The sequence below is a fragment of the Myotis nattereri genome, assembly GCF_964212035.1.
Source record: "Myotis nattereri genome assembly, chromosome: 8".
Lineage (NCBI taxonomy): Eukaryota > Metazoa > Chordata > Mammalia > Chiroptera > Vespertilionidae > Myotis > Myotis nattereri.
Genome location: NC_138083.1, coordinates 64659819 through 65236534, shown reverse-complemented (window position 1 = coordinate 65236534; position 576716 = coordinate 64659819). Strand labels below are relative to the sequence as shown.

The 576716-nt window shown below is 43.8% G+C and overlaps 6 protein-coding genes and 1 pseudogene across 8 annotated transcripts; 3 read left to right on the top strand and 4 right to left on the bottom strand.

The window, feature by feature from the left end:
* Positions 1–2237: 2237 nt before the first annotated feature.
* Positions 2238–36535, top strand: SLC41A3 (solute carrier family 41 member 3). Its single transcript, XM_081097517.1, has 11 exons — positions 2238–2409; positions 7381–7667; positions 17258–17365; positions 19626–19697; positions 23249–23393; positions 26334–26480; positions 28420–28564; positions 29710–29789; positions 32091–32225; positions 34011–34159; positions 35607–36535. Exons 2-11 carry the CDS (start codon positions 7413–7415, stop codon positions 35814–35816), a joined length of 1446 nt encoding a protein of 481 aa, XP_080953643.1. The 5' UTR covers positions 2238–2409; positions 7381–7412; the 3' UTR covers positions 35817–36535.
* Positions 36536–67570: 31035 nt separating this feature from the next.
* On the bottom strand, positions 67571–68023 carry LOC308522945 (large ribosomal subunit protein eL32-like; annotated as a pseudogene). Its single transcript has one exon. The product of its transcript is annotated as a large ribosomal subunit protein eL32-like (transcript).
* Positions 68024–91481: 23458 nt separating this feature from the next.
* MC2R (melanocortin 2 receptor) lies at positions 91482–94033 on the top strand. Its single transcript, XM_081097541.1, has one exon. It carries the CDS (start codon positions 92962–92964, stop codon positions 93850–93852), a length of 891 nt encoding a protein of 296 aa, XP_080953667.1. The 5' UTR covers positions 91482–92961; the 3' UTR covers positions 93853–94033.
* Positions 94034–118848: 24815 nt separating this feature from the next.
* MC5R (melanocortin 5 receptor) lies at positions 118849–122632 on the bottom strand. Its single transcript, XM_081096455.1, has 2 exons — positions 121904–122632; positions 118849–121028 (listed from the first exon to the last, which is right to left on the bottom strand). Exon 2 carries the CDS (start codon positions 120525–120527, stop codon positions 119505–119507), a length of 1023 nt encoding a protein of 340 aa, XP_080952581.1. The 5' UTR covers positions 120528–121028; positions 121904–122632; the 3' UTR covers positions 118849–119504.
* Positions 122633–149194: 26562 nt separating this feature from the next.
* On the bottom strand, positions 149195–199395 carry RNMT (RNA guanine-7 methyltransferase). The gene is made up of 13 exons (XM_081096895.1): positions 199224–199395; positions 184598–184742; positions 178740–179158; positions 175836–176281; positions 173965–174100; positions 171794–171919; positions 169558–169670; positions 168427–168608; positions 167528–167692; positions 164082–164199; positions 156294–156395; positions 154628–154661; positions 149195–150994 (listed from the first exon to the last, which is right to left on the bottom strand). Exons 4-13 carry the CDS (start codon positions 176241–176243, stop codon positions 150957–150959), a joined length of 1422 nt encoding a protein of 473 aa, XP_080953021.1. The 5' UTR covers positions 176244–176281; positions 178740–179158; positions 184598–184742; positions 199224–199395; the 3' UTR covers positions 149195–150956.
* FAM210A (family with sequence similarity 210 member A) lies at positions 178910–198035 on the top strand. Its single transcript, XM_081096898.1, has 4 exons — positions 178910–179140; positions 187743–188250; positions 194193–194304; positions 196182–198035. The coding sequence occupies exons 2-4, from the start codon at positions 187775–187777 to the stop codon at positions 196413–196415; spliced, it is 822 nt and encodes a 273-aa protein (XP_080953024.1). The 5' UTR covers positions 178910–179140; positions 187743–187774; the 3' UTR covers positions 196416–198035.
* Positions 199396–212532: 13137 nt separating the features above from the next.
* On the bottom strand, positions 212533–543207 carry LDLRAD4 (low density lipoprotein receptor class A domain containing 4; the record flags this gene model as incomplete). Of its 2 annotated transcripts, XM_081096896.1 has the most annotated exons (7): positions 212533–213677; positions 214452–214505; positions 228842–228996; positions 373028–373168; positions 414037–414500; positions 484014–484095; positions 543120–543207. In XM_081096896.1, 5 exons carry the CDS (start codon positions 414074–414076, stop codon positions 213147–213149), a joined length of 921 nt encoding a protein of 306 aa, XP_080953022.1. In that variant the 3' UTR covers positions 212533–213146. The 2 variants fall into 2 exon arrangements, with proteins under 2 accessions (XP_080953022.1, XP_080953023.1); XM_081096897.1 differs by lacking the exons at positions 373028–373168; positions 414037–414500; positions 484014–484095; positions 543120–543207 and adding an exon at positions 240512–240581.
* Positions 543208–576716: the final 33509 nt, after the last annotated feature.

The following is a 576716-nucleotide window of genomic DNA, read 5'->3' as shown; positions in this document are numbered from 1 at the left end:
GAGCGTCCCCTGTAAGCCATGCTTTTCCTCCTGTCGTCTGACAGGGGACAGTGGGGCAAGCAACACACAGAGGCCGTTGGTGCAGGGCTGAGCCGGTGGTGATTTTATAGCACCAGGGCGTTTCACAGCCGTGAGGTAGGCCCTGGGCTCTGCACCAGGCGCTTCTGTGCTTCCTCTCCCCTTCTGGAGCGGGGAGAAGGGGCTCCTCCCTGAGAGGAATGCTGTCATGGGGTGGGGTGGGCCTCGTCACAGCCAGAAAAGCTCTTTTCCCTCTTTGCAAATTTTCCTGAAACTATAAGTAAGTATAATTTTAAAAACCACCCAGTTTCCCCCTCCTATGTATTTCTCACCGGTGTGTCTCCTTTACTTTTACATAGAACACTTCACTTCTGACACTTCTGGTCACCAAACGTGTGAGGGCGTTTTCCCACATCAAGCAATTTCCTGCAACACCAACTAAAGCGAATATCCTATGATATAACTGGATTCTGACACTATCTCCCAAAAGATCATATCAGGCCCTACACGTTAGGGCTCAGTCCCACAAGACTGCTCCCACCCACTTCCGATGTCACTCTGAAGATGTCAATTAGTAGGTCTCCAGATGTCAATCTGAAGATGTCAATTAGTAGGTCTCCAACTTCTATCCAATTTAGCTATAAAACAGCGGTTCTCACGACCCCCTCCTTAGGTTCAATTAATTTGCTAGGGCAGTTCACAGAACTCAGGGAAACATTTACTTAGGTTTACTATAACCCAGCGTATATGGGAAGGATACAGATGAACAGCCAGATGAAGAGAGACAGGGTGAGGTCTGGGCAGGTTTTGAGTACAGAAGTCCCCTCCCCATGCAGTTGGGATGCTTTACCCACTCTGTGTGGATTTGTGTGCCAGCCTGGAATCTCTCTGAACCCTGTATTATGGAATTTTATGGAGGCTTCCTCAAATAAGCACGATTAATTATTAACTCTGCTTTCTATTCTCTGACGAGTGCCGGATGGGCACTCTAACCATTCACCGGCCATTGTGGGGTGTTCTGAGCTGGTCCGAGGAGTGAAGTGCCCTTACAAACAGGTAAAAGGGTGTAATAATAAATATATTAAGAAGGTGAGGATGCACATCACTCTAAAATCAGCATCAAATTGAAATGCACACATACCGTAATCAGTCTTGCCTGAAATGTCTACATGAGACCAATTCACACTTAGAAACATAGTCTTGACCCCTCAATACATGGGGAAGGAAGGAGGAGCCATAGCATCCCTGGCCCTTTGAAGCCCAGATGCCTGAGGACCTGTGCGGTGGAGCCAAATCTAGATATAAGAAGGCTGAGAGTTTGTGTCTGTGAACCCGGAGAACCTCTTGTGTGTAACATGCAAAATTGTCTTTTGTTGAAATAATATAATGCAGTATTTCCTAAGTCTTGTTAAATATCTGTGAACCCTGAGAAAGAAGATACCTACTAAGTGTTAGGGTTGCCAAAAGAGGAACGCACGAGGCCAAAAGGGGTAAAGAATTATGAATTTATTAGGTCATCTGGAAACCCAGATGGGCTGAGCCCCCAAATGGTGCCAGCACCCAAGGACGGTGAGTCAGAGATTTTAAAGGACTCTAGGTGGGCTTTTTCTGGGCAGAGAATTCTCTGGGCGGGTCCTGAGGGGAAAGATAATGGTCTTAGCAAGTGAATGTAGTCTGAGCAAGTGCTAAGCAAAAGGGAATGTCTGATGTGAAGTGGTCTAAAGGTCAGTTCCCAGGGGTGGGGGTGTCCATTCAATTATTCGAACAGACCTAACACTAAGAAGGGCTCCTGGTGGTGACCTGGGATCAAATGAAAAAACAACAGTCAAGCAGTCATTTCTATACCCACAACAGCAAGACACTAATCCTGGAGACTCCATGGCTGCAGGCCAGGCACCCACGCCTTAGGAACGGCCTGTCTTCTTCCTACACCCTTTAAAGAAGAAACCCTCCTGCCCCTTCCCTCCCTGGAGGCTTCTTAGCAGGAGACTGTTTCCATCTTTGTAAACCAGCCGCAAAAGCGAAGCTTCCCCAAAGGGCTTTGGGGGAGGGGGGACATTCCTGCCAAAAGCCTGGGGACGGCTCTGCGCGATCAGGAAACGGTCTTTCATAGGGTGACTCCCGCCTGGAGCAGGTGCCTGACCCCACACCTCCCCACGCAAAGACCCCGCGCTTCAGCCCCGAGGGCGCGGTCTGCGCGGTCTGCGCGGCCCAGCCTTCCGGCGCTGGCGAGCCGTTTCCTCCCGGTCCCCGCGGACTAGGGCGGGAGGGAGGGGCGGTGGACGACCCGGCCTTTGCCGCTTCCTCCGAGAGCCCTCGTGCGGCCGCGCTCGTCCTCCGCCAGCGGGTTGGGCCGGCCTTCCGCTCGCCGCTGCCCGGGAGCGGGATCGGGTAAGCGCGGCCGCGCCGGGACCGGGGCGGGGTGCCGGGCCGGGCGCGCGGAGTGTGGGGCCCACAGGGAGCCCGGGGCGTTCCGAGGGAGGCCCAGCGCGGGGAAGTGCCGGGGCTGGAGCTGGAGCCGGGCGCCGGGACGTGCAGAGGGCGGAGGAAACGTAGAGCGGGGAGAGGTCGGAGGGCGATCCCGGGCAGGGTGGGGCACACCCGGGGAGTCCGGGGCTTGGGGAGCGGGGATCCGATGGGAGGCCCGGGTTCGGGGAGCGCTGGATAAGAACCTGCGGGGAGGTCCGCGATGGAGGAGGGAAAAGGGGAGAGTGAAGGGAAGGCGGCGGCAGCGCCTGGGGAAGGAACCGGATAAGGTCCTGGGCTGGGGAAAGGAGAGGGGGACGCTGTCTAGGGTGCTTGGTCAGGGGGAGGGATACTGAGGGCGCAGGGCGGGATGGTGCGGGCGGGGTGTGGGGGTGGGGAGCGTGCTGGAGAGGGGACCCAGAGCATGGGGTGGGGGCAAGTCCTGTTTTTTAAGGTAACGCTGAGGCTCGGTCCCCACACCGGGCACCCCAAACTCCTGGTGTCTGGGCTTAACTGTCCTGCTCCCCATGCAGATTCTCTAGCTCCTCCCTCTCCCCAGCTGGCCAGAAACGACTCAGGTGGGTCCTTTTGGTGATGGGACCAGCCAGGTGTCCTGTGATGCCAATGAATTATTCCTTGCACTTGTGGACGAAAGGGGCCACTAACCTGACAAACTCAGGGAAGGCCTGCGTGGCGGTCTTGCAAACTCAGAGACCTAAAGTAACCGCAAAGGATGGTCTGAAATTAAACTTTAACTAAAAGCAGTTATGGTGGTAGTTACATCCTAGGCCAGTATCTTCACTGACAAGGTCAACCAACGTTTACCTTAACTGAGCCTATCTGTCTTGTGGCATCTATAATAACATGCCCTTGAAATGTCTGGGTAACTTGTAACTTCCCTTTTACTGGATCCCTTGGGGCACCACCAAATGTGCTGGGCGCCAGGACAGATACCACAAATTCCTTCATTTTCATGTTAATTATTCCTGCACGCACCTAAGCATGTGTCTATCATTTTACGTTTTATCCAATCCCAGGGGTCCCCCCCTTTGCTTTCTCTCGCCTCTCTACTCTATCACCAGTGGATTTCATGTAACCCACCTACGTCCCTTTCCTTGGATTGCAATATATAAATGCAGATGTAACCCGCCAATCTCCGGAGCATTACCGCAATTCGTTGAGGTTCTGCTTCCTGGCATATGTCGACAGCTCGGCTCAAATAAACTCACAAAAATTCTTTACAGGTTTCAATGTTTTTGTTTGTTTGTTTTTTGTTTTTTTTATGTGAACACACTCTTCACAACTCTTATGAAGTAGGTGCAATTATCCCCATGTAACAGATGAGGCAGTGGAGCCACAGAAATGTAACTATCATAAGACACACATCTAGGAAGGGGAGAAGCTGAGATTCGTCCTTGAGGCAGCTCCAAAGCTCTCCCACTGGACCAGGTCACCTGTGAAGCCCAGAGGGCTGAGGCCTCACAGCATCTTGACCCACCCCCATCCCCCAGAGTGGTCAGGAATGGCTTTGCCCCCCCCCCCCACCTTTGTATGAGGTGCTAAGGACCACATTCCAGAACACTGGGGTGCCAGAGGTTGGGGATCCAAGGCTGGCTTTCTCCTCTCTCCCCCCACCTCCTCACTGGGTGAGGCAATGTCAGTGTGCTCCTCAGTCTGTAGTCTTTCCTTTGGGGGAAGGCTGGCCTGGACTCCTTCCCCCAACCTCACCCCTCCCTGCAGGCTAAAGGAGGGTTTTCCTGCACCCACAGCCCACTCTCCTGACAGGAGTGCCCCTCACCAGCAGGCCAGTCCTTCGGGACCTGGTTTGTCCATCTGTACTCATTTTTTATGAACCTCAGTGACATTTGAACACATTCTCCTTACGAAACACTCCCACATTTCCAATGAACTGATCCCTGTAAACTACTGCAGCATCAGAATCACCTCTCACCAGCATCCACGGGGATGTGAGGCCCGTCGGGTGGAACAGTGTCTCCACCCTGTGAGGAGCACAGAGCAGGTAGGAAAGACTGTCATGTGACCCAGGTGGGGCCTCTGTCCCAGCAACTCCCTCCCTCCTGAGGTCACCCCTGCCCAGTCCTTTCCCTGCCCACCCACGCACGTGCAGGTGAAGGTGGGCCCCAGGACGGGACAGTGTGGGATGTTTCTAGACGCCACCCTTTGGCCTGCTTTCCCCATGTAACAGTGGTTTCATGAGGAAGCGGTTTCTGTGCTGTGCCCACAGTGCGCACTTCCTGCACAGCCACACTCATTCCCTCTCTGGGACCACAAGGAGCTCAGCGTTGGCGGTGCTGTCAGGCTCCCAGCACAGCTGTTGCTGCCACTCTTGGCTGTGTCTCCTTGTTCGCCCATGTCAGTCACCATCGTTGTGCCTTGAGGGGTAAGGTCATGTGAGTACTGAGTAGTCACTACCAAGTTGCCTTTCACAGAGGTGGACCCACTGCCTGCCTCCCCCAGGCAGTGTGAGGCGCTTCTCTCAGCTTCTCTCGCCCTGGGCCTTTGGGCCATCTGATGATGAGATAGGGGCTCCGCCTGCTGGGTTTAAGTCATTCCCCCTGTCTCTAGTCTTGTCGATGCTGACTGGATGCTTCTCTTTCTTCTACTGAGCACCTGTCTCTTCTCTTACCTCTTTCTCCATCAGCATTTCCATTCCAATCAATATATATTTTGATTGATTTCAGAGAGGAAGGGAGAGGGAGAGAGAGATAGAAAGATTAATAATGATAGAGAATCATTGATCGGTTGCCTCCTGCACACCCCCTACTGGGGATGGAGCCTGCAACCTGGGAATGTGCCCTGACTGGGAATTGAACTGTGACCTCCTGGTTTATAGGTTGATGCTCAACCACTGAGCCACGCCGGCTGGGTTTGCTGATTTTTTTTTGGTTTTGGTTGACACACTGTTGACTCTGGAAATCAGATTCTCCCTTCGTAGCGTTTCTTATTAGTGCTGTTTGTTGTCGTTATTTGTTTAGTAACTTTTCTGAACTAATTCTTTAGTCTGTATTCCTTATTATATGTGGTCACTGAAGTCTCTGTTTAGTGGTCAGGTAATGATTGGTTAGGGATTGCCTTGATCACCGTGCCTGGAACCTGTAAGTCTCCGAGTCTTTGCCAAGGGGCTCTGTTTGCTGTTGGGGCACATCAGTCAGGTCATTACAACTCTGCCTTCACCTCCACTTTCTGCCTGTGCAGAGTCTCCCAATTAGCCAGAGGTGAGAATGCTCAGGGCCTTTGCAGGTATTTCCTGAACATATGCTCAGCTCAACATGAGGGGCCTTTTAGATTCCACGAAATGTGTAGGAACTTTCAAAGTCTGTGTAGGCATCTTATTCCCTAGCTTTTCCTTTTAGGTTTCTGTTAGTGTATTGTTTATCCCAGTGGTCGGCAAACTCATTAGTCAACAGAGCCAAATATCAACAGTACAATGATTGAAATTTCTTTTGAGAGCCAAATTTTTTTAACTTAAACTATACAGGTAGGTACATTGTTATTAACTTAATTCGGGTACTCCTAAGCTGGCCTTTGCTAAAAACGTCCTCAATCTGATTGAGGTACGTTCGCTGAGGTCGACCCCTTCCAACTCTCCCGTCCACACTCGTCCTGTATACTTGTTTCAGATAGATGAGTGTGGATGGGAGAGTTGGAAGGGGTTGACCTCAGTGAAAGTACCTCAAAACAATGTACCTCCCCCGCGCTGCGTATCCTGCGGCCCGCCTGCACCGTGTCCGACCAACACCCCCCACTTCTTCTAACGCCACTTCTTCAAAATAGACTCGCCCAGGCCGAAAACCGACTTCTGCACATGGGCTACGAAGTTTCAATCACACTGTACGTGCGCGCCCGCACGTGGTATTTTGTGGAAGAGCCACACTCAAGGGGCCAAAGAGCTGCATGTGGCTTGTGAGCCACGGTTTGCCGACCTCTGGTTTATCCCAATATTACCTACCGTCTCAGGCAGCCACAAAGTGCCTGTAATTGTTTTCAGCAAATGTCCAATAGGGAAAAGCCTTTTTATGCTAAGTGACCTATGAGTCCAATTTCTGGCGGTCTACCAGTGGCATCTTCCAGTGAACAACCTGGTAGGTCAAATAATGAGAATTCTTTGGGAATGAGGCTTTGAAATAGCTCTAGGCCATTTTAGTCCCTCCATCTCTTTTTAAGGTTTTTAAGGCTGCTTCAGAGGGGGAGAGCAGTGATGGGTATAAGGCAAGTTGACACATTATGGACATTACAGTGTTGCTGTTCTTTCTGAGATTCAACATTTTCTCTTGACTAAATCTGTGTTGCCCTAGATGGTTCGGCTCAGTAGATAGAGCACAGGCCTGTGGACTAAAGGTTCGATTCCAGTCAAAGGCACATGTCCGGGTTGCGGGCTTAGTCCCCAGTAGGGGGCGTGCAGGAGGCAGCCGATCCAATCGATGTTTCTCATCATTGATGCTTCTTCTATCGCTCCCTCTCCTTTCCTCTCTCTGAAATCAATAAAAATATACTTTTAAAAAAATCCGTGTTGCTGCATGCCTTTGATTAATTTTCAGAGTTCTGAAAAAGTTACTTTTGACAATTTTTCTGTTGCTTTTATGAAAGAAAATTTTGAGAAGTCCTTATACCACCGGTTTTGCTGGTTATAATTCATGTATTTTGATGCTGTCTTTTGTATGTGTGTGTTTTTTTCTCAAACGTGTGCATATTAAATAAAAATGTGTGCAAATTGGGGTTGCAGGAGGCCATGTGGAGCAGGCACCAAGTGAAGGGCTGTGGATTGACAGGAATGATGCCAGCCTCTGTGAGAAGGGCCTGCAGACTTACAGGGTATCAGCTCTATTGGGGGTCAGGAACTCTACCCTACCATCCCTGCTGCTTTGTGTCTCCCAGGTGAAGGCTGCCAGGGGCTCAGCCGTGCTCACATGGATGGGACAGAGACCCGACAGCGGAGGCTGGAAGAGCTAGGGCTGCCACCCGCCCTCAGCACAGGAAGACTCCCTGCAGCCTCAGAAGATGGACCTCTGACTGTCCCTGAGAGCCAAAGGGTGACCTCTAAACTACTGGGGACTGAACTCAGCAAGGAGACTGCCCTATCCATTGGCTTCCAGGTGACAGTGCCCTTCATGTTTGCAGGCCTGGGACTGTCAGGGGCTGGCATACTTTTGAACTATTTCCAGGTAAGTGGGAACTAAATGGGGATGATGGTGTTGGGGGACTGCCTAATGTCATCCTAAAGAGGAGGCAGCTACATGTTGGGCCCAGCTTGAGGAACATAGGGTAGGGCCTCCTCTCAAGTACAACTTTCCTACAAATTGGTAAAGGTTCTTTTAGTTACTGGTGACAGAGACTAACGTAACCTAGGTTAAGCAGGCTCTGGACCAGGAAGGAGAGGGCCCCATGGTGAACTATATGGGTTCCCCTTTGTGGCCAATAACTTCAGTGTAGAGACCTGTGGGGCTGGGGGTGCAAGGAGTGTGTATCCCCAGGGAGCACCAATCCACATTAATCAATGCCAGACTTATTGATGGCCTTAGCGGGGTTGCCGCCTTGTAACTTAAATATGTGGATAAAAGGGGTTCAATGGAAAGTAATTTCATAGGATGATCTGACCATAAACTTCTAAGTGGGCCAGTCATGGTGAGCAGTATTGCCCCAGGCCTATAACTTTTAGTAAAAGGTTTATCTTTGCCGTCAGTAAGCCCTGACCATTATTTCTCAGCATCTGATTGACACACCTTTGAAATAAACCGCAGCCAACTTCAAGAGAGCACTTACTCTGTTAGTCTTGTAATCCCATTTGCCACCTTGCTTTCTTCCACCTTCAGGTAATGTTCCTTCAGTTCCTACTTAAATTTTTCCCCAGATGATAAGAGAAAGTTTATTTAAAAAGTTACGGAGGTAGAAGAAGTGAGCCAGCTGGGCTGTGTAGGCTCAGGAAACAAGTTACAGAAGCAAAAGAACGGCCCTTGGAGCTTAGGATAAAGAAAGGCAAAGGTAACACTCCTGGGAGGAAGATGGGGAGGGGGAGCAAAAGGGAAAGGGGAAGGCAGGGGCATGCTCCCAAGAGGAAGAGCGCCCCTTTCCCCCCTTAATTTTAAATGAAGAAAACAAGCTGTGAAACTGTTATTCTCCAGAGCATGATGTCCGCTGTGGTTCTGAAAGCCTCTTCTTTACTTAACTGGTGAGAGAGGGATTCCTGCCCTAGTGTTATGGGGCTAACTGGACCCATGGCCCCAGCACTGGACGGATGAGATCACTGAGTTGATCAGTCACAGTACTCACAGCCTGGGGGAGAAGGACACTGCCTACCACTCAGGGCCACAGGGGTTGGGCTTGGGAGCCGAGCAAATTGCCAGGGGCTGTGGGAGGCAGGCCTGTGTAGTAACAATAAGGTGAGGTGCCCACTGGTTCTGTGGGAGGGTGAGATTAGCCCGTTTGGATAATCTCATGGGCTGGCAGGAACGAAAACCCACTTCAGGGATAATTGGGAACTGTGCCTGGTCCCCCTGATAAGAAGCATTGCTTAGCTAGGGGACCTTATCCGCTGGAGCAGAGAGGGGAGGGGAAGTTGCAGTGAGGCCATGGTTTTACCAGATGTCAAGGCAGCAAATCATAATAATTTTAGGCTTGGCACCACTCAACCGTATGAAAGGCTGGCTGGGTTTCTTTTTCTCTTTGTTTCTACGATTCTGTTTATTTGTTTATTCATTTAATCATTCATTCACTCATTCATGCAACATGAGTATGTGTGCCATGGGCCAGCACTGAGCTGGACGACGCCAGGGTGGACACGACAGCCAGGCCCTGCTCTCATGGCCGTCAGAATCGAGTGGGGAGCCCTAGCCGTTTTGGCACAGTGGCTAGAGCATCAGCCTGTGGACCAAAGGGTTCCGGGTTCGATTCTGGACAAGGGCACATACCTTGGTTGCAGGCTCCTCCCAGCCCAGGCCCTGGTCAGGGCCTGTGCAGAAGGCAGCCAATCGGTGACAGACAGTAGATGCATAAGTCCATGTTAGGTGGCAGTAGGGGCTGTGATGAAAATAGAGCTGGATGGTAGGCCTCAGGGGTGTCCGAGAAGGACTCTCTGAGGAGGAGATGCTGGAATGAGGCTTGAGTGATCTGAAGGAGCTGCTTGGAGAAACTTCATGAGAGTAAGCTGGGCAAGGGTGGGAGCAAGCGACTCAGTCCACTTTTACTTGTGGGTGGGTCTGCCAGCCAAAGAAGCAGAAAATAAAGAACCTTTCCTGTTATTGAAAATGTAATTGGCTTGATTTCTGAGGACCTAACAGGATGGGAAAGAATTCAGGCCATTTGGCTCAGAATCAGCCAAGGCTCAAGGTGACCCACAAAAGGAATAGGAGGCCGTTTGGAAGGTACACTCCTGGGAATTCCCAGTTCTCACTGAAGAATAAGAAGTGAAAGCTAGGAATGGCCATAGGCATCCCAAAGCCCTCTGCCTGCCCTCGGCACCTCCTAACTGTCCTGCAATGACACACGCCCTAAAAATCAAGGGGTGTTGGCATAGAGGAGTGGTTCTGATGCCACAGGCCTGGGGATCTGATTCACTGGTCTGCCCTGAGGTGGGGCTGCACATTTTAGGAGCTCCCCGGTAGTTCTGATGGCATTGTGGACAGAAAACCACTGATGCAGTCCCGCCCTCATGCTGGAGGCTGAGTGGTTAGAGGCCCACAGGGCAGGGACTTGTTACAGGTCACCCAGAAACCCACCTGATGCTTGACCCAGATTCCACCGCTACCTGGTACAGCCCTGGAATCCAACTGAAGCTCTTGGGAGATTTTCCACTGTGCTACTGAACTATTTTTAAAATCACATTCTTGATTTTTTTTTTTTTATTATGACCCAATAAACTGTGTTGACATATTTTGTTTTCAAGTTTCAAGGAAAGTAATTTTTCCTCACATAATGGCATCTTTTATTTATTTTTGGTGACAGTTGATGGTTATAAAAGCAAATAATCACAATAGAATATACAGCAAATTATAAAATAAAGGTCACTGATAATTATGCCACTCAAACATAACCACTTTGAGCACCTTGGTATATATCTTTCTGAACTTTTTACTGTTTGTATGTCTGTGTGTGAGTGTGTTTATCTTAATTTCTCACTTGATTTTTTAAAAACGAGAAACAATTTTGTAATGATTTATAACTTGCTTAATCAGGAATCTCTATATGAAATTGTACAAGTGATTATCTATTTCCATATCCTCTGTCCTGATGAGAATGGTTCATGGTCTTGCTGTGTGTGTTGACATTGTATTATGATGTCTGAACACATTCAAAACCATAAAGAAATTGCAGGAGTTGCCAAGGTCAGGAGAAAGTGATTGCTGTTGGGGCCTCTCCAGCGGTGTGCCTTGGGAGTGGTGTGGTCGGTGTTGCAGGCCAGCTGAGAGGGGTTTTGTTTTAAACCGGTTAGCTCCCTTAAACCAGTTAACTTCGGCACCTGTTTTCTCAGAACCACACCATTAATCTCAGCCTCCTACGGGTACAGGCGGGAGGGTCAGGGAGTGTTCAGCAGGGGAGGGCAGTGGGGGGCAGCCTGCACTGGGAGTCAAGAGCTAAGGGTCTTAGTCCTGCCTCTGATACTAACTAGGGTGAAGCTTTCAGGGCCTACGGAAGGCAGTACTTGCTGGTAAGCATCTGGAGATATTTTGAGAGTCTGGTGATTGATTTAACACGAAACGATTCCTTGTTAAAAGGCATTGAGAAGCACAGGAAACTGAAGATCTATCATTCTTTCATTCATTTGTTCATTCATTCGCTGGTCCTTTAGCGCATGTGTGTAGTTGATTCTGCTCTATGCTCTCAGCATTTCTTGACTTTCCTTCAGAGAACTTTTCCCAGGTTATAATTACATTTTCCTTTTTACGATTATCAACTACACCGGAAAGCTCAATTCATATCTATTCCACTGACAGATGCACCACATCTGTTAGACCGTTAGATCAGAGTCTGGCAAATATTAGGCCCTAAGTACTAATCCGTGGAGTAAATTAATGAATAGTTTCCTGTGCTGTGAAGATTGCAGTAGTGAGTCAGTCAGACTCCCTTCTCAAGAGGAGCACAGTCCAGGAAGGGACAGTAGATTCTTGAGCAGTTCTTGCTTGCATTAAGTGGACTTACTTTCAGACAGATTTTAAAAAAAGTACTTTGGGAATTCTGGGGAAGGATATGTTAGGCTGTGGCCAGGAAGCTAGCGAGGCCTCAGAGATAAGAAGGTGCCTCCACTGGCCATGAGTCCAGTCAGGAATTTGTCCTGGGCCTCATGTGGAGCTGCAGAAGGAGCCATGTGAGTGCAGGCATGGTCCATGGCAGGGTCTGCAGGGATTTTCTTCTGTGGCGTGCAGCTATGCAACAAACCGTACCCAACTTCTGTGGCTGTTGGAAGCTAGTCTTTCAGTTTGATCATGAATCTGCAGGGCTTTGGGCAGGCCTCCGTGAGCATGGCTGGCTGTTCAATGCAGCCTCTGTAGGGGTGGCTTGCTAGGCACTCCAAAGTAGTTCACGTGACATGACAGTTGCAGCTGGCTGTCGACTGGAACCGCAGCTGGGGCTCGTGGCTGGAACCCCTCTATGTGGCCTCTCCATGTGATTGCTTGGGCTTCTGCATAGCATGGTGGCTGAGTTTCAAGCATGAACATCTCAAGAGATGGGAAGTAGAAGCTGTCACTTTCTCAAGATCTGGGCCCAGGACCAGACTGGCACAGTGTCTCTTCCACTGAGTTCTACTCCAGCAGTCACAGACTGAAGGGGAGGAGACAGAACTCTAACTCTCAATGGAAGGAATGCCAAAGACATTTAGAGCTTATTATGTTTGGCTCCTGAGAGGGGTTTAAAAATATCTGTTGAATGAATGAGTGAATGAATGGTGCGAGGAAAGATGCAGTGAGAGGAATATCTGGGCCTTGAAGGAAACAGTTATTGGAGATGTTTGGCTGGAATTGGCAAGGAGAGGTCGTAGGATCTAGACTTGTGAGGACTGTGAACCTCAGGCTAAAGGGATGGGACTTGAGCATGGGATAGACAGGGGAGCCAGTTAAGTGCCCAAGGGACCGTGGTTTAGGAAGAGGAGGTGAGGCCTACACCAGGGCCTGGTTTAGGTAAGGTCCTCAGTCCATAGGTGAGTGTGCACCTGACCCTCAGCTTTGGGCTTCTGCTGGCTATGGCCTTCATCCCTGCTCCAGCCTGGCACCTGTGAATGCACAGTGGACATGCCCAACAATAATAGAATTCCTGGAAGGCGTGTGGCAGCCCAGCCCTTTCTCCTGGACCGGGTTGGTCTTACCTTTGTAGCAGATGAGAATGTGGTCCTTTTGGAAGCACGTTTACAAATCTCCTGGGCCCTTGAAAGAACAGGGCTGTGATTCCTCTGAACAGTTTCTTTGTGTGCCCATGACCTCCTGGACATCAAAGTCGTGGTGACCACATGGGTATCTTGGGGACCTGCAGACCCTCAGAGGGCTGTAGACCTGGCCCGAGGAGTGGGTCCCTCATGCTGAGATTGTCTAGGCCCTTATCTGCCAAGAGTGGAGGCTGCCCAGGGCACACGTGCCAAGGGCGGCAGATCTCTGCGTGGCCCTTGCCAAGGCCAGTCCTCACGTGGCTCTATCTCTGGGTCCAGCCAGAGCCAGCGTGGGCCAGAGGGCTGGATGCTGTCAAGGTCGTGCCGAGGGACAGTGAGCCTTCTTGTGGCAGGCTAGCCGAGGGAGGTCCCAGCTGACGTAGCAGCCACTCTGAAGAAAACCTTATCTGCAGAGATCAGATGGACAGCAGGAGCTGGCTTAGGCCCCAATGAGGCTGAGTCACTCGGGCCTTTTCTCCTCACTTGTGTGCTCTGACTCTGGCTGAGGGGCACTTGGGGAACCTTCCACAGACGCAGGGCACCTGGCCTTCCTACCTGTGCGGACTTCTTAGGAAACGTATCTTGCTGAGGGCGAGGAGGACAGAGGACGGAGGGCTTCCTGGGCCTGGACATCTTGCTCCTGGGACTGTGCTTGACAGCCTGACCATGGTGGTCACCCAGCTGAATCTGGAGTTCCGCTTTCAGGGCAAGAAGCTGCGAGGCTTCAGCTGTGAGCTCACCCGGTCCCCCCACGGGGTCTTCCCTGAGACCACCTTCTCCATCATGTGCCAGGTTGTGGTCCCCCTTCTGCTCTCGGGTCTGGGCATGATGACTGCCGGCCTGGTGATGAACACCATCCAAGTGCGTACCGGGCATCTGAGGGGCAGCGTGGGGCCTGGGCTTGGGCGGACTGGGGTTCCCAGGCATCACAGATAGGACAGGTGTGGGGATGCAGGGAGCCCCCGAGTGGGGCTGAGCCCTAAGCCAGGCCTTGAGGCTCAGCGGAGCTGGCAGATGGGTCCTCCAGTGCCCGAGATTTACAGCTTCTGAACCCTCTCAGAAGGTCAGCCCACACGAGCCACATTAGCCCCGGGAGCTCAAACCATTTTCCTTCCAGGGAATGCAGACTCATTAGGCAGGGACTGAGGAGTTCGAATCCTGGCTCTGCCATTTGCTCAGTATCTGAGAGAACTCCTTAGTGTCCCCCACCTCAGTTTCCCCATCTGTAGATGGGACTAATAGTGCACCCACCTTGCAGGACTGTGAATATGGGTGACCAAGTGCACCTTGTGTTGTGACCTGTGTTGTGATGGGCACTACTCCCTCCAACCCCCAGAATCTTCGTGGGGCTCTTCCTTGGGAAGACAAGGGACAGAGGTCAGGCTGGGGGTCCAGGCCAGCCAGGGGCTATGGTGGTCTCCACTGGTAGAGGTTCACCTTTGTATATTTTGGGGGTGGGGATGGGACAAAAGGACTCATATCTATTGGGTATGTGTCCAGGAGTGGAATTGGCAATGAAGAGTTCTAAAGGGCTGGGTGCCATGGTCATCTACGTGCAACAAAACTCACCCTGGCAGCAGGGCCAGAGACACCTGAGGGTGCGGCTCCAGGCCGCAGCGGGAAGCTGGGAAGCTGTGGTCCTGATTCACAAGTGAAGAATCATCACTTCTGATTGACTTCAGCCTCCCTAGTGCCCTGGCTAGATGTCTAAAGTGTTGCTGAAGAGGGCAGTGGAAGAATGTAAGACAGCTACAAAGATTTGGATGGCAGGATGGCGGGGAACACGAGGGGTTAATTAAGTCCTGCCTGGCAGAGCAGGAAGGATGCTTAGAACTGGTGGGTGGAGCAGGGCATGGGGGTGCTGGGTGAGGATCCTGAGTTGAGAATCCTGAGTTTGAGGGGCTTGAGGGATATGATATCAAGGTTCCGTCAGCAGTTGGGTCAGCAGGTGTAACACGCAGAAGGCAGACTGAGCCGGTGACGTCGCACATCACCAGCACAGACCTCAGGGCATCAGCCAGGGTGCTCTGGCTGTAAGGAATGGAAAACTTAACTCAAAGTCACTAAATCATTTCTGATCCCTGTAAAGAAGTCTACAGATCAGGCAGCCCCGGCACTAGTTCACTCGCTGGATTACCAGTGTCGCCCAGTATCCAGGGTCCGACCGTTTTTCTTCTTTACCTTCCACGTCTGTTGACCTTGTCCCTGAATAGACCCCTCATGGTTGTGTGATGCCTCATGTGTCTAGACATGACGTCTCAAATCTCTTGGGCCACGATGTGTCCCAGCCCACACCCAAGCAGCCACTTGCAAGAAGGGGGGACGCCTGCATGAAGGGTCACGGTCTAGCCTTCACCTCCTCCGAGCCGTTTGTGTGGATGGAGGATGGGGTGGCTCTGGAAGTTGGCTCCAGCCTTGGAAAGGAGAGGATGTGGACAGAACAGGGAACTGAAGACCAAGTGTGAAGGGAAGTCAGGATTATGTCAGGAGGCCTACACCAGCAGGTCTCCCGAACTTGGTTTTCCTGTTGGCAGAAGCGGACTTTGCATGGGCTGGGGTGAATCTGGTGGGAAAGGATTAGTCAGGAGCCGGGTGTGCCACAGGGCAGTCAGGGGTCCGGTGGCAGCCTGATCTTCCCCTCGGCTTGGTTCAATCTGTCCTTGGACGGCGTTTCTCAGCTGCCGAATTGGAATCTTGAAAAAGATTGCCCCTGCGTTTTCTGGAGAAAGTGTGTTAGTTTGGTCAAATCAGCCCACAAGGCTGTCCAGGAACCTGAGGACTATGCAGAGTTGAAAGCCTGCGCCCATCTTAAATCAAGGCTTTTTAGACTTTGGTGAAATGTCTAACCTTGTAGCTTTCCTATATGGAAAAAGGAAATTTAAAAAAAAATTTTTGGGGGGTGGGGGGAATAAAATTCTTTAATTACATTTTAAAAAATTAAAAGGTTGGGAGGAGGAAGAGCCTTCAGTGGAGGTCAAGGTGGAGAGAGTAGAGAGGTCAGCAGAGGACAGGGATGTGGTCCTAGGCGCCAGTGTGGAGAGCTCAGAGGTGAGCCTGTTACACAGGAGGAGTCTAGTACATATTTGGGCAGGTGGGGTGTGTGTGTGTGTGTGTGTGTGTGTGTGAGATGCCCTGGCCCAGTCCCTTCACCTCCAGGTTGTGTTATAGGTGACTCCCCAGGCCCCAGAAGTGAGTGGATCCGCACAGCTTCATACAGCTCTTGTCTCAGGCAATGGGGGTCCCCAGGCCTCCTATCTCCTAGCTGACAAAGTAGGTGTGTTTTTTTTTCAGTTCTTGCATTCTAAAACCAGGAGGAGCTTTTAGTATAGGGGTCACAGATAACTGTGGGGCCAGGGAGCTCAAACAAATCAGTAGAAGCATTACAAATGATTGAGGAGTAATCTAGTTGCATGTTAAGTAGGTTGGAATAGTTTCCACAACACAAAGAATTGTTTTCTCTTCTAGTTTTCTTGAAACATGCATCCCTTTGGTTTTTTTATTTTTTTAAATTTTAATTTTTTTTAGCATCTACTCTATGCCGTCTTCACCTTCACCCCTCCCCCCTCACACTCACCACACTGTTGTCCATATCCGTGAGTTTCCTTTTTTATCCCCTCTCATTCTTCATGTTTTTATTTCCTTATGTTTGATAGAGACCTGTATGGACGCACCTTCTATCTCTTTAAGCACATCCCGAGCCCCGCCACATGATACTCCAGCGCAGTTTGCGCTTGGCCCTGGTGCCGGGAGCAGCCGGCAGGCCTGGGCCGCCTGGGAGTCCTTGTCCCAGATAAAGCAGTGCCACTCTCAGCTCCGCTCTCCCAGTTCATGTGGATCTCCCAGCTCTGAAATCGGTGACTCATTCCTGTTTCTGCAAACACAATGTGCACACCTAACAAAGCGTGTCCCCGGGCTCAATCCAGCCTCCTCCCAATTTTCCCAGGTTCTGGGGACCAGAAAGAAAGGAACTCTTTTGAGGTCTCTACTGCTGTTCACTGAATAGTATTGAGAACATCTCACAGCTTCATCATTATTTTGTATTTAGTTTAAAGCCACTTATGTAACTATTTAGGCCCTGGCTAATGTGGCTCAGTTGGTTGAGTGTTATCCCATGCACCCAGAGGTCACAGGTTCATTTCCCGGTAAGGCATGTGCCCAGGTAGTGGGTTCGATCCCCAGTAGGGGGAGTGCAAGAGGCAGCTGATTGATGTTTCTTTCTCTCTCTCTCTCCCTCTCTCTCTAAAATCAATAAAAACATTTTTTTTTTAAAAAAAGGAAATGGTTTAGTCTTACTCATTTGTTTTACAGGGAATGAGGAGTAACTTGTGAAAAGCTCTCAAGAAATGTCCGAGCTATGCCATTATGTGTGTATGGATTGAGCTTCTTGTTCTGTCCCACCAGCACTGGCCCGTGTTTGTGGAGGTTAAAGACCTGTTGACATTGGTGCCACCCTTAGTGGGCCTGAAGGGGAACCTGGAGATGACACTGGCATCACGACTCTCCACAGCTGTAAGTGGACATCTGGGTGAGCTACCCCTCGGGGAGGGACATGTCTGCACCACCAGGTCTCCCCGACGTAGCTTGTAGGTGGGTGGGTTGGACTCTCCAAAAAAGAAGTGTTGAGTTTTGTTCTGTCACGATGCTCTACTTGGTCACTCTTCCCAGCCTGTCATCCTGTTTAGCCAAGCTGTACTGCTGTATGCCCAGGCCCAGCTCCTGTGTGCCCTGAGTTTCTCCTCTAACCCAATGGCAGGCAGGGCTCTGTGTCCCTGTGCCCAAGTCTGTGGGCTGCCTCTGCTCGGCCACCTGGATCCTGATCCCAGCTCCATGCACTCACACTGAAGCCATGATGAGCACCACAGGGCTGATGGAGGATGTCATAGAGGAGACAGGGTATTAAGTGCTGGTGATGACCTCCAGGAGGGGTTTGTTCTGCAGAGGGCTTGTGACTGCCCCACAACCAGAGTTGCTTCCTATGGGCTCTAACTCACAAGGCCCCTAGCTGTGCCCCTCTTCTCACCTCTCCTGGGAGTTGAAATTCTTCTCCTCTCTCTGATGCCATTTGGATAGCCAATCCAGTATGTGAAAAAGGCCTGTGGCAAGAGGAAGTGTGGTGTGTTCAAGAAAATGAGAGAAAAGCGATGGCTTTAGATGGAGTGCAAAGGGTGGGGCAGGGGCTGCCTGGCGCAGGACTCAGGAAAGACAGGTGAGGGGTGTGGGCCGAACAGCAGCCCTCAAAGATGTATGGACAGGGTTTTTGCGGTTGTGATTACGTTAAGGGCCTTGGATGGGAGAGCATCCTGGATTACCCCAGTGTCATCGTAAGAGCACTGATGTAGGGGAGGCAGAGGGAAGTTTCAGACAGAAGAGGAGGCCTCTGAGAGAGGCAGAGACCAAGGAGAAGATGTTCTGCCACTTTGAAGATGGAGGAAGAGCCATGAGCCAAAACATGTTGCTCTACCGACTGGAAAAGGCAAAGGCACAGACTCCCCTGGAGCAAGGCTCTCCTGGCCCCATCAGACTCATTGCAGACCGCTGGCCACCTGACCTGTAAGAGAATACGTTCTGTGTCTTAAGCCCATGTCAGGTTTCCTGTTACAGCTCTAACAAAGTATTGCAAATTCAGTGGCTTGGAACAACAGAAGTTTACTCTCTTACAGTTGTATTTTAGATCTCCTTTTACTCTGTGTTTCCGAGAATGCTGCCTTCTTTAGAGCAGGCTACCTCTGGTGATTGGGGGGAGAGTCAAAATGTGTTGCCTAGAGGTATGTACCAGTAACTGGTCTTATGGATCTGGGGACTGTGTGTCCCTCTAATGGCCACTGTAGGCACTGCTCTGCCTTTTCTTACCCCAAAACGCAGTCTTACTGCCTCCGGGTATCCCGCTGTTGGCACAAGTCAGCCAGGCAAGGGAAGGTCCTGCAGCTGGTCTGCCCCACCTGATTCCCTTGTTCCTATAAGCACCTAAGGTGGGAAGAACTGACTGAGGCCCCGGGACAATTCTGTGATATGTCCCCAACGTCCGTCATGCTAATGACAAAAAACAACTCTCCTTATTTGTACAAACAAAAGTGATTCTATTTTGCCCCTGGGAGTTCAGGAACTTAAAGAACTCAGTACAAAGGAGCTGAGAAAACATATTTGCTTTGAAATCTTTTCTTATCTACATATTGAATTTTGCTGGCAATTGCTATGATATTTGGACCTGACGACCATCTTTAAAGGAGAGAGTCATCTTTCTGAGCCTGTGTTTTAATAATAAGAGGAGAGGGACTTCCATGTGTTTCTGAAATGGGATGATTTGCAGAGATGAGGTTGGGAGGTTGGTGGTTCTTTGAGATGTCCACTGGCGTGGGAAGAAGGGAATTTCAGGAGAATGGGGCCAGAGAACTGGCAGAGGGAGCAGGCCAGGGTCACAGAGTCCTCCTCCCCTGTGGTGTGTGGAGGAACTTGGGAGTCAAGTGGCCCCGAAATTGTGGGTGACACACATGCCTGTGTGTGCTTGTGTGCATGTATACATGTGTGTGCATTTCCACACTTGGGTATGGGAGACATGGTTTATGATACCATCTGATTCTCAAAGGCACCTGTGTCTTTACCTCTCCACTCCCCAGTCACTCTTTTGAAAACTGGTTAATAATTTGTTCTGACGTCAATGAAGTGGTATTTGCTGATTTCTCTCCTGAGAGACTGCCTTTTTTTCCAGGAAGGATTGACCTGGCTTTGGGCCTAAGTAGACTTACCCTTTGCCCTTTTCTCTCCACACTAGGCCAACACTGGACAAATTGATGACCCCCGGGAGCAACACCGAGTCATCAACAGTAACCTCGCCCTCATTCAGGTGACTCTCCCCTTTACCTGGTGGATGGGTCCCCTCCCCTCTTTGGAATCTGCAGCCAGGCTGGTAGGAAGAGTGAAGGCTCAGGGAGCCTTGTCTCTGCGCTCTGGACTGAGCTCTGGGGATGGGAGCTACTCATCCACTCACCCCATGCCCACCAGACCACATTCTTGCAGTAGCTGGGGGCTTCTTGAAAGATTTGCCTGTACTTGTTCATTTCTTTTTCTCGTAGCCTAGGGTGCAAACTGCCCCCCAAAGTATCCCTGAAACAGCATAGCTAGATCTGGCCTCATCACCTTCCCTTCTCTCACTCACCTGTTCTGAAGTCCCCAACTCAGTCTGGTTTGATGATTGAAACCTCACTCTGGGAGTCAACCAGCTGGGGACCCTCAGGCAAGTCACTTCACCTCACCTGCAAGGTGGGCTGTTGTGAGCTGTGGGTCGTAGGAGAGGCATGGTGTCTAGCTTGCACGTGATAATCAATCATGCCAGCTATGCCTAGTGAACAGTCTTACCATTTCATTAAGCTGGAAACTGCGTCACCTCAGCTTCTCTGCCCCTGATCCTTACGTCCAGGTACTGAGCATACTACCTCTGAGCTACGCAGGAATCCAGCCTTGCCCCTCCTTGCCTCGGCCTCTTGGTCCCCTTGCTGACTGCAAATGTCTTCACTGTTTTAACTGCTTCAGGCTTCTTGACCTTCCACTCACCTCTGCATGGTAACCTAAGCGACCTTTTCAAAAACCTAAAGCTGATCAGACCTCTCCTTCTCGCAGCCCTTCTGTTGGTTCCCCTTGTCCCAGTGTGGGCCTGGTCCAAAAAGCATTCACGGTCTGGTCCCACCTTCCCCACCAGCCGCATGTCTTGCATATGCGGTTATCTCTTCGTGGAATGTCCTTTCTCCTTTTGTTCACTTGGCAATGAAGCCCTTTAAAGACTAGTTCAGCAGTTCTCAACCTGTGGGTTGTGATCCCTTTGGGGATTGAATGACCCTTTCACAGGGGTCGCCTAAGACCATCGGAAAACACATATATAATTACACATTGTTTTTGTGATTAATCACTGTGCTTTAATTATGTTCAATTTGTAACAATGAAAATACATCCTGCATATCAGATATTTACATTACGATTCATAACAGTAGCAAAATTACAGTTATGACGTAGCAACGAAAATAATTTTATGGTTGGGGGTCACCACAACATAAGGAACTGTATTAAAGGGTCGCGGCATTAGGAAGGTTGAGAACCACTGCTCTAGTTAGTTCTCGGTTCTAACCTGACACCAGGTACAGCTCTTTGGTGCCTTGCATGTGCTGCTGGGGCTGCCCTTGTTGCAATTCTGTGTTTGGATGTTTGCTTTCTCCACTTGAGGTGACTTGTATGGGCCAGGACCACCCATGATATACTGTAAGGCAAGCATGTCAAACTCAGAGGCTAACAGGGGCCAAATAAATGAGGCATGTGGCCCATGGGCCACGAGTTTGACATGCTTGCTGTAAGGTGTATGCATAATGTACAGCCAGGTTTGGCTTGTAGCTGAAGAGTTTCAGAGATTAAATGAGACACTCATGATACCCCTAACAGTGGATCTGGCAAGGGGTAAGTGATAAATACCTCCGCTACAAGTCACCGGTTTTACTTTTCTGTTTTACACCAAGTCCTTGTTCATATGTATGTACATTTTCACATGATTGGATTTAACAAACATTTATTAAGTCTCGCTCTGTGCCAGGCAGTGGCTTGGCACATGGCCGAATGATAGTAAGGGTAAAATTTTGTCCCCTCTATTTTTAAAACACTAAACATCAAACGTAAGTGGTGCAACAAGTTTCACAAGAAAACTTTTTAATAATGTCAGCATATGCTGGAATATGCTGACATTATTAAAAAGTTATATATATATGGCTAATATGCAAAGTGTCCCCTCAGGAGTTTGGGAGACTAGGAGTTCAATCACTCACTATGACATGTGCTGGCCACCAGAGGGTGCGGAATGAAGGAAAGCCCTGGCCAGCAGCGGGCAGCCAGCAACCGACAGCCAGGGAAGGAAGGCCCCAGCCAGCAGCCAGAAGGCCCCGATTGGCACTGATCGCCTGCCAGGCCTAGGGACCCTACCCGTGCATGAATATCATGCACCAGGCCTCTAGTATAAATATAACCAAGGGTGATATTAAAAATTTTTTAACAACTAGTAGGGCCTGGAAATACCCCAGTAAGATTGAAGGACAGCCGTCGAGAGCTGGCCCAGCAGGGTCAGTGCAAACCTGCCTGACCTTGGCCCAGACCCACTTCACTGTACCGGTGCCCTGTGGATGCACCTGCAGTTGTGTGGAGGCTTCTACTTGATAAATTATCCTGCAATGAAAATGCTCTCTTTTGCACAAATTTCTTGAGAGAACTTCCCACAAGTTCACAAGGTATGAACAGTTTAAAGCTCCACACTTCCCCCCAAAAGATTACAAAATATTTGCTTTCTAAGTATTAAACTATAGCACAAGTATTAATATTTGAAGTATTGGTTTCTTCATAACCTCACCAGCATTGAAAGTATTCTAAACTACTTTTTGTATTTAATATATATATATATATATATATATATATATATATATGTATATATGCCATAGACAATGTATGATAACAATTTTCTGTATTTTTAAGCATAAAACATATTATACTGTAGCCCTGGCTGATGTGACTTAGTGGTTAGAGCATTGGCCCATGCACCAGAGGCTCAAGGGTTCCATTCTCTGGTCAAAGGCATGTACCTACTTTGCAGGTTTGATCCCGGGCTCTGGTTGGGGTGTGTGCGGGAGGCAACCAATCGATGTGTCTCTCTCACATCTATGTTTTTCTCTCTCTCCTTCCCTCCCTTCTATTCTCTCAATATCAATGGAAAAAATATCCTCAGGTGAGGATTAACAGCAACAAAAAAATCTTACACTGTACATGTAATTCTATAATTTGTACTTTTCCCTTAATGACTTAATGAATGAAAATCTCTTACAATAGCAAGTGGTAAGCACTCAGTAAGTAGCAGCTCCAAATATCATTATCATTACGTGGTTCTTTGCACATAGGTACAATTGTTTCCCTGGAAAATGCTTGATCATTAGGTATATGGGTGATGTACATCTAAATTTTCCTCCAAAATCCCTGTACCAATTTTACCACCATCAATGTATGAGACCATTTCCCTCCAGAAGTATTTTATATTATCAACCTTTCAAATTTTAATTTTACCTAGTCTGATGGGTAAAAATAATGTATCCCACCCTTCCATAGATTCATGCATCCGTTTATTTGGTGAGCACAGATGAGGGCTGAGATTCAGCTTCTCTTCTCAAGCTGAGGATCCCAGCAGAAAATAAGACAGCGCTTATCTTTTAATAGAGGAGGACCAACAGCGGTTACAAATAAATAAGATGTCTTTAAGTTACGATTTCATTTAAAATTTTCCTGACAGCCAGGGAGGTTGATCAGAGAAAACTGAGAGAATGAGAGAAGCAAGAGTTCAGAGGACCCTTCCTCACGTTTCTGATTTCTGCCCGACAGGTGCAGGCCACCGTCGTGGGGCTCCTGGCTGCTTTGGTTGCCCTGCTGCTGGGAGCTGCGTCTAGGGGGGAGTTGGACTTTTCGAAGGTGGAGTTGCTGTGTGCCAGCAGTGTCATCACCGCCTTCCTCGCGGCCCTTGCCCTAGGTGAGCTGTGCCCCAACCCCAGCACCTTCCTCCTCCCGCCTGGCCCCCATGCCCCACTCTCAGCTCTTAGTGCCTTCAGCTCCAAAACACTACTGGTGGGGCCTTGGGCATCCTGCCAGGGCATGACCCACCTTGTGGGGAAGAGGGCAGTGAGCCCCATCCTGGGAAGGGTGTGTGTGCCGGGGGAGCTGCTAACTCCGCTTCTTCCCTCTGCTTGTTTAAAGAACTGGCCATGGCTCTGTAGACATTCGTCTATTCATCTATTCATTCCTTCTTTCCTTCATTCAGTCCTTAACCATTTCTCAGGCATGGCTAGGGTGTGGGCTTGTGCTGCTCTGCTGTCTGCAGTCAGGGGAGGAGCAAGGCTCAGTTTTTAGCTTTAATTTTATCTCTTTAGGGAGGTGTTTCCTGACTACCCCTCCCATGTACTGTTCTCCTCCCTCGCCCCTTCTCCACGGCCACCATGCTCTACCGTACCATGCCGTTTCCCTTTGGAACACGTGGGGAAATCTGAAAGGATCTTGTTTCTCTGTTCATTTTCTGTCTCACCTTCCTGCTACAATGTCAGCTCCTCAGAGCAGGAGGCCTCCATCCCCTATTTTTCCATCTGCTGCTCCGATCACACCGCCTGCCACAAGACACTTCCTACGTGTCTACGGAAGGCGGAAAGCCGGAGGCACTGGCAGACGTAACCCTGACCTTGGAGCCCACACATGTTAGTGGAGAACCAGTTGGCTGTGCAATCACCAAAGAATGTCACCCACTCATTGTCACTCAGTGTTTACTGAGAGTCTGCTGCTGGCCATGCACTGTGATGGTGCTGAGCACACACTCGAGAGTCAAATTCCCAGGGATCCTGGTTTGTGCTGTTTATATTCTAGTTCAGAGTGAGACATCACCATGGGAGCAGACAGGTAATTCCAATTAAGTGTCAATGCCTCTTCCTTCTCTGATCAGCTCTCTAGAGGAGCCCTGTCCACAGTCACTCTTTGTTTTTAGTCTCCTATTTATTTATTCAAATGCTTGTTCACTTCCTTGCATATGGTCTGTTCCTCAATCTGACAAGCATTTAAGTGTGAGTACAGAGCCCCGTGGTTACTGAAAACAGGCCCAGGCATATAACCAGCTCCCAAATATTTGCTGAATGGATGGACTTCATTCTGATTCTCTTGTGGATTGTATGTCTATGGGTATGTCGCAATGTGTGCAAACGCAACAAGGAACAAGTGATAACTTTATACATTGGATTTGTATTTACACTTCTGTCCAGCCATCTGACTGCCCACAAAACACCTTTGAGCTCAGCTCTCTCTCTGTAAGTTAATGCAGCGGGTTATTTGGTGATTTTTATTCCTACCAGGCAGCTGATGGATGGAACCGCTGCACTCCTGCACTAGGGCCCGTGATTGGGAGGGGAGGTAAGAGTGCAGACGCTTAGGAGCAAATTCACAAGTTGTGCTTCCCAGGCGGGATGTTTGCACCGGGTCACATGCCTATGCATGTGCATGGCGTGGGGCACAGTTACTCAGTCTGGTCAAAGGAAAGGCAGGATGGGTATGCCAAACCTGGCATAGAGAAATGGAGATCCCAGGAGATACGTGGCATGAAGTTTCCTCTGAAAACAATACAATCAAATGGTTCAGAAGGCCTGTACCTGTAGGAACTGGTACAGAATGGCGTAGCTCCCCATTTTACAGATGAGAAAACAGAAGCCCAGAGATGGGGTGAAGCTCAGCTGCGTGGACATAATCAGGATCACCCAAAGATGTGTGGAAGGTCAGAAAAGTTGCCGGTGTCTCACAGTGTGACCACGACATGACTGTGCCATAATGCCAGGAGGTGGTGGTGGCTCTTAATCAGGGCTCTCAAACTGACGGTGTCCCTGTGTGTAGTCCCGGTGGGATTGTCACCAGACCACCAGTTTAATCATGCAAATTCGGATTCACTTAGAACTGATATTTCAAAAGAGATAAAGTAGCTAAGACCTGGTCACAAAATAGGGCGCAGTCTGTGGCTCAACCCAGCTTTAAGACGACGTTAAGGTGGTAACTCTAAGTATGTTTAGAATTACAGGACACTGGGTAAAGTGTTAAAACAGCAACAGCCAAGATACCGAGTGTCTTCATAAAGACCCACATGAGATGCAGCTGGATTAGGGCCTAAGGAGCAGATGGGGGCTAGAAGTCCACGTGTGACATTCACCTCAGAAGAGGAAGGAGGACCTGCAGAGGTGGTGTGCCCCTCAGGTCTCCAGCTACGGCCAGGTCCTCAGTGCTGCACCCTAAAATCCATCAGCCCTCACTCAGAGGCCATCTGCTGACTCCACCCAGTGGCGGCTCTTCAGGGCCCCTGAGATGGGCCTGTTCCCCAGAGACATGGACCCGCCCACGTGCCTTGGGCTTGAGGACCCCTGCCAGCCCTGCCCGCTCCCAGCACTGCACTGCAGTCTGCATGTGCCCCTCCTCTCCCTCTGTCCTGCCGCAGGGGCCGCCCTGCTCCGCCACCCTCCCATTTCCCTCTGAGCTGCTCACCTGACTGATTCCACCTGGGCATCTCCAGGGACCCCAGCAGGCCTGGGAGGCGATGCTTGGTCCCTGGGGCTCTACTGCTCAGAGCAGTTGGAGCATTTTCCGTGCAGTGAGGGCCTATGAGCTTCATGTCTCTAGTCCAAGTGGTTTGGAAGCCCGGGAACCACCTGCTGCTACCTCCCCAACAGGCTTGAGTGTGTCATCCGAGCTCCCGGCTGCTCCTTGGCATCATGCCAGAGAGCCACAAAGCGGACTCTGACACTCCCAGCCAGGGTGGCCTGGCGTGTGCTGATAGAGGGAAGGGAGCCCCCGAGCAGCCTCCTGACCCCCTCCTCATCCTGTGCAGCTAATTGAGCCTCCTCGGGGTCAGTCCATTCCCTGAGCCTTAGTCTCCCCTCTCTCCTCTCTGCAGGGCTGCTGATGGTCTGTATAGTGATTGGTGCTCGAAAGCTCGGGGTCAACCCAGACAACATCGCCACACCCATTGCAGCCAGCCTGGGAGACCTTATCACGCTGTCCATTCTGGCTTTCATTAGCAGCTTCTTCTATAAATACAAAGGTAGGGGGGTCCCAAGGAGGAGGGACGGCCAGCAAAGCTTTGTGGGAAGTTTGCATGTAGCTACGACATCCAAATCCAAATCGGGCACCACAGGAAGGAACCTACGGCTCTGGGGTGGAGTCGGTGATCCTCCTTTTATAGAAACAAAGCCTGGAGCCACTGAACAAACCAAGGTGCTCTCCAGCAAGTTCCCCGGCTCTCCCAACCGTGTGAGCAGACACACAGGTTGTCAGTTACCACCTTAGGCCAGGGCATGCGAGAAGGCCAGGGAGGTCCGGGGCTGGTCTGGCCACTTCAGCGCAGTGACAGTGCCTCCTTGGGGAAGGCAGTCACGCTGGGCACATGTCAGATGCCCGAGAAGTGTCCGAGGAGGAAGGTCCGCCACGGGCAGCAGCAGCATATGCTCTCCCTGCAGGTGCCAGCCAGGGAAGCCGGCCTGGCAACCTGCTCAGCAGCTGAGGGAGGAGTTCGCACGTCTTGTGGCAGCAGGCCCTCACTCCACCAGAGGTCTCCCAGGGCTGCATGAAAACAGTCTGCTCAGGCCCTGGGCAGTGTGTCCAGGCAGCGTCACCCAGGCCCAGGGGTTTTCCCTTCCGGGTGTCCACAGCGGACCACTCCCTTCTGAGTGCCACAGTTTTTTCTTTCCGCCTGGCACAGTCTCGCTAAGATGGCTGCACACAGCTGTTTGCATCTAGTAGGTGTCGGTTCCGGCCACAGTCAGGACCCTGGGTGCTCGGGGGCAGGCAGCATAAATGAACGCAGTGGGTGGTGATGAGACAGTGGGGAGGCCGGGGCATGTGGGGCAGTTGGTGGGAGGAGATGCCCCAGACAAAGGAGCAGCACAGCAGAGCTCCGGTTTATCATCGCCTCGTGGGAACACGCAGCCAAGCGTTTGAGATAGCACCCCGTGTTCATCACGTGTTGGCAACGGAAGCAGAGCAACAAAAACACTTCCGCTGTCAGGTGTTCAGGCCCGGGAGCCTTTCTCGGCTCTGGGCTGGCTGCTGGCTACGCTGGGAACTGCCTGCCACCAACACTATTTAATGACTTGGGAGGTTCTCAACGTTCATGTACATGATAATGAAGGGTTAATAATAAGATGACCTCATTTTATTTTTAAGCCAAACTGAATTTAGAATAAGAAGATTTGTGTATGGGTTGACCCTGTTTGATTTGCAAAATTAACACGGGTCACAGGTGTCCCCAGACCCGTCCGCCTCGCCCCTGCTGTACCCTCCTGAAGTAGTGGTTTTTAACATACGACTTATTAGATGTTGCATCATTGTTGCGTTGTCCATCTCTCCAGTTGGACTGAGTTTATCTTGGGTGCACTGGGCAGGGTGGGGAGTGGGTCGCTGGGCCTGGCACATAGCAGACACATCTTCCCTGACAGGGTGTGAGCCATGGACTAGCTCCCCTGCGGTGTAGTCGGGAAGACCAGCCATGAGCAGGGGCATGGAAGCGTTCACCACAGGGCTGCGGGACTAGGAGGTGGGACCTCTGCCGAGGCTTCTGAGGAATTCTGGAGACGCAAAGGTGTGCTAGCAGGCGCCCCTGCAGGCTGCTGTCTCCCGGACTGTTTGACACTTGCTTTGATCTCACTGGATGGGAGGAGGCAGGGGAGGGTATTTATGTCCGGAAAATAGCAAAACCCGAGAAGTGAAAGTGAAGGGGGCAGGACCTGAGGGCAGAGAGGAGCTTTTCCATTGCTTAACAGGATGAGAAAATGCTTGGGGAGGTGTGGTAGGACAGTCACCTGAAACTGTTGAGTCACCTAAAACTGTTGAGGACGGGAGTGTCTCCTCACACCTCTAGAGCCTTTAGTTCCCAGCCCACCTCTTATCTCTGCAACCCAGGCCACTGCCCACCACGCCATGCTGTGCTCTGGCTCTGGCCACATGGCTGCGTGCATCCCCTTTTTTCTTCTTTCTCTTCCTAGACAGTCGGTTTCTGACTCCCGTGGTCTGCATCGGCTTCATGGCCCTGACCCCGGTGTGGGTCCTCATTGCAAAGCAGAACCCACCCATCATGAAGATCCTAAAGTTCGGGTGGTTCCCAATCATCCTGGCAATGGTGATCAGCAGGTGAGCATGAGTGAGGGTCTCTCCCCTCTCCCCTTCTCCGTTCCATCCCCCGTCTTTGTGTTCGAGAGAGTGGCCTGAGAGCCAAGGACCCCCAGGAGGGGGCGCTCACTGCCCTGTGGCCGTGGTGGGCGTGGACTGCAGCGGCGCCTCCTTCCCTAATTTCCAGGGCTGGTTGAGTCAGACCCCTTTACTCTTTGCCTCTGTCTTTCTTACCAAGAGCCCTACGCTTGTCTGTTCTGAGAGGCAGCCCTGTTCACATTTGCCAGGGCACCAGAGAGCCAGGAAGAGCCGAACCTGGGAACATCAGATGAGTGCGGAGTGCCATGGCTCCCTGCCCCGTCCAGGCGCTGTGGGATCCCGCCTCTCCCGTTCCCCTGCTGCCTCAGCTCTCCCTGGCCTGGACCCTGCTTAAGCTGCAGGGAGTGTCTCATCTGGCCTCAAGGCAATGGCTCCGCAAACCCCATTTCCACAGCATGGCTGCCTGTGGGACCTAGAGGGCTGAGGGATTGGTGCCTGTAGAGCCTGGGCCTTTAGCTGAGCCCGGATCTTCCACCGCTAGCTCCCTCCTCAAGGGCCCTTTCCGCTAGCCCACCCTGCGGGGGCCACCCAGTACTTTCTGATGTGCCTTCCTAACTTTGACTCTCAGAGAGGAGAGGCTATAGCGTAGGTATCTTTGCTCCTGGGTTCCTTACACAAAATGATCGCACTTCTTCAGGGCCCTTGGGTGGGGCAGCCTTGGCTAAGCTACAGGGGCTGGTGGGAGCGAGCTCTCGCTGCAGCACCTTCCAAGAACAAGGGGCCGGAGATGACACTCGTGCAGGTTCGTTTTCTGCTAGGGAATGGCTCAGTTGCAGGTCCGGGGCTGTCACAAGACAGAGCCCAGCGAGCCGAGAGGCCTCAGAAAGGAGCTTATTGTTTGTTTTCAGTGGGCAGACACTTCGAGAACAGCGAAGACCAGACTAGAGACGAAAATGCATGTGGGAGGTGCAGGGCACACTGTGGAGACAGCCTGGCTGCAACAGATACCTTGTAGAGGGCTAAGGAAAGTGTTTGCTAAGCTGAAAAGACAGCCTGATAAGGCAGTTTGCAAGGCCGCTTACAAGCATAAACTCTAGTCATTTAACTGCCGTCTGCTCTCTCCCCAGTTTCGGAGGGCTCATCTTGAACAAAACCATTTCTAAAGAGCCATACAAAGGCATGGCCATATTCACGCCCATCATCTGTGGTAGGTATTGGCAATCCCTGTCACCTGGGCACCCTGGGCTGGGTTGGCCCCGCAGCCCCAAGTGGTGGGGGCTGGCAGCTGTGACGTCAGAGGTCCACCCCGGGCACTCAGAGGCAGAGCAGGAAGCTGGCAGGCAGAGGCTACCGAGGCTGGTTTTCCTAACAGAAGGAGACCTAAGGGGAGAAGCCATGCCCATTGCTCCACCCGATCGCACCCTGCTCCTCACAGGCCACTGAGACCTGAGCTTCCCCACAGGCTAAATTCCATGCCTTGAAGGCACCCTGGATCCAACCCCGGGTTCTCACACCCACAGAATGAATGTGGCCGTCAGAACTGGAGTGTTGGCCTCTCATGGTTTTTCTTTTATTTTAACTTAGATCCACTGGTGACATTACACATAAAAATCTGGATTTCTGTTTTCTTGGAAAGGGAAGCTGTAACAATACAGTGGGGCCTTGACTTACGAGTTTAATTCGTTCCGTGACGGAGCTCGTAACTCAAATTACTCGGATGTCAAATCAAAAAGTGAACAAGTGAGACACGTGATGCTAGGCTGATGTGGCGTTCACTGTGACATTCGCTGCGCCAACTAGCGGTGGGGTATCTGAAGCTGGCTCATAACCCGAATTTTAGCTCGCAACTCAAAGCAAAAAATCGGCTGAGAGATGGCTCGTATCTCGAAAAACTCATTAGTCGGGATACTCGTAAGTCAAGGCCCCACTGTACCCATTGCGGGTAGGGCCAGAATCAGCTGCCACTGAGACAGGACCTGTGTTGTCCAGTTTGCCTCAATCCCCTCCATTCCCTGTTGTCTTTTACCCAACCCTTCACTGATTCACCTCCTAGGCTTAGGCCCTGTGGGTATTTGGGTGAGGAGCCCTCTTTTAACCAAAGCTTGGTATGTGTCTGGTTTCTGATAAAGCTCTGTGATGGGAGCAACCAGCCATGATGGCTTTTTGCACAGTTTGCTTGATGCCCAGGCTGTGGCTTTCTGGGACTTCAGGAACAGGCTGCAGGGTCCTTGGGCCAGCCTCCCCACAAGACACACATTTCCATGGGAACTCAGGCCTGTGTTCCTTGAATGTCAGTAGCCACCCGTAGGTCTGCACCTCGACAGAGTCCGACAGGGTCTATTCCCAGCACAAGGGCTGGCCATTATACATGAGGACAGCAGCAGCCAAGTCAGGCCCAGAAAGCCATAAGCCTGGGAAGATAGCGGTGGATGGCACCAACTCGGATACCTATAGGGGCCAAGCAAGCAGTTTGACTGAGTTAAGCAGGTAAGACAACAGCTAGGCAGTGCGGAGTGATGGGGAGCAGGGCCCGTGTTCCCGGACTGAAGGGAACAGGGCCTGCTCCGCTCTGGCCACTTGCTACCTGGTAGGAACGAAGGTCTGGAGTTGCCTGAGCTGACTTGTTAGGAGAAGCTGGGAATCTGGATTAAAGGCCCAATTTGTAAATGCTGCCAATTAATTTGGGTTATTTTTTAAATCATGTGTGGGCCAGGCAAAATAGATCTGTAGCCACCCTCTGCCCACTGACCATTGTTGGCATCGTCTGGAAGCCCGAGGCAGTTGGTCTTTGCCCCTGGAGATCATGGGGACACGTGAGGTCCAGTAGGAGATTGTTCCCTGTGGAGCTGAGGAAATAGGATGGGGCGACCCGACTCCACCTCAAAAGGTGACGGTCACCGTCATGGGCCCTGTTCTCTGACAGCCCCAAATCCAGCCCCACTGACTCTCCTCCCTTTTAGCATGGCCCGTGTCACTGGGCCCTCTGCCCCTGGAAGCCCCAGCTCTGCCATCATATGATCATCTCTCCTCCCTTACTGCTCTTACCATTGTTCTCTTTCCTGTCCTTCCTACCTGAGGTGAGAAAGTTCCCTTTTGTTTTCTCAGGTATTCCAGTCTGTTCTCTGGTTCCTGTCACTTCCTATGGCTTTAGTGGCTTATCAAGATACCTCTCCTTGACCTCTCCATTGACTTTCCTCCCTCTTTCACTCTCCCTGCTTCCCTTTCACACTTCCTCTACCCAATAAATATGTATATGGGACCTACTTTGCAACACTTCCTTCACCTCAAGAGCTGTCAAGGTGATACAGGTACTACCTTGCTACCTCATTCATGAGGTCCAGGCCACCCTTGTTTGGTGCTAAACGAGATCTGAGGTCAAATGGGAAAGAAGGAAGAGAGATCAGGTGTTGAATCGGAAGACTTCCTGGAGAAAGGGACGTTAGCATAAGGAACAGAACTCAGAGACTGGCATAAAGAAGGGGAAACCAGGTTCTTTTTCTCCTCACAGGTGTTGGTGGCAATCTGGTGGCCATTCAGACCAGCCGGATCTCCACCTACCTGCACATGTGGAGCACACCTGGGGTCCTACCCCTCTGGATGAAAAAATTCTGGCCTAACCCATATTCCACTTTCTGCACTTCAGGTGGGTCTTAGGTTTTTCAGAGGCCATGGGGCCACTGCTTTAAACAAGTAAAAATTAATGTCATTGGAACCTCGTGTTTGTAGTCATGATGTCTAAGTCCAGTCCTGACCTCAGCACAGATTATCATATCAAAAGCTGCTGCAAACAGCTTGGATGGGGCTGCAAATTGGATGGGGCGAGGTCTCAGGGAATCCCCAGAGTGGAGCAAACAGTGTGCTCCAGGCTCATTGAGACTCAGATATGGCTGCCAGTCAGCCCTGCGACAGGGGAGGCCCCAGCACAGGAACAATGACTCTGTGAGCACCCCTGTCTGGGAGAAAGCCGCCCCTGAGTTCCTGCCCCAATGCCAGGCAGTCCAGTTCTTTGTATGTATCTGGGCCCCCCAGAGTCACTCAGTGCTGTAACTCAGAGGTATGGCGTCACCCTCCAGCAGCCTCTGTCTCTCAGCCACAATCCCCACTGGTTTTTACAGCCTGAAGTTACGGGGACTTCTCTTTCCGGCTCTGATAGCCGGGGCTGGGGGTTAAGACCCCTTGCTCCTGGGGGAGGAGGGATGGAGGAGGGGGAGGACAGGACGCTGCAGAGATGATCTCCGTCCCGATTACACAGCACACATGGGCGCTGGTCCAGCGGGTTCTGCGCCTCCACCCTTCCTGCCAGTCTTGGTGTAGTTTCTTCTTTACTTCTCTAGTCGTAGGACTTCATTCAGCCAACTCTCAGGTGGTTCTGAATGACGGTGGTCCTGTATTTTAGTTGTAATTTTGATGTGGTTGTGGGAGGCCAGAAGACAAGCATTTACCTGCACTGCCATCTTGGTTCTCCTGAATTCTTTATGTAGCTTTCTATAAATTTTCTTGAGTTTTATGTCACTTTCCAATAATAATTATTTTGCCTCCTCCTTTTTAAGTTTTTTTTTTTAAAGAATATAACCTTATCTGATTTTTCATCATGAATAGATTTTGTTGCTTTTCTATGGTTTCATTCTCTCTCTACATATTATTTTATAGATTTTCCAGTTTCCAAGCTACATATGACTTCATTCCTTTTCCTTATTAAGTTGATAAAATACATTATATCAACTCATAAGAAAATGGAGGCTTACTTTTCATTGACACCCTTTGTGTGTGAGCCATCCATCATATTCACATGTTATAGTTTTAAAGAGAAGGGCAGGGTAAATCACATTGCTTGCAGTCTCAAACTCAGGGAGCACTGGCTCCTGAAAAGAGTGGGAATCACTCAGACCTCACCAATGTGCTGAAGGCCCCATGAGGGCACTGCCCTCCCCGATCGCTAGGGATCAATAGTTTTTCAACACTCCTGAGCTTTCCACCTTAAGCCCCTTGCGCATTCTCTTTCCTCTAGCCAGAATCTTCTCCCCCAGTTCAGATCTCAGCCTAAATGGCCTCTCCTTGAGAGAGCTTCCAATTTCTATAGCTCATTCCCACTAATAGATGTTCATTCTCTACCATATTACCCTGACTGTACCCTGAAAATACTCTACCATATTTTCTTCCTAGTACTTGTCACAATTTGAAATGACCTTTCCTATTTGTTTCTGCTATTCAATTCCAATTTTTCTATCGTCTCTAAAATGCCAGCTCCATGAATGAATAGATTGGGCTATTCCCCATCTGCAGAAATATGCCTGCCACATAGTCCACCAGGGCTGTGTGCACTACTCTTTGGCACCTTCAGGAAGTAGCTGAATGAATGTGGATGCCCCACTAGAGACTGTCACGTGTCAAGCAGGACACACAACCTCACTGGTTCTCTTTCTTCCAGAAATTAATTCCATGTCAGCCCGAGTTCTGCTCTTTCTGGTGATTCCAGGCCATCTGATTTTCTTCTATGTTATCTACCTGGTGGAAGGCCCTTCGGTTCCAAACAGCAAGATCTTTGTGGCGTTCTATCTGCTAGCAGGCCTGATCCAGGTAAGGACGATGGTAGCAGCAGCAAAGGAGCATTCAGTGGTGGTTCCCTGTCCTGGGAGAGATGCTGAGAAGGTGGAGTTGGGGGTCCTGGACATGCAGGGCACAGTCCCCATCCTCCAGGAGTCAAGTTAACTTGTTCAAGCTCAAGGGCATGATCCAGACCCAAAGGCCATCCCTCACTCTTCACTAGACGCTCCATGCTGCACCCTCCACATGGCACCCTCCACATGGCACACCGCAGAGGCCACCCTCCACATGGCACACTCCACATGGCACACCGCAGAGGCCACCCTCCACGTGGCACACTCGTTACTCCACCCTTCACAAGGCACAGTCCATACTGTATACAACTCACCCCACACTCCTCACCAGAGGATCAGAGGAGCCATCCTGAAAATGCCTCATGTTGCCCTGAAGCAAGCCGGTGAGCAGGTCCAGCTGATGAGCTGGGCCTTATGTGTCACTCATTAGAGACGGGATGGGCAGGGACCAGACCCCTGCAGGGGTGTTGCTAAAAGGCACTTGTGGACTTTAGTCAGAGCTGGATGATGATAAGGATATCAAAGACTTTCTGCCAAGACTATAGCTGGCTGATGTCCTGCTGGGCCTGGGGACTCTGCAGGGGTTACTATGGGCACTGGTGGGCAATTTTATATATATATATTATTGATTATAGAGAGGAAGGGAGAGGGATAGAGAGTCAAAAACATTGATGAGAGAGAGACATCGATCAGCTGCCTCCTGCACACCCCTCACTGGGGATGTGCCCACAACCAAGGTACATGCCCTTGACCGGAATTGAACCTGGGACCCTTTAGTCCACAGGCTGATGCTCTATCCACTGAGCCAAACCAGTCAGAGCACTGGTGGGCAGTTTTTAAGGGGCTAGCATTTTCAGATCTTGAGTTATGGCATTTGCAATCTTAGCATGTGCCTGACCCTGAAGCAATCTGAGAAACTGTCCTGAGCAACAGCAGGAAAGGAGCTGTGGTCAGCCTGCAGCTAGGGACTGAGAAGCCCTGAGACCTGACCAGTGCTGTGTGGACCCCTTGGCACCTCCAGGAAAAGCCAACCATACAAAGCTGCCCATGAGTGGGCCTCCAGAAAACCCATATTGAAGTCCCAGCAAGATTTGTGTTTAAGGTTCCAAGGATGTTGAGTGGAACTGGTACATCAGAGAAAGTCAAGGCTAGTGATCAACAACAGGTCTGTCTGGCACTTCAGTATGCCAGGAGTGGGGTCCAACCACAGGGAGGGATGCTAGGCAAGAGTGGAAGAGGGTGGGCTCTTTGGCCCCTGCACAAGCTCATAGCTGGGCGCCAGAGCCCAAGAGAAGCTTGTGGAAGGGGACTACCTGGGGTTGACATGTCCACCTTGGTGTCTGCCCTTGAAATCTGCTAGTGTTTCTGACTTGTCATTGTCTTTTTGCTGCTTGTTATTATGACAGGTGACAATCCTGCTGTACCTGGCAGAAGTGATGACTCGGCTGACGTGGCACCAGTCCCTGGATCCTGACAGCCACTGTATCCCCTACCTCACAGGGGTAGGGGACCTCCTAGGGACTGGCCTCCTAGCCCTGTGCTTTCTTATCAGCTGGTTATTGAGGAGCGAAGCAGAGCTGGATGGCATTTCAGAACTAGCATCGGGACCTTCCTAATGAGACCAGCAGCTCCAGTTAGTCAATAGAATGCTCCCTTCCACCAATGGGGTACAGAATGCAGCTCCTCCCTGGCTGGGTCCTTAGGTCTCCCCGCCTCGACAGTGGCCCTTTGTCCATCTGCTAAGGAGACTCACATACATCTTGACCCTCGTGTTGGACCCTGAGGCCATGATGGAGCCTAAAATCAGAAGTACTGTCTGTGCGTGTGAGTGTGTGAATGTGTCTGCAGGTGTCCACGTGCTAGATGAGTGTGTGAATGAGTGCACGTATGTGTGGAGAGCAGGGAGCACAGGCCCGAAGATTCTGAAGGAAGAGGCATGGCAGTGCACTGTGGGGATGTTTGGCCCTGTTTCAGTTGAGTGCAGCCTGGATTGGGGTAGAGCAGGAAGAAGATCCATTGGGTGCCCAAGTCTCGGGACTCCCCGAGTCCTGGCTTAACTGCTGTCTTCACTGGGTCCAGCTCCACAGGCCACTCTGCTGATGTGCCCTGCAAATGTGTGCAGCCCTTCCTAGGATAGGGCCCCCATCCGCTCCCAGCATTTACTTTTGCCACTGCTTTCTTTCCTTTTTCTTTTTTTTCCTCTCTTTTCCCTTCCTTCCTTCTTTCCTTCCTTCCTTCCTTCCTTCCTTTTTTTCTTGCTTTTTTTTAAAACAAACACCTCTGTTTAAATATTAATAATCAGAAAAGTGTAAAATAAAGCATAGAATATATTGCATTTGGCATTTTGTGTTTGTAAAGATATTAATGCGCCCATGCGATTTGTGGTCTATAAGTCACAAAAACCTCTGGCATTTCTCTAGTGCAATGTTTGTCACACTGTAGTCTCCAGCCTAGAAGCATCAGACATCCCCAGAGAAGGTGTTAGAAATGCTAATTATTAATCCCCCACCCCACCCCCTGGCCTGACAGATCAGAGTGTCTGAGGCAGAGCCCAGCAGTGGGGGTTTCACTAGCTCTCAGGGGTTCTGATGTACCCTGGAGAACCACTGCTCCAGAATCCAAGTTGCTGCAAACACTAAATAATGCCTTATGTAAACCTGTCTTATTGCAGATACAGCAAAAATTATCTTTGTACCATCCTAACGTACAGACTAATTATACACAGAATATGTAATAGTTAAGTACTACACTTACTGGAAAAACAGAGGTGGGAATATATAATTAATTCTGAAGGTGTAGAAAACTTTCATAGAGAAAAAAATAACATTAGACAAAAACACAAATAAATAAATTATATGCGTTTTCCATTTCTTCCTTGAATTCCTGTGAACCAATACAACATATGTGGTCAAAGAGTAATGGTATAGGACTCAGAAAATCCTTCTACTACTTCCTAATGGCATACCTTGTGTGAGTTACTTATAAAGAAATTAAATTATTGATTCAAAAATTTATGAAATCCTTATGTTCTTCCCATTGTTTTACATACGGCATTTTCAGGACATGAAAAGGAACAACAAAGAAGCCTGTTTCTCAGAAGAGTACATCTAGCTGAGCAGATAAGACATTTACTAGAATGAAACACAGAGAAAGATACAAAATGATGAAGGTATAGTGACTTCATTGCAATTAACTATTTTCATGAAACATCAGCTGTGTTAAACTTATAAGTAAGGCTATTAGAAACTCTTTTTAAAAATTTTTTTTATTGATTTCAGAGAGGAAGGGAGAGGGAGATAGAAACATCAATAATGAGAGAGAATCATGCCCCCCACGGGGGATTGAGCCCACAACCCAGGCATATGCCCTTGGTTGGAATTGAACCTGGGACCCTTCAGTCTACAGAGCAACGCTCTATCCACTGAACCAAACAGCTAGGGCTTAGAAACTATAATTTTATCTGACTTTTTATTGTCTGAAAGTAGTGTTTCCTCAATGCTTGCCAATATTAATGTGTGTTTAGCTCACTAGATGGCATCTTTTCTCTTTCAGAATCAGAAATTTGAAAGCCAATTTTTATTTGTAAAAAAAAAAAAATTTATCTTTGAAAATAATGGAAATGAAACATTTGTTTTTAGAAAGTTTCTTTTTTACTTTAACTAAAACACCAGAACTTGTGCATCCAAATATATTGTCCTTGTAAGAAATCAACTTGAAAAAATATACTCTGTAGACCTTAGAAGCTGCAATTATTTCAAAGAAGTTTGAAATTAAAAAAAAATTTCCTTTTGAGGCTAAGAATCATACAAAAATATGTTTCATTCTACACAGGGTGGCCCAAAAACTGTATAAACTATTTCTATAGATTCCATTGCATTTGAAAGTGAAATGTATTTTAATAAACACTACCTTTATAATTATTCAAAATTTGTATACATTTTTTGGGGACACTATATTTATAACATATTTTATGCTATTATCTAAGTTTTATATCAAGTTTTTCAAACTTTGACTGGTAGTTTATAGATTTTCAATGACAGTCACAGATTTTCTCTATGAACTGTTTTTACTTAAAGGGAAACAGAAAAGAAAAAGAATATATCAAATTAGAGGAGGTAGGATGACAACATAAAGTACTGGAAAAGGCATGGAATTTAGAAACAATCTAATCCCAGGACAAATCTCAATATGATCTTGGGCAATTTTTTAGCTGACATGTGCTTCACTTCCCTCATCTATTAAAGAGTGATGCTAATTCTACCAAATAGTTGTGAATTCTTTTATTTTTTTAAATCCTGCCCTCCCTGGTTTGGCTCAGTGGATAGAGCATCGGCCTGCAGACTGAAGGGTCCCGGGTTCAATTCCATCAAAGGCACATGCGTAAGGTTGTGGGCTCCATCCCCATAGGGGATGTGCAGGAGGCAGCTGATCAATGATTCTCTTTCATCATTGATGTTTTTATCTCTCCCTCTCCCTCTCTAAAATCAAGGGGGAGGGGGAATATATATCTCCTCATCTGAGGATATATTTTTATTGATTTTAGAGAGAGAGAGAGGAATTGGGGGGGTGGGGGGGAGAGAGAGAGAAATATCCATTAGTTGCTTCCCGCATGTGCCCCTACAGGAGATCGAAACATGGAGAGAGAAACATGGATCGGTTGCCTCCCATACATACAGAGGTGCCCTGACCGGGAATTGAGCCCTCCAGCCTTTATCGTGCATGGGTCCATGCTCCATCCAACCCAGCCTCCAGGCCAGGGCAGCTCTGAAGTATTAAAGTGACCAGTAGGAGTCCTCCATAGTGAAGGCTCTAAGGCAGTGGTTCTCAACCTTCCTAATGCCGCGACCCTTTAATACAGTTCCTCATGTTGTGTTACAATTTCATTGTTACAAATTGAACATAATCAAAGCATAGTGATTAACCACAAAAACAATATGTAATTATATATGTGTTTTCTGATGGTCTTAGGCGACCCCTGTGAAAGGGTCGTTCAACCCCCAAAGGGGTCACGACCCACAGGTTGAGAACCGCTGCTCTAAGGATTGATAACTATTCAATGCAATCCACATGGTTTTTTAAAGATAAAGAACATACATCAGTTTATTATCTCTTCCTCCAACTACTCTGTTTCCAAGGCCACTGTCAGGCTCAACCATCATTCTCTGGTTACTTCATTTATATGTCTCATACCAGCTCAGCAAAATTATAAGATTCTTGATTGTAGAATCTATTGCTGAATTATTTTTGTTTTGAACTATGTATAAATATTGCTGCTTCCCATTTCATAATTTGTTGATAAGAATTAGGTGATTAAGTTTTTGCCCTTTTCTTAGGCATACTCCATGCCAATTTCTTCAGATATTTATCTACCTACCTATCCATCCATCCATCGATCTATTGCAGTTCCATGTCACATTGACTCAGAACAGGTCTGTGGAAGGCTTAGGGTATAAAATCAGCCATCTGAATTATTCATCTGGATTCTTTGCCAATTGATGAGACAAAATAGAAGTACCTCAATAGATCTTTCATTCTATTGTTATAATTTTCCTTTATTATTAACCCTATATCCTGTTAAATAAAATGAATTTGTGATCTTATAAAACCCCCTGCAGGCCCAAATGGCTTCATTGGGAAACCTATAAAACATTAAAGGAAAAAATAGCACCAACCTGAACAGAAACTTTAATAATATAAAGAGGAAGGAACTTTCCCAACACTCTTCATAATGCCAGCCTGTATCAAATCTGTCAAGAATATTACAAGTAAATAAAATTATACACCAATATCCCCTCCAACAAAAATTCCAACAAAATTTAGCAAATTATCTATCTTCAACCACATGTTTTACATAAATTATTTCATTAAGTCCTTAGAAGATTCTATATGCCAGTACTACTATTAACCTCTGTTTTGTACATGAGGAAACCAAGGGCCAAAGAGCTTAAGTGGTCAAAGTTAACATCATTAATATATGTTAGAGGAAGGATTTGAACAATCTGAATACAGATTCTGGGCTCTGAGGCACTGTCACCTATTACACTGCCACTTAGTCAGCTAGAGATAACTTTTTTAAACCACTTGATACAATAACTTTCAAATAATGTTCTGAGGTGAACACATGACTCAGACTTAGAAAGAAGCAGGTTTGGGTTGGATGGAGATGGAGCCCGTCCTTTATTATGAACTCCTCCACCCAACTTCAACCAGAATGCCTCCATTAAATCCATTTTTGTGAACTGTTTTCCATTAAACACTTTAAAAAAAAATCTGCACCCAAGGATACATTTGTATTGATTTTAGAGAGAGGGGGGAGGGAGGGGAGAGAGAGAGAAAAACATCCATCAGTTGCTTCCTGCACATACCCCTACAAGGGGATCGAACCCACAACCTTTTGCTGCACAGGACAATGCTCCAACCAACTAAGCCACCCAGCCAGGGCTTAGACACTTTATTTTCTTTCTTTTTTCTTCTGTTGCTGGGACTGAAGGCCTCTCTATAGGCCAGACCCTGTTAACTCCCAGCGACTAATCAGATTTTTTACTCCATCTCATTCAGGGTGGAATCTGGGTGTGGCTGTATTCCTTGCCTGGAGACTGGAGGGAGGGGTTAATATATTCAGGAGAAAATGGCTGCCCAGGTCCTGGGCTCAGGCGTGACTCAGCCCTCAATTCGCTGCCACCTCTCCTGGACCCCCTTCTCTCCCCAGCCTCTCCCCAGATTCCACTCGTCCGCACCTTCTCCCGCTCCTCAGCTCGGGTGAGTGTATCCGAAATGTCCTATGAACAGGGTTCAGTGAAAAACAAACAAACAAACAAACAAACGCCAGCCGCGGAAACGGGGAAGGCTGAGTCTCTGTGAGCTCCTCTCTTACCGGCACTGCATGGTCTGGTCAGGGCTTCAGGCTGCCCCCTCTGGGCTCAGTCTTCCGTCATTATGGAACCCAGATCTCAAATCCCCCGCGCCAACAGTCCATGTCCTTTCCCCAGTCAGAGGCTGTGCCTGTCCCAAGAGACGCAGCTGGGTGCCGTGCGGTTTCCCTCTGACCCTCTGGGCTCAGAGATCTGGCAAACTTTCCTGCCTAGATTCCTGGTTTTTACCTTTCCAGGGGAACTCTGCCCTTCCCAGCTGCAAACTGTCTCACCAGCTGAGTCTCCTTCGCCAATTCGGGGTGGATATTATTCGTTTCAGCTGCTCATTCTATTTGCTCCGGGACAAGCCTTGGGACGGATCCGCCTATTCTGCCACCATCTTGTCTCCTCTCCTCTAAACACTTTGTTTTCAAAAGCTTTTTCCTCACTGCAAAAATGTTTAAAACCATTAATGTAGGGTAGAAGGATACCCCAAACATCAGCATCATTTTACAGAAAAGAAATGCAGTTTAGAGGATTCTGGGAAGATGGCAGGGTAGGAAGCACCAGGAACCTGTCTCCATACCTAGACAATGGCCCTGCTAGGATCTGTCTGATCTAACTGTTTTGGACCTTTGGATTCCATTGAAAGCTTGAAACTTACAGGGGAAGGTTTGGAGGGTACTTTGTGGTTAATTTGGTCAGTTTCAGCCTTTAACACAGTAGCAGGTACCCATCCCCTCCCTCCCCCCCCCCCCCCCCCCCCCCCGCCCCAGAGCTGTAGCAGCCATCCGTGCACATGTTCCGAGAAGAGCTTGCACACAGCTTTCAGGAACTCCGGTGGGCAAAAAGGACCCTTTTAAATATGAGGAATCTGTGCTCTGATGGCTGATTGCTACTTCTTGATGCGAGCCGTTTGCCCTCCAGCTGAAGGCCCTTCCAGGAGATTTAAAGGGCTGGGGCCCTTTTTCACACACACCCCTTCTCCTTTTCCTCATTTGGGAGGCAGACACTGAAGATTCCAAAACAGCTGCATAAAAACTACATTAAAAAAACAACAACAGGGAAAATTAGAAAGTGACCCCGTGTGCCCAAGAAAAAACTCAGAAAAGAGCCGAGAAGACCTTAAGTTTACACCTCAGGGGCCACGGCAAAGCCTACAACAATTAAGAAAATAAAAACAATAAACAAATACAATGACAAAAGCCAGCAAACCCTGAGGAAGGGGGAAGAATCTGATTTACAGAATGACCACATAATTAGATGCAAATGTCCAGTTTTTAACCAAAAAAAAAGTGACATGGCATACAAAGAAACAGGAAAGTATGGTTCATTTATAGGAAAAACAATAAATCAACCGAAATGGGGCCAGGGCCTGGAAGGCAGAGGAGGGGACAGTGGGGGCACTGAGGCTGTGACAACCCCCCCCCGCCCCCGGGGGAGCCCCTGGCTGCCACTCCACCAGGTTTAGTCCGGTGGGCTGGGCAACCCCTGTGAAGGCCCAGAGGGACGTAAGGGCAGGAACAGAGGCCCAGTACCCTTCCTTGGGGGCATCTGTTGTCGTGAGCCCTGAGCACCTCCAGGCATGGGCAGCACAGATGGACTGCAGCCCCCAAACACCAGGGACCCGGGTAAACGCGGTTTGGCCACAGGCCTCCCAATCCATGAAAGTTGCTGGACAACCTGGCCCCTGGGGAAGCCCCAGCTGAGGTTGGCCTCACTGGGCTTACCCGGACGCCAGGCTGGCCCCCACTACAAAAGGGGCTAGACTTGCAGCTGACCACACCCCCGCCGTCCTTGTTCTCCTGCAATAGGAAGGCTGAGTGAGAGGGGGTGCCATTTGCTCATAAAAGGACGGGCCTTGGCGTCGGTGCCCTCAGCGGGGACACTGGGGAGGGGGACACATGGGCCTGTGTTTCCATGGGATTTTTAAGGAAACAGAGGAGCAGCTACAACAAAGTGGAATAAGAAAGGCTGAGAATGGTGGCACCATCCAGCATGTATGAAGCATTGCTCATGAGAACTCATCTCACTGCCATTTGCCTTTGGAAATACCTGTTCCTGACAATGAAAACCTCCCATCTGGAAGGAACGTGCAGCAGGTGGCAAAATCAACAAAAACCATTTAAAAATTCCAGTGGAGCAATGGATGCTAGAACTTCATGTGTCATTGCATGCTCACCCGAGAACACAGAATAGTTAACCGGGGCGATGTTAGTTACAGGGCTATCTCCACGCTCCCGTCTGTAATGTGAGGAGGATCATCGCTCCATCTCACGGGACTGCTGTGAGGACCAACACACAGCACAGCTTCTGGCACCTGTCGCTGTGAGCAAGGGGGCTTCCGGGAGCGCCCTGCCCCGAGGGCAGGTTGGAAGAGAGGCTACTGTCTGTAGAGAATTTAAAAGCAATAATAAAACGGACTAGAAGTCAGTCTGCTTTTCATTAGTGCCATGGACAATAACGTCCCCCTGCCCGTGAGGACAGGCGAGTCCCAGGGTTGTCACTTCCTCTCTTACACAATAGGCAGTCCTTACAGCACCCTTAGAAGCAAAAGACATGACATTTGGACTTATGAAGTAGAAGATACTAGAGAAAGATAAAGTGTGCTTCTTTAATGGGTTCCAACGGCAAGGCAAAAAGGTACAGTTCATCTTAAGAAGTCAGCAGGTGTAAAATAGAGGTAAGACCACAGAATTCACTGTCATAAATGAGCTTTTTCGTACGCTCCTAAGACAACCCGGCCCATTCCCCCCAAATTCCAGGAAGAGCTAACACGTTCTGCAAAAACAAGGAGAAGATATCGGAGCTGCTGGAGACAGGGAGGAGTGAAGCTGGAAGGGTGGAGGCGAGGGGCAGACTGTCATTCTTCTTTGAATAAGCAGAAAATGGTACTCTTTCTTTCTTCTCCTCCTCCTCCTCCTCCTCCTCCTCCTCCTCCTCCTCCTCCTCCTCCTCCTCTTCCTCCTCCTCCTCCTCCTCCTCCTCCTCCTCCTTTTTATTATTGTGAATGTGGCTTCATGTGCTCTCTCAGTGTGCTTTCTTCTTTACTAGTTATTGAGAGTTTTTAGAAATAAATAAGGCCAGGACAAAATAATTCATACATGACCAAGTACCTTGCCCCAGATCCTGTACCTGACACAGTTACAAGGACTTCAAAGGGATCTCCTAGGAGAGCAGGAGAATAAATTTTGGCTATAATGACTTGTAATTTGAAACCAAAGACAAGATATGACTCTCCCAAGGAAAATTAAATTAGGGGGACATTTTTACCTTGCAAAATTTCTCTGCTATCAACGATAATGCCTTTGAAGAAATCTTGTGGTGAAAGCCTGCTTAATTCATTCAAATGGAGACATTTGCTTAAAATAATCTTTGATGCACTTATTTTTTTTTTTCAGCGTGTATGTTCAGTACTTTGAAGATCATCTTTGAGGAATATTTTGGAGTCTTTTTCCAAGGATAGAAACAAAAACAAAACTGGGATTGGAAAAATGTTCAAATCATTTACTGGTGTGAAATTTAAGGTCAAAATAATTCTTCCTCAGATTCCTCTAGGTCAGTGGTTCTCAACCTTGGCTGCACATTAGAATCACCTGGGAATCTTTTTAAAATCCTGATTTCTGGGCCTCATCCTCTGGAAATTCTGTGTCTTTGTTACTAATGTTGTGGCCCCACCCCATAACAAAGAAACAGAATCTCCGGACGATGAGGCCCAGAAATCAGGATTTTAAAAAGATTCCCAGGTGATTCTAATGTGCAGCCAAGGTTGAGAACCACTCTTTTTGGTAAATCATACTTGCATGTTGGGCTATGTTGGTCACAGTGACCTTAACCTTTAGGTTGTTTGTCATCAGGTGAGTTCTGTAGGATTGCACCTGAAGTTCCAGCCCTGAGAATTAATGCACACCTGGCAGTTCCCCAGGATGACATGCACTGATCCAGGACTCTGTCTCCTAGAATTGGTCAGCGCAGCACTCATGCATAAGCCCATCCCTGCAGTCATCCATTTAAAAAGATGCTCAAAAATCCTGAAACACCTGGGCCTGCTACACAGCGAGTGGTCTAGGTGTTTCATGATAGCTATTTCCTTATTCCTGGCACCAAACTCCAAGGTACCACTGCAGATGTGGACTTTCAATCATCTTATTCATTTATATTAACTCAACATACTTTTATCGATGAGCTGCCCGGTGCTGGACAGTTCCCTCTGTGCTGGAGAGTGCAGCGACGACCACACCTGCCTTTGGTGAGTAGGAAACACAGACAGACCTGCCTGTTCATAACTGCTTGCATGCTTGCATGTCTGGACTTCAGCACGGAGGAGGGCAGGAAGAATGGAGGAAGGAGCTGAGCAATTTGAGGGCTTTCTTTCCTGTATTCTTGGTGTATGTAGCCTTGACATGATTTGGGAATTGAAAGATGAAAAGAAAATTCTGAAGTTGTATAGATAAGAAGGGTATATTGTTGAACAGAAAATATGATGCCTAATTTAAACTTTGTTCCAGTTTTTGCCATTGGGAGCTCCTTCAGTTGGCAGTGTGTTCTGACATATCCTCGTCATCGTGGGTTTTGAGCACAGTTACTTAGAGCTCTGTAAAACACCCAGGCTCATCTTGTTACTTTGTGTCACAGTCATAGAGTCAGCCATTACTCCAAGAATCCCTGATTCCTGTCATTGGAGAATGGTATTAGGAACCAAGATCTGAGTGCTAAATGTGCTTATTGTTACTGTTGCTTCCAGGCCCTTTCAGCTCACAGAGCAAGAAAATATACTAGTAAGTAACCCAGAAGACTCGTTATGAAAGAAAGCCATTGTGAAGTAGCTCCTACATGGCTGCGCACTTATCCCAGACTCATTCATCAAAGCACACAGAAGGGCAAGACTGTATTGAATCCTCAAGGAGCTGGGAGATGTTTGTCAGTTGTCCATTCCACTAACCTTGCAAGCTGCACCAACTGGGTTAACCTTGGCTCATTAATACCCACTTCCCTCCAAAAGCGTTTCTCCGGTATGTGCTTAGTTCACATCAATGCTTGGTACAAATCCAGATCTCTGAATGATTCAGATGCTCACCGCTCTTTATTCTCCATTCGCCGTCCCGGCTGGTAGCTGCCTTCCTTTACTTAACCAGGGTCATAGGAATAACGTTTGCATTTAACCCACCCTTGGTCATTAGCCTTTCAGACTTTAATTTCTCTCTCACCATTAAGTACAATTACTTCCTTTTTCTTACTCATGTTATTTTGCTCTTGACTGCTTCTTCCTCCTCATTAACCTTCAACCCTGTTTTGTTTTTTCTCCACTAAACATATTTTTTCCTCAATTTCGCCTCTCCTTTTAGCTATTAACCTATGTCTATGTATTTCACTATAAAATATCTTTAAAGACACGTTTATGCTCACACCTAATTCATTCTTCTTTTATTAGTGTTTATAATTTAAACACATTTATTTTGTTATATTCATAATACAAACACACAGGTTCTTATCACAAAATTAGCCAATGTTAATATTTTTTTATATTTGCTTCATATTTTTTAAAATAAAAGAATATTGCTGATATTCACTTGTGATAAAAACAAACAAACTATCAGCATAGCGGGAAAGGAGGGAACAAACCTCAACACTACAGATTCCACCAAAAAGTCTATTATATTTTTATTCTAGGTGGTATGCAACTTGGCAGAGAACAGAAATGCAGATTTTTCTAGTGTTCACAGGAGATTCAAAGCGCAGCCAACCAGGGTGAAGTGCCATTGCTGAATGCAATGCCGGGGGGTGGGAAGGAAGGGAACACATACAGGTAGAGGACCTACACTTGGAAGTAAAAAAAGAAACCCATTCTTCATAAAAGAGGAATAAGTGAACCAATTTTAGAAGAAAATTACACCCAATTCATAGAAAAAAGTAAGAAGGTACTCATTAAACTGTTGACTGTTTTACCTCTGAGAATAGGACCAAAGGTGAAGGTCAAGATTGAATGGGGGAAGAATAGTTCTGAAATGTCATTTAGATGCAAGAAAGAAAATGCAAAAAATGGCAGCTCAGCTTAAACGATAAAAAAGTTTATTTTTCTCTTACACAACAATACAGGCCTGTGATGCTGGACTCTGTGGTACGAGACCTCAGAGTCCTTTAATCTCATTGCTCCAGGATGCATACTCTCCACACTCAAATTCACCTCATGGGCCAAGATGGCTGCTTCAACTCCAGCCATCACATCTGTGTGCTAGACAGTAGGAAGTAGAAAAAAAGGGGGGAAAGACTCCTCCCTCCCATTCTGATAACTTCCTAGAGGCTGCACAGACAATTTCCATTTAAATCTCCTGGCCAGAATTTAGTCATTTGGCCACTCCCAGCTGTCAAGGAAGATGGAAAATAAAGCTTCTATCCTGGGTGGCTATATGACTAATAAAAATTTGGGGATCCAATTACTGAGAAAGACATTTCTGCCAGTGGGGGAAACACATTTTACCATGTTTTTACTTAATCTGTGAAACCTTCATAAATATGTATACACATGTTACTTATGTAATAAAAATAGACATGAAAATTTGGGTGGAGAGTTAAAAGAATTCAAACCTGGCCTTTATTTTCTTACTAGAGGCCCAATGCATGAAATTCATGCAAGAGTAGGCCTTCCTTCCCACGGCTGCTGGCACTGGCTTCCCTCTGGCACCTGGGACCCGGGCTTCCCTCTGGCACCCAGGACTCGGGCTTCCCTCTCAGCCCCAGCTTCATCTGGAAGGTCATCCGGAAGGACACCCAGTCTAATTAGCATATTATACTTTTACTAGAGGCCCGGTGCACAAAAATTTGTGCACTCGGTGGGGGGGTCCCTCAGTCTGTCCTGTGCCCTCTCGCAGTCTGGGACCCCTCGGGGGATGACCACCTGCTGGCTTAGGCCTGCTCCCTGGGGGATTGGGCCTAAGCTGGCCATCAGACATCCCTCTGGCAGCCTGGCAGCCCTCAGGGGATGTCCACTTGCCAGTGGGGAGCAGACCTAAGCTGCAGTCAGACATCCTTAGCACTGCTAAGGGGGTGGGAGAGGCTCCCACCACCACCGCTGTACTGGCAGCCATCAGCCTGGCTTGTGGCTGAGCAGAGCTCCCCCATGTGGGAGCTCACTGACCACCAGAGGGCAGCTCCTGCATTGAGCGTCTGCCCCTTGGTGGTCAGTGTGTGTCATAGTGACTAGTAATTCCCAGTCTTTCTGCTGTTAGGGTCAGTTTGCATATTACCCTTTTACTATATAGGATAGAGGCCTGGTGCACTGGTGGGGGCCGGCTGGTTTGCCCTGAAGGGTGTCCCGGATCAGGGTGGGGGTCCTGCTTGGGTGTCTGGCCAGCCTGGGTGAGGGGCTGATGGCTGTTTGCAGCTGGTCACACCCCCTTCAGGGTGGGGGTCCCCACTGGGGTGCCTCGCCAGTCTGGGTGAGGGGATGAGGGCCGTTTTCAGGCTGGCCAGCGACTGAATAAATTCTGGGATTTATTTACCTTCTATAATTGAAACTTTGTTGCTTTTGGAGCTGTTGCTTTTGGAGCTCAGAGCTGGGCGGTGGCAGGTGGGGAATCTTGGCTTCCTCCATCACTGGAGCAAGCAAGCCTCACTTCAGCTGCGTGGCTGCCGGCCACCATCTTCCTTGGCAGTTAATTTGCATATCTCGCTGATTAGCCAATGGGAAGAGTAGCGGAGGCACGGTTAATTACCCTTTTTGTCTTTTATTAGATAGGATTATTATAGATGAATGAGATAAGAATGATAATGAGAGAGTGTGTATGAAATAGGAATTTGAATATCAGAAGGAATGTATGGAAGAGCTTTATGGGGTCAGTGCAGAAGAAGGGTTTTCAAATGATGCTTGTGTAAACATTAGTGTTCCATGGGATGAATCAAATATGTTTCTGTTAAAACTAAACCTCTTCTTAATATTTAGAAAAACATCCAGTTGTTATTCATAACTTTTGCAATTCTAAGGTTTTTCCAATAAGTAAAGCCTTTGGTGTCTGCTGCCACTTGCTCACTGGCACATCTTCTTTTACTTTCTTTTATATTACAAGAAATTAATAGAAGAAGCAAAACAGTAGTATCTTGAAACAATCAACTATGCTTAGTTCTCTTTCTTTTTTTCATGGGACATGCTACTGTGGATGCCAAGTTATTTTGCATTTGTTATAATATATAGTTATAATCTGTTAGTAACGTTGTCCCCAAGGTATTTGATAGAATTAAACATTTCAACACTTCCTAACATTAAGCAAAGAGCATGGCAAGTGAGGAAGACTACCATGGCATTGGAGTCAGTCAACAGAGGGGAAAATAAAGATATACAAAAAGTTAGGCTGCCCATCTGAGGTTGGAAAGCACAGATTGGTAGATGATCCAATCAGGAGTTGGACATTCCCAGTAAAGTTTAGTGCAGTCCAGGACAGGAACACGAAGCATTGTGTCTGAGCAGTCACTCTTACTGCCCATCAACTTACTTGCAGTGAGGACCCTTGCTTGTTCAAGGAGATAGCTCCTCTTCTGGGAGAAAACCAGTTTCCAGCACAGCGATGAGTCTAATCAGTTCGAGCCAATAGGTGGCAGGTTGCCCAGATCTGACCAATGGTATGTGAGTGACTCTCTACTGTGGAGCTTCTTGAAAAGGTGTTTTTGCTGGTAAGATGGAGACATTTGGACAACACTGTCACTGGCAGCAGTGCTGGGACTGCACAGCATACTGTGTCCAAGAGGGCCCTGCTGGCAGCTGACGCACACACTCTACAGGAGAGCTGGAAAGAGCTGCATCCTGGAGGGAAGTAACCAGTTCTAGGACTAGCCTGTCTCTAGAGGGTGCAGAGAAGCCTAAGGAAACTCTGGAAAGCAGAAACAAAGGAAACCGAAAGAGGAAGTGAAGCATCCCTCAATAGATTGCTCATGCCAGAGGATGTTAAGGGTCGACACTGAATCTTCTAAGCTATTTCCCCTTATTCTTTTAACATTTTCTCATTGCTACCTTCAGAAACTGTTGGACACAGTAGTGTCCAGAGTGTAGAAGCTGTCTTGCCCAGCCAGGAGGTTCAAATATGAACAGGGCTGCCATAGTCACCAGCCATCCTTTCCTTACGGCGAAACTATCTTTTGCTTAGACCTGAAAAATCAAATCCGTCACTACATTTCATCAGTTTGGAAATTAGTCCATTCCCTCCACTTTCTAGAATTCCCAATCTGCAATTTTATAAAGCTTCTTGCTCTCTGAGCCTCTATGGCACCAAATATATACCAAATTAGATTTTCAGTCCAATCTTCATTTACTATCAGAAAAATGATTTACAAATCAAGCCATAAAATAGGTTAATTTAACAATGCTGCACGGTTTTAGTTGAAATTATTGTCAGTGTTTTTTAAATGAACAGAAATGATATTTTCCACATCATATACTTACAATAGATATATTTGTAAAGCTAGAAGGCAAAAGTCTTGTCTTAGGAGACTGAAATTTTATCAGGCATGTTCACATACGTGCAATTGGCCTTGGAGACATTTCCAAGTGTAAAAGTATTTCTGAGGACTTCATGATTACACTCCTAGCAGAAGTAGGAGTTTTCTGATAATGGTTAGGCATGACAGTTGCACAGTCAATAAATGTTAGGAAATGCCTGATTGTGGCCAGGCTTTTTAGTCATTTGTCTCGGTTATGTATGATTACAGGGACATTGCTTTTGATATCTTCTTGGGAGCTGGAAATCTCAGCAATCCACCCTGAAACACAAGGGTGAGCAAGAAGGGAAGTATTTCATTATTGCTCAAAGCTTCAGATCCCAGTTGTCAAATATGTCCTCTTTCAGGAAATTATTAGCATACATGATGGAATTATTTCATAAAAACCATATTAAAAATAAGTTTATTGCTAACTATTTAGACAACAAAATGTCTCAAATGATGATAATAAAAATTAAATTTGTACAATAACATTAAAAATAAAAAAGCCTTTGAGGAAAGCCTGTTTTATGTTTATCCCCCAGTGTTGACCATTGCTGTCTTGCTTTTGCCATTATTCTGGAGTCAGGGGTTTATGTGGCTGGGGCTGGTGTTTGGGAAATGCTTTTATGCTATCGAGAGAAAGTTAACTGAGGTCAACTTGTTAATGATGGGTTTGTTTGCCTTCATTTAATTGTAAGAGTAAAATCATTCCATTATTTAAAAGACAGAAGAGTTCCTATTTTCAAATGGCTCCCATTAGAAGCCTGATATATTAGTTTACCTTAGAGTCAGGTTAAGGAAGATAGCAAGTTCTCACAGCTACCAACTGTTGCCTGATACACTCACAGTAAATTTTAGCCTCCTTTGTGTGTGTCTTTTCAGAACTGAATCCAGGAGAATTCTGATTCTGAAGGACATAAAGATTGTCAATACAGCCGAAACCAGTTTGGCTCAGTGGATAGAGCGTCAGCCTGCGGACTGAGGGGTCCCGGGTTCGATTCCGGTCAAGGGCATGTGCCTGGGTTGCGGGCACATCCCCAGTGGGAGATGTGCAGGAGGCAGCTGATCGATGTTTCTCTCTCATCGATGTTTCTAGCTCTCTGTCTCTCTCCCTTCCTCTCTGTAAAAAATCAATAAAATATATTTTAAAAAAAAAAGATTGTCAATACAAAAAAACTTTATAGCAAGTTTCCAGAATATTCATAGATATCACTTATATGAGTATTAAGCACATTAGATAGTATGTGATTCATATAATACATGCTATTAAAGGATATAATGGTACTATTATTCTAAACCAGTGGTCGACAAACTGCGGCTTGCGAGCCACATGCGGCTCTTTGGCCCCTCGAGTGTGGCTCTTCCACAAAATACCACGTGCAGGCGCTCATGTTCAGTGCGATTGAAACTTCGTGGCCCGTGAGCAGAAGTCGGTATTTTGTGGAAGAGCCACACTCGAGGGGCCAAAGAGCCGCATGTGGCTCTCTAGCCGCCGTTTGCCAACCACTGTTCTAAACTATTTAACCTAAATAAAACATAACAATATTTCAAGCTTTTGGACAAAAATGAAAACCTCATTTTACTTATTCTCACCAGAGCTCTTGACAAACTGTTACAGCACAGGGGTGGGGAACCTTTTTTCTGCAAAGGCCATTTGGATATTTATAGCATCATTCATGGGCCGTACAAAATTATCAACTTAAAAATTAGCTGTTATATTTGGTCGAACATTTAATTAACTCACCCCTAGTGCCTTGGCAGGGCCACACCAAATGATTCTGCGGGCCTTACAGCTCTGGACATTCCCCACCCCTGCTTAGACTGTGGGGGAAATGGCCCCTTAGCGGTTTCCTGTACTACACCATCACGCCAACAGTATGGAAATGAGATGGAATCCTTTATGTCCAGGCGTTTATGTCTTTACACAATAAGGATTCAGCAAAGAAAAGGAACAACCTAATGATACAGAGAAGGGAATTGGTTTCAAAACCCCTCCCTGATAGTAAGACACAGGAAGAAAAGGAAAATGAGGAAATGAGTCTATTTAATGCCCTGAACCGGAGGGACCCAGGATCAGAAGCAGGAAGATTTCTGCCCCCCACCCCCTACCCCCACTGCTAGATACCGCTGAGCAGGGCCCAGAGGGCGACAGCCCCAACCCTTCGTGAGGAAGGAATGGTCTCCCCCTTGGAGACCCAGCAAGGCACCCAATTTGCACCCAGGGAGCATCTCTCTCTCCGGAGCAGGACTTTTCTGTCTGAGGTGATGCCCTACAGGGGGAATAAACCAGGAAGACCAGCCCACTGGCTACTATTGGGCGCACACTCCATTTTCTACTTCAAATTTACTGAATTGGAAGAATTCCAACCGCTAATAGAGCGAGAATCCTTAGAAAATGGCAGATCTTATCGCCTCCATTTTTGCCACTTACCATCCAAACTGGGCAGATGTACACGCTCTCCTTAGCATCCTGCTGACGGCAGGTGAAAGGTGGGTAGTTATAAGTAAAGCTAACGAAGAAGCTTATCGCCTCCATCAAGCGAATCCCATTGGGACCTCCAACCCAGCTGGGGCAATTCCCTCGAGGGAGCCCAACTGAGACCCAAAAAGCAGAGATTTAGCCTTTCTGGAACATTACGAAAGTGCATCCGGGAAGGGCTTAAGAAAGGGTTGCCTAAACAAAAGAGCCTGACTACAATTCAGGCTGTTCAACAGAAACCAAATGAAGATCCTTCTGCATTTTTAGAAAGGATCTATCAGGCCTATTGAAAGCACACTGATGCTGACCCACAGGCACCAGAAAATGTCCAGATTGGTAAACATGACTTTTATTGGGCAAAGTGCCCCAGATATCAGAAGGAAGCTCCAATCATTATAGGGGTCATTGGGAATAAGTCCCTCCCAGCTGGTGGACATAGCTTTTAAAGTTTACCATGCCTAGGAAACCAGGAAATTAAAGCAGGCCACCACTTTTTAGAAAGAATACTGGGAGACCAGAAGGAGAGGTGAGACTTGAGGGGAAGGGGAAAAGACCCACTAGGTGCCAATCAATACGTCTGTTGCAAGGAGGAGGGCCATTGGAGAAAGGACTCCCCAGAACTCAAAAACATTAAAAAGATAGAAACCCTCGCCAAGAAGTGTTAGGAAGGAATGATGGATCTGATGGCCAATGAGGAGGCCCAGCAGCTCCCTAGACACCTGACCTGTTACTATTTCCCCACATTCAGTTACTTTTAGGACTGATCATGGGATGGATCCATGTCTTACACACTTAGAACAACCTAATTTGACAGCACACAAAATGGAACTAATTACTGGTAGAAAGGTGACGTTAGGTTAAACCCTGACCAAGGTCACCAAGGAAGATGATATATTTCCAGTAACAGATGGGCTACACATGTAAAATAATACATGCTTTTTTTGATCCTGGAGATTTCTTTCTGTGTAAGGCCAGCCTTCAAGTGTGCCCTTTATGGTATAAACAGCCATCACAGCGCATCACCATGGCAGCAAACATTCAAATTGCAGCATGTGCTGAAAAAGGAGCGCTGGTCCCAAGCCTTACTTTAAAATTATAGAAATAAATAGAACAGTGATGCAAGAGCTAGGGTTTTATTTTGAATTTTGTTTGGTTTTAATTATGTGGCTTTAATTTAGTGAGGCAACTTTAACTGAATTACTCCTCAGTAAATCGGGCAAACTTGTTTTATCTTCTTTTTACTGGATCATGATGGCAAGAGCAAAGTGGACATCCTGCACTCTGTGGAGTTCATCTGATAGAACCCTTACCAGTCACTTCATCACAGAAGACAACACTTGAAACCAGCAAGCATTGATGTGTGAAATCAAGAATAGTCAGCAGTTATAGCCAAGAACGACTTTGGTCAAGGCTCTCGTGGTTTTACCAACAAGAAGAGGATGAGCTTTTTATTCTGGTCTAGGCTGTAAGAATATGATTTATTCTTCAGAACATCTGGTTGTTGTGCAAGGTGTGTGGTTAGTCTAAGTGCGTCACTCACACTGTTGAATGGGCGGCAGTCACAGATCTCTAAGAATTTATGGATGGGAACAAGGATTTCTGGGCTGCAGTGAGAGAAAGAGAAAATAGCAGCAATAATGTGGCTTAAAGGCTCACCAGGAAAAGCTTCGAGATCTTCCAGAAGAAAATTATATGGTAATGAAATTTGGTTCAATGATTTGTTCGGCCATTAAATCACCAAGTCTAAATCCTTCAACTCTAAATAATCCTCTCTGGAAATTTAATAACTGTATCCCCTGGTTAGCCGCCTTCTAAAGAAATTCAAATAATTTGCCAAGGAATAGACATTTTTACACGATTCCACCTGAGAAAAGACCTGTAAACTGACTCAGCGTTAAATCCACCTGCTGAAGGACCTTCAGGCTTTACATGCGCAAAGGCTTCACACAGGGCCTGGGAAGGAATGGAGGCAGAGCATTGGCTGCCTGGGAATCATGGCAGGACTACAGGCAACAGGCAGAAAAAGCAGCACCCAAATGAGCTCTGAAACATCCCTTCTTACAGATGGCTACCCCCTCCCACCTCCCACCTCCCACCGCCCACCTCCCACCAATGGCTAATCTTGGTCAGGTGTTCTCGCTGTGAGTGACTGAACATTTCACATTTGCCACAACTGGGGATAGAACTCAACATGGAGAGAGACCAGCACTGACAACATCAGAGGCAGGAAAGAGGGAAGGAGAAAACGGACAAGAACAAGAATGCAAGCCAAGATGGAGGAGAATAAAAGATCAAGTAGGGATGCTTGTTGCCTGGGTTTTGTCTCAGTGAGCTGCAGAAAAGCCGCCTCTGCTCCCAGTTCAGTTATCAGGATGCCCTTTGTAAAAAGTGTCTGACTTCACACTGAAAAAATAGAAGTAATAAGAAGTATAATAACGCTGCATGCCTATCATGGCCCAGGCCATGTAGAATTTCACATGTAATTTCTTATTTAACCACCCAGTTAATCATGCTGTTTTATAAATAAGGAAACTGAGGAATAGGTGAGGTAAGGGTCATGCTATAAGTCATAGCTAATACGAGGCAGAGCTGAGGTTTAAACCTAGGTCTGTCTTTAATTTGAGCTGCACTGCCAGATGGGGCACAGGGTCAATCAATGTTCAGGTCTTTATATAGAGAAAGAAACTATCTGAATGTAAGTACTTATATGAAATTTTCAGCAACAAAGGAATTACTTGAGAATATTCAAGGATTTAGGATTAATAATGCAATTAACAGATTACATACTGCCTTGCTACGCAATTAATTTGGCCTTCATGACTCTACAGGCAGCAAACTGCATGATCCTATCGAGTCCTCTGCCTGGAACCTGGCATGACCCCGGCTGTCCAGGTCCCTTTGCTTCTGTCCTCCCCACTTCTAGTCTCCGTCTGGTGCGACTCCTTTAATACACAGGCCAGGTGCTTTGTACTCTGCCCCACTCTTGTTGTTTCTCTTTCCTTAACTCACTTTCCTCTTGCATTGCCCTCCCTGCCTTTGGTTCACAGAGAAGGCTCAGTTGTGATGTTTCTCTCTCCGTCTGCTTCGAAGGTGCTGCCTTCTCCTAGGCATCGTCTGCTCTCAGGAATCCTGGGCCTCTCGGGGATCTTACCTACCCTGGTCCTCTGGCTCTTCTGTGTGTGACTGGTCCAGTCACAAGCATCTTTGCCCACTCTGCCCACCCTAACTACACAGCGGTGCTGACCACAATAAAGCCAGTTAACACATCCTCCACCTCTCATAACTACCATGTTTTGGTTGTGTGGTGGCAAGAGCAGTGAAGATCTGTTCTCTTAACAATGATCAAGTATATAAAGCAGTATATTAACTACAGTCACCATGCTGTCCTTTATACGTCAAGAATTCATTCTTCTTATACCCAGAAGTTTGAAACCCTTTGACAAATACCTCCTCATTTCCCTTGCCCTCTTGCCCCTAGCAACCACCATTTTACTGTCTGTGTCTATGAGTTTGGCTTTTTAGATTTCACATAGAAGTGAGGTCATAAAGTATTTGTCTTTTTCAGTCTGACTTATTTCATTAGCATAATGCCCTCAAAGCCTATCCATGTTGCCAAAATGGCAAGATTTTCTTTTTTTTATAGCTAAATAACATCCCATTATATATTATAACATTTCCTTTATTGTTTATCTATCAATGGATTATTTCTATGTCTTAGCTATTATGAATAACGTTGCAATGAACATGAGAGTACAGATATTGCTATGATATAGTGACTTCATTTCTTTTGGAAAAATACCCAGAAGTGGAATTGCTGAATCATATGATAGTGCTATTATTAATTTTTGAGGAACCTCCATACTGTTCTCCAGTGTGGCTGCACCAATTTACATTCCCACCAACAGTGCACAAGCGGAGCATAGTCAAACCTCCAAATAGAGAGGGAGGGACGCTGCAGCAGGAGAAGCAGAGAGCTAACGATTGGCTGTGATTGAATAGTAAGTGAAGTCGGCATAGAGGATTGAGAAGGAGGTACGACTGTCATCAGGGAGAGTTGGCAATTACTGATAAGAAGGTCAGGGTATGGCTGTGAGCTCTGTTCCAGATGTGGAGTGTGAGTGAGTGTCCTGGGATGGAATATGGTGGGAGAGTTCTGCAGCTTGATTATCAGGAGCTTCATCCTCCTGAAGGCTGGAAATGCAGCTGCCTAGTCCTCAGGGAACAGAGGTAGTTGGTACATGACAGTGAAAACTAGAGGGAATGGGTGAAAGCGCCTTGCATTCCTTATGCACTAACAGCCCCAGGACTCCAGAAAAATCAAAGGAAGGCTTCTGGTGTTCAACCAATTTTAATACTTTAATCCATTTTGTCAGTAATCTTACTCATTCTATATCTAGTCTATATTAAATAAATAGCAGAGGTAATAGAGAATTCAAGTTGGAAAGGTAGCTGTTAAAATAACAATGTCTATTTTTTATCAATTTTTAACCTGTGGCTAATAAAATCAAACAAAAAAAACCTGTAACACCATTGGCATAGGTTTGGGGTTTAAATGCCATGGTCAACATAGGAAACCATGAAGGAACCAGAGGTTGCCAAGCCATTTGTTTTCTTTTTTCCTGCCTGCCCATCATCATGGGATCATGGCAGAAAGCCTGCCAGAAGGCTAGTTATCTGTGTGGCACAGCAGGGCTTACAACATTTTTGATGGATGACCAAAAGTAAACCAGCAATAAAACACATTCCATCCTATTGAAAAAAAGCAAAGGAAGGAACTAAGAAAGAAAGAAGAGAGAAAGAGAAAAAAGAAGGAATGGCCGAGACCGGTTTGGCTCAGTGGATGGAGCGTCGGCCTGCGGACTGAAAGGTCCCGGGTTCGATTCCGGTCAGGGGCATGTACCTGGGTTGCGGGCATATCCCCAGTGGGGGATGTGCAGGAGGCAGCTGGTCGATGTTTCTCTGTCATCGATGTTTCTAACTCTCTGTCTCTCTCCCTTCCTCTCTGTAAGAAATCAATAAAATATATTTAAAAAAAAAATTTAAAAAAAAAAGAAAAAAGAAGGAATGCTTCCTAATAGCAAGTCTCACCAACACCCACGTTCCTGCAGCTTTAGGACAAACAATATGAAATCATTTTCTCTATTTATGACCAAGCCTTGTCTCTGTGTCAAGAATATTAAAATATGAACCTTGAGTTCAACAGTGACTTTTACCACCACGACTATACTTTTCTTTGTCTGCATTTCAATTCCAAGAATAATACGCCAGCTTCAGAGGAGGCCAAGGTCTGCAAAGTAGACAAAACAAAGGAAGTTGAAAGAGAAATGAAAGGCAGAAATGAAAAGACATGGAAAATCTCATTAGGCAGAAATGAGAGGATAGGAGGTTCAGTAAATGAAATACTACTCTATTAGTGAAGCATAATGAAAAATAAAAGGTAAGCCTGCTGTGCCCAGTGAGAACAAAAGCAAGATTGGAAACAATGGTCCTTCAATAGGCTAAACTACAATGACACATGCACACATACAAGATGAGTCAGGTTGTCAAAGTTACTAGTAAAACATGGTCTTGTGAGAAAGGTTCTTTCCCAGAACAGCATGAATTCATCGGAGGAAAGATGGCAGGGAGGGAGGAAAATGCAGTTACTTTGTATGTAAATGATGCATTCGCATCCCACTCTTATGAACCCTGGTCATTTCCCTAATTCAACCACTTGAACTTTAAATGTTAAGGAACACTGCTCCTCTCTTCTCACCTAATCAGTAATCAACTAAATAAATCAAGTAGGACACACAATTTCATTTCTCACTGCTCTCTCATCAGTCAGGTGACAGGAGTCCAATTTGCCCTTGTCATGGGAGCAGTGGTCAGGCCCCATTGGGACACCAGCAGCCTGAGAGTGGCACAGGTGGAGAAGGCGACCCCCTCATGATTGGGCCCCAGACCTCTGGCTTTGTGTAGACTTAGCTTGAAGACTTGAATAGAGGGCAGAGAAAAATTCCACCTCCTCTGGTTTCCAGGCCTGTAGGGTCCATTTCAGCACTTCCTTTCATGCGCATCCCATTCTGGTCACTCCCTCAGCAGCCCCAGTTCTGGGCTCTCTTCCTGTCAATAGCCCTTCTCCTCAGTAGCTCTGCTGCTAAAGGGTCAGGTCCACTTATGTCACCGTCCTGCTCAGAACAAGCTACAGAAGAATGTGTGTGACCACCCACTCCCCAGGAAGGCCCTCCTGCTCAACACTCGGCAGGAGGCAAAAATAAAAGGGAGTCAGTATTAATAGAAACGAAGACAGACAATCTGTTTCTGGGCCATTATCTCAACTTTCTTTGACAAAACCTTACTTTTTCATTTTGAAAGCTATTTATTATTTTTTATTAGAAAGGTTAAAATAGTTATTACTAACATTTGAAAACCATTTCTCATAAACCTCCATGAGGCAATTGGAAAATTCCTTACTAATACTTAGGAAGGGAATTTTAAGTGTCCTAGAATTTTCTGGGTCTTGATTTGCCCATCCAATGTCCCATATCAGAATTATTAATGAGTTGATTAATGAATATTCTACAAGGAGCATATTTTCCTACTGTCTTCGGCATTGCATACACAGCACATTACTTTCTCAGGATTGCAACAAGTCCTATCTAACAAGGCAATCTCCTCGAGAATGTCACGGAGTTGCAAAGTCTAACACGGGGATTGACAGTCTTCTAAATGCTTGGGGGTCTGTTGGTACATATGGAAATGGGCCACTGAATAACTGACTTTTTTCTTCATAGCTGGTTACTAAACTGGAATAACCAATCAAAGATTGCCATTAAACTCTGCTGGATTAGAGCAGCAGCGCCTGGCCTTTCAAATAGTGGCGTGTGTGTTTTTCTTTTGTTGTTTTCTTTTTTTGAGACAGAAATGTTGCAAATGCTGGGTCTCTTTCGAAATAAAGAGCAAAGTTCAGTGGAAAAGCTAACAACCATATTTCTGAGAAGAAACCCTGAGGGTGTTCAAGGAAAAACATTAAATGATGCAACCTCTATAAGTTAAAAAACAGGCTGCCCCGACATGCGGAAGGTATTGAGAAAAGAAGTATGTGCTTAAACAAGCATTTCATTGCAGATTCTAGCTATAGAGATAGATTGTTATTTTCATAGCCAAACTTTTAACTAGCTTTTGGAAATTATTTGCAGTAGTTCGGGGTGAAATGATGGACGTGTCTCTCCCTAGACTTTCCTGCATGGATTTCTAGCAGCGCACTGGCCTGGTGACTGGGGAGCACTGATGGGCGGGCAGAGCTTTACTCCGTTCTGTATTGCTGGCTCTAATTCAATGGCATTGATGGGCTGGATATTTTTGTGATATTCTTTACTTTCTTAACTCCTTCATCCTATATAATAAAAGGCTAACAGGCAAATCGACTGAATGGTGGAACAACTGGTCACAATGATGCACACTGACCACCATGGGGGCAGATGCTCAATGCAGGAGCTGCCCCCTGGTGGTCAGTACGCTCCCACAGGAGAGCACCGCTCAGCCAGAAGCCGCGAGCACACAGCAGTGGCTGTGGGAGCCTCTCCCGCCTCTGCGGCAGAGCTAAGGATGTCGGACTGCTGGCTTAGGCCCGCTCCCTGGGCCGCTAGTAATAAAATAAGACCCCTCTTATTTTATTTTAGTGGAGAACCTGGAATTCTTTCTCTCCTCATCCAACTGCAACGCAAACCACAGACATTCTTCCTGGAAATGGATACAGAATTTGAAGTCAAAGATCTTGGGCATACCGTATAACCTCTCTGAATGTTAGTTTTCACCACGTGGTTTACCATTTTTAACTATGATTGTTAAAGTTAGGTAAACTAATTCATGCTGAAAAGAGCTTTGTCTATGTCTACGTGTGTTAGCTGCTGCCATTGTCCTTGCTGTTAGGGTCGGCCCCAAAGAGCTGACACAGGGGACTCTCACAGCATGAACGCCATCCTGTTTCCCAGGCTGCTCTCCTAGGAATGTCCTATTGCCTTGGCACACCTGCAGAGGGCAGGGCAGCATCTGATTTAGTCACACTAAGATCAAGTCTAAGACTTGAGAAATGAGAGATAAGAAATGGTACATTGAGTGGGATTTGGTATCTACAGTTTCCATGAAGCACTCAGACATTTACCTTGAGGTCAGGGCAGTGTGCTGACCAGTGCTGCTGCACCCCTCCTCCCAGCAAGCATGTGCGTGGAGACTGATGTGTCCACTGAGGTCTGTGCTCCCAGAGGGTGGTCACTGCTGGGTTGGGGCGAGCTAGAATTCTAATATGATTGAATTGCTAGATATTTTTCATTCACTATTTCTTATTTTCCCCTTATTATAATGTACTAAAGGCCCAGTGCACGAAATTCATGCACTCTGGGGGGGTCCCTCAGGAGCAGGCCTAAGCTGTCAGTCAGACATCCTTAGCACTGCTGCGAAGGTGGGAGAGGCTTCTGCCACTGCAGCTGCACTTGCCAGCTGTGAGCCGGGCTTCTGGCTGAGCAGTGCTCCCCCTGTGGGAGTGCACTGACCACCAGTGGGCAGCTCCTGCGTTGAGCATCTGCCCCCTGGTGGTCAGTGCGCGTCATAGCGACCAGTTGTTCCGCCTTTGGTTGATTTGCATATTAGCCTTTTATTATATAGGATTGATGAGTAATATAAGATATCTAGGAATGAAGTAGACTGAGCACGAGTAGAATGAAGTAACAGGACAAGACTGTGACTTGTGTGGACAGAAATCTTCTCAGGAAACAGGACCATGGCAGATGTCACCCCCACCCCTGACTGGAGCACCTACTTTCTTTCCCCCACCCTCACTGGCCTCTTTAAGTCCAAAAAAAGGGTGTATTTTAATTGTACCAGTATGTGTAGTTTAAATTCCTTGAGGTCATATGTGTCTTGGCATATCTCCTTTGGTCATGCTGCACACAACTTTTTATTTAGGGAGTTGTTGCAAGAGTTAGCCACAGAAATCATATTCCTAAACAGTAACAGAGCATTGTTTTTTAAGTGTGAAAATGAACTCTTCTTTAATAGCAGTAGAAAAAAAAAAAGCGGACATGCTTAGACCAGATGATTTCCACATCTAAGTTGGATTTTGGGGCCTCTGGAAATCATCATGTCACGAGGATGTTTTTTTAAAAAACTTAATATAGTGATGAAAATAATAGCAATTTTATTTATTTAGATAAATAATTTATATTAGAAAATATACAAATGTTTTCATTTAATTCATGGGACTAACCATCACTAAGTGCTATTATCATCCTTATTGCTCAAATATGAAGAAACTGAGGCTTATCAGAGAGTCCGAGGGACTTGCTCCATTCCCGGACAATGGATGAGCTGGGCTGAGGAGCAGTGTTTTCAGCCTTTAAACCCTGCTCATCACGCCCATCTATTTTAACCTTTCTAATAATAATAAACATAACAAATCACTTCCAAAGTGAAAAGGCGAAGTTTCTTACATGTGACTTTGAGGATTTTTTTCATGTCTCTGGGCCATCTGTATGTCCACTTTGGAGAAGTGTCTATTCAGGTCCTTTGCCTACTTTATAATTGGATGTTTGTCTTCCTTTTGTTAAGTTGTATGAGTCCCTTATACATCTTTGATATTAGCCCTTTTCAGATGTATCATTGGCAAATACGTTCTCCCATACAGTGGGCTCCCTTTTTATTTACACCACAGAATACTGTGCAGCAGCAAAAAAGAAGGATCTTTGAGACAGCATGGAAGGTCCTGGAGAGCATTATGCAAAGTGAAATAAGCCAGTCAGAGAAAGACAAGTGTCACATAATCTCACTCATTGTGGAATCTAATGAACAACATAATCTGATGACCAAATTAGATTCAGAGACATAGAGCATAGAATTGACTGACAAATCTCAGAGGGAAGGTGGGAGTGGGTGTGTGGGTGGATGGGGAGAGATTAACCGGGGAACTTACGGGCATATATGTATAGCCCAGGGATACAGACAATAGTTTGGTGAGGTCCTGGGGAGAGGGGTCCGGGTAGGGGAGGAGGGGGTCAATGGGAAAAAAGGGGGACATCTGTAATACTTTCAACAATAAAGATAAATTTAAAGAAAAGAAACCGCCATGGATACTGTCATATGCAGTACAGATGGACAGAGGAGACATTATCTGGTGGTCCCTTGGCCAATTTCCCTTCGATTTGAAGTCCCCTAATCTTCATCTTAGGATTGATATTTTTCTCCTCTGGAGAAAAAGGAAATGGAATTAGTCAATTGTGTCTGGTAGCTGTTAAAGTAGGTGTCAACAAGATCTAGCCTTTCCCCAAAAATAAGTTCCATGTGCTGTATCCAGTACACATTTACTTCTTACCAAGTTTCATCAGAAATCTGGCCATGTTCTCAACCTGGCCAGTTTGCTGTTTTTCTTTCTTTCTTTCTTTCTTTTTTAATCCTCCCCAAGAATTCTAATACCCACCTGGCACCATACATAGTTGTTACAATATTATTGACTGTATTCCTTATGCTGTACTTTACATCCCCATGTCTATTTTGTGACTACCAATTTGTACTTCTTAATTCCTTCCCCTTTCACCCAGCTTCCCAATGCCCCAGCTTGCTGTTCGATGCTGCTAAGAAATGAAATGAAGTAAAGTTGTGTCTAACTGGATCTCACTACAGTCCACATTTCTGCTCCAAAGGAGATGATAAAAATGGTCAAAACAGCTTCTTTAAAAAACAAACAAACGAACAAACAAAAACAGTATCTGTTTTAGGTAAAATTCCTGTGTTCACTCCTCCAAAGCTAGAGGAGATACTGATTTCTTATCAAATATCTAAAAAGAAGAAGGAGAAGGAAGAAGAGGAGGACGGGAGAAAAAAAAATGGCAACAAGCAGAAAGCTAAAACACCTTGTAATAATATGTGAATGATGTTACCTTTTGTTCGGGGCATAGATTAAAGGGGCATAAGACAACACACCGATTGGTCTGAGTGTCTTGTTGTTCTGAAACCTCAGTTCTATTGCTTACCTTTAAAATGTTGGTTCTTTTCCAAAAAAGCCACCTCTGACTTTGGCAAGGGGACTCAAAGACCGTAAGTGCAAGAACCCACTAATGAGGCGATAGCAGAGAGCTGCAGAGAAAGCACCAGGAAGCTGTGCTGCAGAGAAAAGGGGTCTTAATAAGGAAGCCCCTGTGCCTCCCTGCACCTGCGCTTCCTGGTCCTTCACACAAGATCAAGTATTTTGACACATGGGAAAAATGGGTGGAGGGCTAGCAACCCCTGAAATCATTATTATTTTATGTCAAGTATACTTACTAATATACACTACTAGGGGCCCAGTGCATGAATTCGTGCACCTTGAAAGGAACTGTGGGCCACGAGGCTGTGGTGGCCCCGCTTCCGCTGCCGCTGCCACTCCCATACACCGACAGCGCGGAACAATTGGGGCCAACACCAGCAGCATGTGCAAGCGGCAGCTACTGCCTGATCGCCCCTCAGGAACAGGGGGAGGTGGAGAAGCTCTCAGGGGCGATCAGGGCCAGCAGCTGCCGCTCACACCTGCTGACAGCGCTGAGCAATCGGGACTGGCACTGGGCGTCAGCAGCAGGTGTGAGTGGGACCGACACCGGAAGTGGGTGCAAGAGGCAGCTCTGGTGCCGACAGTGGGTGCGAGCAGGGCCATCACTGGCAGTGGGTGCGAGGGGTAGCTACGGACCCTGATCGCCCCTCAGGAGCGGGGTGAGTGGAGAAGTCCTGAGGGGCGAACGGGGCTTGCAGCCACTGCTCACACCCACTGATGGCGCAAAGCGATTGGGGCTGGCACTGGGTGCCGGCAGCAGGTGCAAATGGTGGCTCCAGCACTGGCAGTGGGTGTGAGCGGGGCTGGCAGCAGGTGTGAGTGCCAAGCAGGACCGCGGGGTGCAGGAGCCAAGAATTTTCAGTAACCACCAGAGGCTCGCCCTGATGACAGTGACCGGCGCCCCGCCTTGGTCTGACGCCCTGGCTCACCTGCTACACCATCCCCCCGCAGCCGATACCCGCCATGTTCTGCGCTCTACCGCCTGCTGCTGATGCTCACCATGTTCTGCGTGCACTCCCTGGTGGTCAGTGCATGTCATAGCAACCGGTTGTTCAGTTGTTCGGTTCTTCTGCTGTTTAGTCTATTTGCATATTAGGGTTTTATATATATAAACTAGAGGCCTGATGCATGAAATTCATGCACTTGGGGGGATCCCTCAGCCCAGCCTGCACCCTCTCGCAGTCTGGGAGCCCTCAGGGGATGTCCGACTGATGGCTTAGAGCGGGCCTAAGTTGTCAGTCAGACATCCTTAGCACTCCACAGAGGCAGGAGAGGCTCCCACCACTGCCACTGCATTTGCCAGCCCTGAGTCCGGCTTCTGGCTTAGCAGCACTCCCCCTGTGGGAGCACACTAACCACCAGGAGCAGCTCCTGAGTTGAGCGTCTGCCCCCTGGTGGTCAGTGTGTGTCATAGGGGCTGGTCATTCTGCCATTCAGTTGATTTGCATATTAGCCTTTTATTATATAGGATAGGGGTCCAAGCTCTCTAAATAATGGAAATATTTTGTTTTGAAAACAAATTATTTGATTGGGGCTGGGCAGTGGTGAGGACAGGTGGGCGGGTCATGCCACATCACTGCCATTATGATGCCTCCTGATTTAAGACCCTGCTAGTTATTTCCCCTGCACCATGCAAGAGCCCAAGATCCTCCAGCACACCAAGTGGCTGGCCCGAGCCAAGGTGCGGTGACCAACGTGGGCACGGGGATGGTGGCCAGGCTCAGTCTGGGGCTGCTGCTTCTGGTGCTGTTTCTACCCACGCAGATTCATTCAGACGTTCCTTTGCACAGCACACCAGAACCTCCTGAACCCACATAGATATCCAAATGTGCCTTGCCGTTCGCAGCCAGTCTCCTTGTGGTCTTGCTTGCCCTTCTACATCTCTACCTTTAAGAGACTCGAGCCAAAAAATATCTACAGTTCACCAACCCATATTCTACAGCCCAATCCAGATGGCATCTTGAAGTGCAATGTGACAAGGAAAAACAGGTCTTCATCAAATCTACTAATTACTAACCTACCAATGCAGAAAATATTGAGAATCTCACATTGGGCTGGTTTAAAGAATATCTGCAGGTCTGACTATGTAATCCCTGCCCCTGTGTAGTCTCCTTCCACAGTGTCCCAGCACAACTCCTGACGCTTCCTCTGAAACTCTCTGTGAGCGTCCTACCACCTCACTAATGGGTTCTTGCACTCAGGGTCTGTGAGTGCTTGACAAAGTCAGAAGTGGCTTTATTTTAAAAGAAAGCATGGTCAGTCAATGAGGCAGGACCGAGAGAATGCCACTTTGGCAAATACATGATAGAGTAATACGCTCAGCCTTTCCTGTTCTCTCCCTCTGGAGTCACAAGCCGCCACGCCATGAACATCCCTGCGGAGAGGTCCATGTGATGAGGCCCCTGGGAGTGAGTGGGGGCAGAGGCTTCGGCCGCACAGACCTTGCCACGACTGCGACCCCAGGCGAGAGCTTGGCCGGGATCTCGTGCGTGACCTGCGCCAGAGCAACCCAGCTAAGCTGCTCCTGCATTACTGAAACCTCAAAAGAACGGTTGTTTTTAAGTGGCCAAGTTGTGCAGCAAGAGATAACTAACATAATCTAAGCTTCATTTGTGTTTTATAGATGAAAACATTTTATGCAGCGTCCATACATCATTTTGTGTTTCTTCATTTATTCCTTCTCATTAAAATGTTTTGTGTTTGGTGTTTTTTTTTTCACTAGAAACAGTCCTTGAAAAAAAAAAGGAAAAATATAAGTTAAATGTGTGGCATGAATATTTTTAGATACATTAAACATTTTTTCCTTACCCCTTGAGGAGGTTTAGGAACAAGGAGAGTATACGAGGGGAATTTTGATGACTTCTGAGGTGTGACTGAGGGGTTTCCATCCTGGCCTATACTTATTTGAAATTCTGTGAAATCTATTATTTAGCAGCATTGCTGTGTGCTCACTTTTCTCATAAGACTTCATTCACAGTGTTTGATTCTCCAGCTCCCTTCTTCATACCCTCTGGCGTGGTTAAATATTGAACTGAACTTGAACTAGAGAAAGTAAAAATTCATGGCTAGTCTTCCTATATAACATTCTTGTTAGAATCCTTGATGAAGTTTTCTTTTCATTAAAAAGGAATTTTCTGGACTCAAAAAACATTGCCCGATTTTGAGCTTCCAACCCTTGAGGTGTTCTCACAGTGGCTAACAGCCCTGATTCCTGACAAAACCCTGCGACTCCTGAGACAGCAAGTGAGAGAGGTTAGCAACCGTGACGATGCCAAGCACACACTTTTTGGCACTGCGCTCTACCCATGTGAGTTCTTTGGCCCCGTGTTTCCCAAGTCAGTTCTCATGGCACCTAATGCGACAAAAGCCAGGGGCGTGACTTGCTATACCCGCCTGTTTTCAGGCGTGGCTTACAAGTATGTACCTTGCTGCAATGTTGTTTTTTGGTTTTTTTTCCAAGATGGCAGAATGCTATGATTTTAGTAACACAAATACAACGTGTACAGAACCTGTCTAGTCATTTTCTTCGCTGTGCAGCCTGGCATTGGGATTGGTGGCTCTGATGGCCAGCTGGGCTGCCCTTTCCACAACGGCTTCGCGGTTCTTTGAGGAGACGCTGTGAGCAGTCTCAGCACAGTGAGATCTGTTACTCATCGGCACTTCGAGCTCCTCGACGTTATGGACCAGGAACTCCCGAAAGCCACTGGGCAGCATGTGCTTTGCTTTCTTGTTGCTCCCGTAACCAATGCTGGGCATCAAGGTCTGGCCCTTGACTCTTCGACGCACCCTATCGTCAGTGCCTCTGGGTTACTGCCAGTTCCGCTGAATGTTGACATATCGGTCTGACTGGTGCCGGATGGACTTCTCGGTCCTCTTTTTGACCATCTTGGGTTTCACCAGGGGTCTGAGGGCAGCCATGATGCCGAGTAGGAGATGGCTGCCACCTCCGCAGGCAGCGCCGAGGAAGAGAGGGGCTGCAATATTGTTTTGAGAGATTTGCTTTTAAAGTTCTCTGAGACAGGATTTGTTTTCTCTTGATGATTTGTACACTAAGTCAATAATACCAATAATCAGTCTATTTATTAAAGGTGTGCTCCACTCAAGGTCTTTACCAAGTTTTCCTAAAAACCCAATAAAAGATACTGAAGGGCCACGGGAACGTTTGCTTTGATGAATGACTTGTGGAATCCAGATCGTGACTCTAAAATCACAACTTTCGAATACCCACGTTTATTAAATAACACACTTCCCAGGTTTCCTAGTAATCCATATTTCAAAAAAATAATGTTACTGATATGCTTTGTAACATTATTCTGAACTAGGACTTTGGTTACTGTCCCCACTTTTCATTCTTTCTTATTGGTTTATCCCAACAGTTGTTGCCCACACATTATTTCCACGAAAGCCGCCGCTGCTTTTTCGTCCATTGGAGATGTTTCCCTTCACTGTGACAGCTCTCAGGCAAATTTGGAGTAACTTCATTTTCCAGGACCCCTCAAAGCACAGACACCGCTCTGCGGAGACCACAAATCCCCTCATTGTTATTGAGTTAATTGCTGACTGTTTGCTGTCCTGCACCTACCTAAGTAAAAGAAGTATGTTTTGGCAGCATGTCTATCATTTTACTTTTTATCCAAGCCCAGAGGTTCCCCCGCAACCCGCTTTTCTTCCTCCCGGCTCCCTAATCTATCACCAATGAAGTTCATTTAACCCACTTACTTCTCCTCCTTTGATTATAATGTATAAAACAAGGTACAAGACTGCCATTCTCCAGAGCATTATTCCAATACGGTGAGGTCCTGCTTCCTGGCAACTGTCGAAAGTTTGGCTCAAATAGACTCACAATAATTCTTTACAGGTTTGATTTTTTTTTAATGTTAACATAGTATCCCTAACTTAAAACTTACATGCTAATTTTTTGAGAATTCAGGCCAACCACAGAAACCAAAAATTTCATGATACCACAAACTAATGATAACTATTAGTAGTTTCATATTAATATATCAATTTCGATTTTCTTCTCTGAAGTTAAATGTTTTTAAAAACACGTATTAATAGCAAAAGAAAAATAAATTCATATCAAAAGTTTCATTTGTAATAAAATGTTGTCTTAGTGCTTAGACCCCTTGTCCCCTTCTCATGCCTTGCAGATAAATACTGTGTTGTTACAAAGCCTCCTGAATCCTCACTTGACAGTTTGCTTTGCTTTAACTCTCCCTCCTCTGTGAAATTAAAAAATCATCTCCTCCAAACACCATCCAATGCTTCTATCTCCCTAACAACATCCTTACCAACTGGCTATCTGACCTAAAAATAGAGTGTTTTCTAAATAGTTTGAAGTTGAATCATGATTTGCTTATAGTCTGTTCATTTGGCTAAACCCAAGATTAGCCAAATGTAGCCTAGATTTTATCAGGTTGAGTCCTTCTCTGTTTATTTTAGGATGAATTGGGAAATGAGAAAAGCTTTAAATAGCCACAAGGAGGAAGCATAGCCCTTAGGTGTTAGCAGCCCAGGGCAATTTTCTGGAGGTCTAAGCTACTTGGAATTCCCAGGCTTGTCCACCCACATTGCATATTCCAATTATACAATCTTTTGCAGTCCATTTGACCAGTGTTTGTATCATTTCCTCTCACCTACAATAAATAGCTGTTCATTTTTTTAGCCATGGCCTAAATAATACTCATAGTAAGTTAATAATTATGAAAACTTATTCCAAAGATTGTCCTTATCTGGGTTACATTCAAGCCGCAGCACAAGGCTGAAAGTTGAGTACAAGGATTCTCCACATTCTACAGATGAGAACCTGAAGCTCAGAGGTGTGAGAGCCCTGACCACAGGATGTGAGCACACACACCTTCCCCACGCACACTGCCTCCCTGGGGACTGCTGAAGCACAAAACTGGGGGAAAGCAAGTCAATCACTGAGTATGGTTTCTGTTCCAAGTGGCCCAGGGGCAAACCAAAATGTTTTTATTTTATTTATCAATTCTGGGAGAAAGAGAGAGAGAGAGAGAGAGAGAGAGAGAGAGAGAGAGAGAGAGATTGATTTGTTGTTCTACCTTTTCAAAATCCATTGGTTGACTCTTGTATGTGCCCTGACCAGGGATCAAACCCATAACTGTGGTATATCAGGACAAAGCTCTAACCAACTGAGCTACTTGGCCAGGGCAAAAAACAAAATGTATTTACCACCTCAAATTACAGGCTAATTACTTCTCTTTTGCACACATTTTAGCTTTTCTCATACCCCCTAAAAGCCCAAAGGAACACACAAAGAGAGAATACTAACAAAGCAAGTCATTGAAAGAACGAAAGATACAAACAGAGAGAGAGAGAGAGAGAGAGAGAGAGAGAGAGAGAGAGAGAACTGATAGTTAAAGGAAGTACAGAGATACATTTGCCAACAGCTCCCACCACCATTCCTCAATGCCAATAATTCTTTATAGCTCCTTGGTAGAATATTATAGTAAATCTGGATAACTAGCAGACCTCTAAGCTGATAGGAATGGGAAAATATAACTTTTATTCTGATTAATGTCAAAGAAAGGTAAAAAAAAAAATACTGTAGGTTTAATGCCCTCACGTTTTTCTTAGAACACCAATTCTAGACTTTGAGGTTTGCAGCATGCTGTTACACACAGGCTCACCTAGGGGCTCTGGGATTTCTGTGAGAATTTGTTTTTGTTTTCCTAAAGCTTTCTGATCCCAAGGAATGTTGCTTAAGAAGCCCTCGACGGAGAGGGCAGGACCACCCTGCTGCCCTCCTCTCCGGCTGGAGAATCCCCGTGCCCCGAGGAAGCCTGTGCAGTGAAGAAAGGGGCTCACAAGTCTTCCCAGCGGGTTCTCCATGCAGGTCCTGATCTATCGTTTAAGGAAAGGGATATCTATTTCTATAAATTAATGTAAACCAGATCATCAACTAGACATAAATATCAGCTAAGCTGCATTCTAACCTCGAAAGATCTTCATTCAAACATTCATGATAGAAGCACGCTCTAAGTCTTGTGGCATGAGGAAGTCTTAATTGTCAGTTTCAGCCTAAGGTCGATATAAAAGCAGTAACAGAAGTTAAGAAGACATTTGCAGGACAACCGTGTTTTCCCAGGATCTTTGTATCGCAATCACCTGAACCATTTTTTTTACATGCACAGTCCCTGGCCTTCACTTCAAATCTAATAAACCAGAATCTCTTGGTAAACTACGCTTTTGACAAGTTCCTCAGGTTACACCTTGGACACTAAAACACTGGTAGTAATTCACTGTTCTGCCAACAGCACCATGGGCAGCGTCTGGTGAGAAGAAGCCCTCGAAGTCTCGTGCTCTGATGAGTCGTTACTGCTGCTTCTCTGGCATAGCTACATCTCGCCTTCCCAGAGCTGGTCCTGGGACAGTCTGGAAAACGTCAGAAACGTATTCTTGCTGCTATTGTTATGTAACCCTAGTTGGCATCACCCTAGAAGTACTATACACTCAGCCCCAGTGTCAATGACCCCCAGGCCCCTTCCTGAGGCCCTTCCTCCTTTACTGACTGACATAATGGGGTTCGGTCTCAGGAGAGCACAGCCCCTTCTCTCTCTGGCTCTTAGCCTCACGTCCCAAGAACATTGGATCCTTAGCCTGCCTGAGAAGCAAGTATCGTGGACAATTCTCTTCTAACGAGCTAGTCGAGAGAACCCAGGAAGGGAAAGCCTTATCCCTAAAACTTATCCCCATGAGACAGCTCCCTCTGAACCTCCAGTTGGAGTGCAACAATGCCATTGGTGCCAGCGGTGATGCCAGAAGCACATTGTAATCCAGCATCCTTCTCTTCTATGTGACAAAATAACTTCCAGGGATAACAACACACTGAAACGAAAAATAATCATGGCTAAGAAAGAAATGGGAACAGTGGGAAATTCCTTGTTTTGAGCTTTATAAGCATAATTGTGCTCATAAAAACCTAAATAAACGTTATAGTACAAAAATCACATTACATCAAAACTATATTTACACTAACATATTTTTAAAAATGGAAATAAATCATATTCCCACATGTTGGATCATGGCAGTAATGAATGATATTTGTCGATTTGTGAATGATTTCATGTTCATGTTCCAAAAAGTAGATAGCCATTTGTAGGTTTGTCCATTTATCTTCACTCATCATTGAGGGGAACTTTTTATTATTTCAGTTTTGAGGGTTTTTTTGTTTTTCACATGAAGCAACAAATATATAAAAAGTTAGGAAAAGTCACAAAGAGCCAATTCTTTAATATTCCATTTCACAATAAATTTCAAAAATTACAATACTTTTAATGTTGGGGTCCATTCTAGTTGCTTTCAAAAATCCCCACAGTTACAAGAGTGGCCCTAGGAAGGGGAGGCCAAAGCTATGGCTTCCTATCCAGTATTGACAATTTATCTATAGTTCTCCAAATGCAGATGCAAGCAGGCATTATTCTGGTGTAAGGAATGCTTCTTAGTGACATAGTTCATATGCTCTCCTTATCAAGTTACAGGGAACCAGAGCCAACTAAATGCCAAATTCTCATGCAGAGGTAGAGTGGGTTGCCCCCACTCCAACATCTCGCCTACACAGTCCTGGAACAGAGAAGCAACATGACAAAAACCTTTAGGTATATTCATTAGGTAATATGGCATAAAGTTGGGTTAGAGGGAGTAGAGACTATTAGAGGTTGGTGAAATAATCCAATGATAGGCAGCATTTCAAGTAACGCCATTGCCAATGGGAATAAAAAAGCAGGAAGGGAAAGGTTAACGGCTGGTTCTGAGACCCTTCCAGTAGCTTCAGGAACATCTGAGGATTTGCCATGTGCCAATCCTCCTGCAACATTAACGCAAGGAATTGTTAGGGGTTTATACAACTGCACCCACGATAAATGAATTGTTGACTGAAAACCAGCTGCTGACAATTGGACAGAGCAAGTGGCCCCATTTCATTGACAAATTATTTTTAAGCCGTGAGTGTTGGTGAGATGCCTCTGAGAATGGGAGCTAGTCCCATGCGCCTGTGGTAGACTGTGCTATGCCGGGGGAAAGGTGAAAGGACTCGAGATGCAATGGCCCCTGGCATGGGTTGCATGCACATACTGTGCCTGATGTCTCCTGGCCATATGCATCCCCAGTGCCATGTGACTGACATGTGGGCACTGCCTGGAAGCTGGAGACCACCCACTCTGGGCGTGTCTTGAGCAGAGTGCCTTTCTGTCCTGTAACTCATATTAAAAGTCAGCCTGATGAAGGGGAAGCCTGTTGTATGTCACGAGTTAATCAATCCAAACCAAGAGCACTATCACTAGTCCCGCAGGACAGGCATTTCAGATGTAAAAAAAAAAAATAACAGTAAGGAAGAACTGATAAAGCACAGTTACTGATTGGATAGGGGGATGAAAATTGAAATATCCCATTGCAATTACTGGCAGAATGGCAGTTCCACTGATAAGGATATTGGCATGGAAGACACCATTCTGTTAACTTCAGTTTAGGAAATACTGACTATAAAATGCTGTCAGCCCACCCAAATTGATCTCAGAAATGAATGGGAGCTGAAGACAGAGAAGAAAATCATCAACAGAGATGTGATCACTGAAGGCTTGAGCTAGGAAAACGAGCTAAGCAGTGAAAATGGAACTTCAGGGGATGCTAGCAGAGTACGGAAAGAATAGCAAGAAGAGAAGAAGGTGTAACAAGCTTTACTTTTTATTGTTCTCTAAAATAGTCTTGATAAACATTAAACCTGCATTATTGTCCAATCAGAACATTATCAGAAAACATTAGACTAATGTTTTTTAACATTTGCGAGTGACAGACATATCCCCAAGGAAAATACATATGCACACAAATGTACAGTACTTCACAAACAATTTCTGTGGTTCATGAAACCCTTGAAAGCCATCCAGGGCCATTATAGGAACCACAGGGACCACTATGAAACTTGTATCCTGGAGGACCCTGGCTACATTTCTTCCCAGGACTTTTGATCATGCCTTTCCATAGATCCACAGTGCTCTCCCGTCTCCTTTCCACCCTTCAAAATCCATATCTATTCTCCACCTGTTTCTAAACCTAACAATCCGCCCTGAGCTGATCTGCCCCTCCGCAGAATCCTCTATTTGCACAATATATGTGCTCTAAGACTGTCACAAGAACTCGCTGTTTTGCTGGTCTGGGAGTTAATATTGTCTTCAGAGCACAAACTTTGCAGAGTGGGTTTCTACTTTTGTAATCTGTTGGTATTGTATGGCTTAATTTCCTGGTTAAGTCATAGACATTTGGTCTCTTTATAGACTTTTCCAACTTGTAAACTCTCTTAAATTAGCTTGCCTCCTCTAAGGTCACTTTATTATAAATGACATTTCACATGTACTGTAGGACATGGTCCTTAGGCTTTGATTAGTCAGGGGAAATGTTCTTGGGCCATATCACAAAAATAGCCTGCAGAAGGAAAATGGCAGCAGCTGGGTAGGGAATCACATCTCTTTTAAGTTAATAGAGTCAAGCATTGCCTTAACTGGAAAACACCCTATTCTTCTTGTATTTTTTTCTTTCTGTGTCCAGATACAGATCCTGAGGCACATGGTAATTTCCCAAGTCCCCATAATGTATCTGTGAAGCTGTCTCCGACGCCCACACTGAACTGAGAGTGGGCAGCTGGGGCCTGTACAGAGTGTCTGGATCCTAAAATGCCACTAAGTAAAAACAATACAAAATGCCGAATGTCAAGAAGTGGATAGGGAAACACTTCCTTAATAAGTAAACAGAATAAAAGGCCTGTGTAATCCTAAATATCTAACTATCTGACAAGAAGAAAGTCATAGCCCTAGCTAGTTTGGCTTAGTGGATAGAGCGTCAGACTGCGGACCGAAGGGCCCCAGGTTCAATTCTGGTCAAGGGCACATGCCCGGGTTGTGGGCTCGATCCCCAGTTGGAGGTGTGTAGGAAGCAGCTAATCAATGATTCTCTCTTATCATTGATGTTTCTCTCTCTCTCTCTCTCTCTCTCTCTCTCTCTCTCTCTCTCTCTCTCTTTCTTCCTATCTGAAATCAATAAAAATATATATTTAAAAAAAAAGAAGAAAGTCATTGCCTAGGTCAGATACAATCACCGAGATGAAAGGAAGTGGCCAACGGGATATAAATCTAGAGGCGAAAGGGAAGGGAAAGTGTCGCCCACTGGGATTGATTCATCATTATTAAAGACAACACCTGACATGAGGGGCCAATGTTGGAAAGATGAAGATGAGTGCATTGTAACGGTTTTTCCGTAGGTAGAAGGCAGGGATGTTTCCCTGGCAACAAGGAAAAGAGCAATTTGAGAAACTTGAGGCTATTGTATTTTCTTCTGGCAAATCTCACTCTGTCTGTGGACCAGGAGATTTGTCATAAGCATTTGCTAAAAGCCCCAGTCTCTTATGTGCATGAGCCTGAGGGTGACTAAAGGCAAAAATCAGAGCTACCGCCTCTGGGGAGTTTAGTGAACTTTGGCAAGATGCTCACACTTTGCGGAGAAGTGGTGTAAAGAGCTAAATGGAGAGTTAGGGCATCTGGAATAAGACAGATCTGAATTTGCATCTCATTTCTATGAATTGCCAGCTATGTTACCCTAGAGAAATTACTTGCCCTGTTAAAGCCTCTGTTTTTTTATCTTTAAAATAAAGATAGTAATAGCTTTTTCACAAGGTTGTTATGAGTGTCAAATGGAAAAAGGTATGCAAAGCATTTAGCTCAATGCCAAGACCACAGTATATAGGATACTCATTTAGCCATATTATCTCATTTAACCCTCACATGCAGTGGTACAGGGGAACTGAACTCTGGCACTGGGACATCACCTCAATACATCATTCAAGAGATACAGAGCAGAACAAAATAAACTGATGAAAAAAATAGATCCAGAGACAGAGAAGCATGGAACAGATTGACAAATCTCATAGGGGAGGGGGCAGGAAGGGCAGAAAAAGATTTTTTTTTTTTAAATATATTTTATTGATTTTTTACAGAGAGGAAGGGAGAGAGAGAGTTAGAAACATCGATGAGAGAGAAACATCGATCAGCTGCCTCCTGCACATCTCCTACTGGAAATATGCCCGCAACCCAGGTACATGCCCTTGACCGGAATCGAACCTGGGACCTTTCAGTCCGCAGGCCGACGCTCTATCCACTGAGCCAAACCGGTTTCGGCAGAAAAAGATTTTTAAAAAATGTATATGCATGACCTATGGACACAGAAAATAGTGCAGTGAAGGCCTGGCGGGGGTGGTGGTGGTGGTGTGGGTTGGAGGGGGTCAATGGGGGGGCGAGGGGGGGAGGGAGAGAACATCTGTAGTACTTTCAACAATAAAGACAAATTTTAAAAAGAGAGATAAAGACAATGTAATAAAAAGAGACTGCAATGGGTTCCAGCAAAAACTAGAAGAGAAATACACAGGTAATTAGGATGGCCTCATGCTTCTATTGAGCAGCAAGTCACATTAAAGCTACCTCTGGGGTGGTTTCAAACCCCAGGCCAGATAAGTTTATGGAATGGTGCAAACAAACAATGGCTATAGAAGTTTAGAGAAGGGCAGAATTATCTAAGGAAGAATCCAACTGTTGTAAAACCTTAGCTTGACCCTAAACTGGAAGATTTGAGAGCTGAGGGCAAGTGAGGCAGCTTTCTGGGGACAGAAGACATGAAGGTAGCCTCCAGGCCGAACTAAATCAGCATCTGGAACAATAGGAACTAATTAGGAGTCTGGTCTTAAAATGGAAGGCGTTAGAGCAGGGGTGGGCAAACTTTTTGACGGGTTCTTAAACTGGACCGGAGGGCTGGAACAAAAGCATGGATGGAGTGTTTGTGTGAACTAATATAAATTCAAAGTAAACATCATTACATAAAAGGGTACGGTCTTTTTTTTTTTTTTTTTTTAGTTTTATTCATTTCAAACAGCGGGCAGTAGTTTGCCCACGGCTGAGTTAGAGAATAAAGGTGTGAGAATTTTGGAGGGCTGAATTTTAAAATTATTTGGAGGGCTGAATTATTAGCCAGAACTTATAACATGTGGTACCATCAAATTGCTGTTTATACTCATTAATTAGATGTGGAAAGTTAATCTTGCCTGGTCTCCAGGTAAAGCAGAGAAAAAGAAAAAAAAGGCAGGCTTATTTGGGGTAGTAAATTCCACTGAGCAGACTGTCGTGGTGCTGTCGGCCTATTGCATGCCCACCCGCAATGGTTTGTAGGTTGATGACGCACACTGTGCAGGAAAATGGATCGGGCGCTATGAAATGCGGGTCAAGTACGTGATGAAGAGGTGGGTCCCTGTGTGGGGGCAGTAGCTGGAAGGGGGGGACACACTTAAGGAGAGGCACAGAGGACACCCCCCTCGACTCCTAGGATGATGGTTATGAACAGGACCAGTGGTGGATGCAGAAGGTCCACTTGTCCAACTATTTTTGCATCTAGAACACAAACACTTTTTTGCAAGGGATATCCACATTATGTTTATTCTTCTTCTGATCACTGCTAACCTACCAACTATAGCCTGTCCTTCCTACCATTTGTGGTCTGACACGTAACCTCGTCACAATCAAGGTCTCAAGCCCAGAGTTATGATGCCTGCCCTGGCCGCAGAGAGGGGGAATGTGGGGAGGAAAGGTGGTGGGAGGAAGGAAGATTCTGACAAAGAGCTTGGGAGATCAGCTTCCACTAACCTCGGGAGAGAAGTCCCCACGGAGGGACCCTGACCGATATGAGTTACCAGCACCTCCCTAAAACACCTGAGCCCCCTATGGCCAAGGCGGACTAACAGACAGATTCACCCCGTGAAGAAGGAGTTCGGTAGCAGCAAATGCGATATAACAATTGGCTACAGGTTTCTATCGAGCAGTGAGGCACATTACAAACTAAGTCAAGTGTGGTCTCAAACACCAGCCCCCGCCCCTGTCTTGCCCTTTCGTGGTCCCTGACTTCAGTTCCTCAACCAAGATTTAGTCCACTTTTTTAGTTAGGATATACCTTTGACCAGGAATCCAACCAGCATTTGGTACATGCCTGGCCAGCGTGGCTCAGTGTTTGAGTGTCAGCCTATGAACCAGGAGGTCATGGTTCGATTCCCAGTCAGGGCACAAGCCCAGGTTGCAGGCTCAATCCCAGTGAGGGGTGCACAGGAGGCAGCCGATCAATGATTCTCTCTCATCATCAATGTCTCTATCTTTCTCTCCCTCTCCATTCCTCTCTGAAATCAATAAAAATGTTTTTTTAAAAAAAGTAGCCACAGTAAAGCAGAGATTAAGCCAACCCCCAACCTATGAGAAACTCCAGCTAATTTCTAGGAAAACACACTCTTTTCCACACCTCCCAGCCCTGCACATTGAAGGCCTGTGTCGAGAAGTAGAACATCTGAGATCATGGTTCTAGGCATCGCTGTGGAAGTGCGCACTAAGAGTTGGCATGGGAGAGGAGAAGAGTCCAGAAACCCAAGCTACACTTCTAGTTCTGTCCCTCCCCAGCGATATGACCTAGGGCATGTCACTTTAAATTCTTTGAAGCTTATAAATGAAATGATTGCATTTGAACATTTCGAGAGACATTTTCTGATCTAATACTCCATAAATCTTAACCTCTATTCTAAATTGTCTTTTTAAAATATTTCCATTTTCTACCAAAATCCCCTATCCCAAAAAGTTTTCTTTGTTGCCTCCTGTATTTTTCTTGCACAAATAAAAAGGGCAAACATCCGCTGGCTGCTTACCAGATGCCAAGCACTGTCTCCAGTATCCCTAGCAGATCAACACTCATTTTCATTCTTATGTTATAGGTAAAAAAGCTGAGGCTTAGAGCACTGAATGATTTGTTCAAGTTTTCATGACAACCTGGTTACACAAATATATTTTTAACCAATTGGCATGACTCTAGACCAGCCGTGGGCAAACTACGGCCCGCGGGCCGGATCCAGCCCATTTGAAATGAATAAAACTAAAAAAAAAAAAAAAGACCGTAGTACCCTTTTATGTAATGATATTTACTTTGAATTTATATTAATTCACACAAACACTCCATCCATGCTTTTGTTCCGGCCCTCCAGTCCAGTTTAAGAACCCATTGTGGCCCTCGAGTCAAAAAGTTTGCCCACCCCTGCTCTAGACCCCAAATGTATCCCTTTTTAATGCTATCCCTCTCTCTATATTGTCTCCCCCAAGCCACACCACAAGAATGGAGGCTGTACCTGGAGGAATTATTTGTCTACTATTTTATAACATAAGTAGAGAAGACAAGGGAAGTGAAAATTTTCAGTAAAAAGTCTTTGTTTAAATAGCTAAAGGGAGATACAGCAAGAAAAGATGATTAATAAACAATGAAGTAGCCAGTCCTTGAGCTCTAAAAACAACACCCAGAGAATGGCCAGCCATTTTAGTTCTTGGACTGCTTCATTTTACAAAACATTTGTTATATATTTAAACATCATTCTTATTGTACTTTGGAAAAAATGAACCCCCCGATGGTTGAGAAATATTGTACCCTGGTATCTGGTAAACAGATCTCCAGTGAGTATTTGCTGAATGAATGAATGATTCCTTAACGATGTCCTTCACCTGACAACATGGCAATTGTGCATAACTACAACTTTCACAGCACGCTCTGATCCCCAATCTTCAGGGCCTCCAGAGCGCAGCTGGAAAGTTTCCCACTTAGGAAAAGAATTTATCAAATTCTCGTCATCATTAGTGCCACCAGCCCAGCACTGGGCCTAACTTTTGGTGATCCCTGCATTATTGCGATTGATGTTTAAGATTGATAGAGTTCCCACATTCATTTCTCATTCTTTGCTTTTGCTAAAAATAATCATTGAGAATTTCATAACTGTAAGCCTCTACAGTAAGCCTCTACAGTACATAACGTGTAAATAAGCATAATTCCTGCCAAAATAAATATTCTAAATCTGCGTGGAGGGAAGATAAGGTGTAATTAGAATACTCAAGGCAGGTCGTTCCAGGTGAGGGAGGATGAAGTTTGCTACTGTATGAAAGTGCACAACCACCCACACACTGTTGGACTGGCAGTCCCAGCCACCTCCCCTCTCCAACTTGGCAGGACGCCTGCTTGTGAAATCCAGGACAAAGATCAGATCCACACAAGACAATGGTTCTAAATGATTCTAAATTACACCAAATTTGGAGAATTATGATGTCAAATTATTTTCCACTGTCTGACAAATTAGAGCCTTTGGGGAGAATAAGACAAGAAGGACACTTGTTATTCCAGGAGTTACTCTGCTGTTATTCCAAGAGTTTCAGCTGAAGAACTTCATTCATACAAATAAGAATAAATGTTTTGCAACAAAGTTCTGGAGGAGCGCAGAGGAGCGGTGGGTGGCACCAGGTGCTAAATTAAAACACCCTCATCCCCAATGACATGAACATGTTAGTTTTCTGACAAAATGTGCACATTCTTCTGTCGCTGTCCTCAGTGTAGAAGTAGCAAATGAATCCCCACAAATCAGTTTACAGCCAGTGGGGATATTAATTTTTCAGTTTCAACCATATTTATAAGTATAAAACCAATTCCCGTGGTTTAAACATTTAATTGATTCATCCTCACTTCATTATCAACTATGAACAAAAGCAAACAGAATTTGCTTCTAAGATTCAATTTTTCCACTAGTACAGAACCATATGCAATTGAAATAATAATAGTACTCTTTCTCAATGCTGATAGTTCTGGATCCAACTCTATTAATCTCTTCCATGCTCTGGGTTTGTAATTTATTCTCAGGAAGGACATTATACTTTGCATGTTTTTTCTTTTCAATGATAATTTTTTCATTCTTTTCAAACATTTTTCCCTTAAAATGGGTCACTAGTTTCAAATTGATCAATGTCAGATTTATGATTTTATATTCCACATTTAAGAGCTCCAAAATATGGAGCTCTTAGAGGCCTGGTGCACAAAAATTTGTGCACTCTGGGGGAGATCTCAGCCCGGCCTGCACCCTCTCGCAGTTCAGAAACCCGCAGGGGATGTCCACCTGCCGGCTTAGGCCTGCTCCCTGGGGGACTGGGCCTAAGCTGGAAGTCAGACATCCCTCTGGCAGCCTGGGAGCCCTCGAGGGATGTCTGACTGACAGCTTAAGCCTGCTCTCTGTGGGAAGCAGCCCTAAGCCATAGTCGGACATCCTTAGAGCTGAGGAGGAGGAGGAGGGAGAGGCTCCTGCCACAACCACTGCACTCATAGCCATCAGCCCGGCTTGTGGCTGAGCAGAGCTCCCCCTGTGGGAGCACAGTGAGCACCAGGGGGCAGCTCCTGCATTGAGCGTCTGCCCGCTAGTGGTCAGTGTACATCATAGCGACCAGTCATTCCTAGTTGTTCTGCCATTAGGGTCAATTTGCATATTGCCCTTTTATTATATAGGATTCTGTTTCAAAAATATACTCGAATGCCCCTCTACCTGCCTTCAGGCTCTAGTTGTTGTTGCAGTTCCTTCCTAGTCATCAGCGCGTTCCATTGCAAATTCTTTTTGTTGTTGTTAATCCTCACCTGAGGATATTTTTCCATTGATTTTTAGAGAGAGTGAAGGGGGGTGGGAGGAGCGGACCTGCAACCCAGGTACATGCCCTTGACCAGGAATTGCCTTGATCAGGAATTGAAAACATGACCCTTTAGTGCATGGGCCAAAGCTCTAACTCACCAGGGCTCATATTCATCTTTGAAAATATCTAGCAATAAGTGAAACTCTTAGAAAAGAAAATGATTCTAGTATCAATTATCTATTGCTGAATAACTAATTACACCAAAATTTAGTGGCTTCCTTCCAGCATAATGGCTTTTTCAAAGGGAAGAAGCTGAAGCTGCAGGTATTCTTTAGATATTAATTCAAAAGTTCTGAAACTCGCTTCTTCCGTATTTTTATTGATCAAAGCAGTCATAGGCCCTTCCCAGAATCAAGGGGAGAGACATGCTCCGAATGCCAGAGCATCATGTGTAAACGGGGAGAAATGGACTTTTTTAAGGTTATTTTTGGACACTAACTCCTACAGTCTACCCTCCAGCACAACAACCCACGTCCTTCCCACATAAAAAATATACGAATCCCTCCTGAGACCCCAAAAGTCTTGCTTTCAGGAAAGAATCAACTCAAACTCCAGGATCTGTGATCCAAATCACAAGATAAGGTTCCTTCATTGTGGTTCCTTGGGTACAACTTCTTGAGGACCTATGAACTGAGGAGATGAATGATCAGTTTTCTATACTCAACACGGGACAGGCAGAGGGTCACTGCTATTGTCACTCCCATTCCAAAGGGAGGGGCCAGGAGGGGGGTTGTGAGCTCAATTGCTCTGGACTCAATTCACCAGTTTCTTGATTAGAGCCCAGGCCTACTGCCTGGGAATGGTTCTCTGTGATCCTTGCCTTCATCCCCTGAACCATCCTTTGCTTCCCATTAAAAATGTCCTGTCTTTGTAGCTGAGAAATTTCTCTGCCTCCTGCCCATAAGAGCTAGAGGGCCCAGGATCCTCTTTTTATTATAAACTGTCTTTGTCCCTTTAAGTCCCAGACGTTCTAACTCCTTTAAAACCTTTGTTAGTTTCTTATGTATACAATTAGGTAAAAGTCACAATCATACTCCATTAGACAAAAGCCACACTACTTTTTTTTTTCTGAGATAGGTGTTTTGCTACCTTGAGCTCCATGGGAGACTGCTATGGGAGAACAACCTTGAGATTCTTAGATGCCCAGTTGTCTAGTTCACAAGAATGCAAGCCATACCCATTTATTTATTTATTTATTTATTTATGTATGTATGTATGTATGTATGTATGTATGTATGTATTTTGAAGTTGGTATATGAAGATTTACTTCATTCTTTTTTAAAAATAATTCTTTACTGTTGAAAGTATTACATATGTTCCCTGTTTCCCCCCCATTGACCCTCTCCAGCCCCCCACCCTCACCCCCTGCCTTCAGCATAAGCCATACCCTTTTAAAACTCTGCTTTGAAATCTCCTTAGTCAAATCCTTGGGTTTGTTAGGTATCCATGCTAACTTCCATGTTGCGGAAACCCACAATTTCACCAGAGGTTCCACCACTACATCACGCGGCTCCCCTTCCCCCAGTCTTATAACAATGTTCTCCCTGTCCTTCCAGCCGTCACTAATCGTCTCTTGGAAACGCCCAGGCCTCTCAGACCCGAAGTCACATTTTCTAGGTTGCTGTTACTGGAGCATTCCTTTTTTAGCTACCAAATGCTTCTTTAATCAGTGTTCAATCGGAGATGCAAAGTCAGTATGAGCATTCTGAAATAAATAATGTAGGATAGGAATAAGATCCTATAAATTGCAGGGAAAGTTGGAGAAGTAGGGCTGTTCATCTATATCCTTTATAATAAAACAGTAAACGTAAGTGCTTCTCTTGAGTTCTGTGAGCTTCTCTAGCAAATTATACAACCGAAGGAGGGAGTTGCAGAAACCTAGACTTAAAGCAGGTTATTCAGAAGCACGGGTGGCACTCAGGGACTGGCAACTGGTATCTGAAGTGGGGGCAGTCTTGTGGGACCGAGCCCTTAATCTGTGGGATCTGATGCTATCTCGGGGATCTTGTGTCGGAATTGAATCAAATTGTGGGACGTGCAGGTGGTCAGATAATTGCCTGATCTGTGGAAAACACCCACACTTCTGGTACCAGAAGTATTGTGAGTGTGTGAGCAGAAGAGAAACCCAGGAGGAGTGTGTTTCTCTTTACAGAATTACTTTCCAACCCCCAGCATCTGATGTGCTGTCCAAAGGGCATGGCCCTGCATATCTGAAAGACAGATCCCTGGCCCCACTCTCTTCTTGTCCCTGTTCCACACCTCTCTCTCTCTCTCTCTCTCTCTCTCTCTCTCTCTCTCTCTCTCTCTCTCCCTCCCTCCCTCCCTCTCTCCCTCCCTCTCTTTTTTGCTTTCCCGTTTGGAAGCATAAGACTTAGTAGGATGGTGGAGTTGTGAAGAGCAGAAGAAAAGGGGTTGAGCTGCTGGATTGTATGAGAAGAAAAGGTGCCCATGGGAGGTCCTTGAATGCTCTCTAGAATCCCCTTTTTTCATCCTCTCTCGGGAAGGAAAAGAGACAGGCTGGGATGGAGTGAGTGACACACCTGCAGCATCTATTGTTACAGGTCTAGCAGCATCTCAGCTCACTAGTTTGCTTTTAAATGTTGACAAGCTAAATGAACTTCCCTCTGGCTAAGTTATCTCTTAAAACTGACCACCATTTCAATAACACTTTGGGCCAGAGTACAAGTCCCACAGGCACTGGTGTATGATTTTACATCCTCAAAGCACTTTCACAAAACTGGTCTCATTTAATCTTCCCAACAACCCACTTTACATGAGGAAGTGACAGACCCAGAGACCTGGTGGAGTGGGGACTCTACCAGGTCTTCTGGCTTTAAATCGAATGTCCTTTCCACTCTGTCCTTGAACAATTGGAGGAAGATGAGCACCCTCCATCTCCAGGAAAAAATAAACTAAAATAGCAAAACTTACTCTTTACCAGGGCTTAGCCAAACCCTTAGGCCATCTTGTCCCTCCTCAAAATCTCTTTCATCTCTCCTAGATTCAGCTGCCTGGGTCTCCACACAGACAGATTCTGCTGAGACTTGCCTTCTCCAAAGAGCTCCCCAAGCTCCAACATCCCCTCCTTCTGGCAACCTCCCTGGGGCCGGCCACCAGTTTTCCCAACCAGCTCATCAGATCCACAAATCTTTGACAAAGTTTTTGGGACACTGCAAATCCGAGGGCTGAGGACAAGGCGTCTCTTCCAGATACCACAGCCGTGGCTTTCTGGAGGCACTGCCCAGCTTTTATAGACCGTCTCAACGGTGTGGCTCAGCTGAGCTCCAGGGCGTGTTGCCAGGCACACAGCTACTCCCCAGCGGTCCTAAGCCCGGAATGACCCTGAGTCCAGCAGCGCCCAGCAGAACATGCTCTGCCTCAGGGACAGGCCGGAGGAAAGGCACTTGGTAAGAATGTGGTTCCCGCCTGGGGAATCGCCTCAGACCTCTGTTCTGGGTCCTTCCAGACCACCCACATGGGAACATCTTTCAGCTCGGGGCTGGAGCTGATACTTTCAGAAATGGTTACTGGTTTGGAATCCGCCCCAAAGCTCCAGTTCACCCCCAAACTTGGCCCCGTGCCATAGTTACACATTCAGGTTGATGTGCTTGGATACCAACAGCTGTTCCTCACACCTTTATTTCCCTAGGCTGCCTTGACATAACCCTACCAGCCATTCTCCTCACCAACACATGCATGTACACACATGCCCACATACAAACACATGCATTTACATGTACACACATGCATATCAGCCCTCCCCTGCAGGCCTGGCAAACAGAAAACCAGCAAGAACGTACCCTACAACTAAACAATTTTGCTGTGAATGATGGAGGTATCGGTGGTGGTTTCTGTGAAATGTTATGACTGAAGAATTGGCAGAACATGAGGGCTTTCTTCTCGCCTTGGCCCATGCTCCGTCAGCTGCCCTTTGAGCCTACAATTCCCTCTGTCTCGCTGCTCAGTCTTGTGAAATATGGATAATAGGGTTATTCCCTTCTTCTTAGTGAGATTAATGAATCTGCTGTTTGTAAAATGTCTTAAAAAGTTTGCTGGAAATGTAAAAACAAATGCTTCCTAATACATTTCCTCAAAACCCGTTGATTGAATTTCTCAGTTTGAAATTCAATGCAACTCAAAAACGATGTTAAAAGAGGAGCAAGGTCGTACGTCTGTAATCTGCCATGAACCTTGTCATAAACTTTGGAAGCAGCTTTGTTTAGCTGACCCGGGGAAATGGTGTCTTAATCTGTGTCTTCAACTCCACATTAGCAGCAACATGCAGTCCCTTTCACATGACGTCTTCCAAGGTTACGATAACAAACAAATGCCTCTCCCAGTGATGCATGTGTTCCGGTGTGTCCTGGCCCAAGGTCCATTCACTGGCTTTTCTTTCAAACCTCATTCATTCTCAGTGACCCAGGCCAGAAAGTTCCTCCTGCAGAGCAGAGGGTAAGTGCCTTTTCTACTAATTTCTCAGGTTCTTACGTTTTGGGATGATACAGAGGACAGACCTGTCCAAAATGGGTTGTACTCGGAATTCCACCTAAGGGCTTATCCTTTTCATTGTGGTCTTTCATCCCTCCCCCCCCCCCGCCCCCGAGGGAGGATATCAGTTTTCTAATTGAACTGTAACAATAAAATCTATTACTTGTTTGTCTAACTAACGCAGCCTTCCCTGTTGATGAATTTATTAACTTCTCTATGTTCTTAGTCTCGAAATTATCGTCAGGCTCTGTACCGGGCCATCAGGGCTATGGCCGGGCTTTTCTTAATGGAAATAGGGGTGAAAAAATCATGCTTCTTTTACCCTTTCATGAGAATCACCCTTTTACCTGAATACTGCTTGTTTTTACAAGCGCCATAGTTTTGCTGCCCTGGCAGTTAGGAAACCTGGTATGCAGTTGGCTTCCTGCAACTCTGCCGTTAACATATGCACATGGATTATTTGTGGTTCTGGGGCAACACGCTCTCTCTCTGCTTTCTCGTCCATTAGCCCTGTAGTCCTCTGACTTCCTTGGAAGCAACACAGGGTGTAGTATAAATAAGCATAAGAAACATTCCTTATCACAAACTCCTCCAAAGTGCTCATCACTTAGAAAGCCATGCAGCCACTGCAGACTTGAGACACTGGCTCTCCTTGCTTGGCTCTGTCATGGGGGCATGCACTCTTTAGAACAGAAGCACCACTCTTTCTATGAAAACGCTATTTGCTATGTTTGTATTTCCCTAGGCTGCCTTGAGAAAATTCTACTGCCCATCTTCCCAAACACACACATGTATACATGCACACATATGCATATACATGTACACACATATATACACATATGCAAAACCCTAAAGGGATAGAAATGGGCAAGGGATAGAGGGGGACATTGAGAGTAAGGCGTTGAGAAAGACTAGGAATAGGAGAGCTCCCTTCAGTGCACCCTACGCAGAAGTGCAGGAGAGATGCTGACAAGCTGTGCTCCCTCATTCATCCTATAGAATAAAAGCCTAATATGCAAATCGACTGAACAGCGGAACGACCGGACACTATGACGTGCACTGGCCACCAGGGGGCAGACGCTCAATGCAGGAGCTGCCCCCTGGTGGTCAGTGTGCTCCCACAGGGAGAGCGCCACTCAGCCAGAAGCTGGGCTCACGGTTGGCAAGTGCAGCAGTGGTGGCAGGAGCCTCTCCCACCTCTGCTGCAGGTGGGCAGTAAGGAGCAAGGGGTCCCAAACTGTGAGATGATGCAGGTTGGGCTGAGGGAACTCCCACCCCAGTGTATGAATCTTGTGCATCGGGCCTCTAGTGTATTTATAAAAAATATCCGCTGGGCCTTGGTGCCAGGCCTTGCTGCAAGCCTGGCCAGAGTGCCTGCCTGCCTTGAGCCTCTGCGAGCACCAGAGGGTGGAGCAGACAGCTGAAGAGCAGTCTTCACTTTCAGTGCTTCCTGCATCTCTCGTGGCGGAGGAAGAGTTCTGCTCCCACAGCAACGGAGCTCTCACTGCTCTGGAGCAACTTAAGGCAGTTCAGTGTAAGAAATGTCTAAGCCATTTTATTATTAACCTTGTTAATTTTTCTAGGTACGCGTCTCATCTAAAAACTCAGTGGCTAACTAACTTTTACTAGGATCTTGTTATTTTGTGTAAGCAGCATTCATCTGCCGTTGACTGTACACACATTGCCACGCCCAGCTTCTCTGCAAGTCACTGAGCATGCTGAGGTGGCGAGGACAATGCTCATCCTAAAACACAGAATCCACTTACCAGGGAAGACCACGTGTTTAATGTGAGCAATGCCATCAGAGAAGTACAGACACATAGGGTACGGAGCACGGTGGGAAGCTCCCTCACGCTCCTTCGGGCAAGGGAGGCAGTTGAGGAACATCTGCACAGAGAAAGGCATGTGTGTGCTGACCATGAAAAGGTGATGAAGAAAGTGGGGGAGGGACACTCCTTGTCAATCATACCACCGGGACAAGAAGGAGAAAAATGGGGCTGCCTCATCCCTGAAATTCAGGGTCACTTCAAGGCCCCTTGTAACGGGTGCTGGACAGAATTCAAAGAAGGAGTTCTGCCTAACGGGGAACCTAGGAGAGAACCTGGGCCTTGGAGCCAGGCAGACTGAGCAGCTGCAGAACCTTGTTACTTACCCTTCTGCGCCTCAGTTTCTCACCTAGGAAATGAGTGGGGTAGCGAGGAGTAGGAATAGGAACAGTACCCCTTACATTTAACTAGAGCATTGAAAGAGGATACCTTTCACTGTGCCCCTTCTCTGACCTTTGACATAGAGAGCACTATGAGAGAAGCCACAGTGATACCCAATTGCCTTTAAAATGAAGAGTTTTAAGAGCATAATGATGTATTGGGGAGTTTGGTTTTTTATCTGTGAGAGTGTTAATTTAAATTGCTAAGTATACATTTGGGGCCCTGCACAGTGGACAGTGAATTACCTACAGTGCTTGTAGGCAAGCCAACCCTCTTCCACATCATGTACACCACGCAGCAGACATGACTCATTAGCAAGTCACCATAACCTTGTCTGTTCTCTTTCTCAGATGTGCATGTTTTATCTCCTCAGCTAGATTTTTTCTATTCTCATCCGAGGATATGTTTTATTTTTTAGAGAGAGGGGAAGAGAAAGAGAAAGGGGAAGTGAGGGGGGGGGGAGAGAGAGAGAGAGAGAGGTGAGAGAGAAATATCGATCAGCTGCCTCCTGGACACGCCCTCAACTGGGGATTGAACCCAAAACCTAGAGATGTACCCTCATAGGGAATTGAACCCACAACCTTTTGGTGCACAGAACAATGCTCCAACCAACTGAGCTGCCTGGCCAGGGCTCCTCAGCTAGATTTTTGTGGGCAGTATGGTATTTCTTATCGTTTTCATTTCCAACACACGTAACCATTTTCTAGTCAAATTTAGGACTCTCCCATGGATTTGCAGGATTGGCAACAGCAGCTCAGCAATGCACATCAGCAGAGCTGGGTTTCGGAACCACCTCTTCCTAAGAAGTGCCCGAAGCTCTGCTAGCATTTCCTTTTTCTTTATCAATTCTACCATCAAATGCACTCAAGACTGAAAATATACACCAAATCTGACCACATTTAATGGGCTCAAGTATAAGACGAGAGACTGTCCAGACAGTCTCCATAGGTGGTTCATGCTGGGCACAGGCCTGGGAAACAGCATCTATTATAAGGAGTTGGCTCACGAGATTATGGAGGCTGAGAAGTCCCAAGATTTGCAGTCTGCAAGCTGGAGACTCAGGAGAGCCAATGGGGGTCCCTGTCAGGAAGCCAGCAGACCCCAAAAAAGAGCTGAGATTTCCATTTGAATCCTAGAGGCAGGAAAAAACTAATGCCCCTGCTCAGCAATCAGACAGGAGTTCTTCCTTACTCATGGAGCCTTTTTTTTTATTATTGTTTAAAGTATTACATGTAGTTTTACATACGTCTCCTTTTTCATGGAGCCTTCTTGTTCAACACATTGGATGAGGCCTGCCTACACTGGGGAGAGCAATCGGCTTTACTCAGACTACGGATTCAAATGTTAATCTCATCCATAAACACCCAGAATAACGTTTGACCAAATATCAGGCACCGTGAGGCCCAAATTGACACATAAAGTTAACCATGAAAGGCCTCATTCTCCTCAGCATGTTGGACATGAGTGGATGCTTTAGCATATAGACTTCCCAGGGCCCACGTAGGTAGAGCTAGAGTAATTAACCACGGCAGGTTGCCTGGGACTGAGAGAGTGCCCAGGATGCAGGACTCCCAGTCCCGGGAACACAGGATAAAGTGGTCAGCCTAGATAGAACCCTACCAGCAGCTACCACCTGCCACTCCACTCCTTTCCTAATCATCTACCTACCGAACTCAAACATTTCTGCCTTAATACTTGACGCCAGTCCTTTGTAAGGAAATTAGTTCCTTTTCAGGAAAAACTTTAGTGTAAGACAGTGATATGTACCCTGTGGACTTCGGATCAAAAGCTACACTTGATTCACTCTCCCAACAGCTGCTTTACAACATGGCAGCTGGCTTCCAGCAAGCCTGAATGGAGGGGGATTAAGCTCCTTTTCTTGTGGGGAGGAGTATAAAGAACTTGTGGTCATATCATTAAAACCACTACAATGGCAAAGGAAAATTTGAAACATTTCATAAAATCGTCTGTGTTGCCCTAGCTGGTTTGGCTCAGTGGATAGAGTATCGGCCTGGGGACTGAAGGGTCCTGGGTTCGATTCCGGTCAAGGGCACATGCCCAGCTTGCGGGCTCAATTCCCAGTAGGGAATGTGCAGGAGGCAGCCAATCAATGATTCTCTCTCATCACTGATGCTTCTATCTCTCTCTTCCTCTCCCTTCCTCTCTGAAATTTAAAAAAAAAAAAAAAATCTGTGTCTAGCCACCTGGAAACTGAATCAGTAAAAATTTCACATGCTTTCACCTGAAGCAGACTTCTCAAAGTCACTCAGCTATGATCTAGTCAGCCTTTTCTGCTTGAGGAAAACTGGGTCCTTTTACTGCCATAATTCAACTTCAACCTAGAAAAAACTTGAAAACGTTGGAAATCTCCAGAAATACCATTCCTGCGAGTTCAGCCTTTGAAACAAAAATAATAACGTGTATTGCATTGCATCGTCAACTTTGGAAATGTACATCAATACATTTGCCATTATTCTATACTAGAGGCTTGGTGCACAAAAATTTGTGCACTCGGGGAGGAAGGGGGGGTGGTCCCTCAGCCTGGCCTGTGCCCTCTCCCAGTCTGGGACCCCTCAGGACATAACGACCTGCTGGCTTAGGCCTGCTCCCGGGTGGCAGAGGGCAGGCCCAATCCCTAGGTGCAGCCCCTGGTCGGGCTCAGAGCAGGGCCGATTGGGGAGTTGGGACGCCGCCCCCTGTCATGCACAGAGCAGGGCGGATTGGGAGGTTGCGATGCCACCCTCAGTCATGCTCAGGGTAGGGCCGATTGGGGGGTTGGGGCACCGCCCCCTGTCACGCACAGAGAAGGGCCCATCAGGGGGTTGGGGAGCTCCCCACTGTCACGCACAGAGCAGGGCCCATCAGGGGGTTGGTTGGGGAGCTCCCCACCCCATCACGCACAGAGCAGGGCCCATCAGGGGGTTGGGGAGTTCCCCCCTGTCACTCACAGAGTAGGGCCGATAGGGGAGATGGGGCACCGCCCCCTGTCACACACAGAGAAGGGCGGATCAGGGGGTTGGGGCGCCGCCCTCTATCACCCACAGAGCAGGGCCGATCAGGGAGTTGGGGCGCTGCCACTGTCACACTCAGGGCAGGGCCAATGGGGAGGTTATGGCTCTACCCTGTTACACACAGAGCAGGGCCCGTGGGGGGGGGGGGTTGGGGTGCCGCACCCTGTCACACACAGAGCAGGGCAGATCAGGGGGTTGGGGTGCCTCACCCTGTCACACACAGAGCCGCAGGGCAATCAGGGGGTTGGGGAGCTCCCCCGTATCAGGCACAGAGCAAGGCTGACCAGGAGGTTGGGACGCCTTCCCCTGTCACACACAGAGCCACAGGGCGATCAGGGGGTTTGGGCACTGCCCCCGTCACGCTGATCCCGGTGCCGGGAGGCCTCGCGGCTCCACTGATCCCGGTGCTGGGAGGCATATTACCCTTTTACTATATAGGATAGAGGCCTGGTGCATGGGTGGGGCAGGCTGGTTTGCCCTGAAGGGTGTCCTGGATCAGGGTGGGGGTCCCCACTGGGGTGCCTGGCCAGCCTGGGTGAGGGGCTGAGGGCTGTTTGCAGCTGGTCACACACCCTTCAGGGTGGGAGTCCCCACTGGGGTGCCTGGCCAGTCTGGGTGAGGGGCTAAGGGCTGTTTTCAGGCTGGCGGGTGACGGAAGCTCCCAACCACTTTTTTTCTTTTTTTTTTTTTTTTATTCTGGGCCAGCTTTAGCTCTGGCTCCAGCTCTGAGGCCTCTGCTGCTGAAAGAAGGTATCTGGTTTGTTTAGGTTCTATAATCGAAACAATGTATAACTCCAGCTCTGAGATCCCAGGCTTGCTGAAAGCAGGTTTCTGGGGTTTTGTTTAGCTTCTATATTTGTTACAATGTTTCTTAACCTGCAAGCTCAGAGGTCCGCAAGGCAGGCGGGGGAAGTTACAGTCCTCTGTCACTGAAGCAAGCAAGCCTCATGTTAGTTTCAAGCTGCCTGGCTGCCGGCCGCCATCTAGGCTGGCAGTTAATTTGCATATCTCGCTGATTAGCCAATGGGAAGGGTAGCAGTTGTATGCCAATTACCATGTTTCTCTTTTATTAGATAGGATGCTCTAAGGTCAGGCAGTGAAAAAGAAAGGACCCGAACACCTCATCAGTCCCCTGAATTCAGCCACTCCTCCAAGTCAAAGAAAGGTAGTTGTGTGCTTTTCTGTTTCTACACATGCCTTTCATTTCCTTACTTCTTTTCTCATTCTCATTTATCTCACATCAAATTGGGTTCACAAGAAGAATGGGGAAGGGAAAGAGGAGAGGACAAAGGATAATTTTTATTTTTATTTCTGGGTTCAAAATTCCAGTAAAGATTTGTCACTGAGTGCTGAGGACGAAGGCCCAGTAAACTGTGTTATTTAAAATATTACACCATTATATTTCATTGAGGCAATAGAGCTTCCTTCAAGTTAACATGGCTTGTTTTTATTTTGCAGTTTATTTTGCAACTGATATTTTTACATATTCTTTCCTAGGTGACTGTGTAGTTTTTACCTCAGATCTCCTACAAGTACTACCCATCCCCCCCAAAAAAAGATTCTGAAAAATCAGTCCAGCCTTCTGTCAAGTCCAAGTAACGTCATTGTCTTAACCACAAGCAGGAGAAATGAAGCACATAATCAACCTATATGAGAACATCAACGAAACAGCAAGAAATAATTCGGACTGTCCTCATGTGGTTTTGCCGGAAGAGGTATTTTTCACAATATCCATCGCCGGGGTGCTGGAGAATCTGGCCGTCCTGCTGGCGGTGATCAAGAATAAGCATCTCCAGGCGCCCATGCACTTTTTCCTTTGCAGCCTGGCCATTTCCGACATGCTGGGCAGCTTGTACAAGATCTTGGAAAATATCCTGATCATGCTCAGAAACAAGGGTTACCTCAAGCCTCGTGGCAATTTTGAAACCACAGCCGATGACATCATTGACTCCCTGTTCATCCTCTCCCTCCTGGGCTCCATTTTCAGCCTGTCTGCGATCGCCGCGGACCGCTACATCACCATCTTTCATGCCCTGCAGTACCACCGCATCGTGACCATGCGCCGCGCCCTTGCTGTCCTGGCGGTCATCTGGACGTGCTGCACCTGCAGTGGCATCACCATGGTGATCTTCTCCCATCGCGTCCCCACAGTGATCACCTTCACATCATTGTTCCCTCTGATGCTGGTCTTTATCCTCTGCCTCTATGTGCACATGTTCTTGCTGGCCCGTTCCCATGCTAGGAAGATCTCAACACTTTCCAGAGCCAACATGAAAGGGGCCATCACACTGACCATCCTGCTTGGGGTCTTCATCTTTTGCTGGGCCCCCTTTGTTCTTCATGTCCTCTTAATGACATTCTGCCCAAATAACCCTTACTGTGCCTGCTACATGTCCCTCTTCCAGGTGAATGGCATGTTGATCATGTGCAATGCAGTCATTGACCCCTTCATATATGCCTTCCGAAGCCCAGAGCTCAGGGAAGCGTTCAAAAAGATGATCTTCTGCAGCAGGTACTAGTAGAATTACTGATTCTCACCAGGGGGATTAATTATCATCATGGGGATAATATTGTCACGTGATAGAATAACATGACATACCAACAAATACTAATACTGCCCTATCATTCCCTAGTGTGCATGAGGATTAGCCCACTTACTAGTATTTGTAATAGTTTGGTTCTGTGTCAACAGGCTTGCTGGAGTACAACTCTGATAACTAGAGAGATAAAATAATGTACTAAAAGGGACAGAATACAAAGCACATTAAGCAATGCAAATTTGAGAGCTTTGGGCTAAGGGGAGAACTTGCTCTTTTATAGGTATCTTGTCAGCCTATTACTTACTGAGTGGCCTTTCCAGGCTAGAGGACACTATAAGGGATTTCCAGAACTTAAAGTATCAGGACAAGTATTCAGGCCAGAAACAATATGTAGGCCTTTGTAAGCCAAAGGTGCCAATAAATGGCTGCAGCTGAATTTGCCTGTCCCACACCGCCATGCAAAAGGCCTGCCCTCCTTCCCGCCTACCTGTCTGATTTATTAAATGCCATTCCGAATCTTTTTGGAAGCAGGCAGGATATAAATTATAAATGTCAAATAACCAGCTTTGAGTTTTCAAGAATAAAGGAACCTTCTCTGTCAGACTTCTTTGCTCACACAGTACCCCACTGGCTTTAAAATCCTTTCTTGGTTAAAACTCCTCATGCATTAGAAGCATACATTTCAAAGGAAGAAATAAAAATTTAATCAGCTTGGTTCCTGTGTGTAAATAAAGGCCAGAGGAAACCTGTGACCATCTGAAGAAGGTATATCCAATCTTTGTGAATTTGTCCAGATGCAGAAGTAAAGGAAAAGAGGCCCCAAGCCCCAATATGTATTTTTTTAAGTAAAGAGAGAGCAGGAGAGAGAGAGAGATCATCATGCTTTGATACTCTGGGAAAAACCAATACCAAAATAATACTTCAAGAATTTCAAGAACAGTGCTATTATTGAGATCCAAGGCAGAAGCCGATGGAAAGACATTTTATTTCCTTCCACAGATGAGTCTGAGAGACTCAGTCACTACAAATTTCATCACACCATCAGCTACAGGACAGATGCCAGATATTAAAAAGAGGCATTGCCAATGGGAATAAAAGAAACAGTTTGCAAACTCATCTGTTGTTAATAGCTTAAAAAATACAGCTTAAAGAAGAAGCAGAAGGTGGGTGGGAACAGATCAACCAAAGAACTTGAATGTATATTTGCATAACCCATGGACACAGACAATAGGGTGGTGAAGGCCTGGGGGAGAGGGAGAGAATGGTGTGGCAGGGCCCGCCCCCTCTCCCCCCTCCCACTCCCCCACCCCCGCCGCACCACCACCCCCCTCACCCCCCTCCCACTCCCCCACCCCCGCCGCACCACCACCCCCCTCTCCCCCCTCCCACTCCCCGCTAGAAGAGGTCAATAGTGGGGAATAGCGGACATATGTAATACTTTCAACAATAAATATTTAAAACTTAAACACGAAGAAGAAGAAGCAGCTTCTTACCATAGTCCTAGCTAAGTTGGAGAGTGGCTTAAAGGGGCAAGAGATGAAAGAGGGAGAGGAAAGAAGCCAGATCTTAGGATTCACGGGTCTTCAGGCTCCAAGGAGCCTTCTGGAAGAGGCAACACTTTACCTCAGTAGAGTTTTTCCTGAGCTGCTGAGAGCAGAAGCCAGCCACAGACAGGACTGCTGGTCTGGTGATGAGTTTGATATTAGATGTGAGGAGGAATGGGATCTTAAGAAGCAGAGCAGGAGGCATGGAGTTTAAGGGAAGACAGCTGTAGGTATTTTTCCAGACGGCCTCCTTCACAGTTTGGAGATGAAACTGAAAGTGTCGTTTGTTGTTCTGTTCTGTAATAATCCTTTGGTCCTTCCCCCTCACCAATGAGATATATTACACTAATGTATATTAAACCAAATTTATTAATAGATAAAGTACTATATGTAAATTTATTTTCCATAAAATCTAAAGCACTGCTCTATAAATGACTTTTAAATGTTATTTCCACCATTAAAAGAACAATGTATAGCATATTTTTCTGTGATTAAACTGAGTATTCTCAATAAATTGTAACCTTTCTTTGATGGTGTACTGTTCTACGGTCCCATAGAGGTGGGTAGTGCAACTTAAGCCCTGTCATAAGTGGTCCCAAGCTGCTGTTCTGCTGTTGCTACCAGCTTGGCTACCACTCTCAAGCTCTCAGCTGTACATCTGACTGTGGTCACAGGAAGTCGCCCAGATATACCTCTGCTTCTCATTGCCTTCAATTTGTTGTGTTTAATCTAAGATACAAATCAAGGAGGCGACTCTAACGGTGCATAAAGGAAAACAGGCTGAGTGCTAATTCGAAGACATTTCCAATTCTAGGTTTTCAGCTATATTCAATTCAGATCAGGGTCGGCAGCACTCAGAATTACTGAAATAAGTATGGTTTCCTACCTCTACCTTCCTAGGTAATTCAAACAAAAACAGTGTGGAAGTGTGTTCATTTGAGTAAGGCTCAGATTTTTTCCACAATTATTATTTTAATTCTTTTATCAAAATATCAAAATTTTTAATAGCTTTGCTGATGCCATTAGCATATTTTCCGTTTTGTTGATGACCTAGCCTTGGATCATTCAGCTGAGAATGTTAGTAAAAATATGAAGTATTATAGCTGAGCTGATGTCCTCTTTAAGGCAGGAATATACTACTTTTGTGCCCCCTCTAATAAAACGGGAGGGGAGTTTCCTCTTCCTCTCTCTCATTGCCCCATTGCTATGGTCTGAATGTGTGTGTGTTTTCCCCAAAACTCACACATGATGAAATCTGACTCCTGAAAGGTGGTAGTATTAGGAGGTGGGCCGTTGGGAGGTACGTGAATCCTGAGGGTGGAGTCCTCATGAATGGGATTAGTGCCCTTATTAAAGGCTACAGAGCGATCCCTCACTGCTTCTGCCATGTGAGGACGCAGAGAGAGAAGGCACCAGCTATGAACCCTGAGGAGGAACCTCATCCCACCGTGCTAGCCTCAAGAACTGTGAGAAACAAGTTTCTGATGTTCATAAGCCACCCGGTCTGTGGTATTTCATTACAGCAGCCCAAACACACTAAGACACCCATATATGCATGGACAGACATGAGTAAGTCAATAAACACCCCGCTCCTTCAACCACATTTTCACTGGGCTGAGAGGGCAGTCAAGGAGCACCCGCAGACCACTTGGTTAAAACCGACTGAGAAGCATAAGCACATCAATAATGAATCCTGGAAAGTTGCCAGAGTTAATGCTTCCTGGATTGTGAGGACATCTAGCAATAATAATAATAGTGCCTATCTATTACTGAACAGTTGCTACAAGTCAGGTATTATTCTGAGCTTTGCATACATTAATTCTCACCACAGTCTTAAAACTACGTACTATTACTATTCCCATCTTTTTAGATGAATAAGCTGAGGTTCAGAGATATTAAGTAACTTCTCTGGCACCAGACTCTAAGGTCGTCCTTGTGATCCCTGCCCCCTGGAGTTTCCCATCTTTGTGTAACCCCTACCCCTTGAGTGTGGGCCAACTGTGACTTGCTTCTAACTCATAGAACATGGCTAGTGTGATGGAATATCACTCTCATGACTATATTACATTATATAAAAGACTGCTTACTGGCTTGATAAAGTAAGCAGACATTCTAGGAAATCCATTGGCAAAGGACAACAGGGAACCTGTAGTTCTTTTGCAAACTATGGAGGCTCTCAGCACTGAATGCTGCGAACGGTCACCTGAGCCTGGAAGCAGACCCTGAGCATCAGATAAACGTGCAATCCAGCTCATACCTCCATTGCAGCCTTGTGGGATCCTGAGAAGGGGATCCAGCTAAGCCATGCCCAACTATGGAAACTGCGAGAGAACATATGTGTGCTATTTTAAGCATCCAAGTTTGTGGAAATTTGTTGTGCAGCCATTGAAAACTAATACATTTACCCAACTCAAGTGAGTGAGTGCCAGAGTTAGGAGCCAACTCTAGGCTGCAGTGTGGCCTCAGAGTCCACTCTCCGTGGTGCTATGCTGCTCCACATGCAAAAAAAAAAAAAGGTCATATCATGACAGAATGACTATTTCCTTTCTCTCGTTCCATGCCAGGACAGGCAAGTCAAAGTAACTGGGGCCTTCCTTTTCTAGCTGAGCACTTCGCTCCTAATATAGCGTGTCACTGAAAGAGAAGCATCATTATCCCCACCCTACTCCCTGGCTCAGAGATTTTTTCCTGAAAGGGAAAGCAGGCCATAAAATAAATAGCTCCTTATCTCTTCCCAAAGCAACTTACTTCATTGTCAACAGAGTGTAGAGAAATCCCAGCACTCTCGAGAACAGAGGAGGCTGTGGCAACAGGCAGTTGGAAAAGGAACAATAGACTCATTAGAAATACAGACTGATCTACAGGCCAGGGAGTTTGCTGAGAAAAGAAGGGAGCAGTGGGGTCAGAACAAATCTCAATAATTGACTTCAGGAACTATCCCTTCAAAGGAACCCAAATTTGATTAGTCTTTGGAGCAATTTATGCCCTAGGACACTGTTGAAAACAATAGTCAGCCAGCAATTAGTGGGGCTTAACATCTGGGTATGGTCAGGAAAAGACCAAACATAGCACTGTCAAAACCACCGTCAGTCATCTGAGGTAACGGTAAGCTAGCCCGCCCAATTCTGCACCTCCCCCCCCCCCCTGCCCAACCCCTGAGAAGAACACCAGAGGCATAATACTGCAGGGTGGGGTGGGGGGTAGACTTCATTAAAATAATCCAACCAGGCACTAAGCAAATAAACTAGCAACAAAGAAGAACAAACCCCAGAAGGGGGAGGGGACCAGTACCCAGAGTTACATCGCATTATCGAAAATGTCCGATTTTCAGCAAAAAAAATTACAAGGCATGCAAAGAAACAGAAAAGTATAACCAATAAATACAACAGGGGGCGGGGGGAGGGGGAGGGCTGGCAACAAGAACTGCCTGTGAGAGCCAACCAGATGCCAAACTTAGCAAAGATGTCAACGTAGCTGCTATATTAATACGTTCACACAATTAAACACAGAAACCAGGGGCGTGCGTAATGAAGAAAGAGGTGGCTAAGTTTCAGTAAGAAAGCCTAGTGGCATTTTTTGTTACTTACTATCGTCCTCCGTTCCCCAGCCGGCTGGTGGCCGTGGAAATGGTGGCCCACATTCCTGCTCGCTGGTTCCAGAACCTGGTTCTCAAAAAGCTGGGGTTGTGCTTTTTGGACCTGTCAGGCGGTTCCCTGGGGAAGCAGCACAGAGACTGGCCTCGGTCGTACCTCCCTCAATACGGCATGAGGTTCTAGGAGGGAGCTAACGAACGCATTTAAGGCGTGTGCTCGCCACAAGCAGCAGGCAGACCTAAAAGCCTGTGGAGGAGGATGCTGAGGAGGACGATTCTTGGGCAAATAAGGGCTTTCAACTGCAACCATGGACACCAGGGAATCTGGAGTGCAACATGTATATTCATGGTTCAGAAACGACCTGAATTTTACCCTAAACTTGCACTTGTTTTTATTTATCTTTTTAAATTGATTTCAGAGAAGAAGGGAGAGGGAGAAATAGAAACATCAGTGATGAGTGAGAATCACCACAGCCTCCTGCACGCCCTCTACTGGGGGCCCACCCTGCAACCCTGGCATGTGCCCTTGACTAGAATCAAACCTGGGACCCTTTAGTCTGCAGACTGATGCTCTATCCGCTGAACCAAACCAGAGAGGGCCTAAACTTGCACTTCTGACTGACCCCTGGGCACTGCACAAACAGGAGGTGAAAGCTAAGGCAGAGCTGAAGCAATCTGGCTTAATGTTGAAAGAGCTTTCTAGCTTAGAGCCAACCTGTAAAGACCAGGAATGTTTGTTTTTCTTTTTGCCTCTTGGCATGTAAGGAAGTCTCTGTCAGATCACTGGCTGAACACAGAGATAAAGGAACAGAAACATCAATGCTCACACACAAAAGGAACACAGTCTTTGCAAAAATTGTTTGGAAAAATCACTAAACAAATGGATGGTTGTAGTCCTCAGCAATGAACAATACCAAACTCTTGGGAGGGGAGAGAATCTGATTTTCAGAATTATCACATTATAGTATTTAATGTGTCCAATTTTCAATGAAAAAAAAAAAGTCATGAAGAAACAGAAAAGTTTAGCCAACTCACAGGAAGAAAAAGAAAATTGGCAGAAATGCTCCCTGAAGAAGTCCAGACATTGGACGTAACGAGATTAAAAACTTAAAATCAACTATTCTGTATAGTATGCTCAAAGTGCTAAAGGAAACCATGAACAAAGAGCTGAAGGAAACCAAGAGAATAATGTATATGAAATGCATATAAAAATAATGTAAAAGGAGATGGAGATTATTTAAAAAGGAAGGAAATAAAAATTCTGGAGCTAAAAAGTACAATATCAGAAATGAAAAATTTACTAGATGGGGGTTAGAAAGCATATTTGAGAAGGCAAAAGGAAAAAATCATTAAGTGTAAAAACAAGACAATTAAAATGATCCAGTCTGAACTTGTACACATATATGCAGAGTCCATGAACAAACAATAGTGAGGGGAGGGCCCAGGAAGGGGGCAGGAGTGAGGTGGAGGAGGGCAAGGATGGGGGGGGAGGGGCGGTGTACATTTGTAATACTTTCAACAATAAAGATTTTTTAAAATTACCAAAAAAATTATCTAATCTGAGGAGCAAAAGAAAAATAAATTAAGAAAATGACAGAGCCTAGGGGATTTGTGGGATATCATCAAGTATATCAACAGATGTATTATGGAGTCCCCGAAGGAAGAGAGAGAGGAGGGGCAAAAGAGGGCTTGAAGAAACACCAGCCAAAAACTTCCCAAATATAATGAAAGACATGAACCCAACAGCTAAGAAGCTCATCTTAGCGCAGAAACACAAAAGAGAACAAAATTAAACCTTTCTGACCATGGGACTTAATCTGGTGTTGACTTCTTTTTCTTTAACATTTTTATTAATTAAATATTTCAAGCCTGCATAGTATAGAAAATACATAATGCGAATGAGTGTGTATGATCTAGCTTTCTCAAATTGTAACATTTGTCTGTGTCTGTTTTATATTTTTAAAGAAAATAAAACATTACAGACTAGAGGCCTGGTGCATGAATTTCGTGCATTTGGGGGGGGGGCGTCCCTCAGCCTGGTCTGCTCCCTCTTACAGTCTGGGAGCCCTTGGGGGATGTCCGACTGATGTCATCCATGGGGAGCGGGCCTAAGCCATCAATCGGACATCCTTAGTGCTGCCATGGAGGTGGGGAGAGGCTCCTGCCACTGCCATTATGCTTGCCAGCCATTAGCCCGGCTTCTGCTGAGCAGAGCTCCCCCTGTGGGAGTGCACTGACCACCAGGGGGCAGCTCCTGCATTGAGCATCTGCCCACTGGTGGTCAGTGTGCATCATAATGACCATTCAGTCAATTTGCATATTATCCTTTTATTATATAGGATAGACTGAAGACCCAGAGCACTCCTCTTTGCTGAAGGCTCCTCTCTTAGAGCCACCCTACAGGGGTCCTGCATTTCACAACTCCAGGGAGCATCACTCATATTGTATTGGATGGGAATGCCATCGCAAATGAAGTCATGTGAATGATACTCCTTGAAGTAGTAAAAGATGGTGAAGTCTTTTATCCTATTAGTATTTTTTGTATCTGTATGAGCATACATGATATTGTTTTGCATTTAAAAAAGTTTTAGCCCTGACCAGTTTGGCTCAGTGGATAGAGAGTCAGCCTGCGGACTGGAGGGTCCCAGGTTCGATTCCCATCAAGGGCATGTACCTTGGTTGTGGGCGCATTCACAGTGGGGAGTGTGCAGGAGGCAGCTGAATAGATGTTTCTCTCTCATCAATGTTTCTACCTCTCTATCCCTCTCTTTCTTCCTTCCTCTCTGTAAAAAAATCAATAAAATATATATATTTTTAAAAAGTTTTTATATCAGTGCTAACAGACTAAACATATTTACCTAAACTCTTTTTATTTTGCTTGTGTTAATGGGAATTATTCATGTTGATACCAATAACAATAGTTCATTCGTTTCACGGCTGTGCATTATTCCATTGCATGAATGTAACATAATCTGTCTGTTCTCCTGTTGCTTGAGATTTAGATCATCTCACATTGTTTACTATTATGAACAAAGCTTCTATGTACATTCTTATATATGTCTGCTTGTGAACATGTCCAAGAGTTTCTCCAGGCATGTTTACAGGACAGGTACACTGCAAATTAACTAGAAAATGCAAAACTATTTTCCAAAATGATTGTGTTAACTTACAATTTCACCATCAATAGACGGAAATTCCTGTTTGCCTGTATCCTCGCCAATTCATGATATCCTCAGACTTTTGTCAACTTGACATATCCAGTGTCTATGCCAGATAACTAATGAGGCTGAATGTATTTTCATATTTGTTAATCATTTGTATTTCATGAAACCTTGCTGACGACATTTAGTTTTCTCATTTGCTTTTGGACCCGGGGGTTTTCTGTATGTATTGAGGATATTTTCAAATATAGCCCTTACTCTTTTTCTCCTCTTATCTGCATAAAACTTCCTGCACAATGGTGAAAAGAAGCGAAAAGATTGAAGGATTCTTTATGCTTTTCTTAACTTTAATGGGAATGTTTTTGAGAATTTCATTAATGTTTATTTTTTGAAAGTTATCTTTTGTTAAATTGAAGATGTGCTTTGCTTGCCTAGTTTCCTAAGAATTTTTTTATTCTTAATGAATGTTGAATTTGCTTACTGTTTTTTCATTATCTATCAGATGATCACTTTTGACTCATTTAACTTATTATTGTGGTATATTACATTAATAGATATTTTATATCATGCTATCTTTGCAACTATAGCAATGATGGCCAAATCTACAAAGTTGAAATATATTGTTTGATTTTTTTCCTTGATCTCATTGTTAACCCATTTATCCTATATAATAGAAGCCTAATATGCTAAGTGTCTGGTCATCCAGTCGGCCGTTCAACCAATCAAAGCGTAATGTGCTAATGATATGCTAAGGCCGCTCAACTGCTCGCTATGACATGCACTGACTACTAGGGGGCAGGCAGTTGACTGGTCGACCAGTTGCTATGACATGCACTGACCACCAGGGGGCAGATGCTCTGACCAGTAGTGTGAAAGTCCAAGGCCAGCGTGGCTTTCGGGGTTCAAAGGCTTGGAGGAAGAGCTGACACACAAATGACACACAAGACGAAATATTAATTTTGATACCGGGGGAAACCAGAGGAAAAGTCAACCATAGCAGTCAAGTTCTCTCTGAGTCTCTGTTCCCAGCTGCTTTTAGTTACTAGAATACACAATTGCCTTTTAGGAATGCAAACTGACATATGGATGGTAATGTTTAGTAAACAGTAAGATTGGCAGGTTTGGGGGGAGTTTGCTTTAGGCCATTGAGTCAGCAGCAAGTAATAAAATGTAAATATCACCCTGTGAATATCAAAAGGAGTACCGGCTAGCCTTCTGCCAGAATCCTCACATTTATATTAGTTACTGTTGATCTTGGTTTCCAGCACGGTAGGTTAGCTTGCTGCTGGGGTCTGGCCGATCAGGACTGAGGGAGACAGGCTGGACATGCCCTGGAGCTCTCCCATAGTCCCTCACCAGCTGGCCAACTTCCTGCATCCCTCCCTGTCCCCGATTGTGCACCAATGGGGTCCCTCATATGAAGTAAAAAAGATTGTGACCACAGTGCAGAGAAAAGGAACTAGTGAGGAAGGGAGAAGTCATGAGAGTCAGAGTTCTAAGAGGCAGCCATTGGACATATTCTTGGAAATCCTGAGAATGTTTATAATGTGTTGGGCTTTCAACAGGATGTGAGATGCAAAACTAGTGCTGTCTTATTAAATACTGAAAGAAGAATGATGCCCCAAAGCTGGAAGAACACAATTTACAAGAACATAAGTCTTATTGGAAAAAATTCTCTACAAAGTTTATTGAAATTTAATAAAATATTGTGGTTGTAAAACCAAATACTTAATTTTTTGCTTTAAAAATTAAAGTGCCATTTTTTGTCATGTGCTCTTCCTAATTTTCCATTTCATATGAGCTATGTGAAAAGAGCCTGTGAAAGGAAGACATTATTTCTATCAAATTTTAAAAATCAAAGTAATATTTGCTTCTCAAGCCTGACCACTAGGAGACTAATGGTGATTCCTCAGAATCCTCAAACGATCCTCAAACCAGTCCCCTTCCCAGGCTTCTATCCCCAGCTACATCTCAACACGTCATATTTAATTTGCAGTAAAACTTAGGAAAGAAATAAACCTTTTGGGAAAATTTGGGCTAAATTCTATTTAGTAAATAAAAGTATGAATATATAAGGAAAGTATTCTCAGTTAATAAGACTTTTCTGTAGAGACTTTTACACTCTATGTTCTGAATTTTAAATCTCAGAAAATAAGCCCAGAGACCACAGTCACCTGTTAATTAAAAAAGTGAATAATCCCAAGAGGACTTGAACTCCTAGGTTATTTTGCCAGTTTTATACAAATACAGCACTTTTTCCAAGATCTCTTTCTAAGAACGATAGCATACATCTGCAAAGCACACTGCCGCCCTTACTTTGCCAGCACAGTCCATCAATGCAAAGTATTACTATAAATAATAAAGTATCTCAGAACTCAAAGAGCAAAAGGTCAGGGCATTTAATATTGTAGTTGCAAAATCAAAATACTTAATTTTTTGACAGTTGAATTTACCACAAAACCCTCACTATTCCATGTTCCCTCTTTTCTGTCATTTTTTCCTTTCTGGACTATTAATGGCCTTCAAGCTTGAAGTTTTTCACACAATTTACTTAGCCTAAGTGCCATCATCAAGCAGACTCTTCTAAGTACATAGCGGCATCTGGATGAGTTTCAATCATAGTTCACTTGCTGGCAATCGCAGTACTTGATTGTTGGGAGGAAGCTTAGAACTTGCCCTTGCAGAAACTTTGGTATAAATGTGGTACTTTTTCACCCAGAGTCCATTTCTTCCAGCAAATGGCTGGCTGCAGCTCAAAGATTCGGAAATTTCGTAAATTTTCTTTAATTGGGACTCCAACCACTAGTCATCAACAAATTTGAGCAATTTCTAAAAATGTCTTTGAAAATTCATTTCAGGGAAAGAAAAAGGAAAACCAATAACAGAAATAAGCTCATCTTGAAAATTGACAATAAATACAATAGCCCTAGCCAGTTTGACTCAGTAGACAGAATGTTGGCCTGCAGACTGAAGGGGTTCAGGGTTTGATTCCGGTCAAGGGCACGTACCTCGGTTGCAGGCCCTGGCCTCAGCCCTAGTCAGGATGTGTGCAGGAGGCAAGCAATCAATGTGTTTCTCTCACATTAATATTACCCTCTCTCTTTAAAAATCAATGGAAAAATGTCCTCAGGTGAGGCTTAAAAATAAATAAATAGTCTCAATTCTGAGAATCCCTAGCACCTTCTCAAGGACAGACATGGCAGCTCCTACCTTCATATCAAAGGGCCTCTCTACATGCTTGATGTTTTCGTTAATACATTCCAGAAGAAGCTGTGCATGTGGGTTGATACAGGGAAACTACCTGTGTTTAAATTACACAGGGGGGAGCCTTTGTTACCCTATATGAGAGGTTTATTCATTTGTTAATTAAGAATGTTGTCCTAATAAATTTCTAAAGTCCCTAATAATTCTGAAATTATATAAACCTGAATGCTTTGATTTGCCATTAATATGAAGTCTAGAATATCATGATTAGTGGAGGTCGTAAGGGACTAGATTTGAGCAGATACTTAACAAAGGAAACCAATATTCTTAACTATGAAAAACAGAGGACATTGGTCTCACTTTTATACATTAAGTATGATACTTCCTCATCCATCTTTTAAAAAAACATTCAAAAATAGGCTGAACAGTCAGACATCATGATAATGAGAAGTGAGGAAGTGGTCAGCCTGAAGACCTTCAAACAAAGTGATCCTACAACTATGACTCATTTCGGATTAATTTAGAAAATGTATTTTGTTTTTTCTTTTGCAAACAGAAGCAATTGTGTCTTCTATATTTTACCTATTTGATTCCAGCATTTAATTCTTCCCCACTATCTGTTTTCTGGTTTATGTTTTGCTGCAACAGAAGGGCCAGAAATAGCATCACTGATCAAGTTAGAGAGGCAGGGACCGTTCTTTGAATATAATGTCAGCAGTAGGATTTCATTATGGAATGTCAGGTGTCCCAAGAAGTACACACAGAAGTTAATTTCCTGTTAACTTATTTTCACTACTATCTTAAGTATCACCAGGAACTAAACAACCTTTATGTGATCACCAACAAACGTCATGTTTAACATGCTTTCAGCTAAATTTCTGGTGGATTACTTCTTGTAGCAGTGAACAACTAAACTATCGTTTTTGAAGCTATGGGAATCTTGGTAGAGCAAATAGAGTGTTGGTTTATATAAAGAATGGGGCTTTTAGGTCAAAATATAGCATAGGATAATTGAGGTGGAGTTTCCATAAAAAGAAACAATAGACCAGTTAAAAACTAAGCCACATAATAAACTAAGCAAAAAGTATTATAACCCAAGATCATAAATACAATGTAATGCAATATCTTCCCTGACAAGATTTGTATTCTCTTTGAGAATAACTATCTCCTGCTGGTAGGTGAGAGGATAGCACAGGCAGGTATCAAAAAAGGGACGAAAGGATTAAGTTGCTGAGAAATTTAAAGCCAGCAGCTCCCCAGCAGGGATTGTTTCCCGTCCCATACTTGTTAAAGAATGAAAGGCCCCAGGTGTTGGAGAGGAGCCACAGTGCTCGAGTCCCTTTTGCTTTCTTGCCGGAGGGAGACCTTCTGCCCCGGGGGCTCTCCCTTACCCACTAGACCACAGAGGTGAATCAGTGGGCCTTACAGCAGCCCAATCCACTCCACTGTTAGATATTCAGTGCGTAGCTAACGTGGCCACTGCCCACTGTCCAGCATAACCCGAGAGAGGAACAGACGTGAACCCAGTCCTCTGCTTCTAGGAGGCCCACTGAGCAACCTGGTTGGCTAGAAACTGAACGTTTCAGAGGCGGGTGACACAAAGGAGTGGCCTTCAAAACAAATGCAAGGTGCCTCATCCCCAAATAAGCCCCATCAAAGTACGGAGAGTAAATGTGGCCTGGGAGCAGAAATCAGAGGAAGGGAGGGGTGGGGAAGAGTGGAGTCATCTCCAGGCCATACCTGAGTGATTCCAGAAATTTGGGAACAATGCTATATTCTAGAAGGGACTTTCACATTGTGTTGTTCTGGCCAGAAATCATCATACAATATGACCTATGTCACACAAATAATATAAAGAGACAGCTCACGGCAAAAGGCAGTGTAGGATGAAGGCCATGCACAGCTGGTCCATCTGCTGAGCAGAAGTATTCAGATCTTTACAACCATCAAGTGCTGTAAGCCAGGTACTTTCTCTTGTTATCTCATTTAGTTTGAAGTTGATCCTCCCAACAACCCTATGACTTAATTATCATGATCCTTACTTTTTAGATGAGGAGGCAGAGGGAATCACTGTGAAAACCCCTTCACCTTCTAAAAAATAGGTTTGGAGAGAGAAACATTTTATTCCTGCACCAGGCTTAGATTTAAGTGTTGGGAAGATGCCAGCACTGAACAGAGAGCAAGTGAATTCCAAAGAGCAATTGACACTGAAGAGGCTGTGTTCCACGGCAAGGACCTCCCTCCAACCCACACTCAGTTTAATCCGAGCAAGTCCTCCCGACCTCAGTTTGTCGCCTGTCCAGCCAAAGCCTCCCTCTTCTTCAGGATGCAGAATGACTTTAGGGCGGAAATTTGTTCTGGTCACTCTTCTCCCAAGTTATCTCACCCCTCATAACACTGGCAATTTTTTCTAGGTAATGTTTTCACCTTGTTGAACCAAATAATTCATAGGCTGGTTAATGGATCCAATATTTCAATTATATTTCACGCCACTCAGGTGCGCAAAATTGTCGTTTTATTTTCTTTTAACTAAACTTAATTTCTAACTGCATGCTTACTAGGTCTGATGCAACAATTTAATCTGGTTCTTTGCAGGCAGATTTGTTCGATTCCGTTTTCACCATTATTTCAGATTTAAGCTCTGTGGGTCCATTGTTCAGCCCTGCCTAGCTCCCATCACCATTTATCACCCCCTTCACTCCCTCACCACCGCCCCCATACACACATACACAGTGGCACCTAATGGCCAGGAGGTGTTAAGGAATCAGTGACAAGGGAGTGTCTGTCCACAGCTCTCCCACTGATAGCTCTGGTCCCTCTGGTGATTGGTCACTGCCCCTGTCTCTGCTGCTTCCTCTGTAGCTTCCATTGGCAGGGCCACCAGGATGCTCATGTCTGGTTCTGTTCCCTGCTCAGCTCCTTGAAGCTCATTTTGCTCCTACTGAACATCAGCAGGAATATACTCCCCACTCATCAGGAAGCTGTGGCCACGCCCGTCTCCTCCGCAACCTTCAGCCGTCTGCCTTGCTGGTCATGTGAGAAGCTGGACGGACAGACATGTCCCATACCCACCATGAAGCAGCGGCCCCCTTCTTGCCAGCCTCTGCCTGGGTTTCAAGGCCTCCAATTCAAACGTAAAAAGGTTGCTATCAGACAAGGCAAGCCACATCTGGCAATGAAATCTCTTGCATTCCTTCCAAATGCTATTGCTACCACTATTACTGACTTGATACAGTTTTCCGGCTGACATTTACAGCAAAGGTTATTGAGTGAGCACGCTGTTTTCCATACCATTTGTCAAGGTGGCCTTGCCACTCCGGTGACTCAGTAGGACAAATGTTACATTTATTCCTGGCCTCTGCGTGAGGCCCACTGCAGATTCCCTTCCCTCCTGAGCTGTTCTGCTCCCTGAGGATATCAAGCTGTAATCATCCCACTCATTCCCACCTATTCACCCCATTGGGTTCATGGGAGAGAGTCTTCTACATAGAATCCCAGTAGATCAATTATAACTGAGAAACCAAACTACCTGGCTTTCACTTGAATACACATCTTCTGACTCAGACAAGTTACCTAACTTCTCTCAGCCTCCATTTCCTCACCCCTAAAATGAAAACAATTATAGTTCCTGCCTCCTAGGGCTGTTAAAATGATTAAATGGATTTCTGTATGACAGGGACTTAGAAGAGTTCCTGGCACATGGGAAGCACCCTGTTAAATCTCCATTTAGGGAACATGACAGGAAGCAGGAGTAATTATAAGTGCAGAAAATTTATTTGCATGCACACAACTTAGAAACAATTTGTCGATTGTCAACTGATGGTTGTTGGTGCCAATTCAGTGCCAACAGGAGTCCCCAATTTAGGATGCAGTGGAGAGGCAACTTTATTCAGTGCAAAACAGCTTAATTGTGATACAGAACAATTATGAGAACAGCATGGTTGTGGAACAGCTCAATAGTGTTAAAGTTCAATAGTGTTACAGCTGGGGAAATGCACTCTTCAGTCTTTGATGGAAAGGGAAATGGCAGTCTTTGAGTCAGAGGGAAGCTGACTTATACAGACAGAAGTTCCCACCCTCGGTCACTGATTAATCTAACCTCATGCAAATGAGGGCTCTAAATCCTTGCAGTTTGATTGGTCCAAAAGGCACTGTCCTGGTTGGTCAGACTGGAGCCACTCTGATTGATCAGTGAACCTGCTGATGAATATAACTGTGCAGCTCCAATTGGATGGGGAATATCTCCATCCTATTGGTTGAAACAGGATTCCAGGAACTTCTCAAGAAGGGCTGCCTCAGATGGCAGGAAGGCAGTTCAGTGCAGGAGGCTGGCAGCTTAGTCTAGGCTTCTCCCTGAAGTGCAGTTTGTGTGAGAGGCCCCCCCTTTAGAAACAGCTGCTAGGCTGGGTCTTTTGTTTGTTTTTGATTTAAGCCCAGTTAAGCCACCAGTAGCCTTCTTAGTAAGTATCTTCTCTCTCAGCGTCCATGAGCTATGACCATGGTGTAAGCCTCTCGAGGTTCCCAATCCTCCTTTCTGGGTTTGATGCCCTTGTCCAGGTGTGCCTGGGATGAACAAAGTCTCTGCATGGTTGCTGGTTCCTACTCCTCCATTACATCGATTCCTCACTGTCTTCTTATCTATGAATGATCATAGGTAATCACAAATCTCCTAATCTCTATGAATAATTCATGCTAGTCTGTGATGTTTCATACTCAATTCTGGTCACGTTCATATCAAGCCTTGGACTGCTCAGCCACTTTATAAGCAAAGTGTTGTTATATATATATATTTGAAATATATATATATTTGAAGTACAAAACACTTAAACCTCAACCACAGAATACTCCAACTTCAGTTATTTTTGTTATTAACAGCTAATGCACAAGGCCTGACATTGGTGAATTGCTTTTATCCATCATGACTTTCTATGCAGTGATAGAATATGAATAAAATTTGCTCTCTGTTGCCTGTAAAGTATCCTCCACAGTTATGGCGGCTGGGTTGATAAAACTCTTCAGCTTCAATGGAAAGAGTAGCAGATCATAGTAGAGAAAATACCCTCAGGGGTTTATTTACAGCACCTACTAACAAACATTTTACCTGTTTGGATCTCCACTGCTCCACACAGATGTTTTTTAGATACTACCCTACTGGTGTTATATGTTGCCCATTTACACCTAATGGAGATTAGCTATTTAACTGATGGTTGTCCACTGGAAAATGGATTTTATATTGTGCTAATCTGTGACTTTAATTTTTAAGCAAGGGTGCAATGTAGTTTAACTTTGGGTAGGTTAACAAAATTTAAAAAGTGACTATCCTGCCCTGGCTGGCGTGGCTCAGTGGTTAGAGTGTCAGTCCTGGCACCAAAGGGTAGTGGGTTTGATTCCTGGTCAAGGGCACATACCTCAGTGGCAGATTCAATCCCCAGTCCTGCGGGAGGCAACCAATTGATATGTGTCTCTCTCACATTGATGTTTCTCTCTCTCTCTTCTTTCTCACTCTCCTCTCCTCACCTCCTTTCCATTCTCAATGGAAAAAATATCCTCAGATGAGGATTAAAAATAATAATAAAATAGAAAGGGACCATTCTATAGGCATTAATAACTACAAATGAGTTGAACTGAATTGAAATAAAATTTTAAACTCTATGAAGATAGTGAATTGTCCAGAGAATACAGCTAATGTTCTGATCACTGTGGAGATCAAAGTGCAATAAATACTGATGATGAGAGTCATGGAAAGTAGAAGCAAAACTGGAATGCACTCTCATACACAAGCAACACGGATGGGAATTGGTCCAGACTCTGCTCTTCCCTTCCACCTTCACTCCTGAGGCCCTTATATGACACCTCAGCCTCTTGTCTGTTTCTGAATCCCATGGATAGCTACTTTAGGCAGGAGTGTGTGTGTGTGTGTGTGTGTGTGTGTGTGTGTGGTGTGTGCAGGTGCATGTGATGAAATGGAGTGAGATACTGCACTGGGCATCTTGGAGGTACATTTTCTAACGGGTATACTAGATTCTGTGACTTGGAAAAAGATTTTTTCAGTCTTGACTTTTGTTGCAATTAACAAATTAAAGCATCAGAAGTGGGTCTAAGTCATTTTGACTGGGAAAATTTATTCATTTGATCCACAGATATCTATTATAGGCAAGCTGTTCCAAGCCAGAGTCATGAAATGAAGGCACATCTTTGAAGAGCATAGGTATTTTCACTACTGTACACCTAGCACCTAGCATCATAACTGGGTCATGCTAATCGGTTTGGCTCAGTGGATAGAGCGTCGGCCTGTGGACTGAAGGGTCCCAGGTTCGATTCCAGTCAAGGGCATGTACCTTGGTTGCGGGCACATCCCCGGTAGGGGGCATGCAGGAGGCAGCCAATCAATGATTCTCTCTCATCATTGATGTTTCTCTGTCTCCCTTCCTCTCCCTTCTTTTCTGAAATCAATAAAAATATATTTGAAAAAATTACAACAACAAAGAAATGCAGCAATTTTTTTGAAGCCCCTAAGTTTGAATTGAGATAACTTACTTAATCTCACGAAGCTTCAGTCTCCTCGTGGGTAAATTGAGAATGGTAATATTTAACTATTTTTAAGGTGGCTGGGGAATTAAATGAAACAATCCTTTCGAAATGCAATTTGCACTCAAGACATTTTTTACTAGCTTTCAAGCAATGAGGTTTGGAAAGAATTCTCACCTGGGGCTACTTGAACTCATTAACTAGCTGCTCAGAAGGTTAGATGGATGATAAAAATTTTGGGGTATGTTCACTGCCACCTACTGGCAGAAAAAAGTTTGACCAGGGCCATGGATGAATAGACATTCCAGGGACTCTGCCAGTCTCCTCTGACCTAGGTTATGGTCTTTGTTTGAATAGCCGATTCTGTTGCTCTCTCTAGTTAGAAGTCAAGCTAAGACTTGAAAACAAGGTGCCAGGATGAGACAAGTCTCATGCACCTCCTTGATATTGGCAAAACTCGTGTCCTAGATGTAGCCATGTGCTTGTAAGTAGAATCACAGTTAGAACCAATCCCTGGATTCTGGACCTTGAGAATATTACGTGTGCTAAGCAAAATAAGTCAGTCAGGAAAAGTCAAGCACCATATGGTTTCACTCATATGTATGATATAAGACTGAAACTCATAGACACAGACAACCTGGTGGTTACTAGGGGGAAGAGGCTGGGAGGGGATAATAAAGGGTAAAGGGAGCCACATATATGGTGATGGAAGATGATTTCACTTAGGATGGTGGGCACACAATGCAATATACGGATCATGTATCACAGAATTGTACACTTGAAACCTACTAACCAATGTTACCCCAATAAATTTAATAAAAAAGAGTCAAAATCAAGGACATTGAGAGATCCCTGAGAGAAAAATTATAAAATAAAAGAAAAAATTCTACAGATACAGGGCAAGCCTATATGTGGGAAATGGGAGAGATAAGAGAGCCATAGGAAGTAAAGGTGTTGGCAGAAGAAAGTACCCCAAAATCAGCACAGTGAGTGTTAGGAAGCTAAGGAAGGAAGTTTAAAGAAGCAGATAATAGTTTCAAATATTGCAAATGAAGCAAAGAAGGTAGAGCCAGAGAAAGCTGTTTGGAATTGGTGAATTGTACTTCAGTAGGGGTGATAAGGGTTAATACCACATTGTCAAGAGCCCACGTAGAAAGGAAAAGTAAGCAAGCATTTTAATGGTAAAGAAAAGGATAGAATAGTAGCTTAAGAAGCTATCAGGTTTATGTTGGGAGATCCTAAGGAGGTTTTTGTATGCTCCTGCTTTCATACCTCATTATTTCTAACTAGAGGCCTGGTGCACAAATTTGTGCACAGGTGGGGTCCCTCGGCCTGGCTGCCAATTGGGGCTGATCAGGGCTGCTTTGACCAGTCCCAATCAGGGCCCATTGGGCTGGCCAGCCTGGGGGAAGGACTTAGGGAGGTTGGCTGGCCACAGGATGTTGGCTGTGGGAGTTCACTGACCACCAGGGGGCAGCTCCTGCATTGAGCATCTGTCCCCTGGTGGTCAGTGCACATCACAGTGACTGGTTGTTTGGTAACCAGTTGTAACAGTCGCTTAGGCTTTTATATATATAGATTATGTTATTATGCCTCAGACTCTACTGAAACAATTGAGGCATGCTCTAGTGTATGGCAAAGGGGCACCTAAGGGTCAAGTCTCCTTTGTAGTTAATTGGGTATCAAACAGAGAGAACCTTCCTTTAAAATGACTTCCTCTTCTCTCCATCCCATTGCACAACTTGTCCAGGCCCTCAGGCCTGCAGCCTGCCTGACTGTGACAGCTGTCCTCCCATCTCTGCCAACATTAACTCAAATTTGTTCTCAAAATTATTTACAAGCACAGATTTTGTTGGTTCAATGTCATGTCTTTAATAAGAGGGGGTGGGGGGGCGGAGAAAAACTTTCAATCGTTCTCTAGTTTCTATTCAAGAATAAAATAGATTTTCAAGGCCTTACCTCCTTGATTTTCAAGGCCCACATAATCTTACCTCTATAATTTCCAGTACATCTAAGTAATTTTTTACTCTTGCCCTAACATATGTCATCGGTTCTAGTCAAGCTATTTCACCAACCAAAGGGCAGCTTTTACCCAAGTACTTTCCAATCCCATGTTCCCCTTTTCTCTACAACTATGCATATCTAACCCAACCTTCAAGGACTTATAAAATATGCTTATATATTAATCTCACTTTAGTTCTAATATTTCCTCTCTCAAATTTTGCACAATAATTATTGTCAATGGGGAAGGAAGAAAGAGCTAAATATATCCTAATCTTAGCTTAGGGTCTTTTCCAAATGTATCCCCTCATAGCAAAATTCTGCTATGTGCCCCACAACTACCTGTGAGTATCAGTACTACTAATGTGGGAATGCATTCCCTCGTTTCATACAGCGATTCCACACAAGTTCATTCTTAGAGTTCTTAAGTTTATTAGCTCCTTGAGGGCAGAGACACTGAATGACCACATAATAGGTGCTGTTCACCAATATCCAGTTCACCTCCTTCTCACTTTGAGGTTAGACCATGGGACTTATTTTGGTAAAGGAATTGTGAGTGAAATAGAAATTCACATGCAAGTATGTTTTAGGATAGGGCTTCCATTATCTTGGGTCCTTGAGTAATTACAATGAGACTCCCTGCTACTTTGTGCAGAACATGTAACATGATGGAAAAATAAACTTTTATTATCATGTTAAGTCACTGAGACTTTGGATTTGTTTGTTTCTACAGGATGATGTTGTTTCTCAAAGTGGGATCCTTGGACCAACAGCATCTGAGAGCTTATTAAATAGGCAAACTCTCAGTTCCTGCTCCATACCTACCAAATGTGAATCTGCATTTTATTTTTTTAAATATTTTTATTGATCAGAGAGGAAGGGAGAGGGAGAGAGATAGAAACATCAATGATGAGAGAGAATCATTGATCAGCTGCCTCCTGCTTGCCCCCTACTGGGGATCGAGCCCACAACCTGGGTATGTGCCCTTGACTGGACTCGAACCCAGGACTCTTCAGTCCCGCAGGCTGATGTTCTATCCACTGAGCCAAACTGGCCAGGGTTGAATCTGCATTTTAACATGCTCTCCTCACGTTTCATATAGCTATTAAAGTTTGAGAAGCACTATCCTTGACTATTCTGACAAGCACAGAAATTGTTATGGAAAAGTGTCTGGATCAGAATCTAACATGGGTAGGTACACAGAGAGCAGGGAAGGATGGCAATGCATGTTATGTTTCGGGAAAAGAGAGTTTGACTGATGGATATCATACATAAGCATATGGGGGAAGGTCTGAAAACGGGATTTCCATATGGGGGAAGGTCTGAAAACGGGATTTCAGTAGTGTGTATTGGTTACTATTGGCTGCATTTAATGAAATACTACAAGGGAGTGATGAGCTACAGAAAGAATTAACTGAATGCAAGCAGGAATAAAAGGGATTTCAGATGGTAGAACAACAATATGAATGCACTTAATACCACTGAACTGTAAACTTAAAAATTGTTAATATGGTAAATTCATGTAATATGTATTTTACAATCAATCAATAGATAAATAATAGGATTCTTTACTGATACATTTGAAACCAGATTTAAAATTAAACTTTTTTTTTTTTTCAAGAAAATCCACAGTCAGGGACTCCAGCATGAGAAGAGATAGCTCTTCTCAATCCAATAAGTAAAAAATTAAATTTAAAACGTTGAATAACATAGGCCAATTAAAACCCAGATGTGGCACTAGGATCAAATCAAGGGGACAGGTTTCACCAGCACTGCAAATCCTCTTCATAGATTAAGGAAGCTGTCTCAGAGTAAATGCCAAGAGGGATATAGTAAAAGGATCCAGTGAATCCTTTCACTTGAGCAAAAGGTCTCAGGGAAAAGAAACTAAATGCAAGACTCTCCCTCACAACCTGATAGACTCAAAGCATATGTGATTAGGATGCGGGAAAGAAAAAGCCACAGGGACAGAGGACAAACACGCAGCAGCCTGGGAGGTCAGTGCCCATCTGCACTGTCTGATGCGGTAGCACCAGCACAGGTTGCTGTTGAGCCCTGGAAATGTAACGCCCTGTCTCCTACTCTTCCTCTGCTTGAATGGGAGTGACTGTGTGGTCCCCTGTCTCACCATCAATTATCAGATAACTTGTCCTTTTAGTTTAATGGTCTCCACCTCAAGAGGAGCCACTTATGAACCTGATGTAGAGACAATCTGGGGCGGGGGTGGGGGTTTCAAAGTTACACCTTCACCACAAAACTCTAATATGCTCCCTGAATCCATCGGTGAAAATTGCCATTACAGACACAGGAGCTATCACAGCTCTCATTCTACAGCAGGTATAGTCTGTGCCTCATAAATTCACATTTATGTGTAGCATCTTGAACTGTGGACAGTGTATTCACATACCTTAAAATATTCCTGTCTTAAATAATGTGTCCCATAAGCTCTTTGATGGCTGAGAGTATCTGATGACCACTGCTTCTAGCCCCAACTAAACACATGGCTAGTGACATCCTCACAATACTTATTTACCAAGAGACAGACTTTAAGACAATGTATGATGTCAAGTGTACAGTATTATTTGATTTTTAGGACTTAAATCATCTTGAACTGAGAAACAGCCATCACTCAGGCAATAAATACTGTTGGGGAAACTTCATCCTAACTCACTGATGAATATACCTTCTCCTTTTGCTGAAGCTGCTGACAAATGGGCAAAAACACCAACAACACTTGGAATAACACACATTTTATTAACCACTAGAAATTCATGCACTGGAGGGGGGTGTCCCTCAGCCCAGCCTGCACCTCTACAATCTGGGACCCCTCAGGGAATGTCCGACTGCCAGTTTAGGCCCGATCCCATAGGACATCCCTCTCACAATCTGGGACTGCTGGCTCCCTACCACTCACCTGCCTGCCTGCCTGATTGCCCCTAACTGCTTCTGCCTGCCAGCCTGATCGATGCCTAACTGTGCTCCTGTCAGCCCCATTGCCCCCAACTGCCCTTCCCTGCCAGCTGGTCGCCTGCAACTGCCCTCCCCTGCCGGCCATCTTATGGTTGTGTGCACCGCCATCTTTGAGGGTGTGGCAGCAATTAGCATATTCCCTCCTTATTGGCTGTGGGTGCCACCATCTTTGAGGGTGGGGCAGTTAATTAGCATATTCCCTCCTTATTGGCTGTGGGCACCACCATCTTTGCGATGGTGTGAGGGTCAATTAGCATACTCCTTCTTTATTAGATAGGATTGCTTTATCAAATGAAGTTCCTACAGAAGCAGAAAGAGTTAAAATATAATACCATGCAGTATTTGACAACTATATGGATGCTTTGTGTAGGGAATTTTGTGTTGGAATCCCAGGGCTGGGCTAATTTACAGATATTTATCGAATCACTATATTACACGTATTTCTTCCAACTGAAGACACATCTGAATACATGGGTTATTTCTGCACTATTTATAGAGATTAAAAGACATTTGAGCATTTTCTTAAAGATCTTCCTAGGAAAGATCTGACCTTGTCTGAAATCATGAGGCACCCAGAGCAGAGGGGTAGCCTGGTGAGCCCCCAGGGGGAGCCGACTGCAAACCACAAGGGCTGAAGTGTGATTACGCACAGGATTGGAACCCTGGTGACCTCCCGGAGCACCCAGGGCTGTTAGGCAGAAGATTCAATGCACATTTACTCAGTCACAATAGCAAACAGCAGTGGAGTGCCTGCTCTGTATCAGAAGCTACTGCAGGCAACAAAGCCACAGATGTGAACAGGACAGCAGGGCAGCTGGCTTTCGTGGAACCCGAGTTCCTGAGACATCCCACTTAAACATGGACTGTGGTTTCCTTCATAATTATAGAGAGATCACTTACTTCCCATGCACAGATACACATAGCTTGTTCTGCTAAAAGGAACAGGAAACATTTGAAGGGCTAGCTGCCCCTTCAAAACTCATTTGCTAACAACCTGCTAATTTGCCATTTTCCAAAGATTTGGATGTCTTATGCACTTTCCTCCTCGTGCCAGAACCATTTTCTCTGTGTGTGTGTGTGTGTGTGTGTGTGTGTGTGTGTGTGTGGACTCTGAGCTGCCAGGGGTGGGGTCACATCTGTAAGTTATTTATGTGTTCTACACCCAGAAGCTCCTCTGCCCCAAAGGGCTTCAACAGCTCATTATTAAATGACCCTAGTAGTACACTGCTTTATTTATAATTTTCCTTCACTGGAAAGAGTATAGAAGTGAATACCCCCCAAAAAAGAGAAGTCATTACCACCAAGAATAACAGAATGGAATACAGGAGCTAAAAGACCAAGCCCTTCGCTTCAGATAAGAACCCTGAGACCAAGAGGTCACACAGCTGCTCTGGCCAGCAGGCCTCCTGGTTTCCAGACTATTGCTCTTATGGCTGCCTTCTGCATCATCCCCTGGTATGGACCCCATCTGCAGCATTTCTTTAAAATAATTATCCAATCCCTGTTGTGCTTGACTAGTTCCCAAGGTATTCTCACACTCCGCATGCAGTTCTCCCAACCATACTGTTAGGTCAGCACAGATGTGGAACCTGAAATGAGATGATTAAGGCAGCATCACCTGTCAATGACAGAGTCAGGACCTGAACTCAGATTTTCAAACTCCATTCCACACTGGGGAAGACGGGACTCCCTGGGTGAGAGATGGGCACTGACATTCTCTGGCTGCTGGAGTCAGATTGTGATGTGCAAAGTACACAGTGAGTGACAGGGTTTCAGACTCGGAGACAGACCCATCTTAGAAAGCAAAAAATGGCTTGGTTGTGGGCATGTGTCACAGTGCGGGTGGGGAGTATGGAGGGAGGCATGGGGACACTTGGAGCCCATGACATGTCCCCAAGACATTCATTTGGAAACCCCGGACTGAGTCAGAATAAGACAGTAAGAAGAGTCACAGAAACTTTCACACCACATGATGTAGGTTTGTAGCATAAAGTTTTATATCTGGGGAGAAGCAAAAACATGATTGACAGAAGTAGAATTAAGGAAATTCCATCCTTGGACAATTATGAACACAAGCCATTAAACCAAAAGTTCAAGAAAGAAGAGCCTCTATAGCTCCCATAGCAAATAAACAGGAACTTTCAAATGGAAAGAACTTGACCACTCTATTTCACCCTGGAAAGCGTGGATAAGTCCCAGGGATATCAAGGAAGTTACAAAAGAGTTTCTGGGGAGAGAAAGCAATCACATGATGTAAATATTCACAAGTTTTCTTCCATTATGGTCAGCTCTTCATCCTGTGTAGACCCTGAACACACACTAGATGGAAGATGGATGGGGCCCCCAGCAATGGGAGGGAGTAGGAGAAAAAGTAGTAGGAAAATGAGCCAATAATAAATTGTCACAGACCATTTCCAAAATGGATAAGTTGCATGTGCACATCTGCCCAACCACCGCCACAGGAAAAAAGGGGGGGGGGGAGGAGGGGGAGAGTGCATCTTAAGTACTAATTCAAGAGCGAGAGAAAAGATAAATGGAATGCACAGTTTTGATTTTGAGTTATCTTGATTACCCCTAACTGACTTCATTATAAAGTGAAGGAAGGAGAAAAGAAAGCTGCAGAGGGCACTTTTAATAGCTGCTAGGGAACCTACAGGGTATCCTGAAGCCATGGCAACAAATAATCTCCTTAAAGGTCTTCCGCATCTCTTGGCTGCGAAAGGCGTATATCAGAGGATCGATCACAGAATTGCACATGATGAGTATGAGGTACATGTTGAAGTGAGACATAAAGCAAGAACAGTAGAGATTCTGAGGGCAAGAGATCATCAGAATGAGATGGAGGAAGAACGGAGCCCAGCACACAATGAAAACGCCTAGCAACATGGTCAGGGTGATGGCGCCTTTCATGCTGGTCCTCTGCCGCACGGAACTGTATCCAGGCAGAGCTGCTATCTGCTTGACATGCGTCCGTGCCAGGAGAAACATGTGTATGTACAGAGACACCATGAGGAACAACATGGTGAAGAACATGGAGATGAGGCAAATGATGACGTAAGTGGACTCGTAGTAAATGATGAAAACAATGCCACAGCCTGTGCAAAAGATCCAGATGCTCGCAATGATCGCCCCGCAACGCTTCACTGTCATGATGTGGTGGTAGCGCAGGGCATAGAAGATAGTGACGTACCTATCCACCGCAATGGCCAGCAGGCTGCACATGGAAGCCACCACCGAGATGCAGATCATGGAGTCAAACACATTGTCAATATTACGCACGAAGGCATCCGCTATCACCAGGTGCTTATTATGTATTAAGTATATGGTGATGGTCTCCCAGGTGTTGGACATGCTCACCATCATGTCAGCTACAGCTAAACTGCACACAAAGAAATACATGGGAGAGTGCAAGTTCTTGTTCTTTATTATGGCGCCTATGACCAAGATGTTCTCCAAGAGGCTGATGAGACCCAAAGTCAGAAACACCTCCACGGCGATGCCCATGTCTTCACACGGCGAAGACTTGTTCTTGACGTTCGGTCCTGAAAGGTTGCCCTCTGTGGCGTTCAGGTTGAGAGCTAAGAAATACAGGTGAAATGAGGAATTCATTGCTCCTCTTCTTGGCACCAAGTTTACTGCAAAACAGGTTTTCATTCATGATTCAGAGAGGTTAACAGTGCACCAAAGAAACACAGCAGCATTCCAGAAGCAAGCCAGTCCTGAGAGCGGGGGTGAATGGACCCAGGGCATTCACTGAGTACTAGGATTCTATGTATTGGAATACACACATCCTGCCGTGGACCCGGACTCCTGGAACAGTGTTCTTCCAACATGCAGGCTTGGAATTGTCACAGCCTTCTGGTCCTCCTCCTTCTAGGCCCCCATTCTTTCACAGGCCTCTTAGTAGAGTGACCACACAGCTCAGTGTGCCTGAGACGGTTTCACTTTTTAAGCTTGTTGTCCTGGCACCCAAGTTCACTCTCAAAAGTGTTCCCAACACACAGCCTATAAAACCCCTTCCAGTCTCCGGATTTGCACACTCCTAAGGCCTCTACGCCACGGCATTTCCTCCAGTGAGCTTAGATTTCTGAAGGATATGTAGGCTCATATTCTCTTAAGAGAAACAGATGGATGTCTTCTTTTTTAAATAATCTACTATGTAAAATAAACATAAATGTCATGCTTTGTTGACATTAGTAACATTTTTACAATTATTAGAGTAGTAACATTGTGCTTATACAAATATTTGTATTACTCATGTCCAAGATGGCAGGACCATCTTTTTAAATTTTTCAATTACAGTTTACATTAAATATTATTTTATACTAGTTTCAGATATATAGTGGTTAGACAATCATATACTTTACAGAGTAGTCCTTCCAATATTTCGAGTAAGTTGTCTTCCTAAGATTTGTCCTGACACTCCTAAAATCCACTAGGATTCAGTCTCCATAGTTATAATTAAGACTGTAACCAAGGTGACTCATTAATTTTAATATAAGCACAAATAAAGTTACTGTCTTCAATTCACAAATTTAGTTGCACATGCATGTTGAATTTGAGACACACAGAATGCTATTTTCCCCTCAACAAATATTTTCCCTGATTCTGCATTTGAATTCCGCAAAGTCTGATTAATAAATACTTTTATAAGTTCCACATACAAATAGCACGAAGAAGCAAGGGATTTGAATTGACCAAGAACTAGAGCAAGATCACTCCTTTGTTGCCCAATTTCTCTCCCATGATTTATACTGAAAAATCCCTTTGCCCTGCAAACTCAGCACATCTGGGAGTAAGAATTTCTGTCATCATTTTTCATCATCAATAACAAGTTTTTACTGAAATGTAAGCACTTGTCACTTTGCCTAGTTCTGTCTCAGGGATAGTGAGTGGCCAATTATACAATTACATTAATCATCGTATCAAGCTGTATAAATATCCAAGTAGCTCTCTTGCCCGTGACAGTGAGGCATGCGTTTGCATTCCTTTCAAGGCGATTTTAAGTACAAAGAAAGTGGGCTATTTACCAGCGCTCTACCCCGCTCCTCTTCTCCTGCTCAGCAGCCCGTGGGCCCTTCGCTCGGGACACTGGCATCCACAGGCTGGGACGGCTGCCGGGAGCCGAACTGCCATCACCCAGGACGGGACTCCTCTGACAGCGCACAGGCGCCCTGAGCCGGGCTGCCGCTCCGGCCTTTGTACAGCCTCGCAGCCCCGCCTCCGTGTCGGGCTCCCTGGGGACCCCTTCTCGGCGCTTTTTCCCAGGCGCGGACCTCAGGCACCACCTAGCGGTCAGAGCCCCGGAGCATGACCCTCCCTTTCGCAGGCGGATGCAGCCCTGGCTGCGAGCGAGCCTTTGCCGCTCTCGGTGACACCTGCATAGAACAACGTTCTGTTCTTCTGTTTGTGGAGAATCCTTCCCCAAAACTGCGTTCAAATGTGTTTCCTAAATGGTTGTGCTTTTTGGCTTTGCTTCTTTTCTCTTCCTCTTATGCAGCGATGAAAATGCTGATGGCTCATTAACAGCTCAGATTCTCCTCTCCCTCTATCAGTCCTTCTCTCCCAATGGTCCCCAATGACTATCTGGGAAACCCGAGTCTGGAACCCTCAGTTCTGACCCTGCTGCACACTCCCTTGGTGGCCCCAGACTTTAAATCCTCCACAAGGGCTGTGTTCGCCATGCCAGGTCGACCACTACCAACGTGCTTTTGTTATTCAAGCAAAAAGAGAAAAGAGATTTTTCCTCTGGCCAGATATCCTGGCTTTTGGCAATAGTTTCTGGATCTCCCATTTCTCTGGTACCTAATACAAATAAAACATTTTTAAACGGACAAAAAAGAGACTAAGAAGGGATTAAATAATGATAAAAGCGTCAATGCAAGAAGGGGATATAACATTCATAAATATTCATGCACCCAACATAGGAGCACCTAAATACATAAAGCAGATATTTACAGGGAGAAAAGGAGAAAGTAACAGTTATAAAATAATAGTAGGGAACCTTCATGCCCCACTTACATCAATGAATAGATCATTCAGACAGAAAATCAATAAGGAAATATTAGCCAAAATGTCATATTAAATCAGATGAACTTCATAAATATGTATACAATTCATCCAAAACTGCAATTCTTTTCAAGTGCACACTAACATTCTCCAGAAAAGATCATATGTTAGACCACAAAACAAGTCTCAATAAATTCAAACACTTTTCATACCAAACACTTTTCCAACCACAACAGAATAAAACTAGAAATCAATTACAAGAAGAAAAAATGGAAAAACAACACATTAACACATGTAGACTAAACATCATGTTACTGAACAATCAATGGGTCAATGAAAAAGTCAAAGAGAAAATAAAAACTACCTTGAGACAAATGAAAATGGGAACACAACTTTTCAAAATCTACAGGATGTAGCAAAAGCAGTTCTAAGAGCCGGACCGGTTTGGCTCAGTGGATAGAGCATCAGCCTGCGGACTCAGGGGTCCCAGGTTCGATTCCGGTCAGGGGCATATACCTTGGTTGCAGGCACGTCCCCACTGGGGGGCATGCAGGAGGCAGCTGATTGATCTCTCTCGTCGATGTTTCTGGCTCTCTATCCCTCTCCCTTCTTCTCTGTGAAAAATCAATAAAATATATTTTTAAAAAAAAGCAGTTCTAAGAGGAAAGTTTATAGAGATATAGGCCTACCTCATGAAACAAGAAAACCCCCAAATAAAAAATTTAACTTTATATCGAGGAAAAAAGAACTAGCAAAATCCAAAGTAAATAGATGGGAGGAAATACTTGTCAGCACAGAAATAAATGCAATAGACTAAAAAAAAAAAAAATAGAAAATATCAATAAAACCAGAGCTGATTCTTTCCAAAGATAAGTAAAATTGACAAACCTCTAATAAGACTTGTCAAGAAAAAATGAGAACACAATTAAATAGAATCATAAATAAAAGAAAGGAGATTACAACTGACATGACAGAGTTACAAAGGATCATTAAAAAATACTCTGGCCCAGCTGGCATGGCTCAGTGGCTGAGCATCGACCTACGAACCAGGAGGTCATGATTTGATTCCCAGTCAGGGCACATGCCCGGATTATGGGCTCAATCCCCAGTCGGGGGCATGCAGGAGGCAGTCGATCAATGATTCTTTCTCATCATTGATGTTTCTCTCTCTCTCTCTCTCTCTCTCTCTCTCTCTCTCTCTCTCTCTCTCCCCTTCCTCTCTGAAATCAATAAAAATTTATATATGTTTTTTAAAAAGAATACTCTGAATAATTATATGCCAACAAATTGGACAATCTAGAACAGGGGTCCTCAAACTACAGCCCACAGGCCACATGCAAATACAAATATTGTATTTGTTCCTGTTTTGTTTTTTTACTTCAAAATAAGATATGTGCAGTGTGCATAGGAATTTATTTATAGTTTTTTTAAAAAACTATAGTCCAGCCCTCCACCGGTCTGAGGGACAGTGAACTGGCCCCCTGTTTAAAAAGTTTGAGGACCCCTGATCTAGAAGAAATAAATAAATTTCTAAAAACATACAATCTTCCAATACTGAAACAGAGACTTTGAACAGACCAATTACTAGCAATGAAATTAAAGCAGTAATCAAAACCCTTCAAACAAACAAACAACCTCCACAGAAGAAAAACATTTAAAAAAGAATTAATATCTTTTCTTCTCAAAAAAATTCCAAAACATTTGAAGAGGAAGGCATGCTTTCAAACTCATTCTACAAGGCTGGCATTACCCTGATACCAAAATCAAACAAAGACACTACAATAAAAGAAAATTATAGGACAATATCCCCGATGAACATAGGTGCAAAAATTCTCAGCAAATATTAGCAAAATAAATTTTAACAACATATTAAAAGAATTATACCATGATTTATTACAGGGGTGCAAGAATGGTTCAATAAACACAAATCAATCAAACACCACATTAACAAATCCAAAAATAAAAGTCGTATCTCAATAGAAGCAGACAAAGCATTTGACAAAATTCAACATACATTTATGATAAACACTCAATAAAGTAGTTATATAGGGGGCATACCTCAACATAATAAAGGCCATACATGACAAATGCACAGCTAACATCATACTCAATGATGAAAAGCTGAAAGCTATTCTTCTAATATCAGTAAGAAAACCAGGATACTCTCTCTCACCACTTTTATTCAACATAGTATTAGAAGTCCGAGCCACAGCGACCAGACAAGGAAATAATAAAATAAAGGCATCCAAATAACAAGTGTTGATGAAGCAAACCCTTGTGCACAATTGGTTGCATTGTAAATTGCTGTACCACTATAGAATTTCATCAAAAAAAGTAAAGATAAAACCACATACAACCCAGCAATTCCAATTCTGGGTATTTTGAAGAAAATAAAAAACACTAACTCAAAAAGATACATACACTCAAATGCTAATTGCAACATTTACAATAGCCAAGATATGGAGGCAAACTAGATGTCCATTGATAAATGAATGGATAAAGATATGAAATAATAGAATATTAGTTGCCATAAAAAAGCATGAAATCTTGCCATTTGCAACAACATGGATGGACCTGGAGGGCATTTTGCCGAGTGAAGAAGTCAGACAGAGAAAGACAAATACCATATGATTTTACTTAAATGTGGAATCTAAATGAAACAGCAACAAAAGAACAGAAACAGTCTCATAGAGGACAAATTGATGGTTATCAAAGAAGAGGGAATAGTAGAAATAGTGAAGAAGAATAAGAGGTAAAAATTCCAGTTATGCAATTCGAAAGTCACAGGGATATAATGTATAGCATGGGGAATATAGTCAATAATATTGTAATAAGTTTATACAGTAACAGATTGTTACTAAACATATTGTGATGATTGCATCAGAAGTATATGATGTCAAATTGTACACCTGAAACTAATATAATATTGTATGTCAACTACAATTTAAGTAAATATAATTTGAAATATAAATAAATGAATAAGGTGGCTGTATCATTTTGCATTCCCACCAGCAATAAATGAGAGTTGCTCTTGCTCAACATTCTCATCAGAGTTTGGTGTTGTATTTTGAATTTTAGCCATTCTAGTAGGTATCTTATTGTTCAAATTTGCAATCCCTTGATGACACATGATGTTGAGCAATTTTTATATACTTATTTACTATCCATATATCTTCTTTAGTGAGATGTCTATTTAGATCTTTTGCCCATCTTGCAGTTAAGACATTGTTTTATTGTAGAGTTTTATTGGATTGCTCAGTTGGTTGGAGTGCTGTCCCATACACCAAAAGATTTTGGGTTTGATTCCCAGTCAGGGTGCATACAGGAGACAACCAGGCAATGTTTCCCTCTCACACTGACTGTGTTCTTCTGAACAGTCTGTCTTTAAATGGAATGCTGTGTGTTCCTAAGAAGTGGCAGCAGCAATTTCCATGGATAAATCGGTTCGAATCCATGTGGATGGGACTTCAAATGTCATGTCCTTCTCCAATTAATGTCGAGCTCATAAAATGACCTTGGCGTAGAATCGTTAAATAATGTACCATCCTGACATGAATTTCTATTTTCAGAAGACAGAGATCATGAGGAGGCTATTTCCAGAGGGAAAAAAAGTAATACTTAAAACTATTTCCTCATATTAAAACCTCTTCATCTTGGGAATAATTTCAGAGCAGTTGCTTCATAACCTATTACAAACACATAGACATCTATGAGTTAAACCTTATTTCAGTATTTGCCCTTCTCCATGCAAGGGCTCCTGCCTGCCACAGTTGGGTGATGGGTTTCATGAGGGACACAGAGATGAGGCAGCTCTATTTCCTCTTCAGGGAGTTTATAGTCAAGTTAGGTAGGAAGAGATAAGCCCAGAATAGTGATTATATAACCCAGATGTAATTAAAGAGAAGTACTAACATCGATAGGAATTGAGAAAGAAAACTGGCACGTGTCTAACCTACTATTCAAACTCCCAGCAGGACATGGAGTTCTCAGATGGTCAAATAAAGAGACAAAGGGAAGGGGGGGGGGGGCGAGGACTATTTACAGATGGGGAGGTGACAGAGCCAGCAACTGCAGGAGCCTGACCCTCCTAGCCCTACAGGGGCCGGGGGAGTGGGATCCAGCTCTGGAATTGATTGGGGGGGGGGGAATGTGAAGAACCACCCAACCCAGCACAGCAGGCCCTGTGAGGGGGCATTGCCACCATCAAATTGAGGAGGATCTGGGGTTGGAGCTTCGGAAACTGCATTCTAACACACACATTCCTGGGGCCACTCTATAGGTGGAGCTTCAGTATTTCATGGTTTGATCATTTTTATGAAATATATCAAATATTTTTAAATACAATGAAACAATTACACAGTTGATTGCACTCTATTATAAAATACACTCACAAATGCACAAGCCCAAACACACACAAACCAATAGCTTAATAGATCAATATTCCAACTACACAGCTAAGAATAATATAGGTTAGCTAGATCTCATTTTTATTGCAATATAATTGACATATTAGTTTCAGGTGTACACTATAAATGATTTGATATTTGTATATATTGCAAAATGACCACCACCCTAAGTCTAATCAACATCCATCCCCACACACAGTTATAATTTTTTTCTTGTGAAGTAAACTCTTAAGATTTACTCTCTTAGCCACTTTCAAATATGCCACACAGTATTATTCCCTAACTCTAGTCACCTGTATGTGACACCCCATTCTTTTTTATAACTGTAAGTTTTTACTTTTGACCTCTTTCACCCGTTTGCCCACTCCGAACCCCCTAAATCTCATCTTAAGACAATATCATATCATTTGTCAGGTGTCCAAGGTCATTCCACCTGCATTATCCCATTTGATCCTCTAAAGCAGTGGTTCCAACCTTGGCTGCACAGTAGAATCACCTGGGAAGCTTTTTAAAATCCTGATTTCTGGGCCTCATTATCCGGAAATTCTGTGTCTTTGTTACTAATGTTGTGGCCCCACCCCATAACAAAGAAACAGAATTTCCGGAGGATGAGGCCCAGAAATCAGGATTTTAAAAAGATTCCCAGGTGATTCTAATGTGCAGCCAAGGTTGAGAACCCCTGCTCTAAAGAGTCTTTTGAGGAAAGTTATTATTTTGCAGGTGAGAAAACAGTGATGTAGAGACTAAATGACTTTCTTAGTATAATTTAAGCTATAAAGTGAGTAAAAACCCCAAAACCTGAACCCAGATCTTTCAGCTCCAACTACAGTGCTCTTCCCACCATCCCTTGCTTACATTGCCAAATAAGTTTACATGATCAAATCTGCTACATGTCACAAATACTATTTTTATTTCCACTGGCATGAATTTCACTTTTATGCCAAGAAAAATGATGAAAAACAACAAATTCCAGGTTCCTGAGGAGCCTTCTTCAATGAAAATAAAATAATGGGTTTTCTCAGGCAAAAAAAAAAAAAAAAAAAGTGAGATTTCAAAAATAAATATCTACTAAGTTCCATAAGCAAGAGAAAAGTAACAGCAGAGACTACTGGAACTTATATTTCAAATGAGCTTAATCTGCTGGCTGACAGTATGGTTCCCTTTTGACATAAATCTAGTCAAAGAGGAATCAAAGGAAAGCATTGCAGTACTATATTTTAAAGCCTATTTAAGCAGGCACACCTTGTACAAATGCAAAGGGATGCCAGCCAGGACCCCAGAAGGGAGAGTTGGGAGTTGAAATTATTCTGCTCTTCCATTTTTTATTAAGAAATTATAAATTCACTACCTTCCTTCATCGTGTGTGGGTGGAAGGACGCAGTATTTTGTATTTGGTAAGCAGGAGGGCTGGAGGAGACACACGTCACCAAAGGAGCCACCTCCTGCCTTCCCCTGAAGACCCCTGAGACCCAGGGCGGCCTTGGAACCCCAGCAGCACAGTGTGTGTGTGTGTGTGTGTGTGTGTGTGTGTGTGTGTGCGCGCGCGCGTGTGTGTTGATGAGAATATACAGACATTAAAACCATCATAGGTGCAGCCACTTGGAAAGCAATTTGACAGTTACTCTACCAATAGAATACACAGGTTAAACATAAAGTTACCCAGCAATTCAACTCCTGGGCATAAACCCAAGAGAAATGAAAAGAATTTTCACATAAAAACTTGCATAGTAATGTTTGTGGAAGCATTACTCATAATGGCCCAAATGTGAAAATAATTTAAATGTTCTTCAACTGAAGAATAGATAAATAGATAAATAAAAGGTAATATATTATTCATACAAGGTAATATTATTTGGCAATAAAAAGGAATAAAGTACAAGTCTTTTTATCAAACGGTGCTGAAAAACTGGATGTCTTCATGCAAAAGAATAAAGTTAGAGCCTTGCCTTACACCATATAAAAAAATAACTCAAAATGGGTTAAAGACCTCAGTGTAAGACTTAAAACTATAAAATTCCTAGAAGCTTCATGACATTGGATTTGGCAATGATTTCATGGATATGACACCAAGAGCACAGGCAGCAAAAGCAATAAATAGACAAATGGGATGACATCACACTTAAAAACCTTTGCACAGCAAAGGAAACAACAGAGTGAACAGGTAACCTACAAAATGGGAGTAAGTATTTGCAAACCATATATCTGATGAGGAGTAACATTCATGATATATAAAGAACTAGAACTCAACAACAACAAATAACCCGATTTTAAAATCGACTTAGACATTTCTCCAAAGAAGATATACTAATGGCCAACAAGAGGATGGAAAGTTGCTCGATATCACTAATCATCAAGAAGATAAAAATCAAAAGCACACTGAGATATCACCCCACATCCATCAGGATGTCTGCTATAAAAAACAACAACACAACAAAGCAGAACATTATAAGTATTTTTAAGGATATGGAGACATTAGAACCCTGGTGCATTGATGGTGAGAATGTAAAATGATGCAGATATTATAGAAAACAGTATGGAGATTCCTCAAAAATTAGAAATAGAATACTATATGATCCAGCAATTCCACTTCTAGTTATATATTGAAAAGAATTGAAAACAGGACCTCAAAAATGTATTTGCACACCCATATTTATTGCCTGATTATTCACAATAGAGAAGAGGTGGAAGTAATCCAGATTTTTATTGACAGATGAATGGGTAAAGAAAATGTGGTATATACACACAATGGAAATTATCAGGTCTTCAAAAAAGAAGGAACTTCTGTTATGCCTATTTTACAACATGAATAAAACCTTGTTTATCATGCTAAGTAAAAATAAAAGACAAATACTGCATGAGTTAACCTATATAAGATATCTAAAGTAACCAGACTCTTAGAAACAGAAGATATAATGGTAGTTGCAAGGGGCTGAGAGGAGCGAGAAAATAAAGTAGATGTTCAATGAGTATAGATTTTCAGTTTTACGAGATAAAAAAGTTTTAGAGATCTGTTGTGCCACAATGTGCATATAATTAACACTATTGTGTTATACAATTAAAAATAGTTAAGATGGTAAACTTTATGTTATGTGCTCTTTACCACATTAAAAAAGCCAACAATAAGAGGAATGAAGAACTGATATTGACTATAACATAGATGAATCTTGAAAACCTTACGTTAAGTGAAAGAAGCCAGGCAAACAAAATGACTACTCATTGTATGATTTCCATTCATATAAATGTCCAGAATAAACAAATCTATATAAAACAGAGTACAAGAGTGGCTGCATAGGACTGGAAGGGTTGAGGGAAAATGAGCAGTGACCGCTAATGGTATGGATTTTCTTTTGGAGTTATGAAAATGTCTGAAAATCGATAGTGGTGAACACTGCACAAGTCTGTGCACAAACTAAAAACCACTAAAGTTTAAACTTTAAGTGGGTGAGTTGTATGATATTTGAGTTATAGTTCAATGAATCTGTTAAACAAAAAAAGAAAATTGGAGTAGTTATATTAGTGTAGAACAATTTAAGATAAAAATTGTTACTACAGACTAAGAGGATGTATTACAATGATAAAGACATCATTCTACCAGGGTGACATAAGAATTATAAACACATATGCACAAGGGAGTCCCCAAATACATGAAGTGAAAATGACAGAAATTAAGAGAGAAGTATACAATTCAATAATAATAGTTGGAGACTTCCATACCTCAGTTTTAATAATGGATAGAACAACTAGGCAGAAGATCAACAAGGAAATAGAAGACTTGACACCATAAATCAGTTAGATCTAATAGACATATATAGAACACTTCACGCACGAATAGAATACGCAGTCTTTCAAGAGTACATGCAACATTCTCCAAGATAGAACATATGTCATAAAACAAACTTCAATAAATGTAAGAGGATTGCAATTATACAAAGTATATGTTCCAACTACAGTGCCATCAGAGCAGTGAACCAGAAGGCAGCTGGAATTGGCAAAGTCTCCAAGTCTTCCCAGAAAACTCAAAAGGCTAAATGGATATCATCCCCAACACCTGCCACCCCCGTTTTCATCAGTGGTGAGGAATAGTCTCAGAACTGTGTGCCTCAATTGGCCATTTAAGTTTAATAGTAAAAGGCTGGTAAATGATTACAAGGCATCATAAAACCTTCAGAAGGAAAGGAGAACGTTTTGTGGTGTGTGTGTGTGTTTAAGTTATTAGTTTTTAAAATCAGTACTTTTCAATAGAAACAACTTGACCAAAAATCTGTCACAGAATTTTGAGACACATTAAAACAACGTTTAATGAGAAACCTGTGTGTTCTTTTGGTCAACACTGTAACTTTCTATTAAACTACTGATGTGTAAGTTGCCCATAACCCACTTCTGGTGTTTTATCTGCTGATTACTTTAGAATTGGCTTCACTTTATCTTAAGGGGAGGAATTACCTGTTTACATAGTAAAAGCTATGGGAGGGGGTCTGTTGGTGTAATGCTAAATAGGCTAAGCAAGCAAAGAGTAATTTTGTTTATGTGTAAGCTAGTTTATAAAGGACAAGTTCTGTTATATGAAAGCCCACATGTTACATATAAAATTATGCAGTTACATCAATATTGAGTAAATTTGTTGGTATATCAAATTTTAGTTTTCCAGTTTTACTGGAATGTGAATTCACGTTTACAAATACTGAAGTAGTTTAAGAACCTAAAGTGAGGTTTAAGTCATACTGAGCACTGTCTTACTACAGTTAATTGTATCCAGATTCTAGGAAAAATAAATAATACTTGGAAAAAGACTAGGCAAAGGCATCATAAGAAAAAACACAGATCAGCATTTCTTGTTAATATAGACACAAAAATCCTCAACAAAAAGCAAGCAACCAAGTCAACAGCATATTAAAAGTATTATGCATTATGTCCAAGTATGATTTATCCCAGGAACACAAAAGTGGTTTAAAATGTTAAAGTCGATATATTGTTTGAAAGGGAATCAAGGTGGCAGCATAGGTGAACGTCTATCACTGCCTCCCACAACCACATCAAAATTACAACTAAACTACAGAACAACCGTCATCCAGAACCTCTAGAAAGCTGCCTGAATGGAAGTCCTACAACTAGAGAAGAAGAAAGCACACTGAGACTGGTAGGAGGGGCGGAGGTGCGGAACGGGCTGGTCCGGCACCCGGGTGTGCCGATTTTTTAATCGGGAGGGAGGTCATCTATGTGGAGACTGCCAGTGAGGAGCAAGGGGTCCCAGCCCCACACCAGACCCCCAGCCCAGGGTCCCAGAGCTGGGAAAAGAAGTCCTTATGGGCAGTAAGAACTATAGACTGTAAAAACCAGTGCGGATTGGGGCTGTGACACAGAGGCTGCTGGAGGAGACCCAGCTGTTCCTCTTAAAAGGCTGGCACCACAAACTGAACTTACCAGGTCCTGCTTCCTCTGAGCTCCAGCACCAGGACGAGGCTCTGGGGGACACATTTGTCTGGCACCAGGGCAGGAACTCGGTGGCAGCTTTCTCCCAGATGGAGGTGCTCGCAGGAATCATTGTTCCTATGCTAGGACCTCCCCAGTCACAGGGCTGACGGGCAGCCATTTCTGTTTGCTCTGCCCTGATGATTTCTAAGACCCCGCCTCATCCAATTTATAACCCCACCCAAGCTGCCTGCAACAGCTTTTGCGTATGAATAGCCTGTCCTTGTTCAGGCTAAAATATCTCAACAAGCTGCAGCTGGGTCAGGGAACCCCTATTAATAAAAGGCCCAAAACCCGGCACCAGCACCAGCCTGCCTTGCTTCACAGCTGGGCCTTGTCTGGGCATTTCCAAACCTGATACAAAGAGGAGGAATTGAAGATCTCTCTGTAGCTCCTGCTGGGTGGCCCCAGACAGTGGCTGACTTTGCACCTCCCTGGAGACCCAAGAACCAGTGTACCCAGTGGTCAGTGTCAGACCATACCAGATTACAACTCTTCATATCCATAAGCCACACACTCAGGGGGCAGACTCAGTGAGCACCAAAGCCCACTGAAGCAAGTCCTGCTCCATAGAGATGTCTCCTGCACAGCAGCTCTCCCACTGTAGTTGCAGCTGGTCCTCACAGCCAATTCGCCTGGAGGTCAATTCTTCCCAGTGACAACAACAGCAATCAAGTCTCAACTACAACAAGACTGTGCTCACAGCCCACAAAGGGGTGCACCTAGAGCTCCCAGCTCAGGTGACTGAGCCACTGGGCCCTATAGGACACCTACTACACAAGGCCACTCTACCAACTCAAGGAGACATAGCAGCTCTAACCACTACATAGAAACAAACCCAGGGAAGCAGCCAAATGTGTGGAGACAAAGAAACATGTCACAAATGAAAGAAATGGAAGAAAGCAAACTACTGGATATAGAATTCAAAACTACAGTTATAAGATTACTTGAGAATCTTCTAGAAATCTCCAAGGGACTTAGTGAGACTTTCAAGGATCTTAGTGAGAATGCCAAACACATGGAAAAGGACCAGTCAGAAATTAAGCATACACTGACTGAAATAAAAAATAATATACAGGGATTCAACAGTAGAGTAGAGGATTCTGAGAATCAAATCAACAATTTGAAATATGAGGAAGCAAAAACCACCAAACAGGAAGAGCAAAAAGAAAAAAGAAACCAAAAATATGAAGATAGTGTAGGAGCCTCTGGGACAACTTCAAGCATACCAACATTTGCATTATGGGGGTGAAGAGAGAGAGCAAGATATTGAAAACCTATTTGAAGAAATAATGACAGAAAACTTCCCCTGCCTGGTGAAAGAAATAGACTTACAAGTCCAGGAAGCACATAGAGTCCCACACAAGAGAACCCCAAAGAGGACCACACCAAGACACATCATAATTAAAATGCCAAGGGCTAAAGACAAAGAGAGAATCTTAAAAGCAGCAAGAGAAAAGCAGTTAGTTACCTACAAGGAATGCCCATATGACTGTCAGCTGATTTCTCAACAGGCCAGAAGGGTGTGGCAAGAAATATTCAAAGTGATGAATAGCAAGGACCTACAACCAAAATTACTCTACCCAGCAAAGCTATCATTTAGAATTAAAGGTCAGATAAAGCGTTTCACATGTCAGAAAAAGCTAAAGGAGTTCATTACCACTAAACCAGTATTATATGAAATGTTAAAGGGTATTCTTTAAGAAGAGGAAGAAGAAAAAGAAAAAGATAAAAATTATGAATAACAAAATGGCAACAAATACATACCTATCAACAATTGAATCTAAAAATCAAAATAAACGAATAAGAAATCTAATGAACAGAATAAACTGGTAAATAAAATAAAATCAGAGGCATGGAAATGGAACAGCCTGATGATTCTCAGAGAGAAGGGGGGTGTGGAGAGGAATAGATTAAACAAAGATCTTATATGTATATATGCATTACCTATGGACACAGACAATAGGGCAGCCAAGGCCTGGGTCAGGGTGGGGCAGGTACTCGGTGGAGGGAGGCAAAGGGGGGGGGGGAGAGGGACATGTGTAATAATCTCAACAATAAAGATTAAAAAAAAGAAATTTAAATGTCAAAGTCAATAAATGCAATACAACATATCAATAGAACAAAGGGGGAAATTACATGATAGGTAAAAACTATTTGAAAAGTACCCTTTTATGTTTAAATACACACACATTCAACAAACTAGGAATAGAATGAAACATCCTCAACCTCATTAAGGACATCTAAGAAAAATGCACAGCTAACATCACACCTGATGAAAGACTGAATGTGTTCTCCCTTAAGATCATGAACAAGACAAATGTTTACTCTTGCCATTTCTATTCAAAATTGTACTGGAGATTCTAATTAGGGCAATTAGGCAAGTAAAAGAAACAAAAGGCATCCAGATTGGAAAGCAAGAAGCAAAACTATCTCTGTTAACAGATGGTATGCTCTTATATACAGAAATACTAAAGAGTCCACTAAAAAGCTATTAGAAATAAAAAATAAATTCAGCAAAGTTGGAGGACACAGACAGGATCAATATACAAACATCAATTATATTTTTATATATCAGCAAGAATTTTCATTGACAACTATAAAATATTGCTAAAAATATTGAAGATCTAAATAAATGGAACGACATCCCATCTTCATGCATTGGAACACAAAATGTTGCTAAGATGGTATAGTCCTATTCAAATTGATCTCCAGAATCAGAACAATTTCTATCAGAATCCCGGGAAGTCACAAAGGACCACATAGTACACAATTCCAATTATTTGAAATGTTCAGAAGAGGCAAATTTATAGAGACAGAAAGTACATTAGTGGTTGCCAAGTGCTGGGGGAAGGGAACAATGTGGAGTGACTGCTTGTGAGTACAGAGTTCCTTTTTGGAGTGATGAAATCTTCTAAAATTAGAAAGTGTTTATGGCTACACAAACTCTGTAAAGGGGCAAATTTTATGGCATGTGAATTACATCTCAAAACTATGTTATAAAAAAATGAAGATGAAAACTTTTAAATTTAATATTACTTGCCACCTATCAAAATGTTAATGTCTCAATAAACATTACTGAGAATCTATGTCATTAACTTGGTCTATAGATAGAGGATGAATAGACAATAGATAGATGATGATAGACAGACAGATACTCATTTACTCCCTACTCCAGTCCTATTAAGTAGGTATTATAAAAAATTTGATTTCAAAGAAATATAAAATTTGACCAAGGTCACCCAGCTTATAAGAGATGAGGCCAGGATTCTTAAGCAGGTCTCTTTGGATTTTATACACATACCTTTTCCCTATCATATATTTTAAATATCTAACATGTTAATAAATTGCTTCTCTTCAAATAGTACATGCTCCTAAAAAAGGTTTCTAATCCCAGCTTGTTGGTTAAACAAAATATGAAGGAGGCAGAGGAAAAAATTAACTTCATGCGGGTCACAGAAGTATAACTCATTTCCAGCATTTGTCAAACCTTGTAACGTTTGGAATTCTGGCATGTAAATCAATGACAGTGGAGATGGTTTTATTTTGCAAAAGAACAAAAAACAAAATGTTTAAATAGTTATATTCCTCCTAGTTTTCAAAGCACACTTTCATTTATTTTTTATTTTATTTTTACACAATCTCATGAGATTGTTAGAATCTCATTTTACAATAAGAAAATGATGGTTAAGTGACTTTCCATGGTTACATGACTTGCCAAAGGCCACATGGTTTGTAAGTGAAAGGATCAGGATTCATGTCCAAGCCAAATCTTTATTTTCTCTAATAAACAGGTAGAAATCTGCCTTGAGAGAAGTAGGAACCTGAAGTTGGGAATCCGCCCCAGAGAGGTGATTACCAGTAAACCGCCATGCCATGTTTCTACTCACATAAGCCCAGTGGGTGCTGTGTTCCAGAGGGATGTGTTTCTACAGGTACACAGAAAAAGAACACTGCAGTGAGGTACTATTCCTGGAGGGCACAGTCTCACCCAGTCCCCCACATTTTATGATGATAATAAATGAGAATAACTTTGCCCTGGTCTAGGAGTAACCTTAAACCTGCCTAATTTTTTGAATAGGTAAATCACTTGCAAGCTCTGTACTTCAGCCATTGTAGGTTACCAAGCACATTCAAGAACCACTCACAGTCCAGCTGGTGTGGCTCAGTGACTGAGCATTGACCTATGAACCAGGAGGTCATAGTTCCATTCCCAGTGAGGGAACCTGCCTGGGTTGCAGATTCAAGGCAGCGACCAATGATTCTCTCTCATCATTGATGTTTCTATCTCTCTCTCCCTCGCCCTTCCTCTCTGAAATCAATAAAAATATATATATATATATTTTTTTTTAAAAAAAACAGCTTACTCATATATGGCTTTATCTTCCAGCCCAAATGGAGCAGTAGGAACTGGATTTGCATCTTGTTCAAAACAACTAGAAGCTGGACAAAACATAGGAAACAGTGGTTTTAAAGACACTGGACATCAGGCAATGGAGAGCAGTGATTCTGGGGAGATGGTGAACAAAGGAGGTAAGTCTCACAATTGCCCCTCGCTGACTGACTAGCTAGACGGTGTCCAGGCTGTGGTTCAGGGCAGGGGGCACAGGCAGTCTCTGTACGTTGAGGAGCAGCGTTAGGAGTCTGAGGAGTCAGGCAGTTAGGCTAGCCAGCTGCCAGGAATCAGTCAGAGATCAGAGGCAGAGCAAACAGTTATCAAGGCAAAATACCAGCGAAGAGACTGCTGCACAGATAACTAGAAATCTTCAGACTCCCTTCAAAATGCAGCTGAGATATGCACGAGTGAGAGGAAACAACTCAATGCCAGGTAAAGAATATATATATATTTTTAATCCTGACCTGAGGACATGTTTCCATTTGTTTTTTGAGAAAGGGAGTGGAAGAGAGGGAGGAGAGGAGAGAGGAGGGAGGGAGGGAGGGAGGGAGAGAGAGAGAGAGAGAGAGAGAGAGAGAGAGAGAGAGAGAGAGAGAATATGAGAGAGACACATTTTCGCACATGGTCAGTTATATGTTGCTTTCTCTCGAGTTTGAAGAGCATGTGACATTACAGTTAAAGTTCTAAATACTTCATCACAAGGGAAATTAGTCAAGTACTCTGAAAGTGTTTTCACTCTTAATGTGGTGTATAGGGAGATATTAGAATAAGTTTAATCACTTTTTCAGTCATTGTTTGCATCACTGTTGTTTTCATATCATGTTTGTTTTTATATCATGTTTCTGTTGTTTTCATATCATATTTTTGTCGTTTTTATATCATGCCTCTGTTGTTATATCCTTTTGTTACTGTTTATTTATTAAAAAATTTATATATTATTTTCATATATATTTTACTAATTTCCTTTCATCTCCCACACTTCTAGTATAGAGAAAGGGCAAATAGCAATATTAAAATATCTCCGCTAATTAATTCCCTTTTTTAAAAAAATATATTTTATTGATTTTTTACAGATCGGACGGGAGAGGGATAGTTAGAAACATCAATGAGAGAGAAACATTGATCAGCTACCTCCTGCACACTCCCCACTGGGGATGTGCCTGCAACCAAGGTACATGCTCTTGACCGGAATCGAACCTGGGACCCTTGAGTCCACAGGCCAACGCTCTATCCACTGAGCCAAACCAGTTAGGGCAATTAATTCCCTTTTAATGTGCATGAATTTCGTGCACCAGGATACTAGTGCTATCTAATAAAAGGGAATATGCTAATTGACCCTCACACCATCACAAAGATGGCGGCACCCACAGCCAATAAGGAGGGAATATGCTGATTGACTGCCCCACCCTCAAAGATTGTGGCACTCACAGTCAATAAGGAGGGAATATGCTAATTAACTGCCATGCTCTGAAAGATGGTGGCACCCACAGCCACAAGATGGCAGCGCCCAGTCCCCTCAGCCCCTCAGTTGCCCAGGGCCACCCGAGGCTCAGATAACCAGGATCGGCTGAGGATTGTGCTGCCAGCAGTGACAGCAGCAGAGGTGTGATGGGGGTGTCACCTTCCCCTGATCGCCGGGTCACCTCCCACCCCTCAGGGCTCCCGGACTTTGAGTGGGGGCAGGCCGGGCTGAGGGACTCCCCCCTCCAGTGCATGAATTTTCATGCACTGGGTCTCTAGTTTAAAATATATAAAGCAATACAAAAAAACCAATGGCATATTTCACAGATCAAGAACAAATACTCCAAAAATTTATATGGAACCAAAAAAGAACCCAAATAGCCGCAGCAATCTTGAGAAAGAAGAACAAAGTTGGAGGGATCACAATACCAGGTATCAACTTATACTACAAAGCTACTGTAATCAAAATAGCCTGGTACTGGCACAAGAACAGGCATATACATCAATGGAACAGAACAGAGACCCCAGAAATCAACCCAAGCCATTATGTTCAGTTAATATTTGACAAAGGAGGAAAAAGCATACAATGGAGTCAAGACAGTCTCTTCAAGAAAAGGTGTTGGGAAAACTGGACTGGTACATGCAAAAAAATGAAACAAGACCACCAACTTACATCATACCCAAAAATAAACTCAAAATGGATAAAGGACTTAAATGTGAGTTGTGAAACAATAAAAATCCTAGAAGAAACCACAGGCAGCAAAATCTCAGAAATCTCTCATAGCAATATGTTTGTGGATACATCTCCTAGGGCAAGGGAAACTAAGAAGGAGATAAACAAATGGGACTACATTAAAATAAAAAGCTTCTGCACAGCAAAAGAAACCATCAGCAAAATGAAAAAGAAGCCCACTGTATGGGAGAACATATTTGGCAATGATATCCTATCTAATAATAGACAAACATGGTAATTAACCATACCTCTGCTACACTTCCCATTGGCTAATCAGGGTGATAAGCAAATTAACTACCAACCAAGATGGCGGCCGGCAGCCAGGCAGCTGAAGTGAACATGAGGCTTGCTTGCTCCAGTGATGGAGGAAGCCAAGGTTCCCCGCCTGCCGCGGCCCGGCTCTGAGCTGCACTCTAAGCAACAATGTTGCAATTATAGAGGCTAAACAAACCCTAGATACCTGTTTTCAGCCAGCTGGCCTTGGAGCTGGAGCCGCAACAAAGTTTCAATTACAGAAGGTAAATAAATCCCAGAATAAAAAAAAAAGAACAAAAGGAGAGGCTGGGAGCTTCAGTTGCAGGCTTGGCCTGCCTGAAAACAGCCCTCAGCCCCTCATCCAGACTGGCCAGGCACCCCAGTGGGGACCCCCACCCTGAAGGGGGTGCGGGCAACCTGAAAACAGCCCTCAGCCCCTCATCCAGGCTGGCCAGGCATCCCAGTGGGGACCCCCACCCTGATCCGGGACACCCTTCAGGGCAAACCAGCCGGCCCCCACCCGTGCACCAGGCCTCTATCCTATATAGTAACAGGGTAATATGTAAACTGACCCTAACAGCAGAAGGACTGGGAATGACTGGTCACTATGACACACACTGACCACCAGGGGGCAGACGCTCAATGCAGGAGCTGCCCTGGTGGTCAGGGTGCTCTCACATGGGAGGAGCTCTGCTCAGCCACAAGCCAGGCTGATGGCTGCCAGTATAGCGGTGGTGGTGGGAGCCTCTCTTGCCTCCTCAGCAGCGCTTAGGATGTCCGACTGCAGCTTAGGTCTGCTCCCCACTGGCAAGTGGACATCCCCCGATGGCTGCCGGGCTGCCAGAGGGATGTTTGATTGCCAGCTTAGGCCCAATCCCCTGGGGAGCAGGCCTCAGCCAGCAGATGGTCATCCCCCGAGGGGTCCCAGACTGTGAGAGGGCACAGGCCGGTATGAGGGAACCGCCCCCCCCCCCCCCCGAGTGCACAAATTTTTGTGCACCGGGCCTCTAGTTTTATCTAATAAAAGAGAAACGTGCAAATTGACCATACCTCTGCTACGCTCACAAGCCACGCCCACAAGCCAATCAGGAGCAAGTATGCAAATCAAGCCAACCAAGATGGTTAAACAGGAGGCTTGAATTGCCCCTGGTGATGGAGGAAGTCAAGCTTCCTGCCTGCCCTGGCTGCCTCTGCTCAAGGCTACAAAGTTTTAATTATAGAAGATAAATAAATCCCAGATACCTGCTTCCAGCCACTGTGGCCTCTGCTTAAGGAGGGTCTGGGAGCCTGGGTTTCCCAGGGCTGTGGCTAGCCTGAAAACAGCCCTCAGCCCCTCACCCAGGCTGGCCACACCCTCATGGGGTGAGGGTCCCTGCTGGGGGGCTTGGCCAGCCTGAAAACAGCCCTCAGCCCCTCACCCAGACTGGCCACGCCCTCATGGGGTGAGAGTCCCTGCTGGGGGGCTTGGCCAGCCTGCAAACAGCCATCAGCCCCTCACCAAGGCTGGCCAGGCACCCCAGTGGGGACCCCCACCCTGAAGGGGGTGTGGCAGCCTGAAAACAGCCCTCATCCCCTCACCCAGACTGGCCACGCCCCAAGGGAACTGCCACCCTGATCTGGGACACTCTTAAGGACAAACCAGCCAGCCCCCACTCGTGCACCAGGCCTCTATCTATACTAATAAAAGGGTAATATGCTAATTAGACTGGGAGACCTTCCAGGAGACCTTCCGGATGTTCTTCTGGACAAAGCCATGGTGGCGGGGCCAAGGTAGAGGCAGTTAGAGGCCAAGAGGGGAGGGCAGTTGTGGGTGATCAGGCTGGTGGAGGTGGGGCCATTGGGGGGGTAAGCCGACCAGCAGGGGGGCCAGTTGGGGGCAAGCAGGCCAACAGTGGGGATCAGTTGGAGGTGATCAGGACAGCGGGGGAGGGGGGCAGTTTGGAGTGAGCAGGCCATCAGGGGGCAGTTGGGGGTGATCAGGCTGGTGGGGGGGGGGAACATTTGGAGGCAAGCAGGCTGGCGGCAGGGGTTAGTTGTGGGTGAGCAGGCCGGCAGGCAGAGTGGTTAGAGGCAATCAAGCAGGCAGGCAGGCAAGTGAGTGGTTAGGAGCCAGAAGTCCCAGATTGCGAGAGGGATGTCTGATCCCTGTAAACCGGCAGTAGGACATCCTTCAAGGGGTCCCAGATTGGAGAGGGTGCAGGCCAGGCTGAGGAACATCCCCTCCCCCGTGCATGAAATTCGTGCACCGGGCCACTAGTATCTGATAAAGGGTTAATATCCAAAATATATAAGGAACTCATACAAGTTAACAAAAGGAAGACACACAATCCAATTAAAAAATGGGGGAAAAGACCTGATTAGACACTTCTCCAAAATGGATACACTGAAGGCCAAGAGACATATGAAAAATGCTCAAAGTCACAGATCATCAGAGAGATGCAAAATAAAACGACAATGAGGTAATCACCTCACACCTGTCAGAATGGCTACCATCAACAAATCAACAAAGGACAAGTGCTGGTGAGGGTGTGGAGAGAAGAGAACCGTAGTGCACTGCTGGTGGGAATGCAGACTGGTGTAGCCACTATGGAAAACAGTATGGAGTTTCCTCAAAAAATTAAAAATGGATCTTCCATTTGACCCAGTGATCCTACTTCTAGGACTATATCCTAAAAAACCAGAAACACCAATCAGAAAGAATGTATGCACCCCTGTGTTCATAGCAGAGCAATTTATAATAGCTAAAATCTGGAAACAGCTCAAGTACCCATTAGTATATGAGTGGATACAAAAGCTGTGGTACATTTACACCATGGAATACTATGCAGCAGTAAAAAAGGATATCTTACCCTTTGAGACTTGGAGAGTATTTTGCTAAGTGAAATAACACAGTCAGAGAAAGATAAGTATCACATGATCTCACTCATATGTGGAATCTAATGAACAAAATAAGCTGATGAACGAAACAGCTCCAGAGACACAGAAGCATGGAACAGACTGTCCAATCTCAGAGGGAAGGTGGGGGTGGGTGGATGGGAAGAGATTAGCCGAAGAACTTATATGCATATATACATAACCCATGGACATAGAGAATAGAGTGGGGGATGCCTGGGGTGAGGGGAATGGGGGGAATGCTAGAAAAAGTCAATGGGGAAAAGGGGCACATATGTAATACTTTCAACAATAAAGGTTTAAAAAAGAAAAAGGAAAAAATAGATTAAAAGAGTGCTGATTCGCTTTTGTGCCTCTACAACTTAGATTCTAAATTAACTTCAGCATTTGCTAAAATGCAACAGTTGATTAAATTTTATGGATTTAATACATACCGGGGCTCAAATTATAGTTATACCTGCAAATTCCACTAAGTAAATAAATTATTATTATTATTATTTTGTTAATCCTCACCCAAGGATATTTTTCTGTTGAGTTTTAGAGAGAATGGAAGGGAGGGGGAGAGACAGAGAGAGAGAGCATTGGTGTGAGAGAGACACATCAATTGGTTGCCTCCTACATGCATCCCAACCAGGGCCAGGGATTGAGCATGCAACTGATTGGAATCAAATTGACTGGAATCAAATCAGGGAGCCTTTAGTCCATAGGCTGACACTCTATCCACTGGGCCAAACTGGCTAGGTAGCCAGTCATTTGTTTTATAGCATGGTGTATAGCATGAGGTCAGAAGGAGCAGTTTCTTGCATTAAATGCCTTGAGCAACATATGGCCATAATAAGTGGACAGAGAGAGAGAGCATTGGTGTGAGAGAGACACAATTTAAACGTTGTATTCCCTGTAATCTTAGGAAAGAGGCTAAATATAGAGAAAAATAGGTATAGCCTTGCCTAAATTTCCCATATTCATGGTACTGATTGCCCTAAAATATCCCATAGCAGGCATAGGTGCTCTATTCTAATGAATAACAAGTTGAAAATAAAGTCTGCCTTTGATACCTACAAGTTGACTTCATATGATGGGATCCCATGGATGCCCAATTAAAATAGTTAATATGACCCAACATAAAGTAGTTATTTGAGAAAACAGGGCCTTCAAGCATTAAAATTTAGTACAGTATATAAAACCTCATTAATAAAGGGGTGATTTTCCTGACTCCCTGTCCATTTGGCAGCCCAAGTTTGCCTGTTCTTAAACCTGGAAAAAAAAAAAATGGCGCTTCTTGGTGGATGACTGTAAGCATAATGTTGTGGCTCCCTTCACTTAATGCCCCATACCCAATAGTCAATATTATTAAAATTACTGATTCTATCCAATCAACAACCTGTAAATATCTTCTCTTACAGATTTGGCTAATAAGTTGTGTTCAGTGATCATTTCCACAGCCTCACAGCTGCAGTTCGCCTTCACGCCTGAAAGGACCCAATATTCCTTTTCCACGCTCTCCATGGGCACCCTAAGAGCTCTGCCCCACGCACAGTCTTTGCAGGGAAGACCTTCACTGCATCCACTTTCCCCAGGGACACAGGTAGAACATTGCATTGAGGACTTCCTCCCCCAAGGAGATTTGCTTGACACACTTACGGACACATCCAACATCTATTAGTCTTTTTGGGTTCTGGTGGCAACCTTTTCATTTACAAATTTTACTTCCCAATTGAAAACAATAGGCACTCCTGTTAGTGTCCTCAAAATGGCTTCACTCTTGAGGCTTTGGCAGTCTCCTCTCAGGCCTCCTGGAGCCCCGGGTCCACTTATTATGGCCATATGTTGCTCAAGGCATTTGATGCAAGAAACTGCTCCTTCTGACCTCATGCTATACACCATTAAAACAAAGACTGGCTACCTACTGGGCTTTCCTGAAAACAGAGTTTCTCACAGACCCTGAGCCTGTGACCCTCAATACCCGGATGCCGTTATCTCTGGGCAATGGAAAAGAAATAGCAACCCACAAGCCTGGCAGGTCAAAAAGTCCTCCTTAAGACAGGATGGATACAAACTGGGCCCTCTGCATATTCCGTGTGCAAGAGGAGATGGTTTCCTGTCCGCAGGCCCTTGCCAGATGTGATGGTATTGCCCCAGGCCCCATTGGCTACCTGTGGCCCTTCCTCCATGGCCCTTTCCTTTATTGAAAGAGGGCTATGTCTTGCCTCCCTGTAAATACTTATATATGAGGCTATTTAATAGTGTCTATTCTTATATTTATAAAATGTTGATCTAGCCCCCATCCCTAAGTACATCTATAAGGCAAGATGCCTGGAGGTAGATGGTTCCAATCTAGGCTAACCAAGCAGCTCAACAATATCTTTACGTACCCAAACATTTTTGTCTTTTGTTTTTGTCCTTAGGCTTGCTTCCTCATGGTTGTAAGATGGCTACAATATCACCTTTCCCCAAAACTGTGTCCAAAGACGGGGAAAAGAGGAGTTTCTTCTCGTAAAACCTTTCCCAGAAACCTCTAAATAGGCTTCCGTGGATGTGATTAACCAGCATTGGGTCTAGTCATCACCCCCCAAAGATGCCCACATCCTCATCCCCAGAACCTCTGAATATGTGACTATATATGGCAAAAGAGGCTTGGCAGATGTGAGCGATTAAGGATATGGAGATGGGAAAAATTATCCTCGGTTATCCAGTGGAATCAATGTAATCACACAGGTACTTAGAAAAGCAGAAGGGCTCACGTTCTTTACATGTTGGAGCTGAAACCACAAGTCCACCTTTTTTAAAATGTTTGCACAAATATAATTCAAGTGCCATCTCAAGTACGTGGCAAGTCAATGACTCCCTCTAAGTAAAGTTCACATGAGTTTCTGGGAGTGGTGGAAACGCATGAAAGCCACCCAAATGAGAATAGGCAGAGGCTCTTTACTCAGCGCTTACTAGAGCAAGGAGTCAGTTGCCCTCACAGGCATCTGGCAGATACTCAAAGGCAGGCAGGGGAGTGGGGACATTTTAGAGTGAGAAAGGAAGGATCCACGTATGCAGTGGTGGCACTGGGAGACTGAAGGTGAGTTACTACCTAGAAGCAATTTCCTGTGATTGGATGGGGGAGCATATTTGGCTTGCTCTGGTTGGTCCAGAGGTACAGATGGGCAAACAGAGAAGTTGGTAGTCAATGACTGCAGAGGTTGTGGGTCAGAGTTCTATTATCATCTATGGTCTGGCCATTGTCCAATTGTATCTTCAGTCTCTCAGAATTTGCCACTCATCCCCGCTTCCTGTTGCCACAGAATGGCATTTTCCCTTCAGCTCACAGGGCTCCCCAGATGCTGGGGAAGGCACTAGCTGTGAAGTAACACAGAGTCTGGGTACGGAGTTTTAGTTCTCGGCCAGAATCAGTCAGGAGGGAGGAAATCTGGAACTAGTAGTTTGGAGAGTTGTAGCCAGATACTAAAGGGACCTGGAAAAATTGAAAATTGGGTAAGGATTAACAAATTTGGCAAGGTTGAAAAGGCTGCCACATGAACAGCATGCATAGTACTTCATAATTCTGTGTATATATTCTGGTGAGAAATACATTTATATTTTTACATCACTTACTGGGCACCCACAGGGCGTGAAGAACTCTGAATTATCCCCAGTGCTTAAAAACTTGAAGGAATTTCCAATTAATAAAGCCAGGGAGCCGGGTTTTGTCTGCTGCTAATGACTTACTCATTCTAAGTGTGGGGATCACTGTCAACTTCAAGGAAAGACCAAACATAAGGAAGGTAGAGCGTCAGACAATTGCTGATGGAGACCGTCAGTAGCATTAATAGCACAATGGTACATGTTATAGAAAACATCTTTCAGCATTCCAGGTTAGCCAGGGCAATCAAAGACACTGCAACAATCTGTGGTGAAAAACCACTGTTAAAGTTCTTAATGCAGTGTTCTTTCCCTAAACCTCACAAGCAGACAGGACACCCTCAGGTATGTATGGATTTGGTAGTCTTCATAATCATAAGCTTGGAGCAGACAAACATTTCCTGAGCAAAATATGCCTACTATGAAGAACACTGGTAAATTGTACTATATTAAAATTAAGCGTTTCTTTTCATCAAATACATCCTCACAACACAATACATTCAACAAAGAACTTGTATCCAGAATAAATATATTTTTCAAAACCACCAAGTTAATAGAATAAAGACAGTCTACCAATAGAAAAACTGGGGAAGCAGTTGAACAGGTATTTCACAAGAGGACACTTAAAGACCAATAAGCATATATGAAAAGTACTCCATCTTGTTAATAATCAGTGTAATAAAACTAAAGCCACACTGAAATACTGCTACATGCCTGCTCGGAAAAAAAGGAAAAGACACCGTTAAGTATAGGCAGAAATACAGGACAATTGGAACTTGGGAGAACTGGCTGGAAGGATCCAGCAAAGCTGAAAATATTGTATGTCCTGTGACTCTGCAATTTCACCCCTAGGCAGACATGTGTACCAAAATTCATGTACAAGAATATTTGAAGCAATACCACTAATAATTGTTCGCAAACTGGGAACGAACCAAACATCCATCAGATAAATAATATGTGGTTTATTCATGCAGTGGAATACTATACAGCCATGAGAATGAACCATGAACAAATACATGCAATAAAAGTCTCACGATGTTAATGGGCCAAATACAAAATACATACTATTTGATTCTATTTGTGTAATTTCCCAAACCAGACAAAACTAATCTGTGCTCTTAGAAATTAAGATAGTGGTTCCCGTGGGGAGGTAGTAACTGGAGAGGAGCAGGAGGGGCTTCCTGGGGACTGGTAATATTGTTGATCTGGCTACAGAGTGTTCATGTGTTTCATTTGTGAAAAATCACTGTTACACTTCAATAAGAAGCTAAAACGAAGCCGAACGAAGAAATGATTCCTTCTCTTGGCCTCTCCCCTTGGCTACACTCTCAACTCCTGCCAGTTCCCAATGGCGATGGGGAGAGAGAAGCACCCCTCACTGACTAGCATACGGACTAACCTAGACCTGCAATGGGTCCGACTGCTGAAGGAGTAGGTCTACCAAATGTGAAATGAAGACTGCCTTCCTGCCTGATCATTCCCTTTCTCCCCTCGTCCCCTAGTGCCTAAATGTCCCCCTGCTCTCTGCCCCAAAGCCTTACTTGGTAGTAATGTTCCTCTCAGAGAACACTTAAATAAGTTTTGAACAAAAGGATGGAGTGTCCCAATAGTTAGCACTTCAAGTTGCAGGATGGATGGGCAAGGAGTCATCTGAGCCTTTTTAACACCCCTGGAGGAATATAACATGCAATTGAAATGCAGGCCTGACTGGGTTTTGTGGGATGTTCCAATCTTGGCTCTGCCTTGGGCAAGTTTGTATCCCCTCTGTGCCTGTTTCCTCATCAAAATAAACTTAGCCCTATCCTTACCGCACAGTTTTTATAAGGGCTAAATGAGCTCCATATAAAAGTTAGAAAAGTGACTGACATAAGACAGGTGCTTAATGTTAGCTGACTTTGTCCAAGGTTTGCTGTCCCCAAGGAAGCAGGGCCCGGGAGTTCAGGGAGCAGAGGGCTTTGGGACTGACCCTAAGTCTCTCCAGGCAAACCTGGGCGTCCCACACTTGCTCAGAACTGCAGTGAGGAGCAGGCACACATGCTTCAGGGCTAAATGGGAGCAGAGGAGGAACCGAGGACACAAGGTGGAGGAGGTGGCCTAGCCATCGCCAGCTACATATGTATCTGTAAATAAGCCTACCATTAAATAAGTGTAGCACCCACTGCATCTGTTATCTTCAAGGAATCAGGAATGTTGCTGTCAGAGGGTGGAAAATGAAGAAACTTCGTATGAGATGTGTAGTATTTTATATAATAGCAATTAGGGAGATGATGACATCATATACCTATGCTTCCTAGCTGACCAATGGGCCAGTAAATGCCACAAGCGTTTTTGTACTTTATTTATACAGCCCTGGTCCCTGGATCTGGCTTCTATTTTAAAAAACCCAGAGAGGGTGGCAGTGACTGGTTCATGATACATCAATGACTGAGGTAGACAACAAAAAGTCATTTTATCAGCAGTGAAAAATAATGTCCTACTGAATATCCACGAGAATATTCACACTGGCATTTTCTCACACCTACGCAAGCCCAATCTTCATTAGAATACTTGAAGACATATCAAAATAACATAATGGCAATATGCTTATGAAGGCTGAAGAATAAATTACCAAAAGAGCTAATGGGATTGGAAATCTGAACAGCTAATAGCTGACGCTTTTTCTGCCTCTCCAATGATGATCAACATTGCACCTCGCCTCAAAGCCTGTCTCGCAGTGTAAACCTCTTTTCTGATGCCCTATCTATGCTATTAACACAAATGTAGACTGCAATCCCAGGTCTGGGAGTGCCCTGCGGTCATTCCCATGAACCACTTACATCACTGATCTGACAATGAAAAGCCCTATCTTTAATGGAAAATCACCAAATATTTAGACTGCAGGTGTATGTGGTGGGGAGGGGCGGTCCTACCAGCTTTTGCCTTGGTGATGGTGGGCAGGGGCCACCTTTTCCTAATACAGGTGCAGAGAAGGTAATGAGGCCAACTAAGCTCAAGGGAAAGGGCAACTTCCACAACTCCACATCTTCTGCTTCTTTCTACCCACGGCCCTGGACCTTGCTTTTCTCTCTACTTTCTATTACAACAGTTACTCCATCCTTTAGGCGATTCTTCCATTCTCCCAAATTATCCATGGAGTGGAAAGAGCAGAAGGAGGCTAAAAGCGGTTTATTATTTGCTTAGACTCAACTAAGACCATTAAATGAACAATGATAGGAAATAATAAAGCTTTCGTTTCTACTGAACTTTCACAATACTCTGGTACTTCCTCCAGAACTAAAATAAACCTGGATATGCAATACTTAGAGCTCACCACCTCCCTCTCCTCCGCACCATTACAAAAATCTGAGCTAGCTAGCTAACAGCAGCCACTATAATTGGAAGTACTATTATTTATTTCCCCAAATGACTCATGGCAATCACCACCAAGGGAAAAAGACTTACTTTTTGTAAACTGTTAACAGTTTGGTGATTGACAGATTACTGAAGAAACAGAAATTAGGTAATTCATGTTTCTTGCTAAAAGATTTGCTATTCCAACACCATAAACAATAACATATATAAACAAATTGAGAAATATACTTTTAAAACAAGTACTCAGGATTATTAGATAAATAATGTCTTCTAAGCGTGCTTTAAAGAAATTATTTTTGAAAGAATATGCAGTAATTGCTCTGCTTTGTTCAAGTTTTTACTACATCTAAAAACTGCCAAGTTTTCTAAATTGTGATGTGACACTATTTAGGACAACAGTTCACCTAGCTGTCAATTTTGGATGAGCAGTCAAGCAAGAAGCCATGATGACTGTAATGGTTTTGAAACAGCAAATGCAAATTCTGAATGGTGATGAGATGCTGGATGCTACCATGCAAAGTACATTGTAACTGAGGAGTAGATACTGCTGCTTCCTTGTGGGCTGAAAGGAGTAACGGATCTATAGCATGTAACGCGATAACCTAGATCTAACATGGGAGAATGAATCTGAAGTTGGTCAGCTTTTTTTTACAGTCACATCCTACAATTGCAGTTCCATATTTAAATCTGAGGATAATGTGCAATAGGTTTACATGGGAGAGTTTTTATTATATCTTGAGAAAAAAAGATGGCATTTTTGTTCAATGAAGAAAGGTAAATCTAATTATATTCTTGATACCTAGAAACATTAATTGGCAGGAATTTCTTCAGAGAAAGCCCTCCAGATCTAAAGCAGTTCTGTGCTGGCATCCAAAATGTTCTATCCAGTTCCAGAAATGTGTCATATTAGCAAATAAAATAGTTACTATTTGTAACGAAATGTAGTAACTGGCTAAAATTCTAGGTTAATAACTATTATGACCATTTAAAATTTAGTTTATCACTTTAGCGATACCTACTGAATACTTCTTACATTCAATCGTACAGATATGCAATCCATTTAATCTTGAAAAACCCTATATAAAACTATAGAAATGAGAGAACCCACTTGCAAACTATTACACTCCCTCATCAATTCTACAACTGCAATAAATTTAATACTGTAAATGGACAAAACAAATCAGAGCACTGTGGAAAGAATTCAGCAGCTTTAACAAGTCATATTGTAATTTTTATGAGCTAAGAGAGTAGAGGCAAATGGAATTCTTAGAACATTAAAAATAGATTTTAAAGACAAAGGTCCCAACTTATTCTTATATACACACACAAAAGTTCATCTGTCACAGACAGCAAATATTGAATGTATACACTGGAGTTTCCGGCACCATCCTGTACATTTAAAATAATTAAACAGAAAGTTGACAAATTTATCTAAGGTGGATCATTCAAATCTGTATAAGATGAAATATAGCTGGTTCTGGTGCTCACTGCTGCTTCTCAAATGCAAAAACCAAGTAAATACCTAAAAAGAAAATAAGTAAAGTTACAGTTTGGTTCATCAAATCCTCAGGGAAAACAAAACAATCTCAATCCTATTTATAATTTGGTGAAAATTCTTAGGCCTTCAAGCAGCTTTTAATGAATCATTTAAAAAGCAGATAAGGGATTATATGTGATGTTTATTTGAAAACAAATGTCAGTATACTCAGTGACGACATCACAGCTCCTGAGAAGACCAATTCAAAAGCTTTAAAAATCTCTAAACACAGTTTAAGAAAATTGAAGAATATAAAAGCAAAGAAAATTAAAACTAAAAAAATCTTAGGACTAATTTTTTTTTTATCCAGAGCAATATATATATATATATATATATATATATATATATATATATATATGAATTTTATTCAGAAAAAAACTAAGAAGAAGAATTATAAGGGATATATAACATGCATGTTAAAATTCCAATAACTAGCCGAAACCGGTTTGGCTCAGTGGATAGAGCGTCGGCCTGCGGACTGAAAGGTCCCAGGTTCGATTCCGGTCAAGGGCATGTACCTGGGTTGCGGGCACATCCCCAGTGGGAGATGTGCAGGAGGCAGCTGATAGATGTTTCTCTCTCATCGATGTTTCTAACTCTCTATCTCTCTCCCTTCCTCTCTGTAAAAAATCAATAAAATATATTTAAAAAAAAAATTCAATAACTAAATTGCTATGATGCAGGGCCTGGTAAGGAAAGTGAGCTAAAGGTTACATGATAATCGATGCTTAAAGATATTAATCTGGCCCCAATAATGATAGTCCTCCATGAATCCAGCCCCAAGGGCACTCTCTCTTAAATAAAATTTCTTACTTTAATGTGTATTCACTCAAAGACATCTAAATGCATTTAAGGTTCTTCATTCTGAACCCCACCTAAGGTTCACACCTACATCTTCTTAATACGATACCAATAGGTTTTATGGTAAGAAAGTACCTGAAAAGATGACAAATCATCAAAACATCACAAGGATGATCAGGGTGTGTGTTAGGACTTCATTCAACTAGTGATGACAGGCCACATAACTTAGGAGTCTTCACTCCTTTAGTTAACTTTTGAACAAGGAACATATGAAGGATGGCAGCCATGTAACATTCTCCTGATCCTTCAGCTTTTTGCCCTTCCAACCCAGCCTGTATGGACACCAGTCTTTCCAAAACACTACTTTGACTTTAGCCATGCTATATCTGCTCCGTATCTGCTAGTTCCCAATTTGATTTGATTTGATTTTGCGCAATGACAGGTGGAAAGAAAACAGGCAGGATAATCATCAACACTGTAGATTCTTCTAGAGCAGCGGTTCTCAACCTGTGCGTTGTGACCTCTTTGGCGGTCAAAGGACCTTTCACAGGGGTCGCCTAAGACCATCCTGCATATCAGATATTTACATTACGATTCATAACAGTAGCCACATTACAGTTATGAAGTAGCAACGAAAATAATTTTATGGTTGGGTCACAACATGAGGAACTGTATTTAAAGGGTCAGAAGGTTGAGAACCACTGTTCTAGAGGATAAGGAAGCAAAGTAATCTAAATATTCATCTAAGATTTAGAACAGACCAGCATTACTTAACCTTGCCCAGCACTCCAAGGTTGCAGTGCAATCCTGCCCAACCCACTCCCAAATACCTATATACCTACTGCAACCGCCCTCCCGCTACAGTCCTGTCCTTTCCACCTCAAGAGTCATTTAAAACCACTAAGATACAGTGTCTGATTTCAGAGAAGCAATTGTAACTTTCCTTTCTAACTCAAACATTCTGAAAGTCTCACTCATATAAAATGCTTTTTTGGGTAGGCATTTCAATTGGGATTTTAAGAAACAAATCTTGAACCACTTCTAAAAGCAACCCAGCAACAATTCTCTACTTCCCTTTCACATTTCAAGTATCTGTGTAGAAGCAGCAGGCTGGGGTAATAAATGTTTAATGATTAGACCAGTAGGAGTTCAAAATATAACTTCTTACATTTATTAGACTGTGAGACTAGGCAAGATACTTTCCAGCCCACAAAGCCTTCCAGTTTACAATAGTGTGCCTTATCAAAGAGTTGAGTGATCCCGAGAGCTATAACCTGACTGCAATTTGGCCATTGCTCCTTTCGTATTGCTTTTCACATTTCTAACCCATCTTCTCAACTGTCTGGGGCTATCTAATTCATTTATATGCTATCATTAAAGTCTGCAATGAATATAAACATACAGCTCTAAGCTACAGCCATCACACCATCAAAGCCTCCGACCAAGTTGTCTGCCCTCACACTGTGCTCTGGGACTGGTAGCATATCTAAGATAGCTGTGTCATCTCCAGTTTGGGGAAATGAAATGTGTAGGTTTATGCACACATCTCAGGTGTCAAAGAAGATTATGTCTCTACCTCTAGCACAGCTTCAATCCCTTTTCAACTAAGGGCACCAATATTCTGAGACAAGCTCAACATGCCTGCCCTATTTGTCTTCTTTCCTTTTCTTCTCTATCCAATTTAGCAAGTCCTAAGAAAATGTCTTTTCTGTGGGCTTCTATGAGGCCATGGTTTTGAGTATGGAACACTGTGACCTTAGCTAAGTTATTTAACTGCTTTCTCACCTGTGAAAAGTAGATATAATAAACAATAGTCTACTTTAAAGTTGTGAGGATTAACTGAGTTGCAACATATGAAAAGCTAAAAATAGTGCCTGGGCACACGTTAAACACTTGCTAATATCAAGTATTATTTTTTTTCTCAGGTTTCAGGAGTTTTCATTAAACTTTCTTTCACCTATTTTTCCCATTATAGTAACTTTAGCACTTAAAATTGTTTGCCCAGCTAGTGCATTTATTTTGTCTGTTTCTTCCATTAGATAGTACACTCCTGGAAGGCAGAGATGATAACTTATTTTCCTTTTTATTCCTTCCCTAAAGCCCTTTCATAGAACTTTACGTAAGTCAACACTCAATGTTTATCAAATGGATTATCTTTGAGTAGTATTTATGCCTTCAACATAATTACCAAGTACTTAAATGAACAGTGAAAACTACCTTTTAAGTCCTCAGGGCAACCACATAAGGGTATTACCATTATCCTACCAGTAAGGGAGCTGACTTCCTCAACATCAATTTGCTGAAGAACCTCAAGACTTCACAGATTTGTCAGGTCTCTGACTTCTCTTCCAAAGACAGGTACCTCACCTTACAGTGTCTCCATATCAGGCCTGTTCCCACCCTCTAAAATATTTCCTCAGTGCTCCTTCACTAAATATCTAGTATCTATTATGCCTTCGCTGTCAACATCAGAGTGGCCAAAATCAAATAAAGTACATGGAAGTGTTCTATAAGCCACAATTTCCGACAGAAAGCTGAGGTAACGCCATCAAATACAAAGGGCTATGTAGTTAATGAGCAGGCAATGAAAATGTTTAGGAATGTTCATAAAAGTTTATATTAAACAATATTCTGCATATATTTTCTCTTGGCACTAAACAGCTGTGCAAACAGGGAATTGGACATAAATAGGGACTTTGTATAATTAAGTACATACACAACCTAATGTGTCAGAAAAATTCTCAATTTCAGATTTTAATGATCACTTTAAAACAATCTTTGAAAATGTCAGTAAATCTACACTGATGATATACTCACTTGTAGCTTCCCATTCTGATTTACTTAAGGTACCCTAAAATTACAAAAAAAAAAGAAAGAAAGAAAAGAATATTTCAGATTGAATATGGAAGTACAGTTGATCTTTGAACAACACAGGTTTGAACTGAATGGGTCATGTATATGTAAATTTTTTTCAATAAAACATTTCCTTTTCTCCAGCTTACCTTATATAATACATTTAACATATAAAATATGTGTTAATTAGCTATTTACGTTATCAGTAAGGCTATTAGTTAAATTGGGCGGGGGGGATGAAAAGTTATACATGGATTTTCAACTGTGCAAGGGGTCAGTACCGCTGACCCCCATGTTGTTCAAGGGTCAATTCTATATATATGCACTTATTTTTCAATAATGGGCAGAGGTGTCCAAACACCATCTTTGCTATAAATATACAAATTACTATAAATATTACTGTGACCTGACATAAAATAAATTATAACCTTTAACACCACCCTCTCAATACTTCTGCCCTCCTGCCAAATTCTCTAAACCACTACTTCTCAACTGAAGGGTGAATTTGTGTAAAGAGGGTATTTGTGTGTAACTAAAAAAGCATCTAGCTTGTACATTTAACTTGGAAAATAAAAAAAAAACAAATGCCTATCTCAAAACATCAAACAGCCCTAGAAAAAGAAATAAAATTTTTATGTTTTTACAGAGAAATCACCAAATGAAGTACATATCATGCAAAGGAACTGAATTATATTTAAAATAGTTATCAAAATATTAAAAAACATTTTGATATAGTAATGTAATGGCTAACGCGATATAGTAGCAATTCTAGCAACTAATGTAATTTTGAAGAATTGATTAATGTAAACAATATTCTAAGATGCCAGCAGAAATGTGCTATGAAAATATATATAATTTCTATTAATGACAAAGTTACAGATTCTACAACTGTGTTACTGTCGTGTTCATAATAAGAGAAAATGTAAACTTCATGTAGAAGTCAGTGAAAATGAAAATGTAATTTTTCACCATCTGTTCATGAGCACTGAATTTTATCTATGGAACACCATGGAATAGTAGAACCTAGGTTAAGATATAATGATATAGCAAGAAAACTCAAACTAAGCCTCTTAACATTTTCCCCATCTTTACTGCTTCATATATAGCACTCCATTCTCAATTCACTGAAGTATGTTTTATTTCACAGTCTATGGTTAAAAAAGTCATGAAAACGTAGGGGAAACAGATTAATGTGAATCTGATTTATAACTCAGTAAACCCACATTCTGTATACCCAGTGGTTCTCAACCTGTGGGCCGTGACCCTTTGGGGGTCGAATGACCCTTTCACAGGAGTCGCCTAAGACCATCGGAAAACACATATATAATTACATATTGTTTTTGTGATTAATCACTATGCTTTAATTATGTTCAATTTGTAACAATGAAAATACATCCTGCATATCAGATATTTACATTACGATTCATAACAGTAGCAAAATTACAGTTATGAAGTAGCAACAAAAATAATTTTATGGTTGGGGGTCACCACAACATGAGGAACTGTATTAAAGGGTCGTGGCATTAGGAAGGTTGAGAACCACTGTGTATACCAATGAAATAATTTCCTAAGTTTCCATATGTACTTATTTTCATTTTTTCAGAAAATATGTTAAAATTTGAAAACTTACCAAAGGTAACCTTACTTGACTATTCTTTATGTACTGTGCTGCATGTTCATAGTCATCTGCCTTTTCAGAAGCAAGTTTGGAATTCTCATTTGCAGGATATGGCTAGGGAAGCAAGTCAAACTCCTTGTTAAAATATCACACTGAAATTTACAATGCAGAATAAACATACTAAATCACTGAAATAAAATAATTAGCACAATAATTCCCAAGTATTACTTCAGGAAGACATACTACATATACTTGTGAAATATATATATCCTATATAATAAAAGGCTAATATGCAAATCAGCCAAACGGCAGAACAACCAACTGGTATGACATGCACTGACCACCCGGGGGCAGACACTCAACGCAGGAGCTGCCCCCGGGTGGTCAGTGTGCTCCCACAGTGGGAGCGGCACTCAGCCAGAAGCCTCTCCTGCCTCCGCAGCAGCACTAAGGATATCCAACTGACAGCTTAGGCTCGCTCCCCATGGCTCCTGGACTGTGAGAGGGCGAAGGCCGGGCTGAGGAATACCCACCCCCCTCCCCCACGTGCACGAATTTCGTGCACCAGGACTCTAGTATATATCCTATCTAATAAAAGAGAAACATGGTAATTAGTGTACAACCGCTACCCTTCCCATTGGCTAATCAGCGAGATATGCAAATAAACTGCCAGCCAAGATGGCGGCCAGCAGCCAGGCAGCTTGAAACTAACATGAGGCTTGCTTGCTTCAGTGACAGAGGACTCCAACGTTCCCCGCCTGCCCTGCCGGCCTCTGAGCCTGCAGTTTAAGAAACACTGTAACAAATATAGAAGCTAAACAAAACCCCAGAAACCTGCTTTCAGCTAGCCGGGATCTCAGAGCTGGAGTTGATACAGAGTTTCGATTATAGAACTGAAACAAACCAGATACCTACTTTCAGGAGTGGAGGCCTAAGAGCTGGAGCCTCAGAGCTAAAGCTGGCCCAGAATAAAAAAAAAAGAAAAAAAAGAAGCAGTTGGGAGCTTCTGTCACCCGCCAGCCTGAAAAAAGCCCTCAGCCCCTCACCCAGACTGGCCAGGAACCCCAGTGGGGACCCCCACCCCGAAGAGTGTGTGACCAGCTGCAAACAGCCATCATCCCCTCACCCAGGCTGGCCAGGCACCCCAGTGGGGACCCCCACCCTGAAGGGTGTGTGACCAGCTGCAAACAGCCCTCAGCCCCTCACCCAGGCTGGCCAGGCATCCCAGTGGGGACCCCCACCCTGATCCAGGACACCCTTCAGGGCAAACCAGCCGGCCCCCACACGTGCACCAGGCCTCTATCCTATATAGTAAAAGGGTAATATGCCTCCCAGCACCGGGATCAGCGGAGCCGCGAGGCCTCCCGGCACCGGGATCAGCATGACAGGGGGCAGCGCCCAAACCCCCTGATCGCCCTGCGGCTCTGTGTGTGACATGGGGCGGGACCACAACCTCCCTATCGGCCCTGCTCTGTGCATGACAGGGGGCGGCGTCCCAACTCCCCAGTCGGCCCTGCTCTGAGCCCGACCAGGGGCTGCACCTAGGGATTGGGCCTGCCCTCTGCCACCCGGGAGCAGTCCTAAGCCATAAGCCAGCAGGTCGTTATCTCCTGAGGGGTCCCAGACTGTGAGAGGGCACAGGCCGAGCTGAGGGACGCCCCTGTCCCCCCCTCCCCCCCAGTGCACAAATTTTTGTGCACTGGGCCTCTAGTATATATATAAAAAGGGTGGCAGGCAGCAGCCGTTATGGTGAACTTGATCATAATCAGAATATTTGAAGTTGGACTAAACTGTACCATCTAATCACCACCAAGGACCACTTAGCAGCAACACTTGCAGCTCTTCTGACTAAGTCAAAGGCTTTTTCTGTTACAACACAAAGCTGAAGGAAGGTATTATCAAATGAGCTAAATACTAATTTGAGCATTATAGCTATTTAATAGCCACGGAAGGCATGAACAGCAATTAGAAACAATACAAATGAAAAACTCTAGTCAACAGAGAACCCAGTGAGTTTAACAAGATAAGGAAAATAATCTAGCCTCCCAATTATAGGTACTCTCCATATTCTCATAAGCATCTGAAGAAGGGTCATCAAGAAATGAAAAGGGGTGTGTGTGTGTGTGTGTGTGTGTGTGTGTGTGTGTTTTTAAGAGTATGCTGGCCAAATATTTATTCAAAGTACCCCAAGCACTATTTATAGGGCATTTTAACTAATTTCTCTTTATACTATGAAGAATAGTGCTTTAGAAATACATGTAAATCAAAACATAAATTACATAGACCCGTCCTTGAGTGTGGCTCTTCCTAAGCCTTAGGAGTACCCTAATTAAGTTAATAACAATGTACCTAGAGAGAGAAACTAAGATGGCGGCATAGATAAACACCGGGAAATAGTCGCCTCCCACAACAATTGAAAAATATCCCAAAGGACGGAGCAAACATCGTCCAGAACAACAGGAAGGCTGGCTGAGTGTAATTTCTACAACTAGAAGAAAAGAAAAGCACGCTGAGAGCCAGAGGAGCTGCGGAGGCTGAGTGCAGAGGTACGGCGGCGGCTCGCGCGCGCGGAAAGGGGGTGGCACCTGAGGACGCGGCTGTCTTTTTGAATCACAAGCTCCCGACTGCTCTGAACTCTGGTTCTGGGAAGTCTCTGGGGACCCAGGACTCATACGGGGAGAGGCTGCTCTGTCAGGCGGCAGCGGGCGAACTTGAGGGCGGATTTCCCTCAGAGGTGCTTGCAGCCGTTACCGGGACACTGAGACGCGCGACTCCGGGCTCGGAGAATCAGCCATAGCTTCTTTCTCCGCCCTTTTGACTCCCTGAGACCCTGCCCCACCCAGGCTGCAGCAGAGGCTTTTGCATGTGAATGTACCTAACTACAGCCCAGCCAAGCAGACCCGGAACTTCCAAGAGAAGGCCCAAGGCCCCGCAGCGGCTTGCATTGCTTCACAGCTGAGCCTCTTCGTGGCTCCGGCTGTGTGGCCTCAGGCAGGGGCTGAATTAGCACCTCCTTAGATCCAGGAGCCACTGTACCCAGTGGTCAGAGGGGGACCATTCTCCCACTTCAGACACAGCTGCTTCCCACAGCCAATTGGCCTGGAGGTCAATTCCTCCCAGTGATCCTACAACAAGCGAGGCACCAAGAGTGCACCAAGAGTGTCCACCCCAGGTAACTGGGGAGGCTGAGCCACTGGGCCCTACAGGACACCTGGCGCGCAGGGCCACTCTATCAACACAGGGAAGCAGCCAAAATGCGGAGACAAAGAAACAGGTCACAATTGGCAGAAACGGAGGAGGACAGACGACTGGATATAGAGTTCAAGGCCACGTTTATACGGTTTTTCAAGAATTTTATGGAAACCGCCGATAAATTTAATGAATCCCTCAAGGAGTATAGTGAGACCATGGAGGACATGAAAAAGGACCAACTAGAAATTAAGCATACACTGACTGAAATAAAGAATACTTTACAGAGCTCCAACAGCAGACAAGAGGATCCCAAGAATCAAGTCAAAGATTTGAAATACAAAGAAACAAAAAATACCCAACCGAAAAAGAAAAAAGAAAAGAGATTCAAAAAATATGAAGACAGTGTAAGGAACCTCTGGGACAACTTCAAGCGTACCAACATTAGAATTATAGGGGTACCAGAAGGAGAGAGAGGGCAAGATATTGAAAACCTTTTTGAAGAAATAATGACAGAAAACTTCCCCCACCTGGTGAAAGAAATGGACTTACAAGTCCAGGAAGTGCAGAGAACCCCAAACAAAAGGAATCCAAAGAGGACCACACCAAGACACATCATAATTAAAATGCCAAGAGCAAAAGATAAAGAGAGAATCTTAAAAGCAGCAAGAGAAAGACAGTCAGTTACCTACAAGGGAGTACCCATCCGACTGTCAGCTGATTTCTCAACAGAAACCATGCAGGCCGGAAGAGAGTGGCAAGAAATATTCAAAGAGATGAATAGCAAGAACCTGCAACCAAGATTACTTTATCCCGCAAAGCTATCATTCAGAATGGAAGGTCAGATAAAGAGCTTCACGGATAAGAAAAAGCTAAAGGAGTTCATCACCACCAAACCAGCATTATATGAAATGCTGAAAGGTATTCTTTAAGAAGAGGAAGAAGAAAAAGGAACTCTTACCATTTGCCACAGCATCGATGGAACTGGAGAGCGGATAAATACCACAAGATCTCACTCATTTGTGGAATATAATGAACAACATAAACTGATGAACAAGGACTGATCCAGAGACGGAGAGGCTTTGATTGGACTGTCGGGTCTTGGAGGGAAGGTAGGGGAGGGTGGGGGCAAGGGGGAAGGATCAACCAAAGGACTTATATGCAAGCATATAGGCCTAACCAATGGACACGGACAACGGGGGGGTGAGGGGATGAGCGGGGGGGGGGGGGGGGTGGGGGGTAGAGGGTACACATATGTAATATCTTAATCAATAAAAAAATATAAAAAAAAAACAAAAAAAAAAACAACAATGTACCTACCTACATAGTTTAAGTTTAAAAAAATTTGGCTCTCAAAAGAAATTTCAATCGTTGTACTGTTGATATTTGGCTCTGTTGACTAATGAGTTTGCCGACCACTGACATAGACTATTTAATATAACAACTATCTACTCTATAAAAATTATATATTCTTTACCAGCTAGCAAGAAACAATTTTAGACCTAGATCTCCCTGACAAATGTGTAAGAAAATGATCCGGGAATGTCTACTGTGCTATCTTCTCTTTCTTTTCTTTATAAATATCCTACAGTGAGTGGAGGCATTAGAAATTTAACTATTTGTTTGCTGTTTAGAAAGTATTTGGCTTTTTGGACTTCCATATTGTTACCATTAGCAACTATACTCTTGATCGCATCTTAACACAAGATAGAAGAAAATCGTTTGTGGTCACTAAATTCTTTTTTGAACTTTTAACCCCACATTTTATATTTTCATTGCATCACGAAGCTTCAAAACTTTAATTTGAATGTCTGCCAAACTATTCTGTTGTAAATTTTTTCTTCACCTTACCAGTATAATCAGACTCCTCCATGTGATTATTTGCCTGTCAAACATCTAGTTCAGGGGTGGGCAAACTTTTTGACTCGAGGGCCACAATGGGTTCTTAAACTGGACCAGAGGGCCGGAACAAAAGCATGGATGGAGTGTTTGTGTGAATTAATATAAATTCAAAGTAAACATCATTACATAAAAGGGTACGGTCTTTTTTTTTTTTTTTAGTTTTATTCATTTCAAACGGGCCAGATCCAGCCCGCGGGCCGTAGTTTGCCCACGGCTGATCTAGTTTCACTCCCCTATTGATCATTTTCAAAGACCAAATAATATCACTATGAAGTTCCAAAACTGATTTTTTTTTTCTAAACTTGCTAAAATGTACATATCCTATGAAGTATCTCCTCTCAAAGCAGTTACCTTTCCAGGACTGTTTCCAGGTGTGAAAAAAGAAAAGAGGTGTCAGGACTTTATAACTATAGTTCCTTGGCTTATGTCTTTTCATTCTTCCTTCCATCTGCTACACTGCTCCAGGAGAGCAGAGTAAAGTTGTACTGGTTCTACTGCTGAAACTCTGAAGGCTGATGCCTTTAGGAAAAGACCTTTTATAGCAAACATCAGAAAACAGATCCATTTAAAATCTGACCTGGACAAAGCAATAGCTTCCTGACTGCTCTTTCTGCCTCTGGTTTTAATATTTCTCAAACCATGCTACCCCAGTCATATTCTCATTCTTGTTTGGTCATGTCCTCTCTCACTCAGTCCTTTATAGGCCTGCAAAAGTGATTTGGTGAAGAAGTAGAAAAATAACAAAGGACTTTTTCAAACTACATACTATTATTGCTCATTTATGTCCCCAGATAGCCACAGTAATAGGTCATATCCTCAAAGGAAGAAGACTGGAGACCTACTGTGCTAAGAAATACTGAGTTACCAGTACTTCCTCAAACATGTTCTGCTCTCTCATGCTTCTTTGCCTTAACTCTTACAGTCTGCTTTTCTTCCCAAAAGGCCCTCTTATATACTCACTACACTTTATTTCATTACTGCAATTCTCACATTGTACTGAATTATTTGCTTGTATGTTTATCTCCTTAATACACCATAAGGTCCTCAAAGAAAGGGGACCATTATCCCATACCTCAGTGTCCAGATGTATTTTTGAAAAAAATCCATTACACAAATCAATTTATTATCCACACGGGAAAAGAAAGTATAAATAACTGATTACTGTACATGCAAAGCACCATCAAGTAAGGATGATAGCAGGGGTGGGGAACCTTTTTTCTCCCAAGGGCCATTTAGATGTTTATTTCATCATTCATGGGCCATACAAAATTATCAACTTAAAAATTAGCTTGCTATATTTGGTCAAACATTTAATTAACTCACCCCTAATGCCTTAGCAGGGCCAGCCCAAATTATTTCATGGGCCTTATATGGCCTGCATTCCCCACCCCTGTACTAAAGGCATGTATGTGTGTAGTGATTTATGCATATAACGTTTTGTAATTTTCTCCTTTTCCTCAAAACTAACAAAAATAAGCCCCTCCTTCTAATATAAAGTAAATACAAACATGCCTAATTCCAAAACAAGAAATATGACCCACAAAGAATATGACATTTTAGTGATTAATAGTTTTAAAAGACAATTTAGGATTTAAAAGTGACACTCCCACCCAAAATCATGGGGGGAGGGGAAGGAATGCAACTACAATAGGAGACTTTTCTTGGAATACACCTATAAAAACTGAAGAAAATCTGAATGTTAATAGCCGTGTGACCCCAAACAAGCTACTTACCATCTCTGAGCCTCAGGCTGCCCATTTAAAAATAGAAAAAGCGGCTGCTTTGCCTACTTCATGCGATAATTGAGAATAAGTAAGAGTAGACTTAAAATACTTTTAAAATATTCTAAATTGGATGAACCCTCTAAAGAAGTTTAATGACTGATTAATATGACCACTGATCAATAACAAAAATGCTCCCGACTATGATCCATCCAAATCTTGCTAGACAGTCACAAGGAACAAATTATACATGGTATGAACTTGTCTTGGATCCTGGCCAGGAAGGTTTTAAATTACTGATTAACAAAAGGGCATTAGTGTAAAGAAGTGGTTCCCACCTGGGGATGATTTTGAACCTAGGATATTAGGCAATGACTGGAGACATTTTTGGCTGTCACAACTGGGCGGGGGTGCTACTGATATCTAGGGATACTGTTGAACACCCTACAGTGCACAGAATAGCCCCTATACCAAGCAATTATCCAGCCAAAATTCCAATAGTCTTGAGGTTGAAAAATCTTATTTTAAAGAATTACTATCTAGAAAATAAACTTTGATGACAGCATCACTCATTCATTCATTCATTTACTGAGCACCTAACCTGGAAAGTTTGTGTTCCAAGCTCTGTCCTAGGTGCTGAAGAGTCTAGAGCAGTGATGGCGAACCTTTTGAGCTCGGCGTGTCAGCATTTTGAAAAACCCTAAGTTAACTCTGGTGCCGTGTCACATATAGACATTTTTTGATATTTGCAACCATAGTAAAACAAAGACTTACATTTTTGATATTAGTTTTATATATTTAAATGCCATTTAACAAAGAAAAATCAACCAAAAAAATGAGTTCATGTGTCACCTCTGACACGCGTGTTATAGGTTCGCCATCACTGGTGTAGTTACTGGTATAAATAATCTCTGTAATATATCAATATTCAGTGTCTACATGGCCTTGAAAGAATCTCAGAAGCAGCCATTGTTTTCAAAATACTTACCTCCAGGGCCTGCATTCGTTTTAACAGCATTTTATTTTCACTGTTCTTAATCTTTTCTTCATAGAATTCCAGAAATGTTTTTTTGTAGACGAGTTTCATATTGTACTTCTTCACCATTCTGTCCAAAAAAAATATTACATAATGAAAAGGCTTCTAAAATATTTGCAATTTCTCAACAACTTACTTTCACACAATAGTGACATCTTCTGGACTTTACTAAAAAAACTACCATGTCTCCTTCATACATTCACAATAAAATGATGCAAAGTAATGATGCGTAATATACCACTAACCATGTCTATGAAAAAAAAGTCTTCCAAATCTCAATGGGTCATAGGGAGCTCTCTATTAATACAACCAATGGGTCAGGAACCAAAATGAAAGACCATGAGCTGGGAATAGAGCTATAAGGAACACTTCTCTATAGAATCTATTTTATTTACCTTCATTTCTATAGAATCCTCACAACAGTATTGAAAATAGCTGCCAACCTCCTTCTTAAAATATTCTTCCTCTTGGGTTCTATGGCAAGTTGTTGACACTATTAATTTTTATCCCACATCTTGGGTTGCTTCTTTAGTTTGTTTCACATGTTTCTTTTACCCAAGTTTAGTTGTTGAAGAGTTTGGCTGAGAGCCTTTACTCATTTTCACTCCCCTGATTTTACCCAGCATGCCAACAGCTATCAGTGCTCAGCTCTCTCTTCTATCCCACGCATTTATTCTACTGCTTACTAGAAATCTCCACCAGGATCTGGCATAGGCATTCTCTAACGTCCCATGTCCAAGGCTGACTCCCACTAGATTCTTTGCCAACCTTTGCCATTTCAGTAAATTTAATGATTCATGCCAGAAATTCTAGGAGTTCTCCATATCATCATCCTCTCTCCATTGCCCACTGTATTCAACATGCCACTACATCCTCTCATGCTATATAATAGAAGCCTAATATGCTAAATGTCCACTAAACCAATCAAAGCATAACATGCTAATGATATGCTAAGGCCGCTCAACCATTCTCTATGACGTGCACTGACCACCAGGGGGCAGACACTCCGACTGGTAGGTTAGCTTGCTACTGGGGTCCAGCGGATCCGGATGGAGTGAGATGGATAGGACATGCCCTGGAGCCATCCCGTGGTCCCTCCTAGCTGGCCAACCTCCCGAATCTCTCCCCAACCCTGATTGTGCACGGGTGGGATTCCTCGGCCTGGCCTGTGCCCTCTCGCAATCTGGGACCCCTCAGGGGATGTCAGAGAGCTGGTTTCTGCCTGATCCCGCAGGGCAGGTTGAGTGACCCCACTGGTGCACGAATTCGTGCACTGGGCCTCTAGTTAAACTATAAAATGTACTTCCGTGGCTTTCCTTCAGCTTCTTTAACTAGCCAAACTCTTCTTCACTTCAGGTCTTTCATACATATTGTCCCTTGTGCCTGGAAGATTCTTAGCCCCAGTCTTTAACTGGCCAACTCATCCTTTAGATCTTGACGTAAACATCACTTCTTCACAGATGGCTTCCTTAAATCCTCAATTACATTAGTTCTCCCAGTTATATCTGTGTGTCTGTGTGCCACCCCTGCATTCCTATAGCCCCCCTTGCTGCATTTGCTAACGTTTATAACTATGTATCTGTAGACATCATGAGAAAGCCTAGGGATGATTCCAGGCAGCAAGTAAAGGAGAAAAGGAAAAAACAGAAGAAACACCTGGAAAAACCCTAAGGACTTGTGAGGTGAGGGGACAGGATGAAGGGAAACATATGCAGGCCACTGAGATTTGTATGTAAAAGGCATATGTAAGGCAGGATTTCCTGTATTAAATTAGCCCTTCTTGGAAAGACAACATGAGTAAAGATAAAAATCTTTTATATTTCAGACAGTTCCTTTCTGTTACAAATCTCCCAAGTAAGCTTTTAGAAATAAAACCAAGCTTTATACAAAGCCCAGCCAGTGTGGCTCAGTGATTGTCGACCCATGCACCTAGAGGTCACCAGTTCAATTCTCGGTCAGGGCACATGCCTGGATTGAGGGCTCGTTCCCTTGTACGGGGTGTGCCAGAGGAGGCTGATCAATGTTTCTCTCTCATCAGTGTTTCTCTCTCTCCCTCTCCCTTTCTCCTCTAAAACCAATAAAAACATATTTCAAACAAACAAAAAAAACCCCCAAGCTTTACACCTCAGAAATATCATAATTACAATGAACTGAAACTCAATTTGTACAGGTTTGCCATATGAAAGCTAATTATATTTTTATTCAGTTTTTTAATGAAATGGCAAAAGGGCATCTCAAAAATCCCTGTACATTGTTGGAAATCTGTCTCACAAAATGAATACCCATTTCAATAATTTTTAAAAATTTAGATATTAAAGTGATGACTTGTGACTTTTACATCTATTATCATCAGGCAAATTAAGTAGAAAAGATTGCTAGTGCTTGCTTAGCACTAAAAAAAGTTAACTAAAATCACCATCTTTGTTAATTAAAACATCAGGCTAACATATTAAACATATGAAACAACACATTAAAAATGTGTTTAATTCCTTATATTATGAAGCTGAACAGTACCATTTCCCAAAAGTTAACTAGTTTTAAGAACAAATATGTGATTTAAGTTTTTTAATTTTACAGTTTATATTTATAAGTTGCGCTTAGTATTTTTCTCATGTTGTCACAGTCCACCTCCATATATCGTAGAACTCCTGAAAATCTTATACCCATAATTTTACTGTCTGACTGAGATAAAATTCAAATAGTCTCCAACTAAAAGTAAGCAGATAATAAAGCTCTTTTGTTCCCTCAGTTAAAAAAAGACTTTTGTTTTTAAAAAGTAGGAAATAAAATTCAGTCAACTGGCTTACATATAAGTTGACTCTTCCCCTCTCCCTATCCAGGAAAAGCCTAAGACTAAGGTATCGCATAAGGCCTTGAAGCCTTACCTGATGAAGTCTGGTACCCCAACTTTCCCCGTGTCTATAGGTCCCCAGGACTCCTAGAAATTCAGGTGCATGAGAGAATGCATTCCTGAATCAGGATTTTATTATCAACATTGCCTATGAGACATAGGAGATTTCAGAGCTACAGTGAAATATAAAACGTTTAATATCCATTCCTGTAAAAAGGATCCATTTGATACTGCCAAGTTACTAGTAGTTATTTTTAAAAAAATCTTTTGCTATTTGTAATGTCAAGTATTTTTGCCATAAGTTGAAGGTAACAGACTCCCTTTCTTACCTACAAGATAAAATAATTATAGGAATAAAAGAAAGCTAAGTAAGGCTGTAAGAGACCTATGGCATCAACCCTGGATTTGAGGGTGTTTTTTTTTTAAAGCAAGGCTGTATTTTTCCTTTGGGAACCTAGAGGAATGTCTAGAAATACAGATTTCCCCTTCCCCCTTTTTCCTCCCTGAAGGCAAAAAGAGAATAGCAACAGATAAAAGACATTCTTACTCATTTAGTAATGGAAAATAGACCAAGAATTCAGGGACATCCACAACACCTTCCAAGCTGAAGTCATACTTGCAGCCAAATAAAGGATAATCTCCTTTCTTCTGAAATTTCACAGTATATATTTCATTTCCAAATGATTCTGTTTCTGAAGCTTCAAGGCGTCTTCTATATTTTCCCCAAACAAAAATAAAAAAAATTAAAATTGTTATCAGTTCAGATTTATCCTGATTATACACATGAAAAAAAAAAGCACCACGATGCAATTTTAAAAAGACAATCGATTAGCTTTTTTTGGTTAATCCTCACCTGGGGATATTTTTTTTCTATTGATTTATTACAGAGAATGGGAAGGAGGGAGAGAGAGAAACATTGATATAAGAGAGACAAACTGATTGGTTGCCTCCTGCACGCAACTTGACCATGGCCAGGGAACCCAGTATGCGCCCTTGACCGTTCCACCTACGGGCCAACACTGAACCACACCAGCCAGGGCTGATTAGCTTTTTAACCCAATTTCAGCTACTTCAAAGAAGTAATGTACTAGAAGTTCACTAACAATCACACTCAATAAAATTAGGGTAAAGGGTAAGGTTCATTACCACGAAGGTTAATTCTCTGTGCCTTGGAATCTGATGTGCAGCTTGTATAGCACTATAACCTTTGTTTGGCTCAATATAAGATCAACCTCCAACTTACACATTAAGATGCTTTAGAAGTTCATCTGTAAATCTGTCTTTTGAACTTAATCTTGAGTATCTACTCAAATAAACTATCAAAATGTTTATCAATTTTAAGATCAACAAGGCATGTTTTATAAAACTCTCTGGTAAACATTGCTACTTTAAAATAAGCTTAACACTGAGTCTACTGCAAACCACAATACATGTGCAAGTACTTACATCAGTTCAAAGCTATTGGGAGTGGTCCCAATAAAATAGCCCCCAGGGCTAAGTCTCTCACAAGCATTTCTAAGCATCATGTCAGCCTGATCATAGGACTCAAACGAGTAATGACAGACAAACTGACAACTGCAGATGTCAAAACGCATTTCTGGGTCACGAAATTTGTCAATCAAAAGTTCCTAAAGCAAATAAAAATGGGTAAATATGTTAAAGTCCAACATAAAATTTTTTTTACCAAAATAATTTCTATAATCAGGGTCCTTAAAAGTAGACATGCCCTCCAACTGAGCTATCCTTTCTTTCATGTATAATGAGGATCATAATGAAATCATATTTTCATTCTTGTTCAGTAGAAATTTGATTTCCATTTTCATAGCAATTTTTAAAAAGTAGGGATTCTGAAATCATATTAAAATGTATCAATCAAATATGACATGTAAAGGAGTTGATCCTTTTATTTGACTTTATTGAAAATAACACTGAACAATAACTTGGATTAAAAAATTCCCCGGAAAAAAAATTTCCCCGAAGCTGGCCTTACAGACATTTAAAAAAAAATACAGATGTTTTTAAAGGTTTCCAACATTCTAGCAGTATACTACCACTTTTCCTCTCACTTTCAAAACTGCTAACAACACATGTACGATGATTAAAGATATCTCTAACAGTTTAATGAGCTAACAAGACAAAGAACAAAGTTCAAGATGAGACTTTCACCATTCAAGTGTCTTTGTAGTTGTTAAATTTCATAGCTGTTAAGCAATTCAGAAACAGATAGAAGGTGAAAAAAAACCACAACAGACTATAATATATTGGGAAACTACCCTCATAAATTACAAAGTGAACAAAGCAATTCAGTTCTATTTCAAAACACTGGAAAATAAATCTTGCCCAAATGAGAAAGCAACAAGTGATTTCAAAAGTTCAAATTATTAAAACCAAAAAATTCTCAGTGGATCATTAAACAAATTGATCATGACAGAATTTCTAGTTAAAATGGAAAATGTGTAGTAAGGTTTTTTAATGTTGCAAAATACACTTTTTAAAAAAGCTAATTTTTAAAACAAATCATTTACCCAAATTAAATATATAAAAAAATAAATTGACAAAATTTAAAAAACCTTGTACCTTTGAACAATCAGCAGTTATAAATTCTGCATTGAAAATATATTCATTATCCCGACGATTTTTCATGTCCTCATACCGCTGCTGACACTGTTTGACAGAAACATCAGCAATATCTGGAAGGGGAAGGAGTGTTAGTAACTGTCAACGAAGACGCACAGAGATAAACTACAAAGTAAAGATAGCACAAATCCATACATTAACCCCAAGGGATAAACTTCCGCATGAAATCTAGCCATAGTACAAGCAAAAAGTTCCTATTTCCTTCAAAACAAAAGAGAAGTCTTTGTTCCTATTATTTTCAAAAGACATTTAAAAAAATTCTATAATCATTTTTAAATGTTTATTCAAAGTTAAAAGCAGAAACTTAGAGCAAAAGCAATAGTGGATAAAATGGGGGCACCTTATCATGAATACAAGGCAGTGGCACTAAATGGTATTGCTAATACTTATATTCTTCAGCACTATAAGACTAGCATGAGGGGGAAAGCCAGTTTCATTTAAGAATATCCTTGATAAAGCAGTAAAAATAAATTTTATTAAATCTTGGCTCTTGAATACATCTTTTTAATATTCTATGTAATGAAATGGAAAGTAAAAAAATATTTCTACTATATAACAAAAGTTTAAACAGGACTGATGTGACTGTGTTGTGAGCTGATTGGCCAATTTTTTCATAGAAAAGTATTTTCACTTGAAAGAACTGCTGACAAAGCAGTTATTCAGACTTGGTAATAATACATCAGTCATTATCTTGAAAATAAACAAAGTGAGCCTATCACTTCATCAAAAACAATGGGCATATTTTTTACCAATGATAAAATTTGAGCTTTTAAGTGAAAATTACAATCCAGAAAAACTGACATCTACCACCATGAGCTGAGCATCTTGCCATTACTTCTCTGATTGGTGGTGATACTAAACAAATGCGATTTCTTGATATCAACATAGAGATCTGCATAACTTTAGTGAACATTATTTTCGAAATATTACAAAATTTCATGGGGCAAAACCATTCAAAGTGCAAGATAAATCACTGTAATTAAATGTAACAGACTATGAAAAGTTCATTATTATGGTTTCAGATTCCACACTGTGGATTTTTAAGGAACTTGTCAGGTTTTGATATAATATCAAAGATGAATATCCTATCTGAAAAGGCTATTAAAATACTCCTGCATTTTTCAACTACTTATCAAATAAAATAACAAATCACAACATACTGAATGCAGAAACAGGTGTGAGAATCCAGTTGTCTATTATTCCAGACTCTAAAAGAATTTGCAAAAATATTTTTAAAATGCCAGTCTTCTTCTAACCTACTTGGCTCTGTGGATAGAGCATCGGCCTGTGGACTCAAGGGTCCCAAGTTCGATTCCGGTCAAGGGCATGTACCTCAGTTGTGGGCACATCCCCAGTGAGGAGTGTGCAGGAGGCAGCTGATAGGTGTTTCTCTCATCGATGTTTCTAACTGTCTATCCCTCTCCATTCCTCTCCGTAAAAAATCAATAAAATATATTTAAAAATAAAAATAAATGCCAGTCTTCTTACTAAACTTTATTTTTTAATGGTTTAAAAAGATTTTTAAAATTCTGTTTTAATTACTATAATCAATTGATATAGCCACACACACAAAAGCTTTCTGGGACCCACAAGCATTTTTAAGTGTACAGTGGTCTTAAAAGCAAAAAATCCAAGAAGTGCCAATTTAGGCAATACTTCATAGGTAGTGCTGTGCACTTCCTATTACTCATCACATTGGGAAGAACATGATGCCTGCTTGTTCTACTTTAGTGTTCAGACTGACCAGTTGGTCCAGGTACTTGATTCATTCAGTTAAGTTCCTTTCAACTTTACCCAATAGCTTTATCATCTGTTTATGATTGTAGCTTAGATCTATTATTTCATCAAGGTAGAAAAATTGTGACTTTCATCATTCCTCCTAATTTTTCAATAAATTGACATTTTCCTTTCTGACCATTTGGTTACCTTGAAATACGGTTCATATAGGGTAAGGAAGATAAATACTCATTCTTAATATACAAATTTCAGAATGAGTAAGTTTTGCAGTAACCTCTAAGGGTGAACATTATGTCATTTTAAAAACACCCATCTCATGCATAACCCCCATATAGCCTTAAATAAAATATTTTAGTGTCATTTTGATAATGAGATCCATCTTATTTTCCATTTTCCTGACTGAACACAAATTATTTTTTCCACACCATTATTATCTTACCGGTACAAACTAGCTTGTTAATTCTTCCCTTTTTCCATTTGAGCAAATCTCCACCTTTACCACATCCCAGGTCCAAAACAGTAATGTCACGTGTTTTTTTCTGTCGCAACTTTTCTAAAAATTCCCCTAAAACAGAGAAATAAGTCATAATAGATGATCTCCATTTTACTAAAGCATAAATTGTCGGCTTACCACCCCAAAAATATAAGAACTAGTCAAAAAAGTATACATACCTCTTAATTTTACTATCATCAGAATTCTTAAACAATGAAGTAAAAAAATGGGATCTTTCATACCAATCTACCAAATCACATTAAAAGCCAACGAACAGTATCAATAGTTCCCTATATATTAATAGCCAAATGCTTCAAATATCAGTTACAGACATCTTAATGCCCGATTGAAGTATTCAGCAATTCTAAAACTTGATACACTACTGCATCCCAAATCTCCTTTTTCTGTCTTTATCACTCTGAGTTTAACACTTTCTATTTAAGGTGTATCATTTTGATTGCTAGCATATTCTGTATAAATGCTTCTGCCTTTCACTGTCCACAGGATCTTAAAGTAATTTCAATAAAAGTACAAGTGTTCCATATTTAACTTACTGCTGTGAATCTTAAGAAACAGCATAAAAATATTGAAAGAATGAAAAACAACAATTATAAAATCTATTCCCATACAGAAAGACTAATGAGAGAAATCATCAAGAAACATTTCAAAGATATCTTCATCACATTCATGAATAGTACTCACCTATTTACTAAGCTATAAACACCAACAAGAAAGAAAGTGAATGACAAAGAATGGATGTTGTGAAGAGAAAGGAAAAAGCCAGAGGGAGCTTTGCATACATAGACCACAAGATTGCATTAGGACCAGAAAGGCAGGTGCAGATGGCAAAGCATCCACTGAAAGAGTTGCTGGAACAGTTGAAGAAGGAAAATACCATGAAATATGCTGAGATTTTTGCTAAGTCTGACCTAAGTCTTTTAATGAATAAATACACAAATAAATTATGCATCACTAAAAACTATTCAATGATAAGTTATCTGCATCATTGGATCTGCAGAAGGAAAGCAAGAGAGAATAAATCAGGACTAAGGTCCAAAGATTACCCTAAAAGTATAAGCTACAAATGACATAATATTAACCTTAAAAATAAAGAGAAAAAAACCTGACACTCACTCAATTACCCTCACTGACAACTGGCAGAGTCAAATAAATAATATTTTTATAATAAAACATGATTAAAAATTAAATAAAAATATCAAAATATGTGAAAAAATGAGCCTCGTTTCCACTGTTAACATTTCTCAGAATGTCTAATTTATCTTTAATTAATCATCAAAGTAAATTATCATCAAACCTAGTAGAAAGTATCCATAATTAGCACTTTTTTCCAGTGTAATCAAGAAAGTATTTTCACTGTTTCTAAGACTGGCTTTAAAAAAACCTTACTGTGAAAAACTTCAAAATACAATGGCTTTTTAAAAACCTAACCTCATGTAATAGTCTAGTTGATGTACTAGATATACAAAGCAATAAATATATCCTGAATCATACTTCCTCAACTGACTTCCATTTTAATTTCAAAGGTGCGTTTCCACAGATAAAATACTGGATCCAAAAAGTTGAATGTCTTTACAATCCTCAATATAAACTTTATTTTCTCCTCAAACATCATACAAGAAACTTAGGTTCAATGGACAATCAACAAACAGGATCTTTACTGACTTATTAAAGACCTCGAAATAAAAAATCATGACACTGCCAATTTCCTTGATTTAAGGGAATCTGAATGTTTAATCCAACAACATGTCATTGCTCCAAAACTATTATTACAGTAAAATAGAACAATTACTTAATAGCATTAACTCTAATAATAAAAGGGGCATATTACCTTTTGAAAGACTGGTTAACTTTTCAATTTAATATCTATTAAACACTTACTAATATCTTTATGTAGTCAACAAAAAGTAAATACTCTTTTTATCTCAAAGGCCTATTTTTAGTTTTGGCTCCAGTTTTATAAAGTCCAGGTTTGATAATTAAATGAATAGAAATTAAAGATCTAGCAACTTGATATATGATTAACCATTTAGGGGGGAAAATGAGACATAAGCTGAAATAAAACATTCTAAAGGATAAATTAAAAAACCCAATCATACCAATGAGGATGCTTTTCATCCAATTATTAAAGTTCCTTAAGTAAAAAATTCGACTTTGGCTACGCTTCTCCAAACCAACTTCCTGAAGTTCATTGTAGTGGGCAGCCACTGTTGAGCTGTGTCCTTCTTCTAAGTTCTGAAAATAAGCGAATGGAACAACATTAAGGATTAGAACATGGCAAAAAAAAAACCTAAAAGAGCATCTGACCTATATAAGGATAAAATACTAATGAGATTGGTAAATTTCATTAAACAATGGCATTAGCCACAGAAATCCCACTAATTATAATCAGATGTAAGCTTGTTTTCCCATTCCCTACTTTTAAAAAAATCTCTAGGTTTAAAATTTTCACCTTGATCTTTTGTCTATATAATTTTACTATCAATGTTTTAATAAAACAAATACCCTTCCAATGTTCTAATTTATTCAATTCAATAAATTCCAGTCAGTGGATGGGATTCCTCTAAGAAAATAAAATAGGAATGAGTAATATGTATTATCCCATATAATAAAAGGGTAAATGCAAATTGACCCTGGGGGCGGGGGACACACGACCAGTCACTTTCACAGGGGGTGTACTGCTCAGCCAGAAGCCGGCTCATGGCTGGCCAGTGCAGCGGCAGTGGTGGGAGCCTCTCTTGCCTCCATGGCGGCACTAAGGATGTCCAACTAATGGCTTAGGCCTGCTCCCCTAAGGGGTCCTGGGCTTCCAGAAGGATGTCTGACTGCCAGCTTAGGCCCGATCCCCCGGGAAGTGGGCTTAAGCTAGCAGGTGGACATCCCCCGAGGGGTTCCAGACTGCAAGAGGGTGCAGGCTGGGCTGAGGGACCCCCCCCAACCAAGTGCACAGATTTTTGTGCACTGGGCTTCTAGTATAATTATAAAATAGCTGTGACCACTACATGAGGTCATACACAGAAAGGGATGAGAACTCAATAATTTATGTTCAGTGCCAGTGATTCTTACTATTATTTGTTATTAATCTATTTCAATATTTTCAATTTATGCTCCCTACTTAAGGCCCTGAGCATTCAGCAAAATTCCCATGGCAGGTACAGGACTTCAGATCCCCATACTTCCTGTTCAACCAAAGATTTTTACTTGAGAAAAGGGTTCCACTGCTAGTAAAAGTTTGAAAACTAAGTTTATAATACAAGCTCCTCTCTGTTACAAGTATTCACACTCCACTAATGACAAATGCTTAGCCTATCTAAGCACACTCATCCTCATGGCTGATGGCAGAATTTACTCATTCATTGAAGCTCTCTTTCCCTCCAGATCCAGATTTTGTCTCTGATTCCTTCACAATATGGTATCCCCAGATGAAAATGACTTGATATTCCTTGCTCTATAGTATCCCTGCTAAACATGAGGCTCTTGTGTCCACTTAGCTAAAATTGTATGCAACTACCCAAACAAGAAGTTGAAACAATATAGTTAAAGGAGTTGCAGTAAGGAAGAAATGTAAAACTGGGTATAATTTTGAAATGTATCATTTCAAGTGATACTATTTCAGATACAAAAAGAGATGAATACCTAATAAAAAATGAAACAAGGTAAATCACCTGGGCCTCATACTCTTGTCTTTTTTAAATGCTAAGAAAAAGCAAACCGTAAAACTAGCTTTCAAGTTTCTAGTCAAATAAGAGTTCTGGTATCATAAAAATTAGCAGATGATATTAGCATATCTCATTAGCAGAGGTTTCACCTAAATAAAAACAATTAAAATACAAGAATTAAAAGCTTACGCTATCTTAATACAATAAAAAAGAACATTCTGAAGTTCTTTTAAAAACCAGTATTTCACAGCTGTTCCACATTTCAACTTGACATATTCCATTATGAATAAAATAAAATACATTCAACATACTTTCTGCTTTTCATCCTCAAGTTCTCTTTTTCTCTTTTTTGGAGTGCCATCTACAGGAGAAGGTTCATCTTTTGGAAAATCATCAGTTTCCAGTCTTCTTTTCTTTGAAATGCCTTCATCATCACCAGAACCTTTTTCCTCTGGTACAACTTCAGCATCAAGTTTTCTTTTCTTAGATGGAGTGTCTTCTCCACAGCTGTCATTCTCTTTTACAAGATCATCTGCAAACTCCATTTTTCTTTTTTGGGGAGTATCTACTTGTGTAGGAGCCTTTTCAAAAAGCCGAGTCCCAGGAGCAGTTGTGCTTTCATTAGTGCTGAACGAAGACTCTGTTACCGAATTGATTGATGCTTTCTCTTCTTCAAGAGAGATCTTTTCACAATCCTCTGCTTTTGCAGAATTTTCCATTTTTGATTACTTAAATAGATGATAAAACTTCATGAACACTGAAATGGCAAAAATTTGATATTACTTACAATCACTTTAAAATAATTTTAACCAGAAGCTAACCATTCACTTAATTTCAGTGGTCAACTAGGAGTTTCCTAAATCTCATGAAAACAATGTTAATTAATATGTATTAATGTCAATTTATGAATATACTAACGTGGGAGTACTAATTACAATCCCTAAACCCTTTTAGCAATCTTACCCATAAAAGTCACTATTGGCATTAAAACTGACAAATGAAGTGGGGGCATCTAAGTTCCTTTTCTATTCTGATCCTTACTCTATCGCCTTGATTCCCAAATTGTATGCTGGGCGCTATAACAAACTCATACAGGCACAGCAGGATATTTTAGAATTTTAAGGGAAGCGTAGTGATATCTGGTATCTGGAAGATATCACAGATTCAGATTTAAGTAGAGCCCAATTTCAGCTGAGCAGATTGCACTATGTCCCTTTCAATGACACGATAACTTTGTGAAGCAGATATTTTTGTGGCACGGAAGAAAATCAATTAAACAGGAAATGAAGTTGGTGATGTCAAATCTTATTTCAAGGCTTGAGAAGTTTTACAGAATCCAACAGGTGCATAGATTCTATTAGAAAGGGCTCGTGGTTAACTAAATATTAAACACAAATATTTTTTTAAATAAAGTTGCTGGGACATAAATATTTAAATTATTTTAATGTATATCTTTTTATTGATTTTAGAGAGGAAGGGAGAGGGAGAGATAGAAAGATGAATGATGAGAGAGAATCACTGATCAGCTGCCTCCTGCATGTCCCCCACTGGGGATCAAGTCCACGAACCCGGCATGTGCCCTTGTCAGAATTGAACCTGAGACCCTTCAGTCCACAGGCCAATGCTCTATTCACTGAGCCAAACCAACCAGGGTATACTTAAATTCTTTGGACTAAACTACTAATGAGTGGTACTGTTAGGTATTTCTTTTGGCCTGGTGACGTTGAAAAAAATACACACACAAAACACACATCAGAGACACTGAGGGCAACAAGAATAAGAGAAGTCTGGGAACATGTAGCTGACTTCTGAAATCCCTTAAAAGTGAAGATAGTGGCTTTGGATAAGAAGTTTCAAGACTCAGCCAGCAACTTCATAAGCATTAAGACTCTTTCAAACATTCTTAGGCCTAATGGATCGGGAGGGAAATAAGTGAACTATCTATTGAACAGGAATTGTTATGAAGATCCATTTATCGTCACTTAACAGATTTTCTCAACTCTTACTACAGAAGAGCTCAAGGAAGCACTGTGCGAATTACTGTTCCAGATGCTTTCAGCTTATATATACGTACGTAACTCTATTAAAATGTTAGGCTGTATTATTCAAAACAAATGGGAAAGGGAGACCAGAAGTCCAAATGGGGGGGGGGGGGAGATCACCCAAAAGAGTAATTTTAAGAATGACTACTTAAAATGATTATCTCGTAAAACTGGCCTCCAAATGATCAAACCCCTATCATCCCCTCTCTGCAATGTATTTCCTAATAAAGAACAGAAATACTGTAGGTTTTAAATGGAGATAAACCAATGTGACTTATGACCTCTTTAGCTGTAACTAACGCCTGAAATTTATTTTGGGAATAGGTGTGAAGTTTACATGTGCAACTCTACTTCCACAGACGTGATGCCATTAAAACAATCAATGCGGTCAGCATAAATGACAATAAATTCCAAACGATGGCAGAAACAGGTGAGAATTTTTTAAATCGACCGTCAAAGTGTAACAACGAATAGACTCCAAAATGCAAGAGTGCTGCCCTTCAGAATCCTGGAGGACGGGGTTTACGGACGAGTCCACTGACATGGAGTTGGAGAGGCAAGAAAACGACCAGACGTTCGGACCCGGCTTTCCCCGGCACCGTTACCGCAAGACGTCTCCGCCCTTTCACTCCACAGAGAACCACCGAGCACAGGGCTGGGACCGCCGGGCTGACGCTCAACTGGGATAAGCTCTCCGTCCCGACCCGCCAGCCAGACCCGGTCAACTCGAGGGCCCAAGAAGTCGCGGCCAGGCGAGAAGGAAATTTTTCGGCCAAGTTCACCCTCTTCCGTCCCTGACGCGGCCTAGCTCTTAAACCAAGCCTCCGGCTCGGGTTTCGGATTCGCCGGTCAAGGTACACACACGCTGCTTCATATCTGACACTCCCACACTCTCCGCCCGAACCTGCAGAGCGGCCTAAGGCAGCTCCCCGGCCCTCGCGGGACCCGGACTCGCTAGGTCTGGAGGAGCGAGAGCGCCCACCGGCTCCCACAAGTACTGCCCATTTGGCTCCGCGCTGAGGGCACCATAAACCCCTCGCGAAGGGTACCGAAGGCACGAGGCTAAGACAACGCGAGCTCCTATCGGGAGTCGCAGCGCCCCTTCCACCTTGATGGTGGCGGAAGACCCACAGACAAAGAAAAGAAGGGCCGCAGTCCCAGAAGCACACTCACCCATACAGCCACACACGGTTCTGTTTGCGGAAGCGGCGAGCCGCGCCACGCGTGTGTAGTTACGCCACTTCCGGGGAGGGCGCTGGTCACGTGACGTCGCTCTCCGCAGAGAGTGGAGCGAGGCGCGACCTTCGCGCCGAAACTACAAGTCCCGTCGTGCTGCGCGCAGCGGCGTGCTCCGGGACGCGCCGGCGGGTCGAGCAGTCGCGAGCACGTTGCTAGTGGGCGCGACTGGTGGGGCCAGGGGTGGTGGGAGGCGAGCGTCCACCTGAGCTTGGCGGGTTCCAGCATCCCGACCCACGTTCGGCCGGATCACTGTTGAGTGACACCGCTGTGGCCTCGGAGGAGCTGTCGTCCGGCCTGCGCGGCGGGAAGCGGCGGCGGCCTCAACGTCCGAAGAGGTAGCCTGGGCCCAAGACCTTTAAGGGCAACGGGAGGGGTGAAGAGGGCACCTTCAACCCGGTGCGCGTTGGGGAGCAGACCCGGGCGCGAACCCGACCCCTGCCCGGCCCCTCGGGCTGTGGCCGAGGTCCACCTGCGGGGATCCGGACTAGCCCGCCCCACCACCGCCGCGGCCGAAAGAGGTCACCCCCGCCCTTCTCTGTCGGGCCGGTGTCCTTGCACATCTGCCTTTGGGACTGTGTTTTAGCTTTCTGCTTTGTAATTCTGCACCCTCTGCTCTTCCCTTCCTCGGAAGCCTGCCGAGGAGGGGTCTGAGCGCCCCCGCCATCGGAGTTGTCTTGGGCAACATCTTACCTTCTCCCGAGGGATTAGCAGCTCGTCCCTATCGCCCTATTTGGGAAGTGGCACCAGACCTCCCTCCGGGGAGGCCTTTCCGAGATTCTGGAGAAAGGGCAGCCCACACTTCGTCTAGAGAAAGGCCTCGTAGCGTGGTCGTCTGTGTTGCCTGCACTTTGATATGGGAGGGTTGCGGGAGCCAGCACTTTGTCCATCCGTCCCCGGCTGTGCACTGGAGAGGCGAAGGCACCTCCTGTACTGAGGCCGGGACGCTCCGTGGTTGAGGGCCTTCAGTCGGAGACGGGTCACAACCGAGCCCGTGGGCTAAGATGATTGACGTGTGGGCATAGGAACTTGATTGTGCCTCCGCACCTCCCCACCTTCGTGGTGTAAGAACGTGAGCACGTTTGCAGTCCATCTTGAATTATACTTTCCCAAAATCAATCCCTTTACAAGCAGCTTTGAAAGCGTGCTTTACTGGGCTGCCGGACTGGTCAGTAAGGGCAGTTATGTTAATGAGTAGACTTCGCTTGGGGGAAGGCAACATTCGCAGCGTGTACTTCCTTTAGAGCCCCTGTCACTTCTAAAATGTGGGCGTTATAACCTTTGGGCCCAAGAATGAATGAGGCCTGTTTTTAACCTAAATAATTTTAGGGAAAATTTTCTTATTAGATTAAATGCTTCTTCCTATGTGTTTACACGAACTCCACCATGGATTGATGGTGTGCATGAGATATGTAGAGCTCACGTTTTGTGGTTTTTATAAAGCTCAACTGGAAGTCATGTATATTCCGTTGAGAATAGAAGAACTCTTGAAAGTAGTAATAATGGAGGGAGTAAATGGACCACCAGGTAAAAATGTTTTGAAAGTTACTGCTGGTGTTATTTTTCCCATTATTACATGTATAATATCTGTTTTTCTTGAAATTGAATTAAAATTATAGTAGCTGATATTTTAGTACCTTCTGCGTGACAGCCAGATTAAGTGCTTTACACATTTGAACTCATTCGATTCTTACATAATCCAGTGGGATAGTTATGATTATTTTTGTGTTAGAGAGGAAGGTTAAATAACTTGGCCAAGGTTGTGCATTTGGGAGTTAGTGGAACTAGGATTTGGACCAACGCGGTCTAGCTTCAAAGACCAGACTAGGCTAATAATGAAACAGTGCCTGCTTTGAAAGCCAAACTCAGAACTAGAAATTGACTGGCAAACAGTAGATTTTCAGAAAATATTTTGATAATTCTTAATGCTTGATGTTTAATGTTCAGAGAAAAAATAGTTGTATAAGATCCCCCAAGACAGGATCATCATTTTGTTCAGGGATTTAACCTGAGTGTCTTTAATAGTGCCTGCCTCATAGTGGTGCTTGCTAATTGAATGAATGAATTGCCAAGAAAGGTCTTTAAAAAGCAACTTGTTATAAAAGTTCAGACGAATTACTTCACCCGTTTTAAGACTGCTTTATGTGCTGTTTTGATTATTTGGCCCACTATTCACCCACTCACACCACCTGGTTTAGATTTCTCCTGGTTTGGATTATATTTTATCAGTGAAAGAAATGAAGTAGCAACTTGTAAATTTTCTGGTCAGAGTAAAGGCAAGCAACTGATTTAGTAGTTACCATTCCGCTTTTTAAGTCATTGGTTCTCAAAGTTAGAACACTCTGACTTGCAATTTTAAAGTGTAATTTCTGGTGTAGAGTCGAAGATCACTTTTTTTTTTTAATCCTTACCCAAGGATATTTTTTTCCCATTGATTTTTAGAGAGAGAGGAAGGAAGGAGTAAAGAGAGAAAAAGAGAAACATTGATGTGAGAAAGACACATTGATTGGTTGCCTCCTGCACATGATCCAACCAGGCCCAAGATAAAACCTGCAACCTAGGTCCATGCCTTGACAGGACAATAGAACCCACGCCCCTTCCATCAGCACTCTGACACTCTAACCACTGAGCAACCTACCAGAGCAAAGATCGCATTTTTGAAATATAAACACAGTTTTTAAAATGTAGATACAATGTTGTAGCTTCCTAAGAATGATATTCTTGGAGATAAGAAAGAAAGGTGGTTTATGGAAGGTTTGTTTCTCTAAAAAGTCTTGGAGGAAGGACTGTCCCTCCAGTCCACAAAGTGCCCTTACTAAAATTTTACTGCCTTTTGGATCACATAAGATAGTCTTGTTTAAAAGGTTTAAAAGCTGAAAGTAAGATTGGTTGAGAAATCTCTAAGTTTATTTTTAGAGATTCATTTTATATGTTAACTAGGCTATAGTACCTAGTTATTTAATCAAACACTAATCTAAGTGTTATTGTGATGGTATTTTGAAGATGTGATTAATATCTAAAATCAATGGACTTTAACTAAAAGAGATTACCCTCAATAATGTGGGTGGATCTTATCAAATCAATTGAAGGCCTTAATTTCAAACTGAAGTATCTCTAGAAGAAAAAATTCTTAAGATTGCAGTAGTGCCTGGCCAGCGGGGCTCAGTGGTTGAGTGTCGACCTAGGAACCAGGAGATCACAGGTTCAATTCCTGGTCAGAGCACATGCCTGTGATGCGGGCTCAGTCCCCAGTAGGGGGCATGCAGGAGGCAGCCAATCAATGATTCTCTGTCATCATAGATGTTTCTATCTCTTTCCCTCTCCCCCCTCTATGAAATCAATAAAAATATATTTTGAAAAAAAAGTTCTATTATTTTTTGTTAATGATCACTCATTTATTTCAGCCCTTTGTTTTCAAGATGTCTCTATCGAAATAAACCTACGTTTCTAGCCCTAACCGGTTTGGCTCAGTGGATAGAGTGTTGGCCTGTGGACTGAAGGGTCCCAGGTTCGATTCCAGTCAAGGGCATGTACCTTGGTTGTGGGCACATCCCCAGTAGGGAGTGTGCAGGAGGCAACTGATGGATGTTTCTCTCTCATTGATGTTTCTAACTCTATCCCTCTCCCCTCCTCTCTGTAAAAAATCAGTTAAACATATATTTTAAAAAAACAAAAACCTATGTTTCTATGAAAATTGAAGCTTTTGTTTTTTTGCAGCCCACATAAATTTAAACCTTGTTTATTTGGCCCGTGTTAGCCTTTGGGTTGGACATACTTATTCTAGAGGAACAGAATCTTAAGACTGAGTTATCACACTGGCCAGTGTAGCTCAGTTGGTTGAGTGTCCTCCCATGCAGTGAAAGGTCACAGGTTCAATTCCAGGTCAGGGCACATGCCCAGGTTTCGAATTCAATCCCTTGTTGGGTGCCTACGAGAGGCATCCAATCTGTTTCTTTCTCATATCAATGTTTCTCTCCCTCTCTCTTCCTCTTTCTCTCAAATCAATAAAAACATTAAAAAAGAATAAGTTATCTGTGCAGGTTCGATCCCCAGTCATGTCACATACAAGAATCAACCAATGAATGCATAAATAAGTGGAACAAAAATCCATGGGGTTTTTTCTCTCCCCCCCCCGTTCCTGTCTCTAAAATACATTTAAAAATTTGTTTTAAAAGAATGAGTTATCTGAATTGGTTATGGTGTTCTGTAATTGGTTCCCAAATCTGATTAGATTTAAAGGCAGTAATGGCTACCAGTGGTAAAGGGCACTGGTAGTCCAAGGTCTGAGGGGGCAACAGAAATACACAGAATATCACCATTGGATACTCCTACTTAAATACTTACAAAAGATAGTTCTGTTTTTTTGTTGTTGATAATCCTCACTCCAGGGTATTTTCCCATTGAATTTTAGAGAGAGGGAAGGGAGGGTGAGGGACACAGAGAGAGAAACATCGATGTGAGAGAGACACACATCAACTAGTTGCCTTCCGCATGAGGGATTGAGCCTGCAACCAGGGTTTGTCCATGCTCTTGACTGGGAATCAAACCCCCCGGGACCCTTCAGTCCGAGGGCCAACCCTCTATCCACCGAGCAAAAAACAGCCAGGGCAAAGACAGGGTTCTGGATGACATTTTTGTCAACAAGTCTAATGAGACTGACTGGTTGCTCCTAACTGTGTTGGGAAAAGTGGTGGGGGGGGGGGGGGGGGGCGGCGGGGAGGATGAGCTCAAGTCTTCAAGTTCCCAGCTCAAGTTCTGCATAATTGACCTGAAAGTTTCTGTGTCCTCTCTAAAGAAACCTTTCCGCCCCCTACCCCCTACTGTTACAGAGCTGAGATTGCTGAAAACCAAACCCAGAGCCTCATCCTGCAAAGTGGCTGAATTATAATACAAAATGAATTCTCAATCGACAATGTGTCTGCTGTTAAAATGAGGGCATTGATTGGGAAGGAATAAGATCCTCAAATTTGGAATAGGGTACTGAGCCCTAAATTTTGATCAGTCTTTTTTGCCACCTGTTTGAGGAAGTTAACATGCTTTGACTGAAGAACCTGTAATGGCCTTTCCTGAGGTAATTACCTTGCAAGATATTGCTGATTCTCAAGAACTGCCCCTACCACTCTTCCCTTGCTTCTAGACCAGTGATGGCGAATCTTTTGATCTCAGCGTGTCAGCATTTTGAAAAACCCTAACTTAACTCTGGTGCCGTGTCACATATAGAAATTTTTTGATATTTGCAACCATAGTAAAACAAAGACTTATATTTTTGATATTTATTTTATATATTTAAACACCATTTGACAAAGAAAAATCAACCAAAAAAATGAGTTCGCATGTCACCTCTGACACGCGTGTCATAGGTTCGCCATCACTGTTCTAGACCTATAACTCGACTTCAGTCTCAGCAGGTCTCCAAGGGTCAATTGCAAAGTGTGACCCATGAAGAGGTGTGCTGCATTCTTAAAAACTGATTTAAAAAATGCCACAGATAGATCTCTGGGGAATAAGTGTGGGGGTGGATATCAAAAGTGTGGAATATTTGTGAAAGAAACATAAAGATCAAGCTGAATTTATTGATAGAGGAGCACGAAGCAGAGATTTTGTATTCACTGTTATAGCTTGGGGGGTTAGAAAGGGCTCTAACAGTTTGGTTGTTTGGCTGAAACATGGACCAAAGGTGACCTGTGCTAAATAAAGTTAAAATGCCAGACCTGCCTTGGTATACTATAAAGGCAAGGATCTAAGGAAGACTGGGATGATAGAGTGGATTTACCATGTAAGACCTGTTCACTCACCTTTGGAGGTGATTTCACATGATTTTGAGAAGTAAATTTGTGCGAGGCGCCCCAGCATCCTTGGTGATCTGTGAAGAGTTCTGTGATTGCTCTTCTCTGTGGGTCAGGAATTATAGCAGGGACTGCTTCTACTGATCTGGGGATCCTAGAATTGTAATGAAGACAATTGGAAATTGGGCAGATATTACAAAGGAACCCATTTCTTAATGGTATATCAATAGACTGAAGGAAAAGAACTCAGAGCAGAGGCCAGTTGAAGTACAGGAACAAGAATAGTAGTAAATACACACACACACACACACACACACACACACACACACACACGGTGGGGCCTTGACTTACGAGTGTCCTGTCTAACGAGTTTTTTGAGATACCAGCTGTCTCTTGGCCGATTTTTTGCATTGAGTTGATAGAGTAATTTGAGTTAACGAGCTCGGTCTCCAAACCAATTAAACTCGTAAGTCAAGGCCCCACTGTATATGGAAAATTGGTTGAGCAGAGTCTAAAACGAAGAAGTTAGCTTAAAATACAAGTGGAGGACTAGCCTTTGAATGTAGGGACAGTTTTATTTTCTGAGGAAGAAGTTAATGGATTCTTGGATGGGTGTGGATGCAGGTAACTCGGGGAGGGGGAAGGCTAAAGGTGAGAAAATTCACCCCTCATAACTTTGGTTCATTTTTAAAGGGAAGAGGGTGTTGGCTTTATCAAATTACTTATTAAACATTTATTGAGTGCCTCCAATGTGCCACCCAGCCTATGTTTTAGGGGCCTGGGATGCAGCAGTGAACAAAACAGGAAAAACAAAACTCTGTCCTTGTGGGACCATTAGTAGTACACACAATAAATAAGTAAATTATAAAGGATGTTAGAAGATGAGTGCTATGAAAAAAGAAACAAATAGAGCAAGGTAAGGAAGATAGGGATGGATGTCAGGGCTGGAAGGGTGGGGATTGGGAGCAATTTTAAATAGAATGGCCAAAGGAGGCATCAGGGAGCTGGTGCCATTGAACAAAGACTTGTGGGAAGCAAATTAGCCATGCTAACTTGAAAAGACTTCCTAGCAGAGAAAATATCTAATGCATAATTCTTTTTTTTTTAATTCATTCTTTTTTTATTATTTATTTCAGAGAGGAAGGGAGAGGGGGGAGAGAGAGAGAAACATCAATGATGAGAGAGAATCATTGATTGGTTGCCTCTTGCACGCAACCCCGGGCATGTGCCCTTGACCAGAATCGACCTGGGACCCTTCAGTCCGCAGGCTGACGCTCTGTCCACTGAGCCAAACTGGTTAGGGCTAGTGCATAATTCTTAAGGCAAGAGCCTTTTTAGCATGTTGGAAGAGCTTTTTAGCATGTTTGGCTTTCGGAATTAATTCAGTTTTGTAAAAATAATTAAGGGCTTAATCTTTCTGTATGGCCTTTCTTACTCATTTAATATTCTTTATTTGAAGCACCTGTAGCTTGTCATGTTGGTTGTTAAATGGTCTGATTCTTCAGACTGTTTCTTGACTTTGCTTTTGTCTGTAGCAATTTCTAGTATCACCTTTAAAGACTTCCTGGGAGCCTGCTAATTTTGAGATATTTACAATTTCATTTTGCAACTCATTTGCATTGTGTTGTTGGATGATCTGTAAGAGCCTGATAGGAGCTGATGTTAATTATTAATTAGGGAGGGATGAGTCAGGGTATTAATTTTATAGGGAACAATTCATTAGTGGATGATTTTATTTGATAATAGTTTGCACTGAGATAACAAATATTCGTGTAAAATGTAGTAGAGTAGCTCTATTTATTGGAGTGTTGATTTATTGGGGTGCTAACTCAAGTCTCGTTAACTCTTGTTTAGTATACAATTTAAAAAAGTAAGATCACCTATTCTCAATGTATTATCAGAAGTACAGTGGGGCCTTGACTTACGAGTTTAATTCGTTCCGAGACCGAGCTCCTTAAGGAGCTCGTTACCTCAAATTTCTCTATCAACTCAATGCAAAAAATCGGCCAAGAGACAGCTGGTATCTCAAAAAACTCGTTAAGTCAAGGCCCCACTGTAGTAAGTTAACAAGTATTGGGTGGGGTGGAGATAAGGGGTCAGTGGCACTTCCTGATGCCAAGAGAGAGGAACTGATTTGCTATGTAGTAATACATACTAAAATTCTATCATACCAGTGGGGAAACCTATATCTAGAGAGGCCAACTAATTTTCTCAAAATAATACCACTATTAACTCTGTTGGGTACATTTTATTCCAAAGCCCATGTTCTTTTAAAATTACATTTTAACTTTATTGACAAAAAAGTTATAGATATCTGGAAGTCCATCTCTCTTCTCACCAGCCAATAACATGTGATTTACAGTTTTATATAATTTAGTCTAAAGCAGTAGTTCTCAACCTTCTGGCCCTTTAAATACAGTTCCTCATGTTGTGACCCAACCATAACATTATTTTCGTTGCTATTTCATAACTGTAATGTTGCTACTGTTATGAATCGTAATGTAAATATCTGATATGCAGGATGGTCTTAGGCGACCCCTGTGAAAGGGTCGTTCGACCACCAAAGGGGTCACAACCCACAGGTTGAAAATCGCTGGTCTAAAGGCATTATAGGATAAATGATACTGGTAACAACTCATCAGACCGTAATAACTAACACTTATATGATGCTTGTTAATTTACAAAAGCATGTTTACATCAGAAATTTCATAGACTTCCTATAACAGCCTGTGAAATAATCATTTTACTAGGGGACATGGGCTTGGTGTCTAAAAGGGAATTGCATGGAATTATGTCCCCATGACGTTAGGGCCCAGATCTTTTGCTTCCAGATCTTAAGACTTCTTTCCATTATACTATACTGCTTCTTTGTAGAATAATAGAGCCCTACAAATATCCATTTTGTAGTAATAAAATCGCTTCCAAACATAACCCTCCATGATGTCTGCTAGACTCATTTACTCTATCATATTTAAGTGATGTATTTAATGAGATTTTAAAATTGCATTGTTACAACTGTATACCGTAACATTAATTTTGTGGATTTGGTAGCAATGTCTTTTCTTTTACTCCTAATAATTAATGACTCGTTTTTAAGTAGATTAGTTTAAAAAGGGAATCTATATAATCTAATTTTTAAATCTATTCTCTGTAGAAGCTGAAATCCTTCCATCACCATTCTTCAAAATGCAATGGAATGTACCAAGGACTGTATTCCAACTGGCACATAGGACATGCATGGACCCACATAAAGCTGGTCTTTTTGGACACTGTCAATATATAAAGGGACCATTACTTTTGTATACAGCTGAATCCAGAGTAGTTTTGGTACAGGTTCCTCTAAAACAATGGCTGCATGTATCTGCTGCCCAGTGCACTGCAAAAGCAAGGAAGCCATTCGATGCTCCTTCACCCCAACTGAGGGTTCTTCATTATAAACAGTGGGAGCAAGATGCTTCCTCTAAGAGGGTTATGTCATCCAATGCCACATCTCCAGGAACGCCTTCAGAAAAAAAAGAAGAACCTGATCCTTTACAAGACAAATCTATTAGCCTTTATCAACGATTTAAGAGAACTTTTAGACAGTATGGAAAAGTGTTGATTCCAGTGCATCTAATAACTTCTGGTGTTTGGTTTGGAACATTTTATTATGCAGCCATAAAGTAAGTTTTTGCTTGGTTGAGCATCCTTCCCTGTTTTATCAAAATGTTTAATCTTTTTAAAAAAATTATTGTTGGAAATATTACAGATGTTCCCCTTTTTTCCCCTTTAACCCCCTCCACCCTGCCCTCCCCCACCCCGGGCCTTCACCACACTGTTTTCTGTGTCCGTTGGTATAAATATCCTATATAATAAAAGGTAATATGGAAATCAACCGAACGGCTGAGCGACCGGTCGCTATTATGCGCACTGACCACCAGGGGCAGGCGTTCAGTGCAGGAGCTGCCCCCTGGTGGTCAATGCACTCCCATAGGGGGAGCGCCTCTCAGCCAGAAGCCGGGCTCATGGCTGGCAAGTGCAATGGCAGTGGCAGGAGCCTCTCCTGCCTCTGTGGCAGCGCTAAGGATGTCCAACTGACAGCTTAGGCCCGCTCCCCACACTCCCTGGGCCTAAGCCAGCAGTCAGACAACCCCAAGGGCTCCCAGACTGTGAGAGGGTGCAAGCCGGGATGAGGGAACACCCCCACACAAACATACCCCCAGTGCACGAATTTCATGTACCAGGCCTCTAGTATGCATATAAAGTCTCTGGTTAATCTCTCCCCACCTACCCCCCTACCCCTGCCTTCCCTCTGAGAATCCTCAGTCTGTTAATCTTAAGTGTACTAGTTTTGAAAGCCTTAAATAGTTTTTTAAATGCTTTAATATCTTTAATTGATAGAGAATGACTACTTTTCATAACCTTGTCATATTTTAATAATAATTAACATTTGCTTACTGTGTACATCAGGAATTGCTAAAATTTTTAACTGTATTATCTCATTTAATCCTCACAGCAATCGTATGAAGCAGGTAGTGCAATTCCCATCTTAATGAGAAAACAGATTTTAATAATAAGCCAAAATAACTTAGTTTTTCCCAGAATAACTGAGAGTCTGATGTCAAAGCTCATGCTCTTAGTCACTGTGTTCACCTCCTATCAACATTTAGGGTAGCACAGAGATAAATCATATTTCAGAAATTTAGCTGCACCAGAAATTTTGTACTTATATATTTCGTAAAGTGTTCATAAATGTAAAAAGACATCTATTATTTTTCCATGTGTATGATTTTAATGGAAAATTCATAAGATATTTTTGCAAAATTTTGGCTAATACCTGTTATAGACACAAACTTGAGCAAATTGCAGACTTATGTTTTAACGTTACTCATATCTGATAAATGTCAATGTATATCTTTTATTCTTATCAGAAGTTAATTTCATGTACATTTAAAATTTTGTTAAGAGGATAGATCTCATGTTAAGTGTTCTTACCTCAATAAAATAAACTTTTTCAAAAAAATTAATTTAGTAGGCCTAACCTGCCAATATTGTAAAACATAGAAGTTCTAAATGTTCCTTTCTTGTTAAATACTGTTCCTTTCTTTTGGAGCAAGAATACACATAGAAACAGCTTCCCAATAATTTCCAGTTTGTTTCTGCCTCTAGCACAGCAGTTCTCAACCTGTGGATCGGGACCCCTTTGGGGGTCGAACAACCCTTTCACAAGGGGTCGCCTAAGACCATCGGAAAACACATATATAATTACATATTATTTTTGTGATTAATCACAATCCTTTCATTATGTTCAATTTGTAACAATGAAATTGGGGGTCACCACAACATGAGGAACTGTATTAAAGGGTCGCGGCATTAGGAAGGTTGAGAACCACTGCTCTAGCAGAACCCAGTAGGTACCAACCTGTCCCTGTTCCTTTGAACAAGAAAAGTGCTGCTCTGGTCCTGAGAAGCCCAGTGAGTTCATTGTCCTGGAGGCAATGATGACAGCACCATGGAGACCATTTTGACAGTTTAGTAAACTCTTCTAATGGAATTAGAATTATTTTACACTTTCCAAAAGTCCATTGATTTTCAGTGTTTGGTTATATTTACTTAACTTGATATTAAGGTATTAATAAAATGTGGTAGTTTTGTTTATGAAGCTCACTCCTTGGAGAAAGCTTATTATTTACTAAAGGATGATGGAATTAAGATTATGCTTATTCTTGGGAAACATGGGATTAGAGATCTATTTTTATAAAAGGTATAAAAGGATTTTTTAACCTTGTGTAATTGATGCTTTTTTTGTTTCTCTTCATAGTTTTCTCCATTGTGTTTTTGTTATTTAATTATATCTTTTTTATTATGTATTTTCTTTAATGTTTTTATTTTTTCTCAGGACGTCCTTGTATGTACACTTTATGGAATTGTTCTCTCTTTGCTTATTAATGACATTTTCTGGACATGAATAATTTTTATAGAAGTCTTCAAAACTGCCCTTAGTTTATTAGCAGAGAATAAAAGTGTATACCATTTTGCATAAAAGTTATTATAGGCATTCCGTTTTTATACTTAATTAATGGCTTTTTACATCTTAAATTTCCTTTTTTGAGCCATTGAGGATTTTTCTAATTCAGTACTGTGGAAGATAACATGAATAATACTTGTTTCTTCTGCCTTCCTTGGGTTGCCATTAATAAGCATTCAGTCTCCTGGCGTTAGAGGCAGAAATCTAAATTTCTAATTAATTGAATATGATCATCTCATTTGGACTATTACAAAGAGTACTTTTGTTTCCTTTACTTTTCCTTCTTGAGTTAAAGATTTCTATAACTAAAAAATCGGACCCCAAATAACCTAGTGATAATAGTTATCTTAAGGGTTTTTTTCATTGCTATCTGGCACCTGAGGCAGTGTGACATTCTGCCATCCCCTGTGGAATGCACCTCTCTCAGTTTTATCCTTCCCCCTCTTTTCTGCAGAATGTTTGTGTGTAAGCATGGTGATAAGACAGTCTACTTTAAAAATCACACCACATTCCTATCAGAACTTGTCTCTGGGCTGTTTGCCAGTACGTGAAATCTGTGTGCCAGCCCCACCACTGCTGCCCAGCTGTGACTACTGGTCCAATTCTGATATGGCATCTCATAGCTAAAAAATTGTATTTTGTAGGGTTTGTTGCTTCCCAGCATAGTCCTTAATGTTTTTACTGAATCTGTAATACTGCAGGAGTTGAAAATTGATTTGTTCTAGTAAGATCTTATTGCAAGTAATATTTAAAAAATATAAGGACTTAAGATATGTTCAAATGGCAATTTATCTTTCATTGTGAGATGATTTTATTATAAAACTAGAGGTCCAGTACATGGATTCGTGCACAGTGGGGTCCCTTGGCCTGGCTGGTGATCGGGGCCGTGGGAAATTGGCCGGCCCAGGAGATTGGCTGTGGGAGCCACCAGGGGGCAACTCCTGCATTGAGTGTCTTCCCTCTGGTGGTTAGTGCCTGTCATAGTGACAGGTCAACTGGTCGTTCGGTTGCTTAGGCTTTTCTAGATATCGATTAGAGTTGATTGTATTAAATACAGGTGATTTGTTTTTTAATTTAACTGACAAGAGGCTGGCTTTATTTTATTTTAGTTTTAGCTTGTCGCCTGCTTACTATTAAAAGAAAGAAGAAAAAATCATTTGTAACTTGAAGGATGGGCATTAGAAGTCACATTGCATTACTGACCAATGTTTGTTTTAGTCACTCCGACAACCAGCATGCTGCCTCGCTAGTCACCATAAAGCAAAATGCCATCTTTATTTAGTTAAGTCAGTGATCAAGACCTCAGGCTTTTGAAACATTTTATTTCAGGGAGATCTAAATTGTGCGTGGTAATGGATTTTATTTTTAACTAAACTTTGTTGTCCCTATCTGGCAAAAACTTGGAGATACATTATGTCTTCTAACCAGAAGTCTTCTGTTTGGTCAAATGTAGCTCTGTGATGATGGTTTTGTCCCTATGTTTAGATGCCTCATGTTTTGGGCCTCAGGTTCCTAAAGCTACAGATTCACGCTGAGGCAAAATCCTGACTGATTTTTACTGCACTTTATTCAGACTGTGAATGTGCCTTTGCCCTTGTGTGTTTCTGCGCCACTAGGAACATCCATAAAGCTGGCAGTTTGTGAAGCAGAGATTTTTGTCAGGCTGTGGGAAGTTCAGAGTAAAAAGTTTCAAAAATGGATATTTTTTGAATCAAACCTTCATTGATACTTCAAACTTAGCAATTCCAAAGAAAATAAAAGTTTTTTTATAAAGTCAAGTCATCAAATCAGTATTTTAGAAATAAGTGGAACCAGGTGCTTGTTTTTGTATTTTACAAAGGATATATTATATGTAAGGTGTCTGAGGTTATTATTATGGTAGTTTTTATTTTTTTAATCACCCCATTTTGTCTTATATTTGGCCAAATGTTTGTCTTTTTCCCCCTTTATGATTGCTATTAAATATGTAGATTTTACATTCTGGGTTTAGTCTGAACTAGAAAATGATTAATGGAGTAATTTTATAATTTTATTGGCACTGGAAGGTAATTAGCATGTTGTGGTAGGATGTTACTGTACATTGTGACTATTAGAGCCATAGAATAGTCTTTATGATACTAAGTCTTGCTTTAATAGGATTCTGTCTAAAAAAAGAGGTTTTTAAAAGAACTGATGGTAGAGATAGAAGAAACCAGATTGGATTTGTCATTGACATCTTCCTTAAACTCTTCAAAGATTACTTCAGTTATCTGGTTTTCTTTTGTAGATGATAGGTAATTTTTCTTGATGATATTCAGCCATATCTATTGAGTAATCCCTGGTTTCTTAGTATTATAATGAAATCATAGAGAGGGACTTTTCCCCAGTTACCAAGTTATTTTTTAATATTAAAAATAAATTAGGATTTTGCAACTACCATAATAATAATGAATCCAGGCAATTTTTTTCTGAATTACAAAGAGAAAGAGTATGTGTACTGTGGAACAATCTCTGGACCCACCTTAACCCTACCTCAAATTTAACATCGGTGATAGAACAAACTACCGTTACGAGGCCCCTGTTGACGCACCGAAATGAACTGTGCAGTTTTCCTTTTGAAAAACATTTAACTGGAATCTAATCATGAGGAAACAATCAGACAGATCCAAATTGAGGGCTAGTCTACCATGCAACTGGACTGAAAGCTTAAAATCTCCGTGTCAAGAAAGACATGCTGCCTTCCTCCTTGACAGAAAGTCCTGGGAATCATTTCTAGAGAACAGGAGACTAGAGAGACATGACAGGATAGCATTAAGGGGCATACTAGAGTCCAATTCAGGAAATTTCATGTTAATGTAGGAGAATCCCTGAACAAGAGCCTTGTTCTGATTTAGAGGTGAAGGGTCTCAATATCTGCAAATGCGTGCACTTGCCAATGTAATATTGATAATCAGAAAAACTACAAATAAATTAGGGCTTAACAGCTTAGATTAGAGACATTCTCTGCCTTCTCTCCCTCCCTCCAAAAATGTGTTGCAATTTATGGTAATTGTTCACCTGCCTATTCAGTTCTGATAATAGTGTAAAGGACCCTTTTAGAATAATTAAAGTTTTCATCAAATAATTTATTCAAATCATTAGAATCATTTATTCTTTGCATAGTAATACAGTAAGTAATGTTATATAACTTGCTTTTACAATAATATTATAGTTTGGCATGTAATACTAGAGGTAAAAAAATCTTAGGTCCTAAAGTTTGAGTTGGAACATTCTAACTAACAAAGTGATATTTAGTTGAGAAAACTAAGATCAGGTAAGTGATTCTGACCCTTTTCTCCTGGGTTACATAAAGTTATTAATTTTGCTTTGATAAATGCTTATTTTTTTTGAATATGTTAAATGCAGAAGTTGCACACAGTAAGCTATAATACAACACTGGTGTTTGTGTACATATTGTTCATTTAGAGTGAAATTAAAGTGCTTGATAATATAAAACTGATGTTTAAACAAAATTTGGTTTTGGTGTTTTCAGATAATCTTTTGAAACTATTTATCTCTAAAATGTGTATGTGTGTGTGTGTATGTATATATATAAATTACTTTTTGTTTCTTTCTTAGAGGAGTGAATGTCATTCCTTTTCTAGAGCTTATTGGGTTACCTGACAGCATAGTAAACATTTTGAAAAATTCCCAGAGTGGAAATGCCCTAACAGCATATGCCTTGTTTAAGGTAGGTACTATTAGAAATTAATTACTCCTCACACTTAACCGATGATCTGCTCAGTTCCCCAGAAAACTCAATGTTAGCACCTAATAGTTCTTTTTTGAAAATACTGCATTTCATCTCTTACATGTCCAATAAAATTTAAAAAAATTTAAGTGTAAATAAAATGATGGTTTAGGAAGATGCCTTGAAAATAGGTAGATCATTCATAATCTGCTGTGATCACATGTGAAACTTCTGAATTTCTAAGGTACAAGTAATATTTTTGACATTTTTCCTATACATAGTATATTAATTTTTCTTATTCAGAGATCTGCATGCCACCTGACTTGTAAGTAAAATTTAGTATTTATTTTACTGTTTATAAATAGATCATTTCTTAATAAGTAAAATATAAAGTTTAATGCAAGTTGTTTTATATGATAAACCTAATTAGACTTAGTTGTTAGATGTTGTGTATGTTTTATTTTAGAAGTTCATAGACTTTATAACTTTTCTGGATTTAGACAATGACATCTTTATAACTATTTCTACACCTGTGGGTCTTTTTTTCAGAAGAAGAGACTCATTGTGGAATTAAGCCATATTAATCTTATTTTTCTCTATTGACATATAATTATGAGGTTCTTTGTAGCTTCATACTAAGGGAGAAAACAGGTAGAAAGCATTTGAAAACTAGATGTTATTTTACTTTTATTATATGAAAATACTTAAAATTATGGTTTTATAATAGCACTCAAAACTAAAGTTGCTTTATTTTGTCATCCTTATTAGAATCCTCTGAAATCTTGAGAGATTTCCTCTTATTATAATTTTGACTAGCAAGCTAAGCTTAATTGCTGAGTTTTTCAACATTAAAATTTATTAAATTCATAAATTATCAAGTTTATAGCTTTTGTGGACATAATTTAACCTTAATAAATCAAACTGTTTGATAATGATTTAAACCATTTCCTTAATTATAATTGCTCCTTATCCCATGCTCCCATAATGTGTGTAGCTCTTGTATAGTTCATACCACAGTCTCTGTGTTACTTTTATTTTTTTAAATATACTTTTAATTATTTCAGAGAGGAAGGGAGAGGGAGAGAGATAAAAGCATCAATGATGAGAGAGAATCATTGATTGGCTGCCTCCTGCATGACCCCTACTGGGGATCAAGCCTGCAACCCAGGCATGTGCTCTTGACCTGAATCGAACCCAGGACCCTTCAGTCTGCAGGCCCATGCTTTATCCACTGAGCCAAACCAGCTTAGGGCACTACTTTTATTTTTTAAAGTTTGTTTTCTTTATTTGATTATGAGTGCCCAGGAATTTAGAATCATGTCTTCTTTCTCTTTGTGTTTTCCATGTGCTTGGTATTGTGCTTTGCAGGCAAATTGATGCTCAATGCATGTTTGTTGGGTTTAGATTGAAACGTGAAACTGTACATGTAGGTAATTACTGTTAGCAGCTTTTCTTCTCGCTCACTGTTCCTGTGCATAGTGGGAAATGTGGAAGGGGATTCTCTAGAGTATTTACTGTAACCACAGTCTTAAATAGAGCAACAAACACTGAGATTTATTGCTTTGATAAGCAAAGAGTTGTGGCATAGATGAAAAAAGTAAATAAATAATCTGAGAGTATGACCTTGTGGCCTTGGCTAGGACACACTCATAACCCCCTTGTACTATCCTTGAAATGCACCATTGGTTGAGTTGCTTAAAACTTGTGGGGCCCCTACTGTGTGCCAAGTGCCAATTCTAGGTACTGGTTAGGAGGGAGAACCATATAGAATACAACTTCATTAGCATTGTAAAGCATTAAAGTAATTTCCCATTGTTTCTGCCTGTGACGATAGTCATAATCAGGTATTGATCTGCCTGTTTGCTTTTTTCCTTCAGATTGCAACACCTGCCCGATATACCGTGACTTTGGGGGGAACCTCCTTCACTGTGAAGTATCTGCGTAGCCGTGGCTACATGTCAACACCGCCTCCCGTGAAGGAGTATCTACAGGATAAGATGGAAGAGACAAAGGAGCTCCTCACAGAGAAAATGGAAGAAACCAAGGATAGACTCACTGAAAAACTACAAGAAACCAAAGAAAAGGTTTCTTTTAAAAAAAAAGTGGAATAGGGTGTCTTATAGAAGAGGTTATAAACGATCCCTGCCCTTTAACCCTTAAGAGACAAGGGACAGATTCATGCTCCTGAGTATATTTTTGGTTGGTTTCCTAACTCTGCCAATTCTCGGCGGGTTAAAGAACTAAGATAACCTTTTTGACATTGTCACTAGAAAAATCAGTGTTCTTTGAAAAGAAAAAAATGAACCCAGTATAAGAATTTCACATCAATAGCAGCACTGAGCAGTGTTAATGTCTAAGACTCTTTTCAAGGTCCTCAGAAGCAGACTTGCTTATGTTTTGTTGCAGTGATACTTTACGCAGACGAGGCAGTTGACTTCTTGAATAACTGATGTGGCCCTAGACAGGAAGTTATGCTAGTGTTCATCTTTATGTAATTCATTGAGGTTTTAACTGTATTCAGTCCTCATTCTCATTATGGAGATAAACTTTTATCATCAAAACTGCCTGTGAATAAGAGAATAGTGTTTCTATAAAAAAAAGTGTTTAACAGTTACATACCAGTTAAAATAATAGACTTTATATGAAGAAAATTGAATAAAAATTGAGTCATAAATGTAAATAAGATGTATTGGTTATATGTAAATGAAAAAATGACCATTTAAAAATGATTTTTCCCTGAAGCTTGTCATAATCAAATTTTTAAAGTAAATATATATGGCCATAGTACCTTTTCACCTAGAACATAAAACTATGAATTGTTTGTGTCCTTTTCAACTAATTTTTCAGAGGAAAAGTGAAAGTAACTGTACCATAAGTTCATTGTTGAAATCAGATTATCTTAAGCAGCGATTCAAGTTTGTGGTTTTCAAGAAAATACCGCTTTGGAAGAATGGACAATGGCACCAGGTTGTCATGGACCTACCCACTCTCCTGCCACTAGCAGGTCTTGTCTCCATAAGCCAGCACTCTCTCCCAGTGTCTTCTCCCAGAGTTAATGGTGATCTCATTATGGAATAAATTTTAAAATTGTAGCTGCTGCTCTTTCCCTGATATTGAATCCTTGCTTGAGTGTTTTACTTAAAATTTTTTATACTAAAACTATCATTAAATTATCTGCTTGGAATGAAATTCAACCATTGTCAGATATGAAAGTTGTCATGATTGGGTGGGTGTGTTTAAGGGGTTCTGTATCTGTTTTAACTGCCTTTTACTTCATTTCCCTTGAATTGATATTTGGAAGAGGGAACGGCGTCTGCCTAGATTGTCTGTTTAGATTATCTGAGGGACCAGCAGGAACAATCCTGCAAAAATCACCACTATTTGGCAGGTTTTCGTATTTAATATTTAGTTTGGCCAAATTTAGAAAATACTTTAAAGGAAAAAGAATGTTTACATTTGATACATTTAATCATTATATTGGAACACCTCTGAAATGAATATGCTGTGGTTGGAACTTTTGTGGGTGGGGCAGAGTGGTGAGGGGAGGGCCAGGAGCCGCTGGTGTGCCTGGTGCGGTGCTGATCAGGAGAATGGTTAGTCCTCTCACTCAGAGTGGAACTTGCGATTTCAAATTGACAGCACATTTTCAAATCTAAATATAATTGACATGTTTTAGCCTGTTTGTTAAATAATTCGCCTATTTTCAGATATTAAATGCTAAGATATTAACAAATTTCTTGGGTTTTTTTCTTATTTTTTTAACCACTTGAGACTTTGCCTTGTGTTTTAATATCTTGCATTATATAAAACTCTCCTAAAACAATTTCCTTTCACTGTGCACATTGCACAGGACATATTTTCCAATGGGGATAAATTGTGGGTTCTTAGAAGGTCCTAATAATCCTGAGACTAAAATTTGATTTTCTTGAGTATCCACCTTTTGCTCAGTCCATTTGTTTTGCTGCCACCCAGTTTCATAATTATGTTGCATTTATTCAGTTATAGAAAGTGAGATGCTGAGGAGTGCTTTGAAATTCTCTAGTAAAAAGTTCTCTGAATTCCTCACCAGTTTCTGCTGGCCAAAATCCAACCACCCAGACTTCAAAGGAATATATATTTGAATGTGAAAGGTGAAACGTTGAGGTATATATAATTCTTAACTGTATTAGGGATGTTTGAACTAGTTTCAAAATGAGGTTTTATTTATTGAATATACATCAGAACAAGTGGTCCCTGTATCACTTCGTACCAATGTGGTCTGCTTAGTTAAAACCAGTTCTTGCATCCCTTAATTTTTTATGACAGTTGTGATTTTTGTAGTTATTATTTGGGTTTCTAGTGTTTTCTTTTTCTTTGCAACTCTCCACACTAAAGCTCACAACATTCTGGAGAGGCCATGACGTAACTCTACACAGTCGTGAGGTGTAGCAGAAATCTCCTGGCAGTGCACTGGGGCTGTGGCTCACAATGATCACTATTGATTTAAAGCTTTATTTAGCCTTCATCTGTACCCTCATAATCAATAATGTCTTGCCACATCTTATTAGGTTGAGAAATATATTATTTGTTGTTCTGCTGCCCTTCCCCCCAATATTAAACCGAAATTTGTGATTTGTTTAAACTCTGAGTGAATCATAGCTTAGTTTGCATGTCCAGCTACTTTGTTTCTTATACATTTTGTTTGATTCTCCTCTTAGCTTTTAGTGTGTGTGTGTGTGTGTGTGTATCTTCTGAAAAGTTTTTTGACGTACAAGTTTTTCTCTTTGTGGACACGATGCTGAGGTTCAATAACTACATGAAACTACTGGCTGTGAAAACAACAAAAAATCCAAAGGGCTGTTTTTCCAAGTGCCCCCTCCCTCCCCACCCAGGGAAGCTATGTGACAGTGGGATGCCAGTTTCAGAAAGATTGGTCTTACCTTCAACCCTCTGTTCGTCTCTTTCGTCTCTTCTCTTTTCTTCAAGAAAGAAGTTGATCCTAGTGATTTCAGCCCATGCATTAAACAGGAAAAAATAATATATGTATAGAATTCATATTTTTCTAAAGGGAACTTAAAAACTACTTCTACATGTTTGTACAAACCTGGTTTATACCACATGAGCAGAATCACAAGATTAGCTTTGGTACTTTGTTCCTCTTTGTATTCAGTTGTATAGAACTTCCAAATTCAAAATGAGAAGAAAAGTTGTTCTGTAGCAAACCATGTAAGCAATAAATATATTTTAAAACACCCCCCAAAAATCTGTAAAGATGGGAGAAGTTCTTTTGACATTTATCATCAGACATATTTGTATCATATCAAATGCTGTTGCTAGCATATTGCTAACCTTAGGTAAACTATAAGTAGCTTAAACGGGGACACCTGTAATATGCTGTATGAAGTTAAATAGTTAAGCTATATAGAAAGTAAATATATATAGTTTGCAATATATATCATAAACCCCATTTCATTTATAATAAACCTTACTCTTTGGATTAATTGGCCCATAAATTCTGGGAGCTCCAAGGCAGAGCAGCTCCCCATCTAGTCTGCATGTGTATAAGTAGGATGTATTGACAGATCAAGAGGCTATGACTGAGATTTAACTATATAAAGTGGATGAAAAGGGTTTGCTCAGCAAATTAACAACTGAAATGAAAAAGATTAGGTAAGAGATGTAGTTTATTCAAGGATAATAGCAAAGCCAAACTTTTAAAAGTACCAAAAAATGTCTCTTACTGAAATCTTTTGTGTACAAGTGCTGTTTTCAGACCTCAAGAAGGGAGAAAAGGAATGCATATACTGAGATTACCTTCCTCCCAGTAGTGAAAATAATAAAATTATGCCTTCAAATGTAGTCTTCAATTTATTTTTTACAAAATCTCCATTTATTTACAAATGAAAAATATTACTACTAGTACAGTCCTGTGTGCTCCAGGATGAAATGAGCTATTGGCTGACTTATTTCAGTGATCTGAGAAGATAATTCCAGGAATTTAAAAGATCTTCATAGTTTGGGCAGAGGTGTTTGAAGAAAAGAAGCAAGTTGTATATTAGACCCATGTAGCTTTTCCTGTGTTCTTTCCACAGGATCGGGCCATCTTTAGGACAGTGTACACAGGCCACTGTAGAATATGGTGATGCTAATGAAATGGACAGGAGGGGATTTTGGCAATAAGACAGAATATGTGTGCACCTTTCATAGCATGTTTGAAATACCATTTTTACAAAATGTATATGTGAGATACACATTTCTGAATTATTTAAGGATTCTTTCTGAAAAATACTTGTTTTAATGGTAATGTAGACATATATATTCTGTTGACTACAGTTCATGTTTTTTTTTAAAATGGGGACCTTCATTTAATTAAGATTTTCAAAATTATGTCTCCACAAGTCCTAAAATAAAGTAGATTAAATGTTACCAAAGTTGGTTGGAAGTATTTTTCAGTATTTAAAGCTTACTACTTGACTTTATCTGTGTCACGGTCGACAATGCATTGGATTATATTGGCCTACGTGCCCAAGTATCATAGGAGGATTCATGTAGAAAAGTGTGGGTCTCACTGCCACCTTTGAATTTAACCGTCTGAACCAGAAAGCTATAGAACCAGAGGTAGGTACTTTTAATTATTCATTTTGCAGTATTAACTTGCTCAGTTTCTATTGGTCCATCTGTATGTTATGTAGTACCAAGTTAGTATTAAATGGGATCCGAAAAAATTCTACATCATGCACCTGAACAAACTCAAGACTTCATTCTTTCCTTAGAGATTTGAATGGTCTGGGACAGCAGTCGCCAACCAGTGGTCTGCGGACCACTGCTGCTCCGTGGGGTCCAAAAGGTTGGCAACCGCTGGTTTAAGGAAACATGTGGAGCAGCGGTTGCCAACCAACTGGTGGTCCACGACCACTGATGGTCCGTGAGGTCTGAAAGGTTGGCGACCACTGGTTCAGGACACCTACTCCTCCCAGAGTTCATCATCAGCCATGCGTTTTGCCCTGGCCTTCTGATGCCTGGAAGATCTTTCTCCCGCACATTGAGCTTGTAGGTTATATTTGAGAAGTGCTATGTCAGGCCAATTGGATATATTTTTCCCTCTGTGAGATTCTCCCTTTGTAACTTCGGTGTCAAATTGGCTTATGATAACTAGACGAAACAAGTTTTTGATTGTCTTGTTTCTTCAGGGTTAGGCTTTGAAAATCAAGCTGTATTCTTCCCTATGCATCATTGGCAGTCACCAACAATGACAGATCATGGTTATCTTGTGACAGCTATCTGCCTATTTTTATAAAAAACAATCTTAGTATGAAGAATGCATCTTGATTTCAGAATCCTTCAGGGCAGAGCAGAACATTAAGCTTCTTTATTCTGGACACTTGAGTAGAACAGTCATCGTGGGGAGGCACACAGGCTGCCCACGTCAACCTCAGCCTATGCAGTTTCTCTTTACAGAGAAGAGTGCTTGCGGAGAGTAAGATGAAATAGAAGACACTTCACATTGTGTTTTGTCTGGGACAACCTGGTCCATAAGAGCAGAAGTCCTAGGATGATCAAGAGATGTTCCACCTGCTGCCAAAATCAAGATATATGGTTTTTTTAATAAAATATAGTCTTCCTGATTTCAGAGAGGGAGAGAGTAACACCAGTGATGAGAGAGTCATTGATCGGCCGATTCCTGCACACCCCTAATGGGGATTGAGCCTGCAACCCACGCATGTGCTCTTGGCTGGAATTCAACCCAGGACCCTTCAGTCCACAGGCCAATGGGCTAGGGCTCAAAATGTATCTTCATTCTGTGTGAAAGTGAGGATTGCATAGAACCTTTTTCCTTTACTTTTTGACCAATTTAAATGTTAAAAACTCTATTTGAAGTGAGACAGAAGAAGGCAAGTTTGCACATGAGCATGCCTGACTGGTGGCACGCCAGTTCTTTCTCTCTACCTCTAGTGGATAGATCCACGCACCCCATTCCTCGTTAAGAGTGGGACAGTGAACCTGCAGTTTCCTGACTTTTTAGTTAAGTCCAGGTGAAAGTTAGCCTTTTGTTATGATAAATACATAAAGTTTAAGCATGACATGAAATAATGTCGGTTCTTTATCTTTTCTTATACCAATTAGACTCCTTAAAACTGGAATTTAAAAAAAAAAACCCAGCATTTTCTCTACACACAGATATCAGTTATTACCTTGTATGTACCTCTAAGTACTAGATTTGAGATTCTGCAATGATTAACCCATATTTTAACTATGTTTTGGTGAATTTGAGTCAATATTTTCTTTGGACACTTAATATGGTGACTTAATTGTCGCTGTTGCTTTACTTTTCTAAGAATAGTGGCTACTGTGGTTCTCTTATGTTCAGAGCCAAAAGTGAGGTCTGTGAAGTCCTCAAATGCCGCGCTGCCTGCCCTTCAGCTCTGTCTGGAGATATAATTACAGGGCTGGGTTGCCATGGTGCTCCACCAACATGCACTTTTTATTCCCTGTTGAAGCAGATGCAGGAGATGGTGGGTGGTAATTTGCATTCCTCTCAGAAATAAAGGACAAGTCTTAGTTTCCCAAAAAAAGCTGAAAATATCAAACACTTGAGTTCACAAAACCTAATCGACCTGTTGAGAAATCTAGACCATTTAGCAACTGCATTATTTTGGAAGCATTTTTGATTAATAGGAGTTTTGAGTCAAACCCCAAGCTTACGGAGGTTTTATATCGAAGTTTGCCATTAGTGGGTCACTGTAGGAAACTGAGGCCATTATTTTTACTTGAAGGAGGCGCAGGAGACCTGGATCTGAAATTTGGAAATCAGCTTCCAGTTAATATTTTTCCTCTCATCTGGGTACTAAAATAAAGCAAGTCTGTGCTTTGGAACTTGAAATTCTTTTGTGTTTTTGGAGCTAAAGCCAATTTGTTCATATTTACCCTCTTTCCTGCTGGTGCCTCCTCTCTTCTTTAGGCTCTTGGTAATTTTCCTTTAGAATGACAGGAGGAGAGTGGCTGTTCTGTCACCTCAGTGTGATCACAGGAAGGAAGCATCTCCTCCCTCCTCCCTCTCCGCAGGCTGGAAGGGAAGGTTTGCCGCAGGCCAGTTCAGGGCCGGCATCTTGTTACTGTCTGGCTGTCCTTGGCAAAGCAGCTGGTAGCTATTTTCAAACACCTAAATCTACACTGGAGAGCAAGTAATCTAAACTTTGCTAATTACATCTAGTCTTACACATCGGTGCATGTTTAATATTTCAGATATCCACAGAGGATTTGACCTCAGGAAGTACCCGATTGCCCCCTTGGTAAAAGCGAGCCTGCTTTTTCCTGTGGCCCTGGGTGGCAGGTCACGACAACGAGCGTGATGTCTGAGGCTGCATCTGCGGCACACTTGGAGCCAGCTCAGACTGGAATTTTCCATTTACTTCAGGCCAAGCACTCGAACATCGGAAGCGACCAGACGCTGGCGTTGGTGGAAAACATTAGCACTGAGAAGTTCAGTACTACATCCCTGATGGAGAATTTTTTTTTCACCGAAGGACAGAGGTTGGCCTCTCTGAATCCCATGAAAATGACCAACCTTTAAACACTGTCAGCTCTGCAATACCATGAAGTGGTAGAGAAACTGTTATTGTTATGTGGGCTCTGCAGGGACAAGTGTCTAATGGATCGGATAAGCTAAAACTTGCTGGGCTGAATTTGCCTTGTGCCCCTCTGTCACTCCCGTGTGGGTAGCATGCATGCACATTTCACAGATCCACAGCGAGGGTGGTGAGCACCATATATGAGCCTGTCGTGGGCAGCCCCTCCGTCTGAATGCAGAAGCCTGGGCGAGTTGCAGCATCTTGCCAGTCCCTCTCCTTTAGCTTGCTTAGCTGTCACCCTTGCAGCAGGAGACCAGCAGGTGGTGAAAGAAGTGTAGGAGATTGAGGGGAAGGTAGAAGACTGACTGCTTGTTGCTCATGTTCCAGAAGAGAGTGATGGTGCTAAGAGTAGCAAAGAGAAGTGAAGAGCATGGCATGGGTTCCAGATGTGAAAAGGCCAAGGAGCCCTGAAGTGCAAGATGCCAGCACTTGGAGCCTGAGGTTCACCCGGGGTCTACTTCAGGTCTAAGCTGGGGAGGTGAAGAGAAGGCTCAGTAACAGTGCTCAAATAAACATTTAAAACTATTTACTCTCCCCTTGAAATTTCACATTTTATTACTAAGGCTGTAAGAAATACTAATACTTCCCCTCAGCCCCCCACAATGTGGTTCATTGACCAAAAAGTCTATGTACGTCTAGAATGATGGGGAAAATAAACAGATGGGTTTTACTTAAAACCTACCGGAAGAAGTTTCAGGCCTGATGATTTAGTCACCTTGGCGTTGGGCACTCCCACCCTACATGGTACTAATTGCTAGAGCATTAAAATTGGTGCCGTTTCTTTTACTGGCATTTGAAGCTGCTGTGGTTAGTGTAGCGAGCATTCCAGGACAAAGTGTTGTTTACAGGCCTGTAGTAACTGGGCAAAATGTTTTTAAAATTAAACCTAGAATGTGAAAGTCAGAGCAAAGCAATGGCGGCTCCCTTCCTTGTTGAGGGCCCTGCATGGCAAGCACACTTCCTCCTCCAGACTTCCCACTGGCGTTCCTGCTGTACAGGTGACCTTGAAGACACCCACCCTTCAGGGACGTTAACTTGAGGCAAAGGTAATATTTGACCCATTCAGGTCTGGGACTTTCAGGCCTATGTTGCCATTTACCTAAATAGGGAATCTCCCAGAAGTGGGGCAGGTGCTAAGTCACCTGTGAGTCCCAGGCCGGAGTCGGGCGTGACAAACGGAGCCCTCGCTCAGGCAGCAGCACAGGGTGAACAACAGGAAGTTTCCATGAGTCTTAGCTTCACTCAGGGATAGCAAGTTTGGGGAAAATTCTTTAGTATTCTCAAATAATCTGCTGAATAAGACTACAGAATTGATTGCAGAGCACAGTGTGGTTTATCAGTGACTATTTGCTGTTTTAAGGAAAAGAAATCCGCCTCTTATAGTTATTTTCCTCCTTATAGCTTTCCAATTTCCTTTCTAAAATAACAAAATAATTCAGAGTCTAAGGAGTTACAACTAGAGTTTTTAGCTTTAATTGTATACTTATTTAAATGGTGTCTTTAAGATTTCATTTTCATTACTAACATAGAGAAATGCAAAAAGAAATTGTATTTCCTGCAACCATACTAATCTCACTTATTTAGTAGTTTGGTAGATTGTGTGAGGTTTTTTTTTTTACATCGACAATCATGTCATCTGTGACTCCATACACTTATTTAGAGCTCAGAGATAAAGCTCTTCTAACTTCTCAGTGAAGAGAATCGGGTTCTTGTGCTACATTCCCAGGGGCTGAAAACCCCGGGGCCCTGAACCTCTGTGCCAGCTGTCCCGCTGTAGGGCAGGTTAGAAATCTTGTTCACCTTTGCGTGAGTGGACCTCAGTTGCTCTGCGACAGCCACCCAGAGACTTGACGACAACTGCACATTCCTCCCCAGGCATCTCGGCTCAGGTGACGCAGTTCCGCGGTCTTCTTGTGGTGAGACCTGAGGACAATCCTGATGCTCTGTGGAGAACACAGAATTGAGAAAAGCATCATATGGTGTGATCGGCCAGAGTTGTTTATAGAAGAATATAATGATTTTTTTAAACGTCTGAATGAATAATGCTGAATGGAAAGGTTGGCCAGGGACCATAGACGTGTTGGAGATGGGTTTTAAAACATATGTAGTCCGCCGCCCCCCGCCCGCCCGACACACACATTCACACATGTGTTTTGTTTTTGAAAGATTAAAAAACAAACTAGGAGACGCATAAATCACTGATTATTTTTAATAATTTTGTGCTGTGGTTTGACCATAGCATTACGAACAAGCAGAAAAAGCTGATTTCATAGCTTTAACAGCACTTAGAGCAACATCTTTCTTTAAAAGTATTGCAATGACAGACCTCAGGCCTAAGAACTACATCACCAGTGCTCAGTTAAAAAGAGGCAGATACACAACAGTTGGAGATCTTTTTAAGTGCATAACTGGGAATTATTTTGAAAAGTAAGCACAAATGGCTGTTAGAAAAGACTTTAATGACTTCTTATTATCATAACTCATATGATCAACTCAAAAAGTTCAAATACAGTTATACTTTTTTTAGTAGGCTGCTTTATAATAATTAAATGAACTAAATGCTGTGAATAGTATTACATGTTTTAAAACAGCTTCACACTAGACAAATATACAATTAGAAACGTGATTTTTGAAAGCCATGAAATGAAAAATAACAACATACCAATAAGCACATTAAAATGAACCAGTATCATTAACAATAAAGTTTAAGCCTTAATCAGTTCTGTAGAGAGAAAGCAATGGTGTGGTAACAAATGTTAGTACCTCTGAGGCCAGAACATTCTGTGATGACACCCACCCTCAACAGTTCTCCCCAGAGATTGAACCTGGGGGGGATGGGGAGGAATGTGGTTCCTGACAGCAGTGAGCCCCTGTTTTTAATGCTGACACCTGGGGAACCCTGCAGCAGACAGTGGGCCAGACAGTGGGATTGGACAGGAGTGAGAACACACGAGATACCGATCTTTTCATGGATCTTTCAAAACAGATAATAAAAGAAGGGCTGACTTTTAGTTTATTCAGCATTAAGAGCTGCATTGTAGAGGCGTTTTCAGTTTAAGGATAATCGGTAATAATTTGTTTTCTGGCGGGTAAGGGTATGATCCTATTGTGATTTGCAAGATCAGAACATACACCACAGAGCAAATAAAAACCATGGAATTTATTAGAATTAAGATCCTCTAGTGACAGAATACACTGGAAAGGATGCTCACACCCATGTTCAACAGTGGTTTAGTGAGCACGTTGTTATAGGTCAGTAATGGCGAACCTTTTGAGCACGGTGTGTCAGCATTTTGAAAAACCCTACCTTAACTCTGGTGCTGTGTTACATAGAGAAATTTTTTGATATTTGCAACCATAGTAAAACAAAGATTTATATTTTTGATATTTATTTTATATATTTAAATGACATTTAACAAAGAAAGGTCAACCAAAAAAATGAGTTTGCGTGTCACCTCTGACATGCGTGTCATAGGTTCGCCATCACTGTTATAGGCTTTTTTTTTTTTTTTTTGGTAACTTTAGGATATTTGAAGATAAATGCAGAGAGCACAGTCAGACACTAAACACCGAGCTGGAAGAGAGATGTGACTTCACGCAACTGCAAATGTAATCCCTAACCGGTGGCAAAACCCAGTTTAATTTTTTGGATCAAGATCACCATGAGACACCAAAAGGAATGGATATAAGATTCCCAACTCGGGGGGCTGATAGCTAATTCTCTGCTAATATAATCCATAATGACATTTTTTTGAAGAATGGGGTCGCAAGTGGCTTCATTTTCCCTGAGGTATGCTTTCCTACAAACCCTTCCGGTATTTCACTGGCTCCACAGCTTCAGTTTGTGAAGGAGAAAGGCAGAGAGAGACTCGGGACGCAGATGGTCCCAAATGCCCCCGTACTGAGCAAGGCCCTCCGCTGCAGGCCCACGGACTCTGGATGTAATTTTTGCAATTTTAGCAAAATGTACACTTTCTCTGGGGTCTGACATCATTATTCTACATGACATTGATGTCTTCATAAAACAAGTTGAAAAGTCAACTATTTTTTTTCTAACACTGGTCCAACTGAGCGTTAAGAGCTGAAAAGAAGCATCTAGTGGCAACCAAAAAGCTATGGAATTTTTTAAACTTATTTTTTTTAAAGTGTTTTCACAGCAAAGATGCAACTCTCATTTGCTATACATACGCTGGTCATAAACTGGCTTGCTTGTTCAGACTTCTTTCCCTTGTGTTATAATATTGGTATTTAATAGGAAAATAAACTACATAGACTTTTATCTGTATGCATCCATTTGCAAATTTCCTTACAAAAGAGGACAAAGCACGTAGGCATTCACAAATTCTATGCCATTTCTGTTAAAATTGGTATCTATACATTATATTACAGTATTAACAATGTATGTTCTACCCATTGGGTAGGATATGTGCATAATATATTCAAGTTATATACAGCACCTTACAAATAAAAACGTAAGAAAAGACAAATAACTGAAGAAGCACCATTGTCAGTGAGGCACAACAAAGGTGGGAGCGCGGAGTGCGGCAGCGGCGGGCGCTCGGGTCCTACGTCTGCTAAACCCAGAACATGAGACAAGGCAGCTGCCTGAAATCTACGGACATGCAGAGCTCTCCGCCGGACACGGATCCGTGTACTATGCGTGTGTCATGTGCCGACAGCCTCTGTCTCGCGCTAAGCCCCACCACAGTCCACTTAAACAAGCACACACCGAGGGGGAGGAAGGAAAAGGAGGAAAGGAAGACGGTGCTTTGCTTTCATAGCAAGGCATCCACTCACACAGGACAGCTTCCAAATGCAGCCAACCCCGAAAGCAGCAGCAGCAGCAGCAGCAGCAGCAAACGGCTGTCTCACCCTGGCAGAAACGATAAACTTGAACTATGCAAAAGATGCAGCACTTTGGGTAGTCACGTGGCCTAAGCGGAAATGTAGGGGGTCCCCAGGCAGGAGCATGCTACCCCTTCTCCATCCACCACTCTGATCTCTGGCAGCTGGCAGCGCGGCCTCGGTCCCCTTTAAATCCGTAAAAGTGAGGTGAGCCGCAAAGCTGTGGCATGGAGTGAAGGCAAAGTTCCTTGACCTGTGACTTGGGTGCGCCATGGTTAGACACAGTGCTCCTCACAGCGAGGAGGGGGACCTGCCAGCTGCCGCCCAGTCCTGCCACTTTATCTGAATTTGAGGGTAATGGAGGAAGGTAAGCAGAGCGGAAGCCTGCGCCCCTGCTCTTCACTGAGGTTGGGGATGCTGGCAGCCAGCAAGGCGGACTCGGGGGACTATGTCACCGTATGAAGACACAGTGCCAAACACGGGCATAGTTTTGCTTTTAGTCACTTAGACACAATCAGAAAGTTAACAAAAACCAAGTATCTTTCCCAGTTTCTTTCCATCATACACTGCGGAGCTTTCGAAGTTTTAAGAAGAACGAAATGCATAGCAACGAACATGCAGTGAATGTCGCCGTGCTAAGTAGCAGACCTCGAGAAGCAAGCACCCGTGCGGCAGACCAGCCAGGAGGCGGTTCGGAGCATGCAGCAGCCTGAGTGGCCAAGGATGGACGGACTTTCTCCTGAGGGGCAGGGGCTGGACGGGCATCTCCTTTGCTATGGACCGGTATCTAAAGGCCATCGCACCAGGACTCTTCCTACAAAGGACTTCCTGGAGACAAGAGCCATTAGATGGAAGATGCAGGATCACCCCTGTCAGGATGCAGCTACTGGTTGCGGGAGGAAGGCAGGGATGTGTATGGATTCTTCTAGATAACAGAAGCTGTCTGAAAGTAGTTGCCAAAGATAAAAGTGAAGAAGATAAAAGTGGAGAAGATCAAATGGAGATATAAGAAGCTCCAGAAGCACTCATCTGTGTACCACGTTCCCCTGTGGGTGTTGGAAGGCCCCTCTTTCCTCGCCCAGGAGCTCAGTGGCTATCTGTGCACCCTCATGACCAACCTTTGTACGTTTTAAATATTCTTCCCCGCAATCTTGGAATTTCTTGCGGGTTGTGTGCCGGTGTGTATAGGTGATGGGGGAGGCCAAAGGATATGCTTGTCGAGCTTCTTTAACACGGAATTTTGGTTAGAAACACCAAGAACAGTTTAACGTTTTAAATGCATAATTTGTTTAGCACAATCTCTTTGGGATTCGGGACTGCTTGTGTCTGAAGAACACGAGACTTTCTGAAAACACAGATACCTGCCTGAGGGCCGTGCTCCTGTCAATGGGACTCAGCACATGCTGGGCGTCATGCTCCAGGCAGCCCCTGGGGCGGGCAAGCCAGAGCAGGACGCTCAGTCCCCTTCCCACCAGCTGCTCTTCTGAACTCACAAGCCTTTGTTTCAACTCTCTACCGAGGTAACCAACCCATCACTGATGGTCTCAATCCCTGCTTTCTCAACGGGGCGCTCGGGCTCCGTAAGCACACAGGCTTCTCCACCTTAGGCCCCACTGTGCAGGCTGCACCTTCCTCACTCCTCTTTCCACGCCAGGCCAGCGAGGAGCGACAGGTCAGCCACCACCCTCAAAAGAGCTACTGATCTAAATCACCTTTTCCCTGTGCCAAAGGGAAAGTGACTATTAATTAAGTTTATGACCTTGGCTTTTAAACTAATTCATTATGGAGGCCCAGCCTCAAGACCATTCACGTTCATGGTTTCAAATGTCTCTGTCTTTAAATAGCTATTTAACGTAAAGGACAATTCTCTAGAGTGGCTGAATGGGAGGAACCTCGCTTTTGAAGGACGATGACATTTATGTGAATTCAATATTTGTTTTGCCAATACTGTGGACACCGATAAAAACATTCACATACTTGCAAGATAACTAAGAATCGACAAGTTTCTGACTACAGCTCATTCTTGCAGCAGGTAGGAAAGTGAAGGACTGCAAAACCATGGTGAGCTAGAGTTACAGGGTGGGTTCACCTGCTTTACCCAAATTGCAGGCCAGGTTTGGAATGATGATATCATTAGCTGACCTTGTCATCTTTCATCTGAGGGGACACCTGACCAATAATTTACCCGGCACCTCTACCAGGAGTCCTGACAGGCACAAGTGCTTCCTAACCTTCACCTGACAGGGTGAGACAAGGCTCCATGCCACAAAGAGTGCCAGCTGCCCTCCCGCACAGGCGTGGGATCCAGGCAGTGAGCTGACCGGGTAGGGGGCCCCCCGGGGCTCTGCCCAGTCTTGGAATTCCCACTGCGGCTCTTAGCACGCACACGTCCCAACAGAGCCTGTTAATTCTCTCTTTCTAAGAGTTTGGCTAGTTCTGTGGCTGTTACTGGGTGAAATGAATCAATTTAATGAAGAGTCCAATCCTCAAAGCAAAACAAAAACCAGCAGCAGAAAGGAGCAGAAGGCAGGGGACAGGGCTTGTAGCTCAGAACAGTCTCTCCAGCTCTCGGCCGACAGCACCAAGTCACCTCACTGACAGATCGTCTGAGACCCACAGACAGACTCAAGCGCGTGTGTTATCCAGCATCAGCACTGCAGCGACCAGTCGCTGGGTCATCCTTCCAATCCATTTTGTTACGTGCAGAGGCCAAGGGGACTGGCCCACGCAGAGCAGGCGGCGGCGTGGCATTGGTTGGACTTGTTGGCTGGTGCTATTATAAAAGCCAGATGCTTTCTTCCCCATAAGAAAGCTGTTGCTTTACATAAGAACACCTTTTGTAAATATCAGGAATATTAAAACTAAAACTAACAATATTTAAAATTAGTTTCTAGTTGCATTTTAACTGCATGTTGTGCTTTTAATCCTGTGCTTTTGGAGTCGCCCGCCTGCCCTGCCCTGCTGTGGAACTGACCGTCCAGTTCTGGCCACACTGCAAAGGCTGCACGAACTCCCGCGGGAGCGTGGGCTGTGAGCACAGCATTCCCCCGAGAATGCTGCGCCCATTTGGCGAAGGGCAATGGCTTGTTATCATGCTCGGCAATGAGGTGTCCTCTGTCCATTCCAGGAGTTTCCGATGAAGAAGTCACGACCAGCATCGCTCACACGCCGAGGCCGGCGGGCTCCACGCGGAGCAACCGCTGAGAGCCCCTCGGGCACTGACCAGCTGTCCAGGACTGAACTGAACTGTCTAGGAAAGGAGGCTGACAACGGGAATACACCGAGACGTCACAAATCTCAACAGTATTCAAAATAACCACCTTGCATTTTAAACAAGTTATTGCATAAAATTATGGATGAGTCTACTTCATGCTACAGTGAAAAAAAAACAACCTAAGTTACTGAAGACTGCACTGCTGGAGGGCGAGGGCACTGCGATCCTGGGTGGTCCATGCATGTGTCGGCCACGTTTAACAGAACAGGTGGCCTAGGCTAGCAGAGTAACTCAGCAAGTCCCAAGAGCTGGACCTTCGCGTTCCTATCTTACACCCAAAGGCCTCCATGCTCCAGACGCCCTGCTCTCTGCTACAGACTCTCACAGCAGTAACGGCCTTCTTGATGTACACAAGTCGGTATGTTAGGCTACGTCCCCAAACATCTTTTCTGGCATGATTACCGGAAGCACTCCATGGCATTCCTTAGGCCTACTAATAATCCACAGGTGAAAAGACAACATACAGAACATCACATAAAACAGTTCCCTCATATATATTTTCAACATTAAGATAGTGCAACTTTTAATAACACATCATCATAACAACACAAATCAACTCCTTGCATTCATCGAGCTTCCCCACTTTATACCTTGGCACACAAAAACAGGAATTTTGAATCATATTTTTAAAACAAAATAAAAGTTCCACACCTTGGGAGAAAAAGCAAACTGGCCAATTCTTCCCCATGATAATATATAATAATGCTTCCTTCGTTACTTAGTTAATTATAAATTTAAGGCCATTCTGGCCTCTTTCTCTGCAGTCTCCTTTCATAATTAAATAAATCAAATACCTCTGTGTTTTATTTCATGATATAGTCAAAGCACCCCTTTCTCTGTTCCCATGCCCACCCTTTGCCAAAACCACCCCCCTCCCGACGCCTGCCCCCGAATAAACACTGTTGACGGTCAGACCGGATGGAAGTTTGTATTGTTTCAGTCTGGTTTGCATGCAATTCCCCTGAAAGGAATCAGAAACAAAGACCACATTTGCATATTTGGTTTTACTTCGTTGTCGCACGTAAAACTGAGCAGCACTGTGCCCGGGAGCGGAGGAGCTGAGCAGTCCTCCTCCGTCCTCGGTTTCTTCTTCCCCACCAAGCGCATGCTGGAGGTCAGACGAGATTCCCAGGCTTCCTGTCCTTGCCCTGGATGGGCACCACCGTGCTCCCCGCGCTGTCGTGCTGAAGCGGCAGTCTGCCCCCTCTGTGCGTGTTGCTGTGCTGGTGATGGAAGAAAGAGGCTCCTGGGTAGTGGCCCATCACCTCGCTGTAGGTCGGGGGCGGCCCCTCCATCCTCCCGTTACTGCTGCAGGTGCTGGCACTGATGCCCGAATTGCTGCTGGGCGGGCATGGGCCCCCGTTGTACACAGAGATGTCTATCAAGTCGCTGTCGAATATGGTCCGGTTGGGCGGGGCCCTCACAGATTCTCGGTTGAGTTCCATCTGCTGTTCGGGGTCCCTGAGCTGCAAGGTGCAGGGCCCCTGGTAAGGAGGCGGCTCCTCCCCGTCAGACAGGGAGATGGTGGGGGGAAGGTCAATCTCGTGCTGCACGTAGGGGTAGGTGGGCTGAAAGCGGCTGAACCGGTCCCTCTGGATAAAGGACGGGGCAGTGAACCTGTCCCGAGACCGCGGGGCATACATGATCTGCCAGGAAAAGAGCAAAGGCTTGAGGACATTCTTGGCTCAATAATGACCATACACATGACGCTGTAAGAACACCCCCGCTTGGTCTGTGTTCTCAACCGGCTGAAATATTCCCCCTCCAACAAAACAGGGAGAGATTACCCCAGGAAAAAATGTAGTTGTATTATTCCTCATGAGTTAGACCCCTCACCTTGCCAAACTATAGTTTATCCAAGACGATTCAACAATGGACAATGCGGTTAACTGAAAATTTGGGTTTAATGGGAATTACTGCATATGCTACATATGTGTTTCCCACTGGGCCAAATGTGAATGTGTGTGTGTATATATATCCATCCATTGACTTCTCCCACATCATATTTTAAAATTAAAGGCAAAAAAACTATGTTAGTTTTACGTCATTCTATTAAACTTGGAGATGTGGAAATGAATCATGCTGTATTTATAAACCATGCCCACTTCTGCAGAGCCTCATTGTTTGCAGCTTATGGGATCGCGTAAAGATCAGTGATTCTCAACCTGTTTTCTGCAGGGAGCTCTAGACTAGCACAAATAATCCCTAGGAGACTCTAAAAATCCCCTCACCCACGTTAAAAACCAAAGTTATAGGCATATGCCTTAATTTAAATGTTATTTCCTAATCTACACTGTCATACATTTGACTTTTCCACCTATTTTGTTGTAATGGCATATTTCCCTCCTCCCCTCTCCCATCACATCGGGTTGAGCAGCCATCTCCAGTCACCCACATCCCTCCCTTGTCCAACCCCTTACCTCTGAGGCACCAGGCTGAGGACCAGAGCTGTCTGAAGGCCACAGGCGCCCTTCCTGGCAGGGGGTGGGAGGGGGACATCACAAGAAAATCATTAGTTTCATGCTGCAGCACCAAAAATCAAGGAACCACATTCCTCTTGGACAATGGCAGACCTGTTTAAGTCACAGAACAACAAAGAACTGGTCCTTTTATTACGCCGAAATTACTACACAAAACAATCTCCTTATTACACAAAAGGAGAATTGCGGCCAAAAGGAAAGTTAGAATGTACGTGTTTGACATATACTCCAAATGTCATCAAACCCTATTCAGTCACTGCCTAGATTTGGGTAGAGTCTGGGTCTTTAAGCTCATTTGTTTGTTTGTTTATTTTAATTCTCACCAGAGGATATTTTTTCCATTGATTTTTTTAGAGAGAGTAGAAGAGAGGAAGGGGAAGAAGAGAGAAAGAGAGAAACATCAATGTGAGAGAGACACATCAACTGGTTGCCTCCCACACTTGCCCCAACCGGGGCCGAGGAAAGATCCTGCAACCCAGGTATGGGCCCCTGACTGGGAATCTGTAACCCTTCAGTGCTCAGGCAGACACTCTAACCAGTGAGCACACCGGCCCGGGCTGGGTGCGTAAGCCCTTATGCAGGTGTGCATGGCCACAGCCGGCATGCCAGCCAAGGCCCTGCGGAACTGGGCTCTGAGGTGAGCAGCAGCACAGCTAAAGCACCGCCCGCCACACTGCTTTCACACTGAAAACAGATTCCAGAGCCTGGCTGGCCTTCGAGGGTCTAGCCAATCTATTCTTCAGTCCCTTTATTCCCAAGGCAGATGTAACTTGACATCTAGCTGTTTAACATCTTTTTCCAAATATGTTTGACCAGACTGTCAAGGTGACAAGCTGTTCTAACACCATAAACTTGTTTACAAAGCACTTCAATATGTTTTCCCTTTTGAACCCAAATTGTTGGCAAAGGTCCGTTGGGCTACTCGAAAGGCCTGTTATTGTCATAAAGAGAAGAACATGGGCGAGCACGAGCAGATGTCTGCATTTTTGGATTCCCAGGAATATTCATACATGACCTTGTGCCATCACTGAGCCTCCTGAGAACCTGAAAGCACCCACAAGTAGACCTGCAAGGTGAGACACCCCGAAGTCTCTCTTCTGTATTTTGTAGGCCAGCATTCTAATACAAACACCCCATCTGGACAACAGGGTGTTTAAAAACCAAATACATACAACCTGATCCTACGGTCCTTGCAGAACACCATGGACTCAGCAGCAAAAATAGAAACAGAAGCAGCAGTGTTTCGAGGAGGTTTGGGCTTAAGGTGTGACTATAAAATTATGTAGTGGGCAATCATGGCTCTGGCCTGGTGACAGGTGACAGATCTCATCAAATCTAAGGAAGTGGCTGAGCCACACCCACGGACAGCCCTTCACCAGGCCAAGGCAGCTTGCAGAGCACCTCAGAGCCTGGGCTCCTCTGCACCAAGAGGAACAATCACTGTAGTTTCGGCTGTTACAGCAATTCTTATATTGAAAACAACATACAAACTCATCCTGGGATGTTTCTAAGACTCTGCCCTAGCTCCTCAATGAACACTCAATCTTACGTTTCACCCAAATCACATCAATTATTAAATCCATTCAGCACTTTTTGTCCCTTCTCTCCCCTGGCTCCCAGCAGCACTGGACTCTCTCTTGTTGGCTCAGAGACATCACCCCTCCTGGTTCACACCCTGACTTCTCTGGCCGCTTTCCTGCTCTTCGGGGGGTGCCCCTAACTGCATTCTGGTTGAATGTTGGAGTTCCTGAGAGTCCTATCTGGGGCCCCTCTCCTCTCAGTGCAGTCTCCCTAGGCCACCTCATTCCCTCCACAGCTTATAGGACCGTCCATATGTGGTGTCCACATTTGGGCTACTGTGAGTAATGCTGCTGTGAAGAAGGGTATACGAATCTGTCTTTGAATATCTGCTTTTCATTCTTGTGGATATATACACAGAAGCAAAATTGCTGGATCATGTGATAATTTATGTTTAATTTTCCGAGGAGCCACCATACTGTTTTTCAATAGTGGCAGATCCATTTTACATCCCGACCAGCGATGCACAGGGTTCCGATTTCTTCACATCTTTGCCAGCACTTCTTATTTTCTGTTTCTTTAATAATAGCCATCCCAGTGGGTATCTCATTATGGGTTTAAGTTGTGTATGATTAGTGCATTAAGTCAGGGTTCTCCAGAGAAACAGAACCAATAGGGTGTGTGTGTGTGTGTGTGTATGAATAATAGGACCTGGCTCATGTGGTTATGGAGTCCCACAATCTGCTAGGTGCAAGATGGAGAGCCGGGAAAGCTGGTGGTATAGTTCAATCTGAGTCTGAAGGTCTGAAGGCCACTGGTGTAAGTCTTAAGGACCAAGAACCGGGAGCTCCAATAGCAGAGGGCAAGAGAAAAGAATGTCCCAGTTCAAGAAGAGAGATTTGCCTGCCTCCACCTTTTTGTTCTACTCAGGTCTTTGGGGAATTGGAAGATGCCATTCACACTGGTAAGAACAGATTTTCTTCATTCAGTCTACTGAGTGAATGCTAATCTCTTCTGGAATTATTCTCCTAGAGACATCAGAAATAATGTTTTATCAGCCATCTGGGCATCGCTAAGCCCACTTGTGTTGGCACATAAAATTTGTCATCACAATTAGTGATACTGAGCTCTTTTCAGGTGGTTTTGTACATCATCTTTGTAAAAATGTCTATTCAAGTCCTTTGTCTGTTTTGAAATTGGGTGGTCCATTATTTTGCTGTTGAGTTTTAGGAGTTCTTTATATATTCTGAATATTAACCTCAATCAGATATATGATTTGCGAATATTTTCTCCCATTCTCTTAGTGGCCTTTCACTCTCTTGATAGTGTCCTTTGACAAACCAACGTTTTTAATTTCTAAAGGTCAGTTTATTATTTTCGTTTTGTTGCCTGTGCTTTTGGTGTCATATCCAAGAAATCATTGCCAAATCCAATGTCATGAGTTTTTCCCCACTACTCTCTTTAAGAGTTTTAACTCTTACATTTAGGTTTTAGATCCATACTGAGTTCATTTTTTGAATATGGTGTAAGATATGGTTCCAGTGTCATTATTTTGCAAGTGGATATCCAGTTTTCCCAGCACCATTTTCAAAAATACTGTCTTTTCTCCTTGAGTAGTCTTCGCCCCCTTGTCAAAAATCATTTGACCATATATGAGAAAGTTTATTGCTTAGCTCTCTCTTCTATCCCATTGTCTCTCTTTATGCCAATACTGTACTGTTTTTGTTATTGTAGCTTTGTTAAGTTTTGAAATTAGAAAGTGTGAAATGTCCAACTTTGTTATTCTTTTTCAATATTATTTTGGCTATTTTGGGATGGTGCTTCCTTGAGGTAGCACATGCATTTTAGGATGGACTTCTCTATTTCTGCAAGAAACATCATTGAGATTTTGATAGGGATTGCACTAAATCTATTGATTGCTTTATATAGTACTGACATCTTAACAATATCAGGCTTTTTAATCCATGAATAGATGATCCATTTATTTGTATCTAATTTCTATCAGCAACATTGTACAATCGTCAATATAATCTTTTACCCCCTTGGTTAAGTTTATTCCTAAGTATTTTTTTTATGCCATTATTCATTGGATTTTTTTAAATTTCCATTTTGATTGTTCATTGTTAGTGTAAAGGAAGGCAACTGACTTTTGCATGTTAATTTTGTATCCTGCAACTTTGTTAAATTTGTTTATTAGTTCTAGCAGGTGTTCTTCGTTTGTTGGACTCCTTAGGGTTTCCTACATGTAAGGTCATGTTACCTGTTTATAGGATAATTTTTACTTTTTCCTTTATAGTTGGAATGCCTTTTATTTCTTTTTCTTGCCTAATTGCTCTGGCTTAAACTTCCAATAAATACTATGTTGGAAAGAAGTGGTAAAAGCATGCATCCTTGTCTTGTTCCTGATCTTAGAGAAACAGCTTTCAGTCCTTCACCATTGAGTGCAATGTGAATTGTGGGCTTTCCATAGAGGATCTTTATTATGTTGAGGTAATTTCCTTCCATCCTAGTTTGATGAATGTTTTTATTGTGAAAAAGGATTGTATTATGTCAAATATATTTTTCTGCCTGATGTGCTGATCATGTAGTCCCCCCTTCATTTTGTTAATGTGGTGTATTACACTTATTTTTATATGTAAAACCATCCTTGCATTACAAAAACAAACCCCATTTAGTCATGGTGTATAATCTTTTTAGTATGTTACCAAATTCAGTCTGCTAGTATTTTGTTGAGGATTTTTGCATCAATATTCATGAGGGATAATGGTTTTCTTTTCCTGTTGTGTTTTTGTCTGGCTTTGGTATTAGGGTAATGCTAATTCACTAGAGTTTGAAAGTATTGGTGTCAATTCTTCTTCAGATGTTTGGTACAATTCACCAGTGAAGCCATCTGGTTATTTGTTGGTAGGCTTTTGATTACTAATTCAATCTCCTTCAGAGTTACAGATCTATTCAGATGTTCTACTTCTTCATGATTCAGTCTTAGTAGGTGTGTTTCTAGGAATCTGTCCATTTCATCAGGGTTATTCAATTTGTTGACATACAATTGTCCAGAGCACTCTCTTATAATCTTTTTAATTTCTAGACTAGAGGCCCAGTGAATGAAATTCATGCACTGGGGGGGGGGGGGTGGTGGTGGTGTCCCTCAGCCCAGCCTGCACCCTCTCACAGTCAGGACCCCTCACTCCTTACCGCCCGCATGCTCACTGCTCCTTACAGCTCGGCTCACTGCTCCTTAGCGCTGCTGCGGAGGTGGGAGAGGCTCCCACCACTGCTGAGCCCGGCTTCTGGCTGAACAGCGCTCCCTCTGTGGGAGCGCACTGACCACCAGGGGGCAGCTCCTATGTTGAGCGTCTGCCCCCTGGTGGTCAGTGCGCATCATAGCGACCACTCCCACAGCCTGAACCTTCTTGGTTTTATGCTCTCGGCTAAACTCTCCTTTCCACACATTAGGGACCATAGACAAGATCATCAGACTTGGGGACTGAAAACATCTAATACTAGTATGATCTTTTCCAAACTGTGAGATGCAACCTCTCAGAGAGTTAGAAAATCAATTTAAGTAGGTCACAGCCAAAATCTGAAAAATGAAACAGAATGGAAAATATCATTGTCTGTAAGTACTGTTTGGTGAAAGTTTTGCCTTAGTTGGGCATATAAGTATTGTGGATTGTGGTATAAAATGTGTTTCTACTGTTCTTCTTGGTCAAAAACAATCTGAAGGTCTCTGATCTAAGCCAGTTATTCCTCATTTTATATGGGAAGAAACTGAGGCCCCCAAAAGGGCGCATTACTCACTGAAGGTGACAGTTAGCTTGTGGTATAGCAAGGCCATTGGTGGGTATTTTGGCTTCTACTCAAGGGTTCCTCCCAATGAATGAATGTATTGTACAGCCTCAAGTATTTGGAAATCTATTTTCCTTTTTGTCCCAGGGTGAGAATTTCAAAGTATAGGTAAAACTGATCTTGGGTATTCAGCAACAAAACACCTTTACCCTCCGATAAAATCAATTTTCTTTCTTTTCTTCCCTTTCCTTATGCAACCTCTTTACTATCCAGTGCTTTATAGTATTACTATCTTTTCCACCCTAGATGGCAGTAACAGCTCAGATGTAAAGGCAATACCTCTAGATGTCAATGGCTGTGTTCTCTCCAGCGTTTCCCCTTTTCTTCCTCCTTGGAAATCCATCATCAGATTTCTCAAGACTCAGTATTTCCCTCCCAACTCTACTCAATCTAGGGCATGTCCCTTAAGAGAAAGATAAATTATCCAGGAAGGTATGTGGGGAAGAAAAGAAAGGGAATCCTTTATATTTCCAGAATAATACAATAGATCAGGGAGGTCTATAGGCAGAAAAGGAGCTGTGCAGGTGCCTCTCCAGGGCTCAGTGCTGGGGGAGAGTGAGCAATTTCAGACTTCACTGGAAACCAGCCTGGGAGCAGAGAGCTCAGGGCAACAGGGAAATGTGCAACCACACACCAACAGCCCAGGTGGGCACAGTCACCTCCTTTAGGGCGGGAGAGGAAGCTAAGGCACAGCCTGAAAGTTTTCCCCAAGGTCACAGAACCACAACCCAGCTACCTCCCTTGGCATCTCTGACGGCTCTGGGGAGCCTCCCCAACAGGTGGCACTCAGAGTCAGAATAATTTAGAAAACTGTTTCCCCCTCAGAATAAGCCACAACAACTTTCAAGAACTAAGTAAAAACAAACAAAAGAAAAAAACATTATCATTGGATTATTAATTTTAATGCCTATTTAAAAGGTTATTAAAATTTTATGGTTCATAACATTTTTAATTAATCCTGCTTAAAAATCTCGTTTTAGCTTGCTTTGGTCACAATACAAACCATGCTCAAGTGAGTTCCCCGGGGAGCCTACAGATGCTCAGGACATTATTGGAACTGTCTTCAGCATTCACTTATGTGAGCAGAGGCTGTTTTTTAGTTGTAAAAATAATGCATACATTCATTCTTACAATAAACATTTTAACAACACAGACCAAACTCCTTTTGTCCACTCCCTCCCATCCTGGCTCCTCCCCCGAGGAAACCATCAGGTTATGTGGGTCCTTCCTGACCTTCCTCTCCAGTATCACTTTGTAACTTGGGCAACATCATTTTGACTAACTGAGTCACACTTGGTTTTGCAGCAAAACTGTGTAATTTATTGTATAATGTTAAATGCATAACATTTAACTCTCGATGGATTTTGGTTGATGCCAAAAAAAAATCAAATCCATCTTCAGAGAGCAAATAAGAAAAAGGAAGACTTGCCATTATTGAAAATTTAAAAAAAATTTCACTTAAAATTTTCCCAAAAATGAAATGCAAGCTCTAAAGGTAATTTCAAAACTGTTGTGAGCAATGTCAACATAAGTAGGACTATTTGAGCTCCTCACGTTGTTTAAAGACAAATCTTGGCAGTTAAAAAGGCCTGCCTACTTTTGTTCGCATGAGAATCACTGGTAACAGCTATGGCCCAGCATCCTTATCCAATTTTTGCCAACAAGTTGGCCTTCTGTTTCTCTTTCTTGAAGGGGACATTCTCATTTTGAAGCTGTTGAAATTATCAATTTTCCCCCCAAATTAACAACTTTCTATCTTTAACTACACACACTGGAGGGTAAGCCTGATAACTGACCAATCTGGCAGCTTGGCTATGTTAACGCCCTCGCTCATTCAGGGAGAGAAACAGCTTGGCCGATGGTAGGAAGCCTGTGCTTGGAGTTGACATTAGGAACTGACCAGCCCTCTCGCAGTCCCCTCGACACTTGGGAATGCAGTTTCAGGGGCTCATGAAATTACGGAGAATTATTAGTGAACGCAGTTGACAACAAGTGGCCCTGGTCTTTCTGCCTCACCCACAGGAAACTGGTTCCTGGCATCTTTCATGCCACCCCGATGCTGAATGCAGCATGCGGCTCTCTTCTCCTTAGTCTGGAATGGCAGGGACATACCTGCTATAATTGCATCTTCAAACCCGTTGGTTCATTGTTTTGGTACCTTACTGAATGAAAATAGTTTATTTCTGTTGTTTTAGAAATGCTTTTCTAAACGCAGATGAAGTAGGGAGAAATGAGAACAGGCAGGCGCACAGGGGTCTAGCTCTTCAGTCCCAGTGGTAATGAACCCTATGTGTGGTGACTCCCCCACCCCCTGCGTCCTTCACTGGATCTGAGGACACAGCCCGTGGGCTTCTCCAGCTCTGCGAGCCCCGAACCCAGTGGGGCCAGAACTGTCCGTCCTTGGGCCACCCCTGCTCTCAAGGCCAACAGAAAGGAGCCCACAACCAACTCTGCCCTCTTGACCACAGATTCTAGTGTAGCCCCAGAGAGGACGGCCCTGCCCCGGGAGATGACGGGACAGCAAGGACCAGGGACACGCACGCCAGGCTGGCGCAGGAAAAGCTCTACTCGCTGGCCCAGGCACACTGGTTGAACTCCTAATCTTGCAGGAATGACCTTTACGCCCACAAAGGAGTGCTCTCCCATTTTTCTGGAAACCAGTGGCCCTCTGTCTTTTATTTCACCCTTGTGATAAAGGTGTGAGCGCAGAAGAATATTTTGTCTAAAAACAATCTACACAGGGAGATGGGGCCACAGCAAAAGGTGGGCACCCGCCTATCTTGAGTGGCAGCTGCTCTGCAGCCCACGGCTGAGGATGCCAGGCAGGCACAGAGGCCAGTGTGGCCCAAGAGGCTGACGGTCCAAGAAAAGATGTAACTACAACATTTATGTGGAATCTCATTTTTACAAGTTCGATCAAGTTTTGTCAAAACACCCTGTGGGGCAAACCACACACACTGGCCACACCTCAGGCCAGATCTACAACTTCCGCAGAGAGCGTCCGGGTACAGACTGCCCCATACAAGGGCACTTTGGACCCAAGAACCCAGGTTCCTGTCCCAACAGGCTGGCGGCTGCAGCCCTGGTCCTCCTTGCCAACAGCTGGGAGAAAGAGCAAATGGCCTCCTGGCCTGCGCCCCCCACAGGCTGCGCTCAGTGCCTGCCTGGCGCTGCTGTCTCCACAGGCACCGTGTTTTCACTACGGATTGAATCCCTGCAGCCACTGGTAATGAAGAAATGCCCGATGTGACTCCTTTTGTTCATTTTTAATTGAAATTGCTGTGTTTATAGGTCACAATGGCGGGATAGCCACAATTCCATACGGTTCAAACTAAGTAAATGTTCTTGTTTCGCTGCTGGTCCTCAGCAAATGGCTGGCCACCTTGGCTTTGCCCACTGTCCACCGTGCCCTGGGCTGGCTGGGTACAGGGTGTTGGAGAAGGCCGCTCAGGCCTCTGCCAGCTGTGGCAAGAAAGGCTGGTGTAAACTTCTCTCAGGGTTGTGTCTGGATTATTTATGCCCTTTACTGTTTTCCTGTTACTTGGCGACCTAAGGTAATGAATAATAATCTAGAAAGTATCAAAGCTCTGAAATCACACAAACCAGGCTCTGAAAAATAAGCCTGGGCTCCCTCAGAAAGAACACATCGGGTTTACATCACAAGCCCACTCACTGCTGTTCGCCGTTACTTAAAGCATTCACTTTTCCTGCAATTTCATTTTCATTCAGAAATGGCTGCTTCCACTACAGTCAGAGCCAGCGCCATCCCATCCCTTGGACTCCCCGGAACAGCACCTCGGGGACACTGTGGTGATGCAAGCTGACCGGCCTCAGCCAAGGCAAACTCCATCCAGTCCTCCCTTGGGCAGAGGGGACCTGGCACAGAGAGAGATGTTCTTGCAGCAGGCACTGCTGGAGCGAGAAGGGAGGAAACCAGGAGAGAGGGGCTGCACGAGGAAGACAGGGCGTGATAAAGTCAGGCATGAGGGCATCACACAAAGAAAACCTTCCAGAATCCAGACAAGCCTGGACAACTGGTACAACCCACCATTTTCCAGAGAAGATCCTGTGAAAACCAGGATGTTCCGAGTTGCTGAGACCCTACCTTACTAACCTGTCTTGCTTCTGCTTTGGTGGAAAGCCCGTTAGGGAGGAGCGGGCAGCTCCACCAGCGTAGTGAAGTTTACTCAACCAGATCGTAACATCTACCTGCTCAGCAAGCCTCCTTCTCAAAACACACCCAACTGTTGTCTTTGATTTTTCCATCCTGACTACCAAGTCTTCCAGCAGAAATAGAGACAAATAAATGTAACCAACAGTGTTCAAACAAATTACCTAGAAGTCGATAAATTAGATGCCCAATCCTTCTCACAGCATCTAGAATAAATATACCTTTTACAAACATGCTTATGGAGACCTCAGAGAGTTCTAGAACAAATAGGCCCAAAGGGCCCCCAGAAGTAAGTGGGTCCCAGCGATGCACAGGCTCACCCACAGGGAGGCCGGCAGTGGGGACCTACACCCACAAGCTTCTAACCAGCTGGGTGCTGCAGCCCCCGCCACGCAGGCCCCTGGGATGGCAGGGTTTAGATGCTGACAAAGTGAAAGGCACTCAGGGGCTCTGACAACAGACACGAAACCACATGCACAGCAGCCACCGCAAACACCTATCCATCTTCACCAGTGGGCACAAATCTGCACCACCCCACGGGGAGCCCAGAGGCCATCACTTGTGCTTTATCAGTGAGGGCAGGGCCTTCCCCATTGCCAGCCAAGCCTGGACCTAGCTCTTCTAGGCCCCTTAGGGGAGGAGGCTGCTTGGCACAGGCACTCACCTAGGGATGTGGAGGGAGAGCCACCTTTCTGGAGGGGCAGCTTGAAAGTGCCCATGCCGAGTCCTCATGCCCCATCCCAAATCCCTCCTATAGTTTATATCCACTTGCTACACACCCCAGTGCGCACACACAAATGGCCGCTGGAGACCCCTGGCCTCCCCCAGTGAGGCTGAGAAAATGCCGGTTAGCATCAGCTCAGTGGATGCCGCTGACGGGGGTGGGGGCGGGGCAAGGGCAGAGCATGGCAAGACACCTGGCATTGCTTCTTCGTTATCTTGGGCAGTGCCTGGCTCCTGTCCGGTGGATGACCGAATGAATGAAGGAGGGAGAAACCGCTGGAGGGACACTACTCCCAAGGCAGACTCCTAGACTAGGACCGTCTTGAACATGCAATTTCTCTGTGGACCCCCAACATTTCCTGCCGAGCTGCTGGGAAGTGTTCAATCTGTGGAAGCCATGAGAGATCCACTTATATGAACAGGCATCCTCTTCAACAGCGAGTGCCTCTGGGAAGGGTGGCGTCCAGTACCCGTAAGATCAGGGGCTCCCCACTCCAGCACTGCTGACATTTGGGGTCAGGTCATTTCTGTTGTGGGGCTGCCCTCTGCATTGCACAATGTTTAGAGCATCCCTGTAACAACTCCCCGACTTGAGTTGACCAAAACATGTCTCTTGAAATCGTCAAATGTCCCTGAGAGGGCAAATCCCCGCTGGTTGGGGACATGAGTGGAAGTGAATCCGATTGCCCTCCCGGGGCTGCATGCAGGGAATTGGCATTTCTAAGTAGGTAATTGGGAGGCAAGAAGCCTGGTGAGGAAGCACCTTCTGGGCCAAAGGACCCCACGTGAGATTTCTATCTGAGTCCAGGAGAGAAGTTAAGTTGCTTCCTCACCCTCTCTCTTTCCTCTTTTGACTATAAACTAGGCCAGTGGTAGGCAAACTGTGGCTCACGAGCCACATGTGGCTCTTTGGCCCCTTGAGTGTGGCTCTTCCACAAAATACCATGTGCGGGTGCGCATGTACAGTGCGACTGAAACTGTGTGGCCCATGCGCAGAAGTCGGTATTTTGTGGAAGAGCCACACTCAAGGGGCCAAAGAGCCGCATGTGGCTCGCGAGCCGCAGTTTGCTGACCACTGAACTAGGCTAATGGTCCTAGTCATGAAATGGAGCTACCGTCTGGGCCTGAATTGTCTTGGTCACTGTGTAAAAACTATATCTTGAGCTTGTGAAACGTTGAACAGAGCCTATTGCAGTGATGGCAAACCTTTTGAGCTCGGCGTGTCAGCATTTTGAAAAGCCCTAACTTAACTCTGTTGTTGTGTCACATAAAGAAATTTTTTGATATGTGCAACCATAGTAAAACAAAGACTTATATTTTTGATATTTATTTTATATATTTAAATGCCATTTAACAAAGAAAAATCAACCAAAAAAAATGAGTTCGCGTGTCACCTCTGACACGCGTGTCATAGGTTCGCCATCACTGGCTATTGCTAAGCTGCACGATGGCCACATTCCCATTTTATTGGGAAGGAAAATTCAAGCCTTGGGAAGCAACAGCATTCATATTGAGCTCCCAGGGGCAGAACTTTCAAGCGTTTATTAATGAAATTAGACACAGACGGTGATCAGACCTCTGCAGACACGCTCTTAGCTGCTGATTACCTTCACTTGCCATGCAGTGGTGGCCCTGCAGGAACCTCTGGAAGTCACTTCATCGCTTTCTTGATTTCAAGAACAGGAGGCCCACTACCCACGGGAAGCAGAACACACATCCCAAGTAAAACTACACTTGCATTTTTTATTTTCTCTTTTTGTAAAATTGTTTTCCTGCCACCCCTCTTTGCTGGTCCTTACGCAGAGTGACTGTCTGGGAGGGAGCTCCCAGTCTGGGGACAGAGACCAGTGAGCAGGCGTGAAGGCAGCAATGGCTGGGGACAGTGAGAGGAGGCCTGGCCAGGTCTGTGTTGAGGTGTGGACGAAGGAGCCACCTCTCCTATCCAAGGCAAGGCGAGGCAGCGGGCAGAAAGATGATCCCTGAAGCAACCCTGAGGGGAGGACGGGATGGTGGGGCCCAGGCTGGGCAACGGCAAATGCACCCGAATTGCCCAAGTGCAGTGGCTCCAAGTACTTTGGGGCTTGAAGCAGAAAGTGTAAGCTGGGGAACTTGGACACATTCATGGCAGGTACTGCCCAGAAACTTGAGAGCTGCCTATTGATGGTGATAACGAGTGGGATAGTTTTACCTATTTCTCCCCAAGGCCAGGGGTCGGAATTTATAGTCCTCGCATTAAGGCTCAGGCAAAGCAATGCTGGCTGATTCTTTTATAGTTCTAAAACTACTGCTGTATCTGTCCTCTCTCTTTAAACTCAGGACGATTACGTGTATTTTGTGTTAGAACTTCAGAGGAATTGGTTCTCTCCTTCAGGTAGCAGAGTGTGTTTGTGTGGAGGGGGGGCAAGAGAGGGGGTATCTACCGGCTCAGGACACCAGTGTCCTGTGAGTCTGGACCCCGCAGGTGCCAGGTTGCCAAGATAACAGGGGTCCCACAGGAAAGCCATCGTGGTGTGATGAAAGCCAGGTTAACTTGTGGACCGAGCTGGGGATCTGGTGAGATGGAGGAAGGGGACAGCAGAGGACAAGAGAAAGCAAGAGGACTGATTCTTGTCATTGTCACGGCAGCTCTGTAGGTCTGAAGGGTGGCACACAAAAGCCCCATCCCTTTGCTCTCTCTCTCTGCATGCCATGGGCACAGAACCCTTGGCAAACCTGAGTTCTACCCATGAGGACAGCAGAACTGATGGCACTCTGCAGCCTCAGTGAAGCACAACTCTGACCTCTTAAGAGGTCCCAGGGGCCCTGGGTTGGGCTGCACCATACCCACCAGGCCAGTTGTACCGCACACTCACGATGGTCTCCCTAAGCCAGGTACCAGACAGCGCTGGTCCTGACACGTACTCTGAGAAGCTCATATTATGCGGGAATTCTGCCTCCTTTGCCCACCACCAAAGCCAACAATTTATAAGCACCTAAATTTCCCATTCCCACGCTTTTCACAAAAAATCACCAGAATCAGTCCTGGCCAGGTTGCTTAGTTGGTAGGAGCCTCATCCTGTACCGCAAAAGGTGGTGGGTTCAATTCCCAGTCAGGGCACATACCAAGGTTTCAGGTTCAATCCCCAGTCATGGCACATGTGGGAGGCAACTGCTCCATGTTTCTCTCTCACATTGCTGTTTCTCTCTCTCTTTCTCCCTCTCCCTTCCTCTGTCTAAAATCAATAAAAGAATATATACATATATATATATTCTTTTATGTATGTATTTATAAATAAAATAAAAACCGCCAGAATCATAGTTTGCAAAACTAGCTCAGAACAGAAAGTTCCGGTGGCCCTTGGTCTACCAGGTGCAGATCACAGAGCAGTTAAGCTGAAAATCAGTGTTTTATTTTCTAGTGGAGGGTGGTTCAGAAGTAGCTAGAAACTTTAAAAAACCAACCTGAAGAGCCTTACTATAGGCTGTTCTGTAAGCCCATCACAAACCAACCCGCCCTGAGGAACTTGAGGAGGCCCGAGCCCTCGCTGTGCCACCGCCGCCCGCCCCTCCAGCCACACCCAGCACTGTTGACCTCCTCAGAGTCTTACAAATACAGGTCAATAGCATACATGTATTCAAGGACAGGTCTCTCCATAACAACACAGATGGATCTCAGAAGTGTGATGTGAGCGAAAGAAGGCAGACGCCAAAGAGCACCTATTGTATAAGCCTATTGTCATCAAGTTCAAGCTGGTGAAAGTCATCTGTACTGACTCCGGGCAGTGGTGACCTTCTGCGGGGCACGCCTGGGCCTGGGTGTGTTTCTAGAGGCTGCTCCTGTCCCTCTGCTGCTCGGGTGCAGGTTACACGGGTGCGCTCAGTTTGTGAGGATTCACTGAGCTGAACATTCAGGATGCACATGCTTTCCCATGAGTGTAGTGACCTTCGATGGAGAGTTTCCCGTACTCCTGAGCCGCGGTGGGCTGACACGAGAGGCTGCCCTGCTTCGTGGCCCTCACGGGCACCCGGCCGCACTCTTGGAGCCTGGGCTAGAGGCCTGGGCAGCACAGAAGAGGCGCAGGCCCACACTTACCTGCTGCAGCGGGTCCTCTTGCCTCCTGCTCTGACTCGGACGGTTGATGAAAGACCGCGTGGACACTTTGTAGTGATTCAGCAGGCAGACGATGACCACGACCATCACCGTAACCACCACGATGATGATGATGATCTGGGCGAACTCCAGCTCCGCTGCGAAGGAGGAGGAAACCGTGTTGACCACGTGCCCCACTCAGCTCCCCAGACCCCATCTCCTCAAGGCACTCTGACCATGACAACCACCAGGCATTGAAGGCCCCTTGCACGAATCTGCTCCTCAAGGGAACCTCATGACAGAGAAGCTACTTTTCCCCAGGCCTGCTGCCCAAGGCCACTGCCAGACGTCGACATTCTAACAACATTTAAATAAAAGGAGACCCAGGCCGGCCTGCGGTCTCAGCCTAACCCTGTGCTCAGACAAATCTGTCTTGCAATTTTATCATGAGAAGAACCAGAGGAAAATGTATTCCACTGGCCCTACGAGACCTCTGCAGGTGCTACGCTGTAACTGACAGCATTTCACACAGGAAATGCAAAGACCAGCCCAGTGCGTACGCCATAGGCTGGTGGACACACAGGCTACCCCTGCCCTACTGAGCAGGTGAGCCCTTAAGGGCCATCTCTCGGGTATGAAAAGCTCAGCGTCTTCATTACCTAAACTCTATTCCTGTGAATGACTCGCACACCCTTAGGGGAGTTAAGAAAGTCTCTCAAAACTGAAGCTGTTCCTCCCAGTGTAATCTCTCTAAGAAAGTTAAACCCATCTTCATGGTTGAGTGTCCCAAAGCACATCCATACAGGACCCACATGGTACACACTGAAGAGAAAACCTATGTTGATAAAGTACTCCAACCTCCTTTCCTCAAAGCCGCTGCCTTTGGAAGTACCAGTTAATTTAGAAAATACATCTCCACTGTGTTGAACTCCGCGGGGACCACACTTTATGAGCAGCCGGGTCACCATGGGTTCTGACACTGCCATGAAAGAGATGGTCTAAATGCCATTAACACATGCTTCACACACAAGTGTAGCGCCAAGGAGCTACTTCTGGAAGAACAGCACAGTGAGTTGGCAAGTAGAGAGGGAGGTGGTTCAAGCCCTTCGGTTCGCAGGGAGGAGCAGAGGCTCAGTGCTCAAGGGCAGCTGCGAACCCGGACTTTCTGCTTCCTGGCTTCCAGCGCGTGGCTCTGCTGAGTGTTGGCTGCCTGTTCTCCCACCCGCTAAAAGGAAGTGACTGTCTGCACAGGGGCATCACGTTAAAAGGTGAGAGGCTCAGGAGGACGGCGAGGAGCACAGTGCCCAACTTTTGCTGTGAAGTGGGGAGGTGTGGGGTACAATGAAGGGCAAGAGAAAGGGGGGGAGCTCTCTCTACTATGCTACTGCGTCACACTTGCAACACATACAGGCATGCACACTCATACACACATATACGTGTGCACACAGATATACATGCATGCATCATGCACACATGCACGTGCACACAAAAGCACATATGGACACACACACACGGCACAATGCACACATGCATACAAATGCATGCCTGTATGGGTACACATGCATACAAGGCATGTGCATACATGTACACATGTGCACAATGCACACCCTTGCTGCAGCAGGACTCAGGCCACTGGCATTATGGGAAGCATTATGGGCTCACACTTGGGATGATGCAAAAGGGGCCTGGGTACCACCTTCCCCCCAGTATTTGCAGCTGTGTGCCTCCACCATCCACACCCTGGGAACAGAGGGGCAGGGGCCGGGATGGGGGTAGATGGAGGGTCTTCCTGAATTCCGCCATGTCCTGCCCTGTAACAGTGTCCTCCACTCCTGTCCTTGGCCCCCACACACCTGATGGAATGGAGATTTACATCGCACCCTCTGGACTGGGTTGGACTGCACTTGGCACTGGGCTTGTATGGCTGTTGGTTCAGAGGTGCGCCTTAGAGAATGGAGAGCTGAGTGTAAGGGAACTGAACTATTGAGCCCCAGGTGGGGAGCAATTAAGGCCAGGCAGGTTTGCTGGGTACACCCCTAGCTGGCAGTAAAAGGGCAGATCCCAGTGGGCATGGCTGACTGTGGAGGTTCAGGCAGCAATGCCCTGAGTGGCTCTAGAGCAGCGGTTCTCAACCTGTGGGTCGCGACCCCTTTGGGGGTCAAACGACCCTTTCACAGGGGTCGCCTAAGACCGTCGGAAAACACATATATAATTACATATTGTTTTTGTGATTAATCACTATGCTTTAATTATGTTCAATTTGTAACAATGAAAATACATCCTGCATATCAGATATTTACATGACAATTCATAACAGTAGCAAAATTACAGTTATGAAGTAGCAACAAAGATAATTTTACAGTTGGGTCACGACATGAGGAACTGTATTAAAGGGTCGTGGCATTAGGAAGGTTGAGAACCACTGGCCTAGAGGCTGGCAGTGTCACCGCTCTGGATACCCCTGAGGTCTAATGGCTGATTTGGCAAGGCCTCCGGAGGCCCTGGGTGCCCAGTTCATCCCCGAGGGCTTCAGCGTCTACTTCCTGTGGGGAATTTATGTACACCCAAGTCTCTCCCAGGGACTATCAGAACATGATAGGAGCCTCCTGGAAAAGACTGAAATTTCTCTCAATCCGAGGGAATAGACTAGGAACCTTCACATCTGAGGTACAGATATAAATGTGACCTCATTTATCCTCACAGGCTGTGGGATGTGTGACATGCTTGTTAACCCAGAAACACTGCCTTCATGACCCTGCCTTTGCACATAACATTTCCATGTCCAGGACATCCCGTGTCTTTTGGTGCCCATGTCACATGGTGCCTGTGTGGCCATGTGATTGGATCCCTTTCTTTGCTACTTATAAGATGTTGACTGTCTGTCTCTCATAGGAAACTATGATCAGAAACCTACTTCTATTTATCTTGTATTTTTGGTGTCAGGCCTGGGTCGGTGCCTGTCAGGTAGTTAAGTGACTTCATCAATGAATGAGTCTGGAGCACCCACGTTGAGGCCAAGACCTCTCTTCTGGGACGCATGGCTCCACCTGCGCAGGGGTGCTCCCTGTGAGGACAGCTACTGCTGACAGGACTGAGGCCTGCATGGGCCAGAGGACACAAGGAGGGCGACTCAGCAGAGCTGTGAGGATATGCGCAGAGGGGTGAGCTGCCAACCCAAGGACTATCACCGCAGTGATAAGCAGTCACTGACCGAAGCAGGGAGTTGATGCTGCTTAGGCCAAAGGCGGCCAAGGCAGCATGAAGACAACCCAGCCCTGGCCGGGTGGCTCAGCGGGTTGGAGCGTTGTCCCTTGCACCAGAAGGATGCAGGTTCAATTCCCTGTCCAGGCACATACCTAGGTTGTGGGTTAGATCCCCAGTCGGGGTGTGTGCAGGGAGGCAATTGATGCATGTTTCACACACTCTCTTCCCCCTCTTCCTCTCTCTCTGAAATCACTTAAAAAACAACAACACATATCCTCAGGTGAGGATTTAAAAAAAAGCCTGAACCCATAATACTGTGTTTTTTTACTAACCTTTATTTTTACTTTGTGGATGAACAGCAGTGTGTTCATAAATTGCCTTTCAGGTTAAATCCAGCCCTGAAACTGACAATGGTTTTGTTTCCCAAGAAAACTTCATTGCTTTACAGCCATGGGAAGAGAGGAAAGTGATAACTACAGTGAAGGATCTCACACAAAGTCTTCATGGGTTAACCCTCCACTTGCAGAATGTCATCCTAGGTCAGTGGTCCGCAAACCGCGGCTCACGAGCCACATGCGGCTCTTTGGCCCCTTGAATGTGACTCTTCCACAAAATACCACGTGCAGGCGCGCACGTACAGGGAACGCTGTGGAGTGAAAGAAGATGTAGTGTCGAGGATTGAGAAAGGTATGTTGAGATGGTTTGGACATATAGACAGGATGAACGAAAGGAGATAGACAAAACAAGTATACAAGACGAGTGTGGATGGGAGAGTTGGAAGGGGTCGACCTCAGCGAACGTACCTCAATCAGATTGAGGACGTTTTTAGCAAAGGCCAGCTTAGGAGTACCCTAATTAAGTTAATAACAATGTACCTACCTATATAGTTTAAGTTAAAAAAATGTGGCTCTCAAAAGAAATTTCAATCATTGTACTGTTGATATTTGGCTCTGTTGACTAATGAGTTTGCCGACCACTGTCCTAGGTCATCTTTTCCTGAATATGGAAAGCGATGCAGATACCCATTCAGAGCAGAGTAATCCAATTATATTTTCAAAGTCTATGGACATATTTGGGCATATTTGTTGCGTTCCATTTGAAAAGGATTTTTATTATAAAAATGACCTTTAAAACTTAAACGATATAGAATGAAATAGTGTATAATGTAAAAGTTCCCCTTTATGGGCCATGCTGTCCTGGGGGTGGGGAGCACAGTTCACCCATTGTGTGTATTTGTACATTTGCCTATTGAATAAGGGCTTTCTTCTTATTAATGAATGGAATCATTGTACAAACATTGTTCTAGTTTTTTTCACGTAATACATCACAAACATCTTAAACAAGAATATATAGACCAACCTCAGTCTTTATGGAGGCCATTATTCCAGAATACAAATATACGAGACCTTACATTTTCCACTTGATGGATGTTTAGGTAGTTCCTTCTTCTTCTTCTTTTTTTTTTTCTATTATGACTGAAAGATTGTGTGTACATGCATATGTGTGTGGGTATCAATGTGTGTGTTGACCCACATTTGTAAGTATCCCTATAGGAAAGATTCCTAAAATTGAAATTTCTGGATCAAGGATATTCCTTTTAAATGCTGATGGCTACGGATACCCTGCTTTATAAAAAGGCCCTTGCCAAGAGGAGGTGCTCCTCACATCTTCGTTAATAATGAACACTCACCCTTTTCATTTGTACAAATCTGATGGGCAAAAATACATATCTTGTTTTACTTGTATTTCCCCAATTTCTGGTAATTTTAGATCTTTCCCTATGGTTATTGGTAATTTATATTTTTCTTTTTCATAATCACATTAGCTTATAGTTTTCTCATTTGTTTGTAAGCAGTCTTTACATATTATGGCTATAAATCTTTGTCTGTTACATGTAGTGCTAATATGTTCTCCTAGTCTTCACTTCTTTAAATTTTGCTATGAGTTTCTCTATAGGAAATATAAATTTTTATGTCATCAACTACTGTCTCTCTTTCCTCTACGGCTTCTACACTTCCTGTTTGATTAGAAAGGTCGTCTCTAATATTCTTAAAATATTTTTCTTCTAAGTTTTTTGCAGTTAGCATTTTTATGTTTTATTCACTCTGGATTTGATTTGTTTTCATCTGAGCCAGCAGATAGCACATTTAATACTGTTTGAAAGGCATGAATCTTCTGATCTAATGTCATATTAAAAAGTTCACTGAAAGCAAGGATAAAGCAAGAAAAGTTCTCAGTTGTGGGAAACAGTGTATAGTCCCACCATCTTTCTTTCCCAGGGGACGTCCTGCTCTTGGGCTGCACTTTACCAGCTTCTTGGCAACATGCCATGCCTGCTGGGAGGTGCTGGCACCTGGAAGGCCCAACCTACCCCCCAATGTGTCCAAACTTGCTGCACTTCCTTCCTCGGCTCCACCCTCCTGATCTGCTTAGACCAGAGTTCACAAGTACTGTGGTCTCAGGATCCCTCCATTCTCTTAAAAGTGACTGATTATTCCCAAAGAGCTTTGTGTGATGATGTCTATCGATATTTCCCGTACTTGAAATTAGAATGGAAAATTTTAAATATTTATTCATTAAAAATACACTCACTATATGCTAACATATATCACTTGATAAAATAACTGTATTTTTCAAAACAAAAAAATTAGTGATAAGAGTGGCATTCCTTTTGTTTTTTCTTAAAGATCTTAAAAATTGATTTTTAGAAAGAGAAGAAGGGAGGGAGGGAGGGAGGGAGGGAGGGAGAGAGAGAGAGAGAGAGAGAGAGAGAGAGAGAGAGAGAGAGAGAGAGAAACATCCATGTGAGAGCGATACAACCATTGTCTGCCTCCTGCATGCCCCCTACCGAAGATGGAGCCTGCAACCCAGGCATATACCCTGACCAGAATGGAATTGGCAAGTTTTTGGTACACAGGATGATGCCCAACCAAGCCGCACCAGCCAGGGCAAGAGTGGCATTTCATTATATTTCTGCACATCTCTTTAATATCTGTCTGAACAGAAGAGAGCTGGATTCTCCTCTCTGCTTCACTCTCAATGTGTTGTGACATATTGTTTTAGTTAAGGTATATGAAGAAGATCTGGCCTCACTGGCACCCTGGGAGGGTTTGGGGACCCCTGGTTCAGCCATACTTGGAGAACTGGTGGTCTAGACCAACTGACAGCAGGCACTCCAGTACAAACATTAGCAGCCTGGCTTTCTTGGGGACATCGCAGACGCCAGGATTTGAGATGTGGTTGAAACAGCTCCAGGGCCACTGTCCTGAGTTTTCATGCATGAGTATGGCCACAGCAGGTGCATTATGACAGATGACACACAGTGACCCTAGGGGTTCACAGGCATTTGAAGCGCTGAACTTGCCTGGGGCAGGGCGAGGGCAGAGCTTGGCAGAACTGGGTCTTCAGGGCGCCACTCACTGAGGCAAGCAGTGAAGCCCAGCTGGCCACTCTGGGTGACAGAAGCCCCATCAGAGCCTGAGCTACTATAGCCCTCGGGCCAGCGTGAGAGGCAGCTTTTCCTGCAGGACTGGCCCAGGTCCCAAAGGCCACTGTCCTAACAACCACGTCCTCATCAGGCACAGAAGCAGCAGCTGCAATCTGACCCCTGGCTCCATGTCAAGGTCACCTGTGGCACTCCCTGAAGCCCCAACATCGGGGATCCATGCGACACTGTGAAGCTCCCGGGCACGGAGCCCCACTAGAGCCTTGCAGCCCCCATCCAATGAGCAGCAGACCTTTGCTTTGAACTTTGGGCCACATCAGTCAATGAAGACAAGACTTTTCCTGAACACGAGCAACTGGAAAAACGAAGCTTTTACTCTCTTTGGGGCTACAAATACTCCCCCAAGAGGGGCCAGAGGGTTCTTAAAGTGAGAATTCGTGCAAACAGAGAGAGGGTTCTAGGAAGCAAGCATGATGACTTCTGGACCCCAGAGTCTTGTGCTACCAATACCCTCTCCCTTCAAGACCTTACTCAAGCTCACGAGGGGAATACAAGCAACTCCCATGCCTGTCCTCCCACACCCTCTCTCACTCCAAACAGGAAGATTCTACTGAAAAATGCATCACAAAGAGCAAATTCAGTCAAGACCATAGCACCACAGGATATCGGCAGCCTGGATGGCAGATGGGAAGGGCAGATGGGGGAGGGAGCTGTAGACCCACAAACCCAGCTGCCCTCCTCCCCTCTGTCTATACATTTTGCAATAACTGTGATCGGTGATCCTTGTCTCTCGCCATTCCTGAACCTTCCCTCCAAGTCCCCCACCCCTACATGGAGACTGCTCAGAGGCAGTCAGGACCCCAAAGTGTTTTGCCAGCGCCCAACACGACCATGTTGCCAAAGGCCTAATTTTACATCTTCTCAAGAAAAGAACTTTCATAGGACAAGTAAAATAAATTTTATATTTTAAAAAAACCCTCAACAACCCTGCATTCCCACCTCTGAATGTATCAGATGAAATTCAGCACACCTGTTGTTCAGAGTCTCTAGTTTCAAGATTTCTGTGTTTCTGATCTCAACCACAGACATGCCCAGGGCTCCAGGGACCTCACCAGCAGTGCCCTGTACACAGTCAAGACTCAGGCGGGCCAAGCCCTCTCCACTTCCTGCTGAACCCACCATCCCTTCAAGGTGGCAGCTCCTGGCCACACATTCCCGTACACATGCCCCCCCCCCCCCCCCCCCGCCACACACACACATACCCTCCCAGCTTGTACCCATTTCTCTTCCATGTGCTCCAGGCTTGAAGGCCCAGCGTGCAAGGCTGTGCACAGGGCAGCAGAAGGTGCAGTGAGGCCTGTTACCCACCCCACAGGGACTCTCTGGACAAGGCCCGGAGAGGCATATTATCAGACAGGTGCATGCACGCTACTGCTCCGGGGAACCCAGGCACCCCACCCTGTGGAGCTGCAGTCTGTCCACTACACTTGGGCCTTGCTGCCCTTCCTCCCGCTGGTCTGCCTACATCTGGCCCTTCAGAGGCTATGTGCAATGGTGCACAGAAAGGGAGAATGCCGATAGCCTCTCCCTTCAAGACCCGATTCCAGCTTTGGTTTTAGGGGATGGGATGGAAAGGGGAGGCTAAGAGGAGAATGAATTTCAATGAACTTAATAAAGTTTAAAAAAATTTATAGGAATGGTAGAGTTCTGAGAGAATAACAGGGATACTTTGGGATTTCCAAAATGTCATATGCCCAATAGGGATTCTGACCACAGCCCACTGAGTCAGTTTTCCTTGATTTCAATAGCTACTGATATCAACAGAAGAACGTCAAAAAGCAGGCCAGGCAAGGAGAGAATCTGAGGCCAAAGTCAAATTTTCACACTCTCCCTCTTCTCAGGGGGCTATACAGCTCCTGACGCTGCAATGGATGAGTCAGTGCCACCCAAACACCAGAAATTTTATAATAAATCTATCCTTAAGTGTACAGGAAGGCATCACACCACCTTACATAATTACCGTAAACCGGTGACAGTGACAACAGTGATGATGGCATCTCTGTGTTTTTATAGAAACATCTCCGAGAGGTTCCAAGATGCGCAGCGGAGAATTACAGAAACAGGGGGCTGTGTGAGGCCCGTGGGTCGATTCCCTGGTCCAACGAAGAGCTGCACTGACTCATACGAGAGGCATGAGCGTCTGTACTATTTTTAAAGAACTTTGGGGGAAGTGTGGTTCTACCACCTTAGGTTCCCAATATAACACTCATTTCTATTTGTGGTCTGGTTAACACCATCTTCCATTTGGTCTTTCCTCCATGAATAAAGCATCCCTCACAGAAGTCCTACTTTCTAAACGTGTGATTATTTTTAAGTTTCAGATACATAAGTTATGCCCTTTCTGACCCTATAACAGGGGAGGTTCTGGGCCTCCCAACAGCCCGCTCCTTCCACCAATCCAAGCAAACACCTGGCAGCATCAGAAAAGTTGCAATGCAGAATACGATGACAGCGCTGACTGCTCTCCGCAATCCCTGCACAGCACCCCAGGGGTTCATCTCCCACCCTGGCCGTCCCCATGAGGTACTGCCCCTCACTCCCCCCAAGTGCCAGCATATCCTGGGAACAGAGACCACTCCGGGGGGGGGGGGGGTAGGCCAGCTGCCAGGGCTAGCGCACCATCCAGGCAGCCCCTCTCTCCAGAGCTCTCCTAGGCCCCCACCGTGGCTCAGGCACAGTGAATGGATGCCTGCATTGCCTTCCTCTCTGCCTTCCTGGGCAGAGATGGGTGTGGTGAGAAGATGACAGCCTGGGGGTGTCTTACTCTTTATTTATGGCTCTGTGACACTTTTTAAAGTGCTGAACGTTCCTAAAGGCTAGTGGATTCTTTCCCGAATCCTACAGAGACTGGGCGGTGGGGGCAGGAAGATGGGTGGGGGCAGGAGTTGGGATCCACATAGACTATAACTGTCTCAAGTTTGTGAACTGTTAGTATAAAAATACTCTCGGAGACTTTAATGGTTGAATGAAAATTCACACTCATTGGTTGAGGGGTCGGGGAATTCAGCCTGTGCTATAAGAATAACTTCACAGCTTGAAGGTCAGAAGGCAAAAGAGTCAGAGCTGTAATCGTAACGATTATATTATATGCAGGGTGGGGCAAAAGTAGGTTTACGGTTGTGAGTACATGAAACAGAGTTTACTCTTGTATTATTACTTATTAATTATTGTATTATTTTCTACATGAGCAACTGTAAAATAAGCCTCCTTCTGCCCCACCCTGTATTCTGAACTTTCTTTTCCTCGGGGTGGGTTGGCTACTCTGATCTATCCTACAACAAGCAGAACAACAGGAGGGGAAAAGAGCCACCCAGATTTGGAAATACCCAGATTTGGGTCACTCCCAGCGCTAGCTTCCTTAGAACGTCTCTCCTAACTCCTTGCTGATGGGCTCTCTACCCCTGGGGGGCTCCTCTGCATGCATTTGAACCCTGGCACAGCACTTATCACTGTCTTGTTGGTGCCCAATTTTCCGGTCTTCCTCCCCCATGCAGTGAGCCCTGGGACAGCATCCTGTTCTGTAGCATCCTCAGCAGGTAGCAGGCACCTGGCACAGGCCGGTGCTCGTTACAGGTAACTGAGGAAGTAATCCCTGAAGGAAGGGGCCCCAAGGACCAAGTCATATTTGAACGGTGTCTAGCGCAGAACCATATTCCACTAAACATTTATTGATGACTTTAGTAGAAAAGTTTTGCTAAAGTTTTCATATTCTGTAACAATTATTCAACGATTGCTGCTTCCTCTAGACGGGGTGAACTGTCCCTGGAAAGAGCCTGGGTCTGCTACAAGTGACCTGTGTATAGAATCCTACTGATAGTCACATATTTATAATGAACGTTTTGCATGATAATGAAAGTGGGGATGTTCCTATGATCTGTAGGGGAGAGATGAAAGCAGAGCATAAATGGGACAGGGCCCTCGGAGGGCAAGGTATGGCCCCGGCACATTTGCCGGACTCTGGTCCGAGGCCAGGTGCCTTTGATGGCACTGGCAAGCAGGTACTAGTGAGAGACAATCAGATTGACCATTTAATCCCCAGAATGCAGATACTGTGAGTCCATCTGGCTAGAACAACATCTTTTTAATTTACTGAGGTCTAAGCACTCATCCAACACAACTTCCCACTATGCATTTCAGAATCTAGAGTTTCGTGATCTCTTCACAAAGAAATTTAGCTAAATATGTTCCAAAGATAACTGGCAGGATTTTCTGAAAACACAGCAGAGCAGCAAGAGCAATTAGGACATTTGAAAAGTCTATCCCTCTGCCAGGCTATAAATGGGAAGAGATACCTGGATAAAACCATAATTCCCTCTATATAATTCATTTGAAGTCCACCCTCACCCAGCCCCACATTATTAAATTAGAAAAGTGTCTCAGAAAATAACAGCTGCACCAGGAACTGTCTTGTTCACAGTTGAGAGCAGTGGGTTGTGAGTGCTCCCTGGCCAGCAGTCAGCCTGTCTGTCTCCCTCTCAGAGTCACAGGTCTTTCCTAACATCAACTGTTACTGCCCTGGTGCCTGAGAAACTACCCAGGGAACCACCCACATCCTGAGGAATGCATCTTTTCTTTAAAATGCTGTTTTTAGTGACTCAGGGTGAAAACAAAGCACTCACGAGTGAGTAACAATATCCAGGGGAGGTCTCAACCTCACTCACAGAGCATTTGAGAACCCCACACTCCAAAGCAACAAACCTATGTATTTATGCACAACATCTCCAACATAAACAAAATGATTACAGAGGAGGAAAAAAATGAAAAAGCCCAAAATACATCTTCCTAAAGAGAGTCGAGCCCCGAAGTGTTCTCAGAGCTGACAGACCCACCCCCACCCCGACCCCCACCACCACTTAGGGAGACACAAACTTCTTTTCTCAATTCTATCCTCAGCCTGAACTCCAAGAGCAACCACACCAGCCGCTGAGAGCAGGCAGCACCACAGCTGGCCTCTGGAAGTGTACCTCTTTTCAAGAACGGGTCTTTAAACGGGGCCTCCTTCAGTGTGCTGTTGCTCAGGTGGTCACTGGACATAATCGAGTCCTTTGCAAGGGGGAGTCCAACCGTGATGCTGCCCCCCCCAGTTCAAAGCATCCCTTCAGCCTCAGGCAATCTCCTCTCCAGGCAGCTCAGAGGTGCAGTTATAGCCAGCGAGATGTGTGTGTGTGTGTGTGTGTGTGTGTGTGTGTGTGTGTCTTTCTACTGTATCAGCGGGGCCCAGCCCAGGTGCTAGACTCAAATGCTGTGGCTCCGACCGCAGACTGTGGCTACCAATTATCAACTGCCATCCACAGAAACCGGGAGCTCTGCGGCAGGAAGCCGCTGGTGTCACAGAGCAGATAACAAGTCCAGGGGCTGAACTCCTGAGAGCATCTGAACACCCAGGGTTTTAAACAGCCACACACAGCAATTATTGGTTTGCATTTCTTGTGCGTGGCCTCAGACGGGACATGTTACACACACAGATGAGTGGAATGCTGCTAGACAGATCATCTTCTGGTTCAATTACGTCCAATAATCTTTTTAACAGGCAAATATCAAACCAGACAAGAGAGAAAGAGGAAATCTACAAATCTCAATCCAATATTTCTCCCCATGATTTCTGCTAGAGGCTTTCAGAGTTGAAGAAATGGAGAGAGGGTGGGGGGAGAGCTTACCGAGGCAGCATGCAGCAGCATGTGTAAACAGGCAGGGACGCTTAGCCACTCATGCTTTTCTGCTGTGAATCCAGCCTCAAGAGCACGTCCGGGCTCAGAGCGCACGCTGTGTCCCTCACGGCAGGAGCCAAGCTGTGGGCTGTCCTCTGGGTCCTCCTCTCCCCAGAGTCTCTAACTGATGGGAGCAGCGTGCGTGGCTCCTGCAGCTATGCTCTGCACTGGCAACTGGCAAAGCCATAACCACAGCAGGAAACACTCACAGTTTCTCTCCCCCTGCTTCTCTCTCTCTCTCTGTCTCTCTCTCTCTCTCTCTCTCTCTCTCTCTCTCTCTCTCTCTCTCTCTCTCTCCATCATTATGTCTCCATGCATGGTAGTACAAATATTCCCCAGAGAATCCTCTACAGTCAGGACTCTCAATCTTCCTGTGCAATTTTAGTTTACAAGGTTCAGAAATTGCAGAAAAACAATCTCAGGTAATGAGAAAAGGCAATTCAAACACTACAGCAGAGCCATATCTCAGGAGGGCGCTTTTTCCTGGTTCATTTTGTGCAAGCTCAGCCTCTTTTCCCCCGAGGTCTAACCAGTTCGGTTCATGTGTGCATAAAACATCTCCAGCGCATTCTGATGCCCTGGGCTGTGTGCAGAGACTTCAGAGAAGGCTCGGTGTCTGTCACCACACTGTACCGAAAAAGTCCTGCTGTGGCCTCAGAGAAAAGGGCAGCATGCCACGGGAATATTGCAAATAACCCCAGCCACAAGCACTGCTCTGTGACCAGAATAGCCTTTGTTTTTCCTTATTTAGGGTAAATAGCAATGATGTGGACCATAACAATAGTTTTGGCTGTAGGAGGAGTTGTCAAAGCAAAACTAAACTGTTGGTTACTGCCAGCATTAGAAACAAGAATAGTTACGTCAGCAGCTGGTCCCTGCTGTCTGTCACCTGGGGCCAAGGAGAGTGGCTGGGCCTGATGTCACCTCTGGTCCTCAGGTTGGCGAGAAGACACCACTCTCTCATGTTCTAATGACTGGGGTGAGGTGGGGGGAAGGGGGCAGGAAAGGAACAAAAGAATCACCAAGAAGATTTCCCCAAGATTTCATGTGGATAAAAGACATGGGAATTTCAGCAGGAAAATTAACAGTTGTATACATTTGCATATGCCAATCAAGACAGCCTGATTTTTCTGGAGCCATTTCCGTATTTAAAATGTAACTCCCCTCTCTTATGTTATCCTTTTCCCAGACTTCTGCTCAGAGTCACGTAACTGGGTGAATGAAGAGGGCCAGGCTCCTGCAACTGGGCTGGGGCTTGGTCTCCCAGCTCAGGGAACCCTCCTCCGAGGACAGCTGGCCTCAGGAAGCATGGAGAGCCGCTCCTGCTGCGAGCTGGGCCTCTGGGCTCTCCCCGGTCCTGCAGCCCTGGGTCCTCGCTGTGCGGAAATGGCAGTTTCTGGGCAGGTTAGTCGTGGTGATAAGATCACTCTGGAATCAGGTCCTTTGAGAGGGGTATTCACAAGATTGCATATGACTGTCATGCGGGTCTATCATTGAAAATTTGAGATTTTGTCAACATACGGGACTTGAAAATCTGTTCTGTCATTTGCTAATAGACATATTAGCATTTTCACATGGTGGCAAATAGTCCTCTTTGGGGACTATTATTTAAAATGCAAATTTCATGGATTAAAAAATCAAGATATTTTTCATTTTTAATGGCTGCAGGGTATTTCACTCTGCCTTACACATTTATTTTGTTTGGCTAGCGTCCTCATCAACTGGGCATTTGGGTTATGGGAAATTGGTCTTAATTAAGCTCCTTGTTCATTCTGCTTAATCATGCTCAGCGTTTAATCTGTTTTTACAAGTCACTTTAAAAGTCTTTGACTTTATGGATGACACCTTCTTTTCAAAACACTGCCCACACCTCGCAGCAGGCTGGCTGGCATGTGCTGTGCTGTTCTCGGGGCGGAGGTGAGTGTCCGTCAGAGCCACGGGGCTGTGTGTCACGCGTGCCTGCCTGCCGCTTGGTTAACTCGGCACTACACCACTTCCCCGCATTCACCGAAGGGCTGTGGGGCTAAGTCACCAAGTGGTGGTTTTAATTTCGTTCCTATTCCCTTTTAAGCACCAGCCTGAGGAGAATGCTTTGGGAAGAAACTCATGACAAACATACTATTTTTTCCCCTTTCTATTGAATTTATTGAGATGACACTGGTTAACAAAATTATACAGGTTTCAGGTGCACAATTCCACACACATCATCTGTACACTGTACTGTTCACCACCTCAAGTCAAGTCTCTGTCCGTCACCCTGTTCCCCCCCAACACCCTCTTCCACCTTCTCCCACCCCCCTAAACATCTTATTCAAGCTGGTCATGAGGATATGTGGATCACGGGGGCCTTTTAAATAAGTGCCAATATTTCTGTCCCCCTAATTCAGGGAAAATGGCAGCATGCACAGCAGAAGGGCGTGAGAAGAAATAAGTCTGCTGAACAAAAACGTGCAAGTAGAAAAGTGTAAAAAAACATGTGCATTCAGGGAATCTTTCCTCCTTGTGTTTAAATATGCGTCTTTAAAAGGAGTACTTTGATGGCTGATTTTACTAATGTAAGTTTGGTGTAGTTAATAAATGTCCCCAAGCTGTGCGAGGTTTCCCTGTGTACAGCAGAGGCCTGGGGAAAGGTGCAAGGGAGGGTAACTAAGACAGATATTTGCACAAGGGTCTGTTGATAGCAACAAGGACCTCAAGAGCCTCTGCCTTCACAGGCTCACTCTCCCAACATCTTCCAGGTTTCCTATATAAAGGTCTCAGTTCATTACTTCATCTGATAAATATTTACTAAGTGGTCACAGTCTTCAGGAGGAAATATATTAGACCTTCCATGTAATCCAACAGACAAGCATTTACTGTAGAGTTGAACTCGTCTTAGGTTCCATCTGTAGAAAGTAGCTTATTTAAGGAACTGAACCAGCTCTAAGGATTGGCTTCCAGCCCAGATCTGACTATGACAAGTTGAGGTGGCTGGAAGCGCCTGTGTCCTGAGTGGCCAAGAGAGGCAGCACAGGGCAGGGATGTTAGCTCTTGGGCTACTCAGAGCTCATTAGCTTCCGAAAAAAATCTCTGGGTGATAAAGGGGTGCTCTGCTCTACCAGAATCTTTCTCTGTCACATACAACCTGGGTTAGCATCTAGCCTGGCCCAGTCCTCTGACTGAATCACCGTGGGCTTCTCAGTCATGCCCTGCTGTCCACCCACCCACCCCATTCTCCCACCTTTAACAGTATCCCAGTCAAAACAGAGTTTTTCTACAGAAACAGACCATTTGGAGAGTTTGAATACCTTTACAATGGTTACACAGCATAAAATTAGCATGTAAAAACATTTACAAAGATCTACTGTTCCGTTCTAGACACTTTCGAGTACCACCGTATATCCTTTATCTTCATACAACCCTGAGAAACACATTTTCTTTTTTTAAAAAAATATTTTATTGATTTTTTACAGGGAGGAAGGGAGAGGGATAGAGAGTTAGAAACATCGATGAGAGAGAAACATCGATCAGCTGCCTCCTGCACACTCCCCACTGGGTATGTGCCTGCAACCAAGGTAGTACATGCCCTTGACCAGAATCGAACCTGGACCCCTGACTCCCCAGGCCGACGCTCTATCCACTGAGCCAAACCGGTTAGGGCATTCTTATTCCCACTTTATAGGGAGGGAGCTGAGTCTCAGAGAGGATGTTTTGTCCAAAGTCATGTGGCTGCTAAGAGGTGGCTGGGAGTCAGAACCCTGGGCAGTCTGACTCAGAAGAGCCTACCCACCCACCCATCACTCCGCTCAGTGGGCCGTGAACTCAGAATTAATTATCTGACAGCCAACAAACTCAAATCACCTGAAGCTAACCAGCGGATGTTAGCTGATTTATATGAACTTATTTGGATAATGTTAGCCTGATTGCCTGATTCCTTTTAGGAACTAACTTGCAAATCCATGTTAAAGACCCTGTATCTTCACGTGTTGCCAGAGGCTCTCAGAGCCGTTTTATATGTCTCTTATGCCTGTTAATGTGACTCCTGTTAAGAATTGATGGCCCTGTCCATTACAAATTCTCATTCTTTGAGGTTTATGACTGTGCTATAAAATTCTGCTCTGAGATGAAATTTTCCACATAAAAATTAAGCCCTGGAATTTGGCCTTTAGAAAACACAACAGTATATTTTAAGTAAGGCTGCTATGCTTAAAGTCACGAGGATTTTAAAAGAACACAAACTTTGTGCTCCTGCATACTCAAAACACAGTAATAGTTTGTTTGATATTTGTGGACATTAGCCTACAGCATAGAATAATTTTATAATGTATTCTTGGTGCTTAAAGATTTTAACACAGAGAGGTTCTTATGTAGAAACCTGAATGCTCTGCACGTGATCCAACCGCAGTACTCCATTCCCCATCATTTTGTACAAATGTCAGCAAATATAAAATATGAGACACGATGGAGCTAGCAAGAGAAGGTGAATTAAAAGTGTATTAAATAAATTAGTTTAAATCAAATAGCCTTGAAATAGGTTCCTAATATGCAACAATAATCCTGAATTAACAACAGACTTTGAAGTTTACCTTATGCATTATCCATGCTGCTACAGTATTTTTTTCCTCTAATGGAAAAAAGAATTACATGTTATTCTGCATTTATGGCAATATAGATTTTCATAATGGCTAAGCTGCTCCTAATATGTGGGTTATCCACCTTTTAAAACTGCAGCTACTCTTCCAAGTCCCAGAAGAAAATGAAAGGCAGTATAAAATTTTTATAGTGGCTACATTCAGGGGCCAGTTGGATCCAAGTTTGGGCTCTATCCTGCTATCTGACTATGTCAGCTTGAGCTAAACCCCTGTTTTCTCATCTTTAAAATGAGGCTAAGAATACCTACATCATAAGGTGATTAGGAGGATAAAATGAAGACCACATATAACCCTTGCTGCTCCAAGGGTGGTGCACGGACCAGCAGCAGCACTGTCGCCCAGGAGCTGGTTAGAAAGGCAGGGGCCTGTGCCCAGCCCTACTAAACCAGGGCCTGCCTTTGAACAAAACCCCCAGGTGACTCATTTGCACATCAAAGCATCTTCTGAAACTTTGGTTTAATCCAAACTCCTCATTTGGACTAAATGAGCAAACCTGGGCCTCCGCCAGTTTGTGTCTTTTGCACATCACACAGGAAGGAAATGAGACTGGAACCCAGGTCTCTGGTTTTGAACCAAAGTGACTGCTACTCAATAATGACTTTAACAAATGGTGCTCAGCATGCAAGTGCTTGTGTGCACCTGTGTGTAAAATCATAATGCGGCCCTTCTGGGCTGAGGGCAGGGCCCAGTCCCACACAGGACAGGTGCTGCTTGCTGTCTTCCCACCTGTGCTGGCGGGCTGTTCCGGATCCATCCACACCCTGTAGGAGAGGCGGTAGGGGTTGACGGTGCTCTCAGGGCTCATGAGAATGGCAAAGCCAACCAACCTATGCTAACAGAGGCTCTGGTACCAGAATACAATTTCTAGGATAGTTGGCACTCTTTATAAAATCTCCAGAAGTCCCTCAGGAACTCTGGATACCATATGTTAAGAAAGAATTCTAATTTTACCTTTTGGGAAAAACTCAAGTGCTATGAGAAGACTCTTTCTAAAGACAGAATTATGAAGATGCCATTGGTCCACTGCTATGAACCTGGCCCGACTCCCTCATGTCCTCCCTGGCCTCCCTGCTCCCTGAGAGAGCCAGATGAAAGGAGAGTAGAGTCCTGGCACTGGAGAGTTCTGGAAACAGTGCTCCACTCCTGGTGCACGTGTCCTGCCGGTAGCCAGCTGCCGGCACCCCAAACTGTCTTCCCTACCAACAAGGCTATTCACATAATAACTGACACATCAGCGAGGGGAAGCTCTTGAAGGAGTCGTGGAGGTGATCTACGCTAGGCCCTCTGCATGTCAGGTGACATATACACATATTCTATATAAATCATACTAAGTATTTTAATATTTAAAATATTCAATGCGGTGACTCAGAAAAATATTTTATTCTGCTTTTCAAATATAGTACATTTCTTGATTTCATCCAAAAGCTGTAAGGCTATCCTTCACAAGTCATCCTATTTCTGGGTAGATCCTAAAAAATGAGGCTCAGATGTTTTAACTCAGATAGACACTACTATTCTACTCCCAGGTCTTGATTCCTTAAAAACTGTAACTGCCCCTTGAGATATGGGAACCACACGGACATCAGATCTGCAAAGACTGTGCATTTTTGTCCACAAACAGTATATGGCACACGTGTGGCATCCACAGTCGGTGTGTGTGGTTCCGACATTACTCAACGGCACTGGTCGTTATTCCTGAAGACTGTCAGACAGTGGTCCCTGCCACCACATGCATTTCCTGGACGGCCTGACTCTGGACGAAGGGCCACACTGTCATCTCTGGCGCTTCTCTTTGTCTTGCCTACACATTCTCAGATGTGTCTAGTTAATTCTAAGACCTTCAGATTCCTGGCTTTCTCAAAAGCATTCATTTCCTCAGAATGAGATAAAGTCACAGCACATGCGAGGGTGTTAGTTAGTGGATTAGAGCATAGGCTAAGGCAAGCACTGGAAACATCCAAGTTAATCCAAACTACGCCACAGCTATATAACTAGACTCTGTTTAATCTCTGGCACTTTAAGACTAGTCCAGCACATATATGTTTTAAACACAAGAATCACAGCTCTCTGGTACCAGGTCGCCTTTGGAAACATGAAGCGAATTCTCATTTATGTCAGTGTTTAGAGCTGAGCACTTACTATGTGCCACTCACTGTGAGGGGACAGGGGATACAAAGAAAACCAGGAACTGTCCTTGTCCCTGATGCCTCCAGTTCATGTCCTGAGCACTAGCTAGTGACACAGTGAGACTGATGTGACTTAGTGCAGTACCCGGCAGAGTGCTCAGCACAGAGCAGGTGAATGAACAAATGAATAAGTGTATGGGGTCCTCTAGGAGCATACAGCAGGGACACTTAACCCAAATGATAACAATAATAATAGCTAACACATAGCACTTACAATGTGCCAAGCAGCACTCCAAAGCAAGTACTCATTTAATTGAGCCTTACAACTATCATATGAGATGAGCACTAGTTATTACCCCAGTCTTACAGAGGAGGAAACGGAGGCACAGAGAGGTTATGTGACTTGCCCTGTGTCACGCAGCTAGTTAGTGGCAGTGCCAGAACTTGAACCAGGAAGTCTCACTTCAGAATCTACTAACCATTAGTCAGGCTAACTCTAAACGTGGCTGGTCCAGAGATGACCCCTGAGCCAAATCCTATTTTTGGAAGGACCTTGATCTAAGGGTGGGGCAAAAGTAGGTTTACAGTTGTTAATATGGAAAATAATACAATAATTAATAAATAATAACACAAGAATTAACTCTGTGTTTCACATACTCACAACTCTAAACCTACTTCTGCCCCACCCTGCATAAGCTCCATTTAAAGGATTCAAGAAATGAATTCAAGAAATGAATTCCTTCTCTGAGACCAAGGCTCCTGGACAGGCTAGAAGTGCACTGAGCCCACTTAACCCCACCAGCGGAGAATGAAGTCCTCCCCATCGCAGGGAAGATACTTGGAAGCAAACTTAACAACTGAAGCCCTGGGCAATTCTCCTTTACGTTAAACGAAACCTATCTCTGGCAAATTAGGGCTATTGTCTTTTATGACTTTCGTTTTCATTGGCTCCGAACAGATGAAGCGGCTGGCTCTGTACTGTATAAAAAGGTAAGTAAAAATAAATGTAGATATTCATAAAAATCAGAGTTTTCCAGAAAAAAAGCACCCCTTCCTTTTTGTTTTCTATTTCTAATTTATTGTGTCCATAACACTTTCTTTTCTTTCACTCAAAATGTCCTTTTGGTGTAGGGATTCACTGGAACCTATCCTAATACTAAACATTATAATGTGCCTAAAGAAATTGCTGTTTAATATCTTATTCATTTGTGAATTGAAAAAGTATTGAAACTAAAAGATAATTTTTATTTTTATTTTTTAAATATATTTTTATTGATTTCAGAGAGGAAGAGAGAGAGAGGGAGAGAGAGCTAGAAACATCATTGAGCCCACAACCCTGGCATGTGCCTTTGGCCGGAATCGAACCTGGGACCCTTCAGTCCGCAGGCAGAGGCTCTATCCACTGAACCAAATTGGCTAGGGCTAAAAGATAATTTTTAAATACACTTTGATGTCAGTCATATTTCTTTGTTTAAATGAGGAATCAATCTACATAGGCAATGAAATCACCACATGGAAACATGAAGAATTTAGGTGCACACACCAGCCTGTGATTACCAAGATAATGAAGATAACGTGGGCTTTATGAGAACATCACGCCACCATGAAACAGGCAGAAACCAAAATAGTTAGGAAAGCAAGCACCCACTGCTCCAAAGGCCTGAGAGGGCCTTTTATGTGGATAAGGAGAAATGTGGTTTTGTTTTGATTAAAAGTGACCTTAATCAAGTCTGTTATTCTCAACAAAAACATCCAAATTAGGAAAGTAATAAAATATATCAAAATAGAGTGGCAATAATAAAAATCTTCAGAGTTTCCACAGGAAGAATGGGTTTCTGGCACAAACTCACTTAATCTTGGTTATACAAATAAAACTGAATTTTTAAAATTTAAAGAGCCAGAATGGTAATATTGTCAACGTCTTTACAATATTTTTCTCGAAATATACCTTACAGAAAAACTTTTAAAAATTGTCTATTATCACTTAGTACTCTGAGAGGCAACTATAGCCTTACAAAATGTATCCTACATAATAAAACCCTAATATGCAAATTGACCAAACAGCAGAATGACCAGTTGCTATGCCATTCATTGACCATCAGGGGGCAGACGCTCAGTGCAGGAGCTGCCCCCTGGTGGTCAGTGTGCTCCCAGGCTGGCAAGCACAGTGGCGGTGGTGGGAGCCTCTCTCGCCTTTGCTGCAGACGGGCGGTAAGGAGCAAGGGGTCCTGGACTGTGAGAGCCCCGGACTGCAAGAGGGATGTCTGACTGCTGGCTTAAGCGGACATCCCCTGTGGGGTCCTGGACTACAAAAAAGTGCAGGCAAGGCTGAGGGACCCTCTCAACCCCCAGTGCACAAATGTCATGCACCAGGCCTCTAGTTTCTTAAATAATAAAGCTTTAAAATTGAAATCAGTCCTTGACTCATGGGCAGCAGAATAGATGTTGTGTTAGTGTCACCTTAGGTGACCTTTAGTTGGAGCATAGGCCTGGCTGGCCACTTCAGAGGTGCGGGCTACACAGGGGCTGTGCAGAGGTCTTGGGCATTCTGGGACCCAGGTCTGCCTCTCAGACTCCAACTGGCTACCCAGCATGTGTGGTGGCAGTGTCCAGTGTGGGAGGTGGGCTGAAGGCTGTAGCACCTCCAGGCTTCCTGCAGCTCCCTGCGTCCCCACTACCAGAGACAGTCCGTTGGAGTGCCAGGGAGTCTCCCCCATTGGCCAAGATGGTACAGGGGAAGGTTCTTACACTGAGCATGCCAAAAGCTAGAAAGGTGACTGGATAGGACCCTGGCATGGCACGCCAAAAGCTAGCAACAGAGGGCTTTATAAGAACAGCGGGCTTGAGCAGGAAGCGGGGATGGTCTTTGAGACGAAGGTCCACCATTCTCCCAGGCTGCAACACCTGAATAAAACGTCTTTCCTTTTGTAGCAGCACCTATCTCATAAGTTTGGCTTTCATTGGGGCAGGCAGCTGAACGTGGGTTTTTGGTTACATCAGCAGGCATGAAAACATTAATCTCATTGTATGTCTCCTTCAAAGCTTCCTGGTGACCAGGTGCATTATCAATGAGCAGTAATGCTTTGAAAGGAATCTATTTTCCTAAGCAGTAGATATCAATAGGGGACTTAAAATATTCAGTAAACCATGTAGTAAACAGATGTGCTATCATCCAGGCTCTGTGGTTCTATTTATAGAGGACAGGTAGAATAGATTCAGCGTAATTCTGAAGGGCCCTAGGATTGTCAGAATAGTAAATGAGCACTGGCCTCAACTTGAAGTTACCAGCTGCTTGAGTCCCTAAAAAGAGAGCCAGCCTGTCCTTTGAAGCCAGGCATTGACTTTTCCTCTCTAGGTATGAGAGTGCTAGATGCCATCTTTTTCTAATATAAGGTTGTTTTCACCTACACTGAAAATCTGTTGTTTAGTGTAGTCACCTTCATTAGTTACCTTAGCTGCAGCTTCTACATCAGCATTTGCTGCTTCACCTTACACTTTTATGTTATGGAGAGGGCTTCTTTTCTTAAAACTCATGAACCAACCTCTGCTAGCTTCAAATATAGTAAACAGATGTGCTGTCATCCAGGCTTTGTGGTTCCGTTTCTACAACTTCCTCACATATCTCAGCCTTCATAGAATTGAAGAGAGTTAGAGCCCTCCTCTGAATTGAGCTTTGGCTTAAGGCAGTGGTTCTCAGCCTTCCTAATGCCGTGACCCTTTAATACAGTTCCTCATGTTGTGGTGACCCCCAACCATAAAATTATTTTTGTTGCTACTTCATAACTGTAATTTTGCTACTGTTATGAATCATAATGTAAATATCTGATATGCAGGATGTATTTTCATTGTTACAAATTGAACATAATTAAAGCATAGTGATTAATCACAAAAACAATATGTTATTATATATGTGTTTTCCGATGGTCTTAGGCGACCCCTGTGAAAAGGTCGTTCGACCCCCAAAGGGGTCGCGACCCACAGGTTGAGAACCGCTGGCTTAAGGGAACGATGTGACTGGTTGGATCTTCTATCCAGACCACTAAAACTTTATCCATATCAAAAATAATGCTGCTTTGTTTTCTTATCATTTGTGCATTCACTGGAGTAGCACTTTCAATTTCCTTCAAGAACTTTTCCTTTGCATTCACAACTTGGCTAACTGGTGTAAGAGGTCTAGTTTTGGACCTCTCTCAGCTTTGATATGCCTTCGTCCCTAAGCTTAAACATTTCTGGCTTTTGATTTAAAGTGAGAGACATGCTACTCTTCCTTTCACTTGAACACTTAGAGGCCATTGTAAAGTTATTAATTGGCCTACTTTCAACATTATTGTGTCTCGGGGAATCAGAAAGTCCAAGGAGAGGAAGAGAGGCTGGGGCACAGATGGTCAGTGGAGCAGTGAGAACACACGCAACACTTATTAAGTTTGCTATCTTATATGGACGTGATTTGTGGCACCTCAAAACAATTACAATAGTAACATTACAGGTCACCATAACACGTATAATAATGAAAAGGTTTGAGCCTTAACTGGTTTGGCTCAGTGGGTAGAGCATCAGCCTGCAGACCAAAGGGTCCCGGGTTTGATTCTGGTCAAAGTTGCAGGCTCCTCCCTGTCCCGGGCCCTGGTGGGGGCTCATACAGGAGGCAACCAATCAATGTGTTTCTCTCACAGTGATATTTCTCTGTCTTTCCCTCCCTCTTCCACTCCCTCTAAAAATCAATGGAAAAATATCCTTGGGTGAGGATTAAAGAAAAAAAAAGTTTGAAATATTGGGAGAATCACCATAATGTGACATAGACACATGAAGTTAGCAAATGCTGCTGGGAAAATGGCACCAATATATCTGCTCAACACAGGTTTGCTACAAACTTTCAATTTGTAAAAAACTAGTATCTGTGAAATGCAATAAAGCAAGATATACCTGTAGTGTGTTTGAAATTGAACATATCCTTTATAATAAAAGGCTAATATGCAAATTGACCCAACGGCAGAACGACCAGTCGCTATGACATGCACTGACCACCAGGGGGCAGCTCCTGTGTTGAGTGTCTGCCCCCTGGTGGTCAGTGCACTCCCACAGGGGAAGCACCACTCAGACAGAAGCCAGGCTCATAGCTGGTGAGCCCAGCGGAGGTGGCGGGAGCCTCTCCTGTCTCCGCGGCAGTCAGACATCCCCCGAGGGCTCCTGGACTGCGAGAGGGTGCAGGCCGGGCTGAGGGGACCCTCCCCCCCCCCCGAATGCACAAATTTAGTGAACTGGGCCTCTAATTAAAATATAATATGGGAGATTCACTTCCAGAATTGTAGGGTAAGGAGTTTGATGGATCCACTCCCCAGAAAAATAACCATTATTTAAAAATAACCATTTAAGCCCTAACCGGTTTGGCTCAGTGGATAGAGCGTCAGCGTGTGGACTCAAGGGTTCCAGGTTCAATTCCGGTCAAGGGCATGTACCTTGGTTGTGGGCACATCCCCAGTAGGAAGTGTGCAGGAGGCAGCTGATCGATGTTTCTCTCTCATCGATGTTTCTAACTCTCTATCCCTCTCCCTTCCTCTCTGTAAAAAAAATCAATAAAATATATTAAAAAATAAATAAAATAAAAAAATAAAAATAACCATTTAAAATCTCTGAAAATTATCCAAAAGGAATACAGCAAATTAAGAAATATTTAGGAGTAAATGAAACTTAAAGCAAGAAGATGGTGGGAAATAATGAAGATTAGACAAAAAAATAATCAAATATAAAACATAAAGAAAAGAAAATGAACAAACCCAAAATTTGGTTCTTTGAAAAGGTCAACAAGATTGACAAATCTTTAGCAGACTTACCAAGAAAAAATATTCAAATGACTAAAATCAGGAATGAAAGAGGATGTATCCATTTGCTTCAAAGGATACCATAAAGCAAAAGGAAAAAGACAACCCACAGAATGAGAGAACATTTTTACAAATCATATATCTGATAAGGGACTCGTATCTAGAATATATGAATAACTTTTACCACTCAAAAATAAAAATAAAAAAATTAAAAATGGGCAAAGGATCTAAACAGAGAGCTCTCCAAAGAAGATAAACAAATGGCCAAAAAGCACATGAAAAGGTGCTCAGCACCATTAGCCATCAGGGAAATGAAAATCAATTCCATAATGAGATTCCACCTCCCATTCAGATGTCTATAATCAAAAGACCAAATAACCTGATGAAAGCATGAAGAAATGAAAACCCTCATATACTGCTGATAGGAATATCAAATGGTGCAGCTGCTGTGGAACACAGTCCGGAAGCTTCCTACAAAGTTAAACATACATTTACTATATGACCCAAGAGAAATGAAAACATATGCCCGCACAAAAACTTGTACACAAATGTTCCCAGCAGAAATATTCATAATGGCCAAAAAGTGGAAACATCTCAAATATCCATCAACAGGTAAATATATTGTATCCATAGAATGGAATATTACTCGGCCATAAAAAGAAGTGAAGTATGGGTACATGCTATCCATGGATAAACCTTAAAAACATTGTGCTAAGTAAAAGAAGTCTGTCACAAAACACCACATACTATGAGATTCCATTTATATGAAATGTCCAAAATAGGCAAATCTATAGAGACAAAGAGTAGATTAGTGGTTGTCTACAGCTGGGGACTTGGGGGACAATAGGGATGAATATCATTGGGTATAAGGTTCCTCTGTGGAGTGACAGAAATGTTCTATATTTAGATTGTGGTAGTGGCTGCACAACTCTGTAAATATCTAAAAACTACTGAAGCATACACTTTATTTTAAATGGGGGGATTGTATGGTATGTAGATTATATCTCAATAAAGTTGACATAATAAACAGAACTATGAAATGAAATGTTTTATGATATTAACAATTAATTGCATTTTACTGATGCTTATCATTTTTGTATTTCCAGCTTTAAAAATCAATGGGCTTGTGTTTGTAATATTTATGTTTTGTGCCGTTGTTTGCAAGCACCTTTTAGGGAGGAGATGATCATTATTCTCAATAAATATAAAATTAACTTGAATATAATTATTGATATGCTTTTCCTCGATAACATTAAATTTTGAAAAACCAGAAGCATCTATCAGAATAATGAAACATATAGACCTGAGCAATACTACACTGAGATACATTTGCAAAGTGATTGCGTTTTTTAATCTCCTCGCTAGTATTTCAATATTAGTGTTTCTTAACCAGTGGTTCATAATGGGTATAATTTAAACAGTATTGCTTAGAATAAGGTCAAATTGAACCAACAGTAGTCAGAATCACTATGGTGGCTGGCAATGTGAGCTGATGGCAGACTGACAAGGAGTCTGAGCCTGGAGCCACCTCCTCTAAGCCCTGCTCTCACCAGGCGAGCTCCTGGGCACGCACTCATGCCACCTCTGAGAGGGAGCTGCTCCTCAGAGCACCTCTTCGAGACACAGACTCTCTCTAGGACCCCAAGACACGCTGTGTGTGCAGTGTAGTTATGGAGGTGTACATATGAATACACTAGAGGCCTGATGCACAAAATTTGTGCAAGAGTAGGCCTTCCTTCCTCCAGCTGCTGGCATCAGCTTCCCTCTGGCACCTGGGCTTCCCTCGCAGCCCTGGCTTCATCCGGAAGGACGGAAGGACGTCCAGGAGGATGTCTGGTCTAATTAACATATTACTCTTTTATTATAATAGATGATAATGATAAATAAGGACGGAGATGGAAAATCAGGATATAAGAAAGTTTAGGAGGAAAAGGAAAATTTATAAAGACTGCCCAAAGCTCCCATCCCCATACCCCTCAGCACCCGCTCCTCCACTCCTAAGCCACAGTCAGACACAGGTGCAGGTGGAGCTTCCCTGCAGCGAATGATCACAGAGCATCTCCTATGTAAACACCACTATGTAAACAACACCATTGTGAGGAAAGAAGGTAAATCCATGTCCAGGTCAGCTCACAAAAACCTCACAATCTTGCTGGGGAAACAATCCCCTCCCCACAAAGGCAATTAGAAAATTTTAAAATAGTATTTTTATTTTGCAAATGGCACTTAATAAATTTAAAAATATTTCTACATTCATTTGCTATAATCAAATTTTAAAATGTGAGAGTCAGATAATAAATTCCTAGAATTTGAATCCCTTCACCAATGTGGGCTTCCTTCTACACCCCAATTGGGAACCAAGACTTTACAAAGTCCTTCTAAAATATTTATAGACTACAAATTTTATTTTTTTCATGTCCCTGGTTCTCATCTTGAACTTCTATGAGTTAAATGTAAGATTGCCAACATTCATTAATCTGCCTTGGAAATATCATACCTATACTCTTTTGTGTAAGATTTTTTTTTCCTCAAAAGGGTTAAAAGCCTGGTTGACTACAGAGCACCAAGCCTACCAAGACTATAACTAATATATATCCTATACACCCTACCTAATAGTATTCCTTCTTAGCCTATAGCAGATCTTCCCATGTGGCCGTATCAGACAGACAGGCCATTCATTTCCCTAATCACGATGTTACCCTTTTCTGGCCTTCAGAGAGAAGAAAGCTGTACAGTGTATTCAAGTCCTGAGTCACAATCCATGAGGGCAGTTAGTGCAGTGGACTGCAACCAGCATTTAAAGAAACAGGGTAGAATAGAAAATATTAGAGAGCAAGTAGTAAGGATAAGCACTATGAGACGGTTTGGTTGGGTTCTGCATGTCCAGGCCTGTGTTTGTACTGGGTTGTGAGGTAAGTTGTATTTCTCACGGTAGGTCAGGGTTAAAAAAGTTTGAAAGGCAGTAGTTGAAAGAGTAATGACTATTCAAATATCTCCTTTCCCCCTATTATATAAGGTAAATCATCTTCCACAAAAGTCCGTTCTTCATCAGGAACTTACTAGCAACTCATTAGTGAAGGCCTTTTTAAGGTTTGTGATTATAATTCAGAAGACTAACACATGGACACCAGGTGGTATCCTTCTGGTTGAAGGTCCTGGGCTGGAACCTGACCCCCACCTGTGAACTGTGTGATGCTGGATTCCTCACATAACCTTCCCTAGCATCTGTTTCCTCATCATCAACCCTAAATGCCCTAAGTAAGTCATAAAGATCAAATAAAACCATGTATGTACGTACATGGCATACACTCTCATTGGCCTCATTTACAAATGCATTGGCTCCACTGCTCACAATCCTTGAATTCAACTCTGCATATATTCTTTAGAGCAGTGGTTCACAGCAGGCTGCAGATTTTATCGCCCGGGTATTTTACAAATACCAATGGCTCAGCCTCATCCCAGACTGACTATATCAGAAGCCTCAGAGGCGGACTTAGGCGTCTGGAGTTTTTAAAGCTCCCCAGGTGATTTTAGTGTGCAGCCAGAGTTAAGAATCACTGTCCTAGACTGGATTACTGCTGCATTTGCTTTATTTTTAAAATTCTGTCTGCTGTCTACTTCTCTCTATAAATACAGACAGACAAGTGCGCACGCGTGCACACACACACATCTTTTTGGAGTACATTTTTCCATACTGCAGCTGACTTTAGAAAGAAATAAAAAGCTAAGGCTGATTTACTTAACTTCTTCATCCCTATTCTATTACCCAGTGATATTAAATGTGAAACACAAAATCTTTGCCACCAAACCAGTTTCCATAATAAAAATCTTTAATTTAGACAAATTATTACTCTTGATATTCTCAAGAAAATCCCTAAAGAGTTTTTATTTATATGGAATTATTTTTAAATTGTTGGAAAGAGAAGTAGAATTCTACAGTGAGAAACAGCACAAGATTTGAGTTGTCTTTTTTCTTCTAGATATTTTAATTGTTCAAAGACCAAAACAACTCCCTTTTCAAAGGCAACTACAACCCACACATGATTACTGGGTTAGTAATTCACTCCTAAAGAATGGGGAGAAAAAGGAACCCTCATGCTCTGCTGGTGGGAATGCAGACGGGTGCAGCCACTGTGGAGAACAGTATGGAGTTTCCTCAAAAAACTAAAAATGGAACTTCCATTTGACCCAGTGATCCCATTTCTAGGAGTATATCCCAAGAAACTAGAAACACCAATCAGAAAGGATATATGCACCCTCATGTTCATAGCAGCACAATTCACCATAGCTAAGATTTGGAAACAGCCTAAGTACCCATCAGCAGATGGGTGGATTAGAAAACCTTGGTACATCTACACAATGGAATACTATGCTGCAGTAAAAAAGAAGGAATTCTTACCATTTGATACAGCATGGATGGAGCTGGAGAGCATTATGCTAAGTGAAATAAGCCAGTCAGAGAAAGATATATATCACATGATCTCACTCATTTGTGGACTTAATGAACAATATAAACTGATGAACAAAAATAGATGTAGAGACAGAGAAGCATCGATCAGACCGTCAAACCTCAGAGAGAAGGTAGGGGAGGGTGGGCATAAGGGGGAGAGATCAACCAAAGGACTTGTATGCATGCATATAAGCCTAACCAATGGACACAGACACCAGGGGGTGAGGGCATGAGTGGGGGGGGGGCAATGGGGGGATAAGGACACATATGTAATACTTTAATCAGTAAAGAAAAAATTAAAATAAATAAAATAGGGTCAAGATAGTCCCAAGGAACCGATGGGGATCACATATTCTTTGTGAGGAGACTGTGTTGAACAGAGAGACATATCTAAAAAATGTCTTCCAAAATTGAAGCTGCTTACGGAAAACACCAGGTATGTCTGCTACAAACCAAATCATGGGGAGAAAACATGCCTTTTGTTCCTTCCCTTGATGAGATAACAGCTACATGTTATACTTAAAAAAAACTCTAAGGAAAGGAAAGAAACTAAAGACTTAGAAATAATGTATCAACTTGATGATATATTTGAAAATGTATTCCTTATTGAAGCTCCATTTGTGAATTGATTTTTGATATTCTATTAAAAAATAAGGAATAATAATCCAAATATTTCCAGAAAATGGAGAAATCGATATGTAGGTTTGTTACCCAGACTCCAAAAATTATTTATCTATAAAATCCTTGTGTAAAAACATACAGATCTGCCTGATTCATTCAGAGCAGAGAAGCTCAAAATGATATTCAAAGGGGGAAGAAGAAGGAAGCTCCTGCCGAGGGTGAAAGAGAAGGCACAGGTGTGGCCCCAGACATTTCTGGTGTAAATGTCACTAGTGGTTTTAACCTCAAGCAAGGAATGAGTGTGTCTTCTCACAGTATTTTCATAAAGGTTTCATTGGGAGGGGAATATGAGGGACTATTCTTTTGACAATATCATTTCACAGATGAATGATGTTGGACCATGTCCTCCTTAGGAACCTAGAAAATGATGCAATCTGTATCAACAGCTTTCTGGACTCAGGTGTTCCATGAGTCTAAAATAAAGAAATTATCAGTAACTTAAGAAACATCATCTAAGTTATGTAAAAGAGAGCCGAGATCAACTATTATTATTTAAATGTATTCTGGGACTAATTTTTAAGGTTGAAAGTGACCCTATTTATTTGTAGGCACTGGAAAGCTAAGTAAATGTACATTGGATTTGATATGAGGAAACAGAATTATGAACAAGATTAGGCTCAATCATAAATGACAGTTCTTAAATATTGGCAAAAAATAATCCCACTGTGTACCTGGCCTGGGCATTGGCCCTAGAAGGGATTCAAGGACCTACAGATCTGTCCAAAGATCCAGATATCCAAGGGAGAGTTTACTCTGCAAAACCTCCATGTCTACTGGAGGAGGGAAAGGGGTCTAACACAGAAAGGCAGAAGTAACTGGAACTGTTTAGCCCTCTGTGCCTTGAACCATTCCACCCCAAAAGCTAATTAAGGTCTGGGGAATTAGCTAGTCCTCACCTTATCCCTGCAGGCAGGCTGAGGGTGAATGTGGTTGATGGATGATGAACAGGTGACTGCTCTCAATAAAGGCTGGGACAGTAAGTTTCTCAGATTCCCTGCAACTAACATAGTGCCTGGTACTGTAAGCACTCAATAAATATGTGCAAAATATATGAGCATAAGACCATCCCACACGAATAGAATTCTGGAGGACGATGCCTCGGGCAGTGCTTCTCAGTGTGGTTCCTGGCCAGCAGCATCAGCATCAGCATCACCTGGGAGCTTGTCAGAGATGTACAGTTTCAGGCCCACCTCAGATCTACTGAATCAGACACTCTGGGTGTGGGGCCAACAGCTTGGGTTTTATGGAGTCCTCCAGGAGATGCTAGTGCATGTTAGAGTTTGAGAACTGTTGACCTGGGGAAGTTGAGGCATTTTAAGAGTGAAAAATCTCCAAGAAGAAAACGAATACACACATCATGTTTTGATATTACCAGCTTCCTGGGCACTTGGATTTCTCTAGATCTTTCATTCCCATGACTCTGGACTTGCAATCCTTGTTGTCTTTTGAAGTAGATGTAATGTTACAGGGACACATATGCATATAGGAACACCCTAATTTTTTAGGTGTCTAGGCTGTTTCAAGATTGACTTGAAAGTTAGACCCTTGAGTATTTTAGTGTGCATTTGTGGGTGCACACATGTGTGCGTGAGTGTGTAGATGTGTTGTAAATAAACACAGAATTAGAAAGTATACAGTATCTTCAACTAACCCATTCTGGGGGAAAAACAAAAACCCTGAACAATGAGAAATAATTTCCTGAAAAGGACACTTGTAACATCACAACCCTGTCACATGAAGTCTGATTCCGATGAGTCCGAGAAGAAAACCGTTGCTGTCTGGGAACGGAGACCCGGGGAAGCCTTCGCCAATGAAAGACAGCCCATTTTCCTAATCAGGGCCTCTTTCTGATGTACTTTAACATTTTTTTTTAGCTGTCTACTATTTAAAATTAATATTGTGACTGAATCAATTTCTTCTCTCTTTAACATTTCTCATTTCTGCTCATTTCATTTGCAGGTCTAATTTTTTTCAAGAATTCCACTGATAGTACTAGACATGTGGATCATTCTGTATTTGAGTTTCCTACTTACATTCCATTTTGACTCAGCATTCATTTTCACCCACAAGGGAGACTGTAGAACATATATCCACGTTAATGAAAAGAAATTTTTAAAAAGAATATTGAGTCAAAATATCTTAAGGATTGAAAGAAAACGCTACTTCTGATCACACTGTACCCTCCCTCTACTCTTCCCCCTTGCATGTTATTTTGGCTGCGGGAATGAAGTTCCTCTTTACATAATTTCAAAACCAGCATGAATGTCACAGAAAAACTGTGGTCAGAAGGGCATTTCGGTGCTAGAGGAGGTAATGATAAATAACGAAGGGGGAAAAAGAACTTTCTATTTTTAATTCTCCTACTGGTATTTTAGTTAAAGTAACCAGCCAGTTCTTTAGTAATCACTCCAATACACTTCATAATATTTTCATTAGACTGTGACTGTTACATAGTTTTGCATTCTGTCATATCTGAAGGATATAAAAAGCAACGGTCTATTTAAGTCCTAACAGATAAATCTTACAAACTCCCAGGCTTCCACCTTGTGCAGTCGAATGTGCAATGTGAGACTGAGAACTTTTTAAGAAAGTAACCCCTTTCTTATCTGAAGTCAAACTGCAACCTTCCTACTTGAAATCTTTAGGTTTTAGAACTTTGAAATGAAATATAAAAGCACTTTCTCTACATTCTAGGTTTGAAAAATAATTCTCCTTGGCTGATGTTCTTATTTCTTCTCTTTTTACTTTGTATTGTCTGTTTTGCCTGAACTCAGTGAGCATCTTTCTTTTTCTTTTAAATAGTAATAGAGGTCAAACAAATCCACAAGAAATGAGATACTATGTACTATCTAGATAGGGAAAGAGAAAAAGGAGAAAGAAGGGGACTGTGGTATGTGTGTGCATTTCAGGGTTCTGAGGCTCCCCTTTAATGGGAAAACTGCTATCATAATCTGACTTCATTTGGCTATGGGAGAAAGACAAAATGCTAACTGTGACTCAGAATCCTTCTCAGCTTTTATTCTTTACTATATCTTCTTCTTCTTTTTTCCCCCCTCTTAGATAAGAGTAATTTCAGCCTCAAGGACTTTGTCACATTTTCAACTTTAATTCATCAGCTATTCGGTATTAACTAGCTTGTGAATTACACACATTTTTGATCAGCTTCTTAAAGGGAAGAAGCAAGGGAAATGTGATGGTTTGATGGACAAGTTCATTCAGAAAGAAGTAATTTTGCAGATATTAGCTACCTTTCAGTTCCTCTATTCGATTTGTCCCCCTGGCTTGGTTCAATGTTGAGATATTTTTCTTTCAACACAGAACTTATTATTCTGTCATGTAGTGTTACCAGGAATCTGCAATTGCCACATAACCTAACACCAACCTGTGTTAAGTAACAGATAGACTGGTTGGTGTAGCAATTGTGCTTACATTCAGAGAGCATCTAGGAGAGCAGTTGTCTGCATCAGTAAAATTCATCACTAAAATTAAATGTTTTAATTTTCCTAATGGGCTTTGAAGGGGGAGGGAAACCAAATGTGCCTTTGAAAGATAATCTCCTGGAAGAGGAAGTCTGTACAGAGGCTTAATCAAATCTGGGCAGAAGTTGTGTTGCCAAAATGACTAATCATCAAAATGACCCTTCCTTCTCATTAGTGCGTTAATAAGTGTGGACATCCCTCACCTGGAGCAGACTGCTAATCCCCATTGTCAGGCATAATCCGTTTCTTCTCCCCTCTCTTCAACCTGACATGAAAAGCTTAGGCAGGCCCCTTTTAAAAACTAAAACCAGAAGGCACTGTTATTCACCACTAAAGATATAAACGAGAGCTGGTAACAAATTGGCTCTTGATGCATTAGAAATGAACCCCCTGGCAAACTCCTGCTCTCTCTCCTGCAGAGCCGAAGCACTGGCTAGACAGGTGTACTAGGGACGCAGGCTGTCTGGGTGCTATGGAAATCACACCATGTGCATCTGACTATCGGCAACAGAAGCAGACAAGCTCGAGGCTCATTCTTATTCCAGCCAGGGAAGCGGCCGCGTCTGCATTTGCCTTCAGCTGAGAGGCTGCCATATTTGTCAGCTCAGACGTGTGCAAGATAAGCTCTGTCCTCGTTATCTAATTTTTCACCAGGCAGTAGAGCCGAAGGATAAGGACAATCTAAGTGCCCACATGGGCAGGAAAGCTGCGGTGCCAGCAGGCCAGCACAAAGCCTGAAGCCTGAACAAGAGAAAGTTTATAGCAGCAGTTAATCACTTCGTTCGGAAGGAAAGCTCTGAGGGGTTTAGACAGACAATGATGATGTATCCTGGTTATATAATGAACGAGGAGACAGCTCCTAAGGCATTTGCTGCAGTATTAGCCTCAGACACGCTCTTTACTCTCTTCCCCGCTGCATACTCTTAGCTTAAAGTTAATCTAAATTAAACAGAATTGAAAGAAGTGGACATACGTAACCGGTTGGTCCAGAGTTCATGAGAAATGGGTATGAGGAGAGATCCCTCCTTCTGGCCACCCAGGGAGCCACCCATTCATTAAAGCTCCATGAACACCACACAGGGCTAGTCACTGGGGAGAACAGGGCAAGTTCCTCTCTGCAGAGAAACGTGGAGTTGCTGTGGAAGGAGGGCATGAGCTGATAGCTAAAACCAATCGGCAAAGACCGTAATTCAGATATCACAGTCACCAATGGGAACAGAGAGAAGTTCGTAGCTAGTGGGAAGAAGAGAGCTGAGAAGGCCCCCTAGAGAAGGTGGCCACTAATCTGATCAGGGGTAAAGAATATTTAGCCAGACACAGAAGGAGGGAGAAGGGTACAGGGTTCTAAAGGGAGAGGCTACCATGAAACAAAGGCTGAGAGATGACAAAAAGCCTGGTGTGTCTGGGGCAACTCTAAGGGCTGGGATGTGGTCAGGGCAATAGTACAAAAAGGCTAGAGAAGGTGGCTGCAGACTCCAGATCCTGTGGGTTATGGGATTCAGTGTGGGCATCAGGTCAGCTGAGCTCTGTCTAAAATGGGCTCTGAGGAAAATAGACTAGGGAAGAAGAGGGAGATGGGTTAGTAGCCTATAGCAATACTAGAGGGAAGAGGAGGGGAAGCCATGAGCCACAGGCAGAGAGGGTAGGTTATGGAAATACACAGCAAGTACAATGACAGGATTCAGGGAGTAAGAAACAGGAATTAGAAAGGACTCCCAGTTGTCAGAGAATGGCATAAAGTAGTTACAGGTAGAATTCTCTCTCAGCACATTTTGAAGCCCAGTGATACACTAGAATTGTGGAATTGAGAGAAGGCCCCAAAGAAAGCCAAAGCAATGCCAGAAAACAATGGCAAAACGATGCCAGCAAGGCCACGAGGTAGGAGTACCTGCCTCAGGCATGGTCTGCTTAAGGACTTATGTGACAGCCAAGACTGTACCCGCAATGACACAAGCAGTTCCCGGCACATGATGGGCATCCAAAAACCACTTATTAAGTGAATGAATAAATGAAAACCACACTAAGATCATGCCATCTACTCTTGTGTTCTGTGTCTCTCTAGGCAAATAACAGTTTCTCTTAAAATCTCATTCTCAGTTAAAAGTGATAATAATTTTTTAAAAAAGTGATAATAATAATAATAATATGTCCCCTAAATATCTTAGGGGACAAACTACTTTATTTTTGAAACTCCAATAAAACATTATTTTTGCAACTTACTTAGGTTCCCAAGCCTATGTTTTCTAGAACTACTAACTGGATTCTAAGCATCTAAAAGGCAGAGCCTGGGCCACATCCTTCCCAGAGGGCTCAGCAATAAAAGGCACTCACCAAACATATGGAGGGCAGAAGTCCTGTTCCAGCCCTGCACCAGGAGCTGGGTATGCTGAAGTCAGTTGGCCATATTGTCTGCTCCTCACAGTGCAAAGGTAGACAAACTGTATTTCCTCTACCTATTTCATAGAGCTGATTTAAAAAAAGCAGGATCATACCAAAGAAACACTTTGCAATCTTAAGTTATATATAGTATATTTACATAATTCAATGATAATATCACAAAAGCAACTAGTTTTTGGATAGCAACTAGCTCACTCTGGTTAGTTAGTAAATCTTAAAATAAGAGTTAGAACTCAGTCTATGTACAGGTAAAATAATCTAAAAACAAAACAACAACAACAACAACAACAAAAATCCAAAAGAATTCTTTGGCAGTGAAACATACCCAAGTTTTATTTAGACAAGTGTTGAGATGAATGAAGCCATGTGGGAGGTGAGCCGTTCAGGAGCAAAGCACAGCGGCAAGGCTGGTAAATACACAGGCTCAGGCTGGTGCCTGCTGCCTGCCATGCAGGTGTTTGGCCCAGTAGGTGCAGCGTATTGAAAACAACATGTTGTCAAATGCCTCATCACACCCACTCACAGGAACCAAAGAGAGCAGAGCAGACAAGTTGCACCATTAGTCCTCTATCTTAGCCGGGCCTGACTGCTGGTCTTAGGACAACCACCTGAGAGAGAATTACATTGGCTTGAAATTCACATTCAAAGGCAGGTTGAGATATAATTCTTTGATTGTGCAACTACCGTTATGCTGCCCAGAATGCATGGTGACACACAGAACTGAGATGGACACATATTTATCCCTTCCCCGTCTCTTCCCAATAGCTTCCTGCCCCTTAGGCAACTCAACGGTGCTTCCTGCCACACACTGTCCTAACTGCTTTACGTGTTTCCCCGAGCTTTCGGCCGAAATCACTATGCCCATTTTCTATAGAGGGAGATACTGAGGCTGAGCGGAATGTTACTTGACTAAAGCTGAATGGCTAGCATGTGACAGTGACTTCAATCCTCAAAGGCCATGCTCATTTCAGTGTGGAATAAATCATGAAAAAATACAGTTCTAAACTGTCAAGTACTATGGTCTGCCCCCTGCTAATCCTTTGCCACACACACAAATACACACATGTCCATCTAAGCACGCATGCGCGCACACATCTCATGCACACAGTCCTGGCACGCATGGCAGCCGAGCTCACAGTGCTCAGGGGCCAGCAGTGCAGTGAGTCCTCGGCCCCTGTCTACTCACACACCCACCAAGCCGGGTTTGCCGTTTATATTTTTAACCACTGGATAAGGGTTTGGGAGCCAACAGAAACCACAGAACTAAAATTACCAGGTTCAAATTGCTGGAAAAACTTTAGAAAAGGATGAATAGAAAATGAGTGGTAGACAAAACAGAGGCTAATGCTAAGATACAATTTTATAGCTGGATGATCTCTAGTTTCTTTTTATAACTGCATACGTCCCTTTTCTATGTTCCCAAAGAGAAGGCTCCAAAGAATTTAGAAGAGTCTACCCAGAAAAGACAGAACGCAAGCAGCTCAGCTGTTGGAAATATGCTAGACTTTTCCAGACAGTTTACTAGGGAGACAGACCAGAGAGACGAGCCTCTGTAAAAACTGCACTGCAAGATAAACAAACCGGGAGTGTATTATACAGAGCACAGATCTAGGTATCAACCAATGGGCAACCCTGTAATTATCCGATTTCATAACTAAAAGTTATGATATTTTAAAAAGTGAATTTGTTATAATTAAGTGATGCTGCTTTTCTCTTTGCCAAGGGCTTTCTTAAAAAGAGAGCTATAGTTCAAAGGCATTTTTATGGTTTCATAAACCAGGAAAACACAAAATCCTTAGAGACCATTATTAGGTCCAGAGCCCTGCCTCTGGACAAGGCCATGGCCCAGTCAACCAGGAGAGGAGGTGACTGGTGGTCAGTGAGGGAAAAAGAAGAGGAAAGTGGAGAGAGGGAGAAAAAGAAAGAGGAGAGGAAGAGAAAAAGGACAAAAAATAGAAATGTTGGTCTGGCAGGTCATAGAGTGAGTCTAGGAAGTCGTTCTCATATATTGGGACAAGTAGGCCCCAGATTAGTCAATCTAATTTAAGGGGGAAATCTCACGGTGTTCCACAGGAATATAAATAGCTACTGAAATTGGAAAACATAATAGTAAAGTGATCATTCATCAGGAAGATGATGCAACCAATTACTTTATTTAAAAAATTTTAAAAAGAGGCACCTATTGAGTTTGCAGCAAGTGCTGTTAACTGAAAGTCCACGGGGGGGCCTTGGGGGTGTGCAAACCCATAACTATATGACACTTGGAATATTTTCATTCTTCTCAAATGGGAATTGTTGGCCTGCATCACGTTCTCAAAGGTTAAGAACCACTGGTTATTAGAGATTGATTCTCTCCATTCGATCTCCCTCCACAGATAAGAAATAGAAAGGCACTGACCCCCTCTCTTTACCCCCACACCAGCCTCACTTGGGTGTGGAAGGCATGCATAATCTCTATTTAAAGATACAATTTGTAGCTTAATTTTTACAGTTAACAATAGAAAAGCCCACCCAGAACTGAAGAGCAAGTAAAAATTTCAGAATAAAACTGTGCTGTGTCATTAGAGCTTTTCCACTTTGAAAGAGTCTGTTTTCAGGTAACGTCATTTTGCTTTCTTAAGAGGCACACCTCAACAACCAAATTATATTAGAATTAGCTTACGGCAAATCAATTGCAACTGATAATACACCTGCAGTTTTCCTTATTAAGGTTCCATTTATTCATTAAAAAGGATTTCTGTAATGCCAGAGGTATTACACACAAAAGCCCCCCTCTCCTTTCACTTTTTCTCTTTCCCTCACCATCCCAAAGAATGAATTCACATTTTAGTTTTTGGAGAATAAGAAGATCTCCATTTCTTATGTTTTCTTTTAAGATTCTTCTCAAAAGTTGCTCTTTTTTCTAATTATAATCAGCAGAAACATAAATATGAACCCAGGTGGGGGAAAAAATAAGGCCTGCTAAGAAGGGCTCTTGGTACCTAATTGGGCTCAAATTTAAAAAAGGGAGGAATCTCCCATACAAACATTCCCACCAGAAACAATAAAACACAGAGCCTAGCAGCAATTTCTGCACAAGGGCCTGTCACACAACCTGCACTTCTCAAAGAAGCCTGTGCTGACCTGCCTGCCTACACTGTGTGTCTCCCACCTGAGCCAGGAGTTTCTGGAATCTTATTTCAACCAACAGGACTGAGGTTTTCCCCCATCCAATTGGAGCTGTGCAGCTCTCGCCAATCAGAGCAGCTCTATTCTAATAGTGTATTTTGAACCATTCAAACTGTGAGGATATGGAGTCCTCGTTTGCATGAGGACAGACCAATCAGGGACCAGCACCAGGGACTCCTATCCATATAAGCCAGCTCCCCTTTGGCTTGGGAAGCACCCTTTCCCTTTCCACTAAAGACTGAAGACTGTGTCTCCCTGGCTGAGTTGCAACACGGAAGATATCTTGCTGGAGCAGAACGGACGAGCACAGCACAAAGCACGCGGCATGGAGCAGAGCAGAGCATCAAAGAGCACAGCAGAGCTGTCTAGCTGGAGAGGAGCCTGGCCCAGGGCCACCAGGCCCCAAAGCTGTTCTGCCTGCTATAGCACAATTGAGCTGTTTTGCAGTGAACAAAGTTTCCTTCTTCACCGCACACCAACCTGGGGATTCCTGTTGGTGTTGAATTGGTGCCAATGACCATCAGTTGACATAACTACTCTGCCCAGGTCTCTGATATCACCACATTGAAAAGACTGGCCTCAGATGAGCAGAGCTTGTCACTGGCATCTCTAGGTGCTCCCCAGATGCCTGCAAAGCAATTTCAATACAAGCCACCCTCTGAGACTCTCAGTACTATAACCTCAGTTCTCAACGGCCGGTCAACATGACCTTTTTGCCCATTACACAACCACTGAAATATTAGTCTCATTTCCCAAAGTAATCAAATTTCTCCCCAGTCAATGCAGGCATGAACGGCATGCCCAACAGTTTGCTTTCCCATTATGAATCCTGTTTGTGTTTACTATCACATCTGCTTCAAATCACACGGGTTGAAACTTGCTGAAATATGAAACTAGTTTGATGTAAATGCAGATACTTATAAAAAGGCTAGGCCACAAAATAAAATTAAAAAATGGTACCAGGGAATTAAATGTAGAACTTACTAATTAAGTGTCATGATATCTCATATTTTTAAAACTTATGCTAAGAATCCCTTTCCACAGAAAGCTACATATCATTTTTCTTAATGTTGTCAATTCTTTCTTCAAAGTCATCAAGCCAGCAGGTTCCCCTAAGGGCCACCCCTGAGGGCCTCTTCCCGATACCCCACTGTCTACCTCCCTCACTTAACACTCCACTTTCCACTGCCACCAGACATCCTCCTGCTACTGCCGTGAATGATGATTTAACTCATTATGTGTTTGTTTCTCACCCAACAAATCTGAAAGTCCTGAGCTCAAAGGGCCTACTAGAGGGCCATAGAGAGAGCAGATAATCCAGAGGATGAAGACTTGATTTAACTAACCCAGCACAACGTTTATCATCTATCTCAGAAGCGTAGTGAAAACAATTTTTAATTCCAATAAGAAGGGTTTAAAATCAGAACTATCAGAACATGATTTTGTGAACATTAAATGATGGGCTATAAAGCAGTCAAGAAATTGGGCAAGAAATTCACTCTTAACACTTGCAGTAACTTTTAGGAGATAAAATATCCTCCCCCAAAGACTTTCTTCATAATACCTCCCACCTTTAAACTTTTCTTTGTATTTCTGGGAGTTTTATTTTTAAAGGTATAAGCAGTGTCTCACCTGGAGAAGAAAGAAACTGGGATGATATATCACCTCTTCTGTCTAAAAAGGCTCTGTGCTCTGAGGAGGCAAGAGACAAAAAAGGGAGGAATTTCCCATACAAACATTCCCACCAGAAACACAAGCTTCAAACTTTGAATTCTTGCCTTTTTACTGCTGCCTGGAATCTGTTAGAACTTGATTCAAGAGAAGCAGGAAGGTCTTTGTTTCTAAAACTTCACAATAATTTATAAAAATTCTGAGGATACTTGTCATAGGGAGAGCCCCTTCTAAGCTGTGGCATTTCAGAGAGCAGTGGTCTGTGAAGCAATCACACCCAGCCTGGGCTCCAACACTGTCAAAGCTCAGGACTCTTATGCAGCGAGGAAAGGGAACCCTGAGAGAGGAAGGTTACCCTGGGAAGGGAACCCTGGGAAGAGCCACATCACCCTGTGATTCTGCAATGCATTGTAGTTACCCTCCTCCCCAATCTAATGGAAAATGAATTCCAATCCAGTGTTTGTTTGCTTACAACAGATGTCTTATCAACCCCTCACTTTAGCCCAGCATACTACTAGGACTTCTAATGTTTCAGAGGGCTTAGCTATTGGTATTGGGAAGACAAAGATGAACATGCCATAGTTTCTGCCCCAAAGGAGCTAGTGCTGTGGGAAGATGACATCCAGGTGTACTAATCATAATGTGACAAGGATGGAAACCGCAGTATGGATGGCACACTGTGGATGGTGAGGAGAGTGGTCACTCTGTCCAGAGCTGGGGACACAGCCAGAGAAGTGCTGTCTTGGCTGGCTTCACCCTAAAGCTGCTTTCTTTCCTATTAGACTTTCTAATAATACAAAAATAATCAAGTAAACATAATGGATGATAGAATAGCCATTACTAAATTTGATAACAGATGTACTTTTGCAAATCTGGTCATTTTAAAGTCTCCTTTCTTGATTATCAATGAAGAGAAGTGAGCACTGGGAATGACTGAAAGTTACAGACTTCTAATCAATGGCCAACAAATTATGCTTACTTTGGTGTTCTCATCACATGTCTTCATCACCAGTGTCCATCCAAGGCTATGCATGGACCCTATAGAGGCCACACTGGCTATAGATACCAGCCTGGGAAAAAATGCAGCCTCTCTTTCAAGAAGTTACTGACCAGAAAATATCGAAATGGGGATATGAGATGGAGCATGTCAACCATAAAATATTTGGTTTCTCTTCCCTACAGAAACTCTAAAGCTGTGGTCTCACCTTCATTACCCAAGAAGGTTCTAAACATCTAAAATTAAATTTGACGTCAGTCTCTCTACCCTCAGTTGGCTTCTCTGTCTCGCTTCCTTCTACCAAAAAGTGTTACCCTCCTCCCCAATCTAATGAAAAATGAATTCCAATCCAGTGTTTGTTTGCTTACAACGGATGTCTTGTCAACCCCTCACTCTAGCCCAGCATACTACTAGGACTTCTAAGAAAATTTTGAGAAAAAATTTTACAGGAGAATCACTATGAAGCAAACCTTACGAAGCAACAATTCCCTCCCAAATGAACACTGTCCTTTCTATAAGGAGTACCCTGTGCAGAGAGGAGCAGCTCTACCATGCAGAGCAAGCAGACGTGCTCCCAGGACTTCACCGGGGATCTGTAGGTCTGATTTATGCTGTTTTGTACCCTCTGTGCTCCTATATTAGTACAGAAAGATGCAAGTCCTTCAGGTAGAAGTTCTACCACTGGAACTGGTGAAAAATGCCTAACTCTACGAGGATTCATGTAAAAATGATCCCTCCTACCTCCTAGATGAACAATGCTTCAAATGAGCTACCCTAAAACCCCACGTGGCAGTTACCAGGATTTAGTAGCCCTGATTTAACTAAAAAATGGTCATCTTTGGGCACTGGGAAGCACTATCGGGAGGCATAAGCTAGAAAACATAAGGCAATGCTGAGCACACCTACTTTGCTCCCACTTATAGTTCCTTCTCTGCTTTCCTCCCGAGGTTTCTTACTCTATATGTATTAAGGCACAACAAACGATATAGAAAGCCTCCTGAGAAGTACTGAAGGGTCCCTAAATCTTTTAAGGCAAACACAAAAATGAGCAAAAAGGCTACAGAATCTCCTTTCCTTCCAGATCTGTAAGCACTGTCATCTGCATCCAGACAGAGTTGGGGAACTGATGGAATTCACAGTATCTTTTAGCAACTTCAGAATGACCGTGGCTGAGAAGGTAACCAAAGGGAGGGCCTGTGATAGGGGAATGATTTCTTAAGTTACTTGAAATCCATCAAGAAACCTATCACTTTAAACTTATTGAACTATTCCCCCAATTAGCATGCTGGGCTGTTCCAGAAAATGAATCCTGTATATGCTTCATCCACGTTAGCAATGGTTAATGAATTAATTACAGTTTATGAATAATTGCTCTACCTTTTTGTTCAGAATTCTGGGTAACACTGGCATGTAAGTGGCATCAAGCAACCTGGAACTACCAGAAACAATCATCTACAGTTTTAGAAGGACACATTTTCTCTGACCTGATGAAGATTAAGCCCAGGTCTTCACCTCATTGGCTAGAGTGCCGGCAGTGGGCGTGGCGGAGGCGTGGCTTCTTGGTACTCCCCACCTGCAGGACTACAGATGGAGGGGCAGAAACAATGTAAGGGGCCTTGTTCAGATGCTTTACATAGAGGCTTTGGAGGCACTGAGAGCTACTGGGAAATGGAAGCTCTGTTTGAATTTAGTGGCTCTCAGCTTTTGACTGCTTTTTGGAGGAAAGAGAAGATATGCATACCAGCTCCGCACTTCAAAAAGGCAGTCTGAGACTGTGCCTTATAGTCCTGGGCACAGGAGAGCTGGCAGACCCCCGGTGCCGTGCCCGCTAAATCTCATCATGGGAGGTCTGCGAGGGACCTCAGACATGGAGTCAGTCGAGGGCCTTCATGTTTACCTCTCCAAGTACAAAATCGGGAGCATGCCCCTCGCGTGGATGCAGAGCTGCGATGACCAGCGGCGTTTCTCCACTCCCTCATTACCCAATTAAGAAGCTGCGTGGCCAAGGCCATACTGCTTCTCTGCTGCCAGGCGGCAGCCTTTCTTCACCACCCAGTAGGCAGGAAGATACCTGGCTGATCTCGGGGCGACTGTGGGCTCCCCCATTCTCACTGGAGCCTTTGCCTCCCGCTGGCTCTAACACCCCTGAGGCCAGCATGTCTGGGCTCCCATTTGGCAGTAGTTGAGACAACAGGCTGCAGAACAACGTCTCTATGTCTTGAGCCTTGTAGTGGCATTTTGAGGAGACCGCTGCCTGCTGCAAGCTAACACATCAGACTTCCCACTTCCTATTGTTCAGACCTTCCTTGATGGTCATGAGTCTGTAATTCTTTGTTGTAAGACACAAAGTTTTATGAGGGTCAGCTTGCTGAGCAAACTAAAATGTCATCTTCTATCACTGCCTTTTAGCTTTGCTTCAATTAGATTGAGAATGTCCTTTATAGGTCTAATGATTTTCTTAAAAAAAAAGAAAAGAAAAACCACCAGCAAAATAAAATATAATCACTGCTACACGCTCCCCCGCCGCCGCCCCCCCCCCCCCGCCCCGCCCCGCAAACACTCCTTAAGTCCAGCATCTGAATTTTGATGGAGAGCAGCTGTTTTGCCTCACTCATGCACAACAAAGAAAACAAATAAATAATGATAAACAGTACCTGTCCCTCCAGGGGAAATTTAATACAATTCAACCAAATTGTTGGTAAAATTATCAGTTAATATCAAAAGGGACATTAACTCAAAGTAAAGCTAATCATTAGCACAACAGATTTTTAAAAGAATATTTCTTCCTCCCTGGTCAGTATTGCTAAGTGGTTAGTATCAGCACATGTATAAAAGGGGCGTGGGTTCGATTCCAGTAAAGAGCACGTAACTGGTTTCCAGGTTCATTCCCAGGCTCTGTTGAGGCATGTGCGGGAGGCAACCAAGTTATGTGTCTCTCACAGCTCTCACATCTCTCTCTCTCTCTCTAAAAGTCAATTGCAAGCAATATCCTTGGGTGAGGATTAACAAAAAAAAAACCCATATATTTCTTCCTTGAAAGATATACAATAAATTCCTTTTAAAATAATGTGAATATAAGCAGAGTCCAACTTATGAAACAGATTGATTCCCAAAATCAATTATAATTGACTAATCCTTCAACTGATAAGCATTTTTTCCCTAAGCAAGAATACAATGATTTATTCCCTTGATAGCTCAGCTCTATTATTGAGCTACTATTGTAGGCCTGAGTCTGAGCCTGTAGGAGATGGTACAGCTGTGGGAGGGCAGAGAGTTGATTGGTGTTACATTGGTTATTACAATTATATAGGTTTCAAATGTACCATTCTGTAATACATCATCTGTATATTGTACTGTGTATTCACCACCCAAAGATAAGCCATTTATCTCCCTTACTCTCTTCTACCTGCCTCCATGCCCCTTTCCCTCTGGTAATCACCATACTGTTGTCTGTGTCTATGAGTTTGTTTTTTGGGGTTTTTTTTGTTTTTTTTTTGCTTAATCCCTTCAAGTATTTCACCCAGCCCTCCAAATCCCCTCCCCTCTGACAGCTGTAATGTTCTCTGTATCTATGAGTCTGATTCTGTTTTGTTTGTTTATTTTATTCATTAGATTCCACATATAAGTGAAATCATACGGTATTTGTCTCTCTCTGACTGGCCTATTTCACTTAGCATAATGCTCTCCAGGTCCATCCTGCTGTCACAAAAGGTAAGATTTCCTTCTTTTTTATGGCCAAGTAGTATTCCCTTATGTAAATGTACCACAGCTTTTCTATCCACTCATCTATTGATGGACACTTGGGCTGCTTCCATATCTTGGCTATTGTAAATAACGCTGGCATGTACATAGGGTGCATATATTATTTTCAATAAATCAAAACATTTTCAAGCTAGAGTTTAAAAGCAGCATTTATCATTGTGTTATTTTTCATTTTAAAATGAGCAAATAGCCTAATATTTTTGGCAAACAAGTTCTCATAGTTCCATTTTTTAGAAGGGAGAACCTTCTCTATTTGACCAGCTTAACAATTAAGGAAGTAAGATGAGCAGGAAGCAGCAGAGGAAATTCATTTGCATTCAGGAAAAAAGAGAAGGAGCCACGAGAAAACTCTTGGTTTGGTGCTAATAGTCTCAAATCTTAAGAGAATTTCCATGTGGGAAAAATGTTTTTAAAGCTGTAAACAATTGAGAGTTTTTACTTTTATTTGGGCAACTGGGTCTTCTGCAAAAGAGTGTCTTCCTCGGGGCTGCTGCCATGACAGGAAGGCAGTGCTCCTGTGAGCAGCACTATAGGGACAGCCGAGTGCGCATTCCACGTCTTCGTAACTCAGTGAAATAGCTACTACAGCTCCTGGGCTAATCAGCCCGCACAGGTAGGAAGGCCTGTGTCTGCTTTCAGCCCATCTACCCCAGGAATTGCAAGCACTCCAGATACCTCTGAATTAGGAATATGCGAGGTACATACTTTTCTTCCTTACGTGTATTCATCTCAGCCACTTCAGTGAAGGCCTATTGTACCCACGGGAGTGCACATCACAGCTAAATCAGTGAGGCTGGGTGATGGGGGAAATGATTAATATCGACCAAAATAACGCAAGAGGAGAAGGTCAGTGAATCCGAAATAGGAACAACTCTGAGAAGCATTCGCAGCTTCCCTTCCCTATGGAGCATGGACCAGACGTAGGCCTGGGGTCTTCCATGGCACCCACATTCACTGTGTGAATCGGGCAGGTTACTTGAGCATGCCGGCTACAGAGTTCCCGTCAGTTCAATGGGCACAGTAACACTCTCTTCAGACGGATACTGATTAAATTCCCAGCACAGTGCTCTTCACACAGCAGATGGTCAATAAATCTAAGTTATTTTTCACTTTCCATGACACTCTCATATTCTTTTGCACAGATGTTTATAAACAAACAAACAAAATATATTTTTAACTGCTCCTTGTTTTTGGGGGGGAAGACTCATGTATCACGGATAGCATAAAGTCATAAAGCCACAGTATAACACCACACAGTTCTTTTTGCTGGTCAATACAACCTGTTGTCATTTAATACATAATAAGCATGCCAGGCACACCATCCTATTAAAAAGGAGAAGAAAAATCCTGTCGTGCCGAGCAGAAGACATTCCTGGGGTAGAGGGACTGAAAGCAGTGGGGTTCCTCTCTAGGAGTGGACCGGCTTTCAAGGGGCAGGGAAGCAGCAGCCAGGGACACCGCGTTCACCCAGCTCAATGGCCTTCCCCAGGGCCTCTTCTTCACTGACTGGAGGCCCCTACCTGAGGCCCTCGGTCCTATCAGTTCCCATCAAACAGATGTGACTAGTAAAGGCCCTCGTCCCCATTTCAGACCTTCCCATGTCTAACAGATGTCACACTCCCGGCAGCAGGGGTTGTGCAGGTATATTTCTGTACCCCCATGAGGAGGCAGGGCCTATGCCGGAGGAGATCTGCAACACAGGTTTGCTGAGTGAATGAAATGATGATGAATGCTGCACAGAACCTCTCTCTTCTTCAGAGCCACAACTGATGGACAGGGATGATTTCTTCCCTCAAAAACAAATACAAACCCTTTAAGGCTCCATTCAAAATGTATGACCCCATAAGTAAAGAGTAACTATCCTAGGAGCTAGAAAAACTCAAAGGTACTAAAATTTCCCCTCTTCACACAAAAATAAGGTGTAGGTAAAGCATTCTGCTATAAATGAGTACAACTATTGCTCTCCCTCGGCCGAGGAAGGTTCTGATCACTGTATGAACCACAGTGTCATCTCTTTTGTTTGCCTGCTTGTTGGCAAGAGAGTGGGAGAGGGGAAAAGAATGAGTATTTCAGTACAGCTGGGCTGGCTCCCTCTCTAGGCCTGAGACTGGGTGCCAGGATGGCCCAGCTGGGAAGGGCAGCTCATGCCAATGTCACGACCCCACGACGACAAGAGGCTGTTCTTTCCCACCCCTGGTGGACAGCAGCCCCTGGTTGTGTGGCGGGGAATCTGCAGTCCCCCCGTCTCTCACCCCACAGGTGCCCGGCTGTCCTTGGAGCAGCACTGGTGGGCCCTGACGCAGCCCACAGCTTGGTGCTGGAGACAGCTCTGTTCTTTTCTGCTGCTTGGGCTTCTCCCCATGCAAAGGCCTGCCAGAGGGGCATCGAAGATCATGGAAGACCCTCTTCAGCAAGGCTTTGGTCCACCCTTGGGTACCCTTTGCCACCCCTCTATTACAGACAACTGGTAGACCTAAAAGCCAATGCATGATTACTTTATAAAAGCTCTCTGAGACATAACTAGGCAGGGACACGTTATGCTTTATGGGGTTGTTATAGTCATTAAAAAAGTATTTCTTTAGTGGCATGGCTTTGTTTTACATTGTTGCTTTGAGTTCAAATTATGGTGACATGGGATTTAAATTACCTTTACTTTTTAGAGAAGGGTATGCTCTATGTTTCAAAATATCAGTGTATGAGAATAACTGACAGGCGTGGAGTGATATTCACTATATGTTCCCAGTGGCTGAGTCTCACTTTTAACCTGTCTTTTTTTCTTTTCTTTTTTTGAGGGAGTGGGGGCAGTATGGGCAGAGCAGAGACAGAAAGAATTCTTCCAAGGAGTTAGGAGATTCAAGCCTACAGTATAGCATCCACCTGAACAATTTAAAGACCCCACAAGCTACAGGGAAATTAGCAAGGGAGGGTTGGAGGGCAGCCACTGTAATGAAAGAAATATGGTTTCCAGGCAAACTTCCAAGTCAGGAGAAGGGGAGGTGGTGAGGGAGGGAAGAGATAGCAGGAGCAGAGGAAAGGTCACAGGGGCCTTGGTGTCCCTTGCCTGCTGTGGCTACTGAGTCCCCACAAAAGTTCTGGATTTGGAGGCTTTCTTTTCTTTTCTTTTTAAGCAAATGGAACATCTAAATGAACTGTTTACGTTCTCAAAGCCACACAAATCAAGGAGAGCAGGTGAGGAAAAGCTTTTCAGCGCAGACCATGCCGGTCTTGTCAGACAGGGAAAGACAAGCAACCCCAACCTCAAGGGCTGGCCCACTCGGCAGAGGTGGGTAGTGTGGCTGCTGGCCTCGGTGCACACATGGGGAGGGAAAGTGCCAGAGACGTTAATTTACCTTCAGACATAACTTGTCCTTGCTTCTGACAAGGACTACTTGAATAACAGCCATTCTTCAGTCCAGAATACTGCTGCACTAGGGGCAGAGGGGGGCAAAAATTTCTGTAACTACCAACAAAAAGCATAAAAAGGGGAGGAATTTGGCCATTTGAAAATGGTCCAGCTATGATCTGGTTATCTGTGTTTAAACCATGACTCGGAAAATCGCTAAGGGGTCTTTAAAGGCCATCTATTTAAAGATCCTTGAGACCTAGGATCTGTCTTGTGGTTTGTCTGTCTCCCATGGGGCTAAGTATTGGATAAGTATTTATTGATGTATGAGAACTATGGATCCTTCTGTTTATCGGCAGTAGTAGCTAGGACCATCTATCCCTATTGACCTGCTAATGTTATGACCATCAAGACATTCTACAAGGAAGCTCCGTACCCTCTATTCTTCTGTTGAACTGAAAGAAGTAATGTGGAAAAGCCACAGAGTGTCCACTCTCTCCATAGATTCAACTATCCCTACATGAGGACTAGCTCCCTTTCCCCTCCTCCTTCCTTATGCCACAATATCTGGAAAGCCATTTTTTGTGTGAACAGATTCTGGGAGTCAGGACACTCAATATACACTCACCAACAATTCTTTAAGTTTGCCCATGATCCAACCATATAGAATACAGCCCTTTTGCTACTGGCATCCACAGGCATGGCTGAAAATACCCGGAGGGCATCTCTGTAATTCTGCCACCTGTCCAACATTAGGTTGAATCTAATCATCAACCTAAAAAAAATGCTGTATGGATTTTGGTTTAAGGATTAATCAGGTGTTGTGAACATGCTCATGTTACTAAAAAGAATCATCGGTTATCCCTAAAAGAAAAGATATCTGTCATCTCTGGTGATATAAATTTTTTATTTAAAAAGACAGAGTGACAAGAAACAGTAAATCTTCAGGTATACCCATGTTAAACCATCAGGTCTGTCTCCAAATAGTCAGAAATGGGATACTGGGGCTAAGTTTCTTTACGTCCTAACACAGAGCTGTACTAATTACACTAGATCAAGCAAAACAGTCTCAGTATAGAGGGTAACAGTTGGTTTACATTCTACCTTCCTTTCTCAGTCTGATCTATTTTAAGTCTGAGCAGAGGAAACTTGGCAGCTGAATGTTTCCAAAAGTTAGCATGCCACTTCCCTACTTCAGATCATATATGCGGGCACAGCCTGAAAAGCACAGAGACTGCTGGGGTGGGGGGCAGGCAAGCGCCAGCTCAGAACTCTCCTACGGCTCCTAAGTGCATCAATGCCCTATCAATAGCCTTTATTGAATTTTTCTTGACATTTACTGAAAATTAATTTGAAAAGAAAAGCACCTAGTTACGAGGGTGGAGAAGTGGGAAAGGCTCAGACTGAACTGATCTGGTCAGCAGAGATGGCTGAAAGTTAACCGTCTCCATGTGCCCCTCCGGGCCCTAGGGGTCAAGGATGATGTTATCCACGACAGTCCCTTGAACTAATACAGTGTACGCTACATTGACGCTCACAACAATCTACATCTACCTATAAAGTAAGTAGGTATGGTTATCACCTTTTTACAAAGGAAGAAATTGAAACTTAGAGACATTAAACAACTCGCCTAAGGGCACACATCTTAAAAAAGTGTCAAAGTCATGATTTGTGTTCTGGATCTCCTCAATCCTGCAGCTCTTAATTCTCTGCAATGCCAGAGGTGAGGGAGGTTTCTGATGCCAGATGGCTGAGGAAAAATTAAGGAGTTACATAATCCTTCTAGGATATTTTACACTTTATACATTTTTCTTACCATTGCTCATTGTTACAGATCTTTGGTTTTTAAGTTTTTTCTAGTATAAATAAAACAATGATTTTATGATTGCAGGAGGATTTGACAACCAGGAGAACCTTTGGGTTCAGCTTTTCCTAAATTAGTTTCAGATTCACAGTACATCCTCCTCATGCTGTGTCACTAGAGTAAACAAATGTATATTTCAGTGCCTGATCTCTCACAAGGTCCAAGAAGCATCTGTAAAGTCCTGCATCAAGTGGAAATAAGTTTCAGGACATGTGTCTGCGAATGGATGTCATCACACTCTTGTCTCTGATCATGCTTCTTGAACTGTAATCAAGATCCCACTCATGATGATCAAGTACACTCCCAACGATGACTCCGCTGCTCATCAAGCATCTCAGCTGCAGTGTTTAATCACACGGCAGAAACCACTTATTTTCTCATATACTTCTCCTTCTTGAAAAATCTTTTAATTATCTCATTTACTCCAATATAAAAATGCTGCTCAAAATTTTAATTACAAGTGCAAAATCTTAAGGAGTTGTGAAGTAGGCATCTATTTCTCATTGAGAAATTTTCAGAATTCTATGACCAGAGGAAAAATTACTGGGTGATATTCTAGGAAAGGGGTAAGAGACAACAGGATACATTTACAGAAGTCCATTTTAAAAAGGAATAAGCAAAACTACTTAAGTATTGTCCACCCAAATAATTTTAGCTGTTCATTTCAGGTTAAAAATTTTAAAGTATTTCAACTTTTAAAACACAGGACTTGAAGAATAGCTACAGTGTAGGGCCCTTAATATCTATTTGGTATATTCCCTAAGACAATAAGATCTGGAAACTGGGAAATTTTACACACTCCTAAGGTCCTGGGACAAAAATCATAAGCCATTTATAAGTGAGAAAACAGAATCAGAGCTCTTAGGAGACTTTCCTAAGGCCACAAACATGGCATGTGGAAAATGCAGGACTAAACTCATTGTTTCCTTTATTCCACACACGTTCCTTTTTGTTGAGAGCCATAGTTACCACTTGCAGACTCTCCAATGGATAACTTCAACCACAGCTCTGCATTCTATTCCCTATGTTCTTATCGACCATACCAACAAAAGCTATTGCTTCTTGGATATTCAATGTTGAAATTAGAGTCATCTATAATTATTATTCTTAACATAAAAGGTTGAGGTTGAAAAGGAAGCTTAATCTAACTGAGACCCTTTCACAGAAAGCTAATAAGATGAGCTCAGATTTCTTGTCTTGTAGGGAAGGATTCAATTAAAAAATCATAGATAAGGAGAAGAATTTGGGTTTCAAAAATCTTAAGATCTTTAAATCAGTCACTCAGAATCCTACCGAGTCATGTGAAATGCAAGTGCTTGAGGCCCTTTGGAAAAGGTGTCAGTTCTACTTCTTCCCACTGGCATGGAGACGATGATAGTAGATCTCTTCCAGGGCTGGCCCCAAACAGTAGTCACAGCCTGGGAAGTTAGGATCCCAGAATTCCCTTGGGTTCTGAGATTTGCCAAGTTACCTTTCACTCTCAAATATTTGCTCAGAAGGCACAGAAAAACAGCACAGTAGCCAGACAGACTCTTAGTGACTTGTGTTGTCAGCATACCTTCCTTTAGCAGTCTCATCTATAGTATTTTGGGGGATATAGCTGGCTCATGACTACAGATGCAAAAGCAAAAGGACCTTTCTTGTAATCACTTACCTACTGAGGGCTTCAATTCCCTGAAAATAATTCCCAAGTTCTTCTACTGAACAACATGAATTTATAAAGAAAAAAGAATAGAAGCAAAACTGAGGAGTTCTACTCTTTCCAGCAGTGAACCTAAAAGCTAAGAAGTACCCAAGATACTTAAAAACATGAGACAAAAGGACTGAACTCCTTGTTGCTATGTTTTAACACCCGACTTCATAGACTATGAAATGGAAGACCAAGCATTTCACAGATAGAAGACTGATGCCTCCTGGTTAGAGGGCACGGGCAGTGCCCAGACACATGCAGCAATCTTGCAAACCCTGCAATCTTTGATGTAGAAGAGGCCTCACAGGTCTTTAGGCAACTCCTCTGATAGGGAAGTTAAGGCCAGGAGAAGGGAAGTGATTTAAGTAAGGTCACTGAAAAATTAATTTGTGCAGCTGCCTACCAAAACCTCATTTCCTGACTCTCAAGCAGTATGATCATGGTCTCTAGACTTTGAGGAAATAGAAAATATATTATGCCCCGACCAGTGTGGCTCAGTTGGTGAGCTTGGTCCCATGCACCGGAGGTCAGCATTTTGATTCCCAGTCAGAGCACATGGCTGCAGGCTCAATCCCCAGTAGGGGGCGAGCAGGAGGCAGCCGATAGATATTTCTAACATATTGATGTTTTTTTCCTCTCTCCCCTCCTCTCTCTCTAAAATCAATAAAAACATTTAAAAATTATTTTAAAAATACATTATATGCACATATATACATACATACATAAACATATATACACACATACATATATGTGCACACATATGTTAGAAATTCCAAAGACAAAAAGAGGCTAATAATCATGGTGCATTTTTTTAGTGAATTGGGCTTTATATGTAATTAACAATTATAAAAATACCCTGGCTTAAATATCTAGACATTTTCCATTAATGCTATTTCAAGGTAGGTACCATTTCCCAGATCTCTGCCATTCATTCATTCATTCATTCATTCAATGTCCAGATAGATGAGTCAAAAATGTAGCTAGTAACATTTCAGAGACCCCTAGGATGAAACAGCTGTGCAGATGTTGTTCTAATCATCTACTAGGAACTGAAATATCCCTTTGTTATTAATTAGTCAACACTGTGAGGAAAAATGGAAGTAGGGATTCTCTCCTTAAAGAGACCTTTACAGCATGGTGATTCACAATTTAGACTCATTTATTACTTTTATTAATTTCATATTGGTCATGCAGACAGTGGATGCTACTGCATTCTAGAGTAACAGCAGTGATATATCTAGTGACAGTGCCAACACTGAAGTTCCTGAAAATTGGCAAGACATTCCTGAGAACAAAGATATCAACCAGGTAGTTTACGTGCTTCATAATCCTGTGCTTGTCCAAGATCATGGGATGGCCAGTTTCCAACTTTCTCTTGTAGCATATTGGAGATGGCGGGAGTTACTGGTGGGAAAATTAGAGGTGCTCATTTATTACATAAGTGAAATTATATTATGACATTTATTCTTAATTATACCTATTAATAGAAAGTAACATTGGCATATATATTCTTTGGGAATTCATGTATGACACCATTACACATTTTTCTTAGTTATGGGGTATTTAACTAATATCAAAATTATTTTGCATTTCTGAGCAAACTAACTGATATGGAAAATTAGCCAGAAACATATAAAGTCCCTGTGGGAATCTTTCAGCTAGCCAATGAGCATTTATTACTGAAGCTCTCTATGTACCTACCCTACTAGGAATAAAAATTTGCCCTCCATATACCAGTGCTGCCCATTATTCGGGTTTTGCCTACAGAGATAATGGCTTTTCTGTTTATTGCTGCTTTAATGCTTTATGAGTAAGCTGAGTTGGCTATGGCCAAAGTATTGGGTACAGAACAAGATCTTCCATGAGTGTTCCTCTCCACATTGCCTTGACAACCCCCCCTGCTGGTCAGAGAAGCCTGGGTGAGAATGGAGGGTCTAAGTTCAGAACAGGGGCCTCTGTGCCCCATTCCATCACCTCCTAGGCTGGTCTCCCATGGATGTCTTCCTACTCTTCAGAACTCATTCTTTTGTTTTCTTCTGCCAGAGTGACACCTACTGGAAAGTATGTATGAATGCAGCCAACTCCTGTGGCATAGTACTACACATTCTCCCTGGTCTATTTTTATACAAGGGTAAGAATTTCAACCAGCTTGGATAAACACACAAGTTGTGTGATGTGAAGATAAATTTGGCAATGGTTGCTTAGGAACTGACAACAGTGCAATCAATAGGCAGTTTCTTAGGGCTCCCTACTCCAACACTTTTTTAAGTGCCAATCAGTTTGTAAAATATGTGAACTTTGCTTATACCTTGAAAAATGATTAGATTTAGTTCTTCTTTAAAAATTTTTCTATAATTCAAAATCAAAGTGGAAATAATAAAATTTATCATCAAGAATCTGGGTATAATGGTGTCTAGTATCTGGATGCTTCAGCTATTCAATGAAAGTAATGATGATGATAATGATGATGATGATGTAAAAAATGATGGCTAACATACGGTCATCGTCACATGCCAGATGCTAAGACAAGTGTCTTAATTCATTTCTTAACAACTTCTTGTCTCTCTATTAAAAATGTTGCCTAAAGGAAACCACCTCTAGGTAGTAGCTTTAGAGAAGGTCAAGTTTAGATTCGGATCTTTTTCAAAGTTTAGGCAAAGTCTAGTATTTGCTTATTATTTTATTATGCCTGATGAATGGCCTGAAATATCCATAATTTTTATAACAATACATTGACAAGTTTCTATTTTATAGAGCACTAATGACCCTTTAAAAGGTGGTTCCTGCCCTGACCAGGTGGATCAGTTGGTTGGATCATCGTCCCATGTAGCAAAAGGTGGCAGATTGGATTCCCAGTCAGGGCACATACCTGGGTTGTAGATTTGATCCCTGGTTGGGGCACATATGGGAGGCAACTGATCAATGTTTCTCTCTCCCTCTCTCTCTCCCACCCCCTACATTCCTCTATCTCTCAAATCAATAAAAACATGTCCTTGGGTCAGGATTTAAAAAAGAAAAGGTGGTTCCCTTTAGACAAGGGGGAAAAGAGAAACTTAACAGTGGAGAAACCTGATAAATACCCCCTTAGCCAGGTGGTAAAGACCAACATTAGTAGTCATAAATCATGTTGGCAGTATGTGCTCTTGATCGATGTACAAAGACTAGGAGTCAATCAGCAACAACTAACTTTCTATCTTGGAGTTTTCCAAATCTATCCTAACTTTTCCCAATTGGCATGTCTTTCTTTACCAGCTGAAATTCATTTTCCTCAAATGGATCCCCTATCTCTAGAAACTTACTCATACTTACAAGACCAGGCTTACCTGCTACCTCTTCCATGAAGATATCCTTGCTCTCTAAAGTCAGAAGTTGTTACTCTCCCTTTTGTCTGTGTGGCTATTTGACAGAGGCTCATAATTCCTCTTATTATAAAAAGCTTATCTGGGTTCAGGCATAGCCAAAGCACCATGCCTTACTCTCCCAATACATCCACTTTAACCCTCACCTATGTATCTCACATGATTAACGAGACATATACAGTATATTGCGCGTAATCATGTATCTTTACTGGACTGCAAATTTCTGGAAAGCAGAGTTTATACCTGCCTAACTTCTTTCAACTCAAACTTTCTCATTCCAGTGAGGTCCCGTAGCCTACTAATAACATGTAGAAATAATGATGACTTATCACAAGAAGGTAAGCTCTATCCCTAAAAATGTTCCCCGAATTCCTGGAAATGAAAATCAATAGTTTTAGAAATTCAAAGTGACAATATATAACTCATTTAAATAAAGTTTCGAGACCTCCAAAAACAACATACACTAATGCTAAGGAAGATGATTTTTATTTATCCAATTTATGAGTATGCAAATTACATATCTCAGTGACTGACTAGAAGGGCAAGAATGCATTTCAAAATGATCATTTACCTCATGCTAGATGGATAATAAATCTAATGCTTAACATAAACTTGCATTCTCTCTATAATAATGAAGCCACAAGGAAAACACTGATGAAGAGAATAATTCACACAAAAAAGACTACGTAGAAAATAATACAATTCCGAAACAAGCTCTAAGTCAGAATCTCAGCCCCAGTTTTACTCTATCTACCTAATAAGATAATTTAATTATAGACTCTATAAACTTCTTCCCATTTGTAATTTTGTCTTTGTCTAGCTATAGTTGAATTTCATTGAGACACACCTGGCTTACTTGTTAAGACAGACCATGTAATTTTTCAACTCAAGAACCAACTGATCTACATTTCTTTGTACCCTGATGTAACAACTGCTATACTCAACAGAATTTAGATACTTATAGTTTGATTGCAGTCTTCTAGCCCATTTCAAATGAAAAAAAATAATTTGAAAATTGATACTTTATCTAATATTGCACCCCATAGATAAGTAATCTAGCTGAATAATTTCTAAAAACAGGAAGGGACTGCAATGAGAAACAGGGAGAAAGCAAGTTGTGACTTCCTATCTTATTGCACTGCACTTAAAATTTTGTTCCCAAACTAATCCAGAAAGGTAGTGTTCAAATAAAATGACTCTACTGTATGAAATTCTTTCATCTTACAAACTACAATTAAAAGAAAAATTAACTAACGTTCATAGTATATTTACATTTCCTTAATCTTTTTACATAATGATATTTTTCTGTTTCAGGTTCCCACCCAGGATACCACATTATATTTAGTCATCATGACTCCTTAGGCTCCTCTTGGCTGTGACAGTTTCTCAGACTTTCCTTGTTTTTAACGACTTTGACTGTTTTGAGGAACACTCAGGCATTTTGTAGAATTTCCCTTTATTGGAATTTGTCTGATTCCCCCCTTCCCCGCCCCTATGATATTAGATTAAGGAAGTTGGTTTTGGGGAGTACCACAAAGACATAATGCCATTTTTGTCATACCATTTCAGGACTACATACTATCTACATGACTCATCACTGACCATCTGGCTGTGGTAGTGTCTGGCAGGTTTCTCTACTGTAAAGGTACCCTCCCCCTTTTATACTATACACCTGGAAGGCAGTCATTATGCAGAACCCACACCTAAGGAGTGGGAATTAGGCTCCCCCTTCCTCCTTGGGAGTGGATATTTATATATATGGTTGATTACCTTTTGAAAATATGCACAAGTGGAAATCACTAAAATTTAAATTACGTTGTAGTGTTCCTGAACATTAGTTATACCTAAATGAACTAAAAATATTAAAGGACAATAGTTACTGTAGCAGAACATTAAGTAGATCTATTTGAAAGTATATTTGGACTCTGAGTATTTGATGTCTAGACATTCATGTGCAGATTTGGTATCTACACATTCTACACATTACCCTTTCGAGGTAGACTTGGCCATAAAAAGGTGAAATATTAACAAAAAAGGCCCTATCTAAAGCCACATTTAAGTTTAATGCATGAAATAGAACTACCAAAATAAACAACTCTAAATATGGACTTTCTGACTTAGAAAAACATAAAAACAACTAATTAGTTATGTTCTCAGTTATATATAATAGTATGGGTTAATTTTGGATTTGGGCCATAACTTGTAATACTTTCATATCCCATATATGGTTTGGGAATTATATATTTTTTTTGTTTACAACTGACATTAAGCAAACAGCTGGAATATAAACAGTTATGCTTGTACTGCCTATGAATCATTCATCTCTCTATTGATTCAATAACCATTTACTTAAGACTTAAGTTATTTCTTTAAAAATTTGAAGAAGACACAAAGAAATGGAAAGATATTCATAGATTTGAGGAATCAACATAGTTAAAATGACCATATTATCTAGAGCAATATACAGACTTAATGCAATCCTATCAACACCCCAGTGCATTTTTTAAAGAAAACAAAATATCATCAGATTTGTATGAAACATAAAACTCCCCAAACAGGTTGAAGCAACACTGAGGAAAAAAACAACCCAAGACTAGAGGTATCATACTCCCTGACTTCAAATTATACTACAAAGAAACAATAATCAAAACAGACACAGATCAATGGAACAGAATTGAGAGCCCAGAAATAAATCAACATATAGATGGACAAATAATCTTCAACAAAGGAGCCAAAAACATACCATGGAAAAAAGAAAGTTTCTCCAATAAATGGTGCTGGGAAAATTGGAAAGCTATGTGCAAAAGAATGAAACTAGGTCGCTATTTGACACAATATACAAAAATTAACGCAGAATGGATTAATGACCTAAATATAAGACCTGAAACAATAAGTTACATAGGAGAAAACATAGGTCTTAAACTTATGGACCTTGGTCCAAGAACTGAGGCAAAGGAAACAAAATCAAAAGCAAAAAGGTAAATAAAGAAATAAAAAAGAATGGGATTGTGTCAAACTAAAAAGCTTCTGCACAGCAAAAGAAACTGTCAACAAAACAAAAAAGCAACCCATCAAACAGGCAAAGATATTTGTAAATAACACCTCCAACAATTTGGATTTAGGATTTTCTCTTTAATTTATTTTGTTTTAAGAGGCAACTTGCAGACGTATTTTAAGAGTACCATTCTTTAAAATCTCATCTCACATTTTCAGACACTTTTCTGTCACTATACCCAGTGTCTAGACACCCAAATTAAGTACTATAAACCCAGCAGCAACCAAAATGATCCTTGTGCCTCAGATAATGTGTACACAAGGTCACAAACACGTAAGTGTACAAATATTTTCAACATGCACCAAACAGGAGACCTTTATTTGTGGACAAAAATATTGATGTTGCTAAGTGATACCAAACAAATCACCAACTATAAGTCTTTTTAATTTATTTCCATCTATTTCTCACTCATAAATAATGTTTTTATTTATAAACAATTTTAACACTCTTCCAGGTCTACATATATTTAGACTCAACTAGAATGTCACATTTACTAAAAATATAACAAAGTAACTAACCCATTATCATTTTTCAAATCCTTCCTTAAGGATGAGTGAAGTCTTAACTAATCAAACACAATATCGTAAATGAACCAAATGAAATGATTATGGTTAGTTTCAGCCTAACTCTAAATCTTTTTTTGTAGAGCAAACTTTCAATTTTCCTTAATAAGACAGAAATAAAGCCAGATTTTTAGAAAACCCACAAGACAACCCCAAACTGAAACTCAGTAAATAAATGCATTCGCATTCTGCATGAGTGTAGCTGACGGAGAGTGAAGCTGGCTGATTTTAGGTTCTGTCACTTTCCCCATGCCTTCTAGAAGAGCAGCATCTTCTAAAATTGGGACACAGCAGGGAAGGAAAAGTCCCCTAGCAGCCACAGTGACCATCAGCCCCAATCACTAGAAAGTAATGGGAGAAAGATGAGCACCTGGCCACCAACCAAAGGCCCAAAGGAAACTGCAAAGAATTAGGGAGAGGCGCAGAGGGAAGGAAGCAGGGCAGGGCTGTAGCATTGACTCAGCAGGGGCTAAAGGAATCTTGAAGACATTTCAAAGATGAGGAAACCAGGCTCCAGGGGTGGGCAAACTTTTTGACTCGAGGGCCACAATGGGTTCTTAAACTGGACCGGAGGGCCGGAACAAAAGCATAGATGGAGTGTTTGTGTGAACTAATATAAATTCAAAGTAAACATCATTACATAAAAGGGTACGGTCTTTATTTTTTTTAGTTTTATTCATTTCAAACGGGCCGGATCCGGCCCGCGGGCCGTAGTTTGCCCACGGCTGGTCTAGAGATAGTGCACAATCCCACAAATTCATCCGATGCAGAGAAGACAGGGACACATAAAATGCAAGCACCATGAACAAAGTAAACCACCTTCCAACATGCCTTCCAGCGGCTCTGGGGCTCCATGACAACAGCAGCTCTCCATCCGCATTCCCCCAGCAATGAAGTGACAGACGTGTCACAGAAAAGTGCTGGTGGAAAATCAGAGACTTGGGGTCTCGCCCTGGCGAGTCACTGGGCACCGCAGGACTGGGACACTCACTTAGCCTCTCTGTGCCTCACTCTGCTTATCCACCCACTTCACAAGTCCAAATGCACCAGAGGTCCGGGTCTTCTCAGTCTGTTCTGCAAGTGGTTTCTTCCCTGTTCTCCCTGCTTTCCCCCTCAGCTGGGGCCCTCTACTGCACCCCCCACCCCATCAGGGGCTCTGTGATGCTGTCCTGCTCCCCCATTTAACGTCATTTTAATCAATCCCTGTCTTTCTTCTGTCACTCTCAGGCTCCCTGCAAACCAGGATGCCCTCAGCTCTGTCACATGTGCTCTCTGACAGCTAAGGCTTCAGACGCCTTGTAGGACCTGCTCTTCCCACTGTGTCAGTATGCGATTCTGGTCCAGGAGTGTGACCCAAATAAGTCTGTATATATACAACACATGAAGTGACTCCTTATAGAAGGAAACCCAACAGCAGCGCTAAATCAATGCGTCTTTCCAAGATGACCCTGGACTGGGCAGGGCGCCCGACACTGCTTATGGCAGATGAAAGACGCTGCTTTGTTTGCAACCACTGGAGGGGAAGTCAAAAATTGGGTTCTGCTAAGAGTTGTAAGAAGTGGTGGTGGTGGCATCCAGAGACTTAGAGAAAATTGCTGGCAAGGTCCCTGGAAGATTAGAAGTGCTGAGCACTCTGCTACCTCATGATCCAGAGGTTGAGTCTCTGGGCACGAATGGAGAAGAACTCACATCCACACTGCACACCTCTGCAGGTGGGGGGTGGGGAGTGTGGCCAATGGGTCCTGGCCCAGGGGGTTTGATGGAAGCAAAGAATGCAACCTAACAAACTGGAAATCAGCACTGGCTACACACTGAAGAAGGGACTCATGCTGACATGAGGGGCAAGAGTCTGGCTCTAGACACCATTTTCAATGTGACTCAGGTTCCTGCCCTTCCTAGAACTCTCCTGATCTGGGCAGCCGTTGGGGGATGTCAGCAGGAACACCTGATATTTTTGGCTTGCACCTAGACTGCAGTCTGCTCCTGGTTCTCTGATTTTCCTTGACCTGATGGCGGTGTAAATCCTTGTTTAGTCATTATTCGAGAATATTACAGAACGCTGTTTGGCAGTACTCAATCTTTGCAGGCTCCTCAATATAGCCAGTCTAACCCACCACACCTAGCACGTTCCTTATCACTGTTATCAGGGGCATTTTCCTTTCTTCTTATCAGAACACACTTTCATAATATACCTGAACCCAGACCCTTTCTATACCTACAAGCTTTGATTTATTCCAAATCCTTTGTTGTTCCCAGTATTAAATATCTCCACAGACCCATTATGGGTTCTAGAATTTTGTTTTCATCCATCACAAGTTGCCTAACACCAACCAGGTGAAGATTTTTCTCATACTAGTTTCCCCTTTATTACGGAAATTAAAATTCTGTGGATGAAACACTTTTCCTATTGCATTTGAAGTGAGTTTCCGCTCACGGCTCGGTGCTTTTTATAGACTCCGCATGAAGCCACCCCTATTCTCTCTGCAGAACTACTAGAACACTTCGTTGGGATCTTATGTGTGGCAGTCATCATTTCTAATTTAGAGTAATCTACTTTCAAATCTTATATTAACTAGACAATAAGCCCTCTGCGAACAGCAACTATGCCTGATTTCTCTTTGTGAATATGGCCAACACTTCAACAAAGCTCTGTTGAATGGAAAGTATGCTAGCTGGATGATGGCAATTGTTCAGAACAATCCACGAGGCAGGTAACATCATCTCCATTGTATAGGACAAATGCAGTTCACAAAGATTCAGAGCTTGCTCAAGTTCCCCTGGCAGTGTCCGAATCTGAACCTCATTCGTGATCACTCTGCTTCTGGCTTCACCAGAAAAACCAAGAGAGTAAGAACAACCAGCCAGAAGCTGTTCAATGCCTCAGACTAAAGCAAGGCCTATGTGCCCCATGGCACTGTCTGGGGCCCAACAGGGTCCAGGGCTAACTTTAGCTCCTTGGTTGTTCTAAGCTTCTTCCCTCTGGCCTCCTGCAGGGACTCTGAGTCCTCCGCTTTCAGTGGGCACAGACTTTTCACGCTTCCCTCTCACGGCTGAAGTACTCAGGTTCGGTTTCCTTTCTCTAAATACAGGGGTGGACAAACATTTACAGTAGTGAGTACACAAACACAGCGTATTCTTGTATTATTAATTATTATATTGTTTCATTGTATTTCAACTGTAAACCTATGTTTGCCCACCCCCGTATGTCAAACACAATTACACATTTGTTCTTCAGTTTAAATGCTTCTGTAAATAAAATAAACTTAACAGAACCATGCGGTCTTTTTGAATCTTACCGCAAAACCCCCTTGTGCTCTTAAGCTCTCGGACCAGACGTACCCCCCACCCCACCTTCCAGAAGCGGCACCTCAGCCTGTGACCTGCACAGGCTCCCCTGTGTGATGTTGATTCCTCAACCATGTAATTTTCACTATTTCTGAGAAATGATGACAGTGTTTTTATTATGGTTCCAGCCTAAACAGAACTCTGATTCCTTATTACGAATGTTTAATAAAATCAACAGGGCATTAAAAACTGCCAGCAGGGAGCTTAGCAAATTAGATACTTGCATGGTGCCTCCCTCTGTGCCCGGATGCAAAGATTTCTCATCTTTATACAGCTCTTTGAAACATCACGGTGCCACCCCAGCCAGGCTCCTCCCCGCCCCCAATGTGACCATGTCTTTGTAAGGTGCACACCAGCATCACCTGATGACAAAAGTGAATCTCAACGAAGTAGCTGCTTGCCGTTGGGGAGCTGGAAATTTTAAAAGTTTCTTTAGAATTCGTGACAGTATTAAGAGAGCCTCACCCTGAGATGGTAAAATGGAAGCAATCAGTATTCATCACATGGTGCCATCTAGTATTTATTAAATACCTAATAAAGTGGACCCACATTGCTAGACATTGATGGGTTTTCTAACAAGTTTAAAGCATTGTTCTTACTCGCAAGTAGCTTGTGCAGGAAGATTAATTTTTTGAATAGTTCTAGCTTTCAAAGAAACCCAGACTCTGCAAACCCAAGTTGAGGGTATAAAAAACCATGTGCTCTGAATGGATGCTACTCAAGTAAATGAGGCAACGCTACATATTTCCTTCCTTTTTACCACAAAAGATGATCTAACTGAAATAACGTCAGTAACCGAGAGGAGATTAACAAAGGGAGATATGTAATTCTTACAGGCAGGAGAACTGTAAATGCCAACATCTGGGCTCATGTAATCTTATCTAGCATCGATAAATTTCAAGATGGCAAAAAATTTACAACAGCTGCACAGCCTTACCTCACCAATCAGAATTTCAAATGTTGTCTTTTTAAATGGCATACATTAAAGAGAAGAGGATGTAGTAACGCTGCCCCTCTAAGTCAGCTCACTCTCCCCGCCGCAGTCTCACAACCCGGCCAGAACACCTCCTGCTGCTTCATCATGCGCAGGGTGAACCCACCAGCCATCAGGAGCGGCACTCTCCTGCCGGAGCTTTCACTGAGCCAGGGGAGCGGTGTGGTGGGGAGGTACCCCTCCACAGCATCGTGTCTAATTAGTTCACGGTAAGTGTCTACCACACTGACCTATAAACCACAGTGAGCAAACGCCCTCTTCACATGTGACAGCCGGATGCTGAGCAAACCCACCAATATTATTCAGTTACATCAAACTGCAGTGGGGTTTGTGGTTTTTTGTGTTTTTTTTTTTAAAAAAATCACCATCTTCAGCCATTGAAGATGGCTGTTGAGCTGTTTCACTGTTAAACAAATCACTCTCAGAGCAACACATGGTAATTAAACGGCGGGAGAGAGTGAGCCTGCAATATTCCCCTGCAGAGGTTTCCTCGCTGACTTCCCTTCCCTAACCCCATGGTTTTCCACCTGATGAGTTATGAGCATTGGACAAAGATGGATTGCACCCACCTCGACCTGCCTCGACTGCTGTTGGCTTTCTCAAGTACCCACCTACCTGAGCCCCCAACAGAAGGGCAGAGGCTGTCCTTAATCCTGAAAGCCCTCTCAGCACCGAAGCAAATGCTCTCATTTTACAGGTGGGGGTACAAAAAGGGGGAAGCAATGGGATTGTGATCCCACAGTTACAGCAACTGACCAGCACTCCATCCTCTCATATTATTACTAAATAATTCCATCTCAGCTTTAGGCCTAAGGTAACACCAGTACTATGATTCCCCAAATGAAGTCAACTAGCTATCACCTATTGAATTCTTCGTAACCCCAGTCCTGCTTGATTGGTTTTCCCTGCCTTTCAAGAAATGTTTAGAAGCAATACTTCCTAATGACTCAACCCCAGTAAGACCTGAACCCAAAAGGCACTCACTAAGGGCCTTGGTGTAATAAATTAGCTTTCTTCACTCCATAACATCTCCCATCTCTTTCCTGCCTTCCAGGTTTATTGCCCGGCACCATCTCTGTGACGCGTTTGTAGCTACACCACTGCTCACGGTGGGCCACTGCATGGAACTCACATAAGAGAGCAACCAAAGTTACTTCTGGTATTAACCACATCACTGCATAAAAGAGAAAGCCTATTAATGAATCCCAACAGGGATAAAACAAGACTACACAGAACACTTCTCTTCGGGCACTGGGATACTTAGAGTCGCTGAATAGGTCCTAATCCCCGAAAGTTAACATTTAATCAAATCCATATTTGCCCATCCTTCAACGAAGGGTTCAGCATGAATTATGGTTCTGAAAGGATTCTTTTACATATAATTTGGATATAATAGAGCAATGTTTCTGTATTTATAAACTAGAGTTCTTGGGTTCCAGACATCTGATCTGACCTGAACATGCAAGGCCAGTGGGTAGCTCAATAATGTGGTAAAGAGGCAATGAGTCTTGGAGAGCCAGGTCAGAAACACAGCTTATTGGAGTCCTGGAGCCATCTTCCCTTATGCTCTGAGGAACCTCGATATGTAAGATGGAATTGTCTGGCCATTAAAACCTCAGCGCTGACTTCGTACAATGGATTTTCATTCTAAGGAAGTTTAATGTATTCCTTATTTAATAATATCAGTGGTTACTAAAGAATAACTCACTGTAGAACATTTGGAAAGCACAGAGAAGCGTATAAAAAAGAGACAAATAAATGTCCCCCGCCATTACTTTCAACATTCTGAAGTATTTCAGGGAGCTGAACCCTTTTTCCTAGGTAGCGTCTGAAACTTGAACTATAAACCTCTCTTTGGTCTACAGAACATCACTATTATAAAGGTGGCTGATCTCTGCCCTCTTAATATTTGCTGGTGTGGTCAGACTTTAGGTTAAATGTCAGTCAGTCCCTGGTTAGGTCTACCTGTGAGCTGTGACTCCCCTCCCTTCTCATCTACTTAAGGGAAATCAATGTGTTTAAGTAGGTGCTTTGTAACTACACACAAACTTCACTTTCACAGCCCCCCATGCAGGCTACCACCATCAAGAATCAATAACAGGCATTCTTCAATATCCACAACAGGGGATTGCTTCCGATCCCTTAGATAACATGGCATAGTATTTTGCACACAGCCTACTCAGATCCTCCGATACACTTTAGATCATCTCCAGGTTACTTATAATGTAAATGGTCTGTAAATAGTTTTATACTGTATGTTTAGGGAATAATGACAAGAATAAAAGTCTGTGCATGTACAGTACAGATGTACAACGTAACATTTTCCTCCCCAAAACGTTTGATCCGTGTCGGGGTGAATAGTGCAGACACGGAGTGCCGACTGTATTGCCAAAAGCCACGCAAGGCAAACCAACCTCTGGGCCTACCGCGGGGCTGGTTCCACCGTTTCCGTCTCCTGAAAACACATCTTTGCACGCAGTTTTCTTTTTGGGTCTGTAACTGTAACAAGCTCAGGGCTCACCTCCTTCCAGCTTCAAATACCTTCCCTGCTTAGGAGATGGAAAGGAAAGCACAGCTTCTGCTATTTATGGTGTCAAGAATGTTTGTTTACCCTATTAACAATATCAACAGTTGTAACTCCATGGCACCCTAAAAATGTCCCTGGCCCACGGCAGCACCCTGGTTGGAGAATAACAGTCCAGGAAAACAGCCCCAAAGCAGAGGAGTGTCTGGGGCAATAATCACATTTTCTCTACCTTCTCAATTGTCTTTCTGAATGTTGTTTTTTTGAAAAGCAGCTTGGTTCCATAGCAGGCCCAGGAATTTAGACATTAGTGTCGGGACGAAGAGTTTGTGACTGCCAGGCTCAGTCCCATGGGCGACTCACACTGTGTGTGTGTGTGTGTACATACGCGCGGTGTGCATGTGGGGGGGGGGGGGGTTGTCCTAGTGTCCCGGGCACCCACTCCATGTCAGAGCCTGTGCTGGTTCCCTCGCTCACATTTCCTTAATTAACCACCCAGCAGTCCTGTTTTAGGCAACTGTTAGGTCCTTATTAAAGAAACTGTGGCTCAGAAAGGTTAACCTACTTCCCCAAGGACACGAAACAGGTAAGGGAGGAGTTTGGATTTGAACTAGAGTCAGGCTGACCCAACAGGCTGCCTCTCACTCACCAACAAACTTCAGGTGGCTCCACCAATCTAGCTCTGAGGCCTAATGTCAGACAGTCCAAGAGGGTCAATGCACAAAGATAATGTATACATGCTTGTCAAGAGATGGAATGCTAATTTTAATAATAATGCCACAGAGCAAATGTTCTCCAGTTGAAAAAGGTCAGACCTTTAAGACCCTTAAATTACACATGTCCACGTGCCCGTCTCCCACCAGCACACTAGTCAGTAATCCAAAGCACTGCTGGTACATTCCAGGGCTCAGGAGCACAAGGAACAGACCGTGGAGAAGAGACTGATGATCTCAAAACTCAGATGGCTCCACACCCAGGAAGTTCACAGCTGCTAGGAGTACCCTAGCGGAAGGGTACAGAGATAGGATGAAGACAATTTTAGGACCTTCAACTCCAGCTGGACTTAGACACAGGAAGGCACTATTTCACCCAAAGCTGACTGCTCATCGGTGCACTTGTTACCCACACCTGAGAAGGGAGGACTGGGGTTTCATTGGCAGGACTGAGTCTGAAGAACCACGTTCAGTAAATCCTTAAGAAATGTAAACAGGTGATCCCTAAATTGCCTTTGTCTGAGCACCCCTGCTAACACAACAGATGCGCCTCTGGCTTGGGAGTGGGCCTCTGTGCCCAATCACACCGTTATCTGTCAAAGGCAGGAAGTGCAGACCATGTCTTCCTTATTCAGCCAGAGAGGTAATTCTCCCTGAACACCTGGATGACCAGGTCTCCCAGAGACAATACAAGCAAAGGGAAGGCACCTCCTGTCCCTTGGAATTTGGACACACTTTTTCCTTGTAAACTTGGAGAACCAGAGATCTGTGCTTGAAATAGCTTCAGTGGCAGGGAAACAAACTCAATGATGAGGATCTGTTTAAAAACACCAAGGACTCACCTGGCCGGTGTTGCTCAGTGGTTGAGTGTCGACCCATGAACCAAGAGGTCCTGGGTTCAACTCCCAGTCAGGGCACATGCCCGGGCTACGGGCTCGATCCCCAGTAGGGGGCATGCAGGAGGCAGCCGATCAATGATTCTCTCTCATCACTGATGTTTCTGTTTCTCTCTCCCTTCCTCTCTACCTAAAAATGAATAAAAACATTAAAAAACCGCACCAAGGAATCAAGTAAAAGCAAAATAAAAAGGAGAACCAAGGGGAGTTTTGTGTTTCTGGAACAGCACCTCCATCCCCACTATTCCTGAGGACGGTCACGAAGAGGGCTGCAAGCCTACCTTCCCTAGAGGAGCGGAGAGGACGGGAATGGAAACGGACATCTCAGCAGGAAGGGTGGCAGTGTGCACAGGACCGGCACGGAAACCTGGGTAGAGATGCATGGGGAAAACAGTAGACTCTGCCAGGAGAGTCAGGGCTGGCTTCATCCAGGAGGGGGCACTCATCTAATTTGGACAGAAAAAATGCATGGAGGTAGAGGAAAGAGTGTGAGCACAGGCATGAAGGTGTGAATGAGCCAGTAGTCCTGGGGCATGCTACACAGGAAGTGGTCAGACATGGGGTAAGGAGGCGGCAATGCCAAGTGGTGAGCCTGTACTTCAGGGTTACATAAGAGCCAAATATTTACCGAGTCAGCAAGGCTTAGTCCAGAAGCAGATATTAACTTCTCCAAAAAAACACACGAAATTGACACAACTCTTTAAACCACATATTGAATCCCCAATGTAAACTACGTATCGGTTCCATGAATAGAGCTTTACTATGGTTAGAAGTACACTTAAAGTTCAAAATTTTGTTCATATATTACATTCATTGTACTTCAGTTCTCAGAGCAGAGAAAGTCCAAAGGGAAGTCACAGTTTACAGTTATATAGAGCATCGCCAAGCACTAGGAACATAGAATAAAGTCCAAGGCATCTCAGCTGCTAGCAATACGTAGTATTAACCAGAAACTTGCAGACTGCTGGACGCTACAATCTTTCAGTGAGAAACAGCAGTTCTACTCTCAACCCGCTCAGCTCTCAAAAGGGAACCTGGGAATCCCACCACATGAGAATCCACCATTCACATTTTGGTAGTTATTCCTCCTTACATCTCTGCACACCCACACACATGTGTGCACATACACTTTTTTCCTTTTCTTTTTTACACTTTTACACAAAAGATCAAAAGGCTCACCACTTCCCGCAACACCCCCCCCCCTACCACCACTCAATCTATGATGAATCTCTCTCTGTAATTTCTTAAACCAAGTCCTCATAGTTGGCACTGGTTAGTGTGAATCTGAGTTCTCCGTATTATAACAAGCAATTTAAAGTGAACCGTTTTTAATGGTTGCACTGAGCATCCTTGAATGTGTATCTTTATGCACTGAATAGCTGAGTAGAGTGATATGCACATTTAATATTTTGTTTTCCCCAACACATTCCAATATGGCAGCCCCAATTTATACCCTGATGGGAATGCCTTGTTAGGTTAGGCTGGTGTTGGAGGTGAGGGAGAGACCTCAGCTACTTGCCTTCTAATGGGGCCCCATTGGCCACACAAAAACTCCACTGTGGAGAGCGGAACATGAAGGCCTCCATGCGTCTAAGCGCTCAAGTGTTCAACACCACTCAGAGACCGCCGGCAGAGCCCACAGAAAAGGGCCCGGGCACTGGCTCTGCTTACTCCCCACGTGGAGGTGTCAACAGACCTGACAGGACCAGAGCGGGCAATCCCAGATGAATAAAGAAAAAAATGCTGTTGAGACACCAACAGAGTCTTCCATCTTAAAAACTGCTATACACAGACACTGATTATCTATGTATTTCACAGCAGCTTTCTCCTGACATGCTATACATGTGTGGAGTTTCCTTTAAATTACCTTTCCTATCACTCATTATAATCTGAAGCAATTTATAATGTTTCTATGAATCACACTGGATAGATTATTATTTTTAATTCCAGCCAGACTCATAAATAACCACTGTAGGACCCCTACTGAACTCTCTAAAAAGGCTGTAAATATACTTAACAACCCACAGCATAAACACATCTCCAGCTTCCAACCAGAATTGAATACCTTTCAGAAACTCTGTTAGTTATTAATATATCTGAACAAACAAAAAAGGCTCTATAGGACACATCTGAAATGCCTATTTCTTCCAGAAAAAAACACAAGTCCTGCACTTCCTGATTTCCTTATCCTGGCCCTAAGCAAACGCAGACATTTGCAAACATTAGGGCTGTTATACATATTGACTTTAATGTCCATTTAATTTTAGATACAAATCTACTTTGCCTTAGAGACTAAACAAAGAATTATGAAGTTCTGAATTTCTTGGCCCTCGTCTCTTACCAGTTTCTTTTTAATTGTATTTTTAACAGAAGACAAATACAGATAAATAGGTTGGTACAAAACTAAAAAACAAAACAAATCAAAATCAGAAAACCAACTTGTTTGCCTAACCTCCACTGGCTACTGGTCATGTAATTTTCAAGTCTGTATCTTACTTATTTCCTTGTTCTTGGGCCAGAAGGAGCTTTAGTATATTGTTGCCTAACATTCAGTTTGCCTTCCCCTCCCCGCCAGGAATGTCAGGGCCTCTAGATCTGCCCGGTGGGCCTAGCCATGGTTTGCAAGAGCCCAGTAGGCCATAGCTAGCCTAGGGTGCAGCCACCTGGCCCCTTATCAGGTCATTTGTCTGCCAGCTAAGCATCTATTACTTCCCTCTGGTATGATACTTCCCTTTCACACACTGGAGATTTTCTATTTGAAATAAAAATTACATTTGACAGTATACTCTTTATCTGTTGCGTGGATGCAAACATGCAAATATCAATCCTTATGTTAGACCCATACATTTCTAATGTAACTTCTTTCCTCCAATAAGACAAAGCCATCATACCTAGTAAGTTATTCCCATTTGTGCAAAGAAGAAAAAACAAACACAATAGTGATGAATATTAAAACAGGCAGTGGTAGGGAGGGAAGTATGATTGCCTTCACAGAGGTGAAAAGAATGTGCCCTGGCTGGTTCGGCTCAGTGGATAGAGCATCAGCCTGTGGACTGAAAGGTCCCAGGTTTGATTCCAGCCAAGGACACATGCCCAGGTTGCTGGCTTGATTCTCATCATTGATGTTTCTGTCTCTCTCTCCCTCTCCCTTCCTCTCTGAAACCAATACAAATATACATATTTTTAAAAGAGGTGAAAGGAATGTAGAAAATAATCTATGTTCGTTTATCTACAAACACAAGAGCTTTTTATAATGAAGAACACAAAGTCGGAAAGAGCTTGCATCTGTTTTTCTTGTTGGCAGAACCTGAGCTTGACCTCAAGTTCTGGTTTCTCTCGTGAGCAACTCTGCCAAGAAAACAAAATGAAATTGAACTACACCTAGTGACTGAAAAATCACTCTCCTAAGCTCCTCCTGCAGCTGGTCGGTCTCACCGGGCACCTCCTGCTCCGGGGGGCGTGGTCGCTGTGCTCAGCAATCAGATGCTCCACACCCATTTCTGGACCCCAAGTCTCTGTGGAGGCCTCGGAATAAAGTGCTGCTGGGAAGGCATAGAGATGATTTCCCAGCGAGCTTTCTCCACTCCAACAAGCCTGTAGGAGCAATCACTCCACACTGAGAAAAACAGACCTTGGCAGAAAGCACTTGTGTTCTGTTTTGTGTGTGTTTTTTCTCTTTGTCATGAAGGAAGAATTAAAGCCAAAATCAAAAGTTACACCGAAGGAAACTGCATTTCTCATTAAGAACCAAAGGGGTACAAAAATACTGGCTTCACTTTCCCTCCTAGCGACAGATAAGAGAACGTTTAGTCACCATGCCTTCAAAGGTTCACTGAGGACAGAAACCCACGAGCCTTGAACACTAACCAGAGCCAAACACTCCCCAAAGGAGGCTTTTTCACAGTGATGGTAAGAGTCATAGGAAGAAATCAGAAATTTAAATGACGCCCTTCACATAAAAACCCCCACCTATGATGGAAAGCTGCTTTTTGCTCCCACGTATACTACACTCTCCCACTCTTTAAAATGTTTAATGGTGTTTTGTCATATGCAGAAAGGTGGTGTGAGATAAATACGAAAGTATTCTTATCCCCATTTCACAGATGAGGAAATCAAGGATTGCTAATATGATCAAGGTTGTACATACTATATTTACCCATGCCTGGATTGCAACCATCAGGAGACCTGAATTCCGGCTGCAACTCAGGCAGTGATCAACTCGGTATATGTAACCCTTGACCACATTGCTGATCCTTAGTTTGCTGGGTTTCCAGGCAGTTTCTCAGTCTCCATTTTAATAAAACATTTTTCACTTTCTCCTATACCCTTGCCCAATCCTTTGATTGCCTTTCAGAAATAAATAGCTTCAAGTAAATTGATTGAAAAGATATACAGTACAAAGAGTAAATATAAGAAGGATAGATTGGCAACAAAATATACAATACAATGAACTTCATGACATCACCAGAGATAAAAAGGGACTTCTATGACAAAAGAGTCAATTCATCAGGACATCTATAATAATAAAAGTGTAATATGCAAATCGACCAAACGGCTGAACAGCAGAACGACTGTCCAGATGACCTTCCAGACAAACTCCTGGACGAAGCCCGGGTTGCAAGGGCCGAGGCAGCTGCTGGGCTGCTACCTTGGCCCAAGACAACCAGGGCTGCGAGGGCTGAGACAGCCGGGGCTGCGAGGGCCTACTCTTACACGAATATTGTGCATCAGGCCTCTAGTAAGAATCATAAATATGTATGTGCCTGAAAATAGAGCATCAAAATACACAAAGCAAAAGTAGGCAGAATCAAAGAGAGAAATACATCTGATAAGGGATTAATTTCCAAAATATATAAGGAACTCATACAACTTAACAAAAGGAAGATAATCCAATTAAAAAATGGGCAAAGGACCTAAATAGACACTTCTTCAAAGTGGACATAAAGAAGGCCAAGAGACATAAAAAAAAATGCTCAAAATCACTAATCATGCAGGAGAGGCAAATTAAAATAATAATGAAGTATCACCTCACAACTGTCAAAATGGCTACCAGCAACAAATCAACAAAGGACAAGTGCTGGGTAGGATGTGGAGAAAAGGGAACCCTCATGCACTGCTGGTGGGAATGCAGACTGGTGCAGTCACTGTGGAAAACATGATGGAGTTTCCTCAAGAAATTAAAAATGGAACTGCCATTTGACCCAATGATCCCACTTCTAGGAATATATCCTAAGAAACTCGAAACACCAATCAGAAAGAATGTATGCACCCCTATGTTCATAACAGCGCAATTTACAATAGCTAAGATCTGGAAATAGCCCAAGTGTCCATCAGTAGATGAGTGGATAAAAAAGGCTGTGGTACATTTACACCATGGAATACTATGCAGCTATTAAAAAGGATACCTTACCATTTGAGACAGCATGGAGGGACCTGGAGAGTATTATGCAGCTAAGTGAAAAAGCCAGTCAGAGAAAGATAAGTATCACATGATCTCACTTATATGTGGAATCAAATGAACAAAATAAACTGGTGAACAAAATAGATCCAGAGACATAGAAACATGGAACAGACTGATGAATCTCAGAAGGAAGGCAGGGGTGGGAGGTAGATGGGGAGAGATTAACTGGGGAATTTATATGCATACATGCATAGCCCATGAAAATAGACAATAGTGTGGTGAAGGCCTGGGAGGGGCAGGTGAGGGGTGGAGGGAAGTCAATGGGGAAAAAAGGGGAGGAAATCTGTAATACTTTCAACAATAAAGATAAATTTAAATAAAAACAGAGCCAACTTACATATAACTAAATGAAGGAGAATCCAGCAGGCCTAACACCCCCTCCACTGAGACAGCACACTCAAAATTAAAATTCCCAAGGGGCTCGCTGCCTGGCAATCCCTCATGCTGTTGTGTTTCTACCCTTTACCCAGGTAAAACACCTGGTCAGAGCTAAGGATCTGACTCTAGCCTAAACCACCTGAAAATGCTGCGGGAGTATTTTTGCTATTTGTTCAAGAGAAATTAGAAAACTTTCTAGCCCTCTTTTTAAAAACATTCTCTGTTCCAATGTTAAAATTTACAAATAACATTCCTCTTTATAAAAAAAAAAAAGCTTTGATTACAGGGAGATTTAACTATGGGCCCCATTAAAATGTTAACCAGCTTTCTGAAAATAAAATTTGACACATGTAGAGCATCACTGAGGAACCCAAATACCAAACATACCAGACTGTGCAGTGAGCTAATTACCCTCTAATTTCAAAAAGTGTTGATATATTCATGGGGATGTTGTATTAAAGAAAAAGAGAGAGTTATGAAAGTGCAGATAAGAACTGTCTTGAAATAGTAATCTGTAAAATCTAAAGAAGGCAGAAAATATAAAGGGATTTCAGAGGCAGAAATGCGAAGGATGTGGCTGGTTCGAACAATCCACAGGAAGCACGAGCAGGAAGGCAGCTTGGAGCCAAGAGACACACCCGATGTTATTCCAGGGAATTTAACAGAAATACAAATAGGAAGGCAACAGCTTCACAGCCCATTCAAATGAAATACACTTTAAGATTGCATTTGAAATTAGTGCATTTCACACAGTTTCACAGCATCATTCCATTTTGCCTTTTATCAAGTAAGAGAGCTGTGCAAGTTCAATGAAAGGCACATTATATTCAAGAGAGAAACTCAGAAGTCCCTTCAATTCCCCAAATACATATATATATATATATATATATATATATATATATACACACACATATATATATATACACATATATATATATACACACATATACACACACACACATACATATACATATATATATACATATATTCAGATACATGAAATACTAGTTTATGGTAAGAGTCACAATCACTTCCAAAACATGAATGGTAATGAGCAACTGGGGTACCATTCATAAATAAAATTCATATTTAAATTAAACCCAGATATTTAATGTATTTTTTTTAATTTATTTTTTTTTAAAAATATATTTTATTGATTTTTTACAGAGAGGAAGGGAGAGAGATAGAGAGTCAGAAACATCGATGAGAGAAACATCGATCAGCTGCCTCCTGCACATCTCCTACTGGGGATATGCCCGCAACCCAGGTACATGCCCTTGACCGGAATCGAACCTGGGACCCCTCAGTCCGCAGGCCGACGCTCTATCCACTGAGCCAAACCGGTTTCGGCTAAACCCAGATATTTAAAACCAAATTCTTATGAGGCATAGTGGAAAATGCTGTAGTTTGTGCAAAGACTATATAAAATTGAGATCATGAACTAAATGTAAATCCTTAATTCTGTTTCTACTTTCATCACCATTAAGCCTTTTCTCCTTAAGATGCTCTCCAAGCACAAGATCTGCTAATTTCAATGGTATTTTCTTTATTTTCCCTTTCTTACTTTTTCTAAGTAATAGGAAATTCAACAGTCAAATGTTTGACAATAGGGGTCTAGAAGAATATAAAAATGAATGTATTATCAGTCTAAAAAAACAATTAGAGCAAGAAAAATATCTCATTTCGTAGATTAATGTATACAATGTATTCATATAGGGTCCCCTCTGGCTGATATTAAACTGGAAGCTCTAACTAGAACAAAGAATGCTCTGAGGAACAGGGATACTGTCATGACACATAGTAGGTGCTCAGAAAACATGATGGATGAATTAATAGAAAATAACAAAATGGATGGATTAATAGCTGTTATCAACCAAAACCAAGAAAAATACGATACATACTACTTATTGTCAAGAAGGTTCCCCTCCATTTTGTGTTTCGTTTTGCTTTCCAGCTTGCAAAATAGACATTGGGTCTCTGAGCTCCTGGCTGAGGGTTCCTTCTACTGCTCCTGCCCAGGATGGGGTTCACTGGCCCCCGGCTTTGGAACCCGAAGGACTGAAGGCCCAGAGCCAACTGTGCCATCACACAGTAGGGAGCACAAGGCGAAAAGAGGGCTTCTGCTCCAGTGTTTCCAATGAAGCCCCTTCACAACAAAGACTTACTGCCTGGCACCATCCTGGCCCACATGAGTATACATCTGGGACTTCTGTCTGTGCCACTCACCAAACACTGTGCTCCAGCTAACGCTCCTTATACACCAACTTCTTCCTCCCAACTCCACTATAAGCCTCCAGGGGGCAGGACTTACAGTTCTCTCTGTAGATTCATTGGTAGCTCTGCAGAGTCCCTGCACATCACACATGTTGCCAAACTGTAATTAAGAACCTATGTTTGCCCGGCCAGTGTGGCTCAGTGATTGAGCATCAACCTATGAAGCAGGAAGTCACGGTTTGATTCCCGGGTTGCGGGCTCAATCCCCAGTGGAATACTTTCAGGAGGCAGCCGATCAATGATTCTCTCATTGTTGATGTTTCTCTCTCTCTCTCTCTCTCTCTCTCTCTCTCTCTCTCTCTCTCTCTCTCTCCTCTCCCTTCCTCTCTGAAATCAATAAAAATATATTTATAAAACAAGAACCTATGTTTGTTAAGTGAGGGGAATGAGAGCTCTGACTCGGCTTAGATGCCTCTCTCCTCTGGACCAGGAGGTTAGTCTTTGGTCAGTTTGCTGGTACTGTAGATGTTACTAAAATTTTATTTATTTTGGCCAGGATATTCTTGGAATTGTGCTGGAAGAATACTTTACCCAAGAACATGAAACACTGTCAGAATCATGTTTTTCCCTATCTAGAAACATAATTTTCTAACCTACTCTAAGACTGTTCATTAAATGGCTACAGGCTTCAGTTACATTTTTTTTAAAGGGTGATCTCTTTTAGATCCAAAGATTGTTTTTCTTCTGGGAGAAAAACAGAGGGAGATGTGTTTCTTCCTCTTGTTACTTCTAAAGTCTGTAGCTACACAGAACATTTCAATACCTATATTGACTTTTGTAGTTTTTTATTGCAGCAGCTTGGTGACCCCACAAATTATCCTTCAAGGAGTCTGGAGATCCCTCGCTGGAATCACAGGTGGGAGCAAACGTCATCCTTTTGACTTAAATGTGAACTTTATGATCAAACAATCCTTTTCTCTGTAACTTGAACCATAAGGTCATGTATTTGAGGATAAGACTCACGTATTTTAAATAAGTCACCTTAATTTATCTAGATATTTCAAAATAGAAAAACACTAACCAAGGATCACAGTGCTTCAAATTGTAATCTCTTCCGTCTCCGGGAGGTGGTACCGGCATGTCTCTAAAGAACAATAACTGTAACACAACAGGATGCAACGTGTGCGGACAACATTCACGGACGAAGTACAAGTTAATTACATCAGCAGGATGGCTTCTGTGTACCCGTATGTTCAAATGTCCTGCCAATATTCAGATAAAGGCTCTCTATTGATCTGAAGATTCGTTTTTCTTTCTCAGTGCTTTTATTTTTCACAACAGAATGGCTGGAAGCTCAATTCCTGTTCTTTGGTGGGGGGTTTTTGGCACATCCACTCTGGATATGAAAAACACACTTTACAAAGCAACTTGATAGATTCCATCATAAAAGCAGGTATTATTTGCTTGTGCCTCGTGCTCTGAACTCTGCAGTGGCCCAGCTTCCTCCAGGGCTTTCTAAAAGTGCCGCACAGCTATAGCCTGCTGCCTTCACGGCTGCCAAAGTCTCAATATGCATCTTACCATCTGCCACATGTGGAGGGCCTCCTTTTAAAAGGAGCCAGCGTGCCAGGTAGCTTGCAATAATCACTACCCATTTGTATTGTCAAAGGCCATCATCAGAATGCCTTTCTGGGGTAGCATTCTATCTGGAATGTGGGAGAAATAAGGCAGAGCTGCACAGTGGGCATTTGGACTGGGGCCTGCATCTGGAGGGCCAGTGCAGCCCAGTGAGCAGGAGTGGAGGGGGTGGGGTGAGGACAAACCCTGGTCTGCTCCGAGCCAAAACCAGACAGTGCAGTCTTTGACCCAACTCTCCCTACACTTCTTTCATCTCCATATTGTCCAAGCAAGTGTTTCAAGTAGGTAATGCTACGCTGATTTCCCATCAGTCTGACTTCAGTTGGCTCTGGTGTCTCTTGCCTTCCTGTAATCCAAAGCCAGTACTATGGCCAAGGATCTAAACCCTCACTACTCAAAGTGTGGTCCACAGGCCAGCAGCGGATGCATCACCTGGGTGGGGTTGGGAGAGATAAGAAGAATGCGGCTGTCCGAGGCAGCAGGCTCCCTCAGCACACAGCCCAGTTAGGCCAACAGCCCAGTCTCCCAAAAGCGAGCTTGCAGAAGACCACATGAGCCCACGCATCGGCCTGGAGGCCGGCCTGCACATTAAAGGCCTCATTAAAGGACAACTTCATAAGTCAAATGGCAACCCTGTCAGCAAGATTATGGCATCTATCATGCAATGCTTTCTAAACCTCATCTGTGCAGGTTGTCATGAATTGTCTGTAGGAATGACACTTTTGAGCATCATTAATTCATTTATTTGGCTTCTCTGCCTTAGAGCTTCCTCCATCACCATCAACCTTATGGTATCTAATTAAGGGAACCTGCATCAGGTCATGAGAGCCACTGTTTTTCAAGTTCTTCTGAAGAGTCCAACCCCAGTCATCACTGCCTTCAGACTTGCCTCTCTCTGCTACTGCAAATGGCAAAGATGCTTTTCATTACACAATACGAACATAACAGTAACATGCATTATAAACACCCATCCAAATGATCTTTTACATTCATCAGGTGAATGGAAATATTAAAAAGAAGGAGACTATGAGGACACTCAGGGAAGGGAGAGAAGGCGGGGAGGAAGAAGAGCATGAAGGAGGGAGGGAGGGAAGGAGGGAAGGAGGTAAAGGGAGGAAAGGGAACCTTGGACCAGGTCTCAGAAGTCTTCCTACCAATCACGTCTGCCATTTATTGGAAGTCCCTGTTTCTATAGCAAGTCTCTTACCTTCCCTGAGTCTCAGCTCAGTTCATTTAGATGCAAATGAAAAACAGCTTCAAGTATTTGGTAAAGATAACATGATAATACATGGAAAATACTTTGTATATTATATATCATTGTAGAATTTACATTTTATTTTTGCTCTGACTAGAATGAAATAACACCACAGAGTAAGATAGGAATGGTGCTTAATGCTCAAGACAATTGAGAAAATTTTGTCCATTATTTTAAAAGTATGGCTCAATCACAAGTGATCTGAGGATACAGAAAATGTGTGTGTGTGTGTGGGGGGGGAGGATGCGGGGGGAGGGGGTTGGCTTCCATACTTTCGGCTTCATGGTTGCAGCTAACTTCACTTCCCCTCTCACATGCATCTCTTATTGTATTTTAAGCGTATAACCCTTTCCGGAGTGCACCATAGGTTTTCCAATATTATGAAAATCCCTTCCACACACTTTATGATCTGGCGATGCTTTTCCCACCACATGCAGATCAAGGAGTCACTATAGGCTCATTGACAAGATGGAGCCTAAGAAGCTCCTGCAGGAATTTTGAAGGCTCCAGAGGCACTGCTCATCTAAATTGGGAAGGGAAATGAACATGCACAGAGAACATATTTCACACATTTCCGATGGGAGTGTTTGCTTATAATAGAACCATAAAAAAATCCCACAGGAAATCAGCCCCTCCCCCATAAAATAATATTCCCAAATTGAAATAGAGTCCATGAGATTTCAAGCACTTTTAATAATTTTAAAGTGTTCTAAAATGGGTAAAACTGCTCAAAATGTACAGGTACAGGGAAAACACACACATACATAGGAGGGGGCAAGTTACCCACTAGAGAAACAGTACTTTAAGGAGAAGAGAGTGGTAAGGTGTGGCAGCCACTGACTGATACGTGGTGACCCTGTAGTAATGCCACTGTTGTTATCATCTGGGCCTGAGGGCCTTGGTCTTTCCTCGCTGGGTCTCACTAACGTGGGCATGACAGCAGGTGGCCAATGGCTAGGTAGAGAAGTTCCCCAGATGGGGCTCCAGGTCAGACAGATGGAAGGGTACCACTGCAGAGCTTACGGGTCAGGACTCAGAGCATCTCAGAGAGGGGGAGTGGCAACACAGAGTGAACTTGCTTGTGGGCACATGGGATATATCCCCAGGAAGCACCCAACATATTTGAGCGTACCAACTAGAGTCAAATGAAATCACATTAACAGAAATTTCCAGGGATCTGTGTCCCCTCCTGCCTTTCCAAAGTCTCTCTCTGCTTGAGAATTTCTGCTACGTCACGGTGGTCACTTGGGCTCTGCAATCCTGTCACCCGTGCGCTGACCCCTCCTAGTGCATCAGCTCCTAGCGGCCCAGGGTACAGGGAGGGAGGTGGCAGTTCCTCCTGTTGGTTACACTGCTTTAGAGTATTTTACACAGCTTGGAAAAACAGGTCTTCAGGTTTTCATTTACAGGGCACCATGCTCCCTGGGGCCCGTCCCAGTTAAGCTGGAGTGCTGGTCCCCACCCTGGGCTCAGATCTCTTGCTCTCCAGAAATGACTCAGGTGTCACGGCTGGGCCCAGCTTAACATGCCTGGTGCCCTTTCCTGAGGTGACCTGCGAACCTGAGTGGCCCCTACTTGAGTTTCTCTTCCAGCGGCTCCTCAAGCCAATGAGGATGGGCCCCTTGTAAGCAGGCCATCCCACCAGACTTCAAGGCCCTCCCAGACACAGTGCAGACTCGAGACCCCTGCACCTGAAGCAGGCTCATTACCTCAGTGGTGGTGGGGAATTCTGTACAACCAATCAGGTTTACGGGAATACCCATGCTTTCCTGGGGATCCTGACTGTTGGTACTCCAGCTGTCCAGGGTTACCAGGACCTGGAGGAAGCTCTATGGTCTGAAAGGCGGACTTCAAAATGTCAGATCTGAATGAGAGACTCAAAGGGCAGGGGAACTCCTGCGCCCTGAACACTGGCTGCGTGTTAGCAGGTGCCAGCAGGCGCCGTGCTGTATGCGCTTTATTTTTCCAGCAAAACAAAAAGTTGAAGTTTGTATCTCTATTTACAGATAGGGACACTACAACTCTTGGGTGTTAAATTGTTTGCCGAATGTCTCTCTTTCTTTCTCTCTCTCTCTCTCTCTCTCTCTCCCTCTCTCTCTCTCTCTCTCTCTCTCTCACACACACACACACACACACACACACACACACACACACACACCTCTCAAAATGCAGGTCTTCCAATTCCCAAACCACTCTCTGTCCATCATCAAATACTGTTTCCCAAATGGATGCCATGCAGTGCACCTGAGTACCTGCGTACACAGGTGTCTGTGTTTGCTTGTGAGCATGCACCAACGTAAAGGCACACACACAAACCAAGCACAAGGGTTTTAATTCAGTTCTTCTAATACGCAGGCATGGTGAGGACAAGTAGCTTTAACTAGGGCAGCCTTAATTTAGAACGGGGCCGAATTAATTGGCATTTTAATTCTTTTTAAGATCGAGTCACACTTACTAGTAAAGCTTCAGAGGCTGAGAATAAAATCATGGGCTTAGTTCATTCAGACCCGGGAAGAACGCAGGGCTTCACCCACAGTGATCCCACATTAGCAACGTCGACTTTGGTGGGAGCGCCAACACATACAGTTCATTCCACAGGATCTGACTGTCATGGCTTTGGCTGGGATGTGCAGATTTTGGAGCAAAGGCAGGTTGGGGGAGGTTTTACTATGTAAAAAACCTAGTGGTATGTCCAGCAAGAGTGATTTTGTTTGTTTTTGGAATTTTAGTATGAAACTCATATATTACCAATGTTTTTATAAATAATATTTTATAGTGCTCTCAAATTTATAAAGTATATAAATATGTATTTAATACATTTATTAGATGTTTAAAGTTCAGAAAGCATAAAACTGAAAACCAAATGGTCTCTAAACCCCCATTGCTCAGGTAAAGGCATTTGTTACACAGTATTAGTGAGGTTCTAGCTAACTGATACAGATAGTAACTTTCCTTTCTAGTAATAAGACCACTGAGAAAGTTAGGTTTGGCCCTTCTCAAACTCTATTACTGGACAATGGAGTAACCATTCTGCTTACTTTTTTCTCCTAAAAAAACAGATTAAAAGACATGCTGCTATTTAACTAACTTGATTTTAAACATAAAGAAACTATATATGACTTTTCTTTAGAAAAAAATTAAACAGGTATGACAATGAGAAATTGGAAGTTTCAAATAAAGCATCAAAATGTAATAAATACGTCAACAGCAAGAGTACAGATGAAGTATGTGTTTTCAAAGGAAAGCATAAAATAAAAATAATCAGCACCAGACAGTTATAAAACCCTTTACTGCTTACCCAAACTGAAATACAGAAGGGCCATGGGAAGAGGAGGGCACGTCTGATCTGAACTGATCTAGGGGCGCTGACGTTGGAGAGAACTGTGACGAGACACTTCTCTGCAGCCTGTGCTGTGCTTCTCACCAGGACTCCTGGCCAGGGGTTGGGGCAAACGGGGTTGGGGCCAGGGGTTGCTTCTCCCTTTGTCTCAGGCCAAGGCAGCGAGAGGTTCACAGAACCATCCAAAAAGTTTCAAACAAGACAGGGAGGCCACTGGACTCCTGCCTGAGTCCCACCTGCAAACTCTAGAGACCAAAGAGATAGGCTGCCTCGCTGGTGCAATGCTAGTGGCGCAGTGAAGGAGAGCAGCTGTTCCTGCTGCGTGGGGTGGGGTGGAGGGGCTTCCTGGAGGGTGCAAACCAAGGATATGGACCTTCAGGGACAGCCCACTGAAGTCAGTTCAAATCCTCCCCAAACAGTCCAGCTGCAGAGGGATCCCAACAGAAAGGGTCCGTGTGCAGGGGTCATACAAACAGCAGGGGAGTGGCCAGGGAAGGACAACGCACGCCCGCACTAAAGGAGGTGCCAGAGGAGGTTCTGCGCGTGTGACTCTGAAGAACCCAGGTCAAACACGTGTACTCTGCTGCACAACCAACCACCACAAACTTGGTGGCTTAAAGCAACACCCACTGACGACTAGGCCACAGTTCTGTAGGTTGGAAACACAGCACAACACAGCTGCATTCTCTGCTCAGGGTCTCGCGGGGAGGCGCCTGCATACCTGGAGCTTGGGATCCTCTTCCCCGTTCATCAGTGGAACTGGCATGATTCAGTCCCTTGCTGCTGTAGGGCTGAGGCCCCCATTTCCTTCACCCTGGCCTGCTCTTCTCACAGCACGGCAACTCACCCTTCAAGGCCAGCAGAAAGGCATCTGCTGCTGCTCATCTCTTTTAAGGGCTCACTGGGTTGAATCAGGCATATCCAGCATCATCTTCCTTTTTAGTAACTGACTAGGGACCTTAATCACATCTGCTGAATACCTTTACCTTTGCCATATAACGAAACCCAATCACAGGAGTGACTCAGGGGACAGCACGTAAACCAGGAGGCAGGAATCTTGGAGACGATCTCAGAATTCTGCCTCACTCACCATGACAGCACCAAATACAGTCCACCTATGAAGACCCGAAGAGCGCAAATCATCCTAGGCTTTGCCAGGCAGGCATCACAGTCCCACTTCCCCCACCCCACTCCCTATATGATTTGATCATGATTAAAATGCTGGAGGAGGAAGGGTGGAAGCAGGAAGTGGGTAGGATAGATGACAATCCTGCTCCCTGTACTCCCACCCACAGAGCACAGATGCTGGGTGTGTGTGTGTGTGTGTGTGTGTGTGTGTGTGTGTGTAGGGGAGGGATCGAGGGAGGATTATAAATTTTAACTACTTGGTGGTGACTATGACCAAGGTACTTTTTATTTCCCAAAAATGAATAGTTAGGGGAATACCTAAGTTTAGGCAGGAAGGGTGAAGAATCTCAATGGGAGATAAACAAATCAAAATGTTTTCTAATCAAACCTTGAGTCCTGCTTGGTCAATTACAAGAACTTTACCTGAGCAATGGGGGTTTAGAGGCCATTTGGTTTTCTTTTTTATGCTTTCTGAACTTTAAACATCTAATAAATGTGTTAAATACATATTTATATACTTTATAAATTTGAGAGCACTATAAAATATTATTTATAACAACACTGGTAATATATGAGTTTCATACTAAAGTTCCAAAACCAAACAAAATCACTCTTGCTGGACATACCACTAGGTTTTAAGAACCTGGGTTCATTAAAAAGAGTAAAAGACCTTTGGCCCAGATAAAGAAGACAAATCTAAACTTTCAGAAAATGGCTCTTGTGGCTGATGTCACACCACTCTGATTCCTTTGTGTAATATGCTATCTTTGACTTGAATGAAATGGACAGGGACTGTTGAGTATTTCGGGTAAATGCCAAATGCCATGGCATGAAGCTTAGTAAGTCAGTCAAATTTCAGAAAACACATTTGCACAGGACTTTTTTAAAAAAAATATATTCTATTGATTTTTTTTTTTACAGAGAGGAAGGGAGAGGGATAGAGAGTTAGAAACACTGATGAGAGAGAAACATCCATCAGCTGCCTCCTGCACACCCCCTACTGGGGATGTACCCACAACCAAGGTACATGCCCTTGACCGGAATCGAACCTGGGACCCTTCAGTCCACCGGCCGATGCTCTATCCACTGAGCCAAACCGGTTATTGCTGCACAGGACTTTTTTTTTTTTAAATATATTTTATTGATTTTTTACAGAGAGGAAGGGAGAGAGATAGAGAGTTAGAAACATCGATGAGAGAGAAACATCGATCAGCTGCCTCCTGCACATCTCCTACTGGGGATATGCCCGCAACCCAGGTACATGCCCTTGACCGGAATCGAACCCGGGACCCTTCAGTCCGCAGGCCGACGCTCTATCCACTGAGCCAAACCGGCTTCGGCAGCACAGGACTTTTTAAGATGGAATTAAGCCCTAAGGACATGAAGACTGGCTTCTCTCCCCAAGTATCTGGAAAAAATAAGATGTGTAAAAGGCATGTTGTTAAATGAAGCATGTTTACATGATCAGGATACAATATAATTCTACACAAATGTACAATATTAGTCTATTGTAGAAGATGTTCTAGACTCATTTATGGATAATGTTCCACGTAAAGGGACTAGCTGGGCAGTGGGATCAGAGACCCTTTTGTTCTACATAACAAACAGTAAGGCTCACAAGAAAGTTGTTCAGAGAATTATGCAGCTTATCCATGGAGCAAGAACTCAGCCTGGCACAGCCAATGCTGGAAAGATTAGACAGAAATACGGAAGCACTTATGACTTTAAACAAAAGAACCAGATCAGAAATATTTTCCTGTTCCAATATTCTGCTTTAGGGGGGGAAATGATATAAGCAAACATAATCAAGTAACATTTATTAGGTACATTTTAAGAGCAGGCGTTAACTAAGTGTCAGGTAAGTGATTTCACCATAATCCAGTAAAGCAAGGACTAGTATTATCTATCCTGCCATTCAGGATACCTGGACACTGCAAGCCCAATAACTTGGTCACATAAAGAAAACCAACCATCAGAGCTGATTACTCACTGGCCTTAGAGAAAACAGGAATGGCTCCTAGATTTCTAATTATATTCCCAACAATAACGATTACTATTTTATAATTTAATTTTTTCATATTTCTCATTCTTGTCCTAATGTATCTCCCATATTTAAATTCCAAAACCAGAGCAAGTAAGCCACAGGGCTTAACTCGGATAACTCCTGGTGGGATGCTCATTGCAGTGGACCTTGGGACAAGGATGGATTCCAAATGGAAGCTCCTTCTCACACCACTCATCATAAAACACCCCCCTATCAACAGTGTCCCTAATCTTGTGACTTTGGTACCACCTCCAAATTCATCCCAGAGGCAGTAAATCCAGCACAGATATTCACAGAGGGTGTTAATAAAGGTACTCTGACATCTGTCATAATTTGAAATCCCCTGGTTTGTTTATTGTATCCCATATCTAACAAGAGCAAGAGATAAAAGCTCTTAATGACTAGAATATCTTCACAGCAGGCCGATTTTACACCTGTATCAAATTCCAAAATAGTCTAATCATGTAAATATGCTTAACAAGAAGATAATTAATTGTCTCAACCAAATTTTCCAAACAAACATTCATAGTTAAGACAGAACAGTTCCAATGAGGAGGTTCAGAGCATACACACACTTGCTATTTAACCACAGCAGAGACACAGTAGACTCCAAAAAGGCAGAGCAGGAGGGACAGGGTCTGGGTTCTGCTCGCGTTAAAGGCAGGTGAAGTGGGGTGAGGAGGGACACTTGGAGAGGAGGACAAAGGAGAACACAGAATGGTTACCCCAAGTTTGGCTTAAGAGAGGGCACCTGTGAAAACTCTTAGGCAGGGCAGGGCACCTTGTGGGCACTGATTCGTTTCCTTCTCACACTGGAATTCATCTGCAATACTCATGTCCCAGAAAACTCACAGTTTGAATGTCCTCATCATTTGTAAGCAGGCAGCATGAGAAACTGAAAGCAAGAACAGCGGTTCAAACAATGTTTCCTCCCAATCACCTGCATGGAACATGCATGTTCTGCAAGCTGCTAATGGGTCTTTTTCTAAAAATTCACAGAAGAAAAACCAGAGTAGCCAATAACCATATCAAGTAGATGCAGATTAGAGCGCCAATGAGATGTTATTTCACACTCGACAGTCTGATAGAAACGGAATACTTTCACAATATCAAGTGTTGGTGAGGACAGAACAATCCTAACAAGAGTGTAAAATGGCACACTCTCTTTGGAAAACAATTAGCCTTCTAGTACAACTGAAGATGTTCATATCCCATGACCTGGCAATATAATTCACAGGTAGATAAGACTAGTGAAATCTCTTGTACACATGCACCAAAAGACCTGAATAAGAAAATTTATGTCACTACTGTTTGCAATAACTAAGCATTAAAGCAACTCAACTGTCCATAGAAGAATGTATATATTTACTTTGTAGCATAATTGAATAGCAGAATACTACACATGCAGAAATATGACTAGATGTCATAAATATGTTTAAAATATCTGCAAAAGAAAGCAGATGTGATTAATCATATAAAGTTTAAAACAAAACAAATTGTTTAGGAATATGCACATATGAGGATATCTATAAAGAAAAGCAATGAAATATAAACCAATAATGAACTATCAGAAACAGGAATGAAGAAAACAGTTCCATTTACAATTGTATCAAAAAGAATTAAATACCTAGGAATATAACCAAGGAAGTAAAAGATCTGTACTTGGGAAACATTGCTGAAAGAAATAGAAGACACAAATAACTAGAAATATATAACATGCTCATGGATTGAAAGCACTAACATCATTGTCCTTACTACCCAAAGCAATCTGCAGATGCAATGCAAGCCTTATCAAAATACCAATGGCATTTTTCGCAGAACTAAAACAAATAATTTGAATATGTATATGGGACCAAAAGAGACATTGAATATCCACAGCAATCTTGAGAGAAAAACAAAGTTGGAGGTTTCACACTACTTAATATCAATCTATACTACAAGGCTATAGTAATCAAAACAGCATGGTACTGCCATATAAGGAGACACATCAATAGAAAAGAAAAGAGAGCCCAGAAGTAAGCCCATGCCTGTATAGTTAATTAATATATGACAAAGAAGGCAAGAACATACAATGGATAAAGACAGTCTCTTCAATAAATGATTTTGAGAAAACTACACAGATACATGCAAAAAAAAAAAAGGAAAGAAAAAGAAACTATACCATTTTCTTACACCATATATAAGAATAAACTCAAAATGGATTAAAGACTTGAATAGAAGATCTGAAACCATAAAATTCCTAGAAGAAAACATAGGCAGTAAACTCTTTGACATAGGTCTTAGCAATATTATTTTGGATATGTCTCCTTGGGCAAACATAACAAAAGTAAAAATAAACAAATGGGACTACATCAAACTAAAAATCTTTTACACAGTAAAGGAAACCATCAATAAAATGAAAAGGCAGCCTATTAAATGGAAGAAGATATTTGCAAATGATATATCGGATAAGGGGTTAATATCCAAAATATATGAAGAACTCTTACAGCTCAACATCAAAAACACAGACAATACAGTTAATAATGGATAAAGGACATGAGTAGACATTTCTCCAAAGAGGACATTCAGATGGCAACAGACACATGAAAAGATGCTCAACATCACTAGTCATAAGGTAAATGCAAATCAACCCTACAATGAAATATCACCTCACACCCGTCAGAATGGCTGTCATCAATAAACCAACAAACAGCAGTGTTGGCTAAGATGAGGAGCAAGGGAACTTCATGAACGGTTGGTAGGGTGGTAAAGTGGTGCAGCCACTATGGACTGGGTGACAGGAATATGAGTGTCCACTGGACTGTGATGTTTCTTAAAACCTCACACATATGTTAAGAATATTTGCTTCTAAGAAACCATGTTTTAAGGAATGCCAGCTGCCTGAGGATCACGGGCTGACACCAGGCCACTTTCCTTCAATGGAGGCGCCAATTGCGATGCATTGCTGGGGCCTTTTTCTCCCAGTGAGTGAGCTGCCACATTCGGAGTAACAAATCCAAACTCATTTTATATGAGTTTGTAAAACTTTTTTAGGATTAAAATACATTGATGTTCTGAGACGCTGATCCCTGAATCAAAAATAGTGTCAATTTGAAGTGCTGCTCTGTTGGTTTTTAGGAACAATTGGCATTTAGAATGCCACCCAAACAATCAAGAGCCCAACTATGTAAGCTTCTGTCTGGGGAGACCCCCGCTGCCACAGAGAGAAGGTTCTGTCTGCATCCTCAGATTTCTACACACATCACACCCTCAACTTGCGCCTCACAGGGAGAAGAGGAGCCTCCTCAGCTTATGAGACTGAGCAGACGAGTGAACCAAGATGGAAATGCCCACTGCAGCACAGAGGTCTAGAACTTTCTGTAAAGAATGAGATATTCTTCGGAACAATATCATTCAGGATTTTGCTGCTGTCGGGAATCTTATTAGAACTTCGTTATGGTAACATGTATTTGCAACACCCTCAATCTTTCTACCTTCAGTTTTGAGGGCAGGGAAGAAGGAAGAGATATAAACATGTAAATGTTTGATGCAAGTCCAAAGATCCAGAATATTCTCTCTCTCTCTCTCTCTCTCTCTCTCTCTCTCTCTCTCTCTCTCATAGAGAGAATTTTAGGAATCAAAACATTTCAGCTTCCTCATAAAATGCAAATAAATGCCTCAAGCACTAGTGATCTAAATATGATTTAGAAATGTGTTTAGCCCTAGAGATCTTATATCATTGCTTGATTTTTTTTTTATTTTTTTTTTGGTTAGGTCTTAAAAAAGGTAAAACAAAGTGTGGAAACCATTGTTAAGTGATGGGAATTAAAATCTGAATTTGTAAGTCTACTGAGATTTCTTCAAGAGGTTGCTAAAACCTGAGGGGACCTTCCATTAATGCTGTGCGTCGGCAGGACAGCTGTGTGTACTTTTCTGAAAATGCACCTAAATGTCTGTTCAATGGCTTGATTTATCTGACATTTTAAAGTTTATTTATCTTTGATTCTATGTGCTTTCAGTTTCTTTTTTAAAACTTCTCACCCAAGGACATGCTTTTATTGATTTTAGAGAGAAAGGGAGAAGGAGAAGGAGAGGGAGAGGGAGAGGGAGAGGGAGAGGGAGAGGGGGAGGGGGAGGGGGGAGGGAGGGAGAGAAACATTGATGTGAGAGTGAAACATCAATCGGTTGCCTCCCACATGCACCCTGACAGGGGACGGAACCTGAAACGTAGGTATGTGCCCTGACCAGGAATCGAACCCATGACCTTTCCATGTACAGGACAATGTTCCAACCAATTGAGCCACACTGGGCAGGATGTGTTTTCAGTTTGTTAAAGACAATTGTCCTATAACCACAAGGCCTCTAGGAAAAAGTTAGCTTTCATAGCTACATTCAAACTGAAACCCAAGAGCGACCACCACGTCTAGGACCAGAACCCTGTTTGTCTCCTGTCCTTTGCTATGTATCTGGAAGCTTTACATAAAGCAAAGTCAGAGCTACTCATGTTTCCTTCCTCATGTCCACAGGCAGCTCCTTGAGGATTTGGGTTTATTTAAAACAGGTCTAAGCACAGAGGCAAGCGCTCATGAATCAGAAGAGTGCCTGCCAGTGTTCTGTTCGAGGCAGGGCACCCTGAGCCCTCTCCTCAGAGAACAATTACAGTGTGTCCCACCATTTATGTTCTTTCTCGAGCAACAGTTGACCCCTTACCATTCAAGTAATTTAATTATTTGTTAAGTATGTAAATACAGCAAAAGAAAAGTCCATGAATAGAAAGGTTGTCCACCCGCTAAACCTCTTAGTGTTTAGCCCAGAGTGGTGTCGAGTTGGTCGTGTTTGGGCTAATCCACCCTTCAGTTACAGCTCAGAGCGAAGTTTAATTCTGCTCTTAAGCAGAGTCTTTTCATCCTTACAAACAACGAGATGACGCCGATTAGAGCAGAGTCATTGAACCTGGAACTCTCACCCGCCCACTAGGGGAGGCTGTGTTTTCATTTGGGATTTATGTGTGCTTGGATCATCGATCGGCATTGGTTAAACCTGATTCTGGAATGAGCACCAAGACACAGCTGCTCAAGGCAGAATTTAAAGTGCCAGTAGACTGATAGCTTCTTCAAATGAGCATACACACACACACAGCCGCAACACTGAATCTGAATAGTCGTAAAGACTATGTAACAAGTAGCACTTCAGTTAGGGATACCACAGGCGTATCATTAGCTGGTGGGTCTCTATTCTGGGCCCAGAATGTTGGTTCATCTGTCAACGAGGTCCACCTGACTCAAATATCTATTTTTAATGATACAAGAATGGGTTATTTAATTATGAAAAAAGAAAGGAAATGAAATTAATATTTCTTCAGTATCTATTACAAATTAGACCCTGTGCTTGGTGATTTATTTGCATTTATTTAATTCCTACAATGATTCCATGAAATCGGTGTACTATCTCATTGCACAGATGAGAGTGAAACATCACTAGGTTTAAAGAAACTATGTTAACTCTTTCATGGTCAAAGGAGTCAGGATTCACCCAGGACTTCAGCACTCCAAAGTATTATGGATTCTTTGAAAACAGGTGGGTCTATCGTATAGAATGAGAACTATATACAGTTTACTAGAAGTAAATGTAAGAGTTAGTATGCGCAACACACCACAAATGAAGTACAATAGTAATTTCCAGTCTCTCCACTTTCCCATTAGAAAGTGGTAAAACCTTGAACAGAGTGTAGGCAAGAGACCACGCTGTCTGAGATGGTTTGAATCATCCTCTTTTCATCATCCCAGTCGCCTGCAGTTATCCCAAATGACATGCTACAAGCCTGAAAAAGCCTTTATTACTTTCTGCCGAGACTTCTCAATTTGTCTGTCTGCAATTTCTCCAAGTTCTGACTTAAACCAGAGTCTTCATCAACTGGACTTCTAAACGTTCTTATATGCTGCAAACTTAAAAGGATAGGCTGCCCTGGCCAGTGTTGCTCAGTGGTTGGGAGTCGTTCTGTGCACATAATTGAAGATTTTTCTTGGGCATCGCTGGTTCACTTCCCAGTCAGGGCACATGCACAGGTTGTGGGCTCGATCCCCAATAGGGGGCGTTCAGGAGGCAGCTGATCAATGTATTGGTCTCACACTGATGTTTTTCTCTCTCCCTCTCCCTTCTCTCTCTAAAAATCAATTTTAAAAATCTTTTTTATAAAAGGGATAGGCTAATGTGTGCCTGATTAGGATCCACCTTTTACTCTTACCTTGGTCTGACAGGTGTTTTATAAATAACCTCTAACATGCTTTGATGAAATCAAAGCCCAACATATCTCCAAAGCTTAGGTTAGGGCAGCCGTGGGCAAACTACGGCCCGTGGGCCGGATCCGGCCCGTTTGAAATGAATAAAACTAAAAAAAAAAAAAGACCGTACCCTTTTATGTAATGATGTTTACTTTGAATTTATATTAGTTCACACAAACACTCCATCCATGCTTTTGTTCCGGCCCTCCGGTCCAGTTTAAGAACCCACTGTGGCCCTCGAGTCAAAAGGTTTGCCCACCCCTGGGTTAGGGCCTTGGCATTTTCTACATGGCAAGAAAACTCAGCAAAAGCTCTTGAAGTTCACAAAAAACTGAAATGCCATGAACTGATGAACAAGAAAGATGTGAGGTGCAAGCCTGTGATGCCCCACCCATGAGCCACCCACCAGCCGCTGTACTAATATGCTCAGTATCGCCACTCTCCCAGGGAACAGCTGAAGCTCCCGAAGTTTGAATTTTCCCTAAAAACAGAAGGGAAAGAAGCATGTAATTTAATTACTTTTAACTATTTAAGTACAGCAAGAAAGTTCATGAAGAAAAAGTTTTCCCACCTGAAAACAACCTTGTGTTTATCACAGTAGTTGTGTGGAAAATGCAACTTGTCTAGTGCTGTCTAACGCAGTAGGCAAAACAGACTCCAGAAACCGGAAGAGGGAAAAGCAGAATACTAGCAAAAATCTATCTCCAATTTTTTCTAGTTCAATGTAGTAGTCAAAGCTACTCACGGAAGAACTGACCAAGGAGACTTGACATAGGAATTATGGACCACATGAAATTAGTCAATGAACCTAATGAAACTACCATGTGAATAACAGAAGCAGCAAAACTATCAGGAACAGAATAAACTTTCAAAAGCATCAACATTTGAAAGGAACCCGGTACCAAAATTGTAAGTACCCAACCTTTTCCACTCTAGAAACTCCTGTTAAGTGCCTTACAAAACCTATGCAGCATATACAGGATGTTCCTGTTCCAGAATATTTTCTTACAGAGTTGCCTATAGGAAACAAGGCCATTGCTGATTAAGTGGCTATTAATTTCAGAGGAATTTAAAAAGAACAATCATATTGTGACCCTGGAGGATATTTCTTTTTTAAATATATTTTTGTTAATTTCAGAGAAGAAGGGAGAGGGAGAGAGAGAACCGTTGATCAGCTGCCTCTTGCACACCCCACACTGAAGATTGAGACTGCAGCCCAGGCGTGTGTCCTTATCAGGAATCGAATGGCACCCTCCTAGTACATAGGTTGATGCTCAACCACTGAGCCATGTGAGCCAGGCTGGAGGATATTTCTTATTTTAATCATGCCACAAAAGATGTGCAGCTGAACGGCTTAAAGAATGGTGTAGCTAAAATAGAGCCACATTTCGTTATTAAGTCTATATCCATCCTGGAAGCCCAATGCAAGAGACAACCATCAAAAGAAACAAGGGAAATTATATTAAAAACAAAACACTACGGCTTGTCTTCCAACCCCTCTTACGTAAACACAGTAACTGCTAGAAGAAAATTCAAAGAACTTTAGTAATAAGATTCCAAGTACTCCTTGTTGTAAAAATGTCAATGCCCAAGAAAAGTCTTCAATTAAATACATAAGCAGTCATAAGAAAATACTCTTCAGATGTTTCACGTCTTTGCAGTCCCTGGAACACCTTTCCCTCATTCTCTAGGTTCAGCCTCCTTGCTCCCACTCTCCGTAGCAGAGATGGAGAGTTGCTCACCAGGCTCCAGATGTGAGCCTCAGAAGGTGCTGAATCCAGTCATCGCACATCAGGAAAGCTAGCTATGTTGTCTTACTCTTCCTCAGACACCTCCTTTCTCAACCCTTTAATCATCTTTATGACTTTCTTTGGAACGCTCTCTCCAAATCATAGAACCAAATGGTTCCAAGCTGAAAGCGGAATTATCAAGGTCCTCTGGCTTTTATAGCAGAGCAAACTGAGACCCAAAGGCTCTGAGTGACATGCAGGATGTCTCCCATGTGATGACTGCTGCAGGTCATTTTTTATTGTGGCAAAGTACGCATAATATAAAATGGAACATCTTAACCATTTTTAAGCACACAGTTGAGTGGTATTAAGTACATTCACGCTGTTGTGCAACCATCACCATCCATCTCCAGAATTCTTTTATCTTACAGAAACTCCCCATTTCCCCCACCCCTAGCTTCTGGCAGCCACCATTCTGCTTTCTGTCTCTATGAGTTTGGCTACTCCAGATACCTCATATAACTGGAATCATATACTATTTGGCTTATTTCCTTGAGTATAATGTCCTCAAGGTTCATCCATATTGTAGCATGAGTTGGAATTCCTTTTTTAAAAAATTTCTCAATTACAGTTGATGTACAATATCATATTAGTTTAGGTCAGGTGTACAACTATGTAGTGATTATACATTTATATGATGCAGTGATTATACATTTTTATACCTTGCAAGTATTCACCTCAATAAGTCTAGTACCCTTCTGATGCCATCAATAACTATTACAATACCACTGACTACACTCCCTATGCTTTACTTTACAATCCCATGAATAATTTTATAACTGACAATTTGTACTTCTTAATCCCTTTTACTTTTTTATTAGTACCCATATCCCCAACCCCTTCCCATCTGGGCAACCATCAATTGATCTCTGTATCTATTTACTGATGCAGTTTTAACTAGAAATAATGGATTCCAGTTCCCATAAAATCATATTACCTGTTCTGTTCAAGATTAAATGTGTACAGGTTATCCTTTCTTTACACAGTTCAAATATGAAAAATTTTTTGGTTACCACAGATTAGTTAAATAATACCACCCACAGCACAACATGGTTCATATTTCGGTTATCAGAATGTATTAACTGTAATTGCATAAAGTGGACACTCTACAGCTAGCTCTTCCATCCACAAATCACTATGTAAAGAACAGATGAGCATCATGATCAATAACCAATCACATCACTTCTTTCAAAATCTGCTGGTGATTGGTCACCACACAGCTGTTATCCACACACAGACAGCAAACCATGCAGTTGTGCAGTGGCCTATCTCCCATAAATACATATACAACAAGAAGAAGGAACCAGCCAGCCAACAGAGGTACAGAGAAATGCAAAATGACAGTGCTGGAAGTAAAATTTGGATTTACCATAAATGGAGGTATGAAAGAAACAGCTGCTGGTGGGAATGCGGACCCTGCTGCTGTTCGAGACTCCTGACACACAGGCAAGTTTATCAACATAAAGGAGGAACGTGGTTGTGATGAAAAGGAAGAAGCTGTCCCAGAGGAAATGATGCCGATAAAAAATTTTTACACTAAAGGAGTTCTCAGTGATAATTCACAACACTGAAAGCATAAGGGATAAAATGTTGGACGCTGACACAAACTAAGAAAGGAGTATGACAATTCATCAAGGCACAGAAAAAGTTCTTGTTCCGGATCAGAAATTACAGCACAAGAAGACAGACAGCAAGCATGTTGAAACTACTCTTGATAAGTTTTACAAAGAAATAAAACACTTTAATTCTCAAATGTTTCTAATGGTTTAAATTACAGTATATTAAATAAGTATTAGTTTTACTATTATTTGTCATTTCCCTATTGTTTATAATTGAAAATATGAGAGTTTTTGGTGCTTTGACAAAAAACGTTTACAGGTCGGGAAACAATTGTAATTTTTCCATTAGTAGGGCTAACCTAAAGTAAAATCTCCTTTTTACTTCTGGTAGAAGCTAACTAAAACTTAGGTTAGGGGTGATGAGCTCCTACAAGCTAGGGGAATGAAGAGACATTATTACATTTCCTTAACTAGAAGCAACCACCATATCTTGGAGTCCCCAGGGTGTGCGAGGGATCGATCCAGCATGACAACACTGTGAGGCAGGGAGTAAGTGACTTGTCCAAGCCACTTGGCAGAGCTCAATTCCAAAACCGGTTCTCCAGACTCCAAGCCACCCTCTCTGCCCACCCCTCCACCGCCTGCCCAGTCCTCTGGTGGAAAGACGGCAACTCTTATGAAGGATGGATATTCCTACATCAGAATCCATAATAAACAGCAGTGGCAAGTAACATCTTTGTGGGAATGTTGGCACGGGACTATATTAACCAATGGCCAGACCAATCATGATTCACACTCCTGCCTCTCAAGGAAGAAAATATGTGTATTCCACATTACTTATTGATTTGTCAGTATGCAACGTTTAAAGACAACAGGTGCTCTTCTTTAAAGCCATGGTCCTTCCGTTCTCATCTTCTGCCTGATCTATAGCCTATGATGCCCTCACATCATAAATCAAAAGTCACTTCAGAATGGGCCTCATTCAAAACACACACATGCTTTGCTGGTCTGGGCCTCTCTAGCACACCTATGCTCGTATTCCCAGATCCACAACTCTTCTATTGGATCCTGAGCTGTTTTAAATCAAATCCATATGTCTCTTTCACAGCAAGGAAGCCCCCCTCGGATCCCTTTTCAGATCTATTTCCCTTATCTAATATTTAAAGGAGAAAAACCCAGAAGATTTTTAGAAGTCTCAATTCCATTTCAAGTCTTTAAGGTTTTTTAAAGACTTGAAGATCATGGAGGGAAGATCATCCATAACACCATTTGTTCTGGTACCCGGTGGCAGGGAAGCATGTTGCCCGCTGGAAACAGTGGCAGACTGCCAACTATCTGTAGAAAATGACTTTCGAAGGTTGCACAGAACAGAAATATTGTGGGGCACAAAGTGATACATTTCTCAATGATACCACTTACAACAGTATTTAGTGGCTTCTTCCATGTAACTGAGAGGGGGGGAAACATGGAGTAAACTAAGTAAAAACTAAACAAAACAAAATAAAACCTTAGTATCAATCTCCACTTTCAGGTTTATAAATTAATGAACATTTTATCACGTCATCAGTTGATAGTGGCCATAGATAAACCATAAGGGACAGAATTGAGGCACAGTTAAAACTTAAAATTCCATGTAATACCATCCGCACCTCCTGTCCATGTTAATATAAGCAAATAATCCGGACTTAGACAACAAACTCTGCTGTCGCCCTTCATTCTCAAGCATTTCCTCCCCCAAATTCTTTCTATTACAGCAAATCTTTGTTGCATCCACTAACCTACAACAACCATCCGGACTGAAAGTTCCTGAAAGGTAGAAAGGACCCCCCCACCACCACCACCTACCCCAACTAGCCTATGGGGAGAACGGAGCTCAGCCTGTCAACATGGGGCTGCTCCATGGATGACCACACAGGCCTGCGACGATTCCCCGATTGCCCATTCCCTGAGAGCTGAGCTCTCTAAGGACGCTGTGAAAAGGTCAAGGTCCACCCCAAAGTATTAACCAGTTAACTACCACGCATCCAAAACGGAAACCATCCCCACATGCCACGATATTTTGAATTTAATTTAAAAAAAATCAACTTGCAACAAATATTATAAAAATAACTATATTACTCACAATTCGGGTGTTCTTGAATATTTTCAGGTGAAAATTCTCATGAAAAATGAGTTTAAAGTTGGTCAGGGCTGCCACTTAGGGAAAACGTTTTTTTATAGACGCGCATGGCGTGTGGGGAAGGTCTGCCGCTGCGTCTACAGACGCTTATGGCGTACAATGGGTTAAGAAGATCTGTTTCATAGGCAGAACCCCTTCCTAGGCTTGACCCAATCTTCTCCGTATAAGTCCCCTTTAAGGTCAACCCTGTGGATTCCATGGCACAAGCTGGCTGAGAGTGGGTGAAGAAGGGGGTGGGGCAGGTATGGCTTGGAGTCCAATTCAAGCTACCTTCACATTTATATTTGGAAATGTAGTTGACTGTCAATGGGTTCGTCCCCTTTCACAGGTAAAACTCAAAATTCCATGTAATACCATCAGCACCTCATGTCCATGTTAACACAAGCAAATAATCCTGAATTGCCGGCTAGAATAAACTTCACACACAAAAATTTGGTAATACACAGGTCAATAATCAGTATCCAATGATGGGTGTGTAAGAAACGAATGTAACTGAAACCCAAATAAGAGCATTTCAGAAAAAAAATGATCACAAAATGTACCACAAAACAGTCCTAAAAGCTTGTTAGTAATCAGGGCCAACACCAAGACTGTTTAGCTCTATGAAGGAATTTTAGAAGACCTGACATCAATTAATAAAAGTAAGTCACTTTAGTAGTAATAGCACAAAACATACATGATATGAAACTGTGAAAATCAAGAGCTAAGGAAAACATAAGGCAAGCTGGTCCTAGGAGCAGATGGAGTGGTTTTCCAAACCCTATTTAGAAAACTTGTGGGATGAATATATGGTACTGTACTTTCGTAATAATTTCAAGCCTTCATAATATTTTTAGTACTACCCAAATATTTTATTTTCTAACCCACATTAGTCTATTATGCTTACCCAGGACTTCTACACTGTGTACAGTACTAATTTTAAAAAGGGTTGAGCCCAGTGGAATAAAAGGATTTCAAGTATTATGTTCTCTTAGGTTAGAAGCATCAAAAACACATTTTAGTACAATTTCAAATGCTCCACGATATTATTTTAGTTGTGAAAAATCTTGAAATAAAACTTCCTTCACTGTGGAATACTTCTTTGTATTTATCATGAATTAAAACAAATCCAACAAAAACCAAAACCCATGTTATTCGTCTGCCTCCGATTCTTACAAAAAGAGAGGCGCATGTGTGCTTGAAAGTGTGAGGATATTTGTGCATATAGAACACACACACACACACACACACACACACACACACACACACACACGGGCACTGCATTTCTCCTCCTCTTAATCTGGCCTTTCAGGTCTCTTTGTAGATTAATACCTGCCCACCTGGCTGGCAGACCTTTCACAGTGTGCCCTTCAAGATGAAAAAAGAGGAACCAGCACAGTTTGAAAACAGACAATGACAACCCCATGGAGGGCTGGAGAGAGAAAGGAGCTAAGAGCAGGACCCAGACAGACACACGAACAGAGACTCTCAAGGAAATCGCTTCCAACCAGGGGCTGGGGCTATGCAGCTAATCAGGCAGGTATTCAGCTCTTCACTTCTGCAGACTTGCTTAGCATCTAAATCGGCTGTCTGCCCAGGAGGATGAGGTAATGTCTAGGTTTAATGCCAAAATCTCCCTCACTGGCAGGACACATCGGGTAAATATTTCTACTGCAGGAGACCACATTCATTTAACGCTGCTGCCAGTTTTATTATTGTTATTATGCTCATTAATATTAATACTTAGCCACCCTACCTGTTTAAGATTGGAAATGGGAAAGGAAGGGTTTTTGCTGAAATCATGTCAGCAGGCATGGGAGGAAGACAGTAAGCCTCCCCCTCCACTCCCCACCCCCGTTTTTCCCTGACAAGGACAGCCACAGCACTGGCCTCCTGCAACCCCTTTCACACACCAGGGCTGCACAGAGACCCCTGCGCCCGGCCACACCTCTGCTGGTGGCTGTGATCTGGAACCCCTGGGGTTGGTCCCCATTTCATCCTGTCAGTGAGAGTGGGTGAAGAAGGGGGGTGGGGCAGGTAGGGCTTGGAGCCCAATTTAAGCTACCTTAACACTTATAATATTTGGGAATGTCGTTAATTGCCAATGGTCTCGTCTCCCTTATAAAAAAATCTAAATTTGCTACACCATTGATTTTGATTTGGGATGACCTTTTTGTCCGACCTCACACGTTAAGGCACCAGGTGCTGATACCCAAGAGGTCGCATAACTTGCTCCTTGATGACCTGTCTCTGGTTACTGTCAACAATAGGCATTCACGTTGAAGCATATTATCTCACAGAAACATTTACAGAAATGCTCAAGGCTTCTTTAATTTAAATAGTCCCTGTTGTTACTGGATGAGGTCTCTGACATCAGCCTTATTCAGTAAAAAGATGGGACTTTTTGCCTGGTGGTGTGGCTCTGTGGTTGAGTGTTGGCCCATGAACCAGGAGGTCACAGTTCGATTCCCGGTCAGAGAACATGCTCAGATTGCAGGCTCAATCTCCAGCAGGGGGTGTACAGGAGGCAGCTGGCCAATGATTCTCTCTCATCATTAATGTTTCTATCTCTCCCTCTCTTTTCCTCTCTCTAAAATGAATTAAAAAAAATTTTTAATGGAACTTTTATTCTGGGAGTCAGCAACTGAATGTCAAACTTCACATGAGTTCACAAAGGACCACCTAGAAGGGATAATCAAACTCTCACAATCTTATTCCTGTCACCAAAATGTTGGGACTAATGCTTCCCTCCCACAGGCATTATTCCAGGGAGGGGGCAAGAATGCATGATACCGCCCTAACCGGTTTGGCTCGGTGGATGGAGCATCGGCCTGCGGACTCGGGGGTCCCAGGTTCGATTCTGGTCAAGGGCATGTACCTTGGTTGTGGGCACATCCCCAGTGGGGAGTGTGAGGAGGCAGCTGATCGATGTTTCTCTCTCGTCGATGTTTCTGGCTCTCTGTCCCTCTCCCTTCCTCTCTGTGAAAAATCAATAAAACATATTTAAAAAGAAAAAAAGAATGCATGATACCAAGGCAAAACACCAAAGTATTATGTGTGAACAACAGGAAAGAATGTCTGAGACCTGGAGAGAGAGAGAGAGAGAGAGAGAGAGAGAGAGAGAGAGAGAGAGAGAGAGAGAGAGAGAAAGAGAAACTCTTCACTCTGACATCACCTACATCACAGGAAGGAGGAGCTCTGGAGAAGGGAGTCAGGAGACAACTCAAATGTGCCAAGAAGGGAAAATATCCAGTGACTCTAAGAGGTTAGCCGAATATTTGTTAAATAGATCAAACAACCTTCTGTTAACAAAGAGTTTGGAGTTATTCCTAACATTTCCAAGTTTCAGAGTCTTGGGCAACATGTGTAAAGCTGATATGTGCTTCTAAATGGGAAACCAAAATTATCTGTGAATCAGGAAGACAGCAGGTGGGAACTGGAGATGGGGATCTAAGAAATGGTGATTTCTTTATTATTAGGAGGATGAAAACCTGACTGCTCCCAATATTGGAAAGAGACTTGCGAGTGACAAAGACAGGGGAGTGTGGAGGTTTTCCTCCGCACAGCCGACAAAGTGTGTGGTCAGAAGAATTTCTTCAATATCATTTCTTCAATATCAGTGGCTTCCTTCCATTGTGATAAAAGAAAAGTAAGGCTCCCAAAATGTGTTTTGATCTGATATTCTGACATGAAAGCCACTGGCACCTTCTTTGGGGCTCAGTGAACTCTTTTTGAAAACATGGTAACAATTAAGGCAGGTAAAATTGTACAGTAGTCACCCTATCAAAAATGCTATAAGAACCCTTTCTGTAAGTTGTAAAAAAAAACACAAAAGCTAAATAAAATTCCCTAAGAAGTCTAAACTTTAGTTAGATTGAAGAATGCTCATTATGATTCAGGCAATCGGCTGAATGGAAATTACTAATAAATTGAACATTATGGCTTTAAAACTCATTAATTTATCTTACTGCATTTCCTGAATACATGCACTTTTAATGTTTTGTTTAGCTAATAAAAATACAATTTTATTATATTATTTCTTGACATTCAATTTTATTTTATATTAGTTTTAGGTGTACACACCATAGTAATCAGATAACCACATGATCTACAAAGTGATCCCCTGGTAGTTCAAGTACCCACCTTGCACGATACACAGTTATTATATTATCTACACTAATAAAAGAGAAAAATGGTAATTGGTGTACGGCGATACCCTTTTCATTGGCTAATCAGGGCTATATGCAAATTAACTGCCAACTAAGATTGGCAGTTAACTGCCAATAAGATGGCGGCTAATTTGCATATGTAGGCACAATGCAGGGAGGCGAAAGGGAAAGCAGGAAGAAGCCCCCTGCCACTGACAGTGATCTGAAACCCAGCGGGGAGCTAAGAGCTGGGGGACAGGGCAAAGGCGGCCCTGGGGCCGCCTTTGCCCTGCCCCCCAGCCATGATCGGAGAATCAGGTGCCTTTGCCGCCCTGGCCAGTGACAGCAGGAAGTAGGGGTGGAGCCAGCGATGGGAGCTGGGCACGGTCGAAGCTGGCAGTCCCGGGAGCTAGGGGTTCCTTGCCTGGGCCTAAAGCAGAGCCCACAATCGCGGCCCCCCCCCCACTGCCACTGCAGGTCCCCGCTGCCCGGGCCGGACGCCTAGGCCAGAGGCGTTAGGCCTGGGCAGAGGCGGAGCCTGCAACCGCGGGGAGCTGGGGGTCCCCTGCCCAGGCCTGACACCTCTGCCGGAGGCCTCAGGCCTGGTCAAGGGGCCGATCCGGTGATTGGTGATCGGAGCGTGATGAGGGTCAACTCCTCTGGCCGAGGCATCAGGCCTGGGTGGGGGGCAGAGCCGGGGATTGGGGGGATATGATGGTCCCCTGCCCAGGCCTGAAGCCTGGGTCAGAGGCGTCAGGCTTGGGCGGGGGGTGGAGCAAGCGATCAGAGGGAGATGGGGGTCCCCTGCCCAGGCATGATTCCTGGGCCAGAGGCCTCAGGCCTGGGCGGGGGTCAGAGCCAGTGATGGGGGGAGATGGGGGTCCCCTGTCCAAGCCTGACACCTCTGGCGGAGGCCTCAGGCCTGGGCAAGGGGCCGATCAGGCGATCGGAGGGTGATGGGGGTCTACGCCTCTGGCCGAGGCATCAGGCCTAGGCAAGGGGCCGATCCTGCGATTGGAGGGTGATGGGGGTCAATGCCTGAGGGCTCCCAGTATGTGAGAGGGGGCAGGCTGGGCTGAGGGACACTCCACACACACACACACACACACACACACACACACACACACACCCAGTGCACGAATTTCGTGCACCGGGCCCCTAGTTAATTATATTCCCTGTGCTGTACTTTACATTCCCATGACTATTCTGTAACTACCAATTTGTATTTCTTAATACCTTCACCTTTTTCACCCAGCCCCCTTCCCCGCTGACAATCATCACTTTGTTCTCTGCATCTGAGTCTGTTTTAGTTGTTTATTTTGTCCTTTAGATTCCACATATAAGGGAAATCATATGGTATTTGTCTTTCTCTGTCTCACTTATTTCACTTAGCATAATAACCACTAGGTGCATCCTTGTTGTCGCAAATGGTAAGATCTCATGCTTTTGTATGACTAAGTAACATTCCACTGTATATGAACTGGGCAAAAGTAGGTTTACAGTTGTGAGTGTGCGAAAGTTTATTCTTGTATTATTTATTAATTATTGTATTACTGGTTTGTTGCACTGTAAACCTAATTTTGCCACGCCCTGTGTATGTACCACAGCTTTTTTATCCACTGGTCTGCTGATAGATACCTAGGTTGCTTCCTTATCTTGTCTATTGGAAGTAGCACTGCAATGAACACAGGGTGCATGTATCTTCTTGAATTGGTGTTCTAAGTTTCCTCAGATACATACCCAGGAGGGGGACTGCGGGGTCATAAGGCAGTTCCATTTTTACATTTCTAAGGAAACTCCGCACTGTTTTCCACAGTGGCTCACCAATTTGCATCCCCACTGACAATGCACAAGGGTTCCCTCTTCTCCACATCCTCACCAATGCTTGTTGTTTGTTGATTTATTGATGACAGTCTAACAGGTGTGAGGTAAATTTTATCGTGGTTTTAATTTGCATTTCTGTGATGATTAGTGATGTTTAGCATCTTTTCGTATGTCTATTGGCCGTCCGTATGTCCTCTTTGGACAAATGTCTATTTAAGTCCTCTGTTCAGTTTTTAATTAGATTGGGGGTTTTGGTGTTGAATTATATAAGTTTTTTAAATAAATTTTGGATGTTAACCCCTTACTGAATGTATCATTAGCAGACATTTCTCCCATTCAATAGGATGTTTTTTGAAATTTTGTTAATCGTTTTCTTTGCTGTGTAAAATCTTTTTAGTTTGATGTAGTCCCATTTGTTTATTTTTTCTTGTCTCCCTTGCCAGAGGAGACATATCAGAAAAAAATATCGCTACGAAAATGTTAGAGAGTTTACTGCCTATATTTTATTCTAGTTTTTTATGTTTTTGTTTTTTGTTAATCCTCACCTGAGGATATTTTTTCCATTTTTAGAGAGAGTGGAAGGGAGGGAAGGAGAAAGAGAGAGAGAGAAACATCCATATGAGAGATACACATGCACTGGTTGCCTTCTACATGCACTCAGAATGGGGCTGGGGATCAGCCTGCAACCCAGATATGTGCCTTTGACCAGGAATTGAGCCTGTGACCTCTCAGTGTGCTGGCCAGTGCTCTAACCACTGAACACACCATCCAGGGCTATTCTAGGAGTTTTATGGTTGCAGGTCTTACATTTAAGTCTTTAATCCATTTTGAGTTTATTGTGTATGGTGTAAAAAAAAAAAAAGATGGTTGTTTCATTTACTGCATCTATCTGTCCAGTTATCTCAACATCATCATTTACTGAAGATACTCTTTACCCCACTGCATATTCTTGCCTTCTCTGTCATATACTGATTGATGATATAGGCGTGGATTTATTTCTAGGCTCTCTATTTTGTTCCATTGATCTATGTGTCTGTTTTTACAGCAATATCATGCTGTTTTGATGACTACAGCCTTGTAGTATACTTTATTAACAACTAGCATGATACCTCCAAATTTGTAATTTTTTTCTCAAGATTGCTGTGGCTATTTGGAGTCTTCTGTGGGTCCATATAAATTTTTGGATTAGTTGTTCTAGTTCTGTGAAAAATGGCATGGGTATTTTGACAGGGACTACATTAAATCTATAGATTGCTTTAGGTAGTATCGGCATTTTAATGATGTTAATTCTTCCTATTCATGAGCACGGTATGTGCCTCCATCTATTTGTATCTTCAGTTTCTTTCTTCACTGTCTATACCTTTTTGAGTACAGGCCTATTACCTCCTTGGTTGAATTTATTCCTCGGTATTTCATTATTTTGATACAATTGCAAATTGAATTGATTTTATTTATTTGGGTCTTCTCTCTTTTTTTTTCTTGTTGAATGTGGTTAAAGGTTTATCAATTTTATCTTTTCAAAGAACAAGTTCTTGGTTTCATTGATTTTCTGTGAGTTTTTTAGACTCTATTTTGTCTATTTCCATGATGATCTTTATTATTGTCTTCCTTCTACTCACTTTGGGCTTTGTTTGTTCTTCTTTTTCTAGTTCCTTTGGGTGTATAAAGTTAGATTGTTCATTTTGACGTTTTTCTTGTTTTTTTGACAGGACTGTATTGCTATGAATTTCCCTCTTAGAAATGCTTTCCTTGTGTCCCATAGATTCTGGTTTGCTGTATTTCCTTTTCATTTGTTTCAAGATATCTTTTTACTTCTTCTTTGATCTCACTGGTAACCCATTCATTGTTTAGTAGCATGTTATTTGGCCTTCATGTGTTTGTGAGCTTTTCAGTTTTTTTCTTGTGAGTTCTAGTTTAATACTATTGTGTTGGAAAGGGTTCTTGATATGATTTCAATCTTCTTAAATTTACTGAGACTTGTTTTGTGCCCTAACATGTGGTCTATCCTGGAAAATGTTCCAAATGCACTTGAAAAGATGTATATTCTACTGCTTTGGGTAAAATGCTCTAAAAATATCAACTAATTCCATCTGTTCTAATGTGTCATTTAAGGCTGCTGTTTCCTTATTCATTTTCTGTCTGGAAGATCTATCCATTGCTGTCAATGGAATGTTGAAGTCCCCTACTATAACTGTACTAGAGGCCCAGTGCATGAAATTTGTGCACTGGTAGGGTCTCTAGCAGCTGCTAGGTACTTCCTCCCAGTACTCCCTCCCTTCCCCCAGCCACCACCCCCCCCCCCCCCGTTTGAACTCCTGGACAAACTACAGGTCGAGGGGACAATTTGCATACTATGCTTTTATTACATAGGATTACTGTCGATCTCTCCATTTATAGCCATCAATATTTGCTTTATATATTTAGGTGCTCCTATGTTGGTTGCATAACTGTTTACAAGGGTTAATCCTCTTATTGGATTGATCTCTTTTTCATTAGGTAATGTCCTTTGTCTCTTCTTGTAGCATTTGTTTTAAAGTTTATTTTGTCTGATATAAGTATTGCTACCGCAGCTTTCTTTTTCATTTCCATTTGCATGAAATATCTTTTTCCATCCCTTTATTTTCTGTGTCTTTTTATCCAAAGTGGATCTCTTGGAGAGAGCATATATATGGGTCTTGTTTTCTTATCCATTCAACTACTCTTGCAACACTTAATCCATTTACATATATTGATAGGTACATAGTTATTGCCATTTTATTATTCATATTTATGAACACACAATTTTAAAAGATTATTAATTCTAACTTTTGTGCTGTTTGGTTACCTATCTTCAACCACTGAGGTACCAGTTGCAAGGCTGGCCACCTTCGATTTGCTAAAGCAAATAAATGTGTGAGCATGACATTTTATACTACGTGGGTTTAATTTGCTTACGTTAATGCAGTGGTTTGGACATAAACCCTGAAATTGCACTCTTTTCCTCTGACCTCCTAATCCCTTTATTAACCTCACCGATGGAGACTCTGACTATAATACCAACACAAGAGTCAGATTTCTATGATGTCCTTCTCTCTGAAACCATCGGATGCTGTGACCCAGTTCAGTGCCAATTCTTGACTCTCCCTAACTCTAAACACTCTAAATTTAACTGGATATTTTACAGGCTGAATTCTGATCTCTTCTGCTCTTCACCCCCACTGGGAACATGGCTTAACTTACACAGCAAAGATTTAGGTTAGATGAAAAGATAGAATTAATATTTTCAACAAAAGACTTGTTAAACATTAGACTATGCTACTGACTTTGGAAACCTCATCCCCTGAAAATCTTTTAACAGAATCAAGAGGGAGGATGAGAGGGTCACCCGTTCACCCCCCAATTTCAAGCAAGACCCTACAAAAATCATTCTGGGCGGTGAGGCTGCCTTATTTTTTAAGGTGTGATTCTTTTGTTTTCCAGAGGAGCAGATTCCACAATCTTCCTTAATAACTGACTCTAGTTCCTGGCAGTCTTCATGACTCAGGATTCATTTCCTTATGCTTAACCTAAACCGTCAAAGCTGCCGCTACGCTCACTTCCCCCTGTGCTCTCATTGGTTCTGATGCAGAGCAGCTGGTGCCTGCCCCCTCTGCATGATCACTCGTCCTGCTCCTCCAGACACAGCCAAGTATCCTCCAGGCCAAGAAGGGGAGGCCGGCCGGAAGGATGGCAGGAGAATCTAAAGAGCCTGTGGTTTGATACAGAATTAAAACAGGGATCTTAAAAGGCATGGGCAGGGAGGAAAAATCACCAGGGAAAAATTCCACCAAGAGGCCAGCTGGTGAAGGCAAAGGCAATGTGACTGAGTTAGGAGATGAATGGAGATCTTTGAGTTTGCTTAAATTTTTTAAAAGAACAGTGCTGGTGATGTTTCTATGTGATCTAGGTGAGGCATATAATCCCTCTGAGTGTCAGCTATCATCTCAGTACAGAATGAATAACTTAATTGCCTAAAGAAAGTGGGCTAGACCCCAATGACCTTAGAAGTCCTTTCTTGTTCTAGAATTTGTAATTTTATTAACCCGTACCTGACGTATCTTAACTACACTAAAGATTATTGACCAAATTCTGAGAAACAGGTAGGGGAAGATTTCAGAATCCTTGATATACGTCTTTCCTTTGTACTAAGCCACATGAGTGGTCACAATCGCCTTTCAAGAAGACCATCTCACGCATGCTTCAGCCAAGGAGAAAAACATACCCTTGTATTTCCTGTAAAAGATAAATAAATGGACTCACTGCAAGTGACAGCACCAAAGTTATTTCTTATGTTCATGAACAGAAAACGTTTTATTAACAAAAGGCAGGCTTAGAGAAATAGATGAGATACATGTACAATTTCACTTGTCAGTAAAATATTAAGCTCTGAGATTTGTCAACTAAAGAACAAAAGTGATTTGTGTTCAATTCCCTCCTTAATTCCAGATTCCCTTCCCCCATCTACATTCACTTTTTTGACCCTGGAATTGAAACTGTTCCCTAATTTACAAAATGAGGCCATTAGACCAAATGATTTCTGATTTCACTCCTGTGATGAAACTCTATATTTATAGATGGAGGTTGGAATTTTAATAGTTTTTCCTCAGAATTCCACTACACAAGCCCTTCTCAATAGTCCCATACATTTAGATTAAGAGGTCATTTTCTCAATGATTTACTCGCTGTGGAAACTTGGTGAACTTGGAAATCTCTCCTCAATGCCAAATAAGACCTTAAGAACTATTGTAACTGCCGTGCTGGGAGGTTGGGGTCACTAGGGTTGAGTTATAAAGGGTTGAATTGTACCTTAAAATGAATACTAGTCCATTAGGTTCACTCTCACTTATTGTAACAGCAGGAAAAAAAAGTGTTTCTTGAAAGACATGTACAGAGAGAAGACACCAAATTATAAATTATCATTTTACAAGATTTGTGTAACAATCATTTCATCATTCATTGATAAGCCTATATCCTAGGAGGCAGTGGGGGACACCCAAACTTCTTACAAGTTACATATTTTCTTAGAGGTTACATAAGTTCCCACTATAAATGTCATTTACTTAATGCACAGTATCTGTAATATAGGCACACTGTGAACATGAGTTATAAGAAAAATGGTTGAGCGTGGACCCAGGAACCAAGAGTTCGTGGTTCCATTCATAGTCAGGCAAATGCCTGGATTGTGGGCTCAGTTCCCAGTGGGGGACATGCAGAAGGCAGCTGATGGATGATATTTCTCTCTCATCAATGTTTCTATCTCTCTATCCCTTCCTCTCTCTCTAGAAATCAATAAAAATGTATTTTTAAAAAGAAAGTATATTTTACCTGTTTTATAAAACTCGGACACAGACTTGAGAGAAGTCCTTGAGGCCGATTCTGTTTCCGTGGCCACAGGGCACTGTGACGTCATTAAGGAAAAGCTTTCACAGACTTCAGTAACTAAGCTCTTCCCCGGAGGCCGGCTGGAAATGAATCCTACTAAGGTCTCTCTATTTTTTTTTTTTAACTAAAGGCCCTTGAAGCAGAATTTAGATGAAGTTTTTATTTCCTCTTCCAGTGAATATATGCTTTTGTGTCAGACAAGCCAAAAGCCACCAGAGTTGGAGTACAGTGAGTGTCAATATTTAATCTGTCCCTTCCGTTTCCATTTTAAACCACAATGCATCATCTCGGCCTGATTAATAACAACCAACCCACTTCTTCCCTCCAACCGACTCCAGCTCTTTTTATTGCCAGGTAATGTTTGCAGTCAGCTGTCCTCCAAACAGGGGCAGACGCCTCCCGGAAACCACTGCTGACGGGCTCCCTCCACAGTCAAGGATGGCAGCATGGCAGCTGCTCTCCCAGGGCCAGCATGCCTGTCTCCACGCTGCAGGGCACCACCCCAGCCTTCTTAGGAAGCAGGACCTCTCGCGCTGCCCTGCACACAGAGGAGAGGAAGCAAGGGCCCAACAGGGGAGGAGGGAAGCCGGATCTAACAAGCATTCCTCTTCCTGAGGACCACGGTGGGCTGTGACTGTGGCGTTAACCCCTGCCTCCCTTTGCCTGTTCCATGTACTCCTGGTCTCGGGAATAGCAGGGCCAGTCGTGCATGGAGTCGAGCAACTGTGTTCTGTCCTGAGCCCTGCACTGGGATTTCCTGCAGCAACTGTGTTCTGTCCTGAGCCCTGCACTGGGATTTCCTGCTCAGCACACAGAAAACCACCGAATCTTGGCCTCCCTGCGTTTCTTCCTGAAAGAAGAAAAGCTCTTATGTTACAGGCCAGGCAGAGTGTTCTATGAGTTAATGAAAGGATGCTATTCAAATCCTGGAAAATATTTCCAAATCACTCAAAGCCATTCCCAACTAAGAATACCCTTTTTCTCAGAACATCAGGGACACCAAAGCCAGAAGCAGTATGGGGCATGCAGTCTAAAAAGAGGAAAATGATTTGTTTGTTTTACATAAATTATTTTTTAGTGATTAATACTTCCAAGATCCAAATTTCTCTCTGAATTTTTTTCTAGTCCAAAAAGCTGACTCCGTGGTGTAACAAAAATGCAAAAAGAAGCTTCCTGACATTTCACACAGAACTACAGCTGTTGTGCAAAACAAGTCAACGGGAAGATTCAAACAACTGGGAAGGAAGACTGGCGCGCCAGGGCCGGCCTTCAGGTGGGGGGCACGCGCACCCCCAGCATCGGCGGCTTACAGAAACGGTCTTAAAATCGTTTGACACAATTAAATGTACTGGTTGTGGGCAGCATGTCAAGGTAGGGGCTATGTTTTAGAATGTCCCTCTACCTACCACACCCCTTTGCTAAGAGGAAAGACATTTGCTTGGGGAGCGATATCCCCTCCTCAGAGACTGCAGGAGTAGGGAAGCCACAGGGATGGAAGAAAGTGGGAGGTGGGGCTGTGGCCCGACCTGGTGCTCCCATGGGTGTCCAGATGGCAGGTACTTTGGCAATGGCTAGAGGTCTCAGTCTTCTGGGGGGCAGCGAGACCCCTCCTGGGCATCTTCAATCTTAGGATCCTGGACATGCATCCAGCTCAGAGGCGAGTCAGGTGGGCTCTGCGCAGAGAGGGTCCCGAGAAGGTCCTGCCACCACACCTAAGATTTTCCTGGAATGGATCAAAGGGCCTGACACTCCTTCCTTGAGGCTGTCCCAGTCTGTGAGACACCCCTGCCCGCTCCTGGGTAAGGTCAGACAGTGCCCCTTAGCCACGTTGTGTCTTTTTCAGGGAAGTGGGCTGTCCTGTTGGCCAGAGGAGAAGGTGTTTGTTAAGGAGCCCCTTCCTCCTGACAGACTAGGAGGGAACGAGTAGCAGCAAGCTGGAATTGGGACAGAAGGGATACGCACTTTCGCTATACTAAATAAAACAGACCTTCCATTCTTTTTTTTCACCTTTACAGTAAGGCAAAGGGAACAAGCGAAACCCTGGGCAGCAAAAGGATGTCACCTCAGGCACACGCAACTTGGAGCTAGAGGAAAGTGTCTCAGAAAGGCGAAGTTCTGTAAGGGTCCAGGCACATGGGGAGAAATCCGAGTTTCTCCTTCCAGAGTGCCTTGCCGGCCGCTGAGAACTTGCCAGCAGGCCGCTTGCATTCAGCTCCGTATTTCTGAGTCCTCGTGGTGTCACCTTATGGTCTCCAGCCCTTCCTGGTCATCCCAGGAACATCAACATGACCCGTTTCTGACCAGACTTGGCCTATGTGGTGTACATCTTGGAGAACAGAATGACAGATGCATTTTCAACTCCTCCCTAGGTGCTTGTATATCTTTATTAGCTCTGTTGTGGACCAACAGTGAATGGGGGGCAAAAACTTCATGAAAACAACATAAATTATCTCCATGGTATTAATTATGCCCATAAAATACAGTATTACAGTGCTGGAGACAAATAAGCATGCTTAATAGCCATCCATAAATTGACGGCAACAACTCTACTTCTCCCTCGGTGATTAATGCACAGCCTCTTTGGGGAGCTCTGCAAATTCAGTGAGCGACACCAACATGCAATGCTTTGGCATGACAAGGCACAGACCTGTGCACTGACACCGAGCACGGAAAGCACTGTGTGAGAAAGGGGAGATCTGTTTTCTTAGCCACTAGTTCTATATCTTATTCCTTACCTGTAAAAAGGGTATAAAATTCACTTTGGGGCCATCTGACACTCAATTCCTGCTGCTGTTTGTGAAGGGAGGCAGGGAGAATTAAGATATTTAAATATTTATCAATACCCCTTGTCTAATTGCTCAGGAAGAGTGGTGATTTTTGCCAAGCAAAACAATTACTTATAATCACAATGCCAACAGGAATCTGTATTTGGGGGAAGTTGGAAGAATGGTGTTCATAAAAGAAAATGACATGGCACAGTACAGCTGCCTGGCCTCACTCACTATAGAGCCTCCCCTTGTCTATGGCACAGGAAGTGGGGGCTGGGAGACTGGTGGCCATGGAGGTGGTGAGGGGCACTAGTTCTCCTCCTGGAGTGCCCCACTCTGGCTCCCTGCAGGCCCCCAGCCCTCACCACAGTCCAGCTCCCTGCTGTCTCTCTTGGAGACGGTGTCCACTGCTCTGAACTTGCTCACCTCCACCACACTTCTCCACCTGCTGCCTCAGAGACCTCTCACCTCCTGCCCATACCCAGGGCCAGCAGTCCTTCCCATCCCCCCCCACACACACACCCACACCTACACTCCATCACTCACGCCTGTTTTGCCTGCTCTCTCCCCTTCTCCTCTCTGTAGACCTTCCTTCTGTTATTGGCTTAATTAGCTAGTTTATTAATATTGGTAGAAAAAGAATAAAGGGAAGGCCAGACATTATAAGCGTGGTCATCTGGGCAGCTTCACCAGGAAGCTAGAGCTTCATGCTCCCCAGGGAACCATGGGTCCATTCCCTGTAGATCACTGGGGGAAGAGATCAGCAAAGGGGGAGATGGGCACATGTGCAGTGAAGTGGGGTACATGGGGAAGGTGACTGCCTGGGGAGCAATGGATTGGCTAGGGGGTGGACCCCATCAGAAGCGCACAAAATCTTGAAAGGTTAATTAGGTAGTTTGAAGACGCTTCTGATTAAACCCCCAGACAAAGAGTTCCCTCTCTCTGTGCTCTTGCCTGTGCACTTGCCTATTCTCTCTCCATTGCCATGTGGCCTTAAGCAATGGACCCCACATGCAATGGACAGTGTGGCTGGCAACACAAGCTAAGCTAACCAGATGCTGGACTGGACTTTAACATGGAACAGAAATTCTGGGCAGTGGCCTTCATTCTGGCCCTGCTGAAGACAAGACTGGACTTCTTCCTCGGCGAGACTTACACAGATGGGACCTTGGAGGGGGACCCCCTTAATTTTACACCATCAACAAAGCTTTGCACGAAACCCCATCAGGAAATGTTTTCCTTGTGGCACCCCAAGATCTCCACTTTCACACGCCACTCTCTCACCCACACGCTCTACTCACCTTTCACATCCCAGCTTAAACATCACTTCCTCAGGAAGGCCTTTCCTGGCCCTCGAAGTTGGAGGTCCTTATTCAGAACCCTCCCGTGATTACTTATCTAACTGCTCACCTCATCCAATGAACTGCAAGCTGTGGAGGACCAATGGGACTTTGCTTATCCTGAGACCTGCGGAGTTCCAATGCCCAGCACAGGACCTGGCTTAGGGCAAGCAATTAACAAATATTTGTTGAATGAACAAATAGATGAATGATGGTGTCTGGGAACAGAACAAGGAAGAAGTCTGAGTGGTGGGGGCGGGAACTCTGGGGACAGGAACTGTGACTATGGGAGCCGAGCCTAGGATAGCATGCTCAACCTTGTCACCTCATGTCTCCTAAGCCTTCCTCTGCAGAAATCGTGCCTCCTCAGGTTTGAGCCTGAATCACCCCATCTACCCAGAAAGCAATCATGGAATTAGGGGCCTTGAGGGAAGAGAGAGCTGAAGTACAGCAGCGGGAAATGTCTCCTCGTGACTCACTGCTCCCAGCCTCTTCCTTGTGGGCATGTTCACTCTCAAAAGAGGCAGAGAATCCATCCATCTTAGGATAACAGTGGAAGGTGTCGGAGCACAGCTGTGCATGCTGTCAGTCAGGACTGACGCCATCTTCAGCCCACACTGGCGTGTCTGTCTGTGGCCCAACGACGCATGCATTCACCACTTCCAGGTCAGAGCTCCTGGGAAGAATGATCTGGCTTTGCCGGAATCCTCAATTTTTACTTAGGGGATCCCTATACGTTCTTTCTTCGAGACTGACACTACCCACGCCTCTCATGGCCCAAATCTAACTTTAAAAGTATTCTTCTACATTATGAAGCACTATTCAGGATGTTTTTAATTAAGGGGGGGGGGGATGGAAAATACTGAACTTTTATGTAATAGTGTCTTTCAAATATTTTTAGTAATTTTATCTAATTTGCTATGTTACTATATGATTCCCTCCTTTGCCAAAGTAATCAAATAATCCCCTAATGAGAATAAGAAAGGCTAATTTGATTTTCCAAATTGTAATTACGCAATCATATGTTAGACTCGTTAAAAATAGTAATCAATAACCATAGCAAGAACACTGGACATGGCATCCTAGCCTGAGGTGCAGACCCCCTGTGTGACGTGACGCTCTGTGTGCCTGCGCCACCGTCGGCTGACCCAGAAGATGCCATTGCTATGTTTGAACTTAGCATGAGTTATTTTAAAGGCAAAACAGCAACATAATATTATCATGAGAGACTACCTTCCCTAAAATGAATAAGCTAAAAAAGCATCTAACTATTGCTTAGTGGAACAAATTTTTGTTTAAGAACTTGCTTTTTGTTTTTTAAATGCTAAAAATTGTTTTATGGTGAACTCCACTCTTTAAGAAAGGAATTCAACTTTATACCTATTGAGTTTACTCACATCCCTGCAAGTACATATGCTCTGCCTGTATCTATCCCCTCCATGCTCTTAATAATGTTTTAAAACATTAGGCCAGCCAAAAATTTGCAGAGGACCATACCTAGTGCCAGACAAGCTCACCCCCAGCTGTCAGGCAGGTGATGTCCCTGAGGGAAGTGGAGTGGGCTGAGAGGAAGAGAACAGGCAATCCTCGGGAGATCTACCAAAGACTCTTGGCCTCTGTGTGAAGGAGACAGTAAGGACCCTGGGGAACCATGTACCACTCAGCCCCCACCATGGACCACTGACAGTGCAGGCCCAATGCTACTACATCTTCCCATTTTTTAAGAGAGAAATTTGACTGGCTTAGCATAAAGTTTCCTAATTTTTTAACACTGGCAGTTTATTCATAATTTTTAAAATACTGACAGACAAAACAGTGTATACACCAAACCAAACACGTGTCTGGACCAGAGTGGCCTTGACTGCCAATCTGCAGCCTCTCACGTACAAAGCAGCCCCTATCCCTAAGGAAGTTACGTGGGTTTGCAATCAAGGCTCTCACTTGCCTCTGTATCAAGTGTAAATTCTATTACAGGTTTAGAGATCTTTCATTGTCTGGTCCCCCAGATTAATCCAATTTATGTCGCCTATTCCCCTAACAAGCTCTCCATTCTAATAAAACCAATGTCCCTCACCCCCATGAACATACCATTTTCATTTCCATCTCTGATCCTTTGCCTAAGTTATTTTGTTCCCCTATAATAAATGGCTTCTTCTTGCCCTTCCATTCATAAGGTACAATCACATCCTACCTCTCCATACCATTTTCTTTGACTCCTCTGGTGAGTCATCTTTTATTATCAGTACCACAATTTAGCATGGAGTCATACACTGATTATGACTGTGAACTGTTCCATATTATTCATTTTTCCTGAAGAGGCTGTGAGTTCTAGGGGAAAGGGAGAAGGTCTTGTTGGCTAGTCACAAGATCTCATGTACTTTAAGCAGGTAACAGGAGTCCACATATCATAATATATAAAGGCATCTGGAACAGCAGCCACAAAACACACTACATTAATTAATATAAAACAGAATAGCCACTGCTAACGTGGCATTCCTTATAGTGGGAGAGAGAAGAGCTGCCTAGCCTAAATGAAAAAGGTCTAGTTAAGGAAAAGGGCAAAGCACAGAATCGAAAACAGAAAACCAATGTGACATCCCTGAACTTGCCAGTCTGTTCTATTTCCTCTGGACTCAAGTCAGCACTCCATGGGTCTAAACCTTCCTTAGGGGCTTTCCAAAAATCAGGAGGAGCGAGATTAAACATGGCAGCACAGTGAGTCAATGCTGCAAGGACATGCTCCCAGGAACAAACTGGAATTACAACCAAAATACAGAAAAACTTCCTGAATAATCAACAGAAGACTCACTGGAGAGAACCCTGATACCCAAGGACAGAAAGTGGAAACCGCATAGAAGACTAGTAGGAGGGGCGGAGGGGAGAAAGGGCTGGCCGGGCGCCCACAGACAGCAACTGAAGTTCTGGAGAGATATCTCAGCTGTAGGGCGTTGCCACTGAGAACTCTGGGATCTAATCTCCAAGCTGGGCCCCCCAGCAGAGAGCACCAAAACTGAGAAGGGTCCCCACATAACATCTGGCTGTGAAAAGCAGGATGGTTGCTGTCTGCCAGGGAATTCAGGTACCCTCTTGCAGGAAATTCAGGCACCCTCTTCAAGGGCCAATACACAAAATTCCTTGTGGCTCCACCTTGTGCTCCAGCAGAGGGAGGGTAGAGTGGACTGAAGCTGTGTGAACAGAAGCCAGGATTGGGGACTCAGGGGTTAGGGCTCAGAAGGCAGACACCCCCAGTTTCCTATCCTGAGACATTCCCTGTGTGGGGTAACACCTTTCCCACACAGACATTTGCCTTGCCTGGAGGGAAGAAAGTTGACCCACCAACCCTATTGGAAAACACCCTGAGGCCACTTAAGAGACTAAAAATAACAATTAGCCTCCAGGCAGAAGCAATTGCCCCACCCTGTTGGGGGGGGAGGGAACCTCTCACCACACCTGAAGACTATTGCCTGGGGGGCAATTCAAGGAGGAATCCTATCAGTCTATAGCAGTGGTTCTCAACCTTCTGGCCCTTTAAATACAGTTCCTCATGTTGTGACCCAACCATGAAATTATTTTCGTTGCTACTTCATAACTGTAATGTTGCTACTGTTATGAATTGTAGTGTAAATATCTGATATGCAGGATGGTCTTAGGCGACCCCTGTGAAAGGGTCGTTCGACCGCCAAAGAGGTCGCGACCCACAGGTTGAGAATCGCTGGTCTATAGGCAGAGGCAGTTTCTGGAGGTTTTGAGTCTTTGCCTGAACTAATTAGTCAGAAACAACATTTGACACTGTCCTGCACTAGAGATTGAGAGGTGTAGAGGATCTTCCTAATACATAGTCACAAACCCAAACAGGCAGCCAAAATGAGGAGACAAAGAAACAACCCCCAACTGAAAGGACAAGAGAATTTTCCAGAAGAGATAAATGAAGCAGAGATTAAAAAAAAAAAAAAAACTTATCTGAAACCGAGGTCTGAGAAATGATGGTAAAGATACTCAACAGCATGAGAAAAGATATAGTAACTATGAAAAAAGAACAGTTGGAAATAAAGAATGACATAGCACAAATAAAGAACAGATTGGAAGAAGTACACAGCAGATTAGGGGGAGCTGAGGATCAAATCAGTGAATTAGAAGACAGGGTTGAAAAAAAAATCACTCAATTAGAAAACCAAAAAGAAAAAAAAATTAAAAGACAGGAGGACAGCTTAAGGAAGCTGTGGGACAATGTGAAACGTAACAATATTAGAATAGCAGGTGTGCCAGATGAGGCAGAAAGGGAGAAAAGGATAGAGAATGTGTTTGAAGAAATAATGGCAGAAAACTTCCCTAACCTGGTAAAGGAAAGTCATACAAGTTCAGGAGGCACAGAGAACCCCAAGCAAGAAGAACCCAAACAGGCCTACGCCCAGACACATCATAATTAAAGTGCCAAAAATTAAAGACAAAGACAGAACCCTAAAGGCAGCAAGAGAAAAGCAAACTGTTACCTACAAAGGAGGTCCCATAAAGCTGACACCTGACTTCTCAGAAACTCTACAGACCAGAAGGGAGTGGCATGAAACATGCAAGGTAATGGAAAGCAAGGATCTGAAACCAAGATTACTGTATCCAGCAAGGCTATCATTCAAAATAGATGGTCAAATAAAGAGCTTCCCAGACCCCCCACCCCCCCCCCAAAAAAAAGACTAAAAGAGTACATCACTACCAAGTTAGCATTACAAAAACCAGGAGGAGCCATACCAGTGACACAGAAAAACTCGGGTCCAAGCTGCAGTGCCCAGGAAACCATGGCATCTATCTCTGTTCCATGAACCAATTTAACCCCAAACCGAACAGGATCAATACTCTTGTCAGTGACCTGACTCCAAGAGGAATACTGAAACAACTCCGTTGCCTGGAGTCCTTGGGTTACCCAAGGACTAGACCCGCCAAGACCTGTAAAACTGTCACATGGAGCTAGACATACCCAGCCTGACTTCAGGACTCCAAGACCCACCAAATGGGCGAATGTGTCTGGCTGGGGTATTGTACTCATTCAGAAACAATTGTCCATGACAACTAGAGAAGCTAGAGATGGCAGGAAGCATCCAGGCTCTTCCCTTCCTGTCTAGGATTGTAGTCTGGACAAGATGAAGACAGATTTAAATGTCTCCATTTTAAAGTGAACACAACTCACCTGGCATCGTTAGGCTATAATTAGGTTTGCTTTTTCTGCCAGCTATATTCTGCCTTCAAGTGTTTAAACCTATCTGATGTGCTGGGGGGAGGTAGAGAGGAATGGAAATTCGCTGTATTCCTGTAAAGTATTTTCATTTCAGTTGAGACACTTAATTAACGTTACTTCTACAAACAAATGCTGTTCAGAGAATAATAATGACATACTGAGATTATAAGTACATAAAAATTAACACTATCTTTGAAAGTTTGTAAAAGACAGGCAGACGTATACCTGGCCACAAAGTCTTCTTTAGATATTACCAAAGAGATTAATTTTTCCTCATAAATGCCCACTGTGAACTATCAAACCTGCCCTTTTTCATCCATTGAAAACAAAGATGTAATATATTTGTGGAACAACAATATTTATGAGACAATATAACACTTCTTAGTGCATTAACCAGGGACCTGTTGATGCATAAATAAAATCATTTTACTGCACTTGACCTTAAACTGTTCGTCCATAACCTTCCTGGCAACATGAATGCCAGCAGGTGCAAGTTAAGGTAAGAAGACAGAGAGGATGGGGGTAGGAGAATGAACAGATCCAAGGGGACTGTCAGGTGGATTTTTCATTAGCCCAAAGGACGCCCAAATCCTGAGACTTGGCTCCCAGCCTTGGCAGGGTCAGATCCTGCAGACTCCACAGTGCTGCTCCTTTGTTCATATTCCTAATGTGTTTCACAGCACAGAACAGAAGCTACATTGTTATGCTTTTGGAACATTTCACGAACCTCAAGTCTTTTATCTGAAACTGAAGCCTAAATTACTTCTTTTATCTGCCGAGCTTGCTGGCCACCCCCTTCAAGAGCCTGAGTGAAAACAAGGAAGGCCAGGGCTGTCACAGGTCCAGGTTTCAGTGAACTTCACAGCATCTCAAAGTGCAGAGAGCTGATTTGATTACTGGGACTTCGGAAGACAGTTCTTCAGGAGATGTAATGTGTAAGAGAGTGCACCATCTGTGGCCTGGCCACGGTGGTGGTGTTGGCTGGATGCAATGGAGTGAGACCCCTTCCAACAGTCATCCCTTTTTCACCCTCGATCTTAGCAGGCTCCTGGTAGGGAGGTGGCTTTGATTTCTGTGGCTAAGACAGATTCATCCAAATGAATGACTTCTGCCTAAAACCAAGCATCTAGTTTCTCTGGATCAAAATCAATACTTTTGGGCTCTGAGTTTCCTTCTTTTCGCGACTAAGATTCATGTCTACTCTTGGAACAATAAGGGGCTAGTTATTGAGTAAATTTCCTTTTCAACACCAAAGACTTCAAAAAAGCCTTTAAAAAGACAACAAACAACATTGCTCTTCAAGAAAAATATAGCCTCATTAGTGAGTGATTAGCATAAAGCAGGGGAAAACTCAGTTTATGTGGATCCAGGCTGCCCAGGCAAAGCTGTTAAGTATGCAATTCTGTCTTGAGCAATCTTCTTTTCACCTGGCACTTCCCTCTTCTGCTGCCTCCAAGGTCCACACTCCATCATGCTCTCTACTGCTCTAGACTACTGGTTCTCGTTGTGCAGTCCCTTCGATGTTGCAGCAGCAACAGCATTATCTGCAAACTTGTAAGAAATACAAACTCTCAGAACACTCCAGGTTTTTTGGATATCAGGGGATGGAAACATGTCTATTCAGGTCTTATACCAATTTTTAAATTTGATTATGTGTGTGTGTGTGTGTGTGTGTGTGTGTGTGTGTGTGTGTTGCTATTGAGTTGTACGAGTTCTTCATATATTTTGGATGTTAACCCCTTATCAGATTTATCATTTGCAAATATTTTTCCCATTCCATAGGTTGTCTTATAATTTTATCAACTCTTTTGCTGTCCTTTGCACATTTTTTTTAATTTTGTTTTATTGCTTAAAGTATTACAAAGAGTATTACATATGTCTCCTTTTTGTTTTCTCCCCTTGACCTTCCCCTGGCCTCCCCTCCGCCCCTCCCCGTGTCTTGTGTCCATTGGTTATGCTTATATGCATTGCATACAAGTCCTTCGGTTGATCTCTTACCCACCCTGCAACACTCCCCGGCCTTCCCGCTATAGTTTGACAATCTGTTCAATGCTGCTCTGCCTCTGTATCTATTTTTGTTCATCAGTTTAATGGTCTTTATTATCCAGAAATGAGTGAGATCATGTGGTATTTTTCTTTCATTGACTGGCTTATTTCACTTAACATAATGCTCTTCAGTTCCATCCATGCTGTTGCAAATGGTAAGAATTCCTTCTTTTTTACAGCAGCATAGTATTCCGTCGTGTAGATGTACCACAGTTTTCTAATCCATTCATCTGCTGATGGGCACTTAGGCTGTTTCCAAATCTTAGCTATGGTGAATTGTGCTGCTATGAACATAGGGATGCATATATCCTTTCTGATTGTTGTTTCTGGTTTCTTGGGATATATTCCTAGAAGTGGGATCACTGGTGCACCTTGTTTTTTATTTTGAGAGCATGCTTATTAAAGCTGGGAACAGTGAAAGAAGAAAGGGCGTAGGATAGAAGAAGCAATAGGAGAGAGTGTAGACAAGGCTGCTTTGTCTCTAGAAATGTTATAGGAAAGAAGTGAGCCTAGGCAGGCTGCTTTAGCTCACTGGGAAGTCAGAGAAAATGGGATCTTGGAGACAGGGTCAGGGGGTTAGCTGGGGACGAGCTGCCACTGCCATTGCTCCCCTGGTTGCAAGTCTTGTGCTGGTTGCAAACCTCATGGAGTCCCTTAGAGTTTAGGAGATACATGCCTGAGAGGGAAGAGGGAAAATTGAAAGGGTTGGGTGTGCTCGCAGGAGGGCATGTCCCTTGGCACATTTTTAATTGGGTTGTCTTCTTGTTAAGTTTTAGGAGTCCTTTATATTGCCTGGATATTGAACCCTTATGCGATAGATGATTTACAAATAATTTCTCCCTTTTGTAGCATGCCTTTTCACTTCCTTGATAATATCTTCGAATGCACAAAACTTGATGAAGACAAATTTATCTATTTTTTCTTTTGCTGCTTATGCTTTTGGTATCATATCTAAGAATGCCTTGTCAAATCCAAGGTCATGAAAATTTTTCCCTGTGTTTTCTTCTAAGAGTTTTATAGTTTTAGCTCTTACATTTATCCATTTTGAGCTAATTTTTGTATCTGGTGTGAGGTAGAATTGCAACTTCATTCTTTGGAAATTCAGTTGTCCCAGCACCATTTGTTGAAAAGAATATTCTTTCCCCATTGAATGGACTTGGCACCATTGTAAATCAATTGGCCATAAATGTATGGGTGTATATTTCTGGTCCATTCTATTCCTATGATCTCGATATCTGTCCTTATGCCAGTATCACTATTTTGATTACTGCAGCTTAATAAGTTTTGACATTGGGAAGGGTGAGTCCTCCAACTTTGTTCTTTTTCAAGATTATTTGGTTATTTAAAACGCTTTACAATTCCATATAAATTTGAGAAGGGGTTTTTGCATTTTTTGCAAAAACAAACAAACAAAACAACCTGTTGGAATTCTGATAGGGATTGCATTGAATTTATAAATCGTTTGGGTAGTATTGACATCTTAGCAATTAAGTCTTTCTCCTGAGTTAAAGTCTTCTTTAAATCTCTTTCAGCAATGTTTTGTGGTTTCCAGTGTGCATGTCTTTCCACCTTGATTAAATTTACTTCTAGTTATTTTACACTTTTAGATGCTATTTTAAATGGAAATACTTTAATTTTCTTTTTAGACTGTTCATTGCACATGTATAAAAAAATAACTACTTTCTGTGTTAATCTACTTCCCTATACTTTTGCTGAATATGTTTATTAGCTCTAGTAGTTTTCTTATGGACTCCTCTTTGGGATTTTCTATACATAGGATCATGTCATCTGCAAATAGAGATAGTTTTATTCTTTCTTTGCAATTCGAATGCCTATTATTTCTTTTCCAACTGTTCTCACTAGGAGTTCCAGAACAATACTGAACAGCAGTAGTGAAAGGAGGCATCCTTGTTTTCTTGTTCCTGATCTAGGGGAATGCTTTCAGTCTTTCACCATTGAACATGTGTTAGCTGTCGGTTTCTCATAAATGGCCCTTTACTTAGTGGAGGAAGTGACCCTCTATTTCTGTTTTATTTTTAAAAGATGTTAAATTGTGTCAAATGTCTTTTTTTGTTTGTTTCTATTGAGATGAGCATGTGGTTTTTGTCCCCCTTCATTCTGTTAATGAGGTGTGTTAAATTGGTTGACTTTCTTATGTTGAACTACAATTCTATTATTTTTTAAAGGATAATTAATTGCAAAATATATATTACTATACAAAAACTATATTCTGAGCATCATTTTAAATATTAGTTCATTATTTCATTCAATATGTATTAATTGTACTCCCAGGCATTGCTCTAAGTACTGAGTGTACTTCACATTAGTGAAGTAAACAAACATATATACCCTCCTAGAGTAACATTCTTGGGAGACAGAGAAAAAGCAAAATAAATAAGATACATAGTATGATAATTAGTGACGAGTGACACAAAATCAGCAAAAGGGGAAGAGAGTATGAAGAGATTGAGATTTTAGAAAGAGTGGCCCATCTAACTTGCAGCATTATAGTTTATATACATGTCCGGAATTTAGAATTGCTTTGGAAGTAAAGAAAAGTACTGTTAGTGAGGAGGAAGAAACTGCCTAAATGAACTTAGTGCATTTTGCACAACAATCCTCTGCCAAGCCACAAGCCCTACTAGGAGGTCCCATTTCCACTTGGCTCTATGTTCTCCACCAACAGATACTAACCCTGATGCCAAATGCAATGTGGTTTTTAGGTGTTGTGAGCCAATGAGGGCATAAGTGGCACACAATATTGCCCTCTTGAACCAGAATGAGGGTGTAGAATCCATCAAGTGATGAATGAATAAGTAGTAGGCCAAAATTAAACGTTTCAACATACCCACCCTTTCCGATCTGCATCCCTTTTATTCATTTTTAATAGTTGAAAATATTCATGACTGTGTATTTATCCATAACTCCTATCAACTAATTTCCTGATAGTGTGTGATTCTTTAAAAGGGTTTAAAAGGTTAAATCATCTTTTCATTTCTGACTCCAGCATGCTAACAGAATTTGAACATATTCATCTGACCTTCAGAATAAATGAAAAACACAGCATGAGAATGAAAGGTGGGCATGGTATATAATAAGCCGACTTTACATAAAAGCAACAACTAAATACCACTTAACTAAATCCTAGGAACAAACAGAATATATATCCAGATTTTTAAAACCAGCTTTATGCAGGCTAAACATTGCCTAACTTAAATTACCAAACAGCATATACTTATTAATAGCTGTGTCGATTTTTAATATAAAGCTTCCTAGAAAAGACAATCCTTTGAGCTTATATCCAGAGGCTGCCATCTTGGGCTGAGCAATGTTTCCTCCAGCCCCACTCAACTCATTTGCCTTCCTCTCATCACAGAAGACAAGACACACTGTGCGAGCAACTGGAAGCCTGCGCTTCCTAGTCTTGTGCCCAGGCCAACCAATTAGCATGTCACCAAGAGGGGCAGATGCACATGAATATGGAGCACAGAGCCTCATTTTTCCCTCCAGTCTATCAAGACGTGAATTCACTAACCCAGTTCTGTCCTAAACCTTTTTAGGGGGTGAGGGAGGGGAGCTGAAGGGGAAGAGGGGTCACAAGTCCCACCTATAGGCATGGGAAGCTCAAAACAGGCAGGCTCTGCTGGCCTCAAAAGGCATTTCTGAATGCAATGGCTCCATCTTTCTACTCCCAGGTATGCTTCCTGGCGGAAGGTGCTAGACACACTGTGACCTCCAAATTAGTCCCCGTAGAAGATAGTCTGGATGTGATGTCATTCATTTACATAAAGAAAAAGGAGGATTTGCTGTAAGATTTTGAGCCTAAAGACAACAGGTATAACCAGACATTTACCAGTCATAAGGTAAACCAAAACACTAAATGAGATGACTGGTTGACCTGAGCTCAGATAGATGAAGGGGAATGAAAACACCCAATGCCTAATTTTATTTATCAGATTAGAGCACTTTCTATAGAAAATAGCTATTCTTTGCTCATCAACACAGTTTAAGGCAATGTAAACACATCCCCATTGCTACTGTGCCCAAATACTTCTCTGCTGAGCTATTAGCCATGGTTTCATATTATAAAAACCATAATAGAAAATGTGGCCAAACAGCTAGATGGAGTGTTCCCAGCAATATGGAGAAGCAGTTGTGTTTATACCAAGATTAGTCTTTCAAATTGAGAGATCTCCAAAGCTCCATTTGTACTTGAAAGGCTTGTCTTTTTGTTACTCAGTAAATAGCTCATTCATATTCCACAAAGGAAACCCTCTAACTTGGGAGAAATCGCCATATTTAACATTAGGTAGGAAAATGGGGCTGAAGCTAGAAAAAAACACACATATATTTCCCCCAGTTTCTTGGACTAGATTAAAGCTTGTTTTTATAAATTAAAATAGCCTCTGGGTTTTTTTTCCCACATATAAAAGGCAGAAATTTCATGAAAGGCTGAGAAGTACTATCCATAAATGCAGAAATTATGCCGGAGAACAAGTTAAGAAACGCATTTTTAAAACAGAAATCTTGAGTCCTTTTCTCTTACTCTGCAGCACATATTTCTTAGCTTCTACATTTCCTCCAAAGATGGAAGGGTAATTGTCAAGATGGTTCAAAATGCAGGGCACTGCACCTGACCTTCATGCCAGGGCCACCTTTCCCAAAGCACGAGAATGCCCAGGGGAGGGTCCTGGGGTGACTAAAATGTGAGTTGCATTTAATTTCTCCGTATCAGGAATTAATATCAGAATTGTGTGGGAGTGTACACTCTATGACGCCAAGTAGAGCCTCTGGGAGGCACATGTATGTTGCTCAAAAGAAACATACATGGGTGTTTTGTTTCTGAGTTTATATCCAGAGGCTGCCATCCTGGGCTAAGCAACGTTTCCTCCAGCCCCACTCAACTCATTTTCCTTCCTCCCATCACAGAAGACAAGACGCTATCTTATAAGCACCGCGTGCTAACCGATTGCACCACTGGAGCTCCACAAGATGCTATCTTAAAAACAAACAAACAAACAAAAAACAATTTGGGAGATAGGGCTCTGTGTTAAGAATAGTTTTAAAGCCGTTTAAGTATAAAAACAACAGAATGGAGCTACTATGTTAACAGGCAACGAAGGTCAGGATGGTATTTTAAAATAAACACAAAGAAAAAATACCCAACTTCCTAGATATAGACAACGGTACCGTGAATATCAGAGGGAAAAGTCGATGGGGGAAGGTAGAAGAGTGTGAAAGGGGGAGAAATGGTGAAGGAAGGCGATGTCTTTGGGTGATGAACATACAATGCAGTGTACAGATGATGTATGATAGTATTGTACACTTGAAACCTATGTAATTTTATTAACTAGTGTCACCCCAATAAAAATAAAAAATAAATAAATTACACAAGAAAATAAACACAGGTGTAAACTACATGTACACACACACACACACACACACACACGCACACACCTTTCGTCACTCTGCACTTTGTGCTACGCTCATTTCAGACCATTCTTCATTTCTCAAAGTCTTTATCGATTGTGTGGCAGCTGCCTAACGTGTCTGTAAAGACCTAAAGAGACAAAGGCCACAGCCCGCACAGGCAGGCAGGGTGCAGCAGACTCCCAGTGCGAACTTCCTCCTCTGGTATGTTAGGCACGGTCATAGGGCTGTGCACCTCTTGAAATCTCTGTCTGCCCCTGAGATGCAGTTTCATTTCCTATGCCCTAACGCCTCTGCTGAAATCTTCATTCCACACTTCACTGAAAAGAACCCAAAGTACAGAGGGCAGATGTCATTATACAGGTTAAGGGGGTGGGGGGAGAGGAAGGCAGAAAAAGGAGAAATAGTAAGATGTGAAGGAGAGAGTCAGATGGTAGGGCAGAGGGAGGGAAGGGAAATACAGATGAGGGAGTTTTCAAAGTTTTAACTCTTGTGTGGGAAGGTAGCAAGCAGAAAAAATGTGTTACAGAAAAATATCCTTCCAAAATTACTATAACAATGTATTAAGAAAACACTCAGTGGTTGAGTGTCCACCTATGAACCAGGAGGTCAGGGTTCAATTCCCGGTCAGGGCACATGCCCAGGTTGCTGGCTCGATCCCCAGTAGGGGGCATGCAGGAGGCAGCCGATCAATGATTCTCTCTCATCATTGATGTTTCTAACTCTCTCTCCCTCTCCCTTCCTCCCTGAAATCAATAAAAATATATTTTTAAAAAGGATAGAAAAGCCTGAAAGTGGGGTGACTGTGGTTTTAATTAGAAGCTATAATGAGTTTCCCAATACACAGCAAAATACTTTCCCCAACTATATGCTAGTGACCTTGACTGCAGGTGGGATGTAATACCTACTACAAATCCTACTGTACAGAGATATTCCAGAAGAGAATATATATATTCGAGGCCCGATGCACAAAATTCATGCAAGGGGTTCAGCTGTCACAGCCCCTCCTGCCTCAGCTAGCCCTCATAGCCGTGGCTTCGTCCGGAAGGTCATCTGGAAGGATGTCCAGAAGGTCCTCCAGCTGTCTGGTCTAATTAGCATATTATGCTTTTATTTTACGTATATGTATATGTATATGTATATGTATATGTATATGTATATGTATATGTATGTATGTGTTTATTGACAGGGTGCCGTCCATGAGACAGTTGGGAGTCATTTCTCTTTCCAAGTCCCCCTTGGCAATTCTGCTACTGCTCCATTCTTCAGGTTAAAGGGAGCCTTTTCCCCTCTCACATGGAAAGAGGGTCCTGCCTCATGAAGATGTGTGCCTAGGCCAGGCCGGCAGGTTGGGTTCTAGGTGCAGGCAAACCTTCCTGTGCAGCTGGAACTGAGGGGGAAGCACAGAAATGCCAGAATGAGGGGTTAGGGACAATCCAAGGGGACACACACTTACCATGCCCTCCCTTTGCTGTTGTCCTTTAACAGTAAGATGCATCTTACCGCCTGCACCTGACTAAATTCCATTAGAGCAGGGACTCTGGCTTTACTCGTCTTTATCACATAGACGCCTCCCTCAAAAAGTATTTCCTGTTCAATTCACATTTTCAGGGGTGCCCTGTGTTAACACTCCTCCTCGGCCACTGCCCAGTGTGGGTCTGAACACAAGTGAAGGGAAGATGGGCAGCCAAGCTCCCGGGCAGCTTCCCTGGGAGCCGTGGGGAACAGGGAAGGAACGAATGCTCAACTCTGCCCCAGGTGAGGGAGGGTGCCTCTCTGTACCTGCTCTTAGTCTCCAGTCTTAAGCACATGCACAAAGTAACCGAGCCCGACTCCTCCATGAGGAGTGAGGACACAGGGGGCCGTGGGGAGGACACACCCTCAGGGGGATGTAGAGGCTTTGGGATAAGGCTGAGGAGCTCCTGGTGTTTCTCTACATTCTCAAACCAGAGCAGATGTCATTGCAGGCTCCAGCCTCTTCTCACCACAGGCTCCCTGCGGAGGGTGTGGGGAATGTGTCATCCATGTCTGTGCTTGCTCCCCGCCCTCTTAATCCTGTCTGCATTCATGTCATCATTACTTTACACTCCATTAATTGAACACAAAAACATTATATGACTCACGTACCTAATATGAGTGGTGTATTCATTCAGATATTAGAAAACAACTAAAACTGCTTTACATCTATTTATCAAGGGATTCTTTTTGAGTCCTTGTTTACAACTCCCCTCAGCCATCAGCACTCACAAACAGGCTTTCTAGCTCAGGTTAATGGCTATCCTCGGAGCTCCTGCCAACTGAATCCAGCCCTTTCTTCCACCATTAAGGATACGGTAAGCATGTCCTCTAGTGCTTCAGCCACTCTTCTATCCTGGATTAAAACTAAAAACTTTTCAGACTACCTCCTCTGTTTTGTTTCATCAAATGACAGTATAGTATAAAGATTCACAGTTGGGTAAAATATATATTTTATACTTAACATCTTTTCTGTGTGGTTTTCCTGGCTCCTTTAGTCTTACCCTTTGAGACAGGATGGAGAGACCTGGAGAGTATTATGCTAACCAAAATAAGCCAGTCAGAGAAGGACAAGTATCACATGATCTCACTCATATGTGGAACCTAATGTACAAAATAAACTGATGAACAAAGTAGATTCAGAGACATAGAAGCATGGAACAGACTAGCAAATCTCAGGGGGATGGGGGAAGAAGGAGCGGGAAGAGATTAACCAAAGAATTTATCCCATATAATAAAAGGCTAATATGCAAATGGACCAAACGGTGGAACAACCAGTCACTATGACATGCACTGACCACCAGGGGGCAGACGCTCAATGCAGGAGTTGCCCCCTGGAGGTCAGTGTGCTCCCACAGAGGGAGTGCTGCTCAGCCAGAAGCCTGGCTCATGACTGGCGAGCACAGTGGTGGTGGCGGGAGCCTCTCCCACCTCCATGATCTGCAGGTGGTAAGGAGTGAGGGGTTCCGGACTGCAAGAGGGCACAGGCTGGGCTGAGGGACAACCCCCTCTGAGTGCACGAATTTCATGCACCAAGCCTCTAGTATGCATATATGCATAACCCATGGACACAGACAATAGTGCAGTGAAGGTCTGGGGGGTGGGGTTAGTTGGGTGCAGAGTGGAGGGGATCAATGTGGGGGAAAGAGAGCATCTGTAATACTTTCAACAATAAAGATAAATATTTTCAAAAAGAACCATTGAATTTCAATTTTAGTTTCAAAATGTATTTGAAACTTGGCCTGAATGGGCCTCTCAGATGCTCTCTAAACCAATGAAGTACACCCGTATCCCATAGGAGATCATGAATCATAGACAGTTAATTACATGTTTTCATTTCAATTTTGCAGTTTTCTTTTCCTATCATGGAGGAAATACCCTTTTTTTCAGGTTTCCAATATCTCTGTAGACCATTGAAAAACATGGAGACCCCAAGCTCCCTGCCTAAGCATCCACTGGTGGTCGAGCCTGGGGGAACCCCAGGCCTGGTGCCAGGATGAGCTTCGGCACGCCTGGCCGTCTTCCCAGCTTCTCCTGGTCTCTCCTGGACAGCACCCACTCCTCCTCCCTGATTCCTAGCTGGTGTGTGTGTGTGTGTGTGTGTGTGTGTGTGTGTGTACACAGGTATCCAACCTCAGTCTACTTTACACTGTTTTTGTAGATAAGGACCACCAAGTCTTACACACTTTGGATTGCCCAGCACAGTGACTGGTACATATGAATCTACTCAACCAATACTGATTGAATACTACCTGGATGTGTGCCCTGTTCACGCTTGGGGGACTCAGCAAAGTGTACATTAAGTGGGATATTTAAATGGAAGACACATAAATGATCATGACCTTTATCTGGGGGCTCAGGGTTGTATGATCTCCGAGGCAACACAAAACATCCAATGTAACAGTTTTTGTCTCAGGAATGCAGTGCTTCCCTGCTCCACAGCACCTTCTGGATGAGGTCTGCTGAGTATCTGCCCAAGCCCAAGTGCAGTCAGCACCCTGCCCACCTCGCCTCTGCCAGCTGCCCGGACCTGCAGCTTAGGAGAACTCCCAATGTGAGCCAGGCATTTCCTCCTGCCACCCTCCCTACAGAGATGCCAGCCATCCTTCAGTGTGGATGACACCACCAGCCCCGTACAGCACACAGCCAATGGCTGTCCTGTCCATTCACTCCGAGTATGTTTTTCACCCGATTGACTTCCACAAAGAGAGAGCAAGCCAATTGGGGCAGAGGGGAGAACCAAGGGTGCACGTAGGCATTAGTAAGAGCAAAGGTTATGAAGAGAATGGAATCATTTGTTAATATGAGTCAGGAAGCAAAACAAAACCGTAAGCCAGAAATTAAAAATTCTACATAGTTAAAATTTAACATAAGACACTGAAATCATCCCTTTAAATTTAGTATACTGGAATTCTTTGATGCACTTATAGAACACATTTAGAACCTCTTTCTAGGGCTCGGAAACTCCATCTAGATAAACATTAACCACAACAAGGTAAAATCTAATTTATTTTAATCAAATAGTCACATCCTATCATTATCGTTAACAATGATCCTCTGCATGAACTCCGCTCTCTTGCTCTCTCTCTCAACAGTCACACCACCCAAGGGGGTTCCTCGATCGTCACAGGCCCAGAAACGCAGCGCACTTCTCCAAGGAGACAGGGGGTCCCTCTCAGAGAGTAACACTGCAATCAGCAAAAACCACCACCGAACACTGGGATGTGAGCAGCGTCCCGGCAGTCGGCAGCTGCGCCAGAATGAGCATCTGCAGCGTAAAAGCGGTGCCCATTAGCTCCTGCAGCTTGTTAGCATATTTTAATGCTGCGATCACAGCTTTCTATTTCCACCAAGGTGCTACCAGGTGCCAGACTCTGGATTCACACACTGCGTCATTGTTGTCTCCGACGAACAGATTACACGGCGATAGGGGGGTTGAAAGGTAATGAGCAGGGGTGACAGTGGGAAAGGCAGGTTGAGCACCTGGTACTTGGTAACGAACGGCTGGGCCAGTCCCACAGAGCAGGCTCTAATTTTAGCCAGTACTGAGAGGCATTTTCTGCCCTGATGAACACCTCTCTCAGGAAGCCTGAAAATAAGTACATGATTTACAAAGAAACTCCTTTGTTGGATGCATGTTGTATCCGATATTAATCTTATTCAAGTTAATAACAGAGGTAAAGTCACTAATTCAGATCATCTTTTTCTTTTTAGCCACAGGGTACTCTAGGGACCAAAACTGCCTTCCTTCCCAGCAGGCCGAGAAAACTTGGGCCCAAGGTGCTAACAACCCAAGGTCAATGCAGAGCGCGGCAGCGTTGCTGATTCTGTATTGCAACTCATTCCTGGGACACACAGTCATGCCAAAACCCACTGTCAGCCACGATCAAGACAAGTTTCAGTGCTCGGCCCCCAAGAGAAATATCATTAAAGGTCCTTCCCCTTCTGAACATCACACCCAGTTTCTAGGTAACACTCCAGCAAGTCCTGGGTCTCCTGGTTTCCATAACGCATGTGCATGAACGTGCACCGCCAACGCACAAGCAGCAAAGCCAAACAACGTCCATCACCATTTGTTTTCAAAGGGGAAGAGAGCTGGGTCCTATATCTTTCCTCAGGTACAGGCCCTGCTGCTATGCAGATGTTACGTTTACTAGTACACACAAGAAAATCCCAAGACAGACATGTTCACTTACATGTACATACATGCACCACAGCAATGGGGTGAGGAAATAGGGAGGAATCTGTAAAAGGGCACAGACTTTCAGCTGTAAGGTGAATAAGGTCTGAGGTTCTAACGTACAACAGGGTGACTACAGTATTATATAAATGAAATGTATTAAGAGAGAACTTAAACATTCTCACACAAAAAAAGATAAACATGAGGTGATGCATGTGTTAATTCAACGGTGGGGGCCTCGTTTCACAATGTTCACATCTGTTAAATCTCCATGACGTACACTTTAAATAGCTTACAGTTTTGTCCATTGTACCTCCAGATAGCAGAAATTTTTTTTTAATTTTAAAAGGAAGTTTTATTATATGCATGTAAAATACAACCAAGATATTGACTGTTAAGATGTGGATTCTTCCTACATTAGGATTTTTTCAGCTTCCCAACCCCAAGCTGATTGGTGGCAGAAGACCCTACCTACCCTTTCCTGGGAAGATCGGCCCCAGCAGGTACTCCTTCCTCCGCCTCCGCAGCTCGGCGACTCTCCCTCGCCGGACCCGCCTTCTGCCAGGTCGCCCAGGATGAGTTCCCCCTCGCTATGCGGATCCCATCCACGCATGGACTTGCTCACAGGGTTCTCCTCCTCTAGAATCGCCCAGACTTCCCTGGGCCCTGAAATAACCTCGGTCCCTCCCTCCTTCCACAGCACTGAGAGCCTCGGAGGGCTGCCAGGCGCTGCACGGGCCTGAGTTACAGTAGTGAGGGTGGCTGCAGGGCCCCAGCAGGCCCCAGGCTGGGGGACACCCCAAGCTGGGCACACCTCAAGCTGGGGCACACTCAGACTACCTACCTATTCATCTATTCATCTCCTGATGCGGCCTGCACATGGATTCCTCCAAAAATTTTTTTTACATAATCTTAACAATTAGAACAATATGACTGCCTTCAAAAACTGTTGAAAAGGTACCACTGGTGACAAATGTACTGCGCCTGCCCCTCTGATAAACCCCTGGCTATATCTGTGTCTCTGCCCCCCTGGGGTGCACACCAAGCACCTAAAGGCCGCCTCGTTTGTGCAGAAGAATCCTTCCAGGTGACTCCCTCTGTTTTCTCTGTCTATTCCTGTCACTGCCTCACGTGACAAGATAGCATGAGGACGTTATACAGTGGAAAGAAAACTGGCCTAAGAGATAGGAAGCATTCGCACCAGGGTCTCTGCCAGTCACTATTCTGTGTTGAAGTTCCCTGTCTGTGAAGTGCAGTGCAGGCCGGGGTGACCTCTCAGACCCTCCCGCACTGTGTCACACCCTCACTCTCCCACTCAAACACCTTCCCTGACCGACTTCAGGATAAAGAATAAAAACTCTTAGGCCTGACATTCCTGGCCTTCTAGAATCTGGCCCCAACCTACCTGTCTAGTAAGACTCCTCAAACTCAGCTCTCACCTCCAAGAAAGCTAGCTCATCATGACAAGTCCTACATGGTATCTCTGTTAACCCTCTCCCCAGCTGCTCGCAGCTCCTCCTGTCAGAATGCCCAGGAGAGTAAGAGATCCCCAGAACCACACACACAGTGAGGTCTGTCTTTAGTCACAAGTTCGAAGGGTTTTCCCTGCTGTCCCACACACCGGCCCTGGAGAAACTGTCCCAAACCTTTGTGTATCTTCCCAAGGGCACTGTTTTAGCACCAGATGTAAAAACCTGGAGAGCAGAGACCACATCATGTAAACACTGTACCACCACCACCCCCATCCCCCTGAACCCTGCCCCTACTCCTACTCCCCGTGTACACTCTGCCCCTACTCCTGCTTCCCCTGTACACTCTGCACCACTCCAAACCCTCCTGTAAATTCTGCATCTACCCCATTCCCGTTGTATACTCTGCACTACCTCCGTCCAGGCTTTACTCTGCATCACTCCCATCATCCCTGTACACCCAACCCATCACCCAGCCCTGTGTCTTTCACATATTCAACACTCACAAAAATACTCTCCATGAAATACAGAGACTTGTTGCTACTATTTAAGACATCATTTTCTGCAAATAACAACCCCAAACATGTTTTCTAGAGCATTCTCCAGCCTCCTGTCCAGACATTATCTTTTAATCACTCATTCTCTTTCAACAACTTCTGAAAATTGATCAGTCCTGGCATCTATTTTTTTGGAAAAAGCATGGCCATCAGTTCCTGTCATTTCCAGATTTAAATGTCCCTACATGAGAACAAACACGGGCACGGAACTACAAGATCATGAGGTGGCAGTGCACTGGCCCTTGGCAGCCCTGCAGGATGCCCTGGTGGCGCCAAGATAGTGAACACTTTCCATTTTTTAAGGTCAGATCGGCATTTAAAACTTGGTTTCATGCCAACCCACCGCCCCATGGAAAAGACACACTTGACATTTCTGTCTTCTAAGCACATTTAATAGAAGGGAGGGGGGGTCTCTCTGAGGGGTGCATTTTTCTTGATTACCCTTCTGTGGAAATCATGTCATGTCACAGACATAGACCTAAATCAAGTCCTAGCAGACAAATCATTATCTTTGCCTGGCTCAGCCACTCACCCCCGCTCTGTCCCCATGGCAGGGAGAGCCACCCCTGTGCTCCAGCCTGCTGCCTGCTGCCTGCTGCCTGCTGCCTGCTGCAAACCCAGACTGACTGCAGAGGCTGCCAGCCGCACGCCCCACGACTGCACCTCACCAGGAACAAAACGTGGGCCTTCCCCCCAAGAGCGGGTCAGAAGGAGAAACGGGTCAGAAGTTTAACTCAAGTGCCTTTTTCTTCCTCTTTTTTTTTTAAATCAAATGAATAAAAGAAGCCAAGAACCCCCACTAACGATAAAGAGGTAAAAATGAAAAGGCAACGTGCCCAGCCACCCCTTCCAGAACAGGTGTGTGCCAATGTGAAGGCAGGTGCCTTTTCTCAAAGCAGAGGAACAATGGTACATGCTCCTAGCCAAGGCACGTCCATGAGCCCGCGAATCACCCAGGAAATCTGTGGAGTCTGTGAAGCAGGCAGATGCGTGTTTTGTTCCTCTGCTTATACGTGAACAGGGCCGAAAGGTGCTGCTGGGGCTCTGCCAAGTGCTGGGCTCGCCTTCCAGACCCAGAGGCCGTCAGTGGATGTTGGCATCACGTTCCCACCTTACGCATTGTTGCCACAAATGGACGCTCCTTACAGGTTATCCAAAGGGTGGGAGAGTTTATGCCCTGAGTGTAAGAGCCTGAGGGGGCAGCAGACAGGAGTTTTAGGGAAAGAAGATCCCTTTCGGGATGGAGAACCGTTTGGAACAAGGCAGACTTGCTCACTGCTTATGGTTGCAGCTCTTGAACACAGTTCTCTTTCTCTCCTCTCCGGGAAATGTGTACGTTAAGACTATTTCTCATCTTTGGTTTTCCTCTTCTTTCTGGGAAGGAAGAAGCAAAAACCATCTACTTTTTCCTCTGCTGTGAGCTTGTAGGACATAATGAGAATGAATGAAGGAATGGAAAAAAAAAAGATTATTGCTAAGTTTAGATGGCTGGAGATTTTCCCCAAATTAAAAGCCTATCCTGGCATCTCCATTGAGACAGGACTAACAGAGCTATGAGCCCAGATGGTTAATTCAGAGGCCTGACCCTCAGGGGGTCACCCCACCTCTGCAGGAGAGGTCTCATCACATGACAGTTAAATTTCAGCTTTATTTTCGTGATTTCTCAAAGATCGTCCCTTCCAAGGCAAATATGTGACTATTGACAATGAAGCCCTCCCACCTGAGCCGGCATGCTCTCCTTACCTTCCCCCATCATTTCACCCTGATGCCAGCATCTCCTTCCCCTCCCTCCACCACATTTCGATAGTGAGCTGTGATACGTAGAAACTCACTACTTCTGTCACCTAAACTCCATCCCTGGCACCAAGGAAAATACCGAGCACAACACCCACCAGACGTGTCCATGTACCCAGTGCAGCCACGCAGGGTGCTTGTGAGATTTTAGCTCATTTCCCACAGCACCATCGGCAGAGTTGCCTGTAATGAGAACCAGCTTTGGGAAGTTCTCAGAGACCCCTCCGAAATGAAAGCAACCCAGGCGAGTCTCTGAAACGCTTCCTAATTAAGAGGCTAAACCCAAGAAAATGAACAGTCAGGACAGACCGTCTCGACCGGAGCAGTACCAGGCTCATCAATCCACACAATTAATGCAGGTCACCCGATAGTCTGGGTTCTTGTTTTCATGACACAAGAAGACGTCCTCGGTTTCTGCTCTTCTCTGGCCTTTCAAGGACCACGTCTGAATGAAAGCATTCCGCATCCTGGGGCTGCGTACAGTTTAATTCAATAGCGTTACCATGCTACACCTGTCCGTTCCCATTCTCCCTAATGCCTAATACTAGTCACGTTTTCACTAAAATTGATCGGGATCAGAGGGCGTTTTCTCCTAACACCCCCTAGGAACCTAGACTCCCCTCCCTCCGGCCTCCCCCAGGAAGCAGATCAGCATTGATTTCTATCTGATTACAGGAGAGCCTGCCCTGACTTTCCCCAGTTACTTAAGCCAGCGTCTCATTTCGCGTCCTTAGAGACCGCGGCTTCGCTCAGGCAGAGCGTCTAGTCTAGACAGTATTCATGACCCATCTGTCTGGCACAGCCCAGCGGATGGCAAACTCTATTAGAACTGAAACATTTTTACCTCCTCCTCCTCCCATCCCTCTCTCCCTTTGCAAAGCAGGAATCTGACACTGAAAATTACTATCATTGTTGCAATTCTCAAAATAGCACTGCCAGACTTTCATTAACATCCACGCTAGACTGCTAAATATTTAAAGAAGTGGATAAATTTCATCTGAAGGGGGACAGCCCCACACGCATGAAAGCAGTAACAGAATCAAAATGTAAATCTAAGAGGTTGTTTTTATCCACGTAAATTTAGTGTCACAGCAGGAGGAAATGATGCCTAAGAATTTATTGAAACTTTCCCTCCCATTTGTTCTCTGCCTTTGTTTATTTGAAAAGGCAGAATTGCCTTTCAAGACCCTATACGATTTTAATTGGTCAGAAAACCGGTTTGGTGAAACAAAGGCAGCAAACCCAAGGGTGGGGGGGAGCCTCCTCTTTGGCAGTGAAGGAGGGGGTGAGCCCTGCCAGTGCCTCCTCTGGGGCATCCCCTTCCCCCCCCCGCCCCCCCCCCCGCCAAAAAAAATATACCCAGGTTGCCAGTGAGCACCTGCAGGCTGATCAGGCTCAGTCTAAGTAAGAGATGCCTACCCTTCCCTCCCCTTGTTTGTAATACCATCTTGGATCATTTTCACACAAATCAGTAATTGTTTTGTCATGATCTCTCTCTCTCTCTCTTTTTTTCTTTTAGTTGAAAAACGGAGCAGGGAGTCCTGTCAAAAGAATACACACTGTTCAGCACAACAGCTTGATTCACTGAAAGCAACCTCTACTCCCAGCCTTGACCAAGAAATAAACAGATGGAATCTTCAGAGCCCAACAACACAACACCATGGGAGATCCTCGCCCACCATCCCTGTAGTCAGCATCATCAAGAAGCAAGGAAGCAGGCAAGGCCTGCCCATGCTCCCATGCCCCAGCTGAAGGAGTCTGAAGGGGCCACAGTGCTCAGACAAGATCCAGTGGGAAATTAGGGGTTAAAATCCCACGTCTGGCCAAGAAAGCCTCTTGGTGTTCACAGCAGGTTAATGGGGAGAGTAAGCGCAGAAATAGAGTTGCTCTGCTCACTGAGTCCCACCAAGCTTGAGCCACACAATCTCTCAGGTCAGCTGTCATCATACTCACACTTCTCATGTGGAAAGTACAACTGAGAGAGGAAATGACTCCCCCAGGTCACGTCAGTAGTGATTTATCAGCTAGTGGAGGAAAATCAAAGGAACTCAACAAAACTAATAAACCCTGATACCTGGGACTCCTGGGTTAATTTTTTGTAATCTATTTGAAAATCCAAAATGAAACCAAGATGAACATCATCTGTATATCAATTAAAAATTGTCATATAAACAATTGTTTCTGGAGGACTCATATCTATGAGCCTTCATAATAACAGATTGTTTGTTTGATCTCCACCGGGAAGTCAGAGGTAGACAGGTGATGACAAAGGACAGAAGGTAAGCTGAGAGTGCATGTGAGGAAAAGGAAAGATAAACCTGGCAAGGTGATGAGCAGGTGTGAGAGGGTGAGCTCATGAGGCTCCCAGGTGCTGTGGGACTGTGGGTTGGGATCAAACCCTGCACTCTTGAAATTAAACAGACCATGGGAATCTCAGAATCCTGGATAAGACCTGGGAGTTGGTCATCCAAGTTCACAGAGGGGATTTCTAAAAAGGCCCCATGTATACATCAAATGTATATTAATTCATCAGTTCATAATGACACATAAGAAAATCTCACTGAATGCTAGTAGGGGATTTTCTTATTATTAATAAGACTGATCCTATATGATATCTACTTTTATGATAATCACATAGTTGATGGGAATTTCTATTTATAGAAGTATCCCCACTAATGAGTGGAGAAAAAAGGTCAATTAATATATGACAAAGGAGGCAAGAGCATACAATGGGGTAAAGACCGTATATTCAAATAAATGGTGTTGGGAAAATTGGACATATACATACAAAAAATGAAACTAGACTACCTCTCATACCACATATGAAAATAAACTCAAAATGGATTAAAGACTTACATTGAAGAAAGTCTTTAATAGGCAGTAAACTCTCTGACATTTCTCTTAGCAATGTTTTTTCTTATATATCTCCTTGGGCAAGGGAAACTAAAGAAAAAATAAACAATTGGGACTACATCAAATTAAAAAGTTTTTGTACAGCAAAGTAAACCATCAACAAAACAAAAATACAACCTACTGAATGGGAAAAAATATTCACCAATGATACATCCGGTAGGGGTTAATATCCAAAATTTATAAAGAACTCATACAGCCCTAACTGGTTTGGCTCAGTGGATAGATCGTCGGCCTGCGGACTGAAGGGTCCCAGGTTCAATTCTGGTCAAGGGCATGTACCTGGGTTGCGGGCACATACCCAGCAGGGAGTGTGCAGGAGGCAGGTGAATCGATGCTACTCTCTCATCGATGTTTCTAACTCTCTATCCCTCTCCCTTCCTCTCTGTAAAAAAGCAATAAAAAAATATTTTTAAAAAAAGAACTCATACAACCTAACACTGAAAAATCAAATAATCCAAATAAAAAAATGGGCAGAGAACATGAATAGTCATCTCTCCTAAGAGGACATACAGATGGCCAATAGACATATGAAAAGATGCTCAGTGTCACTAATTATTATAGAAATGCAAATTAAAACCATAGCAAACCTATCAAATGACTATCATCAATAAATCAACAAACAATAAGTGTTGGAGAGGATGTGGAGAAAAGTGAATCCTCATATCTGTTGGGATTGCAAATTGGTGCAGCCATTGTGGAAAACAGTATGGAGCTTTCTCAAAGACTTAAAAATATAACTACCATATGTTCCAGCAATTCCACTTCTGGGTATATATCTGAAGCAATCCAAAACACTAATTTTAAAATATATATGCCCGCTTATGTTCATTGCAGTGTTATTTACTATAGCCAAGATATGAAAGCCACCCACGTGTCCATCAATAGATGTTTAGATAAAGAAGAGTTGGCACATATATACACTGAAATATTATTCAGCCATAAAAAAGAATGAAATCTTATTTCTGCCAACATGGATGGACCTAGAGCAGTGGTTCTCAACCTGTGGGTCACGACCCCTTTGGGGGTCGAACGACCCTTTCACAGGGGTCGCCTAAGACCATCGGAAAACATATATAATTACATATTGTTTTTGTGATTAATCACTATGCTTTAATTATGTTCAATTTGTAACAATGAAATTGGGGGACCATGAGGAACTGTATTAAAGGGTCGCAGCATCAGGAAGGTTGGGAACCACTGACCTAGAGGTTATTATGCTAAGTGAAATAAGTCAGACAGAGAAAGACAAATAACATATGATTTCACTTATATGTGTAATCTAAAAAAAAAATAATAAACAAACAAAACAGAGACTGTCTCATAATACAGAGGAAAAACTGATGATTTCCAGATAGGAGGGTCTGGGGGTCTGGGTGAAAAAAGAGAAGGGATTAAAAACTACAAATTGGTAGTTTCAAAATAATTGTGGGGCTATGAAGTACAGGATAGGGAATATAGTCATTAATACTGTAATAAGCTATGTATGTTGCCAGGTAAGTACTACAATTATCTGGGGGATCACTTTGTAAATTATATAAATGTCTAATCACTATGTTGTATACCTGAAACTAATAACATTGAATGTCAACTGTAATTGAATATATTTTTAAAAGAGAGAAAGAAGCAATTCTCCCCTTCAGTAGGAATGGGAACTCCCTTACTCCTAATTTTCCCCGAATCAGAAGTTCCACTGAACCTGAAAGTAAAAGTCGTCTAACTGACTGCTGGTTTCATGTCAACTGTGGGCTTACTCTTATGGTCTAGCATGAATTTCATAGCAGTGATTGCTTAAGGAAAGTCTGTTTTTGCCAACACCTTCAAAGTACACAGCTCTTTGTGTACTTTGGATCCTCAATTATTGCTTCTAGCAAGTCAGGGGATCTCCGCTCTCCCCCACCAAGACACGGTAAAGGGTCTTCGAAAATGTAGTGTAACAGGAAACACTCTGCGTGATAGGAATAGTGAGGCAGAAACGGCTGGTGGCAGCGATGTGAGCATCACCCAGGGCAACAGGCAGGCTATGTAGCTCTCCCCTAAGCATGGCATCGGCCCCCCAGGCAGTCTGTCTCTTTTTAGAGACAAGGGAAGAAGATGTAGCATGACCTATTGGCTTTTCTCTATGGGTCCAACCCACCTTTCCAACTTCATCTCAGGCTGCCTCCAACCCAGGCCTTCAGAATCAAGGCATCCACCCTCACTCTCCCTGCACTCTGGCTACTCTCCATCCTGACACTGTCTTCTCCATGATACCCAGGATGCCTCCTGCAAAAAGCCACCATGACTACTAAGTCCAATCAGAATGATTCTCTCTAAACTCCTAAACCAAGAATTGCTGGAACTGCTTAGTTCTATATACTCTGAGTTCATTTTCAGGTATCTTTATACCTGTATCTTTCAATTCCCTGACTCGAGTATCATCACCTTGATAAGAGACTTTATGTTTTCCTTCATCCCCCACAATGCCTGGTACAATAACTAGAGAAGACATTTAATTTTATTGTTGTAATAAGCTATGTAAATAAATAACTTTATTTGTATGGTTTGTATTTTTAGTACTCAAAAGTACAATATTTTGATGCAGCAGTCATGAGAAAAGCTAACAATTTAGGCTGACAATTCTCTCTTCTGTAAAAAGATGAATCCAGCAAAACTCACTCTTTGTGAGATAATCAACACCAGCCCAGTCCTCCAAGTCTGTGCAAAACCCTTTGGGGCTCACAGAAAAATAAACTAGTCTCAGTCAATAGACAGCCTGGTCAGATAAAGTAGAGAAGCAAGTGAAACTGTTACTTTAGAATCTAGAGAGTCAGGGCGTGCCAGGGAGTCTCTCCCATTGCCAAGATGACACTGGGGTGGTTCTTACACTGAGCATGCCAAAAGCTAGCAAGATAATTGGATAGAGAGAGAAAAAGCCCTCCCCTCCCTATGCCTATAAGAACAGCAGGCTTAAGCAGGAAGAGAGATGATCTCTGAGACAGAGAACGGTGGGATTCTCTTTGAGAAGGGAGTCCACCATTCTCCCAGGTCATGTGGTTCCTGAATACAGCCTCTTTCCTTTTGCACCAGAACTTGCCTCATGAGTTTGGCTTTCATGGCCGCAGGTAACCAAACCCAAGGGGTTTGGGTTCAGTTATAAAACCATTTGGTTTAGGGCTTCCATTACATTAGCATTGCTGACTTCACAAATGACAGTAACATTTTCTCTCTAACCTTAATTCATGCTAAATTTCAGAAAATATCAAATGAGAGACAGAGAAGACCAAGACATCCGAGCTATGGTACATGCCCACAGCCAACAGTACAGGCAGAAAACTGATTCTAGCTCATCTGGAAACCCAGAAGAATCCACCTTGCTTTATCGTATGTGCAATCAAACAGCAGACACAGTGTTTGCTCCAGGTGGAAACAAAGCATATCCAGGAAACAAATCTTGTTCATGTACAGGAGCAGGGAAGAATCACTATTTGTTTTTCTGGAATGCAACATTTTATACACAAGAAATCCTGTAGTACTTCAAGTTCTCAAGGTGGAAAGAAAAGTGAGCTTTCTCATCAGAGTTGGCAATCCACGAAGGGCATACTGTCCATCTGCTGTAGGAAACATATTGGTAGATACATTAAAACCCACTTATGAATGGAGAGCCTCTAAGCCTCATTACACAGCTATTAATAGGAAGTAAAATATCCTTTATTTACGCTGTACTCTTGCACAACAGGGTATAGGGAAGAGAATATACTCATTCAATGTTAGATCACCCTCTAGCATCATCAGAGAGCAGAGAAGCTATGCCCTTTCCCAATGGTGCCTGACCATAAAGAACAGACCAGCTACAACAAATCAGAACGCATGTCTCAACGTAACAAGTGAGCCTAGCTCCCTCTGGTGCTTGAGAGAATCAGAGGAAAGCAGTGTAAAGGGGGCTGCTGGCTAGATCAGAGCAAGCCACCTTCAGCTTGGAGGCCTTCCCCAGGGGACAGGATAAGTGGGAAACATCCAGACCCTCTGAGGATGATCTCACCTTTGAACACATGGAAACTCCTGTTACATAAGAAAATGGCTCTGGCATGAAGAGAGATGATACACCTCTCTTGTTCTACCTCCCCAAGAAATGGCCACACAATGAGTGGGGATAATGTGATTGTATAGACTAGCGGTCGCCAACCTTTTGGGCCTCACGCGGACCACCGGTTGGCGACCACTGGTATAGACTACTCTCTTCATGTATATTATTTCACTTAAATACTCAAAGAATCCTTATATGGCAGAGATTATTCCCATTTCACAGACAGAGAAACTAAGCCTTCAAGGGGTCCAATCACTTCTGTAAGCTGAAACTTTAATCCAAGTCAACCTGAAGCCACAGCCATGGTCTTGCCTTTTGTCACCCTATCTCCTAGCACTCCAGTCTTCTTTTAAAAAAAAGCACATTGTACATAGTCTTCCATTTTAGCTCTAAGGACACAACAAGTTCTATTTATATCTCAACAAAGGAACTAATAATTTTCCAACAGGATCTTTAGATTCCGCTGTTAAGGCACTCTTGTAGCTGCCTGGGCAACACGGAACCATTTATAGATGTAACTGCTTCACCTGCTCCTAAGCAAAATTAAATATTCACATTTATAAAAAAAATTATAAATATCTCGAAATAGGCTTTTAAAACTAGCAAAGAATACTGATGAGAAAGGGAGGAAGGAACGGAAAAGGAAGGGATTCAATACAATAGGAGGACCACAGTGAAGGACCCTGAAATGAAGGAGAAGCACCTGTAAGATTCAGAGAAACGGTCTGTGAAGTGCCATAGGGCAGAGGGCCAAAGGTTTTGTCTGCTCACTTTTTACACGGAACTCTTGAATCCAGTCAAGATACCACACACAGTCCTAATAGTTTCTCCATAGCTTATCATATCTGTGTTTGCTGTTACTCAAGTCTAGAGAAAACAGAAGAAGAAAACGCCTTTACATTGCTCCTCTCCTTCTAAGACCAAGCCCCTGGCTTAAGTCTCGCTGACCTATATCAAGAGCTTGGTACTAGCAACGATTCTGTTCGAATTGTCTTAGTGGACCAACCCACCTAATCCTCACGATACCCATTTTTATGACCCATGGGGCATAAGGCCACAGAGCTGCCCGACTGTTGGGTAGGGCCAACCAGCAGCCTGGCCCAAAGCAGGCAGGACAGTCACTTCCGGGCCCCTTCTCTGCATCTAGGCAAGCTGCACTACGCAAGCGACAGTGTTGATGACTGCAAAGGCTATTGCACAAAACATCACCAGAGGAAACACAGACCAAATACCAAGAAAGCGCACACCTAACTTTGTCTTCTGAAGGTAGAGATGGGACTCTAAGAAAAGGCAAGCCGATGCAACAGAAAAACTTGAGGAAAACTATTGCACTATTAGGCTCTTGGATTTAATGATCATTAGATAGCAGGCTCAAAATTCACCGGGCAGGGTCATTTACTGAGCTTTCCCCCAATGTAACAATATAGGAGGAATAGAGAAAAGTGTTTCTTTTTAAAAATCTCTCCCCATTTCACATTACAGTATCAATATTTATGTAGTCTACATTTCATAACAAAAACGTTAAAGCTGTAAATAAAAACAAATATCAGAAAACCCCACGAAGAGCATCAGTGCTGTAAACAGTCCTCCAGGGCATTGTACACAAAACCTTCCCGCACCCTCAACCCACTTCACTGAGCCCAGGGAACAAGCAGCCACTTCTCCTCAGGGCAGGGCAGCAGGGGTTCAAAGCTTCCTTCTCTCCTTCTCCGCTTCATAAAAACCATGAGATAAAAACACACCACAATAAACCACAAACTATAATTTCACCTTTTCAAGTTCAAGAAATGCTCAGCCTTAGCCTTGGGATTCACACATGTAAACACCTCACTGAAGTTGCTTTCCATCCAGTTTTAAATAGAAAAACACACGGTTAGAACCTTTTTTGAAAGTCCAATAATATTTTGCCTATTTTGTTATTTTAACACATGATTACTTATGAACTCTCCACATATCTTCCTCTGCTTAGTTAAAATTTATTTAAAATTCTTTTTAAATTGTTTAAAATTACTCTTTAAACAATTCTACAAAATGGATGGGAAGAATACCAAATCAATATTTTATTTCATGGACTCCAGTCAGTGCTTCTAAAGCAGCAAAAGCGTATTTGATCCTATAGTGCCACTGGCCATCTCTGAAAACAGAATACATTTCCCACTTTTAAACACGCCATCTTCCTAACCTAAAAGAAAAAGCATTCCGTTTGTGAAGACGCAAATCTCTTTTCTTACCCGCCCCCCCCCAAAAAAAACCAACATCCTTCCCATTTCCACATTACCCTGCCTCCTAGCCATTTCAAAAACACAATCACACTTCATGGTGCCAAGGTGAGCAGGAGGGACTTACAGTTGAAGATGCCCGGAGGTGGATGTTCTGTCACCAGGAGACAGTTCTCTTCATCACTGTTGTCCCCACAGTCGTTCTGTTGGTTACAGACCAGTGAACCAAGATACAAGCATTTACCGCTGGTGCAGGTGAACTTGCACTCTGAAAAAGTACAGGGAAAGCATGCAGTAATCAATGCACGAGTGATACTCTTGAGTTATTTCTTTCTTCCCCATTTGCAGGCCATGACCGTTTGGGAACTCAGTCTACCTGGAGATCCCAGGAAACCGAACTCAGAGAAGGGCTCTCTTAGTAAGGACCTTCCTTCTAGGAAATGCACAGGACAGTGCCCCAGGGGCACTTGCCATACATTACTCCCTGCACGTCTCTATCCCACAAAATGAGTAACACAGGTGCTTTCTTCCCATGACCTGCCAGCAAAAGTCATAGCTATGAGGCTCTTATTTTCTTTGAAAAAGCCCGTGGCATTTTTCCATGCCTCCAGCGCTGAGGCTACAGCAGGACTTGGGAGCTCAGGCTTGGTAAAAGGAGGCACATACATTTTATTTTCAACTTGTCACTAGATGATGTGAAGCTCTGAGTAAAATATTTAACCTCTCACCCTAGCTGGTTTGGCTCAGTGGATAGAGCATCGGCCTGTGGACTGAAGGGTCCCGGGTTCAATTTAGGTCAAGGGCACATGCTCAGGTTGTGGGTTCAATCCCCAGTGTGGAGTATGCAGAAGACAGCCAATCAGTGATTCTCTGTCATCATTGATGTTTCTGTCTCTCTCTCCCTCTCCCTTCCTCTCTGCAATCAATAGAAGTGTATTGAAAAAGAAAAAAAATAAAGAAGAAAAAAAAATATATATATATATATATTCAACCTCTCTGGTGTTCATTTATCTCTTGTCTAAGAAAAACCAGGTTTAATACCAGGTTTTATAGTATAAAACATGGGAAATAATACGTGCTCTCTGCTCCCTGAGAAGTATCTATGCCAAGGGACAAATTACAGGATGGAAACCAACCCAAATCCCTGCAGGCCACATTGAACATGGGCGCCCTGAACTCTGTAGAAATCAATATTTGAAAATGGAATTTACCGTCATAAACTTTAAAGTAAATTTGTAAACTTAACACATCACTATCAACTTAAGCAATTAAGGATAAAGGAGATTACACAATCACATACATGTGAGCACAAAATGTCTATGTGTATCTTACAGTGAATGTCTGTGAGCTTTTTCCAAGGAGCACCCACAGAAGCTGGCAGGATGTGCATAGTCCCAGCTCAGTGGACAGCCAGTAGGAAAAAACTCAGGAAAAGTATCCCAATCCCACCCTCCCACCCCCCTAAGGCTGACTACCACAGCCTCTTAATTTCTCTTTGATTTTATCTGTCCTAGAATGTGGGTGGCAGGCCTGGATCAAGTCCAAAGTCCTTTTGACTTTAAAATTCTGTTATTAAAATAAAAGACTGGGCATCAACACTCCAAGGCCTTCTCCAACTATACTAAGGATACACAGGGCTGCAAAGAGAATAACCTTAACCTGTTATAAAGAGACAGAACTTAAATCCTCAAAAGCATTTATTTCTGTGACCCAGTATGAAACATTATAATTCTCCATTTGTTCACATTCTCTTAAAAGAGTATAGAAAAAGACACCAACCACAGTCCCTGACCTAGCTTAGAATAACATGTGAGCATGGCCCAAGTGCACAGCCACAAGTTCATTGCTAGCTGCACTGTACAATGTGCTGAGTGTGGTCCAGGCATGTGGTAAGAGCGCTGCCAAAACCAAGCTCTCTCTTCCCATCAAGTGAAAAGATTAAAATCCAGCTGCTTGAAATCACATTTATGAAGTGACTTTTTTTTAACTTAATGGGAAAAAAGGATGTCAAGAAAATAATGTATCTTCCTTTCTAAAAGAAAGATTGGAGTTCCAATTAATACCAAATATTAAAAGGACGTCAAGCCAAAAACAGGTATTCCTGAAACTAAAATGTTGATTGAAGAAAAGGGCATATTAACCTAAATTGAATCAAAATCCAACTAGAAAAATTAACCATTGCTGTGGTTTGAAGGGATCTCAGGTTAGATTACCACACTCAAGTTCACGTGGTACTTTTTAAACCAGCAGGGAAATGTAATGACATTTCCACACGTGACTCATTTCAACTTGTTCAAGAGAGATGCAGTCTAGAGTCACAAAATATTTTTAAGGAAATGAATTATGAGATTCATTAATTCACATAACCAGTATATTAGCCCCTTCTATGTTATGTGCCAGGTCGTAAGACATGGAAACACAAAGAGGAAAGAACAAGTCCTCTTCAAAGGGCTTACAGTATGAATTTTTTTAAAATGTGAGCAGTGACTAATATATTTTCTAACTCCTTCCAAGGACTAATTTCCCTTCTTTATATCCTTCACATCTAGAGTGCTGCCCAGCAAGTAACAGACACATGGTGAATCACATATCTGTTGAATAAATGAATTATCTAATCCGAGCCTCATAAGAACCTGTGAAATAATTAGGGTAGATACTCTTATTCTCATTTTATAGATGAGAACCTTAAAATGCAGAGATTACGCCAGCCAGCGTGGCTCAGTGGTTGAGCATCTACCTATGAACCCGGAGGTCAGGGTCCAATTTCCAGTCAGGACATACGCCTGGGTTGCAGGCTCGATCTCCAGTAGGGTGGGTGCAGGAGGCAGCCGATCAATGATTCTCTCTCATCATTGATGTTTCTATATCTTCTTCTCCCTTCCTCTCTGAAATCAATAAAAATATATTTTTTAAAAAGATGCAGAGATTAAGTAACCACCTATAACTAAACTGCTAATAAATGGCAAAATTCAAATGAGTGTCCAAATTCTCTGCCTCTTTTCTCAGACTCTGTCCATAGTTGCATCAGTGTCCAAACCTGCTTTCATAAATGTCTAAGATTCATTTGTAATGAGGATGTCCATTAATGTAACAAAGTTCTCAAAAGAGTTAGTTATTGTAAGTAGGCTTACTATTAGTCAGGATACATTAACAAGACGTATGCTACTGATTTGCTCAGAAAGCTCTTACTCCTTAACAATGGAAATATCAACATCAATACGTTGAATTTCAAATTCCTAAAATCTAAATCTTCTCAACCATGATCATTAGCTGAATATCAAACTAAAGGTCTCTCTGTCACATGGCCCCTTGAATCAAAACTATCAGAGAGAAATTTTGAAGCTATCGACTTCTTGATGTGATATAGAAAACACTGGAAAATTGCTATAAATTAAGTGTTGAAGATTAATACTAAAGCTGGAATAAAATTTCAGACCAGAGTGAAATGTCTAAGTTAACTTGAGTGGTGTTGATGGAGGCAGGCTTCCAACTTGATCCTGACTCACCCTGCAAGGCCATCTCTACCACATGTTGCTATCCAAAAGTCCAGTACACTCAGCCAGTGCATTCAAACAAGAGGGGATGGTCCTCTAATAACTAAATTATTGTGATATTTCAAACAAAGAGCCCTAGATGAGCGGATCTAACTGGGTCTGCATATTGCAATCACCTGGGCATCTTTCAACACCACTGGTACCTAAGCTCCAGCCCAGGCTCTCCCTAAGCTGAGGTACAGCGTGGGCAGTGGGGATTTCTAGAGATGCTCCTGATGGGCAGCCACGATGGAGAGCAACTGCCCAGTGAGAAGTAATTAACTCACCTACAGGAAGCCCTCTCTGTAGCTAATAGTATTTTATTGGAATGCTTAGTTGGTATTTGCTAGTTTACTAAAAAAGAAAAACCAAAACAAAATAGAAGCTAAGGTATAAACTCTTAAAAAAAAATATATATATATATATATATATATATATATATATATATATGTATATATATAATTTCAGAGAGGAAGGGAGAGGGAGAAACAGAAACATCAGTGACGAGAGATGAGAGAAACTCATTGATCAGCTGCCCCCTGCACACTCCACACTGGAGATCAAGCCTGCAACCCAGGCATGTGCCCTGACCGGGAATTGAACCGTGACCTCCTGGTTCATAGGTGGTCACTCAACCACTGAGCCATGCCAGCTGGGCTAAAGTATAATCTCTTAAAATGGGTGGTATTTTGATGATTCCTGGATATAAAACTGGGTTGCTACAGCTCTGTACTGTCAATGGGATACTTCAAAAACTTTGGGCCCTGACCAGTTTGGCTCAGTGGATATAGTGTCGGCCTGAAGGGTCCCAGGTTCGATTCTGGTCAAGGGCATGTACTTTGGTTGTGGGCACATCCCCGGTAGGGGATATGCAGAAGGCAACTGATCGATGTTTCTATCTCATTGATGTTTCTAACTCTCTATCCCTCTCCCTTCCTCTCTGTAAAAAAAATCAATAAAATCCTATCTAATAAAGATGTATTATGCTAATTGACCCTCACACCATCACAAATATGGCGGTGCCCACAGCCAATAGGACTAAATATGCTAATTGACTGCCCCACCCTGGCTGGTATGACTCAGGTGGTTAGAGGGTTGTCCTGTAGACCCAAAGGTCGTGGGTTCATTCCCGGTCAGGGCACATACCCAGGTGGTAGGTTCGATCCACGGTCAGGGAGCATATGGAAGACAACCAATGAATGTTTCTCTCTCTCCCCACTCTCCCTTCCAATCTCTCTAAAGTGAATAAAAACATATCCTCAGGTGAGGATTAAAAATAAAAAATAAGAAAATTTTCCAGTATTGTGTTACCTTTTTAAAAAGCCATTTAATAGTCCTGAAGCCAAAAAAAAAAAAAAAAAAAAGGAATATCCTAAGGTGTTCTGTGAATTCAAAACTTTCATAAAAAAAAAATTTGAAAACATTTTAAGGACCAGTAGCTCAACAATTTGAATATTCTAAACCTAATCCTAGACAGGATTAAAAATAAATGTTCAGCCCTGACCAGTTTGGCTCAGTGGATAGAGCGTCGGCCTGCGGACTGAAGGGTCCCAGGTTTGATTCCAGTCAGGGGCATGTACTTTGGTTGCGGACACATCCCCAATAGGGGATGTGCAAGAGGCAGCTGATCGATGTTTCTAACTCTCTATCCCTCTCCCTTCCTCTCTGTAAAAAATCAATAAAATGTACTTTAAAAAAATAAAAAATAAATGTTCAATCTTGACTTCCAGGAGAATAAATCTGCATCTCAGAGACCAGAATTAATTCACTTGGTAGAACCAACATTTTATTAGTTAAAAGGCATAAAAAGTACTTGAAAGTCACTAAAAGAGTAGATCTTAAATGTTCTTCCCACAAAAAAAAGAAATAGCAATTAGGTGGCATGATGCAGGTGTTAGCTAATGTTATGGTGGTTGCCACTGTACAATATATAAGTGTATCAAATCAACATGTACACCTTAAACTTACACATGTGTAATATGTCAATTATATCACAATAAAGTGTGCGGGGGGAGCCAACAAACAGTTGTTCTCAATTTTTCCTACACTCTTTTTAAAGACTTAGTTTTCACAGATATGATCTCAGCCACAAAATAAAGACCTGTACAGAGTATCACATCACAACTGTAAAATGAGCCATTTTGTGAATTGGCAGAGTAGTCTGCCACAGCTATTTTTGTTAAAATTCATACAGCAACATCGACTCATTCAGTTCACACTTCTATCATTCACCAACCTCAAAATTGAGATCTTGGCTCCAATATTTCTGACATTAAAACCTAAAACCTACTCTCAGTAATGTACGTACATTGTGAATAACAAAAGAATTAAACGTAGTCATTAACAGCCTGTAAGTAAAGAATTAATAGGTTCCTAAAATTAAGATGAAGAACAGACATATAGATCAATGGAATAGAATAGAGAACCCAGAAATCGACCTAAGCCACTATGCTCAATTAATATTCGACAAAGGAGGCATGAAAATACAATGGAGTCAAGACAGTCTCTTCAATAAATGGTGTTGGGAAAATTGGACAGATACATGCAAAAAAAAAGAAACTAGACCACCAATTTACACCATACACAAAAATAAACTCAAAATGGATAAAGGACTTAAACATAAGATGGGAAACCATAAAAATACTAGAGGAATCCACAGGCAGCAAAATCTCAGATATAAGGCCGATGCAATTGCTTCACTGATACTGCTCCTAGGGCAGTGGTTGGCAAACTCATTAGTCAACAAAGCCAAATATCAACAGTACAACAATTGAAATTTCTTTTGAGAGCCAAATTTTTTAAACTTAAACTTTATAGGTCGGTACATTGTTATTAATTAATAAGGGTACTCCTAAGCTGGCCTTTGCTAAAAACGTCCTCAATCTGATTGAGGTACATTCTGAGGTCGAACCCTTCCAACTCTCCCATCCGCACTCGTCTTGTATACTTGTTTCGTCTATCTCCTTTCCGAAAACCGACTTCTGCACATGGACCACCAAGTTTCAATCACACTGTACGTGCACGCCCACACATGGTATTTTGTGGAAAAGCCCCTCTCAAGGGGCCAAAGAGCCGTGTGTGGCTCGAAGCCACGGTTTGCCGACCACTGTCCTAAAGAGACTATAAACTAAAGAGAAAATAAACAAATGGGACTACATCAAAATAAAAAGCTTTTGCACAGCAAAATAAACCATCAACAAAACAACAAGAGAGCCCACTGCATGGGAGAACATATTTGCCAATGTTATCACCGATAAGGGTTTAATCTCCAACATTTACAGGGAACTCATACAACTTAACAAAAGGAAGATAAACAACCCAATCAAAAATGGGCAATGGACCTAAATAGATACTTTTTTTTCAAAAGAAGACATAAGGAAGGCCAAGAGACATATGAAAACATGCTCAAAGTCACTAATCATCTGAGAGATGCAAATCAAAATGACAATGCGGTACCATCTCACACCTGTCAGAATGGCTATCATCAACAAATCAACAAACGACAAGTGATGGCGAGGATGTGGAGAAAAAGTAACCCTCGTTCACTGCTGGTGGGAATGCAGGCTGGTGCAGCCACTGTTGAGAACAGTATGGAGTTTACTCAAAAAACTAAATATGGAACTCCCATTTGACCCAGTGATCCCACTTCTAGGAATATAGCCCAAGAAACTAGAAACACCAATCAGAAAGAATATATGCACCCCTATGTTCATAGCAGCACAATTTACATAGCTAAGATTTGGAAATAGCCTAAATGCCCATCAGTAGATGAGTGAATTAGAAAACTGTGGTACATCTACACAATGGAATACTACACTGCAGTAAAAAGAAGAAATTCTTACCATTTGCAGCAGCATGGATGGAACTGGAGAGCATTATGCTAAGTGAAATAAGCCAGTCAGAGAAAGATAAATATCACAGGATCTCACTCATTTGTGGAATATAATGAACAACAAACTGATGAATAAAAACAGATCCAGAGACAGAGAAGCATCGTTCAGACCGTCAAACCTCAGAGGGAAGGGAGGGGAGGGTGGGGGTAAGGGAGAGAGATCAACCAAAGGACTTGTATGCATGCATATAAGCATAGCCAATGGACACAGACACCAGGGGGGTGAGGGCATGAGTGGGGGGGGGGTGAGGGGGACTGGAGGGATAAGGACACATATGTAATACCTTAATCAAGAAAGAAATTTAAAAAAATAAAATTGAGATGAATAAGTTTACTATAACCAAGGTAAGTTTACATTTCTTAGTGTAGAGATAATATTTTCATTGATTTACATATATACTGCTTACTCGCCTTCAAGTTACAAGATTACCAATCATAAAAGTGAAGTTCAATAAAAATGGAAAACTGATTAAAACCTAAAAATCATGAACCCAGAAATGCAGGGGAGAGGCAGTGTTGTGGGGGTGGAGGGACTGAGCAGAAAAGAAAAGAAAGAGAACTCATAAACACAGACAACAATGTGGGGATTGCGGGGCGGGTGATGGGGAAAATAAAATAATAAAGTAATGAATAGGCTAAAAAAGAAAGAAAGAAATGCAGGGGAAAGGAGGAAGACTGTGGCTAAAGAGAGTTCTAATAACTGGTCACCAAACGGGACTCCAAGCAAATGAGGTGCCAGGAGACAAGGAACCCAGAGGCTTGGTGGTGGGCCCTCACTGGCCCGTAGCAGCGGGCACTCACTGACCAGAAAGACCCTTTCCTCTTGATCCTCAGGACTAAGAGGATCCGTCACTCTTTCTGCCAAAGGGCGCAGTACAATAACATGAAGGCTATCTTAGATACCAATGTTATCAAAAAAGGAGAAGGGCTCCTCAGATATTTTCTATTTCAACCTTCAGTGAGGTTGGAATACTGGAGTCATTTTTCTATAAAAGGAGCCAGAATTACAGTATCCAGAAAGTAGTGATTTAGCAAGTTCTGAAGATAACGTTTAGAAAATCTTCAGAAATGGAAGGTGAATCCTTAAAGCTATTCTTCTCAAATGTCAGCTTTGACAACATATGAATGGCATAAGGATGATATATGCACATTCTCCTACAGAATTTTTCAGTGTAAGAAATACATTTTGAGTAATCTGTAAAAGACTTAATATCTCACATATTATCAACATTGATCCCCTTAGAAATCCGAGGAGAGATCTGCAGAAGTTGTGTGGGCTCCACCTAACGTCACACAGCGATCTGCAGGGCATGCTGGGAAGTCACACTTGAAGACACTGCATCACTAATGATGCTCTCCCATCACTCAAAGAGGAGATTGACTTTCCTGGTCATAAATTTGGAACAAAGGGGAATTTAATTTGAAGGTTTATATTCTGTATAATGAATTAAGTTACCCCACGAGCATTTAATCAAAGTCATATCTTAAGTGGTGCTATGAAATACTTGTCCTTCAGAAAGATGAATATGACATGATAAAAGGATATTTTCCCATTTAATAAGATTAACATAGAAGAGCCTCCCATTGAAGATAGTAATAAAAAAAATTTTTAAAACTCAATCCATTTTATGACATGGCTTATCGCTCCCATTGTGGTGCTGATTTGGGTTCTGAAAAGATTTTAATATGTCTGAAATTCTCTGAGAACCATAAATGGAAAAGTCCAAGGTACTTTCAGACTTTAGACTTCAAGTGCTAAAACTACCCTTTATAGCAGCTTTAAAAACTGCCCAACTTTCATCAAAACACCATCAGGCATTTTAAAATTCAGTGAAGTCCTTTAGGACTTGAATTAGAAAAATAGCACTGTTTCTTTACTATGTTTAAAGACAATGAATGAAGAACTTTGAGCCCAAGGACTAATACACTCAGACATTTTTTAAAATGTCTGTTGATGAAAGGTCCAAGGTCAATGGGTTTATACAAAGGAAAAGAAACCCCCATGTAACAAACACATTGGTCAAGATAGAGAAAGACACACAGAGAAGTAGAGGAATGTTTCCAGGGGGGTTCTAGCTTTTCATTTTGACTCACTCCCTGCTATGGGAAAGCAATACTGAGGGGCCAGGCGTCCAATCGTGAAGGGCCTTGTATGCCCTGCTGAGGACTGTTAATGGCTCTCCACCTATAGGTTTAAAACAAATGTATTTGAATGTAATGGTAACCGGACAGTATCAAGCATTTAATATGCATTCATCAAGACTACTCCGTGAGTTTGCTCCACTGAGTAAGCAGCATAAATCACAAAACTCAACAAGAGTTTTAAGTTATCTACTAACAGATATCCTCTCCATGAGAGCTGAGGTAAAGATGTTATGAGGTCCCTAAATGGATGCACTGGTGTTTTACAGCACAAAACTGGGCCCCAAAGTGGGGACCACAGGGGTGAAAAGATGACATTTTTTTTAACTTTTAATTTTGTCCTTCTTATCTCTTAACTACTCTTTCAATTTTCATTTTCATGTACATCTGGATTAGTTTTCAGATATGTTTTCCACTACAAAAATGTTCCATTTAATTCTATCTACTTTGCTGCTAAAGTCTTCATCAATGAAGTTACACAGGCCTCATCTTACTAGACTGCTTATGACACAACATTCCTTAAATCTTTGTTAAATAGGGAGAAACCAAGATGGCGGCATAGGTAAACACCTGAAATTGCTGCCTCGCACAACCACTTCAAAAATACAACTAAAAGACAAAACGGGCATCATCCAGAACCCACAGGAAGGCTGGCTGAGTGCAAATTCTCCAGCTAGAAGGAAAGAGAAAAGCACACTGAGACTCAGAGGAGGTGCGGAAGTAAAGTGCAGAGGTACAGAGGCGTGCGTGGAAAGGGCTGGCAACTGAAGACATGGTTGTCTTTTTCAATCAGGAGGGAGTCTCAAGCTCCCGAATACTCTGAACTCCAGTTCTGGGCGAGTCTCTGGGGACCCAGACTCATATGGGGAGAAACTGGACTGTCTGGCATCAGGCGGAACTTGAGGGTGGCTTTCTCTCAGAGGTGCTTGCAGCGATTACCACCGGACACTGAGACCTGGGGCCCCTTAGGGCAGGGCTGAGGATCAGCCATAGCTGTTTGCTCCGCCCTGTTGATTCCCTGAGACCCCACCCCACCCAAGCTGTGCGCAGAGGCTTTTGCATATGAATGGCCTGGCCCTTTGCAATGTAAAATTACCAAACAAACTGCAGCTGGGTCAGAGAGACCCAGATCATCCAAAAGAAGGCCCAAGGCCCCACAGCAGCTTGCATTGCTTCACAGATGGGCCTCATATGGGCACCTCCAAATCCCAAACAAAGAAGAGGAATCTGCAGATCTCTCTGTAGCTCCTGCTGGGTAGCCTCAGGAAGAGGCTAGATTAGCACCTCCTTAGAGATCCAAGAGCCAGTGTACCCAGTGGTCAGAGTGAGACCATCAGATTACAACTCCTCAGATCCATAAGGGACACACGCAGGGAGCAGACTCAGAGAGCACCAAAGCCCCACTGAAGCAAGTCTTGCCCCATAGGGTGTCTGCAGCACAGAAGTTCTCCCACCGTAGACACAGCTGAATCTCACAGCCAATTGGCCTGGAGGTCAATTCCTCCCAGTGATACCAACAACAATCAAGGCTTAACTACAACAAGGCTGTGCACAAAGCCCACAAAGGGGTGCACACAAGTGTGTCCACTTCAGGTAATTGGGGAGGCTGAGCCACTGGGCCTTATAGGACACCCAGCACAGAAAGCCACTCTATCAACACAGGGAAGTATAAAAAATGCGGAGACAAAGAAACAGGTCACAAATGACAGAGATGGAGGAAAGCAAACTACTGGATATAGAGTTCTAAACCACAGTTATAAGGTTTTTCAAGAATTTTCTAAAAACCACTGATAAATTTAGTAAGACCCTCAATAAGTCTAGTGAGACCCTCGAGGATATGAAAAAGGACCAACTAGAAATTAAGCATACACTGACTGAAATAAAGAATATTATACAGAGATCCAACAGCAGACTAGAGGATTGCAAGAATCAAGTCAACGATTTGAAATACGAAGAAGCAAAAAACACCCAACTGGAAAAGCAAAAAGAAAAAGGAACCCAAAAATATGAAGATAGTGTAAGGAGCCTCTGGGACAACTTCAAGCGAACCAACATCAGAATTATAGGGGTGCCAGAAGATGAGAGAGAGCAAGATATTGAAAACCTATTTGAAGAAATAATGACAGAAAACTTCCCCTACCTGGTGAAAGAAATAGACTCACAAGTCCAGGAAGCGCAGAGAACCCCAAACAAAAGGAATCCAAAGAGGACCACACCAAGACACATCATAATTAAAATGCCAAGAGCAAAAGACAAAGAGAGAATCTTAAAAGCAGCAAGAGAAAAACAGTTAGTTACCTACAAGGGAATACCTATACGATTGTCAGCTGATTTCTCAACAGAAACTATACAGGCCAGAAGGGAGTGGCAAGAAATATTCAAAGTGATGAATAGCAAGAACCTACAACCAAGATTACTTTACCCAGCAAAGCTATCATTCAGAATTGAAGGTCAGGTAAAGAGCTTCACAGATAAGAAAAAGCTAAAGGAGTTCATCACCACCAAACCAGTATTATATGAAATGCTGAAAGGCATTCTTTAAGAAGAGGAAGAAGAAGAAAAAGATAAAGATAAAAATTATGAACAACAAATACATATCTATCAACAAGTGAATCTAAAAATCAAGTGAACAAAAAATCTGATGAACAGAACAAACTGGTGAATATAATAGAATCAGGGGCATAGAAAGGGAGTGGAATATTCTCAGGGGGAAAGGGGTATGGGAAGAGACTGGACAAAAATCGTACACCTATGGATGAGGACAGTGCAGGGGGGTGGGGGGGTGGTTAAGGGCATAGGGTGGGGTGTGAACCAGGTGGAAGGGAGCTACGGGGGGAAAAAGAGGAACAACTGTAATAATCTGAACAATAAAGATTTAATTTTAAAAATATATATATTTGTTAAATAAACCAATGAATGGAAGTAAAACCTTGTTTGGTGGTTCTTAAAGGAACCACTATTAACTACTAATATCCTTTGAGCAAAGAACTTTTTCTCTAACTGAACAAACAGCCTCACTAGATAAACTAGAAACAAAAAACTCAGATATATTATTAGCAATTACATAAGATTTTTAAGACAAATAACTAGTTAAAATTATTAGCCACAATAGTTTTTTTTTTAATTACCTGTGGCCTTCATGTATGAAATCATTCTCTCTCTAGTCTTCAATGTCATAAATATTTAGGCTGTTCCATCTGTCCCTTCCCACTCATTTGGCCTAATTCCTAAATCACAATGATCTCTCTCAGTGCAGCCACCATGTGTTTTAGAGAGAAACCCCACTGTCTGGCTTAAGCATTGGACTGTTTATTCTGGGAACAGCCAACTCCTTCCCTCACAGCTTTAAGCACCCTGAGAACTGGGTAGGGACACTGAGTTCTCCACCTGTCTTATATTTTAATGTCTGCAAACAAGCCTGGGAGCCAGGTAGCAAGGCAAATATTTACCGATTCATGCTGTTGCTGACCCAGTCTTGTCCTCAAGTTGATCACGGCTAGTTATTTTTTCCTATTTTGGGAAAAACTGCCTCAGTTGTTTTGGGGTGTGTGTGTGTGTGTGTGTGTGTGTGTGTGTGTGTGTGGTTTTTGTTGTTGTTTTGTTTTTTTGTGGGGTTTTTTTGTTGTTGTTGTTGTTAATCCTCACTCGAGGATATTTTTCCATTGATCTTTTAGAGAGAGTGGGAAAGAGAGGGAAAGACAGACACATCGACTGGTTGCCTCCTGCATGTGCCTGACCAGGGACCAGGCCGGAAGGAGCCGGCAACCAAGGTATATGCCCTTGACCGGAATTGAACCTGGGACCCTTTGGTCCGAAGACTGACGCTGTATCCACTGAGCCAAACCGGCTAGGGCCTGCCTCAGTTTCTTGCCTTGAGCCTTCCATGGCTGCCTGCTTGGGAGCCTCCACTGTCACACACCCTTTATAAAATGTCCCTTCTTGAAAAGATCTACCTTCTGTGACCTCCACAAAAATCAAACCTCAAAGTGTGAGAGGGAGCCAGCTACAGAAGCTCCTGTGGTCCCTGGCTCCTTTAGCCAACCACATGGAAATTTTGAGATGGTATCTTTATGCTTTTTTAATGGATATTAGGATGTTCTACTGGACGGAGAATGTTCCTTGCCCCAAACAAGGAAGGATTGCTACCTATTCTTTTGTCTTACTTCCTCATTGGTTCTCTAGAAGCCCTTCTTTGCACCCTCCAATAAGCTTCCCACTTTAAGCCCTATTCAGCCCTACTGTCATCCAGAATAAGCTGACGGTCTCACCATTCACACCCTTGAACATGGTGCCACATCCACACAAGTCTCAAAGCTCCCTCACAACACAGATGGCCCTAGAGACACTAAGGGATGTTGGCAGACAGAGCTGTCTCTTCATCTCCTAGAGGGAGAGCTTCAGATACTTAAAATAATGGCTTTTGGTTTCCGTAACTAATCAAATTTGAGGCCAGGAATCAATGTGGGCAAAGGCCATTCACATGTATTCCTTCCAATGCTATACATTAGAGGGAGGAAAGACAGAGAGGCCTTCTTGGTTACCAGCTGGAGGCTCTCACTGATCTCACAATCCTGCTTTGGGCAGGAGAGATGTAGGACCCTCTAGCCCTGCACTCCATGTCCATCCATGGTCACTGCTTTGTTAGAGAAAATGACATATTTCTGACAACTTAGACCAGGTTAAAATCTCAAGTTCCACAAGGACAAAATATTTTTCCCCCGAAACATGCTCATTTAGGTCTTCATGAAGAATAGTACCCTGGGCTAATTAAGAATTTCCTGAATTCCTTTGCCTATCTAGCCAATAACCAAAAAGATACTATTTCTGCTCAACCTTAATTTGATTATAAGCAGGACTAGGGTCTTAAAACCCATCCTCCTCTATGGAACACTAGTAGATAAAATGTTTACCTTCTGAAATGAACAATTCCTCTTTCTGCTCAACTCTTCCCAGAGGGTACCACCAGTTGGGAGCTTGCTTTGTGTGTGGTGTGACTTAATGACCCAGCACCACCCTGATGGGCATATTGGTCATCGGAGGACAAATGACCACTATGGAAAACTCATGTTTGTCTGTACCCAAGCCTTCAATGCTGAAGCTAACCCCCTTTTATCTTGTTCTGTCAATAGTGCAGATAGAAGTACCTGGCCTAACTCAAATAACCATCCTCGAACATAGTTCTGAGGTTACTCTTTAGCTTTCTCATCTCCAATTCCAACTTGTTATATTTATCCACAGTACTGAAGGAGTAAATACACTAAGAGGACGTGGAGTTGAGTTCTTATTCTATTTCATTGCCAAAAGGGGAGGTTTTCTCAGTACTATTTCTGTAAACAAATTTTTAAAACAACAATAATAATTAAAATAGAAACAAATGCGACATAGAATCTGAGTCCTAAAACACACACTAAAAACAAATTCATAAAAAATACAAACCAACGTAATTTTTCTTTATATTCCAATATAACAAAGCACCCTATTTAAAATGTAACCCTCCATGCCCATGTCCAAGACTCCCTATTTACATTCCTTGCTTACTTATTTCTATAGCACTTAACTTTTAATAAATCACAGAATTAACTTTTTGTTTTGTTTACTATCTCCTATCACTGGGTTGTAAGTTCACCTAAATGTCCGGAATTTTTACAAAATTGTTTCTTTCCTGAGGACTAGAACAATATCTGGCATGTAATAGGTTCTCAGAAAGTATTTGCTGAATGAAGAAACGTTTATTCTGTAAAGTAAATTGTTACTTCTAAATCATAAATACCGTGCCATTCTTCTACTTGAAATCCTTCAACAGATTTCCTTCACCTTCAGAATGTAGTCCCTGTTAGGTAGGCATATTAAGATCCTTCCTCCTGAGAAACTAAGATGGCGGCATAGATAAACACCGGGAAATAGTCGCCTCCCACAACAATTGAAAATTAGCCCAAAGGACGGAGCAAACATCGTCCAAAACAACAGGAAGGCTGGCTGAGTGTAATTTCTACAACTAGAAGAAAAGAAAAGCACGCTGAGAGCCAGAGGAGCTGCGGAGGCTGAGTGCAGAGGTACGCGGCGGCTCGCGCGCGCGCGGAAAGGGGGTGGCACCTGAGGACGCGGCTGTCTTTTTGAATCACAAGCTCCCGACTGCTCTGAACTCCGGTTCTGGGAAGTCTCTGGGGACCCAGGTCTCATACGGGCAGAGGCTGCTCTCTCAGGCAGCAGCGGGCGAACTTGGGGGGCCGCTTTCCCTCAGAGGTGCTTGCAGCCATTGCCGGGACACTGAGACGCGCGACTCCGGGCGCGGAGAATCAGCCATAGCTTCTTTCTCCGGCCTTTTGCCTCCCTGAGACCCCGCCCCACCCGGGCTGCGGCAGAGGCTTTTGCATGTGAATGCCTCGGCCCTTTGCAACCTGATAATTACCTAACTGCAGCCGGGCCAGCCAGACCCGGAACTTCCAAGAGAAGGCCCAAGGCCCCGCAGCGGCTTGCATTGCTTCACAGCTGAGCCTCTTCGTAGTTCCTGCTGTGTGGCCTCAGGCAGGGGCTGAATTAGCACCTCCTTAGATCCAGGAGCCACTGTACCCAGTGGTCAGAGGGGGACCATTCTCCCACTTCAGACACAGCTGCTTCCCACAGCCAATTGGCCTGGAGGTCAATTCCTCCCAGTGATCCTACAACAAGCGAGGCACCAAGAGTGCACCAAGAGTGTCCACCTCGGGTAACTGGGGAGGCTGAGCCACTGGGCCCTACAGGACACCTGGCGCGCAGGCCACTCTATCAACACAGGGAAGCAGCCAAAATGCGGAGACAAAGAAACAGGTCACAATTGGCAGAAACGGAGGAGGCCAGACGACTGGATATAGAGTTCAAGGCCACGTTTATAAGGTTTTTCAAGAATTTTATGGAAACCGCCGATAAATTTAATGAATCCCTCAAGGAGTATGGTGAGACCATGGAGGTCATGAAAAAGGACCAATTAGAAATTATGCATACACTGACTGAAATAAAGAATACTTTACAGAGCTCCAACAGCAGACAAGAGGATCCCAAGAATCAAGTCAAAGATTTGAAATGCAAAGAAACAAAAAATACCCAACCGAAAAAGAAAAAAGAAAAGAGATTCAAAAAATATGAAGATAGTGTAAGGAACCTCTGGGACAACTTCAAGCGTACCAACATCAGAATTATAGGGGTACCAGAAGGAGAGAGAGGGCAAGATATTGAAAACCTTTTTGAAGAAATAATGACAGAAAACTTCCCCCACCTGGTGAAAGAAATGGACTTACAAGTCCAGGAAGCGCAGAGAACCCCAAACAAAAGGAATCCAAAGAGGACCACACCAAGACACATCATAATTAAAATGCCAAGAGCAAAAGATAAAGAGAGAATCTTAAAAGCAGCAAGAGAAAGACAGTCAGTTACCTACAAGGGAGTACCCATCCGACTGTCAGCTGATTTCTCAACAGAAACCATGCAGGCCAGAAGAGAGTGGCAAGAAATATTCAAAGAGATGAATAGCAAGAACCTGCAACCAAGATTACTTTATCCAGCAAAGCTATCATTCAGAATGGAAGGTCAGATAAAGAGCTTCAGGGATAAGAATAAGCTAAAGGAGTTCATCACCACCAAACCAGCATTATATGAAAAGCTGAAAGGTATTCTTTAAGAAGAGGAAGAAGAAAAAGGAACTCTTACCATTTGCCACAGCATGGATGGAACTGGAGAGCTGATAAATACCACAAGATCTCACTTATTTGTGGAATATAATGAACAACATAAACTGATGAACAAGGACTGATCCAGAGACGGAGAGGCATTGATTGGACTATCGGGCCTTGGAGGGAAGGTAGGGGAGGGTGGGGGCAAGGGGGAAAGATCAACCAAAGGACTTATATGCAAGCATATAGGCCTAACCAATGGACACGGACAACGGGGGGGTGAGGGGGTGAGCGGGGAGAGGGGGGGTAGAGGGTACACATATGTAATATCTTAATCAATAAAAAATATTAAAAAAAAAAAAAAAAAAAAAAAAAGATCCTTCCTCCTAATGGGGTCCTGACCGTCTTCCCCACCTTATTTCCCAACTCCCCTATATATCACGCTGGAAACCTTACACACCAAAACATTCTCAAGCACCCATGACTTCCCATCACTGTGCCTTGATGCACACTATCTCTCCTGTCTACAGTGGCTTGCCCCTCCTTACCTGACAAATGCCTACTGACCTTTCTGCATTAAAAAAAATGTTTCATGTCCGTCCCCATCCTTTTTCAAAGCCTTCCCCATCCTTTCCATTCCCATCCACAATTAAATATTGCTGCTTCTATGTTCCCATGGCAACCGTGCATCTCTCCGGTACAGCACTTGTCACGTTGCTGTCATTATTTGTCTGTCTCGCCCACTGGTGAGATCTCTTGAGCTCAGAACACATGACAGATTTGTATGCCCAGTGTCTAGTATAGTAGGTGATTAATAATTGCTTCCACCAAAATTGAATCAAAAACACTGGGAGGAGGGGAAGAGAGAAGTGCAGTTTGGGGTTCAGTTTTTTCTTTCACTTGCAAATGAAGTCTATGCTTTCCCCACACACTATCTACACATATACAAGCTGGAGAGAAAGATGTAAAAAGAACAGTACATGCTTCACTACACTGGTTCTATGTTGAGCCAGAAGGGCCCATTTGCCTTTGTCAATTCAAGCTATTAAAGCTGAGTAAATCATACAAACTAGTCTCCACTACATGCCCAAATTAGGAAGCAATAAACACTGGAAGATAATTTAAGTGTATATATTTGTCACACGGAGAAAATTATACACAGAAGTTATAAAATGTCGGTGATCGCAGATTTCCTATGAGACCAAGGACACATGAGAGGGACCCACATGAACAGGACTTTCTACAGCTCTTCATGTCCACACATTGGAACAGCCACCAAGAATTTCTGTAGATAAATTTCTGTGGGTCACCAAAAAGAAATGCAGATAGAGAAGTGAATGTGAATATCATGGACACAACTCTCTCAGATATAGGACCAGGTGAGTCAGGCCTGAGTGGGAAATGTGGTAAATAAGGCATTTCCTAAGTCTCCTTCAAATCGGAAACTTTTTTCCCCAAATGCCAAAAATTGCCAGAGTTATAGACAAATGGTGACTCACTATGCTTACACCAATATCAATGACATTATTAAAAAGGCTTCTGAACACCAATAGCATTATAGGCATTTCCTTATCAATTCTGAACAGTAGGTTAAATTATGCAGAGCCAGTGAAAACTGCTGAGATCAATCAGGGGATTTGCTCACCTCCCCAGGCTGCTACTAATAACTCCAGAGCCACACTCTTTTTCCAGAGTAATCTTTTAACTTCTGGTTAGCAGAGGTCACGTCACCAAGGTTGAGCTGCAAGCACCTATAGCCCACAGTCTTGCACAAGCCAATCAAAAGAGAAATGTGAGCCTGTTATAACTAGGACAGTTGTACCTAACAACATACTCTTCTGGTGTGTGGCTTGTGGAGACAGGAAAAGAGGAGGGGAAATAGATATATTCCTGGTGACAAATCAGCAAGCCTAGTTTTTTCTTTCTTTTTTATTGTTGTTTTTAACAAACACATTTGCAGCATTAGGTAATGTCTCTCTTTATTTGCAAGTGGCAATTAGCAAGGACTTATTAGGCTAGAGAGACAGAATATTGCTTTGGATTTTGGAACTTGAAGGCCTGAGCTTTTTCTAACTGTGGTTCTCCCCTCACCATCCATGGGATGAACCCCCACGGGACCAGTGTGCTGAAGTACTTGTCCATAATAATGAATGGTCAATGAGTAAAGGAACGATGAAATAATGGAATGAATTAAGGAAATACACATTGGCAAAAATTTGCTATTAATTTAGTAACACATAGTGATGGATGAGGAATGTGTTAACCACAACAGAAATTAAATGTATTCCGTCTACAATGAGCATCAAAAGCATGGGTCAGCCCTTCTGTGGGAACCCGTTGGTTGCCTTATTGCCTAGATCAGAGACGTTTGAGGCCATTAGCATGTGTGGAGGACACCAGGCTGGGAGCACTAGGCACGTCCTGATGCTGCGGCTGCGGTGTGAGCTTCTCCGTGCCCACAGCCTCCAGCCCCTGCCCACCAGCAGGCTTAGGCTTGCTCTACTGTGCTCTGCAGAATGTGCTTTGCCTGCAGTGACCCAGCGCATGTAAACATCGGCATTTCTGCTTGCCCTACAGTACCCAAGGTGTCTTCATTCTATAAACCAGGGAATTCTGTACACCAGGAAAACCCCGGGACAGATGGAGGCAGCCTCTCGGAAGAAGGTCTATAAAACCACAGGGAGGCAGTGATGAGAAGCAGATGGCAGCAGGGTGCCTCACCTTCTTCTGCAAAGGGAAGAGCTCCATCCTCGGTGCTAGGAGGCCTAGAAGAGACTCGCAGAACCATAAGACTCCCGTGCTGGAAGGAGACTTGGAGGGGATGGGATGGGCACAGGCTTTCTCAGGCAGGCAGCGCTCTCCCTGGGCACAAAGGCCTGCACTGGTTTCTCCATAGTCTTGTACACGTTACAGCTTCCTATTCTTCAACTTCCCCTTCAGACTGACCAGTTACGCTGAGTGAAATAAGTCAGACAGAGAAAGACGAATACCATATGATTCCACTTTCTGTGGAATCTAAAGGACAAATAAACGAACCAGCAGAACAGACACATAGACCCAAAGAACAAGGTGAAGGTTGCCAGAAAGGAGGGGGTGTGGGGGATGAGCAAAAGAGGTGAAGGGATTAAGAAGCACGAACTGGTAGTTACAAACACAGAGTTGTAGAGTACAGTATAGGGAATCAAATCAATAATATTGTAATAACTATGTGTCGTGCCAGGTGGGTACTGGAAATATCAGGGAAAACACTTTGTCAAGTACATGATTTGATTATCTACCACTATGCTGCATTCCTGAAACTATTACAAAGTAATAGTGGAATGCCAACTGTAATTGAAAACTAAAATTAAGAAAAAAACAACTTGTCACCTTCTCAATCTTACTCTCACCAAACATCAGATGCCCTTAACTTTTCTTCCTTTATCCCCATTGTTATTCAATCATTTAGTACTCAGTCAATAAGTATTATATGCCCGGTGCTGTATTAGTCTTTTGCGCATTATCTTAGATGGGGAAGCTGAGGCTCAGAAAGTTTCAATGAGCAGTGTGTCTGTCACCTGGGGAAGAGCCAGAAAATGATTCTTTGCATGCTCCCTCTCCGCTACTCGGACACTGAGCACCTTGGCCCACACCGAGATGTGGTGTGGGCGGGAGGTGGAGGGACAGGAAGGAGAACCTTCTGTGGAGACGGTGGTGAGAGCAGCAGTCCCTGCAGACTGGAGGAGAGGGGTGCAAAGCCCAGATCTGCTTCTTAAATTCTACACACCTTTCCTGCCTACCCCCAGGACACAAGCTCTGGAAACAAGTGTCAAGATGTACATATGTATCTTCACACATGGGTTTAGAAACACGTGTCCACAAATACCCTCTCCACACAGCAAGGACCTCAAAGGCAACTTGAACATTCCATCCTGCACAGCAATCCCCTCTACAGAGGCATTGAAGAGTGTCTGGCCAGGCCAGTGTGGCTAAGTGGTTGAGCGTCAACCTATGTACCAGGAGATCACGGTTCAATTCCCGATCAGGGCATATGCCCCGGGTTGTGGGCTAGATCTCCAGTGGGGGGGTGGGGGGAGGGAAGGGAATGCAGGAGGCAGCCAATCAATGATTCTCTCTCATCATTGATGTTTCTATCTCTCACTCCCTCTCCCTTTCTCTCCAAAATCAATAAAAATATTTTTTTTAAAAAAGAGAGAGTTAGTCTGGGGTACTAAATGAAGGAAGATGTTCTGAGGAAGGCTACTTAAGGAAGCTGCCACATCCCATCACTGGATCTGGCCAGCTGCTCGGATGAGAACATCCTGACTTAAGTCTCCTCCAGGCTGCACTGGGTCCCTTTGTACACTTGGGACATATAGGAAGAAGGTACCTTTCAGCACCAGGGAACGTAACTAACGTTTCTATGGTGTCCAGACCATTCTACAGTGAGTTCTCCATAGCCACCCGCCACCCTATGCAAAGCTTAGGAAGCATGAATCGGGGATGACCAGGGACCACTGTGTTCCAAGAGCCATGCAGGGGAGGTCCCCACTTGGACTCCAAACCCTGAGCCAGGTTTCACCGGCACATCTTTAGCAGAACAAATGTTGGAGCTAAAATACGCTTTCAGAAAGTTTATCTTCAATGAAGACCCGTGTCCTTTACTTTTGTGAAGAATTTAAGATGTCAAAAAGACATTCTGTGTTCTGCTAGGCCGTGTCCCAAGAACCCCATTCTTTGAAAAAGGTTCTCCACATTGTGGATGTCACTTTCCCATTATAAATCACCAAGTGCTAGCTAATTAACGGGGAACAAACAGGTGTTTCTTCCCTCGAAGGTGCACACAGAATGATACAGAGATTCTGTCCTTGTTCATTGTACTCAGACACATAATTGATGCAGGCCTTTCAACCACCCAGTCAGGTCTGCATATATGAGGCTTGTGTGGACATATGCATAGGAGTACATTCCAGGCTTCTCACAGCTGAGAACACTGTCAGGGCTGGAAGAAATTATTTTAGAAATAATGGAAGTCTCTCATTTTAGAGATGAGAGGAGTTTACAACATGGTAGGACTACAATTAGACTGCCTAGGTTCAAATCTGGTATGATCATTGTGTGATCTTGGGCAAGTTACCTAACCTTTCTGGGTCACAGTTTACATGGTGGTAGAATATACATAACAGTATCTATCTCATGGGGATATTTTAAGAATAAAATTTATAGTTGGTGTAGAGAACTTCAAAGAGTTACATAATATTAGATCTGAAATTAAGTTTGGGCTAAACCATGATTCAACACTTTGGCTTAATGACTTCCAAGCTAATTGCTTTCCTACTTGAATCATCACTTATATTGCACAATATGTAGTAAAATGACACAAACATTGAACATCAAAGAACATACAGCTGTGTTATATATGTCTATATACAGAGGTCCTTGTCTCAAAACTTACGTGGCTTCCCAAATGCCATTATATTTTCCCAATCAAATGCAACCAAGTACAGCTGAAAAATTTAAGAGACACCTTTAGACTCTTAATGATTCCATCAGTATAGCCCTAAGATGGTTTATAAAGCTCATAAAGTGCATTCTAACGGAAGTATTTACTGCAAGTTGTTTTATTGCTGACAATATTACAGATGTCCCCCATTTCCCACCCTTCTCTATCCACCTCAACCCAGCCCCAACCCCCTCTCTCTGGCCTTCACCACACTGCTATCTGTGTCCATGGACTATGCAGATATGTTCTTTGACTAACCTCTTTACCTTCTTCCATGGCGATAAAAGTATATGAAGAAGTTGTTTTTTTTATGTCATATAATCAAGCTACCATTGAATTCAATAATCTTTGTTCTCATTTATATAAAATTTATATTTTTCTTTTTGTTTTGCGACCCAACTGTACAGAGAGCCTAAAGGTGGCAGGGCTGAGCAGAAAGGCCCCTGAGGGGGGCAGCCATGAATGACTGGCTCTGGCCCAATAGCCATGAATAGATACTCCTGAAACCAAAATATTGCCTGGCAGGCAGTGCCAGCAAACCATAGCTCAAAAGGTTTGTTCACTAGCTGCTATTCAAAACTTTGAACTTGGCTCACCAAAGGAGATTTGAGTGTCTCAGCCTGCAATGTACAAAAGTACAGGTTATTCAGAAGTTGACCATATTAGACCTGAGGGCTGTCCACGGTAACAATGGCCTGTAATAAAATAATAAAGAACCAGAACCTAGAAGAAATGAAGTGGGGGATAGGGGAAACATGAAAAGAGATACAGGGCATGGATGAAAGGTGCCGTTTTAAAGGCCCTGTAGGCAGGAAGAATGGTCTGGGAAAGGCCCAGCCTGGGCCAGGTCCAATGGCGTGAACCTCCATGTCTCAGCTGGAGAATCAGACAGGAATACAGGAACTGAGTTGCTGGAACCAGATGAGGACCCCAATAAAGATGGCACTGAGCTGACCCTTAGAGGCTAGTGTCCAAACAGGGGTGGCAGTCCTGGCATGGAGCCAGTGCCCTAGAAAAGTGGGGCATAAAGGAACCTGCTCACAGCACCCTGAGTGTCCCCCATGGCCAGGACCGGGCTGGGAGGTTGAAAAGGGACGAGCTGGCAAAAAGGCTCGAGTGGAACTAGCCCATGAGGGTTTGGTGATGAGCAGGTGCTCCAGGCTCAGTGGGGGCACAGGACCTTGAACATCCAGAAAGCCAAGCATCTAGGACTATCGACACTTAAACAAAAGGTGAGCTGCAGAATTGGGGTAACCTTTCATTTCCAGGCCTCTCTTCCTCAACGACGGTGTTACCCACCAACACAGAACTGCAGCCCAGTAGTGTCAGAATTTGGCATGTTGTAAAGTGTATATTAAAGAAGCAGGATGAAAGGAGACACACAAAAATTACCTATAATAAGTTAACTGAGCAAAAAGGAATCCTGCTAAATTTGTGGTTTGAAATATATCAAACCATTAAATTATTTGCAAATACAGAGATGTGTTTAGGCCACCACACCAAAGCACAAAAAAACTGTTCGGTTTTCTTTAGCACCTGACTTTTGGACTGAACTTTGGTAAAAAGCTTATAAATTATGGCAAGGAATCCATTTATATAAATACATTTCATAAAATGCTTTTTCTAGTTGTCTGATAGCCCTTTTTCTAGGTCTATTCCTGCAGCACTGAGATGTGAACTATGAAATTCCAAGCTATAAGCCATTCCTCATTAGACTCCTCTCTGTCCTTCTTTTTCCAATGTAGCAACTGATTTCAGAGGCAGTGTGCACAGTGGGTAAGAGGGAACACTGCTGCCAGAGTGTCTGGATTTAAAGCATGGCTCCGCCACCTACTGGCTGTGCAACCCGGGGCAAGTCACTAACCTCTCTGGGCTTCAATTCCCTTATCTATAAAAAGGAGACAGAAAGAGTACCTCTCTCCTAAGGTTGCTATGAGAATTAACTCCAATAACATAAATGAAAGCAACAAGAACAGTGTGTGCAAAGAGAACACCTTGTAAGTGTGTGCCATCATTAATGATACCTTCTATTATAAAAAGGTTTGTTTTCCCTTTATTATAAATCTTGTCATTCATATTTTTCGATGATAACATCCAGCATTGCTTTTTTGTTATAGAAAATACATTTTTTCCTAACAGAAAATAGAGTTTTGTTGAATAAATGAGTGAATGAATGAATTCCTATTTCACTAGATACCGGCACAAATGTTTTAAGGCACCAGAATCATAACAAGAAACACAGACATCTGAAGGAGACACGGATCTTTTCCCAAGCTATTATAAAATTAACACAGCAGTTCTTTGATGAAGTTTGTTTCATTATTTACCTTTTCAGCAGGGTGTGATAATGAGCCCTGCTGACCTCATGCATCAAGTAAGATAATGTTCCCATGAGTGAAGGTGGAACCACAAACCACTAAAGACAAGGCTACTGTTATTGTTGGAAAGAAAACTGGAAACAAAACCAGAATTTCCAAAGGTGCTGATGCTGGGATGATCCCATTCACACAACTTGATAAAGGCAAGAGCCTGAAGTGGCTGGCCCAGGGCTGCTGCACGCTCTGGCTGGCAAACACAGCCCTGAGGATCCTTCACATTGATAACTGGGCAGGGGCCTCGCGTGCGTTCTCCCACGTCAGCTTCACTACAAACCCACCAGAGGCCCACTTCCCCAAGGGATAAAGGAGGGTGATGATTTGCCCCAGTTCAGAAGTCAGTGTGGGACCCAGCGAAGACTCACACCCAGGGGTCAGGACTCCAGTTTCAAATCTGCTACAAGGTGGCTGTGTTACTTTAAACCAGAGGTTCTCAACCTGTGGGTTGCGACCCCTTTGGGGGTCGAACGACCCTTCCACAGGGGTCGCCTAAGACCATCGGAAAACACATATAGCATGTCAGATATTTACATTACAATTCATAACAGTAGCAAAATTACAGTTATGAAGTAGCAGCGAAAATAATGTTATGGCTGGGGGTCACCACAACACGAGGAACTGTATTAAAGGGTCGCGGCATCGGGAAGGTTGAGAACCACTGCACTCTTTGGGCCTTAATTTTCACACCTGAAAAAAAAAAATGAGGAAACTCAACAGAAACATTTTAAGAACTTTCTAGCATTAAACTTAACTCTAAACTACCCGCAGCCTCAACTTCCTAAGTGTGTCCTCCTGGAAGACCATGGGACTCCTTAGTCAGTCCTGTTTGCCAGGCTGCTGCCCTCCTGCTCTGAATCCTTTTCCTTTATCTTTCCTTCAATCCAGCAGCTTCCATCATCACAAAGAATCAAAGCCCCCACTGACCCCCATGTCATTCAGGAAGATCTGGTAGATCCTCCTTTATCTGTCTGACCTGCAAGTCCCTGCGTGACTAATGCCACTGTAGAGCCAAACACCAAAGGTCCCCACAGTGGGCAAAGCATGGTGGAGATGAGGCCAGGAGCCAGCATAGCCCTATCCACCCACCATCCGGGAAGGCACTCCTCTGGGACTAACATGAAGCTTCAGGTAAGTACCCCCTCCAGGCAGACACGCCTGCCCCCCCCCACCCCCCCCCACCCCCACTGTCTGATGGGGCAGCCAGCAGTCCTTGTCTCCAGGCCACAGCCTTGGAGAATTGGAATCCAGTGTGAAAAACAATATAGCAAACCCCAAGGGATTGGCAAGGCTGTCCTGGGGGGATGAGGCTTGCCCCTCTGGCAAGCTAGAGGTGAGTCCCCTTCAAATATTATCCCTGGTGGCTGTGTCAAAAACAAGTCAGCTCTCCCCTGCAGTCCACGTGCCTCACGGCGCTGTGAGCACAGCCGGCTCCCTCACACAGTCCTGAGCACAGAGGAGACAGAGCTGCCCCAAGGAGAAAGCACCCATCCCCCATCCTCAGCAGAGCAGGTTTGGGACCCTCCCTGCTGCTCTTGAGAACAGACTTAACAACCCAGGCACACCACCTGCGAGAGAGAGAGAAACGCACAAACCCCTTTTGTTGGGAAGAAAATCACCTGGAGAATGGTCATTCCTCTAGTCCAGTGGTTCTCAACCATCTGGCCCTTTAAATACAGTTCCTCATGTGGTGACCCAACCATAAAATTATTTTTGTTGCTAATTCATAACTGTAATGTTGCTACTGTTATGAATCGTAATGTAAATATCTGATATGCAGGATGGTCTTAGGCGACCCCTGTGAAAGGGTCATTCGACCGCCAAAGGGGTCGCGACCCACAGGTTGAGAACCGCCGCTCTAGTCTATTCCCCATCATACTGAACAAATGCAAATGACAGGTTCTTTTCAGGCCATAAGAGACTGTGTGTGCCCTGGAAACGTGAGTAATCTCTTAGCTGGAAGTAAACCAGCATTTCTGGGACTCAATGCAAAGATGTCCCCAAAATCTCATTTCCAGTTTGAGCTACAGGTGAATTTCAATTACCCATGGTCATGGGTCAAAACAGAAGCAAGGGTGCTCCCCCAAAGCACTGTTTACGTAGACTTCACAAAGAGATTTTGTGCTTTTTGCATTAAAGATGAGCCTGGTGTTCAGAGAGTTTACTTTGTGGCAAATAATGAAGCCACCCTCAGCAAGGGCTACCCTATGGAAGGACTGAGGGCTGCTCTGAGCTCCCACAACTGCAAGGTGAAGACAGATTTGACATCCCAAAAGTAACCATGTTTTTCACTTAAATATCCAAGAGATGTTAAACTTTTTCATACATTTATTTTTAATTAAAAATCCCTGCCTTGCAAAAAAACATGTTTCAGAAACATATCTAGATTATAAAAACTGTTCAAGTTACTAAAGATACAAATCTTATAATTCAAAATTTAGCTGCTGGGCAACTAGCATTGCTAAGCAATTGAGTTTCTGAAAATGGGATGTGAATAATTAAAATATGAATTCCAACCCCAGCAGCTTTGGTTTTGAAGGAAGGGCAACAGGCTGTACCTGACTTCTTCACAAAAACAAGGAAACTCAGGTGGTCACCAGCAAAAGGGAACCAGACCAGAGAGTCTCAAGAGAAGAGTTGGAGGAGAAGGACAAAGGATATTTTTGGTTCGTCTCTTTTTTAAATGCTGTATTTAATGCTGAAAATATCATGAAAAGTGCATCAGATGTTCTCCCGTTAAGTGAGAAGAGATAAAGTATGACAAGATTAAAAACTGATTTGGCAAAGCGCCACTGGTGCCGATTCCCATCGCTTTTTCATTATGTAGTTGTCCCAGATAAGGAAGCGCTCCCCTGAGGAAGTCGGTCTGGAACCTAAGAGAAATACGTTCCAGCATGAACTCGGGGTTCCTGCCAGAGGGGGTGGCATTTTGACAGAACGTATAATAAGAAATAGCCTCGGTGTCGGCTTAGGTGGGCCCAGTTTGGAGGAAGAGAACGAGGGTGGGATGCATTCTCTACATGTCTGGCCCCACGTGACCGCAGCCTGCCCTTGAGGGACAAAGCTGGCCGCGCCAAGACGGAGTGAAAAGTCTCTCGTGCCCCTTGAACTCTGCTGGAGAGAAGCCCAGGCTCCCCCCGGCCCGAGGAGCCCATCACATGGAGCCAGGCTGGCTGTTTCTCTCACATTTCTCAGTGACTAACAATGAGAATGTGCTTAGCCACCACATGCAGTTGTTTCTCTCACGTTTGTATCAACACGTCCGAGTGATGTGTTTAGAAAGTGCCAGAAAATACAGACACTGACATTCCAGAACTGACCTTGAATACATACACCCTTCTAGGGGACATTTTGGGAGATGAATAATTTTTGAAAGCAGTGATTCAAAACAAGACATAATTTAAATGTACTAAGTACATAGCAAACAGTGCTAGCTGAAACGGACAGGTCCTTACCCAGAGTCTTCCGCCCTCTAGAAGGAACGATGGGAAGCAAAACCATGTAAAACAAAAGCACAGTGGCCACCCATCTGCCCAGCCTACTCCCGGGCACCTGACCATTGAGGCAGCTACCTGCCGTCCCTCAAACAGCAACTCTGTTCAAACCCAAGCCCTCGGCATTTGCTGGGCCCTCTGCCCAGAACTCTCTCCCTCCCTTTCCCTTAAAAGGCCTTCCCTGATCATCCAGTCGATAAGAGTTACTCCCCATCACTCTCTTCTTCCCCACTTTATGTTCTACAAGACTTGATTGCTATCTGAAAACACATGTTTGTCTGTTTCTTTATTCTCTGTCTCCCTGGTCAACCTGTAAACTCCCTGAGTACAGGGGCTCTCTCTGCCTTGGATCCCCACTACAGTGCCTGATACAGAGCAGGTGCTCAATAACGTGTTAAATGAATAAATCTAAGAGGGCACCTCATGTCATGGACCCATAAATATACCATGACCACCCGGCAGGCATGGCTCAGTGGTTGAGCATCGACCATGAACCAGGAGCTCACAGTTCGACTCCCGGTCAGGGCACATGCCTGGGTTGTGGGCTCAGTCTCGGGTATGGGGCGTGCAGGAGGCAGCCGATCAATGATTCTCTCTCATCACTGATGTTTCTATCTCTCTCTCTCTCTCTCTCTCTCTCCCCCTCTCTCCCTCTCCCTTCCTCTCTGAAATCAATAAAAATAGACTTTTAAAAATAAAAATAAAAAATAAACCATGTCCATTTCTTCATCATCCTTAAGCTAAAAGTAAGGCTTCCTACTGGTCAAAGTGTTTTTAGAAACTATATGAGCAGGAAAAGAGAGAGAGAGAGAGAGAGAGAGAGAGAGAGAGAGAGAGAGAGAGAGAGAGAGAGATCTGCTTCCATATGTATGTAATCAATCATGATCAACTTGTAAAAATACCTCTGAACACACTGGGTTTGTTTCCAGTCATAAATCCTCTTTTCGCCATCTTGGGGTGTCTCCTTCCCTGTTACCCCATCTAAGAGTCTTCTCTGCTCACCTGTGAACAGGGCTCCATAAGCAAAGGGGCTTTTATCTTGGTACTTTTTTACATGGAGAAATAAAATCACCAAGTCTTGGATGCTTCCCCCTCATTTTGGTCCACACTGAAAGGTGAGTTAATTGTACAAACATATATAAGACAAGGGCATGCTGTCCTGAAGGAGCCAAAGCCTGTCATCCAAGTAAACAATGCAGTTTTTTTTGTTAAAGAACATGTTTCCCAGTTTTGTAAGTCATCTTACTATATATTCCCAGTGCCGAGCCCAGTGCCTGGTTTAAAATTCAATATAAGTCCATAGAGAACCAATGCTGATGGGCTCTCTAAGCCCGGAAATGTTCTTTTTTTTAAAAAATATTTTTATTGATTTTTTACAGAGAGGAAGGGAGAGGGATAGAGAGTTAGAAACATTGAAGAGAGAGAAACATCGATCAGCTGCCTCCTGCACACCTCCTACTGGGGATGTGCCCGCAACCAAGGTACGTGCCCTTGACTGGAATCAAACCTGGGACCCTTGAATCCGCAGGCCGACGTTCTATCCATTGAGCCAAACCGGTTAGGACGGAAATGTTCTTTACGTCGAGGAAGACAGTAAGAGGAAGAGTAACGGAAAAGATTTAGAACCTAAACTGTTTAGCAACATTTATGTTTGTATTACATCTCTGCCCCATTATAAGATACAGCAAAAAGTGCCTCTGGGAAATAAAACGGAGGTCCTCGGAGGTGTGTGAGTGCACAGGTCATCCGGAGAAAACCTGAAGGCTCGGGCAAACGAAGGACCCAGCGTCAACTCCAACTGGCCCAGAGACATCAATGAGAAATACACTCAGGGCGCCACCACCATGCACCAGGCACAATGCTACATCTCACGACAGAGCTCAGGTGGCCTGTGGCCCGCTCCGGGAGGGAAGGGGATGGATCCCAGGGCAAGATATGTAAGTAGGAAATTAGGAAATGGTGGCAGGGGGGAGGGGTCCCCTAGAAGGAAAACAGGCTTGCAGGGAAGGGCTCCATGAAGGAGGAGGGGACGCCGTTTCAGAAGAGGTAGAGACAGAGCCAACCTCTTCGCAGGAGTGGGCTGTCCCCAGGAGAGGATCATCTGTGAAGAATTAACTTGCTTTTCTCTCAAGTTCTGTGAATCGTCGTATTTGATGTATTGTGTCCATTTGAAGTCTCCTCCTATCCCAGCCGTGGGCAAACTCTGGCCCGCGGGCTGGATCCTGCCCGTTTGAAATGAATAAAACTAAAAACAAAAAAAGACCGTACCCTTTTATGTAATGATGTTTACTTTGAATTTATATTAGTTCACACAAACACTCCATCCATGCTTTTGTTCCGGCCCTCCGGTCCAGTTTAAGAACCCATTGTGGCCCTCGAGTCAAAAAGTTTGCCCACCCCTGTCCTATCCTGTGGTCCCGCTGACTCGGCAGCCCTCAGCAAAGCTGGCCCCCACTGTCTCGTGCTGCAGGTTCAGACGGCAGTGAGAGCGGCCTCAGCTCCTGCAGGAACACACCAGCCACAGCATGGTTTTCGGGGAAGGACAGCCCCGGGGTGGGGGGCTCAGAGTGAAGCAGAACAAGAAGGGAGGTGCTGGGGCTGAGGCAGCGTCAGTGTTCACTGAGGAAGACGAGCTGTGAAATGGGCTGCGTTCCCCAGAAGCTTTCTGTAAGGCAGGGAGGCGGGTGTTTGCTGTACATACAGAGACTCAGGCGACAGACTGCTGCTCCCAACTCCTCACATCCAGCCCTGATTACAGTTGGACATGCAGGTTCGTATCCGCCATTTCCACCATGATGTCCCGAAGCACCTCAAATTCAGTACGCCCAAGACTAACCTTGAGGTCTTCTCCACAATACCTCCCCTTCCTCCTGCCTTACCTGGCTCAGGAGATCACCCACCTGTCCTCCAGGGGCCTCAGCCGACACCTCAGCGTCAGCTTTGACTCGTCCTCTCCCTCACACTCTACTTGCAGTTCATCATCATCCCACAGAGCCCATCTCTGCATCGTCTCTCAGAGCACATCCCTTCTTCCCACAGCCACCGCCACTGTCTGGGTCCCACCCACCTGGTCAGTCTCCACCGCCAACGCTAAGCTCTGGCTGGACAGGGCCACCACCCAGGCTCTCCCCACTCATCTCGGGGCTGCTGGTCCTGCGGTCCAGTCTGCCCGGGATTCTGCCCCACCCAACCTACTCCTTCATTCAACCAAGTCCTATTGCTGATCTCTGTTTAGAAGTCATTTCTATGGAAAGCCCTCTCCTCATGCCCCTGATGTAGTGCAGGTTTCTCTACTGTGTAAGCCTGTGCGGTGCCCTAGAAATGGCCACCGTAAAGACAACTGTTTACTCCCTTGTCTGGGTCATTTCTCGGGCTTCACACGTCCTGGGAGCTCCCCTCCTCCAGTGCTCGGCACATACCAGCAGCTCCACAAATACGACAGGTGATGTAGATAAATGTGGTCTCCGCTCAGTGGCACAGCCCCGTCCCCAGAGGGCACACAACAGTCATGTTTAGGTGCAGTATCTAACATGAACGAAGCAAGGTGATGCCACTTAATCCGTTAACATTTAGTTCCTCTGCTGAGAGGCTCTAATACTTTGAGAACCTCACTGGGCAGTCATTTTCTTTTTAAGGAAGGTACACAAAGTCTGCCACCCACCACACACCCACACACAAAGATGTGAACGTCAATCCCCACTGGGTTTTGGTCCCTCCTAGTCCCTCTCCCAAAACCCCAAGCTGAGCGAATCCCACAAAGTTGTCTGTCATCTCACAGCCGCCTGAACTACACATATGGCTTGTGAAACAATGCAATCTTTGGCAAGAAAATAACATCCCATCAGCTCAACTTATGCAACGTATTATCTGCAGGTTATTCCACTTTGCAGGAAGAGCTAAATGTGTGATATACATATCTTAACTCTGGTGTTTTGTTTTGTTTTGTTTTAAGCAGCACAACCCTCTTTCCACTCCCTGAGTGCTGACAGGTGTTCATAAATCTCTCCACACTTCTGGCTTTGAGCATCAGGGAATACGTTCTTTATGCTCAAATGAAGAGAGTGTGCCTTTGAGATAAACAGGCACACAAAAAAAGCCGGTGAGCCTTGCCCAGGACCACCAAGGGGGCGAGGAGAAGGGGACTAAAAAAACACACCCCTGAGCTGAGCATAATCTACCACCAAGCACAGACTTCCCTCTGCCTGGTCCCCCTGCCTCCCCCTTTCAGGGACACTGCGGCTTGAAATCTTCAAAGGCTCTTTATTCACCCCCACATCAACGCCAACCCTCGCTCTGCCTGTCCACCGCCCCCACAAACTCCTGGCCACAGAGTCACTTGGGCCTGCACGGCTTCTGCCTTACTCTCCCTCCTTTTCTGCCTGGAACCTCCCTGGGTGCGGGCTCAGCTCGGTCTTCCTACGCGCCCAGGAGCCTGCCTCCTAGGAAGCCCCAGCGCCTCATCAGTGCACTGCATAGCACTCAGACCTCTCTGCTTCGTGCCGTAGCTATTCTGTCCACACGGGGTAGTTACCGCCTCTAATAAAACAGGACCCTGAGGTGAAGGTGCTCGCGGGTCCACCGCTCCAGTCTGTCCTCGCCACTTGGGTCATGTTCCAAGAGAAGAGCTTCTTGAGGGAACAGACAACAGTGTGGGCAAGCGACAGGACGGGGGAGCATAATCCCAAGGCAGAGAGCGCAGGGCAGCCCTGGGGGACCACAGGGAGAGGACGAATGGCCACAAGGATGAATGTTCCAGTGTTGGTGTGTCCTCGGGTTAGTCAAGTATCTTACGCCAACACATTGATATCTAACATTAGAAAATAGTTTTGACCAAATAGCTGCTCCCCCACCACAAAAACAACAGGTAAAGCTCAAAGCTGGATAAAGAAACAGCGGACTGTGCATTAGGTCCTGTTCTATGACTTCCCACATCACAAACCCAGAGAAGGGCAGGGCAGGGACAGAATTACCTGTCAAACCCACCCAGACTCTCCTGCCCCCATACGGCCTTCAGGTGCCGCCAGCACCTCAACCCTCAAAACAGTGTCGGCAGCATGCACACGCAGCTACACGGCGAGGTTTCCCTTGCAATGTGTGTCCCTAGAAGTCAAAGCGCAAGCAAGGAAATGGAGACTGAGTCCCCGGAGGCTCAGACACCAGAAGCTGGCACGAGGCAGAAGTGAGGAAAGAGGAAACTCAAATAATATTACACAAGGAGATGCATGAAAATCATATGTGATCTGGAAATCATGATGGCAAACTTCCGAAAGGGCAAGGAAATAATTCTCAAAGCAGAATGACCCAACAACTGGGGGGGTGGTTAAAAGGTAGACATGTAAAAGCCTGCATTTACCAAGTCCGAGCACAGACACCACTCTGACAAATGCTTAATGTGCAAGTTCAGTTTGGAGTTTCAATTTCCTGTCTCTCTCCCCACCCCCCACCTCCCCCCCACCCCGCACCGTGTGTCCCTCGCACCCGGCACTGGATTCTGAAGGAAGTAACCTGTTTTTCTTTGCTCTCCCACGTGCCTGAAGGAAGCTGAGGCAGCACAGAGGGGGGCAGCGGGATGCAGCTCCATCACAGACAGACCTGGGTCTCAACTCTGGCGCTGCGGCCACTGGTCGCCGTGGCCTCGAGCAGGCCCTCTCGGGGCCTGTGCTGCCCCCTGCCCGATACACCTGGGAGAAGCTGCACACCTTCCAGCACTGTCGCAAGAACTGAATGAGACCACATACGAGCAAACTCCTGGCACAGAAAACAATTCATCTTTATTCCTTGTGTCAGCTCTGTGAAATATCAGATCTGAAATCAATGTGAGCTTAATTCCAAAAGGGCAAGGAAAACACCCTTAATTTTCTGAAATTTTACCACAGAAGAAAAAACATAAGTTTAGAGGATAAGACCAGCCTGGTTTCTCATCTTACTTCTGATACGAAGGAACCCTGAGCCTGGCCCTGCCTACAGGTGTGTGGAACACGCACTGTCATCCTGCTTCTGGAACCAAAAGGAATCTGCCTTACGCTGCCCTGGAAATATCCTAAAACCCCACCACCAGCTGCAGGGACCAGTGCCCACGTCACCACACTCGCTGTTGTTGGTGAAGCTTTTGTAACGGAGCCACACAGCATTCACCGGAGGTTACGCGTGTTTACTTTGGCATCACTTTTCTCGGGTTCCTATTTGCACAGTGTCCTGAAATAAGTAGATGCAGCCCTGGGACCCCACCTTGGGCTCCCCGAGGCAAACACCCATGACCTGATGACGGTACCGTGGCACTGCCCTCGAGGCCCCTGGAGAAGAAGCCATCACCCAGGGCCATGTCTGAGGCAGGCAGGTGGATGATGGGACGTGGAGGCAGAGACCATGTCGATGGAATATAAATGGAGGGAGCCGTCCATGAGCAGACAGGCAGGGGGCCTGTGCAGAAGTCCTCAGCCTCCCTGGACCACGTTCCCCGCCCCACGGCCGCTCGTGGTCACCTGCTCTGCGCCAATTAATAGCGGGGCGCATGACGGCATCTAGGCTGTGAGTACCAGGGAGAGGCATGTGCTTTCAGTCCAGGATGAGGAGTCCAGACTCTTTAGGAAGCAAGAAGAAACCACAGAAAGTGTGGGGGCAAGAAAAGGTATTTCCAGCAGACCTAGCGAGGGGAGAGGATGAAGGCAGGAAGGCAGTGCCTCGTTGCATTCTTTCCAGCTGTAGCGCTTTACATCTGTCCGGCAGGAGCTCCGTAAACCTGCTCAGGAAACACAGCCCTGTTAGGAGACTACGCTCCAGCTCCAGTGCGGGCAGGACAGGGACCCCTGCGCTGGGGACTGGGGGAGGCAGCACCTCAGACCGGCAGCACGTGCTATCCCTCCATGGTGTTCTTTGTAAAAAGCCTTCAGGGTCTTGTCACTTGGGAAATGCTGCCAACTATCTGCCTATCTGCCAACTATTTAGCTGCAGTCTCATACTAAACTCTGTAAAGTTCTGCAGTAAAGAACCCGATTTAAATGTCTTCTTCCCGAATTTGGCCATAAATCGCCCTGACCCCTTTTATTGAGAAACAGCGTTCACTATCTCCTCCTGGCAACTCTGCAGAGTGTGGGCTGAGGTCATCTACGGATCAGCACATGGGCGCGACCTTGAAAGGATGAGTAATAAGCCGAAGGCCTGGGTGGTGGGAAGGGGGTGACCCAGGATCCTCTGGGGCCTTTCAGAGCCCTGGGAACAGTGCGGCTCCAGTCACGCCTCCAGTTAAGGCCACATCCCCCCCGGGAAGGGTCCCAGGGCTCCTGCCAGTGTGAACGAATTCTAGGGGTGAAAAACAGGCATCCCAACAATCCAATTTAAGCAGTGCTTCCTTTTTGTTCATTAATAGCTAAGTAAACCCGGTCACCATCATCTATAAAATAGCTCTCTTTCAGATACCTAAAAACTATTAAATCAACTCCTACCCTTCTCCTTTATGAGTGAAGGGTAGGAGTTAACTTATTAAACAACTAGGTATGATTATTCTTTTATCAAGAAAGACTTGCAAATCCTATAGGAATTTAATTCACTTACCTAGTTATCCAAGTTTAAATGTTTTTTCAAACATCGAATGAAATGATTCAGAGAACCTAAGACAATATCGCAAACCCTTTACAGTATCTAAGAGTGACATTGGGGGTGTGGAGGAGGCAGGATCTCAAACCAGCATCTTCTTTAGGATGTACATAGTGGTAACTGGGGCAGGGCGCACGCCACACCACCAAGAGCACAGTAAACCTCCGACGAAATCTCCATCACCATTAGGACGCCTCAGCGGAGGCCTGACTGACATATCCTGGAAGGATGCCCATTTCTATTTGCCCAGAGGCTCTGGGGGGTTGTTTCTACAAGAGTCTTATCGTGCTGGAGTCTGACTTTGGAGTCATCATGGCCTCTGAACTATAGCCACACAGAAAGACTGCCTGGACCCGTGGTGGGCAAACTGCGGCTTGCAAGCCACATGCGGCTCTTTGGCCCCTTGGGTGTGGCTCTTCCTAAGCCTTAGGAGTACCCTCATTAAGTTAATAACGATGTACCTACCTATATAGTTTAAGTTTAAAAAATTTGGCTCTCAAAAGAAATTTCAATCGCTGTACTGTTGATATTTGGCTCTGTTGACTAATGAGTTTGCCGACCACTGGGCTCTGGACGATCCAAAACAGTAAACTGAGGATGCTTGGGTTTCGCTTCGCCCGGATGAGATGAAATACTAGCATTGTTGTCCTAATGGTGGGTCCCAGGTAGCCTCCAGCAGCGTGAATTAGTCTCACGACACCCCGCAGGGCAGCAGGGCGGCTCCATCTCACAGCGGAATGGCAGGGACAGGCCCCAGCAACGCGATCAGGCAACTGGAAGAAACTCAGCCCAGCACAGTCTCAGAAGCTAGGACCAACCAACCCCTTTGGAACCAAAACCCTTAATAAAGTTCACATCTTTGGACTTAATAATTCTGTGTCTAGTAGTTTATCCTAAGGAAATAACCCAATATTCAGAAGAGTCTTTTTGCACAGTGTACATCAAAGAATTATTTATAAGGGGAGAAGCTGTCAAAAACTCCAATATCCAACAATAAAAGCACAATTTTAAAATTCAAGTACACATGCATAAAAGAATATCATAAAGCAATTTTAAATCATATTTAAAAGAAAATGCTCATAATGTAATTTTAAAAAGGGAATGATCAGGTTATAAAATTGAATATATATTATGAACACAGTCCTGTGAGAAAAATTTTGCACAGGAAAAAATACTGAAAGGACGCAAGACAAAATGTTAATGAAAATGGCAATATTCTGCATGGGTAATTATTTTTCTTTTTTAGACTTTTATGTGCTTTCCAAATGTTCTTACAATGATCAGGTACTACTTATAAAGGGGGAAATTAATTTTTTGTTATAAAATAGTATCTAAATGGTTAAGATCATTTCTAAATTACATGCACTGAGAAAATTTAAAACAGTGTATAAATTTCTTTATGCAACATTTAGCCTAAGAAAATCAAAATTGGGAAGTTGAATTTGAAATATGTATCCATGTGAGTATATCTACATTCACACAGGAAGCAAGGCTTAAGAGGAGACTTCAAACCACATGGGTGGGCCAGCAGTGTCATGGGGAGTGGGGCCTTGCAAGCTCCCACCGCCCCCACGGGAATGCCATGCACTGCAAAGAGGCAACGGGCTTGCCAGGCAAACACAGCTTCACACAGGTCTCCCAGCCTTCCCTCCCAGCCAGGCTGCAGCCCCCAAGTCCTTATTGAAGAGGAATCTTGAACACCCTCCATAAACAAAATACAAACGGACATATTTTTCAAGGGGAGGTATGGTTAACTGTTTTGCCCTAAAACAAAAGCCAAGGAAAAATGCCTTAACCCCCTCACCATTTAAGTTATCTAAAGCAAGGCTCCTTTCCATGAGCCTAAAGAATCAGCAAACTCAGTCTATCTTCCATTCCAAAAACTAAGACGTTAGCATCTTTAGTTGCCCTGGGATAAGAAAAGACTACACTCCACAAACATACGAAAAGCAAACCAACTAAGAGCATGGGCACCAGCCTCCCACTGACCTCCATCTAAGACCACAGCTTTAGCTGGCTGCTTGGGCAGGGACAGAGGGGCAGCTCTTGCATCCTACACTGTAAGTAACTTTTACCGACTATGTGGGCAAAGAAAGATGAGAAGAGCAGGCAAAGAATAAAAATGATGAGCTGAGTCCACCGGGACCCACCTCCAGAGAAGGCCCGGTACTTACAACTCCCTTATTTTACCGCTGGTTATTTCCCAGAGATACTGGGAAGCTAAAACCATTGTCCCACAGGTGCTGTCGGTACTAACATTCAACACAGCTTCCTTAAGAATGGGTAGATCCGTCAACACAATCCTCCCTCTTACAGGAACGGGACACGTCAGTTCCTTTTCTCAAGAATTGACTCTCCCAACCCATCCCTCACCTCTAAACACCACTCTCTGCGCAGTGCTGGCTCTCAGTGCTTCCCAGACTTCCATGTGTGCTGAGCACCTGGGGATCTTGTTAGGATGCAAGTCCTGAATTAGCAGGGCTGGGTGATGCAGAGACCAAGTCAATCCCAATCTCTGAGGGGTGAGACCCAGGCAGTGCGGCAAGGCTCCCCGGGTGACCCCTATGGGCAATGGAGGTCACACACATGCTAGAAGATTTGCAAGGGCCACCAGCTCGATCTGACTCCTGGGTACTCGGAGTGTGGCCCCCGCATCGGCAGCACCAACACACTAACACTGGCATCAGAGCTGTCGGAAAGACTGACAGAGGTAGCACAGGAAGAGCATGCAGTAAGTTCTCTAAAACATTAGCCGTGGTTATTATTTCGCTACTAGTTGCGGTATGATCACTATTCAGGTAGGCTGATGTACCTGAGGAGGCCAAATTCGTAAGGAAACAAGAATTCTCGGTAAAACTATGAGTTAAAAGGAAGAAAGGAAAATGTGAGCAGGGGAGCAGCCTCAAGAGGGTGGTTGAACTAACCTTGCAGTGAGGGTGCTTCCTCTATATATGAGTGTGTAGGGAGGTGACCACAGCCAAGGCAGTAATAGTCATAATGACAGCTGCCATTCATGTGGGCCTTAAATAATGTGCCAGGTACTATCCTAACTACTGAGAATTCTCCAGGCAGAACCCAGGGGTTTCCCTTACTCAGAGCCTACGGTCCCCAGGCCCCAGACTCAGCCAAGCGTGGGATCCTGATGGGGTGGAGGATTCCTTTCCCTCCGGGCAAAGGGACTGCAGAGCCCCCGAAAGAGTGGTGAGGACGGGACACGATGTCTAAGTATGAGCCACGACAGAAAGGTGCCAGGCTCAGAAGGGTGAAGAGACCGGACCCAGAAGCCCACCGCTGGGCTAGCCTACATTTCGAACCATGTGCCACTCTTCCTCAGGTTCTCTTTGTCCCATCCTCTCCTCCTTCTCTTTTCTTGCTCCCTCTTCCTCCCAGAACTGCTTCTAGGAGCTTGTTTCCATGCATCACCTAGATGCCTCTCCTCCCAGCGATCTCCTGGAAGATGGGGAGGAGAGTTTGAAGGGTGGTGTTTTTCACGGAGGTGTTTCGTGCCGCGGCCCTGCATGTCACCTCTGCCCAGAGGAGGGGCTGACATTCCACGAAGGAGCAGCTCATGTGACTGGGCTAACTGAGGTGTAGCCATGAAGGGGAGGCTGAGGGCATGGTTTTGAGCCTGCCAGGCTGGGCGTCTGAAGATAGTTCCAGAGAACTCAACTTGGTGTGCTCTTCGGAACCTACATTTCAATAGCTGTTTCACTCCTGTTTCACTGAGCCACGGCCAGTCTAGGCCATGACTTCCCTAGCCTCCAGGACCAAGGCCCCCATCGTACAGAGGCAGATGCTGAGAGATCAAAGGTCTGAGCACAAGGACCACCGAGGACTGAACCAGGCAACCTGGCCCCATACTGGGGACCCCATATCAGCCAACAGCGGAAGCCTGCAAAGGATCAAGACCTGTGTTCTGCATCTCACATATGTTGTCTCCTTTTTCCTCTCAGCAGCATCATGAGAGCTGCACATGGCCAGCTTGATTTACAGAGGGAACCGGAAGGGAGCTGTGACTGTCCAGATGCAGATCACTGGTCAGTAGAGGAGGAAGTGTCCACTCCAAGCCTGTGTGGCTCCCAAACCTACGCCACACCTCGCTCCAGGCACCCCAACAACCTGGCCTGCCCTCTCCACAGCTACAAACTTTTAGGACTCACAGGACCAGAGAATATGGTCACTTCTTGTGATTATCCTATCATTTTTTCTTTAAAAACACCTCTTTTATGGAAACATGTTTTCCCTGAATTCCATGAGGTTCTTCAACGTCACAGCCCCCATTTTATAAATGAGGAGCCAGACACCCAGAATAATTAGTGGCTTCCTGGGATATTAAGCAAATCAGACACAGAACCAGGACCCAATTTCAAAAGCCCCCGTGTCTTGGGCCATGGCTCTGGGGCTCCAGCCAGACTAAGTGGTCCCTTACAAAGTGTACGAACTGGCAGGGGGTAAACCGATGTCAAGCAGTGATGCCAGGCTTCTGGGTGAGCTCACATAGGAGAAGCATCCTCGCTGCAAGGTCAGTTCAGCAGGTTGCCACCCCACCACCATCTGCACGCGAATAAATCTGAGGAAGGTAACTAAGGACGGGGAGGAAGACGTTACTCGTCAGCTAACTTCATTCACTCGAAGAGCTTCCCAGTTCTGTAAACAAAACCAGGTCCCTATACATTCCTCCGCAAGGGACAGATGTCCTTTAGAGAAATGTGACTTGCAAGGTATTGTGTGTGCTCTATTACTCAACAAGAGCAGACTCGTAAAATGTCAAATGCTTTTTCTAAATTCCTATTTAGAGAGAAGGAAAACATGCTATTATTTTGTCAAAATCAGCCACTTTGGCAGCCTGAGCCCCTTGACTCTGTATGGTCTTTAGGTCATCAAAGCAAATGTACATTCATGTTGTATAGTTGTTTGGTATTGCATTGCCTATCAACGAAGAGTTGAAATAGCATTGTCATTTGAATGTGGAGAATTCTCACCTGTGAAAGCATTTGTGGCCTGAAAACCAGCTTCCTGCATACTGCTCCCCAGACAAGCCTGTGCTCCGACTATTGAGCTGTCCTGGCAAGAGGAAACTGCCTGGGCGAGGCCTCAGGTCACTTCCATCTTAGCTTGTCGGAGTCCATTGCTTTGCCCCGTCCAGCTTTGGGTAGCATCTGATGCCCACCTGCCCTGCTCCCAGAGAGCAGGCGGTACCTGGGACAGCACCCAGTCCAGCACGTGCACACTTGGGGCACACAGTCACGTCAGCCGTCCAGCCAGAGAGTGCAGGCCATGGTGAGCCCGGGAGGGGCGGAAGCTGTCTCAGTGAGGCCTGCTCTCCCCCTTAGAGCGGGGGCCTCCTCTGCAGCTCGGCAGCCAGCATCCTCCACGGCTCCGACGCTCCAGTGGAGTTCGGTGTGGTCTGATCTGCTGCTCTCTGTGCTTTGCGTCTCTCCTCTTTCTGAAATTAAAAAGAAATAGGTCACTTTACTGAGGATCTGTAGGAGCATTATATTTACCAGATCCACCCAGAGTCGTGCTCAGAACCACAGGGAAGGCACAGGAGAGCTCTGGGAAGAGGCAGCTGCAGACCTTGTCCTGAGTGACAGGAAAGGGCAGAGGGCAAGACAAAAACAGCGTTCACTGCTCCAAGCCTCTCCAAGGACGGCCACAGAGGCCCCTCAGCTTACAATGTCCTTCCCGAGGTTATCATAGTTCACAGACACCCCGAAGAACCCATTTTCCAAGCTCATTCCCAAGGTCTTAAAAGTGGGATCTGAGGGAGAACCAAGATGGCGGCATAGGTTAACGCCGGAGTTTGCTGCTTTGAACAACTACTTCAAAAGTGAAACTAAAAGACGGAACAGACATCACCCAAAACCACTGGAACGCTGGCTGAGTGGAAGTCCTACAACTAGGAGGAAAGAGAAACGCATACGGACACTCAGAGGAGGCGCAGTGCTGAAGTCAAGTTCTGAGGTGCGGAGTGCGCGGAGCGGGCTGGTGGCCGAGGGCGCGGTTGGCGTTTTCAATCGGGAGGGAGTCGCAGACTCTGAGCTCCAGATCCGGGCGAGTCTTTAGGGACCCAGACTCAAACGGGAGAAGCGGGACTGCCTGGCTTCGGTCAGAGCGAGTGCAGCTTTCTCTCCGAGCTTTGCAGCGGGTGCTGGGACTCAGAGAGGCAGAGCCCCTGGGGACAGGACTGAGAGCTGCCATAACTGCTCTCTCTGGCCCACCCTGTTGATCCTGTGCGACCCGCCCGGCCCAAGCCCTGCACACAGGCATTTGCCGGATAGCCTCAGGCAAACGCCAGATTAGCACCTCCCTAGAGGACAGAAGTTCTCTCACTGCTGACACAGCTGATTCTCATAGCCACTTGGCCTGGAGGTCAAACCCTCCCTGGAATTAGCTACAACAATCAAGATTTAACTATAAGACCACGAACAAAGACCACTAGGGGGTGCACCAAGGAAGCATAACAAAATGCGGAGACAAAGAAACAGGACAAAATTGTCAATGGAAGATATAGAGTTCAGAACCACACTTTTAAGGTCTCTCAAGAACTGTTTAGAAGCCGCCGATAAACTTAATGAGATCTACAAGAAAACTAATGAGACCCTCGATGTTATATTGGGGAACCAACTAGAAATTAAGCATACACTGACTGAAATAAAGAATATTATACAGACTCCCGACAGCAGAACAGAGGAGCGCAAGAATCAAGTCAATGATTTGAAATGCGAGGAAGCAAAAAACACCCAACCGGAAAAGCAAAATGAAAAAAGAATCCAAAAATGCGAGGATAGTGTAAGGAGCCTCTGGGACAGCTTCAGGCGTACCAACATCAGAATTATAGGGGTGCCAGAAGATGAGAGAGAGCAAGATATTGAAAACCTATTTGAAGAAATAATGACAGAAAACTTCCCTCACCTGGTGAAAGAAATGGACTTACAGGTCCAAGAAGCGCGGAGAACCCCAAACAAAAGGAATCCAAAGAGGACCACACCAAGACACATCATCATTAAAATGCCAAGAGCAAAAGATAAAGAGAGAATCTTAAAAACAGCAAGAGAAAGAAACTCAGTTACCTACAAGGGAATACCCATACGACTGTCAGCTGATTTCTCAACAGAAACTTTGCAGGCCAGAAGGGAGTGGCAAGAAATATTCAAAGTGATGAATACCAAGAACCTACAACCAAGATTACTTTATCCAGCAAAGCTATCATTCAGAATTGAAGGTCAGATAAAGAGCTTCACAGATAAGGAAAAGCTAAAGGAGTTCATCACCACCAAACCAGGATTATATGAAATGCTGAAAGGTATCCTTTAAGAAGAGGAAGAGGAAGAAAAAGGTAAAGATACAAATTATGAACAACAAATATGCATCTATCAACAAGTGAATCTAAGAATCAAGTGAATAAATAATCCGATGAACAGAATGAACTGGTGATTATAATAGAATCAGGGACATAGAAAGGGGATGGACTGACTATTCTTGGGAGGGAAAGGGGTGTGGGAGATGCGGGAAGAGACTGGACAAAAATCGTGCACCTATGGATGAGGACAGTGGGTGGGGAGTGAGGGCGGAGGGTGGGGCGGGAACTGGGAGGAGGGGAGTTATGGGGGGAAAAAAGAGGAACAAATGTAATAATCTGAACAATAAAGATTTAATTAAAAAAAAAAAAAAGTGGGATCTGAGGTCCATATCCACTGCTGTCTAGGAAGGACCAGGGTTGAGAAATTTTAAAAATGACTCTTAAGGGGGAAGCAAAGGCTCATATTAATTCTTTTAGAAGAGTAAGAAGAAAGGGCAAATTTAATCTACAAACTTTTCCATATATATAACATAATAACATTTTACAAAATACTTTCAGATAGCCCACGGTTGTTATATTACACAAGAAGTAGCAGTAACAAAAATGTCAGAAGCCCAAAGGACCAGATTTTTAAAACGGAATCCTAAATATGAATCTCCAGTATTAGAGGGGAAAAAAATTTTTTTTCATTATCATCACTTCATCCTATTCAGTTTATAACTAATTTTTAGAAAATGTAACCTTATTCCTCATTTTCACCATCAAACTAAAAGAAAAATAATTTAAGAAAAGAGCACATAACAGAAATCCTCTATTAAAGCCCTTTTATTGCTGTAAATATAAAGTAGTAAAATAAAACATCACTAATACAGACTAACCATAGGAAGACTTTATGTATTGATGAAGCACTTTAATTATATTAAGAAATTAAATTACCTTCACACACCTGCATAACAATCTCAGATAATAAGGTATAGCCCAGTAGGAATCCTTAAGTTAAATGAATAGGTAAAATTTTTATTTTAACTAAAAACCATTTATGTAAATGATGGTGTTGAAATCCTTGAAAATGTGGGAAAATGTTTTTTTCTCTGAATTTAAATATTCCATATAAAATGACCAACACATACAGTACCAGCATCCCAAAGTCCTGCACCAACTTCTAAAGTAAACTAATCACATGCACCATAGTTATCCATTTCAGGAAATGGCATTGCCAGATAAAAACAAAAACCCACCTGGCCTGAAACTTTAATTTTCTTTGGCCTTTTCTATGGTGCTTTCGATGCACAGAAATACTAGACTTTATCTGTCCCCTTTCTTTGAACACAGAGAAAAACTGAGAGTGGTCAGGTTTTTGTTGTTTTATTGGGAGGAGGGGTTGTTTATATTATTTTGTTTCATTGAGAAAGGTATGACAGCTCACTTTTTAGGAAATCAAGCTATGCTATACAATACTGCAAATGGCTCTGGGAAAGATTGAGGCAGATGTGGGTAGCAATAGAAGAAACAACAAGCTTTTTTTCTTTTACTGTCATTATCACACTCAGCAATTCTTTTTTTTTATTATTTTATTGATTTTTTACAGAAAGGAAGGGAGAGAGATAGAGAGTTAGAAACATCGATGAGAGAGAAACATCGATCAGCCGCCTCCTGCACATCTCCTACTGGGGATGTGCCCGCAACCCAGGTACATGCCCTTGGCCGGAATCGAACCTGGGACCTCTCAGTCCTCAGGCCGACGCTCTATCCACTGAGCCAAACCGGTTTCGGCAGCAATTCTTAACTTTACTTCTAAAATAGAGGTAGTTCATTGCTAGGGCTCAGCCATGGCCTTGGCCAGGAGTTTTAGAACATGATGTGTGAGATTCCCAACAAAAGATGGAGGGACACAATCATAAGTCTCCTTGTATGCAATTTTCAAGTTAAAATGAAACCATAAGGGCTATCAGTGTTTTCTTCCTAACCGCTAGCAACACAGCAAGATACACTTTCTAGAAGCATAGCACAAGGGTCTCCAGAACCTGGAGTCATCGTTCTGTTCAGTGAGGGATCCAACCAACCCGAACAGGGCCAGAAACCCAGCCATGCTCGGGAACAAAGTGTCAGATGACCCAACAGTCTGGGCAACCGAGAATCAGCAGAAAAGGCAGAGAAGCTGACAAATCATGCCTCATCTGCTTGTCCTTCCATCCTCTTGCCCATCCCATCTCCCACTCTCAGGTGGCTCCTGCTCCGGAACCGCCGCTCACTTTCTCATCTCAGTTCCAACAACCCTCCTCAGAGATGCCTCCTAGGTCGTCCTCAGGCTAATTGCGGAGCCCAGTTACCGGCACTTGCCATAGTTGTGGCTGCATGCAGGGGTGGTGACTGCTTAGCGCCCATCCTCCCACTAGACCTTAAGCACCACGAGGCCAAGGACAGTGACCGGATGACTCTCCATTTCCCCTCAGCACCGAGGACAGGCACTCGGGAAACACGCGTTTACTGGATGAGTGGATGAGTGGATACAGAGAGAGGCACATACAGAAGGGCTCAGCAAATGTCTACAAAACAACCCCCGCCCCGAGCCGTGAACTGACAAGCAGCGTTTCCTGGGCTGAGAGGCTGCTCCGCAGCGGACGGGCAAGCGCTTCTCCTCCAGCCCATCTAGGTCAAGAGGAGACAGTGCTTAGGAGCAGTGATTCCACTGCCCTCACACTTCACAAAACCTCCTACCCAGGAAAGGGCCGGAGGGGTCATGGCTTTAAACGCTTTCGACCCTCGGGGAGAAAACTCTAGCCCCACAGAGGTTAAACAACAGCCACAAAAAGTAGTGTGCAAGAGAGTCGCACTAATCCCTGAATGTCTTGCCCCGACAACCACTGTTCTTCCCACGCTAGTGCTGAATCTCACGCAGTTCCCTAAACCAAAGTACCTTTAAGCCTAATAATACCCACATCAAGAAAATCAAGGCTGGGGGGAGAGAAAGCATAAAGAAGGAGGCAACTTACCCAGGACACAAGGTCACCGACTAATCCTGAGCCACAGCCACACATTCAAAGGCCCCCCTCTACCCAAGCACATTACCGCCATCCTGTCGTCACACACACACACACACACACACACAGGCGTTCTATTTATCCTGGGAAGATGGGCAGGACTAACCAGGAAATAATTAATTCAATATTGCACTTGAAAAATGTCATTAAGCCCCTCCCATAACAGAGTAACAGTTACTAAGGAAATAGAGCACACCAAACGGAAAAACACCCCCACAGGAAGGGACAGTTTTAAAAAACATGAACACCCACAAAACCTCACCAAATAAGTTGTGGAGATATGTTTGCTTTACCTCTTGTGCATAAAACTTTTATGAAATGCAGTGCTCCTAGGAATCACTGGGGATTGAAAACTTAACTGCATTCGACAGAGCCGAGGTTTTGTGGGAGTGCACACTGTGAAAACAGACACAGCAATTCCGGAAGCATTCGGGTGACACGCCGGGAACAGAGGCCAACACCCAACAGAGAAGTGAAACAACCCCTTTTCAAAATCTAGGCACATTCAAAAAATGCGTAGTGCATCAACAATCAACACTGCAGTTTCATTTTTTTATTTCCTCTCGCTGTGGACAGACCGCTTTGCGGGCTGCATGTCGGTTACCTAGGTGACGGCGAGACGGAGCAGCCTGAAGGGCTCCAGGCATAGAGGCCTGGGAGCCGAGGCCCCCTGCTTGTGTCTGACGGACCATCCCTGCTCTACCCACCAGACAAGGCCCAGGGATAAGGAACACTGACAGACAGACAGCCCTGGCCTTGACAAATTGAGGCACGGTTGTAAAATTCAAAACATAAAAATTAATGTATTAAGACTTGTACTGCACTGCTTACCAAAAAAAAAAAAAAAAAAAAAAAAAACTCAACTATGGGCTGGTTCATTTAAGTTCAAAGTGGCAATGACCAGATGTGAGAATACGTGGAAAAAGAAACCCAAGGCCCTATTTCCGACCAGAGCTAGGCTGTGTCATCCTGGGAGAAAGACATCACACTTCTCCACGAGTTTCTCTGCCTCATAAACAGACGTTAGACCTCAGCAAGTACCAGTCAGTCAAGATGTCCGAAAAGCAGTAGGACCTTAGAAACACCATGGCCTGCCTGTACAGCAGCAGTGGGGCAGAGCACAGGGCAGGGCATCCCCCCGGTTCTGGGCCACTTACAGGACTTGGGCAAGTCCTGCAGCCTGCCAGGCTCCCATTCCCTCATGTGTGAAGTGAGAAGGGGAACCGAAGGTCCCTTTGGATCTGAGTGTGCCCCTGAGCCAGTGTCTCTGATCAAGGCAGACAGGACACGGCAAACAAGCCCCGGAAATCTGCACACAAGCACAAGTCTGGGAGCAAGTCTGAGAAATGGGCTGCCTGCAACGGGGGGAGGTTGAGTTGCGGTGCTACCGATTCTTCAGGATACTTTTAATTTCTGTGGTTCAGACTATAAAACAATTGTAGCTTTTAAAATGCCACAAACAGGGAAACGTGGCAATTATATTAGGACATCCTCTAAAATGTCTCCTTGTCAAACATGACACTTGATAAATCCGGAAGGATCTACACAGTCTGAGGCTCTACTCATACCAAGTTGGAGAAAGTGTCCCCCCAAAATAATAACGGATGATCACTGTCCCTAGTGAATTGTGAAGTCTATATCTATCTCCTTATACTATCTCGGAGCAAAGGAAGCCACAAGGGACCATGGGTCCCACCCTTTCATTTCACGGAGAAGAAGAATGAGGCTCAGGGAGGAGAGAGGACCTGCTGAAGGTGACTGTAGTGATGAAGGCAGAACTGGGGCCAGATCCAGGTGTCAGCCTAGGCCCGAGCTCAGAGTTCTTCCACACATGCCCGTTGGCAAAGGAAGACGCTGAGAAAGGGGTACAGTATACATCTGGACCACCTGCCACTATTTCCACTTTCCCAAGCCCAAACTGGACCACGCCCACGACACCAACGTGCCCGAAGGAAAAGGCAAGGAAGAGCCAGCAGCTTGGCACAGAGCCACACAGTCCTCGGGAGAACGTGCGTGCAGTGCGCCTGACCTCATCTGAGCATTTCACGGCCACCTGAGGACGCCAGCTCAGCAGAGGAAGCCGAGTAAGAAATGGGTACCTCTCCCAGCCTGGTGGGACAGGCTGGCCACACCAGGAGGTGGGCTCTGCGGTGCTTCCCCCATCTCAGTTTTCTTAAGATAAAGGCAGCTTACCATGGGCATGACAGGCAAAGGAAAAGGTGTCATGCAGGAAGCTAACAAGTGTGAGCAGAGGGGAAGGGGAGCTGTCATCTCATTCTCTGGTGAGAGTAGAAGAGAATATGGATTGACGAGCTATTTATATGAAATAATTTTTGCCCTCCTTGCAAATACCCTCCAATGCCCTCATCACCCATCAAGGCCCGCTCTGCCAATACCTGTGCTCACAGCTCCCTATGCCAAGTCACTCCCTGCCTCTGCTAATGGCAGGCTCCCATCAGATACCTGGGCCTTGATCAGGACTCTCTCCACTCTCTGGCTGCATCGTCTCATTCAGTATTTCAACTGTCTGTGGGGTCATTACTGTAGCCAGGCATTGTTTTGGGTGCCGGGAGACAGCAGTGAGCAAAACCGACCACACTTCTGTGCCCACAGTGCCTATCTCATCTCTGTCTGTGGAGCTGTTTCCTAACAAAACCTTTTCTTGTTCATCCTTGTATCCTTGGCATTGCTGATGGAGACCACAGTACAGCAGTTCCTCGGGAAATGCTGGTTACACTGCACTGAATTGTAGCTGAGCGTAAGCTGGGTCACCTTGTCACTCTACTGCCTGCATCCTGCATCAGGTGCACAAAGCACCAAGGGCACAGGACACAGGGAGGTGGTGGCCACAGCACTCAGACCCTGGAGGGCACTCCGGATGGGAAGTGCCAGCTGGGCCTCTGAAGCACAGGGAGGGACGACCCCTCCACCATCTTCAGAGATAAAACACGCTCAGATGAGAGCCTCACACACAAACAGGCCAGAGGACAGAAGGCCGGGCTCTGACTCAGACTACGTTGGGTTGACCTCATTTCAGGCTGCTTGTGATTTTGGCAGTTACTTAACACCCCCACCATGAGCCTCAGTTTCACCATCTGTAACATGGAAGTAACAGGGCATCTACTTCATAGAATTAGGATGTATTTAATGAGAAAGCATGTACCAAAAAATTTTCTCTAATAAATGTTAAAGAAATAATAGTCGCTACAATGATTACAGCTCACCTGAGCAGGTGACTGATCAATTACGTCTTTGAGAATATACCCCACCCGCCCTCTCTCAGTTCTTCTCTGACCATGTCCAATTATCTCGTAGTTCCTCAGTTGATTTGTCTTGTGTGTTGTTTTTTTTTAAGTTCTCAACAGATAAAAATCTAAGCTCGAAAGTATTCTATGTCAGTCAAATTAATAACAGAGAGAAACAGAGGAAAGGATACAAAATTTTAGAAAATGTGTGGGTGGGGTATCTGGTATGAAATGTGGTAGAAGAAAAAAATTACAAAGAAGAAACTTTAAAAGGAAAAGAAGCCTCTTGATATTCAGGGTTTTTTTTTCATGTTTTCATATTGAAATATCAAATTTGCAAAACAACAATAGGTAGTAATAAGTAAGTTTAACAAAAGGTTCTATATCCTCTTGCCAGGGTCTCGCTCTCTTCCATCCTCTTCCATTTGGTTTGCTCTGTTTGTAAAGTGTTAACTTTTTAAACCCTTTACATACACTTCTCAAGCTTTCACAGGCCCCAAGAATGACACTGCACCGAGAGGACACCTAGCCGCCCCAGGGCTCCTCTACTTGGCAGGGGGTGTGGGACAGAGGCACCAACACTCTAACAACTAAAAACTGATCAACAGGAAAACAGCCGATGCTCCCTCCAGAAATGAATGACCTGCATCATTTCATCACTCGCATAAGCACAGGTTTCCTAAATGCCACTTGTTTGCAAAGCTCCAGACCAGCTCCTCATCTGTGCCTCTTTCATCAAACACACAGGGAATGCCTAAATCGTCATGAAGTAGTTTTGTCTTGTTTACTCAGATTCATCTTCTGAAAAAGTACATTCCTTTAGGAAAAAGAGAACTTGCCACTTTACAGTATTTTACAACTCAATCTCCAGTTTGAGGTAGGTAGTGGTGACCAGAAATACTCCAATCATATTTTTCTTAGATATTTCCAAAGAAAAGTCTATGCTGTCTGGGACAGACACGAGAGGAGGGTGACATGCAGAGGGTGCCCGATGGGCATCTCACTAACACCTGCGGTCTGCAAAGCTCTGACCAGTAGCCAATAGAAACCACTGCTCAGTTTAATGTAGGCGCAACTGTGAGTCACACACACACACACACACACACACACACACACACACACACGGTTGTTTAGCCATTTGTGTCTTGGCAGAAAGACTCCTTATGCCCAAATACACCCATTACAACAAAACTCAGAAGCCCTGCTTACCGCTGGAAAGAGAAGGAAGTTCCCTTTGTCTGCAGATACAGATACAGACAGACTCATCCCATATCCTCTAAGAACTTCCACTTCCACTCAGCCACTGTGCTAGTTCTCTCAAGTAAGGGGACCAGAAGCAGCAGCAGTATCACACTTCATCCTAGGAAGATCACGGATTCTATGACTGCCTTAGAGAAGCCACGGGTTCTTATATGAGAGCTAAAGACATCATTTGAGACATACCAAACTGCGGAAACAGAACTCATTTAGCCCAGTTAGTTAGCATTGGTGGAACAATTTAATCCGATCATAAAAATCTAAGATGAACATTTCAGCAGATGTCTGAAAAAATGTAACGCAACATGGTCCTGTCTGCAGTTGGTCCCTGGAGCCACTATCGCCAGCAGCAACCAGTCTGAGAGTGTGATAAACGAGCCCTCGGTGGTACAGTTACACACGATAATGAACGTTACCTCTGCGAGAGGCCCCAGCCATTGGAGGGGCAGTGCCTGACTCCACATATATTAGGGAAACACTGATAGAGTCTCACGTCTTCCTGGAAGGCTGGACGAGGCAGGGCCATGCAAGTGCGTCTGTCCTGAAAAGCAGACAATCAGGGGCAAGGCTGACTGGTATTGACTAATGGGCCCACACAAACCCTGTCCCTGTGTGTGCTGGAGGCCTCCAGCCAAGCAGAAAGAGTTCATTAGACCAATTTCCGCTGCCTTGGTAACAAAGGCTATGCGTGTGATCTTACGCAGAAAAGCAAACGAGTGTTATTCATGGGGGAAAAACACGACAGACAGGTACTGCGTGTCCCGCCAAGCAGCCCAGACGGTGGTGGAAACGTGCCTGCCTGTGAGACAGCGCTGGCCCCTCCGGAAGTCAGAGTGTCCATCAGAAGCAGTCTCCTGCAGTACCTGAATCCACGTGTTCGTGAGTTCGCTGCGTTTGCTCAGCTTTAGAAATACTTATCAGTGGCTACAGAAGCCATCTCATTCCAAGCAGTGTCCTCACCCCAGCCTCAGTGTCCTGGATGCTAAGTGAGTCTGCCTACATGTCCGCCATCAGGTCTGCACAGGAGGCCACCTGGGATACCACCAAAGAAAACCACAGGGCCCTGGCAGCAAGAGGAGAATTTAACCACCAGATTTGGACCCCAAAATCACAGTTCATGTTCCCGTCACCTGGCAAAGTTCACTGCATAGTATCTGCCAGGCCTTTCATGATCTAAGTACGCCAGACCTCATCAGCCTGACAGGCAACTATCTCTGCATCTAAAATAGCATCTCCTTTCCGTTCTTCCTTTTCCCTCTCAAAGTCTAGTCCTTATTTACTCCCTTCCCCTCCGGAGCTGACAAGTAGAAATTGCCTTATTCTAACCAGGTTCAGCAGTGGGCCCTCAGCAAGCTTCTTCAGACAGAGGCCCTGGGAGGCCCGGAGGGAGGCACAGGTGGTACGAGGGCAGGGAAGGCAGGAGGAGGCTTCACCACAGTGAATAACCACTCCTCCCCATCCCCCACCCGCCCACAGTCCCGTGCATCAGAGCAGGAGAGCAAGCTGTTGCTGCTTTTTACCAAAACACTTGCTCTAGGTCAGTGCTCCCCAAATATCCCCAGAGAAAGCATGCAATCGTCAAAACTAGATTTTGCCCATTTTAATATATATATATATATTAAATATATATATACAAATATGTATATATATATATATATTTATTGATTTCAGAGAGGAAGGGAGAGGGAGAGAGAGATAGAAACATCAATGATGAAAGTGAATCATTGATTGGCTGCTTCCCACATGCCCCACATTGGGGATCGAGCCCGCAACCCAGCCATATGCCCTGACCAAGAATCGAACCGTGACCTCCAGGTTCATAGGTCGATGCTTAACCACTGAGCCACGCTGGCTGGCCGGGCAATTTTGCCCATTTTCACCTAAAAATAAATATATTAACAAATACATTTGAAAGGGGAAAATACCCATATATAAATACACAAGACCAACGTCAAAGAGCAAGGAGCTGCCTGTGTATTTGGGTGGGCTGGTTGGAGAACATGACAGAGCAGCTCCCATGAGGTGACAAACTCTTGTAGCCAGGGACTCTGCCATCCCCTTGGTGCTGACACAGATGCTCAGTCCATGCAGAGCTGTGCTCGGAGGAGCCAGCACGGCTCTGGGGTCAAACAGGGCTTAGAATGGCAATTCTGCTGAACAGCCCCACACCCTGCTCAGCCAGATTATACAACCTCTCTGAGCCTCGGCCTCTTCACCTGTCAAATGAGGCATTAATACAGTTGTAAGACAGTGGCAATGACTAAATGAGAAATACATGAAGGAAATGCACACGGCAGCAGCATATTCACAGGCCCTCCGTAAATGGAGAGGCAGTCGTGAGGAGCAGGAAAGAAGGGCAGGGAGGACATGGTGCCCAGACCCCTGGGAGACGTGAGGGAAGATGTGGTCTTTCAACCGTCTCTAAGAAGGTGGGAGAAAGGGTAGGGGGAGGAAAGGAAAGATACAGCATCTCAGTGGGACCCAGTGAACTCCACTCAAAGAGTTAAAAGCTAGCCCGGCTGGCATGGCTCAGTAGTTGAGCCAGGAGGTGACAGTTCGATCCCAGGCAGGTCACATGCCCAGGTTTGGGCTCCATCCAAAGTGAGGGACATGCAGGAAGCAGCCGATCATGATTCTCTCTCATCACTGATGTTCTCTCTCTCTCTCTCTCTCTCTCTCTCTCTCTCTCTCTCTCTCTCTCTTCCCTTCCTTTCTGAAATCAATAAAAGAATATATATATATATTTTTATAGAGAGTTAAAATCTAAGGCCTTGTTAGATTAGAATTAAATATTTTCATCTTCAAATAATTACTTAAGTAGGTCAACATCAGCTGTGTTTCACTTTTTCCTTACCAGAGGCCAAAACTTGCCCATCTAATGAGCGCATCCACCCTGCCCTGCTAAGTGAGCCCCTCTTTCACTCCTCCAGGCCCTGATCCCCACACAACACACAGAGACAGTCAACGTTCACTGCACAGCCGCTAACTGTAGGGATTCCCCACATCAGAGAAATCACTCCGATTGAAATAACGTAGCTCTTCACTTCCTTTGAATAAAAACATGTTATTATATTCAATAAAACCATGCAGGAAATAATAGCTAAATATGACATTTAAGTAACTTATACCAACACCTAAAAATGGCTTCCTGGAAGAAAAGAAAATAATCGGCATTTTCCAGAATATTTTAAGAGCTCCATTTCTCTCCTCCTTCTCCACCCACCTCCTTCTACAGATGAGTCACGGCCACATTCACAGCCGCACTGGCCCCTGGCCTAGAGATAAACTTGGGCTAAAGGGGTTTTATAGTGAGGACGAATGCTGACATTGAAATTTAAAAGCAGTCTAGCTACTCTACTACCATTCCTTTTCCCTTCTGGTTCCCATGGAAACAGACCTCAGATCGCCAAAAACAGGGTAAAGATAGCACCATGCCCAGTTTTCCTGCAATCTGTTTCCATGGGAACTGGAAGAGAAGGGAATGGAGGCTGGGTAGCTAGACGAGCTGCAAGTCTGCATCCCCCTCAGTGGGAGAGGCAGACAGTGCTGGCACGCTGGTCCAGTGGCCTGCAAACCTCCATGGGCTCTTCAGGAATGACAAGTCCACTCTTGGATGGAGTTTCCGAGAAAACAAAGCTCACAGCAGGCCAGGCTGTGGGGCTAAAGCCAGCTGTGGACCTCCAGACACACACTCAGCAGGTGCTTCACCTTCGCAAACATCCCTTTACCAACCAGAGGCAATCCCTCGCAAACCAGGGTTCCCACAGCAGGCTGGGCATCAGGATGATCACAGACCTAGTGAGTCAACATACCAGGGGGCGGTGACCAGGACTCTGTACATTTTAATCAGCTCCAAACGTGATTCTGATGCTCGGTCATTCTGGAAAACCAATGCCCTAGACCAGAGTTTCCCAAAAGTTTGTGGTGCTCGTGGTGGTCCTGTGGGGACCCTAGTGAAGTGCAGATTCCCATTCAGCTGGTCTGGAGCAGGGCCTGAGACTCTGCATTTCTAATTCAGCTCCCGGGGGAGGCTGATGCTGTGGGTCCCTGAACCACATCTGAGTGGCAAGTATCTAGACTCCAATGAACCTTTTCCACAGACCAAAGATGGATACAACCATTCCCACAGGAGCAATTTACTCCCACCTTCAGCCATCAGTCCACACCCAAGCCAGACCTTTAAGTCAGACATCTCTGACAGTAGGGGCTGAATAATCATGCTTTGTATTACCCTCCCTCTACCTGTTTGCTCTGCCTCCAGAGACCATCTGCATGGATAAGAAGGTAACAAAATAGTCAAAAATTATGTATAATCATCAGGGGAATGAAACATGATTGTCTCCGCCAAATCTGGTTTCTCTAAGAAAAGTAAAAGCAAATTCTGCATAGTTGAGGATTATATGTGGAAAATGTGTGAAATATTTAGAATATTTATAAACATAAAGGTGTTATCAAAAAAAGAATGGAGCTGTCCACATGTAATTTTTAAAAAATATATATTTGTATTGATTTCTGAGAGGAAAGGAGAGGGAGAGAGAGATAGAAACATCAATGATGAGAGTGAATCATTGATCGGATGCCTCCTGCACACCCAACACTGGGGGTTGAGCCCGCAACCCAGGCATATGTCCTGATCAGAAACCAAACCGTGACCTCCTGGTTCATAGGTTGACCCTCAACCACTGAGTCATTTTAAAAGAAATGAGAATTTTTAAAAACTCTACAATTATTTTAAGGAAATGTCTCAGCTCGCCTTAAAATCTCTAGTCTAAAAGAAAATGTACAGAATAAAAATAGAATCCACATTTCAGCTAAAAGTATGCAAAGTAATAAAAAAGTAATGTTTATTTCTATACTGAACCACAAAACAATTTTAAACTACATAAAATGCCAGTGTGTTATTCAAAGGCAAGTCACTGATTTTCTGCTTTAAGAAATCTCCATTTTGCTTATATATAAAAAAGGGAGGCATTTCTGTTTCTCATTAAATACATTTTGTACCTTCTTGAAAAAGAGTAACATATATTAATCTCTGAAAATTAAAATATGACCAAAGAATTCAACGTGAGAAATAATCTTCTAATTCGAAAAATGTAAAAGGCGGGAGGGGGATCAATTCTTTGATTAGTCAGCACACAAGCAACAAAGCGAGCTCAGCATTCTGCCCAGTCCCGTCGCTGCAGGCAGCCAAAGAAAATTTCATGGTACAGTTTATGACACACATCTTCATTCCGATGAGGCAAAAATACACATAATATGTATTTATACACGCATGTATAATGTCACACACAAACTTTTTAAAAAATGAGTTAGTTTTGAGACTCGGTTGCTTTTTAGGTTCCCAAAGCACATGAAGCCAAGAGTGGTAAAACTGTTGTGATGACAACATGAAGTCAAAATAAGGGATTTCTGCATTTGCTTAAAAGACAACAAACACACACACAAGTCACAGATTGAACTGCTGCAGTAAAGGATGCAAAGGGGTGTGAGCTATTAAGTGCTCCATTAAAAGAGATAAAAATAATTGGGAACAAATGCAGAGATGTGCTTACACCCAGCTCCACTGAAATCTGTTGGTCTGTGAGACCCTAGCCAGAGAACCAGTTGTGGGTATTTGTGTACGTGCATTTACTCTATGTTTATATAAAGAAGCAACTGGAGCAGGATCCGCAAACTACCTGCAAAAGGTCAGATGAAGAGTTCTTCAGGGTATGAACACCCTGTCCCTACTCCTCGATTCTGTCATTACAGCATGAAAACCACCACCAAGAGCAGCATATAAATGACTGAGAGTGATGTGTTCCAACAAAACTTTATACAAACCAGTGCTAACTAGGATATGGCCTATGAGCCATAATTTACCAACCACTCGACTAGACTATAAACAGCTTATTTGGGGTGGAATGTCCTATTGAACTTCCTCTCCACAGTTTCAGGAAAGGGAGGGGGGAAAGCTGCAGAATCTGTCTCATATCGATTCTTCAGTCACCCCTGAGGAAACTCTGGATTATCAATACTATAACAGTATATTTTCCAGCAATATACCAGCTCTATACAGCTGCTACTAATTAACATACAATAATTGGTTGCTGCATGCTGTTTGTACTTTTCTTACATTTATCTTGTCTCCTTCACTGGATTCTAATACTCCCAAGGAGGAGACGTTTTCATTTGCATTTTCCCTTGGAATTTAGTTTAGTGTTCAGCAAAAGATGCTGCTGACAAACAAAATCTTCCCCTCCCCTAAAAAGGTGGGTAAAAATATGGCTAAAAGAAAAAAGAACAAAACACCCCCATCTTTATACATACATATATATATATATATATATATACACACACACACACACACACACACACATATATACACACACACATATATATATACACACACACATATATATACACACACACACATATATGTGTGTGTATATATATATGTGTGTGTGTATATGTGTGTGTCTGTATATATATATATACATGTATGTATATATATATACATATATACATATATATATGATTTCTGAGAGGGAGAGGGATAGAGAGATAGAAGCATCCATGAAGAGAGAGAATCATTTATTGGCTGCCTCCTACATGTCCCACACAGGGATCAGGCCCACAACCCGGGCATGTGGCCCAACTTGGAATCAAACTGTGATCTCCTGGTTCATAGGTCAACGCTCAACCACTGAGCCATGCCAGTCGGGCCCCCATCTTTTATATTAACCCCAATGTAACTGTGGCAGGAGGACGATCTACAGGTCTATCTACAAAGGCCAAGTGTGTAACGGACACGTTCACATTGGCTGAGCTTCCTCCAGCAAAAAGAATTATGGTCTGTAACATTTTCCTCTTTCTCCATTGACCCTTCATCTCACCTGGTCAGAAAGTCATAACACTAACTAACAGGGTGAGCAGAAAAGAGAGCAGACATATCCTACGGTAGACAGATACTCAGAGATAAGAACTTGAGATGGTAAGCAATGTGAAAACAGGCAAACACATATCTGTGCTATACTAGTATAATATTACATACAATTATCTACATATATAAAAGGCTAAGCAACCAGCAGACCAGCAGACAGGTATGACGTGCACTGACCACCAGGGGCCAGACACTCCACACAGGAGCTGCCGAGTGACAGCAACATTGCAGAGTGCCCTCTCATACTCTGGGATCCCTCAAGAGATGTTGGGACTGACGGTTTTGCCCAATCCTGCAGGCCAGGCTGAGGGACCCCACGTGCAGGAGGGACCCTGCTCACTCCGAAGATGCCCTTTGAGCCCTGGCGCCACCCCAGGTGCAGACAGCCAGGGAGGGACCACAGGAGGTTGGCTCCAAGGCATGTCCAGTCCATTTAGACCAGTCCCACCCCGCCGGCCACCTTCTAATTAATTTCCTTTCAGTGTGCACGAATCCATGCACCAGGCTTCTAGTATGTTATATATTGTATATTACGTGCTATATATATAGGGTATATGCATGAGTGTGTGTGTGTGTGTGTGTGTGTGTGTGTGTGTGTGTAGAGACAGAGCTAGAGATTGAGGCAGATATAGAGATAGAGATAAAAAATACCTATCAATAATGATGAATTAACACAACATTGGGGGAAAAGACACACATCCCAGGTTCATCTCAACAAGATGACAACAGTGCTCCCAAAATCCAACAGATGACTGACTCTGCTTGTGAAGTTATAATAAACATTAAAAACTGCAGCTAGTACAAATGACAAAGCCATCATTAAAAGAAACAAAATGTGCATCTGGTAAGCTCCTGGTGACCATGCAATGTGACGCCACCCAATCATTACGCACCCAGCAGCTTTATCTGCCATCCTGAGCCCGCTCATGCCATGTTCCCAGGGTAACAGAGACTGATTACCTGCTCAGCAATGCTGTTTACTCACCTGCCTGGGCCACTGGCAAGAAGGTGAGGTGGGCCTGTTTTTGAAGGCATTCAGAGAGATTAAAGGGCAGGAGAGCCTGGCTCCTGGTCCTTGCCTCTGAAATTAGAGAACTTTCGAACAAGAGAGTAAATCTCATCTTCTCAGCCCATGACGGGGCAAGCCCACTCTTCTGGCCCCATCCATACCCGCAGGAGAAACCCTGCCTGTGTTTTCTTATGGACAAGGGGGATAGTACTTTCCCATCCAAGGGGACAAGAAGAAATGGGAGCTTCCCCAGTAGGTGGTACTGACAAGCCCCTGGCACAAGTAGAAACTCATTAGTGTTTCCAATCCAATGTGTAAACTTGTTAGAGCCTGGAAACAATGCTCACTAGGGTAGCAGGTTTGCCCTCGGAGATTCAGAGCACTTTCCTGTTACCCCCTCCACCCCACCCCACCCCCAGCTTTCACAAACCAAAGTAATTCAGGTAAAAAGAAAGAGGGGTTTGTTAAGGATGGTACATGGCTACCTACACCTTTCACACACCACCACCAGCATGACCAGCAAGGACTAAGGGCATCTCAGAGCCTCTAGCCGGCCCCAAACCTGGACCTTAATGCTCCCCTGAACCCCACCTGTGCCATGCACACCTGGCTTCCTCCCACATTAGCTGTTTAAGTGCCTCTCTGCTTCCTGAGCAGGGCTTTCGTCCTGCTGTGCTCAGGAAAGGCTCTAATCCTTTCTAGTCCTGCCTCCCTGGGGACGAGCTCCTGCTGTCCACCCCCAGACGCCGCCCTCCATGGGCTCCCTGAGTCACAGAACCTCAAGCTGTCAAATATTTCATCTTAAAGAAGACCCTGGAGTCATTTTTCAATTCTGATGGGAATTTGAAAGTAATCACTGAAATGTGTATATATTTCTTTATAATTCCTTACTAGAGGCCCAATGCACGAAATTCGTGCAAGAGTAGGCCTTCCTTCCCCCGGCTGCCTGCACCAGCTTCCCTCTGGCACCCAGGACCCGGGCTTCCCTCCGGCTGCCAGCAGGCACCTGGGACCCAGGCTTCCCTCGCAGCCCTTTGGCTTTGTCTGGAAGGTCATCCGGAAGGACGTCTGGTCTAATTAGCATATTCCACTTTTATTATTATAGACTGTTTCACATCTATTATAAGGCTGGTCTCTTTGCCCCAGTCCAATAGCTTTGCCCATTTCTCCTTTATAGAGAAGAAAGACTGGAGTCAGAAGGTGAATAGTTTTGCTGAAGGCTGCGAGGTTAGACTGCAACACAATCCGACTTACAAGAGCTTTTCCCACTGGAAAGAGCCTCTTTGGACTACACCAACCTGGCTTCTCCACAGAAGCAGGGCCCGAGCCACCACAAAAGATTCCATGCCCCTTCCCCTGCCTGCGGGGCCTCCAGCCCCAAGGAGGAGCTCCATGGGATCACGGCTACCAGAAGCTGTGTAGCCGGACCAGCACCGATGACAACAATAAACCAGAATCACAACAAAACAAAGAACACCAAACAGTTTGTTCTCCTCCTCTCCCAAAAGAGTTCAGAAAGGGTGAAGACATAAAGAGGACAAAAAAGAACCATAAAAGAAAGTCCTAGCACTTTGCGAGATGAACCAATTCGGCTTTAAAAGGGGCAGGTGAGAGGGCGATGATGGTTGGCTGGTTAGGAGCCAAGACAGCTCAGTCCACTGAAGCCTGGCTCCTGCCACCCTCCCCATGACCTTGGGCAACCAATCCAACGTCTCTAGTCTCAAGTTTCCTCACAGGTAAAGGGAGAGATGGAGCTAGAAGCCCCTCAGGTTCCTTTCCACCCCAAAATGTAAGAAACAAGAAATTGGTGACTAGCACAAATTAAGCTGCTTATCGACAGTTTCTACAAACAGGCCCTTGGCTAGTAGCACCTTCTAAAATGTAAGGTATTCCTAAACAACCTGGTCCCAAAACACCTGCGAGAAGGTGCCTAGCGATATCATATAAATGAAGCGACCCAGGTAAGTGCCATGAAAGCACCTAGAAAACCACTTGGCCCACAGTGAGCTTCATCTTCCTGGACAGATGGACAACAGATGGATAAAATCAGAGCTGCTTTATGAGGAACAACTGGTATAGACTGGACTATTAGTAAGTGCAGTTCCTTAAACAGAAAGTAGCCACAACTAAAGCTTGTCCAGGCCAGGGCAGCACACCTCACACGGCCAGACAGCTGACTGCATCCTTCCCATCCTGCTGTCGCGCCTGCCCTCAAGGCCCTCACTCTTTCCAGGTCCCCTAATGTGTGTCTGCTTTTCCTCTTTTTCTCTGTTGCTTCTTCCTCCTCGGCTCATCCCCTAAATGTTGGTGTCTCCAAAGTCCCATTATCAGGCTTCTCATCTTTTCCTTCCAGCAGTGGTTCTCAACCTTCCTAATGCCGCGACCCTTTAATACAGTTCCTCATGTTGTGGTGACCCCCAATTTCATTGTTACAAACTGAACATAATGAAAGCATAGTGATTAATCACAAAAACAATATGTAATTATATATGTGTTTTCGGATGGTCTTAGGCGACCCCTGTGAAAGGGTCATTCGATCCCCAAAGGAGTCGCGACCCACAGGTTGAGAACCGCTGTTCTAGAGACTCACCAGTCCCCTTCCTGTCCCAAGGAATGACCTACACAGGTCTGAGCCCCCTTTCCCTCCTTCCCTGCCTGCTAGTCCCTATGTATCCGGAAAGTCTTTCTTAAACTCCATGTGCCCTCCTCTGCATGATATCCCCCCACTGTCAGCACCACCTGATACACTGCCCTCTCAGGTTGCCATCGTCCACGCACCAGTCTCCCCCACCACGCATTGGTTCTCAGACTCTGCATCAATGAAGCAGTGGGCTCCCCATCACTGCAGCTGCTGGAGCAGGGCAGAATAACCACATGTTGAGGGTACTGAAGAGGGAACTGACCATCACATAGGACTGCATCAGACGGCCAAGAAATGCCCTCCACCTCTGAACAACTTTACAGTAATAGTAACTGTGTATGGGTTAACCCTTGTTGAATCTGGCCCAGAGCCCTGTTCTCAACAGTGATCTCAGGGACACACCCTGAAAGGATGAATGGTTCTCCCGAATACCAGCCATAAAGATCGGCCATGACCCAGATTCCCACAGAAGCCGTTTACAGACAAAGGGTTTAGGAGCCAAGGCCAGTGTTCATTAACGATACCTTACAAATGGAACTTGAATCTCTACTACTAGAAGCAAGGCACTATGAAGGTGTGTGTGTTTTTATTTGAGAGAAATTAGACTAAAGATAGAACTCAGATGTTAAAGATCAAACAACCCTCATTTTTATTCAGAAGAATTTTTCCTCATGCATCAAATAAATATATTACAGACCCTGATCTCTGTAATATACTTACTATTATTATAAAATGTTCAATACAGGGGTGAAGAAATATTGATCTTCAAAAATCACACTTAATTGTAGTGAACATCCAACAATCCTGATTTTTCCACCAAAGGACCTGGAAGTCATTCCATTAACCGTCTTAGGGGGACAACGTGAGAAAGAAACAATGCTCTGTCCTCTCCTCCCACTGAAAGGTCGCCAGGGCCTCTTCCAGAGCACGCACTGACTCCGAGATACACACATAACTTACGGTGAACAGATACTTACTCTGAATTTCAGATAATCGGTACATCCTTATGGTAAAAAAAGAACGAAACTCAGTTAGGGAACCTCTGTGACTTTGAGACAGAAGCACTTCAAACAAAATGACTTCAGTCTAATGGGCTTCTACAGGAAGCATACTTCAGCTTCAAATCAGTTGTCTTGTGACAATTCCTTATGCCCAGATACAAACTGGGTGCTGTTAGAAAGGAAACTGTCAATGGAGGGGACTCATGTGCATACCTGACAGACAATGTTGGTTTTTTTCTTATGAGCAAAAGGTAGAAAAAGCCCTGGCTGGTGTTGCTAGGTGGTTAAAACATAGGTCTAAGAACCAAATGGTCCCAGGTTCAATTTCAGTCAAGGGCACATACCTGGGCTGCAGGTTGGGGCCCATGTGGGAAGCAGCCAATTGATGTGGCTCTCGCACACTGATGTTTCTCTCTCTTTCCTCTCTCTAAAATCAATGGAGACAATGTCTTCCAGTGAGGATTAACCAAAAAAAGTTCTTTATAACAAAGTTTACCATTCTCTACAGAGCCCTACAAGTATTATCAATTATCATTTCCGCAATAGTGACTACAGAATTAAAAGCAGCTTGACTTGGTGCTAGAAGCATCTGTCTCCCACCCAAGGTCCATCCTCAGGGGGCATTAATGAAGACATGGGAGAGGAACAAAGGTTTCTCTACAAGAGATTTAAGTTCACAGAGCTTTCTATTTCGGTAACTCATAGAACCAACACTCAAGGTGAAAAGCAACAGACTGATCCTGGAGCACCAAGGGTGCTACGACACAGGACTTTCCAAGAACGAACACCTGTTCTTCCAGAGGAAAGCACACACAGAACAATACAAAGTGCTCCCCCCCCTAACGATTCCTAGCGACATCCATCTTTCCCTGCCTATGTCCTTTGCACCCACTGTCTGCATCGCTCCGTGAGTGGTTGTTCTAACTAGTACTGTACAGCTCAGCAGCACACGGCATACTGTGCCAGCCACTAGCTGCTTTGAGCATGTGCCTCGTCTCCCCAGCCGGACTGGAAGCTGCTCACAGACAAGGACACTGTCCGATGTCCCTTGCATCCACTCCCTCGGAGCACCTCACGCACTTCACACACACAGCTGGCCCTCTATCGAATGCACAGTTTCATACCGCCTGCCTGCTGGCGTGCTTGCTTCCTTTCTTCCTTTCCTCAGTGAGGAATCCGTGAGGGACCCCTGCATAGGTAGTACTATTCAAAGCAACATCAGTTTAAGGTAGGCAGGAAGCAGAGAACACAGTGCCTTTACTGGGGATTTTAAAATGACTTGCTACTCGAATAACATGTGCCTGTAAACAAACAAAAAAATCAAATAATACCTGTCGTTAAAGAACATTTTTTTTAAAAAAAGCAATAATGTTCACTGTGGAAAAGAATGGAAAGATAAGTAAATTGAAGAATACTTATAATCCTATCACCAAAGCTAGTCAGTGCTAATATCTCGGCATGTATCCTTCAGAACAGTGCTAATATCTTGACATGTATCCTTCATATATGTGTGCATATATATATATATATATACATTTGTGTATATGTGTATATATGTGTGTGTATAATAGTATATTACAGAGCCTATTATAATGTTTTCATTAACATATATTAAAATTCACACTATGTTGCTTATTCCTTGGAACAGAACATTTATATGACCTTAGTATATTTGAGGACAATCTTCTAAAATTCTGAGTAAAACTAATCTTCATTCCTTGCTTTTAACAAGATCAAGTCTAGTAGAGATGGCAGCAAAGAATATGTGCAGTACATGAAATTATCTAGAGACTTTTAATACCGACAAGCACCACAAAAAGTAGTGGCATGTTGTACTATGATTTTACCTAAAAGAGTGCTCCAGTGCATTAATTTGGCAATTAAAATGTTTCATATGTTTAAAAATGAGACTAAATTTTAATTATAAAGACATAAGGTATCTATGAGACCACAACTAATATTTATTTTTATTACAATACTACTCCTGACCATATATTTTACCATGGAAATGAGAATTACTATTATCACTGTCAGCAAACACACTTCCTAAAGCCAAGGTTATATGACAATACTAACTCGAAGTTAAAAACGCAAAACTGTCCTCGGAACTGACCCCTAAACTCCTCTCATATGATGCATAACAGGTTCTTTTCTGTTTAGACAAAGCTCTTTTAGGTGCTGGGATAATTAAGCCACATAGGAACACCTGAGAAATCTGCATTTTGATTTCTATTATCATTTTTCTCCAGTGCTGCCCTAAAGACTTTCATTAAGAGAAGTAACCTGCAGTCTGGCCACCCACCCACCCCCATTCCCATTCTCCTGGTCTTTCTGCCAGGTGGCATTTTAACCTGGTAACTATGACACACAGACCTGGTTAGAAATATGAATTTTCCCAAAAGATGAGTCAGGCTTTCATATTTCAAGCAAAGGAGAGAAAAAAGCATTGTTCCAATTAAGCTCTTCTCTGAAGGCATAAATAAAAGTATCCAACAAACTTACATCTAATGATCCATCAGCTTCTCATGTAATTTTCATAATGGGAGTCAGAAGGAACATTCCAACCCTTAACGCAAATAAATACTAAATCTCCTTCAAGAAGAAATGTATGATGTTTATCATCTTTGCATTCCCCTTTCCACTTCTATTAAATTGCCTTCTTAAAATGTTATTTCTATCAAGCTGTTTTCTGCCTTTTGAAGTTTTCTAATTGTTTTATTCAATCTGTTTTCTAAGATGTGTTTATATTTCTACTAAGTTCCAGCCGGAAATGTCTGGATGCATACCTGAAGCAAGCCGACGGAGAGCCAAATATAGCCTGCCAGGGCAGTGATTTCAGAGGCAGACAGCCACACTAGGTTGGCTCTTTGGTATTCCTAAAGAGCTGCTCAAAATCATACCTTGATCTCCTCTATGCATCCATTTCCTCTACTTACAGACGTTGGCATATTCCAAAGCTCCATGTGTAAGGTCTGTTTGGACTGCAACAGACTTCGAATGAGAAGGTCACTAGAACACTGAACTGACACAAGTGTATAAAAGTAAAATTGTGACTCACATGCTGACAAACCAAGAAATGTTTAGTACAAGCTGTGAGGAAATCAGACAAGAGCTGCTGCCTGACATTCCTACATAAGCTGGCAAAACACACAACCAGTCTTAAGAGAAATGTTGGTGTGCAAGGCAAAGTAACTGCAACAAATCCCAGAGATGGCCTCTCTTCTCTTCCACCTCTGCTCACACTGTATTCCAAACACATGTCTTTGCCCATCCACCTACCTCTGTGGGTGACACAAGTTTATGCTCCTCTTGCCCATTAAACCACCAGTCAAGACATGCCAACTATGTCAAAGCCCCTTGCTGACAGGAATCCGAACAGGCATGCCCGGCATGCCGTGACCCTGCTATGACTAACAGGGACAAAACCCCCAAGAAGAACAACGTGGTGTGTAGCTGACATCATGCTAGGCCCTTAATGGGAACATGCAACTCATTTCTCATTCATCAAACTGTTGCAACTGGCCCTGCCCAGCTCTGTCAGTGTAGTCTTTACTGCAGCAATAACACCTACCGTGGATGAGGGCACCAGTGATGTCATCCAGACAACCCCAGATTCCATGCCCTGGAGCATGAAAGAACCCACATGGGAAGGCCCAGAAAGGTGATGTCCTAAGCATCTAGTAGCTGAGACAATACAAATCCGGCTTGGGGCCATGGTGATGTTGCCTGTCTTCTGGGGGGTGAGAGGAGCGCTGTACTCAGAGCTAGGGAACCACCATCCAAAGTGAAATGCAACAGGAAGCACTTAGGATTAAGAAGTATAATCTTCTCCGACCCCAAATCTCTCTCCCTCATTAGAAACCACCACTAGAAAAGTTGGCATACTGCGGATACTAGCATGACAGAGGAAGCGGGAACTTACATGCAGAGGCATACTTTGAGTGAACATGGAAGAGAAGCCCCGTGGCCACATGAGAAACTGGCTCCTTTCACTGGGTGCTCAGAACTTTAAACATATGCCACTACCCCCGCTCCCTCCCTTTATAACCCACTATCTACAATACACTTTCAACAGCCAAATATCTGGTGCATACCTTAAAGGCAATTCTTAATGCAAAATTTGGTGAGGTTGTTATACTCATCTCCCATCCATGTACCTCCTTCTCTGGGGACAAAGGGACCGAATTTTCCCTGTAATTCTCCCTGGGGCCAGGAATGGACACCTTCATATCCCCCTTCTTCCTTGCACAATGGAAGAGCAGGGCATGCCCGTCCTTCCTCTTTTAGTCCGTTTCCCCTCCTGAGAGGCTTTGTGCAAGAAGGGGTCCAACTGCCCTGCCTCTCAATGGCCTTGTAACCTTTTGAATCATGATACTAGCAATTTCTTTTTGAGTCAAATTATCTTTGTAAGTAAACTTAAATAGCCAGTGCATTTAGGGCAGAAATTGGAAAATCCACATTTTATTTACTTAAGCTCTTTTCACAGATATTCACGGTCATTTTGTATGTATGACCTGGGACATCCATGACTTAAAAATTCAGGAATCTTTTGTCATACTGACTTACTTTAGCACTGATATCTGCAATGGAGACTGAAGGTCTAAACAGACAAAACACATGATAGCACTGAGGCCAAAAACTAAACCGGATAGTCACTAATAAATACTGGTACTATCCTTGCTGGGAAGAGTGTAATATTGTATATATCCTTACTTGTATTTATCTTGCTACATCCCCAATTAGCTTACAACCTACCTGAGAGCAAGGAACACATTTTTCTGAGAAGAGAAGCTATATAGGATATTTTATACTTAGTCTGAACCTAAAATAAACCTGTTTCCAAAGTGGCTCAGAGATGCAATTTTCTTCCTCCATTGATGAGAGAAATGACTTATAGGAAAGCTGAAAGCCTGGGTCCTGGTTAGGGTGAGCTTGGCAGAGATCATGGGTGGTCAAGCTGCGTCTATCACTCATCAAGAGAGATACCATTCTCCAAGACTCACCACAGGTTGGCGTCTTTTCATTCCATGGCCTACTTATACCTCTCATTCTCTATGCTCCATCAGAAGCTGAAAATACCTTAGTCTCCTTGATTTCAAAGGCCAAAACCAGTCAGAAACAGAACTTACCGATTTCCAGCTGTGCCTCAGCCATATGCCCATCGGTGGGAAGAAAATCTTTGAAACATGCAAGCCAGTCTCAAGAACAGGGTCACAGAAGTGTTAGACACGTTGGAGGAATCTGTACCCTCTGCAGTTGTTCGTATCCTCCCCCCCCCTAAATTTGTATATTGAAACTATAACTCCAAGGTGCTGGTATTAGGAAATGAGGCCTTTGGGAGGGGATCAGGTTATGAGGGCAGAGCCCTCATGAATGGAATTAATGCCCTTAATAAAAGAGGCACCAGAGTGTTAGCTCACCGTTCCACTATGTGAGGTTACAGTGAGAACACAGCCACCTGTGGGAAAGTGGGCCCTCACCAGACACCACACACCAAATATGCCAACACCATGATCTTAGGGTTTTCAGCCTCCGGAATTGGGAGAAATAAATGTTGTTTATAAGCCACCCAGTTTAGGCTATTTTTGTTATAGCAGCCTGAATGTACTAAGACAGATGGCTTATATTTTTAATTGGAAACAGTACACATATCACAGTACAACCTTGATATAATGGACTGTTAAAGTCGAAAGTCTATTACATAATAAAGTAGGTTTTCTGAATGTGTATGTTTAAAAAAAATGACAAATTAGTTTACCTGTTTTTGCTGTTGCTTTTGTTATTTTGTTTGCTTGCTTTTCAATAATTCTTTATTGTTGAAAGTATTATATATGTCCCCTTTTTTCCCAATTGACCCCCTCCAGCCTGCCCCTACCCCTCCGCCCCAGGCCCTCACCACCCCAATGTGTCCATGGGCCATTCATATATGCATACAAGTTTACCTGTTTTTACTTATATAGACACATTAGTGTAATTAAAATTAAGTATGAATGAAAAATTTAATTTCACAGAAAAGTTTTCTATATGTATTACTGTAACTTTAAATTTATACTGAATAGATCTAGTAAATGCGTGCAGTCACCCGTCACCGGGAGTCAACAAGTGCCATGGTTGGGGCCTGGCCAGCAGGCATTAAAACTGCTGCAGAAAGTCACACACACACACACACACACACACACACACACACACAACAAAATCAATTACCTCTCGAGATGTAGTGTGACTACATGCTAATCATTCCCAAACGTTGTTTACAAGTGGTGACTCTTGGATTTAAATAAAGTAAACTATAGTTGTAGATATATAATATTCATTTGTGTTGGTGAAATTACTTAGTGTTTTTTCCAATGTTTGGCTTATTCAGCAAAATATGTTAAAATAACACTGAATTAATAATAATTATAAGCAAGTCTTGGTAATAATGACAGGGAAGGGACTGAATATTTTTATGGCAGATAAACATGATTGTGAACTCATTTTTGTGAATTTAATTCCCTGGGAGTTGTCTCTTGTGGACACTAGGTCAGGAGACAGTGCTAGTTGAATTTGATTTTATAAATGTTATGAATGTTGGTACTTCATCAGAAATATTGTCCGTAAGACTTAAACTTTCTGGTGAGAGCTACATTACGCATATCTTGGGGTAGGCCAACTATAACAACTGCAGAGGGTACCGATTCCTCCAACGTATTTCACCCTCAGTGACACTGTTCTTGAGACTGGCTTGCATGTTTCACAGATTTTCTTCCCATCGATGGGCATATGGCTGAAGCACAGCTGGAAATTGGTAAGTTCTGTTTCTGACTGGTTTTGGCCTTTGAAATCAATAAGACTAAGGTATTTTCATCTTCTGATGGAGCATAAAGTTCATGTAGCCAGTCTGAGTTGTTTCTCTAATGTTTCTGTGGATGAATACGGGCCTGGAGCCTCTTAGTCTGCTGTCTTGCTGACATCACTTCTCCAGACAATATTTCTTTTTGCCCAATTAATACATTAGTGATTTAACTCAAAGGACTAAAAACATTTAAAGTTTCATTTACTTAACTACTTTGAAAAACGCAATGTGAAATTGTCATTTTCTTACAGCAAAATTTCTCACCTTGAAGTTTTTATTGTGCTGATTTTGCTGCAACACACTTCTTCTTATTCATAAAGAGGGAACTTGCTCTTAGAAGTGATATGAATTTCTGTTTGATTTTGGAGCAAACAGCACGGAATGAACATAAATCAAGAATGTTCCTGCACTGCTGTTCGGTGCACACACCTTGCTTTTCACATAGGGTACTGTGATTCGGAAATTACAGTTATTTGTGTGATGGAAAGATGTAGAGAAGTAGATGCAGTCTGAACTGATTGTGCAGACCCATTAAGTAAGAGTACAAATAGAACTGGGCCTGTGATGACTTGGGTACCATCCTCCTTCAGGAAGGGGAATGGGTAAATGACCATCTGGGGCTTCTGGATAGTATGATTCACAGGCTATTCAGCTGGTGTTCTCAACCCAGGATCTGTTAATGTATCTAAAGCAAACTTGTAAAATATATTTCAGAATCATTTTCCAGAGGATTTTGCTAAAGTCTTCTTTAGTGTACAGTCAGTCACCATTGGGAGGCAGAGGGGCATGTTGTTAGATAATGATAGATACGGTTTAGGCTTTCCCTGAGTTCTTTGGTAATTTAGGGTGGACTTTGTGCCCCAGTGCCATTTCCAGTGTCATCAATATCCATCTTCATGGAAGTGCTATAGATTCCAATCATGTGACGTACATAGAGTAGTCAAATTCATAAGGACAATGGTGGTAGAATGGTGGTTTCCAGGGAAGCGCAGGGGGGCGAGGGGGGTGGGGGGAGATGGGGACTTAATGTTTAATGGAAACAGCATTTCAGTTTTGGAAGAAGACAAAGTTCTGGAGCTGGATAGTAGTGATGGTTGAATAACACTGTAAATGTACTTAATGCCATGGAGCTGTGCAATTAAAAATGGTTAAAATGGTAAATTTTGTTATGTATATTTTAAAAAAACAGTTAAAAACATATTAACAATCCCTACCTCTAGGAAGTAAAATTGAATGATTTTTATTTCCTTTTTAAAATTGTTTATCTCTATTTTCAAAATGTTTTCATAATCTCTTATTACTATCTTGATAATAAAACTTTTGTCTTTATTTTAAAAGAAAGAATATCAGCATTACATTTTGTTACTGTACCTATTCTGGCTATCTATAGTTTTATTTACGTTTTTATGCAAATTTTTACCTTTACATATGAAAAGGGCACAAAGCGTAATAAATAGGCATGTAAAAAGAAAATGTTTAAACAGATGACATGTTCACCACATAGCACGTTAATTTTTGAAAAGCCATTATTTTAACCAGTGAATGTTATTTACAAGCTGCAATGGAAAGAAGCCACTGAAATATAGGAAATAAAACTATCAAATGCCTCCCCCTTCCATACCAAAATATGCTGATATGTCACAAGTATTATACATTAAGCATAAATGAAATTTTAAGCTATCTTACAAATTCTTCAAGAAGAATGTGTCTTTTCTCTCATCCAACCCAAAAACAGATACACACACACACACACGCACACACACGCACATGCACACACACACACACACATCTCCAAGCCCCACCAATGTCCTCTTCAGAGGAAACAAAGTCAATGGAAAGCATCACTTGGAAACACCATCATCTTCCCTCTCTCCTCTCCCACAAATCTGCCCAGCTAGAACAAACACAGAGAAAACACACAAGCCAGAATTTGTGTACAGGACACATATACAAACAATTATCTTACGTGTTAGCAATTAAGCCTTCCTTCTCACACAGAGTAGCAACCACTGATAATTTCTGAAAACTAGACTGATCTTTGCAGAAATGCAAAAATGAAGAACATGGCACAGTTCAATTCTATTTTCACGAGAACCTTATCTTTACAGAGTAAACATATGTGTGAGAGTAACCTTTACACTCTCAGAAACATTCACAAACAAATCCACCAACGCCGTATGCAAGAAGGGCACGTGTGTGTTCAGGGCGGAGGATCCTGTCACAGTCAACAGCAGCAGTTACTGTTTTTAAATCTCTGGTGCAGGAGGCTCAACCACTCCAAACTTGTGAAACTAGACAAGATCAGAAAATAAATGTGATTTTATCCACTCATCCCTCACCTCCACAGAATGTCTGACTAGAGATCCCCTTAAACAAAACAAAGGGAGAACACATTTTTAAGTGAGTCTAGTTCTAAAAAGAAAAATATATCAAGGGAGAATAGAAAAGAAAAATGGTAGATGATATAAAATATCGCATTTAGAACAGTTGCAAGAAAGACAGCAGATGAGGACAGAGAGCCTTATGTACTGATAGTCGGCTTTCTGGGTCACAGAAGGAAGAAGAAAATGAAAAGGGGAAGGGAGAAGAGGGGGAGGGAGGGAAAGAGGGAGGAAACTTGAAACTATAGAAGATCATGAAGTTCTTAGTGATCCACTAAATGAAGGAGCAAAATTTTTCCAAAATCATCATTTGCTACTTAGGTGCATCTACCTCTGGAATAAATATCCAATGGCAGCAGGGTTCCTTTCACTACCTACTAGTAATTACGCCGCTGTGACTATATATCCAGACCTAGAGAAACACAATGATATAGTGACAGAGCACAAGTTTTTAAACTTGGTTTTGAATCTTCACTCTGCTTATTGCTAAGTGACAATAATCAAGTTATTTAACCTTTGTGAAACTACTTTTCTTATCCATAATAATGGATACAACAGAACTTTTCCCTTCTCCTCTGGATATCAAACAAACACCAAAGGACAATGAAAAAAGTTGTATGGAATTTTCCAAATCCACTTTCCATGCAACTAGGAGACAGATACAATCTACAGACTTAAAACTAACTTGTAAAAACTGTCAGAGGCCACTGAGATTGGGCAGAGAGTACACAGGGGGAAGCAAAGATGAAAAGCAGAGAAATGAAAGGACTCGGGGTTGAAGGATCCCACCACCACAAACAAAAACATACCTGGAGGGGAGAAACACAACCTGAAGAACACAAGCTGTAGGAGCAAGGAAGTAGCAGAAGACCTCCAGGATCTACATAGGCCCAAAGAATCAGAAGAGATAAGACTGTCATAAGGACCTCGTAGCTCGGGAAGATAAGCTCATGGGTGAGCTATATTTGTAGGAAACAGCCCTGTCTCTGATGCAGCAGGGATGGAGGGAGGCACTGGGGGTGAAGCCTGGAAAGCCACACTGGAAGCTTTGACAAAAGTTGGACTTGGAACCCACGTCACTCAACAATGAGCAGTGAAAAAGGAATTGGAAAAGCAATTAAAAAGATATTCTATGAGAAAAAAAAAAGTAAAACCATAAAACTTACCAAAAGACAGAATACTCCCTAGAATGGTGCCCCTGGGCACATAAAGCTGCGACCAAATATTTTTGCCATAAAATTTTAAAACTTCAAGAGGCAATCACTTCTATGAAAACAAAGGGGACAGAAAAAAGACCGCAAAATGCAAATGTAAGAATTAAAAGGTAAAATGGTAAGAATCAAGGAGATAAGTAAAATATTATTTAGCAGAAATCAGAAGAAGAAAAAAACAACCTTGGGGAATAAAAAGTCGTAGAACCTAAGTCTTACATTCAGTCCTCTTTGCTGGCCCAGCGCTCGGCCAGCCACTCCCACAAACATCCGCAGCCATGACTCCAAGTCGCACTGCGCATGACAGGGACTCGAGGTTCTCAACCTCTGGCTGTTTCCAAGCAAGCCCTTCCGTGGCCCACAAGGACACATCCAGCATGGAAACCCAACATCACCTCAAAATCAAAATGCTCAAACTTGAAATCATCCTCTAAATCCACCGGTCTTCTCCTTCTCCCCCTTTACCATGTCTTTTACTTTCTTAAAGAATACTTACTTAGCAAACCATTTCAGAACCTTGACCAAAAAACAACAACAAAAAACACTTGTGGCTTAATGGAGCTCAACACTTGTTTCTTTACCTGAAGTTCATTCTCTCCTTCTTTATCATCAATGTCCACAAAGGAACAATTACCAATATGAAAAATAATAAAGTAACCCACAGTAGTCCCTGGAAGCCCTTATACACGGTATACATGTAATATCATTCCCAAGAAAACTGATTCCGTGTGAAGTTTACATCGCACCGGGAACAGAATCTTCTTTTCGTTGATACACAATCAAGAATAAATTCCATTCATAAAACTAAAATAAAATCAAATGTTCATCTGAATATATCTATCAAGTATAAATGCTACAATTTATAATAGTATAATATATTACCATAAATGTCTGCTTGTTGTTATATATTAAACTCTTTTTGTGAAATTTATTAAAGCACCCCAAGAAAGCTTACATTGTAAAAGCACCTCATTATTTTTTATTTATCCAAACTAAATACAGGAAAAGGCATACAATTTAGGCCCTTTAAAATGTATATATAAATCATCAACAACAAACCAACAAAAGAAAAGTTGAGATAAAGCTAGCTTAACCAAACTGGTATAATAAACAAGGTGTTTGGGTATTCAGTCACATTGGAGTCTGAAGCAAAAGGAAACCAGTGATATTAATCCTGTCTTTATTTAAAATTGTAATATTTTCTTCATCATAGACTTTTGCTATAATTTTGATTTTTTTTAAATATTCTTTATCTTGACTACTGATGGGTTTATTTGGGGTACCTCCTTAAATTCTGTGCTGGCCCTGTGAGGTGATGGTCTCATCTGGGGGTTGGGGCTTGAAGCAAAGAGTACCAACATATTTACTTCTCTATTTCCTGCTTAGGACACAAACATGATCTAGAGACACAGCTCTTGCCCAAAATCATCGCTCATTTAAAATCACCCATTCTCTCCTAATCGCTAGTCCTGCCACTTAACGTAGCACAAGTTCTCACTTTTAGGAGCTTCTGATAAAAAAAAAAAAAAAAAGGAGCATCACTGGTGAGAACAAACACACAAAGAACATGCAGGCAGAAAAACAGAAAATGCACAAAGATGTATTTCGTAACAGAATATTTTCCAAAGAACAAAAGTAAAGCTGCCCCTGAGGCGTTTGGAGGTAAGCGGTTTCCTCCTATGGCTCCGCTGCCCAGCTGCCTCCACACTGACCACGTGTCCCAGGAGGAGCACCCAGAGCCGCTCCTGCTCAGCCCCTCCTGACTCTGCACATGACACTCACTCACATTGGCCAAAAACCGAGCTGGGCGGTGCTAATGCGAGTACAAAAAGAGGTGAGAGCCATTTTTGAAATCAGGTTTGAAGTAAAATTCCTTTTGTTTTAAAAAAAAAAAATCAGAAAGGAAAACATAATTTTTCACAGCCAGTAATTGTCAAATTATGCGTGTGGCAATACAACACAGAATCTGACCGGATGACTTGATTTTCTTCTTAGGATAAAGTTTTCTATGATTTAATATTTTTTTATATTTTCTGTTTCACTGAGAAGAACAAGCACAGCTAGGTTGTTTTGGGGGTTTGTTTTGGTTTTAAATTCTAAATGTAACTATACTGGATTCCACTGCTTTTTTCAGAAATAAAGATTTTAAGTTTTTGTGTTTATTCTTAATAGATTAATTCTGAAAGAAGAGTTGTCACTATAATCATCCAAATCTGACAGCTGTAAAATTGTATGAAAAAGACTAGAAAACAGAAGACTCAAAGAAACTAATTCAGAACTGTAAATAACTGCTGAAAATGTGAAGGAGATTCACAGAGTGCAAAAAAGGAATAATTAAGTAGCCACTAAAAGCCAAACAAACTATGACTTTAAAAAAAAATCTAATCTAATGAACAAAATAAACTACCAAACAAAATAGAAACAGACTCATAGACACAGAGAACAGACTGACAGCTGTCAGAGGGAAGGGGAGGTGAAGGGGTGAAAAAGGTGAAGGAATTAAGAAAAAAACAAAAAACAAAACTCACAGTCACAGACAACATATGGTGATTACCAGAGGGAAATAGGGTGAGGAGAGGTAGAAGAGGGTAGAAGAGGGATAAATGGTGATAGAAGGAGACTTGACTTGGGGTGGGGAACACACAATACAATATACAGATGATGTATATAGAATTGTACACCTGAAACCTATAGAATTTTATTAACCAGTGTCACCCCCATAAATTCAATAAAAAATTTTTGAAAATCGCTGTCATAGATGGGGAACATGTTTTGAAAATGTCTGAAATCAGAGAGCAGTAACTTTCAGAAGGAAGCTAGAGAGGGAGCCAAATCATGAACAGATTTCTGTGCAGAGAAGCAGCTCCTAACGACACAGAGGTGCTGGGGTAGAAAATAAACCAGTTCTTCAATAAACAGCCTGTCTACTGGGCCAGATAAGATACAGGGAGCTGAATCTCTCCGAACCCTAAAGGATACTCTGGGTGAAAATTAAGTCCCTCTGTTTGCTGACTTTATAAATGCGGAGGAAGAGCCGAAACCGGTTTGGCTCAGTGGATAGAGCGTCGGCCTGCGGATTGGGAAGTCCCAGGTTCGATTCCGGTCAAGGGCATGTACCTGGGTTGCGGGCATATCCCCAGTAGGAGATGTGCAGGAGGCAGCTGATCGATGTTTCTCTCTCATCGATGTTTCTGACTATCTCTCTCCCTTCCTCTCTGTAAAAAATCAATAAAATATATTTAATAAAAAAAAAATGCGGAGGAAGAGCAGGAAACAAAAGGTTGCCATGAAAAGAAACTGTAAAATCAAATATCTCAAATTACTTGATTTAAAATATGAGCTCATTTTGGCTCACTAAAATACTCCATTTACTCACTATCTCCAATGCACTCCCCGCCCCCTAATTAATTAGTAACCATTTCATCCACAGATGCAGGCAAGGCTTGGCATAGCCAACAAAGAGAGAGGCCACATCCTGGGGGATCCCATACAGGAGGGAACCCACAACTATTCCCATTTGGCTTTGCAATGTGTTCTTGAATTACGCTTGACTATGGCCCACCTGATGCTGTGGGCATTCACAATATGTCAAAGGAAATACAAGGTCAAGAAACATCTTCAGTCCAGCTCGTGTTGCTCAGTGGTTGAGCGTCTACCCATGAACCAAGAGGTCCCCAGTTCCATTCCTGGTCAGGGCATATGCCCAGGTTGCAGGCACGATCCCCAATGGGGGCCATGCAGGAAGCAGCCGATTAATGTGGCTCTCTCATCAATATTTCTCTCTCCCTATCCCTGTCCCTACCTTTCTCTTTAAAATCAATAAAACTATATTTTAAAAAAGAAACATCTTCAAACTCAGAAATATCCTACTTGTAACCCCTACCACCATGCCATGCTACCAGCAGGAAGCAGTATTTTTCAAGCCTTCACTGAGCTTATCTGGTGAGAATTACAAAGACAGATTTTTCACCTCTATACAAAGAAGAGGTTTCCACAATTAGAGCTTTCCAGAAATAGAATTATGCCAACTTCTTTGGTGAGTTCTCTGATATTGGAAGAGTTCAAGCACAGTCAAGGTAACCGCTTATCAGAAGGAACTAACTTACCAAAAACTGAGGGAGTACTGTTCCCACTGCAATCCTAGGGAAAAGGCAGCAGACTCAAATGAGGTTGTTTCTTGTTTTTTTAAATTTCTCTTCCCTAGTTAGAGGATGCATTTTGAAATGTTTTCTTTTAAAAGGCTCCCTCCTAGGCTAAAGGTAGCATAAAAGTAAAAATAAAGAAGAGACAAGAAATTTTATCAACATTGGACTTCACAGCACATTCCTCCTAATTAATACAAACTTGAAATCAGGACGGGCAGAGTCAGAGATGCAGATAAGAAACTTGAAAACTACTGAAGAGCTTCTAATGAGATATGTAATAAAATTCATTACCTCCTTGAAAGCAGGCCCTAACACTGAAACCAGACTCTAATAGGTCTTTTGTTGCTGTTGTTCCTTCTAGTTTTGTTTGTTTGTTGCTTTGGTTTTGTTTTTGCCTTTTAGGAGGTAACAGCAGGCCTCCTCACAGTGCCCAGAAGACCAGGAGACCACGCCAAATCAGTCTGGTCCCAGAGACTTATGCAGAAGCAGGAAGCCAACAAATGAACTCCAACTAACCTTGACAGGTGGTTGGAACTAAAATTCCACCCTAGCCTAGTGCTATCGGGAGCCAGAGGTATCTAGTAATTTGTGCTTGGCGGGCACCTAGATCTTACTAAGTCAGACCCTGCCAACTTGGAATTCCTTTATACTTTCCCTCATCTTTCCCATTCCTACAATGACTTAGTTCCAAGACTGTCTAACCAAGACAATAAATATACAAAAAGCTTTTCCTTATATTTATCCTTTATTTTTTTAAAACAACATATGTCTTCATTGATTTTAGAGAAAGGAAGGAAGAGGAAGAGAGGAAGAAAAAGAGGGAGGGAAAGAGAGAGAGAGAGAGGGAGGGAGGGGGGAGGGAGGGAGGGAAACATAGATGTGAGAGAGAAGCATCAATCGGCTGCCTCCTGCATGCCCCCAACTGGGGATCCAGCCGGCAATCCGGGCATGTCCCCTGGCCCAGAATCTAACCTGCGACCTTGAGATGACACTCAACCAACTGAGCCATACTGGCCAGGGCCTATCCTTTAAATTTGCTCTAAGTCCTAATTAGTGGAGACTGATCTGAGCCTTGTCTCCAGTCTCATTTGGCAACTGGACAAATAAATATTTTCTCTACAAAAACCTGTTGCCCACATGATCTCACTCATTTATGGAATATAATGAACAACATAAACTGATGAACAAAAACAGATCCAGAGACAGAGAAGCATCAATCAGACCGTCAAACCTCCGAGGGAAGGTAGGGGAGGGTGGGGGTAAGGGGGAGAGATCAACCAAAGGACTTATATGCAAGCATATAGGCCTAACCAATGGACACAGACAATAGGGGGGTGAGGGCATGAGTGGGGGGGGGGGATAGGGAGTAATGTGGAGATAAGGACACATATGTAATAACTTAATCAATAAAAAGATTTTTTTAAAAAAACAACCTGTTGCCTCTGATGCTGGCTTCTCTGTGCACCTTGGGCATCCAACTCCTCAGAAACTTGAGCTCAGTAACATCATCAGACTTTGGTAACATTATCAGAAAGTTGAAATCTCAGGATAGCATAAGAAATAGCTATCATTCTGCAACAATGTGGATACCATTGTTTCCAAGTCAAAACAAAAATCATTTTTATGGTCTGTGAAAAACCATACATAGTTTTTTGGTTTGGTTTGGTTTTTCACCCCTTCTTACATTTGGGGGCATAGGTCCAGAAGTCTTTTATTTATAAAATTATTATTATTTTAAAATTATAAAAGGTCAACATAGTGATCCTATGGAATGTCTCCTGACCTGAGCATTAAACATACCAGTTTTAGAGTTAGACACCTATCATGTCCTGAAATACACACATTTAGAAGTCACTTCGATCAGAGTGCCCAAAATTTCAGCTACCTGAGTGTCCTCTTCTGTGTTTGTTTCCAGATCAACTACACTTACTATTTTTGTATAAACCAGGTCACTTTTTCACTGAAAATACATTTCTTTAAAAGGAGATTTCTTGGTCCTACACCTAGTGGTGCCCATGCGGACCAGCTTCAGGCTCAAGTCCCACGTGAACCACTGCACTCCTGTGGGCACAGATGTACCCTGAAGACCAGAACGCCTCTTCAGGAAGCAGCTGTACCTGCTATCAAGAAGGACTTCAAGGACAGGACTTTTGACCCTGAGCACCCGGAAAAGTAAAGCTTTGAGCCCACACATGAAGACAAGTTCTTCCAGCTGTACCCCCAAAATTTCCTGCACTAGGAACAGAGAAGAAGTGACCACTAGGTTTGACTTCTAGCTGACAACTGCACCAAACCATCCTCTTCAACCACTAATCCCAGAGGTGAGCAACTGGGGAGGCGGTTCATTCATTTGTTTTATTAAAGTTCTTGGCTACCATACAAAAAAAACATTTCCCTCACTGCCATAAATAGAAAGCCAGTATCACTGGTCATAAATTAAAAGCAAATCTAAAACTAACAATGAGAAAATAATCCAGTAATAAATGTTAAGAAGAAACATTTACACTGAACATTGACATGTGTCTCAAGTGAATCATGAACTTGGTCCATGCAAGGAGAAAACTCAATTCCCACTTCCATCGACCTCTAAAACTCCACCTTTCTTTGATCTATAGAGGTCCAGAAGAGAAAATTCCGGTGCTCTCCCTGCCTCACTTCTGAGGGGCTCAACTCCTGTGTCAGAGAACAATAACCATAACAGTGGGCATGAAGAAAGGCCAGGTACACTGTACAAATGGACCAAATCATTCAGAGGAGCAGATACTCAACTATTTTTTAAATGATAGATGCCTCCCAGTGGAGCGATACTGTTTGTAAATTCATCATAATTAATTCAGACAAACATGACACACTGTTCTTTAAAAAAAAAAAAAAATCACTCCTATAGCTGAGCAGTGAGGGCCTTCCATGCATGTTGCTTTTGGGGGTGTATGCATTATTCCTAGGGGTTGAAGAAGTTGGGAGTCTTGACTGACAAACTGCCCCTAAGAGCTTTGGGTATAACTAGGGGTCATTTGAAGTCTAATCCTTTGTGGTTACAGATCCTGCCTTTACATTAAATTAACTTGCTTGGGAATTGACCTTTTATCATTATGAAATGCTTATCTTTAGCAATGCTCCTGGCCTTAAGGTCTACTTCATCTCATATTGGTGTATCGCTACACCAGCTTCCATTTGGTTGGTGTGTTCACATGATACATCTTTTTCCATCCTTTCACTTTCAATCCTTCTGTATCCCTTTACTTATGTCTATTGTAAGCAACAATCGTGGGTTTTTTAATATCCAGAATGACCATCTTTGTCAATTAAATGAAGTATCTAGTCTAGTTGCATTTTATGTAATTATTATGTCTGAGTGAAAACTGTCCAGGATGCTATTTGCTTTCTGTTTGTCCCACCTGTTTTGTTTCTTGAACTCTCCTCTTATTTTCTTTTAGATTCATCAGGTATTTTTTATCACTTCAATTTCCCTTCTATCACCACATTAATTATACATGATTATTTTAGTGACTACTATCTGTAATAGTAAAAGGATAATATGCTAATTAGACCAGATGTCTTCCGAATGTCATTCCAGATGGCCTTCCTGACAAAGCTGGGCTGGAGGGAAGCAGCCTGGGTCCCGGGTGCCTGCCAGTGGCCGGAGGAGGGAAGCCCAGGTCCCAGGTGCTGGAGGGAAGCCGGTGCCGGCAGCCGGGGGAAGGAAGGCCTACTCTTGCACGAATTTTCATACATCGGGCCTCTAGTAGAGATTATAACACTGTTAATTTATTGGAGTCTAGCATAAATTACTACAGAGAGTCCCCTAACTTAATGATGGTTCGACTCACAATTTTTTGACTTCACCATGCTGTGAAAGCGATACCATTCAGTAGAACTTGTACATCAAATTTTAAATTTTGATCTTTTCCCAGGCTAGTGATATGCGGTACAACACTCTCTCATGATGCTGGACAGCCACAGCGCACCATGGTTCCTAGTGAGCCACACTGTCACAAGGGTAAGCAACCAATACTCTACAGTGAACTGTGTTGCCAGAATTGTTTGGATATTATGTTTTCACCTCCCATCGTGTCTACGAAGTGCCCACCTGTGTCTCCTGCTTCTGGTGGGAAGAGGAGGAGGAAGGCAACTACTCTTGAGATGAAACTCAAAATAACTGCCCCCCTGTAAGCAACGTAAGTGTTCTAAGCTTGTTTAAGGTAGGCTAGGCTAAGCTCTGATGTTCAGTATGTGTATTGAAGGCATGTTCAACTTACGGTATTTTCAACTTACAAGGATTTATCAGGACATAACCCCATCATAAGTCGAAGAGTATCTGTACTTCAACAACTTCTCTTAACAATGTAAGTTCCTTCATTCCACTCCCACTTTTTATACTATTGTCCTGTATTTAATACTATATGCACATTATACCTCCACAAAATATTGTTATTGTTCTGTAGCAAATTTTTATTTAGAATTATCCACATACTTATTGTTCTTGTTGCTTTTCAATTCTTTTGATATTTCCATGCTTCCATCTGGGACCATCAGATGGAAGAACCATTATCCTTCAGCCTAAAGAATTTTCTTTTCCTATTGGTCTTCTGGAGCAAATTCTCTCTGCTTTTCTTTTCTAAAATGTCCTTTAGTTGTAGGTTGACAGTTATTTTCTTCATCAATTTAAAGATTAATCAGTTCATTGTCTTCTGATTTCTATTATTTTTGTTGAAAAGTCAGCTGTCAGTCTTATAATAACCCCTTTAAGAATAATGTGTCTGTTTTTGTCCTCTGGCTGCTTTGTAACACTTTCTCTTTGTGTTTTGGTTTCATTATATGTCAGGTGTGGTTTTCTTTGTATTTGGAGTTTGTAGAGCTTCTTGAGTCTCCATCTTAATGTCTCTAATTTTGAATAATTCTTAGCCAATATCAGTTCAAACATTGTTTCTGCCCCAATCTTTCTCTCATTATTTCCCCTTTACTTACACACCTGTTGGGTCATTTCACCATGTCTCATGGTTCTTATGCTCTTTTTTCTATCTTTGTAATCCTTTTCCTCTCTATGCTTCTGTCTGGATATTTTCTATTGGCCTATATTGCAGAGTTCACTAATTTTCTATGTCTAACCTGCTATCAAATTTATCTACATAAGTCTTCATTTGTTGTATTTTTCATTACAAGCATTTCTATTTGAGTCCTTTTTAAAATATATTTCATTTTACTTGTGAAGTTCTTACTTTCTTAAACATATTTATGGCAGCTCTTTTTTAAAAAAAATATATATTTTTATTGATCTTTGAGAGAAAGGAAGAGTAATAGAAAGACAGAAACATCAATGATGAGAGAGAACCATTGATTGGCTGCCTCCTGCACGCAATGCCCTTGACTGGAATCAAACCTGGGACCCTTCAGTCCACAGGCCGATGCTCTATCCACCAAGACACCAGCTAGGGCTATGGTAGCTCTTTTAAAATCCTATCTAATTATTCCAATATCTGTATCACCTGTTGCTGTTTTCATCATCAGTGTTACTCATTTTTTTTCTTTTAATCATTTGGCCCTGTTTCCTGGCATGCCTGTTGATTTTTCATTGAATGCCAGATATTGTGCATCAAAAACTAATGAGACAATCTGAGGTTCTGGCTGATGTTATCATCCTTCTGAGAGGGTTTATTTTTGGTTTATTTGGCAGGCAGTTAGATTAGGGAAAGATCACTATAATCCAGTCTGACTTGAACTGGTTCAAAGCTGAGTTTCAGACTTTTGTAAAGGCTATCTTATTTCAAGTTTACATTTATTCCTAGGGTCTGATCAAGCCCAAACAGGAAGTCTAGGGTGCTTAACAGGGCTTCTCCTCCTTGGTAAATTCTGAACTCCAATTTTTGTTTCCCTGGATCCCTGACATTGCCCGCTTCACCTCCCAACCTTTAAGGATAGCTTTGGCTTCACTTCTTAGTCTCTGAGATGTTAACACGTCAGCAAATGCATTGAAAAGAACAGCAGTGCAGATTATTGGGCTCATGTTACTATATTCCCCTTTCCTCTAAGACCCTGATCTTTTTGTTTTATAATCCTCATCCAAGGATATTTTTTCCATTGATTTTTAGAGAGAGTGGAAGGGAAGGAGGTGAGATGGAGGGGGTAGGGGGAGAGAGAGAGAGAGAGAGAGAGAGAGAGAGAGAGAGAGAGAGAGAGAGAAAGAGAGAGAGAGACATTGACATGAGAAAGACACATCAGTTAGTTTCCTCCTACATGCACCCCAACTGGGGCTGGGGATTGAACCTGCAACTGAGGAACATGCCCTTGACCATGCCCTTAACCAGCAATCGAACCCCCAATCCTTTGGTCTTTAGGCTGATGCTCTAACCATAGAGCCAAACCGGCCAGGGCAATAGTGATCTTTTAAATCCTCGCTGCCGTGGCAGCTTTAACTCCAAGTTTTGTCTCCACAGCACCCTAAGACTGCCAGCAGCTCCATTAATGGTCCCAGCTTCTTGGAAAACACTTTGTTTGGTTTCTTGGCATATCTACCCCCGATCCCTTATGAACCAGAAAACATGCTTCAAGGGGAAAAGCATCACAGAATGTTGGGCTTGACCAGTATCCTTTCCTTCTCTTCAGTACCCTGGTCCCTCAAGTCTTGGCCACCTGTTTTTGTACTTTGTCTAGTTTTTCTAGCACTTTATGGGAAAGTTGGTCTACAAGCTATTCTGTTTTCACTATAGACAGAAAACCTTCTGTGGTAAATTGAACTATTGCTTTCATCTTTGGAGCTCTGTCCTATCCAGATACCTTCTCTCTTCTGTTAGAAGCTGTTGTAAAAGCCCTTACAGTGCACTTAAATAGTTAAAAAGCCCAGATACGCAGCATCTAATTATCCCTGGGGAAGGAAAAAGACACGAGTCAAGACGCGCAAAGAGTTCCAAACAAGATGAACCCAAAGAGGATCATCAAAATGCCAAAGGTTAAAGACAAAGAGCATTAAAAAAAAAAAAAAGAAAAAAAGATTAAAAAAAAAAAAAGACAAAGAGCAGAGTTCATCAAGCTAAAGCAGATTAAGATTAGTTTGTGTGGAAAGAAGGCTCAGCCCAGGAATGGTGGTGCCCATTGGCCAAAAGGAAAGACAGCCTTCACACTAAAGCCATACAGCTCAGCCAATGCCACAATGAGGGGAGGGCCCCACACAGGAACAGTGGCACTAGTCAGGCCTTCAAAGAAAACGGCCCTTGTCCTAATGTCACACAACTCAGTCTCTCCCTGTGTGTCTCTGGCAAACCCAAAGCTTGCCCAGAATTCCTCATAAGTTTTTTAAGAAAGGCTGCAATGCAGGCCCAGGCTGGTGGCTACTGGCAGAGCTTACAGTTGTGTGCGAGCTGGGTAGGGCAGGGCTTCTGAGAAGGAAAGATGGCACCTGTGGGCAGCATCTGAGGGACTCAACACAAGGACATTAGCAGCTGTCCCGCCAGCCTTCTCCCCGACACCACACAGTTCAGTCTCTCCCTGTATGACTCCGGCCTCCTCTGAGCCACCATCCCTTTGCTGGAGCCTAGAGTGGGTACCTGTGAGCAAGATTTTGTGCCCTGCTTCTGTAGGGCACCTGCGTTGCCAGCAGCCTTCCATCTCACCTGAGCAAACAGAACCCCCAATGTTTTCACAGCCAGATGTTAGATGGGCTCCTCTTCCTGGCACTGGTGCTCTGGGCTAGGGAGCCCGGTGTGGGGTTGAGACTCAGGGGGACCTCTGTAGCTGAGACATCCCTCATTTCTTAACTACCACACCATGGGTGTGTGCCCTGCCCCTTCTGTATGTCCGCCCCTCCTGCCATTCTCAACATGGCTTCTTCTTTATAACCTCAGTTATAGGATGTCTGTTCAGCTAGTCTTCAGATGGTTATTCAGGTTGACTGCTCTAAAATTAGTTGTTAATTTGATGAGGTCATGGGAAAAGGTGAATTCAGCTTCCACCTTCTCTACCGTCTTGGTCTCTCCCACTACCTCTAATTCGTAAAACATTCCATTTAGTTAAGTCAAAGTAGTCTCTTTTTACTAAAGTGTCCCTTCTGACCTGCCACTTGGCAACTGAGAAATCCCAAGGCATTCAGAAATATGCCAAAATCATCATAATCATACCAAGATATTTCCCCGGAAGCCCCACTGATTTCCATATGCATTACCAAAACCACTCGAAGATAATGCTTTTTCACTGACAACCTGAAAACAGACATTTAAACACTGACTTTGTGCTGAATCTCTTCAGGAGATATTACTACATATATTTTTTGCTCACATCTAATTAATAATAATGATTCCTCTTGCTTCCCTCCCTTTCTGACTTCGAAAACATAAAAAATTGCAACAAAAAAAAATTATTTTCCTTAACCCAAGCAGTAAAATACCACTCAAAGCAGGAAAGGCGCGGGCCACCTCTGGTTAGCAAACATGACCCTGGGGATTGGCATGAGGTAAAGGGAGAAAAGGCAAAAACAGGCAGAAACTGTCACTTTCCACAAAGTCCTTCCCCTTCAGAAAAGGGGGGTGGGGGAGATCAGCAAAGAAAACAGCTGTGAACAATTAAAGAGCAGTACATCAACAGGTGCAAAATGTTCTTGTTCAAATGAAATGCACACACAAGTGCCAAGGAGAGTAACTGTGTTCCCACTGCAGGGAAGGCTGTGGAGGAAGGCGGTCCTTTAACAACTGTTTACCACAGAGAAATCGGGGTCACCGCAGAGAGAAAAACACCCCGCGCTTGCACCCTCCTGCCACAGGAAGAAAACGGTTCAAGGGCACGTGTGATGGCACTCGCAGCCACGTCTGCTCCCTTGTCACCGCATGGCTGAGGCACAGAGGACGGAGTATGCTGCCTGCAGCCGGCTGTGGGGAAGAGAGCTATTTGCGGCACAGTCAGAGCTGGAATAACTGACTCCGGCCTCTCCTTGAGGCCAGAGGAGGCTGACATCCTCACCCAAACAGGTTGGCCGTACATCGCGTGATGATTGGCCCAGGTCTCAGCACAAATAAGGACACAAGACGTCTTGCAAGCTGGTCCTTTCTTCCAAAGACCAGAGACAGCAGAAAACGGATAAAATAACAGATCCCTTCTACTTGCCCCAAAATTCTATGAAGCCTGGGACCCTCTTTAGCCCTTGATCATCAAAACTCCTTACATACGTAGATCAAGCCCCTCAGCTGAATGCAAAACAGGCCAACGGAAAAACACACACAAACAGAATCTTGTATTGTTTTCTATTATTTTATTACCAAATTTTTTCATTCCTAGGCTGACACAGTCAAAAAAACGTCTTGTAACTCATATAATGCAACTGAGGCTTAGGAAGTTTTTCCCTATGGTTTCATACTTACTAGTAGAAACATCAATGATGAGAGAGAATCATTCATCAGCTGCCTCCTTCAGCCCTCCACTGGGGATCGAGCCTGCAACCCTGGGCATGTGCCCTGACCAGGAATCGAACCATGACCGCCTGGTTCAGAGGTCGATGCTCAACCACTGGGCCACACCGGCTGGGTCAGATCGGTATTGTTTTTCCCACTTGATGGAGCAGAGAACTGAGGCTCAGTGAGTTAAATAACTCATTTAAGGCCACAGTAATGCTAAGGGGTGAAATCTGAACTCTCATCCTTTTGCTTCCAAAACCTGTATCTTTCCAACTTTCCAAATCATCTTAACAAAAGTTCGAGTCTGCAAAGTTTCCCAAGTAATATAAAAGAATAAACAAAAGTAAATGTTAATTTCAAGATTAAAAAAATAGCATTTCTCAGACTGTTCACTATAAATAATATAAACCAAAACAGGCCAAAACACAAAACTGAGCTGAAGATCAAAATCCATCTGGAAGCTGTTATTCCAGCAAATGAAGCACCAAAACCCCAGGCCCGTGTGGAGGAGGGAAGGCCAGGACCAAATTCAGAAGCGGAGTCTAGGGGACGCGGAAGGAGCACGGCCAGCTAAGCCTGCCTCCTCCGCCCGGCCCTCAGGGAGAATTTACTGCTCACTCCACACCAGTGCCAACGGCCTCTCTGATCAGCTCAGAGTGTAAAACCTGAGGGCAAGGACGTCCGCCTATATATTTGTTTTCTACCAAGACATCGATCTCCACACTGTACATATCACAATGGCTCAAAGAATGTTAGTTGGATTAATGTTGGCTTAACAAATGAACAAACGAATGGTAAATTCTGTAAGCAAGTCAAATAAAGTCAGAGCACAAGAAGAACTGAAGTGCTCATTGTCACTGGAGAGGGTTCTGCTTTCTGTTGTTTCTTAGAGCAAACAATGTCCTACTCCTCCCGTTCCCCTTGCAAGCCCAAGCAGGCCTACCAGCATCTCCTCTCTTGGAGCTCAGATGAAAGAAGTGGTTAATGCCGGTGGTTAACGTGAGAATTTAGTTTTGTCTGTCCTATGGGAGGGATCCAAGGCCTAACACTGAGAAATCACCTTCATTTGTTTGTCACTGCATTTGCTTAAATGACATAAAGTTAAAACAGCCTCATGACAACTGACAAGTCCAGTAATAGCCTTACTGTAATAGCTCCAGCAAGGAAAGGCTCAACAAATCATTTTGCAGAATGGCAAGCATGGGACCACCATTTCAGTCTTAAATACTGTCATCCCGGTGCAGGGAAATTGGTATGACACCTTTTGGAAAATGAGAGAGTGGTGATGGTTAATATATTTTCAAATATGTTTATAGATGCATAAGGAAATTCTAGAAAGATAAGTAAGAAACTAATAATAATGGTTATGGGAACAAGAGCACAGAGTAGACAGAAGTACACTTTTAAATTAATACCTTTGACAATAGATTTTCTTTCTGAACCATGTGAACCTGATCAAAAATAAAACAATAACTGTAACAGCTTTTTAAACATGACATGATAACTGGCTTTCATACCAGACTCCCAATCAGCATAAGAAAACTCAGTCCACCTTCCTTAGACGATTCTTTTGTGTCCCCATCTTCAAGGGATGCTTAATATGCCCTCCCTCACAGTACTTGGGGTATCAATCCTTTATCCTCAAGTCTGTTTCTATGACAAGGAGTTTCAGAAAATTATTCCTAAATATCATAATTTGAAACAAAAACAGATGGAATCCATTTGCCTAAACCAGCACTAGGTACACTGAAAAGGGCTCAAACCTTTTCAGTTTATCAAAGGAGAGTAGCTGGTGGATCTCCTTACACAGGGGTAATCTGAAAGACAACCACCTTCCCTAGCCTCTCCCCCAGCACTTTTCCAGGTGGTCTGACCCACAGCCCGCCCTGTGCCAGATCTCCAGGCACATCTAAGGTGCCCAAGACTAGAGCTGAGCATGGAACCTCAAAGCCACCACAGGTCCTGGAATGAGAGCCTCTGTGCTGGGTCCAAGATGACCCACCTGGATGGGGTGCCTGGATCTACCCTGCACAGTACAGGACTGCACTCAAACCTTCTAGCTTTACCTTTACCTAAAAATTGCCAGAAATGATTTTCCCTGGCTGGAACTGCCTAACCAACTGCACTGTTTAACAGCACTTTATTTAGGCCATAGTTTTTTTTGTTTGTTTTAGTTTGGGGTTGTTTTTTTTTATTGTGCATGGGATTTTTCTATATTAGAGACACTTCAATCGGGCCTCCCACACATGCCCTGACCAAGGCCAGGGATCAAACCTGCAACCCAGGTACATGCCATTGACAGGAATGGAATATGCGACTCTTCGGTGCATGGCCCGACACTCCAACCACACAGGGCAGGTCTAGGCCATAGTTTTTGTATGGCTCCTTGGCCTCTAACAATTGAAGCTAGTTCTTATCATATTAAGGAGCAATTAGGAGCACTTTAATTATTTTACTGGTAGAAACTTATGCTCATCTATCTAAACCCTTTTATCAAGAGATCCATGGAACACAAGTGCTTCCCATCCACAAAAGAGTTTTATTTTGTTTGGCTATTTTTTTTCCTTCAGCCTCCTTTCTCTTTTGTAGCGCCTTAGAGAGTGAGGGGCCAGAGGATTAGTTTAGAAAGATTTAGCTCATGCATAAAATAAGTCCTTTTTTCATTCATCAAAAGCTAAGTCTTCAGAGAGCAAAGGTCACCTATTTCCCCTTCAGTGGACATGGGAAGACACATGGGTAACCCCAAGACAGCCAGCCAGGCTTCGAGGGCCTTTACAGTGCAATCTAACACATGCTCTCCTCATGCTGCACTCCTACCTGCCTTATGCCTTTCGTGTTGGCAACGCTAGAGTCAGCTGAGCAGCCAGAGAGAGCGAGCCCCACAGTGCTGGAGAAATCTAGAGAAGCAGGCTATTTATTAAAGACTGCCCCCAATAAATCTTTCTAAAAAAGAAGAAACCAAATGCTTTCCGTTTGGACCCTGGCCAAGCTCTCACTTTACAGTCAGCAGCAGGTCCCAGCACTCCCCAACAGAAACAGTAACTGCGTATTTTCCCTTTTCCTCTGCAGCTGGGGAGCGAGCAGGAAGTCCTGCCAGAGACCACAGGGGGCCTCCAGGAGCCTTCTCACCCTGCGCCCCATTACAAGAGCCACTCAGGCATTTTCCTTTCATTCCAGCACTATAAATTCCAGAAGGTACTCATCTGCATTTGGCCTCCCTGCACATCAGTGAGTGTATAAGCTGAAAATGTGAAATCTCTCCCATGAGCAACACTAACACAGGTAAACCATGAAAGCCTCCTTAACCTATCCCAGAATTACCTGTTCTCCTGAAGTGTCACTTTCCTCTGGTAGCATCAATCCTTCTTCGAGCAGTTGCTTTTAACAGTTTTCTTGGAAACGAAATACCACCCTAGCAAGCTGTTACTCTCCTCTACAGAGCTGCTGAAAACTAATAATTGAGCTGCAAACACCAGGTTTGGCAAACTGACTATATAGAAAACCATTCATCTCACGATGGCATTTTAGAGGTCTCCACAAAATCACATTTCCAAAATGAAATAAGCCCAGTCTCCCAAACTGGGCTGCATTGGAACAAGGAAACAAACAGCCAGAGACAGCAATGAATTACACATGGCATGCTAATTACCAGTCTACATCCAGAAATAGCTGAAGACTGCAGGATTTTGTTGTTAAAATAACTACAGCCTTTATTCCAGGGTTGGGCAAAAGCATCTGATTTGTTCAAATGCTTCGACTTCTCAACAGGATCACGTTTCTATGTGCTTATCTGGGAGGGAAAGTTGGTGGAGAGAAACACTGGGGGCAGGGGCATGGGTGCCCGGGGACAGCAGCCACTGGGGAGAGCTGGCCACGCAGTGACTGTCCACCGGCATCGCCACACCCACCCACTGTGGCTGATGGACGGGGACTCTCCTGCTTGCCCTCAGAGGCACCCACCTCAGACCCTGAGAAGGAAGAAAGGTGGCGGAGGAAGCCAGCCTCTGCACAGTATCTCTTAGCGCCTTCAAGTAATCCAGGAGAGATGAGTGACCAGCCACAGGGCCCCAGAGTTTTCTTGAGCGTAGATTAGAATCCTGACTTCAAGAAACCTACAATCTGCTAGAGCAAAAAACAGGAAAAAGTACCCGAGCACAACAGAAAGAGGGTCATTTTATGCCACTGCCCTTGGTTCCCTAAGGACAAGATGAGCGCCGCCCTCTGCGTGTGGGAGTTCAGCTCAAACGATACATCTCACCCAAGGTTCCTGTTTGTGCTGTGGATGCACAACATGGCCCACAAGGTCTAATTTCAGAATCTGAAGTTTGAGCCCTGTTTAAGGACTCACACACACACACACACACACACACACACACACACGCACACACGCACGCACGCACGCGCGCGCACTAAACCACAACCTCCTATCACCCACCCCTCCCACCCCAGCTCTCAAGATTCTAGAATGTTCCAGCAGGAAGTCTCCTTCACAGTCATCTGGCCAAGCAAAAGTTCCTCTAGGCTAAATAGAGCTAGAGGAAAAGGGTGTTCTTGGATTAAATACGTTTAGGAAATTCTGGGTTTAACAACACTAAGACTTTCTTTACTGCCAAACTTCTAGGGCCTCTAATATGTTCAAAGTTACATGAAGAATCCTCCAGAAAGGGCTGTAACAGGCAGCATTTATAAACTCAGCTGACTGGAAAAATCTTTCCTTTAGCCCACCTTCCTGAGGCCAGCATTCCTCTGAACACGCACTGGGGTAGGCTCTGGGCCCACCTCCTGCTTCAACTGTTGGACAAACATTTGCTGAGCACCTACTGCAGCCAGGAACACGCCGGTGCCGAGGATGTAAAAATAGAAAAGACACACATTTCTCCAGGTACTCACATCTGAGGATTTCTGAGACTCGGGGAGGTGAGCTGCTCAAAGTCATTCAGCTAGTTACCAACTGGTTTCAGAGATGAACTAGTTGCCAACTCCCAGTTCACCACACTTTCTTCCTTCCTACCTCCCACCTCTGATCATAAGAGGTGTTCAGCCTTAGAAATGTAAGATCAGACAGGGGTCTCCATAGAGAAGTCACCAGCAGCCTAGATCTCTCATTAAAATAAAAGACAATCCATTTCCTTTGCCCACTTGAACAATCCTGTGTAGTGTTAATACAACCAAGGAATTCTTGGGTAAGGTGGTGGATAATATAAAGATGAAATAAATATACCAAATTCCCTCATCCGGCTGTCACTTGAGTTTTCATCTCATGGCCAATTCTCACATATCCACCCAAAAAATCATCAGAGTTGACTCCAGGCATCTCCCCTGGGACAGGCCTAGGACAGCTGACCTGAGGAGGCAGCAACACTGGCCAGCATAGGCACCAGTCCCCACATCACAGCCCTCCACGGGAGAATGGAGATTTCTCTTATCAAAGACAGTGGTAATATACTTCCAGACCACGCAGCAAAATGAAAAACAAATGCCCACGAGAAAAATTAAGCAGTGAATGATGTACCATTAAAGGCCCCAAAAGGCTATATACTTCATGTACAGTATCTCCCTCAAGTCTACAAAAATCCTATGTGAGCTTAAGTTAGTATCGCATTCTTTAGAGGAAGTTATGTAAGTTAGTATCTCATTCTACAGAGGAAGGAACTCAAGTGCAGAGAAGTGAAGGAACTACCCAGTCACATAACTGGTATACCCAAAAATCAAACCCAGGTCTGTCCGCCTCCAAAGATCATGAACTTTTCACATAACCATGTGATAATGATCTTGTAGAAAGCACATATTTAATATTTTTAATATTAAAAGACTGAAATAATATGCACAGAAAATAAAATAGTTGTGTGAAAATAATGGAACCATGGGTGACTTCTGCCCTTTGTTTTTAAATAATAAAATACTGTTTATAAATCAAAAGTGCATGAATATCAGTGAAGGGGTACTTGCCATTAGTTCTATTGTAATTTCTTAAGAAAACAAAATGGGGCCTGTCAGTCATCAGTGCCATTCATTCCCTGAGAGGCACGTGGAAGGCGAAGACCCCTGGCCCCGTGGTGAGAGGGGCCGTGTGCCCGATGCTGCTCACTGCTGGGCCGGAGTCTGGAATTGCTGGAAGAAGCCTCTCCAGAGCTCCCTTTCCCTCCTTTACAGCCGAAGCCCAAAACTTCATTTTGAGATCCCCTCGGACTAAGTGGAAGGAATCTACTGCCTTCTATCCCTGCCCCCTTTCACCTTGGCACCGTGCCGCACAAACCCTATGGGAATGACCTCAGGGAGGCAGCAAGGACAACCTAACAGAACACAAGGAGCGCAGACAGGGAACACGGGAGTGCTGGTTCTGCTCCCATCTCCACGACTGGCTGACGAATCAGTCCTGCAAGAGTCACTCAACCTCCCCAGGCTTTAGGTTTTTATCCTTGTACAAGGCAAATGAAGGACTCAGTGATCTATGTGGTTACTGGAGGTCCAAGACTCTGACTTTTTTATTTCTGCCTTTGTCAGTGTACAGTGCTCAATCTCTCACACAAGCTTCAAATAAAACTTTTTGTACAATCATCAAAAGCACATGTATCAAAATATACAATATAGTTTACTTCTATTGGAAAAGTCTTATAGCATCATAGGAATATGTATATATTTTTTTCTTATGCAAGTATATGCTTTTTATTGATGAGAGAGAGAGAGAGAGAGAGAGAGAGAGAGAGAGAGAGAGAAAGAGAGAGAGAGAAGAAAGAAGAAGAAAGAAGAAAGAAAGAGAGAGAGAGAGAGAGAGAGAGAGAGAGAGAGAGAGAGAGAGGGAGGGAGGGAGGGAGGGAGGGAGGGAGGGAGGGAGGAAGGAAGGAAGGAAGGAAGGAAGGAAGGAAGGAAGGAAGGAAGGAAGGAAGAAAGAAAGAAAGAAAGAAAGAAAGAAAGAAAGAAAGAAAGAAAGAAAGAAAGAAAGAAAAGAAAGATCGGTTGTCTCCCATACACCTCCTGACTGGGGATCGAACCCACAACCCAGGTATGTGCCCTGACCAGGAATCAAACCCACAACCTTTCGATGTATGGGATGACATACCAACCAACTAAGCCAAACCAGCCAGGGCAGGAATATGTATATTGAAATAACAGTGGCTATGCTATTTGTTCAAGAACATGTATTACCTAAAACAACAACATAAAGATTATCTTCCCACTTGGAAGTCACCAGACCACTACCCCCCTAACTCACTAAATAGACAATACCAAACATTTCAAGGTGCCAGTTGATCCCTTGCAATCCATTCTACTTCCTCTATGGGTTTAAGCTTCATACAAGCCACCTGGATATGTGAAGCTATGTTTAATGTGACTAGTGGTCCCGGGATATCACAACTACAGGCTGACTTGTGGAGCATCGTCCAGGCTTCAAATGCAGGAGCCACTGGTTTTCCCTGCGTCAGGCTCAGGCACAGTGTTCTCCACATGCATGGCTTGATGGGGGAATGACTCTACAGAAGGAATCCTCAGAAGAATCAACTTTCGGGTCTCCCCAGGCATGAGGTCCATCCCAGCTTTCCAGGATGCTGGGCACATTATGCAAGGCTACACTTGTCACAAGCCCCTACATGAGGGAGAATTCCAAGCAAGAGAGTAAATATCTTGAGCTACTACAAAGTCCAGATGCCAACAGGGGCCTCGCTGTTGCTGATACTTTTGTTTAAGCAGCTTCCCTTAGAAAAACTGTTGGTTTAATTCCTCAGTTGCAAACAATGCTTCCACAACAGCTCTGTTTCAGGGCAAGAAGGGTTTAGCTACAGATTAAATGTTTGATTTTCGCTGTGCTTGTCTACTACAAAATATTTACATATGTCCCTAAAAAGTGACCAGTCACTAAATCTCTTTGTTCTTGAGCATTTTCTAAGGACTAATGAACAAAGCTGACAGAATTCACCTTTATATCTATTGTTAGTACAGACAATTTCTCATTCTTTTATTAACAATCTCTCATCTATTCCTATCAGACTAAACTAAAAAGATAAACACTTTTTACTATTCAATTAGCACCCAAACTAGAAGGAGGGATGTCCTCACATCAATTATGATATAAAAAAGTGTGCAACCAGAATTTTCCTAACAACCGTACAAACTGTCATCTTCAAAAGGCCTCTCTATGTCCTTCATCCACATCCTCCCGTGTAGGACAAGGTCTCAAAGGGCCCAGGTGCAGTAAAGAGCACTCACTTCAAGGCTCACTCCACCACTTACTAAGGGTCTCGCCTTCACCAAGTCACTTAGCCTCTCTATTTCCTCACTTGTAGTTGAGGTTTTTTAATATATATGCTAGCTTTGGTCCCTCTCAGTTCTAAAGAAAATTAGATAACTTGATTTCCTATTGAAAACAACTTTAAACTACAACAGACCTCATCCTCAGGCTCTTGCTATGTATTCAAATTGAGTGAGTTAAGCCTTTTTAAGAACAGACTATTTCTCATAATTATCTCTTATTTAAGCCATTTCTGGCCAGGTCCTTCTGATGTGCCCCCAGGCTATAGCCTCAAAGTGACAGTCGCCTTGACTATCATCAGCCCTTTTATCATTGGTAGAAACCAGCACCTAACGTGTACATTTCTCAGCTTACTTTTTTCTTTTCTTTTTTTTTTTTTTTTTTTTTTTTTGGTCAATCCTCACCATAGGATATTTTTTCCATTGATTTTTAGAAACAGTGGGCGGGAGGGGGATAGAGAGAGAGAAACATCGATGTGAGAGACACATTCATTGGTTGCCTCCCACACCCGACTGGGGCTGAGGATCAAGCCCACTACTGAAATATGTGCCCTTGACCAGAATCAAACCCACAACCCTTCAGTCCACAGGCCGACACTCTAACCACTGAGAAAATCAGCCAGGGCTTTCAGCTTACTTTATAGAATTAAACTTAAATAGCCACACGTTAACAGGAGAACCCCTAGAACAAATATCATCTCGACTTCAGAAATAATTTAACCTGAATTTTGAGAGAGCTACCACTGAACTTGTACTGAAGGACTCCTCCTGCCCACACAAACTTATGAGCCTGACTCCTACAAAACCCCTTAAAAAGATAAGCATAACTCAATACACTAACACATGAGTTTCTGGGACTGAACGCCAGGTAAAGTGCAATGTAAAAAAAAAGTTTATAGGTAAATGTTAAAAGTAGCTTCAAAGAATGCTTGCAGAGGTGACAATGACTAGTGAAGTAATAACGGCACCTGAAAATTCACCTGCAATGTGAAAAAACAAAGAGAGGCGACATGCATCCAAGGTGACATTCATCCAAGACTTCTTGGTGATGCATCAGACTTCTTAAGTGAAAAAGTATCCTAAAGTTATGATTTAATTCAAAAATGAACCATAAGAGAACTATACTACCATATTTCTTCTGTGATGGCAAGTGCTGGTGTAATACAATCTCCCAGTCCAGCCAGCTCATTTGTTTATGATTTGCATTCATTTGCATAACTTACACATGAGTAGGTGTTCTGTTCAAGCAACTAAATTTAATTGAATAATTTCAGTATCTGTTCAGAGATGGTAGTGGGGAAACAGAAGCCATAAAATAATCGGTCAAACTACTGCTGACTTAGATAAAACACACAGGCACATTCACTACTAGTAACACATAAGATCGACTACAGTTCATCTACATAGCAAAAGCTTCCCAGCAGCAATCTAGAAATAACGTCTCCTCTCCCTTTGCCCACTCTACTAAGTTAATATGTCCACAAAGAGATCCATTTTCCAAAAATCAAGACTAGTTTAATTATACAGAGGCCACAGAAGGGTTGTAAAACTGAGTTACAAGGAATGCCAACCTAAGCCCCAATGCTCCAAAGATTGTCAAAAAAATTATAACTTTGTCAAGATCTACGCCGGTTATTTCAGGTTATGTTTTCATCATATATCTGGATAAAAGTTAAGAAGTCGCCCTATTGGTGTGGCTCAGTGCATAGAGCATCGGCCTGCAGACTGTAGGGTCCCAGGTTCGATTCTGGTCAAGGGCACATGCCCAGGTTGCAGGCTCAATCCCCAGTAGGAGGCGTGCAGGAGGCAGCGATTCAATGACTCTCATCATTGATGTTTCTATCTCTCTCTCCTTCTCCCTTCCTCTCTGAAATCAATAAAAATATTTTTTTCATTTAAAAAAGGAAGTCAACATTGAAGGTTCACAGCATTCCTCTAATTGGGTGCCCAAGCCCCAAAACCACAGCACACCTGCCTCAGTAGCATCCTCACCAACATCCAGAACTGATCTCCCGGAGTCCACACTGCCTCCGTCATCATCCCCTGGGTCAGACAGATCTAAGCTCTCTTTCCAGGGGCCTTTGTACCCCAGAATTACCAAGAAACAAGCAAAGGGGTAGCAACTGAAAAAACCTGTATCAGAACTGATGATCTTCCACAAAGTAGAAGGCTGCTGCCTCATTTATTGCAAAACAAATCCTCTATGTCACAACCAGAAAACAATGTGCTGCTAAATAATGTGGTTCTTATGCTTTAATTTCTTCACCTGGAGCCAAGATTTTAAAATGTTTTCAGTATTTCCATTATAAATTTTGGCGCAGAACTAAGCAAGAGAAAACTTACCCCAATAGTGTCCACTCTCTCCTTACTCAAAATGTATCGGCGGTGTTTCATTTCACTTGGTATTGTGAAGGGTATCCCTAAGCCTAAAGACTGAAGACTGCCTAGAATATTTCTAGAGGCTAAAATATTTTATAACTCAAGTTTCCCTGACCTATAGTCATCCCAAGCTACGTGAGCATCTGAATTAGCTGGAGAAAGCAACAGGAATAGAATATGGGTCACAGAATCACAAATATGCACAGAGCACACCCAGGAACTGTCTGTCAGCAGCCAAACCACAGAAAACATATATGTATATCCAGGTGCACCCCACATTATTGTTACTATTTGCCACGTGCTTTTGAAAAACCTAAGACAATGAACCAAGACCTTCATAAATGCTTTCTCAAATAGCAACCAGATAGCTCCTTGAGGCCAGGAAACTCCTGTATCCCATAGTGTTTCCTTGTCACCTGCTGAGCCCTTGGATGGCACACAACCAACACAAGAGGTCTGGCCAAATTAAAAATACCCAACATCTAGAGCTTCTTGTTGATAGCCTAGAAGAAAAAATTCTGTTTACGTCGGACATTTTCCAAAATTTCGTTTGATTGGCTCAAAAAGTAACCTAATCAGCTAGACTTAAAGGCAATATTTCCCTGTTAAGCAGAAAATTCCTGATGCTGTGGCCTCTGCTTGGGACACTCAGTCAAACTCAAGTATAACAAAAGCACAAATTTTCAAAAAATAATTATAAGCTTAAGAATGCAGGAAAAAATTCCATTGGTCCTGAAATAGCACATCTTTATTCCTCAGGGACACTGCTTTGATAAAATTCAGGAGTTCTTGAAGATAAATCACTTTTATATTGAATGTGATCCTCATTGTTCGTAGGATTCTTAAGATCTTAGTTGTTATGGTTTAGAGTAAAACAGCTGCACCTCAGACCAGACCAGGCTACAGAATCTGCAGTGAAAGAAAAAAGGGTTGAGCCTGCGATGAGGTGAAAGGTGCACAAAGGCCCCAGAGACCTGAGTTGGGTCCTTGCAGTTCCATTTACATGCTCTGTAACCACGAGCAAAGCATTGCAGCTGTCTGAGCTTAAGATGCTCCAACTATACAATTCAATTTATAAAAGGCTTTGGCCAGGACTAATACGTATTTTATAGTTTCAGTCAACAAGTGCTCAATAATTATTTATTGAATGAATGAATGAATGGAATGAAAAGAATAAAAAAGCTAAAAACTGATTTTGCCTTCAGATGCCCCTCTTGGTGGCAGAGAGGACTTTGCAGCATTTATCATTTTGTTTTCTGGAGAACAAAAGATTGAGCCTCAGTGGGAGATGTGTAAAGACATCAGCAGCTCAGACTGGCTGAGGGGAGGAGGGGAAGAGTGTGGTTATGTCCACCCCTAGTCAGACTTACTCTCTTGAGGGGCTCTTTTGCTGTGATTCAGGGGCCCAAACATCCAGTCTTGAGAGACAGTCCATTTTAGTTTCTTGTAGGTTTTATTGTCTGTAAACTGAGAAAATATCTCAGAGATTAGTTAGTCTCAGGATATTAAAATCCCCGTATATCACAACAGATCCAGGTCTGGTCCTTGTGTGAGCTGACCTTCTCTCAGAAAGCCATGGTCCAGAGTAAGGTCCCTGGATCTGGTCACTGGTGCTAGCAGCGATGATTCTATGCAGACTGTACCTTCCTATGTTTTTATAGGCCCACCTTAGAAGCAAATGTTTGATATAAATCAACTATGGTTTAATTTAGAATGAAAGAGTTTTTCATTTTTCTAGTATGCTCTAACTTCTTAGAATATAACCAGTACTTGACTTCTAATTGGTCTTATATCTTACTAAGTGTTTTGCTGCTGCCCACAAATAAGAAGGAGGCCACATATCTGCTGGTGGACAACAGAACTCTCAAGATCCACTCATTCTGCTTCTCAAAGAAAATATGCAAGTACTAGTATAGGAATAAGGCATAAAATGATGCCTAAAACAAGCTTGTGTGTGTGTGTGTGTGTGTGTGTGTGTGTGTGTGTGTTTAAAGAATACATGTCTGTAGAACAAATAAAAGGAGAAAACTGAAAAAAGTAAATAAATGAACTCTTTAACAGCTATTAATTCTTCTGACCAAACAAAAATTGGGTAGTGTTCTAATGGCTTCAGGATTATTTTATCCAGAATAAGTTAGATATTAAGGTAGATGTTAAGGTTGTAAGAAAATGCTTAGGATATAAACAAAATCAGATTAATGAAGAGGCTGCTGTTACAAATTCTTAAACTGACTGTATTATTCAGGGGAAAGAGGGCGGGGGTGCTGAGAGATTATGAAGTATTGGCTCATACAGTTATGGAGGCTGAGAAGTCCCATGATCTGCCATCTGCCATCGGCAAACCCAGGAAAGCCAGTGGCATAATTCTGGTTTTAGTACAAAGTCCTGAGAATCAGGGGAGCCAATGATGTAAATCCCAGTCAAGGGGCAGCAGAAAATCGATGTCACAGCTGAAGCAGACAGCAATGGGAGCAAATTCATTCACCTTCTGTCCTGTGCAGACCTTCAACAGATTGGATGATGTCCACCCACAGTGGGGAGGAAAAACTATACCAAATCCACCAACTCAGATGCTAACCTCACTGGGGAATACTCACAGACATGCCCACCAATGTTAACATGGGCATCCCTGGGCCCTGTCAAATTGACCCAAAGAATTAACTATCACATTGACTACAAGCTATATATATTTTAGGCACCCAAAGTATTAAAACTTTTCTATGAAGAACCATGAGTAGAAAGGAATCCCCTTTTCCTCTCTCTCTTCAAGGTCCCTGATAATCATGGGGAAACAAAGTCATCCAGACTGATATTCAATGCAAGGAATGGATGCCCCGCCAGCAAAAAGGAGGCATCAACAGTCAGAGCCCTGCTTGCTCCTCCTGCCACAGTCAGGAGGCCTGAAGGTCTTCTCCAGTGTGCAGACCCACCCAGTTCCTGAGGCCACACCTACCAAGGCATAAGAGCTACACAACCAGATGTGGGAAAGCTACACACATAGGGTGGAATCAGTCTTGTTGCCCTAAGCCAAGTGTACAGAATGCCCCAGTGGTTCCCCTACAGGCTGGTGTACCTCTCTTGTGATCCCTCAAAGTTCATATGAAAAGCTGAGCTAGAGTGTGGTTCTTCTTTAAGTAGGAAGAAGCCTATACTTGAACATGACTCTTCACCCCTAGAAGCTCAATCACCCACCTTCAGCAAGAAAACGTTTATTTACATCTGGTGGTCTGCAAACCAGCTGTTCCCTCTGTCTCTCCATAGCAGTCCCCATGGCTCAGGTCTCTAAGATAGGGACAGATGGACCCTGGATGATTTTACCAATGATGTATCTGTCTTTTACTTGGCAAAATTTATTTTATTTTATTTTTCAATTTCAGCTTACATTCAATATTATTTTGCATTAGTTTCAGGTGTATCGCATAGTGGTTAGATAATCATATAGTTTACCAAGTGCCCTCCCCCAATGTTTCTAGTACCCACCTGCCCCATACACAGTTGTAACAATATTATTGCCTATACTCCCTATGCTGTACATTACATCCCCTGACTATTCTGTAACTACCAACTTGTACTTCTTCCTCCCTTCACCTTTTCACCCAGCCCCCCAACCCTCCTCTACTCGGGCAATCACCAGTCTGGTCTCTGCATTTATGAGTCTGTACTTTACAAAGTTTTATAGTGCACAACTAGCCATTCTTAACCACAGTCCTATTTATGCTTTCTCCACTAAAAGCTGAAGTTCACAAAAGATTGAGTCAATTTTTTATTCAACTATAAATTAAAGATACTCCTGAAGAAGGTTTAAAGTTAAGCGATTAGTCAATTAGCCAACTAATAGTATTAAATCTTACTTATATTTACACATTTCTGAATCCTTCAACAGTTCAATGTGTTGCAATCTACAATACTCTATTAACCCCTTCCAACACTGTAAGAGTTATCACAAATATTATTATATGCCGCACAAAATTTCTCATTCAGTGTATCCATCTACACAATAGGAGCAAATGAAAAAATAAATATAATGTGATTTAAGTCCCTAAGAAATAAAGTATTATATAGTCTGGAACTGAATTATTTTACTTTTAGAATTCAGAATAATATAATAAAAGCTCAGTATGTTCAAAACAACTACTAACCAGGTCTAGTGTCGGAGCCCTAAAAGTAATGTGAACAATACCATGCAGTGGAGCATTCTGAGTTGCTGCAGAGCCCGGGTTCCTTATGAAGTCCAACTGGGTTTCTAAAAGCCCCCAACTGCCAAAATGTCCAAAGGTTGGGTGCTGCTGTTTCCACAGTGTCTTAGTTCTTCTGCCAAAGCTCTGTTCTTGTTTATTTTTTCTAGGTGGTATTTTAAATGCTTCTAAGTAGGACAATTGTGTCAGTAGTTACATCATTACTGCTTTGTTAGTGTCACCAAACAAAGGACAGAAGGGATGAGCAATTGCCAAGGTTGGTAGGATTGCTATTACGACCCTTGATTCACGTTATAGCAATGGTTCCTAAAGCATTTTTCATTTGTAGTCACAACATTGTGCAATTCCGTTATGAACCCTTTTTAAAAAAGTATTGAAACTGTATTATTTCGGCAATGTTTTAGTGTGAAAGAGCCAAAGTTCTACATCTGGCCCTATCATCAATTAAATTTTCCTTTGCTGTGAACTTGAGTTAGTTTTAGTGTAAGTAGCTCTAATATGGGTGGCCAAACTAAAACTTTTAATTTCAGTAAACTCATCCTTTAAACAGATATGGAATAGGCTTTTATTGGTCTAACTTGAGCTAACATGATGAAAGATGGTTAAAAAGAGATCATTTCACATTAGTTATCTGAAATTGAGGTTGAGGCATTTGCCTATTTTATTCTGGGTTATATTCTACTTTACATTTTGTTGAAGAACTATAAAACTATTATGTTTTATCAATTAAAAAGCCCCACAGAACACAATTAGAACTGCTACAGACATATATCTTCCATTCAAAATGTGAGAGGAATCTAAATTGATAATTATTCCCATTCCACCTTCTTCATGGAATAGAGTAATTATTTGGGGAGATAATAATAGCAATACCCGGTCATTTATCTGATGGCTTCTAGATCTATATTAGATTTTCTAAAAACAAATGATTAAACTAAAATGAGCTACGCAGATACATTTTGCCTTAATCTCTTTGACTCCTTTGCTAAAAAGTTTTTTCTCTTCATTAAACCAATGGCATCAGTGTTTTTAATCTGATCTTCTATTAATTATTCTTGATTGCAGAAATTTCAAATTACTAGCATTTTCTCTGAAATAAGCATTTAATCATCTGATTTTAACTTGGACTAAGTCCATTCCTCATAATAAGTTTGTCCACTCACCCACACTAAGTTCCATCTAAAATCAGAATAGGAAGAAGAATTTGGGAGCCCCCTCCATAATGTAAGAGCAGATGATGAAAATGTACGAGCCTACTCAACAAAGTCATCACAGCCAAGGCATGAGACAAGAATGTAACAAGTATACACAGGCCAAGAGTAGATAATTTATCCAAAAGATGTCCCCCACCACCTCCCCCTTACCTTCCAAAGTGAAGCAAGAATTCATTTTTCACATCTCCATATCAGATCCAACCCAGGAGATACAGAACACAAGACTGATTTTATCCTTACCTTTGATCATGTATTAGTAAAGTAATATTCATTAAAATGCTTTTGTGAAAGAAGATAGATTACAAAGCTTTTTAGTGTTCCTAATTTCTAATGGCAGAACATCAACAGTGAAATCTTTCCAACTGCATTTAGAGATAGGGCAAAATTCTTTTTTTCCCCAGCTTTATTTTGGGGTATGATTGACAAATGGGGTGGAATTCTTAAATATACTTTTGAGTAGTTATAGGAAGAAGGCAGGATATTGGGTCAGGGGATTTTGAAATCAGGAGTTCACTAGCCAAAATCATGCAAATTGAAGGCTGGCTATAATATGCACTATTTGGGGTAGATTTTTAGAAGATATATACAAGGGTGAGTGTGAGTTGCAACAGGCCTAATGCATCCAGGGATAGGCAGGAAATACTTTGAATAATGGGTATAACAAGGGGGAAAATCTCTAAGTTTGCACTGATGGATTAAAAGGATACACAGTACTGAATGTTAAAACTTAGCAACTGTTTTCAAGATAAAAATAGTTCTGGGGAATGGATGATGGTGATGGTTGTACAACAATGTGAATGTAGTTAATGCCACTGAACTGTACACTTACAAGTGGTTAAAGCATACTGTTTTCCATAGAGCAGCTGTACCATTTTCATTCCCACCAGCAGTACATGAGGGTTCCATTCCAAACTTTTCATGTTATGTATATTTTACCACAATTTTTTCCAAAAGAGGAGCAGAACATTTGAGAACCAATTAAAGATCAAAAACTAGGTAACTAACAAATGTCACAATACTAAGTGGTAAGAAGTTCTTTAATGAGAACTCAAAAGAACTCTTGTATCTTGCAAATCACTAAAAAACACTTCACAAACCCACACAGACCCGTGAAACAACTTTCTTTCAAAGAATCTCAGTGCATTTTCTTACTTTTATGAAATTAATGGGGGCAGTGAGATGAGAAGTAAGGTGATAGGATATGTGGCAGTTGCCAGAGTAACAGGAAGTACAACTCTGCCCAGTCACTGTACTGGGTAAATGCAGCTCAACCCAAGTTTAGAAATAAAGAAAGCCAAAAGCATCATTACTCTTGGAATATAACAGCAGGTAAAATATTCCATCAGACCAGAACCTGCATAATAGGTAGCAGCTTTGCAACTTTTAAAAAGTAAATGTACACAGACATCAGTCTGGTGATTACCAGAGGGTAAGAAAGGGTGGGAGGAGGTAAAAGAGAGTCTAAGGCAGTGATGGCGAACCTATGACACACGTGTCAGAGGTGACACACAAACTCATTTTTTTGGTTGATTTTTATTTGTTAAATGGCATTTAAATATATAAAATAAATATCAAAAATATAAGTCTTTGTTTTAGTATGGTTGCAAATATCAACAAATTTCTATATGTGATACGGCACCAGAGTTAAGTTAGGGTTTTTCAAAATGCTGACACGCCGAGCTCAAAAGGCTCGCCATCACTGGTCTAAGGGGACAAATGGTGATAGAAGGAAACCTGAGTTGAGGTGGTGAACACACAATACAATATACACATGATGTATTATAGAACTGTACATCTGAAACCTATGTAATTTTATTTTAATCAATGTCACCCCAATAAATGCAATTAAAAAAATAAACGCAGCCCTAGCTGGTTTGGCTCAGTGGATAGAGTGTCAGCCTGTAGACTGAAGGGTCCCAAGTTTGATTCCAGTCAAGGGCAAATGCCCAAGGTTGCAGGCTCAATCCCCAGTAGGGGGAATTCAGGAGGTAGCCGATCAATGAATCTCTCTCATCATTGATGTTTCTATCTCTCTCTCCCACTCCCATCCTCTCTGAAATCAATAAATATATATATACACACACACATATATTAAAATAAATGTTGCCTGGGGTTGCAGAGTGTTTAGAATGAGTCCTCCCCGCCCCAATGCCCCATCTCCAAGCACTGCCTTACTGCCCTGGGACATAGAGAAGTGACGGCTGTAACTGACAAGCCCAGCAACACCACGGCTTCCCTAGCTAAACCTATGGACTCAACAGAAGAACTTCCGTCCCTGAGTGGAATAGGCAGCCCAGGCAGTGAACAGCACTCCTGACCTGTCCTCCTCCATGATCACTTTGCAGCTACGATGCTTGGTATTTGTAGATTATCTGTACACTTATTCAGCAACCTCATCTTCCAAATATGACCGGCCGGGTCAGAGTGACGGTGCTGAAGCAGAGCACCACGGAGCAGCCACCAAGTCCACGGCGCGCTGTGAAGCAGAGGCGAAGCATTCGCTGCCTGACGTTTCCTCCTCTGTCCTCTGGACCAGCATGTCCCTGACTTCACTATCCTATTCCCCTCGTGCAGAAAAATGTAGAGAACCATGGCAAAGGAGGTCCCAGGGAAAAAAGTGGGAGACGATTTATTAAATTTCAGGCTGAAGCCACGCAGATCCCAGACACCCTGTGTGCAGCAGGCACCACTCCCATGCACCGAGCTTGCAAGGTAACCAAGCATCCCCAACACAAAAACGAGAATGATATGAAGTTCAACAAGGAAGCCTGCAAAGAAAAACCCAATAGGAACCTGAGGAGCGCCCTCTCGTGCTGTCAGACCACACAATGCATAGCTGCATCCGTCTCCTCCCTCTGCCTGGCCTGGCCTCCGCCACCCTGCCCAGGTCTCCCTCTCCCACACGCCTTACATTTCCAAAATGATTTTCCAAGCTAAAAGAACTCCACATCTCATGCTCCACTGCAAACATGTTTCACCTTTTTGGAGGTCAAAACCTTACTAAGAATCCCATTAAATTCCTGGCTTTCCCTGTAGACACAGGCACAGTTTCAAGGAATTCACATATGTCCTGGTCTCCTGGGAGTTAAAAACTCTGTCCCAGTGGCTGCCTCCTTCCTTTTCCTTTCTGCATTGATTCTGAGAAACCCTTGGCAGCCTACCTCTATTTGTAAGAATTATGTAACTACAACAAAGTTCAAGAATCCATAAGGACGCCTTTTGAAGGGTTGGCCCATCCACCCCTTAGCAAGATTCTAAGACAGTGATGGCGAACCTATGATACGTGTGTCAGAGGTGACACGCGAACTCATTTTTTTGGTTGATTTTTTCTTTGTTAAATGGCATTTAAATATATAAAATAAATATCAAAAATATAAATCTTTGCTTTACTATGGTTGCAAATATCAAAAAATTTCTATATGTGACACGGCACCAGAGTTAAGTTAGGGTTTTTCAAAATGCTGGGCGTGTCAAAAGGTTCGCCATCACAGTTCTAAGAGGAGGGCGTCTCAGATAGACTCAAGAGGTCCAGCCAGTCTGACATAGAGCAGCCCTGAAGGGCAGCCCCCACTCCCAGATGATGATTCCTGCTCTCAGTGACTGCCCGCGCACAGGGACCAATGTGACTTTGTGGGGACCGCTGAGACTCAGTCTGTTACAACTGGCATCGGTTGCCATAGGCAAGTCATCGCAAGAACCTGACCTTGGTAAGCACATTTTACACTTGAGTGCTGTTCATCCGGGTGACACCACGCGGGGAGCGGGGAGGCAGGAAGACAGACAGAGACGCTGCCAGAGCATGCTGCCAGGCACTGCCCCCACCCACAGGCTGCAGGAGCTGCCTCGCCCACACAGAGGGACTGAGCCCACAAAGCCAAATTTTTGGGCTGCTGCTGAGAATCCCATAAAAAGCAGTGCTATTTCTAACCTCCCGCACCATGGAAAAATACACACTCCACCAAGCAACCCAAAATCTCTGAAAGGCTTATTTTTATACTCTTCCCCACGCCCCCCACCCCTACTTCCCCCACAAAAACTTTAGGTGGAAAATTTGCTAGCTTTTTTGCAGTTTGACACTACTGTGCTAGGCCTCCACTGATGTGGCTACTAGCATGTTTGATTTTAAAGCGAAAAGTGAAAAGGAGTTTTTCTAATACAACTCTGAGTGTCTACTTAACAAGAAAACAATATAGTCCTATCACAGGAGGACAGAATCCAACAAACAGACAAAGGAAACTTCCCCAGGACCCAGCCACAGACAGAAATGACAGCGGCCACAAGTTCCTCTTCCCAGCCTGTGAGAGTGGGGTTCTACCTGCTGCCGCCCCGGTGCACTGCTGTGTTCCCCTAACTCAAACATGGCACAGAGCATCCCTGACGCCCTTGCTGACTTTCAACTCTTCACAGTGCACTCTTAACCTTGGAGTTGAAGAATGAGGGAAAGCAGTGAGATGGAGCTCAGATCCGAGTCCCCGATGCTGCGTAGACATGGGCCGGCTGGAGGGAGGGTAAATGAGGCCTGGAGAACCCTTCTTGTTGGCTCTCAGAAGGCAAGGGGGACCCTAAAACTAGTCTCCCTAGGGTCCACCCCACCCACTGGGAACCTTGGCATTACTTCCCTGATGACAACCTGGAAGGTGAGAGGCACCGGCTCCTCACACGGATGGGACGTCTCAGTCCAGCCTCTGAATGCTCTCAACATCACTGTAAGGCACAGTCTAAATCCTCCTTCAAGGCTGGGAACCCTTGATTGGTTGCCTCCTGCTCATGCTCCCACCAGGGCCCAGGATCAAACCGGCAAACCTGCAACCCAGGTGCATGTTCTTGATCAGGAATCGAGCCCTTCGGTGTGCAGGACTGGGAACCCAGCAGAATTCAGTCATTTATACCACAGCTCGGAATGTATCTGTTTGACCGCATTTTCATGGTTTAATCTATTTAATTGTACACTACCAAGGACACATCCAGAGAAAATAAGCATTACTTTATGTGCCACTGTAGACATCAGGGACTCAAAGGTGGCACTTCTCCCAGCACCACTGATCCTCTTTGACTTACCTTATAAAAGTTTAAATTTAATGCAAATACAGGAAATCCAGGTCAGGGGTGCATTATCTATATCCAAGGTTATTTTTTTATTCTTCTTTTTTAATTGATTTCAGGGAGGAAGGGAGAGAGAGAGAGAGAGAGAGAGAGAGAGAGAGAGAGAGAGAGAGAGAAACATCAATGATGACAGAGAATCATTGATCAGCTGCCTCCTGCATGTCCCCCACTGGGAATCAAGCCTACAACCTGGGCATGTGCCCAGACCAGGAATCAAACGGTGACCTCCTAGTTCATAGGTTGACACTCAACCACTGAGCCATGCCGGCTGGGCCTAAGGTTATTTTTTAATTGCTGGAACATCTCCCCACAGGAACCACAGGTCTCAGGCTGATTTTCAAATGGCTCCCTGGTCCTCACCATCCACTTCAGGTCCCTTAAGGACCTTGGGGGAAAACAAAAGAGAGGTGGATTTTCCCCACCTAACCCTTTCTTGTCTGTGCTGGGAGCCAACCAGTTCTCAGTCTGAGGTTGCATTCTCACATGAATAGGACAAGAAATCATGCAAAAGCTTGAATAATGATTTCTTCGCCTACATTCACCAGCTCTGTGCTCAACTGAGTCACAGCACCAGCACTCCACCACAACTAACAGAGCGATTATAAATTCCAGGACAGTCAGCTCTAAGAACCTCCTTTACACATGCAAAGTTCTTAAAACATCTCAGAATCCCAGTATGAGCTTGAAAATGACCTGAGCCCTGGCCCATGTTCACAGTGGTAGAGCATCAGCCTGCACACCGAAGGGCTCGATTCCTGATCAAGAACATGCACCTGGGTTGCAGGTTTGCCGGTTTGATCCTGGGCCCTGGTGGGAGCATGTGCAGGAGGCAACCAATCAATGTGCCTCTCTCACCTCCCTCCCCCTCCCCCTCCCCCTCCCCCTCCCCCTCCCCCTCCCTCCTCCTCCTCCTCCTCTTCTTCTTCTTCTTCTTCTTCTTCTTCTTCTTCTTCTTCTTCTTCTTCTTCTTCTTCTCTCTCTCTCTCTCTCTCTCTCTCTCTCTCTCTCTCTCTCTCTTTCCTTCCCTCTCTCCCTCCCTCCTTCCCCCATCCCCTTCTAAAAATCAAGATATCCTCGGGTGAGGATTAATTTAAAAAGAAAGAAAGAAAATGACCCGAGAAGCACAAAGCGGCGTGCAGTTCTGTAGACAGGATCTGCTCTCTAACTGCTCTGATGTTCAGAGGAGCATTGTACCTTTGTATTTAAAATCCATATACAGTAATGTAGCTAGAAAAAAAAAAGTTTTCCATTACCAATTTTGAAAGTTGCTTAAAATAGCCGACAGAGGCAGTAACCCCATATACGGGGGAAATCAGGTACTTATGTAATTTGCAAGAAATTATTTCTACTTTTGTTGAAATTTTGTAAATCAAGCTGTACAGTCCTTAGGGGCATAATCCAGGGGTGTATTTAGTTATTCAGTAAAATTCTACTTGAAGACAGTTCTAGTGTTTAGTGGGTAGAGTCAAAGAGGACTATATCTGAGATGATGAAAGAGAAATTAAAGAGCGCCCACACTCTCTGGGCCCTGGTAAAACTGAGAGGCCACCTCCACTTAAAGTTGGCGGTGGGTGTGCCAAGTTATGGAAGAAAAAGAGCCCAGCTCATCAACACTCACCAAGCCAGGGAAGATAAGGGGTTCTCAAACATCATGGCGTCGTGTCAAGTAATCAAGAATCACACGAATGGGAAGTATTTCATCAGTCACTAAGCATCCGTGAGGCGCGCAGCCCGAATGCGCCACGCAAGCTTACCACCCACCCTGAGCAAGCCCACTGAATGGGCTCCAAGCCTTCCGGTGTCTAGTAGGGAAATCCACTCAGGAAAGAAACACGTGAACTGCACACACGCAGCAACGCCGAGGAACTGCACCCAACGCTGACTGAGAGGCTGGTGTGTTACATGCCGTGTGCTCCTTAGCACCTACAGTTTCAGGAAGGTTCCAAACTGTGGAAACTCCAATTAAATTCAGGTTTCCATGTGCCTCAATGAGGAAGCACATCAAATCCCTCCTGATTCGCCCATCGCCTCATCTAGTTCCAACAGCAACCACAAATGAAAAGGCTAAATGAGCCTCCAGGAGTGATCTTCATTAATTCATTTCATTTGACAGAAGTTGTACTGAACTCCTCCTGTGTACCAGGAAGTGTTTTAGGCCCTAGGAAAAGAGAAATAAGTGTGTGCGTGTTGGGGGGTTGTGGGGGGGGGGGGTCCTTGACCTTACAAAGCTTACATTCTAGTAAGGGATTTAACATCAACAGTGAGTTACACCTGGCACATTAAAAATTTAGGAAAAAGTTACGCCTTATATTTTAGAGCCTTTCTTACTTTCCTGAAGACTCTCAATATTTCTCCATTTGAGGCTCCCACAGCCTGGTAATTGGGCAGAACAGGAATCACTAAAATCCCTTAAGAGTTTGAGAAAAACAGAGGCACAAGGCTGTGAAGAGGCCCGCCTCGGGTGAAAAGCTGGCGGGCAGGCTGAGGGGGGCAGGATGCGCCTGGCACCCTCCTGACTGTCCCCACTGGGACTGGCTCCAATGTAGGCTTTGAGTCTGAGGATGTCCAGAGATAACCAAAACACATAGGGGTTCTCTAAGCTTCTAGTTCCAGAAACCCCAGCGCCCAGCCACTTACACCGCACCCTCCAAAAAACATAAAACCAAATGCAGCAAATTAGGAAGTCAACCCCCACTTCACTGTACAGACCATGTGTACTACCGATACAAAGAAAATCTGCTCACTTGAGTCACAAAGCTGAGAGAAAGGAACTGACATTTATTTAGTGTGTGTTATATGCCAAGTGCCGTATTAAGCAGGGTGGCTCATTTATTTCTCATGGCAACCATAGTATTATTCCATTTATGAAGTAAGAAACCAAGAAAAACAAAAAACTTAGAATGAGAAATAAAGAATCCCTTGTGTCTGGGCATTAAATGCTCAAGCTCAGCAAAATAGTAAAATTATTTTTCTTCAGGTATTTTAGTAAATCTAGAAATATTTAATATATATTCTGGCCCACTGGGAATATGCTTGTGTATTAAACAAAAAGGTCATATTTAATCTGATATCATACAACTTTCCTCCTATCAGAAAAAAACTGCTAGTAGTTTTTACACCTAGAAGTTGGTGCAACTTTCTTGAGAAGAACACCATCTCAATGGTTAGTGCTGGGACAAGGTCTGCTTCACAAACATTATCAAAAAGAAGAGTCTGGCCCTGGCCCTTGTGGCTCGGTTGGCTGAGCATCATCTCATGGACCAAGAGGTCACCAGTTCGATTCCTGGCCAAGGCACATGCAATTCCTGGTCAGGGCACATGCCCGTGTTGAGGGGACGTGCAGGAGGCAGCCAATCGATGGTTTTTCTCTCTCCCTCTCCCTTCCTCTCTTTTTCTCTAAAAATCAATTTAAAATTTTGTTTTAAAAAAGAAGAGTCTTAAGTTCTACTCACCTTTTAAGCTGTATGAAAACTGATGTCAGTTCTTGAAATGGTCTTGTAAGTGGATGATGTTACAAATGTAGAACTTGAACTGCTAAAAGGAAAAATAAAGGATTTCAGTGAACCATTTCTTGGTTTCACTTAGTACATCCCCTTCCCCAAGTTCCAAAAAATATGTGAGGACTGTCACAATTAAAGGCACAAATACAAAAATGAATAAATTAAGAATACAAAAATAAGCATCAAATATTAAAGAAAAGGAGGAGGGAATTTGAATTAAAAGTCTGGGGTAAGAGATGTGACTGAAGTGGGAACAAAATCTCCCTGTCGTCAGCTCTCCAGCAGCCACAGGGGCACCGAGTTCTCATCTTCCAATCAAAGGATCCACACTTGTTCTTCTGAACACACAGAACTTCTCTTCAATGAGGGGCCACAAACAAATAATGGATGATGTCCTAATTGGATTTGGGGGCGGTTTTTTTTAAATCATAAACATTCTAACTATGGCTGTAAAAAGACCATTCTCTTTCTTAACAATCCAAATTTTTATCTTGCAAACACACCGATCCACCGATCCTTCATGGTAAAGAAAGGCAGGTCCAGCCCCATACCTTTTTCCACGCATGAAATGCATATTTAATTTTGTGAGAGCTAGGGTGGTAACATCCGTGATTCTATCTACAAGGCTGTCTTTACACCTGCCCTACACTCTGCTAGTAGAACGTCCTCCATTTAGTGCTCCAGACTCTGTCCACTTCCAGGTCACACAATCTGTCACCAGCATCCTCATCCCAACTTGATAAGTAGACTCTGTGAGCACTAAGCCATCCAGGTCACATCAGGTGACCACCTCATGCCTTACAAAGCCGTTTCAGGTAAACTCAAGTCAGCTCTGCCTCAGATACCACAAGCACCTCTCAGCCCGCCGCCTGCCAATGAGTAGGATTACACTCCTGTCCAAGGTTGAATAAGCCACCATCTGTCCAGCTTGTGTGCTGCAGTGTACTCTCCAGGAGACTTGTCCCTCAAAGCGTGTTCCTGCCATATGCCACTCCTGAGTGATCGGCCAATGCTAAGACATCAAGATTTTAAAAATGACTATGTCTAGCCAGAGGATACTGTGAGATTCCTGTGGCGGTCCACCCCAAACACAAGAGCCAAACACCTCACTATTTTTGTGTAATTCCTTCCTATCAATATTGTGAACCTACAGGCATTATTTTCTCTGCCTGTTTTCTAACCACTGAGGGAAGAAAACAATCCACTAGTGATTTGCCAGATAACAGATTTTATTTCTCAACGGGGAGTGCGCTTTCATCAGTCTTCCTGGCATTTAAATTATGATCAGATTTCTTGGGAACACAAGTCAGTGGAACAACCAGAAATGTACTGAGGTGGGCAGAATTCTAAGGTGACCCCCAACAGGTCACACCTTTGTATAATCCCCTCCACCTGAGTGCAGGCAGAATTTGTGACTTGCTTCTAACCAACAGAATATGGCAAAAATAATGGGATGTCACTCCCTTCATCCGGTTATGCTATGTACCACTCCACTTCAGCAGACTAGACAGTAAGACTCACTTTCTGGAGTTAGAGAAGTGAGCTGCCATGTCATGACAGGGCTTGTGAGGGAGCCACATAGCAAGGATCTGAGAGCAAGCCCCCAGCTGACAGCCTGCAAGAAAACAGGGACATCAATCCTACACCTACAAGGAAATGGCATCTGCTAGCAACTTGAATGAGCTTAGAAGTGGATTCTTCCTCATTCACACCTCCAGATGAGAACACAGCTGGGCCAACATGTTGACTGCAGCCTTCTGAGATCCTGAGCCGAGAACCAACTAAGCCATACCCTGCCGGGAGCCGGTCCATCCTTGCTGTTTCAAGGGACCTGGCATATATGGCATACTGTTCTTAATATGTTTGCTCACCTTCTTGGCACTATGTGTTTTAACCAAGGTCACCTCTCTGAGAAAGGTTGTTTCCCCAGGTAGGGATTTTCCCCTCAAGTTAGGGAGGGAATAAAACCCCTTAACTAAGTGCCAGGCGGGTAATTAATCACTTTAACTACGAACAATCATGCTTAAGCTACATAATCTTTACTCCCTGGAATGGAGATAAGAAACGCCCTAACCTTTAGAATAGAGATTGATAGGATTGAATCAACTGGTATAAATACAGATGTAAAAAGAACCTAGAGACAGAAGAACTTCGCTGGAGAGAACATGGCAAAAGATCCTGGACAGAAACTGGCCACAGAACCTAGACTCAGAACCTAGAGACAGAAACCTAGAGACAGAACCTGGCTACAGAACCTTGATAGAACCTAGCAAGAGAACATGGACACAGAACCTGGCTGGAGATCCTAACCAGAACTTCGCTGGAGATCCTGGCTAGCGATCCTGGCTAGGCTGCTGATCAACTGAATGCTGTCTCTGTGTCATTCCTTCTTCGCCAACTCCGTCTACACCTTTGGGAACCCCTGGACCTGCTGGGGTTGGACCCCAGTAATACCCAGACTCCCGACTCATGGAAACTGAGGTAATATATGGGTGTTGGTTTAAGCTATAAGTCTATGGCAATTTGTTACCTAGCAAATAATTTAGTAACTTACTAAATATGGGGATATATAACATATATGTGTATTAAATGCATACATAATTGTACATCAGAACAGCCCTCTCTACCGGCCTCATCCATCCATAAATGAAACTTCATTTATCCTACCTGACTATGAGCAACTTGTGGGCAAGAACCACATCACCATCTCCCTGGCATCCCCAAGATTTTGCAGAGTATGTGGCACATGGGAGGCCCTTAACATTTTTTTAATTAAGCCAAATTAAAAGAGTTATGATTTGTCAATCTCTAGTTACTACGATAAGGCCAAAGCAACAGAATTCATACAAGCCCTCTGGGCAGAGCTTAGAACCTCAAAATTAATTTCAAAACGGGTGGAAGACACTGAGCCTCATGCTCTATCCCATATGACAATAACACAATTTTCCAGTACTGGTTATTTCATTTTACCTATGAATCTCAGTCAGCACTTAGAAATGTTATTCACTAATGTTTTTGTTTTTGTTTTGGCTTTTTCCAAAAATCCTTGCCACTTCTCTGGCATTCTGCTATCTCACAGCTAAAGGTTAAAAACAAAAAAATTCCCTAAGAAATTTTTCAAAGTAAGAATTTGTGACTCATTCTTAATTTTCCATTCATATCAATAATTCATTCCCAATCAAAATGGAAACAGCTGTACAAGTCAAATAACCCCGTTCTAATTCTAAAACAAATGTTAACCCAACTTCTTGACAACCTATTTCAAAAGTCCTTTAAGATTTTTCTATTTTTTAAGCTGATGATTTTTAATTCTTTTAAGCAAGATTTTTTTAAATCTCTGTTTAAAGTTGAATGCATAAATATACTGTTTCTGTTATCCTTAAGAGATAAATTATTGTCTTTTTATTTCAAAGAAGATTGTAACTAATGTTGTGTTTATTTTAGATTTTGAAAGACCTGATTTACTAAAAGGGATATTTTTAAGTATTCAAATCAGTTAAATTACTTAAGAGAGTTCAAAATAAACGCTTCATTCATTACAGAAACCTATCATGCTCTCCTGAAACCTATATTCAGGATCTTATTATATATTCCTACTCGCACATAAATCACTCAGTAAACCCGAACGTCATCTCCAAGGTTTATCCATCCCCTGGTGCTCAGTCTCTCAGGCAGCAGTTCTCAAACTCACGCCAAGAAAAACTTAAAAACACCAGTCCCATGACATACGAGGCAGAGAATTTCAATAAACTCGCCTCTTCTTCCCAGCATAATTTTAACTCTCTGGAGCCCGTCTCTATGTGTGAAAATAGCCAATGGCCCACAGCAGGGAACTGGAGGGTCCCTGAGATGCCTCCCCGTGCAGAGAAAGAAACAGGCCCAGAAGATGGACCCTACCCAGTTCCCTTCACCCTCAGTTCTAGTAAGTGCCTGCCTTTTCCATAATCTCACAAAACACAGGTCTTTCACAAAGTCCAGTGCGGCAAGGAAAAGAAGGCTGAGTGTTAATGCTAGGCCCCCACAAATGAAAGCAAGCCCTCGGAAGAACTGTTCCCCTGAGAGAACGTCACTGAAGGGAATTAATAAGCACAGGCGCTCACAGAGGTGCTGGCCGAGGTCCTCTCACACCCTGCGGCGCGAAGCATTTGAGGAATCTACACATGGCTTTCCAAAGTGATGAAGCGTGGTCCTGTGGGCGATCTCACTAACCCCAAGCCGTCTCCTCAAGGCCACGTTCCTGACACGCTTCCAGCAGTTCACACGGCACTGCAGGTTCAGTGGCTGCAGTCTGGGAACCAGGGACTGGTGAGAGGCAGAGCAGGAAGAGGCGGAGTGCAGGTATTCCTGAAAAGTAACACGCAACAAGGACCTGCCTCCCCCCAGAAGGGGATATATGCATGGCAGGTGCTGGGAAATCACAAAGGAAGTGAGGCACATTTGTTCTCAATCTTCAGAACGTCCTCGCTTCCTCTTTAAGGTAAAGGAAGACACGTGTTCCGCACAAAGGTTACGAGAGAGACCTGACCGCATGCTTCCTTCCTTTCTCTGACACAGGGCTGGCTCCCACTGGGGATGGGGTCCCGTGAAGTGCAGCCATTGAAAACACCATGACCTCTGGAGGGAGACAGGAGAGAACCACTTCGCGGACATTTATAAACTGGGACAGGAAAAGACACAAACGGAGGTAATGTACTTAACGCTACAGAAAGAGATCAAGGAAAACAGAAGACACAGGTCTCCTTCCAGAACCATGTTTTGCTTTACAACATTTTTCAGAAATGTTGTGGTGTTCCTTAACAACGGGCCCACACGCAGGAACATACATGCATGGATTTTTGTGTCAGATCCATTTTCTTCTCTTTTTGGCTTCTTTTTTTTTTGTTAATCCTCACCCAAGGATATTTTTCTATTGATTTTTAGAGAGTGGAAGGGAGGAGGACAGACAGAGAGAGAAACATTGATGTCACATAGATTGGTTGCCTCCCACACGCGCCAGGAATCGAGCCTGCAACCAAGGTACGTGCCCTTGACCAGAATCAAACCTGGGACCCTTCAGTCCTCGGGCCGATGCGCTATCCGCTGAGCCAAACCGGCCCCGTCAGGTTTGGCAAGGGCTGTCAGGTACATTTTCAAGACACAAAATGCATGTGTGCATTCATTCAACCCATAAATGCCACAGTTTTCGTTGTGATACTTTCTCTCATGGAGCTGACTTGTTTCAGAGTAAACTAATGCCAAGAAATGCTGAGCACAGGTGTGTCTTTGTGGCCCAAGGATCGGCTTCCTCTCGAGCTGAGACTGACCTGAGGGGCCCACAGGAAGCACTGCCAGCAGCCTCCCTGCAGAGCCCAGCGCGAGATGCAAACCACCGGCACCAGGCGGCCACACGCAGGGTCTGGCCATCGGGCCTCGACCAAGGGCTTGACAAGTTGTTTCTTAACAAAGCATCAGAAACCGTTTCGTGGTGCCTTTCAAACATTGAGGGATGCACGCAAAGAGGGTGACTTTGAGCAACTCCCAGCAGGCACTAAGCCGGAGGGAAGGAAGGAGAAGGACCCCAAAGCCAGATGTTGTCTATCGGCTGTCTGGCTTACTTCCCAAAATAGAAAGGAAGGACCTCTTCAAAGCAGATGCATTCTGTTTCCTGGTAGAAATAAAGCGTTGCGACAGCCACACCCACAAATCCTCTCTTCTGGAGCACAGAGAACTGGCCCTGGGGCTTTCCTAGGGTACAGTCGAAGGGATCGGACTCTTCAAAGACCTGGCCCCCAAAAGCTCCTTGGGGGGCACATCTAATGGATGAAGGCAGTCCAGATGGACTCACACACACATCCTCTTGGCCAGCGCAGGACAGAAACAGCCACCGAGGTCTGAGCTGACAAGACAGCAGGGCAGGGCGGCCAATAGACTTTCAGAGAGAAGTCCCCATGCCAGGGCCCCTCAGGCCCAGCCTCGCCCTTCAAACAGGAAACTCAGTCAGAGCAAAAACAGTCCACCTGCCTAAAGCTAAACAACAGACAGGTTTCCTATCTTCCTTGCTGGTTTGCATTGAGTTCTTCATGCTGCAAAGTACGGCAGCTCCATCTCCCAAGCTTAACCAAGGCCAGAACCATCTATGAGGAAACTAGGACAAGGCCACCCTCAGACAACACTGTGCTGCAACCAGCACCACAGCCAAGGTGCAGCCCGGGCACAAGGGCACGCATGCGCACAAACACACATGCTCAGGGGCATGACAAACCTTAAGATGGGAGAAGCAGATGTTTCATAGCATAAGACGGGGGGGGGGGGGGTTAAGGGAGAAGGAGGAGAGATAGTTTTTAACAAAGTTGGAAAGAGCAAGTTAAGGAAATAACAAAAAAGGGGGTGATTTATTTTAAGTGATATTCAAGTCCAACAGTGACCAGTCTCCTAGTTACTTCCAAACTCAAGGGAAAAAAGACAAGACTGACACCTCCACAGAAGATCACAAAGTACTTAAAAGGGATGAAAAACTTGACAATTTTTCTAAGACATCAAGATCCTTTTTCCTTCCTTAAGCAGCAATACTGTCTTGTTTCCCAGGCATCATGGAAGGAGTTCTTGGGGTCAAATTATACTCTAAAAAAAGCATACTAGCACACATCCAAATGAAGATGTTACCATATCTGTATGAGCCAAAACGGGAATCAAATACTCAGTCACTGTGACAGGAAGTCCATGAGCACAACTGGGCCATTGAAAGGTAGAGCCACAGACACAGCCTGGCCTGGGTTCAAGTCCAGATCCACCACTTACTGCCTACAAGACCTCAGGCAAATCACATCAACTCTGAACTCAGCAGCTAACAAATGAAGATAAGGGGAGCCACACCGGCCAGGCCACCCTTTTGGTCTTTTCCATGAACACTCCACAGGCAGAGATGAACATGGACGCTGTGGAACCAGACTGGCAGATGAGAGTCCTGACCCCCAAAGACTGGCACAGTGGGAGGCCACAGCCAGGACTTTTCAGGAGCCACAGCAGACTCAGTCCCAGGCTGGCAAAGCAGCAATGTTTTTGAAGACCCGTTATTTCTCAAGTTTCTTAGCACATACTATCAGAAAGTAAAAAGGACTGAAGTTATTTCTATGAAAACCCAAAACTTAATATGGGAAACAGAGCAAACATCAATAAGTCTGTGCTGTTAGAAAAAAATGTAAGGATTGGTTTTCATAAGCCAAAGAAAAAAATTATCAATATTTTATTGACCTTTATTAATATTTAACATTAAATATAGACCCAACTCTCCATTTCTATAAGAACTTCTAAGAGAGTTGTTTCTATGTGCTGAATCCCTAGTACTGTGGTGGAGTGAATGCTAAATGCCAGGAAGAGACCAGAGAAGTCACCACGTCACATAAGGTGGAAAGAAGAAACCAAAGTAGGTCAAAATCCACACTCAAACTCATTCAACCATGCAAACCACTGGCAGGTTGTATGTGTGCTAAGTGCCAGATACGATCCGGGGTTACATCAGCAAGCACAATGAGGGTGGACAGTCCAACAATAAACCTACTCAACAGGTAAATGAAGCAATTTGCTCAGAAGTGGTAAGTGCCGTGTAGAAAGGCAAGAATAGAGCAGGGCAGGGAGACAGTGCAGGGTCGAGGGAAGCTGTGTTGAAGAAGGCTCCCTGAGAAGGTGGTATCTGAGCCAAGGCTGGAAGGAGGCAAAGGGATGGACACATGGGTATGTGAGGAACAGCATTCCAGGGAGAAGCCCAGGAACAGGAAGCAGGGTGGCTGGACTGAGTGAATGAAATGACGTGAGGCAGGCCACAGGGAACCCATGGGCTTTTAGGCAATGGTAAGGACTTGGCTTTTACTCGAGAGAAATGAGGAGCTACTAAGAGAGTCATGCATTCATTCAATAAGGATTTACTGGCCCTAGCTGGTTTGGCTCAGTGGATAGAGCGTCAGCCTGCAGACTGAAGGGTCCCGGGTTCGATTCAGGTCAAGGGCACATGCCAGGGTTGCAGGCTCGATCCCCAGTAGGGGACATGCAGGAGGCAGTCAATCAATGATTCTCATCATTGATATTTCTCTTTCTCCCCTCTCCCTTCCACTCTGAAATCAATAAAAGTATACTTAAAAAAAAAAAAAAAAGATTTCCCAGATGCTAAATATGCCAAGCCAGATGCTAAAGACACAGGAAGAGGAAAGAGGTTGAAAAAAGCCAAAAACTGGACTCTTCAACCTTTAAGAGTAGCTAAGTAACCGAGAAAACATGCCAAGCCTCAGGTGGGAACCTGGAAATGAGCATTCTATGTCTTAAAGGATGCCTCTCCATGCTTTACTTACACATAGGTATTGAACGTTTACCACGATTATGCCAAAGATACAGAAGATCCTAAAGTTGGCTAAATCAGCAGTGAAAAATCAAAGCAAGTTTAAAATACCCCTGGCGGGTGTGGTTCTTGCAGTGGTTCTCAACCTTCCTAATGCCGCGACCCTTTAATACAGTTCCTCATGTTGTGGTGACCCCCAATTTCATTGTTACAAATTGAACATAATTAAAGCATAGTGATTAATCACAAAAACAATACGTAATTATATATGTGTTTTCCGATAGTCTTTGGCGACCCTTGTGAAAGGGTCGTTCGACCCCCAAAGGGGTCGTGACCCACAGGTTGAGAACTGCTGGGTTAGAGCTTCATCCTGTACACCAAGAGGGGGCGGGTTCAATTCCTAGTCAGGATACATACCCAGATGTGGATGTGATCCCCGTCGGGTCATGTGTGGAGGCAAGCAATCAATGTTTCTCTCTCACCTCTCTCTCTCTCTCCCCCGACCCCCCCTCAAATCAATTTAAAAAATTAAATTCAAAATCATTTTAGTTTTGACTGTACCTCACTGGATTCTAAATATTTAAATCTATCAATGGCATTATGATAGCTCTATGGAAACAACAATGGCTGAAAAATCATAACACTTTATTTCCCAACATTTCTGAATGGCAGAATGTTCACTATTCATTAATATGTAGGCTACATATTTGTCATTTGGTAAACTGACCCAGTAATAAATATATATGCTTGGTCTTCCTCCTCCATTAAATTACATGAACTGTATCTTTTACCACTTTCTCTGTAACTCCCCATAATACTAATCATTTTGTATTTTCAAACATTTTTAATGCAACACATACCCACATACATATATATAGAAGTACATGTATGCATATATCTTTATATACATATATACTGAGTTGTTATATTAAATATCTATATGTACATACACATATCACATGTAAAACATTTTTAAAGCTTCTAAAAACAATCTCAGCCTTCCTATGTGAACTATAATCTACCTTCTCTTCTATTGCAGATCACTTTTAAGTGCTGTTTGTGACCTACTAAGATGACTTCATGGACCACCAAAGAGTTGTTACCTGCAGTTCTGAAACACTGGTCTAGGCACCTAAATAATTAACAACTGCTAATGAATGATTAACTGCACAACATCGGCTGTCTCCCCCTTTGTCCACCGATCCTCCCAGCCTGTAGAACAGAGCAAACTCTACTCGTGAAACCCTAGGGCGTCCTGAAGGATGATCCTTCCCAGCACAGCCCTCAAGCCTCGGGGAGAACCAGAAGCAGAAAGGAGCCAAGTGTTCTCTGCTGCAGCAAAACAGAACTCACTCCGTCTGCACGACCCATGCATCAACTCTTCAAACAGAGTCCAGGATCCAGTCCTCTGAAGTAACTTAACGAAAACATTCTACTGCTCAAGGATTTTGCCTTTGGCTTTCACGGCTTTGATAAACTTGTAGGTCATTAAAATAGGTCCAGTATAAGCACTGCTTTACACTCTAAGGCAGGACAGATGCAGACTCGGCAGGCCTGCAGTGAGCCCCAAGGTTCTGCATTTCCAACAAGCTCCCAAGGGGGTGACAATGTGGTAGTCCAGTTACAACGCACAAGACAGCCCTCGGTGGTTTATGGATCAAGGTACCCCTTCTCAGACTCCGCTAATAGTGTGTGTTCAGATGCAGAGCAGGCCCCTCAGCAGAGAGCACCGTGAAGGCAGGTGTGTAGGTGACATCCACAAGCATGTCCATGTGGGCTTCGGCTGATGGCAGCCCAGCAGTGACGGCGACGGAAAGGGCCATCTGGGAAGAGTAGAGGACAGCACCCAAGCGAGGGAGTAAAGAAACTCAGAAAGGAAACTGACTTGGAAAGCAGGACAAGGCCGGGTGCAGAACCTATAAGCCGTCAGAGGATGAAGAGAGGACATCTATTTGGAAGTAGCTCCTGTACCACAAACTTGGATACACTAAAGTGAGCCATGTTCAGTCAAATGAGCTTATTAGGGCTCCAGCAGGTTGGAAAACATATATTAGTGAAGAAAACATCATTTTAAAAAATGTCCATCTATCCTATCTTATTTGAAAGAAACACGAGGCTCCAGATATCCCCATGTTAATTGAAAATAGATACACACTTATACTACCTCATCAGAGGTCAAGTTCAGAACACAGTGTCTGATTGTAAAGACTGCTATTAGCCATTCCTTATATTCCGTTATGTCACAGTTTTTATTGTGTGTTTTTAATTACCTCACTCACCCCTCTTCATACTTTCTAAGAATAGCGATTTTATGCCATTCTTAGAAAGCATTTCCCGGCATCTCCTACATGAGGTCACCAAAAAATAACTATTGGACTTGAAATTCTACCCATCTGGAGGCCACTATTGACCAACTAAAGTATGGACATGCCATTCTACACACTACTGAATTAATAGAGTAAAAAATAAAATCCCAGAAAAGGCGAAACCTACACTCAGACAGCCTTCTCTCATTTGAAGTCACGCAGTCTCTCCTCATTCTTATGGGTTTCATTAAACTAAGAAGCACAGAACACACTGTAAACCGATTTGCAAGTTTCCATACTTGCTGCCAAATTTCCACTTCTGAAAAACCAATTTCAATTTTTTAAAAAAAAAAAAAAAGAGTAAAACTAACCTTCTAGTTCTTCACATGGTCCAATTTATCTAGAATGTAGGATAAAAAGTTGGAAGAAAGAAAATCAACCCTTGGTAAAATAATGCAAATGTTAATTTATTGTTTTTATTTTTTAATTTGCTACATTGTCTCAGAATCATTTCCTCCTCTGAGATCTGGAAAGTTTTTAAAACATGGACACTGCCAAACAATGACCTTGTTGTAAGCCAAAGTTTAGTTATTTTTAAGGAATTTACTACCTTTCAGCTGAAGGAGTTCTCATGAAAATCCTTCCAAACCACTAACTTGGTAAGAATTTTTACAGGTTTACAATATAATGCTGCATAGCTTCTAAATGTTTCAGGGTTTTACTCTGTGCATGACTTCAGTCTTTAAGGAGGCAGTGCAATCTAAAATTAATGACCCAGGTAAGAGAAAGGGAAGCGAACAGGGGAAAAGCCATGAAGTGACTTCAGTATAGCAACGCTACAGGGGAAGATCAAGCTATGAGTACAGTATGCTTCAGCTGCCAAGTACTAGACAGAAGAGTGATTTTGAACGCATAGCATTTTGCAACCACTGATTTATTAAAATATCTCCCTTCCTTGGTGTCAACGGTAAACTCCGATATGCATATGGAGACCAATAAGCACCATGTTTTCAGATCCTCAGATGAAACTAAGTCCCACTTAGCCAGAATCCAAACAGCAGGGTCATTCTAATCACTGAATTTTTGTGAGAAGGGAAAGAATTATAACCACAGACCTCAGCATGCAATGGCTGCCTGGAGCTGGACGGACAGCGGGGAGGAAAGAAGGGTCAAGCCAAGAGAAGAAAGCAAGAAGAAAGGGACCCAACGGGAGCGGAGGGTGAAAGAGGAAACTGAGGCACAGGAAGCAGTATGGACTGAGAGGGAAGGCAAAGAGTCAGCACTGTCTGCAATCCGCCAACAGAGATACGAAATATTCTGCCATACGATCGTGGAAACAAAGGAAATCGGGGTAACACTGAGGTCTTCGCCTAAGAGGAAAACCTCTCTCCGTGCACATCTCGAAAAGTGCAAGAATACAGAAAGCTTAGTGAGAGAATGCACGGGTCTGCACATTACTAAAATCAAAGCTCAGAAAAAAACAGTGACTCACAGGCTGTGTTAGTTCTCATCGTAAGGCAAGCTGTGACCATGGGCCCCAGGTAAGCTGGACAATGCTCACGGGTGAGGTACCATGCTAGTCCAAGTGAGGTTCCCGGACCTCGGGCAGGCTTCAGCCTCCCGGGGAGCAGTGGACGGGAATGGCCAGTGAAGAAGCCGAGATGCACACTACACCAGCAGTCCACGGCATGAGGGGCTGGAGCTGCGTGAAAACAGACAGTTCCTCTCAAGCAGACGTGCTCCGCACGGGTTGTTTTTATTTTTATTTTATTTTATTTTATTCATTATTTTATTTTACTTTTATTTTTTTATCCTCACCTGAGATATGCTTACTGATTTTAAAAAGAGTGGAAGGGAGAGGGAGAGAGAGAAACATCGATGTGAGAGAGAAACATAGGTCGGTTGCCTCCCATGCACACCCCAATCATGGATTGAAGCTGCAACCTAGTTTTGCACCCTGATGGGGAACTGAACTTGGAACCTTTTGGTGTATAGGAAAACGCTCCAACCAACTGAGCCACCTGGCCAGGATTGCATAGGTTTTTTTAGAAAGTGAACTATCATGCATAGGCTATCCTCTTCAAAAGTTCATAATCCTGACAAAACTGCCCTCATTCCTCTCAAATCCCACCACAACATGTGAGAAGAGGAGTTGGTGCTACTGGTTTCAAAATAAATAAAAAAGAACACTCTTATGATAATTGTTAATTCTGCAGGCCTATGCACACACATGAAACACATACACACACACACACACACACACACACACACAACTCAGATGACTGGAAGTTAAGTTTTCAAAAGTGTCAAACATTTCTCTGATAACTTAAAAGTGTATGATGCCCGAACCGGTTTGGCTCAATATTTAGAGCGTCGGCCTGCGGACTGAAAGGTCCCAGGTTCGATTCTGGTCAAGGGCATGTACCTTGGTTGCGAGCACATCTCCTGGTGTGTAGGAGGCAGCTGATAGATGTTTCTCTCTCATCGATGTTTCTAACTCTCTATCCCCCTCCCTTCCTCTCTGTAAAAAAATCAATAAAATATATTTTTTTAAAAGATTTTTTAAAAAGTGTATGACTACACAATCTTGTGCAGAAAATGTTTCTAATACATTTAATCGTTTGCCCTTTCAAGTGAAAGTACATTTTGCAAATATAGGTATAACTGAAGACTGCTCTGTAATTATAGAAGTCATCTTCATAATTCAGAACTGCAGTCTGAGAATATTTTTACCAACCTCCCCCTTGCCACAGACGCCCTGTTGAGTATAGCCTAGACCTCGGAAGAACTCAGAAAATGATGTTACAACAGGAAGAGATTTCATGTGAAAGTGGATCTATCATTGGATTAACATAGAAGGTTTTCAATCTCATTGGAAGATAAAAATCACAACTTTTAGTATTGCTCTTACTCAGAATTCTGTTCATTTCAATTCTATACCAAGGCAGCAACTTTCCACCCAGGGACACTGTGATCAAAACTATAGCTCACACCCTGAAAGCAACTCCAAGATGTGGAGTGGGGGATAGGGCTCCAGGGATGTGCCCAGGAGTCCGGCCAGAACTTCGGGGCTGGGTTCCCTGTAAACCAGCTTCCTTCCCTCCATGTATAAGCTATCGCCAATTGCCATCCCAACATGAAAGCCACTTCAGCAGCTTTTCTTTGATCTAAGACGATCCTTTTGCCAATTAAAAAACAACTCGTTCTCAGCCAGGAGAATTCCAGAACTGGGGAAGGCAGCCATCAACGACCCTCAGAATTCTTTCCACCTCTGGACATAGAACCATCACACAAGAAAGAAAAGAACAAACAAAACCCTGAGTTTGGTGCCTTCCCCAGTTTGTGGCATGCACTTAGCCATCAGTATTGAATCCAAGGCACCAGGCTTTGTGCAGGAAGAATAAAGCATATGCCTCGCCCTCAAGGAGTCAGGGGTCTACTCATGGAAATAGAGCCGGGTAGCAGAACGATTTAACTATTTATAGCAAAATGGCCTTTTGTGTTGCTGGGTCCAAAAGGGGGTGGGTAAATGCTGCTCACCACTTGGCCTACAGAGCAACTACAGCAAAAGTGTTTTAATTCTTATTAAAACACATACTCCTGGGCACCATCTCAGCTCCCCCGAGTAAGAATCTCTTGGGGGGCGGGGAGGGGAGCTCTAGGAATCTGGATTTTAACAAACTACTCAATTCCTAAACATGCCAACATTTGAAAAATATTTGAGTTTAGAAGTCTATCTATGTGAGGGAGAAAGGAGGCTTCGTGTTCAGAGGCTGCAGGAGAAGAGCTGGAGGAGATGGAGACAGAGAGGCAGGCTGAGAAGGCTCCATGGTGGATGGAGCTCGGAGCAGCTGAGCGAATGTTCTCCAGGACTAGGAGGGGTGGGTGCACCCCGACCCACATGACTCCAGCAGACTCTGACTGCGTACCAAGCAAGCACTTGATTCATGAGTAGACCACCAATAACAAGGAAGTGGGTGCAGTGTGTGAGTGACAAGTCCTGGGCTACACACTCCATCCTCAAATGACTGCTATGAGCTGTCTTACCTTTCTTGGTGAGTCAGGGTTCAAATGAGATTTAATTGCTCTAGAAAAATAAAGAGATGAGCCATGCCTTGCTCCTGAGTGCCATTGGAACAATTCATTCCTGCGACACATTTCAACAAGTGAAGATGAGCCCAGAAACACCTCTGTGAGTGACATCCGTGCTAACGGAGGAGGGTGGCACTCCAGACACAGGTGCTGGGAAGGGGTTGGTCCGTTGGGTGTCACTAGAGAAATGGGGTGAAATGGGGAGCAGTGGGAGAGGGGGCTGGAGACAGAAACCCAAATCAGGCCACTGTGACCCTGTGGCCACACAGGCAAGTCAGGCCTTTACCTTTTGAAGCAAGGCAGTGGCAGGGCAGCTGTGTGGGCTAGGTAGCTGGAGAGGCGGTCCTCAGAGGGCAGGGTCCCAGACCAGGGGCATCCGATTCCCCTGGGAACATGTGATGAACGCACATTCTCAGGTTCCGCTCCACACCTACCAAATCTGAGGAGCCCTCCAGCTGGTCTGACACACACTGAAGTCTGCCCCTCTGCCCTAAAGCACAGGGAAGAACCTGTGGGGATGGGAGAGAAAAAGCAGAGGTCCACAGCAGAGCAATCTGTGCAGAGGCTGTTGCAAAAGTTCAGGCAAGAAACGCTGAGACTCTAAGGCAGTAACTACATGTAGGAATGGGAAAAGTCATGCAAAAAAATACTCAGAAGTAAAATTGCAGGACTTGGTGATATGGAGATCGAATGTGCAGAGAGGATGGGGAGGAGCCAGAATAAACCCAGGTTCCTGGCATGGGTACCCAGCTTTAAGTCAGGTAAAGAAAAGAGAGCCTTTACATCATCGTACAGATACATTTACCAACGTCCGCCTCCAACTTGAAACACTCGAGTCTGTTTATAAGCCACCTCGGAATTTTCCAGACTCAGGAAGACTGCGTTTCAGATGCTTTTCTAAAACAGCACAGTTGTGAAAGACACCCCTATGCTTTCTGCAGACATTCTTCAGCTACATTTTTCTGCAATGCATCTCGGAAAGCTTTATGAACAACCATTAATCCAGATGCAAAGTCTTGGGCGAAGTGAAAGGCTATAGAGAAATTACTTCACACAATCCAAAGCGCAGCCATTTGCAAAGGAAAGTATTATTCAATGCTCAGCGCCCATCACAATTTTGAAAAGAAAGGAAACACAGTGCCGGGTCTAATACAAAACACATGTGAAAGGTTTCTCTGCCCAAGAATGTTATTTACCTAAGTTATTGGGCTTGGAATATTTATGAAAAAAAAGTCCATTCTTAATTAGCTCGACTCAGAAAGGATATTGTATAATTGAATGATAACAAATAGATTAAAAATCATTCATTTCTGGCTTTATAAAATGTTTTTAACTTATCGTGAAATAAGGGTGTTTAATGTTCTGGATATTCCCTTTTAAAAGCAGCAAGGCACCCCCTGAGGATGTGACCCCGGGGCTCTGGGAAGCTTTCCAGCATCTCCAGGCCGGTCCTTCCCTCGACGGCTGAACGCAGAGCAGCCGTCCTCACAGGCTGTGCAGGACCCTCAACAGCCACTCTCCTCCCCCACCGCCCCGGCTCTGTGAAATGGCATCCAACTGACCAACAGCAGTGCAGGGCCTACGAGGGGAGGAGCAGGAGGGACCGTGCACCCCTCCCTGAGTCCATCACAGCACACTGCCGACCTCCTCTCACACCCTCCTGCACTCAACAACACCTTACAGACTTACTCCAGGGCTACATTACAGTTTCTCCAAAATTCTAAAGTCATGCTGACTGGATGTTATTAAGTGAAGTAAGATTGCTAATACCGCAGAAGCTGAAGCTCAGCTGTATCTCAGTCATGACCCTCAGATAGAGAGGCTGTGTGGTCAGACGGACCTGGGTCCTCACTTCGAATCATAACCAACACTTAGGACAGGCCAGCCATGTATCAAGCCCTTTACATTACTAACTGTGAAATCCTGATAAGCAAGAACTCTATGCAGTGGGTGATACTGGTACCACCATCTTCCTCTTACAGAGGGGAGGAATGAGGCGCAGGAAGGCTGAGTGCGTCATCCAAGATCTCTCAGCTGGGAGTGGGCAGAGCTGGGATCTGAACCAGCAAGTGGTGGGAAATGCCACCGCGAGTCACTACCTCTCTCCTGGCCACCTCCTGCCCTCTTGAGTCTGGGTATCTTCACCTGGTACCCTCACTGGCCTCTCCAGGCTGCTGTGAGAGCCGCTGGGATGCAGACGGGGAGGCTGGCACACGGCCCTTGGGAGTGCGCACATGGGCAGTGCTCAGAGCTCAGTCCCTGTGTATGAAACTCTATGTGGGTCCTCCCATTCCCACAGCATCACCCCCTTTCCTCACACCCTCTTTGGTCTCTCTGGCCCAGCTACATGTGCAGTCCTGCATCCATGGTCCCCTCCACCTTCGCCTTCCTAAGCACACACCACACAGGTCCCACACACAGGCCTGGCGTGACACTGTGGCCAGAGAAGCCAGAGTTCTTGGGCAATCTTCAGTATAGATGAGGTCTTCACAAATCCTGGAGCTCATCCCTGAAATTCCAAAGTAGGATAGAAACACTACACTTTCTAACAACATCGTCTAAGTTTCTACCCACAAGGTTAACTTACAGGTGGGCGTCTCCCTAGCTCTGTGGGCCTAGTCAGTGCTGCCTTTAGCAACAAATCTCCCCAAAGGAGAGGTTGAAGTGTGTGACTGGCAGAAAGAATTTTTAGCTGAACTTGGATTTTTACAAATATTTGCTGAAGTCTACCCTATCCCAGACAGAGCATTTCCTCTAAATTATCTTTCTATAAATGAAGAGTCTCGGCGCGCTCTAACAACAGTTCACCAGGAGCCAGGAATCCAAGTCCTTGGCCGAGAAACCACATTCTTTCTTGGTAAACAATACAAATATCTATCATCTAGTAAGCAGAACAGCAAGAACTCACTGGTCTGTTTTTCCACCAGTAAATGGAATGTTGGAGCAGGTTTTGCTGTTCACTGGAGCCAGGACTAAGTGCCCCAGTAGCTCAGCCTCACCAATGCTCCTGTCACCTCCTCGAGCCTGCGCACTGAGACAGTGCATCGTCGCTGGGCTCCGGAAAGCACTCCTACCACTGTTTGGTGAGCACACCCTCATCTAAAATAGGAACACACAGGCCCTGACCTGGTGGCTCAGTTGTTTAGAGCATCATCCCGTGCACCACAAGGTGTGGGTTCCATCTCCAGTCAGGGCACATACAGAGGCAACCAATCGATGTCTCTCTCACATCAATGTTTCTCTCTCTCTCTCTCTCTCTCTACCCCCCCCCCCCCGCTCCCCTCCTCTAAAAAATAAAAAACAAATCCTCGGGTGAAGATTATAAAAATATAAAATAGCCTTGGTCGGTTTGGCTCAGTGGATAGAGCATCGGCCTGCAGACTGAAGGGTCCCAGGTTCAATTCCGGTCAGGGGCACATGGCTGGGTTGCAGGCTCAATCCCCAGTAGGGTGCGTGAAGGAGGCAGCAGATGAATGATTCTCTCTCATCATTGATGTTTCTATCTCTCTCCCTCTCCCTTCCTCTCAGAAATCAATAAAAATATTTTTTAAAAATAATAATAAAAAAAAATAGGAACAGGGAAGAAATGTCAATATGCCAGAGAAGGAACGGTGAAAGCAAGCTGGGCCAACTGACCTGGAAAAGAGGAAAGTCAGATGGGATGTCGAGGTATCTGCAAATATCTGCAGGGCCACCATGGAAGAAAAGTAAACCTTGCTCTGAACAACAGGCCAGAGGAGGCCACGGGAGGCACATTTCAACCCAGTCTAGAGGGGTTCCAGCTGCTGCACGGTCCTTAAAACGGGCTGAATTCAGTGAGTAGGCCTCCATCCTTAGAGAGGCTCAAACTAAGGATAGATAGCTCCTTTTAGTCAAGTAACATAGCAGATGGAATTCAAGGGGAAGTGAGCACAGGTGACCATTCATGTCTATGAGACAGAAGGTCAAAAAAGACAAGTTAAGTTCTAGAAAGACATCTACAAGGAAGGAAAGAAACAGTGAGAGAAAATAACAACAACAACAAGTAACACAATATGGATTAGGAAATAACTGGCTGAGCCACAGAAACGCTACACTTTAGAATCTCGCCATTTCCCACTAATTGTGATATGCGCCCATTCATTCCAAACATGATCAAATTTGGCGAAGTTCATGTTAAACCAATACTACTCAGCTATCTGTCAAAACAGATTAGAGCAAGATTTGCAAAGCCTTCAATATACTTAAGTTGATTATGACTACATAAAATACATACAACTTTATCCAGGCAGTTTACCAAGGCAAAGAAAGGCTTTGGTGCTCTCAACAGGGCTGCTGAAAAGCAAGAGAAGTTACTGTGTTCACAGACATCAAGGGAGCAGTTGGATAAGAGGGAACATGTTTGGTGCCATAGTCAGAAAGAAGCCCAAGGCAGCACATGGTCTGGCACACAGACCACTCAACTGACATTGAAAATTAGGAGATCATAGCAATGACCTTCTATAAAAAGCGGTATGTGCTCTTAGAAAGTTATTTGAAAATAAATTATAGCCTTTTCTTTTTCATATAGTCTTTTCTCTTTAAGGGGAAGATAGAATGAATACTCTCTGTATTTTGTGAGTAGGATGGATGGATGGATGGATGGATGATAAATAGATGATAGATAGATAGATAGATAGATAGATAGATAGATAGGTAGATAGATAGATACAGAGAGACATTAGGTGATTGGTAGATGTGATAAATAGGTAGAAACAGATATAGATGATAGGTAGGTAGATAGAGGGGTAGGTAGGCAGACAGACAGAAAGAAATACATATTGATAGAGACAAACAGATAGGTAGATATGATAAACAGATGAACAGACAAAAACATATAGATAATAGATGGATAAAATCAGAAAACAAGCTAAAGAAACCACTGAAAGAAAATTAATCAAAATCATATAACAAAGCATGATATACATATAACAGAACATTCTAAGGCTTTTGGTTTCTTTTTATTTAATACTTCTCTAAGACCTACAACTATGAGACGTTTTAGTGTTAAGACTTATTTTACCAAAGTAGATAGATATCAGGAGGTAGCCACAATCTATACAATTCACCCTTCACTTTGGAAATAGTGTGAAGTTGTACATGTGCTCCAGGAAAACTGTTTGTTTCAGAAACATACTGTCATCCTGAATTGAGCATAAAATGATAAACTATAACCCGGCCTGGGGACTCAATGGTCTATCATAGCATGGGGCCCAGCAGTTGTACATGGCAGCAACACCTGTCTATTCTGGATTTAAATTGTGAGTCTCCTTTAGAGAGCATTTTCTGGGAAGACTTTGTGTGATAGAGGTTAAAAGGCCAGTTGTTTTGGCCTAATCCTTCTTCTGCCTCATTTTAACATTATCAGTAATCTAGTTAAGGAAAGAGGAAAACTATATCATGAGACCAAACCATAGCCCAATAAGCTAGAAAGAAAAATTATTGGCCTAAAGAATGAATTGATGAACAATACATTTATCAACTGCAAATTTCCATAAACTGCAATCAAATCACAAAAGCTTTTAGGCAACCTGGTAAAAGGGAAGAAGGGCAACTGTGAAAAAGTGTTACCCTTCAGTACACAGGTGATAGATTATTCCATTCCCCGAACTCCCCTCTAGTCATTTTTAAACACTTCTTTAAAGAAACTTGTATTTTGAAGTCATGAAAGCAAAATTTAAGTAAATATCCAAATTTATCGACCATAAAATATTCAAGAAAATATATCACATTTCCAATGTTTCACCCACGTCCCCAAAGGATTCCATTTTAAGTGCTAACAAAACAAAAAAGAATTTCATATAATTCACTGATTAAGACAGATCAGGAAGTCAGAGAGAAAAAAACCCTCCCATCCCTTTAGAGATGAGCTTCTTCACCGTCAAGTACAGAAGCAAAGTAGGGCCACCTACGATGAAGGAGTGTGCTCATCTGGACCTCAGCAGTTTGTGACTATCTGTCTTGGTTAGAAAAAACAAATTTGGAACAAGGGAATTGTTTTTTCTGAGCATTAAGTAAACAAATGAAAAAGGAATAGAAACAGACACTGGATTTCTGACATCTTCTCACCCACCATCTGGCCAAGGTATATGTTCTAATCTTAACCCACTCTATCCTTCTACCAAAACTGCCACTAATTCTAAGGCATTTTCAAAGGGTTTCTCAGCCTCAGCACTACTGACATCTGGGGCTGGATAATTCTTTGTCGCAGGGGCTGTCCTGCGCATTGTAGGTTGTTTAACGCCATCCCTGGCCTCTGTCCAATAGATACCAGGGATACCCGACCTTCCCCACCCTTGTTGTGACCATCAAAAAGGTCTCCAGACATTGCCAAATGTCCCCTGGGAAACCAAACTGCCTCCAGTTCAAAACCACTGCTATAAAGCATCCAGACTCATTAAAAAAAATACCCCATATAATTGTTCCGTTTCTCACAATTCGCAAGGCTATACTCTAAACCCCAGACAGCCAACGCAGAATAAGCCATGAGCACAAGATGGATGGGGTGGGAGAGACAGGTCAGGGCATATCCTGCATTATTAGTGGGAAAACAACTGCATGCCATGCCTGATCAATGATGAGCTAATGGCACCACCTCTGAGTCTGACAAACATCATAAAAGAACTTTCTCTCTATCCTAGCCATCAAAGGAATGGCTAAGTCTCAAACATGTCTATTAATCTCAGGCTTCTGAAGATCATTATAAGGGAGAAGATTTTCAAAACAGAACTTTTCCCCAGGAACCAGGCCATTTTCACCCTTTACAATTCAATTTATCGATTAAAAACCAGACCCACAGCACACAAGCTTGGGCCCTTCTTGAGCTGAGACCATGAGGCCATGCGTATCCTCCCAGACTCTTCCATTACTACTTGATTTCAAGGCAGCACATTTTAACTGGAAATGACAGCTCATAAACAGTTCTGAATACGAACCATTGTCAAAGGAGGTATTAACAAATTTGCACTTCTCAAGTTCCCACATAAGCAATTTTCTCATCATTCTGACAAGAGAAATGTTTAAGGAAAATTCAACAAACAGTTCTGAGATCTATAGGCAATGTTTTCCAAATAAGTGTAGCAACATACATCAAACAGCTATTTCATTTCAGCAATATGAATTTCCTTTCACCCCAGCAGGTGCACCCGCAACACTGGGTACCCGGACACCTGGGCTTTCCCCCACCATTCGCTCAGCCCCCACTTTCGACCCTCTCCTTAGAAAAGAGAAGGCTCTCTATTGCATGCCCAAACACGTGCCAGCTTACCGGGGTCTCATTTTCAAAGGGCTCTCTCTCTAAGAAAGCATCTAAGAGGTGCCAGACGGCTGGAGATGCTGTTGGCAGTGATCTGTAACTTGACCCTGTTCACAGTAGCTCCAAAGCCTGCTGTAGTTCATTGGATTTAAACGCAGTGCCCATCGGATTTAAACTGACCCTGAAGCATGGCTTCAGAAGCATGTAAAATTGTTCTCGCTCAGTACTTCTCAAACTTTAAGGTGCCCAGATCCCCTGGGGACCTCGGTAAAGGCAGGTTCTGATTTGTGAGTGGGGGTGAGGCTCAGAGTCTGCAGATAGCAGAACCAGGAAAGGGACCCAAATTTAAAAGAGGAGCCGTTTCTACTCCCAACATAGAGACACCCACCTCAAATACAGGAGAACGTTTTTAGAGGAAAGAGATTTAGAGTCCCCCAAACTTCCCACCTCCACATTCAGGGAAGTTCATGGATCTGAGTCCTGTTAACATATATAATCACTATTCTAATTGCCATATAGTAATAGAGCATTAAAACCTTGTGTGTGTGTGTGTGTGTGTGTGTGTGTGTGTGTGTGTACACAGCACCCTTTCCCCTGAAGAATCAAAACACATTAAACCGAATCTTTCTTGCAAAGAAGCTCTATTTGATTTCTGGTCAACAATTAACACTCATAATGCCCTCAGTAAGTGGAAAGCTGTTTTCAAAAGGTTAGGCAGAAACAGGATGACAATAAAGAGCAGTAACAAAAGTCGGCCAAAATACTACTACTAATAACAGTAAATTGTCTCCTCGCAATAAAAAACGATGATGAAACTGCGCCTTCCCTAGCCCAACAACTCCAACTGCTCAGGCACAAACTCCATGCACCCTTGTCTTTCTCGCCCTCAGCAACTCCTCAAAGCTCCGCCTTCCAGGTTCTGATTCATGCTCTGCACCTGGACCATCCTGGCCTGAGAACATCATCTCCAGGGACTCGATACCGCAACAGCCTCCTCTACTGTCACCCCACTTCACCTCACTTTACCACAGTCACGAAACCTAAGCCAAGGCACTGCTCTGCTGCAAGCCCGGACTGGCTCCCTTTCCCCAGAGCCCTATAGGGCCATGCACACTCACACATGCACACATACACCTGGCCTCACCCTCGCTATGCCCCTTGCTCCTCTCCAGCCACATGACCTTGAACACTCCAGGCAAGCTCTTGCCTCCGTGCTTTTGCAGAGAATTCCCTCTGCCTAGAAATCTTCCCAATATCCACATGGGACCCAGCTCAAATATCACCTGATCAATAAGGCATCTGCCCTTACACATAGAACCCCATTTTTCTTAGCAGTGGGCCTTTTTAAATGAAAATAATTGGGTTTTGTTCTTTTAACTGTTTTCTATTTTGTGTGCTTGTTACTTGTGGTCATTTTTGTTTGGTGAGGCTCACTCCAGCTCAGACTAGGACCACAGCTAGTTCTAGCACAGCCATATTGGATACATCTGTGACAGCAAACACTTCAACTGCAGTTTTAGGCCCAGCTATGCCCCAGATTAGCTCAGCAGCCTCAAAGCAGCCCTTGCCCTGCCTGTACCCAGCCTCCCTCATCTGTGTGGTCAAGTGGAAACAGAGCTTGTCATCCCACCACTTCAAATACTCCAATGGCTTCCTAAAGCCTACAAGTTCCCACACAGTCTCCAAAGAGAAACCCCTTAACCAGCCTGTGGGAGCCCTCGCTGCCCCCTACTCCCCCCCAGGCTGTTCCCCTGACTGCACTGTGAGAACCTGTCCCCGGTCGGCTCTCCTTCCACACCTGCCAGGGAAGCAGGAACCTCTCTCACACGTGTGCGTGCCTTGGGGCCTCACAGGGCTGCCTGATCATTGTGTTCTCCCCACTGTATAGTCAGCTCCTGAGCTGGTGAGTGAGCAGCTAAGGGGTCATCGGAAACTCGCAGTCTCATGGGCAGTGACACCAGAGTGTAAAGGAGCAAGTACAGCCCAGTGCCGGATCAAGACCACCTGTGTGTATTTCTACAAAAAAAAGTAATAAAAATATGATTAATTCTGATTGTGAGGCCTTTAAGAGAATAGCAAAAGACTATTCTGAATTCCAGATTTCTCTCTTTTCATTGAATGCATTCCTTCTTTCCTCTATCTCTGTCTTCTCGCTTTTTTTGGTTTTTTGGTTTTTGTTTTTTTGTGGGGTTTTTTGCAGAATTTACAAGATGATAGGCCCCGTACCTCCCATTACAAATCAATCCTCAATAACACCATGTGTCCTAATCAGTCCCAAGAGGAACCTTGCCTGCTCCTATTAAATCAGTCATAAGAAAGACTTATTAACCATCCTAATGCTAGTTTACCCTGCAGGATTAGAAATTTCTTGGGGCAAAGCAGGGGAGAAGAAAAAATGGATTTTTAAAATATTACTCTTCCTAGATTCCTATTACATCACTATAAAGAAATGGAGTCAAGGACGCATTCACTAAACAGTCTAAACATGTTCATGATAAAAATGGCAGAAGCGGAAGATGGTGGCATAGGTAACCACCTGTACTCGCCACCTCCCACAACCACATCAAAATTACAACTAAAATACAGAACAACCATCATCAGAACCGCTGGAAAGCTGGAATGAAGTCCTATAACTAGAGAAGTAAAGAAGAAAGCACACTGAGACTGGTAAGAGATACGGAGGCGTAGAACGAGCTGGACCGGCACCCACATGTGCCACTTTTTTAATTGGGAGGAAGATCATCTCTGTGGAGGCTGCCCAGAGGAGCAAGGGATCCCAGTCTCACACCAGTCCCTCAGCCCAAGGTTCCAGAACTGGGAAGAAAAGTCCCTGTAACTACGGCCTGTAAAAACCAGTGCAGATTGGGGCTCAGTGACACAGAGGCTGCTGGACACCCAGCTGTTCCTCTTAAAAGGCTGGCACCACGAACTGAACTTACAAGGTCCTGCCTCTTCTGAGCTCCAGCACCAGGGTGAGGCTCTGGGGAACAGAGACACATACCAGCAGGAACTGGACTGTCTGACATCAGGGCAGGAACTCGGGGGCAGCTTTCTCCCAGACAGAGGTGCTCGCAGGAATTATTGTTCCTCAGTGGCAGGGCTGACTGGCAGCCATTTCTGTTTGCTCTACCCTGGTGATTCACTAAGACCCCGCCTCATCCAATTTAAAACCCCACCCAAGCTGCATGCAGTGGCTATTGAATGGCCTGACCTTGCTCATACTAAAATCTCTCAAACAAGCTGCAGCTGGGTCAGGGAGCCCCAAACCTAACAATAAAAAGCCCAGCACAAGCACCAGCACCAGCCTGCCTTGCTTCACAGCTGGGCCTTGTCTGGGCACTTTCAAACCCAATACAAAGAGGAGGAATCTGCAGATCTCTCTGTAATTCCTGCTGGGTGGCCCCAGGCAGTGGCTGGCTTTGCCCCTCCTTGGAGACCCAAGAGCCAGTGTACTCAGTGGTCAGTGTCAGACCATACCAGATTACAGCTCTATACATCCATAAGCGACATACTCAAGGGGCAGACTCGATGATCACCAAAGCCCTACTGAAGCAAGTCCTGCTCCATAGAGGGGGGTGTCTCCTGCACAGCAGCTCTCCCACTGGTGTCGCAGCTGGTCCTCACAGCCAATTGGCCTGGAGGTCAATTCCTCCCAGTGACACCAACAGCAATCAAGTCTAAGCAGTCTGTACTCTTCATGCAGAGCCCAGGCTGGCCAGAGAGCACTCAGACTTGGGAGCAGGGGCAGGGGAGGCGGGGTGTCAGGAGTGAGCAGGCCTGGACCCTGGACCCTCTGGCTGCCCCGGCTGCCACACCAGCATGCGTTTGTCTCATGCCAGCTATTCCATGAGGCCTCATGGTGTGGGTAGCGGTTTGGAAAACTAGCAAAATGCCAAGACACAAAATAAGCAGAAGAAAAGACTAACAAGACTGTATGGATACTACAGGGTGGGCAAAAGTAGGTTTACAGTTGTGAGTACATGAAACAGTTTATTCTTGTATTCTTATCTATTAATTATTGTATGATTTTCCATATGAACAACTGTGAACCTACTTCTGCCCAACCCTGTATACTAGGAACAAGGATTGAGTCTCTGCAGAGGAACCAGATTCAGACACCCTTGGAAGACGGCACATGAGGCTGTTCTTAAACATTTCACATAAGCCTCACTTGTAAGATCAGCCAGTGGCATCTTAGTTTTTCACACCAGCTCCTCCGCATTTTTCAATGGTCTTCCCACATTATATATAATTCAGATATTTGCCACATGCATTGCAGTCCTCTCTGAGATTCCACCCTGGTAAGTGTGGACTGATTGATTCATATGAGGACATTACGTGACACCACAGACCTAAAAATGCCACATTTTTATGTGATAGGTACACAAAAAATGCAGCAATATCTACCTGTAATTAATTCCTACTTCTTAAGATGACTAAGTACAGAGGTCGGACCTTGTCGCCCACATCTACGGCAGTCCTGGTACCGAACACGGCTCTGGGGACCCACCAAGTTCCAGCAGAATGAATATAGTACTAACCTCATCATCAGTCTTGGGTTTCTATTTGTAATTGTAATAATATTAGCAATGACTACTGGGAGTACATCATGTGTGTAGCAAAGTCAACCTGAGGCCAGTCACCTGGGTAGACATAGGACCTGGGCCTTCCCCTGGGTCTCTAGCACCTGGCAGAGTGTGCACAGAAAATAACTGATGGAATGAATGTGTAGTTGCCTTTGAGCTTCAGCAATGACGTCAATTTTTCATTAAAAACTTCATTTATAGCCAGGAGAGTTATTCCAAAATGAGGAGACATTTCAACACATACTGTTACTCACAGGAAGGCCCAGGTCCCCTTCAAACAACCACATTTCTATGGAACCACAAACAAAACATTCTTTTCAATTTGTATCGTTTAGTCACCAGGGTTGAGTTTTCATATAAGCTGCTAATTTGTTTTGAAGATGAGTAAGAAAGGCATCTTAGCCTTCTCCAGTAGTGTGCCCACAAGGGCAGGAATTCCACATTTGGGGTTAAACAATTGTCCTTCAAGACACCATCTCCTTGGAATGTAAATAACTCCAAGGGGTCAACAGTGAAAATACTAATAGCTATTAACACCTGAGTATGATGTAGCTTAGTAGTTAAACCCATAAACCTATTTATTAGTAGGTTGGTGGTTCATTCATTCATTCAACACACTATCAGCAGATAATGCTGAACTTGAGTAATAACCATGATGGGCACCAGCCAATGCACTCCACATGAGCTGCCCTCTGAGGTTTCCACAAATGTGGGAAATTCTACCACATAGTTTGTGGTAATGGGGGACTGCTTCCATGCTCCACCACCACCCCCCCGGGGGGGGGGGGTGGTGAGGAAGAGAGAAAGGAGAAGAGAGAGAAAAGAAAATTTTTCTAAAGATAGAAAAAGCTACAAGAAAGACAACTCTGCCAGGAGAAATAGTACATTTGGAGCAAGGGGGTAATTCTTCAACCCTCTGTCATCCACGGGTGACTTAAGGATCCTGGGCACCTAGGGAAGATGGAATATGAAAATAAGGCAGTTGTTCTCTTGTTAGACTCTGCACTTTAGTCTGGCTCTTGCCATCACATATTCTCAGAAAAGTGCAGTTACATGGCGTTGGAGAGGTGTTTCTGAACTGCCAGGTCACACTGAATAACAAACATAACTAGAAGTGAGGAAGAAAGGCTCTGGAGTGAGTGTGTGTGCCAGAGAAGTTCTATTGCATACCCCTTGTATTTGGAGCATTTTTCTTAGAAACTGCGGTGGCAGAAAGCAGGGAAAAGATAAAAATCCAATTCTGATTTAAAGGTGCTTTTATTAGCAACTCCAGAGCATTAGGAAGGGACCACGTGATGTTGCACAGCAAACATGCAACTAGGTACAGCCTCAGCAGGCCTCTTATACACACGTGTGGAGGGTACTGTTGAGGATCATGATCACTCGTTTAAGGCCAATTTATTCAATGGGAAATGAGAATTGTTGGGGACCAGTAAGATTAGCCATGTTGATCACCACTGAGAGCTTGTTTGGAGGTTCTAGCAGGGGAGTGCAGCTACTAGTATACCCTTGACCAAAGGCCGGTCCCCTCCTCTGGGGGGAAGGTCTTCCTCTCCTACGGCGTGTGGGGGACCAGGGAGGGAGGAGGGGGCCACCTACTTAGCCAGCCAGATCAGCCGACTCAACCTGGCAATCAATGGGGTGACAGATGTTGCAGCGAGGTCACCCTGACATCCCATGTTGATCACCATTGAAAATGGGATTCACTATACTGTTCTCCATTTTTGTAGATTTTGAAATTTTACCATAAAAGAAAGTTAAACATAAAATTGTTTAAAGAATAAAAAAGACCTGGGTCTAAATACAACGTGGCATACTGGGTTCGACCTGGGAATAGAAAAAAGGACATTAGTAGAAAAACTGGTGAAATCCAAATCAAGTCTGTGGTTTTAGTTAGTTTTTGATAGGTGATCAAATTATCACAATGTTGGGGGAGAACCAAGATGGTGGCATAGGTTAACGCCGGAGATTGCTGCCTTGAACAACCAAATCAAAACACACCTAAAAGACGGAATGGACATCATCCAGAACCACAGGAAGGCTGGCTGAGTGGAAATTCTACAACTAGGAGGAAAGAGAATATCATACCCAGACTCAGAGGAGGCGCAGTGCTGAAGTGAAATACTCAGGTGCGGAGTGCGCGCGGAGCGGGCTGGTGGCGGAGGGCGCGGTTGGTGCTTTCAATCGGGAGGGAGTCTCAGATTCTGAGCTCCAGATCTGGGCGAGTCTCTAGGGACCCAGACTCAAAAGGGAGAAGCAGGACTGTCTGGCTTCAGTCGGAACTCGAAGGCAGCTTTCTTTCCGAGGTTTGCAGCGGTTGCTGGGACTCTGTGAGGCAGAGCCCCTAGGGACAGAACTGAGAGCCGCCATAACTGCTCTCTCCAGCCCACCCTGTTGATCCCGAGCCCCAGCGACCCACCGGCCCCGCCCAAGCCCTGCGCAGAGCCATTTGCCAGATAGCCTCAGACAAAGGCTAGATTAGCACCTCCCTAGAGGACAGAAGTTTTCCCACTGCAGACACAGCTGATTCTCACAGCCAGCTGGCCTGGAGGTCAAATCCCCCTAGTATTAACTACAACAATCAAGGCTTAACTACAGGAGGACTGCACACAAAGACCACTAGGGGGTGCACCAAGAAAGCATAAAAAATGCGGAGACAAAGAAACAGGACAAAACTGTCAATGGAGGATATTCAGTTCAGAACCACACTTTTAAGGTCTCTCAAGAACTGTCTAGAAGCCGCTGATAAACTTAATGAGATCCTCAACAAATCTAATGAGACCCTCGACGTTATGATAAAGAACCAACTAGAAATTAAACATACACGGACTGAAATAACGAATATTATACAGACGCCCAACAGCAGACCAGAGGATCGCAAGAATCAGGTCAAAGATTTGAAATGCGAAGAAGCTAAAAACACCCAACCGGAAAAGCAAAATGAAAGAAGAATCCGAAAATACGAAGATAGTGTAAGGAGCCTCTGGGACAGCTTCAAGCATACCAACATCAGAATTATAGGGGTGCCAGAAGATGAGAGAGAGCAAGATATTGAAAACCTATTTGAAGAAATAATGACAGAAAACTTCCCCTACCTGGTGAAAGAAATAGACTTACAGGTCCAGGAAGCACAGAGAACCCCAAACAAAAGGAATCCAAAGAGGACCACACCAAGACACATCATCATTAAAATGCCAAGAGCAAAAGACAAAGAGAAAATCCTAAAAGCAGCAAGAGAAAGAAACTCAGTTACCTACAAGGGAATACCCATACAACTGTCAGCTGATTTCTCAACAGAAACTTTGCAGGCCAGAAGGGAATGGCAAGAAATATTCAAAGTGATGAATACCAAGAACCTACAACCAAGATTACTTTATCCAGCAAAGCTATCATTCAGAACTGAAGGTCAGATAAAGAGCTTCACAGATAAGGAAAAGCTAAAGGAGTTCATCACCACCAAACCAGGATTATATGAAATGCTGAAAGGTATCTTTTAAGAAGAGGAAGAAGAATAAAAAGGTAAAGATACAAATTATGAACAACAAACATGCATCTATCAACAAGTGAATCTAAGAATCAAGTGAATAAATAATCTGGTGATCATAATAGAATCAGGGACATAGAAAGGGAATGGACTGACTATTCTTGGGGGGGAAAGGGGTGTGGGAGATGCGGGAAGAGACTGGACAAAAATCGTGCACCTATGGATGAGGACAGTGGGTGGGGAGTGAGGGTGGATGGTGGGGCGGGAACTGGGAGGAGGGGAGTTATGGGGGAAAAAAAGAGGAACAAATGTACTAATCTGAACAATAAAGATTTAATTAAGAAAAAAAATTATCACAATGTTAATGTGACAAGTGTGTTGTGGTTGAGTAAGATGCCAATACAGGCACACCTAGAGGTATCCAGGTTCAGTTCCAGACCACCGCAATAAAGTGAGTGCTGCAATGAAGTAAGTCCTAATCTTTTTACCAGTGGAAGGCCTTGCCCTTTAATTTATATAAACCCAACATCTGTGAAGTGCAATAAAGCAAAGCGCAATAAGACAAGGTATGCCTGTGTGAGGGGAAATTAGATGAAGGGCTCATGAGAACTCTCTGCATTATCTTTGTAATTCTTCTATAAATCTACAATTATTTCAAAATAAATAAAGGAAACTTATTTTAGAAAACAATAACTTAGTGACAGAAAGGAGAGGGATATAGATTTTTAAATCCTACAGCCTGAAAACATAACCCATAATACCTTCTACCTCCTGGCTCCTAAAAAGCTAGCCAGGTTAGAATCTAAAGAATCCCATTCCAATTGCTTCCAAAAAAACACACACACACACACACACACACCTATGAATGAATTTAACAAAGGGTGTAAAAAACCTATACTCGGAAAATTATAAGACATTGAAAGAAGACATAAATAAATGGAAGCATACACCGTGTTCATGGACAAGAAGAATTAACATTATTAAAATGTCCATTCTACCCAAGGAAATCTACAGATGCAATGTAATTCCTATCAAGACACCAATGGCATATTTCACAGAACTAGAGTAAATATTAACAAAAGTTTAGATGTAACCACAAAAGCACCAGCAATCTTGAGAAAGAAGAACAAAGTTGGAGAAATCAAGCTACCTGATATCAAATTACGCTACTAGTACAAGGCCATAGTAAATCAAAGTAGCATGGTACTGGCATAAAAACAGACATATAGATCAATGAAACAGAACAGAGAGCCCAGAAATAAACCCACGCCTTTATAGTCAATTAATATTTAACAAAGGAGGCAAAAACATACAATGGGGCAAAGATAGTCCATTCAATAAATGGTGTTAGGAAAATAGGACAAATAAGTGCAAAAAAAATGAAACTAGACCACCTTCTTACACCACACATAAGAATAAACTCAAAATGGATTAAAGACTTAAATGTTAGACTCGAAACCATAAAAATCTTGGAAGAGAACATAGGTAGTAAAATCTCGGACATTTCTCATAGCAATATTTTTTCTGATATAGTATGTCTTCAGGCAAGGAAATAAAACAAAAAGTTAACAAATGGGACTGCATTAAACTGAAAAATTTTTGCAAGCAAAGTAAACCATCAGCAAAATGAATAACCCACTGAATGGGAGAACATATTCACTAATGAAACATCTGATAAGGAGTTAATATCCAAAATTTATAAAGAACTTGTAAAACTCAACACCAAAAAAACAAACAATTTAATTTAAAAATGGGCAAAGGACCCGAATAGACACTTCTCCAAAGAGGACATACAGATGGCCAAGAGACATATGAAAAGATCTTCAATGTCACTAATCATCAGAGAAATGCAAATTAAAACAAGAATGAGATATCACCCCACACATGTCAAAATGGTTATCATTAAAAAATCAACAAACAACAAGTGTTGGGGAGGGTGTGGAAAAAGGAAACCCTGGTGGCTGTTGGTGGGAATGCAGACTGGTGCAACCATTATGGAAAACAGTATGAAGTTACCTCCAAAAATTAACAATGGAACTGCCTTATGATCCAGAGATTCTGGGAACTTATCCGAAGAAACCTGAAACACTAATTTGAAAGAATATATGCATGTTCATTGCAGCATTATTTACAATAGCAAAGATTTGGAAACAACCCAAGTGTCCATCAGTAGATGAGTGAATAAAAAAGCTGTAGTACATTTATACACTGGAATACTACTTAGCTGTAAAAAAGGAAGGAAATCTTATCCTAAGATTATGCTAAATGAAATTTATGCTAAATGAAATAAGCCAGTCAGAGAAAGCTAAGTATCATATGATTTCAGTCATATGTAGAATCTAATGAACAAAATGAACTAACAAGCAAAATAGAGACAGACTCATAGATAAAGAGAGTTGGCTGACAGCTGTTGGGGGCGGGGGGAGGCTGAGTGGGTAGTAGAGGGATTGAGCAAAAAAAAGAGAAATAACAGTGTGGTGATTGCCAGGGGGAGTAAGGAGATGTGGAGGAGGGTATAAGGTGAATAAATGGTGATGGACAGAAACTTGAAGTGGTGAACACACAATACAGTGTACAGATGATGTGTTGTAGAATTGTGCACCTGAAACCCGTGTAATTTTGTTAACTAGTGTCACCCCAATAAATTAAACTGAATTATGACAGGCAAAAAAATAAAAACTATCAGTGAGACTGGATGTGTTTCTAATTACACTTAGGAGCCTTGAGGTTACCCCCGGTCTGCTTTGCCCTTAAACTGCCATCATTGTATCTATGTGCAATGAATATGTACACATTTGCTGTTAAAAAGAAAAAAAATGTAAGTGATTATAGATAAAAAGGCATCACAGACTTTCAGGAACAAAACTAACTTAGTTGTGAAAATCTCAAGTCATTGATCACTTGTTATCTGCAAGACTGGTTATTCCATGCATCTTCTCATTTCCAAGTGTGACTAAGAGAACGTCAGGAATGCAGACCACCAGTTCCTCCAAATAAACTGGCTAAATGTTGCAACAGGAGAAGACAGCCTCTGACACAGCTCATTCCACAGTTCATCTCTGGAGGCCAATTTTCCAAGACACTGACAGAACGGGGAATTCTATCGCTGTGGATCACGTTTCTTTACAGAATCCTGCCCACTCCAATACCTACTCCAGCCAAGAGGCAGCGAGCCAGTCACCCAGTAATGGCTGTGGCATCTGCGTTTTATATTATGCAGGGGCCAACAAAAGGGAAACAATTGCACACAACCTCAGTGTGTGAATACCCATAAATAATAAATTGCTCTCCCTCTCCTCATCACCAGGGAAGCTCTTTACAGAAACCTGACCACAGATTTCTGTCCATGATTTAAACAAGGCATGGAAGAACTCCACACATGTCCCAAAGTCAGGGCTGCAGAAACACACCCACTGTACATCGCCAGGTGCCAGGCAGCTGAGGTCCTCAGGGCTGAGACCTTTGAGCACAGTCTGACCTCAATATGGGCAAAAACAGGTGGAGCTTGAGGGCAGTAACAGCCACAGACCACCTGGACCTCTGCAGGCTGCCAGCACAGCATCCTCTGACATTAGCTCTTTCGTGAATGCTTTATGATGATTTTAGACAATATGGGTTATATGAATTTATCATTGTTCACGCACTTTAATTAGCCTCTAAAAATACAGGAACCCAACCTTCATGCCAATCTTTGTTCACACACTGAATCCATTTTTAACAATGCATTTTTAATTTGCTCTTGAGCATCTACTTCTACATCTGTCAGTGCCTGCCTTGTAATTCCAGGCAGAGACCCACTCTGCAGAAAAGAGTAATTGACAACAACAGTGTTCTGTGCCCTGAGCCCCACTACAGGCTGGACATATGCTCAGCACTCTGCACACCCTGCCCCGTGGTCGTCCCACCAGGCCAGAGAGGAAGAGAGGTAAAGAACAGGCCCACACTCACATCTGAGCAGAACTGTAAGGGCCTTTGCTCACTCACCCCCAACAGAAGGCCAGGAGCTGCCATCTGTGCGTGACCTGGGAAACACTGCTTCTCTTCGCCCCTCCAGCAGCAGAAACCATCATCCTGTCTGCTCTCCTCCTGTTTAGAGAAACTTTGCTGTCCGCATTCCTTAGGAATGTGTGGGCTGTAGCAAGACATAGAGCCCAGGTCCAAGATGTGAGCTAGCTCCTTCCTGCCCTGTGACTTGGGCACGTCACTCAATCTCTCTGAGTCGTTGTTTCCACATTTGGAAAGAGAAGATGACAATAATCTCTGTACAGAAAGCATTAGGCAAACCTTATATGAATATTAATTGGAGGAGGAGTATTTTCTGCTGGAATAAACTCAGCAAGAACTCCAGGCAGCCCTCAAAACTGGCTTCACTTAAAGCCAATGTATGAATAAAAAACTCCCCTCACTAGCCTGTCTCATCTCCAATCTGCCCCATTATCCCTGGCATTTATTTAATAAGGATTCACTGATGGTGAGGCCGGGGTGGTAGTAAGCATGCCTCCCACAGCTTGGGGCACAGCATAATCAGCCCTTCCTACGGTTCAGGACTAGCTGGGTGACACACATGCTACTCCTTCAAGTCCAGGGACATGTGATCCCAAAACGTCAGAGCCACACATGCATACATGATTCATGCATACCATTTGCCCTCAAAATCGTTTCTCGACATTTTCACCAATGGCACTCACTCAGGCACAGCTCTACTTACAGGAACCCATCGCCTCCACCAAATGCCCAGGGAACTGAGACAGGTGATGGCACTCTCCAAGACTCTCGTGTGCCTAAGAAATAATGCCACCAAAAGTGATAAGGTTCACAGGACACAGTTAATTCACGCATTTCCGTTTGTTTCTTCCAAAGTGCCTAACAAAATTGCTAATGAGGCATATGATACATGCTTTCTAGATATTTATTAACTTTAAAATGAGTGCTCCCACATGTCAATGACGATAGATAATCCCAACCATAGGGTCAACTGATAAGCTGTGACAGAAGTTCAAACTTCACACAGGAACTTCACACAGGAACATGAAAACATAAGACTTGCTGTGTGCATGTACTGATATGCATGTGTGTATCTGAATGGGTCTATGAGTGTGTGTGTGTGTGTGTGTGTGTGTGTGTGTGTGTGTGTAAGATGGGGGAGAAACCTACATTTTTTTTAAAGATTTGTTAAATTGATTTTTAGAGAGAGAGAGGAAGGGAGAGGAGCAGAGAGAGAGCAAAACATTGATCAGCTGCCTCCTGCACGACCCCAGCAAGGATCCAGCCCACAACCCGGGCATGTGCCCTGACCAGAAATCAAACCGGCAACCTTTCAACATAGAACAACACCCGACCAACTGAGCCACACCAGCCAGGGCATGGGAGACCTAGGCTTCTGATGTCTACACTCGCAGGTGTAAGAGTAAGTAATTTTGTTAACCACAATACACTTCATATGGATCAATAAATATTTTTTAAAGATTTCAAAGGCTAATTAGGAATTATAATAACAAAAAAGAGGCATCGGTAGGTAATAAAGAAAATCGGGGGCCTTTACCCTACCATTAATAAAATTTGTACTTGGCAATTAAATTTAATAAGTGACAGCTAGATAGGTGGGTGGAATTGTGTGGGGTAGATGAATGGATGGGTGGGTAAGTGGGTTGGCAGATGGATGGATGGATGGATGGATGGATGCTGATGTAAAATTTCAAGTGCTGTCTCCACATTGTCTCATTTTCCCTCCTCACAGTTTGAGAGATGTTCTATGCCCACTAAAGAAGTTAGTAAGGGCCCAAGGTTAAGAGCCAGAGTGGCAGAGGCCAGGGACAGCTCCAGTGGGGCCCTGCCCCCACACACCACGCGGACCCATGGAAAGGTGGCCTTCCCCCTTTAGAAAGCTGAGTCGTAAAGTGCTCGCAAAGAAAACATGGTTGGGAAATTAAGATCAGCTGTGGTCAGACACAAAGACTCTAAGTCAGCGGTTCTCAACCTGTGGGTCGCAACCCCTTTGGGGTCGAACGACCCTTTCACAGGGGTCGCCTAAGACCATCGGAGAACACATATATAATGTCATATTGTTTTTGTGATTAATCACTATGCTTTAATTATGTTCAATGTGTAACAATGAAAATACATCCTGCATATCAGATATTTACATTACGATTCATAACAGTAGCAAAATTACAGTTATGAAGTAGCAACGAAAATAATTTTATGGTTGGGGGTCACCACAACATGAGGAACTGTATTAAAAGGTCACGGCATTAGGAAGGTTGAGAACCACTGCTCTAAGTGCTTCCAGCATAAAAGCTGGCTCAGAGACCCTCAAACAGGGGACGCAGACATGAGCACGGCTGTGGGAACAAAGGCACAAAGACGCAGGGCGCACACCGGGAGCGCTAACTAAGCCTCCCAGACAAGCAGATGAGATGCTCCCGGCAAAATGGAGAGAAGGCAAAGGAGCTGCCAGCACTGCTGCTCCCGATAAATAAGATGACTAACTAGGATGACAGCGATAATTTGGAGCTAACGGGGGCTCTAATTGTTTAACAACTGAAATTAAGTTGGGACAAGTGAGGTCAGAGCTGAGAGGAAGGCCAAGCAAAACTGTTAGATGAGATTAAAATAAACTACTTGAAAATTACTTTTATTAGAGTTAATAAAACAGTACACCTTTTGCATGTAGTTCTTATTTCTTTTTCTAAATACTATGTAAACTACAAAGTATTCAATGATTATCACATTTTAAGAAGTAAAATATTATCAATCTCTGTACTGCTGTTCTGAAAAATCCATTTCTTAATGAAAATAATCAGCAAGTGCTTGAAGGTAGTTTTGCTATACCTGAATGAAGTCCACACAGCTCTTGCTGCCCTTCCATAATTAGATGTCACTAATCACGCAAACACAGCTCCAGGCCTGAACCAAAACACTAGAAGAAACTAAACGGCCTCCTAAAACCTTACCCACTTAACTGTGAAAGAAATGTAAGCTGGTATTGGGGTGACTTGAAATGTACTTCTATTGGGAAAACTTGAAATACTAAAATCCTAAACAAAATTGTTTCAATGGACTTTCCTGGACACTTGTAAATAAAGGATCCTAGTAAGTCAAGGTCTGAAATACTTGGGTTAATAAAGCTATGTTCAAATTCATATTCTTTTTCCTAAAAACCCTCCATCTCTTATTATTTTTTAACATTATAAGTATTTTGTAGCTGTCTTTAAATCGCTTCTGAAAGGAAGCTGGGCATGCATAAAGAAATAAACAGTATGCAGCTGATACATGAGGAATGAGTCTGAGATCTCCTAGCTGTGGTCAGCAAACTGGGGCTTGCGAGCCACATGTGGCTCTTTGGCCCCTTGAGTGTGGCTCTTCCTAAGCCTTAGGAGTACCCTAATTAAGTTAATAACAATGTACCTACCTATATAGTTTAAGTTTAAAAAACTTGGCTCTCAAAAGAAATTTCAATCGTTGTACTGTTGATATTTGGCTCTGTTGACTAATGAGTTTGCCGGCCACTGTCCTATGGGATATAGTCTCTGGTAGAAACACTCGTCTGAGCTACTCTTCAATGTGATGAAACTAAAACCTGGGGCCTGAGCCCTATTCCCACAGCAGAAGGTGACAGGCAGCAGGAGCCATAGCAGACATCATAGCCAGGCTATCCTGTCTCCTGCAAGTGGCAGAAGGTGCCAATGAAAGCCGTCCGCTACTCAGCCTACTCTGACCTGTGCGGTACATGAGAGTCTCTACGACCTCAACCCTGCAACATTTATGTTTAATTACAGTAAAACACAAAGGTACGCCAGGCAACAGAGGAGCTGTGTTTAGACCCTCACCCTCCAGCAAGAGTGGCTTTGATGTAGGATAACCTTAATAATGTCCCAGGAAACCAGCATCCGGAAGGCCCCATCATGAGGTGGACAGGGGGCGGTGGTGGAGGCACAGCACTCTGCTAGTAAGGAAATAGCACTCTGCAGCGCCGCTTCAGGGGGACACCAACATTTGGGCCACCCCTGCATCGTCCAATTGGTCCATCAGGGTAAGAAGCTGCGAGGCTGGCTTGCCATCAAGGCCCACAGATAGCAGCCTTTTGGTAGGAAGGCTCTGGGGGGTGGAATTCGCGACTTTCCTCTGCTCCTAATGTTTGAAGCTGACTTAACCAAGATTACGTCTATCTCCAGGAGAGATCGCTGCCACATCTCAGTGCACAGAGCATTAACTCTTTCGCAGAGTGAGGATGAACGTTCGGATTGCTGGAGAGCCTCTGTGAGGCTGCCCCTGAAGAGTATTCTGGCTGAACTGGTGCGCACACAGACAATGATGGAAATCACACAGGAAGCACTTTGGCCAGTGTGCAACTTCACGCATCTTTGGTTCCTCATAAACTAGCACGGTGCCACATGAGGTGCCCAATAGGACACAAATACAGAAGCAAGCGACTAAGTCTGCCAAAGCAGGGCCAATTCTTTAGGGGAAATGCATGAGACTAGACCAGCCATGAGCAAACTACGGCCCGCGGACCGGATCCGGCCGGTTTGAAATGAATAAAACTATTGAAAAAAAAGACCGTACCCTTTTATGTAATGATGTTTACTTTGAATTTATATTAGTTCACACAAACATTCCATCCATGCTTTTGTTCCAGCCCTCCGGTCCAGTTTAAGAACCCACTGTGGCCCTCGAGTCAAAAAGTTTGCCCACCCCTGGACTAGACCATAAACTGCCATTATCCCCAATGCCACTGTGTCCCATCTAGCCATTCTCCCCACAGTCACAGAAAACCTCTATGTACCAGTCCCTATGTGGAGTACTTGGAATATAAAAGGACACAATACACACCTCAATGGCTGAGAGTTCGTGGTCTGTGGGGAAGGCAGGTGTGACGTGCACACACAATGCATGCAAACACGAGTGTAAGCACACACATACAAACTATAATCAAACTCTGAGAAAGCACTGGGGAGAGAGGGGAACCTGCCAACCTAGGGTGCTGGCAAGTCCTTGGAGAGCCTCATGGAGGAGGGAAGGTGAAGTAGCACCTTCTAATCCAAGAGCCCCAAGGAAGGCCAAGAGTGTAGGGAGTGCAAGCCTGGAGAAGGATATAGGCATGTTGTGGGGTCAGGGGTTGGGAGGGGGTGAAAGGGACTGAGCCTGCAGCTCATAGCACCTGCAGGACCAGGAGCTGAGCTTTCAGCAGCTGGACCCCATGAGGCTGGGACATTCCAGCTGCTCTGCTTGTAAATGAACCTGAGACTCTTCCCAAAGCCCTCTGACCATGTGTGTGACCCATCTCCATCACCGAAATGGGTCTGGGTTGGGTCTTTTAAAACACCACCAATTTAACTATGGAACAATGAGTTTCTATGTGCAAGGCTGTCTGAAAACAGCAAGGCCAAAGAAATAGTGACATGTTTATGAACTCCCTTCGTTGGCCAAACAGGAGCAGCCCCCAACACCCGCATGGGGAGGGCCTGCAGCGCCACCCTCTGCAAACATACACAGTACAGCCCAGAGCCGGTCACAGCCAGCCCTGGGAGGGACAGCTACAGCCACAGCCTTTGCTAGTGGCGAAGGTGGTGCAGCCACAGGCACAGGCACAGGCGTGGCGCACATCAGAGCGCCTGGGGTCCCACCAGCCAGCTATGCGGGCTTCTCTCCTCACAGGGCCACCAAGGAGAGTGAGGGGCCCACATCTTGTCCCCGCTCCACACTGCTCCAGTCCGGGATTGAATGGGTAAAGAATGCAGTATGAAAAGAGAGCACAGCCTTTCTGAGACTATTTAAAGTCCCTCGGCGGATGGCTGGCCGAAAACCTCTTTGGATAACTACTACTTTCATTTGCTCTAAGACCCGCACAATCATTAATACCTGTAATTCATCCTGACTAATAAAAATTCATACTAGTTAATTCACAAGCTAATTAGAATTTAAAAGGGCGCTATTGCCATTCAGGCCAGCTCATTTAGGAGCTATTGAAATCCTTACACAAGAGGTAGGTGAAAAGAGAGAACTGAGTCTGTTTAAACTTCTAAGTGGTCCCTTCAATACCCTTTGTCCCCTCCAATCCTGTAGCTCCATGGGCTAATCTCATTGGATTAGCTGCATTAACATTTTCAGCATCCTCTCCTCTCCCACTAGGCCCCCCACCAGCAAGTTGGGACCCAGGACACAAATGTTCTGTCCAACCCTCAGCTACGAGCAGCGACCTTTATGCTCACACTCCGTACAGAAACTGCCACATGAGCTCTGCTGGGGCGGGAGTGGGGGCTAGTGGGTCCTGGGCTGAATGCGTCCACAGTGGCCTTCGCTGAGTAGTTCTGGCAGCCACTGGCTCCAAACACAGGAGCAGTTACCAGACCTGCAGCACCTGCTGTGTGCTGGCACCACCCCGGACACCATCTCATTTAGTTTCTCCAGGACACTTTGGTGCCCATTTCAGCAGAGATTGGAACCCAGGTTAGTGGACTGTCTACTGGCACATCTCTCTTGCTCACCCTCTTCTCTTAACTAACGAGCAACTCTCCAAATGCCCAGGGGAGTCAAGCAAATGAAGGATCGGATCTTGAGTTGCTCTGGGGACAATGCTACCTGGGGACAGAGCTAGGAACAAGCACCCATATTTCTTGAATGTCTTCCAACTGCTTTTTCCATTAAGCAGAAGCACCTTAACTCCACTTGGCCCTGAGCCTGAGAGTGAAAGTATCACCTCTGTCACCACGGCAAACAAGCTGGCATGCCAGCCGGTCATTGTCCAGGAGCCCATCAATCACAGTAACCTTCCTTTGTACCAGGCATTTAAACTGGAATCTACAGGTGCTAACAGCCCATCCCCAGATATGCTATCAGATAACCAGAAAAAGTGGGCAGGATACCCAGTGACCAGGGGTCAGGACATGGGGGCAATGCACCTTACTTAAAGCAGACACCTGCACCATCTTATCTGACAGCCACAATAACCCTATGAGGAGGCAAGTGCTGCCACCTCCATTTCCCACGTGAGGGAACCGGAACTCAGACTGGCCTAAGACCACATCCCTAAAATGAGAGCAAGAGCAGCACCAGTATGGGGGTCCCCCTGGTATGTAGTCCAAGGCCCCCACCAGGGTTCTGAGAATGCCACCCAATTCCAACCAGCTGGCTGCCTGGCATCCCCAAGCCAGGCTCTGCACCACTACGTTAGCCCTACAAGTCCTCCAATGATGACCAAAGACCAAAACAAAGAGAAAGCCTACTGCTTTTCACACTGAAATTGAACTTTATTTGCATGTATTATGTCTCCACCATGACCCCAGCACAGAATGTTATAACCTTACTAGAGGCCCGTTGCACAAAGAGACTCATGCAATAGGCCTTCCCTTCCACTGGCTGCCGGCACCGGTTTTCCTCCAGCACCCGGGACCCAGGCCGGAGCCTTCAGTCTTTGCTCCACCGCTTCACGCCTACAGATACAAATTAACCACCATATTTGTTGGGTTGATTTGCATACTTTCCTGATTGGCTGGTGAGTGTAGCGGAGGGACAGTCAATTTACATGTTTGTCTATTATTAGGTAAGATTCTAATTGAGATGGGACCATATTGGTTCTACGCAAGTGTATGAAGGGAAGACCATGCTTTCAAGGGGCAAAGCAAAGGGAAATAAAAACAGTGGCTCTCGCCGAAACCGGTTTGGCTCAGTGGATAGAGCGTCGGCCTGCAGACTGAAAGGTCCCAGGTTCGATTCCGGTCAAGGGCATGTACCTGGGTTGCGGGCATATCCCCAGTGGGAGATGTGCAGGAGGCAGCTGATCGATGTTTCTCTCTCATCGATGTTTCTAACTCTCTATCTCTCTCTCTTCCTCTCTGTAAAAAATCAATAAAATATATTTAAAAAAAAAAAAAACAGTGGCTCTGAAAGAGATGTCAGCACTTTTGCAAAAGAAAATTAACTCCAACTGTGATAAAAGCATGATGCTGTGCACCCTGTTCAGGAAATACCTCCACTCCACCCTCGAAGACAGAAACCCTTTCTGACATAGGTAACGCACCAAGTCCCACAGGTGGGGCCAGGCACAGAGCAGTCAGAGGCTGTGGAATGCAGCCCAGAATTGTGTTCCTGCTAGTAGATCAAAGCTAAATGGTGCCTTGAGGGGGGAAAGATGGAATCGAGATCGTATGGGTAATTGTTTCCACATCTAATGAGAAACTCTGCTGTGTAGGACTGCCCAGCTCTGCTCAGGGAGCATGTGGTGCCAGATGGAACCACGCTCTGTAGAGAGTAAACCTTATCATCCCCATAGCAACTCCATCGCGCTTCCAAAATGCTTAAAAAGACACACATCAAATTGTTTTCCACCGTTTTTCAAAAACTGACTTTTTTTCCCACACCTTAAGGAAATAAAAAACCAGGAGTGTCCTTAGTATAAAAATGATCATTGTAGGAAATATGGAAAAGATAGAATTTTGTTTACATCACCCATAGTGCTACACTGGAGACATCTATTTTTGTTGTTGTTTGTTTTTATTCATCTTCACCAGAGGATATTTTTTCCATTGATTTTTAGAGAGAGTGGAAGGGAGGGAAGGGGAGAGACAAAGAGAGAGAAACATGGATGTGAGAGAGCTACATCCATTGGTTGCTTCCCACACAAGCCCCCACCAGGGCAGGGGATCAAACCTGCAACCCCTTGACCAGGAATCAAACCCTCAACCCTCAGGGCCAACATTCAAACCACTGAGCAACCCCGGCCAGGGCTGGAAAACATCTATTTGTAATGGCCTGGTACAATTCCTCCAATCTGTTTTCTGGGTGATGGGGTGTGCGCCGTTATCAGTCAAAGCAGAGATTCCTAATAGAGGCAAAGATTGGAGCTTAGCCCTCAAGAAGCCCCAGCCAACCTGGGGTGGGCATGTAACATCACTGGTCAGGGCAGGACTGCAGGTGGGCCCTCTGGATGGGAGGCTGAAGGAAACCTGCAGCCCTAGCCAGTTTGGCTCAGTGGATAGGGCGTCAGCCTGAGGACTAAAGGGCCCCGGGTTCAATTCTGGTCCAGGGCACATGCCGGGGTTGCAGGATCCATCCCCAGTGGGAGGCGTGCAGGAGGCAACCAATCAATGATTCTCTCTCATCATTGTTTCTGTCTCTCTCTCCCTCTCCCTTCCTCTCTGAAATCAATAAAAATATTTTTAAAAAAGAAAGAAAAACTTGCAGAAGAAAGACCTTGACCCACCCAAGGCTGACCTTCTCATCTGCAGGCAAGGCTGTCACACGTGGGCTGCAAGTGAACTGCTGTCTTACTCACCACTGCTTGGAATCTGTCTTACTCAGGGTGTTTTCCCCTGTCCCATTGGTTACTAATCTTTGTGGGTTTTAAATCCAAGACAACAAAATGAGAGTCAAGAAGACATCTCTAATACCAGAATAAAAGCACAGTCAGATGTCTAGAAGATGAGTCAAACTTCCAGGGAGCTGTCAAACTGTCTTCTGTGAAGAAATGGGGGGGAAAGATTCATAGACCATAATTTTCTCTACTTTGAACTTTCCCTGATCCCAAAAAGAGAAGAAAACAGCTTAGGGGGAACCAAGATTATAACAGAGAAACCTTACCTAAACAGAAAACATCTACCTCTGAAGATTTCAATAAAATCAATAAATCTGATGACCTTTTACAGTTTGATTAATTTGTTTGAAACATATACAAAATATCTAATTCATCCACGATTTATTTAGCCAGCAAGTTGAATTTGCGAGGGGGGAGGGGAGATGGAGTGCAAGAGTTGGTCCAGAAAAACAACTGCTTCTCCTGACTCCTAGGAGGTAGTTTACTCTGGGAGGGAAATAAGTAAAATGTTAAGGTAAGTGAGTAGAAAAACCTAAGACCACGAAGGGAGGGAGTGGGGGGGGGGGGGCGGCAGGGATGGCGATGGCATTGATGTCACTGAGACGTGCCTGCCTTCTCATCCCTTTCACTTCTGGGGCTACACCTGAGCCTTGCCAGGGGGATGTTCTATCCACACTAAGGTCTGACCTGACCAGAGGTGACTAAGCTGAGACACCCAGCACCCACACCTGCCCCACCCAGGCTTCGAGAGGGAGAAGGGAGCAAGACGGCTCACCCTGAGCCTGGAGCCTCGAGCCCTGGACATGCCACGCTGCCCACCATCCTCCCCAGGCTGTGCCCAGTGCTGCCTGCCTTCTGTCACGTGGCTGTGGTCCCTGGGCTACACGCCTGTCTCCTGCACTTACTTTCCAGTGGGAAAGGTAACAACCCGCACTTGTGGAACAGCCGGAGAAAACCGGGACCAGGTCTGGGCAGGGCCCATGGTCAGGGATGGCCTCCCTGGGAGAGAATCCTGGCCAAGGCCTGGATGAAGGGAGGGGACAGACGTGTGGGGCTACCTGGCCCCTGCCTGGCAGAGGAGCAGAGCGATCACTGGAATGGCTGGGCTGAGGCTACACTAGGAGGTAGGAGGAGAGCATGAGCCGGGAGAAGGGACACACTGAGCTGCTAGCGGTAGTGCTATGACAAGTGACCAGATATGGAGCAGACTTTGAAGACAGAACCGACAGGATTTGTGGATGGCCTGAGTCAAGGAGACCTCCAAGATGTGTGGCCTGCATCACTGGGCCAGCGGGAATGCAGTTACTGAGATGGGACAGTGAGGTGGAGGTGTGGAGGAACCAAGGGGGCAGTGGGGGAGGTAGGGGATCAGGAGATGCCCACTGGACACTGGAGATGCCCACTAGGCAGTTAGATATGAGTTTGGAGTTCCGAGTTCAGAGGCAAAATCCTCTATGTAAATATATAACCAAATCCAATACATGCAACAGAATTCTGCCTCTAAGCTCTCCAGATGTGGGTAGAAGGTGCCTGGTTCCCTGACAGGCCCCACTGAAGGGCGACTCTGAGCCTGGCCATCCCTCCCCGCAGCTTTCCTTGGCAGCCCAGTTCTGAGGTAGGGAGACCAAGTACCCAAACACGGCGTGCCTAGAGAAAGTTGCCATAAAACCGCACCATAAACTACGGCAAACGGAGTATTTCAAATGCGGGGGGCCGGGGGGGGGGGGGGCCGGGGGGAGGGCTCAGTTCTTTAGCCAGCTCTCAGAAGCAGCTGTAGATTCTTTGCTGGGCTCTGCTCGCCGTTCCCCTCTGTCAACTCCAAGAACAAGCCAGAAGGGCCCGCTGACATCTTGCCATCGTCTCTCCTCGGTGAACAAGCCAAGGAAGCTAGGAGATCACAGCGCCCTGTTATCCAACAGCAGAGGGTGTATTCGAACTGGTGCAGAAGACGAGCTCATCAGCACTGTCCCTCAGGGCAGGTGCCTTCCTCAGAGGTGGGGCCATGGAGCGGAAGCCGGCCTCCAAACTCACTGCTGCAACTGCCTATTTACCCTTTGATCACATGAACCAGCGGCCCAAGGAGATCAGAAGGCACTTTATTTGCCACCTTAACTATTGAACGATACCTAAGTCCTTGATAGTTGTGTCCAAACCAGGAAAAGCCAGCAGACACCCGGCCTCTGTCTCCATCATTAACTCGGATGCAGAGGCCGGTTTCCTGTCCCTGGGGTAGGGCACAAGGTTCTAAATTGCAGGAACTATATGCATCACTTAGACAAAGTGAAATAAGCAGCCCCCTCCTCACCCTTCAGGCTGCTCCCTCTCACCCCTATTCTGAACACGTGTTCCCATGGCCCCAATGGTCCCCCAATTTTTTTTAATTGATTTCAGAGAGGAAGGGAGAGGGATAGCGAGATAGAAACATCAATGATGAGAGAGAATCATTGATTGGCTGCCTCCTGCCCGCCCCCTGGGGGGGGGGGGGGAATCGAGCCCACAACCCAGGCATGTGTCCTTGGCTGGAATCGAACCTGGGACCCTTTAGTCCACAGGCCGACACTCTATCCACTGAGCCAAACCAGCTAGCGCGGTCCCCCAATTTTTTAAATCATATACTCCTATCAGCAAAAGTGTGAACACACACACATGGGTCATGTATATAGGGCGTTCCAAAAAAATGTATACACACTTTGAATGATTATAAAGTCAGTGTTTATTAACATACAGGTCATTTTCAAATTTTAAAAGAATCTACACAAATGAATAATTTTTTTGTCAATGCCTGTTTTCAAACCGATAACCATTCTGGTCCAGGCACTGCTGATAACAAGAAGCAATGAAATCGCAAACATCAAGAATAATTTTGTTTGGTATTTGTGTGCCCTTAATTCATCAACTATTACCAGTTTTGTACTATAAACTTTATATTTTATGTATCCCCATAAAAAAAGTCTAGTGGATAAATATTCTTTGTTCAAAGTTTAGTCTGGTTTCACCCATTATTCAAATCAGTTAAACCTAAAAAGGAGTAAAAATTAAGTGAGTTGTCAGCTGTTAAAGTGCGTATACATTTGGGGGGGTCCCCCAAAAAATGCATATACACTTTGAATAATTATAAAGACAATATTTGTACTTCAACTGCCTTTTCACACTTCCAGTAGCATTTTAGGATAAATTTCCTTTGTTCAAAACTTACTCTGGCAGAAAAGAAAGAAACATCAATTGAGCTATCAGCTATTAAAAGTGTATATACATGTTTTGGGGAACGCCGTGTATTTATTTATAAATTACATACATGTATTAGAGTAATAGTGCATCGTACACATTATGCATAGAAATTAAAAGCTCCAGAATTAGTCTTCTAGACCCCAGTGCACACAGCTCTCTGGAAGTCACCGATGGAGAACACCCTCTCCCTGTTGTCCACCTGGCAAAACTCTGTTCTTTCACCAAGTCTCAGCCCAAAGCCAATCTGTCCGTGAAGTCTCCCTTGATTGACCAGAGTAGACAGGGAAGTCCCCCTGCTCCCCAGCCCTTACACCTCCCCAGGGAGGCCATCACCAGTGCAGAGCTGGGTGGGGACAGGGGCAGTGCCTGGCCGTCAGTGCTCGTTAAGAATGCGGAGCAGAAGGAAAGGGAAGGGAGAGAGCGAGTGAGGCCATCAGAGCTCACCGCCCTGTAGGCCCAGCGGCCTCACTCTTCAAGTACAAAGCCTTTCCTAATAGCATAAATGGCGATTCCCAATCTGAACCAGAGACTTGATTATACTAGTAAACTGCCCGCATAAGCTATCTTCTCCTTGGGTCTCCAAGTCCCCAGGGGGCAGGAGCTGTGTGTCCATCCCACCAGGCTGGCCGGGCACTTCACAAATACTTATTTGACTTTATAATCACCATTTATTGAGCATTTATAATCGCCATTTATTGAGTATAGTGCACTGGACCTCTCCCAGCTGGTGTGTCTATACATGATCTTATTTAATCCTCTTCAAAACCTAACAGGTGGGCAATTAGTTGTTTTAGAGAAGGGCAAACTGACTTTCCACAGTCAAACAGCCTTCCAGGACATGGCTGGACAAGAACCCAGAAGACACAATTAGGAGTGGCAGACGAAAAAAGAAAAGCCCTTATGGCAAAACCTTCCTCAAAACCAGGAGACAGGACATCTGCTCAGATCCTTCCACACACACTGGGGATAGCAAGTTGCTGCAGGCGGCTGCCTCCCAGGCCTGCCTCCTTTTCGGGTGGGTCCAGTGGCACAGTCTGCTCCATGGCAGATGCCAGAAAGGGAGCCATTGCTTAGGCATGCCTGACTTTTAAATTCCAATATATAAAACAGGTTATCACAGTGAAAGAGCAAGGATTCATATTACAAAGTAAAGCACTAAGAGTTCCATTAAATAACTAATGCTCCCACTCCATTTTAATTTTTTTAACGATTTTTAATTGATTTTTTAGAGAGAGAGGAAGGGAGAAGGGAAGAGAGAGAGAAACATACATCGATTAGCTGCCTCCTGCACGCCCCTCACTGGGGATCAAGCCAGCCACCCAGGTATGTGCCCCCAACGGGAATTGAACCAGCAACCCTTCAGTGCATGGGATGAAACCCAACCAACTGAGCTACACTGGCCAGGGTACTCCTACTCCATTTACTGTCCAACTTTGTCAGAAAACAAATATCATGATTTCTCTGGTCTAAATTTACTACATAAATTATGTACTTGTAACTCTACGTGTACAATAACTGTCTATTTTTATATTACTCTTCAGATGAAAAAATGTTTAATCTCAGGACCTCTAGTTTGGAAGTAAAAGATTTTGAGTCTCATATTTAAACACCAATAGGATGAAAACTGCGTTCTGTAAGGATGTAATATTTTTATTAACAGCCGAAGTAGCAGAGAAACAAATGTTCAATAGAGTCATTCAACTGTAAACATTGCCTCCACCCTTGAAATCATGCACGCCTTATGTCCGAAAAGGCCCTCTGTCCCTACTAGAAAAGCATTCTGGCATTTTATCATTCTGCTGAAGGCACAAGCCAAATCCAGCAAGGTCAAATTAAACATAAGTCTGTCAGTCCTGCACACATCAGCCAACAGAAAACAGGGGAAAAGGACACGAGCTGTATTTTTCAATCACCCAAAGTGCACTGCGCAAATGTTCCAGAAACCTGTTCCATAACATCGTTAGCATGTAACTCCCCTGCGAACCTCCCACCCACCCCAGCAAGGGACCCTGCACAGGCTGCTCCCCTGAAGACCATATCCAACCCTTGCTGGCCAGACCACCTGCATGGCCACCAGCTGGCCCTCCCACCACTGAACCACTGCACACTCCATCTTCTAGTCCTTGGCACCGTTGGCACCGCCAGCCACAAATAAAGTACGTTTGCACCTGGGAATGCAGAGTGTGGTGCACTGTGTGGCCTGGAGGGGAGCGATGTGGGCCAAGCCCAACTGCTCAAGCGGAGGTCCCCACAATCTGTGCCTGGAGTGCTGGGACTCGCCTGAGCACAGAGGCAGAGCAGTGCCCACCAGGGCCCCAGAGACCCTGCACACTGCTCACCGGGCCATGCCACAGATGGTGCACACTCCCAGCATGCACCCCTGAGCACCCACACCTGCTGAATAAATGGATGCATATAGATGCATGTGAATAGAACAAGCTAATTGGGACTAGCCCTCAAAATGGGGGTGTTACATCTTGCTCCCTCCAACCAGCATTGTAAGTGGACTCCCCTCCAACCAGTCCCAACTTTTCAACTGAAAAGGCTGCCTTTGAAAAACACAAAACTGACCTACCTTTAGATAATGGCAACCAACTAAAGTGATTTTTCCTTTCTCTCAAGCTTCAGAAGTAACCAGCTTAGGAGGCCAGACACTGTTAATAGCTGCATGTGACTCTGAAAGGGCTCAGGCCTTGGCCAGAAGCAGAAAACTCTACCAAATCTGTAGAGGGAAAGAGTGAAGAACAGGCAACAGTGGGCACCAGCATTAAGTGTTGAGCATCAACAACCATCAAGTAGAACATTAGGGGAATGGATTTTATGTCGCCATCCTTGGGTACAAGGCTAGGGAAAAGTTTAATCTCAAAAAGCGGACATTTAAAATGGAGAGAGGTGACTGAACAAGATGTCACACAGCATTTTAAGCAACTGGATGCTGAATCCACTCCCTCTCCTGGCCCTCATCCCTCTATTGTGAGTCCAAGATGTCCCTATGAGGAAGGGTTAGTATAGTGGGAAAAGACCAGGTGCAGTCCTTGGCCATGAAATCCTGTACTTTTATTTAAAAATATATCATTAGGCTGTTTCGTGACCTTAACTTGCCTGAGTAGAATTTAATTTAAATTTAAAATAGCACAAAGGTCTTATCCCTCCTGATGAGATCATCTACTATAACATCATTGCATTTGCCCATGACAAAACTCTCACAAACAGCAAACTGTTCACCTATGACCCAGATGACATAAACCCAGATTTTTACATCAAAAAAACTGGGAAGGAAAATTTAAATATCATACCATTTTACTGACAAATTTGCAAAGGTTGTTTTTTTTTTTTAAATATATTTTATTGATTTTTTACAGAGAGGAAGGGAGAGAGATAGAGAGCTAGAAACATCGATGAGAGAGAATCATCGATCAGCTGCCTCCTGCACATCTCCTGCTGGGGATATGCCCACAACCCAGGTACATGCCCTTGACCGGAATCGAACCTGGGACCTCTCAGTCCGCAGGCCGACGCTCTATCCACTGAGCCAAACCGGTTTCGGCTGCAAAGGTTTTTTAATAAGAATATTCAGCACTGCCAAGGGTACAGCCACCCTCATATCTAGAGTGTAAAGTGTGCCATCCTTTCTGAAAAGTAACCTGGTAATACTTTTGGAGGAACCTCTCAAAGTTCTTAGACACCCCCTCCAACTTCCCTCTTAGAAATCTATTCAAAGGATGTCATCCAAACATTCAATGTAGCCCTGGCTGGTGTGGCTCTGTTGGTTGGAGCATTATCCTGTACACAAAAAGTTGCATGTTAAATTCCCAGTCAGGGCACATGCTAGGTTGCGCATTCGATCCCCAGTTGGGGCATGTACAGAAGGTAACCAATCCATGTTCTCTCACATCGATGTTTCTCTCTCTCTCCGTGTGTGTGTGTGTGTGTGTGTGTCCACTTTCCCCTCTCTCTATAAAATTAATAAATAAAAAAATCCTCGCCCTGACCGGTTTGGCTCAGTGTATAGAGCGTCAGCCTGTGGACTGAAGGGTCCCAGGTTCGATTCCAGTCAAGGGCATGTACCTTGGTTGCAGGCACAACCCCAGCAGGGGTTGTGCAGGAGGCAGCTGGTCGATGTTTCTCATCGATGTTGCTAGCTCTCCATCCCTCTCCCTTCCTCTCTGTAAAAAATCAATAAAATATATTTTTTAAAAACCCTCACCAGAGGATATGCTTAAGTTCAAGGTAGTTCTATATAATAAAAGGCTAATATGCAAATCAACCAAACAGCGGAATAACCGGTCGCTAGACGAGCAATGACCACCAGAGGGCAGACGCTCAATGCAGGAGCTGCCCCCTGGTAGTCAGTGCACTCCCACAGGGGGAGCGCCGCTCAGCCAGAAGCCAGGCTCACGACAGTGCTAAGGATGTCCAACTGACGGCTTAGGTCCACTCCCCACCCCGAGGGCTTCCAGACTGCAAGAGGGTGCAAGCCAGGCTGAGGGGACCCCCCCCCACAGCGCACAACTTTCGTGCACTGGGCCTCTAGTGTTATTTATAATAGAGAAAACTGGTAACAGCTTCAATGTCCCAAAGCAGGTCTTTTAAAAATAACAATATAACTATAGAGTAAGCTATATTGGAGAATATTTAAATTACATGAAAAAAATTTTATGATGAAATGCTGTTTTAAAAAAGTACGTAACTTTTTTATATGATTTTATAATTAACCAATAAATACACCTGGAAGAATCTACTAAACTGTTAACAGAAGTCATCTCTAAATGTAGTGAACCAAAATTTTGGTCATTTTTATTTTCTTTTTTGTTTTATATTTTCCTGATTATCTTCAATAAGTATATAATCGAGCGAGAGGGGGGGGGTGGATTTCAGAGAGAGGACTGGTGACACTGGGTTCAGCCAGGCCTGGAAGACTCCATGGAAAAGTCAGGTTTGGAAAACGAGGGCAGAGCCCTGGACCAGCAGCATGCCCTGGGCCCCCACATCTGTCCCTGACTGGCTGTACTCACACCTGCTCCACAGGAGGTATGGGAGTGGCTTCACCTGGTGCTGAGGACTAAGATACAGTTGGGGCACGCCACATAACATGTGGATGCTCAGTGCTGTGGAGACTGGAGGACAGAGCACAGGCCAGAACAGGAACTTCCAGAGGCCTGCCTTACCTCAACTGCAAAGAGAACACTTGTCCAACCCCATCCCAGGGTGCTGTAAGGATCAAATGTGGCAAAGGATCAGAAATCCTCACAATATGTGGGCACGGTAATAGATATTTATACGAAGGACATTGCCATTCCAGCCACCCGGCCGAGCTCAGAGGCTATGATAGGCTCCATCTCTGTTCCAGCCCTACAGCCTGGGGAAGTTTTTGCAAAGCGCTGAAACGCTGTCCTGCCAGACCCCAAAAAAGCTGCATCTCCTGGGAACTCACTTTAGGTTCTGTAATCTCAAACACTTAGGTTTGTCCAAGATGGACAATATTTCACAAGAGGTGAAATGTGTACAATAACTGTGTAATATTTTTATATTACTCTTCAGATGTTATGTGTGGTTAATTTATGGCCCCCATGGAGCAAAACAGAGAATCTTAAAGACTATTATTTTTTCTTCTTTTCCCCCCATATGTGAGAAGCAAAGGGAAACAAAAATGTTCCAAGTACTGGAACAAGCTGGATCCTTCTGAGTGAATGGACAAGTGGAGGAGGCCTCATCCGGTCCATCCTCACCCCCAGACCCACAAGCCTCAGTTCACCAGCCAGGAAACAGGTCCTAATCCTCTGATACCCACAGAAGACTAACAGACGTCGTTTGCAAGAAACACTGCAGAATACCACCTTCTTCCAAGGAACTGGAGGCCGATGTGGCCAAACAAAGCCACCAACGGCTCAATTACCAAAACTGAGGTTCTTGCCATAGGCAACACAGGAACAGAGAGCAAAAGTTAGAAAAAAGAATGGGGAAGGGAAGTAAGGGGAGTATAAACCAGAGCCACAGTCAAGGCAGCAAGAAGGAAGGGGCTTGCTGGCTGGAGAGAGTCACTGGAACTGTATGGGGACAAGGAGAGAGAAGTGCCACTGTCCCCTTCCACCCAGCTGGTAAGGGGTCCCTGAGGAAGACCCAGACCCCAGGGGGACACTGCCTGGGCTGCATCAGACTCCACCCTTTATTTACAAGAGCTGTGACTCTGGGCAATTTCAGGGCTTCCAGTTGCCTTCCAGCAAACTGGGGATGGAAGCCGTACCTAGGTCATAAGGCTGCTGTGAGGATTAAATCAGTTAATGTGCGTGCAGCCCTAAGACCAGTCTGGCACAGTTAGTGATATGCAAGTGCTTGGAATCACTGCTAGTATTCTCGGACCAAGTGCCTGGTGGAAGACGGGGGGGGGGGGGGGGGGGGGGGGGGGGGACGACGGGGGGGGGGGCGGGGCGTCAATGGTCCAGGAGCCCTTCTGAAAACAGCCTGGATTCAAGCTATGGGCTCTCCGCTCCTGCCTTCCAGAAGCAGTGAGATTTTATTATGAAAAGTCCCTCCCCAACTCTTGAGGGCCAATGAAAATAATCCCTGGCCATACCTCCACCAGTGGCCAGGAGCCCAGCCCATCTCTGGAGGATGGTGGTCCTCAAACTTTTTAAACAGGGGGCCAGTTCACTGTCCCTCAGACCATTGGAGGGCCGGACTATAGTTTTTTGTTTTGTTTTGTTTTGTGGGTTTTTTTTAAACATATTTTATTGATTTTTTACAGAGAGGAAGGGAGAGAGATAGAGAGTTAGAAACATCGGTGAGAGAGAAACATCGATCAGCTGCCTCCTGCACATCTCCCACTGGGGATGTGCCCGCAACCCAGGTACACGCCCTTGACCGGAATCGAACCTGGGACCTTCCAGTCCCCAGGCCGACGCTCTATCCACTGAGCCAAACCGGTTTTGGCCGGACTATAGTTTAAAAAAAAAACTATGAACAAATTCCTATGCACACTGCACATATCTTATTTTGAAGTAAAAAAACAAAACGGGAACAAATACAATATTTGTATTTGCATGTGGCCCGCGGGCCATAGTTCGAGGACCCCTGCTGCAAAGGCACCAACAAGGCACGCAGGAAGCCTGCCCTTCTGCAAACCCCGGAAGCAAGGCGTCCACCCGCTTACACAGAAGGCCTCTGCCACACCTCACGTGGAAGGATGGCTGGCCAGGAGCGGGTGAATGGGATGGAGCCTTCTTGCAAACTGGATAGAACAATCGTACTTTGAAAAGAAATTCTAGATCCACTTAGGGATCATGTGGATGAGGGCACACAGATGTTGCTCACACCCACCCAATTCCTGCTCTTAACGTCGCTCGAGTAGTCCAGGTCCTGCATCCAGTCTGCGAAGAGAAGAGCAAGTCATTTGGCAGGGGCCCAGTTTAGGAGGTGGCTTTGTAATATGAGCAGTGTGTCCACTAACAACCAGAGCAAGACCATTAAGTTCATTACACCTGTCACTCTGCCAGCTGACTATCCAAATTGCCAGAGATGAAAGTACATTATGCCCAGGAGTGCCACCCAGCCCCCGCCCAGGGCAGCACCACACTTATCTCAGACAATTTGTTCTCAATGTCTGCACCTGCAGAAAGAACGCAACTGTAAACAGCTTGAAACTTGGCTCTGAGAAACCATCGGGCCAGAGTAGGTCCATCTAAGAGCAAAGTTTAGTTTCTTGGAGCAGGTCCCTGCGAGGAAGACTAGGTGCCATATGCCCTGATGAGGAGGAAGAAAGGGGGGGGGGGGCAGGGTAAGGGGGCAAAGCCACCAGCAAAACTAAGGACACAGAGCTGCTACGTGGATTCTGCTGCCCCGAAGCACTGCCAAAAATATAGCGAGGGACACACCCTTTTCACTTCCGAACCAAGTCACAGAATTGTAAGCAGTAGGCAGAGGCCTTCCCTGCAGCTGCACAGCCAACAGGCTCCCTGGGTGCGCACCGCCTGGGCCACCACTGGCTGCAGAGTGCGTTTGCAGTGCAAGCGCGTTGCAGACAGCGGTAATTTATTTATCCCTGTCATGTAACATTAGCAATCTGTCTGGAGCTTGGCAAGCAGCAACTTGCACTGTCATATAAACTGTCTGACAAACTTAAAGTTTCATAAATGCTTCTCTTTTCCAGCACACAATAAAACATCATTTTAAAAAAGTTATCTCCTTTTCTGTTCCTTTTCTTTCTTCCCCTTCCAAAAAAAAAAGGAAGGAAAAGAAAGAAAAACAACAACAAAAGAACCCATGCAACCAGAAATGATCCCTCAGCAGGATTCTTAACCTTAAAAGTCTCAACATTTTTCCAATGCCAAGTAAATGAGTAAATAAATGGATGGGGAGATGGGTATGGTGGGGGTCAGTCATGATGGGGGGGGGTTACAGAACAAAATCTGCAAAACAAAAGTACAGTCATTAAAAATTAATAAAGGGTGTGGACATGAGCTCCCACCCCGTCTGCTCTTGGGGATTTGAGCCAGACATTCTGCATCCTCATTAAGTGGTGTCTGGCAGGCTGCCGGAGTTTTAGTGGGTTCTGGGAATGCCAATATATTAACCAGAGGACTTTTTGCATACCCTTTAGAGTTTTTATTCTAGAAAAGTCAACCATTTGGCACTGTGCAGCCTTATTTTTGTCCGGGAAGGCTCTCAGCTGCCAATCGAGGGAGAACTTATAGCTATGTTCTTAGTAATTTCCAAGACCTATCTGGAAAACAAGCTTGGTGGGAAGAAAAGCCCTCACAAAAACAGCTGAAAAGGCCAAAGTACCATTTTTAGTGGGAATTCAAAGAAAAGCAATCCATACTTAAATCACCTGGATATGACACAGCATAGATATTATTTTCAAGTTCTCCTATGATAGAGGAAAAGATAATATTAATTGGAAATATAAATCCAATTAATAGTATAGGTGCTTGGCTATTTCCCTTACGGGCTTAACAGTGAAGCAAGTAATGTCAGACTAAAAAAAAAAAAAAAACTCCCTAAAAAATGGCAGGTCTTGTGGCCTAAATTTTCAAATAGTAGGCAGAAGCTTTATATTCCTATTTTAAAACTTAAGATTCACCTTCCATGAACATCCATAATATAGGTCAAGGTGTAATTGTAGACTAACAAATCCCATGTAGCATAAAGTCACTTTGACATCAGATAATAGTGGCTTCCAGGCGAGTTCTCTGAGACCTAAAAAAAGGAAAGGAGGAATGGAAGGCGGAAGGGAGGAGGAGGAAGAAGGGAGGAAAGGGCAATTTGGGACTACTTAGCTATTTTGCTACTGTTCACATATAAATAGTCATGTGCCTATATAAAGTGTGTTAAGCATTTCTAAAAATTTTCCAGGTTAACATGGAATAATCATAGCTATCGTTCCTTGAGTTTTCTCTATTAATTCTCACCCAAAAGGACAGACACATCAGAGAGACTCCCTAAACCGAGATTCAGAAGAAAGATGAGGAAAAAAAAAAACATGATGAGGGCTACCAGAAAGATCTAACCCAGCGGTTCTCAACCTGTGGGTCGCGACCCCTTTGGCGGTCTAACGACCCTTTCACAGGGGTCGCCTAAGACCATCCTGCATATCAGATCTTTACAATACGATTCATAACAGCAGCAACATTACAGTTATGAAGTAGCAACGAAAATAATTTTATGGTTGGGTCACAACATGAGGAACTGTATTTAAAGGGCCAGAAGGTTGAGAACCACTGATCTAACCAGTCAGTCACAAGTGTCCCTGCCCTGAGTCCTCCAAGTGCTTGGGTTTTACAGGGTGACACAGAGCAACCACCTCCTGCCCAGACCATAGGGTGACTGAATGCTGGGCTGACTGCATCCTGGGCAGTGCAAAGGGACCCAGACAGAGCTTGGTGGTCTCTCCTTGGCAGCAGCCCAGAAACTCTCTTCAGAGAGCAAAAGTCACTCTCACCTCCCCATTCCCCTGTCCGGCTGGGAGGTGCCCCACAGAGGCCGAGATAAAACACTTCGTCCGTGAATTGTAAGGCTGCTCTGCAGAGCTGCTAAGTCTACCAAGACCACAGCACAGTCCCAAACGGAAAACACCTCTACAGATGGGCCGTTACTCTCAGGGCGCCAGGCAACTAAACTATTCTTAGGACACTGACAGCAGTTGGGGGAAAATAAATATTTGTCTATGTATGTATATACTCGGAGGTGGGGGGCGGGGGGGGGTGCTGTGAAGGTAGACTTTGAATCCAACAAATTGGCACAAAATCCCCAAATAAGCAGCTGGCACTGCTGGGTTCCTCTGCAGGATTGTGGTCATACAAACCAAGGCCCTAAAAGGATTCAAGAGACTGCCCCCAAAGCCTACTGGGAATAGTCCTCTTCATCATAAATACAAACCTACACAAACTAGAACCATGGCCAACGAGGGCAAATTCTTCCAGGGGCAACAGCAGAATGTTGGAAACGTAGAGGGATATTTTAAATCAAGAGAGGAATGCTGCTACAACTCCATTACAACAAATCCCTTACTAGCATTTACAGATTGGCACCTAATTCCTAACAGTGCGTTCAAATGTCAATAGTAACAGGAAGCTCTCAAAAGAATTAAGCTTCCAAAGATCATGAAGAATTTCTCCCATTTTTAAAAGGTACTGCTCTGCATTCAAGGGTTGATAGGAAACCAAATATTGTAATCCATAAATGTGCATGGGTAATATTCTGATCTACTCATTTGTCTATGTAATGACTCAAATTTGACATTATGATCCTTTACTAAACATAAAGAATGTGTTCCGAGAGAATTCTGCAGAATATAAAGGCAGATGTACTGATGACAGTAAACTCAATATAAATAGCAGAAAAGACTAAATACGCATATGCAAAATGCAAAACATGGCTTGTGCAATGACAGCTTCTCGGTGCAGACTCTACAGAATCTTTCCTGTAATTCAATACTCAGTCCTGAAGCTCCAGAGGAAATACAAATGGGAGAATACCTTCCTTGGCTAGCCAGACAAGAGGAAAGGGCCATCTTAAAGAGCAGTTTCCCAGCCCTAGTCCTGAGGGAAGGCACCAACCTCCATGCCAGCCACAGTACCCAGATATTTTTAAGAGCCAAAGCTATTCACCATCTCTACCCACCTCCACTGCAAGAAACTTATTAAGGGTAGCTCTCTGAATCAACACTCTTTACAACTTATTTCACCTTGCATCCCACAATGCCAAGCACACAGTAGGTCATCAATCAATATCACAATCACATTTAACATTTAGAAAGGAGCACTGAACTATAAGGGGAGGGGTCCAGGGACAAGAAGTTGCCAAAAATATAAGAGAGAAAGAGAAGGGAATAGATGGGACACAAAGGAAGAGAGAAGAAGCAAATCAAACTTATCCAATGCTAGCTAATTAAAAGACTGAAGAAAATAAAAATTAAGCTGGCTTATGTGGCCATTGCCACTCAGCAGTCATTCCTGTGCCTGGGTAGGAGGAGCGAGGAAGCACTACTTGCTATAAAGAGTTTCTGGCAGTCTAGACAAGCAGCGCGGTGCCCTGCCAGCAAACCCAGGAAACGGGGCACTGACCCATGCGCCTTCTCCAGGTGCCACCCACCCACAACGCGCCCATGTCGTCCTCCAGAAAATCTGCCACGTTGGGAAGCCTCCTCCTTTTCCAATTAAAAAAAAAAAAAAGTTTAAAAACAAGCAAATGTCCGCTCTGCCACCATAGCGAATTAACCTGAGTAGAGCCAGCCCGCTCACTGTCTTCCAGCAGCGTACTTGCAGGGCGCGCCCCCAACCCCACCCTGGGCGGCCCACCGGACAGGGGCACCGGGGAGCCTCCTCACCGCTGTGCAGGCTGACCCCACAACAAAGGCAAGTGCCGGGCCTGGGCTGGGTGCTCGTCGCTTCCTGTTCATTCCACCGTGAGGGTCAGAGAGAAATTCAACACACGCCTGCCTGCTTCCTCCAGAGCTCGGAGAGCCAGCCTAAGTCTAACAGCAGCCGCCGAGACAATCGACTTCCCAGCCAATGCCGGGAGCTCCGGGCGCCCCGCGACCGACGTCAACGCGCGCGGGGGAACCCGGGTCAGCGCCGGGAGAGGCAGGTCCGAGGGTTTGCCGGGCGTGGGGCGCAGGATGCCGGGTGCCGGGGCGCGAGGCTGCGGGACGCCGGGGCCGCAGGTCCCAGGGTCCATAGCAATGCCGGCTCCCGCCTCCTTTCCTTTCCGCAAACTCCCCCGCAAGGTCCTGCACAATGTTCCCGCTTCGCTCTGACCTCCAGTCCCCCGGCCGGGAGGCCCAAGGGAGCCAAGACCTCAGTTTGAGCGGCCACCCTCCCGCTGACGCCGGCCTCCTGGTGCAGAATGAAGTCCTGCAACCGCAGGACAAGCCGCGCCGGGGAACCGGGAAACAGAAAACGGGGTGGGGGTCGGCAGTGTACCTTCAGCAAAGCACCCCCGTCCCCACAACCGGGGTGGCCTCCGTGCCCACCTGAGACACTGCCTCGCAGACTCCGGGCATTCGTGTCCCAGCCACTCGCCAGGGTGGGGAGGGTGCCCAGTGCTGGGCCGCTTCCTCTGCCCCCGCCGACGGCGCAGGCTCGCGGACGTCCCGTTCCCGGAGCGTCCTGTCCCCGGGTCCCCACCACTCTGCGCCCCCCCCCCCTCCGCCCCCAATCCCGGTCCTCAGCGCAGCGCTGAACTTGAGCCAGACGCCACGGTCACAGCAGCCACCTCGGGTCCGCACTCACCTGCGGCCGCCCCTCCGGAGCGGAGGCTGGGACCGCCCGCAGTGCGGCTCGTTGGGCCGCCGGGCCCGGCCGGGCGCGGGGGAGGGGCGCGGGGTGCGGGGCCGCCGCAGCTGGGAGCGGGGGCGGGGGGGCCGGCGCGCTGGGTCTTTTTAAGAGCCGGGGACCTTATACCCCGGCCTCCCTCGCGCTCCCCGCCCCCCTTTCACTTTCCCAGGGACTCGCAGTCTGTCTGGCGGCGGAGGCGGCGGCGGCGGTGGCGGCGGCGGCTCCTCCCCGGCTCGCAGGGGATCCCCGGCCGGCTGCGGTGTCGCGCGGGGCAGGGGCAGGCAGGGCCAGCCGCACTCGCCTGCTAGTCCCCGTTCCGGCCCGCAGCCTCGGGGCTGGGGGTACAGTGCTACGGCCGCCGAGGGAGGTGTCCCGCCTCCCGTCGCCGGAGGGGGGAGTCTCCCGCCGCCCGCCGCCCGCCGCCGCCGCCGTCTGTCTCCTGCCGTAACTGTGCTCGCGGAGGCTGTGTCTGTCTCCAACTCCTCGTCTCTCCTCCCTCCCCATCCCCCTCCGCGGCGGGGACCGGCGTGCGGCCAGGCCGCCGGGGGCCGCAGTGCTGGCAGGTGGGGCCGACCTGGACCCCGCGCGCACGGTCCGCACCGACCTCTGCAGGCTGCGGGCACGGAGCTGGGCGCGTGCGGGCGCCAAGGCCGCGGGACCCCAGGGCTCGGCGGGGCGACTGGCTGCGCACGCGGCAGCGGGCTCGGGCCTCGCGGGGCGCGCGCCCACCGCCGGCCGGACGGGGAACTCCAAGTGCCCAGAGATGGCAGGCTGTGGGGCCGGCAGGAGCCGGCTCGCGGATGAGGGCTGGAGACTATCTCCAGAGGGCAGGCCTGCGTGGCCGGTGCACAGTTAACCTCGCGGACGGCCGGACTGCGTGCGCCCAAGGCAGCGCGCCTTCGGGCACCAGCTCCGAGGCACACAGTAGGGCTGCAGGCCACTTAGAGTGCGGCGGGTGAATCATCCATGAGCCAGCCCCGCGGACTCCTCCTGACCTCACATAATGGCCCCTTGAGGACCCCCCTCCCTATTTTATAAGGGAAATGACTCCCAACTAAAAGTTCAGTTGGATTCTTCCCGCTACTGACTCTTCTAGAGGAGCCTACATCTTTCCTCCTCTGAAGGCTCTTTAGGACTTGAACTTTACTTGGGTGCAGGCAACATGCATTTGTGTCCTCCAGAAGTACTGGCACTGACATCAGCCAACCTAACAACAACGTGTCATAGGGGTTTGGTTACTGCCATAGCATGTGAGCATTTTAACCCAATTTTATTACATTCACCAAAATTAGACCATTGCCCTCTGCCAAAATATCTTAACTAGAGGTTTCAGGCAGGGTCTAGCAGAGGTACAGCTAATAAAGAGATAACAACTTTCAGCCTGTGCCCCCCAAAGTCAACTAGTTCATACTTCCAAAATATCAGGGGGAAAAATCTTTTGACATGTGATTAATTTGTAAGTAACTTTTTAGTTGGTGAAATATGGGTTTAATTCAACTTCCTTTAAAGAGCGCTCAGCTCTTCTCAACTCATAGTAATTGTACTGCAGAATGTGGGCAGTGCTCATATGCAACATAATATAACTACCACTCATTGAGAGGGATGAGCCACGCCCTGTGCTAAGCATCCAGATTGTTTTATTTAATCCTCACAGTAACTGTGGCAGCTATAAGTTTCCCATTTTACAGATGAGAAAGTTGAGACGATGAAACATTTAGAAACTTGTTCCCAGATCACAGAGAGATGGGTGTAAAGTTCCTAACTGGCTGCATAGAAAGATGTCATACTGCCATCTACCTACAGCTTTGACATCTAGTTCAGTCCCACTCAACCCAGCAAAAAATTTACAGCATCTGCTCTATGCCAGACACTGACAGCACAGTGCAGAATGCCCATGTCCTGGGCCAGTGATGGCGAACCTATGACACGCGTGTCAGAGGTGACACGCGAACTCATTTTTTTGGTTGATTTTTCTTTGTTAAATGGCATTTAAATATACAAAATAAATATTGAAAATATAAATCTTTGTTTTACTATGGTTGCAAATATCAAAAAATTTCTATATGTGACACGGCACCCGAGTTAAATTAGGGTTTTTCAAAATGCTGACACGCCGAGCTCAAAAGGTTCGCCATCACTGTCCTAGGCTAATCGAGGAGCATTTAGACTCATGGAATCTGATACTAGGCAAACTTTTTAAATGAGCAGTGAGTTGGTAACTGCTTAACACAGGTTATCTGAATCTGAGAAGCAATATACTTAGTTTACATTTAATGTACACAGATACCAGCCAAACTAATAGCAACTCATATGCTGCGGGATTGGAGGCACTGGGTTCTTGCCCTCCTGGGGTCAAAAGAGAAATGGCTTTTCCATTCTAAACCAGAAAGTGCCCAGGGACAGTGACGAATAAATTGTTTTTTTCTAAAATCACAAAACAATTTGTTCTTCTATTTCATGTATAATTTCCTTTTGTGTAATTTAACTCTTTTAAATTGAAAGCTGAATTTTAAAATATTAACCTCCATTTTACCATTTATGATCAATCTTAATTAAACTTGCATTTCCTTTTCTTGTTGTCTTCCCTAATTTATAACTAGAAACTGCACATCTCTGTTTCTATTTCTAGAAAATAGCTATGGGAGAAACCTCTCCCTGCATTTTCCACTCTGTCCTCCCTGTATTTGTTTTCCATTTCAGCTGTTGCCTCCCATAACCCTCCAAACTCATTCTCTCTCTCTCTCTTTCTCCCTCTCTCTCTCTCTCTCTCTCTCTCTCTCTCTCTCTCTCTCTCCTTATAGCAATGGGAGAGTTGGAGGCATTTAGCTATATGTTTGCTCTCTGTAAATTCAACATGATTATATGTCAGCTTTTACCCTCATCATTAGTCATCTATTGCATTCACTCTGAGGACCCAGGCTGAAGCCCAGACAAGCAGTACTTTGTTTTGCTCAGAACAGAGGACAATGTGTGTCCCCAGCACACAGAACTGGGCTGACACTAAGGACTCAAGAGATATTTGAGGGATTATGGAGTCTCATATTGGGATAGACAAGTAAAAAAATATCGCTAAATTGGGTGGAAATCAACTGAAATTGGTTTCAAGGAGTAGGGCATGAGAAAAATTCTTTCTCAGTATGAATCCATAGCAGTTTACTTAGTGTGATTATATCCTGGCCAGAGAAGAAGGTGAATCATCTAAGGCAGTGGTCGGCAAACTGCGGCTCGTGAGCCACATGCGGCTCTTTGGCCCCTTGAGTGTGGCTCTTCCTAAGCCGTAGGAGTACCCTAATTAAGTTAATAACAATGTACCTACCTATATAGTTTAAGTTTAAAAAATTTGGCTCTCAAAAGAAATTTCAGTGGTTGCACTGTTGATATTTGGCTCTGTTGACTAATGAGTTTGCCAACCACTGATCTAAGGCAGCGGTTCTCAACCTTCCTGATGCCGCGACCCTGTAATACAGTTCCTCATGTTGTGGTGACCCCCAATTTCATTGTTACAAATTGAACATAATTAAAGCATCGTGATTAATTACAAAAACAATATGTAATTATATATGTGTTTTCCGATGGTCTTAGGCGACCCCTATGAAAGGGTCGTTCGACCCCCAAAGGGAACAAAACTAGAAAGGGCAAATATGAGCAAATGTTGAGAAAAAAAAAGAGGCTTCAACTGACCACAGATGAGTGTAAAATAGAGAATATAATCCTGTTATTTGGATCTTGTGCATAATATTTAGATGAAACGTAAGCTATCCAGAATGATCCTTCCTACTCTTTGCACCTTTTAATTTAAATAAGAAATGGAGAGGAGGAAATGAGAACGAGCAGCTCAGGTTGGGTGGTTCTGCTGGGGAAGCGAGCGCCTCGGTGGATGGATACGGAGGGCCAGAATCTACGGGTTAGCGCAGCTCCAGGAGAGAGCACCGGCCCCACCTGCCTTGAAGGTGCCAGAGGCACGTTTCGCCACCATGCCGTGCACCCCCAGACTGTCTGCGTGTTCAGCCTGTAAACTGGAGGTAATGCCTACATCACAGCATCTGTTGTGAGGGTGGCCATGTCCCCAAATCACCCTCCTCCTCCTATGGATTTAGGTTTAAAATCACAAAAGACAGAAAGGAAGATGTTTTCATCAGGCAACTTCTGGTTTCAGCCTTGCTGCCATACTCTCCTAGGACAAAACAAAACCAAAACCCACAGTATCTGCTTTCTCCCTGTAGGAAAAAAATGCAGCAAGAAATAATGCAAATGGTTACTTCAAAGATTATCAGTCCAGACACATGTACGTATTGTATCAATACCATACATTGTATCTATACAAAAATGATGGAACAGTTCCTGAGCAATGACACATTATTTTCAAGTCATTTACAAACATTATAATAGAATCTTCACGGCCTTTTAAGGCCACAGCCGTTCTGTCTGTCTCTCTTCGTGCCTCAGTTGGGCCTGATTCTCAGTTGGGGCCTCTCCAGAGGCACCCATGGCCCCCAGTTGCTCTAGCCTCCAATTCTGCCAGCAGTTTGGCAAGTGCATCTTTCCTAAGGTCCTGGAGAACTCTGACTGGGCCAACCACGTGTTCACCCAAGATCCAATCACTGAAGCAGGAAGATGGAGTGCTGAGTCCTGTGCCCACCCTCGTGTAATGGGCTGCCCAGAGGAAAGATGTTTCTGTGCCACATGAAAGCAGAGGAACACTAGTTAGGCAAGAACAGTAAATGTTCCCTCCGGTTGTGTCAGCCACTTCATCGTGGCCACCTCACATGCCCATCCTGGGTATTGAATCAACACCAAGCCCTGTGCCTGCAATAGCAGGCCTCTCAGCATAGATGACACTGCATGTTGCTTTGTCACCTCTGTTGTTTCACTTAACATCATGGTATAAACATTTTTCAAGTCATCAAGAATTCTTTTCTTTTTTTTTAATACATTTTATTGATTTTTTACAGAGAGGAAGGGAGAGGGATAGAGAGCCAGAAACATCGATGAGAGAGAAACATCGATCAGCTGCCTCCTGCACGCCCCCAACTGGGGATGTGCCCGCAACCAAGGTACATGCCCTTGACCGGAATCGAACCTGGGACCTTTCAGTCCGCAGGCCGACACTCTATCCACTGAGCCAAACCGGTTCTGGCATCAAGAATTCTTTATGACATATTTTAAAACACTGGATTCTATTTCAGGAATGTACCATAATTCATTTAAATGTTTCACTATTTGTTAGACATCATGCTATTTCCGTGTGTGTGTGTGTGTGTATGTGTGTGTCTATAAGGAATATACACCAATATGAACATTTATTACATCTTTTCCAGAATTTCTGCTGATTACTTTAGGAGAGATTCCTAAGAGTTGAATAGATGTGTTGAAGAATATTTCAGAGTTCTTGAACATATTTCCAAATTGTTTTCCAGAAAGATTATACCAATCTACATTCTTGTGGAGATAGTGGTAAGTGGTAACTTAAACCTGAAAACAAAACCACAACATATAAGATCGTAGCTAGTTCAGAGACTGCACCTCTCAGTACATTATATGCCTGCAAATACAGGCTAGACATTTCCAGATTTAAATTCAGACTCTGGGCAAGGAATTCTCATACCAAACTACCCAGGATGAAATGGTGTAGTCGGCAAAGTTTGCATTGGCCATCCTGCCATCTCAATCCATCTCACTCTGCCTACATGCCTCACCCATTTTCCCCATCCTTTCCCTTTTCATAAAAAGTGCTAGTAAGATTATTCTCACTAAATGGCTTTAAAATTTAATGCAAGGAGATTAATTAACAGAAAACCAAGTTAAATAAATTAACCCCTCATTCTGACCTTTCAAGTCATCAGACAAACCTCCTCATGGTCCTGTAATCACACAGCATGAGCAGCTACCATTCCAAATATGTCCTATAACTAGCCTTAGTCCTGTAAATATTCAAGGACAGAGTAAATTATAGGAGGAGCATTTGATATCTCAATGACCAAGAGTGTATTATTTATAGTATATCAAAGTATCAGTGGGCAATCAAAGTAGAAGTTGGAAATTTTGAAAACAGTCTTTATTGTAAATACTAGAGGCCTGGTGCACAAAATTTGTGCGGGGGGGGGGGGGGGTGTCCCCCAGCCCAGCCTGCACCCTCTCCAATCTAACCACCTCTGCCTGCTGGCCTGATTGCCCCTAACTGCCTCTGCCTCAGCCCCGCTACTGTGGCTTTGCCTGGAAGGAGGACCGGATGACCAGAAGATGTCCAGTCTATCCAGTCAAATTAGCATATTACCCTTTTATTAGTATAGATGCCAATTATGTGAAAATAATTCTGCACATCTCTATTTCTATTTCTAGAAAATAGCTATGGGAGAAACCTCTCCCTGCATTTTCCACTCTGTCCTCCCTGTATTTGTTTTCCATTTTAGCTGTTGCCCCCCATAACTATGCCCCCCAAACATGCTACGATTTATGGAGCACATATGAGCACACAGGCACCCTACTGAGAAGCTGCATATTTCACCCTTAAAAGCAAACCTAGCTCTAATGTATATTAAAAGATATGACCAAACCATACAAACACTACAACTGGGAGTCAGATTCCAAGCTAGTGTCATACTGTCACAGCATCAACACAAAACTAATCCTAAAACAAACCCTAACCCTAGGCATAACCCTAACCCTAAAACTAACCCTAGCCCTAGGCTTAGCCCAAAGACGAACACTAGCCATAGACCTTGCCCTAACCCTAACCCTAACCCAAGCACTAGCCCTAACCCTAACACTTACCCTAGCCCTACACCTAGCACCAGCACTAGCCCAAGGCCTAGACCTAGACCTAACCCTAACCATAACCCTAACACTTACCCTACCCCTAACCATAGCACTAAACCTACCACTAATCCTAGCCCTAACCCTAAACCTAGCCATAGTCCTAATCTTAATCCTAACAGTAGCCATACCCTTAATTTTAACACTAAAACTAACCCTATCCCTTGCCCAGCCCTAACCCTAAACCTAGCCCTAGCCCTAAACCTAGCTCTAGCCCTAACCCGAGCCCTAGCCCTAAAAAATAATCCTACCCCTAACCATAGCCCTAGCCCTAGTCTGAAACCTAACCCAAACCCTAGCCCTAGCCCTAGCCCTTAGCCCTAAACCAAAACCTAGCTCTAGCCCTACCCTAACCCTAGCCCTAGCTCTAGCCCTGGCCAAGCCCTAAATCTAGCCCTAAGCCTAACACTAGATCTAACACTAACCCTAGCCCTAGCCCTAAACCCTAATCCTAACCGTAACCATAGATCTAGCCCTAGTCCTAACCCTAAGCATAAACCTAACCCTAACCCTAGACATAACCCTAGCCCTAGATTTAGCCCTAGCACTAGCACTAGACCTAATACTAATCCTAGACCTAACCCTAACCTTGCCATAGCCCTAATCATAACCCTAACCCTAACCCTAACACTACCACTAACCCTAGCCCTACCTTAACCCCAACCCCTAATCCTAACCTTAACCATAGCCATAGACCTAACACTAACCCTAACCCTAACCTTAGCTCCTAGCCCTAACCCTAACCCTGGCCCTACCCTTAGCCCTAACTGTAGCCCTACCCTAATCCTAAATTAAACTCTTACCCTAGCCCTAGCCCTAGCCTTACCCTAGCCCTAACCAATAATCCTAACTCTAACCATAGCCCTAGCCCTAGCACTAACCCTCACCTTCACCTTAACACTACCCATAACCCTAATCTTAACCCTAACCCTAGCCCTAGCCTGAGTCCCAAACCTAGCCCTAAACCTAACCCTAAACCTACACCTAAAATTAGCCCTAGCACTAACCCTAACCCTAAACCTACCACTAACCCTAGACCTAGCACTAGCCCTGCCCTAGCCCTAACCCCTAATCCTAATCCTAAACTTAACCATAGCCCTCGACTTAACCCTAAACGCAACCCTAATGCTACCACTAGCTCTAGCCCAAACCACTTCCTGCTGTTCACCTGGCCATGTGGACATGACTACTTCTGGATGTTCACCTGGCCCCAACCCCCTCTTCATGTGAACACTTCCTGCTGGTCACTTGGGCCCTCCCCCTTGTTCCTGAGATCCTGCACCCGTGTTCAACTTCTGCTCACAAGCGGCCTTCTACCCAGCGGGGAGGGCGACAAGAAGGGGGGCAATAGTCCCCCGTTAAGACATCCATTGGGGTCCATGAGCCTGGGGCCCACACTTGGTGTCTCCACCATGGGGGCATGTCACACTGTATCAGTGGGAAATCAAAGTAGATTTCAAAGTAAAGAATATAATCCTGCGACCCTGACAGCCCTGCATGTGAGCTTGAAATCAGAAAAAGAGCTGTGTTAAGCCTCTGAAAATCTGATACATTCTGGGAGAAATGACGTGCCCCCTCCAGAGTCACTTACTGGTCGCTGGGACCTGAGGGCCAGCTTTCTGCCTCATTCACAGGGAATGCCCTTCCTTGAGGACAGAGACCTTCTTGCTGCCATCCAGAGTCTGGACCACAGAAAGGTGGGGCGTTTGCATCCTCTTGTGACCTCCTCCACATCCACGTGGCCACACCGCCCCGTCTTGACCACTTCCAGCGGTTGACCTGGCCGCAAGCCCTTGTTCACCTGACCACCTATGGCTGTTCACCTGGCCCCACACCCTCTTTCAAATAAGCCCCTCCTTCAAATAACCACTTCCAGTCATTCACCTGGCCCCTCCCTCTTGTTGACATGACCACTTCCAGCTGGTCACCCAGCCCCGGCCCCCTGATCACATAACCACTTCCTGCCTGTTCACCTGGCCCTTGATCACTTGACCACTTCCTGCTGGCTACCTGGGCCGTCCCACTTATTCCCAAGACTCCACCCCCTTGTTCACCTGACCACTCAGCCACACTGGTGGCTTTGCCTCTCACAAAGAGGGGTGGACTTCACAATATCTGGCAGTTGCATTAAGTGGCTACCACCTACAGCCCCAGATCACCTTCTGCTCACAGGCTGCCTCCTACCAGCGGGGAGGGCTTCAAGAAGGGGCCCACCTGCCCTCCTTCAGACAGCCATAGGGTCCATGAGCCCAGGGACCACCATCCCCACCACAGGGGCATCTCACACTGGAGTGTCCTGCGACCCTGACTGCCCTGCCTGTGGGTTTTGAAATCAGGGAAAGTGTTGTTGTGTTAAGCTTCTGAAAACCCATTTCATTCTGGAAGCACTGTCTTGTCCCTTCCAGAGTCACTGACTGATCGCCAGGCCCTGAGGGCCAGTTTCCTGTGTCATTCACAGGGAACACCTTCTTGGAGCCATCCAGAATCTAGACCACAGGAAGGTGGGGCGTGTGCATCCTCTTGTGACCCTCCTCTGCACTCACAGGGCCCCATGGCCCTATCCACTTGACCACTTCCAGCTGTTGACCTGGCCCCAAGCCTTTGTTCACCTGACCACTTCCTGCTGGTCACCTGGCCCCAGCCCCTCGTTTACATCACCACTTATGGCTGTTCACCTGCCCCCTCCCTCTTGTTGACCAGACCACTTCCAGCTGGGCACCCCTTGATCACATAACCACTTCCGCCTATTCACCTGGCCCCTCCTTCTTTATTTTTTTATTTTATTTTTTAAAATATATTTTATTGATTTTTTACAGAGAGGAAGAGAGAGAGATAGAGAGTTGGAAACATCGATGAGAGAGAAACATCGATCAGCTGCCTCCCACACATCTCCTACTGGGGATGTGCCTGCAACCCAGGTACATGCCCTTGACCGGAATCGAACCCAGGACCTTTCAGTCCACAGGCCGACCCTCTATCCACTGAGCCAAACCGGTTTCGGCAGCCCCTCCTTCTTGTTGACCAAACCACTTCCAGCTGGGCACCCATCCCCTGCCCCTTGATCACATGACCACTTCCACCTATTCACCTGGCACTAATTCACCTGACCACTTCCTGCTGGTCACCAGGGCCCTCCTCCTTTTTTGTACCTACCTCCCTTGTTCACCCAACCGTGTGCAACACTGGCCAGGCTGCTATACTCCTCACGCAGAGGGATGGACTTACTCTAACCCTAATCCTAGCCCTAGACATAGCCTAGCCAGTGGTTGGCAAACTGCGGCTCACGAGCCACACGCGGCTCTTTGGCCCCATGAGTGTGGCTCTTCCACAAAATACCACGTGCGGGCAGGCACATACAGTGCGATTGAAACTTCGTGGCCCATGCACAGAAGTCGGTATTTTGTAGAAGAGCCACACTCAAGGGGCCAAAGAGTCACATGTGGCTCGCGAGCCACAGTTTGCCAACCACTGGCTTAGCCTGAGCCCTAAACCTAGCCCTATACCTAACCCTAGCACTCGCTCTACCCCTAATCCTAACCCTAACCCTAGCCCTAAACATAGCCCTAGCCCTAACCCTAACGTACACCTAATACTAAACCTAGCCCTAGCTCTTAATCCTAACCCTAACGATAGCTTTAGAACTAGTCCTAACACTAACTCCAGCACTATCCCTAGTCCTAGCCCTACCCGACCACTAACACTTACCCTAGCTGTAGCACTAGCACTAGATCTAACACTAATCCTAGCCCTAACCCATAACCTAGCCATAGCCCTAACCCCAACCCTAACTCTCCAGGTGATTGCAATGTGTATGCAGGGATCCTAGCCCTATCCCTACAGCTAACGCTAAACCTAGCCCCAGCCTTATCATATCCATAACCCTATCCCTATCTCTAACCCTAAACTTAAAACTAACCCTAACCCTAGCCCTAGCCCTATCTTTAACTCTAACCTAACCCTAAAGCTAATCCTAGCCCTAACCCTAAACATAACCTTAAACCTAAACCTAACAGTAGCCCTAACTCTAAATCTCTAGGTGATTCCAACGTGCATCCAAGGACACACATCCTAACCCTAACCCTAACCCTAGCCCTAATTCCAACCCTTACCCTAATTGTCCTGGTGATTCCACTGTGCATTCAAGGACCCAGACGCTAACCCTAACCCTAACACTAACCCTAACCCTAGCCCTAGTCTCAATCTTAACCCTAACATTAACCCTAGCCCTTACCCTAGCCCTAAACCTAACCCTAGCACAAGCCCTAGTTTTAACCCTAACCTTAAATCTGACCCCAAGTCTCCAGGGGATTCCAATGTGCAGCCTAGGACCCAGAAACTAACCCTAGCCCTAGCCCTAATCTTAACCCTAAACCTAACCCTTACCCTAGCCCTAAACCCAACCTTAACCCTAACTCTCTTCTGCTCTGTGCTCCTGGTGCACACTGGTGTAAAAAATAATATAAACGGAGCCACTTAAAATGGAGCCAGAGCTGCCATCCCAGAGGAACTACCTTGTACATCTTCTGCCTCAAATATTTGGAATGTTAAAACTGGGCAAAATAACCTTTGGAATGGGCCTGAGGCAATATTGCATCCCAAAGAACCATTTGCAAAGATAACAAGAAGGAAGATATCAGAACTACTGGACTGATGAATACCGGACTGAAAATTTAAAACATTGTTTGGAATTAGCATCACTATGTTAGTTTATCTTCACTAACAAAAATGTCTTCCTTCTGTTGATGTAATTATTCCCTTTCCCTCTCTTACAAATATCTCTTGCCTTCGTCTCCTAATCGGAACACTATTTGGGTTTCTGCCTAAATCAGTGCTTCCCAAGCAGCTATTCTTTTTTGGTTTTTGTCTCACTTACATACTTACTGCCTCTCATTTTGGGTTTTTATTTTCAGCCTCCCACAATTCTTTTTTTTTTTCCAATTTATTTGGGGGGGGGGGAGAGAAGAGAGAGAAGAGAGAGAGAGAGAGAGAGAGAGAGAGAGAGAGAGAGAGAGAGATCTGCTGTTCCACTCATTCATGCATTCACTGGTTGACTCTTTGTGTGTGCCCTGACTAGGGATCAAACCCATAAACTTGGCATATGGGGAGGAAGCTCTAACCAGCTGAGCTACCCAGTCAGGGCCTCCCTGCAATCCTTGAGCAAGCTAAACTTGCTCTTACTCTGCACCCTGCATCTGCTGTTCCCGTCTCATGTCCTAGAGCTCAGCTGGCTGACTCCTTCCCATTCCCAGTTCACTGCTCGGATGTTACATTGGTCTCTCTGCCAACTGAGATCAAACAGGATCCCACACAGTACTGTCCTCCATCACCCCTCTTCTGTTTTATTTTCACATAGCACCATCACCACCTGATACAGAAGCATTTGTTTGTGGTCAGTCTCTGCACTCTACAAACTCTGCAACATGGATTTACTGCGATGGCCTAGGAATCTACACTGTCCACACACATGGGGCTGCACAGTAACCCTGCAGAGGGAATGGCTGGGAGAACCCCGTAAGAAGGGTGTCACAGGGGGCCAGGTGCCAGACCGTGGAGATGTGGCTGAGAGGGTGGGGTAGAAGAGGAGCGAGAGGCAGGAAGGCCAACACACTGAGGAGATGGGCTGCAGGGGCATCGGGTTGCCCTCTGGGTCTCTGCCTTGCACAGCCAGATAGAAGATGGTACCATTTCATCCAGAGAGTCGCCAGGAGAGAACCAGGATGCAGAGGAAGGCCAGGAGTTGGGCACTGCATGGGAAGTACAAGCTATATGGCTGCCGGAAGATGAACTTTCCATGGTCACTTCAGAATCCAGGGCCGTGAGAACCCAGTGTGGCAGAGCAGCCACACAGAGGGGTGATGCCCAGGACTCTGCCCCATGTCAAGCGGCAGCTGGCAGCAAATGGTGGCGAGCACTAACCTCAGGTACCCTTCACACTCGGTGAGCATCTGGCCTGCGGGCTGATGAACTCAGAGAAATGAGGGGACTCCAAGAGGCTGATGCTGATGTCCCCCCTGGCAACTGGTTGGCCAAGTGATACAGCTGTGCCTTGTAATAAAGAAAGCTTTTCTTTCTTAAAGTCTGGGGGCAGGGGTTTTCTGAGAGAAACCAATCAAAACCTTTTCTTTCCTCTGCAACTTAACTGCATGGGCAGCATGACGGTGTGTGGAAAGCGATATAAAGGTAAGGAGGACAGGTTCCTCAGATGTCAGAACAGACTAACGGAGGCATTGTCATCTGTCTGCCCAGGAACTCAGCACAGTGGATATCCCCTCACACAGTCCTGAGGATTTATTACTCTAGATGTGGAACCAGATTAAAAATAAAAGGCAAGCACCCTGGCTAATTTGGCTCAGTGGTTAAAGCGTCGGCCCACAAACCGAAGGGTTCGATTCTGGTCAAGGACACTCATTTCGGTTGCTGATTCAATTCCCTGCCTTTATCGGGGTGTGAGAGGGAGACAACCAATCAATGTCTCTCTCTCATGTCAATAATTCTCTCTCTCTCTCTCTCTCTCTCTCTCTCTCTCTCTCTCTCTCCTCTGACTCTCCCCCTCACCCCTCCCTTCTACTCTAAAAATCAATAGAAAAAATATCTTCACCCCTCCTCACTCTTTGGGTGAGGATTAAAAAAATTAAATTAAAGGAAAGCATTGGTTCACTAAACAGGCTTGGGAGAGAGGTAAAGGGCCAGAGGAGAGATTAAATACAGAAGGAATCAAGGTGTGGGTGTCAGATCAACCCCACCCCAGTGAGGCCAAGGATTCTGTAATTAGGGACTTGCCTATAGTATAACATAACTGAGAGGACGCCTCAGTTAGGAGGGTGGAGGAAGAGAGAAGCTGAAAAAAGCTTTACATTTTCAGAGATTTAATTCTTCCCATAGACCCCAAAAGAGAAACAACTGTACAGGAAAATTTCATTTTAATGACCACTCTGGTTGAATATTATCACTGCTGACCATGAGTAATTCTGTTTTAGTATGTGTCAGTTAAACCCACTGCTTTCATAGACAAGAGTACCTTCTGCCAATGAGCTGTGACTGGAAGCCGTATAGTCTGTGTAAATGTGTTGTAATTAATTGAGCTTTAAAACTTGACTTTGAGGGTCTCAAGGCTTTGGAAATGGCTTGGAAAAAGGCACCTTCTAAAAAGGTGATGGGAAGATGCTTAATTGACTCAAAGCTCCTCTAAATTTGTTTTGGAGGAGGCAATTTTTAAAAATATCTGTGTGTTTTCAAGGATAAAATTTAAATTTAAAAATATGCTAGCATCAGAACAAAATTAATGGTTTAAAGTTGGAGTTGAATGGAAAACATCAGTATGGACTCACGTACTTTAAAGGGATTCCAGTTCTGTCACTACTAGGAACACTGGGTAGTTCCCTGGTTCCCTTAATACCCATCTACAGTGTGTACTTATAGAGCAGCGGTTCTCAACCTGTGGGTCGCGACCCCCTTGGTGTCGAACGACCCTTACACAGGGGTCGCCTAAGACCATCCTGCATATCAGATATTTGCATTACGGTTCATAACAGTAGCCACATTACAGTTATGAAGTGGCAACGAAAATAATGTTATGGTTGGGTCACAACATGAGGAGCTGTAGTTAAAGGGCCAGAAGGCTGAGAACCACTGTTACAGAGAATCCCAAGCCTAGATCTCAGTCTGTTATTCTTCCCCACAAATAGGAGTCAGGAATTCTTGGAGCCCAGCCTGTGTGGCTCAATGGTTGAGCGTTGACCTATGAACCAGGACATCACGATTTGATTCCCAGTCAGGGCACATGTCCAGGTTGCGGGCTCGATCCCCAGTGTAGGGTGTGCAGGAAGCAGCTATCAATGAGTCTCTTTCCTTATTGATGTTTCTATCTCTATCTCTCTCTCCCTCTCCCTTCCTCTCATAAAAAAGAAAAAGAAATTATTAGAAAGTCATTGAGTTCATTTTCTCTTACCAATGTTTCTATCTCTATCCCTCCCGTCCTCTCTCTGTAAAAAGTCCAAAAAAATCAATAAAAATGTATATTTTTAATAGCTGTGGTACATTTACTCAGTGGAATCACATATGAAATCGAATGAACAGAGTGAACTGATGAACAAAACAGAAACAGACATGGATACACAGAATGACAGCTGTCAGAGGGACGTGGATTGGGGTGCTGGAGGCACGAAGGTGAAGTGATGAAGTGAGAAAAGCATATACATATTTCACATATTTCACAGACAACAGTGTGGTGAGACCCAGAAAGAAAGGGTTGTAGGAGGGGGAGGTGAGCCAAGGGGGTATAAATGGAGATGGAAAGAGACTTTGCTTGGGGTGACGGAAGCACGATGCAGTGTGCAGATGATGTTTTGCTGAGTTATACACTTGAAACCTGTATGGCTTTGTGAATCAATGTCACCCCAATAAAATCAATTTTTAAAAAAGAATATATACTAATGACCAATGAGCACATGAAAAAATGTCTGATGTCACTGATCCTTAGGGAAATGCAAATCAAAGGACAATGAGACAGCACCTCACACCCGTTAGGATAGCTACTATTTTAAAAATGAAAACTTAGTGTCTATGAAGATGTGGAGGAATTAGAACCCTTGTGCTATGTTGGTTGAGATGTAAAATGGTACAGCTGCTATGAAAAACAGTAAGGCAGTTCCTCAAAAAATTAAACATAAAATTACCCTATGATCTAGAACAGTGGTTCTCAACCTTGGCTGCACATTAGAATCACCTGGGAATCTTTTTTAAATCCTGATTTCTGGGCCTCATCCTCCAGAAATTCTGTTTCTTTGTTACTAATGTTGTGGCCCCACCCCATAACAAAGAAACAGAATTTCCGGAGGATGAGGCCCAGAAATCAGGATTTTAAAAAGATTCCCAGGTGATTCTAATGTGCAGCCAAGGTTGAGAACCACTGAGCTAGAAATTCCACTTCTGAGTATATACACACACGAAATCAAAAGCAGTGTCTCTGGCAAGAGGACAGAGGAATGGGCGGGGAGGTGAGTAGAAAATTGGACAGCACCATGCCCCACGGACCAAATGAAGAGACATCCGAGAAAGAGTGCAGCTCTCTGTATATGTCGGCATGTCTTTCTCCTTTTATCTCTATTTTTTTTAAAATATGTATTTTATTGATTTTTTACAGAGAGGAGGGAGAGGGATAGAGAGTTAGAAACATCGATGAGAGAGAAACATCGATCAGCTGCCTCCTGCACACTCCCTACTGGGGAGGTGCCCGCAACCCAGGTACATGCCCTTGACCGGAATCGAACCTGGGACCCTTCAGTCCACAGGCCGACACTCTATCCACTGAACCAAACCAGTCAGGGCTATCTCTATTTTAAAATACCCATGTATTTCCTCCTGTATCCTTCTCTGTCAATTCCCTTCTTTCTCTCCTCATTTTGTTTCCTTTCGGAATTCCTTCTCCTGATGTCTTTCTCCTTTAACCATAGAAAGGAACTGGATATATTATTTTACTTGTTTTAAGTACTTATGTTCATTTTATTTTTTTTTAATATATTTTCATTGATTTCAGAGAGGAAGGGAGAAGGAGACAGAAACATCAATGATGAGAGAGAATCATTGATCTGATGTCTCCTGCATTCTCCCCAATGGGGATTGAGCCTGCTACCTGGGTATGCACCCTTTACTGGAATTGAACCTGGAACCATTCAGTCCACAGGCGAATGTTCTACCCACTAAGCCAAACCAGCCAGGGCCATTTCATTGATTATAACAATTAATAGATACTTTTATCTTTAATACTAAATAAACATGGAAACATACAACCAAATAAGTGTACTATTAGCTCTTGGTTGACTTTTTTATGTTAATAAGTAGCTCACAATTAATGAAAAAACCACTTACCACCTTACCTGAGGAATGGAGCCATTGTTCAACAAAGAAACCACACTCATTTCTTTAGGATGTTTCTTTTTTAAAAAACGCACTTTTCACTTAAAATATTTCATATACACACACAAAAAAAACAGAGAATGATGTAATAAATACTTATATATACTAGCATGTTGCGATGTTAGTTTCAGAAATTTTTATTGAGAAATTAAATGTTACAACCCTCCTTTGACCTTCTCCTATTCTATTCCCTCTCCCCATCCTAAAGATAACTCCGATCTGAAAGTAGTTGTCAACAGCTATGAGGAACCTGAAATTTTACCCCATCTGAAAGCTAATAAATTAGCCTATTACTGTTTCTTGGGAGAAGATATGATACTCCAGGAACGGAAACAATGAACAAATCATTTTTCATAGCAATAGCAGTATCAGCATCCTTGCACCAATATTCTGAAAGTGAAGAGGGCCAGATGACACTTGCAAGCACAGTGGGTTGCATCACAGGAAAGGAGCCCTGAGTTTAGGAACTTGAATCTTTATACTGTAATAAGCATGACTGGCTTTGCCCCCAGGAGACACGCTCTCTGTCTAGACCAGAGGTTCTCAACCTGTGGGTCGCGACCCCTTTGGGGGTCGAATGACCCTTTCACAGCGGTCGCCTAAGACCATCGGAAAACACATATATAATTACATATTGTTTTTGTGATTAATCGCTATGCTTTCATCATGTTCAATTTATAACAATGAAAATACATCCTGCATATCAGATATTTACATGACGATTCATAACAGTAGCAACATTACAGTTATGAAGTAGCAACGAAATAATTTTATGGTTGGGGGTCACCACAACATGAGGAACTGTATTAAAGGGTCGAGGCATTAGGAAGGTTGAGAACCACTGTTCTAAAGATAGTTCAGAACAAAAGGCAGTCAATGACTCATTTGCAAGACCTGGTCACACATAAAAGAGCAATGGAGAACTGTCTCCCAACAGGAAGGAGTACGTTCCTTGATTTTATACTTATGCTGCATAAGTATACTCCTAAAACAAGAATACGCTGTACTTGCTGGTGTGTTTCTAAACTTTATATTAATGCTATGATAGTGTACATGTGACATTTTTCACTCGTTACATTATCAAAATGTATTCAAGCTGGCACGTGTAGTTTAAGTTCATTTATTTTAAGTAGTAATAATATGTTACTATGTGAACATATGACAATATATTTATCCATCCTCCTGTTGATGACATTTAAGAGTTTCCATTTTTTGGTCACTCTCACTGCATTCCTGCAGTAAACATCCTTGTACATATTTCTTTGAACACAGGTATAAGAATTTTTCTCCGTGTCTAAGGATGAGACTGCTGGATCTTAGGTTCATTTATAATTTCCGGTTGCTTCTTTTCTAAGCAGAATCTTGATAAAATTAAAATCTCAGTGGCCATTTGTGCGCAGCATTCCACCCCTACCTACCGCCAACCCCATCTCTTTTTGTATAATCTTCCATCACGCCTCCTGCCGGAGCTCTTCCCCTCAGACTCCATTCAACAATTGAAATGTTTTAAGTGAAAAGTGCATTTAAAAAAAAAAAAAAGAAATATCCTAAAGAAATGAGTGGGGTTTCTTTGTTGAACAATGGCTCCATTCCTCAGGTAAGGTAGGAGAGAGAGAAACATGTAACTGAGGTGAGGCCAATTAGATGCTCTCAGCTTGAGTGAGTGGCTTAAGAATAGTGGAAAGCACTGGAAGTCAAATTTGTCACAAAGTGGGTGCCAAGCCAGGTGAGGCTCGCAGTGTGCCTGCTGTGCCCCCCGCCCCCCGGCCAGGCCTCCAGCGCCCTCTCGGTGCCCTGTCTGGGTTCTAGGCCTCGCTCATGTTCAGCCATTGAGAACACGTGCTAATAAATTCACTTCATGCCTGGGAAAGCTACAGTCAAATCCTGTCGCTGGCAAATAAGAAATCTGGTTGTGGGGGAAAGCAGAAGGTAGGAAGAGAAGAGAAAGAGGGAGGAATTAGAATAAAGAAAGGGAAGGGAAGAAAGAGAATAAACACAACCTACACTTCTGGTTTTTTTTTTTTATTCAGAGAGCAAACTTTGCTAAGTAAGCAGTAAAAGTGTCTCTTCAGCAGTATTAGAAAGCTTTGCTGGCCAAGTTTTAAAACATGTAAAAGGATAATAAAAACAAAGCAATTACAATGTACTGCCTCCAGAAATAATAGGCAATATAGCTTATTTTGCAAAAAGGAGATTGTTGCCTCTGGTTATGGCTGTTTTTTTTTCCCAAACAAATATCAATACTATAATACTTTTTACATAAAACGTAACTCTTTTTCCTTTGTCTCCTATTGTAAATTGCTTATTTGGCTCTACTAGTGAGTGGAGCTAGATCTTTGACAAAAAAACACAAAAAGTAAAGTGCGTTAATGTGTTATATAAAAAGAAATAAATTTATGTAAGCAAATAGCAGAATCGGGGTTCTTTTTACTATAGAACCTAAAATTATTGTGCGCTTGCTTTTTAAAAATATTTTAATTTTATTGATTTTTTTTTTTTAAGAGAAAGAGGACGGAAGACAGAGAGAAACATGCAACATTGATCAGCTGCCTCCTGCACGCCCCCTGCTAGGGATTGAGCCCTCAACCCTGGCACGTGCCCTGACCAGGAATCAAACTGGCACCCTTTCTGTGCAGGGGACGACTCCCAACCAACTGAGCCACACTGCCCGGGGCAATGCTGTGCTTTTTGATTGCTGCATTAACAGACAACCCTAAAACTTAGTGGCTTAGGCCGCTAACCACTTTATTTTTGCACATTTGTGTCTGTCAGAAGTTTGGAGAAGACTTGGCTGGGCAGTTGGTCTCTGACCTGCCATGGGATCAGCCAAGAGGACTGGGGTGGGCCCAGCTCCAAGATGGTTTCTCGGCTCACCTGTTGGCCTCTCGGGCCCTTGGCCTCTTTTCCCAGGTGGTGTCTTGTCCTCCAGGGCTTCTCATAGCAAGGTGCTTCCCAGAGGAAGGAATCTGGCTGACATCACTTCTGCCCTGTTCCGTGGCCAGCAGTCACCGCGGGGGATTCGCCTGTCGATGTAGGAGCGGAAGTTCACATCTCACAAGAGTGTGGCAGCCTGGCCGGCGTGGCTCAGTGGTTGAGCGTTGACCACATGTTAGGATGCACAATAAGTCTTAACAAATTCAAGAAGATCGAAGTCATATCAAGTATTTTCTCGGATCACGAAACTAGAAATCAACTACAATTTTTAAAAAAAACAAAATATTCAAACCCATGGAGGCTAAATAGTGTGTTATTAAACAATGAATGGGTTACCCATGAGATCAAGAAAGAAATAAAGGCAGTGCCCTGGCGGCCCCGGATCTGTGACTTGCTTCAACAGTGTTTGGATGGAACAGACCCAGGGACGCCCCTTCTTCCCGCCTCCGGCCTCTCTCCTGCGCCTCATCCAGTCCCCACCTTCAGAACCACCTCCGGGACCAGCCAACACACCAGTTGTTTTTCTACCTTAACTCCCTATCGCCCAACAACCATGAGCTCCCAAATTCCTCAGCATTATTCCACCCACTGAGGTGGAGGCTGCGGTCAACCGCCTGGCCAGCCTGTGTCTGCCCCGCCTGCACCTGCTAGTACCTCTCTCTGGCTTCTCTCCCCAGGGCAGGAGCCACTTCTCCCGAAAGTTCCGCAAAGAAGCAAGAGGGCGTCTCTTAAAGCTGCAAAACCAGCCTGGTGGCCGCCTTCTCTTCCAGGACGCGCTCAAGCCTCCCCAAGACGAGTGGGCAAAACTCAGGACGCCATGGCAGCCGCCTGGCCTTGGAGAGGCACCTGAACCAGGCCCTTTGGAGCTGTGGGCCCTGGGTTCTACCCGCGCAGCCCCTCATCCTGTGACTTCCTGCAGAACCACTTCCGGGTGAGGAGGTGAAACTCATCAAGAAGATGGGCCCTAACCAGTTTGGCTCAGTGGATAGAGCATCGGCCTGTGGACTCAAGGGTCCCAGGTTCAATTCTGGTCAAGGGCATGTGCCTTGGTTGCGGGCACATCCCCAGTGGGGAGTGTGCAGGAGGCAGCTGATCGATGTTTCTCTCTCATCGATGTTTCTAACTCTCTATCCCTCTCCCTTCCTCTCTGTAAAAAATCAATAAAATACATTTAAAAAAAAAAAAAGAAGAAGAAGATGGGCCACACCTGACTCACATCCGCAGGCTGCGGGCCCCAGGCTGGGCTGGGCGAGTATCTCTTGGAAAGGCTCACCCTCAAGCACGACTAGGAGCCTTTGGAGCCCAGAGGCCTTTGCGAGGCCCCTCTGCATCCCCTGGTGTCTGGCTTTTACCTGAGCCTCTCCCTGAAACTACTAGCCATTTGTTAACCACCCTGAAACCCTCTTCCATGCATCGGACCAAATGAAACAATAAAGCTTTTTGCAGGGAAAAAAAAAAGAAAGAAAGGAAAAGAAAAGAAAAAACTGCCTGGAAACAAATGAAAATAAACACACAAAAACCCACAATCTGTCGGGCACAGTAAAAGCAGTCCTAATAGGGAATTTATAACATTACAGGCCTACCTGAAGAAGCAAGAAAAATCGCAAATAAACAATCTAGCCCTACACCCTAAAGAACTAGGAAACGAACAAGAACAAAAGCTTAGAGTTAATAGAAGGAAGGAAATAATAAAGATCAGAGTAGGAACAAGTGACAGAGAGACTGAAAAAAATACAAAGGATCAATAAGGGACATCTGTAACAGTGTCAACATTTTTTTTTAAAAAATCACTGACCAAAATCAAAGACTAAAAAAACCGAATTTAATTAAAAAACAAATTTAATTAAAAATTTAATGAAAAGGGAAAACCAAACAAACAATACTCGCTGATTAACTCACGGTTTTGTAGGTAGGAAGTCCAGCAGGGAATGTCTTGTTCTGTGCTCAGGTTCTCAGGAGGCTGAGATTGCCCTATTAAACTCATTCACTCGGTAGCATTTAGTTCATGGCTGGCTGTCAGCAGGGTCACTGTCACCTCCTAGAGACTCTCAGCTTCTTGCCCGGTCACACCGTAACTGTTTGCTTCTCGTAGGGCAGGAGGAACACATCTCTTTGACTTCTTTCTCTGCAACTCCCTAGAGAAAACTCGGCTTTTAAAGGGCTAATTGATTAGGATCTCTTTCACCGTCTAACAAAACAATCACAGGAGTGACATCTGATTATATTCACAGAGCCACCCACACTCAAGAGGTCTTACACCGGGTGTGTACAAAAAGGGTGGCAACATGGGGACCACCTTAGGATCCAGCCTGCCACCTCCCCTTTTTTTGATAAAAGGTAGCATGTAATTTACACAAGTTCAGAACTTGCTCTCCCTACCTAACAATATTTCCTACAAGGCATCCCAATTTCCTCATCCCATTTGTTATTTCACTTCTACTTAATTTTCTTTTAAAATTTTACATAAAGTAAAATTCACGCTTTTTGGTGTATAGTTCTACGAGATTAAACAAATATATGCTGTCATGTGACCACCACAAGGCAAGACACAACACAGTTCCTTCATCCCCCAAACTCCGCCCACACGGCCCCTCCCTTCACCTGTAGTCCCTGGAAACCACTGATCTGTTTTCTGTTCTAAGAATTTTGCCTACTCCAGAATGTCTTACCAATGGAATAACACAACAGGTAGCTTTTGAGTCTGGCTTTTTTTTTCACTTAGCAAACTGCATTTTAAATTTTTCATGTTATTACACACTAGAGGCCCAGCATGCACCGATGGGGTCCATCAGCCTAGCCTGCACCGTCTTGCAATCCAGGACCCCTAGGGGGATGTCGGACTGCCACAGGCCTGCAGGGATTGGGCCAAAACCGGCAGTCCGACATCCCCCAAGGGATGTAGTAGTGTGCAAAACGGCAGGCAGCCAGGGAGGAGCCCCAGCCCAGGCTGGGCCACTGCACTGCTCCAGCTCATCCAGGCCCCCGCTGCGCCTGCTCAGTAAGCTCACTGAACAGTGCTCTCGCTGTGGGAGTGCACTGACCACCAGGGGGCAGCTCCTGCGTTGAGTGTCTGCCCTCTGGTGGTCAGTGCGCATCATAGCAACCGGTCGACTGGCCATTTGGTCATTCAGTCACTTGGTGGCTTAGGCCCGTGGTTGGCAAACTGTAGCTCACGAGCCACATGCGGCTCTTTGGCCCCTTGAGTGTGGCTCTTCCTAAGCCTTAGGAGTTCCCTAATTAAGTTAATAACAATGTACCTACCTATATAGTTTAGTTTAAAAAATTTGGCTCTCAAAAGAAATTTCAATCGTTGTACTGTTGATATTTGGCTCTGTTGACTAATGAGTTTGCCGACCACTGGTGTAGGCTTTTATATATATAGATATCAGTTCATTCATTTTTATTGTTGAGTAGTATTCCATCACAAGTGTTTATTCACCAGCTGAAAGATATTTGGGTTAGTTCCAGTTTGGGGCTATTATTAATAACACTGCTATAAACATTCATGTAAGGGTTTTTTCAGAAACCTACATTTTCATTTCTCTTGGGTAAATATGTAGGAGTGAGATTGCTGGTCATCTGGTCATATGGTAGGTACATATATAATTTTATAAGAAACTGCCAAACTGTCTCCAAAATGACTGCACTAAGTTTCATTTCCTCCAGCAATGAGTGAGTGTGCTTTTCACACTTTCATCAACACTTGATATTGTTAGCTTGTTCTTTTTCTTTTTTAAGCCATTCTGAAAGATGGGTAGTGGCATCTCATTCTCGTTTTGCATTTCTCTAGTGACTAATAATGTTGAGCATCCTTGGCTGTGTTTACATCTTTGTCTCTCCTTTAATGAAATATCTTGTTTATATCCTTTGCCCATTTTAAATTTTTTCTTATGAGTTTTGAGAATTCTGTATATATGATGAATACAAGCCCTTTGTCATATATGTGATATCAAATATTTTCTCCCAGTGTCTGGCTTGTTGTTGTTTTGTCTTGTTTTCATTTTCTTAATAATGTCTTGTATAATAGGAGTTTTGAATTTGATGGAGTTCAATTTATCAACTTTTTAATGTTTTTTATGTTGTATCTAAGAACTCTGACTATCCCAAAGTCCCAAAGATATCTTCCTACTAGGGCAGAATGCAGCCTCACTCCCGAGAAGAGTGGACAGAGTGGGGGGCAGGGGCGGGACTGACACAAAGCAAGGCACATCAGCAGCTCCTCCCAGGTGCACCTGCAGCCAGCGCACAGCAGGGCCCAGAGAGCGGTCACAGCCAGGGATGTCCTGTGATGCCATAGGCAGACTGGCGAGAGGCTCCTGTGGGGGGGAGTGCTGGGCTCAGGGTCCCTCTAGGCATTTTCTATCACTGTGAGTGGATGCAGACTGGGTTGCTTGGATGTGCTCAGAAGAGGCCTGTCAGTGAGAAAAGCCGCCCTTCCTCTTGGATGGCTCCTGGAAGACTCTCAATAGGACCCCTGCCTTGCTCATCTGGGGTCCTGTGGGAGCATGAATGCCCGCAGAGCGCACCGCTGGTGGTAGTGTGCTCACAGGACCAGCGAGTCTGTGTGTGATTCTGAAGCTCGTGTGGATCTGGTCACCAGCAACTTTAGAGACGCCAACTCTACAATAAAAAAAGAAACTTGGAAGGACTGATAAAGATTGCAACGAAAATGGGAGACGGGATTTGCCAGCCTTCAATGTGTCCAAACCGTTAGATTCAGGGTGTTCTGAAAAACCAGGAAAGCACTTCCCTGTGAAAGTCTTCAGCGTGGCTGTTTTGTGGTCAGGTTGTCTTTTAGAAAAGGAAGAAATCTGTGTCAGGATGCCTCTACCTGGCCTATGAATCCTATGGCCGCCCTCACTCCAGTCCCTTCCACCACGAACTCTGAGGCGCTGAGACCCTGCCCTGTGTTGAGACACTCCTTTGCCCATCACAATAGAAAAGCCTTGTCTAAAGGACGTGCTACTGGGGAAGAGCTGTGTGTGTGTGTGTGTGTGTGTGTGTGTGTGTGTGTGTGTGTAGCAAAGGTGGAGATTTATTGAAGAACAAGTATAGACTCCTATGTGGGGAGAGGGAAAGAGCCCCACAAAATGGACTCCCACGTGGGAAGGGGGAAAGGGTCCCACTGAGTTCCTTTTCCCCATGGCTTATAAAGGCAGATCCTGGTGCCTTGATATCCCCTCTGATTGGTCACTATTCCCTTAGACTGGTTACTATAGTTACTCCTGGGCTCAAAGGTTAAGCCTCACATGGGACATGTGAAGTTCTCACCCCCCAGCCCCCTTCCTTATTGTTTTCCTATTCCCTTTGGGCTTTCTTCTTCTCCTTCTGGATGAAGGAAGGGCTTCCTTCCCTTTATTTTGTAAATACAGACCTTTTGCTGTTCCCAGCTCCCTCATTCTATGGAAATGTACCTGTTGCAGCTTTTCAGCTTCCCTATTCTATGGAAATACACCTCCTGCTGCTCTGCAGCCCTGTGCTTCCTCCATGGTGGGGAAGAGCTTTTATAGTGAAAAGTTTTGGCACTTTCCTGTGGCCAATTTTACACCAGAAAAAAGGTTAATTGTTTTTTTTCCTCTAAGGTGCTGACTGCAGACTTTGTGTTCTTTATCTTTTCCCTTTTCCTCCCACATGGTTGGGTTTCCTTTGTGGTCAAAGTGGAGACCAGCAGTGGAGCGATGCACCCTAAGCTGACAGCCGGCCTCCTCCTGCAGGGGCTGGCGACCCGAGGGCCTCGTGGCCAGGCTCAGGTGCTCCCCTCCACTCTCCGGGCTGTGTGGCCTGTTTGTTCAGACCTGGACTGGATTTAAACTTTTCACAATTGCAAATGTAAATGGTTTCACTGTAAATGGTTATCTTGTGTTCACAACACAAACTCAGCATTTGAATATTTATTGTGAGCACATAGCATTTGTCAAAGAACATAGATCTCTTACTGCAATTATCTTGTTCCAGCTTTAAAATATTAGCTGTCACTTCTTTCATTGCTCTTGTGAGAAAGGAAAGTCTCTCTTTATTTAAACTCTCTTTTCCCTTGAACACAATTACCACCTCATTCATGGCTCTTTGTGGCCACCTAATCTTGCCAATTATGCCGGTGACAATGCCACAAAACAACATGACTGACATACCTGACAGCTCTGGCTGGCGACAGAATGGCCACAAAGGGACAGCCCTTTGTGGGATGAGTCCCACACCACTAGCCTCTGAGGAACGCAGAGCAGGGGAGAGGGCATGGGGGGAGGGAGGAAAGGGGAAGGGAGGGCCCCAGGCACTGCAACCCCTTCCCAGCCAGAGGGGGTCCCTTGCTTTTAACTTGATAGCCTGATGGCCCTGAAGAATAAGTGCTTCTGAACACACACCTGCCTAATTCATCCATTGTTGCCTCCATACAACACATCTGCACTTGGGCTGCATTTGTCACTGACACAATGAAGCAGGAAGGTCTGGGAGTCGGCTTCATGGGGCCTGGGCCTAATCTGCTTCCCACAGGCCTGTTCTGTGTCCTAGCCCTCCCAGCTGGGCGCCAACACACATTGCTGCAACCAAGCACCCAGGCACACCTTGTTAAGGCACCTCATGCGTAGCGTCCCAGTGTCACTAACCCCACGTGCAGGGAGCCCATGTGCAGGAACTACGTGTGCAGGGCCCCTGTGTGTAGGCTTCCTGTGTTGGAAGGAAGCAGATACACTGAGCCGTACTTGTGCTGAGCCCACAAAGAGCCCCAGTGCCCTCAGCCCGCCCCAGCTCCATCCCAGGTGTAGTAACTGGCCGTGGCTTTAGCCACTTCGGAGGCTTAGCTTGTATCTGGTGCTTTGGGTTAGTTACCTTCTCTGACGTTTGATCTTTTCCCCCCATGATTTCAGGCTACAGAAATTATACATGTTATTATTGTAAAAGTATCCGCTTCCCATAATGCAACCTGGTTATCAACGTGGAGCATTCTCTCCAAATGCTCTTCTCTGCACATTAGCCATCGCCCGGCACTGTTGGTAGCAGTGGGTCTTACAGAAAAGGACGGCAGGACACATCCTGCTTCGCCACTTACCTTTCTCCGATCTCTCTCTTGGCCATTTCTGCATGACGGATGTTTTTAATTCTGCTCTTTACTCCGTTTTAGAGGGAGCTCATGTTTGAACTCCAGGAAAACAGTCCACACCCCCAAAATCAGAGCCCCTCACTGGCCAGCAGTGACACTGCGGCCGCTCCTCTGGGGGATCTGTCCATCACCCTCAACCTCAGCACCCAGAAAACAGCAGCTTTATTCATATCCAAAGATTTAAATAGCGAGAAACATGCGAACCTCTTAGTGCCATTGACATTAAGATTGACATTAACAGCCCTAGCTGGTTTGGCTTAGTGGATAGAGCCTCGGCCTCCAGACTGAAGGTCCTAGGTTTGATTACGGGTAAGGGCACATGCTGGATTGCCGGCTCTATCTCCAGTCGGGAGTGTGCAGGAGGCAATAGATTAATGATTCTCTCTCATCATTGATGTTTCTCTCTCTCCCTTTCCCTTCCTCTCTGATACCAATAAAAAATATATATATATATATTTTTAAATATATTTTATTGATTTTTTACAGAGAGGAAGGGAGAGAGATAGAGAGTTAGAAACATCGATGAGAGAGAAACATCGATCAGCTGCTTCCTGCACATCTCCTACTGGGGATATGCCCGCAACCCAGGTACATGCCCTTGACCGGAATCGAACCTGGGACCTTTCAGTCTGCAGGCCGACGCTCTATCCACTGAGCCAAACCGGTTTCGGCAAAAATATATATATTTTAAAAAGATTGATATTAACATAAGAGAAAGGGGAAAACCAAACTTGTAATGCAACCATTTCACGTCCCAGAGACAGGGCAGGTCCAGGCGAGCAGCCCTGCAGTTGAGTGTGACTGGGAAACCCTTCCAGATCTCTCAAACATTCTAGAGTTTTCTCTCACCAAAGGCACCCCACTCCCAAAGCCTCCGTTTCCTCCCTGTGAACAGCAAGTTCCCACACACTCCACAAGCAGAGCTGGCGTGGAGCATCAAGCCGCTTGGTTACGTCTGATGTCCAAGAGCCTACACGCCTGGCCCCGGCCAGAGGAACCCCAGTCTCTGCAGTTCAGCAGAGACACCTGTGAGCAGAGAGTGAGCTCTCGAACAGAGTTTCTTCAGAAACAAACACTGACCTAGAATTTTACTGGGAGATGTCATTTCAAAAGCCTGCTGAGGCCGCGCTCCCCCTCCAGGGAGCATTCCACGCCTTTTCCTCACCCCTCTTCTTCTCCCACAGGCATGCATCTCCTAAACTCTAAGGGACCCCACGAGGTTGCAACCAGGGGAGCAATGGGCAGTGACAGCTTGTCTCAGGCTAACCCCCTGAACCTGTCTCCAAGCCCGCCATGGCTCATTTCTTTCCTATAACATGTCTAGAGAGCCAAAGCAACCACCTAGTCTCCCTCCTGTTGCTTTATCTACCCTGAACCCTTCGTTGTTTCCCTTCCCCAGCTTTAATAAATGTGCTCAAAATAAAAGTAAAAGGCCTTCTGAGACAGACTCCATCAACAGGCAACATCTGGCTGCCCAATAAGTTGGCCCAAATACTTTAATACATTTCATTAAGTTTATTGAATGTTGACAGAAAAAGTGATGTTCAGATTTGAGAATCTCTTACTAAAACAGTTGATTTGTTATGTTTACCTTTACAAAATTATTTCTTACAAAGTTGTTAATACTTGAACACAGTAGGACATTGAGAGTGCACATCGCAGTAAATCTGGCTGTTGCTCCACACTCTTCATGCCGTCCTGCAATAAAGAGAATCAAACCCCATGCGGCCTAGGCCCCTCATGCGGGGCTTGCTGGGTGGTACGTTCTGGTCCATGAAATGCGGGTGGGAGTGACACCAACTAGTTCCAAGCCAAGGCCTTAAGAGACATGGCACATGTCTGTTCGTCCTTCCACATCTCTGCTCTCACCACGAGAAGATGAGCTGATGCTCTTGGCCGAGAGGAGAAACACAGGAGCTACCTGACCCCAACCCGCAGCCTGGCCCTGACCCAGCAGTGCAGGTGAGAGGAACTGCACCCATTGCATCTCACCCACTTCATGGGGAGAAAGTCAAACATGTGACTTTTGACTGCTGAAACTGAGGTTATTGGAAAGCTGATTACTATACACATAATTTTTAAATTTAAAAGTTATTTCTATTTCCTTTCTATTAATGGTCCATGTCTTTTGCCTGTTTCTATTGCTGCATTTTCTTATTACTATATAAAGCCCCTTTACATAAGAAATTTACAAATTTCCTGCCAGTCAATTTGTCACTTGACTATGGTTATGCTTTTTCAACCAGAAAAAATGTAACTTGCATGTGGTTGAATTTATCCATCTTCTTTATACAATTTCCAGTTTTTGTTTCATAACTGGAAATTAATACCTGAAATTATTTTTCCATATTTTCTTCTGGGACTTTTTAGTTCCATTTTTAACATATGATTTATCAGGATCTTTTGGGATAACTCATCTTTCTCCCACTGATACCCACATTTACCAATACTAACTTTCTGTGTGTATTTGGATGTTGTTGCTGGAGTCCGTTCGGTTTCACTGATCTCACACATCGGTCTCACCCAGGCTATTTTAATTCCTGTTGTTAGAATTTCAAATGACCAATGAATCACATTGTCAGCTTCTTACCACAAGTTTCCATTGACAGATGAAGAATGAAATATGAGCTTCCTTGTTGCTATGTTGCCTCCTAACACTTCCTCTCCTGAGTTACACAGGCAGAGCAGGCCCCCTGTAGCCCACTGACCTCAGGCAGAGGGAGGAGTGGGAGTTCTAAGGACTGATCACTTGGAGAGAGAAAGCCTAGAACTATCCCTCCTTGGGGGGTGGTGAGGGTGGAGGTGAGTCTCCCCGCAACCTTCTTCCCTCCCGCCCTCTATCATGTCAGGAAACTAACACCTGAAGCCTCATCGCTGACCCCTGGAAGGACCAGCCTCCATTGTTACTCCTTTCAGCCTTGCCTGGGTTGTTCGTGTACAGTATAGTATTGTTCCATAGCAACTTTAGAATCCCTTTCCCACTTAAAAAACACCTTGTAGGTTTTATTATTGGAAAGGCATTAAATACAGAGATCAGTGTAGGGAGAAATGACAGATGTAGTTATTGGATCTTTTCCTTCAAAAGTAGGTTCTACTATAATGCAAAGTACGCATTCCTAACAAGCCTCCCATTCACACACTAAATTAGGCTAATGGGAAAAGCAGCGCTTAGGGTCAACTACTTAAAATCTAAACAACTTTTTAACTGACGCAGTAATAATCATTGTTACACCAATCCTCATAAAACTCTAGCACAGTTAAAAGGATGGATAAAAATGAGATGAATGGGGGTCTCTAAGGTTGAGGCAAGAGCAAAGAAAGGGCCGGTGGAGAGCCGGTGGCAGACTCAATTCTGAAGTAGCAATGGAATAGACAGGTCTCCAAAGAAGACACACAGACGGCCAATAAACATGTGAAAATGTCACTAATCATCAGAGAAATGAAAATTAAAACCACAATGAAATATCACCTCAAACCTGTCAGAATGGCTACCGTCAATAAATCCACAAACAAGTGCCGATGAGGATGTAGAGAAAAGGGAACCTTTGTGCACTGTTGGTAGGAATGCAGCCACTATGGGAAGCAGTAGAGAGTTACCACAGAAAATTAAAAATAGAACTACCTTATGACCCAGCGATTCCACTTTTGGGAATTTATCTGAGGAAACCCAAAACACTAATTCAAAAAAATATATACACCCCTATGTTCATTGCAGCGTTGTTTACAATAGCCAATATTTAGAAGCAACCCAAGTGCCCATAAGTAGATGAGTGGATTAAAAAAAAAAGCTGTGGTACATTTACACAATGAAATAGTACTTTGCTGTAAAGAAGGAAATCTCACCCTTTGAGACAGCATGGATGAATCTGGAGAGTATTATGCTAAGTGAAATAAGCCAGTCAGAGAAAGACAAATACCATATGATTTCACTCATATGTGGAACCTAATGAACAAAATGCACTAAAAGCAAAATGGAGGCAGACTCACAGAGAGCAGGCTGACAGCTGTTGAGGGGGTGGAGAGATTGAGCAAAAAAGAAAAAAAAAAAGAAGAAACTCATGGCCATGGCCAATAGTGTGGTGATTGCCTTGGGGAATAGGAGGAGGTGGAGGAGGGTATAGAAGGGATAAATGGTGATGGATGGAGACATGACTTGGGGTGGTGAACACACAACACAGTGTACAGATGTGTTGTCGAATTCTGCACCCTGAAACCTGTATAATTTTGTTAACCAGTGTCACCCCAATAAATTCAATAAACAGGAAGAAAATCACAGTGATGCCAGGGACGATGATGGTGGGCTTTCACCATGTCTGGAATTCCCAGTGAGAGGGGCTGGGAGCCACCAGCATGGGGGCGCAAAGCATTAGTTCTCAGGGGAAACACTATCTGAGCCAAGCATCTCTGAGTCACACTGTCACCACTGTGGCCTTTACCAGTCACACATGGTCTGACGCATGTCACAGATACGCACAGCGTGGGGAAGCAGGCACAAGTCCTTCCTCCTACTCAAGTCTCCTTCTGTCCCACAGTATGACCAAAGTTTCCTTCATATGCATGTCACACATTTATTCCCAGGTGTTTTATTTTCTCTTCCATTATATTTTCTGACTGCCCATTACTATTTTCTTATATAGAAAGGCTGCTCTGCCGAAACCGGTTTGGCTCAGTGGATAGAGTGTCGATCTGCGGACTGAAGGGTCCCAGGTTCGATCCCGGTCAAGGGCATGTACCTGGGTTGCGGGCACATCCCCAGTGGGAGGTGTGCAGGAGGCAGCTGATCGATGTTTCTCTCTCATCGATGTTTCTGACTCTCTATCCCTCTCCCTTTCTCTCTGTAAAAAATCAATAAAATATATTTAAAAAAAAAAAAAAGAAAGAAAGGCTGCTCACATTACCGAATTCTCTTATCTGCACCAGCGCAATCAGGTGGCCCTCCAGGGACTTCACCACGGACAGACACGGTATGAACAGTCATGGCCTGCTCCTGACGGCAGCACTTCTCCACATGCACGATTTGCTTTTGGCCTGTGATATAAATTATTATTATGTTAAACAAGGGTCCTTCCATTTCTGTTATTATATTATCTATATGCTCTTAATATTTCCATTGAACTATTAAGACAGAAACCTCGTTGCTGCTGCATCCATTCATTCAAAACGTATGAAAATCTACCAAGAGCCATCTGTGCTCTATGCACTGAGGCTTCGGAGGTGAACCAGGAGCCCTGGACCTGCCCTCACAGCACTTCTGGCTGAATGTGTGGACCTCAACACAGGGCACTCAACAGAAAATTGTTCAACACAGTTACCCATCTTCCCTGAGGACCTGGAAGGCAGGTAGGAATGAAAGGGGAGGTGTTAGCCCCATTCCCAGAGGGTGGGCATGCCTGTGAAAGAGCAAGTGAGGGGAAAGCAGGCTGGAGAGGAGGGAGCAGAAGCAAGTTACTCAAGTCGAGGGGATCACATGAGACCATGAATACTAGGAGGCGGGATCACTGTGGGCCATCTTGGAAGCTGCCTGTCACAGCCACCACGTTCCTTACTCTAATAATCCTTATATGCAACACAACTACTTTTACAATGTCACAGGCCTGAATACCTGCTCATTCTCTTATCCAGACTAAGGTCATATAGAAAGTGGCATAAAAACACAAAAACAAGTGAACCAACCACCCTCGCTTTAAAATAAAACATATTTACTATTTGAACTATTTATTACCACTACTTTGACTTGTCCTTAACCTGTTAACAATGACAGAGGAAGTAGTGCTATCAAACAATGTCCAAAAATGTGACCCTGTAGGATTGGGGGATTTACGAAGAGGTCTGGGGCAGGAAGTCCCATTAATGAGACAGTGATACTTACACAGGGGAACTGGCAGGAAGCTGGCCGGTGGTTGTGGGACTTCAGAGTGTGGCATTTTGAAATTCAATAATAGCTGACCAGCTATCTAAAATGATGCACTTTGTTTAAAGTTTGAAAAATAAATTGTTTTGGATCCCAAATGAGTCTGCTGCTAGAATTTGGGAATCCACAATATGAAACCTGTAGCTCTTAACCAGGTTGGGTATACACACTGTGTCGTGGACAAGAATGTATCTTTAGACTGACACATTAGTTTTCACCAAATGGACATTTATTTTTAAAATCTCATCTAGGAAGATGCAGGGAAAATAGTTTTTCACTTCAAAACACGGTTTGCATCAAACCTTTATAAAATACCACAACCTACCAAGTTAAATATAAAAAGTTAGAAACTACTGAATTAAAAAGGGAGGAAAGCCATTTAAAAAAATAGCAGAACCCTAGCTGGTTTGGCTCAGTGGATAGAGCACCGGCCTGCAAACTGAAGGGTCCCAGGTTCGATTCCAGTCGAGGTCACATGCCTGGTTTCAGGCTTGATCCCCAGTAGGGGGTGTGCAGGAGGCAGCGATCAATGATTCTTATCATTGATGTTTCTCTCTCCCTCTCCCTTCCTCTCTGAAATCAATAAAATATTTTTAAAAAAATTAAAAGCAGTGATAACAA

Bases quoted from the DNA above. Each gene is read 5' to 3' on its own strand.
- SLC41A3 (XM_081097517.1), top strand. From the start codon at position 7,413: ATGGATGGGACAGAGACCCGACAGCGGAGGCTGGAAGAGCTAGGGCTG. The intron at 7,668-17,257 runs GTAAGTGGGAAC...CTGTCCCACCAG, and splicing joins TACTTTTGAACTATTTCCAG to CACTGGCCCGTGTTTGTGGA. The intron at 17,366-19,625 runs GTAAGTGGACAT...TCTCCACACTAG, and splicing joins CATCACGACTCTCCACAGCT to GCCAACACTGGACAAATTGA.
- MC2R (XM_081097541.1), top strand. From the start codon at position 92,962: ATGAAGCACATAATCAACCTATATGAGAACATCAACGAAACAGCAAGA.
- FAM210A (XM_081096898.1), top strand. From the start codon at position 187,775: ATGCAATGGAATGTACCAAGGACTGTATTCCAACTGGCACATAGGACA. The intron at 188,251-194,192 runs GTAAGTTTTTGC...TTTCTTTCTTAG, and splicing joins TTTTATTATGCAGCCATAAA to AGGAGTGAATGTCATTCCTT. The intron at 194,305-196,181 runs GTAGGTACTATT...TTTTTCCTTCAG, and splicing joins CAGCATATGCCTTGTTTAAG to ATTGCAACACCTGCCCGATA.
- RNMT (XM_081096895.1), bottom strand. From the start codon at position 176,243: ATGGAAAATTCTGCAAAAGCAGAGGATTGTGAAAAGATCTCTCTTGAA. The intron at 169,671-171,793 runs GTAAGATAATAA...TTCCCCTTCCAG, and splicing joins TAACAAGCTAGTTTGTACCG to ATATTGCTGATGTTTCTGTC. The intron at 167,693-168,426 runs GTAAGTACTTGC...GGGAAAATATAG, and splicing joins CCCAATAGCTTTGAACTGAT to AAGACGCCTTGAAGCTTCAG.
- MC5R (XM_081096455.1), bottom strand. From the start codon at position 120,527: ATGAAAACCTGTTTTGCAGTAAACTTGGTGCCAAGAAGAGGAGCAATG.